Raw genomic sequence first — 566,264 nt, 5'->3', positions numbered from 1 at the left:
GCCCTGAGGGGAGTGCTTGGTGCGTTCCAGGAATGGGCGGCTGGCCAGTGTGTTTGGTGTGCAGCGAGTCAGGGAAGCAGCCGTGAGCTCGCAGAGGGCCTCGCAGGCCCTGGGAAGAGGGGTGAGTTATCAGTTGTTTGCAGTGGGAAGTGGGAAGCTTATGCAGAGGAATGATCAGCTCGATCTGTTTGTAAACGATCTTTCTGGATGCTGATAGGAGAGGCAGAAGCAGGTTGCAGGAAGGACAAGGAACAGCCACAGAGGCGAGGACTCTGGAGAAGACATGGGATCCAGAGTTGGGGGGTCGGGCCAGCTTTGGCAGCACAGAGGAAGCAGAACACCTGCAGAGGCGTGCAGACTTGTGATTTTCCCTCAAGCAGGTTCTGAGGAGAGCGCCCGCTTATTAGATGAAACAATGGCACCGGAAAAAAACGAACCAAAGCCTAGTGACCTAGACCAGGAAATGGCAATTTTTTTCTGTAGAGGCTCAAACAGTAAATATCTTCAGCTTTGCAGGCCATGTGGTCTCTGTTGCAACTCTGTATTAGACAACACATTAACAACTGGGTGTGGCTGTGTGCTAATAAAACTTTATTTACAAAAACAGGCTGCGGGCCAGATTTAGCCCACAGACCAGAGTTGCCAACCCCTGACCCAGAGCATGAGCTGAGCATCTTCCCCAAGGGAAATAAATTATTTCCAAATTGTCCTCCTCACACTGCAGGGGGCCGCCTTGGCCTACAGTTCATAAGAGAGTGGCAGGCAACATTTTTGGAGCTAAAAAACGTCAAGCTATCTACCAATGTACAAGTTAGGCAACCATTTCTGAACCGGGCAAGGTATGTAGCAGTACCACATGCCACGCTTCACCTGCACTAATGACAGTTATTACTATTGCACATCTGTTGGCGGGTGCTCCATAGCTTCCAGTGAAAGGAGAGAATACTGTCTCCTCTTTGCTCTTCTAGCCTTTGTATGCTCTTGAACAATTCACATCTTGTCCAGCAGATTAAAGCACAGCCTCCTCCCTCAGGCCTTCGAGGATCTCTAGAATAAGATGGCCTCACCTCTACCCCTTCCACTCCCAGCCCGGGTGCTCTGGACAACCTTGAGGCCGCCATCTTAGGCGTGTGCATTTCCGCCTCCAGCATGCAGCTCTCTGAAGGCCAAGGCTGTTTCCTCCTCATCTCACCTCTGTACCCCCAGAGCACCTAGCCTTGTGACAGGGCTCAGCTGGCATCTGCAGATTTGAATTAACCATTGGAGCAAAAGGTTTCCTGCAAATTATCCTGTTCTCTTCCCATTTCCAGCACAAGGCCAAGAGACAAGCACTTTTCAGAAACTGTGATGAACTCACTAACTGGCCCAAGGACTTTGGACATGCCCCTTTTCCTTTATGTGTCTTTGGCCTGTTATGTTCAACAAAGGGGGTGGCTTGGACGATTTGAAAGGGGCCTTCTGGCCAAGAGGAAGAGCAGTCACTTCTTCCTGAGCATTTACTAGGAGCCAGGTACTGAGCCAGGGGTGGAGGGCATAAGAGCAGATCTCCGGTCACAGGCGTCTGCCAGCTGACAGCCTTGGGGAGCAACTAACCTGGAGAAGCAGCTCTGGGTGAGGAGTCAGGAGCGTGAGCGAGCCCCACAGCACTGGAGGGAGGCAGACAAAGGCATGTTTGTGCACAGGGGCAGGGGCAGGAGTGCGGGAGGCAGTGGCAGCGGCAGCCATGCCTGGGCCTTGGCGCTTGGCACTGGGCCCCCAGTGGTCAAGCCCAGCTGCCTGCGGCTCACGCCTGCCTCTCTAGCTTTGGTACTTTGGGGGTTGGAGATCTGGTGAGGGGGGAGGAAGGAGATGAGGAGGAGGACAGGCAATGGGAGAGCAGGGAGGGTTTTGCCCAATTATTTGATGTCCACTGCAGAAATCAAAATCTGTGACCCAAACCTGGAAGCACAGGCTCCCCACTCCCCCAGGTCTGGAACTGGGCACCCCAGGGGCAGCTTATGACCCAAATATCCGTCTGCAAGCAGAGTCACAGTAAATTCTCCAGCTGGGGATATTCAGTCAAAGCAAGAGCCCTCGGCTGGCACAGGCCAGCCCAGAGTTTGGGGAGCCCCAGGCCCACATCCCTAAGGCTGCCCCCTCGACCCAGTTTGCACACACCCTAGAGGGGGGTGGTGCCCGAGCTGCAGTTCAGCTGGGCTCTCATGCCGCTCCTACGGGGGTCCAACAGTGTCCGCTCTCCTCCCCGGGGAGCTCAAGCTTCAGACACCTGTCACCTTGGGCCTAATGTCAGGGAAGCTGGGGGCAGGGGACAAGCAGGAATACAGACAAGGCCAACGTGGGCTCCTGGAAGTTCAGAAATAGTCAGTGTCGAGCTCTCAGATGCCAGCGGAAGCCAGCTGCTCAACGGAACTCCCCCTCCCAGCATCCTCCTCTTCAAATAGACTGCAATTTTCAGGTCACCAGTTTGCTGAACTGGGCTACCTAGGCAGGACCCAGATGTAGAGCCCAGTGGTGTCGTGCAAGCTGAGCAGCGCTCAGCCCTTGCAGAACAAGTTCGCCTGAAGGCAAGGCCTCTGCCTGGCAGCCCACCCGGGTTGGGTGTTTTACGCCCTTACAAGAAAGGGCCCTTACTGCAGGAAGAGCAGGAGGGAGAAAAGGGAGCAAACAGCTGCGTGCTCCATGGGGAGGATCCCCAAAATAGAAAGGCACATACAAATTGTAGGCCTTAACCCAGAATGCTCAGAGCTACACCATAAATCCAGCTCTCCTCAGTGCAGTGGGGCTGTTGAGAAGACTGAGCCATCCTTAGGGGCCCTGTGTGTTTCGACCTGAGCTCCAAGGACACACATTTCCCATCCCCCTTCTGAGCCAATGCCCAACTTTGATAATTAAAAATAGTGCTAACAGCAGTAACGCCCTTTGTGGTTTATATCACGTTCATATCCACATCTTGTTCATCATCCCAGAGACCCTGACGTGGGCACAGGGCAGATTATTAACCCTATTTTACTGGTGTAGAGACTGAAGCCCAGAGACTCATGCAAGATCTCAGTAAGAGTTGACGACACCTGCTTCTCCAGTGAGCTGGCCCCTGTACCATCTGGTTTCTGGAAGTGGGGCCATACACCAACGCCCCCTCTCCTGCAGCCAGACCTGCAGCTGCATCATGTCCACAGCCTGCACAAAGCAGGGAACACTGGGCTTCCTCTCCAGGCTTCCGAGAGGGCTGCTGAGACAACTCAGCCCAGGCCTCAGCTGGCTGTCCCTACCTCCCTGTGGGCTTGTTAGTCAACCTGGCTTGCTATTCACAGGCTGAGCAGTGGATGATGCTGGCCTGATGGTTCCAGGGAGCCACCAGGATGAAGTAAAGATGCTTCCACTCTTTCTCTGTTTATGGGTTGTCTCTGCTGCTGGAATGAAATCTCCAGGCAGTCGGGGACTCTGTGTTGTCCACTGTCCCCTAGCCTGAGCCTCCAGAGTCCCGCCCAGCTGGCAGAGGCCCTAACTATCTGAGCTCCTAATCTGGGAAGCTTCAGGGCCAGGAACCTGGGTTTGAGATGTGATGTCCAACCTACTGACGGTGCAACACTGGGAAAGTCCCCATCCTCTCTGAGCCTCAGGATCCTCATTGGCAAAGTGGAAATATTAATCCCCATGTCATAGGAGTAGATGGGCACAAGTAGCTCGCACAAAAGAGCCACTCAACCATTCTCTCCCCCTGGTTTCACAGTAGGACAAATTGAACTACAGAGTAGGACAGACTAGCTCCCAGTGGACTCGTTTGCTCCTTGGCTATGAACTGCTGTAGCTCAGGATCTAGCACAGGGCTGCACACACAGAAGGGAGCCCAGAACTATGGTGGGAGGCCAGAGATAGACAGGCCCTCTGGCTTCAAGAGGAAAGGGACTCGCTCAAAGTCTCTCAAAGCACTAATTACAGCCCTGGGATCAAATTCGAGGTCTCCTTACTGAGTCTTGTGCTCTTTCTACAAGGAAAAGCATGTGCCCCTGAGAAGGATGGGTACAAATCCTACACCCGTGAGAAAAGACCTCCTCCGACTGGGTATTTCCAAGGTCCCGGGTCTAAAGCCGCGGGCCAGATAGAACAGGACCAGTGTTTTGTAGCCATTCAAACCTCCACACTCCCTGCTACACGCAGGGCTCCTCTCTCCCCGTCCTCAGTCCCACTTGCGTTCAGAGGTGAGAAGAGAAGGAGTGAGGGGTGGTTTTGGTCATACTGTGGGTGGAAAGCAGACTGCACTGGAGGTCACCCAAATGGGGACACTTGATGTAGCTCCCCACTTTCTTGATGGGCATCTTTCTGCAAGTCACTGGATTTCTCAGACCTTAGTGTCCTCATCCATAAAGAGAGAGAAGAGTTGGGAAGCTCGGAAGGAATACTGTGCATGCCAACTCATTGTAACCTATAGAGTGAGCTATGTATTATCAGGAAATGACGAAACACAGAAGATGAGCAACAAGCACGGGATCTCCTTTCTTCTTCAACTGTACGTCTAATGCTCTTAACACTCATTTTGTCTGGAGCTGCCTTATGAATGGAATAGGTAGTTGCTCACAGCTGAGGAATCTTTGCAACTCGTGGTGCGGTGTAGACTGAAACAGAGATGACATATGACGGGGACACTGAGTCCCAATTCTGTACTGAGCCCCAATTCTGTGCCGGCTCCAGAGCACTCCCATCTGGAGTGCTAATGTTTTAGAGATTCTTGTGCTAGTAATCAATCGACCCACTAATCTGGGGGAGGAATGGCGATCTTAACTTCAAAGGGAAGGACCAAATGTTCTGCCTCCTGTTGAAATTCCATACACTAACTGCAGAGACTGGGTGCCTTATTAACCTTGGGTGGATGCCCAAATGTTCAAAAGGTGAAAGTCTCTTTCCTCCAGATCACAAGAGTCATTAAGCAATCATGCTGCTGAGTGAATGAACAAACGCTGAAAAGGCCCTTACATCGCTGAGATTTCTTGTGATGATGACTGCCGCCTGGTATGTGTTCAGAGCTCTGTGGTTTTCAACACGCTTTAGATCCAAGAGGAAGCAGAGTACAGCGGTGATGACAGCAGGCTCTAAACTCTGCCTCTTCTTATCTCTGTGACTGTGGCCAAGTTGCTCAACCTCTCTGAGCTTCAGTTTCCTGGAGATGGCCTCTTCATCCCCAGGGTATCCTAAGGATTACAGGACATAATGCCTCCCAAATGCTTAGCAAGTGCCTGGCACCTAGTCACTGCTCAATTAAAGGTGGCTATTCTTACTCCTGGCTCATTTGACTTCTGTTCTTAGGGAGGGAAAAGGATGGACAAAGCCTCATAGCCAGTTAGGACCAGAAGCAAGACTAGAATCTAGGCGCCCTGAGCCCTGGTCTTAGGCCAAGAACAACCATCACGTCAGATGTGCATTTTCCTGTGAGGAGGCTCTCAATTACTCACCTGGCAATCTCACGGCTGATAAAAGAACTCTCCTTTGGGACCGATTTAATTTCATTATATTAAGACCTTGATGTAATAAAGGTTTCAAGACCTTGACTTGAAACATGTTTTTTGGTTAGTTTGTTTTTTGGGGAAAAGGACAAGAGAACCCGGTAAGCTGAATGTCTGAATCAGATCTCCGTGTTAAAGATGCTTGCAGGATGAGGAGTGGTGGTGCGAGAGATATGCTTTCAGACGCACACAGCTTCCTGGCACTGGAGTGCAGGCTATCATCCCTGGATGTTATGAAGGGTCAGGGGGAGAGCAAGCGACAGAAACAGCCGAGATCCAGTTCAAGCCGCACCCAGCAAGTGCAAGCCCAGCTCCCACAAAACACCCCCTTTTGCCGCTGCATTCTGGGCCCTGCAATAACTTGCTGGGCCAACAGGTTTCATGGTGAACTCACAGCCCATTCTGCGTTAATCTGTCTATCTCCGTCCCTCGGGTCACAAACACCTGGTTGCTGAGCTCCTCAGCATGTGCGGCAGAGCTTCATGCTAGCGCCGGCTGTCTTCTTGAGGCTGCAGGGATTGACCAGCCATGAAAATTCAGCTGGGCTCAAACCAAGAGCTGCCCTGGCTGCTGGCTGATGGCAGCAGCAGCGCCTGGCTTGGCTAGGCTCCATGCATACCTGTCAGGCCCAGCCAAAGGAAGGGGCTCCCTCAATGAAATCCCCTTTGGAGACGATATGCATCTTCCAAGAAGACAAGTGTGGTTTTCACTGTGAAGAGGACTCATGTGAGAGAGTTACTTCTGGAGCCTCGGGCGTTTTTTTGCATCTCCTCAATTGGGGAAAATCCTTGGTCTTCTAGGATAGCTTGGAGTTTCAGAAACAGTCAGGTCACTCAGAGCCAAGGGCAGAGGACAAGGTGTGCCATGGAGGAGGGCGAAGGACTGATTTTGATCAAGTGCAAGGTGTGACTCTAAAGCAATGAATGTGAATTTTTGGCAAGGCTTGCAAACGACTCTAAAGGCCATCTGCAAAGAGAAGCCAAGCCCGAAAATGGCATGAGCAATGGCAACTTCTCCAGAATGAGGGCATCGATGGCCACTCCAAGGCCTTGTTCTAAGAAAAGTCCTTCCAGCATTGAGGTCTACACTGATCGAAATCAAAGCAGTTACTTACTAGTCACACTTTTTAAAGGGTGCTGATGGGGTGCGTGAGGAGAGGGGCAAGAGGCTCCCTGCGACTCCAAGCCACCACTCTTCCCTCCTGGGAATGGAAACACGTGTGGAACAAAGGGGAAACTGAAAGGCACTCTGAAACTGATCACGGCCTCTGGATGCATTACCAAGAGGTTTTCCTTCACTGACTCGGTTGTTAACCATCAAAGAGAAGCAAGAAATAAAAGGGTAATTAGGATAGAGGTTAGAGATTGCCTTCTAGAAGATGTCTGACTGAAGGGCTGGCAATTTGCAGGCGAGGCCACTGGCCAACTAATTACTCCATCTCTGCCATCTCATCTGACTGCCATCTCTGTGAGAGCTGGAACTCTAGCAAACAAAGTTGTGTAAATGTCTACATCCCCAACTTGATACTACATTCTCAATACATTTTTGGTGGTAGACAAGGAGGAAAAAAAGAGAAGCAAGGTTTCAATAATCCCCCCACACCTGTGCACATATCAGAACACTAACCTAAATAGAAAGCTAACTTACTATAAGTGGATTGCCCTTGGAATTGGAGGAGCCGGGCCCTCTAGTTATGTGAAATGACATTACCTCAGAGCTCCGAGCTTCCAGGTCTCTGAACAGGAAGCAGACGCACGGCTCTCTAAGAGCCATTTCCTCTCTGCTCTATTAATTTCAGAGATTAAGCAAGCCACTCCTCTGCAGACCTAATACCCTGAGATAACAGCCATTGTGTTTGTGGCAACTCCTACTAACCAAGCTAATCTTGGTAGACTGGCAATGTTGCAGGCTTTTATCGTCAACTAACCAGTGGTTCTCAAGGTCCTTCTATTATCCTGGCTCCTAGAGCCACCACCGGAATCCCTAACTCTGCATTTCAGACATACGGAATGATGTCTGGGTTCTAAGAAAAAAGCAGAAATTTGTCAAATCAGATTTTAAAAGGACACCAGGACCAGTGTTGAATGGGAATCTCTTTCTGTGATGTCCTCACTGGCTTCCTGCTCTCAGTGGTACCAGGAAACTAATCCAATGCATCTAGAGCCTGGCACTCCCACATTCCTGGTTTCTAAGAGAAAAAGTAGGCTTTCATTCCTTCTCACCCTTGCTCAGTGTCTAGCTGAAGGGTGCAGTGCAGAGATCGCTGGGCTGGGAATCCAGATGGAGCCTTAGACTACATTTCCCACGCTTTCAGAAACTCACAAGAGGCAAGCTTAGCTCGTCTCCTAGATCCTTTCTAGGTCAAGACTCTAGTTCCTTACCTTCTGACTTGGTTCCCTGCCACCAACTTTGCACAGAGAATTTCAATAACACATACTACGTTCAAGTTTAAGATTAGAAGCATTCAACACCCCCCTTCCCCCCAATAGCCCATTTTCTGACCGATTCCTGGAGCTTTCTGGGCTCCTGACGATTTCCCACCACGGTGAAATGGGGAAGCATGCTCTTGATTACAAGCCGACTTTTCCAGTCATCCATTGTTTGACCTGCAATTTTATTCTTGACTCTCCAAGGCGCTTCCCAAACGACCTAGACACAGGGCTTAGGGAGACAAAAAGTACACTGTCTTTCAGATATGAAGATGAGACCATTGACCCCGTGAATCACAGACTTTCATTCTGAGGACAGGTTTGGGCAGAGTCAGCCACATTCTTTTTCCTGTCCCTCTCCCCACCCCACCCCCCTCATTGAGCCCCTCCCACCACCAGGGATGAGGGGCACTTGTGAGGTAGTTGGCTGGGATGACATGGCACTTCCTGGCCATGGGCCAGAGCGAAGTCCACTGGGGAGCTGAGGGATGGGTGGAGAAGCAGCCCGATGTAACCAAAATAACACTGGGCTTGAAGGCAGGGAATGCGGCTCCTAGGTCTGGCTTTGCTTTTGTGTGGTACGCAGTGAGATCTGTGGAAAGGCTCTTCCGTTCTCTGACACAGTTTTCTTATATGAAAACCATGGTGGTTGGATCAGGTGATGGCTTATGGACCCTTCAGCTCTTCTAGTGTAGGCCTTATGGCCCACAGAAGGGGCAGCTCTCAACTCTGCCCGCTTAGCACCCAGCCAAGCGAGCTAACAGTTCATACCCTGACAGCCAGTGAAGGAAGCAATGGACGCTGGAGCAGGCTCGTGAAACTCCGGTGCACTGGTTTACAAAAAACTAACCGAGGAGGCTGTGATGGTGGCTACCCCAATGTATGCCCTCTATGAGGGCTGAGCAGACAGGTGCAAACCCATGTAAAGCTGTTTGTTTCATTTCGTTTTGTTTTTCTTGAATGTGGACATGAAATAAGAGCTCTGCTAAAGCATTCATATATGAGGGAAGCTCTCCTTCCCATAAATCTCCTTGGCAGTACAGAATCGGGCTCTAAAATTTCAATGTCCAGACTTCTGCCTCCAGAAAAATAGAGAAGTACTTTTCCCATTCTCTCACTGAGTACAACTAAAACCTCTGGACAATACATATAAAACAGACATGGGGAGACCCTGAAAGATGGAGAGAAAAAGGTAGACTAGATAGGCCTTGGGGCCTGAGGAACAACGTCATGATGAGCTCCCTGGGTTTTCTTTTTGTCTCATAGATCCTGGACATGGACCTGAAGAAGCCAGCAACCCAAAATGCCAATGCGCACAGACAAAAAGGCACCAGTTAAAAGCCTGCGCTCTTTAGCCAAAGGACCGGGACAAGGAAAGGGGCAGCCTACCAAGATAGAAAACTTTCATACAAGAACCATTCAAAAAGAAAAAACAAAAAGAACCACTTTAATTCAGCTAAACACTACGGAAAAAAAGTGTGGTTTCACTCAGTACCATCAGCTAAGGCCAAGTAGGGGCCCAGACTCCACTCCCATCTGGCAGTAACTATTCGTTTCTCCCTGTCCCCACCAGGGTGGTGTCAGAGGAGTCCTAATAGAGAGTCAGGACATTTGCTCCTGCATAGCAGTAATGAGTCCACATCCTACCCCTGCCAATGTCAGCAGAGGTCACACGGGGTCACACAGAGGTCACACAGAGGTCGCAGTGATGAGGCATTCCTACCCATCCCAGCCAGGGTGGTATCAGTGGAAGCCTAGCGGGGACCTGGAACTATCACCACTGCCCAGCAGTAATAAGGAGCCCCAACCTGCCTGGTGTCAATGAAGGCTGAGTGGGGAACCTGGACTTCTATCCCCACGTGGCAGAAATGAGATGGTACTCCCCAGCTGCCCTGCCAGAGCATTGTCAGAGAAGTCAGCTAAAACAGAAGATCTAAATAAGTGTTGAACTAGAACCATCAGCCCAGAATCCTATACTCAGTGAAAATATGCTTTAGCTATGGAAGAGGAATCAAGACATTCTCAGATGAAGGAAAACTAAGAGGACTGGCTACCAGCAGACCTCTCCTGAGAGAATGGCTAAAAGAAGTTCTCTAAACAGAGAGGAAATGATCAAAGAAGGAATTTTGGACATCATCAAGGAAGAAAGAGCAATGGAAAGAGAAAAATATGGGTAAAGATAATAGACTTTCCTTCTCCTATCAAGTTTTCTAAATTATGTTTGATGGTTGAAGCACCAATTATAACATTGCATGCTGTGGTTCTAAATGTACGTGGAAGAAATTTTTAATACAATTGTATTACAAACAGAGGAGGGTAAGGGGGTGGAAAGAGAGGTAAGGTTTCTATACTTCACTCAAACTGGTAAAATGTTGACACCAGTAGACAGTGATAGGTTACGTGTATATGACGTAACACTTAAAGCAACCACTAAAAGTGGTATATAAAAAGATACACACAAAAACACTATATATGAATCATCAAACGGAATTCTAAAAAATGTTCAAGTAACCCACAGGAAGTTAGGAAAAAGAAAATAGAGAAACAAAAATAAAGAATGAACAGAAAATAAAAATAAACTGGCAGAATTAAGCATTAACTTATCACTAAAGTACCTTAAGTGAAAACGATCTAAGTCCACCACTCAGAGACAGAGATTGGGAGAGCGGACTGAGAAAAGGACCCAACTATATGCTGTCTGCAAGATACTCACCTCAAATACCATGATACGGGCAGGCTGAAAGTAAAAGGATAGAAAAAGGTGTATCATGCAAATGTTAATTTTAAAGAACTAGCAGGAGTGGCTCTAGTAAAATCACATAAAGTAAAATTCAGAACAAAGAAAATTACCAGGGACAGAGAGGGACATTATATAATGATAAAAGGGTCAATCCACCAAGAAGACATAGTAATCCTAACTGTGTATGCACCAAACAACAGAGCTACATGATATATGAAGCAAAAATTAAAAGAACTGAAAGGATAAATAGAAAAATTCACATTTATAGTGGAGACTTCAACATCCTCTCTCAAAAACTGATAGAACAACTAGGTAGAAAATCAGCAAGATAGAGAAGAATTCAACAACACCATCATCTAACAGGATCTACCTGACAATAGATCACTCCACCAAAAACAGAAAAATTTACATTCTTTTCAAGCACCCAAGGAATATATATAAAGATAGACATATTCTGACTATAAAACAGTCCAAAAAAATTTAAAGGAATTGAAATAATACATGGTGTTTTCTCTGACTATAATGGAACCAAAGTAGGAAACAGCAACAGAATGACAACAGGAAAATCTCGAAACACTTGGAAACTAAACAACACACTTTAAAAAAATTCATGAGTCACAAGGAGGTCTCAAGAGAAATTTTAAAAATACATTGAACTGAATGAAACTGGAAATACAGTATATGAAAATTTGTGGGACACAGGTAAAGCTGTGCTGAGAGGTTAATTTATAGCACTAAACACAAGGGAAATGAGGAAAAGTCTAAATCAATATGTAATTTTCCACCTAAGGAACCAAGAAAGAGGAGCAAAATAAACCCAAAGCAAACAGAAGGAAGGCAATATAAAGAACAGACAGTGACATGGAAATGATACTGAAAACGGAAAAAAATAGTGAAAGCCAATGGGGAAAAAGTAGTTCTTTGACAAAATAATAAAACTGACAAGCCCTAGCAAGACCGACAAAGGAAAAAAGGAAGACACAAATTACCAATATTGGAATGAAAAAGGGGATGTTAGTACCAACCATGTAGACATGTAAAGGATAATAAGAGAATACTACAGACAACTCTACACACCCAAATTTGGAAGTTAGATGAAATGCACCAATTATTCCAAAAGCTCAAAATTCACCCAATATGAAATAATATGACTAGCCTTATAATTATTAAAGAAATTAAATTCCTAATTTTAAAAAACTCCAGAAAATGAAAACTTCAAGCTCAGATGATTTCACTAAAGAATTATATCAATTCTTTAAAGAAGAAATAGCACCAATTCTATATAATCTCTTCAGAACATAGAAGAGGAGAGAATACTTCCCACCTCACTGTGTTACCCAGACAGCAAAGGTAAAGGCTGTACAAGGGAGAAAACCACACACTAATATTTCTCATGCATACAGACACAAAAATCCCAAACGAAGTTTTAGCACTTTCTGAGAAGAATTATACATTATGATCAAGGGAGGCAAGGCTGGTTCAATATTCAATGTCAATTCACATTATCCACCATATTAAAAGGCAAAAGAACAAAAACTATATGATAACCTCAAAATAATATTGAAAGAGAAGAACAAAGTTGCAGGATTCACACTTTCCAATTAGCAGCTTTATTTATAATAGCCTCGAACTGGAAACAACCCAGAAATCCTTCAGTGGATGAATTGTTAAACACACTGGTACGTGAATACCATGGGATAGCCAACCCTGGTGCTCTAGTGTTTAAGATTCTGCACTCTCGCCACCACAGCCCAGGTTCATTTCCTGGTCGGGGAACCACACCACCCATCTGTCAGTTGTCATGCTGTGGTGGCTGTGTGTCGCTGTGATGCTGAAAGCTATGCCACCAGTATTTCAAATACCAGCAGAGTCACCCATGGTGGACAGGTGTCAGTGGAGCTTCCAGACTAAGACAGACAAGGAAAAAAGACCTGGCCACCCACTTGCAAAAAAAATGGCCATGGTAACCCTATGAATGGCATTGGAGCATTGTCTGATAGAGCACTGGAAGGTGAGAGGATGGCTCAGAAAGACTGGGCAGGGTTCCGCTCTGCTGTACACAGGATCACTAGGAGCTGAATCGACTCAATGGCACTAACAACAAATACCATAGAATACTACTCAGCAATAAAAAGACACGACTGTTGATATACACAATGACCTGGATGAATCCTCAGGGAATTATGCTGAGTAAAAAAAGCCAATCCCCAAAACTTACATACTGTGTGATTTATTTATATAACATTCTTGAAATGACAAAACTACAGAAATGGACTGATTAGTGGTTGCCAAGAATTAAGGAGGGGGTCAGTGTGGGACGGAAGTGAATGTATCCATAAATGGGGAACATGTAGGATCCATGTAGTGATGGAAATGTTCTGCACCTTGACTGCACCAACGTCAGATTCCTGGTTGTGATATTGTACTATAGTTTTGCAAGATGCTATCATCAGGGGAAGCTGGCTAAAGGGTGGATGCGATCTATTTGCATTATATCTTACACCTGCGTGTGAATCTATGATTCTCTCAAAACAAAAAAATCCAATTAAAATCACATGATCATACCATTTGATGCAGAAAGAGAAGCACTTCACAAAATTCAACACACAATAATGATAAAAACTCTCAGAAAACCAGGAACAGAGGGGAACTTCCTCAATTTGATAAAGAATATCTGTAATAAACTTACAACTAACATCACACTTTAATCGATTAAAAACAATGCTTTCCCTCTAAGATGGATAACAAGGCAAGGATATCTCCTCTCTTCATTGCTTGGATCAAATCAATATGTTGTACACCTTAAACTTACACAATGTTGTACGTCAAATATATCTCAATTAAAAACAACAACAAAACACAAAAACATAATCCTGGAAGTTCTAGCTAGTCCATAAAGGCAAGAAAATGAAATAAAAAGGCATACATATTAGAAAAGAAGAAGTAAAACTCTCTCTATTTGCAGTTGACACGATTGTCTACATGGAAAAGCTTAAGCAATTTATAGGAATAATAAGTTCAGGAATAATAAGTGAGTTCAGGGAGGTCTCAGGATACAAGATCAACACATAAAAATCAATTGCATGTCTATATACCACCAATGAACACATGGACATCGGAATTAAAAGCACACTATTGCTCAAAAAATTCTTAGGTGAGAACCAAGCAAAGCATGTGTAGGACTGGTATGCTGAAAACCACACAACACTGTTGGAAGGAATCAAAGAAGATCTAAATGAATGGAGGGACGCTCTGCGTTTGCAGATTGGAAGACCCAACATACCAAAGATGTCAACTTTTCCCCAAGTGGTATACAGCTTTAACCAAATCCTATCAAAATCCCAGCGAGATTTTTTGTAGATATAGACAAAATTCTTCTAAAATTTATATGGAAAAGCAAAGGAAGCAGAAGAGCTGAAACAATTTTGGAAAAGAAAGAATAAGTGGAAGGAATTGATCTACTCGGTTTCAAGACATTCTATGACTACATTAATGAAGACTGCGTGGTACTGGCAGAGGAACAGACACATAGGTAACCGGAAGAGAAGAGAGAACCTGGAAATAGATCCACACAAATATGCCCAACGGATTTTTGACAAAAGTGCAAAATCAATTCAGTGCAAGAATGATAGTGTTTATAAGACATGGTCTGGGAGCAATGGAACATCTATAGGCAAAAAGTGAACCTCAACCTCAACTCCATACTTTACAGAAAAATTAACTCAAAATGGACCATAGAGTTAAATGTAAGACAAAACTATACAAGTTTTAGAAAAGGGTAGGAGAAAATATTTGGGATGCGGAGTTAGGCAAAAAGTTCTTTCTTACACTTGACATCAAAAGCATGACCTGTAACAGGAAATATTGATAAACCAGATGTTACCAAAAGTGAAATCTTTTGCTCTGTGAAAGACCCTGTGAATAGGATGAACAAACAAGGTCCAGACTGGGGAAAACATCTGCAAACCTCAGATCTGATCCAGAACAACTAGCTGGAATAGATAAAGAATCTCAACACTCAACAGTAGGAAAACCAACCATCCAGTTAGAACACGGGCAAAAGACACGAAAAGACACTCCACTGAAGAGTTTCTACGGATGGCAAACGATGTTGGAGATCATTACCCATTAGAGAAATGCAAATTAAAACCACAATGAGATACCACTACATATCTCTCAGAATAGCTAAAATTAAAAACAGTGACAACACCGAAAGCTGGTGAGACTGCAGAAACTGCGTCCCTCATCCATCGCCGGTGGGAATGCAAAATGGTGCAGCAAGGCAGGCTGGCAGTGTCTTATAAAACTAAACACGCAACTATCGCATGACACAGCAATTGCACCCTAGGGCATTTATCCCAGAGAAATGAAAATTTATGTCCACACGAAAACTTGTAGCTATTTCCTGGTTTTGATATTGTACAACTGTTACATAAGCTATAACCATTGGGGGCCTCTCTGTACTGTGTTTGCAACTCCCTGTTGATCTACAATTATCTCAAAACAAGAAGCTAACTGCTATTCAAAAAAGATTTCAGTGCCCAGATCCAGGGGGGACACTGATTCTTCTTATTGCCTCTGGGATATGTCCTAAGTAGCATGCTTTTTTCCAAGCAATTTACAAAAGTTTGTACAGACCTTTTTATTCTTTTTTTTGGTGAGGAAGATTGGCCCTCAGCTAACATCTATGGCCAATCTTCCTCTTTTTGCTTAAGATTGTCGCTGAGCTAACATCTGTGCCAATTTTCCTCTATTTTGTATGTGAGATGCCACCACAGCATGGCTTGATGAGCGGTGTGTAGGTGTGCACCCAGGATCCAAACCTGCAAACCCTGGGCCACTGAAGTGGAGCCCGTGAACTTAACCACTATGCCACTGGGCTGGCCCCCAGACCTTTTTATTCTCTAAAAAACAATTCCCACCCAAATCTTTCTTGAGTGTTTCAAGGATCAAGCAGGAGGCCTTGGCTGTGACCTCACTTAAATACTAGAGTCTAGAGAGACACACCAATGAGGACAAAGTGGTATATAGTATACAACGCACCCAAACAAAAATGGAGAAAAGAGACCTCATTTACTGCTGAGGCCATCACTAACTCCCTGGCCCAGTGGCTCGAGTCTGTGTGGGGGATGGAGACCCAGATCTCATTTCAGGGCTGGCAATACAAAGCCTATGGACATCAAACAAGCTATCCATTCGGCCTTAAAGAAAAATGGGGAAAAAAAAATAATAATGCTTTGGCTTTTAAAGACTCCACTCCACTAACGTCTTGCCCTGCCCCTTTGTGGCTCCCAGCAGCCAACATAAAGGGGACAGGTAGGGGTAATGGCCAGAGCTTCCTGAACTATGGCTCAATTCTCTGGTCTGCAGGAGCAACCTGCTGGCCCACCACCACACCACCGTGCTTGGGTGGTGGCTGGGCCCAGGGCTGAGGAGTGTGGCCAATGGAGGGGATGCTGGCAAGAGATCTCTGCTTGGAAATTGACTTTGTTTGGCCTAAGCCAGAAGGGGTCTCTCACCCTCAGCACACCAGCCTCTGGCCATGGTCTCATTTCCTCTTTCCCTCTAGATGAATGTGGGCCCGGGAAACAGCCCTGGGGCAGACCTTTCTGTCCACTGCAGGGATAAGCCAGTTTCCCACCCCAGAGGCGTGCTTGGGCTCCTTCTCTCCGCCTCCAGGAAGCTTATGCCCCCAATAAAAAGAAACCAAACCCCTGGCAACATTTCTCACCCAAGCACAATCCAGGGCTGTAGATGAACCCCAAAGCCATCTGCCCCATGCACTGTGGATTTCAGCCTCATAAATCCACGTGAATTCAACTTTCTATTTCATGCTCTACCCATGTTGTATTTAATGCAGAAAGAAAATGACCCCATCCTCAAGTAAGTTAATGCTCCAGGGAGATGCGTTGCTCTGTGGTTTTGTAGCCTGTGCACATGGGGAGCGGGGTGTGGTGAGGGGTGTACTCAGACCTCAGCTTCAGAGCAGAGGCCTGTGGGCAGTCTCCCTTTCTCCCTCAGGTTCTAAGCACATGCCTGGGGGCCCCTAGCCACTCATACGCAGAAGATATCTGGGTGATATCGGTCTGAGCTCTGAAGGCACTCTAGTACCTCTGGGGTTATCACTGGCTCACCCCTCCTCGTGTTAGCCAAGGCCTCCAGTACCTGACCTCTTACTTCCCAGGCCAGATCCCTGAGGTCCATCTCAAAGTGCCAGCTGGGGCCAGCTCTACCTTGTTGCCACCTGACTCCAGGTATGACAGAGGAAGGAAATCAGGAGCCAAATCAAAGGCACTAGGAAGGAGGGAAGGAGAGCATGAGGACACCACAGGCGCAATCTTGAAGGACCGAAATCTTTAAAAGCACAAAGGAGCCCTAGTACCACCCCCAACTCCACCCCCGCCACAGCCCCCACCAAATTAGAGAAGAAATGAGCTAATAAGGAGCAGATGCAGCCTTGGGCTTCAGACGGGAAGGTCAGAAGGTGAGCTGCACTGTCAAGCCAAGTTGGGTGACTACTTCTGAGGTGCACCCGACACACCTGAGTGTGTTCCTCATCCTGATTGCTTCCTCCTCTGCCCTCCCGGATGCGGTGAGGGTGAGGAGACGGGTGCTGCTCAGCAATTCCCAAGGAAATCTCTGAGGCCAAGATGCCCCGCCCCGAGTCTCCAGATTGTTGGGCAGATTTTTGGTCATGATGGAAGATATTCGATATTAAAGGCTTCATTTTGCAAGGGTGGAATTTAGCCCCCAAAGCAAAGAAAAAAGTAGAAGACCTCCGGGTTTCAAATGGAACACATCTAGTTGGGTGGAGGTAATGTTGATGGCAAAATAACTCAAATCTGTCTTCAAACATGTACACTGGTGTTATGGGTTGAATTGTGTCCCCCCCAAATCCATATGTTGAAGTGCTAACCTTCAGTATTTCAGAATATGACTTTATTTGGAAATAGAGTCATTGCAGACGGAATTAGTCAAGGTGGTGCCATACTGGAATGGGTGGGCCCCTAATTTGGTATGACTAGTGTCCTTATAAGAAGGGGAAATTTGGACACAGAGTGACAAACACATGGAGAACATCACGTGGATAGTGGAGTTATGCTGCCACAGCCAAGGAACTACCAAGCACTAGAAGAAAGACCTGGAAGAGATCCTTCTGTGGTGCCTTCAGTAGGAGTGCGGCCCTACTGACACCTTGATCTCAGACTTCTACCTTCTAGGATAATGAGAAAATAAATGTCTGTTGTTTAAGCCATCCAATCGATGGAACTTTGTTACAGCAGCCCTGGCAAACTAATACACTAGGGATAGAAACACTTCCACAGGGAAGGTGCAGATGCTAGTGAGGATGGGTCTGTGTCCACAGCAGAGTGTGCTCACTGGTTACTCTGAGCTTCTGGGCTTACTTACTCTTCTGTGGGGAAGGATCACCTCTCGTTAGGATGACCAAGAGCGGGAGTGTCCCTAATCCAGAGCAGTCTTTGGCTTTTGGCACTTAGAGAACACGCAGTTCTGGACTTTTATTACTCAGCCCGCCCCACTAGCCTGAAGCCAGGGATCATCCTATCCCAGGCAGCTCTGAACTAGAGCACCTGACACACTGCTTGGCTTGTGGCAAATGCTTTACAAACTTTTATAGACAAAACTGTGGTGCAGGGGCCATGTGGGAATGGAGAAGAAGCAATGGGAAAGAGGCACCTCCAATGAAGATTCACATGCTCGATGGTTGGCTGTATCAGACCAGGAGGCTAAGGCCTCTCCTGTCTTCCAGACTTCCAGCCTGAATGTTGGAAAGAAGTGTGGGGCTGTTGATAGGCAGAGAACACTGCATGAGGAATAAACCCATCAACCCACTGCCATCAATCATGGCCACTTTGGGCTCTAATCACTGCAGATCACCCTGCTCTAAAAGGGACTAGCTAACTGTTACTAATTACCACCTGCCACTAACAATCTTGGTATTAAGCTTGGCATGAGTCAAGTAGGATGCCCTGGTACAGCAGGAGCCAGACTTGGGAGAGGCAGGTAGAGCCCTGGCTGGAGATAGGCAGGTCAAGGGTTCAGAAGGCCAGGCTTCTAGACGTCCGTATAGTCGGGGCTTTAGAGCCCAATGACAGGCCCTGAAGCAGAAGAGCTGTCTCCTCAGCCATGAGTTACGGGGCACTGGGGAAGCTGCTTAACCTCAAAGACTCAGTTCCCTCACGTGTCAAATGCAAAGTTCTATACAGAAATCTAACAGCTACCATTGGGTGTCCACTATGAGTCAGGAATCTGGCTTGGTGATTTACATAGAGTATTTCACCGGCTCTCTTCAACATTCCTACAAGGTACATATGAAGAGCTTCCTTTGTGTCCCCGTGGCCCTTGGCAGCAAGTACTTGTCTAGCATGCAGCTCCCCCTCTAGACTGTAAGATCTGTGAGGGAAGGCTGCGTGCCTTCTATGTGGCTGCAGCTCCAGTGTTGAGAGCACACAGTAGAGGATCAGGAACGATGTGCTGAGTGGGTCTGCAGAGTGGGTTCAAGCTGTGGTGGTGGGCTGGACTAGAACTCTCTGAGGCAGTCCCTGAGCCCAGAGCCTTGACGACTTGGTGTGTTCGAGCACATGCATCCTTAGGCATGCAGAATACGTCATTCAGTATTTCTGTGCATTTGAAAGGACTGTTTTGACAGTACGCAAGAGCTGTAAGACATACAATTATAACCTTGTGCTAATAAATATGTCAATATTCTAAAACACTACTTTTAGTTTTTAAAAGTTGACTTTAAAAAGTCCAAAGTGACGTGGAAAAATTGGAACCCTCATATATTACTGGTGGGAATGTAAAATGGTGCAGTCACTCTGGAAAACATGCTGGTGGCTCCTGAACAAGTTAAACCGAGAGTAGCTGTCTGATCTAGCAATTCCACTCTTGGATCTGTATCCAAGAGAACTGAAAACAGGTCCATATGAAAACTTGCACATGAGTGTTCACAGCAGCACTATGCATAACAGTCAAGAGGTGGTGATAATCCAAATGTCCACCAACTGGTGAACGTATAAGCAAAATGGGGTCTATCCATACAATGGAATATCATTCCATCACAAAAAGGAATGAGGTGCTGAGACACGCTACGACATGGAAGAACCCTGAAATCATTATGCTAAGCGAAAGATGCTGGGCACAAAAGACCACATATTGTATGATTCCATTTATATGCAATGTCCAGAATAGACAAGTCTATAGACACAGAAAGTAGATTTGTGGTTGCCTAGGGCTGGGGGGAGAGGGAGACTGTAGAGTGACTACTAATGGATATAGGGTTTCTTTTAAGGGTGATGAAAATATTCTAGAATTAATTGTGGTACTGGTTGCACATCTCTGTGAATACACAAAAACACGTTGGATTGTACACTTTCAAAGAGTGAATTGTATGGTATGTTAACTATATACTAATTAACCTTTTCTTTTATAAAGCCCAAATTGTTATCACTCCTTAATTTAACTTGGGGTTTTAGAAAGATGTTCCTTTTAGAGAAAGGATTAAGCAACATATTATAAGTTTTTGGAGAAAAAAAGTATGTATCTTCCATGCTCAGCAAGACTGGCTGCTTTTGAAATGAGATGTCAACGGGCCTTTTCTCCTATTAGTGACACAGCAGTGCTGGCGCGCTTTCCCCAGTGACCCACATAATCAATAAACAATCTACACAGTCAGTGTGGAATAATATCTCCAGCTCTGGTTGATCCTACTTTTGAAACCACTGCTGCTGCTCCCTGGGAACTCTCCAATCTCCCGACTTTTGGTTTCAGGATATCACGCCACTAATGTTAAAAATGCCCTCCCCCCGCCCAGGGGCTGGCTCCGTGGCGGGGTGGTTAAGTTCGCGTGCTCCGCTGCGGCGGCCCAGGGTTTGGATCCTGGGCGCGGACACGGCACCACTCGTCAGGCCACGTTGAGGCGGCGTCCCACAACAACCCACAACTAGAAGGACCTGCAACTAAGATATACAACTGTGTACAGGGGGGGTTTGGGGAGATAAAGCAGGGAAAAAAAAAAAAGATTGGCAACAGTTGTTAGCTCAGGTGCCAACCCTTAAAAAAAAAAGTAAGATTGGCAACAGTTGTTAGCCCACGTGCCAATCTTTAAAAAAAATGCCCTCCCCACTGCACACACACCTGGTCATGTGCCACTCAGTGACGAATCAGCTTGGGCCTGGGTTTCCTGGCAAGGACAAGCGTCCCATGGTCCCATACAGTGGGCTCGCACGGCAGATCTGCTTCAAGGAGCCAAGACTTGTAGAAACCAACAAGTCAGTCGAGAGCAAACTTTCTCCAGGTGGCCCTGCCCTGAAAGCTGATTTGACTCTAAGACCGTACAGCAGACAGTAGCTACCCATTATGGTAAGCAGATAACAGAGTTTTCTGGAACTTGGGAACACTAAGAAATGAGGGCAGACGAAGACAGTCTTACAGCAGTGATGACAATGCTAATTTGTCACGTGATTGACTGCCGCAGAACTAGCCTGCAAGGTGACGTGAGGCCAAGTTTTGTGAAGACCTCATTTCTTACTGGACTTGTTCAGCGTCATCTTCTCCTATTCTACAGACATCATGCACTTTGAGAATTGAAAGCACTCTGGGATCTACAGTGGCAGTCAGGATGAAGACCGGACCCTCTATGTACTGGCTTTGTCGTGCGCTGAATGCCTGGCAGCTGAGTTCTCCTAAGCTTTTCCACAGCTGATCACCAAAGTTGGGGTTGTGTTGGAGGGTGCCGGGAAACTGTTCTGGCGTCCTCTACAGGTCCAGACCATCCTGCTCATAAATCAGTACACACACATACACACAAACAGTCACTCATGCACGCAGAAACACACAGACATATACACACAAACACACAGACATTATAAGCGCACATGCACACAGAAATACACAAGCATACAAATGCACAAAGACAGACACAGACATGCATACAGAGACACACGTGCACAAAGACATACACACACACACACACACACAGCCTTTCTCTCTCTCTCTCCTGAAAAGCACCGGTGGGACCTGGCCCCCTCCCTCCCCGTCTGGCCAGCTCCAGTGCCAGGCGGCAGGGGGAAGAGAACCAGAGCTGCTCGCCTCCTTCCCAGGCCCTGCTCACCACTCAGCTGTGGCCCTGAAGGCACACACAAGCAAGGTTCTTCTCCCCTTGAAATGATCTGAAAAGCAATGATGTCCCTACACTTATCATACAAGAATAACTGGATACGCTGGGCTAGGGAGGAGGGAAATGTCAGACAGGGTTTGGTTCTGCAGCAATTTCAGCAGGCAATAGCTGCAGAGTGTAGAAACAGCTTGCAAACACGTGCCACCTGGGCCCAGGTGCAAGCTGTAGCAGCAGGCTGAAGTAGGCAAGTAAAGGTCTGCAAAGTACTTTTAGCAGGAAACGGTGCCAGCAACTGAGCGGAATGGAAGCAGTCCCTTTTTGTCCTCTCCCTCCTGTATGGTTTCAGCTTGGTTAGAATCCTAAAATAATACTGGAAGGGAAAATTAAAGATTATAGGTAACTCCCATCTTGTACAGATAGGGAAATAGAGGCAGAGACTTGTCCAGATAACAAGGAATGAAGGACGGAGATAGCTGTCACTAGAAGTCAGGTTCTCTGAATCCCAAGTCAGGGCACAACTGTCCGGCTGAAGACAGACACTCGATCTAATATTCCCTTGGGTGCACATTCTGAAAGGTACTGGGCAGAAGAAGCCTAATAAATCCCAAGGCAGCCTCCCCGGCTGTCCAGTGACCCTGCCTCTCTTCAAAGAAGTGCCGGCAGCATTGAGGCTTCAGCCACTCCCTGCCAAGGCTGATGAGTGAGTCGCTTCCCCTCTCTCGGTTTCACTTTCCTTCAATATACTGAAGAGCTTGGCCTGGAGGACCCTATGAGGACTGCCAGCTGGCGCCACCTCTGCAGCGACTTTCCTCTCTGGCCATCCACCTATTATGACTCACCAGCCAGAGCGCACAAACAGACTTGTTTTCAGTGGCTGCTGGAGAGAAGTAAGACCAGCTCGAGATTCCTAGTGGGGCTGGGTGGAGTTTGGGGTCCCTTCATTCCACATTAAACCAAAGACTCATGACTCCCTCAGATTCTAGACAAGACAACCTGGGGATCAGAGCCCTGGATCATTAATTCAGACAATGCTCAAGAATTCTTCATCTGAACATGATGCAGTCCATACAGAAGTTGAAATATAATAATGTACACAGGAAATTTATATAATGTTATAAACCAATGTTACCTCAGTAAAAAAAAAAAGGGAACAAGAAAAAAAAAAGAATTCTTTATCAACTTCAGGGCCCAAAGTGCTCTGCAAAGAAAGTGGGAGGAAATGAGGAAGGCCGCAGCTAAGAGAAATGTGGGCAGTTGAGTTGTCACCGGGCATTGCAAGGAGCTGTCCCCATAGCTCTGCACCTCCTGTCTCCGAGTACACTGTGGTGGGTCCAACTGAGAAAACCACCTAAGAAGGTGGGCAGAAGGAAAGGTACTTAACGAATGGCCAAAAGGAGCAGTGAGTTAAAAGAAGAAACAGAACAGCCATTACAACAAAGACTATTAGGCAAGAAAAGATCTGTGCGGAGTTCATGTTTAAGTTGTCTTCCTTAATACGTTCCACTTTTTGGATGGATTTAGAATGACAGAGAAAAAATCCTAGTGTTGCCCTTACAGACTTCACGTGAGATCTCATTTGATGGAGGAAAATGTGCTTTCAGTGCCTATTACGATGGAATAGGTTCTCTCCATTCTTGGAAATGCTTCTTTGCAAATATTTTAGGTATTATTTCACAAATGAAAGAAAACAGTCAAGGCTGCTACCACCAGCTTTGGAGGAAACAATCTAATTTTCAAGATATTTATCTATCGTGAGTCGGCACCAATGGCTCTGGTTTCCAAAGAAAGTGGGAAAATTGATGTGCATTTTGGAAATGGTGCTTTGAGCTGCATGGCATGATAAACAGGCAAGACAAATGTGCAGCCAGCCAGCTTTTGGCCTCTGAAAGGGCTGGAAGGGAAAACTGACATGCATACTTTTGGTAGGCTACTCTGGTTGACAGCAACAGCAGATTCCCACAGTTCAAATTACCCAAGTCGCTTCCCCTTGCCTGCCCCGGGCTGAGTTCGCCTATGTATCAAACAGGAAGCTCCACCGCTGTGATCCACCAGGAGCAAAGGAGAACCCGCCGAGTCCCAAGCCGATCTTAGATGCCAGTCATTTGACCAACGGCTACTACTCCTCCATCCCAGAGGCCCAAATGCTCAGACTGGAGGCGAGGAGGACATCTTCTCTGGATCAAAATTGTCTTCCCTGAGTCAGGAAAAAATATGCCATTGGCTGGAGCTTAAAACTGTGGAGGCTGCATGTGCAGTGTGCTAGTTTACCAGGAAGAGGAAGTTTCAGGAATACCTGCCTCAGGCTGACTCTGTCCTTCTCAGGGGCCCCAGCCAGCTCTGTTCGCCTGAGGAGGCATCTTGAGCCAGCCAGGAATCACACAGTTCTGGTTACTCCTGAGCTGGACTTTAGCCACTGTATTTATTTCTTCTGGACTGATTTCCTCAAAATCCAAATCAGTGCCACCTCCACAACTTCTACAGTCCTTGCTCTAATTCCTTCAAGGATAAATATTTGGGGTCAAATACAAATGTACGTTTTGGGGGTTTAAGGATTCAAATAGCTAGAACTTGAAAGGCATATCACCATGACACATTACAGACCCACAGAGCTGCAGGCTCTTCAGTGGCATGTCATCCATTACCATTCTTCAACTGTGTGCAAAGTTATCGGGAATTCGGAAACACTCCAAATAAACACTCTGTGCCAAGACTTTGCAGTTCATTCATCCAATTAGCCATCCGTTCATTCATCCAATCAAGCCGCCCGTGTCATACTGATTCATCCTTCTTTTTGCATATCCAAAGCAAGGATGAAAGAGTTGCAGAGAAGGTATAAGAGACAAACTTTTCATTCTGTACTGCAGCAAAGCTAAGGTACAGTGAAACTGTGTTGGCTATTGACCTTGGTGCACCCAGGAGGGGATGTTTTCACAATGCTTACCTCTTCCTTTTGGTGAGGTAGATTGGCATCAGATGTGAGCTCAGGGCCAGTCTCTTTTTGCTTGAGGAAGATTGGCCCTGAGCTAACATCTGTGCTACTCTTCCTCTACCTTGTATATAGGATGCCACCACAGCATGGCTTGATGAGTGGTGTGTAGGTCCACACCCGGGATCTGAATCCACGATCCCCATGTTGCCGAACTGGCACGTGTGAACTTAACCACTACTCCACCGGGCTGGCACCCCATAACGCTTACCATTTAAAACGGTTAAGAAACCGCTGGTGGTTTATGAAATTCATTCCATATTCATTTAAGAAATTGCTTTTTATGAGAGAGTATCTGTGCTGAGTTTCTCTTGGGTGTTGGAAGTTAGAGGGGCTTGCCCACCCACCTATAAAGGCCAATAGGGTCTCTGCTTTCCACCGAATGTTTTCCAACTCTCAAAGCATTTGTCAACATACTCAGAAGAATCAGAATAAAACGAATCCAAGGCTTGGTGTTCAGTATTGCAGCACACTATTATGCTGCCTACAGAGTCCTGCACAGGTGTTTAGTAAAAAGGTCTGAAGTTGGAATCAGGAGCCCTGGGTTCAAGTCACAGCTCAGGGAGGCCACAGGCTGCATGCAGGTAACTCCAAGGCTCCTCACCACCCTGCCTCTCACCACTCCAGCTACCTCTGCTTGTCTGTATCGCTTGATGTGAACTGAGCACCAGGCTCCAGGGGCGGCCACAGCAGCATCTTCCCCTCCATGCCCAACGGGCCATTGCTGGCACTGCAGCCTGAGGCCACAGTAACACTGCTGGCAGGCTCAGCTCACTGCTGAATCACACTGAGATCACGGTCAGCTAGAAGTCCCCAGTTTTTTCTCAAGCAACTGTTCCCCCATCCTACACTTGAGCAGATAAGTTCAGGACCCAAATGTAAGACCTGGCATTTATTTGTCCCTGTTAAATTTCCCATGACGATCTTGAGTTCATCAAGATCTCTTTGGATCCCAATTTCGTGCTACAGAGAATTCATCACCCTCTGGCACCATATCAGGGGCAAATCTGGTAAGAGCGATTTCTCTATTCTTGTCCAGATCATTGAGAAAAAGGGAAGCAGGCCAGGAGGGAGCCGTGGGACCTGCCTCTAGACTTCCCTCTCTAAGGGAGAACATTAATCCATTATCTATGGCCTTTGAATTCAGTCCTTTAATTGGTTACACAATCACATAACTGGGCTGTAAACGAGGATTTCACAACAGACACTGCCAATTGCTTTGCTGAGGTCCAAAAACACTAGCCTGCTTTTCTCTGACCTACCTGCCTAGCGAGCTCTTCCAACAGAAAAGAAGGTGCTTCTAACACCACAAGCTGCACCTATTGAACCTGGGGTGGCTCTGAGGGGTGCCTGCTCTTTCTGCTTTGGTTTTAGACCCACTTTGTACTGGTTTCCTTTTCTAAGCAAGCAATTATTCACGCACTATTTCTCTAACAGCACGTTCCACACTTTTTCCAGGGAGCAACATCGAGCTAACTATAGCTACATAAGATACCCAAGTTAAGGAATTTCTTTTCTGAAAATTTGGAAGTACATGCCCATCTGATGGTTTATGGTTCTTTTTTTGCAGTTCTGTGTGATTCCTTAAGCTCCATGGGTAAAGGTTCAAGGTCTTGTCGGCAAATGCTTCCTCTCCCTCAGCACCTTGGCCTGTCGTTCACCCTGGCCGTCAGCAACCAGGCAGCCCTCTCACAACCCCTTCATCCACCACAGTCTTCAAGTCTAGCTGAGCAGCATCACCAACCAATCTATCACTTGCAGGTTGAAGATCATTCTCTTCTACAAAGAAGCCTGAAGTTTTAGGGTAGCCACTAAACTAAAAAGCAGACCAGAGACACAAAAAACAAATGAGGAAAAAAACAAAGAAACACAGCATAAAAAACTGCATAATTCAATGGGTAGACCAAAACACTCAGGATGAGAAACAAAGGAAATGCAGGAAAACTGGAACACGAATGATAAAATGACAGCATTAAGCCCTCAGACATCAATAATCACCCTCAATGCAAACGGATTGAACTCTCGAATAAAAAGACACAGAGTGGCAAGATGGATTAAAGAACAATTTGTTGCCTCCAGGAAACACATTTCAGCTCCAATGACAAATACAGACTCAGAGTGAAGGGGTGGAAGACGACACTCCAAGCTAATGGCAAACAAAAGAAAGCAGGGGTCGCAATACTTATATTAGACAAAGTAGACTTCAAGATAAGGCAGGTAAAGAAAGACAAAGACGGGCAGTATATAATGATCAAAGGGACACTCCATCAAGAAGAAATAACGCTTATAAATATCTATGCACCCAACACAGGAGCACCAAAGTTCATAAAGCAACTATTAACAAACCTCAAAGAAGACATTAAAAATAACACAATAATAGTAGGGCACCTCAACACCCCACTCACATCATTGGACAGATCATCCAGACAAAAAGTCAACAAGGAAACAGTGGAATTAAATGAAAAGCTAAACCAGTTGGACTTAATAGACATATATAGAACACTCCATGCCAAAACAGCAGAATACACATTCTTCTCAAGTGCACATGGAACATTCTCAAGGATAGACCATATGTTGGGAAACAAGGCAAGCATCTATAAATTAAAAAAAACTGAAATAATAACAAACATCTTCTCCAATCATAATGCTGTAAAGCTAGAAATTAATTACAAGAAAAAAGCTGAGAAAGGGAAAAAGATGTGGAGACTAAACAATATGCTACTGAACAAGCAATGGATCATTGAAGAAATTAAAGAAGAAATCAAAAAATATCTGGAGACAAAGGAAAATGATAACATGCCATACCAACTCATGTGATGCAGCAAAAGCTGTCTTAAGAGGGAAATTCATTGCAATACAGGCACACTTTAACAAACAAGAAAAATCCCAAATAAGCAATTTCAAATTACACCTAACTGAATTAGAAAAAGAAGAAACAAAGCCAAAAGTCAGCAGAAGGAGAGCAATAATAAAATTCAGAGCAGAAATACATGCTATTGAAACAAAAAAGGCAGTAGAAAGGGTCAATGAAACAAAGAGATGGCTCTTTGAGAAGATAAACAAAATTGACAAACCCCTAGCCAGACTTACAAAGAAAAAAAGAGAGAACGCTCAAATAAACAAAATCAGAAATGAAAGAAGAGCAATAACAACAGACGCCACAGAAATACAACGGATTATAAGAGAATACTATGAAAAACTATATGCCAACAAAATGGATAACCTAGAGGAAATGGACAAATTCTTAGACTCTTACAACCTCCCAAAGCTGAGTCAAGAAGAGACAGATTATTTGAACAGACCAATCACAAGGAAAGAGATTGAAACAGCAATCAAAAGCATCCCAAAGAATAAAACCCCAGGACCAGACAGCTTTCCTGGGGAATTCTACCAAACTTGAGAGGATTTAATACCTATCCTTTTCAAGCTATTCCAAAAAATTAGGGAGGATGGAACACTTCCTAAGACATTCTATGAGGCCAACATCACTCTGATACCAAAGCCTGACAAGAACAGCACAGAAAAGGAAAACTACAGGCCAATATCGCTGATGAACATAGATGCAAAAATTCTCAACAAAATTTTGGCAACCTGAATTCAGCAATACATCAAAAGGATCATATATCGTGATCAAGTGGGATTCACAACAGGGATACAGGGATGGTTCAACATCTGCAAATCAATCAACATGATACACCACATCAACAAACGGAGCAATAAAAACCACATGATCATCTCAATAGATGCAGAGAAAGCATTTGACAAGATCCAAAAGCCATTTATGATAAAAACTCTTAACAAAATGGGGATAGAAGGAAATTACCTCAGCATAATAAAGGCCATATATGACAAACCCACAGCCAACATCATACTCAATGAGCAAAAACTGAGCTCCATCCCCCTGAGAACAGGAACGAGACAAGGATTCCCACTATCACCACTCTTATTCACCACAGTACTGGAGGTTTTGGCCAGAGCAATTAGGCAAGAGAAAGGAATAAAAGGAATCCAAATAGGGAGAGAAGAAGTGAAACTCTTGCTGTTTGTAGACGACATGATCTTATATATAGAAAACCCCAAAGAATCCACTGGAAAACTTCTAGAAATAATCAACAACTACAGCAAAGTTGCAGGGTATAAAATCAACTTACATAAATCAGTAGCGTTTCTATATTCTAATAACGAACTAACAGATAAAGAACTCAAGAACACAATACCATTCACAACCGCAACAAAAAGAATAAAATACCTTGGGGTGAATTTAACTAAGGAAGTGAAAGACCTATACAACAAAAACTACAAGACTTTCCTGAAAGAAATTGATGACGACATAAAGAGATGGAAAGACATTCCATGCACATGGATTGGAAGAATAAACATAGTTAAAGTGTCCATACTACCTAAAGCAACCTACAGATTCAATGCAATCCCAATCAGAAGCCCAATGACATTCTTTACAGAAATTGAACAAAGAATCCTACAATTCATATGGGGCAACAAAAGACCTCAAATTGCTAAAGCAATCCTGAGAAAAAAGAACGAAGCTGGAGGCATCACAATCCCTGACTTCAAAACATACTACAAAGCTACAGTAATCAAAACAGCATGGTACTGGTACAAAAACAGGTGCACAGATCAATGGAACAGAATTGAAAGCCCAGAAATAAAACCACACATCTATGGACAGCTAATCTTTGACAAAGGAGCTGAGGGCCTACAATGGAGGAAAGAAAGTCTTTTCAACAAATGGTGTTGGGAAAACTGGAAAGGCACATGTAAAAGAATGAATATTGATCATTCCTTTTCACCATTCACAAAAATAAACTGAAACTATATCAAAGATCTAAAGGTAAGACCTGAAACCATAAGGCTTCTAGAGGAAAATATAGGCAGTACACTCTTTGACATCAGTCTTAAAAGGATCTTTTTGGACACCATGTCTCCTCAGACAAGGGAAACAATAGAAAGAATAAACACATGGGACTTCATCAGACTCAAGAGCTTCTTCAAGGCAAGGGAAAACAGGATTGAAACGAAAAAACAACCCACTAATTGGGAAAAAAATATTTGCAAGTCATATGTCTGACAAAGGGTTAATCTCCATAATATATAAAGAACTCACCCAACTCAACAACAAAAAATCAAACAACCCGATCAAAAAATGGGCAGGAGACATGAACAGACATTTCTCCAAAGAAGATATACGGATTGCCAACAGGCACATGAAAAGATGTTCATCATCGCTGTGCATCAGGGAAATGCAAATCAAAACTACACTAAGATATCACCTTAAACATATCACAATGGCAAAAATAACCAAAACAAGAAGTAACAAATGCTGGAGAGGTTGTGAAGAAAAAGGAACCCTCATCCCCTGCTGGTGGGCTTGCAAACTGGTGCAGCCACTATGGAAAACAGTATGGGGATTTCTCAAAAAATTAAAAATAGAGATACCATATGACTCAGCCATCCCACTACTGGGTATCTATCCTAAGAACCTGAAATCAGCAGTTCTAAAAGTCCCATGCACCCCTATGTTCATTGCAGCATTATTTACAATAGCCAAGACATGGAAACAACCTAAGTGCCCAGCAACTGACGATTGGATAAACAAGATATGGTATATATATACAATGGAGTACTACTCAGCCATAAAAAAGGATAAAATCATCCCATTTACAACAACATGGGTGGACCTTGAGGGAATTATGTTAAGTGAAATAAGCCAGATAGAGAAAGACGAGCTCTGTATGACTCCACTCATAGGTGGGAGTTAAACATGTAGACAAAGAGAACAGATTAGTGGCTATGAGGGGAAAGGGGGGGGTACAAAGGGTGAAGGGGTGCACCTACAACATGACTGACAAACAATAATGTACAAGTGAAATTTCACAAGATTGTAACCTATCATAAAAATAAAAGACCCTAAAAATAGAACTACCATACGACCCAGCTCTCCCACTACTGGGTATCTACCCAAACAATTTGAAATCAACAATCCAATATAACATATGCACCCCTAGGTTCACTGCAGCACTATTCACAATAGCCAAGACACGGAAGCAATCCAAGTGCCCATCAACCAATGATTGGATAAAGAAGATGTGGTGTATATATATACAATGGCATACTACTCAGCCAGAAAAAAGACAAATTCATCCCATTTGCAATAACATGGAAGGACCTACAGGGAATTATGCTAAGTGAAATAAGCCAGACTGAGAAAGACAAACCCCAGGTGATTTCACTCATGTGGAATATGAACAAGTACTGGGGCAAAGAAAACAGTTCAGTGGTTACCAGGGGAAGGGGGTGGGGGCACAGGGGGTGAAGGGGAGCACTTATGTGGCGACAGTCAAGAAATAATGTACAACTGAAATCTCACATTGATGCAAACTATTATGAACTCAATTAAACAAACAAACAAAAAAAAGAAGCCTGGAGTTTTTCTCCAAAGAGCCTGGTTTCTCCTTCTGTGGGACAATTCTCTTCACTATCCAGGGACTCCGGGGTGTGGTGTCTCTTTGCCCTCTTCTCTCCCTTGGGGGCACATCTCTCCAGCTTTCCACCCCTGACTCCGACTCCGATGCATCTCGGCTGCTTCCATCCGATGCTGCTCCTTCTCCAGAAGATCTGGGGTACTCCACTTGGTGTGATGAGCTTTAAACTGATTATTTCTTGCCATTGGAACAGAGTTTCTTCTCGTCTTCCTTGTCTTACACCTCTCTTCATGTTCTTGACTCAATCTTCTGTCTTCAAAGCAGGGTTCCTGGGTAACCTGGGAAGGGGAAAGCCGCGCCTGCCTCCAATCTCCTAACTGTCCAGAGTAGGCGTATGGTGAAGTGCCCTGGGCTCGCAGACTTCCAGCAACGGCTGAGTGTCAATCACTGTGCTTCCAAAACAGGCGGCATACAGCGCTTACACAGAAGGGAGGGATCCTAGAAATACTGTGCAAGAGAAGCCAATGGGGCCAAGTGAGTTGTCAGTGAACAAAAAGACATCTCAGATGATTTCTTACAATGCCTGAATAGGTAGGAGAAGTGATCTGATCATCCGCAGTAACTAGAAATATAGGGACCAGCAAGGGAAACCCTTCAAATTTCCAAAGTTGGGTTTGTGGCACCTCAGGTGGCTCAAGGAGTGCTGCGATTGGAATAAAATTGATAGTATTCACTTTAACTTAAAAATAAACTCATAAGGCTATTTAAGAGAGAGAGAGAGAATGAAAAGTGGCTGTGAAATCAAATTAGTGGGAGAAGTTGTCACAACTCCATACAGGTTTGAGGCACAGTCCATCAGTCCGTGTGGAGTCCATTGGGTTGGGCTTGAGTTGCCAACCAGATGTGTGGCTGGACCAGGGGAAGGACGGGCCAGAGGAACACAGAAGGCTGTAGACTGGCAGAGAACTGGCCAAGAAGGGGAGTCCACCTTGAGGGACGCAAGAGGGGAAGAGCCTGAGGGTGGAGCTGGAGAGGTGGCTCCTCTCTCTGTGTGGACGGGTGAGAGCTAGCAGAAGCCTGGACGGGGTGGGCTGCTGGGTGAGAGTGTACGGTAAGGAGGGTTGGGGAGGGCTTCCCGGGTTGCTCCCCAGGTAGGAACGGGACTGTGGAGAGAGCTGAACTGTCCCCCCTCACACTCACGGCTGCTGTGCTGTGTTCTGATGGTGAGTCGTGAGCCCCAGGGCCCCCGCCTTACTGTCTGCAGCTAAGAGAACAAAATAGCACCCAGTGTTGTGCATTTGCTGACACATGCACTTTTCTTTTCCTAATGAGTGATTATATTTCCTTCTAGGAAAATCTGTATGGCCATACTAATACCATTTTAGCTTTAGAACATTTTGTAGGGCACTTTTAAATCCTTGACTTTTAATACGGTTCTAGATCATATGGTTTTAATTACTAAGTTTTTATTCCCTAAATTTGACCAGAAATAATGTGATTTGCAAAGCAAACAAGCCAGTTAAAGTGGATTCAATGTACTGGTGGCCTGCTGCTTCTCCCACTAGTAAGTGCCGTTTCTGCTCCTGGGGCGCTGACAGCTCCCGACAGTGGGCTTGCTGGGACCCAGGAAAGCAGGAAATGGGCCAGAGAAGGCTGCCTTGGCAGCAAAGGGTCCTGTTGGGCAGGTTTGCACGGCAATCTTCAGATCAGGGCAGTGTGGGATGTGGTGACAGCACCCCAGACACATTGACAGACAGCCTCTAGGCAGCGTCTGGTCCAACCTGCACACATCTCCTCTGCTCACCATGGAGGTGTTGGCTAGGCCTTCTGCAGCTGGTTTGGAGGCCAAATTCCAGAGGCATTGTGCATGCCAAACACTGAGACGGCCTTGCAGCTAAGACTGCTCTAGAGCACAGGCAGTGGTGGCCACCAGCTCGCCCAGCAAGCCAACAATCTATCATTCTCTGCAAAACCTGGTGACCCAGCTTGGAACCCAGAGTAGGGTGATGGATGGTCAGTGCTGATGGACTTTTTGAAAGGAGGGAGCTGGTGTGATCAGAGCTGGTTCCTTGGAGCCTCTCACACATTCTGTGAAGCAAACAGGGCTGAGGTTCCTATCCCAGAGGAGGGTGCTTGGCTGAGGAATGGGAAGGGAGCACTGGCCAGGCCTGGTGATACCCAGATAGCACATGGCTCCCCCAGAGTTTCTTCCAGAGTGAAGGTGCTCACCCTTAGTAGGGAGAACCTAGGGCTGGACTCTGGCCTGGCCGTTGGGCCTTCCTTGAACTTGGTGGGGTCTAGACTTCAGATTCTGTGCCATCCTGAGAGGTAGTGTAGTAGCTGAGCAGTGAAAGCATGGACCCTGGTGCCCAATGGTCTGGATTTGAATTCTACTGCTGCCACTGATTAGCTGTGTGGCACTGGGGAAGTCACTCACCCTCTCTGTGCACCTGTTTCCTCATCTGTAAAAGAGATATGATAATAATAGCATCTACCCCATAGAGTTGTGGTGAAGATCAAAGGCATGACATCCATAACGTGCTTACCACAGTCGCTGACAGATGGTAAGCCCTGCCAAATGTTAGCCAGTGGTACTGTCTTCCTCCAGGTCCCCACTGGGTCCTGACAGAGGGGAATCTGGCCACTGCGGCAGTAGTTGCTGGGTGGAGTGAAACACTGTGCACAAAGCAATCTGACTGTTTTTCTGTCCAGTCTGCCCTCGCTAGAATATGCGGCCCATGCTGACTGCCAGCCCCTCGAAGAGAGCCTGTGCCGGGGCAGGTACACAGCGGAGAAGGACAGTGGGTGCAGGAGTCTCCTTCGCAGCAGATGGCTCTGGAAAGGGCCCCAACATTCAAAAATTACTAACTTGGGTGCGAACACAGTTGGGTGACAGAGAGCAGGAGAGACCTGAGCAGGCTTCAGAGGTTCTACAGGACAGAGCGGAGAGCTGGCCTAGGAGTCAGGAGGCTGGGTTTTGAGAGGCCCTGCTGCTCCCTCGCTGTGGGGCCTCGGGTAGTCCCTGCCCCTTTCTGGGCCTCAGTGTCCTCTGGATGCCAAACAATGTAAGATGGAACCATGCTCTGCACCCCCAGGGAGCTCCTTTCCCATCAGGACCCAGAACACACATGGCACAGCAAAACAAGAGGGGAAGGGACGCACCCAGTTCCGAGGCTCGGGCTCACTGCTCTCAAGCTCAAGGTCAGGCTCAATTTCTGACAGCAATACTCACACACCGTTTCTGTGTCAATTATAGGAGCCAATTTCTCTGGCTTACTTTGTAAAATATATTTTCCCTACCCCCATTCCTAAATTTAAAACTTAAATTTGAAAAAGATATTTTGGAAAACAAGTACATTTTGACAGGAATGGTTTGAAATTGCCACAGGCAGAAACACACATGAATAGAGAGTGCTGTTTGGTTTGCTTCTGAGAATCACGGATTCCATGGAGAGGCAGCTCCGCTGGCCACTTTATCTGAAGTGCACGGACCAGGCCCTGTCGGAGAAAAGGATGAGCCAGGACTGGTCAAGTGGCTCGCCTGAGTTTAGGTTGTTAATTTTGCCACTCTGGCTTCCAGAAACCAGATCCCATCTTGGCAGCAATGGTGCTCCCATCCCTAACCGCTTGTCATCTTTGGGTAATCATGATATTAATGGCCAGGCTGGATGGTGACGCTGGCTTATGCACCTGCTGCCAAGCAGCCAGCCAGAGGTATTACCCAATTGAGTGGGGTTTTAGCAAGAGGAAACTTCAAAGACATGAACAATAATGCTGACTACCCAGCAAGGCAAGGAGTGGAACACCCCGAAGCACCAAACTGATTGTACCCACATTTCATAGAAACTGATATCCAAGGGAAGCTGCATCCGGGTGGGGAAAGTGTCAGACCAGTAGCTCAGCAGGCCAGCCAAAGTCCCGGTGGAGCTCCTCAAGGCAAGAGGCAGTTCCGCAGCGCACCTTCCCTCTTGGAGCACCCCATAGCACCTCCACAAAAGAGGCTGTCCGGCCCCTTCCAGGACTGACGGGAGCTCCCAACTCTATAGCCATCTTCTCCACCAACTTCCACCTCCATCCTATTTCCTTTCTCCATCACGAGTTAGCATACTTAACAAGTGGAGAGCAGCATATACAAGTGGCTTATAGATTGTGGCAAGCTAGCAGAGAAGCACTCGAAAACAGCTCGTGCAACCAAATGCCAATGTTTGAGTAAACCACCACCCCAGGCCTGACTCCCCCGCACTGGCCCGCAAGTCGAGCTACTCAGTGCTTCCATTTGCAGACATAAACATCCACTTAGGACTTCTGGAAACACCATGGAAGCCAACATTTGGACTTAAGTAATGCTAACAGGGCTGCATAATCAGTAAATTCACTCTTCTGCTGTGTGCCTTTGCAATACTCTTAAGGAAGAATGCACTGGAGTCTTACAGATAAAAGTTGACAGGGAAGTAAGTTATGAGGACACAGAAAAATTGGATTTTAAGCAAAAAATATTGTACTCTGCAGATAAAGAGAGCAGAGATTTTTCCCCCCTTATCTGAAAACGGATCCTTTGCAGAATTGCTGAGATGGAAGTAATTATCAAGAACTGAGAACATTAATCAAGAAAAACCTGTTCTTTTCTTTATCCAAAACTGTGTAGATGGAAGAGCCAAGAGACTGAAAATGAAATTAACTGGGACCACACGGAACATTTAGTTTTCTCCCCCGAAACCCTTCTGATGTTTCACATTTTCCCAGATACAGTATAGGTTGCCCCAGCTCCCACCTTCTCTCCCTGTGGTGTGCTGGCAAATGCTTAACAAGCGGCTCTCCACTTAAAAAAGCTTTGTTGCAGGACTTGATGACTTCTGTTGTAAATACTTTTACTGTGGCTGATTTCAACCTATCAACATGATGTCAACCAGCTGGCAAAATTTCTGAAAATGTAACAATTGGCTTTTGGGAGCTGGTATGAGCCAGCTCCAGCACACCACTGCCCCCTCCCCTGTCTGTGTGTGTCCTGTGTCTTCTACTCTAGGAACATAGAGATGGCAAACACATAAATCACCAAAGAAGAAGGCAGATTGCTAAAATAATCACACACATGCTCCCTTTTGGTTTATAAACTCTTTCCCTAATAAGAATAATTTTAGCTATCTTTATTAAGGGCTAACACAGTACCAGGATGTTTTACAAGCATTATTTTATTTAAGCCTCACGTCAACACTAAGAGGCAGGTACTATTATCATTCTCCTTTCACAGAGGAGAAAACTGATGTTCAGAGAGGTTCGGCAACTCACCCAAAGTCACACAGCTCATAAGTCCGGGAGCTAGGACTGGCACCTAAGTGTAACTGAACTCCATGGGTCCATCGCTTGGTGAGTGTGGAGCCAAAAAGCACAACCAAGGCTGAACTGGGTGAAGAAAAAAGATTATTGCTTGCACAAGCAATGGAGAACACCGGAGATAGCTCCTAAAGTCCTGACACCCCAGTTTAGTGCAGGTGGAGGTTTTATACACCAGAGTGCAGAGGATATGCTACAGCTGTGTAACAGACCGATCAGGGCGCATGTGCAGGCCGTTACACAGCAAATTCAATGCTATTACATAATGGCTTCAATGCAACATGCCATTTAGAGATGGAGCAATTTGCAGGGGTCCTGCTGCAACGTGTAAGTTTCACTGTAGGATGGCAACATCTGCAAAAACAAGGACATCGACCTCTAAAAAAGAGCACATTTAGTTTTCTCCTTGTCTGGAAAATATTTGACAGACTATGTTTAGTTTTGGATCAGATTTTCATTAACCCTTTAGTTGCCTAGTTTCTGGTCACATAAGTTACCTGGTTGTGCTTTGACAGTAAGAAGAAAATACAGCATGAAAAGTTGTAAGGTCAACAGTTTGACTTAGCTGGAAATCAGAGAAAAAAAATCCCAACCAATTAGATAGTTTCCGTGTTGTCTTAGCAGGGGCTCTTAACCTAGGGCTCACGGAGAGAATTCAGAGTCTCTAAACGCAAATGGGGAAAAAACTACACTTCTATCTTCACTAACCTCTAACTGAAATTTAGCATTTCCTTCAATTATGAATTTTGGCAGCAGACCACAGTAATATTTACAGAACTTGTGACTTCAGTGCCAAGAAAAATGGCAGATATTTTTATTTCACATTACGATCATAGCAGGAATCTCCAATTATCACTACCTTGAAATTACAGTCGTTATCAGGCCTACTGCTAGATCTTAATGTTACGAAGCACTTGCATAAATATATCACAAATTTGTTTTGTTAATATAACTATTTTGAGAACTATTTCAATCTAATTGGTATCCTTTGTGATCCACTGTTTTATTTTGTGCATTTAAAAACATTTTTTTCTGTGTGAGAAAGGTCCCTAAGTTTCACCGGAAAGCCAAGGGTATCCACAGCACAAAAAGGGTTAAGAATCCCGGCCTTCGACAATAATTTCACCAGCACCCAGTACTGATTCACTTCCCTTCCAGAAGCTGTGAGGACCAGCTCGGCCCCACAGAACTCAGAAGCCACTCATCAGAACTGCTGTAAGGATCCCAGAATCTACACCTCCCCGGCCCCGTGTCCAGGTATAAAGAGCCTTTTGATAGCTAGTCAGAGAGGTTCTCCTGAGAGCTCTGTCTGGTTTCCAGAAACAGGCATGCTTGTTTATTTAGGATGTCTGGGCCCATTCGGATAGAGGCCATGCCCACGGCCTGTAATCGTCGATGGGCACTCCAACATTTTTCCCCTGTGAGACAGCTTGGGATCATGAGTCAGACCTTCCTGGGAAATGGCTGAGAAGTAGCTTTCGGAGACGAAAATGAAGTGGAGTTGGTGACTGAAGGAGGGGCGGGGGAGAGGCTGAGTCAGACCCCTGTCCACTCTTCCAGGCTATCCTAGAAGCCCTGCTCCATGGAAAAGCAGCACTGTCCGGCCCTCTCAGGGTGAGTTGTTCCAAGGTGGCTCTGCTCCTCTGCCTGCATCTCTCTTGGTGGGGCCCCAAACCCAGCCAATGTCTACCACAGAGAAATTCTAGAACAAATGTGTTACTATCTTGATGGAAAAATACTAACCGGGTGGATCTTCCAGGGAATATAGGACCCACCTCCTCTTGGCTTGAGCATCAAAGCATCACATAGGCACCCAGCGGATCCCGGGGCACCTATATTTGAACAGACTAAGGAAGGACAGCTGTGCTTTGGGATTTGGAGGAGTTCAGTTGGGCAGCACTTGTTTTTGGTCATTTTGACCCAGGCTTTGTGAGGTGATGGAGGTCCGAGGGCAGCATGCCTTTCCTTCCTGACTTGCATGCTTGGATTTCATCTTGCTGGAGAAGGACGTTCCTGCTCGAATTCTTTTTCTTCTTAACAGCTCTGCCACTCCCTGGCAGTGTGACAGGAAGCAAGGACTATACCATTCCTGTGCCTAAGTGTCCTCCTTTGTAAAGTGGAGGCAGCGATAACAGAATCTACCCAACAGGTGCTGCGAGGCTTAAAAAACAAGCCCCCAAGGCTGGCCCCATGTCCTAGTGGCTGAGTTCCGTGTGTTCTGCTTCAGTGGCCCGGGTTTGGTTCCCGGGCTCAGACCTACACCACTCGTTAGTGGCCAGGCTGTGGCGGCGACCCACTTACAAAACTGGGGAAGACTGGCACAGATGTTAGCTCAGGGCAAACCTTATTCAAGCAAAAAGAAGAAGATTGGCAATAGATGTTAGCTCAGGACCAATCTTGCTCAGCAAAACAATAAAAGATAATTTTAAAAAAGAGCCCCTGAGTGTAGTCCTGAGGACCATGTCCAATCCAGAGTGAGCCCTCGGTAAGGATCAGCTTGCCCCTGCTCCTCTTAGCATGATATGAAAGGCACCCAGCACACATGCCTGGCTAAGAGGGCAGGCCCAATTAATGTTCACATCTTTCTCTTCCTCCTCATCCCATCGCTTGCCACCAAAGGATGGCCAGAGGAGACTGCACCTCACCAGGGCAGGAAAGACACCATTACGTGCTTCTCGTAGAAATTTCTGAGATGCAGAGATGAGAGATTTGATACAAAATTTCTTCAACAAACTCCCTTTTGCAACTCAAGGTCTAGGATGAAGCCCTGGAGCTGGGCTCAGGTTCTAACCCTTGGAGCTGAGTACTGGAAGAAACTCAGATACCACCTAGTCTTAGCCACATCCTGTACATGGGGAAACTGAGGCTCTGGGATGGGAGCAGCCCTGCTGCTCTGGCAAAGCCAGCCCTAGAACAGAAGTCTCCTGCCTCAAGGTCTGGCAGTCCCTAGACACTATCCGAACACAACCCCTGAGAGCAGCAGACGGATGCCCGGCACAAAGACCTCTGTCTGGCAGGGGATTTCTCTGAGAAGGCACAGTATCCCCCAGGTCCCCTCCCCACCTTGCCTCTCTCTGATCGGCCTTTAAAGAGATAACAGGACAAACAAGAAGGGCCATACAAACAGTAAGTGCTCAAAGGGTGGAAAACAGGTACTGTCACAAACGCCCTCGCTTCCTGGCTTATCCCAAGTTACACGCTAAGTGTACGCTGCCCCACTGCAATGGGCTCCCAGACCCAGGCAGTAACATGGCCGCGCAGGTGGGTTCCGGGGCCTACAAGTGAGCCTCATTCATTCTCCAGAGGGTTTCCATTTCTCCAGCAGGCAGCCCGGAGAAAGGCTCTGAACACCTGGCTGTGCCCTCCCTTCCCTCAGCCTCCGGCAGTTCTCAGTCTTCCCTTCAAAGGGGCCAGTCTCACGTCTGCTGACGTTCCCCATTCTCTGAGCTTTGTCCCCATCCAGTTTTCCCTTTCCCACCTGCCCCCCTTCCAATCTTGCTTCATGCTATAGACCAAGGGTTATTTCCGGATTCAGCCCAACGTCTAACTTGCTGCAGAACATGTCTGAAAACCCACCTCCCTCTGCCAACCGCGTAGAAAGCCATGGATTTTAAAAATCACACCAGCATGGAATGTAATATTGTACAACTACTTTCAAAAAACAGTTTGGGAATCTCTTTAAAAGTTAAACATACACCTTATGACCCAAGCACTCTCTCTCTGGGCATTCACCTAAGAGAAACCTAAGAGTATGTCCACATCAATGCTTGTTCGCTTATGTTAACAGCCAAATCCGGAAACAACCCAAATGCCCATCAACAGGTGGATGGATAAATAAATCCATACAACAGAATACTCAGCAACAAAAACGAATGAACAATTGATACCCACCGCCTGACTGGATCTCAGTCATTATGCTGAATGAAAGAAGCCAGACCACGAGAGTCCCTATTCTATGATTCCATTTATACAAAGCTCTAGAAAATGAAAACTACTCAGGATTGACAGAAGACAGATCCGCGGTAGCCTGTGGATGGTGGAGAGGGCCAAAAGGGAGGGATTACCCAGGGGCATAAGGAAACTTTAGGGGGTGATGGGCGTATTCATTATCTTGACTGTGGTGATGGTGTTTACATGTATCAAAACTGATCAAATTGTACTTTAAATATGTGCAGTTTATTGTATGTCAAGGATAGCTCAACAAAGCGGTGAAAAAATCCCACCAGCAGCTCCGTTTTCAGCTCGTGGTAATATCCCAGAGACTCGGAGGATGGGAATATGGACCATTTTTGACATTTCATCTGATGCATTGATGCGCTTTGCTCATTGTTCTCATGGGCCTGTGCCTTCTCAGCTTTCTGGATGAAGGTCTCCGGTGTATTTTCCCTTGAACTTTCTGGAAGGCTCCCACGAAGCCACAGCCTAAGGAGAAGCTGTTGTGGAGGAAACGGCTCTTTAAAATCACAACCATTTGAAGCGACCCTTCAGTAGTGATGGAGTGAGTGCAGGGGGCTCACGTCCTGACATTTCTATTTTACCCTTTTCTACCACAGGGTGCAGTTGATCCACCTAGAAGTCAGATGGGAGCGTGAAATGTCCAACCACGTGGGCGGCCCGAGGCGCCTCTTGGGAGGGCCAGGCTACTTTGTTCTTTATTCCGTGAGGACACACGCAAGCGAACATCTGCTCCCTTGGGCTCTCTGCGCTGCCTGCGGCTTACGTAAAGGTGGCGAGACTAGCCTGCCCTCCTCAGAGCCCAGAAAGGATTACTGATCTCCAAATTTTCCGAAACCAAGTAATAAAATATGGTTTCAAGCCTGCAATGACTTTGTTTATTGAGGTAGAAATCACATAACATAAAGTTAGCCATTTTATTCTAAAGTCTCCAATTCAGTGGCATTTAGTACCATCACAGTGCTATGCACCGTACGCTCCACGTAGTTCTAAAACATTCCCATCACCCCAAAAGGAAACGTTGTACCCATTAGCAGTCACTCCCCATTCCCTACTCCCCATCCCGGCTCCTGGCAACCACTAATCTGCTTGCTGTCTCTATGGATTTACCTGTTCTGGACATTGCATATAAATGGGATCATACAACATGTGCTCATTTGTGTCCGGCTTCTTTTCTTAGCACAATGTCTTGGAGATTCCATGTTGCAGCATCAGTATTTCATTCCTTTTCTCGGCTGAAGAATATTCCAGTGTGTGGATAGCAACAACTTTTAATATCTTTGCCTTTTTTCTGCTTTCTAAATCAACATCCTCCGACTGGAACACATACTAGTTGAAGTGTCTGTAACTGTCACAAATAAGGCATGAGGTGAGGTATGCTGACGGAGAGCAGGGAAGAACATTCATCTGGGAGGTCTGGGTTCTAACCTCCCCAGAAAACTTCCAATCTGTGACCAGGCGGTAGCCACTTAAGCCACAAGGCAGAATGAATTTGTAGATCTCTTGGGCCACCATCCTGTTTCTCTGACAATAACATATGACAACTTCTGAGCAACACCCAGTAATTTTTTTTAATGAGACTCTCTTCAGAGAGCAATGGGGCAAGCTGAGTTAGAAATATAAGATGATCTCTTTCCAAGCCACCAATACAGCTGCTGCCAAATTTTTACACCACGAATGTCCCCTCACAAACTCCCTCAATAGTCCCTGAGAGCCAGTTCAATTGTTCTTTCATACCATTTGTATTAGTTTTCCGTAACGAATTACCACAAACCAAGTGGCTTGAAACAACAGAAATGTACTCTCTCATAGTTTTGGAAGCCAGAAGTTTGAAATCCAGGTGTCAGCAGGGTTGGTTCCTTCCAGAGGCTCTGAGGGAGAAGCTGTTCCAGGCCTTTCTTCCACCTTCTGGTGCTGCTGGCAGTCCTTGGCATTCCTTGGCTTGTAGATGCGTCGCTTCATCTCTGTCTCCATCTTCACATGGCCTTCTCCCTGTGTCTGTGTCTACATTTACCTCTGCTTCTAAGGACACCAGTCACACCGGATTAGGGCCCACCCTAATGACCTTTTCTTAACTTGATTACATCGGCGAAGACCCTATTTCTCAGTAGTCACATTCATAGGTTGTGGGGGTTAGGACTCCAACACAGCTTTTTGCGGGGGGGGACACATTTCAACCCACAACACTATTCAAAAGCCTCTGAGTTGAACACCTTCCACAGTTGTTAATAACAGTATTTCTATCCCAGATTCTAGCCCACATCTCTGTATGAGTGACGTATCAGTCAGGCCTGTCTGTGGAGTAATAGCCATCTGTTGATCCTACCTCTCAACCGCCTGTCAGGTCTGTCTCCTTCCGCTGCCCTGGTTTATCCTCAGCATCTTTCCCCTGGACTCTTGCCACAGCTTTCTGCCAGGGGACCTCCCCTGACTCCAGTCTCTGCTTCCCACTTTGTCCTCTACACTGCAGTCAGAGTGATCTCTCCAAAACACTGATCTGACCGTCTTCTCTGCTCAAAAATATGGATGGAGCCGCATTCCCTCCAGGGAAAGCGCCAAAGCACAGCCTTTATAGTCCTCCACACTTGGCGGCCCCTCCCTGGGCTGCCTTCAGCCCTCTGCACCCCCTGCTGCTCCCAAACTCACCACCCCAGGGCCTAAGCAAAGGCTTAGCTGCTTGGGGGATGCTCTCTGCCATGCATGACCTCTTCTTCATTGCAAGTGACCTCTGGGCCATACATCTTCCTCCTTTCCCTGAACCTGAAATATCACTTGGTTTGGACCTTTCTGGCACCCATCCATCTACCCCTCATTAGAGCTTAATCTGGGCTGGGCACTGGGCTTGGAGTTCAGAGGGAAAGGTTGACCTATGACACATGGCAGGTGGTGCTGGACACCAAAATAGAAGATCTTGAGGGTTGTAAAACTGAATAAAGGAAACCTCATTTTAAAGGGAGCTGGGTGGCCAGGAGGAGGAGCTCTCAGGCACTACCACACCATATCAATTTCAGGAAGAATGGTCAATTCCAGACCCCAACAGGAAAACATGTATATTGCATCTCCTCCCCAAGAAACTGACTACCTCAGCAACTCAGCCAATGAGAAACTGTCAGCACCCTGAACTCTTGCCTTCTACCAATGCACTTTTGTTCAAAACAACCCCTCTCAACTTCCTCGTTTTTCTCTATAAAATAGCCTTCCGCTCCTTTGCTTGCGGGACTTGCGGGTGGCTTTTGCTATAGCTTACTTGTCCTGAATTGCAATTCCTCTGCTATTCCTGAATAGACGCATTTTCCTGGTAAAACAACTTGCTGTTCTGTTTTTTAGGATGACAGGGTGATAAAACCTGAGCTGACTGTAAGCTCCTGCAGGGCACAGAGCATACCTCACCAACGTTCCATACTCAGTGCTTAAGTACAGTACCTATCACAGAGCAGGTGCTCAGGAAATGTTTGTGGAATGACTGCTAACCAAGGAGACTGGAGAAAGCTTTCCAGACAAGTGACATATGAGTGTAACCCTAATGAGTGAATAGGATTCTGATAAGGAAACAGCGGAAGATACAAAGATGGATCCAAGACAGTGCCTGCTATAAAGGAACCAACCTTCTGGAAATAATCATACTACAAGGCTGCAAGCAACGCATACCTTCAGAAAACAGAAATATCCTATGGGGGTTCGTGGAGGAAGCAGCATTTCTATAGCTCGCTTTGTACTTATGCTCATTGATGTTATATTTATTTGTTGGCCTCTTTCTTCCACTAGCCCAGAAACTCCCTGATGGCAGCATATAGTCAAGGGGGCAGGATGTCCATTACTGAGTCCACATGGGAAATGCCCTGGTGTAATAATCACTGACAGCCTTCCTACTACAGATGCCGGTGCTGCCAGCTCTCTTTACCTCCACTGGGAGAGCAGGAAAGAAGGCATATCCACAGCTAATGTTGATATGGGTCTTTGGAAAGCTAATGTACTCTCGTGCCTCCCTCCACTGCCTCCTTCTCTTCCTCCTCATCCTCCTTTTCCTTCTTCTTTACCTCTCCTTCTTCCTCTTTCCCCTCAGAGTATCTGGACATGATGTGGGAGAGGGCGGCTGGGGTCAGCTCGGAACATGCCCTGGATGTTAGCAAAGAAGTATGGCCTTCAGTCTGGATGTACTGGAACATGGCAGAGCCATGGCCAGAAGTGCGTTGTAGGAGAGCCGCATCAGAAGTCCACAAAGAGATGGGAAAGAACCGTTGTAAGCTGGGGCAACAGGCCAGGGAAGGGTCATGGGTTTGAGGTGGGTGCTGAACAAGCACAGGTGATGATGTTAGAAAGGAGGTGATGAATTTGAATTCCTATTTCAAATTCATACCGTAGGACATTTCGGGTTCTGACCAAGATGGAGTAAGCCCCATTCCTCCCAGGTTCCCCCTCTTACAACTAAAAAGCCCTTGCATATTGCCCAACAATGTGCGTATGCTTAACAATACTCAACTGTAAACTTACAAATGGTCAAGATGATAAATTTCACATTATGTATATTTTATCACAATTAGAAATGTTTTAAAAAGCAAACTGCAGAAACAAACAAAACCTGGTCATGACAGAGCAAACAAGCCTAAGAAGACTTTAGAAGGTATAAAGAAAAGGCAGTCAACCCAGGGACCTAGAGACTTGAGGAACAGCACAGCAGTAAGTTCCCTGGGTTTCCTTATTGTCGCTCATATGTCCTTGACAGGATGCTGCACAAGTTTCCAACCTGGAACCGCCAACAGGTACAGGCAAATAAAACCCTCCAATAAAAGCCTTTTCCCCCTAGTCAAAGGACTCTAGAAGGCAGCCTAAATGACAGAAGACTTTCTTAAAAATCTTTGCCTTATTCCAGCCAACACCAAAAGAAAACCATCACTGTCCTGTGGTTTCAGCCAGGCCAAATTGATGTTCCACCTCACCCCATCCCCTGGCCCCATGTAAGCAGATGGTCGTGCTGATTGCTCCAGAGGTGGAGATGTCAGGGCTCCAAGAATGCTTCCATTCTCCCACCAGGGTAGTGTCAGCAATGTCCAGAGAGAAGCTGAGCTTCCACCTCCACCTGCAGACTTAAGGAAGTGGTATGAGATGGAGCTGATCAGTACTAGACTTGAACAAGCACTCTCCTCCCCAGGGATCAGTGAGGTCGAATGGGAAGCTTAACTTCTACCCTCACTCAGCATCAATGAGACTGAACATGGTCTTGCGAGTTGCGGCTAGTCAGCACTCCACGTTCTACGCAATCACGGGTGCTAGTTAGAAAGGACCAGTGGGGAGCTGAACCTTCACATCCCCAACTGGCAGCAACAAGACTGAATGAAGCAGAGTGAAGCAGGGCTAGACTGCACCCTCGTGTTGTCCCCCAACCCCCGCCAGCCAGATGTCAGCTGGAGCCATCAGGGATCTGAGATTCTGCCCTCACTTTGCAGCAAAATGGCAATGTGGGTCAGCTCTCCACTTCTCCCTTCCCCAGCAGGGCCTAATGGGAAGCTGAGCTTACACCCACTCAGAGGCATCAAGGCAAGGTAAGTCAGTGCTCCACTTTCCCCAGGAAAGTGTCTGCAGAGCCAAGGGGGAGCTAAACTTCCACCCCACCCATCAACAATAAGGCCATATCAGTCAGCTCTCTACTTCTGCTAGTGGGACCCAGCAAGAAACTGAACATACATACCCACCCACTCACATTGCACCTTAACAGGGAGACAGTTTGCTAAAAAGTAAGACTGTATACCATCCAAAGTCTCATAATATAATATGCAAAATGTCTAGGATATAATTTAAAAATCACTCATCGTACCAAGAACAAGGAAAATGACAACATATATGACTAAAGGTGATCAACAGATACCAAGACCAAGATGATTCAGCTATTGGAATTATTCAGCAAGAATTTTAAAGCAGTGATCATAAAAATGTCCAACAAGCAAAGAGCATTTGTAAATACTCTTGAAACAAATTAACAAAATAGAAAAATCTCAGCAATGAAATAGAAATTACAATGAAGAAGCAAATGGAAATTATTTAACTGAAAAAAACACTAACAAAAATGAAACAACTCACTGAATGGGTCAGTTTGTAGAGCGGAGATGAAAGAAGATAGAATTGGTAAACTTGAGGACATATGAATAGAATTCAGTCCATCTGAACAACAGAGAGAAAATAAACTAAAAAAGAAGAGGAAGAGGAGGAGACCGAGGAGGTGGAAGAGGCCCTCAGGGACCTGCTGGACAACTACAAAACATCCAACATTTGTATCATTGGAGGCCCAGAAGAAGAAAAAGTGAGATTGAAAAATTAGGCAAAGAAATAATGGCTGAAAATTTTCAAAAATTGGCAAAGTCACAAACCTACAGACTCAAGAACCTGAGATAATCCCAAAGAGAAAAAATGCAAAGAAATCCATGCCAAGACACTTCATAATTAAACTTTGGAAAACTAAAACACACATAAAACAATCTTGAGAACAATCAGACAATAATGACACATTACTTACAGAGAACAATCAATCCAAATGACAGGGGATTTCTTTTCAGGAACCATGAGGTGCAGAAGGAAATGGCATAACATTTCTCAAGTGCTGAAAGAAAAGAACTGTCAACTCCAAATTATGTATCTGGCAAAAAATATCCTTCAGGAACAAAGGGAATAAAATAAATCTAGGCTTTTGCAGATGAGGGAAAACTAAGAGATGTCACTAAGAATCTCACCTTTAAAGAATGGCTAAACGAAGTTATCTAAGCAGAAAGGAAACGGTAACAGAAAAAGACTTGAAACTTCATAAAGGAAAAAAGAGATGCAGAATAGGTAAAAACAGTGATAAGTACAATAAACTATTCTCCTCACAAGATTCTTAAATCATATTTGATGGATGAAGCAAAAACTGTAACACCATCTCATCTGATACTCGATGTAAATAGAAGAAATGGTTAAGACAATTATATTTAAAAAGTGGGGAGGTTAAAGGGATCTAAATGGAAGTAAGATTGCTACACTCTACTCAAAGTAATGAGATGTAGACTGTAGACTGTGATAAATTACTTATGTATACTGCTATTGGAGTAACCCTAGGTAATTACTAGAGCAACCACAAAGAAAACTATACAATATGATATACTCAAAAACACTAAATATAAATGAAGATGAAATCCTAAAATATGTGCAAGTAACCCACAGGAATGCAAGAAAAGAGAAAGAGAGGAACAAAAACCAGAGGAAGCAAACAGAAAACAAATAATAAAACAGCACACTTAAGCTGGAACGTATCAACAATTACCTTACACTTATATGGTGTAAGCATACCAATTAGAAGACAGAGATTGGCAGAGTAGATTTTTTAAAAGATGACCCAACTATATTCTATCTATAGGATACTCCAAATACAACAGCACAGATAGGTTGAAAGTAAAAGGATAGAAAAAGACACACCACACAAATATTAATTCAAAAAAACATTAGCAGCTATATTAATATCAGGAAAGGACTTCAGAGCAAAGAAAATTATTGGAGACAGACAAATATTACATAATGATAAAAGAATCAATCCACTAATGAGGCATAAGGATCCTAAATGTGTATGCACCAAACAGCAGAGTCTCAAAACACATGAAGCAAAAACTGAGGGAGCTAAAAGGAGACACAGACAAATCTGCATTATAGTTGGGGACTTCACACACCACTCTGAGTAACAGATACAACCACTAGTCAGCATCAACAAAGATGAACTCAAGAATAATTCATCAGGGGCCGGCCCGTGGCCGAGTGGTTAAGTTTGCACGCTCCACTTCAGTGGCCCAGGGTTTCGCTCGTTTGGATCCTGGGTGTGGACATAGCACCACTTGTCAGGTCATGCTAAGGTGGTGTCCCACATGCCACAACTAGAAGGACCCACAACTAAAATATACAACTATGTACTGGGGGGATTTGGGAAGAAAAAGCAGGGAACAAAAAAGATTGGCAACTGTTGTTAGTTCAGGTGCCAATCTTTAAAAAAAAAGAATACTTCATCAATTAACAGGATCTAGATAACATTTATAGAACACCCCACCCAACAACAGCAGATTACACATTTGTTTCAGGTGCCCATAGAACATATACCAAGATAGACCATATACCAAGATAGACCATATCCTGGGCCGTAAAACACACCTCAACAAATTTAAAAGAATACAAACCATACTGAGTATGTTCTTTAACCACAATGGAATTAAGCTAGAAATCAATAAGAGAAAGAAATCACGAAAATCTCCAAACACTTGGAAATTAAACAACACACTTCTAAATAATCCATGGATCAAAGAGAAAGTCTCAAAGGAAATAAAAAATGCACTGAACGGAATTAAAATGAAAACAACTTATAAAAATGTGTGGGACACAGCTAAAGCAGTGCTGAGAGGGAAATGCATAGCACCAAACACGTACATTAAAAAAGAGAAAAGGTCTCAAATTAGTATCTAAGCTAAATCGATAATCTAAGCTTACACCTAAAGAATCTAGGACAAGAAGTTCAGAATAAACCAAAAGTAGCAGAAGGTAAGAAATAAATAAAGATAAGATAAGAAACCAAGAAAATTGAGAACAGAAAAACAATATAGAAAAATCAACGAACAAAAAGCTACTTCTTTGAAAAGATCAGTAAAATTGACCTTGAGCAAGAATACCGGGGCTTTGGAAAGAAAAAAAAAAAAGGAAGATTGGCAACAGATGCTAGCTCAGGGTGAATCCTTCCCTGCAAAAAAGGAAACAAGAAAAAAGAAATAAATCTTATGCTTATGTTCAATTGATTTTTGAGAAGCCAAGACAAAGTAATAGTCTTTTTAACAAATGGTGTTGTGACAACTCGATATCTACATACAAAAGAATGATATCAGACCCCTCTTTCACAATATACAAAAATTAACTCAAAATAGAAGACAGACGTAAATGTAAGAATTAAAACTATCAAACTCTTAAAAGAAACATAGGAGCAAATCTTTGTGACCTTGAATTAGACAATGGTTTTTTGGATATGGCACCAAAAGCACACGTGATAAAAGAAAAACTAGATAAATTATACTTCATTGAAATTTAAACTTTTGTGCTACAAATAATACCATCAAGAAGGTGGCAAAATGACCCAGAGAATGGGAGAAAACATTTGCAATTCATATATCTGAATAAAGGTTAGGTATTCAGAATATATAAAGAACACTTAGAACTCAACAATAGAAAGACAAAAAACCCAATTTAAAAAACGAGCAAAGGATCTAAAGAAATATTTCTCCAAAAAAGGTATATGAATGGTCAATAAGCACACAAAAAGATGCTCAACATCAGTGGCTATAATCAAAAAGACAGAAAACTACAAGCGCTGGTGAGGATGTGGAGAAATTGGAAGCCTTATATATTGTTGGTGAGATTATAAAATGGTGCAACTACTTTGCAAAAAAGTTTGGCAGTTCCTCAAAATGTTAAATATAGAATTACCATATGACCCAGAAATTTCACTTCTAGGTATAAACTCAAGAGAAATGAAAGCTATGTCTACACACAGAGTTGTACACAAATGCTCATAGAAGCATTATTCGTAAGTCAGAAAGTGGTCACAACCCAAATTTCTGTCCACTGGCAAATGGATAAACAGAATGTGGTATATCCATACAATGGACTATTATTTGGCAACAAAAAGGAATCAAGTACTAACACATGCTAAAACCTGGATGAAACTTGAAAATATTATGCTAGGGGAAAGAAGTCAGTCACAAAAGGCTACCTATTCTATGACTCCATTTATAGGAATGACCGGAATAGGTAAATCCACAGAGACTAAAAACAGATTAATGATTGCCAGGCGCTTAGCATAAAGGAGAATGGGAACCGGTTGCTAATGGGTATGTGATTTCTTTTCGGGGTAACTAAAATGTTCTGAAATTAGATACTGGTGATTGTTGCACAACTCTGTGAACATACTAAAAACCAGTGAATTGAACACTTTTAAATTATATCAATAAACCTGTTTAAAAACACAATACCATTTACACTTGCTCCAAAGAAAATACAATTCTTTAGATATTAAATCTAAGAAAATGTGTATAGGATTTATATCCAGAAAATTACAAAATGCTTACAAAAGAAATAAAGATCCATGGGCCGGCCCCATGGCCAAATGGTTCAGTTCACGCACTTTGCTTCAGCTGCCCAGGGTTTTGCCAGTTTGGGTCCTGTACACGGCACCGCTCATCAGGCCATGCTGAGGCGGCATCTCACATAGCACAACCAGAAGGACCCACAATTAGAATATACAACTATGTACTTGGGGTTTTGGGGAGAAGAAGGAAAAAAAATTGGCAACAGATGTTAGCTCAGGTGCCAATCTTTAAAAAAGAACAAAAGAAGAATACAATGGGAGGAGTCACTCTACCAGATACTAATGTTTACTATAGCAACATTAATCAGGACTGTGTGATATTGGCAGAGGGACAGGCACATAGATCAATGGAGCAAAAATAGACCCACGCAAAGATGCCCCACTAATTTTTGACAAAAGCATAAAAGCAATCCAATGAAGAAGGGATAGCCCTTTCAACAAATGATGCTAGAGTAATTGGACATGTATGGGCAAAAAAAAAAAAAAAAAACCTCGATCTAAATCTCACACCTTATACAAAAATTTACTCAAAATAAATCACAGTCTTAAATGTAAAATGGACAGCCATAACACTTAAAAAAAAAAAAGGAGAAAATCATTGGGACCTAGGGCTTGATGCAGAGTTCTTAGACTCAACAATCAAAGTATGGTCCATAAAACAATCCTTCTGCAAAAGAACCTGTTAAGAGGATGAAAAGGCAAGGTACAGACTGGGAGAAAATATTTTCAAATTACTTTTCAGACAATGGACAAGTATGTAAAATAAGTAAAGAAATCTCAAAATTCAATGGTAAAAACAAAACAAAACAAAAATCACACAAATAGTCCAATTAGAAAGTGGATCAACGTCGTGAACGGATGTTTCACTGAAGAGAACATACAGACGGCAAATAAGCTCAAGAAAAGATGTTCAACATCATTAGGCATTAGGGAAATGCAAACCAAAACGACAACGAGATATCACCACGCACCTATCAGAAAGGACCCCTCATACACTGCGCTACGCCACAGCCAGAATTATGCTGAGTGAAAAAAGCCAATCTCAAGAGGTCACCTATTGTATAATTTGATTTATATAACATGCCAAAATGTAGAAGTGAAGAACAGATTAGTGGTTGCCATGGGTTCCGGTTGGGACTTGGGGTGGGGCAGGGTGGGAGGGAGGTGGGTTTGGTTATAAAAAGGCAACTTGGAGGATCTTTGAGGTGATGGAACTGCTCTTTATCCTCACCATAGTAATGGTTACACGAATCTACATATTTGATAAAACTGCTTTGAGTTAAATACACACACACACACACACACGAACACACGTACACAAATAAGTGCATGTAAAATTGGTGACATTTGGATCAAGTGGATGGATTGTATTAATGTCAGTGTCCTGGTTGTGATATTGTATTATAGTTATGCAAGATGTTACTATTGGGGGAAACTGGGTGAAGGTACACGGGATCTCTGTTGTATTATTTCCTGAAACTGCATGTGAATTACAATTCTCTCAAAATAAAAGGTTTCAAACATCATGCTGTAACTCTTCTACAATTAAAACAGCGTGGTATTGGAGAAAGAACCAACAAATCGAACAGGGGGACAGGATCCACATCTAGAAATAGACTCAAGTATATGTGGAAATTGAATATATGATAAAGGTGACATTTCAAATCACTGGGGCAAAGATGGACGTTTTAAAAAATGGGGTTGTGATAACTGAGTAGCCATTTGAAAATATGGAAAGAGCCATACCGTATAACCATCCACAAGAATAAACTCCAAATGGATTAGGAATCTGAATGTAAAATCTAAACCCTGCAAATACTGAAGGAAAATTGGGTGAATTCCTCCATAACCTGGGTGTGAGGAAAGTCTTTCCAACTGCAACTCAAAATCCAGATGTGATTAAAAAAAAGATTGATATTTGTCTACATAAAAACACTTTTGCATGGCAAAGAAAAACAAACATCAAAAAACAATGAACAAATTGGGAAAAGCTACTTGCAACATATATCACAGATTAAAAATCTAATATCCTTAATATATAGAAACTCTTATAAGTGAGGATAAAAGACCAAAAACCCAATGGACAAGGGGAGAAAGACATGAACAGATAATATGCACATACAAATATCAAAAAGGCTCTAAAGCTTGTGAAAGGATGCTCCAAGTCACTCATAATTAGAAAAATGCTAATTAAAATTACTGAGATACCATTCCTCACCCATCAGATTTACAAAAAATAAAAAGTATAGCAAACACTTTGTTGATGAGGCTTTAGGGAAAAAGACACTCTCACACATTGCTATACATTGCTGATGGGAATGCAAATCGGTACAAACTTTCAGGAGGGTAATTTGGCAATACCTTTTAACAAAATTACATATGTGTCTATTATTTTTTTGTTTTGAGGAAGATTAGCCCTGAGCTAACATCCACCACCAATGCTCCCCTTTTTGCTGAGGAAGACTGGCCCTGAGCTAACATCCGTGCCCATCTTCCTCTACTTTATATGGGGGACGCCTGCCATGGCATGGTGTGCCAAGCAGTGCCATGTCTGCACCTGGGATCCGAACCGGTGAACCCTGGGCCGCCAAAGTGGAATGTGCAAACTTAACCACTGCACCACCGGACTGGCCCCCACTTACTTTCTTTTTTTTTTTTTTTTTGGTGAGGAAGATTGTCCCTAATCTAACATTTCTGCCAATCTTCCTCTATTTTCTATGTGGGATGCCACCACAGCATGGCTTGATAAGCCATGTGTAGGTCTGTGCCCGGGATCTGAACCCTCGAACCCTGGGCCGCTGAAGCAGAGCACACGAACTTAACCACTACACCACCCGGCTGGCCCCTGTGTTTAATTTTTGACACACCAATTCCACTTCTAGAAATCTACTCTGAAGATACATCTCCAACAAAATAAAAATACATATGTAGCAGGTTGTTCATTGCATCATTGTTTATAATTGCAAAATACTGGAAACAACCTACATGCTCATACACAGGAGGGTGGCTGAATAATCTTGGGTGCATCCACCCAACAGTGCAGCTGTAACGAAAGAATGAGGAAGATCCCTATGACCTACTGCGGAGTGACAACGAGGACGTACTGTCAAGAAAAAGCAAAGCCCCAAAGCGTACTATTTATAGTATGCTGCCCTTCATGTAAGAATGAAGGGGTATACGAAAATACACAGATATCTACTCCGTTGTGCAAAAGGAAACACAGGAAAATGACTGAGGTTGGTTACTTCGAGGGGAGGAACGGAATGAGGCGGAAAGGATAGAAGCAATGGGAGGTGTCACTTTCTGTATAGTTTTGACTTTTGGAATTACGTTACTATTTCACATGCTAAAAAAAATTAAAATTAACAAGGATGGGAAAAGAAAATGTCCAAAAGGAATCTAAAGAGAAACAAGTGAACAGAACCATATTCAAATGACCACGCTGGCGGCATGGGGACGGAGAACCAGCCCAAGTAATTTTTTTAACAGTCTTCCGACAATATACCCTTAATCTAAAGACAAAGGAATTCTAAACAAATATTGTACTCTAGTTAATAGGCTTCTTTTCACAGAGCTATGGGTTAGCAACTCTGAAACTACTTTCTTTGTATTCCAGGATCCAGTAAATATATTATGGATAATAGCAGAGAGATTTCTCACTGACATAAAAGAGAGTTACGAATATGAAAAGGGGAAGACAGAAAGAACTTTGCTGTTGAATTGGAATTTAGACTTAACAGTGTGAACTCATGGTTTATAGATAGGCAGGTTGACAGAGAAATGATCACAATGATAAAATTAATAAAATACTAAAATCAATGAAATACTGGTGTGAATTAATTAATTTATTTCCCAGTTTTGTGGACTGAGAGGGCCCACTAGCAATGGCACTCCTGCAGAAATGAGCATATATCTACAACCAAGATCTTCGTTTCTAATTACCATTCTTCACTAAAAGAAACTAGGGCTCTTTGGAAGAATGGCTCATTTTAGGGCAGAAAATGTACAAGATGAGCCTAGAGCATCTTGTTGTGCCAGAAATTAAGACCATGCTCAAAGAATGCTTAGGGACATGTCAAAAAGACATAGGAGCCAGCATAAAGGGGCTCCCACTGGCCAAACCTGGGACAATTGGAGCATCAAAATAAGTAATGATAGTAAAGGATTATAACTTATCGAATAATCCATGAGTTCACCAGATATAAATAAATACATAAGTAAATAAATCATGAGGGAAGGAAAGCTCTCTCTTACAGTAGAAAGCCAAATAATAAATACAGAAGGAATGATGGAATTAGAAATTCATTATTTGGCAACTAGCATAATAAACTTGCCTCAGGCAAGGATCATCAATGGATGCTAAACTCGTGACTGAAAATTTGGGGAGTAACAGGATATTAACATGTCGTCAAAATATATTCCCATAAGATAATTACAAAAGGAAAAATAGTAACTTGACAGGAGCAACCTGGCAGGTACCACATTAACCAGGTGATCAAGGTTAATGTCACCAGTAATGAGACATATCGACATCATGTACCTCATGATATGATGCTCTGAGAAGGACACAGCATCACTTCTGTGGTGTTCCTGCCAAAAGTGGAGAACCTGAATCTAATCGTGAGGAAACATCAGACAAACTCAAAATGAGGGACATGCTGCAAAATAACTGGCCTGTACTCTCCACAAATCTTAATGCCATAAAACACAAAGACAGACTGAAGAATTGTTCTGGATTAAAGAGACTAAAGAGACATAACGACCAAATGCACTGTATGATCCTGAATTTTCTTTTGCTATAGGGGACACTATTGGGAAAATCAGCAAAATCTAATAAGGTATTTAGATTAAGATCTTTAGATTAGATTGGTACCAATATCGGCTTCCTGATTTTGATCAACACCCTATGTTTATGCAAGAGAACGTCTTTGTTTTTAGGAAATACACATTCAACTTTTATTCAGAGATAAAAGAGCAGTGCTTCTGCAATTTATTCTTACAATTTGGAAAAAGAAATAATGTGTGCGTGTGTGTGTTTGTGTGTGTGTGGAGCGGAGGAGAGGAAGAAATAGCAAGAAAATGTGGTCAAATGTTAATATCTGGGGAACTGAGTGAAAGTCTTCAGAAGTTATTTGTATTATTCCTGCAGCTTGTCTTGGAGTCGGAATTTACCTCAAGCTAAAAAATTAAATTAAAAAAGCTTAGACGTGATCAATTACCCCCCAGGGAGAAGGTGTAGAGAGCAGAGTAGAGGCCTGAGGGACAACTCTCACAAAATGCTCACAGTTGATGGCTGAGTTTCCAAGAAGCAACAGAACTGGAGTCCCCAGGCGCACACAGGCATTCAGGGAATGGTAACTGGAGCCTTCCTTCTGACAAAAGACCTGTTGCCAATGCTCCTCAAAGCCATGCTCAGTGTGGTAGACTCCAGCTGGTCCACTGATCTGCACTCAGAGTATAGCCCATGAGGCAGGAAACTGAGAATCAGAGGGCTTCTTTCAGGTAGAGCCATGGATGGATGGATGGAAGGTTGGTGGGAAGGTAGGAAGGAAGGAAAGACAGGTAGATACACGAGAGTTAAGATATTAAAGGCTACTAAAGACCCGCGGTAAAAGTACTTATGCAAAGTAATGATGATTAGCAATGTTCAGTATTGTAAATTTCAGTCCAGTCAGCAAAGAAAACACCCTGTAAAGCACAGTTTATCAGGGACCTGCTAAAATGAGAGTGTTTAACTTGAAGAGTCTAGTTATGTGCTGTCCAATATGGTAGCCACTAGGCACGCGTGCCCACTGAGGGCTGGCAGTGTGGGCTATAAGTGTAAACTACACCTTGGAAGGTGAAGACTTAGCATGATAAGAAAATGTACAATATCTCAGCAATTTTTAAGTTGATTACATGTTTAAATAATAATCTTTTAGATAGATTTGGTTAAATAAAATATATTATTAAAATTAATCTTACCTGCTTCTTTTTTACTTTTTTAATGTGGCTACCATAAAATTTAAAATTGTATGTATGGCTTTCATTCTATTTCTCTGAGAGAGCCCTGGCCTATTTGATGAATGGTTTTGCAAGTTTTTGCTCAAATCTCACCTTCTCAGCAAGGTTCTTGCTGGCCACCCTACTCCCCAACTCCCTTCCTCGATTTATTCTGTTTCAAGGCACTTATCACCTCGGATATACTATATTTTTACTTATTAATCTTCTCTATCATTGGTCTCCCCCACTAGACTACCGTCCATGAGAGTTCTGTCTGTTTTGTTCACTCTCGTATCATCACCCTGACACATCATTAATTTGCATAAGTTCTTTCACTTTGGCTATTTAGTAGCCTTAACTCTCTTCTTAACTCTCATGTATCTGTCTATCCTTCCTTCCTTCCATCTGTCCATCCATCCATCTATTCTCCAACAGTGCCTGTCGCATAGTAAATATACCAAATATCTGTGCTGAATCAATTTCTCAAAATGACTTTTGACCAGTTCTTGAATTGACCAGCACTGAAATTCCAGTTTTGGGTTACTCTGGGCTCTAGTTTCATACTGACCCCTGACCTGGTCAAATGGGAGCGGAGAGGCAACCCAGTGTGTCCCACCACCTTCGAGGGTCCACAGCAGAGAGAAGGGTCTTAGGCACTGCCTGCCTTTCCCACTTCCCTCTTTGCCTTAATTTCAACGCCAAAGCTCTTAGCAAAACTAAGTGGGAGGGAGAGAACAGATACATTTTTTCCAAAAAGCAGACAGCCATCAGGAACTACGTGGGCAGAGAAGCTCATCTACTTGAAAGTACTCGGCCATTTCATTTTTCTTGGACTAGAAGTCTACCTACCTCTTTCAATGATTCAGATGATAGGGGAATTTTTCCTCTAGAAAGGGTTTAAAGGTCATACACTGCACTGGTCAAATCACAGCCTCCAAACAGAACAGTCCAACCCACTAAGAGGAAAATCTCAGAGAGCCGTCTACCCCTCTAGGCCAGCCTTTCACTGTAGTGATAGGAACTGTGGGGACCACAGAGGAAAAGGGACTTGCCCAAGGTCACACAGTCAGGCTTAGAGCTGGGCCTGGCACTCAGGCAGCCACCCTCCAGCCCAGGGTCCCCCTGGCTCTGCACCCCGACACTGATCCAGTACCAGGCCAGAGGATGTGGGGTCTGGACACAGATAAGAGGGGGTTTGGCTAGAACCAAGAGAAATAGCCCCAGAGCTGATGGCTGAGGGATGAGCCGGGCAGATTTTGTAAACAACCCATGAGCTATAGGTGGCCAACACACTTATGAGATTCAAAAACAAACAAGTAAGCAAACACTCTGAGTACTGGGAGTGCAAACAGCTGAGAAACTACAAGCTGCTCCTAGACAAGACAAACTATTACTTATCACAAAAATAAGGGTGGGGTGGCTTATATTTTTACATATATAGTGAAAAGTCTGCAAATAGGAAGTCAAACCTAAGACAGCCCATATGTTTAAATTAAAATAATTCCAAATAACAGGCCCCCAAGGACCGCCCCCCATTATTAAAAAAATTGTTTTATTTTAAATTAGGCGTCGGTACAAGACTAACAAAATTCAATATTTACTTTAGCTGAAAGCTCTTGGTTGTCAGGGGCTGGGATGGGGGATAAAAATTCCTTTTTGATAAGCTACTATTTGATAGCTAGAAATCAAAATCTCTCAGCCCTATAATCTGCTGCCCGCAGGCCCATACTAAGCTGGAGGCCTGGATGCTTCTGTAAGGGTCTGTGAGGTACCGGGTGGAGCAAACAGCCCCAGGGTAGGCTGAGTCCCAGACTAGCTTGGCTCCCAGCAGCTTTTGGGTGGATCCAGCCCCAGCATCCGCGCGTGCAAAACCAGGGGTCTCCAAGCGAACTTCCACTTTCCACATTCTTTGGTCCTACATAAACATCTATTAACTCTTTTCGTGTTTATCCAAACTTCTAGAACTGTGCTCCTCTGTGTAACAGTCACAGCCCCCACCTGCCAAACTAAAATGAAACCCCTACACTTTCAAGTCTCTGGTCATTTCAAAAAGAATAAATTAGGATTTATCCTTTTCAAATACTTCAAGCAACTTGGAGTTTAATTTGCCACTCAGAGAATAATGGAACGTCAGACCTACAGGAGCCTTTCGGATTCCCTCAGTCAATTCCTTCATTGTACAGATGGGGAATCTGTACAACGGACCTGGAGCTGGGCCTGGAGCACACGTCAGCTGACCCCCAGGTGGACATTCTTCCCCCTATAGCGCCAGCGACCCCTCCCAGACGCAGAAAGCTGGTCCCAAAGGGTGAATCTTCCAAAGGGCAGGCACCAACTGCCACAGCTGCCAATTTACGGGACCACCATCCTTTTGGTTGATTATGTGAAGATGCCTAAAATTGCTGGGTGGCATCTGCTTTCAAGTAACTTGCGCATTCCTCCCCCTCCAGATGAATAATGAAGCTAAGGCCGAGACGCTCCAGCAAAGGCTGGGAATCGGCGCCACTCTGCATAATGACCCGGTACTGAACACTCATTTTCAACATGATCTGCACTTAACCAGCCCTGGCAAATCTGGCTGGTTTAACAAAAGAAAGAAAGGGTGGGGGGACACCTCAATCTGTTTGCAAGCCAGTTCAAAGCAAACCAGCACTCCTCTTTATAAAGGAGAAAGCCCAAGCTCCTAGCAACACGCTCCCTTCCAAAAGGTTCCTAACTTGGGTGTGGGGGAAGGGAATCCACGGCTCTACAAATGTGTGGCTGCCTCGACTCTGCAACTGCGTAGCAACCGGCTCTGCAAGGCCAGGATCATCCTCTGAGGGTTCAAAGGGCTTTCCAAACCTGCTATTTACTCTCTCGCGCAGACGTGGAGGACCTGAGCATTCGTTAGAGCCAGGTTAATCTGATGATGGGGTTGTGTTTTTCAGAGAGGTGAAAAGATACTATTGTTAAGGAGCCAGAGAGCCTGGAGGGAGCACAGGCCTAACGAGGGCCAAGGACATAGCTTCATGCTCATCTGTGTTCTCTCAGGGCACCAGACCCGTTATGTGACCTTCAGCAAGCACCGGCTCCTCTCAGGGCATCAGTTTCCCCATCTGTGGCTTAAGAGCCCTACCGGTCTTGCCATGGGGAATCTTTCCACATTTGTTTGAAATGAGTCCAGCCAGCCTCTTCTCTCCCAGGCGGACTCCCCCACTAAAGTGGCTGCAGGCTCCTCCCGAGGCTCCCCTCCCTCAGGACAGGGCCCTGGCCAGACCTCAGGGCAGGTCCACCACCCGGTTTTCATAAGAAGCTGACCAGGGCTTTCCAGGGATTTCAGGGGAGAGTCGAGGATCCACTATTCTCTCCTGACATAAGGTGGGACAGCACTTGAATGTGGACAACCAAACCAAACCGCGTGCCTTCTCGGATCCCATTTGTTAACTTCTGTGGCAGGCGGACATGGAACCTCCTCCAGGGCACTGGGCCAGATACACACACCCTGGACCCACTCCGGAGCCACTGAGGGCTGGGCAAGCAGGACCCCTAACCAGGTGTGGCCTCCGGAACTGTCTAGATCCCAGACACACTGTGTGCCCTGGGAGGTCTCTCCCAAGCCAGAGACTCTCTTATGCTAGCTTGCCTGGGTGTAACTTATGCAATATCAAAGGAAGGGACAAAAGGTCTTTTCATGTCAAAAGAGACCTGCTTTGCTTTTGGTAAATTTCTCAGGCCAAATGGGAAGGCAAAATGAAGAGTGACCAGTGACACTAAAGAGAGCAACCCGAGCGTGTGCCCTGAACATGATGTTTGCAAGACAATCTCACCAATACCGGCTCACTGGACTCTCCCAAGATGCCTTAAGTTAGGTAGGGCTGGCATTCTCATATTTCCTTCTGACGACCGAGGACACTGTAGCTCGGGTAGGTTCACAGACTTTCTTAAAATCCTACAGCTGGTCAGTGTCCTGCACTGAAGGCAAAGCTCATTGTTCTTCCTACATTACAGTGGTGACCAGGGATGGCTACGCAATCTGGCACAGCCCAAGGCACCATACTGAGGAGTTCTTAACCTGTCTCAAAGGATCTCTGAGGGAGCCATGAATGGGCCTCCAGAAGGCTCTGAAATTAGGCACAACATTACACAGACTTGTGCAGTGGTCTAAGGAGAAGACCCACAGCTTTCATCAGATACTCAAAGAAGTCTGTGATCCACAAAAGGCAGAGCTGCCCTTGCTCGAGAGAGACAGGAATCATTTTTGTTAGGATTTGGAGCTCAAGAGACCAGCTGGGGTCGACTTCCCTGGGGGCCAGTTCAGGAGAACCTTGGCAGCCAGGTGGTCGGCCGTTCTGCAATCTCATGAACAGAACCAGCTTTGTGTGTGGTACCACTTGGGGGGTCCAAGAGGGCCTCCCTAACCCCTGAACACCTCCTACCTGCTCCCTAAAGAGCAGATGCTCTCCAAGGTATGGCTACCTTTGCATCCTTAATTCAAGTTAGAGGTTCCAGATTCTCCCGAGGAAGGGAGTCACACTAAGGTAAAGAGGGCTAAGGATAATGCCTTTCCAGGTAAGGAGCAAAGAGTGGTGAGGGGCAGGGGTGGTCTAGGACCCAGGAAGGGGAAGGTGGGAGGACTGAACTAGAACTTGGTTTGCTCAGGATTTTGCAAAGGGCCAACCCAAAGGCATGCCTGAAAAGGCCGGACAGCCTGTCCCCAGCCATGTGGGAAACAAGGGCTTCAGACCTAGCTCTTTCTATCTGGGTACCACCTTCCTGAAAGGATGTGCTGACGATAAGAGAGACAATGTCAGCTTCTAGTTCTCAACTCAAGGGGCAAAATGTGCTCTAAAAGGCGAAGTGCCCCTACTTCCTGGGAGGAAATGAAGAGTGATCATGTTTCTCTGCCACTGAGATAGGAGTGAGTGAGAGTGTGTGTGTGTGTGTGTGTGTGTGTAAAAGTTCGGTTCTCCAGGACTGCCCAGACACGGAGATGAAGCCCCACAACCGCCTAAGCTGGCCGTCACTCTCATCCCACGTCTACTTCAGTGGACTTGGAAATAGGAAGCAAACGATGCTGCTGTGAGCAACTCCCGCCCAGGGTCTGAGAAGCCAGAATCCTCCGCCACCCCAGAGCAGATGATGGGCCTTTGGCTCCCACATCCACTGCTGCCATTTGGGAAGGTGAGGACGAAAGAGATTTGTAGAACTGCCAAGGGGCTGTTACTCTGGGGGGCGCAGGGAGGAGGAGGCAGAGAGGCCTGCTTGGAGACTCCCCGTCGGGTTAATCTTGCAATTTCATTGTCACCACGCTCTGAACAGGTTCTGCCTCAGGAGCAGGCCCTTGGGAGGCTCCAATTTGATAACAGCCTCACCTCTGCTGTGGGACAAGACCTCACCACCCTCCTTATTAGCGGGTGGAAAGGGCTCCCAGGCTGCCCTACTGCGTGGGGCATTAGTCACGCTCCAAAGGCAACAGACAGGCCGTGCGTCGGAGCGCGGGCTGCTCCCCTGGGATTAGTGCAGTGACTCTCCTCTGTATTTGCAGGGCTCATTTTGAGGGCTGTGGCTGCGACTAACACAATAATGCTCTTTACCCCATCGCTAGGGGATCACTAGAAACAACCAGATTGTTCACTTTAATTCGAATGTCAGCACAATTATTTTAACACCAAGTGTGTCAGATTTGACTCCATATCCCTGATATTAATTTTAGAGTGGTGGTGAAACGAAATGGCATACTTCTTTGAGCTTTTGTTACAACATGTTCGTGCAGCAAACTGTGAAGAAAATGTAGTAATTAGAGGTTAAATTAATCCTTGACAGACAAGCAGCTTAGAAATGCAGTGCCCTCCTCCCCAAACCTAGCCTGATGCATGCCAGTCTTTCAGTATTAGACACTCAAAGCATGTGACGTTGGCAACCACACTGAAACTACTGTCCCACTTAAAATTCCGAGGTCGGCACTGGAACTTCCAGATATTAACAGTGAGATCTCATTAAGAACAAAACCCAAACAACCCTGCAAATGGCAACAGAGCCCACCCAGCCAAGCCCTCCAAGGGGCTGGCTGCCCAACTCTCTATCAGTGACTTGCAAACAAAACCAGATGAGACACACTCCTTTCCGAGGCGCCAATGCCTGGGCCCCAGATTGATCCTTAACTTACAACGTCTCATCTTCACCTAGCTCTAGACTTTGAGTTCTGATTCCAATATGCCCCTCAGCTGTCCTAACAATGCTCAGCAAAGCACACAGTGACACAGGGCAGGTTACGTTACATCATAAGGAAAAATGGCCCTCCTCCACGCACTGCATTTCCTCTCAAAACGGAAGCCTGTGAGCCCACAGCATGGGTACAACATGGATGTTCTGGACCCAACTACTTGGTCGAGAGTGAGAGTCCAGGCTTCTGTCTACTTCAGGCTCCCTTCCCTGTGTCCCCTCAGGAAAGTCGGGCCCCCTCTCTGGGCCTCACTTTCCTCTTCTGTCAAGTCACAGAGCTTTACTCTTCTAGCTTGACAATTCTCCGTCTTTCAGCATCTGAGTTTGTTGGTGAGTTGGGGCATCTACGCCAACTATGTGCAGAAACTGTGGTCAACCAGCTAACGGGACCACAAAAAGGCAGGCAGAGCTGGATTCCATCCCCATCCCACTCTGTGTCACCGAGCCCCTAAAGGAAGCTGGAGGTGGGGGTTTCAGGTTCAAATGCTGGGCAAAATATAAAAGCACTCTTCATTGAGTGGGGGGTGGGGGTAAGGGGGCTTCGGAACAATTGGACGGAGTACTCGAGATAGCCCAAGGTGTTCAGGACAACTTGACTTGGTTCTTGTCCTGCTTTTAGTTCCCAAAGGCCCACAATTCCTAAAAAATAGAAGGCACAAAGCTGAGGCCATCAGGCCCTTCTGACCCAGATGCCATTCACTAGTTCTGGCCCTGCGGCCTCCAGTGGCCTCTTCTAGAATCAGCAGAAATGTGTCCCTATGGCCCAGTGTCCAGGTACTCCCGTGGCTGGAGAAAAGGAGGAAAAACAAGGGCCAGCTGGCCAGGTTCCCTTCTAGCATGACGAAATCCCACAGTCAGCCCCATCCTCCTCTGGGCCTTGTGGAACAATTCTCAGCCTTAAGAAAATAGCATTTCCCAAACCCCACTTAATGGTTATTTACCCGGCAGAGTGAGCAGCAGGGTACACTGGGAGAAGGCAGCTGGGTACCCCTACCCCAAGGAAATGGGGAGACTGTGAGGCTGGGACCCAGGCTGTGCAGAAAGGGGCGCTGGCTGCCCCGAGGTCAGAAGGCAGCCAGGGTAGGACTGGGTTCCGATGAGTGGGCTTCTCCTCCAGGAGGAGGAAGAGCCCACCCTCACATAGGCGAGAGAGGAGGAAGGAGTCTGAAGCTGGGATTCCAGGGAGGTCCAGAGGAACCTCTCTAGACAAAGAAAGTTCTTGAAGACTTTGCAAAGGGCTTTTTCCTTCTGGTGCTCCTAGGCCCTATCTCTGGAAGCCTTTACTCCGGGGGGCCCACAGCCAGTGAGGCCCCTCGCTATGCCTCACTCTGGGGGATCTTTCTGGGTTGTGAGAAAGCTGATTGCTTTGGAAATTATGAAGAGGTCGCATTTTAGTGGGGGGACTTGAGGCCCGAAGGAAATTGGGGATGCTCTCTGAATGGGGAGGAAAAAACGGGATGGGGGAAGAAGGGAACCCAACTCTTTTGCTTCCCTCCCTTCTCCCTGCAGAAAATGCTCCTGGGGCTTTAGCAGGCCCGGGCTGGTCGTTTGGGAGCAGGACCTGACGGAGCCTGCGCATCCGCCATCCTTGCAGGTAAATACTTTATAACACAAGCTACTGCTCCTCACCTCTATGGGACCCTCGAATAACTGCCCCTCAGCTCCGTGGGGCCTGTTCTTCTTCCTCTGCTCTATTTGCAGACTAAATGACAACAATGAAGACAAAAACAAGTACTAAGCACTGCAGTAAAACCACATCAGGTTCACGCAGATTTACGAAGTCTCCTTCCTCACAGTCCCGAAGCTGTTTAAGGACTCAGTGTCTGAAAAAGCAGACTGCTTTCGACTGAGCTTCGGGATACTTCTCTCCTGCCATACAGTTGACTGGTGCTGCCTAGGTTACCCCTCGGTGGCGTTGTGAGAGGTGTATGACGGGAACTGGGTTATTGTGCTGATCCATAGTAACCGACTCCTGTTCCGCCATCATTTATCTCCCTCCCCAGCCACATCTGGGTTGGTCTATTCACACTCTCAGCATTCTATCTGCTCCAACAAACACTCAGCCTTTTCTGCTTGGATAAGGAGATTTTTTAGTTACATCCATTATATGTGTATCAACATTTATGGCAGCAAGATAATTGCCAAAGAGCTCAGAGGATAAAAGGTCCTTCTTCATAATGTTCACAGCCCCCCATCCGTTTAAAAAAAATCAATATTAACATCAAGCAGGACAGGGACAGATTCTTGCATGGCTGCTGTGTCTTCAAAGTTGGAAATGTGGTTTTTAAAAAACACCCAGCTGGATTAGGAAGAAAAGAAAAGGTTCAACACTGAGTTCAGAGTCCATACCTCAGTGGGGCACATGCGTGTAGAAGGGAGGCCTTTTTGTCCTTGAAACCTTTGCTAAATAACTGCAAAGCAGCAAATCTGCTCTATATTAGATGAGTCCTTTGGAAACACGCCAGTCTAATTTCAAAGAGTCTAGATCCTGTTATCTGTAAACCAACCCAATGGTCAGGAGGCCTGCCGTCAATAGATTAGGGGGACTGGACAAGAAGCCCTGCGGGTGGCCTCCCAGCCTCCACCATGGATGCTTCTGGCTTAGAAGCCCACACTGGCAAAAGACACAGAGAGAGGGAATGTTTGCCACTTTTACAGTGTTTTGATTGGCTTTTGGCCATTTCCTACTCTTTCCTCTTCTTGCTGCCCCTCAAAATCTACCCCCATCTCTTTACATACCTAGCTGTTTTCCCCATTGCTGTCTCACTTTCACAGAAAATGACTATTTCATTCACAAATCAGTGTTAGAGCTGGAAGGGACTCAGACTCCGAGGTCACGAAGGGGGAAGGAGGAACAATGAGGGAGGACGGACTTGCCCGAGATCACTCTGCTAATAAGTGGAAAGAGTGTTCTAGAACACAAGTTTCCCAGCTCCTAGGCTATTTAATTATCTCTCCAATGCACTGCTGCAGAAAAAAAATCAGAATCTTAAAAAGAAAAAGATTTACTGTGCATAGGAAGCCCCTTTTAACTAGGGGAGTGGTCCAACTGTTGGCAGAAGAGCCGCTTGTTCCCGAGGAGCAAGTGAGCTTCCTAGGGCTGATCTATTAACAGGTGCGCTGTAAGCCTTAGGTGATCAGCTTAAAAGGGAAAAATGATATTAAATGTGCTGGCCAAGCTTGAAAAAAAATCCCTTTTCTTAATGAAAAAGATTGCTAACAGTAAATCTCCTACCTTAAGATGCACCCCCACCCCCACCTCCACCCCAGCAACAGGCTATTTCCTGGTTGAGTTTAAAAATCCAATGACGTTCCTGTTTCAACCCACACATCTGTGTCACTGTCAGCGTCAGTGGCAGGAAAACAGACGAAGTCACCCTTTGCTAATGATTTCCTAACATGGAATTTCCTTGTATCTCCCCAAGCTTTTTCTTCTTCCAACGCCAAAATGTTTTTTTCCCTCTCTCAAACACACTGTACTGAAGGAAAACTGAAAATGGGCATGGCCGGGGAGGATGATTTCTAAGGAGATCTTATAAGGAAGAGCTGCAGCTCTTCGCGATATTTTTAACGGGGGTGGGGTACTGCTCGTTTTTCTAAAGCCAGTCCGAAGGAAACAGAGAGATTTCCTCCAGGCATCTGGGAATCTCTCAGCCCCTCTCTTTCCCTTTCCCTTGCCTCCTTCTTCCCAAGTTCCACTTTCAGCAACATGCTTACATCGGTGTCGGAGGAAACACACTCACACACCGGAGGCACACATGGGGAGAGGCCACAGCAGCCCCCAGAGCAGGGGACAGGCACTGGAGAGCCAGCAAAGCACAAAGCAATACAGGAACCCATTACGGTTCTCCTCTGGAGAATATCCTATTTAATAGGCAAACTGGGCATCCAGAGAAAACCAGGCTGTTACTTTAAGGGGAAGAAGCTGATTAGCTGCTCTGGCTGGCACCAAACAGCTGGTCTGTCCGGCAGGTTCAAGGCCATTTCAGCTTCTCTCTTATGGAGGCACCATATGTTCCATCTCACACATCAGCAGCTTTATTTTCCAATGATCTTGCTCCAGAAGGGAAGCACAAAGGGGGGAGGAGAAGGTAGAGCCCATCGTTTACCCTTTGAGTACTTTCTTGCGGTTTAGATGCAGTTGGGACGTGTGTATTGGGGGTGGGGGTGGGGGGAGTTAAGCTTCAGCATCTATTCCAAAGACCGGAGGGGAGTGGAGTGGGGGAAAGACATGCGAAAAGGCACAAATAACATGTCGCCAGGAGATTAAATGGGAAGAGGGGGCGGGGGCGGCGAGAGAATGGGAGGAATCTGACTTTGCTCCCGAGACCCACCAGTCGAGTTTGCGCCCCGCCCACTTCTCCTTATTTGTCAAATTTCCTTATTGTTAGTATTCCTTTTCCGAATAAACTTTACAAGGAGAGAAGCGGACCGCTTTGGGGGACGGGGGCAGCCAGGCCGACAGGATGGAGAAAGGTTACTTCTAACATGAAGTTTAGCATTCCTCAGTTCCAGCCTAGGTTCTCAGAAGTTTGTGGACGAGGGCAGGTGTAAAGGGTAGGGGCCGGGCTAAATCCTCAGTCCAACTAACGCCGGCAGCCGATGCGTCCTGGACACCTCAAGTGCCCGGCGCTGGGTCCGTGCAGAGGCGGCACGGTCCGGAGGTGCATCCTCGTCCCCACTGCCAGCCCAGGCTGCAGGAACCTCGAAGGTGGCGGTGCCGACTCCCTCCCTGCCGCCAAACAAAGGGGGCCCGCGGAGCGTTTGAGCCCGTCGGGGGTGGGGGGCGACGGCAGGAGGGCGGGGGAAGGAGTGATGAGCGTAGCCGCGGGGTGGCGAAAGCCTCAGAGTCGCCGCCGTCGTCTCGGCCACTGGCGGGGGCGACAGCCGCCCTGAGCCAGGGCGGCGAGGGCCGCGGGCTGCAAAGCGAAACCGAGGAAAGGGCGCCCCCTATGCCCGCGCCCCAGAGAGCGCAGCGGCGAGCCGCGTCTGCTCACCCCGCCGAGCGTGCGCCGCCTCTGGCCTCCGGGCCCGTCCGCTCGCGGAGCCGCCCGCCAGGCCGTCCGGGCCGCCAGCGCCCGGGGTGTACACCGCCGGCAGGCTGGGCGCACGGCGGGCGGGCTTCAGGAGCCGAGGGCTCCCTACACCTTCCGGGGTTCCGGCGGAGGATCTTCGAAACACCGCCCCCTCCCCCACCGCCTACACTTGCCCTACTGTCCCGAGCGGCTGGAAGCCACTGGGAGGCAACCGCCCCCGCCCCCTGCCTCTGTGTCCCTTTCCATTTCCCTCTCTCCAGCCTCCTGGGAAACAAAGGGGCTTTTTATAAAGCGGATTGTTGGCGGCAGCGGCGGCGGGGGTGGGAGGGAGGGGGGATCTATAAAGACAAGAAGAGGTGGGGTGGGGGAAGAAGCTGCGCGGCCTCCGGGAGCCCTGATCGGCGGCGGCCAGGAAGCCCCCGCGGGTGCGCGGCCGACCCCGCCCGACCCGTGGGCACCCGGGCGGAGGCCCGCGCCTGCCAATGGCCTGGCTGCGCCTCTGCGATGCTGCTCGCCAGGTTACCGCAGCCCGGGAACAGGATCGCCCGGGGCCTGGGGCCCGGGCCGGTGGGGGCGGCGCGATTCCCGCGGGGGTCTCCCCTGGGAGACCCGGGCCCTTTTCCTAGACAACTCTTTTGAAATTGCTCGGGCTCGGGGAGACTTTGCCTCTTTGTTCCAGCGCGGCCGCCTCTCGTACGCTCGCCTCGCTCGCCCTCACAGACAATGTCCCCGAGGTGGCCTTGGTCGGCTACCCGCAAACGACACGTTTGCCGTGGGGACAGCGCCCCGGGGGCATTCCTTCTACTGCCAAACAACGACAGGCTACCCCAGCAAGTGGGGTCCCTTCTCCCCACGTTCCCCAGCCATCGTGTGCCTCCACCCGCGCGCACACTCACACCCACACTCGGGTGCCCCGCTCAGCCGCACCCAGCTGCAGGAGCGCGACCAGGCGAAGCCCCCAGCCCGAGGTGCGTCTGTTTGCTCAGGTTCCGACGACTTCAGGGCAGTTTTCTGGCAGGCTAATCCTATTAGTGTCTGCACGGTCCGCATTTAATCACGGATCAACATCAGACGGCATGGTCAGCTTTCCAAGCGGCTTCGGACACAGTGCATGGGGACGGAGTCTAGCCGAGCCAAGTAGCCACGAAAAGTATTTGGCGGCGCTCCGGGGGGCTTCCCGCCCGCCCTGGCCGGCACCGGGCTCTGCCGCTGCTCCGAGGCCTGGGAGCTCAGAGCGCGGGGGCGCCGGGAGGTCTGGGCAGAAGCCCAGTCGGAACTGTCTCGAGCCACCAGCTCTCCTCGGGGCTGCTCTCCAGAGGAAGATTTGGCAGGGGAGGGAGCGCAAGGCAGCGGGCTCGGCGCGCGCGCACACTCCACACTCCCGCTCCGCGGCGGCAAACCCGGTTGGGGTGGGGTGGGGGGAAATCCTGTGCCCAGCGCCCACAGCCGAATGGCCCAGGCTCAGGGAGCTGGCATGCGAAGGCAGCGTCGCCAGTGGCATCCGGGCTGCAAGCGGCCCGGAGGCGCCGGGACGGAGTAGGAGCTTCCCCGGTAGCCTGGCGCGGCCAGGGGAGCCCGCGTGGCTCGCGTCCCTCTGCCTTCCCTCCCCGGTACTTGGCTGCTCCTGCCCGATTCCAGACGCCCGGTGGGCGCCGGTGAGCAGGCAGAGGCCGCAGTCCCGAGCGATTCGAGCTGCGCTTAGTCCAGCCCGGCCAGTCCGAGAGGGGGGCGGCCGCGCGCAGCGCCAGGTGGGCCGTACGCTCAGAGCAAACTTTGGGGTCCCTCTGCCCTCAGCATCCCCGAGCCCTGGCTCCTCCACGATGGGGACCACAAGTGGGGGCCACAAGTGCACCCTGGAGACCCCACAGCAGTCGCGCCTCTCGCGCCCGCCCTCAGCCTTACCGTGCTGCGGAGCTCCAGCGGCGGCGGCGGGGGCAGTGCCCGAGGGGCGGGCGGCCGCCGGCGCGGGCAGCCTGGCCTCGGGCGCCTGCCGAGTGGCGCGGCCCGGTTGCAGATCACCCCCTGGCTAGCGGCCGGTGCCCCCGCGCCCGCCCGCCGCCGGCCGCTTCAGCTCGAGGCCAAGTTCATGCCGGCGGCGCTGCAGTGGCGGCCCAGATCTCCTCGCTCCATTCCCACCGCCCGGCTCCGCGCCGCGCGCCCGGAAGGTGGAGTTTCGGGGGTTTAAGTTACTGATAGGCATTTCTCACTGCTGTGTCACTCGGGGAGGAGGAGACACGCACGCCGCACACTCACACACCCTCACACTCACGGCGACGAGCGGCTCCGGCCTTAAAGGGGAAGCCACGCTGCCCCGCCCGCGACCCCACCAGCCCTGAGCCCGAAACGACGCGTTTCCAGGCCTGGATGGGGCCAGGGGCAGCGGAAGAGCAGCGGCCGCCTGAGGGGCCTATCGGGCCCTCCTGCCACTTTTAAAAAAGGAAAGCGGCTGAAGGCTGGCTTCGCTGTGGTCGTCTCATTTCTCCAGTCAACTCCAGTCAAAGGCAGCTGGGAGGAACGGGAGGGAAGGAAGGGGCACGGGTGCACTTACCTTGGTGGCTCCGCAAGCAGCGGGAGGCGGTAGGTGCCCTCGGCAGCAGGTGGCCCGCCTAGACGATGCGCTGATGGGGAGAGGCGACAGCGGGGTGACCAAGCGCTCCCGGGCACGAGCGGATGCAGCTCGCCCCAGGGCCGCAGGCGGAGCCCCGCGCACTTGGGAAACCCGCACGAGGCAGGTAGACTTCCCGCGTCTGGGCAGAGACAGCTGATGAGCGGTTCGCGCCCCTGACCCAGGAGAGCGAGCAGAGAGAGCGGGAGTGCCAGCACTCACCAGCGACAGGGCGAGAGAGCGCGCGAGACTGACAGAGCCCGAGAGAAACAGAAGGAGACCGTGGGAGACAGAGAGAGGGAGAGACAGAAACCGAGAGGGGCACCGACAGAGACCAAGAGAAAACACGGACATAGAGTGGTAGAGAGACACCGTGCGAAAGATAGAGAGACATGGCAGACCAGATCCCTGGAGGACCCCGGAGCGGCACAGGGACGGAAGTCCCATCGTAAAGTAGCCTGTTCCACACCGCCACCCCCCCCCCCCCCACACACACCCTTTCCCATTCTCAGCAGAAACTGACCCAAGAGCTAGCGGCCCTCCTCGCCCTCGCCCTGGGAGGGCGCTCACCTTCAGTAGGTGGCTGCCGAGTGGAGAGCGCCCGTCCCACTGCCGAAACGTCTGCTCGATAGCTCCCGCCGGGACGGCCAAGCCGACCTGCTGTGACGGCAGTGGGGACTAGAGCTCTCAGGTGGCAGCTACTGAACTGCACCCGCCCCCCTCCTCGCCGAGCGTCCCCCTCCCCTCTCTCGCAGCTCTCTCACCCTCCACCCGCCCTCTCCCTCCTCCCGCCCTCTCCCTCCTCCCCTCCTCCTATGCCCGCCACCACCCAACCCCCACCCTCGCCTCCACGCGGACCATGTCTATGCTGACCGCCCCTGTGCTCAGCCAGGAGCCTAGAGGCGCCCGCGACAGTCTCCCGCCCCACTGGCCCAGGGCCGGCGAAGCCCCTGCCCGAGCTGGGCTGGACTGGCCCGCTCTGCACGGGGTTATCCCGGGGCAGACACCTGCAGCTTCTGCAGAAACATGGGTTCCTTCTGAACTGCCCGGCGGGCTAAAGCGCGCTGTCTGCCCTCTGCCCTGGCGCCGCGGCCGGCCGGTGGCTCCCCTGTCCTTATTCCCGGAGGCTGGCCTGTGCCCCTTCTCCAGGGTCCCCGCCCAGGGTGCATTTCCTAACCTGGACTTCTGCGGCGGTGGCAGCGGCGGCGGCGAGGACTAAGCTCAGCCCACGGACGCCGCGTCTGGTCCGACAGCAGCAGCGGACAGCGAAGCTCCAGAGACCGCTCTCAGCTCCCGCCCGCACCTCTGAATAGCGACCTGTCATCACCACATCTGGTCGCACTCGGCCCAGCCGAGGGCCAGGAATAAAGGGGTGGGCCCGCCGCCCACTCGGCCCCTCCCTCCCTCCACGCCCACGCCCTCGGCCTGCAGAAAACGCTGGGGCCCCCTCCGAGGACCAAGCAAAGTCCCTTCGTGGGCTGCGTAGGCGCAACCGAGCTGGGCACTTGCCTCCGAATGTTTCCCGAAGTTTCCTGGCTGAGCTGCTGCGTCCCGGGGCCCAACCGCGAGGCACAGGTGTCGGACTCCTGCTCCGAAGCCCCCGTACCAGGGCCAGCAGGGCCCACTGGGGCGCGGTGGGGGCACGCGGCTCAGCCGGGCTGTTGGGAAGGAACCCACCTTGGTCCCACGCAGCCGGGGCTGCTCTGCAGAGGGCCCGTGGCCAGGAGAGGGTATTGCTCTCCGGTGATTGAACTGATCTCAGTCCTTACCTTCACTCCAGATGAGGCCGTAGTGGAGTCTTGGCCCTTGGACTGTCTGGGTCCTGCAGGCAGGGAGAGTCATCCTAGAATGGCTATGCCTCCCTAGAGCAAGAGAAAGCTCCTGAGTACCTTGAAGGGAATCCGGTTAAACAAAGGGGAACTGGGGATCCCTGTGTCTATCACAGGGCGTTGCAGGGGGTTTTTAAAGTGCACTGCTCAAGGAGGTGGAAGATGGGGTTCTATTCCCAAACACCTCCATTCCATCCTCATATCACTTCCCCTTGGCTTCCCCACTGGGGCATGTGATGCCTACTCCCCCGAGTGTCTTGGGAGCCTGTGCGATCACAGCTGCACCTGTGTCAAATGGCCAACTGCCTGCTTGGCACCACCACCTGGATGCAACTAGACATCTCAAACTCCACATGGCCTTAACTGAGCTCCTGGTCACCCCGCAAAGCCACTTCTTTTATAGTCTGCCACTTCAGTTCGTGTCAGCTCCATCCTTCAAGGTGCCTAGGCCAAATGCTCTGGAGTCTTCCTTGATTCCTCTTTCTTTCGCTCATACCCCACATCCAGAGAAGTGGTCAGTTCTGTTTCTCCGTCTTCAAAATGCATCCACAATCCCAGCATTCTCTCCTCCTCCACTGCTACCGCCTGGGCCCAGCCACCAGCATCTCCCACCTGGATTACTCCAGGAGCCACCTAACAGGTTGCTCTGTTTCGTACCTTCCCCAGCCACACCCTCCTCCAGCCCAGTCTAGTCCCCCATCTCTGTGCACCTGCAGTAGCTTCCCATTTTACTTGGTGAAACTAAAGTGCTTCTGATGGCCTAACAGGCTGCGCCTAAACACCTCCCCGCAACTGGATGACATCATCTTCCCTCTGCTCCAGGTATCCTGACTCTACCTCAACACACCAGGCACGGCCTTCCTTAGGGCCTTTGCATGAGCTGGCTCCCTTATTTCCTTTAATCTTGACACCAGTGTCACCTGGCCGCTTTGTGTAACGTTTCACACCCTCATGCCCATCTCTGGCGCTTCCTCCCCCCTTCCCTGCTGCGTTGTGTCTTTGGTACTTACCACCCGCTGACCTCCTCTATAGGTTAGAGCCCGGGAGGGCCCAGGCTGGCCTGTTTTGCTCACTGCTATATTCCCAGCTCCCAGCACTGTGCTTGGCAGGGAGTATCTGCTCAATGAAAGTTTGTAGGATTCCAATTTCCTGGAACTTTTGAGGAAACTCTGGGGACCACAGGATTGTACAAACACACTGGGAAAGGGGCCTATAGCTGTCGTTACATTTTAAGGACTTGATCACAGGTTAAGAAAGATGGAGGTCAGGCAAAGAGTTTTGTGTAAGTACCATGAAACTAGCCTCAGGTCATGTCACCAAGGGGCCTCGTGGCTCAGACGTGTTGTGGTTCTTTCAGTTACTGTTGGAAACAGGTTCCTTTGTGCTTGTCACCGTGGGTACCCCAAGGCTGGTGAAGAAATGGGAGAGGAGGCCAGAGGCAGAGGCTAAGTGAAGGCTTCCTCCTCACTGGGTAGACCGACTGTGAGACCCTTTGTCACCAAAACTGCAGACCAAGCTTGGGGCTATAAACTCTCCATTACCATGGGCTTTACCGGCCCAACCCACGAACCCGATGAGGTGTAAGCTATCCTCATCTCCATGTTCCAGATGAGGAAATGGGAGACTCAGAGAGGTGAAGGGACATGTTCAGGGTCACACAGCTTGAGAGTGGCAGAGCAGTAAACAGTTGGGCCTCAAAGCTTGGGATGCTTCCACCTGCCATGTGGCCATTCACATTTAGCTTGTGTCGTCCTGGCAGGTGGGTCTAGGCCAGGGAAGGAATCCCACAGGGGTCTCAAAGGGCTTCCCTTCTCCTGGGGAAATCTCCTGGCCCTGTTGAGGAGAGGCTGCCAGCAAAGGGTTAGGCTTGGGCTGTGGGGGTCCAGGGGCACCATGCCAAGGCCAGTGTGGGCCCTGCCTTTGGTCTGGTCCAAAGCTAGAACTCAAGGGATATGAAGGCAATCAGCAGCTGTCTGTCATTCATAGTCATATTCCTGTGAACGTATACTAGATTTTCCCAAGTTCACGTGACAAATGCTGGGGGCTTAACAGGATAGCCAGCCTCTGGAATTCTGTGTGGCCTGCACAGGTAGAGGCCCATGAAGAACAGGCGTGCCGACTGCAGGTAAGAAACACACATCCAGTTGCTCTGTTCATTGTTACTCCCTTGCTCCAAAACCTCCTGTGGCTCCCTACTGCTAAATCCCAACTCCTCAGCCTGTCGTTTAAGGCGCTCCATAGGTGGGCCCCAGCCTCCATTTCCAGCTTCATCTCCTGGTGCTTTCATACATGTCCTTGGGCCTCCTGCCTGGCTTGGCTGTTGATTAGACACCAAATAATTCCTAGTTCTTCCCACCTCGCACCTTTGCTCATGCATTTCCCCTGCCTAGAATTCCAGCTTTCCTGTCAAACTCCCACCTGACCTTCAGGGCTCATCTCAAAAGCCTCCTCCTCTGTGAAGCCTGGCCTGAGACCCATCACAGCACAGCCTGGGCACCCTCCCTGCCTTGGCCATCCACAGCCCTGTCTGTATCTCTGTGACTCTACAGCCCTTTGCCCTCGGCTCGTCCTGTTTTACTGTTTTAGTAGAGACTTCTGGGGTTCCCCTGAAGCCTGCCTGATGAAATCACAGCTGACCCCTGGTTAGGGTGGAGGGGCGTTCAGGGTACCCTCTAGATGGCAGAATCCGGATCCAGAAGGAGGAAATGGAGTGGCGGATGTGGCAGGGCTCAACACAGTGCCCGGCATCTCCCCCTGCCTACCACTGCATTTGTGCAGAGGCTGTTGGCTGTGCCCACCTGGAGGTCTTGCACTCCACCTGTTCCCTCTGCCTTGCCCCTGGCTCCCGGCCCCCTGCAACCATGCCTCACCCATGCAGAGGCCACACCCCACAGTTCAGGCTCTGAGATGCAGGCTCCGAGCTCCTGGCTGCTGGAGCATTAGCTCAGGGCCTCCTGACTCCTCTGCATAGAGTCCTGACCCCAGTGACCTGCGTTCTCTAACCACAGCAGACTGGAGGCCACACCGACAGGAACCAGGACAGACAAACACCGGTGAGGAGGCCCAGGGTGGCGGCTGCCCATGCGGAGGAAGTGCAAGTTGATCTGGGAGCCCCCGGCGTAGACCCAGGTTCTGCCGCCTCCTAGCTGTATAACCTCGGGAGCCGGATGTCTCCTTTCTAAAGTAGGGGTCAGAGTAGTACCTGCTTTGCTGGGGTGAAGTCAGGGTTGCAGCCCCTATGCGTGGGACCACCCTTGGCAGGGCGCCTGGCCTGTAGGCTGGTAGCACTCAGAGAAGAGGCTACTGTCATGATTATTATCCCAAACCCTCCCAAAGACGGGGCAGGTGTTGAATCCAGGAAGACGAAGCATATTAGGATGAAAGCTCAGGTCCTGCATGGAGCTCTAGACACCGTATGATTTTGGGCAAACTGTGAGTGTTTTGATATGTCTGGCAAAAAGTAAGTCTGTGCCAGGTGAGGAGCCAGATTGGGGCACTTGCATAAGACACGTGGCACTTCGCCTAGGAGGGTAGAGGAGAGCACCTGGGAAACGAGTCGAATTATTTCTCATCACTATGTTCTTAAATAATTTTAATTTTCTTGGGGACATTGGTGGTGGTAAGCGTTTTTAAGAATCACAATGGAAACAAATGGGAAATTGTTAAAGTATTGATTGTAATTTCCTGGTGACTTCACTGATTTAAAAAATAGGAACCTTTAAGGAAAAAGCCCTCATTAGCAAGCAAGCAGTTAATTAAGGGGCTGTAGAATGGCTTGCATCGATTTCACCAGGAAACCAGAAAGCTGTGGCTGTAAGTCAATTTTTCCCCCACAGCTCCTTGCTTACCATGAATGCCACTTCTAGAATGCCGTGGGTAATACCATGAGAGCACAGATAAAGATGGGAAATGGTTATTTAAACCGAGATGGATAACTAATTTCAGGAATGATCGTAGATCTCGATGGTTGCCAGTTTTCCTCTTACACCATACACATAACTGAAAGACATTGTCATAGCTTTTATATAGAAAAAACTATGCAGATGGCCTGCTAATTATTACTCTTTATGCCATGACATTTTTTTCCAGCAGCACAGGCATGACCGGCCCCACATGGGAAGAGGCTCCATCCACTGTTCTAGGACCCTTTAGAGCATTTGCAATTTTGTGATTAAGAAAAACCCACACAACAAACCCCTGGCCTGTTGCTGTCCTAGCAACGAGCTAGGCTACTGCGGCACCATCACCACAACCATTCAGAAAGTTAATATGACCCAACACCAGGGAACCAGCCAGGGCCCAGCATTGGGCAGGCACATCGTCCAGGCAGACGACTGGAGAAATAGCGGACAATGTTCCTCTGCTGTTCTGGAAAACACAAGCATATTAACAATAAAAGCAGCTAAAGCTTGGGGCACACCTACTATGCATCAGGCCCCCTGCTTCACATCGTGAGTTCAATGAAGCCTCAAAAATTAATTTCAGAGATGAGCGAACTGAGGCCCAGAGAGGTTCAGCAGCTTGTCTGAGATGGCAGAGTTACTCATGCTACAACCAGGATTTGAATGTCCTAGGCGGTCTGGGACTCAGCAGCCTCCATAGATCCCCTTTAAGACAAAACTGACCAGGGAGGACGAAAGTAACATGCACTTCACATGTTACTCCCGCTGGGCCTGGTGCTGTGCTGGTTGGCTGGCCTGCACCAGCTCACGAGGAAGGACTGCTACATTGTCAGGAATTTTGTGAACCTGTTGGTGACTCATTGGTAGCTTGGAATTGGCCACAGTGGGAGTATCTACACCACAGAAATGAGCAAATGCTGCAAATGAGGGCTGGTTGTTCAACGTTGCCCAACATGCCATCGAATGCAGGTGTTAGAGCAGAACTGCCTGGTTCAAACCAGGGCCCAACGCTTACTGGGCGGCCTGGGGTGAGTTTTCTAGTCAGCAAAATGAAGATAACAGTAGTGACCACCTCATCGGGTTGTTGTAAGCATTAACTATAATCCATGTGCAGGTAGCACAGTATAAGTGATCAGCTAGTATCAGTTGTTGTAAAAGTAAGTATACCGCAGCTACTGCAGGCCTACCTTGGAGACAGTGCGGGTTCGGTTCCAGACCACTGCAACAAAGCGAACATCGCAATAAAGCCAGTCACACAAAATTTTTGGTTCCTCAGTGCGTATAAAGTTATGCCTATGCTATAGTGTAGTCTCTTAAGTGTGCAATAGCATTGTTAAAAAAACACATACTTTAATTAAAAACTACTTTATTGCTAAAAATGCTCACCATCACCTGAGCCTTCAGCGAGTCATCGCTGGTGGAGGGTCTTGCCTCGATGTTGATGGCTGCTGACTTATCAGGGTGCTGGTTGCTGAAGACTGAGGTGGCTGTGGCAACTTCTTAACATAAGACAACAGTGAAGTTTGCCGCCTCGATTCACTCTTCCTTTCATGAATGGTTTCTCTGTAGCATCTGATGCTGTTTGGTAGCATTTTACTCACAGTAGAACTTCTTTCAGACTTGGAGTCAGTCCTCTCAAACCCTTCTGCTGTTTTATCACCGAAGTTTACGTCGTATTCTACATGCATTTCAACAATCTTCCCAGCATCTTCACCAGGAGTAGATTCCATCTCAAGAAACCACTTTCTTTGCTTGTCCGTGAAAAGCAACTCCTTGTCCATTAAAGTTTATCATGAGATCACAGCAATTCGGTCACCTCTCAGGCTCCACTTCTAATTCTAGTTCTCTTGCTGTTTCCACCACGTCTGCAGTTACTTCCTCCACTGAAGTCTTGGCCCCTCAAAGTCATCCATGAGGATTAGAATCAACTTCTTCCAAACTCCTGTTCGTGTTGATATTTTGACCTCTTCCCGTGAATCATGAATATTCTTAATGGCCTCTAGAATGGTGAATCCTTTCCAGAAGGTTTTCAGTTTACCTTGCCCAGATCCACCAGAGGAATCACTATCCATGGCAGTTAAAGCTTTACAAAATGTTTTTCTTAAATAAGATGTGAAGGTCAAAATTACTCCTCGATCTATGAGCTGCAGAATGAATGTTGTGTTCGCAGGCATGAAAACAACATTAATCTCATTGTACATCTCCATCAGAGCTCTGGGGTGATCTGGTGCATTGTCAACGAGCAGTAATATTTTGAAAGAAATCTTTTTTTCTGAGGAGTGGGTCTCAACAGTGGGCTTCAAATATTCAGTAAACCATGTTGTAAAGAGATGTGCTGTCACCCAGGCTTTGTTGTTCCATGTATAGAGCACAGACAGAGTAGGTTAGTACGATTCTTAAGGACCCTAAGATTTTCAGAATGCTAAATGAGCATTAGTTTCAACAGAAAGTCACCAGCTGCATTAGCTCCTGACAAGAGAGTCAGCCTGTCCTTTGAAGCTTTGAAGCCAGGCGTTGACTTGTCCTCACAAGTTATGAAAGTCCTAGATGTCATCTCCTTCAATATAAGGCTGTTTCATCTTCATTGAAAATCTGTCGTTTAGTGTAGCCCCTTCATTAACGATCTCAGCTAGATCTTCTGGAGAACTTGCTGCAGCTTCTCCATCAGCACTGGCTGCTTCACCTTGCGCTGTTATGTTATGGAGACAGCTTCTTTCCTTAAACCTCATGCACCAACCTCTGCCAGCTTCGAACTTTTCTTCTGCAGCTTCCTCACCTCTCTCAGCCTTCATAGGATTGAAGAGAGCTAGGGCCCTGTTCTGGATTAGGCTTTGGCTTAAGGGAATGTTGTGCTGGTTTGATCTTCTATCCAGACCAGTGACACTTTCTCCATATCTGCAATAGGCTGTTTCACTTGTTTATCGTTTGTGTGTTCACTGGAGTAGCACTTTTAATTTCCTTCGAGAACCTTTCCTTTACATTCACAACTTGGCTAACTGTTTGGCACAAGAGGCCTAGCTTTTGGCTATCTTTGCTTTCGACATGCCTTCCTCGTTAAGCTTAATCATTTCTAGCTTTTGATTTAAAGTGAGGGATGTGTAACTCTTCCTTTCACTGGGACACTTAGAGGCCGTTGAAGGGTTAGTAATTAGCCTGATTTCAATATTGTTGTGTCTCAGGGAATAGGGAGGCCGGAGAAGAAGGAAAAAGAAGGGGGAATGGCCGGTCAGTGGAGCAGTCAGAACACGTACACCGTTTATCAATTGTCTTATATGGGCATGGTTCATGGTGCCCCAAAACAATTACAGCAGTAACATCAAAGGTCACTGATCACAGATCACCATAAAAATATAGTAATAATGAAACAGTTTGAAATAATGCCAGAACTACCCAAATGTGACACAGAGAAATCAAGTGAGAAAATGCTGTTTGAAAAATGGTGCCAACAGACTTGCTGGATGCAGGGTTGCCACAAACCTTCAATTTGTAAAAAATGCAATGTCTGTGAAGCGCAATAAAGTGAAGCTCAATAAAAGGAGGTATGCCTGTACTAATTATGATGATGATTATTATTGTTATATTAGGCGGCCATCCACTTTCACCTACACAAACTGGGTGGCTTAAACAATGGGAATTTGTTGTCACAGTTCTGGAGGCTAGAAGTCTGCAGTCAAAGGGTCAGTAAGGGTGCTTCCTTCTGAGGGCTGTGAGGGAAGGGTCTGTTCCAGGCTCCTCTCCTTGGCTTGTGGACGGCCGTCTGCTCCCTGTGTCTCTTCACATTGTCTTCCTTCAACGCAAGCGTCTGTGTCCAAATTTCCCCCTTTTTAGAAGGACATCAGTGATATTGGATTAGGGTCCCACGCTACACTAGTGTCACCTCACCTTAATTAATTACATCTGTAATGACCCTAGTTCCAAATAACGTCACATTCTGAGGTACTGGCGGTTAGAACTTCAACATACAAATTTTGGGGGGACACAGGTCAACCCCTCACAGCCCACCCTCTGGATCCCAAAAGTCCCTGTGTCTTTCTCACATGCAAAATACACTCAATATCCCATCCCAACATCCCCCAAAGTCTCACTCCATTCCGGCATCAACTCTCAGTTCCAAATCTCATCCAAATGTCACCTAAATCAGGTATGGGTGAGACTCAGGGTATAATTCAACCTGGGCCAAAATTCCTCTCCATTTGCAAACCTGTAAAACCAAGTGACAAGTTATCTGCTTCCAAAATGTAATGATGAGTATAATGGCTAATTTTGTGTGTCAGCTTGGCTGGGCTAAGGAATGCCCAGATAGCTGGTAAAACCTTATTTCTGGGTGTGTCTGTGAGGGTGTTTGTGGAAGAGGTTAGCATTTGAATCAGACTAAGTAAAGGGATCTACCCACACCAATGTGGGCAGGCACCATCAAATCCGGTGAGGGCCCCAAAGGAACCGAACGGTGAAGGAAGGGCCAATTCCCTCTCTCCTCTTGAGCTGGGATGTCCATTTTTTTCCTGCCCTTGGACTTTGCAACTCCTGGTTCTCAGACCTTCCGACTCTGGGACTTACACCCGTGGGCCCCTGGGCCTCAGGCCTTGGGACCAACTGACTTACACCACTGGCTTTCCTGGGTTTCCGGCTTGTAGATGGCAGATTGTGGGACTTCTCGGTCTCCACCATAAGGTGAGCCAATTCCTATCATCAGCCTCCTCCTGTCTATCTATACATATCTCCTGTTGGTTCTGTTTCTCTGGAGAACCCTGACTAATACAGTGGGATGGGCACAGGGTAGACATTCCCTTCCAAAAGGGAGAAATCGGAAAGCAAAGAGGTATCATGTGTCCCAAGCGAGTCTGAAACCTAGCAGGCCAAATGCCATGTGTTTTGAAGGCTTGAGCCTAACTCTGACTCAGTCTGTCCTCTGGGTTTGCCCCCAACCTTCACAAAGACAGCTCATGTGTGCAAAACAGAACAAAATCATTCCATTTGCAATAACATGGATGGACCTTGAGAGAATTATGTTAAGTGAAATAAGCCAACAAGAGAAGGACAATCTGTGTATGACTCCACTCATATGAGGAATTTAAAATTATGGACTAAAAACAGTTTAGTGGATACCAGGGGAAAGGTGGGGTTGGGGGTGGGCACAAAGGGTGAAATGGTGCACCTACAACATGACTGACAAACATTAATGTACAACTGAAATTTCACAAGATTGTAACCTATCAATAACTCAATAAAAACAAAAAACAAAAAACAAAGACAGCTCATGTGGCGGCCACAGCGAACAACTGGTCATTCCAAAACACCTTGTTCTTTCACACCTCCATACTGTGCCCTCCAGGCAGCAGAGGGCCCTGCTTTTCCTGCTCATTTGGGGCATTCCTCTGCAGCCATCAGGCCTCAGCTGAAGCCTTAGTGCTTGTCTGGGAGGCCTTTGTTGACCCCTCTCCTCCCTGAGGTCAGGAAAAGGAGCTGCCCCGGGACAAACAGCACCTCTGGTGCCGTCTTCGGGACCCTGGCCTGAGACTGCAAATCCGCCTGTCTCCCCACTAGACTAAGTGCTGCAGGATTTCAGGCACCAGCTCTCGTTTATCATGTCGGGGTCCGGCACACAGCTGGTGTGCGCTATAGAAGTGCCAGTGTGTCTGACTGATAGAATACACAGAAGAGCCTTTTCTGAACACCTACTGTGTGCAGAGTGTTGGACTTGGGCTAATACACTCTTGAGGGGGCAGTGATGAACCATCTCACACTCATTATTAGACACCACGGATGTAGCTCACTTGAGAGCTGGAGGAGCCTTAACAGCAGGTGCTGACACCTGCCACATATTAACTCATTGGGTCCTCACACTGACCCTGTGCGAGATTACACAGCATAGTGTCAAAGCAAGCAACCAGGAGCTAGCCTGATTTCAATCCAGGCTTTGCCACTTACCAGCTGTGTGACTTTGGGCAGTTTACTTATCCTCTCTGTGCCTCTGTTTTCTCGTCTGTAAAATGGGGCTAATCGGGGTACCTACCTCACAGGGTTCGAGTGAGTTAATATCTGTCAGATGTTAGCTGTCATTCAGGTATGGGCAGTTTCTACCTGCTGCTGCTGCAAAATGCTTGCTGAGGGCGAAGCATGCTCATCCACCCAGTGAGGGGGCCAGGCAAAGTGAGGCCCAAGGGCCCCTCCAGCTCTCAAGTACAGTCCATCTGTCCTGTACATGAAGTGACATTAGTGCACCAACGGGCAACAGACAAACAAATGTGTGTATGTGGGGAGGGGGTGGGCCCCTAAAGAGCCAGTGATGCCAGGAGTCTATTGGTGGCAGTTCCATCAATGATAAGAGGCCTGGCCCGGGAGGCAAGACCCTGGGCTCTTGGCTCAGTCCTGCAAGTGGCCCAGCGTGGGACCTGGGGCAAGCTCCTTTCCCTCTCTGGGCTTTAGGTTCTGCCTCTCCCACAGGCTTGGCCTCCCATCTGCAGCATTTTCCAGGCAGGCCTCCCCACCTGCCCTCGTGGCTGAGAGACCCGTCCTGGGCTGCAGGTAGCCCCAGTTGTGTTGGAGCTGCGGCTATGCCTCCGCTGGCCTGCCTCCCGGCCGCGTGGCATGTCTGCCTGCGGGGAAGCCCTGCTGCCTTGAGGAATGAGTAGAGATGTCACCTGGTGCAATTTGAGTAATGAAACCAAAGGACAAGGAAGTGGCTTGCTGCTCTTCCTTGTGAGCTGGGACATTTGTTTCGCCAGCCCTTTCTCCTGAGTGCAGAGGCAAGTGAGGCCGAGAAGATGCTTTGCTATCCAAGTGCCTTCTCTCTGGGCTCCTCGTTATTCCCCCAGCGCCTCAGGACCTACGATGCAGAGCAGTCTTCTTGCCCCTGAGATGCTGCCCAAGGCACTTCCAAGGTGGCACTCTATGGGGAATTACGGTACTGGGCATTTGCCAGGAGGAAGAGAGTGTGCTTTACATGGGACTGAAATGTCCCTGCTGTTCAGAGAAAGGAGATTCAGAGAAAAAGGCAAAATCGGTGCCTTTTGCAGCAGCCAAATTTCCATCTCTTTGCTGTGTGTGCTGGCAACGTGATGCCCAGAGCAGATCGCACAGGCTGGTGTCACGTTGCATCAGCGGCAAAACAAACTGCTTTAGTAATCAGATCCCCGGACCTGGTGGCAGATGCCTAGCTGGCTAGGAGAGCCATGGCAGCCCACTTTAGAGCTGTGGCGTTCTAAGCGAGCTAGACATGGTGCCACACTGACCCTTGCAAGTGGGTATCCAGAAGCTTCCCATCGGTGGCCATGCAGGGCTCAGCTTCTTCCCCAACCCGCCCCCGTCCCTAGCCGTGTCCCACGGAAGTCCTCCTTGCGTGGATGCATCATTGCCCATTCCAGCATCCTGACCCTGTCTGTGAAGCTACAGCCACACACTGTGTCCTTATTCCTGAAGGGCCACCTCATAGACACCAGCCCACCGTGCCACTCTGTGGGCTCAGTGAGGCTGGGGGAATCAAAGCAGAAGCCTTGAAAGACTTCTGTATCCCTAAGAAGCTGCGGCCGCAAGGGACCACGTTTCCCTATAGTAGGATGGACAGCAAGCAGAACATTTGCTACCCTTGACGGAGGCCAGAACTAGCTGTCCCCTGCAAGCTCCATGCCGCCTCCTCTTGCTCTCTGCTCAGGGCTCGTTCCTACTAATGAAATGGCCGTTTCGCCAGTGTAACATTACTTAGCGATTTATTAGTGATTATTGATTTTCAATTGTGGTTTCCTGGGACTGTGGGATGGAGCAAATCGAAGGCATCCTGCCTACGGACCTCCCTCCATTTGCTTGAAGCCATGGACTCAGTCGCAAGCAGCTCATCCATTGCTGAAAGCACCGAGAGAGACAGCCAGTGCTGCTTCCTGCTGCTCAGTTTCCACTCACTGTCTCCTAAAGAACCCTTCATCCCACTTCCTCCAGAGGCCCAGCTGCGGATAGGAGCAGATAGGACTTCAAGTGGATGCTTTTATGATTTTTTTGGTGGCCCCGATTGGATCCTGTTCCCATCTCTTGGGACTCACTCTGCCCTCTTATTCCCCAGAAGCCTCCCTCCTTTACTCCCTCTTAAAGGATTCCTGCTGCTTCCGAATGATCCATTGTCCCTCTGCTTGGAAAATGGTGGCCTCCATCCCCTGGCAGGAAGGAAGCAGAAGCCTGTATTGCCTTGTAGCCCTGGTCCTCCCCACCACCAGGCTCCTGGGCCTGGAAGGAATCCTAAGCCGGGTGGTCCACTTCCTTCCTCGCCCCTGTCTGTGACTCCCAGCTCCAGCCTCCAACCTGAGAAGGAGTAGGCACTCACACATGCTCTCCCAAGTATCTGCTGAGCACCTCGCTCCAGCGCCACACTAGTTGTGGGAGAAAGATCTGATAAAAAAGGGAAGGCTACCGACAGCTCTTCTGCACCATATCGGAGCTGCTTCACCTCACTTGTCTCTTATTCCAGCCACCTCTGAAGCAACCAGTTCTTTCTACGTGGGGTCCAACAAAATGCATGCGGGTGCAGCTCGACAGCACCTCACCTCAGGCTTACAATGCATGCCTGGGCCTTCTCTTTTGACACTGTGGCATGGAATGCCAGGGGGACTTGTTTGGTATGTGCGCATGCAGGGGAGTTACATTCCCACGGAAAGAAACTTTGACCAACGGGGAAAGGAGATGAGGAATAGCTGCTCCCCTTTCTCCCCCTAGTTCTGCGTCATATTTCATTTGGCTCTCAGAGGGTTATGTGGCATCAAGCAAACAGTCACCCGTTATGGTGCATAATTAGATAGCGTATCTGTCTTTTGGCTCTTCCTCCTTCCCTATGGTGCTCCCCTCGTCCCCCCCATCTCTCACTCATGCTCTCTGGGATCACATTTCCCAATAAAGATACTTACATATAAGCCTTTGTCTTATGCTCTGCATTCCGGAGAACCAGATAGCTGGTACTAGGAAGGGCCTTAGAAGTCCTGAAGATGGGATTTGGGGGCTAGATCTCCTACCAGTCAGATGGTAATACGGACCCCGTTTCTGGTGGGAAGAGGGATGGTGACAAGCGTTGACATGCAGTGGCATCACAGTTATCTAGACTCTCACTTGTGAAGCACGTGGTTATGTGGTAGTGATAGCACTCAAATATTATAGGGACAATGGTAATCGTAAGGATTGGGGGGTTGTCTGGCTTTTATTACTTTGAGAAACTTGCAATAAAGAAAATGGTGGGCTTGGGTCAGCCACCCGTGAATTCAAAACACCCTGTGAAAGCTAGAAGGCCCCTATGGAAGCATTCAAAGGAATCCTCAGACCGTGAGGAAAACTAGACCCAACATCAAATTGTAAGAATAGAGTGTTGCAAAGAAGATTAAATACAGCTTCAATAGTTTTCTATATTAAGGTCTTGATGGGAAAACAGTGGGAAATTGAGACCTGAGGTGGGGACGTTTGGGTGGATAAGCCTGAGAATCTTGGACCCTCAAAGTCTCCAGAACTCTTCATGCTGGCAGCCTCTTTTCTTTGCCAGAGGAGAGCAGCCTGCCACACTGTAGAGACCCTGCAATGACATCATCTGATGTAGGTGTCTTGCAAGATGATGCTTTTCCTCTTCAAGACCCACCTTCACTACCTCTCATTGCCTCTAGGCTGACAACCAGGGTCAGATCTCAGGCTTGGAATACAGCCCAAGCTTGGAAGTCCAATTCTTGTTCTGGAAGAAAATAGCTTACTTGCCAAAGGAATTGCAGAAACTGGCTAATATATACTAGTAAGAATTGTGAGAACGCTTATGGGGGCTGGATATTGACGGTATTGGACCCAGGGAGTAGACAGGGGAGAATCTATTGACATGGTGGCACTCACTTGTACCCAGGGATTCAAGGTTCAGATAAAGACATTGGGAATGAGTCCTAATACTCTGCTGACATGGCTCCTTGAAGCCTGCCATGACAGTAGCCTAGAATAAATGAGATGGAGCTGCTGTAACTTTCTTGGTATAGTATTGAGGAAGGAAGCGTAATGTTCAGAGAGATATTAGAACAGATTACGTGATATCAGAAAACCTACTATTTGACTGTGTTCCTTGGGTGGGACGAAGAACCCTTCCTTCACCAAGGCGGTAGGCGAGAGGGGCACTAGCATATTTGAGAGCTTGTTAAGTAGCTGTTTTCTCTAGGTTGAGTTTTACAGTATGAGATACACCATGGAACTGAGTTCTCTGGTATCAGTGGAGATGTGACTCTAGAATGGCAGAGGTCAGGTGGCAACACTTAACCATCATAGTAATGTAAGCAAGGTCAGAGTAGCCACTGGGGTGTCACACCTGCTGGGATCTGTGTGATGACCGACAGACCATTGCATTCCTAGGACAGATAGGTGGGAGATAATGAGGGCGTCATCCGATTAGTCTAACAGAAAAACATCGGCAGCTTATGAGCAGAACACGGATATCAGCCACCACAATGAAAAATTCAATTCCTTACGCAGTTTCCGGATTTATGTCACTTCTCCAACCCAGAGCCCAGATTGAAGGGGAGACTGCTCTCCTTGTGGAAGAGCCCTACAGTGCCACCGCAATTACATATGACAAATATTCTCCCAATCCTTCTGCAAAGGGGTCTAAGGACGTTTGTGAAGGGAACCATGACAGGGAAAGGGGACTACTTATACTTGTCAAGAACTGTTGGATACAAGGTCTGAGCTTACACTAGTATCAAAAAACCAAAAATGCCATCATGTTTTTCTTGTTAGACTGGGGACTTACTGAGGTCAGGTGACAAATGGTCTAATGGAGCTGTAGGCCCATCCTGTGGTCATTTCTCTGGCTCCCAAGTATATAACTGGGATAGACATTTTTAGCAGCTAGAAGAACCCTCACATTAGCATCCTGACTCATGGAGTAAGAATTATTTTGATAGGAAGGATCCAGTGGAAAGTGTGGAAACTGCTTCCTCAGCTGAGATGGGAAATCAGAAGCAACACTAGGAGGTATTGCAAAAATTTGTCTCACTATCAAAGATTTAAAGGATGAAAAAGCAGTGGTCCCCATCACATCCTTGTTCAGCTCACCTATACGGCTCCAGCAAAAACCAGATGGATTGTGGCAGACTATGGTGAACCGCTTATGGTAAACTCTACCAGGTGGTCACACCAGTTGTGGCTGCACTGCTGGCTGTGCTATCTTTACTGCAGCAGACCAGAACATCCTTTGACACTTGGTATGTGGCTCTTGGGCTGGAGAATGCATTATTTTAATCCCCATCAATAAATGAGATTAAAAGCTGTTTGCCTTTACACAAGAAGGCTAGCAGTACATATTCACTATTTTACCCCAGGGCGAGGGGAATTCTCTGCTCTCTGCTGTCACAATGTAGTCTATAGGGGCCTTGATCTTCTTGACATTTCACAGAACATCACACTGGCTCATCATATTGATAAAATTACTGACATCATGCTAATTGGACCTGGTGAGCATCAAGTGACAAGTACCTCAGACGTCCTTGTAAGACACATGCAAATAAGAGGGTGGGAGATAGACCCCAAGAAGATGTATGGGCTTGCCATGTCAGTGAAATTTTTAGGGGTCTAATGATCTAAAACACACTGTGACATCTCCCCTAAGAAAAAGGACAAATTATTCTACTGTGAATTGCCTACCCCTAAGAAAGAGACACAGCACCGGGAGGGTCTTTTAGATTTTGGAGGCAGTGTAGAATGAAGTTGGGAATTTTGCTCCAAGATATTTATTGGGTTGTGCAGAGGTTGCCAGTTTTGAGTGGGATTTAGAACAAGAGAGGGCTCTGCAGTGGCCCAGGCTGAAGTACAAGCTACTCTCCCTCTTGAGCCTAATGACTCATCAGATCCAGTGGTGCTAGAGGTATCTGTGGTAGACGGAAATGCTGTGTGGAGTCTTTGGCAATCTCTAACAGCAGAGTCGCAGTGCAGACTCCTACGGTTTTGGAGAAAGGTCATGCTTTCTGTGGCAGAGGATTGCTTTCCTTTGATAAAAGCTTTTGGAGTGTTATTGGGCCTTGGTAGAGAACTAGCGCTTGACCGTGGAACCCCAAGCAACCATAAGACTGCAGTTGCCCATCGTAAGCTGGGTATTATTAGATCTACTAAGTTATAAGCTCAGGCAAGCACATCCTTTGTATGATGAAAATAATGATTTGACTTTGGATCCAAGAAGGTCCATAGACTCAAGTAACTTACTTAAACAGATGGCTGCATCTGTTGTATTAAGCACACATTTCCCACAGCTCATACTTACGGCTTTATGGAGTTTTCCTGTGACCCATCAATGCAGGAGAAAATAGTTTGGGCCTCGTCCTTAGATTGGTTGGCACAATGTATTGGTGAAAGCTGAAAGAGAAATGGACTGTTGCCACATTCCAAGCCCACTTGGCGATGGTAGAAAGAACAGCGGTAAAGGGAAATACTCCTAGAGGGTGGGGTTGGTCGTCAACTTGGCGTAGAGGAAGTGGCCTACAAAAGGATGGACGACTGGGCAGTGGCAATTGGCTTAGCTGGTTGCCACAGGTTGAATTTTGTCCACTTTCCAAATTCATATGTTGAAGTCCTGTCCCTGGTACCTCAGATTGTAACCTTATTTGGAAATAGGGTCAATGCAGATTTAATTAGTTAAGATGAGGCCATGCTGGAGTAGGGTGGGCCCTAAACCAATATGACTGGTGTCCTTATACAAAGGGGACATTTGGACAAAGAGCTGTATATAGAGGGAAGACGATGTGAGGAGACACAGGCAAAGATGGCTGTCTACAAGCCAGGGAGAGAGGCCTGGAGCAGACCCTTCCCTCAGCCCTCGGAGAGAACCAACCCTGCTCGTTCCTTTGTTTTGGACTTCTGGTCTCCAGAACTGTGAGACAATAAATTTCTGTCCTTTAAGCCACCCAATTTGTGATACTTTGTTATGGCAGCCCTAGAAAATTAATACACTAGTTGGCTAGGGGCCTGGAAGGAACCTGCTTGGAAAATCGTGTTAATGGCAAAGGAGGTACAACGTTGGGCACAGGATTCACTGAGATTACTGTGTGCCCAGTCACTCAGTAGCAGTAGGCCTAATAGAATAGCCTGTTAAAGACTTAGCTAAGATGCCAGCTTGGGGACAGTACAGTGTGGGGTTGAGGTGCTGTTTTCCGGGATGCGGTGTATACACGGATCCAATGACCAACACATGGTCCTCAATAGCTAAAACCCACACATCCGCAAACCAAAGGGTGGACATAGGAGTGGGCCTCCTCACCATCACTCTCAGTGACTCATTTGTTGAATTTATGCCTCCTGTCCCTGAAGCTTTAGTCTCTTCCAGATTAGAAGTTCTGTTTTGATGGGACAGAATATTTCCATCAGGGGTCACAGTAAGGATTCCATTGAACTTGAAGCCACAATGACCATATAGTCAGTTAGGGTTTTCATTCCAGTAAACCAGCAGGAAAAGAAAGGAGGGCTTAGGGTTGCTTCCATGCAATGGTGGCAGGGAGGAATATGTTTAGGGCCCAGGGAATTCAATGGGGGTGTTTTCTTGGTGCTTCCTTGTCCAGTAACAAAGGTGAATGGGTGCTTGCAGGAACCATGGCCCAACAATGGCCCGGCAGCTAAGGGCTTAGACTCTCTGGGGATAAAGGCCTGAGTCACCTCACCAGGCAAGCAACACAGACCAGCCAAAGTGCTGGCCCAGGGAAGAACATTTCTAGAATACGAGGTGGAGGAGGGAGATGATGAATATCAACTATGGCCTAGGGATCAGCTGTGGCACCAAGGACCGTCACTTTTTCACCAACCCTCCTGCATGAAGTCTTTGCAAAGATTGCAACTGCCTATCACTTTGAAAGGGCTTCTGGGTAGATTGGTCTTAGACTTCAAATGTCTTAAGAAGGAAGTGAGAGCATTTTGTTTTCTCAAAAATGGAAGCCCCATATTGTAATATGGGAACAGGGTACAATGGAGGATACAAGCAAATCTATGTGGTGCAAGGAATGGACTGTATCAGACACTTTTTAATGCCCCACTTCAGGTTCTCTTGGCTTCACCCATCTCTTACTCCAGTCACTGCTGTGGAGACCAGTTTTGTGAAAATTCTGACCACCTTCATGCTGGTGCAACCTACTGGCACCTTGCAGTGTCTGTGACGCATGCTTTCCCCTCCTTCCCCCAAGCCAAGGGATGGGTCGTTGTGGGAACCACTCAGCACCCACACATGTGCACCTTGGTTTTTGGGGGTGTTAACACTCCATGAAATAACTGCTTCCCCTTTTCTTCCACAATGGATGATCTCGAGATGCATTTCATATGGCTTCTCGGATGGTCCCATAAATTCAAGCAGCCAGTTGCCTTTCACAGTGGCCAGCTTGATAAACACGGTCTTGTACTGACTGTCCTTCTTTCCCTGCATCACTGCCCCTGCCCCTTACTTCCGCTCCCTGGTGTCACTCTCCCCCGAAAAATATTCACACATAAGTTTTTGTCTCAGATTTGACTTTCTGGAGTCTGCAGACTAAGAGAGTAGGCACATGCCTGCCCTCACTGAGTTTCCAGACTAGTTGAGGAGACAAACACAGAACATTTATATTCCTGGTGTAACATGTCCCGTACAGGGGCTGCACCCAGTGGGGCAGGAGTGTGGGAGACCATAGGAGCCCTAAGTAATCTGGGGGGAGGGGTTTAGGAGGGCTTCCCTAAATTGTGAAGGTTCAGCTGATATATGCAGTATGAGTAGAAGGTTTGTCAGGAGAAAGGGGTGTGGGCCAACGCTTTTGTGGGGCAGGTGTTTTCGCAGAGGTGAGGGGAGGAGGGGATGCATCAAAGGTTTCTGGATGTTTCAGCCTTAGAAGCAGAGGTGGTCATGGGGATGTGGGAAAAGCAGGGGCAGCCGGAGCCGAGTACCCTTTCTACAAGAAGTGAAGCTCCAGAGGACATGGGACTCGATGGGGTCCAGGACCCAGGGGAATGGGTTGGCCATCCACAAGGGAAGGAGCAACCCTTTTTCCTCTGAGACTGAATAGAAAGAAGGAAGAGAGGGAAGGGAGGTACACCGTGACTTTGAGGTGGCAAGGACGATGGAAGCTTCAAGTTGGACAACTTTGGTCTTCTCTGCAAATCCCAAGCTGAGTTTGCTGCTGGCAGAGTCAGGGTGGGGCCAGGGCTGGAGGAGGCTGGTGGCGCAGGCTCAGGACAGCTGTTGTGGGGAATTCCAGAGGGATTGAGTTGACGGAGGGAGCGCCGCCTGCCCTACCTGTCTGCCGGGCCAGACGGGACTTTTCGTAAAGGAGGGCCTCGGGGTGTTTGCTGAATGTAGAGCGGGTTTACCGATTGTGGCCTGAGTTGCAGTGAGTCCACGCTTACCCTCCACTTGACCCACGCTTGGTTCTCCTTCTTACTACCACCCCCACTCTCTGAAATGCACCCCCCTTACCACCCCTCAGCCTTTGCCTGAGTTGTCCCCTGTGCAGGCAACAACTGGTCTTAGATCCCCCCAAGCCACAGCCCACATTCTTCAAATCGCAGCGTGAAGCCCCACCTCTAAGAAGCTATCTTTGTGATTAATACCGACCATTCTCGAACCCCTCAGCAGAAGCCCCAGAGCGGACCTCTTGTCCAATGCACTCCTGTAATTCCTGTTGCTCTCCGAATTTAGCCAGGACCAGGAGATGACAAGCGCCCGTCTTAGGGCCCATGTTAGAATGCCAGCTCTGAAGGGTGGGAGCTGTCTCCTGGCCCCCCACCTCACACCTAGACAAGTAAGAACTCTCCAGATTTCCTTAGGCGTCAAAGGTTGTCAGAAGTGAGCCCCATCCAGGAGCCCCAAGAGCATTCCAGGGGCTTCTTAAGCCAAGTCCACACATCCCCAAGAAATCCAGGGAGGGCTTCAGGTCGTTGACAAGACCCTTGGATTTGGATGCAAAACATTGTGTGTGCATATGTGTGCATGAATGTACTTCTGTGTGTTTTCTGGAGACAAGTTCCATAACTCTTCTTAGCTCTTCAGAAGGATCTCCGAGGGGCTGGCCAGGTGGCACAGTGGTTAAGTGCACACGCTCCACTTCGGTGGCCCGGGGTTCGCCGGTTCGGATCCCGGGTGCGGACATGGCACCACTTGACAAGCCATGCTGTGCTAGGCATCCCATATATAAAGTAGAGAAAGATGGGCACGGATGTTAGCTCAGGGCCAGTCTTCCTCAGCAAAAAGAGGAGGATTGGCTGCAGTTAGCTCAGGGCTAATCTTCCTCAAAAAAAAAAAAAAAAAAAAAGGCTCTCCAAGCCCTGAACAGCCCAGAACCACTGCTGTAAACCTTTCTCGGTGGACACAGCCCACAGCGGGCCTACACCCCACTGCACAACTCATCTGCAGTCAGGGTGAATCCAGATGGTCAAATGGATGCTGCTCCCAAGTTCCTGGGCCACTGCCAAGGGTGTTGTGGCCACAGATATTTGTGCTCAATCAGAATTCAGTCTGTGGGTCATAACATCCCTCAACAGTCCAATGAGTGGATGACAATAAATAGAGAGCCAATCAGGTTTATGAGTCTTGTGGAAATTTAAAGAATCCTAACCTGTGGGAGCTGGAAGGCTGTTTATAGGCCACTGAGTCCAATATTTCCAGAAATGTGTTCTATGGAACGCAAATTTTACCAGACGTGAACAGAATAGCCCTTCAAAGAAAAAAAGGACTCTGAGATCAAAAAGTTTGGGAGACATTGGGTTAAACAATGTTAAATGGTTCTCTCTCCAGTAGGACTTCTCAGCATCTGCATTAGGTAACAGAAGCTTTGAATTTTCGGGAGGGAGGTAGTGTTTCCCAACTATAAGTACTATGCAGTTCCTGTGCAGGGTATCTGGTGGGATAACAGTCTTCCGTTGACCCGGTTCGGGTCAGAAACCATTTCGTGAGTTTCGGGAAGTTCTATTCACCCCTACTTAACTGGAGAACTCTGCTGGGCACATGCGCTTCCTTGGGGATGAGTGGGGGGTGGGGGCAAACGTGAGTGCTCGGGTACTCCATGCGCTGTCACTCCCAGCCCTTCCCCCCACAGCTGCCGGATGCTTATTCTAGGATCCCTTGTGTAGTGCTAACTTATGGCCCAGATGCTGTCCCAAGCACACTTTATAGTTACTCACTGTGTCAGGCAGCGTTCTCCAGAGGAATGGAGACAGTAGGATATAAATATATAAGGACTACTTTAAGGATTTGGCTCATGTGATTGGGGGGGCGGGCAAGTCCACCAGTGGCAGGCGAGGCCAGCAGGCTGGAAACTCAGCAGGTGTTGCTGGTGCTCTTACCTCTACAGCAGGCTACCTCTCAGGGCAGCCTGCTGACCAAAAGTCAAAGGTCTTGGGGCAGCGGCCCCCTGGCTCCCAGGTCAGGCTTTGGGGGCCAAGGCCCAAGGCCAGCCACAGTCTTGGGCCAAGGGGGCTGTTATCCCCCTTCTCCCCAAGATTTTCCACCAAGGGGGAATGCTCCCACACGGTCGGCCGAAACTTGGCCCCTGTCTAGGCCAGGCCTGCAGGGCTTTATTTGCCTGTGAGTTTGTTTGGAAATGTCTCTGGGTTGTATTTTCTGGGCATGTGCGCTCAGGCCTGCAGGAGTGGGGGATGCAGATCTGCTGCCTGGTCGGGCTGTGGTGCTTCAATATCCCTGTGCACCCAACGCCGCTCATGAGCCACCCCAAAGTCTGCAACTCCAGGCTCATGCCCTAGTGCGTGTCCAGCCAGGACCACAGCCATGACCATGGCCCACAAATTTCCCAAATGGGCATGCTTCAGTGCAACTTCCAGAAGTGCCTCCCATGCTGGCCATAGGGCTATACTGCAGGCCTCATGCTCTGATGGGGATCTGAGCTCAGATGAAGCCAGGGCTGGGGGCTGATGCGGAGGCTGTCCCTTGGGTTGGGCTGACAATGGTGACCTCGGAAGATGCCTGCCCCCTCTCTGGCCTCAGTGATCCCATCTATATGATGATAGGGGAAGACTAGAATGATCCTTAGTGTGCTCTCCATCTTCAAACTTGTCTTCAACAACAGAGTTTGAAGCCACTTCCTTCTTTCCCAGATACCCATAGAGGCATTCCAGAGGGCACTGTTGAGGACTCTTTTTCTGGACTTGTGTCTCAGGAGCCGGCTATAGACAGCTAATGGCTAGGCATTGCTTGGTTACATACTTGCGTACAATAAGCCAACAAACAAAATCCAACAACCTCTAGTAGGGCACGCCATTCTAGGGGCAAGTGATGGCAGTGCTGAGACAAAGAAAATTTGGGAGGAATCAGGAACTTTAGGAGATGTAGCCTCTAGGATTCCTCCCTCCCTCCCTGCCTCCCTCCCTTCCTTGCCGTCTGTCATCTGACCCCAGGCACAGGTCAGCTCAAACAGCTGAACAAGGACAGCAGGCACGCTCTCTTGGATCATCTGGGGAGGGGGCTGAACGGCAGCATTCTTCCCCTGCCACCCCCTCACATTTAACACACACTCCCCCATTATTCTGAAAGAAAAATGCCAGGATTCCAGGAAGCAGTACAAATGTGTGCTGACCTTGGAGCCCCAGATCCATAGTAGCAGCTTGTCCTCAAAGCAGACAACTACAGACGGGTGTGCTGTAGGCTTCGGCCTCTATTTCCTTCTGGGCCCCAAGGTGGCTGATCCTTGGGCCTCAACTCTGCTTATAGGGAATGCAGGTGATACCCTGGAAGACAGCCCTGACCAATACCAAGTCTAGAAGGAAGAGCTGGCCCAGCCGAGGCGCTCCTGGGAGGCACCCTCTACTGGGCCGCCTCAGGAAGAAGAGCCTAGAAGCCTGAGTTCTTGTTCCTGCCTTTGGCTCGTTGGGCTTCCGTAAGAAGGCTCCCTGGGGTGTGCACAGTTCTTTATGGATTACCAAACATGTTGCTGTCCATTCCATTCCTCCGCTCATCTGTTCATTCTTACGTCCACCACATACTTATCAAGTGCTGGTTGTGTGCTAGTATTGGAGGTAGAGTGGTGCCTGAGATCCACCTCATCACTGCCCCCCTGCTGCTTCCATCTTGCAGGGAAGATAGACAAGGAACAGAGAATTCGAAGAGGGGTACATGTTTCAAAGGCAATGAGAGTCTACTGCAGCGCCAGAAGAGGGCCGGGAGTGCCATGTCAAGAGTGTGTGGTTAGAACAAGGCAGGGTGGGCCGTTTGAGCCTGGTGTCCTAGCTCCCAGCTCAGGGCTTTCTCTACCTCTCTTCACTGCCCTCTCCTTATTCCACCCACCCCCCAGCTGCTGCCTATTGGATTATCATTCACTGCCATTCATCCAATGAGCTTGGCCAATAACAAGGTCGTACGTTAGCTTCCTCTTGCCAAATCAGGTGACAAAACCAAGGCCCTTGGCAAGGTGGAGAGAAGGCCAGGTCATGGACAAACAGGACAGCTTATCAACCTTCTTTGGTGTCCCCTCTTCACTGCCAGGGCCAGGCTTAGCCCTGGGGCTCCTGACACCTGGGAGTGGGACAAGGTTAAAGGGAACTGAAAGGGGGCCTGTTGGGCTGGGGCTGGAGAAAGAGTGACCTGCCTTGGTGCTAGATGCTGTGGGTGTGGCTACGTTTAGGATGTAGAGGGACCCAACCAACTCTGGGCCCCTCCTGTGTGCAATAAAGCTGCATTTTAAGGGTAAGGAAGCGGAGGCTTAGAATGGGTAGAATATGACTTCTTGTCTGAGGTCATCTTGACAACTGCCCTGTATGGGAAGTCCAGTTGGCAGTCCCATTTGACAATGGAAAACCTGGAGGCACAGAGTGGAAGTGACATGCCGGAAGCCAGCGGGCCCCCCAGCTGCATTCCTGGGCCTCTTGGTCCCACACTGAGGTGTCTAAGCCTGGGCCTTTCTCCAGAGGGTGGGGGGGGGGGGGCTTGGCTTATGACTGCTGAACCATGTTCCCTGGAATTTCACAGAGGAATCTGAAACTCTGTGATGGTCCCACACACTAAAGCACTGGTTCCCTTTGTTGCCACACAGATTCCATTCTCCCAGCAGCTCGCCCTGCTGTCCACTGTCCATCAGGAGCAGGAAGCCCTGTCCCAGCCCTATGACTAGACCCATCAGCCTTCTTCCCTCCTCAGAGTGGGTCTAACAGGCAGTCCCTAGACCCTGGCACTCAGGCCTCCCTCCACTGTGATAAACCCAATGGTTTCAGGCCAGGAGCTCAGGCCCTCCAGGAAATGATAGCTCATTGTCATTACCCAGAAAATCTCAGCAGCTCCATCATGAGGTGTCCAGCCCGTTCCAGGGCTAAATTTGGCGGGGGAGGAATCTGAGGAATTCTTTAGGCTCTCAGATTCCACCTTTTTATTTTGGGGTAGAGGAAAGAAGGGGCGGAAACCGTGAAACTGTATCCTCAGCCCCAACTCCGGCGCTGAGGGGAGAGGGAGGGCTGGTGAGCTAGTGCTGGGAGCCCCAGGGAGTGACGGCCTTCTCTCCCGCCCTCATCCTCTCCTTTGTCACCATGGCCACCAGGACCACACAGTGGTTTCTGGTTCAGCCAAACTCCTCTGGGTCCCTGGAGCCCTGTGCTTGGGGCTTCTGTGGGGACCCCAGCTGCCCACCCTAGTGGGGCCCAGGGCCCCTTGCCGGGCCAGCCTCCACCTGCCCTCGTGCTTTCATCCTCAGGCTTGTCCTGAGCAGTCTCACTCTCCAAGGTCTGTCCTCTGCCCCCTGGCTCCCCTCCCCTGGGCCCACCATGGACAGCCAGGACAAGAGCTCAGCGGTAGGGAGGAGAGGCCTGGGCTGCAGGCTGTGTCCCCCTGGGGCCTTCCGCCATGTTGGGCACATGAGCTGAGCCATCTCTGTGCTGTGGTGGAGTGAGGTTCTGCCGCTGGGGCCACATCCAAAGCCCTGTGCGCACCTTGGCCGGGCCGGGACGTGCCTGCGGGCCAGCGCCCAGGGTGGCCTACTCTCCTTTGCAGAGCGGCCCAGCACCAAGGGAGGCTGGGGAAGCCACCAGCCGACAAATGGCAGTGCCCTCCCACTTGCGGGGAGCAGCCTGCTCCACAAGGGCTGTGGGAGACGGCCGTTCAGGCAGGAGGCGGAGGGGACCCAGAGCTGAGGCCCTGGCTCTGTATCCCTCTGATGGAAGGAAAGCGGGGAGGGACAAAAGAAGAGAGGAAGGAAGGGAGGAGAGCAGGAGAGAGGGAGCGGGCGCCCATGGCCTCCCTGGGAACCCACTGGAAATGCCCCGTGAGCCAGAGCCAGGGCCGACTAGGGCCAGGGTGGCTGCTTCTGAGACACGTCCTGTGCTCTCGGCGACTGTGTGCTTGGCTGATGCCACCTTCCACAGGTGACCAGGGTCACGCAGACCAGGCCAACAGAGTCCCCAAGGAGAAAATCTCCCAGCGACCCAGCATCAGACCCATTGCTCCTGGTCATCTTGGATGCGGCTGCTGGATCCGCAGAGCTGAGGACACAGGGACCCCGGGCTGGCCCTGACTTGCACGTGACCCTGCGCACAGCCCTGCCCGCTGTGGGCCTGGTCTCCCTGCCTGTCAGCAGCTTGGGCTGGGGGCCTGGCTCACCTGAAGGGCCCTGCTTGTCCCTCCCACAGGCTCCCAGGTACCGACCAGCACAGGGCTCAAGGTGTACCAGGGCCCCTGGGCCACCCTGGGTCAGCTGTAGCTGCCCGCTGCCCAGGGACAGGAGGCCATGGCAGCCTTGGGCCCATCTATTTCCACCCCTCCTGTCCCATTGTGGCTCCAGGGACAGAGTGCTCCTTCCACTCTGAAGTGCTGCCCTCTCCACTGTAAACAGTGCTGGTCCTGGAGTGTCCTCCCAGGGCAACCAGAGTTCTGATGGGGCTGATGCTCTGCAGCCACAGACGTGAATGGAGCAGTGGAGACAAAAGCTGGTAGGGCTCTCTCAGGCTTGGGCTGAGATTCACCAGTGTCATCCCCTGCTGGGAGGCAGTTTCTTACTGTCTCCAGTGTGCAGATGAGGAAACAGTGACCTGAGGCTGCACAGTACCCAGCAGGGGTGGTCCCAGGAGCCAGAATTCCAACTCAGGTTTGAATGACCCCAGAGCCATAAATGCTGCCTCCTGGCTGTACTCCAAGGCCCCTGGCAGCTGAGACCCTGTCCGAACCCCCACCCCACCCATTGCTCAACATCGTGCCAGGCACAAAGGAGACATCCAGTTAGCATTTCTTGATGGATTGTCCGCTAAAGGAGCCACCCAGCCAGCTACATGGGGAGCAGGACCCACCAGGCCTGTCCTGACCCACGGGCCCCGCGAGGAGGGAGGCTTGTTTCTGCACAAGCACTGCTCCTTGCCCTCCCAGCACACAAGCCCAAGCCTGCTGCCCCAGGCAGCAGGGGCTGCTTTGAGGCGCACGTCTTACTCTTTCATGTCACAGGGCGAGGAAAGCCGGCTTGGTGGCCTCCAGCTCTGCGAGTGAAGGAAGAAGCCAAGGTGGGCTCCCAGCACCAGTCCAAGCGCATATTGGACTCCAGAGCTGCGCTCCACTCTGCAAAGGGTCCTGGAACCCACTGAAGGGCTCCTAGGGCCTGCAGCTACGACTAAGTTGTGGTGGGAGGGGTGGGGCCTGGCGTGTGCGGAGGGGAGGGGGGGATGCCTTTAAAGTCTCCCAAGGAATTACACTTCTGGAAATAAGCATAAGTTACAATCAATTTCCAGATAATACACGCCTTGAAAGACAGATTGGTGGCTTGCATGTTCATTGTACCCAAACTTTAATTAAACCCTTTAAAACGAAAACCTGCCCGGCATTATTCTGCTAATTGACCCGACCTGGTGAAAGCAGGCTGAGACCGCAGTGCTGTGTGGTAATAACACTTATTTCTGCAGTCTCCCCTACTCCCTATTATGGATTCAAGAATTGTATGGGCTCCCAGCCAGTCATCACAAAGCAAAAAGTAATAAAACCTCCAAAGACTCCTTCCCCGACCCGCCACCCCACCCTGCCATTTCTGGGCAGGCTCTGTCGTGGCTGGGCAACGTGTCCCTGAGTTCAGGTGGGTCCATTTGGCGTTCTTCCCCTGTCCAGCAGTGGGGATTTGGAAGTCCCTCGGTTCGCTGAAATTGGCAGTGCGAAGGCTCACTAAGTTCACAGGGAATGCGACTGGTGATGGGGAGGGATGTTACTGCTCAGCACAGGCTGTACGGTACGCAGCTCGTTCCCCACGATTCCCTTCAGAGACGTCGGGGGTTGTGGCCAGCCCGGCTCCTTGGCCTCATCTCCTTGGTGGGCTGCAGTGCCTGGAGCTGTCATGGCACTCCCAGAACCTCGGATCTGGCTGCCCTGTCCCTTTGCTGCCCATGTATCTGGGGGAAAGGAAGCGCCTAGAGCCTCAGCTCCTTGGCAGCAGGACAGGGCTTGTGGCCTGGCCTTTCTTATGACACACAGGGTGTGGGTTACCCCTGAATTTGAGGCCCAGTTCTGTCACTGCCCTGCTGAGAGACTCTGGTCAGGTGCTGTCCTTCTGGATCTTGGTGTCCCCATCAGCCCAGGGATGGGCAGTGGTCTTTGGGCCTGTGATTACTCCAATGCTTGATGGAGCTGCAGCCTCCTGGCCGGGGGTGGGGGGCTCTGTTTGGGAGGACATGGGGGAGGCCCACCCTCAACCCCAGCATGGACTGCCTCCATGCCCTGCGCTATAAGTGGGGAGGGCTGGTTTTGATGGAGAGAGAAACCACAGCACAGTGTTTCCTGACCAGGCCTTCTTCTTGGGCTCGTCAGGGGTTTGTAACCCGTAAGAGGGCCTGGCTGGACAACTATGTCCCCCTGGGCATGGGCCCTGGGTCTTCATGGGGCAATATTAGGCACTTTCTCAGTCACTCAACAAATGGGTGCTTGGAATGACAAAGCAAGCAGGTGCCAGGCCCTGCCTTGGTAGCTGTGGAGACAGAAATATCTAAAGTACCACTTGGCAGGTGCTATAAGAGCAATACATGCAAAGCACTGTGGGAACTCAGGCAAGGGAGTGACTAAGCTTTCTGGGGTGCAAGCTGCCAGACAAGCAAGGCTTCCTGGGGAGGGGCCATGGAATTGGGTTTAAGGGAATAACAGGGATTACCAGGAAGAGAAGCAGAGAGAACAATGAGCACAGAGACTGGAAGGTCATGGAAGCTGCCAGGGGCCTCTGGGGTGTCTTTGACTATGTCCGTGTTTATCATCCTGACACCCACACAAGAGGAGAGATTATAGGGTTGTGATTGGGACTGCACAAGTGCGGAGCTGCAGATGCCTGTCTGGAGAAGGCAAGAGGCAATCTCGCACAGGAAATGCCAAGAGGGCAGCAGTGCCAACTGCCTGGCACACACACACACGCGCACACATGCAGATGCAGACATGCACACACGTGCAGATGTGTGCATGCGCACACACAGGCCCTGTTATTGTTGGAACTATTGTGTCCCCCAAATTCATATGTTGAAGCCCTTAACCCCCGATGTGATGGGATTGGGAGATGGGGCCTTTGGGAGGTGGTGAGGACCTAAGGGTGAAGCCTCCATGATGGGATTAGTGCCCTCAGAAGAAGAAAAGGAGAGACCAGAGTGCTTTGTCTCCACCACGTAAGGACACAGCGGGGAGGTGTCTGTGCATAAGCCAAGAAGAGAGACAGGACCCTGTCTCATCAAGAGATGAACCAAATTTGTCGGCGCCTTGATCTTGGACTTCCCAGTCTCCAGGACTGTGGGAAGTAAATGTCTATTGTTTAAGCCCGCAGCGTATGGAATTGTGTTATGGCAGCCTGAGCTGAGTAACACAGACACACACACACACACATACGTGTATGCACACATGCATGTGCAGGAACACACGCATACAGATGGGCACACAGAGACATACACACATGCACACAACCCACAGATGGGCACGCACACACGTACACGTGCACACCCAGAGAAGAATTCACTCGTCCCCCTACAGACATGTGCTTGCATCCAGTTGCATACTCAAGGCCACACCCCCACACAAATGCACATGCCCACAGATGCGTGCATGCAGCATATGCACACTCACCCCCCTTCCACAGTACCCCAGCACTCTCTGCTCTTGGGCATACAGTCAAAAGGCACCACTCTGTGAACAGAAGCCAAGTCTGGAACAGACCCTCAGTGTCCCATTCATTCCACAGGCTGAGACTGTGAGTGGCCCTTTCAGAAAGGCATGGAAAATCCTGTCCCAGGACTCCTAGATGGGACAGCCGTTCCCAACGGGGATGGATCAAAATCCATTCTTTCATCTCTGCTTGCACTTCCCCACCCCCGCTGTCACCCGCCCTGGAGTGCTGTGCTGGGAAAGGGGTGCATGGTGGGGACAGAGGAAGCAGTGCGGCGATTCTGGGGTGAGTGAAGGAAAGGTAGCCTTGAGTCTGGCCAGTGGGAGAAGCATCTGGTCTGTGTGTGTTCTTGTGTCTGTGAGTATATATGAGTGTGTATGTCTGTCAGTGTGTGTGCGTGTGCATGCATCTGCATGTGTGTTTGTGAACTGCAAGCAGCAACCCTTAATTGGCCCCCTTGAAAATGTCAAGCCACTGACATCTGCCCCCCAGGGCCACACTAATGTGGGCATGACGGGATGGATGTGAGCAGCCCAGGGGGAGTAGTGAAGATGTTCTGGGACCTCTGAGCCCATTAGAGGGACTGGGGGCAGGGGGTCACAGCCAGCCGGCACAGTGTCAGTCCTCAGATCTGCCCCTTAGAGGTCAATGGGAAGCACAACTTGACCTAAGATGCTGTGTGCCCAGTTGAATGCCAGCTCCATCCCTATGTGGTTTGGGCAAGTCCATTTTCCTCCCTGGGCCTCAGTCTCTCCATCCTAGGAACTTGTTAAAAAGAAATATGTAAAACAGTTGCTACCCTTGTTAAAGTGGGGAAAGTGAATTTTGAGGATCAGGAGGCGTCTATGTAGTGTCTGCAAGTTCATTCCACAACATGTAGCTGGCACGGATGTACCAAATGCAAACTCTGTGCAGGCTCCACGCTGGGCCGGGGAACATGTTCAGGATCATGCAAACATGCCCAGTTTGTGTGTCTGCCTTCAGTGGCTGACATTCTCAGCAGGGAGCTGGAATAGACAGAGCTGGACACAGTGGGTGGTCTCTAAGGGCCCTTCTGGCTCTGAGGCCCCCGAGTTGGCTCCTAACCAGCCTGGTCAGGAATGGGAGTGCACTGTAATGCTGAGGGCCCCAGAGAGAGGAAGAGAAAATGTGGTCAGCAAAACAATGACATCTGAGGGCAGAGATGTCACTACCCAAATTCCTAGAACCTGGAAATTTGTTACCTTCCATGGCAAAAGGGGCTTTGCAGATGGGATTAAATCAAGGATCTTGAGATGGGGAGATTCCTGGATTATCTGGGTGGACCTTAAGTGTAATCATAAAGGTCCTTATAAGAGTCAGTAGTGGGACATGTGAGGTGGAAGCAAGAGGTTGGAGTGACGTGAGGAAGGGTCACGAGCCAAGGAATGTGTCAGTCTCTAGAATCTGGAAAGCGCGAGGAGACAGGCTCTCGCCTAGAGGCTCCGAAAGGAACACAGCCTGCCGACACCCCGATTTTAGCCCTGTGATGCCCATTCCACATTTCTGACCTCCAAAAGAGTAAGAGCGTAAATTTCTGTTGTTTTAAGCTACCAAGTTGGTGCTAATTTGTTACGGCAGCCACGGGAAACTAATACAGAAGGGAGTTGGCTCTTAAGGCCTTACCATGTGCCAGGCTCTGCGCTCAGGGATTCCCACCGAGTATCTCATTTGACCCATAGAATGCTCCCTGTGGGTATGGGAAGCTCTGCCTATAATACCCATTCTACAGATGGGACTCACGGGGGAATGGCTTGCCCAGTTCACGCAGTGGAGAGGTCAAGGATTGGCCCCGGGCCTGCTGGACTGGGCCTTCTACTCTCTGACTGCCGCTGCGGGGAAGGAACCGCTAAGACTGGAAGGTAATCATTCCGGCGCCAGGGAAGGAAGTGGCCGTCCTGGATCAGGCTGGACTCACTTTCCATCACCAACATCCCCTGAAGCCTGGGGCTGGCTGGGCATCAGGGTCCTTCGGTAGCCTCCAGCCCCAACCCCAGCAGTGATACCCTTTCTAGCACCCATGCCTGGGCATTGACCCCAAAGCTTCAGCCAGACGCCTCCAGGGGCAGAGAGCTCACGAAACTGTTAGGCAGCCACTGCTATGACTGAGCAACCTCTTTCTGCCCCATCTGATTTCTTGAAACCAAGGGGGTCCTGGACACATGTGTTCTGAGGCCCTGGCAGATTGGTCACTGAGCCTCAGAGATGGACAGGGCCTTTGTGAAAGGTCACCCAATTGGGTCAATGTTGGATGGTGGCAGAGCCTGAGGCTCCTGATTGCCAGCAGCTCACTCTTTCTGTCGGCTGAGACTACTGGCCCTGATCTATGGGCCGAAGAGACCTGATTCAACAGCAGGCGCAAGCAACACCCAGTTAGCCTGCCGGCATGGTAGCTGGCGTGGCAAAGTGAATGTCTCCACTGGTCCTTGCAAGACCTGTTTCAATAACACAAGAAGGTGTTAACATCGATCCAAGAGGCCTTACTTCCCAGTTGCTTAAATTAATGCTGGTGATTGTCCAGCCTGTGACAAGGGCAGTGGTTGGCGGCAGCCCGGCTCACATGACTGACCATGTCATCCTCACTTTGTGTGAGAGCCCCATGGAGAAAATAGCCAGAGCAGAGGAGAGGTGTGCAGGTTTCCATCTCACCAGACTCGAGTCTCAGGGGAGCAGCCAGGGAGTGGGGTGGGGGACAGACCCTCTCTCATCTGTGTCCTGCTCTTTCCTCTTGCTTCCAAGACTCTCCTTTGGGGCAATGCCAAAAAGAGACTTAGAGCACCATTTGGGAGAGTAACACGAGAAGATGGGAGTGGTCCCCTTTTCCAGGTTGTGGCTCACTGGGGACCCCTCAGGCTCTCCTGCAGATTCTAACTACAGGAGAGCCGTGGCATTGTGGAAAGCAGTTCTGTGCACCCAACTCCCTGCCTCCCCTCCACGGTCCTAGCTCCATCCTCAAGAGCCTCTTAGCAACCTCAGAATAGCGGACCCCAGAAGGTCAGAGCGGGGCAGGGTGTTCTGCTCCCAGGTAGAACTCACAGTCTAGTGGAGAAGAAACAGGGGAGCTGAGGTTCTCCCCAGGGGCACGTGTCCCCAAGAATCATGAGTCAGGGCCTCAAGGCTTTGAACCATCACCCAAAACTCTATGAGGCAGATCTTGTTATCCCATTTGACAAATGATGAAAGTTAGACTGAGACTGGTTAAGCAGCTTGCCTACTGTCGCCAGCGGGAAAGGAGCTGACAGAGATGGGAACCCACAGGGAGTGTACCAAGAGCAGTGCTAAGCCACTGCACTGGACAGGGCACTAGTCTCTGGGGCTCCCATTGTCTCTGAACCACATGTTGGGCTTTCCATTCACTTGCACTCTCATTTGGGAGCAACCCTATCTTCATTTCTGATTGATTGTCAATATATTTTCTCTATTCCAAAGTAGTTAATGGTCTGTAAACACATTCTTAAATGCACCTGAGAGCTATTTAGTTAGTGCAATCTTTTTTCATTATTCTAATACACTGGTTCTCAAAGTATGATTAGAAAACCAGCAGTATTATTGTCACCTAGAGCTTCCTAGACATACAAATTCTTGGGTCTTCCCCCTTCCACCCCCCGATCCACTGAAGCAGAGATTCTGGGAGGAGGGCCCAGCCAGGACTGGCTGCGTAATTTGTGGGGCTTGGTGCAAAATGAAAATGCTCGGTCCCTTCTTCAAAAATTCTTAAGAATTTCAGGACTATGATAGCAGATCATTAAACCTAGCGTGGGGCCCTTCTGAACACGGGGCCCTCTGCCACCGCACAGGTGGCACGTTCCTGAAGCTGGCCTCCAGCCCGTCGGCGCTGTGTTTTCCCAAGTCATTCTGATACCCACTCATGTGTGAGAACTGCTGCTCTAATGCTTTTTTTTTTTTTTCATTTTAAAAGTAATACCTGTTAGTCAAAGGAAATTTAGGAAACACAGAAAGAGGCAAAAAAGAAAATTAAAAAGAAAGAACCACAAACGATCTCACTACCCAGGACAATCTGTTATTAACTTTTCATCATATTTCCTTCCTGTGTTTTTTTCTAAGCACAGATTTAGGGTTTTTATATACACATGTGATGCCACTAAACATTCAAGGGCATACCCTGTGCTCCTCTTGAACATGCTATCATAAGCATTTTCCCGATAATCACGTCTTTGTTGCAAAGATCATTTATAATGGCTACATACCTGTGTCAGCCATCTTTCATCCTCATAGCCTCTCCTCCTGCCTTTTTGCCCTATTGTGGCGGCTTGCTCTTCACCTCAGCGGCACCAGGTACCCCTACATTCTTCCCCAGAGCTATTTTATCATAGCAGTCTGCTTAGCCATTCTTGGCACCTCTGCAAATCTGGAAACTGAGAGTCAGCACTCATGGGGGCAGCCTTCGATGAACAGATAACTAAACAGTCTTCTCTTCCCTGTCTTGGACAGACAATTGAGACACATGCTATCGGGTCTTCAGAGTGTCCCCAGTGGGTCTGAGCCCCAGTTGCCCACAGCAGTGACCAACTCAATACCATATCTTGTTTCATTCTTTCCAGTCCCTCCCTTCTATTTCCTGGGACCACTTCCCAAAAGAAACTTGGGTCAGACTCTCCTTTGGAGGGAATGAAAGCTAACACGCTTCTGGTGAAGTGCGTGGAGCATTATTGTCTTAACCACTCTCACTCATGGACTCTTAGTTCTTGGTTTTTCTCCATTTTACACCAAGGGGGATCTCTCTGGCTGTGAACCTTCTCTGTATACAGGTGAATTTCCCACGACAGAATCCCAGAGAGAGAATTTATGGGTCCAAATGTTGAGCACTTTTTAGGCTCTCGATCTTGCACTGTCTAAAGGAGAACAAGTCAGCTTCTGGCTGGTTGGGGAAGCTGCACTTGACTGATGGAAAACCTCTTGGCCAAACTCTCCTGGCCTGAAGGTGTAAAGCATGGCCTGGACATGGTTCTCACACCATCCACTGAACTTTAAGTGGGAGGGCCAAGTCAGAGGCAGGGAATGGGAACACGGGGGTAGTAGTTTGCTCGGGCTGCCGTAACAAAGTGCCACAAACTTGCCAGCTTAAACAACAGAATTGTGTTGTCTCTCAGTTCTGGAGGCTGGAAGTCTGAGCTCAAGGTGTGGCCAGGGTTGGTGTCTTCTGAGGGCTGTGAGAGAGAATCTGTTCCAGGCTTTTCTCCTAGGTTCTCACGATTTGCCAGCAATCTTTGGCGTTCCTTGGCTTGTAGCAGCATCACCCCAATCCTGCCTTCATCTTCACATGGTGTTCTCCCTGTGCATGTGTCTGTGTCTAACCTCCCCCTTTTTATAAGGACACCAGTCTTATTAGATAAGGGCCCACTCTACTCCAGGATGACCTCGTCTTAACTAATTACGTCTGCAACAACTCTCTAAACAAGGTCACTTTCCAAGGTACTCTAGTTAGGACTTCAACATGTGTTATTTTGAGAGGATAAAATTCAGTCCCTAACGATAGGGTTAGAGCCCACATAGGAGGCCTTACACGGGGCTCTGTGCCTCCATGGAAGGAAGAGGAACCCGGAAAGGGCCCTCCTTCAAACCACAGTCCCGGAAGCACTTAGGAAGTCATGGGTAGAAAGAGCCACGGCTCCTGTCTGGAAGTGAATGTGGAGTAGAACTTGTCCGAACCACAATGCCTTAAGCGAGGGTCCTCAGGCCACCACCCAGCACAGGTCCCCTCCAACACGTGAATGCCCTGAAAGACCAGAAGAACCACAGATTAGAGCCCATCCAGCTCAACTCTCACATTTTTCAGAGAGCAAGCTGAGGCCCACAGAGGACAAAGGGCTTGATGGTGATCACAGAACGAGGCAATGGCAATTGGGCCTGTGCCAGGTGCTCTGGACTCCCATGCCCGCTCCATGGCCAACTGTCTCCTTCCTTTTCCTCCTTAGCAGAGACTTTCAGAGACATGAGGTCCAACAGAGGCCCAGATGGGACAGGGACTCGCTCAAGGCCACCCAGCAAGTCAGTGATGGGGTCAGGACTACAATCAAGGTCTTTTGACTCCTCGCCCAAGGTCCTTTCTGGCGCCCCTGCAGGTGGTGTCCACCCCTGTTTCCCACGTCACATTCCATGGACGCCTTGTTCATAGCGGTGTCACACTAAAATGCACCAGTTCAAATACGTTTGAGAAATAGTATGTTCTTCAAAATTCAGCCGCAGGACTTCTCAGGGCCTTTCTGAGCTATGTGCATCAGGATTCTCCATGATGGGGGTAGAAAATGCAGGGTTTTCCAACTGCTTTGACCTCAGAACTCCTTTATCTGTGAAACCCTGTTGACGTTTCTCTAGACTCTCAGGATGGGACTCTGAAGGCCATGGGAGCCTTGAGATCTCTCTGAAGGGCAGCAAGTAGGACAGTTTGGGCCCAGGGAGGATGCTGCTAAAGCGATGTGTGGGATGAACTGGGGGGTGAGGGGAGAGGTCTTCAGGCCTGCCTTCTGTGGACTCAGGAACTGGAGCCATCTCTGGTCTCCATAAGAATTATTCTAACCTCATCTTGACAGCGTCCCTTAATAAATCTCTAATTTATTCTGTGCTGAGTTTTCATAGACATGTTTACCTCTCTACAGAAACATCTAGTCTTCTTTCCTGTTCTCGCCCGTACCATACGGCCCACTCCTTATGCCAATTTCCATCGTCATGACAGAGCTCAGTGTTTCCAGAGGGAGCCTCAGACTTTCCACCATCAAAGGAAGGGGATCTGGAGTGGAGCTGGAAGTCCCCTGTCCTGTGGAAGGGCCATGGTAGCCTCCATGTCAGCTCCTGGGGGAGAAGCCGGATCTTGCCTTGCCTCCACACCTGCTGCCTGTTGAACAGGGCCAGGCTTGGCTTGAGTGGTGGGATGGCTGATCTTTGGTGCTGGATCCTTTGCAAAGAGGGGCTGATGGTCAGGAAAGGGAGAGGTCCTCTGTAGCAATTCATGAAAGGGCTTCGCCATGACATCCAACTTCGAGGATTTCAGTGTAAACAAGGCAAGTGCATGGAGACGAAATGTCCCCTCTGACATAACTTATTTCCCAAGCCGAGGGAGAGAGTGTTTGGCAAAGGACTTTTGCTGGAGCCCAAACTCGGCAAACCCAGGTGGATGTGGGTAATGATCCCCAACCTCCCGAGGCAGAAAAACACCAGGTAGGAATCCCGAGAAAGCTCACGTCCCAGCTCTGGGTTTACAGTAGATTGAGCTAAGCACAGTGGAGCCTTCCAATTTGGAGCCAACAGATGCATGTGGCTCCGGCTGCACGTGCCCAGTGTGTCTCGTTGTTGCCCAGGAGCCTGTGAGGTAACTGTTCCCTCCCTTTCACGGATAGCAGAGGGAGGCAAGGAAGGTGAAGGATTTTGTCCAAAGCCACACAACTATTTCGTGGCAGAGCTGCACCAGAGCTAAGTATTACGTACTTGGAAACACTGCTTGTCAGAAGGAAGAGGAGCCTCTGATTTGGCGCCCTTGGCTGGCAGGAGAAGGGGAAGGAGCCAGCAGTGGCTGTGGGCACCTCCCAACAGCCAGGGCTCTGCTCCCTGCACAGTGCCCAAGGAGAAGGCTGGAAGCCAAGTGGGCAGGAAGCCCCTGTTATCAACATTCAGGTCGCCTGTCATCAAAGGAAGTGTGTTCTCCGCCCTCGCTTCAGGGGAATTTAGGAGGCATGAAGCAAACGGTGAGTGCAGGGACTTCCTGCTCTCTGCTGGGTCGGGGCTGGCATGTTGCTGATTTGAGGATCGAGGAGAGGATGGGCAAGTCCATCTGACCTCCCAGTGCGTGATAAAAGGTGTGTTCTGAATTTGGCAGAATATCCTATTTTATTCGTGAAGCCCCGACCTGAAATAGACCGAGAGCTCTTACGTGTGGACATCCTGGGAAGCTTAGAAGGTAAGAAACAAAAATACCACAGCCACAACATTTGCTACCTCAACTTCAGGCGGGAGAGTTACGTAATTGTCACTTAGTCATACTATTAAGTATACAGACTGCAGGTTGATAATGGGGTGGAGGCGGCTGGGGGAGGGTTTGCTGCAGTGAGACCCCACCTCCTAGCTCCTCAGGACCTGGGCACCTGGCAGCTGCCCCGGCTCCAGGGCCGAGGAGCCGGAAGTCGGGGACAAGAGGAGCCAGCTCCCCATTTCATCCAAGCTCCATTGCCCCTGACAATGGCTGGAAACAGGAAGCCCTGCCTAGATCCCCAAAATGACTGCTTCAGTCGCAAGTTTGGGGAGATTCACAGCCGGGGGGCCGGTTTTCCGGAAGCTCGTTGGAGGAGCCGGCTTCAGGTCTGCCCTGGAAGTGGGCTGGCCTTCAGGCTTGGGAAGCCCTCGAGGCTCCCGACACTGTTTAGAAGCCAACCCCTGAAAGGCCCTTGTTGCCCTGGAGGCTGGAGGGAGGCTGGGGCCAGGACTGTCCACTCTGAGGGGCCTTGACCAATGTCACCACCACTGACACCTCAACCTGTCCTCTGGGCCAGAATCCTGCTTATGGTGAAGGATTAGTCAGGGGTGACAACTCTTAAAAGCTAAGCGCCTAAAGAAAAATGGCGTTAATTATGCTGTATGGCCCTGAACCTGATTTAGCTGTTGATCTAAAAACTAAGAGAGAGAGACAGAGAGAGAGAATGAGAGAGAGCTATTCCACGGAGAAAATACAAAACTCTGGGGAAAGGGAGTGAGGACCAAAGCTACCCAGAGCATCTCTGGCTGTTAAGAGTGTATTGACGAAGCCAGCTGTGATGACACAGAGGGCAGTCCAGTGCCCAGGAGAGGACACCAGACTGGCATTAGCAGCCTGGATGCCAGGCCGTGCTCTGTTACTTGTTAGCTCTGTGACTGCAGGCTAGTCACTAACTCTCTCCGAGCCTCAGTGGCCTTAACTCTAAAATGGGGGCAAAAGCATGCTCACCCCGTAGGACTGTTGCAAGGGTCACATTAGCTAAGGGTGGGAAAAATGCTTTGAAAAGCATTGTGTGTGGAGAGGACAGTGCTACATGGAAGAGTGGGAGAAACGCAGGGATCCACAGATGCACCCTTTCTGCCCACCCCCCGTGTCTCCCCCTTCCTCTGCCTAGTGAAGGCTTCTCCTCTTTCAGGTCTCAGCTTAGAGGTTGGGTCCTCGGGGAAGCCTCTCTGACCCCCCGAGCTGGGCTGGGCCCCTGCTCAGCTCCCTGCACTTCTCCTGCAGAGCACCTGCCTCCATTGTGTGATCGATCGTGCGCGGTTTCCCTCCCTGGACGTTTAACCAGACGGCCTGGGGCTCTTCCTTCTGCACCGTTGAATGCCAGCATCGAGCCCGAGGTCCAGCTCTGAGCTGGTGCTCAGTGAATGCTGAATAAATGAATGACTGAGATGAATGAATGAAAGAAAAGCTCTGCTCTTCTCAGCGAGTCTCAACTCCCCTGAGTTGCACTTTCTTTGTCTGCTAAGTGAGAAGGATGGTGTGGATGTTGGTGCTTCTGGGAGTAATAACGGCGGCTTGTTTGCAGCCTTTTGTGTGGATGATCTCATGCAGTCCTTGCAACAAGCCTACTATTATCCCCGATTTACAAATCGGAAAACTGATGCTTAGCGAAGTCAGGCGAAGCTGGCCTAGGTCACACGGCCTGTAAGGGGTAGATCTAGTAACTGGGCTTAGAGTGACCTTACACTAGAAGCCATGGCCCCACTCTACCATCACGTTGCCAGTTGTGGCACAATAATGTGCTCAGAACACTTTCTAGAGTCCTACAGAAGGTGGTAGAGGAAATTGTAGAGTAGGTTGGAGGTGATGGTGGAAGAGGCAGTGATGGTGGTGATAGTGGTGGTAGTGGTGGTGGAGGTGGAGCAGGTGGAGGAGGTAGATGTGGTAATGGTGGAGGTAAAGGTAGAGGGGCTGGAGGTAGAGGGGCTGGAGGTGGTGGTGATGCCTCGAGGTGATGGCGGTGGTGGAGGCAGAGATAGTGGAAGTAGAGATGGTAATGGAAGTGGAAGTGGTGGTGGAAGTGATGGAGGTGATAGTGATGGTGGACATAGAGGTGGTGATGGAAATGGAAGTGTGGGTGGAAGCGGTGAGGGTAGAGGAGGTGGATGTGGTCATGGTGGAAGGAGAGGTGGAGGTGGAAGTGGAGGTGGTGGTAGAGGTGGCGGTGATAGAGGCAGTGGAGGTGATGGTGGTGGAGGTGGGAGTAGAGGTGGTGATGAAGTGGAGGTAGTAGAGTTGACGGTGATGGTAGAGGAGGCTCATGCTCAGTCTCTAAGTCATCTCTCTGGCCTCGGAGCCCCTGGCGAGGGGGTTGACATTACTCCAGGGGAAAGGCAGGAGCGAGGGGAAGGCTGGTGGAAGGAAAGGAGAGCAGGAGGGAGGGTGAATTTTGAGCCAGCCTGCTTACATCTCGGGTAGGATAGGGCTGGCATTGAGCACTGGTGATCACCCTGGCTGGGGAACACGTGCCTACCTGAGGGTTCAGGCTTCACCGTGCTTCTCATCTGTCACTGGCCTCCTACTCCTAAAAGTCCATCCTGGACAGACAGACCAAGCTAGGGCGGGGAAGGGCTATAGGCCGGCACCTCCCTGAGCCCAGCTAACCCGAGGGTCACCACAGAAGTTCTCATGCTGTGCTAGCTGTGGTCTTTCAAGAAGCAGAGGCCAAGGTGGGATTATTATGCAAGGATTTTACTAGAAGAAGCACCTGTGGGAGAAAATGGGGAGGGAGCCGGAGAAGTCTGAAGAGCTGTCAGACCACAGTGCAAGTCTGACCCTGAGTGAAGGAGAGAGGGAAGGAAGGCTGTGTGGAAACGTCTAGACTGCCATGCAGCCTAAGGAAGGCTTGGCAAGGTCATCAGGGAGTCCTCAAGCCAGAGTCGACCACCAGAGGAGGCCCGTGTCTCCCAGGAAGGGGTCTGACTTGGCACCCCTGCCAGCTCAGTCTTCGGCTGGAACAGCCCATGGCCTCGGTGCCAGCGCAGTGATGGATTTCAGAGGGCAGAGCCAGGGCCCACGTCAAGGACGCCCTTGCGGTCGGGGCCTGAAGGTGCATTTTCACAGCTGCCACACTATCCTTGTTGCTCACCTCTCCCCCAGCTTTCAGGTGGCTCTGAGTGAGCAAAACCTCACTGTGACAGTTCACCTTCTGTGCTGATGGAGAACTTCGGCTCCTGGCCTGGCCAGTACTCACAGAGCCGAGGCTGTGCTTGCTTCCTTGCAAAGCCGGCTCAGGCGAGTGGCTTGTTCGGGGTTTGCTTTCTACTTCAGTGCAGAGCGGAGCGGCCTTTTGCAGGGCTCGAACTAGCCCAGCTCCACGGAAGCCTCGCTGCTCAGTGCGCTGTTAGAGATGCTCGTACGAAACAAACCTCTAGCAAGGAGACTTCCTACTGTCTTACAAGGGCAAGGACAGACCGCCACCTTCACTTTGATTTCAGTCCCAACTCCTTCTACCTTGTCACTGGCCTGATGGGCACCTCCAATGCTTTTTCCCTAGTCTGACTCCTTTCCACATCTTTATTCTCACTCGGGTACCTGCCTCTTCCGAACTATCTCCAGAGCACTGAGAGAGAGAGGATGAGAGAGACAGACAGACACACACACACCTACAGAGAGAGAGAGGGGGAGAGACAGAGACAGAGAGACAGACAGAAAGATAGAAAGACAGAGAGTCTCACATGCACATACACAGATTGAGAGAGAGTGACAGTATGGCAGAGAGAGAGCTCTGAAGAGAAAGAGTATGCCTATGTGAGCGGTGAGTCTTATGTGAGCTGTAAGAGCGTGTCTTAGTGTGCAAAAGAAGGTGGCGTCAGAGGGGGGTGGGGGAGAGCAGAGAAAGTGTGCGTCGGTCATGGTGGGAGAGCAAATGTTTTCCGCACTCCCCTAGAGGGAAGCTACGTCTCAGGAGAAGAGGAAGGCAACGTGGGAAGATCAGCGGGGGACCTAGCTCAGGGTGGACTAAGTTAGGTGCGTTTGTGGTTAGTGTGCGCCCACCTCAAGCCTGGGCCTGGGCAGCAGTCCTAAGGCCTCCCAGTCTACAAACCTCATACACGCGTTGCCTTTTGCCCTGGGGCCTGCCAAGTACAGAGGCCCTTGCAGCATCCTCCCAGTAATTGCAGTGACTCCCCTACATCCTTCATTAGCCCTACAGGCTGGTCACACTGGGCGACTCCATCCCTGTTGAACATGTCCTCTACTTCCTCCTCTTTGTGATTTTCCTCACACTGTTTCTCCAACTTGGAATGTCTTCTCCAGCCCACTCCACCCCATCCATCCTTCCAGGTGGCAAATCTGAATGCCGCCTCTTCCAGGAAGTCCTCCTAAACTCCCCCAAGGTTAATGAATCACTCTCCTCTCTTCTCTCCAGGAGCAATTTGCTTGTATCTGATTTAGCTCTTCATTATTCTGCTGCATGCATTCACTTTTTCTGATTATTCAAGCATGCTTATGGGGACAATTCAGCCAAAAACAGAAAAGCGTCAACAAACAGCCAAAGGGGAAAACCACCTCTGCTTCCCTCTCCCAGAAGCAACTGCTGTTCAGATTTTGTCACAGTTCTTTCCAGTTACATTTCCACACGTACTTCCCTTGCTGTATATACAAATTTGTATCCTGCTTGTTTGCATTTACTATTTTTTGTGTACACTAAAGCAGAGCATTCATGGTGTTACAATTTTTGCTGCAACCATCATAGTTCAGAAAACTCAAGAGGAGGAAAGTCTCATGTATTTACCCACATTTTTACTCTTTCCGTTGTCCCTTTTCTTTCCTAACGTCCCAATATTCTTTATTTTGTCATTTCTTTTCTATTTAGAGACCTTCCTTTAGCCGCACAAAGATATGTAGTCTGGAATTAGACGTCCGGATTGACAGTTCTTGAAAAAGGACGTGTCACTTCCTTCTTCCCTCCACAGTTTCTCATGAGAAATTTGCTGTCATTCAAATTATTTTCCCCATAATGAGGGTATTATTCTATTTCACTCCATTCAAGATTTTTCCTTTGTCTCTATTTTTCAGGACTATGATGTGGCTTGGCGTATATTTATTTGAATTTATCCTGTTTGGGATTCACTTAGCTTCTTGAATCTGTCGGTTTGAGTCTTTTGACAAATTTGGAAAATTTTCAGTCATTATTTCTTTGAATACTTTCTCAGATCGACACTTTTTTCTCTCCTACTGGGGCTTTAATGACATGAATCTTTAATGATCTTTCATTATAATGATCTTTCATTATAGTCCCACAGGTCCCGGAGGCTCTGTTCGTTTTTCTTCAGTCAATTTTCTCTGTTGTTCAGATTGAGTAAATTCTATTCTTCTATCTTCCAGTTCACTGCTAAGCCTCTGTCATCTCCACAGGACTCTTGAGTCCATCCAGAGAGACATTTATTGCACCTATTACATTTTTTCAGATCTAAAATTTCATTTCGTTCTCTTTTATATCTTCTATTTCTTTGCTAAGATTTTTATGATTTTCTTTCTTTCGGGCATGTTTGTAATTGAGTGTCAAGGCATTTCTGTGACAGCTGCTTGGAAATTCACGTCAGATAATGCCAACGTCTGACTTGTCTCAGTGTTGGTGTCTGTTGACTGTCTTTTCTCATTCAAGTTGTGATTCTCCTGTTTCTTAGTGTGACAAGTGATTTGGATTGTATCCGGGATGGTTCGGGTGTCACGTCGTGACGCTCCGGGTTTTGTTTCAATCTTCTGCTGCCGTATGTGACACCACACGGCGGGGGAAGGGGCGTGCTGCCTTGTCATCGCCAGGTGGGGTTGGAAGCCCAGGTTTTCCACTCAATTTCGTTTGACACCGGGTGTGGGGGATGAGGAAGGGACACCTTGTACCTACTGGGCGGGAGTGGGAGTTCAGGTTCTCCATTAGGCCTCCAATGACACCTCCCTGGCTGAAAAGGGGAGGGTTGCCTCCTTCTGCTCCCCAGGTGGCCTCCGTGACACGATGAGTGGAGGACTCCTTAGTACTTGGGGGAATGAAGGTTCCAGCTCCCTACTTGGCCTTCTCTCATACCACCCTGAAGGGGAGGTGGTGTGCCTTGTTATAGCCTAGAGAGGGTAGAGGGACAGGCGTTCTGCCCAGCCTCTGCTGATGGCAGGAGGCAAGGGTCACAGTTTTCTGTGATGTTTGGTGGGAGTAGAATAGCTATTTCCTAAAGGTTTTCTGTCTTGCTAGGCTTTCCCTTTCTTGGTCCTTTGGCCGTAGAGAGCAGGCTTTTACTGGGGCCTTTCTTTTTCTTCTTTTGGTGGGGAAGAGTGGCCCTGAGCTAAAATCTGCTGCCAATCTTCCTCTTTTTGCTTGAGGAAGATTGTCACTGAGCTAACATCTGTGCCTATATTCCTCTACTTTGTATGTGGGTCGCCGCCACAGCATGACTTGACAAGTGGTGTGTATGTCCATGCCCAGGACAAGAACTTGCAAAGCCCAGGTCACTGAACTGCAGCATGTGAACTTAACCACTATGCTGCCAGACCAGCCTTATTGGGGCTTTTTAAAAATCTGCTCTCGTTGATGTTTCTGGGTTGCTGGCTTCTTCAACTCTGTGTCCGGCATCGATGAGGCAAAAAGAAAACCCAGGGACTCACTGCCGCGTTGTTCCCCAGGTCCCCCAGTCCCTAGCTGAGCTGCTTCTCCTCTCCACCTTTCAGAGTCTACTTATATTTGTTTTATATGTAATGTTCAGGGTTTTTTGCTGTATTTAGCAAGAGGAATAGGGAAAAGTACATCTACTCCATCATGTCCCAGCTGTAATTTCTCTCTTAATCCTCATAACAACCTCGTGAGGCAGGTACTAATGTTATGTCCATTTTACAGATGAGGCAACTGAGGCCCAAGGAGGTCACACAGATACCAAGTGGTAGAGCCAGGCTAGAACCCAAGGCTCTTAACTCCTGGTGCAGAATTTATTCTATGACACGAGGCACGCCTCCATATGTTCCATATGTTCTTGATCCCCAGTACAACTCTGGCAGGACAGAGCCAGAGGCGCTCAGCTTGTCACCATATAGCTGAAAGGAGAGTTAAGAGCTAGTGGGCTTGGTATCAAAGAATGGGCCAAGAGGGGCCAGGAGGTGTGGAGTTTCAAATCAGAGGCGGTTTGTCCCGGACATAGTTTCTGGTACCATTTGGAGTAAGCCACGGCTCTGCTCTCCCATGCCTTCCCAGGGTGGGGAATGGGACTCTCTCTCACGTCCACCTTTGTGGCCAGTGTGGCTCCTGTTTGGACTTCTCAGCAAGGGTGATGGTTCACAAGCCAGAAGGACCGGGATGGGCAGGCCATGAGAGCATCAGGCTGAGAGCCAAGCCAAAGGCCTACAGGGCTTTCCGAGGACCAGACGGGGGGCAGCATTCTTGGGCTCTTCTCTGGCTCCTTGGGCACTGGCGGGCAGGGGGAAATGGGCAGGGCTCAGCTGTAACTCTCACTGCCTCTTTGCAGTCCACATCTCATCTCATTAGAAACTCAACTTCTGTTACTCTTATTCGCCTCAGCTTACAGGGAGGCCCTTGAGGCCCGGAGAGACGCAGTGACTTCCTAAAAGCTCCGCAGCTCCTAAATGCTTGCGCAACGGCTCCCCTGTGACTGAGAAGCCCCCTGGGTGGGGGTGCTTGACCTGATTCAGTTGAGTCCCCAGCATCTAGTTCAGTGCCTGGCATAGAAGTGAGGGAGAAATTATTTTCTGTCTCCCTCCTCCCCTGGCTCACTTGTGGATGGGGTCCAGGTGGGGGCTGGCACCCACCAGGCAATCCCAACTCTCACTCATGTGCAGAAAGCCAGGTGCGAGTAGAAGGCAAAGATGAGGGAGCAACCCACCAGAACCAGACCATCTGACCTCGGGGCTTGTTGGCTCCTGGCCTCCCACTGCAGAGAGAACAGGGGATGGATGGCCCAAGGCTTGGGATTAGCCAAAAGGGACACGGTGGCATAGCAGTGGGGCCCATGGGCAATGAGGGGGCCTTTTGCTGCTTTCTCCCCGGTGTTTAGGAAATATTTCCTGTGGATGGGCCCTTAGCAGCCCCCTTCACACCTTACCGGATGCTCTTTGAGGGGGACCAAGCTGGTGACTTCATGCTAATTACAAGGCTTCAGTTACAGGGCCTCAGAGAGCGGCTGAGCAGACATATCTCATGTCACATCTTTTTGGACCACGCAGAGCTTGTATATGTGCTGCTAAATAGGAATATTGCTATTGGATAAGATTCATAATAAACTGCTGCTTAGTCTGAGAAGGATGCTGCTCAGGAGACTGGGGGAAGAGGATTCATCTGGGTCCTCCACAGTGAGGCTGCTGGTAGCATCTAATAACCCCAGCAATTTATTGTGCATGGCCACACACATGCGTGTGCGTGCACACATGAAGCGATTCTTTCCGGTTGTTCTTCTCCGTGAGCAGGCAGGAGGGGAGCTATTTGGCAGCATTGTAGAGTGACTGGTGATGGGGCCCGTGGTGGCTTTGCTATGGGGAGGTGGCAGCACTAAGGGAAGGAGCTGTCTCACTGAGTGCCCACCGAGGCTTGCCTTGAGTGAGCCATGCCCCGGCAGGGTTCTGCCTACTGACCAAAGCCTGCTCCCCTGGCCTGAAGCCCCGGGGAGGACACAGCCCTGGTTGTCTCCTCGTGCTCCAGCTACCAGGAGCAGGGTTGTGGAAACAGGGCCTGGGAGCCGCTGTGCTCTGGTGGCTGGCCAGGCTGATGGGGCAGCATGGGAGACTGAGGCTGTCCTCACAGCCTACTCCCCCGAGGCTCTGGGCTTGGCCCCGGGCGGTGGGGATACACGGGCCAGGCCCCTAGGCTAGTATGTTCAGGGAGCCCGTGTGGGGGGAAGCCGGCCCTGTGATAACAGCAGGGCCCTATGCCCAGGTCTGCTTCACCTCCACGTCCGCTGTTTGTCTTTCCAGTGAAGCTTCCCTATGACCTGGGAGGGGCCCCAAAGACACTATATGTGACCAAATCCAGAGCTATTATTAGCTGAAGGCTGAGACACTTTTCAGTCTGGCGGCAAATGCCGTGCTTAGCAAGAAGAAATTCTTCTCGTGAGCCGAGTCAGCTTTCTGTTTCCCCGTTCTCAGAGAGCAGCGAGGATTTCTGTCTGCCCGGGCCTGTGGAGGCCGTGGAGCTCGCACTTCCTCACTGGACTTTTCAGAGGTCACCCCTCGACCTGGCGCCTTCTGTTAATGTTCGGTTAAGTCACCATTCACGAAGCGCATACCGCACGCCAGAGCCTGCATACAAAGACACCGTCCTCTAGAACCTTCACAACCAACTTGCCAGGGCGTATGAGCTTCCTGTAACAAATTACCACAAACGTGGTGGCTTTAAAACAACAGAAACTTATTCTCTCACCGTCTGGAGGCCAGAAGTCCAAAATCAGTGTCACTGGGCTAAATCAAGGTGTCAACCCGGTCACGTTCCCTCCCGGGGAGAAATCTGCTCCTCCCCCTTCCAGCTTCTGGTGGCTCCAGGCATTCCCTGGCTTGTGGCCGCATCGCCCCATCTCTGCCTGCGGGACACATCGCCTTGTCTTCTGTGCATGTCAAATTTCCCTCTTATAAGGACACTCGTGATTACATTTACGGCCCATCTGGATAATCCAGGGTCATTTTCTCATCACAAGATCCTTAAATTAACGGTATTTTTGGCCACATAAAGGAACGCTCACAGGTTCCGGGGATTAGGGCTAGGTATCTTTGGGCCACATTTTTCCACCTGCCACACGGGGCCTATTGTTGCCAGTTCTCCAGGGGAAGAGGAGGGGAATGGCTCCCAGGCAGAGGCAGGATGGAGCTGTGAGCACTTGGGCATTGCTGGAGTGGAGGCACCCAGGTCAGGACAAGGGTGCAGGGAGAGAGTGCCCTGCTCTGGAGCTAGGGTCCGTGTCGGCTTCCTGTCTGTGCCTCACACCGAGGAGCCCAGCCCAGGACCTGACCCAGAACCAGAGTTCAGACAAGCTTGGAGGGAGTCATGGGATGGAGGACGGATGGAAGGATGGGTGGGTAGAGCAAAGGATGAGTGGACAGATGGACAAATGGGGGGCGATGGGACCCACTGACCTGCATTAGCCCCTCATCCTATCTGTCTGCATTTCCCCACAATCAGGATCGCTGCATTTCTCCCTGGAGTGTTTTCTCTCCCAGCCAAGGTCACTGTCCCCCTTCATCCGATGTTTCTCATTTGCTCTGCTTGTTGGTTCTGATTCAGAGCTGAAATGCCTTTAGAAGCACAATCAACAGTCTTTTCAGCTCCACTCACCAGCCCAGTGAAGATGGAGATCAGATGCCAGCTGGGCGGCCTCCCTCCTTTCTCCCCACAGCCCAGGACCAGCTTCACGGGCACTCCTCTCCCCTTCCAGGCAAGGCGTCTGTGTTTTTTTCCTGCAGAGAAGGCTGGATTCCTGGCGGGAAGACGTCTCCGAGTCTCTCTTGAATTTCCCTCCAGTGTGGCTGCTGTCCTGGCTGGAGCTGAATTCAGGCTTTTCTTCCCCAGAAGAGCATGTCCCAGTCTCCACGGAGCCCTTACCACCTCTATTGAAATCCGAGCTCAATGACAACACTGTCGTTGGAAGAAAGTCTCTCTCTTTCTCAGATGCTCCATTCTGCTTAGACTCCTCCCCAACTTGGTCAAATGAGCCGTGGGAATTTGTCACTCCTGCTAGCAGAATTCACTTCTAAAGTGATTTCTGTGTTCCGAGAGCCTCACGCTCCTGACAGCCACATCCTTCAGCCACACATAGGTAACCATGGCTGATTCGTTACACCTCTGGTGTCTGAGCTCGAGCCCCTGCATGACTTTGGAAGGCAGAGCACGTTTCTGGAGCAGCCCCCACTAGGAGCCTGTGCCTTATTTTTAAGCTGCATCTATAAAGAATAGCTATCTTGGTGTGGATGTAGAAGAAAGAACATGGCTCTAGAGTCACACAGATAGGCGCTTGGCTCTCTGCTACCTCCATGCTAGCTGTGTGACTTTAGGCAAGCCACATAACCTCTCTGAGCCTCTACATTCCTTATCTGAAAATGGGTGTGTAATTAACCTCAGAGGGTTATTGTGCGAACTGAATGAGTTAATAACTATCAGGGAAGGTAGGGCCCTCCCCTGTCCTCCCTGGTGGAAGGTAATGTGGTTGTGGCTAGAACTTGAACTTCAGCTCTTCGAAATGAGCCAGGAGGGTGAGCGCCCCAGGGCTGGGCCCACCAGGGAGAGCTTTGGCGCAGGCTCAACATGGGGAGGGGGATGGGAGGGAAGGACACATGTATTCACAAGTTGGGGCTGGGGCCAGGAGCAAATGGGCTTTGGGGAGGGCTGAGAGGGAGAAGGGCCCTGAGGGCACCTGCTTCCCTGCAGCGTGGACTGCGGAGTTGTGTGCAGGGCCCACTCACTCCCTCTTAGAACTCGGAAGCCCTCCAAGACCACATAGGCACTGCATTGGTCAGGATTCTCCAGAACAGAGCCGACGGGAAACTACCTGTCTATCTACCTATCTATCTGTCTATCTTAGGAAATTGGCTCACGTGATTGTGAGGGCTGGCAAGTCTGAATCTATAGGGCAGGCCAGCAGGCTGGGCGCTTGGGTAAGAGTTGCTATTACAGTCTTGGGACTAAAGGCCAGAAACTCAGGCTGGGTTTCTATGCCGCAGTCTTGAGGCCCAATTTGTTTCTCTTCACGAAACCTCCAGGTTTGCTCTTAAGCCTTCAACTGATTAGGTGAGGCCCACCCCCATGGTGGAGGATGATCTGGTTTACTCAAAGTCAATTGATTTAAGTGTTAATCACATCTGAAAAATACCTTCACAGCCACGTTTAGTCTGGTGTTTGACCGAACATCTGGGCGCCATGGCCTGGCCAAGTTGACACATAGAATTAACCATTGCAGGCATCTTGACTTTGGGCCACTGCCCAATGTCTCTAACTGCTGACAATCCTTAGTCAGGGCTGGCTTTGTGATCAGAGAAGCAAATCTCAGGAGCTCGGGTGCTGCTCCTCAGAAGTAAGATTGTGACAGTGTCTTTGGTGGCCTTCAGGTCACGTCATCACAAGGTGCGCAGAAGCTGGAAGCTGAATTCCTGCTCGCACTGTACTCCCCATCTTCCCGGGCATGCTCTCCTTAAACGGTGGTGTGGGGCACAGGGAAGGTAGGCAAGGGGGCTGGGTGTTTAGGCTCTCCATATTTCCCCCTGGCAACCCCCTTTTGCCCCTTAACCTGATAGATACTTTGCAACACCTCTCAATCTCCTGCCCTTGGTGACGCATGTTGGAGTCATCTGTCCCCTTCGATGCAGCTCTTTACTGTAAACTGTCAGTGTTTCAGTCACATGATATGGCATTGCTTGGCTCCAAATTTGTCAGCCTTAGGTCCCAGACCTAGGAGGTAAAGGGCTCCTTGCAGGTCAAGAGGCCAACTGACATCCAGAGTCTCAGAGTTTTCAAAACTTTCTCGGCAATTCACTGCCTCCTACCCGGCCCAGACACACACAAACGCACACTCACACTTAAGAGGCCTCACCAAATGCTATAGAGAATGTCTTGAGGCCTTCAGAGCACGTGGGCTTGGATTCTGTGACAGGCGCAGCGAGGTTCCAGCTGAAGGGGACCTTGCACTGGGCCAGGTCTGAAGTGGGCCACAGGGGACTTTTGTCTTAATATGCTAGGGCGTGGCTGAGTGTCAGATGCAGAGAGGGGGTTCTGGGTGTTTTTTCACTGACTTTTGAGAGCTGAGAACAAGTGGATCCTGTGAAAACATTTGCGTCAATACGGGAAGGCTGTAGAAACAACCAAGAAAGGCCCAAATGGTGGTATGGTAGGCCAAAAAACGTCCCCGTACAGATATCCACGTCATGATCCCTGGAACCTGTGAGTAGTACCTTACATGGGAAAAAAGAACTTTGCAGATGACATTAAGAATCATGAGATGAGAGTCAGATGGCCAACAGGCACATGAAAAGATGTTCAACATTGCTAATTATTAGGGAAACGCAAATCAAAACTACAAGGAGATATCACCTCACACCTGTCAGAATGACTGTAATTGACAAGAAACAACAAGTGCCGGAGAGGATGTGGAGAAAACGGCACCCTGATCCACTGCTCGTGGGGGGCCAACTGGTGGAGCCACTGTGGAAAACACTATGGAGATTTCTCAAAAAGCTAAAAATAGAAATACCATATTATCCAGCTATCCCACTACTGAGTATTTATCCAAAAAGCATGAAGTCAACAATTCTAAAAGATATACTCACCCTTATGTTCATCGCAGCATTATTCACAATAGCCAAGATGTGGAAGCAACCCAAGTGCCCATCAATGGAAGAATGAATAAAGATGATGTGGTGTATATACACAATGGAATACTATTCAGCCATAAAAAAGAGGAAATTGTGCCATTTGTGACAATGTGGATGGACCTTGAGGGTATTATGCTAAGTGAAATAAGCCAGACAGAGAAAGACAAATACCGTATGATTTCATTCATATGTGGAAGATAAACAAACACATGAATAAGGAGAACGGATTGGTGGTTACCAGAGGAGGAGGGGGTGAGGGGAGTGCAAAAGGGGTAAAGGGGCACATGTGTATGGTGATAGATAAAAAACTAGACTATTGGTGGTGAACACGATGCAGTCTGTACAGAAACTGAAATATAATAATGTGCACCTGAAAAATGCACAATGGTATAAACCAGTATGACCTCAACAAAACTAAAAAAAAAAGAGAATCATGAGATGAGAGATTACCCTGGATTATCAGGTGGGCCCTAAATGCAATTACAAATGTTCTTACTAGAGAAAGGCAGAGGGAGATTTGCCACAGACACCCAGACGCGAAGGCAAAGTGAAGATGGTGGTGCAGATGGGAGTGATGGGGCCACAGTCCAAGGCGCACCAGCAGCCAGCAGAAGCCGGAGGGGCAAGGCCCAGAATCTCCCCAGAGTTTCTGAAGGGATCGGGACCTGGCCAACACCTTGATTTGAGCCCCCTGATCCTGATTTTGGACTTCCGGACTCCAGAATTGTGAGAGAATAAGTGTGTGTTGTTTGAATCCCCCCGGTCTGTGGTACTGTCACAAGAGCCCTAGGACGCAGCACAGGCAGGCTGAGGGGAGCGTCCCTCTCTGGGAAAAGGAGGGAGGATCGGGACTCGGCCATGCTGGAAGAGTTCAGGACAATCGTCTGTATCAGGCTGCTCGATGACGGCGACACTGAGGCCCGGGGAAGGGAAGGGTTTCATGGAGGGTCCACGATGAGGTGTTGGCCGGCTGAGACCAATCCCAGTCTTCCGGCTCCTGGGACGGGGGGGGGGGTGTAGCCTGCCCACTTGTTCTTCCAGAGGGATTTGGCTTTCCACCTTCTCCTGATCTCGTGCTTCCCTCTCCTCCGAATCACCCTAAGCCTCTGGCTTCCCCACTACCAGGCACTTTATAGCCTTGATCCTCCTGGGTCTCTTGGTCCTCCTGGTTGGGCCTCCAGCTTCCCGTGGGCGGGGCTTTCTCCTTCACTCAGTCTCCAGACTTCTGTCTGACTCCAGGTTGCTCGGCTCCCCTGCCCCCAGACATTTGTCTTCTAGCTGGCTGTTGCTTTCTCACAGGCAATCTCTCACTTGGCACAAGAACGCACTTAAATAACATCGGCATTAACACCAAATATACAAAACATGGCTCCTGTCTACAGCTTCAAGGGGTGTGCGCTCCTCAGCCAGCCAATGCTGAGGCCAGCCCCCCATTTTGAAAGCTGTAGTCTTTCTAGTACTGCCCAGCCTGAAAACCAAGGGAGCTGACCGGCAGGCTGGCTGGCTGGCTGGCACTCTCTGCCCCCTCACCACATGGAAGCCTAGCCACATGCCACATGCCAGGCAGCGGGCAGTCAGCAGACAGGGGCCACTGGGGGTCCCGAGCCAGACCCCTTATCACGCCGCTTCACCTGCACCACGGTCTGGCCGCCTGGTCCCAGGACCGCCCCCTGGGCCGCCACCACACCAGCACTGTGCCAACCAGCCTTTCCATATTTATCCCCAGGAAGAGATGGAAAGGGTACGACTGCTCATTTAAAAATAAATGCCATTTCCTAAGAAAGATACCAACTGTCCTGTCAAGGATCGGCATCCTGCCTCTCGATTTAACGCGTAAATCTCTGGAAAAACGAAGCCCAGGCTCTGAACAACGAAGGCGACCTTCACCTTGTCCTCATGTGCAAACTGACTCTCACCAACCCACTTTGAAATCTTCAGCTGAGACGCCTAAATATTCAAACGACATGCTGTCACCTGACCCCCAGTGTCCTTGAGGAGGCCTCTGCAGGTGACAGAGCAGCCGTCAGGGAGACCCACTCATTGCTCCAGAGAGGCCAGGTTGGTCTCCTGAGGTGTTGCTTTCCACATTTTAAAGCACCAAATTATGATTAAACCCCGTGCTCACCTTGGCCTTGAAAGTGACTCACGGCATAGCAGACATTTCACCTTTTGGTAGCTCTGCTGCCATCAAGGGCTTGCTTCCCTGCGGGGAGTGCCGGTCTGCTTCTGGGTCCTTCCACAGCAGTTCTGGCCCCAGAGGCCCCATGGTACAAGCCTGGGCCCTCAGTTCCAGGCCAGCCCTCTGGAGAGCTGAGGCCATTGCTCACGATCCGTATGCCCACCTCAGATGCTGCGGGCTCATGTCCACTTCCCATCTGGGGCCTGTACCCCCAGAACACTGTGATTTGTACCCAGGCCTCTTACAGCCATTCGGAGTGAGCTGAGTCATCGAGGGACAGAAGGGTAGCAGGATTCTCACCTCCTTCATTCTGGGGACTCCACCTCTTTTAATGCACACCACGACTTGTCTGGCTGCCAGTTTCCCTGTGGCCCAGGCTCACTGCCATTGCCAAATTCTGGGGTACTTGGCTGAGGGTCTGTCGATTCCAGGTCTCACTTCTCCCTATAGCTCTGTTCGGTTTGGCCCAGACCCCTGGGGGCCCTTAGGGCTGGGGCTGGATACATTGGCTGCCCCTCTCACCCCAGCATCACCCATATTCGACACTCACGTTTCCTCTCCCCTCCTCTGGAGTAAGGTCCCGCTCCCCTAAACAATTCTGAGAGTCCCAAAGCCACAGTGCACACCTGCTAAGTGCGAACTCTGAAGGGATGCAGTGCCCCTGTTTGAAGAATGAATACATTCCAGCAAGGTTGCCTGCAAAGCGCATCTCTGCAGAGCAGTGTTCATTCTTTCGTTGAGCGCTGCCATGTTTTTTCGATTGGAAAAAAGAAACTTTCTAGTTGTATGAGCTATAGGCTTTTTGGTCAGGATTGGGTTAAGGTGGGGTCTTGTCCCAGGGGATCTTCTGCTAGGATCAGGGCCAGATTTGTGTCCCCTTGGCACGACCTTCCCACATTTTATTAGTTTCCTGGGGCTGCTGTAACAAAGTACCACAAACTGGGTGGCTTAGAACAATAGAACTTTCTTCCCTCGGGGCTCTGGAGGCCAGAGATCTGAAATCCAGGTGTCGGCAGGGCCGCATTCCCTCTGGAGGCTCTAGAGGAAGATGCTTCCTCGCCTCTTGCAGCTTCTGGCGGCCTCAGGTGTTCCTTGGCTTGTGGCCACATCACTCCAGCTTCTGCCTCTGTCTTCACATGGCTGTCTTCCTTTGTGTGTCTGTTTTAGAAGGGTACCTGTGATTACAATTAGGGCCTACTCAGATAATCCAGGATACTCTCTTCATCTCAGAATCCTTAACTAAAATCACATCTTTCGCCATATAAGGCAATGTTTATAAATTCTGGTAATTAGTACATGGACACATTTTGGGGGCCACCATTCAACCCACTACACACCTCTACAATCCCCCAGTAACCCGAGGCCCTGGCCACCATGGTAGGAAAGCCCCACTTCCACTTTCCACGTTCCTAGCTTCCAGAATGGGCCTGCCACCTCCCCAACTGCTTTACAAACTGAGGCTATAGCATGACACTACCACAGGCTGCTTGGCACCTACCAGGCTGCTGGGTGGCTGGGCCGTGAGGAGATGTGGTGTGTGTCCAGGGCAGTCAATGAGGGGGATGCCTGTCTGAGGAAGGGAATGCACTGGTGACTGTCCATCTTTAAATGACGATCAGCTGAGAGCTGGAAGAAAACATGGGTTTATTAGCGGACATGTAAGCCTGAAAGTAAGAGAAAATGCACCACGGGGCCACAACGTGATACACCAGCAGAAGAGACAAGGCGCTCTGAGCGCTGCCCCAAAGACACTCTGGAGCTGGGGGCCGTGATACAGTCCTCGCGGCACGCGGAGTCATGCAGGGCTTCGGATGCGGAAGGCGTTGCACTTGGCCCACAGGGGCTGCCTGTTGTAGGGCTCTCCATCTCGTTATGTAGATGAGGAAGCTAGATTCTGTGGTCTTGTCTCTCCTTCCCTTTCCAGGCCGGCTACCCTGAACCCTCGCTCGTGCTCCTCACCCTGGATCGGTAGAAGACCCTCCTGTCAGGTTGCCTGCTCCCTCCCCACCGCCAGCAGACCAAGGAAAACCTAGCCTATTTCTTTGCTCTAAGTCTCCAAGGTTCTTTGTTGTGAAAAGCGGTCCTTCCCAACCCTTTATACATTGTGGATCACCGAGAAAGTGATCATAGTTGTCCAGCAGATGAGCCTACTTAGACCTGGAGGGGTGGCTTGGGCACCGACCAGACCAACCGGCCGTTGGCTGGCAAGGCCATGTAGGTTGACCAGTTGACCATTGAGCCTGCCTGCAGCCATCAGGGCACCATGTTGGGAGGCGCTGGGTGAAGGATGAAATCTGGAAGCCTTGCAGGGGAACTGAAAGCCCTGTGAGGGTTCGCCCTGTCTGCCTCAGCCAATCAGTCTGACTTTCCGTAATTTGATACCTCAATCTTTCTTCTGGCCAGACTGGCAGTTCAAAGTCTTCTAGACAGTGCCGTGTTTACCCCACCTCTGAGCCTTTGTGTCTGTTGTCCTCTCACGTGGGATGCCTTCTGCTCTAAGAAGTCAAACCTTTTCCCCGTCTTTCTGGGAGCTGCCTTTCCTGATTGCTTTTGAACCTGTTTTAGTTCATGTTGGCCCTTTAACGCTTTGCCCCTGCATGGTCAGTTAGCTATCGCAGTTGTGGGGGTCGGTGTTGATTCTCCTGCAAACTGAAGGGAGAGACCAAGCCTTCTTCCTCGCTGCATCCCCTCCGGCCAGATCGAGGCCTGGAATGCAGCAGGTATTCAATAAGTGATGGCAAAATGGACTTGACTGAGGGATAGAGTGACCTTTCTCAAATCTAATCATTCCCAAGTTAGACACAGCTGCCCCTCTCGAAATGAGGATGAAGCTCGGGGTCAGGCCCTGCCTGGCTCCCAGCTGCTGCTTCCATCCAGGCCCCGTTTCTGGGGCAGCTTGCCCGCAACCTGCAGGCTCAGCCTCAGGAACCTACGAGCCCCCATGGGACCTCGAGCCATCCCTAAAGCCCAGATCAGCTCGTTGCATCTCAGCCCAGGCATTGGCACCCTGCCCGCTGCTGACTGGTCTCCAGATCCTGGTTTGCCGCCTGTAGGAACTGCCGCTGGCCTCTGTTTACCTGCTTGTTGCAGTGGGCTCAGCCCGTTCCTACTCTGCTGGGCCTCCCTGGGGGCTGCTGCTGTCTTGTTGTGGGGCTGCTATGGACTGAATTATGCCCCCCAAAATTCTTCTGGTGAAGCTCTAACCCCCAATGTGATATTTGGAGATGGGGTCTTTGGGAGGTGATTGGGATTAGATGAGCTCACGGGATTAGGGTCCTTATAAGAAGAGACGCTGGAGAGCTTGCTCTCACTCTCGCTCTGCCGTGTGAGGACACGAGGAGAAGTTGGCTGTCCGTGCCAGGAAGAGCGCTCCCACCAGAACCTGACTCTTGATCTCAGACTTGCAGCCTCCAGAACGGTGAGAAATAGAGTTCTGTTATTTAAACCACCCAGTGCACAGTATTTTGTTACAGCAGCGCGAAAGGCTTAAGACAGGGGCTGCCTGCTCCATGGCCCCACCCTCTCCCAGCCTGTGGTTGGCTGAATAGTACCCCCCTCCCTCAAAATGCCCATGTCCTAATCCCCGGAATCTGTGAAGACGACCTTGTATGGCAAAAGGAACTTTGCAGATACAGTGAAGTCAAGGATCCTGACATGGGAAGAGCAGCCTGGACTAGCCAGCGGGCTTGATAGAATCACAAGGCTCCTTCTAAGAGAAAGAGGGAGGCAGGAAAGAAAGATCTGAAGACATTATGCCGTCGGTTTTGAAGGAGGAGGAAGGGGCCATGAGCCAAGGAATGTGGGCGGTTTCTAGAAGCTGAAAAAGGCAAGGAAATGGGTTCTTTTCTAGAGCCTCCAGAAGGAATCAGCCTCGCTGTCACCTTGATTTTGGACTTCTGCCCTCTACAACTGTAAGAGAATAAATGCACGTTGTTTTAAGCCATCAAGTTTGCGGTAATTTGTTACAGCAGCCACAGGAAACTAAGACACAGCCCCATGTCTGTCCTGCCCTCTGGCACTTGCCCCACCTGCCCCTTCCTCCTGAGACATTGTCAGACCCCGTCTCCTGCCCAGCACCAGCCTCAGCCTTGCCCCAAACTCTTCAGAACTGGTGCGGGGGAGTCTTCCAGTCCTGCCTCCACCCTGTGACGCTGGCTTTCCTCTGTCCTGGAAATGCCAAAGGCCAGGGGGGCAGGCCTCAGCCACCAACCCCATCCCCCACTCTGCTAACAAGTCAAGGACCTAGGAGGAGAGAGATATCCTCTCAATAAGGGGCATAGGCCCAGGGGGAGACGGGAGCAGCACGCCCACAGGAGGATTTCTGGAAAATGGATGAAGACTGATGCTGATCGGTGCCAGTAGTTCCCGAGGGAAGACGAGCTGCTGCCTCTTAGCAGGCAGCGCACGGGTGCTCTCCACACCTCAGACTGCAGGGAGCTGCAGCTCATCCAGCCTGTGGCCATAAGTACTCACTGAGAAGGGGCAGCACAGGGTGTGGGTGGCATTGCCAGTTGTGGACCAGCCAATCAAGGGGAGAGGTGCCCACGCCAGCCTGCCAGATGGAGTCCCTGGCACAGAGCCTCTCCAGGTCGCGCCTTCCTCGTGAAGACTCTCCCCATCCCGCCTTGGACCTGAGCTCACAGAGGCCAGGATCCAACTCATCTGGAAGGCGCTTCCACTTCTGATAGTGCTGAGTAAGCCCCTTTGAGACCAAGCCTCCCACAGACAACAACTATAGACTCTGGACAAAATCAAAGCAAAGCCAGACACACCTGATGGCACTGGAAAGCTACCCAAAGCAGGAGGATTGGGAGGGAGTCAACAGTTGGAAGAAAGAAACAGCTCTGGTGAGTTCCCTGTTTGCACAACTTCCAGCTTGGAGGCAGCCCCACTCCGTACTTTACACGGTGCCTCACTCTGGGGAAACCCCCATAGTCTTTCTGGTCTGAGGAACGAGAGAATCCCACACGGGAGAGCCAGAGACGAGTCCCAGACCCTGCGGACAGACGCAGCCCAAATCTCTGGTTGACCCTGACCTTTGCATGCCTGGGGACCCCAGGTAGGATGTCTGGAAGGTCCTCTTTCTAGTGTACCTGACCCCCTCCTGGTGTTTAGTGAGCACCTGCTATGTGTCAGGCTCTGGGCCAGATGCCACAGTGCCCTAGCCTGGGTTTCCCCGGAAGCAGAGTGATCCCGGCGGGTGGAAGTGAGGGACTAGAGGGAGGGCCCAGGCAAGAGGCACTATTGTGTTGGTTGCTGTTACTTGTGACAGACTGCTCGACTCTACGTAAACCACGTCTCCTGGCTATGTGTTTGGGAGGAGAAAGGGGAAGAATGTTTCCACAGGCTGCCATCTCCCATCGCTCAAGGGCTTGCCCCACAGGGCCTTAACTCCCCCTCATTTCTGGGTTGCACATGAGTGGGTGCTAAGCAAGGTCCCACAGCATGCCGTGCCTCTGGGCCACCGGGGACACCCTGGGCAGGAGGCAGGAGGCAGGAGGCAGGAGGCTGGAGGTTCACAGTGTGGGCATGAGGTGAGACCCCTTACTTGCTGTGTGACTGCTATAGACTGAATGTTTGTGTCCTCCTGAATTCATATGTTGAAACCTAATCCTCAGTGTGAGGGTGTTAGGAGGTGGGGCCTTTGGGAATTGATGCCGTCGTGAGGGTGGAGCCCCCATGAATGGGATTAGTGCCCTTATACGAAGAGATGTGAGAGCTTGCTCCTTCTCACTGCTCTCTGCCACGTGAGGACAGCAAGAAGACGGCCACCTACAAGCCTGGAAGCGGGTTCTCACCAGAACCCGACCGCGCTGGCGCCGTGGTCTCAGACTTCCAGCCTCTACAACTGTGGAAAATAAAGGTCTGTTCTTGAAGCCACCCCGTCTGTGGTATTTTGTTGTAGCAGCCTGAGTGGAGTCAGACAGTGACCTTGAACATGCAGTGTCACCTCTTGGGCCTTGTTTTCTCATCTATGAGAAGTGGACAAGCAGCACTTGTTCTGCTTGCCTCCTAGGACTCATGAAGGTTTAACGACAACAGTGGCCAGCATTAATTGAGCATTTCCTTGGTGTCAAGTCCAGGGCTAAGTGCTAAAGACAGTCGTGGTTGGGTTTTCCCAGGGTGCTATGAATAGGTAATATTGACCACAGAGATGACACTCTGGGCCAGTGACATGGCTGAGGCTGGCAGCTCAGAGAAGATCCAGACCTGTTCTGCGTGGTGTGTTCCTCAAAGTCTAAGGAGGGAGACAGACCCAGGCCCTGCCACCAACAGCTCAGCTGGGTGTGTATCATGTTAGCCCTGGGCTCAGATGTTTCTGGAGCTGGGAGGATGACACTAATTGACCTGTGGAGGCTCTAAAGGAGGGCCAGGTGGAGCTGGGCTATGAAGAAAGAGCAGCGTCTTCAGACACATGCGTCATTACCAGTAGAGGGACCAGCAAATGCCCAGAGGCACGATGGAACTAAACTGCCCACAGAGGCTTGTGTGGTTGAGGGTAGCTGCCTGTGGGCTGAGGGTGGGAGCAGTGGAAGAGGAGGCTGGAGAAGCAGGTCGAGCCTTGCTGGCCACCATTCGGAAATTTGACTTGATCCTGAGGACAATGGAGGAGCCATGGAAAGGTTAAAGGCAGGGGCGTGCCAGGGTCAGATTCAGGGGTTCAGACGCCCACTGCAGTTGCAGGAATGGAAGCACATTGGAAGGAGTAAGTGTGGAAGCAGGAATTAGTTGGGAAGCCACAGCTGTTGTCTGGGCAGGTGATGGCGAAGACTTGACCAGGAGCCATGGCGTGGAGGTGCAGCCAAGCAGCCGGGTGAAGGTCTTCAGATTGGCACACGCGCTTGTGTTCTGAGTCATTCCTGCCCCGGAGCAGTTGCATCGTGAGCTCAGGGACTGGAGAGCTGCGGCATGTTCTCATGAGACGTCCCCTTTAAGAGGGCGTGGGGCTGGGGGCTCCCTTCCCAGTCCTTGAGCTAAGCCTGGGTTAGCACTTTGCTTAGAGACCTTGCTTCTCCGGGATTTCTAACTTCCTCGGCAAGTGTGGTTCCAAGGGGCCTGTCTTATAACATGTTGGTTTGCCTGAAAGCATCTTTTGAAAACAAACTCCATAAAATTATTTCTAAATTCCACATGATTATCTGCATTAAAATTTGCATAAAAGAATATCTCTAACCGTTTTTTAACAAGAAAGCTTTGATTTTCAAAAAGAAAACTGGGTAATGATTTATACATAAAGTGGCCTTGTTTCCTTTGAGAGTCTAAAGATCCCAGGCCCAGACTCAGTATCTGTTTGGGACTCAATTTGGCCAGAACAAAGCAACCAGTCCCCGCTGGGCATGTGAACAGCATTCTCCCCAAAGATGCGCAGCTGGTGGTCAGAGGAGGCGTGTCAAGCACGCCCTGCACTGCCGGTTGGCCATTCTGCACCAGGCCAGGGCTGTGGCCTAAGGGGTTGGGAGTTTTTGCAAGCCTCGGGGTCATCATTTCAGAGAATGTCAGAGCTAGAACTGACCTTTGAGGCAATCCAGGCCAGGCTCCTAACTGTATGATGGGCACATTGGGGCCCAGAGAGGAGGTGGACTTGGCCACAGTTTTGATGTGAGACAGTGGCAGAACGTGACCTGGAAGCCAGCCTCCACCTTCCAGCCCAGGCTTGCTCTGCATCCTCGCTAGCCCCTGCCTCATTCCCCGAGGACCGTATCTGCTTGGTACGGAGGCACTGAGGGACCACTCAGAAGACTTCGTAGTACTCAGTCAGCATCCAAGGCAAATGGTCCGTATCTGTCTCAGCTTAAGCCCTGTCTGTCTGTGATGGCTGAAAGGAAAGGGCTAGGAGCAAGACGAGGCCAGTGAGGTGCGTAGGGTGAAAACTTTCTTTAGGCACCCACTCATAGGTGCTGACCCTACACTTGTACGACCCTGAGGTGAGGCCTTCTGAGATGTCTCACTGGCTTCACCCTAATCCCCAGCCCAGACCCAAGTTCCAGTGGCTTCCATGTTGGTCCCGAGGGTTCCTCTATCAGACCTGGGGCCTTCTGCTCCCACAGAAGCCTCTGGGTGCCTGAACTGCCCTCTCAAGGGCAGATCATTAAGAGTTGACAAAACACATTGACACCCGTGAACTCATGGGGTCCTACAGCCTTCTTTTAATGCAGGCAAGGCAGAGAATCTTAGCAACTTGTCTTAGATTGGGCAGCTGAGGCTCAGAGAGGGTGAGCAGTTTGTCAAAGGCCACACAGCCTATAGGTGGCAGAGCTGAAAGTGAACCCGGCCCTTCACTCTACCCCATTTCTTCATCCTCCCCCCCATTCCTCCCCAGATATGCTGTTTGCCCACAGCCACCAGGCAAAGCCTCTTGAGCTCAGGGCCTTCAGGTAAACTTAGGCCACTGTTCCTCCTACCTTGCAGGACCCACACTAGTGACAGATATTTTTAGTCAAACAAAAACAGTTATAAGGCTGAAATAATTGCCCTCATTTTGAATCTCAGAGTCTTTTCAGATAATATAATCTTGTGTGGCCCCAAAGAGGCTCCTGCCTGCTCTGCCGATTGGGATGGAAGCAGCCCAGGTAATTGCCTCTTCTGTGCAAGACCAATTTGTCCAGGGAAACAAGCATGGTTGATGTAATCAATTAAAATACTGAAAGCAGTGCAGAATATACAGGAAATGGAAAAGAAATTGAAGCCCTCTGCCCCGCCTCGCTTTCCCAATGCCTGAGTCCTGCCTAACCAGTTGACAATTTCTGTCCTCTTTGAGCCAGACTCCAATTTGTCTAAAGGAGGCTGAACTGACAAGACTCCTGAGGGAACAAAGCCCCAGCTCCCCAGCCAACTCAGGCTTCTTTGCGGGTCCTGGCCAAGCTGTGGGCGCAAGGGCTGCTCTGGACAAGGAGCTTCGAGGAACATGGGGCTTCTCCTGAGTCTGGCCCTGTGCTGGGCACGGGCTCACCTTGGGGGGGCATGAGCCACAGACCCACCGGGGTCTCTTCACAGCTGGGCGCTCAGGTCAGCAGTGGGTGCTTGAGAGGAGCTGGGTACCAGAACCCAACAGGAGCCCTGCTGGGAGGCCCTGCCACCAACTCTCAGGGGTCTGGGCTAGCTCTTGGGCTCTGTCTGGCCTTTGGATCTCTATTTGCCAGCCCTGTGCTCTTTCTGGCTGTTTCCTTGGCTCCTGAGGCTGGGGGAAGCTCGGGTAGCCTGGCTGGCCAGCATGCTAATGCCCCCTGGCATGGGGCCGACTCACTGGCTTGCAGTTTTGTGTTTTTGGCCTGGTGCCTGCAACTGTTACACAGGCCAGGCTAAGTGGTCCCCAGGGTCCCTGCCTGCTGGAGCCCACTGTCTGTGGGGTGGCAGGTGCGTACACAGCACTGCAGGAAGCGAGGCCCCAGACTGCCCAGCTGAACACGCTCAGCGCTCCTCTATGCACCTGCCTTCTGGGTAGTCTGAGAGGTGGAGAGGACGAGCTGACAGAGAATGCAAGAAGCAAGATGCGGCTCTTCTTCTCTAATTTCTAGCCTTGACCCTCCAGCTAGGAGCCTTCTCTCATCTTTGTAGGTAGGTAGGCCCTTGCTCATCTATCAGAAGAGGAGCAACAAATGCCCACCCAGGCAGGAATACCACCTGGGGCTCAGAGGTCAGATTTTTGTTTCAGAGGGAACCCACCATACCCACCTAGGGAATTGCTGGTGACCCTCTTGAGGCCACGAAGTGACCTGAAGAAGTCTTGGCCGTATCCTTCAGCAAGGAATGGCATCCAGAGATTGACAAGCTTGGCCAGGGGATAGATGGCCCCATCACTCTGGTAGGAGTGAGAAAAGCCTTAAAGCCACCTGGGAGTTTGGTCTTTTAATCTAGGAGGCCAAGGTTTCTAGAGATGGTCTGTCTCCCCAACTTACCTCTCAGCTTCTCCGGGGCATGGAGCGGGTCTGATTTCTGGCTAGGGTCTCAGAGAGTGTGTTCTGTCACTCCACCCCACCCAGATTTGGGGTATGTGGCCCATAATGCCTAGGAGGCTGAGATGGTAGAGGATTCCACTCCTCTTGGATCTCAGCAGTGATCTGGCCCTGGTGTGGCTTGTCCTTGAAGGAGTATTGGGCAGACAGACCATATGCCGGACATCTGCAGCTTCTGCACACTTTGGAGGCACTTCTACCTGTTGAAGGGAACAGGTCCTCTCAATGACGAAGACCTTTAGGACAAAAATGACACATGGGATTCTGTTTGTGTTCCAACATTGACAGACTGAAGGTCCAGGCTCAGTGGGATGAACACCATGATTGATTAACAATGTCTGCCAGGCCGGTAGGAAGGGGTGATAGCTTGTGTTTAGGGTTCTTGCCATCCCTGGTCCAGGGGTTCACAGGGATGTGTGTGCGGCACATGTTGAGGAGGGAAAAGAGGGGAATGGTGCATGTTTTGCATAAAAATCTCCTTGCCTTTCTTAGGCAGGGTCACCTTGGCCCCCAGTATCACTTCCCAAGCCATATTCATTCTGTGGTGGAAGCAAGTGGGAGACAGGTGTCTACCAGCAATCTCTTCATTTCCAAACATGTCAGATGGGTCTGTGTTTTCATCACTATGGTAGCGGTGGCTCTGGGCCCCAAAGGCACAGTGACACCAGGCAAGAGGCCTGGCATTTTTCTACAGGGGAGAAAATCGAGTTACCACAATAAGATGCCTCTTCCTGTATCCCCCTGTGGCCTCTGTCTTCTGTAGCAACCGAAGTCAAGGTTATTTCTTAGAATTGAAAGAGAATCAATATCCCTTGAGAGAAATCATCGTTTTTCCCCATCGAAAGCCACTCAGTGGCTGCCACTGCTCGTCCCTAGCCTGGTGATTCTGCTGTGCTCAGTCAGGTTTGTGGCTTAGAAGGCCTCGAAGGCCCTGGACACCTTTAACTGACCAGCCTGGCCTGACTGTGTTGCATTCAACCAAGAGGGTATGCTGGCCTTGGGCCCGGGGGGGGGGGGGGTGGTACCCTGTGGGAGCAGGAGCAGTTGTCGAGACAAAAGGTAAAATGTTTCCTTTCTAGCCAAACTCTTGGCCTCCAGAGTCTCTTGAGGCTTGCCTGTTAAACAGAGTGGACCGAACATCCACTTTTGTCTCCGCTCCCTCCCCAAAGCCTGCTCAGATGCCGAAAAAGAAATAAAGACAGGCCTATACCCATGTGGCCACAAAGGGGGGAAAGAAGGCAGCTACAAGCAAGGGATGCATCTGGAAAGTGAATGGATGAGTGGCAGGTGAATTTGCAGAGCGAAGAGAGGGGAAGCGTGAATCTGTGAGTGTGCGTCAGCCAGGAAGAGGAAAAGCAGACTAGAAGACAGCAACTGGGAAGACTCAGGAATTGGAGGCAAGGGTCTCTTTAAAAGCGGGGCACGAGGTAGGGCTGAGGCCAAGAGGACTGGTTCAGAATGCGTGTCGAGAGTAGTTAGCCCTCTAATCTCCTCCCTGAATCAGCGCACACCACCCTGGCAGAAGACAGGAGGCTGCCTTGCTGGCGAGGTGCCCAGCTGAGCACGCGGGTGAAGTAGCTTGGAAGCCTCTTTCCTGATGGTGAGAAGCCCCCAGCCTCCTTCCCTGCTTAGACTCCAGAATGCCAACAGCCAGCTTTATCCTTCTCCGGGCAAAAGATGGGAGGACACCACTGTGGGGGAACTGACCCGCCCGATTAGGGAAACACCAAATCCTGACTTATGTAAAAACGGTGATATGGTTATACTGGGAGTTTGGGGTGGGGAAAGGGTAGACTACATAGGGATGATCCAAGGAAGAGAAATCCTTACTTTCCACAGTAGGAAGCCAAACGATTTTCTAAAATGGTAAAATCAAGAAACTGCAGTCTAAACATGTTATATAGAAATACAGAAGTATATACTAGACGCTGAAGGGCTACAAGAATTGGAAGTGGCTGCCTCTGTGGAGCAGGAATTAGGGATGAGGAGGAGCGGAGCAAAGGATGCCATTTTTTATATTAGCCTGGTAATCTATTTGACTTTTTAAACTATTTATAAGTATTACTTTGATAAGAATAAAAAGTAAGTAGTCTTTGTAAGCGTCGCTTGAGCCAGATGAGCAATTCAAGTTCATAGGCTTAGCCGACTCCTGAATGGCAGGAGAGGGTCTTCTGGCAAGATGGTAGAGGAGCAAAAGAAGTCAGATGGGTACTAGACAGGCGTTGGCTCTGTGCAAAGCAGTTTCCTTTCCATGCTGTTGAGTCACCCAATCGCCTTGTGTTCCCGTTACAGAGAAAGAGCCTGTGACTCAGAGAGAGGAAGGGGCTTGTCCATGGTCCCGCCAGGAGCAAGGCAGGGCCAGGACCAGATCTGCTCTGCTGCTCTTCTGGTCTTTGCTCTCAACTCCCTCCCTCTGTGAGGGCAGCCCCATTAGCACCTCTCAGCACTCAAGGAAGAAGCTCTATCCCACAGAGGCAGCCACAGCCATTCCTCTGAGGTGGAGCCTGCTAATATCCCCATTTTGCAGATATGGCCACTGAGGCGCGGAGGGGTTAAGTAAGGGGCAAAGGTGGAGCAAGCATTCATGGATAAGATTTACGGAAGAGACAACACATGAGATAAACTTTTTATTTTGAGGTCACTGTAGATTCACATGCATTGTAAGAGATCCCGTGTATCCTTTAACCAGTCTGCCACGATGGTGACATCTTCTAAAACCGTAGTGCAACACCACCACCAAGATACTGATGCTGACACGGTCACGACACGGAACAGTTCCATCACCACGAGGATCCTCTTGCTGCTTCCCCTGCCCCTAATCTTCTCCTTAACCCCTGGCAGCCACTAATCTTTTCTCCACTTCTATAATTTTGCCATCTCAAGAATATTACATAAATGGAACCATACAGCAGGTAGCATTTAGGGATTGACTTTTTTCACTCAGCGTAATTCTCTGGAAATCCATTCAGTTTGTGAGCGTCAAGAGTTTGTTCCTTTCTTTTCCCCAGAATGGAGGCACCACAATTTGTATCCATTCCCCCGCGGACGAGCTGCGTGACTCACTTAGCCTCCCAGGTCTTCAGTTTCCTCTTCTGTAGACCTAGATCAGAACAGGGCTTACCCCGTGGGATTGTTGCGAGGATTAAATGAGTTAATATTTGGAAAGGTTTTAAAATAATACTGTGTACACACTGAGTGCTATATAAGTGTTGGCTAAGTAAAATATAAATAAATGGGTTGAGAATTTCTCCTTGGATTTGTGGCAGCAGCAAAAATACTTGCTTTCCTGATCAGCAGACAGATCACTGGAGTTCGATCTGAAAATCAGGAAACTGTACGAACACTTGCAGAGGGGCTGTGTTGTCTATTGAGGGCAAATGGAAAATGCTTGTAAACAGTCGCTGGTTCTCAGCCTTCCTTGGGTTTAGAAGCCGGAATGTTGTTGCCAGCTCCCTTCCTGCCTGCTAAGCATGAGGTCCCTCTCCTTCCTCTTGTGCCCAAAAGCTACTTCTAACAGTGCAGCATTGAATGTCCTCTGCTCCACTGCTGACATTTCAAGCCCTAGTCAAAACATCAACCTTGTTTATATCAGGCGTTACCAAATGTCCAAAGCAAATGCTTCCCTCAAGGGAAGCAGGGCAAGCTCATTGCTGAACTCTGCTGCAGTTCAGCCTTTGGGGACCAAGTTCCTTGATAAGAGCTCCAGGTCTTATCAAGATACTGGAGGCGAAAATCTTGGCTAGCTTGGCTCCATGGTGTGAAATGAAATGCAAGACTTGTTCAATGCAACACCTGCAAATTCCAAACCCAATGTGACAATGCGCAAATCCCCGGGGAAGTCCAAGCAGCCCAGGTGGTCCCCCCCCCCACCCCCCGCAGGTGGCATCTAAAGCCACTCCTGCCAAGCAAGGGCCAAGCAGAGGGGGGCCAGCTCACGGAGAGCCTCCCTCTCTGCTCCTGCCCCAGCCTCTACCTCAGATTGAAAGTTAAACTGGAAATTGGCAAACCAGAGTTGCACAGGGGGAAAACTGGGACCAAATCTGGGCCAAAAGGGTTTGTAGTGCAAATTATATTTCTCTACTAATTGTAATCTGTTAATTATATTAGAAAAAGAGTAGAAGAAGGAGAGGCTCCCCACCCCCTACATTCCAAGGAAATCCACTGCTCTGCGTATGCACTGATTCAGCGAGGAGCACACAATTTCAAGATAGCAAAGGCACACATTGAAACATGTCGCTATATTTAGAGATAATGGAATTTTTGTTTCTTAAGGCTTGATATAAACGTTGATTACATAGCATTTCTTTAATTTGTTGCTATTCAAGAAAACCTGGGAACACCATGGCATGTGATGCCTAGCTTTTTCCATTTGCATTTTTCATTTGCATATTTTAATTTCCATGGCTACATCTCCACACCTACATGGGCAGCCCCTGTGGGAGGGAAAAGAATAATTTTCAGGATAAATAATACCTTTTTTTGGAGGGGGTGGAGGGTTACCAGTTGAATTTAGTAATTCAGGGCATTGGGGAAAGAATGTGGGTCTTTTTTATTTTTTTGGTGAGGAAGATTTGCCCTGAGCTAACATTTGTTGCCCATCTTCCTCTTTTTTTGGCTTGAAGAAGATTGTTGCTGAGCTAACATCTGTGCCAGTCTTTCTCTATTTTGTATGTGGGATGCCGCCATAGCATGGCTTGATGAGCAGTGTGTAGGTCCATGCCCAGGATCTGAACCTGTGAACCCTGGGCCGACAAAGCAGAGTGTGCAAACTGAACCACTACACTAGCCCCAGTGTGTGGGTCTTGAGAGCTTAGGGATGGCTTATCCCCATGCTAGGCTGCCCAGGCCATGCCCAGCTAAAGAATGGGGAAACTTGTTGACAGACCCCCAGGTAACCTTCAGCTTCTCCCACTTGTACAGTTTCTAATGCTGAGCAGGTCATCGCAGAGGCTCCAGCCAGCTAGACCTGGAAGGACAGGAAGGCCCTAGAAACCACCTCATTCTCCCTTCATGGGGCATAGATGGGACTGATGAGGGCTCAGCAAGCCGAGGAGTCAAAAGAAAGATTTCCCGGACTCTCAAGTTCAGGTGGGAGTGCTCTTTTATTCAGAGGATAGCATGGAGTAGCACGGGGACAGGACCCATGGGCAGGGAAGAGCCTCAGGCTAAAATTATAAGGCATGGGTATGTGAGTTATTTTTACTAGACAAAGGAAAAATCATGTAAAAAGTCATTAAAATGTATCAGTGCAGGTGGGGTCTTGTTATCGTGTGGTCGTGTAACTTTAGATATGATTCAGGTTGTATAGGTCGGTATGTAGGCCAGGATGCCTTGGGCTTCTCTCCCTGGGGCAGCCTTGATCCATATCAGGACCACTGATCCAGAGGCAGGCCAGACCCCAGGGCTCTTGGCTGCTAATCCTTAAGTCTTCCCAACGGACTGGACCATGCTGCTTCCATCGCTGGGATAGAACCAGAGCCTTGGATCCGTGCTCCAGCTTGGGGACATCTATTCATGGCTTCCTACTTCAGTATGTGAAACAAACAAAATGAATCTAAAATCCACACAGCCAGAAAATCAAGACAGTCTTAATTCTATCTCTGAAAGTAATGTTGTGTATCAATATGGAAAACTTGTGGGACAAGCTTTCGCCTTCTCTAGAATATGTTCTCTGTAGGCACAACCAGGAATTTTTTTTTTTTAAAGATTTTTCTTTTATTTTTTCCTTTTTCTCCCCAAAGCCCCCCGGTACATAGTTGTATATTCTTAGTTGTGGGTCCTTCTAGTTGTAGCATGTGGGACGCTGCCTCAGCGTGGCTTGATGAGCAGTGCCATGTCCGCGCCCAAGATTCGAACCAACAAAACACTGGGCCGCCTGCAGTGGAGTGCACGAACCCAACCACTTGGCCGCGGGGCCAGCCCCACATCCAGGAATTTTTAAACAATGATTATGTTTTAGCTATATGTTCACTGTGGGGAGTATAATCTGCATGTCCCCCCGCCCCGAGAATTCTGGAATGTCAGATTTACCAGCTAGGGTTCTATTTCCTTAAGGGTCTGTAGGTTTCTGGAGAAGAACATCAAGACTGCCATTTGGGCTCCTGTTACACTGGCATTTGAAAGCTTTGAGAACATGCTTGAGGGCTGGGAAGATTGGGAAGAGTGGGCGGAAGTGCTCCCTCAGCTAAGAGAGGGCTGAAGGCCCTGTGCCTTGTTTTGGATGCTAGTAGAGGCCCCAGGTAGTGTCACTGAGATGATCTCTACTCCAAACCCTGGGGCACTCACTCCAAGTTTACTCAACCGATATGAACTGAGCACTGCTCTTTGCGCCAGGCTTTGTGTCAGGTGGTGGGGTGCAAAGGCGGGTAAGACACCTGTTGCCCCTGCCTCGTGGAGCTGACAGCCTGGTGGGGGAGATTGATGAGTGAACAAGCAATGATCATAAGCCCAAAGAACCAGGCTTCATTACAGGGTTGTGGCTGTCACCACAAAGAGCACAAACTCCTAAAGCATGACTTTGAAGCCAAGTAAATCTTTTACATGATTATAAAACAAAGTTAAATACACAAAAAGCAGTCCCTAAAAGTAAAAAGTAAAATGAAAAACAAAAATCAAAAGTAACATGAAACTGGGCAGAAGAGCTATTCCTAGTGACTTTAAAATACAGTAATTTGAGTGAGCGTCCCTAATTGGATTTATCCTAAGGAAAAAAGAGCTGCAAACAAATGCTTAACCTGTTTTCTGAAATCGTGTTGTTGGTGGTCGTGTTAGTTTTGTCATTCTGAGACTGTCGTGCGTGTGCTGTGGGATGAATCAACTGAGTGGGCTGGTTTCATTGGCTGGAGGAGGGGAAACAACCCCCCGGAGTCCAGACTCTGAGTTGGAAGTGTTAGAATAAATTCATAACGTGTTATCTTAAAAATACTTCCTACCTGGCTCTGAAAAGACCTAGAAACAAATGGCAAACCCACTGACAGTGAAACCTCCAGTGCCCAGATCTTGATTCTAAATACTATTTGCTACTAAAAGGAGCCAGAGCTCCCTGGGGAAATAGTTGATTCCAGGTCTGGGGCAAGAAGTGTACCAGGCAACCCCAGAAAGTCTGCTCACACCAGAAAGCAAGGGAGCTGTCAAGGACCAGTCGAGTCATGGCAAAAGGACCCAGGAACCAATCTGGATAAGCTCCCACTGGCCAAAGATGGGACAATTTGAGCATCGACAAGAAGCACATCGAATATGTTTGTCTACGAGGTCCGATTGATACCAAAAAGGTTGTAAAAAGACATTGGTCTCATTGGTTCTCGTCTTTGGAGGAAACTAGGGAACCAATTCCTTATTTTGAAAACTAGTCAATAAAGGAGGAGAATGAAACATTTCTCCCGCCTTTCCTGTACACACTGTACTTCAGGATAACCCAATAGTTGGTTAGGAGGAGAATTTTCTTTTTATGGAAGTATCCTAGCTAATAAATGAAGATGGAACAGGAGAAGTAGACTATCACCATTTGGCAAGCCCTGATGAAATGGTGGACACTGATCCAACCCGCTGGTCTTCTTCCTACTCCCCCGTATTCACTTGTGAGTGGACGTGTGCATTTTGTTCTATACAACTCAAATTTATCACATGTGTGGATAATCACAGTCAAGATACCGGACAATTCTATTGCCATAAGGATTCCTCCTGTAAGCACTTCCACTTCCCTCCCACCACCACTCCCACCTCCCACACCCGTCCTTTCTTTTGGCAACCACCAATCTGTCGTCCATTTCCAAAATTTTGTCATTTCAAAAATGTTCTATAAATAAAATCATATAGTATGGAAACTTTAGAGATTGACCTTTTCACTCAGCATAATGCTCGGGAGATGTGTCCAAATTGTTGTGTGTGTCAATGGTTTGTTTCTTTTTATGGCTGAGTAGTATTCCATGATACGGATGGACATACCACAGCTTGTTTAACAATTCTCATCCAAGGATACTCCAGATTTTGGCTACTACAAACAAAGCTGCTATGAACATTCATGAACATAAGTTTTCATTCCTCTAGGATAAATGCCCCAGAGAGCAATCGTTCAGTTGTATGGCACTTGCATGCATAACCTATATATGGTTTCTAAAGTCTTTATCAGTCAGAGCTGCATATTGAATCTAGACCTGGACTCCCAGTCTAGTGCTCTTTCTCCGTCTGCTGCCTCTCAGCCCACAGCAGCTCAACAGAATATCTGTGAGATGGCCTGGAGCTTAAAGGGGTGGGGGTAGGGATAGGTCCTTGGACACGACAACTCACAGGAAACTGCCTGTGCCACCCAGCATATCAACTGGCTTTGCAAGCACCCGGCCCAGATGTGTCGGACCTATGCACACAGACACCCTTTATGAGGCTTGCTCAATGGCCGTCTGTGAGCCCAGGGTTGCCTAGCCACCTCCTGGCCAGGGGCATCCTGGGTAACTGCCAAGCCAATGACAGAGTTCACACTCTCCAGCCTTTGCTCCTCCTTCATGCTGACTGGAAAGTCTCCATCTTCCACAACGTAAGTGGGGACACTGCAAGCATAGTTGCTGGCTGGCAGGGCTTGGGCCACTCTTCATTGTGTGCAAGTCGTGGGCATTGGGCCCTCGTTCTGCAAACATTTACTGAGAAGCCACTAGGTGCCCGGGGGGCTCACCAGCTCAAGGGGTGGAGCGGAGGGAAGCATGAGGATCCATAAGTACAACTTGGTTGGCTGGGGAAGCTCAGGGGAGGTACAGACCCCAGCCAGGTGTTGGAGGAGGGGAGAAGAGCTGGCCAGGGGAGGCCTAGAAAGAGTGGCAGGAGTCAGGTATGTGCTGAGCACTGTGGGAGATGGGAAAGCAATCTGGGGCACGGGAACAGCCTGGGCAAGGGCCTGGAGGGCTAACTTGTGGGAAAGGGAGGAGTCGCTTGTGTGCAGAGTGGAGCATGGGCGTGTGAGAAGTGGAGTGGTGGCAGATGGGGGGAGGCAGGCTGCAAGGCCGGGTGAAGGGCTCTTCAGGGAAAAGTGCAGTTTTGAGCAAAAGTGGGGTGGGGGAAGCAACATCGCCATAGTGATCAAACAGTGGGATTATTTTCTACTCCCGACCACCTTTCATGAAAACACTTTGATAACATCTGTTACCGCTGTGCATTTTCAGACAAGCAATTTGAAACCCTGCCATGATGAATGGGCCCAACCAAGTCGTGGGGCGTGGATTCCGAGGGAACTTGTGAAAGCGAACATTTCCTACCAGGTTGCGCCCGTATCTCAGAGCACGCCAAGCCTCCATGCTACAGAGCCCCTCACTCCTGCCCAAGGGGCCAGGCTGCGGGCATCGGGCTCCCTTCCTGGAGCCTGCAGTCCAGGCCTGTCGGATATGCCCCCGGGGCAGGGCCGGGGCTGGCCGGGAGGCAGCCCACAAAGCCAAATGGTGCACACTTAACACCCAAGGTACTTTTTGTCTGGTGGTGAGAGGTGGCCCAGCCACTCAATCTCTGTCATACCAAGACACATGAAACAAGTGCCAAGTCACACTGTCAGGCTACCATTAGGTAGCTCATTTCATTGAGCATTTATTATGGGCCAGGCCCTGAGCCAAGAACTTTTGTATTTGCTGGGATCTTCCCCCAAATCCTGTGGGGCAGCCCTATTATTAGCTGCATTTTGCAAAGCAGGAAACCAAGGCTCAGAGAAACAAAGTAGCTTCCTCAAGCTTGCACTAAACTAGTAAAAAGTCAAGGCAGGCTTCAAACCCAGGACTGGCTTCAAACCCAGGACTGGCTAACTTCAAAGTCCATGCTCTTCTCACCATAGCACACCTTGGAGCCTACTCTTTGCTTTTTAACTTTGAATTCTGAAATAATTACAGATTCACAAGAAGTTGCAAAGATACTACAGAGAGGTCCTGTGTAGCCTTGGCCTTATTTCCCCGATTGTTACATTTCATGTAACTGTAGGACAATAACAAAATCAAGAAATTGATATTGCTACAACTTGTGTATAATTCTGTGTCATTTTATCACATATGTAGACTCCGGTAACCACCACAGCAATCCAGACACAGAACTGCAGTGGTTCCCCCTTATCTGCGGGGGGATCATTCCAAGACCCCCACTGGATGCCTGAATCCACAGATAGTATCAAACGTTATACATACTATGCTTTTTTCCTTTACATACACATTTGAGGTGTGACAGCAAAACTAGCATGAATTTCTTTTTCCTTCTTCATAATTTCATGGAGAGAAGATTCGTTCTTACTGTAGATCTTAGCAACCTCAGCATACGATTTTTTTCTTTCCTTGTTAAGTGGAGAACTCTGACCTTTTCACCCAAAGGAAGCCCTTCATGGCTTCTCTTTGGCATATCCAAATTGCCAGCATCATGACTCTTGTGCTTTAGGGCCACTGTTAAGTAAAATCAGGGTGACTTGAACACAGGCACTGCCATATCGAGATAGTTGATCTGATAACCGAGACGGCTGCTAAGTGACTAACGGACAGGCGGGTGGCAGATACAGCCTGGATCCGCTGGACCAAGGGATGGTTCACGGCCTGGGTGGGATGGAGTGGGATTTCATTACACTACTCAGAATGACGGTGCACAATTTAAAACTTATGAATTGTTTATTTCTGAAATTTCCCATTTAATATTTTCGAAACATGGTTGACCACGGGTAACTAAAACAGTGGAAAGTGAAACCACAGATAAGGGGGACTACTGCAGTTCACCAACAAAGATCTTCCTTGTTCTACTCCTTTAGACACACACACACGCGCGTGCACACACATGCTTGCACACACACATTCCTTCCCATCACCCCTAACCTCTGCAACCATTAATGTGTTCTGCATCTCCATAATTTTTTCATTTTTAGAATATTATGTAAATAGATTTTTTTTGCTCAGAATAATGCCCTTGAGATCCATCCAAGTTGTTGCACATATCATTAGTTTCTTTCTTTTTTTTTTTTAAAGATTGGCACCTGAGCTAACATCTGTTGCCAATCTTCTTTTTTTCTCCTTCTCCCCACAGCCCCCCAGTACATAGCTGTATATTCTAGTTGCAGGTCCTGCTGGTTATGCTGTGGGGGACGCCACCTCAGCATGGCCTGATGAGCGGTGCCATGTCCGTGCCCAGGATCTGAACCAGCGAAACCCTGGGCTGCCGAGGTGGAGCATGTGAACTTAGCCACTCGGCCACAGGGCCAGTCCCCCATTAGTTTATTTCTGGTTCCTGCTGAGCAGTATTCCATGGTGTGGATGTACCACAGTTTATTTACCATTCACCCACTGAAGGATAGCCGAGGTGTCTCCAGTTTGGGGCTATTACAAATTAAAGCTGCAATGGATATTTGTGTGTAGGTCTTTTTGTAAAACTGAGTTTTCATTTCTCTGGGATAAATGCCCCAAAGAGCAATTGCTGGGTTATGCAGTAGTTGCATGTTTAGTTTTATAAGACACTGCCAAAGTGTTTTCCACAGTGGCTGCAACATTTTGCATTCTCACCAATAATGTATGAGTGACAAAATTTCTCAGTATCTTCTCCAGCATTTGGTGTTGTCACTATTTTTTATTTTAGCCATTCTGATAGGTGTGCAACGATATCTTATTGTGGTTATAGTTTGCATTCCCTGATGGCTAATGATAATGAGAATCTTTTTCTGTGCTTATTTACCATGTGCAGATTATCTTCCATGAAATCACTTTTCATATCTTTTGACGATTTTCTAATGGGAGTTGTTTTCCCCCACACTTTGTATTTGAGGGCTCTTTATATATTCTAGACACAAGTTCTTTGTTAGATTTGTGGTTTGTAAATATTTTCTCCCAGTCTGTACCTTGTCCTTTCATCCTCTTAACAGGATCTTTCACAAACAGAGTATGCAGCTTTCATGTGATTCAACACATCTGTTTTTTTCTTTTATTGATCATGATGCTGATATCACGGCTAAGAATTCTTCACCAAGCCCTAGGTTGTGAAGATTTTTCCTATGTTCTCTTCTGACAGTTTGATGGTTATATGTTTTACATTTAAGTTTGTGATCGATTTTGAGTTCCTTTTCATATAAGGTGTGGAGATTAGGTCTAGATTTATTTATTTTCTTTTTCTTTTCTTTCTGCCTATGGATGTCCAATTGCTCCAGCACTATTTTTTGAAAAGACCGGCCTTCCTCCATTGGATTGCTTTGGCGCCCTTATCAAAAATCTGTTGGGTACCTTGGTGTGGGGCTATTTCTGGGTTCCCTGTTCTTTCCCATTGGTCTGTGTGTCTATTCCTCAGCCCAAACCACACTGTCCTGTTCACTGCAGGTATCCAATAGGCTGTAAGACCGAGCAGAGTAATTCCTCCTACTTTTTTCTTTTTCAAAATTGTTGTAACTTTGCATGTCCATTACAAATTTAAGGATAGCATTATCTATATTTACAAAAAAATCCTTCTGGGATTTGATACGACTTGAATTTAACCTGTATATCTATTTGGGAAGAACTGACACCTTTACTACATTGAGTCTTTTTATCTCTGAACATGGTATGTCTCTCCATTGATTTAGATCTTCTTTGATTTCTGTCATCAGCATTAAGTAGTTTTCAGCATAAAGGTACTGTACTTGTGTTGTTAGAATTATAGCTAAGTATTTCTTTCTTTTTTTGGAGTGATTGTAAATGGTATTGTGTTTTTAATTATAGTTTCCACATGCTTGCTGCTAGTACATAAAAATAGGATTGAGGGGCTGGCTCGGTGGTGCAGTGGTTAAGTTCACACATTCCGCTTCGACGGCCCGGGGTTCGCTGGTACAGATCCTGGGTGCACACCTATGCATCGCTTAGTAAGCCATGCTGTGGCAGGCGTCCCACATATAAAGTAGAGGAAGATGGACATGGATGTCAGCTCAGGGACAGATTTCCTCAGCAAAAATAGGAGGATTGGTGGCAGATGTTAGCCCAAGGCTAATCTTCCTTAAAAAAAATAGGGTTGAATTTTGTGTGTTGATCTTGTATCCTGCGACATTGCTGAACTCACTCGTTACTCACTTTGCGGATGCCTTGGGATCTTTTTACATAGACAATCATGCCATCTGTACATAGGGACAGTTTTACTTCTTCCTTTCCAATCTATATTCCTGGCACCTCCTTTCCTTGCCTTTTTGAGCTGGCTAGGACTTCTAGGACTGTGTTGAATACAAGTTGACTTGTTCCTGATGTTAGAAGGAAAATACTCATTCTTTCACCATTCAGTATGATATTAGCTATAGGTTTTTCACAGATGCTCTTTAGCAAGTTGAGGGAGTTCCCCTCTGTCTTAGTCTGCTTGGGCTCCCGTAATGGAATGCCACAGGCTGGGTGGCTTCAACAACAGGAATTTATTTTGTCACAGTTCTGGAGACTGGAAATCCAAGATCAAGGTGCCAGCAGGGTTGGTGTCTGGTGAGAGCACTCTCCTTGAGTTGAAATGACACCTTCTTGCTTTGTCCTCACATGGACTTTCTTCCGTGCAAATGCAGGCTGTGTGTGTGGGGGTGGGGTGGGTGGAGAGAAGTCTGGGGTCTCGTTCTCTTGTTATAAGAACACCAGTCATGCTGGATGAGGGTCCCACCCTATGACCTCATTTAACCTTAATTATCTCCTTGAAGGCCCTGTCTCCAAATAAGGTCTCAATGGGGGTTAGAGATTCGACATAGGAATTTTAGGGGGACATAATTTGGTCCACAACACCTTCTTTTCCAAAATTACTGAGTTTTTTAAAATCGTGAATTGCTGTCTGATTTTTCTACATGCTTTTTTGTATTGATCAATGTGATTTTTCTTCTTTAGCCTGTTAATATCATAGATTATATTGATTGCAAACATGGACCCTACCCTGTATACCTGGAATGAACTCCACTTAGTCATGATGTCTAAATATTTCCATATATTGCCGAATTCTATTACTAATACATTTTAAAGAACGTTTGTATCTATATTCATTGTGGATATTGGTGTGTAGTTTTCTTTTTCTGTACTGTCTTTGTCTGGCTTTGGCGTCAACGTAAGACTCACCTCATAAAATGTGGTTAGAGTTTCTTTCCTCTTCTATTTTCTGGAAGAGACTATAAAATTGGTGATAATTCTTCTTTAAACCTTTGGCAGAACGCTCCAATTAAACCATCTGGATCTGGAGACTTCTTTCTCAGAAGTTTTGTAAAACTATGGATTCAATTTCTTTGATGGCCGTGTGGCTATTCATATTATCTTTTTCATATTGGGTAAATTTTGGCAGTATGTGCTTTTCAAAGACTTGGTCCTTTATATCTAAGTTGTGAAATTTATGCCTGTAGAGTTGTTCATAGTATTCCCTTGTTATTCTCTTGGTGACGATGGGGTCTATAGTGGTATCTCCTGTTTCATTCTTGATGCTAGTAAATTGTGTCTTCTCTTTTTCTTTGTTAGTATTGTTAGACGCTTGTGAACCTTAGTCATCTTTTCAGAAAACTGGCTTTTTGTTTCATTAACTTTGTCTTGTTTTCCATTTAATCGATTTCTGTCATTTATTATCTCTCCCTTCTGCTTGCTTTGGACGTAATTTGTTCTTCTTTTTTAGGTCCTTAAAGTAAGAACTTAGACTATTTGAGGCTCTTCCTTTTCTCTGATGTATGTATTTAGTGCTATAAATTTCCTTCTGAGCACGGCTTTAGCTGTGTCTCACAAATTGCAATATGTTGTATTTTGATTTATACTTTGATACCATTGTGGTTGAAGGACACATTCTTTATATTTACAATTCTTTTAAATTTCTTTAGATTTGTTTTATAGCCCAGAATATGATCTATCTTGGCGAATATTCTTTAGGCGCTTGGAAAGAATGCCTATTCTGCTGTCGTTGGGTGGTGTGTTCTGCAGGTCCGTTAGATCCAACGAGATGATGGTGTTGTTGAGCTCTACATCCTTGCTGATTTTCTATCTAGTTGTTCTATCAATTATTGAGAGAGGGCTGTTGAAGTCTCCAATTATAATTGTGGATTTGCCTCTTTCTCTTCTCAGTCCCGTCAGTTTTTGCTTCACGTGTTTTGCAGTGCTGTCCTTGGTGTGTGCACATTTAGGATTGCAATGTCTTTTCGGTCGATTGAGCCTTTATCATTATACAATGTTCCTCTCTGTCTCTGGTAATTTTCTTCGCTCTGAAGTTTACTTTATCTGATACTGAGATAGCCACTCCTGCTTTTCTTTCATAAATGTTTGCATGATATTTTTTCCATCCTTTTATTTTCAATATGCCTGCATTATTATACTGAAATGAGTTTCTTGTAGACAACATATAGTTGGGTCATGTCTTTCAATCCACTCTGTCAATATCTGTCTTTTTAGAATTGATTTAGAATTTGATTTATCTGTAGTGTTTTCTAGAGTATCTATTTGTATAGTTTTCTTAGTGGTTGTATTGTAGTCTACAGATGTCAACTCTTTACCAGTTTGAGTAAAATGTAGAAATCTTACCCCCTTCATCTTCCCTTACTTTATAGTAGAATTGTCTTAAATATTTTCACTATATGTGTTTAGAATCCTATCAGACAATGTCATAACTTTTGCTTCAATTGTCAAACATAACTTAGAAAACCGAAGAGGCGAATAGTTTGGTTTTTCACCTGTGTTGTTATTCTTTCTGCTGTTTTCCTTCCTGATGTTCCAGGTTTTCTTCTTTTATCACTTACTACCTGTTTCTAGAACTTCCCTTAGCCGTTTTTTAGGGTAAGTGTGCTGATGATATATTTTCTAAGTTTTCTTTCATCTGAGAATTTGTTCATTTTACCTCTACTCCTTAAGGTTATTTTCTCTGAGTGTGGCATTCTGGCTGACAGTTCTTTTCTTTCCTTTTTTTTTTGAGGAAGATTAGCCCTGAGCTAACATTTGCCAATCCTCTCTTTTTGCTGAGAAAGACTGGCCCTGAGCTAACATCTGTGCCCATCTTCCTCTACTTTTTATATCATAGGCTGCCACAGCATGGCTTGCCAAGCACTACCATGTCCACACGCAGGATCTGAACCAGTGAACTCCGGGCTGCCAAAGTGGAACGTGCGAACTTAACCACTGTGCCACTGGGCCAGCCCCTGACAGTTCTTTTCTTTCAGTGCTTGAAAATTTTGTGCCATCTCCTTCTCACCTCCATGATTTCTGAAGAGAAATACTCTGTCATTCAAATCATTGTACCTTGCTATGGATTGAACATCATTGCGCTCCACCACCCAAATTAATATGTTGAAATCTTAATCCCCAGTGTGATGGCATTAGGAGGTACTAAGGTCATGAGTCTGAGGCTCCCATGATGAGCTTTGTGCCCTTATAGAAGAGATGATCTCTCTCTTTTCCCTGTGAGGATACAACAAGAAGACAGCCATCTGCAAACCAAGAAGAGGGCTCTCGCCAGGACCCAACCATGCTAACACCATGACCTTGGATTTGTCATCCTCCAGAACTTGTGAGGAGCTTGTGAGAACTTTTGTGAGAAATAAATTTGCTGTTTAAGTCACCTAGTCTATGATATTCTGTTACAGCAGACTGGACTAAGACCTACCTTTATAGGTAATAAGTCATTTTTATTTAGTTATTTTTAAGATTCTTTTTTCTGTCTTTAGTTTTCTGAAGTTTGACTTTCATGTGTTAGCATGGAGTTTCTTTGAGTTCATCCTGCTTGGATTTTGCTCAGCTCCTTGAATCTGTGGATTCGTATCTTTCACCAAATTTGGGAATTTTTCATCGATTATTTCTTCCAATACTTTAAGTCTCATTCTCTCTCTCTCTTCTCCTTCTGGGACTTTGATAATATGAATGTTCGATCTTTTTATAGTCTCACATGTCCCTGAGGCTCTATTCATTTTTCCCCCCAATTTATTTCTCTTGTTCAAATTAGGTAATTTCTATTGTTCTATCTTCAAATTCACTGATTCTTTCCTCTGTCCCCTCCATTCTTTTGTTGAGCCCATCTAGTGAGTTTTTTATTCCAGTTGTTGTATTTTGAAGTTTAAAAAAATCAATTTTGTTCTTCTTTGGTCTTCTATTTCCTTACCAAGACTTTCTATTTTTTCATTTGTTTCAAGAATATTCATAATTGCTCACTGAAGCATTTTTACTATGGCTGCTCTAAAATCTGTGTCAGATAATTCCAAAATCTCTGTCATCTAGATGTTGACATCTATTGATTATCTTTTCTCCTGTGAGTCGTGATTTTCTTGGTTCTAGGTATGACAAGTGACTTTTGAATCTATCCCAGACATTTTGGGTATCATGTTGTGATATTTTCGATCCTATTTAATCTTCATTTTTGCAGATAGTCACCCAGTTGAGGCATAGTATGCAGGTCCAGGTGGCGGTGGATGCTCTGCTCCCCACTGAGCCCTGATAATACCATCCCTGCAAAAGCAGCGGGCCAAATTACACCTACAATTGGCTTACTCCTATCAGATGAGAGTGGAAGTTCATCCTCCTGCTGGAGCCTGCTGACTCTACCATGTCTGGGACAGTGGAGTGCCGACTATCACCACTTCTCATTGTCTCGTTCCACCTCTTTGCTATCAGGGTGGGGCCAGAAATTCTGCGCCCCACCTGAGCTTGCTGACACTGCAGGGAGGAAGTAGTTTTTACTTTCTTGTGTGCCTGGAATAGGACAAGTGACATGAAAAATTGTTTCTATTCTGTTAGGTCACCTTTTTCCAAGTTCTTTGGCTAGAGGAAGAAGGCTTTTCTTGGCTTGCTTTGTCTGTGCCTATTGACAGTTCCAGGTTGGAGGTATCTACAGTTCCCTGTCAAGGATCTATGGGAGGCAATAAGGAAACCCAGGGAACTCACTACCATGTCATTCCTCAGGTCACAAGGTCCCTAGACAGTGCTCTTTCTTCTTTCCACCTTTCAGAGTCTTCCTATGCTTGTTTTTGGCATTATGTCCAGGATTCATTAGTTGTCACAGAGAGGACCTGAGAAGAATAGTGTTATTCTATTTGGCTAGACCTGGAAGTTCCTCTATTTTATTAAAATAATAACAACAATAAGAACAACAAACCCATATTATATGCTTATTATGGACCAGATATTCTGTCTTCTAACAGCTTTCTGTATATCATCTCATTCCATCCATACAACAATGCTGTGAAGCAGGTGTTGGCATTCCCATTTGATAGATGAGAAAACTGAGTCTCAAGGTTGAAATGACTTGCCTAAGGTCACATAGCTAGTAGGTGACCCAGAGCTCTCTGACTCCTGAGCCCTGTCATTAACCTCAATGATGAAATGCTTCTTAGATCTAAGAACAAGCAAACTGCAATGGGAACAGAGAGAAGGTGAGATTGATAATTCCTAGGGCAGGAGCAGCAGTCAGCAAAGGGAGTGGACACAGATATTTCTTGAGCATCTACTCTAGCTCTAGCACTGTATTAATCTGTTCACATGTCATGCCATCAGAGAAGGCTTCCCAGAGGATTTGGCATTTCTCTTGGCCTTAAAAGATAAGTGGGAATCCCATAGGCAGAAAAATAACTGAAAGAAATTTATAGGTAGATGGAATAGCATGAGCCAAGCCGGAACGTCTGAAAAGCACAGGGAGAGCTCAGGGAACGGAGACCACACTGGGGCAGCTGGAACATGGGGAGATGTAGTTGGAGAAGTGGGCAGGGTCAAGTCACAGAGGGCCGTGTGTGCAAGGCCTTGGTGCCGGGGCTGAGAGCGCTAGGACAATGGGAAACAAGGACGATGCATTCCAGTCGGAAGCAAAGTCAAGATGGTCCTCTGGGCATCCACACCCTCTCTTCTGGCCTGGGGCTTCTGAGAAGTGCAATCTTGTTTCAGCTGAAGAAATTAGTTCCTCAGTACATAATATTAAAGCTCTGACTAGATGTGATAATTTCCGATTAGTGAAAGAAAAGGCCCAAACATTGAGAAAGGCGTGATTCCTGTAGAGAGGAGTGGGGAAAGGGACTGCACAGCTGGCTGGGGGACTGCATATCTGGTTACTCAACTCAGAACCCACCCTAGAGGTGGTCAGCACCGCCTCAGCCCCAATCCATCCCATGCTGTCACCCCAACGGAGAGGGAGAAGGGCCTCCAAAGAACCCAAAGTCCCTGTCTCAGCCAAAGGCTTCTCTTCAATCCAGAAAAACTCAATGAGCTGCTTTCACGTCTGCCTAGAATCTTCTACCTCTCTGGCCATGAGGCATATCTTCTCTTGCAGAGAGAATGGAGGGGTGAGAGATGGATGTATTCAGCTGGGAAGTGTTCTCAGAGCCCAGCCAAGCGTGCGTAGCAGGGGCTCAAGTAGATTCCTTGTGTGACTGATTAGCTAACTGTCCCTCCAACTGGAAGTGTGTCTTCCTATGTACAGTGTATTTCTCCATAATTTGAATCCCCCCCACAGCTTGTCAGGCAGGTTTCTAGTCTCACTCTACCGATGAGGGAGCCCAAGCTGCTCAGCAGGAAGGGACTGGACTGGATGCAGCTGAGCCTCTGACCTCTGGCTTATGTGCCTGCCCAATAGGACCTTCTGCCCATCTCTCACGGGTTCTCCATTGGGCATCTCGCCTCACCTGTCCACAAGGTCCTCAGCCTCTGCCCCAAACCTCCTTGGAAGAGGTAACAAGTTTCCACTGGTGCCTTCCTTGGTGAACTTACAACCTCTGGGCTTTTGGCACCCAGCACCACCACTGCCCTCTGAGCTGTTTGGATCCATACTTGTTAGTCTCTTTGGTGATTCCTGCGTTTGGTCTTTGAGGAGACCTCATCCACAGCTCCTTGCTGTTCCTTAGCATTAGGGTGTCCCTCAGAAGGCCGGCCAGTCTGCAAATAGATTCTGGCACCCATCCTGTGGTCATAAGTGTCCACCTGTGGCATAGTGGAACAAGTCTTGGTTTTGGTACCAGACAGACCTGAGTGTGAATCACAGCTCGGCATCTTACTTGCTCTGGGTCCTTGGTCAGTCACTGTACCCTGTCCGTCTGAGTGTGGTTCTCAGAGGGAACCACAAGCTGCAGGGCATCCAGGTCCCGCCTGCTGTGAACCCCACGCCTCACGGGAATCACTCTGTAGAGCGTACCACTGCTGGAAGCAGCAGCTGTGGCCAGTGCGGCCTTTTCCCACCACCATGCCCAGAAATCAGCCAAGAGGGGCGATATGTGTTTGGCTAGTGGGACACTCCACTGTGTGCTCGGGACACTGTGCAGTGAGTTTGCTCAAAGGCTTAGACAGCAGCATGCATCGTGCCCATCCAATTCCCACTTCAGGCACCGTGGGATGGTGCACCTAGCAGAGGGCCAGACTGCCTCTCAGATCCCTAGGACAAAGGCATTAAGACCCTCTGCCACCCTTGGAAGGCTTGATGGGGGTAGGCAGGGGTAGGGAGGATGGGAGGAAGGGGCTGCTGCCAGGGACAGCCTTGCTGAGAAGCAGAGCAAACTGAGAAGGGAGGTGGGGGCAAGAGGGGCTGCCTCAGAGATGAGGCTGGCTGAGGCCCCAGACCTGGAGGGCAAAGTGAGTCCTGCGGCAGCTCCTCACCACCCCCAGCACAGAGCCTCCCCAAATCCCCTCTGTAAGAAGAGACATCTTCTCCCCGAGTCGGACAGGAAGAAAATCCATCATTCTAAAAGAACAGCAGAAATTTCCTGAAGGAGCAGAAATGAAATCTGGAAGGCAAGAGATTTTGGCAGATCTGACACGGGGTTTTTAATCTGCTAGCTGATCTCTAAACTAATTTCCAAACAAAGAGAACAAAGAGCCAGCTGGGCCTCTGGGGACACTCATATTTTCTAACTGAAAAGGGCATCAGTTGGATGAGAGTAAACAGACCCACACCCATACCATCATCCTCCATGAGCGAGGCGCAAGAGCGGCAGGCTGGTGGCGGACAGTGAAGGGAGTGGGGGATGAGGTGAGAGGCCAGTGTCGCTAACTGGTACACCGCGCTCCTTGCCTTCAAGAATTGTTTATTTCCTAAATAATTTCTTCCCAACTTTTCTGGGTTCACACACTGGGGCACACCCGACGAGGAGGGTGCTGACACCTAGTGGCAGGGCAAAATGGGCCAGAGACCCGGCTGCGGTATCTGAAGACCTGGAAGTGAACCCTGGCTCTGCCATCCCTTGACTGTCTTGACTAGCTGAGTGACTGGTAGGGCCCTTGACCTGTGCTTTGAGTTCTGCCCACCAAGTCTCCCAGGGCTTTGGTAAGGAGCAGAAGGAGGGCGTTGGTGACGCATTTGGGTAGCTGAAAGGGCGGTGCCCGTGGGATACAGGAGTCTCAGAGCCATTTATGGCTGCCTAAGCACAACCAGCGAGGTGTGGCACGAGTCCACACAAGTTCAGAGCTGCCCTGCCTTTTCCTACCCATTCAATCAACAGAAGAGCCATGTTACCTGCAGGATGTCTCAGGGTCCACTCCAACACTTCTTCCTTGGGAAGTCTTGCTACTCTAGCTTTTCCTGCACATTGCAGCCAAGGTGTGAGCCACACATAGTCCTGACCATATCACTTCTGTGCTCCAAACCCTTCCACGGGTTCCCATTGTCCACCGGATAAATTCTGAGTCCCTTAGAATGGCCTCTAGGCCCTGCAGGATCTGGCCCTGCAACAACTTGGCCCTCATGGCCTGCCACTCCCTGCCCACCAAGTCATCTGGCTCCAACTCCTTCTTTAGGATTCTTCTCATATTTCCCGCTACATTGTTAGGATGATCTGTTCCCGTGGCTGTCTGCCTCATTAGACTGTGAAGTCTGACGGCAGTGACTGCTTCATTTATGCCCCAATCTTTCTTTCCCTGGCACAGAGATGGAGTAGATGCTCAGAACAGCTTTGTGGAATGGATCTCAGGGAGCATGTGACCGTGTGGACAAAGATTGAATGACACGGGAAAACGGCCCCATTACAGGCCCATGTCACCAAAGGCCTTCTGTTCATATCACTTTTCCAAGCCAATGGGCTCAGGATCTTATTGAGACACATGAAATTCAGATCCTAGGAGCCCGGACTCCCTGGGCCCTGTAAGTGTCCCATGTAGGAGGCAAGATGGAGCCAACTGCGAAGGCACCGTGAGTGAAGCCTTGTGAACATCCAGTTGCTGTCCACCCTGGGTGGAAGCCTCTACCAAGTCCTTGTTCACCAACAGGAGTGCTGTTGACACTTCTGCCAGCCTCTCCTTCCGCCTCTGGCTTTGGTCAGCATTGAGTAGTGAGAAGCAAGTCTTTCTCCCAGGAGGGCTGGCGTCTCTGGGACACCACAGGATGGCTCCCTGGGAGAAGTCTTCTCCCTCGCCTTGAGCACAAGCCCCTTGAGGCCTGATCCCATGTCTCCTACCCGTCTCAGTCCATAGGACCCCGCTGGGTATTGATCCTTTCAAATGCAGACTGACTCCAGTCATTGAAACAAATTGCTACCAGTTACCAACCCAAAGTGAAGAGGATACATTTGTCAAGGGGAAGCAATTACCCTATTTCGAGGCACCATACAAAGAGCCATATCTCAACACATTTGACCTCAAAACCAAAATGGCCGGGGAGCCAGCCAGCTCAGCCCCTGGCAGAACTGCAGCCATGTAGCTCTGAGCCCTGGGCTTGGTTAAAAAGTGGTCTTAGAAACAGCCTTATGAATGTCTTCTGAATTTGCTTTGGAACTCTTGACTAGTGTTCCACTGAGTATCTTAACTCTAAATCCCCAGGTGTAAAAAAAATATGCCTTTCTTTCTGAATTTGAGGCTACTGGAACCTCTGAAGATAAAAATATGCTTTCTTTTTCCTGATGATGAAAACTCTGGAGTTCTACATGTTTTTTTCTCTTTTGCTGTGGCTGCCAGTAAGCTCCTGGCTAAATTTTATGCTTAGGAGTCCCCAAATTACGTTAACCTTTGGTAGTATCAGGTTTGTTTCTTCCCTTTTCCCCTAATTCTTTATTTTTTTCTCAGTGTTCCTATTTTATTGACGTGGGACAATACTCACCCTACCCCACCAATCCTTTATTGAGTCAGCGTAGGGTTAGACAAATAATGCTTTCAGAAAAGTCTTTCTAGAACGATAATCATAACCCAGCTGTGTGCTCAGAGAGTGGGATTCCAGGGGCCTCCCCTGGAAGACGTGGCTGACTGACTGAGCCATGGTGCAGGCCTGAAGCATCGGCCAAATAGCCAAGAGTCTCCCTCTTCCTTTCCACAATACAGTTGGGGAAACTGAGCCCAAGAGAAGGGAGAAGACTTGCTCAAGTTCATGGCCCAAGGCGCTGTCAGAATTGGAAGGAATCTCCTCTGATTCAGTTACAGTTCTATCTCACCACAGCCCTCCTGCCCTCCAGTTTTACAAACGGGGAAACTGAAGCCCAGAAAAAGCAAGTAGTTGATGATAAGGCTCCTTGGCCCCAGAATCCTGGAGACCACAAAGGATGTCCAACTTCTTGATCGAATCTCATTATGGCACTGATGTGTGTATTGCAAGGGAGGCGGAGAGAGTATGTTCTATTCTGCAGTGAACCACGCACCAGCCTTCAGTGCTTAAGTGAAGACATGGTTTAAGCTACAAAACGGCCAAGTCTTCGGCCTACTGACGTGTTCATAGCAGGCAGATAGAATCAGGGGATTCTGGGGAAGAATTGATACTTTAGTATCAAACACTGGGGAGCTCCCCCCGAGTGGCCCCTCCAGCCTGGCTTGGTGCTGAATAGAAGTCATTCCAGATTACCCTTCCATCCTCTTCCGAGTCCACAGCCTCCCATGCTTATCCAATCAGCTGCCCACACACCCCTAACATGGCACCCTGAGCAGTGCAGTCAGGCATGCCAGCCCCATCTATCCCAGTGTTGGGTGACAGGCCTCAGTAGCATAGGCTAAACACTTCCCGGGGTTCTAGGCTGGGGCTCTGGCAAGTGGCACTGATCCCCTCCCCCCATTGTCCTTGTCCTAGTACTTGCTGGAGAGTATTTATAGCTCCCGGAGGAGCCCAAGCAGAGGAAAAGATACCAGCAAAACTGGGAGTGGACTCTGCCACTGGAAAATGGAGACTCTGTAATTTACTCCATTATAATTCAAGAAATAAAATATATTTCCGGTGATTAACTGGGTTTATTTATAGACTATGAGGCCTGAACTGTGATATTTATAGAATGTCATCACATTTAGCAGTAATAGCACAATTACATGTTTATGAAGTAATGGTTTTGCAATTTTTCCTAGAATTCTCTGACATTTAGATCTGGAAATTTTACATTTTAACAAGCAAGAACGGCAGCTATTTATTTAAGAGTGAACAGCAGAAACTGTCTTCTCTGTAACTCCTTTCACTCCAAGAGCCTACAAACCTGCCATTTTGGTTTTACATACGGAATAAGATGATGTACGGTGAATAATATAGCTCTTTTTGTAGAGCTCTGATTTCCTTCTTAAATGCCGCCTTTCATTGCTGGGATTCTTCCATCCCTGAATCTCCCTCCGTGGGATTTGGTGTTGACATGTTTCTCCTTTTCCATAATGATCTAAGTCAGGCTAAAGTGCCAATCCAGATGTGTTCAATATCCAAAATAATAGAGTGGAAGTGAAACGAGACCCCATGCCAAAGAGTCCGTCTTTGCTCTAACTCATACTTGAAGACTCGGTGTGGCGAGTGGGAGGTAAGTTCTCTTTGGGTTATTGATCTCAGCAGTCAGTCAGCATGACCAGTTGGACGTCCCTGGGACAGGTGCTGGAAACACTTTATAAGGCTCAGGCCTGAGTGCTTACCCCAAATCCCTTTATCATTTAATTCCAGGGTGGACATCCTTCACACGCAGCGACCGAACCATAACTCACAGCCCCCGGGCAGTGGGCACAGCCTTAGGTGCTGCAAGGTGGGTCTGCAGTGACCTTGGGGCCAGTGATGTGCTGGTAGCCTTTGTCCATTTCCATGGTGTAAAGGCATCGTGGCTGATTTCAAACTACCAACGTGATGTCAACTATTAGCTGCCTCCAAAAATTCCGAAAATTGAATGATAATCTTTGAAAACCAGTACAGACCAGCTCCAGCATGCCACTGCCTGGGGCCAAATGATGAAATGGAAGCAGCACCAGGCTGGGAGGCAGGAGTTCTGGGTCCAGCGTCAGTTCTCTGGAACTGGATTCATTGGATCATCCTTGTGGACTCACCTTCCCTGCCCTGAGCCTCAAATTCCCCAGCTGTCAAACGGTGAGAATAGTTCTCGCTCTGCCTGCCTCAAAGGCATTGGGATGTCAAGAGCCAATGGCCAGGGAAGTGCTTAGGAAACGTGAGGTGCGCTGCACATGGCAGTGCCTTCTTCCCTTCCCCCTGCCTCCACGCTAGGAGCCCTCAACACCTCCTCGTGCCCTTTCTTAAACCTATGTACATTTGCAGGTGGCAAAGCCCATCACTCTCTTGCCAGCCAAACTCCTTTGCAGCATTTGCTGGGTGCCCCGAAACGTAAAACATGGAGATTCTGGGAAGCAACCACAAGCTACCTGGACAGAGAGACCTCAGAACTCACTGGAAGTTTGGAAGAGTTGTTTCTGCTCATAGTGGACACTTCTGGGGGTGGAGCAGGCCTCAGGTGTTCAGCTTCCTTGGCCTCTCCCCACATCACCTAAAGCAGGGCATTGCGCATCTCACACTCTCACTTTGGTAAGTGACCCACCAATTCATGTGGCCTCTGCCCAGGCAGTGGTGTGGACATCCCGGCAAACTACCACCTCCTCATCAGGAAATGGGGGCTTCAAGATGGTAAAACTTTTCCAGGGGCTGAATGCTGCCCACAGTTGCCCCGCGAAGGCCTCTCTCTTTGTGAGCTCATCGTCTGGTTCCAGGTGAGGTTCCAGGTGAGGGCTGACGCTGCTGCTGCAGGCTGCCCGCGACCCTATCATGGCCTCCTCTCCTGAGCACCGGGTGTCAGCTGTGGACATTTCCTCCAGAAGGTCCCACAGGCCCCCTCATACTTAGTAGTGTCCCCTGAAACCTGCTCCTCCTCCAGACCTTGTCATCTCAGTAAATGGCCCCTCTTCTGCCCTGCCTCCCAATTTGGAAACCTGGGAGTCATCCTTGACTTCTCTCTCCCTCGTTTCCCACAGCTAACCAGTTACTGAGTCCGGTCCATTCTTCTCCATGTCCTGGAGCCTGTCTCTTCCCTTCCAGGCCCACTGCTGCCACCGTCTCTGGCCTACAATAAACTCCCGGAATGTGGCCTGCTTGTGGTCTCTCTCCCTCTGACCCATCCTCCACATTTCGTGACACAACCTTTCTAAATTGCACATACAATCATGTTACTCCCTGGCCTAAAACTTGTAGGGCTCCCTGCTGCTCTCACTCTCCTTGAGCAATTTCACCCAGCCCCACGATTTCAATTAATGTTTCTCTGCTCATTGACGGCCCTCACAGCTTTAGCTCCAGCTCTAAGCCTCAGAGACTATACAACCAATCATCCCCTAGACACCTTCCGGGGATGCCCTACAGACTCGTCCGACCAAACTGAACTCATCGTCTCCCTTCCCTTTCCTCAAACCTGCCTCCTCTCAGGGCTCTCCGTCGCTGCACGTGGCCCGTCACACCACCAGCCACCCGGTGGGTAAAGTCCCAAGGTTGAGCTGTTGTTGACTTCTCCCTCTCTCTCATCTGGTCTGTTCCATTCCACGTCCTAAAAATGTCCAGAATACACCCACGTCTCTTCATGTCCATTGGCACTACCCTGGTCTAAGCCGCCATCATTTCTGCCTGGATTATTGCTAGATCCCCCAGACAGCCATTCTATCCTCTTCGTAGCAGTTCCGATGCTCTTAAAACACAGACCTCATGCTACTGTTCCTAGAAAAAATCAAGAGTATTCCATTACCTACATGATAAAGTAATTTGCATACATTGTCTCTGTGCTTTATAACAACCCAGGAAAGTAGCTTTTATCCCAGGAAACTGATCTCAAGGAAGAAACAATAAAGTGAGTGCATAGCAAAGTCAGGGTTTGAATTCAGCTCTGCTTGGCTCTAAGGCCCGTGCTCTATCCCCAGACCACATGGGTTGGGGGACAGTGGGCATGTGAGGTTTGCAAAAGCAGTGCAAGCTCTTTTCTAAAGTACACTCAACCTACCTCATCTGCCAGCAGCCCTGACATGCCGGGGAACAAGGACGAGGACCTGGAGCTTAGAGGCTGCTCTCTAAGGGCACTCCTAGCTTGGACAGTCACAAGCTCCAAGACTTGGGAGGCCATTTGTCTGACTATTTGTCCTTTTAGAGGCCTGTTTTCACCTGTGCTAGTATTGAGGCATTGCTATTCATAGTGAAACGTGAGTGCACGTAGAGAAGATGCACAGTCAAGGAGGTAAATTCTCTTGCCCTCAGCTCCTCGTTAATGAAATAGGAAGATGAGTTCCTGCTCCATTCCCTCCCCAGGTTGTTGGATCAGTCAAGAAAACGTGGACATGAACATGCTTTGTAAATCGTGAAGTGCTTTACAGGAACGTGGGTTTATTAGGCAGAACCTTCTTGTATTCCTGTCGGTGCTGAGTAGACAAGGAACAGTCCCCTACAGCTGAAGAGTCGAAGACTCTGGGGCCGTGCAAGTCTCTGGCTGTGTGGTCACGTTGTCCCTTGTCATCTGATGTTTGTCAGTTTAGACAGGCTATGGGACTGGTGGGCTAATTCTCTAGTTGCTTCCTGTCTTGGGCCTCAAGCCACCAGCTCAGGGAGGGGCCACTTCCCTGATGCACATTCCAGGGAAGCAGTGGGTGCCTCTGGCCCTGACACCTGGCTGTTCGCGGGAAGACGCTCCTTTGGAGCCCAAGGCAGGGATCAGATTGACTGGGGTTCTAATCCCAGCTCTGTCTCTTACCAGCTGTGCAACCTGGACTAGTTAGCCACTCAGAGCCTCAGTTTCATCCACAAACTGGACTTAATAATTATTTTGGCACAGGGTGAGTTTTGGCTTCAGGTTAAATAATTAAAATTATTTCAATGTACAATGACTAGGCACCCACTCTGCTAGCCCCGGAGCCGGCAATAATGATCACTAGCGTTGGTTGGGTGCCAGGTGCTTTATGCATCCTCACCAGTGCTAGGAGGGAGGCAGTACTGTTGTTCCATGTTATGTACCAAAAAGGAAACCAAGGCTCCAGGAGGTTTAGCGACTTGCCCAAAGTCACATCATGAGTGAGGGGCAGAGTGGAACCAGAGCCTTCACGCCACGGAGCCTCAGTCTCTGCTTCCACACACCCCATGGGACAAGGGGAGGCGCAAACTGGCCACAGGTTGCAACCAGCATGGCTATCCTGCCAGCCTAGGGAGGAAGTGGGCATGGGCAACATCTCCATGACAAGCCCATCTGTAGCCCGATGGACCAAGCTGTGTGATCTTTCTCAAAACCCTTGAGGATCACGGTCAAAGGGACAGACAGATCTCAGGATGGCTTGTGGCCACCTCTTTCTCCTGTGGTCCCACATTTAGGGCCCCTGCGGTGACCACCTCAATCGTAGGTAAAAAGACTGAGCAGCACCTCCCCAGCCTCTTCTGGCTGCTGCCTGGCAGAGCCGAGGTCCAACTTGGTGTTAATGATTAACACGCAGCGGTGGGATCTCAGAGTTGCCGAGAGTCCTGTGTCCAAGAATGAACCGTATTGCTAAATCAGCGAAGACAGTTGCCAAGGTAACCCCCATGTAATCTATTTAACCGGCTCCCCAAACACCAATCAAGGTCAGATAACGCACTCGAGCACCATATGAACACACTCAGACAGCATCAAGCTTTGTAGCAAGACAGCAGGGAAGGAAGAAAACCTCATTAGGAAGAAGGAAAAAAAGTACCCTAAATTCCATTTTGAAAAGTGTTAATTGGGAATGCTGCAGGCTTGGGTGGGGGCTGAGTCCACCACTCAGGGCATGTCCTGGCCACCAAGTAAGTCACTGGGGGCCATTTGTTAAGAGCTGCTGCAGTCTTCCCACTTAGGATCAAAACAAAAGGCATGGCTAGACTAAATTATTCATTTCATTGAGTGTTTTATTAATGCAAAGGCTGTATTTACATTTTAGCCTAACGGTGATTTTTACTCCTTTCAGGGGTGCCCTTACCTCTTTGCACATTCTACCACTAGCCCCCTCCCCAGCACTTCTCAATAGTTCTTTTAAATTTCTTAAAAGACTCTGAGGGGCCATTGAAATTGCATTTCCTCTTCCCTCACCCCATCAGCCTCCTCACCCCATCAGCCTCCCCAGAGAGTGGCCAGAGGAAAAGTCCCCTTTGTAGATTTGCTGTCTAATGCCATCTCATTTCCTGCTCCTAGGGTGTTCATAATAAAGATCCTGGACAGGAGGTGGGAGAGAAAATGTGATGCATGGAGTTGGGGTGAATCTCTCCTGTGTCAAGAGGAGACATCCAAAAGCAGGTCACAGTCATGTCACCCATCCCTGTTCTGAGCTGGCACTGGACCAGGAAGAATAAAAGCCCAGGGCTCCTGTGCCCACCTTTGGTCTGCATGGGGCCCTATTCAGAGTCCTTGGCCTGTTACAGCATTGAGGCACTTGCCTCACTCATTTATCTTCCAGTCTACTTCCCAATCTTCATCCAATCCATCATGGCGGCCTGGTCTCCCACAATCCCATCATGGCGCTGGGCCCACAGTAGGGGCTCAGGAAATGTTTCTGAGACCTGGCTCCCTGCTTTCTGGCCCTTAGTGCATCCTCCTCCTTCTAGCCCTTCCCTGGAGGAGACTGAGCCATCTGAACCACTAGCCATGGAAGCCGTTGATGGGCATGACCATCAAACATTTTCTCCAAAGAAGAGAAACATTTTGCTTTTTTTACCCAGAGGCCTAGCCCTGCCTAGATTTGTCAAGTTTCTGCCTTGAACCCTCTTTTTAATCATGATTACCTTGAGGAACCTCATGTGGGGCCTCTGAGAGCTAAAAGAGCCCTCAGCCCTGATGCTTTCATCAGAAAATTAGCAGCTCGTGTCTGGATTTGGGCTCATCAGGTAGAATGCTCGTGCTACTTACAATCCATAATAGAAAGTCTTCCCAGATGAACTGAAATATCCCAAGGTGGAATAATTGTACTTTATCAAAACATGGGCTGTAACTCTGGGAACTTTGAGCCACCACTTCCCCATTTGTCTTGAATATGGGAAAGGGGGCCGTAGGACACAGGACAGACACACCGGGGATACACTCCTTTAGTTTAGGTATTATGAGCAAACGCTTCAGAAAACCCATCAATTACAGATGTGGATGTGGGGGTCGGGGTGTTGGGCTGGCGAGGGACAGGGATGTAAGAAGGGAGAGTGCTTTTGTGACTCCGTAAATATGTGTACATTCAAGATCCTGAGCAAATATTTTAGAGGCGGCTGCCCTTCAACAAAGGTAAATCTAATAGGACATTTCAGATTTGGCCAATGGGCTGATTTCAAAGTCCATTGCAAATTGTGTAATGGCTGTGGTGTGTTAGCACACACTGACCTGGGAACTGTTGTTCTCAACCTTCCAGCCTCAGCATCAGCCCAGCAGATCGCTCAGCACTAGAGACTTTTGTAAAGTCTTCCTTTCGTCCCAAGCTGCTCTCCAATTGGCAGGCAGGTCACTCGGCTCGAAGCTTCTGGATCAAGGATTGAAGAATGGGTTTTGGTGGAATCTCTTCTGGAACAGAGAGGATCACAGCAGCCCTCTTTCAGTAAAGCTCCAGAGGGAGGCCAGCCTGTTACTGCTGCCTGGCTGGGGAGAGATGAGAGAGGGCCCATCAACTCTTAGCTCAGTGTCTTTCTCTCCCAAGTGCCCCTCTGCTTTCCTTCCTCCTCAGCCAGAGCCAAGCTGTGCAAGGGGACTGGGAGGCAGGGGCGGGGGATGAGCCCTGGGGTAGGTCCTTTCCCTTGCCTCTGCCTACCCCTCTCTCACTACCAGTCCACCATTGGACACCTGATGTGAAAGAACCCCACTTGAGAAACATCCATTGAGTGTCCATCAATGGACGAATGGAAAAACAAAATGTGGTCCATCCATACAACGGAACGTTATTCAGCCTTATAACAGAAGTAAATTCTGACACATGCTACAACATGGATGAAACTTAAAGACATTATGCCAGGAGACGTAAGCCAGTCACAAAACGACAAATGCTGTATGATTCCACTTATATGAGGTCCCTAGAGTAGTCAAATTCATAGAGACAGAAAGATGAATGGTGGGTGCCAGGAGCTGGGGGAGGAGACAGTGGGGAGTGGGGCGTTAGTACCTAATGGGGACAGAGTTTCAATTGTGCAAAATGCAAAGAGTTCTGGAGATGGAGGGTGGTGATGGCTGCACAGCACTGTGAACATTCTTCACGCCATTGAACTGGACATTTAAAAATAATTAAAGTGGTAGATTTTATGTTATATATATTTTGCCACAATAAAACTTTTAAAGGAAGAGCCCCGCTTGGATCTGCTTGCAGGCAAGATAGAGGGGCTTGCAAATAAAATCATATTTAGGTCAATCCCCCATCACGCTCACTTCAGCTGGGGAGCACTTTTCTCTGAAAGCATGTTGAGCAGAGCCAGAGAGCGCTCTTCCCCCGTGGTGTAGAGGTTTCAGTGCTTCGGGGTGGGGTGAAATGGTGAGTGCTTAGATGAGAGCTGAACAAGTGGGCTCCTCAGCACCGACTGGGAATCAAAACAAACAACAAGGCTGGCGGCAGAGAGGCTCGGCTGGGCCCTCAGCGGAGGGGAGGCAGGACGGAATGGTGGCATGCCAGAGAGAGGCTACTGAAGTCTGCTCCATGGGCCCTAGACGCCATCCAGCCCAGGCTCCTGTCTGGCCAGATGGGAAAGCAGAGGCCATACCCAAGACCACAGCGTCCACGGTAGAATTGGGACTGGAACCTGAGTCTACACTGCTGGGCTGCAACCTTGCTTTGGTAGATTGCGCTCCCTTGGCATTTGGGCCATGCTAGGCTCCACTGAAACAGAGTGTAGCTACTAAAAAGAGCAGATTCTGGCCCAGGAGTTACCATTTTGAGGCATATGGAACTGAGTTCTCTGAAACGGAAACCTCCTCCCCACAAGCCAGACGGACTCTTTTCCTCATTAAAAAGGCTCCAGAGAGGGCCAGCCTGGTGGCATAGTAGCTTAGTTTGCACGTTCCGCTTTGGTAGCCTCGGGTTAGCAGGTTTGGATCCCAGGCACAGACCTACACACCACTCATCAAGCAAAAAGAGGAAGATTGGCAACAGATATTCGCTCAGGGCCAATCTTCCTCACCAAAAAAAAAAAAAAAAAAAAAAGAGGCTCTAGAGGCAGGCTAGACTAGGTGAAAAAGCAGGATGAGTATCTAGTTTTACAGATGAAGAAACTGAGGATCAGTGAGGGAAGGTGATTGCCCGGGGTCATAGCTAGTAAGTGACAGAGAAAAAACTGGAACCCCCTGAATCAAGCATTCTAGTTTACTGCCCACTGTGGCACCCTGCCTCCATCTCTGTCATCTGGAGGTAATCATTTCTTAAGTACTAATCATATGTCAGGCACTGTGCAAAGGGCTTTATATGCATTTATTCCTCACAGCAGTACTGGGAGGTGAGTGCTAGGATTACTCTGATTTTATACAAGAGGATGTAGTGGCTCAGAGAGGTTAAGTGACTTGCCCAAGTCACACAGCCATGAGTGGGACACTGGAATTCCAAGCCCAGACTGTTTAGCTCCAGAACCCACATCCTTAACCAGGAAGTTAGGCAGCCTCTCCAGAATTCTTTAGACACATATTTCCCTCAGCACTGTCCCTCCTTGAGAGTGGAGACTTGAAGCCCTGTCCTGCATGTTACACTTGCCCCATCCCCAGATTATCAGAGAGACCAAGGTCAAAGAGGCCTTAGAAGGCAAGTTCTAGAAGCTGGAAAGAACAGAGGCCAAAGGGTGCAGATCCCTGGGTCTCACCGAAGTTAATACCATCAGTGCATTTCTTTGGTCTGCTGTGAGGAGCCCTAACTGATCTTTTTTTTACTTTGGTTATTCTATTTTTAAAAATTGAGATATAATTCACATACCATAAAATTCACCCTTTGAAAGTGTACAGTTTTTAGTAACTCACAAGGTTGTGCAACCATCACCACTACGTAACCCCAGAATATTTCCGTCACCCCAAAAAGAAATTCTGTACCCCTTAGCAGATATTCTCCATTCCCCATCCTGAGCCCCCGGCACCCACTAATCCGCTTTGGATTTACCTGTTGTTGACATTTCATATAAATGCAATCATACAATGTGTAATCCTTGGTGTCTGGCTTCTTTCACTTAGTGTATTTAAGGTTCATCCATCTTGTAGCTTGTCTCAGTACTTCACTCTTTTCATGGCTGATTAATATCCTATGATATGGATTTACTACATTTTGTTTATATATTCATCCATTGATGCAAATTGAAGTTACTTCCACTTTTTGCTGTTACAAATAGTGCTGCTATGAACATTTGTGTATAACTCTTTGTGTGGATGTATGTTTTCAGTTCTTCGGGGTCCAGACCTGGGAGTGGAATTGCTGGATCACATGGTCACTCTATATGTAACTTTTTGAGGAACTGCCGGGCCATTTTCTAGTGTGACTGCACCATTTTACATTCCCAACAGCAATATATGAGGGTTTCAATTTCTCTCCATCCTCGCCAACAGTTATTTTCCATTTTTAAAAATCAGTCGTCCTAGTGGGTGTGAAGTATTCTCTCCTTGTGGTTTTGATTTGCATTTGTATTTCCCTAATGATTAGTGATGTTGAGCATCTTTTCATGTGCCCTTTGGCCATGTGTATATCTTTTTTGGAGAAATGTCTACTCAGATCTTTTGCCCATTTTTAATTGGGCTATTTGTCTTTTTATTGTTGAGTTCTTTCTATATTCTGGATACAAGGCTCCTATCAAATATATGATTTACAAATATTTTCTCCCACTAACTGACCTTTGGTTCACACAGTTCGGGAACATCAGAGCTGGGAGGATCATCCAGGACTGCTTGGTCGCTTGATCCCCCTGGAGCTGAAAGCCTCTTTAAGAATACCAGCTGCTGCCACAGCGACCAGGCAGACGCAGGGCACAGGCTAATGGCAAAAGCAATTTGCTCTTAAAAAACATTTTTAGTCAAAGGTAACCTCTCCCCAACCTGCTACAGAAGAACATTAAAACAAAACAAAGCAATCATCCAGAAAGAGCCACCTTCAACAAACAAACCACCCACCTGAGTCTGCGACACTCAAGGCAGCGATTCCATTCCTCACCGGGGTATGAGCCACCTCATTTATCTCCTCCATTTGGAAAGTCTTAGCCTCAAGACATTACAAATGAGATTTAAATTTCAATGAAATCTCATTCAAAACACCGTATTCAGTCGCAGCAAAGTCCCAATAAACTAGCTTAGTCCATTTCACCAGAGCGTTGGCTCCAGCTGGGCAGATGTCCGCCTGGAGTTTGTTCCCAGAGGCCGAGTTCTCGCGAACTGCCTCACTGGCACGAGCGGCTCCTGGCAGGCCGACTGGGTTGCCTGTTACAAGAATGGCCAGGCTGTGATGCGGCCTGCTTGAAAATAGAAGCATCTGTGTTGGAAACAAGTTGCCAAACAAGACCCCGAGTTGCTAATCCTCTATGGTACGCTGACGATAACAAGAGGATCCCACCGAGCTGGGCCCAAAGCCCACACTCTGGGCAATGTCAAGGTTAGCTAGCAAATGGTCCTAGAGAGTGGGAGAACGAGCACATTTCCTTCCGCCTTGGGAACTACCTGCGCACCTCAGACACCGCTGCTTCTCGGCCCACACTTGCCTTTAGCCAGATCTCCCTGGCTAATGATGAGATTGGAAAACCAGTGTCCACATCAGCCAGAGACTTGGGCCTTTTGCCACCACAAACCCTGCTGAGGTCTGGGTCCGCCCCTGGAGCGCGCACAGTCTGTGTTTGTGCTTTGAAGGGTGTAGGGCACACTAAAGCTGGTATTTTGCCAAAGATGCCCAATAGATCCTCCATCTGGAGCCATGCCTTTGCCACTGAGAGACCTTGCTGGTCTGGTTTTGAGGTGCCGTGTAGGGGCCGTGCTCATCCTGTGCCGCGCCAAACTGCTGGAATGCGCCAGGAGCGAAAGGGCCGGAGCAGGTTCAGCCCCACCGCTGACAGGACAAGGAAAGCTTCCTCATGACTCTGCTCCAGAGGGAAAAGTGACAAAAACATGAGAAACACTAACGTGAGAGCTAAGCTCTTACTAAGGCTGGCTATCTTCTGAATTTGGAGCAAATTCTTGCCAACAAGGAGATCTCAGCACTGCTATTGATGAAGACAGAAACAAAGCACCATCATCTCAACCACTGTGGAAGAGATTTGGAAGAACCATTTTCAATTTATTTTCAGATGTGTTTGCAATAACAAAAAGCACTTTTCACTGTTGCTACCTCTGTGGTTTGGATCCTATCACATGGGCATAAAGATCTAGCAACATGATAAACCTAACTCAGGAAGAGCTCAAGTCCGGAGAGAAACCGTTTTCTCTAAGGATGTAGGGCTGGCTGTGCCTGGCTGTCAGAGAGCTTGTTCCCTGGTTTCTCTCCATCATTAGGAGGCTATGGACAACGACTTCTCCCCTGGGAAAACAGGCTGGCTATCAGGGGCGCCTTGTAGAGGGAGCAGTGCCACAAATTAGAACCCTGCTCAGCTGTTTCCCAATAGATAAACACCACGCTGAGCCTCTCTCAGACTGGCTATCCCTCACTCAAGTCAAATCCATCCACTTTGAGCACAGGCCAACAGGCTGCTCAGAGCACTCCTTCAAACGTGTGCAAAGCATTTCAATCTGAAGGGATTACATTTATTTATTTATTTATTTGATTGGCACCTGAGCTAACAACTGTTGCCAATCTTTTTTTTTCCTACTTTATCTCCCCAAATCCCCCCAGTACATAGTTGTATATCTTAGTTGCAGGTTCTTCCAGTTGTGGCATGTGGGATGCTGCCTCAACGTGGCCTGACGAGCGGTGCCATGTCTGCGCCCAGGACCCGAACTGGCAAAACCCTGGGCCGCTGCAGCGGAGCGCGCAGACTTAACCACTCGGTCACAGGGCTGGTGCTGAAAAGATTACATTTAAACTCTCTTTGTAGTCTCATCTTGGGAAACTCAGCGTGAGAAAAACAATGGAGTCCCCAATTTTGATTTTCCACAGCTTCCATGTTTGACCCAATAGCCCCCATCTTTCTCTTGGTCCTAGGCCCTCCTTGCACTGCCCGTGGACTGAGTTCCTGCCCTCTGTCCTCACTCAGAGCCACTCCTGGGTCCCCAAGAACAGACAGAGGCCCCTACCATCTGAGGTATCAGCCCCTTGTCGAACTTCTGTGCTTTCCTCAGAGCCACCTCTGGAGCCTCCTCTTGGCATAGAGGGCAGTAATGTTCTTCCCTTTTCCGGAGTAGCCACTCAAATTAACACCACAGCCACTCTGAGGAGGGAGTGAGGCTCTCGTCCCTGAGCTAGAGAAGACTCCATCTGGGCTAAGGATGCCCGGGCTCTGAGGGTCACTGTTATGGGTTCAATTGTGTCCCTCACTTCCCCCAGAAACAGTTTTGTTGGCATCCTAGCCCCTAGTGCCTCAGAATGTGACCTTATTTGGAGCTAGGGTCTTTACAGAGGTAATCAAGTTAAATTGAGGTCATTAGGGTGGGCCCTAATCCAATACAACTGGTGTCCTTATGAGAAGAGGAGATCAGGACACGGACACACACAGAGGGAAGACCATGTGAAGACACGGGGAGAATATGGCGTATACAAGCCAAGGAGAGAGGCCTGAAATGTATCCTTCCCTCAGCCCTCAGAAGGAAACAACCTGCTGATACCTCAGTCTGCACTTACAGCCTCCAGAACTGGGAGACAATACGTTTCTCTTGTTCTAAGTCTCCTAGCTTGTGGGGCTTTGTTATGGCCGCCCTAGCAAACCAAGACAGCCACCTTGCTATGACAGCCAGATGATGGGTGTTAAACATTCGAAAGAATTTTCTGGAATAAATGTCAAAATGCCTCTCAAATACATAATAAAGTACAAGCTAATTCTCCTCCTATATTCTCTTTTAAAAGGCATCTGAAACCATTTGCTGCTCTTTTCAGAAAAGAAATAAGGAAAAATGGGAGATGTGTACCCATCAAGGTGCATGGCAAGCTGGCTGAAGGCAGTCTAGGAATAAGAGTACAGCCCATTTTGGGTGCTGAGCCTGACTCTAGTGCTCCTGATGAGGGCCCCACTGGCTCTGAGGGGACAGAGCTGAGGATTAGGGGAAACTAGCACAGGAATCCGGAGAATAGAACAAAAACTCATGGCAGGGGCTCAGCCCTCAGAGTCAGAGCCACACTGGACAAGGCCAGCCTTCTCAGATGGCTGCTGAGGCTGGCCTGGGGCTTTGTGGTCTTAGTGGGCCTCCAAGATCCCCCCAGAAAGCCCCCGAGGATGCTGGGTATATGGATGGGAGCCAATTAGGCACCCAGTGGAGCAGGACTCAGCTTCTCACTGCGCCCTGCAAATGGTCAAGTTTGGGAAGCCACGGTGTTTACCTGAGCCGAGTCAGAGTGCCTGGGAAGCCCACTCAAATGAGCCAATAGCCCAGGAGGAGTTACTTCCCCAACCAAAAACATGCCCTCTTTGCACGAGGACAGTGGAAGGCTCATCCTGACGGATTCCAGAAGGCCAGCCCCCAAACACAGGGGCTTCACCTTGTGTGGGCACGGTGATGAGCAAGAACAACAAGCAAACACTACGTGTGACCTACAGTTCATAGAACTCTTGCACCTGAACTCTGTCGCTCAGCCCTCCAGGAGCCCTGACCGTGGTTGCTGTCCTTCCATTAGCTTGCCTAAGATCATACGATATGTGGCCGAATCAGAATTCAAACACGGCCCTCTTCATCATGCTCAGGCCACCAGTGACATTTCCCCCACAGCCCCAGAAAAGCGGAGGATGTTGCTGTGAGGTTGGGAAAAAAAACTAGAACAAACTAATCAAAACAAAGCCAAAAGCCCCACCCCTGTGTGTGCTTCACGAAGACGGCTGTGGAGAAATGTTTGGCTTGGAAACCGAAGTGTTTTTCCAAGCTATGAAAAGGGAAAGACCAAGAGTCGGGGGTTCAAATGGGCATGTTGACTACATTTCTAAGAGTGACACAATGGTTTAGGAATGGCTGAACTGCTCCTCTTCTCGGCTTCTCTTGGTAGGCAGCAGTGAGGGAGAAGCAGCCCACGATTTCTAGCCAATCTCCTGGGCAACAAGAGGCAAGGTTGGTGTGCAGCCCTGAGGCTCCCCTGTAGCCCTCAGGACCCAAACTCTAAGGTGGCAACAAACGATGAAACGACAGGGCCAAGTGGCCAGTGAGGCTGTGGGATGATATCAGACCATCTAAACAGTCCCCTGATTCTGCCCAGTGGGGCCCCACCTGATGGCAGAAGTAGAACAATATAAATGATCAAAGGAAGTGGAGAGGAATGATCCCATGGTCAGGATCTTTTGGATTGGGCCTGCAAAGAGGCCAAGGAGGCCCTCGCCTCTACCTCGCCTGCAGATTGGAGGGTTGCGGCGGAGGATGGAGCACTGCATGGTGGGGAGAGCAGGAGCTCCCCAGCCTATGGGGACCAGAGATGCAAAGACAAGGCTGGCTGTGTGCCTGTATGGGTCTGTGTGTGCGTGTATACACATGCATGTGTGCGTGTGTGAAAGTGCATGGGCCTGAGAGTGTGTGCACATATGAGCATTGCGTGTGAGTGCATGCATGCTGCATGTGTGTGTGCACGTATGTGCACGTTTGTGTATGTGTATTGTTATATGTTCTAGCAGTGAAGGTTTCCCTGGCTCCCTCTCTCCAGTGCTGCACCTTCCCTCCCCTGTGAAGCTAGCAGTTTCCATCTGAGCTGGCTTGGCACCACTTGACCAAGGGAGATAATAGAAGGTGGTAGGGCACTCCTGAGGAGGGCAGAGCAAGAGAGGTTCTGCGGGCAGCAGGAGAGGCAGGATTCAAGACAGGCTTGGGAGTGGTCCGAAGTCCCATGGAGGCAGTAGCAATTCGCCTTGAGCCTGGCTTTGGAAGCTTCCACCAAGCAAGCTGGGTCTGTCTCACTAGTTCAGTTCAGTGTCTTCTAGACAAGTCCCTGCCAAAGGTGGCGGAGGGCCAGGAGAGGGAGGGGGGCAAGCCATGCTCACGTATGTGCCTGCACAGTCTCAGGAGACGTCACTCACCCGGGCCACATCCCTACAGAGCAGGCCATCACATACACCTTGAAGCAGGATGCTCCATATTAGACCAGCAGCTGCTGGGTCAGGAGAGGGAGCCAGTTTTCCTGCCAAGGGACTGCAGTGAGATGATGAGGCGTCCAGTGCGGCGTGTGATGAGTCAAAGGATTTGCAGTGAAACAAGAAGGTCTGACTGTGTGCACAGGCAGAAGCTGAATTAACCAAAATATAGTATAAACTGAATGAAAAGAAAGAAATCTCTGAGCCCCAGCAATTATTCAACCCAATGGGTCAGGAAGGGGAGAGGGCAACAGCCTGTGCAGGTAAGTGCTGTTACCATAGTCCCATCGCACAGCGGAGGAAACAGAGGCGCAGAGACAGGAGTTAACTTGACCATTGTCACCCCCCACCCAGACTCCCCTGGAGTTACTTGCAGAGTAGAGACTAGAATTCAGGACATCTGACTTCTACCCCAGGGCTCTTTTTCCTATACCCAGTACATCAAGACCGCCACACACTCTGAACAAAGTTGCAATGGCAAGTAGAGGGGCTATTCTGAAAGAGCTGCAGGGACCGTCTAGCCTTGCGTGTGTCTTGTTGTGATCTGATCAGATCCCCTCCCTGGAAGGTGGGCTGGTCCCAGTGCCCCTGTGGGGTGCACAGCAACAGGCACTGCTCAGTTGGGCCAGCCCTCTGAGTGGCTGTGACCAAGGCACCTGCAAGACCCACCTCCGCTACGATTAACATAGGGGAAGCGGGAGGTGAGGCCAGACTGGCTGGTTGGAACTGGGTCAGAAAGTACCCTCTGTGGCAGTCGGCCTTTATCCCATACACAGTGGGACACAACGGAAGGGTTCTAAGCAGGGAAGTAACACAGGCAGACGTGCCAGTCGGGCCCAGGGAGACCAGCAAGGAGGCAGTGGAAGAGACAAGAGAGAATGGAGGGCTGGCAGCAGGGGGCGTAGGGAGAATCCAGGCTCCAGGCCCCACGAGAAACTCTCTGCCCACAAAGGCCAATGCCACCTCGAAGACAGCAATGATCATACTGCTTTATAACCGGCTTGTACATACCACAGTCCTCCCACTAAGAACAGGAGTCAAAAATACTGCATTCTATTGTGCTGAAAAAGTCACTTTGACGGGTCTAAGTTGCTGAGACGGAGTCGTGTGAGAGCATAAACAAATCTTTCTTGTCAGAGTCCATATTGAAAGTGGGGCAATGGATTATAGAATCAAGCACACTAATAATTTGACTGGTATGCTTATTTCCTCTGGAAAATTAATTCTAGCACTACTTACCTGCATGTGGCCCCTTAGCCCCCAAACCTGTCTCCCCAACAGAACGCACCACTTAGATGCCCAGAAATACGAGTGGCTCCAGAGGTGGAGCATTCGCTCCCAATGCCCCGGGCCCCCAAGGACCCTGGGCTGCTCCTCTGGGCTTTCCCCATTGTGTTGAAGGCCCATCTCTGGTTCTCCTGGTTAGCCCTGGGGTCTGGGCAAGTGTAGTGGGCCTCGGCCAGTTGCTACCTGCCCCAGTTTGGGCTAGTTTCGATTCCACCCTGATGTCTCTGCCTCTACCTTCCTGGGACTCCCACAGCAAAGAGCACCCCTGAGCCTTCTGACCTTGCCTGGACACTCACGGACACCCCAAGGGAAGGCTTGGTTGAGGTCCAATTTGGGGTTAAAAGTCAGGAAAGCCCATGAGCCACCACCCTACTTTACCTCCCCACCCAACCCAAGGTAAGATGGGGTCCCCAAAACACCCATGATCACCGTTTCTCCAAGGCAAATTGAGATCACTAATTTGCTATATGAAGCAACTTGGAGACAAGCAAAAGAGGCAACAATTGCATTTTGTATAAGTGACTTCACTGACCTTCAAAAAAGGAAAAAGTTTTGGCGTTTCATCAGTTCATGAAGCTCAGGCCTTCAGCCTTAGGGCTTCTGGCCTGGTCAGCTCAGTGTCCACACTGTGGGGACGTCAGCGATGATGTGTGAGAATCAGAGGTGGGAAAAGCACACTTCGACTTATCACCAGGCACCAAGGAACTGCCAACCAATCACTTGATGTGTAGAGTCAACCCCTTATTTGCAGCAATCCCGAATAAGGAGGAGATTCTGATCGGAAATCCACGCACATCTGTAAATTAACATCTGTCCCTTTACAATAGTTTCCCCTTATTGATTAAAGTCAAGGGTGGCAAAGAAGTGCTTTGTCCTATGTGGAGAAGGCCTCATTCCTCCATGCCGTGGGCCTTGTGATGAGACATGAGGCTTGCTGAATTCCTGCACTGACACACTCATCGTTCCACGCTCAGAAGGAGGATGCCTTGGGGTAGTGTGACGGGTCAGACACTTTTCAAACATGGCCCCTCACTTAGTGACATCGGACTACAAGCCACCCACTCTGACGCCTGCACCCCAACAGTCAGCCCAGGCCCTAAGCCAGTGTTCCCCAGTAGCCTCAATTAGTTTTTTATCCAGTGTGTCCTGTTCCATGCCTATAGATCAAAGATCAGCTTGCATCCTCATCAGTCCCAGATCCTCGTCAGATCCCATAAGAGAAACACTTACAATACAAATAAAGTGAGTGGCTGCAAAGTCAGATTGCTCCAACACCTGACAAAAAGAAGAGAACTTGATTTTAGTCAAGGTTGTGCATGGAACACAGAGGAAGCGCCACAGAAGCCGGGGATGAAAGAGGAGAGGAGGGGGGAATCCCAAAGAAGGCCTTGTCCTCGCACCAAAGCCCCGGGTAATAAAAGATTAACAGGAGAAAAACACACAGAAGTTTACTAACCTGTTTACCTCCTGTATACATGGGAGAGACCCAGGAAAACTGAGTAACTCCCAGAACCCAAGCCACCACCTTAAATGCCATCTCCAGCTATAGACAAAAGAAGATGATGGGGGTGGGGAGCTAGTTATGGGAGATGACCAGGAAAAACACAGTAAAGGAGGGTAAGGTTGTTATGCAGATTTCAGTTGGGGGCCTGCTCCGTGGATAAGAGTTTCTAGAGCTTTAGAGTCACCTTCCCGTTCCTGGGACAGAGAGGGAAACATCCTTACAAATGGAGATTTCCTTTATAAATGTAAATGTCTCTTACAAAAGGGTAACTTCTACTCAATTTTCAGAGCTTTCCCTATGTCTGCTGTTTGTTAAAAATAATCAGCCAAAATAATCCTTATGCTAAAGAGGTGTAATTTTCAGTGACAAATTCTGCTCCCCTTGAACACCCTGTGCAGTCATCGGCCTTGGGGCCCTGGCATCCCTGGGGAGGGGAAAAGATTCCTCCCACAGGAAGTTCTGCTGTTCCAGAGCATCCTTATCCTGGACACCGTGGCTGGACCTGCTCCTGCCCTAGCAACCCAAAGCCAGCCTGGCCTTCACCACAGACCCGGCAGGTGACAGTGGGTTCGGGCACCATGGGTGAGCAAGTGTGTCTCTAGATGTGGAGATTCAAGTCACAGCAGCACTCAGACGAGTGTGCGGGCTGGCAGAAGGCACGGAGCTACTCTGCCTTCCTGTGGCATCGTCAGAAGCAGGATCTAGCTTCCATTCTTCTCAAAGAGCCCAAGAATTTTTCCAAAGTGAATTCATCACTCCTAAGGGAGCGGGGGTCATGGGCAAAGCTGGGACTAGGACTATTCTGAAGCCCAGCGTGGCTTGCCCAAGGTCACTCTGCTAGGAGGGGCAGGAGCCGCACTTACAGCCCAGCTTTCTACCTCCCAAGGATATGGTCTTCCCTGCTCCGCCCAGTGTGGAACCCCATGTGACACTGGGCTCCCAACTGGACCTCACCCTGGACTTCCATGAATCAAATTCCGTGCAGGAGGTCACATATCCTCCTTCTTCAGCAGGAGAGGAGAGGCACAGGGTTACTTGGCTTCTTATCAGAGGAAGCAACTGGAGACCTGATTCCGATGACCAGTAAGAAGGAGTGTGACCAGGCTCCCTCAGACCTTTCCACCCACCTCGCTGCACACCCCTCCTTAGGCATTGCCGAGCTCTGCGTATTTGGTTGGCACTTGCTGGGTCCCCCCAGGGCTCTGGCTGCCCCAGGGAATCGGAAGGAAGTGGTACCTTCTCCCACATGGAGAGGTAGAACATGCCAGATGCCCCAAAGGCAGCCCATCGGCATGTGTGTGAGCTTGGTTCTGAGTCTGGCTCCCCGTCCTGTTTCCTTCTGGTCTTCCATTTCTTCTTTGACTTGGGCTCTGCTCTGGGTTTAGCCAAACATGGGTTCAAACTCCAGCCCCTCGCTTCCTGCTGTGTGTCTGGGGTTGAGGGACTTAAGCTCTCTGAGCCTCACTTCCCTCATGTAGAAAGTAGGTTTGGTATCTTTATGCCCAGCAGAATGGCCATGAGGCTCTGGAAGAATCCACGTGAAAAGATGGTCAAGCCTCTGGGTGTGCCTCACGGGCTGCTGACAGTTGGCGTGTCCAGAGCCCAGGCTGTGTGTGTGGGGCTCCCAGTGGGAGTCCCTGCAGCTGGATGTGGAAGAAGGGTGTGCAGGGGCAGGAGCTGCAGGGGGCACTGGGCGGAAGTGCGCTGGAGAGCAGGAGGAAGGTTGGGAACAGCCTCCTGCAACCTTGACCTTGTCGGAGACTTGCTTCTTGATCTTTGAGGCCCACTCCGACTGGGATTTTGCTTTCCTTTGCCAAGTGTTTACCAATTTCTGCTTTGCCCTGGCAACCCAGTGGGAAGTAGAGCAGACCTAGACTCTTCCTTCATGACCCTGCCAGGCTCGGGCTTCCTGGGCCTCCCTGCCAGCCTGAGAGTCCTTTGGGTCAGCAGCTGTGCCCTCCCTTCAGCAGGAGCTCCACGCCCCGCTCCACGCGTGCTTTACACAAGTCTGAGTGTGTGTGTGTGAGGGGGGGACAGCCAGCCCTCCTTTTCAGGGGGCAGATGGCTGAGGAAAGTTTGTCATCAGCCACTGAACGTCTGCTCTTGGCAGCGTCGGGGCTGGGCACCAGACATGGGCTCCGAGATGGAAAACACAGAGAGCACACGTGCCTTGTCCACACAAGGTCACAAGCTAGTGGGGCTTGGGGGGAGGAGACGAGAGCACAGGAACAACAGAGGGCGGGCCAGCAGCAGCACCGAGGGGTACTGGCGAGGCAGTGGTGAGGGGTGGGGTAGGGAGACACTGTGGGCTGGGTGCGTGCGTGACCACGGCAATCTGAATTTCACGGGGGGGGGGCAGGGAGACAGAGGCAAGAGGAGGTCACTGCCACAAGCCCTCACAAAACGCCAGCTATTCTTGTTCTTTGTATTTCTAGGTTTTGAAGCCAGCTTTCCTATTCTTTTGCAAGGATATTTGTGCCACAGCCTGACTTGTCCCCCTCCCAGATTGCTTGGTGGCCACTCTCCCTCCAGCAGCTTGGGAGCGCTAACTTAAATGATGCCTCAGCTCATGGCCTTCCATCCGGGTCTGGCCTGACTTACCCCCGGGCAGCCCTTGGAACCTCAAGCCCCCAGTCGAGGGAAGGTCTCAGGGAGGAGCAGGGGCAGCCCCCACAGCCTGGGGGACTGACTTGGAGCCCCCAGATCACGGCAATTTCCTGGGCCCAAAGCTGCGCCCACAGGAAAGGCTGAAGATTTGCTTGCCCTAGAAATCCAACTCCTCAGAGAGAAGGAAAAGAGTGTCCACTCAAAGGTGCCTCCTGCCTGTGCCCCCTCCACACAGATGCCGGCAAGGAGGAGCTGGGCCTCTCTCTGGCCTCCCACCTGGCTCGCTCTGTGGTGCTCCACACTGCATTAGGAGAGTGGGTCAAGGGGGCAAACGCCCAGGCCCTTCACACACTCAGGCAAGAGTTCAGGCCAGAAAAAAGCCACATTCCTCTCATTGTCATCTGCACCCCTTTGTCCTGGAGCGGCCCCATCTCCTCTGAGACTTAGTCCTGTGCCTTTGAAGCAGCTAATGTGAGTTTCCCTGGTTGTGTTAATGACCTGCAGGTTTACGGCCTAGGGGATCAGCAAGAAGGCCAGAACAACGGCCAAAGTAACAGAATGGGCTTGGGGGAGGGGAAGCCGAGTGGACGTTTGAGTCACTTCGGAACGCCTCACACTGCATTCAGTTCTCACAGCCACTCTGCAAGGCCGTTCTGATTAACCCCGCTTCCCGAATGGAAGTTCAGCCACCAGCCTACCGTCAGAGCTAGTGAGTGGCCAGAGGCTGGATTCTAACCCAGACTAACTTCAAATGCCCGTGTTCCTTCCAATATCCCTGGGTGGACAATTCAAATCCTCCCCATCAAACCTCCTCTGGGAGTCTGTACTTACTTAACACATTCAATTCAAGCCACGCTTACTGAGCTGCTACACGGTCCAGGCCGGGCTCGGGGGAGCAGTATTAGACCAGGGCTTTTGTCCATTGCTGCCCTCCTCCACTAGAACATGAGCCCCACGACCACAGAGATTTTTGCCAGCTTTGGCCATTTTCATTCCCTACTGTCTAAAACTGTGCTGCCCCATCTGATAGCTACTAGTCGCATGTGGCTATTTAAATGTAAATTAATTAAAACTAAATAAAGTTAAAAATTTAGTTCCTCAGTTGTACCAGGCACATTTCAAGTGCTCAGGAGCCACATGGTGGCCACCCTACTGGACAGTGCAGATGCAGCTCACATCCCTCAGCTTCTATTGGGCAGCACAGTTCTAGAATAATGCCTGGTGCATAGTAGGCACTCAGTAGATCTCTTCTGAATGTGGAATGAATAAAAAGACTTTGAAGGATATGACTTTGATAAATAGCAAACGGGGGAAGAGCATCCCAGGTCAGAGGAACAGCATACCAAAGTCTATTGCTTTCTATTTCTGACAATGGTGGACTAGGTGATCAGATCATTCTTCTCAGTGAAAACAACTGGAACAGCTGGATAAAAGGGTACATTTATGGGCAAATCTAAATGAACACAGGCAGTATAAAACCATAAGAATGGTCTCTTGTGGGGGCTTTAGAGTATACATAGAATTAAAACACACCAGTACAATAGCATAGAAGTTGGAAAAGGGGAAGAAGCATTAAAGCATTTTAAGGTCCTTACATTGTCTGGGAAGAGAGTAAAGGAACAAATTAACACTAGATTTTGATAGGTCAAGGGTGAATGTTATAATCTCTAGGGCAGTGGTTCTCAAAATGTTGTCTGGGGACCTCTGGGGTCTCCAAGAACCTTTCAGCAAGTGAGATTAAAATATTTTCATAATAATACCATGATGTTAATTGCCTTTTCCACTCTCCTCTCACAAGCGTACAGTGGAGTTTTCCAGAAGTCACATGATGTGTGATATCACAACGGATTGAACGCGGGCGCAGACGGGAGAATCCAGCTGTCTTCTATTAAGCCAGACATTAGAGTTTTGCAAAAATGTAAAATAATACCACTCTTCCCATTACATTATTTGTTTAGAAGAATATAGTTATTTTTCGCAAAACAAGTATTGTGTTGACATGTAATGGTGTATTAGGGTTCTCCAGAGGAACAGAAGCAATAGGAGATAGAAATAGATAGATAGATAGATAGACAGATAGAGACACATAAAAAGATTTATTATAAGGAAGTGGCTCACATGATTATGAAGTCCCAAAATGTCAACAAGTCCCAAGATGCAGGGTGAGTGAGTGAGCTGGAGGCCAAGGTGTACTTCCAGCCTGAGTCTGAAGGCTTGAGAACCAGGAGAATTAATGCTGCTTCCAGTCTGAAGGCCAGCAGGCTCAAAATTAAAAGTACTGCTTTTCAGAAAACACTGCTAAGAGAAGCAAAGACAAGTCACAAACTGGGAGAAAATATTTGCAAATCATTTATCTGATAAGAAATTTGTATCTAAAATATATAAAGAAGTCTTACAAGTCCTTTTCCTCTTTCTTGCCTTATTTTTGGATTAATTGCTTTTTACTATTCCATACTCTCTCCCTCCCTCCACGCTCGCCAGTTGGTGGTTCTATCTCTCTATATTTTTCCAGTGGTTACCAATGCTGCAGTTCAAGTTGAACACGGGGAAAAGCCTATGTCCCAGTTGTAAGGCAGTTAGGCAGGAGGAATTCTATTACTCAGGGGAGAGTCAGCCTTTTGTTCTATTCAGGCCTTCAACTGATTGGATGAGGCCCACCCACATTAGGGAGGACATTCTGTTTTAATCAGTCTACCAATTTAAATGTTAATCTCATCCAAAATCACCCTAACAGAAACACCCAGAATAATGTTTGACCAAATGTCTGGACACTCATGGCCCAGCCAAGTGGACACATAAAATTAACTCATAAAATCCATCACAGATGGATTTAGTACTTTTTAATTTTTAAACGAATTGATAAATATTTTAAATGATCTCAGTTTTAATTTCTGATGTATTAAATATCAAGAGAAGTAATGCATATAAGAATGTAAAGGGGATCTAGAGACAAAAATATTCGCGAAGCTCTGCTCTAGGGTAACTGCCGTTATTGGGCATGGGGGAGATCACTCCCCAACCCTGACCTTTGGCTTCTTCCCCATCAATCACACCCCTAAAGGCAGAGCCTGATTCCCTAGGAGCACATGGCTCTGTCCCACCACTTTTGATGGCAGGAACGAGAAGTGTGGGAAAAAAGTATGGAACCCTAAAAGACACTCCCAAGGCAGTCCAGACAGGAGAGCTCTGCTTGCTAAAGGATTATGATTATTTCTACCAAAACAACCACCTTCAACTCTCTCTCTCTCTCTCTATACACACACACACACACACACACACACACACACACACACATAAATACATACATATACACATACACAGGCAGAACTCAGAACCACATGGAGCATTTCCATCAAGCACCTACACAGTTCGAAGGTTGATAAGATGTTTCCAAATGGAGAAAGCAACGTGGTCACTTGCAACGGTGCAGTGGGGCCACAAGTTTGTTATCAATTTGGTAAATAACTGTACCAAATGCACCGTGGGCAAAAAGTAAGCATTCAAAATGGCTGCCTCCCTCCGGCATTCTGAGCAATGGAAGGGGCTTTGAAAGCGTCATTGGAAAAAGGAAAATGCTGCTGAGGTATAAAGACTTTGGAGATGGGAATTCAGAATGGAGCCAGCTCTTTAGGAGGTTCCAGGTTACACAGTAAGACTGAGGCAGATGGTACCTGGGCATTCATTTGCTTGGAAGATGAAAGAGACGTGAGGGGCCCTGTGCCGGGCATCTATGAGCCCTACTGTAGACTTACGAATGAATATTTGCTTCTTTGAGCTTCATGCTTACTTTTCCAACACCCCAATTCCCTTTACAAACAATAAAAAGCCCTTGTATCTGCACGGAGCTCAGCAGTTCGCCAAGCACTTCCCCGCCCTCGTTACATCTGGCCCTCCCGACAAGCACAGGAGCTGGGGGCCCGTCTGCGGATGAGCAAACAGGCACAGCCAGATCCCATGACTGGAGAGAGGCCCCTGAGAAGGGCCACGTGCCCTGGGCTGTTGTCTCTTCTCAGCCCCTGTGGTGCTCGTCCCCTAACCACTAACACTTAAAGGATGAGGTGAGGCTCATCCTCCCTCTATTAGAGAGAAAATTAATGGTGGCTCTAACCATTTAGTCCCTGTTCACACTGAAGTGTGATCCACAGGCGTGAGCTGAGCCTCTCTCTGCTTTTCCAGGGTCAAGAGCTAGCGAAGGAGAGAGACCTGGGGTCTGTCTCTCCGACTCTCACTCTGGGCCGACAGCCTGCAGCCTGGATCTTCTCCACCTCACGGAGAAAGCCAGTCCGGCACTGCCAGCGGACTGGATGGTCCTGGTCCTCGCAGGCTGTTTCTTGCCTAGACTCCAGGCCTGTTTGCCCCAGGCAACCTCTATTCCAAGTGAGCATGTGCAGTTTAGCAGCCAGGCTCTTTCTGAATTATGAGTGAGAAAACAAATAACAAGCTGCTAGCATGTGCGCGACTGAAACGTGGCCTGTGAAGGCTTAGCAACCACACGCACAGGCGGTCCGGGGACCCAGCAGGCCTCCCGCCAGCCACAGCAGCCTACGGAGGAGATGCATCTGGGGAGATGAAGAGCCAGGGGTCCTGGACAGGTGGAGAGGGATTAAGGTGGCTGAGGGGCAACACAGGAGGCCACCTGATATTTTTATGAGGGCTTTAAAGCCCAGCTTAGCTGCAGCTCAGGTGGCAGTTTCCCTGGCAAATCTTCCCTGACCACCTGTGCCCCCTGCACGCACACACACACATGCTCGCAGGCACACGTGGTCCAGTACATGGTGCTGCACGCGCAGACCCATGCACCCAGAGGCGCCCCCATTTACATGCACACGGACACACAGACCCACGTGCACATTCACCCACGTCAGCTGTGTTGGGCGCCTCTCCTCTGTTCCCTCACAACCTGGGCTTCGCTCTGTCAGAGCCCTTAGCCCACTGGCCTAGAAATGCCCATTCCCTTCTGAAAAGGCCCAGGGAAGGGTCGTCAGCGCACATCTCCCAGGCTCCAGAGCTGGAGAGTCCGAAATGCTTCCTCAAGGCTGCTCCTGCTGCCACTCATTCAGCCTCCCTCCTGCTGGCTTCCTGCCTACTCCCTCCAAAGCCAGCCCCTGCTTCCCAGTGCTTGGCTGAGGCTCTCTCTACGCTGACTAAGTGCTGCCTGCACCCCTCTTCTCCGGGCAGTGACTAGCGCGCAGTCTTTCTGCCCCACGCCCTTGCGCAGCCTCTGCTCGCTCTCCCCTCTCTCCTTCTCTGAGGCCTGCCCCGTGCTGGGGTCCCAGGCTTCTGGTGAAGGTCTATCCCAGGCAGAACTTTGCTCCTAGGACCCAGGCACCTCTCTTTCCCAAGCCCAGCCTGGATGGAGCAGTTTGCTTCTCTTCTACCACTGCTGCCCCAACCCGGGAGGGGTCCCACGAGTTCCTGCTCACAGCTGAGCCTAGATGAGTGATATGGTTTGAATCACGTCCCCCTGAAAGATGTTGAAGTCCTAACCCCTAGTACCTCAGCATGTGACCTTATTTGGAAATAGAATCTTTACAGAAGTTACCAAGTTAAGATAAGGTCATTAGTGAAAGCAGGGGCCAACTTGCTTTAACTATCCTCAGTTAGTTGTCTGTTTGCAAAAGTAGTTGGGTAATGCATCACTAAAGCCTACCCTGTGGATAGCATCTCTGATGCCTGGGTCACCATGGTAACGGGTGCTTAAGTTTTTTAGGAACTGAGATGCGACTCCTTGTCCAGTTCAGGCTGGTTAAGACCACCAACTCATCAACTGGGCCTGCATGGATGACCTATAGATGACACTCTGACATCAAGGAGCCAAAACTTCACCCTCAGATCATGGTAACACCACCATTTTGTGAACATGAGTCCTATGAAGAGCCATGAAGCTTGACTATGCTTGCACAGATCATCAATTACCTCATTTCTCCTTACTTCCAATCATCTGTCTCCACACTTCAGAACAACTGGCACCCTTATCCCATAAGTATCCCTAATCCCCATTTTGTGGAGAGGTGGATTTGAGATTAGTTCTCCTGTCTCCTCACTTCGCTGCCTTGTGATTAAACCCTTTCTCTTTGCAAACTTATTGTCTCGGCGATTGGCATAATTGTGTGGTGGGCAAAATGAACGTGATTCAGTAACATTAGGGTGGGCCCTAATCCAGTAGGACCAGTGTCCTCATAAAAAGGGGAATTTTGGACATGAAGACACACATCCAGGAAGGGTTATGTGAAGACATGAGAATACCACCTACATGCTGAGGAACGCCTGAGGCTGCCAAAGGTAGGAGAGAGGCCTGGAACGAATAGTCCCTCACAGCCCTCAGAAGGAATCAACTCTGACGACACTTTGATTTCCGACTTCTGGCCTCCAGGTGGAGCCTGGCAAGGGCCACCTTGCTTGTGTGGTCCTGGTGAGCTGCCTTGAGGTACTAGGCAGGAACCAGCTCTGCTGGCTCCTGTCTGATAGCCCTATCTCTCCCTCAAGCTGGCACAAATTATGCCTGAGTGCCATACCTGCCTCTCCAGATCATTCATCTGGTCCCTCCCAGTAACCTTGTGATGTTCATAAATGCAACACATCCCCTTCCTTAGCTCCTACCCTTCAATGGCTCTTCACAGCCCCCAGATAAAGCCCCAGTCCCAGCCCCCTCCCATGGCCAGTGGGGCCTGCCTGGCCTGGCCCCTGCCCACCTCTAGAGCCTCACCCAGTCACCCACCCCAGGAATCTAGATATCATCCTTCACTTCTCCCTCTCTCTCCCTTATGCCCCCACCCAATGCATGACCAAGTGTCGCCAGACTCTCTTCCAGCCAGCTCACTACTTGTCGCTTCACCCCCCCCCACCCCCCTTGGCCTAGGCTCCCTCCATTTGTGCCTGGATGGTTGTGCCAGCCCCCACCCGACCTCTCCACTTCCAGACTGCATGCCTCTCACCATTCTCCACAGGCTGCCAGAGGGATCCCTCAACTTGACGACGTCTCTCCCCCACCTCCAATATTTGAATGGCACCTGGTGACACTGAGCACAAAGGCCCTGCTCCCTAGCAAGGCCACAGGCCCTGTATGACTGCAGCTCCATCACCCTCTCTAGCATTGTTTTCTGGTCTCCTGGCACTTGCTGTCATTGATCTAGGAAAGCTCCCAGGGCCCCCCAGCATGATGACACGGTTTCTTCTGGAGGAAGCACTGCTGATGTGACAGGCAGGCTGGGTAGCCAAGGGAGACACTGACCCCACTGCTTTCTCAGGAGAGGAGGTGAAGCGCCCCCCCAGCAGCCCCCAGCTAGCTTGCTGGGCCAGGGCATCACCACGGTTTGCAGGGAAGAGGTGGGCAGGGAGCACACATTATGCAAAGGAGGCCTGGCTTCTCAGGACTGTCCTTCAGCCACAGATTTCTAGAAAGTGCTTATCATGCTTGGCATTAAGAGATGGCCTGTGGAAGTGCCTGAGTGTGAGTGTGTACACGTTTGTGAGTATGTGTGTGTTCATTATACATGTGCGTCTGTGTGTGAGTATGGCTGTGTGTATACAATATTTGGATATGTACATACACCCTCCACACCCACATACACATATTTGTTGTGTGTTTGTGTGCATGTATGTGCGTAGGTGCATGGGTGTATATGTATGTGTGTATGCACATGTATAAGTTTATCTTTGAGTGCATCGATATGTGTGCATGTATGTGAATATGTGTATATGTGGTATGCACATGTATTTGTTTATGTACATGTATGTATATTTATGTGTGTTCATGACTGGACATGGACATATGTGTATGCATGGTGTATATGCATGAGTATGTGTGTGTATAAGTATATGCATGTATGTTCAAGTGTGCGTGCATATGTATGTGTATGGATGTGTGTGGGTGCACAGTCTGGATGTCTACGGGTGGATGGCTGTGTGTCCATAACTGAGTGTGCCTGCACAGCTGTGTATGCATGTGTACGGGCACACCTCGATTTATTGTCCTGTGCAGATATCATGTATTTTACAAGACGCTCCACCAGTTAAAAGACTGACTTGCTAAAGGCTCAGATGATGGTTACCATTTTCAACAATAAAGTATTTTTTAATTAAGGTGTGTACATTGTTTTTTTAGACATGATGCTTTTGCACACTTAGTAGACCACAGTGTAGTGTAAACGTAGCTTTTATATGCACTGGGAAACCAAAAAAATTCATGTGACTCACTTTATTGTGGTATTTGCTTTATTGGCTTTATTGTGACGGTCTAGGACCAAACCTGCAACATCTCTGAGGGAGGCTTGTACGTGTTTAGGTGTCTGTAGGTACATATGAGGGTAAGTGTGTGTGTGCTTTGGGGTGCAGATATGTGTCTATCTGGGTGTATCTGCATAGGTGTGGATATGTGTGTGTGTAGGTATCTGGGTGTATCTGCATAGGTGTGGATGTGTGTGTGTGAATGTGTGTGTGTGTAGGTATCTGGGTGTATCTGCATGGGTGTGGATGTGTGTGTGTGTAGGTGTCTGAGTGTATCTGCATGGATGTGGATGTGTGGTAGGAGATGCATCTGTCGTGTGTCTGGGTGTGGATGTGCATGTGATGTGAGATGTGTATGAGTATGTGTTCAAATTGTGTCTGGCTCAAGTATATCTTCATGGGCGTGGGTATGGGGTGTACAACATGTACGTTGGATGCAAGTATGTATATGTGTGTATGTGTTCATATATCTGAGTGTGTCTGCACAGGTGTTGATGTTTGTGTATGTATGTGGGGGGGTGTGAATGTGTATGGGTGTGTAGATGTATGTCTGTGACTGGGTGTATCTGTACAAGTGTGGATGTGGGGAGGCCATGCGGGTGTGTGGGGAAGTGTGGATACGTGTGAGTGTGTGGAGGTGTGCCTGTATCCAGGCGTATCTGCACAGGTATGTGTATATATATTTGACTGGGTATATGAAGGTGTATAGATTTCAGTGCATGCTTGTGTGCACGTGTGTTAGGAGTGCAGCTGAGTGTGTAGGTGTGTGTCTCTTTCCAGGTGTATCTGCACAGGTATAGACGTGAGGGAAGTACATCTATGTTTGTATGGAGCGGTGTGTCTGTTTGGAGGTGGTATATGAATGGTGTCTGCCCAGAGCTTGCATTCCACAGCCCTCTGGGCACGTCATTATCCCTTTTTGTCCTTCCTAGGTTTCCACAGGTGTAAAATGGGAACAGCAACAATTCCTATCTCACAAGTTGACTGTGAACATTAAACCGGCTTCCCTAACACCGGATGTCTCCCGAGGAACCCGTCAGTGGACTCAAGGAGAGCCTCACCTTGAACTCAGAACAGCGAAGACTCTGACTTACAGCTTGTCTGGAAGATGCCACAGGCCAACACCTGGAGGGGTTGTGGCCCTGAGCCCCTCTTCTAGGTACCCTGGCCCCCACTTCCCTTCAGCCTGGTCTGCTCAGGGCCCCAAAGCTGGGTCATCCCATCAGGACAGTGACAGCTCCTCAGCCATTGACTTCCGTACTTAAACATGTCAGATGAGGCGGAGCGAAGAAGCACCGAATTTAATAAAGCCCAGCAACTGGGAGAGCTCTCCAGCCCAAATCAATCCTCGATGTGTTTTTAATTAAGTTATAGCCCTTGTGATTAAAGAGTGTGAATTTCATTACTGTGACCATTTATCAAAGAGTGTACCCACTGAAACTTTCCAATAGGCGAGGAAGAAGGCTTTTATTTTCATCAACACCAAGTACCCTGCTTGCATCTTGGCTGACTCATCAGGAAGAACTGTCTCCCCTCTCAAGCTGCCACCCACTCAGTAATGACAAAACCATGCCTGCCCCGACATTGCCCATCAATAAGCCAAGGCAGGTGAGTGTGAAACCTCTGATTTGGTTCAAGTGTCCCTCCAACCCCCAACTAGCCAGGCTGCCCTGCTGCCGAAGCCCAGCCCAGGCCTCAGGAGTCAGGATGAATACAGCAGGGAGCCTGACCAGTCTCAAATGTTGGGGCTGGCCTGCCTTGAAACATGGTCGGCTTCCAACTTTGGCCTGGCCGCGGCTCATGGAGCTACATGAATGAATGAGGACTGGAGGAGGGAGGGAAGGAGCGGAGTCGCCACATTGAACGTTAGCAATGGGAAGGCCACCTCAGGGACAGTGCTTCTGCTAGTTTCTACATGTATGTGTGTGTACACGTGTTCTTTATACTTTTCAAGATTATTTTATTGAAGTATTACATAGACAAGTGCCCAGATCATGGGTGTACAACTTGATAAATTTCCCAGTGGAGACACACCCGTATACCCAGAACCCAGATCAAGAAATAGAACATTAATGCTCCCCAGAAACCCTTATAGGGCCCCTCATAGTTGCCAATTCTGCCCCACCCCCGGTGGTAACCACTATTCCGAGTTCTACCAATGTTTGCTTCTTTTTGCACTTTTCTTAAATGGAATCGCACAGAGCTTTCTTTTTTGGGTCTAACTTCTTTTACTCAACATTATGTTTGTGAGATTTGAATGTGAATATGCCACTATTTATTTACCCTTGTACACTTGATGGATATTTGGGCTATATCCAGTTTGGACAGTGTGAACAAAGCTGTTGTGACCTTTTGTGTACACGTCCACTGGTGAACACATATATACATTTCTGTTGGTTATAATACTTAGTAGTGAAATAGTTGAGTCATGTATATGTGTTCAGCTGTAGTAGATACTGTCACACTGTTTTCCAAAGTGGTTGTACAATTTACACTCCCACCAGCAGTGTATGAGTAGTCCGATTGGTCTACATCTGCATATGAGAGTTCTGGTTGGTCTTCATTCTCCTCAACACACGGTGCTATCTGTCTTTCATTTTAGCCATTCTAAGATGGTGAGTAGCTGTCCAGGCTGGGCTCTTTGGGAAGCAGACTCTAAGAGAAATGTCAGCGGGCAGGAAGTTTATCGGGGAGTGCTCTCAGGAACAGTATCTTTGAGGGAGTGAAGGGAGCAGGGTTAGGCATGGGGAGAGGTTGGATTGCAATGCAGTCACACCAAAGATCTCAGCCAATCTCATGGAGAACTCTGCACCTGGAATGACCCTTCAGAATTTTACCCAATTGGGGCCAGGGATGAGCCTTCGTTTCTCACGTCGACTAGTCATTGGATGCAGGCTTCCCCAGGGGAGAGAAATGGCTTCAGGCTAGGTGGCTCTTTTCAGCTGAGGGCAATCACCAGCAGGGGGAATCTCAGCTGAGAGCTGTCAGCTGTCAACACTAGGCAGTGGGGAGATGCGTGCTTGGGTGCTGAACGGGAGAGGGGAACCCGGGAAGCACACAGCAGAGTCCACTGCAGCAGAAGGATTGTGTGGTAACTGTAGTTGGCATTTCTCTGAAGACTCCTGAGGTTGAACATCTTTGGCCATTTTGGCTGTCCAGCCTCTTTTGTGAAATGTTTATTCAGTCCCTTTGCCAAATTTTCTAATGAGATGTCTGTCCTTTTCTTATTGATTTGTAGGAATTCTTCATATATTCTAGATAGTCCTTTGGATACATATTCTGGACATATATCTCAAACTATCCAGAATATATAAGATACGAAGTATTCCTACAAATCAATATGAAAAAGACAGACACTCAATAGAAAACTTGGCGAAGGACCTGAATATATATATTGCAAATGTCTTCTCCTGTCTCTGAGGATGGCCTGTTCCACTCTTAATGTTTTTTTCATAAACAAAAGTTAATTTTAATGCAATTTAATTTATTATATTTTTAATATCGTTAGTGCATTTTGTGTCCCTTTTAAGCTATCTTTGCCTACTCTAAAGTCACGAATATGTTCTCCTATGTTCCTCTTAAATATTTTTTCCTTTACCTTTTACACTTCACCTAGAATTCTTTTGGGTATATGATGTGAGGTGGAGCTCACAGAGTATTTTTCCCATGTGATATTCAACAGACCCATAGTAATTTATTGAAGAGATTATCTTTTTCATAAAGCAGGTAACAATAAATATGTTGGGCTGTTTCTAGACTTTTTATTCTGTTACATTTTCAAAATGACTTTTGACTGTCCTTGCACCAATATCTCAGTCTTGTTACATCCCTTTTTTTTTTTTGGTGAGAAAGATTAGCCCTGAGCTAACATCTGTGTCCACCTGCCCACATTTTATATGTGGGACACCACCACAGCATGGCTTGATGGGTGGTGTGTATGTCTGTCCCCAGGATCCAAACCTGTGAACCCTGGGCTGCCGAAGCGGAGTACGTGAATCTTACCAGTACGCTACCAGGCCGACCCCTATTATATCATTCTTGATATCTAGCAGTGAAAAAAAATTTTTAAGCCTAATTGGATTTTTATTGGGATTGTGTTGAATCTATGGATTAATGTAAGCGAAATTGATATATTTATGGTATTTGGTCTTCCAACCAATTAGTAATGGTATTTCCTTCCTTTTATTTAGAACTTTGTGATTTCTCTCAACAATGTTTTCTTGTTTTCAGTTTAGAATTTTTGCACATCTGTCATTTATTTCTAGGATTTATTTCTAAGTATTTGATATTTTTTGATACTTTTCTAATTTTATTTGCTATTTATTGTTGCTGATATATCAAAATGCAACTGATTCTAATAGTTTGTCTGTGGATTCTATTAGATCTATTATGTACCCAGTCATGTAGTTTGTGAGTAACAGATTTATTTTCTGTTGAACTAGATTGGACCTCTGGTACAATGTGGAATAGAAGTGGTGCTAGTGGGCAACTTTTTCTCATTCCCAATCTATGGGGAAAGATTTTAATATTTTGCTGTCAATTATGACGGTTACTATAGTTTTTTCTGACTTCTTTTTATCAGATTAGAAAGTTCCCTTCTATTCCTAGTTTGCTAAGAGATTTTTGTTTGTTTTATCATGAATGGCTATTGAATGTTGTCACATGCTTTTCTGAATCTATTTAATTAGTTGTATGATTTATCTCCTTTTTCTTGGTTAATATTTAATCACATTGATTTATTTTCTAATACTAAACCACCCTTGCATGCCTGGAATAAGCCTCAATTCGTTATGGAATTAGATTGTGTTTCCCCAGAAGTGGACATTAGGTCAAGAATTAGAGTACAAGGAGGTGATTCCTGAAAACACCAGAAAGAACATGAATGTGAAATGCTCTCTCTTTCTCTCTCTCTTTCTCCACATACACACACTCAGATATGTGTATATATACATATATATGAAAATATATATATATGGGCATATATATGAATAGAATTTGAATAAGGATATATGTATAGATTATATATCTGTATCTAAATAAATATATCAATAAATATTATTTGTGTATATATATTGGATCTCATTGGCTAATATTTTATTAAAGATTTGTGAAAATATGTTCATGAGACAAATTGGTCTATAATATTCCTTTTTTGTAATATCTTGGTCAGGTTTTGGAATTAAGGTTATAGTGGCCTCATCAAAAAAAAAGTGTTCCCTTTTTCTGTTCTCTGCTAGAGCTTATGTAAGGTTAGTGTTATTTCTTCCTCAAACGTCTGGAAGGATTCACATGGGAATCCACCTGGGCCTGGAGGTTCTTTGTGGGATGGTTTTTAATTAATATTCAATTTCTTCAATAGATATTGGACTACTCAAATTTTCTGTTTCTTCTTCTGTCAGCTTTGGAAGTTGCATCTATTTTGTTTTTTTAATAAAAGCACAATAGAGCACCTAACTTGGTAGATCATGTGAGATAAATGACCCTTGCAGAGATGTTGCCAGTTTCCCTGCCTGCTCCAGGGATGCAAAAGGTTAAGTTTATTTATGATAGGAATGGACTTGTCAAGTCAGAGCGTAAAATGATCTGGAGGCCAATGCTAATGCACTGACTCTAAAGCATTTCCCTTTTCAACAGCCCTCTGTGATTATGTAAATTGGAAATAAATGATTGGCATTCACAAATGTGCCTCGGAGCACATACGGATAATTAGCACAGCACTGAGGAAGCCAGTTGTAGAAGGCAATTGTGACAAATCCACAAAAATAATGATTCTCGATTAATAGTTAATGATACATGTCAAGGGGAGTAGTGAGACTGGGCCCCTCCTCTTCCAGAGTGCACTCTCCTTTCTCCCTCAGCCGGTCCTCCTGCAATGCTGAGCTCCACCTGACCCGCGGCCAAGACTGGTAAATTGGAAACTCCAGGCCAGGATGCCACGGTAGTCGTCTATCGCAAAGCAAGATTCAACAGCTCCCTTTTCAATTTGCAAATGGGCTGGAAATGGACCAGCAAGAATGCTCGAATGTCAAGCTTGTTTAAAAGCCACAGTGTTTAATGAGTATGTGGCTGGCGCGTCATTACTAGCGCGAAGCATAAGTATACCCAAATCACAGTCCCTCCCCTCTCATCTTTCGGTAACAATTCAGAGAGGAAGCGCATGTCAATTCTGCAGCTCAGACAGTCTGATGTCTGGAATAACACAAGGGCCTCAGTGCTATTAAAATCAAATGAGGTTTGATTGAAGGGCCCACAGAGCACGGAGACAGCACTTTTTAACAATCTGTGCACACAGGTTACATGGTGGTGGTGTGGAAATTGATGAAAGAACAAGGGCATTTAAGGGAGCTACCTGGCGTGTGCAGATTTCAGACATTCTCAATGCCATGAGATACTGTTGTAGGTGCAGGTCTTTAGTAAATTCCCACTCCTGGATGCAGGAGCAATCAGAGCAGTGAGGTAAGGTATAACTGATATCTCTTGTGGACAGAGCTGGGGAGAGGACTGATGTAGGGGCATTTAGCCTTTTCAAGAGTCTTCAGAGTCTACTGATGGGTCCTGGCCAATTTTAGTACCTTTTGTTGTCACAAGGAGGGTCTTTCGGCTGACCGGAGTCTCCCACGCAGCAGCAACAGTCTCTAGGAGGGGCCCTGACCGGGGTTGGAAGCCTATTCTGGTTCTGCTGGGCTACTGGCTCAATGCATGGTCTGGGTGAGTTTCTCCCCCTCACCTAATTCTTCAAGGTAGTAGGTGGATGAAATCCCCTTGTGGGTAAAGCCCTGAGACTCACTGGAATCTCAAGTATTTGGTAGCTCTGGAAAGTATGGTGCGTTATTCATTTAGGTCCCTGCCCCAAAGCCGAGCCACTGAAGCTTTTGATAAAAATACTCTGGAAATCCAGACTTGAGCACTCAGAAGACATGGATTGAAGTCCCATTTCTGCTAAGAAATCACTGGGTGACCTTGGGCAATTTCCTGCCCTACACGGTGTCCGCAGGTGTCCAATGGAAGGGCCTCCTGTTTCTCTAGGACAGAAATTCTCAAGCTTTTTGGTCTTAGGGTCCCTTCACACTCTTAACAATCATTGAGGAGCCCAAAGAGCTCTTGCTCATGTGGCCTCTCTCTATCTATAGATATTTACAGTTTTAGGAATTGAAACTGAGAAAACTTTAAAATATTTATTAATTCATTTTAAAATAAAAATAATAAACCCATTATATGTTAACATAAATAACTATATTTTCCAAAACAAAAACGATTAGTGAGAAGAGCGACATTGTTTTACGTTTTTGTAAATCTCTTTAATGTCAGGCTTAATACAAGACAGCTGGATTCTTGTAACTGCGTCTGCATTCAATCTGTTGTGATATCACATCGTGTTGTCTCTGGAAAAATCCACGGCGAAACTGGGTGAGGAGAGGGGAAAAGGGAAACATATCTTGGTACTATTGTGAAAAGAGTTTTGGTCATGTAGGCCCCAGAAAGGGTCTCAGGGACCCTCAGGGGTCCCTGGACCACATTGTTGGAACTGCCACTCTAGAATAAACAGGACTGTGTTCCTATGTCACTGCATTACTGAGGACCACACCCCCACTCCAAATTAAGTCCCGCACAAGGTGTCCTGCTCCCCCAGGTTGTCTACAAATTGATGTTTAAGTTTTTTCTAGGAGGGTGCAGCTTCCCCACCCCTAAATCCTGAGAGAAGTAAGTCTTTTTATCTCCAGAATCTATACCTGTATTGGGGTCGGACCACACAGAAGACTGTGTGCACCTACCAACTTGGGGTCTGTAACGGATGTCAAGTTGGCTTACACAGTCCATAAAGAAGAAAAATCAAGCCAATAGAAACAAGCAAACAAGTACGCAAAAGGTAGCTTCAGTTACCTGTTAGAGAAACAGAATGACTAATTCAGACATCAAAGTAATTGGGCACATCACGTGGAGCGGGCCTTCCAAACGACAGGGCTGCTCTTGAGTGGAAATGAGTATGCGTGGAATCGCATGCAGAATGCACAAGGAGAATAAGCTGATAACGTTTCAGCCAACAGTGCTGTGTGGCCTCCTGCATTCAGACAGACAGTGCTAGACCACAATCCAAAGACTGGGTTTGGGCATGGGAAGTCTGCTGCCAGTTCCATGTGCGTGTGTGTGATCTGGGCAGGTTAATTCCCCCTGGCTCGTCTCCCGACCTGTAAAATGGAAAAAGTGTCACTGTCCTGCCTTTCTTCAGGTCTGTAGGGCACCGCAGTGATGAAGATGGCTGGAGAAGGCCCTAGGAAATGGTGCTGTGCTTTGTAGATGTCAGGGCCCCTCAGGAAAAGGTCAGAGACCAGGACTGGGACGGGCAGCACCCACAGAGAAAGCTGCCAGCCTGGCTGTCTTGTGGAATAATGGCCAAGTTCTCCTTACCAATCCTCCTCCCCTCCCCTGCCTTCCCCCCCACCCCCCCTGCCCCGGCCTGATCCCGTCTCCACGCTGGCATGAAGAAGGAGTCGGAGGGCCATGTTCAGAAAGAGTCTTCCTGTTCTCAGTTTCTCACAGGCTTAGCTGAGCCCCCCCAAGGTGGGAGCAGATGCAACTCCCCTGGGTTTGGGTAGAGACAACTGTTTCCCTTGGAAAGCTTGCTGCTAATCTGCACGGTGTCTGCCAAGCCCCAGGAGCCAGCTGAAGCCATGCGCCCAGGGTGTTTTGCCAATGTCTCCATACAGCCTTCGCCAGCCGTTGCCTACCTCCTATCCGCTGCTGGACAAACTGTGACCTGCCCCCAGTCAGGCTGGTCGGCGGAGACTGACAGTAAGACCTGATCCACCAAAGTGACCGTGGACAGCAACTGGCAGAGGGCCAGGATGGCACCAACGCCAAGAAGTACTCATGCCTTGCCACTGTGGCTGTTGGTCGTGATCTTATGGAAGAAGTAAAGGATGGTTCCAGAAGTACCAAAGGGGTGACGAGCACAGGCTGCTTTAACTGCTTCTCAGAGAAGAATGATTGTGTGCCATTTCCTCTGTGCCAACCACTGTGCTTAGGGCTTTATCCTTATGATGTATAAACATGTGGGCCTCACTGGAACCACCACACAGCAGAGTGGGAAGGGAAACTTTGGCCAACTGAGATGATCACTCGACAGTGCCTGGGATCAAAGCCAAAATGGCTGCCACCCACCGAAGGACCTTCCACTCTCCCTGTCACTCATTGTGACAGGGTGGGAGGAGCCAGTCTGCCTAAAGTTCAACTTGGAGAGCATCTATCAAGACACACCTGGAGAAGGCTGTGGAGGCAGAGTTTCTGGGCTGTGTGTGACTGAACTGAGGGGTCTCAGCTTCACAGAAAAGGTAACAAGAACGAACCTCAGTACTTATACCGGTCTTCATTTAACATTTTACAAAAAGCCATGACCTCTACCACCTCTCTGGAACCTCTCATTAAGCCCAGAGGTCAGCAGGACAGGAGCCTCATCCCTTTTGTACAAATGAGAATTCTAAAGTTCAGAGAGGTGAGGCAACTTAGCTGCCCAAAGACCCGAACCTCGTGTCAGAGGCTGAATACTGGCCCCCAAAGATGTCCATGTCCCAATCCCTGCAACCAGTGAATGTTATACGGCAGAGGGGACTTTGCAGGTGTGATTAAATAAAGGATCTTGAGAAGGAGAGATTAGCCTGAATTTTCTGGATGGGCCCTAAATGCCATCACAAGTGTCCTTATAAGAGGGAAGCTGAGGGAGATTTGACACAGACAGAAGAGGAGAAGGCCACGTGATGTCAGAAGCAGAGGTTGGAGTGATGCACTTTGAAGATGGAGGATGGGGCCACGAGCCAAGGAATGCAGGCAGCCACCAGAAGCTGGAAAAGGCCAAGGAAATGGATTCTCCCCTCAGAGCCTCCAGAAGGAGCCAGCTTGTTGACATCTTGACTTCAGCCAAATGAAACTAACTTTGGGCTTCTGCCCCCTAGAACGAGGAGAGTAAATTTACATTATTTTAAGCCACTAAGTTGGTGGTAATCTCTTACAGCAGCCACGGGAAACTGATTGGTCGGCTAATGGCAAAGCTGGGACAGAGGCCAGTCCTCTCATCACCCAGACAGAAGCAGAAGGCCGCCTCTGCTCTTGGCAAAGCTTCCCCAGGGATGGCACAGGCAGGGGCAGAGGATGGGAGGACTTCGGGAGGAGACGATGATGGTTCAGGAACAGGAGGCTGCTGGGAGCCACCAGCTCAAAGTCCCTTGCTTGAGGCTCGTCATGTGACTTATCCGACCCTTCAAGGAAGGGACTAGGAGCATGGAGGCCATGGCCTGTCCCTGAGCCCAGGGGCTGGGATGCTCAGCCCCTTGCGGACTGCATGAGGACCTGCCGACTGAGACTGGAGCGATGGCTTCTGCAGTCTGTCACCGCCTCCTTCACTGAGTCCTAGGTGCCCCTGCTGATGTGAGGTGGCCTCTGTCTGACTCCAGGCTCCTGTGGCACTGAGGTAAGTACAATCCAGGAGGGGAGTTTGGAGCAGCGCTCACCCTCTGGTGGGGGTGAAAATTGGCCATTCCCCTCAGAGAGAGGAGGCCCTTGGCAATTGTCAGGGCTCTTCCCTCCCTAGTGCCCACACAGCAGTAGGCAGATCTGGTTGGGGCCGGAAGAAGTGAGTTCTACATTCTTCCCTCCCTGAGGGCCCTACCTGTGGTCACGGAGCGGGGCATGGGGAAGTGTAATGGATGACAGCCCCTTGGTGCTTTGTTAAGTGAAAATTAAAATCATCGGGAAATGTTGGCATTTCTTCTCTTCTCTCCCCTTCCCCATCTCCCTTCTTCTGAGCTTCTCGATCTCTCTGTTCTAGCTCTTCCTCTTTTGCCTTTTTTCCTAGTTCATTTTAAGTTCCTCAAACTTCCTAGCTCTGAGAACAACTCTGTGGTTGAGGCTTGGATTTCAGAACTTTTAAAAATCACCTTGAATCCTTAGGGTGTGTACGAACTGCTTCTCAACTTGAGCAATGGCGGGGGTCAAAGTTTCGGGGCCTCCAGCCAGCAGCACCACAAGGTTACGTAAGAGCTGCTGACAACACAAGCCCCTCCCCCCATCCCAGTGACCCCAGCAACCTTGCTTTTCGAGTTGAGTCGCAGAGCCTGGGCAAGCATGAACAATTGGTTTTCATTTCAAAACTCAACTTCTAATGGGCACTTCCAAGTCATTTCCTTAAGCTCCTACTATATTCCAAACTTTGGTCCAGTTAAGTTCTGTGAAACTCAAACTTTGTGTTTTGGGATTCTACTTTTCTCTAAATTTCACGATGTAGGGGAAAGAGTGTACTTCCATTGGGCACTGGTTGGAATGGAAACCTCACAGAGCTTGCCAAGCTGATCCCTAGAATACCTCTGCACTGGGCTGTTCCACCGAGCAGGTTCCTGGCCATCTGAGCGCTTAGATGGTGCGGCAGGTGACTTTGAGATGCCCTTCTTTACAGGAACACAGGCCATCAGCCGCATCTCCAACATCTGTAAAAGGGACAATATCTAAACTACTTTCACAAGCATATTTCATTTTCCCCCTTGCCATTATTCTGGGCATTATCCAGGGCAATATCCTTATCCCACGTCACAGGTCCAGGGCATCCCCAGGGCCACTCAGCCAGCCCCAGAGGGGAGCTCCTGGAATGGTGAAGCTGGAAGTGCCATTGGAAATTACTGTATCAATCTTTCCTTGTTCTATAAACATGGACACTAAAGGCCTCAAAGAGGGAATAGGCCCCGCAAATGGCTGGTGGCCCAGCGGGACCAACTCAGGCCTTACCCAACCAACGCTCCCCTTAGCCCCCCAACATCCCTCCCTTCCTGGGCCCGGGCACTTGGCCACCATGTTTACCTTCAAAGCCAGGTGCCAGCCTGGGGAGGAGCCGCATCTTCTGTTTTTGAGAAATTGGCAGGGCACGGCAAAGCAGGCGTGTGTGCGTGTGAGCTAGTGTAAGGACTGCCTGTGTCGTTTGCGAAACAACAAATCTCAGGACTGGGAGGCTGGTCAAAAGTCAGTACAGATGAACTCGTTTACACAAAGGGGCGTGCTGTGGGAGAGTTGTGGGCGAATCACTGTTCTGTAAATTGAATCTTTAACCCCCCTGGGGCGCAACCTATTGCAGCCCACTGAGAACTCCTTTTATGAAGCAAAGGGTCTTCTTGTAATGCAAATCACCGCCCCCTAATTGGCCTGCTTTGTAACTTCTGGGCCTACAATTGCTTAAGGGGGTCATGTCCCTTTGTCACCAATTGTACATTTTTTATTTTGTCTCGCACAAAGCAGGGGAGGTGCCAAGGTCAACTCGGACCTGGCTGCTGCTGCCTCCAGCCTGGAGAAGACCCATCTGAACCGGGGGCAGACCCGGTCCGGTCCGCTGCCTCCCCTCCCCTGCCCCGAGGAGGTTGGTGCAGAGCAGCTAATCGGGAAGCTGGGAGTGCAGGTGGCACTCCGTACCACCTGGAGCCATCTCCGAGAGAGTGTCCACATCCTCCGAGGCTGGCGAGGAATACCAATTGCACGGTTACTGGGCCCCCTCAGGAACCCACAAGAGGAAATTAAAAGGCATACACACGCCTGGAATAAAGGGCCCTCTTCTTGCAGCTAATCACCGAAATTGGTCACTGGGTTGTCCCCTCCCCCCTTTGGTGAAAGACATGGTCTTTCTCTTTTCTGGCTCATCACTGTGTTCTTAGAAATGTGCGAGGGGGGCTGAGCTTTGCACGGGCCTCCCCCCGCCGTCCTCCCCCGCAGCCCTCGCTTTCTCCTCAGTCCTTGCTTTTCCCAGCATGAGGGGCAACAGTTTGTGCCATCTAATGCAGGAGACAGATCAGTCCCAGCCCCAAGGCCATGCGGGTGGGAGGAGTGGCCCGGCATCTCTATGAGTGCCTCCTGCAGGGCCCCTTGCAGGTTGCAAAACGTTTCCACTTCCCTGCCGCAAGTGCTTCACAACCTGATTAGGCTTACTGCTGCCATTTTACCTCAATGAAGTGGCCTGAAATGACAGGCCTGGTAGTCAGGGCTCGAACCCAGGACTTTAGCTTCAGGGTCCACTGCCTCCTGCTAGTGTGTGTGTCTCTGGGCTGTCGGGCAATGGGAGAACCCTCTGCATCCCCTTATCGAAGTCTGGGCAGCCCCGAGAGCAGGAGCAGGAGCAGGATGACGCCTGTGGCTGCCGGGAGAGACCACAAGGGAGAGGGGGGGCTTTATGTAACAATTGTCCCAGCAGCGAGCACTGCCCAGGCACACACGAGATGCCCTCTCAAGGCCTGCTGAGAGGCAGCAGGAGGGAGATCTCAGGGAAGAGCCTGCCTACCCCGGGAAGGCCTCCTCTGGGGGCCTCCCTTTCCCCTGCCAGGCTAGTGACGGGGTTGGGTCACCTGATCTCCAGGACCGCTTTCCCCATGAGTTCCGGAGAGTTGATCTAAGCTGTGGTCTGGCCTCCTGTCCCAGCTGTGGGCACTTAGGTCTGTGGGTGCTCTGCAGAGGCCTGGCCCAGAGAAGACGCGGGTGATGTGGCCTGTGATCTTAGTGTTGATGGGAAATCCTAATATTTATACTATAGTGTGTTGAGTGTTGACCCCCTAAAAGATAGGTCCACTCGGAATCTGTAAATGTGACCTTATTTGTAAAAGGATCTTTGCAGATGTAATGAAGTTAAGGGTCTCAAGATGAGATATTCTGATTATCCAGGTTGGCCCTAAATCTAGCAACAGGGGTTCTTATAAGAGAGAGGAAAAAGGAGATCTGAGACACACAGGGAAGAAGATGGAAGCAGAGATTGGAGGGACACAGCCACAAGCCAAGGAATGCCTGGGGCCACCAGAAGCTGGAAAAGGCGGTTCTTGGAGTCTTCAGAGGGAGCACGGCCCTGCTGACACCTTGATTTCAGACTCTGGCCTCCAGAACTGTGAGAGAAGAAATAAATACATACATACATAAATAAATTTCTGCATAAATGAATACGTTTCTTTTGTTTTAAGTCACCAAGGTTGTGATAATTTGTTATGGCAGTCACAGGAAACCAACACACATACCGTGCCACATGGTAGCAACAATACCAAGGAGAGGAAGGATGGAAAAAGAGGAAGGAGAAGGGAAAAAGGAGAAGAAGCCATTACCAGCAGCAAAGGTAACACTTCCCCTGGTAGATGCAAGGGCCAGGCAGGCACTGTCCTAGATGCGCTCAGAGCATGAGCCCATTGCACTGCTACCACACCCTGACAAAGCAGGCCCTTCCCCTGGGCCCGCCGCGCAGGAACCGGGATGGGAGCCCCAACAGGGGGGACCACAGGCCTGCCTTGCCCCTGGGTGGACCAGCACAGTGGGGGGCCACTTGCTGGGCTGCTGATGGGGGGCCCGCCAGTAGCCTGGATCAACTGCAGGCTACAGAAATGAACGTCGTGATAAGGGCTTTAAGAGGCACAAAGAGCACGTGGTCTTTGCAGGTTCAGGAGAGAGAAGATGCATTTCTGGATCTAGCCCTAGAGGGATGGGACACGGTCAGCCTAACCCAGACCTCTGAGCCTCCCTGTTCCCTCCCAAAACACCACAGAGTTGGCCCCACAGGAAAGCAGGAGCCTTTGGTGGATCCAGCCCTGGGGCTCCCAACCCAATACCGGGTTTTCTCTCCTGGGGCGCATGTCTCAGTAACTGGCGAGAAACCTGGGCACACCCCTGACTCCCCCGTTCTCTTTTCTCTCCCCAACCTCTCAACAACCAATCTTGTCAATTCACTTCCTAAATATTTCTCTCCCTCTGCTCTCAGGTGTCTGTTGCCACTGCGGCCCAGGCCTTGGAGCCCTCGCACGGAGGGATGTGGCAGCTGCTTCCCCTTGTCCTCCATTTGCATGCAAGCATTCCTCCTGCTGTGACTCCCATGGGACAGCAAGGCAGCACTAGGACGCTTTAGTTGCATTATGCAGCTTCCTCTTGGTTATGACATGATCAGAGTTGGGAAGTGGGGCTATGGGGGTGGGAGGGAGGAAGTGTCGCCTGTGATTGATGGACGAGGGGGCCTGTGCTAGCAGAGTGGCTGGCCGCACCTCTGGCCTCTGGCGGTTGGGAGCTGGGCTGCAAAGAGAATTTTCTGAGCAGCATGCTTTTGTACATGGTAATACTGCGGTACTCATCACTATCCGTGGGCACCTTCAATGGAGTTTTGCTTCTTCTTTATTTCTTCCTGAAAAACTATTATTAAATTATTTGCATCTTATCAATCACACTATCTCAAAATTGGGGACAGGCAGTATTTGGGCAGTAGAGAAACTTGACTTTGGCTTTCTGTGCTGTTCAGGATGGGCTCAGTGGTATTCACGTATGTTCTGTCCACTTGGAGCAGCTGATTATCTTAGCTTGCAAAAACTAAGTATACCCACAACTATTTTTTAAAAAATCTTTTTTATTAAAATCCTTGCAGGAAAAAAATGGTTTTTTATTGCAAGTCCAGAATTCTCTAGCCCCTAGCCCTTTGCTATGTTTTCATAATATAACACTTGCGAGTGGGACATTTTTAGGAGCTCAGCAGTCACATCAGAGCACAGCATGGGGCCCCAACATCATATCCTTTGTCTCCTTCTATTATGCTTATTTACATGGCTGGCACCTTGCAGGATCAAGAAGGGAGCTCCTGGAGGGCAGGGATACTGTCCTTTTCACTGCTGTACTCCCAATGGATAGCACATAGTAGGCCTGGTACCCAGTAGGTGCTCCATAAAGGTTTTTTTGGTTTTACTGAGTAAGTGAATGAATGAGTTCACTGGGAACTGAGGCTCAGAGCAGATCATAAGCTAGTGAAAGGCAGAGCTGGGGTGCAAACCCAGGGCTGATGTCAGAGTTCGTGCTCTGTCCCCTCCCCACACCAAAGTGACGGCAGGATGAAGTCCTTGCGCTGATGTTCCTATGGGAGCAGCTGTGAAGAGGCTGAGGGGCTGAGAAGAAACTGTGGACAAAGGCAGCAAGTCCCTAAATGGGCAAGGTGCGAGGTGGGTGGCTCAGGAGGGCTGCCCCGGGGGCTGTGAACCTGGGAAGGGGGGCTAAATCAGGGAGGTTCTGGAGACAGACTCCAGGGGTTTGGGTATGACATCTAGCCGTGGCCTTGGGGGCCTTACTTTCCCAGCAGCCAGAGGAGCTGAAAGGAAATGGTCCAGCCTTGGCTAAAGTAGGGAGGAAGCAGGAAGGCGACTTTGGAGACATCTGCAAAGCCTGAGGCCACCTGAGCAATATCTTCACTCATCTCAGGTGTTAACAGAATGAACCCCAAGTCCCTGCTCCAAGACAAGGGGGATGCCTGAGACACCTGGACTGGGCAGCCTGCAGAGAAGGAGTAGCAGGAGAGGCCCGGGCAGAACTCAGGATCTTCAAATCCTGAGTCTGCTATGTGGGGTGACTCTGGATCTCTTCTCTCTCAGTTGATTTTCCTGCCTTTTTATGCCCTCTCTTGGAATTGGTTAATTTCCTTGCCAACAAGCAATGAAGGAAGCAATAAGATGCACACCTCTCCTTCAATTCTATCCAACAAAAATCCATTGCCTATCTTACCATGTGTGAGGCGTCAGGGACCAGAGGGCAAGTTCAACTCCATCCCCTAGAGGGCGAAAGAGACTCCTGGTTAAGTGAGTTGTCCACAAGGCCAACCATGATCTTGAATGGACCATAGGGAAGGGACTAGAGCAGAGGGAGGGAGTCATTCTCAGCTCTGTGAGTCTGGGAAGGGTTCTTGGAAGTGGGGTTTGAGCTGAGCCTGGAGAGCTGGAAAGAAGGTGGGCAGGTGTGGAAAAGTATCCTCGGTGAGGACGAAGTGAGCAGGGGCCTGGGGGCAGAGGAGGGCAGGATATTCTGTGGGGCAAAGGGGCCAGCCTGCGATACAGACCTGTGTGAGGATGGGAGGGGGGTTGGGGAGAGGGTGGCCGCAGAGGGAGGCTGGGTCCATGTGATGTTGAGGGCCAGACCTAGCAGCTCACACAGCATCTCACAGGCACCAGAGAGTCATCAAAGGCTTGTGCGCAACGGCAGGAGCCAGACTGGACTTTGGGAAAACACCTCTGTGGCTGAATGGAGGAATATCTATCTATCTATCTACCTATCTATCTCCTCTGCATGGGACATTTTTCTTCTCTTTCTCTTTTACTTTTTTTCCTTTCCTGAGGAAGCTTTGTGGTTGACAGAGAGACATAACCAGCTCAGAGGCAATGCAGATTCCAGTACCTAATACACCAGAATTCAGGTGACGTATAGACTGCCTGCTACCCATCAGCCCTGTAGTGGGGGGGCCTGGTCAAACACCACAGCAGTAGCAGCAAGCTCTGAGAAGCATTGGAAACAGCCTGGAACACCATGTGGTCTCCCCTGTAGTGTGATGAATGGTGGCCCCCAAAAGATATGTCCACCTGGAACCTGTGAATGTGACCTTACTTGGAAAAAGTGTCCTTGCAGATGTAATTAAGGTAAGAATTTCAAGAACAGATCATCCTGGATTATCCGGGTAGGCCCTAAATCCAATGGCAAGTGTCCTGAGAAGAGGAGAAATGCAGAGGAGAAAGCCTCGGGAAGATGGAGGCAGAGATTGGAGTGACACAGCCACAAGCCCAGGAATACCTGGAGGCCCTGGAAGCTGCAGGAGGCAAGGAAGGATCCTCCCCTGGAGCCTGCAGAGGGAGACCAGCCCTGCTGACCCCTTGATTTCAGCCCAGTGATACGAACTCTCTCAAAGACCATGCACACTCCTAGAAGGCGGGGGCCATGTCCTACTCCTCATTGTAGCCTCAGCATCTAACACAAGGCCTGGCACGTACTGAGTACTCAGTAAATGTTGGCTGCATGGATGAATGGGGGCATTATTGCTGGGAGTTCACGGATCCACGTGTATACCAAGCCCTGTCTGTAGATGGATGCCTTCCATATTTATATCGCTGTTTGTCCTTTTGTGTTCCTCAAACAACAGATAATAAAAGTATTGCTAGCTGCTGTTATGCAGAGTCTCCAAAATGTTTTGATACTGGAGCAGAGGTGAGAAGGGCAGACAAGGAAAGGAGGCCCCGCCCTGTGATTCTTCCTTTCCATCACAGCCTGTTTCTAAGCCAAACTGGAGAAGTACCAAGACACAGTCTTCGAGGCCAGTCAGCATCTAGTCAACCTGGATACTGACCAACCACTCTTGGCCAATGGCAGCGCACCGGGTAGGCAGAGGTGGCTTTGGTGGAGACAGGGAATTGCAAGCTGCCCTCCTGCAGACACCCACCAGCAGGGGCTAGGGAGGAGCCCAGTGAGGCAGGAAATGTCCATGGAGTTGCCAGTGCCATCTGGCCACTTCCTCACCCTCAGTCCCCTGGTGACATGGCCAGTTTAGAATCTGTCTGCTGGAAAGAGTCTAGTCAGATAAGCCTATTCCCAGGAGCTTTCCCCATACCCCGTTTGGAGACCTTTTTGCAGTAATAATTGGTAATTTGCTCGTCAATTCCTCCTTACAGGCTCTGGTTCCAGGAGAGTTCTGGAGCCAGGCTTTTGAGAGCTGCTCATGTCCCTTACAGGCCCCGAGACCAACGTGCTGGCTAAAGAGAAATGGCTTAGACAACTTGCCTTAAATAATCTGGCAAGTGAACCTCCTCTCTTTATTCATTAGGGATATTTGCACCTAAATAGCCTCTTTCTTTCTTGGGATTTGAATCCCCAGCCAGGGCGAGGTGTGGGGATTGACAAGGCTGGGGCTCAGGAGGCTGGTGGACATGGCCAAATTGAGACGTGTCTGCAAAGGCAAGAGATGCGCCCGGACCAGGAGACCGTGGTGCTGGCGCGCGGTGGTGTTACACAGCCCTTCCTCTGCCTCCAGCGCCCTCTCTCACCTCAGAGCTGCTTCAAGGGTTTTTATACTCAAGACCGAGGTCCGAGGGGATTTTCCTCAGGCCAAGGAACTGGGATCAGGTAGCTCTCAGATCTTCTCCTGGCTTCTTCACTGGCGAGATGAGGGGCCGCAGACAAGCCCTGTCCTGGCTCACCAGTCTGTCAAGGCGGGGATGCTGAGAAGAAAGGCTGCTCACAAGGTGATTGGCAGACTGTGCCGAGGAGAAGGGAGGCTGGGGGCAGGCGGACTCTGGTTCTGCTGGGCCTGTGACCTGTGCCTAGGGCTGCCTGCCTGTCGGGCCCTCACCCAATTGTGCTGGGGCCAAAGGGGCCCCCTCGGGCAAGTGCTTTCTGAAACTAAGGTTGAAGGAAGAAAGGTTCCCCTCCCGGGCACTGTTAACTGAACTTCTTTCTTGAAATACTAACTTTTTCCTAAGGCGGTAAAGCTCCTTTAACATACTTGTGATGGAATTTCATTCATTTTCTTGTTTCAAAGTCTTCACGCTCTCACCATGTCTTTGCTGATGTATCTGACAAGACAAAAAAAGCTTCTATACAAATTAGCTACATTTTCATTGTTTGTTTTATGAGTATGAAAGGTTTAAACATAAAGTATTCAGATTACATGGATTAATTAGATGTTTTACGTTAAAAAACACAAGAAAATAAGTTGCAGAGTATAATATAAAACTCAGCAGGCTTGATTTTCTGTTGCAAAGCTATTAAAAAAATAATAATTAAGACAGGAACAGTAAACTGATTCTATGCATAAATTAGAGCTAGCAAAGGCAAATGTTTGCTTTTAGATTACAATGTATGTAGATTTAGCCATAAACTAAAGGCTCAAGATGTTAATTGAGCTAAACCTGAGGTCTAATTAGGCACCACGGCAGGACGGGCCAAGGCCATGCAGAGCAGAGTAGCCCAGGGGTGGGGCGGCCGCGGGGGCTTCCTTCCTCTCTCAGCTGTCGCCGTCGCCGTGGGGGACTAGGCAGAGTAGGTGGAGCGCCTGATGCCCTGTGAATGGTAGCAAACAAGACCATTACAGAGTTGTCAGACTCGGCAGAAAACCCCCGCCAGGAATTGAAATGCACATTGCTGGGTCCCGTTAGCAAGGCAGAGAAATCTCCTGGGAGGGGCGCCAGGTTTGGGTTGCTTCTCTCCTGTTAAATTCTGAGGTGGCTGCAAGCTAGTCTTGCTCTGGAAGAACTCAGTTATGTCTACGCATGTCCTTAAACTGTCTCCCGTTAGTAAGCTGCAGAGATGGCAGCCAGTGCTCCTAAAACCACAAGCAGGCCATAGCAAATTGTTCAGCTTATTGATAAGTGTCCCCAAACATCCTCACTATAGCAGACCAAATACAAGGGCTGAGATGCAAACAGCTCCCAGGGGAAACATCTCAATATTAGGAAGTTTCTCAGTTTGCTTTAACAAACTCAGTTCAGACACTTGATGACAGCCCTGAGCCTGGGCTGGGCTGAACGCAGGAGTCCACTATCCTCCTCCCCAACCCCCGCCTAGACTGACCCCCTAGTGGCCTCACTCCCCCCTGTCAGCCTCTCTCGGAAGGCAGTGGTAGGATCAGAGAGGCTCAAGCAACCCCTTTAGGGCACCAACCCCACAGGGGCCTCTGAGGCCCGGAGACCAGCCTGCCTTGGCCTGGCAGCTATGCAGAGGGAGCTGGGCCAGGGCATCCGCACCTGCTCAGAGATGGGGTGCAGTGCTCTCCACAGATGCTTCCAGGGGCTGGGGCATGCAACTTTCTTGCATAGAGGGAAGGAGCCCTGGTCCTGGCTCTGGCCCCAGCCTGGCCACTCCACTCCCTGGGTGGCCTTTGGCACCTTCTTCTGCTGCTCTGGTTGGGGGAGGGGAGGAGTCTCCATTTTCCCAGGTGTGAAACCCTTTGGAGATTGCCCACCACAGTTTTCACAGGCTTTTTCTGTCCTCTGATCCTCACCACCAATGGCCCCAATTAGCATTGGAGAACACAGACCCTGCAAGCTGAGGGGTTGTGGGCATGGCGACGACCACTGCCCCTGGCAGCTACTTCCAGGGCATCTCAGGGCCACACTGCACAGCCTCCCACCCCTGGCAGTCTTGGCGAAGTCTGTGACTACTGATTATTTCTTACTTTCAAGACTGGAAATACATCAACTCTTTTCATCCAGAGATTCATGGCTGTCCCTGGAGGGTTAAAATATAAATAGCAGTTTCTAAGTGCACTAATAAAGAGATGAAGCTAAGCAAACACTGTCTCAGTCGGCCTCCCAGCCCCTCGGCGGACCCGTCTGGCCGCCTGCTTCACTAATGTGCCCACCAGTTTCCCTGGGCACGCGCTTGTTCTGCCAAGGCCGGGAGAGAGGCTGGTGAAGTGGGCTAAAAATAAAATGAACAAGAGCAGAAAACAAGCAGCCACCACCCAAGTAAAGGACACTGCCTGCCTGGGGACCAACTTTCAGCCCCAGGAGCCCACACTTGATGGTCTGGGAGTGGTCTTGGTCTCTTGGGCTCTCTGAGGTGTGCCCAGACTGGCATTACCCTAAGAGGGGGAGGGACAAGCTTGGGATAGTACTCTTGATCACCCCTATGGTGGGAGGGAGCACCCTGTCCCTGGAGCCACGATGGGACAGGAGGGGTGGAAATAGATGGGCCCAAGGCTGCCATGGCCTCCTGTCCCTGGGCAGCGGGCAGCCAGAGCTGACCCAGGGTGGCCCAGAGGCCCTGGTACACCTTGAGCCCTGTGCTGGTCGGTACCCGGGAGCCTGTGGGAGGGACAAGCAGGGCCCTTCAGGTGAGCCAGGCCCCCAGCCCAAGCTGCTGACAGGCAGGGAGACCAGGCCCACAGCAGGCAGGGCTGTGCCCAGGGTCATGTGCAAGTGAGGGCCAGCCCGGGGTCCCTGTGTCCTCAGCTCTGCGGATCCAGCAGCCGCATCCAAGATGACCAGGAGCAATGGGTCTGATGCTGGGTCGCTGGGAGATTTTCTCCTTGGGGACTCTGTTGGCCTGGTCTGCGTGACCCTGGTCACCTGTGGAAGGTGGCATCAGCCAAGCACACAGTCGCCGAGAGCACAGGACGTGTCTCAGAAGCAGCCACCCTGGCCCTAGTCGGCCCTGGCTCTGGCTCACGGGGCATTTCCAGTGGGTTCCCAGGGAGGCCATGGGCGCCCGCTCCCTCTCTCCTGCTCTCCTCCCTTCCTTCCTCTCTTCTTTTGTCCCTCCCCGCTTTCCTTCCATCAGAGGGATACAGAGCCAGGGCCTCAGCTCTGGGTCCCCTCCGCCTCCTGCCTGAACGGCCGTCTCCCACAGCCCTTGTGGAGCAGGCTGCTCCCCGCAAGTGGGAGGGCACTGCCATTTGTCGGCTGGTGGCTTCCCCAGCCTCCCCTGGTGCTGGGCCTCTCTGCAAAGGAGAGCAGGCCATCCTGGGCGCTGGCCCTCAGGCAGGTCCTGGCCCAGCCAAGGTGCACACAGGGCTTTGGATGTGGCCCCAGCGGCAGAACCTCACTCCACCACAGCACGGAGATGGCTCAGCTCATGTGCCCAACATGGCGGAAGGCCCCAGGGGGACACAGCCTGCAGCCCAGGCCTCTCCTCCCTACCGCTGAGCTCTTGTCCTGGCTGTCCATGGTGGGCCCAGGGGAGGGGAGCCAGGGGGCAGAGGACAGACCTTGGAGAGTGAGACTCCTCAGGACAAGCCTGAGGATGAAGGCATGAGGGCAGGAGGAGGCTGGCCCGGCAAGGGGCCCTGGGTCCCCACTAGGGTGGGCAGCTGGGGTCCCCACAGAAGCCCCAAGCACAGGGCTCCAGGGACCCAGAGGAGTTCGGCTGAACCAGAAACCACTGTGTGGTCCTGGTGGCCGTGGTGACAAAGGAGAGGATGAGGGCGGGAGAGAAGGCCGTCACTCCCTGGGGCTCCCAGCACTGGCTCACCAGCCCTCCCTCTCCCCTCAGCGCCGGAGTTGTGTATTCAACAATCTGCTGGACATGTCCACCTGGATATTCCTTAAGCTCCTCCAATTGACTGTGACCCAGACTGAACTTCACCCCCTGGCCCCGCCCCCACACGCAAGAAGACCACTGTGGAGACGCCTGAAGGGAATTTCTGTCTGGAGCCCACACTTGTCCTCCCAACTCCTTCCTGGCCTCTCTCCGAGGCTGTCCCATGGGCTCCTCAATCTCATCGGGCTACACAGCTTTGCCTCTCCTCCTGACCCTACTTCTGCCCTCCATCTAGCAATAGTGCCGCCAACACCAGGTGCCAAGGCTGAACTTGGCCTCCTCCCTGCTCTCCCCACCCAGTCACCTCCTATCCCTCTGCATTGACGGGAAACCTTTGACTTTGAACCTTAAATATATTGAGTGAATTTGCTGGGCCTACCTGAGGTTGGCATCCAGCTTGGACCATGCTACACTCACACTTTTCAGACAGTGGAATTCAGTCAAACCACAAAAATAACCAGTTAGAGCTTGTTTGAGGTGTGTATTTATTTTTTTTTCATGACTAGTTCTGGTGACTTTCTAGTAACCAGTCGTTTGACTGGTCATAGCCCTTTTCCCTAAGCTGGGTTCTTTGTGCTGGCACAGCTTGTGTGCCAGGAATGATGCCCAATGCCACTGGCCTCCCATGGGCCCCACTTGCGCAGACCCAGAAAGAGCAGCTCAGCTGAGCCTTCTGGAATGGGGGCTTCCCTCTCAGCTGCCTGTGGGATGGACTGCCGTGAAAATTGAGACTTGTTTATGCCAGACTTGCCCTGTAGTACCTCGGACTACAGCCCGACGTTTCTTATTTGCTTTTTTGGAAGCAAAGTTTGGAAGGAAGCTGGTCTTTGATTTCTTCTTGGCCTATAAGACAGGTCCTCTTCACAACGCAAAAAGAAAAGATCAGGAACCAAGCCCCAACTCTTGCCTGTGAAAAGGCTGCTGTTCTGCATTCCTAAAAGAGCTGCTGACATCTAGAAGCAAACAAGTCTGCTGAGAGACAATTAGGCTGATGCAGGCTCTCCGGATTTCTATTCCATTCCTTTTTAACTGCCTCAGTGCCAGCTGAACTAGCAGCCCCGGGAGGTGAAATTGATCCCAAGGATTTCCCCAGCTCTCTGGAATGAAGCTTTCACTTCTATAATTAGAATCTCAGAATGTCAGGGCTGCAGGGACCCTTGGGACCAGCTGGCCCATCCCCATCATGAGGCTGACAGCCAGGCTGTGAGGCTCAGCTTGAGGCCTGCCCCTTACCTCCCGCCTTGCCAGGGCCCTTCCTGCTACAGCTTCTGCTACTAGTTCTTTCCACTGTTTTAGTCTTTTCTCGCAGACCCAGATGCTCACTAGGTCCTTGGTAAAGGGAATCAGAGCTCTTCTGCAGTCTCCCAGGGTGCAAGCCTCGGATCCAGCAGGCAGTCAGCCTTGTCAGTAAGCGGATGTCAGATTTCTTTCTCTAGAGACCCCAACACTTGCAAGAGAACACACAACACCTCCACCTGGCTTTGACTGCTCTCAGTCATCTGCTCCCAACCTGATCTGGCACCATTCTTGTTTGGTGTCCTACATTCCTCTGTGCTGGACAACTCTGTTCCCTGAATACACCATGCAATTTCCCACCCACCCCCACTCCACCAGCTGCCCCCTCAGACCAAGGGGCTATTCAGTTCTGGCTGTCCACCAAGACCATTCTCCTTTGGTAAGGCCCATGGCCAGGATTCTTGCCTCTGTGAAGTGTTTCCAAAGAGAGCTTCATCAAGTTTCTCCCTCCTTCTCTCACGATTCATTCATTTATTCAACAGATATTTTAATGGGCATCTACCATGTGCCAGGTACTGTTCTAGGCACAGAGGATACAGCAGTGAACAAGACAGATGCAAACGTCTGCACTCACCGAGCTGACATTCTAGTGGGGAAGCGGGGCAATAAATGAGACAAGCAAACGATGTAGAATTTTAGAGGCGGAATTAACTTCCCCTTCTGCACTCCCTGCATCTTCTTACTGCAGTTGTCCTCATTTTCCTCTGCCCTGTGGTTTGGTTACTTTGTACTTTTGTCTCTCACTACAACGTGAGCTCCTGGGAGAAGGGGCCAAGACCTGGTCTGCGCTGCAGCCTCCTCAGCATGCACACAGCAAACACTCAAGAAATGTGTGTGAAATGAGTGAGTACGTGAATGACTGAGTGGATGAATGAGTGGATGAATGGATCAGTGAGTGAACGAACAGATAAGTGGGTGAATGGGTGAGTGAATGATTGAGTGTGCGTGTGAGTGAACAGATGAAGGAGTGAGCGGCTGAGTGGAGGGATGAACGAATGAGTGAATGAACGAGAGGGATGGGCATCTAGCCCTAGAACACTTGCGGGTTTTGGCTTTTCTGAAACAAGTTTTCTACATCTGAAGGTGGGTGGCTTGTGCATGGGATTTCTGAGACCCAGGAGAAAAGTCAGCATTGACTCTCCCACCACAGAACAAATGAGAGCTGCTACAGAAATTCAAGCTATCAGCTTCATGCCCGGGCCACATCTTAGCGTCATTTGACTGGGGACTCTGGCTGTCTTTCAGAGGAAGATGTCTCCCGGGGCCTCGCCTTCCTGACGCAGCACCTCATGCCCAGGACATGCTTTCACAGCACCATTGATTTCTTCTGCAAACATCAGTAGTACTCAGAATGAGAGGCTTTTGTATTTTCATAGAGCCAAAAACCCAAAAAACCCCAAAAAAGACCCCACTTAAACACCAACCCCTCCCCTAACCCATTCTTTATTAAATATGTGCTGGAATTAGCCAGTTATTATGTTGTCAAATCCCTTTTAATTATTTGCGGAAAATTTTCATATCACTTTTAACCAAGTGAATCTTATCTTAAATCTCAATTTTATTTGATGTTTAAGGGATTAAGGGAATGATTTTATGACCTAAAATGTGAATGACTTCTTTTTAAAAGTCCAATTGGTGGTGTAATTGAGTTGCAAACCCTATTTTAGTCCTTTCACAACATAATCTGCTATGGGACTTTATTTTCTCAAGAGACTTGATTTATCTGTTCCTTATCCACATTCAGTCTCTGTAAATATGCTTTTGGCTTTTCAGCAATAATATTAGACCTGAATGCTTTGGCGTGTATCAGCAGGGGTAGGAGATTGAGAGGAAGGTTGCTACACGCATTTAAACACAGGAGGCCAACAAGAAAAAGAATATTTACAAGTATTCATTGCACCTTTTAGATATGTTTCATAGTGTTCCGTGAATTAGCCCAGGGCTAGCTGTTTGGGTTTTTAAGTTCGTTTTTCCTTTAGTTTTGATTGCTATTTTTGTTGCTGCTGCTGTTTTAATCTGGGTGACCTTTGCCATTGGAAAGGCAGTTGCTAACTTGTCAAATTGTGTGCTTTAGGATGTCCTGATGATCAAACTGGGTTCAGACGGCAAAGCAGATCCAATCAACAATGCCCAAGGGGGCTCTAATATGGCTCAAAGTCCTGCTTCAACTCCCCAAAGTCCAAAACCACGGGTGACGTGTCACTGCTCAGCGGCCTGGCTGGGAGGATCTGTGTGCAGTCAGGACCACTCTGATTGATTCTCCGGAACACGAATTGAACTTTCAGGACTGAGTGGTGGAAAACACACTCCCCCAACTACTTTATGGGCCTCTTTCATCAAACCAGAATCATCTCTCAGTTTCCGGCCTGGAAAGCTTGGCATCATTTTTCAGTCTCCAACTTCCTCCCTCTTCCACTGACTCATGACAAAGTGCCATGATTTCAACTTTCTTTTCTAAATGTCTCCTGGACACATCACTTCCTTTCTGTTTCCATTGCCACGTCCTTCATCCGGGCCCCTGTGATCTCAGCCTTGAACCACTCCAGTAACACCCCCATTCTTCCCTCAGCTCCATGCTCCCGTGCTGAGATGTGATTTGACTCACAGGTTTTCTTCCTAAGATGCTCATTCAGAATCTCTCTCTTCTGCTCTCTGACATGGTGGGGAACCCCTTTGCTCCCCAGGTCAAGTCCAGGCTTTTCCAAATGATTTTCAAGATCCTTACCAATCTGGCTATACCTAACTTTTAGTCTTCTAATCTCTAAGGAGCACAGCCTGGATCAATAGCTGTTGAGAGACATCTGCCTGCTGTGGTTTTGGTATAAGGATGGACCAACAGACTGATGGAATAGAAGAGTGAGCCCAGAGATAGATCCATGCATATATAAAGTCTGATTTATGACATGGGAGACATTGCACAGGAGTGGGAAGGGAATAGTCTTCTCAATCAATTGCAGGAACAGTAGGGTACCCATAAGGATAGAAAATGAAAGAGGACTCCTACTTCACATGACACACAAAAATCAAGTCTAGGTAGATTAAGGACTTAAATGTGAAAGGTCAAAATATAAAGCTTTCAGAAGATCATAAAGAAGACTATCTACATGACCTAAGGGTAGAGAAAAATTTCTTAAACATGGCATGAGAGACACTGGGCATCAGGAAAAGATGGACAAGCTGGTCTACATTAAAATGAAGAATTCATATTTTTCAGAAGATAGTATGAAGAGAGTGAAAAAGCAAGCCACAGATTAGGAAAAGGTATCTGGAACACATAAAACAGACAAAGGGCTTATATCCAGAATATATTTTTTAAAGTCCTACAAGTTATTAGGAAAAAGACAGATGACCTAATAGAAAAATTGGCAAAAGAACTGACAGGTAATTTACAACCAGGAAATACAAATGGTTAATAAATGTGTGAAATGGTGCTTGATTTCCTAGAAATGAGGGAAATGCAGATGAAAATCACAATGAGATCCACTACTTATCCACCAGAATGGCAAAAATTAACAAGCGTTGGTGAGGATGTGGACCCCTGGAACTCTCTAGGGGGAGTGTAAAATGGACGAGCACTTTGGAAAAGTTTGTATTATCTAATAAAGTTGAAGATAGCCACACCTAATGACCCAGCAATTCCACTTCTAGTTATATACACTAGGGAAATGAATACACATGTGCATCAGGAAACATGGACAATGATGCTCACAATATCCAAACCCTGGAACCACCCAGCTGTCCATTGCCGTAGAATGGGTAAAGAGAATATGGTCATTCATACAAAAAGTATACTATGAAAATGAATATGGAGGAATTGCAAAAGCACAATATTAAGTGAAAGAGGTCACGTAAAAAAGAATATGCATGAAGCATAGAAGTTTACACACCCATACACACAAATGCATAGTGAAATCTGAATAGAGTCAGTGGATGTACCAATGCGAATGTTCTGGTTGTGATATTATACTATAGTTATGCAAGACGGTACTATTGGGTGAACCTAGGTGAAGGGTGCATGGGACCTCCCTATACTGTTTTTGCAACTGTGAACCTATAATTATTTCAAAATAAAAAGTTTTAAAATATGAATTAAAAAAGAATACGTATGGTATTATTCTATTTATATAAACCTCAAAATAGGCAAAAATAATCCATGGTGTTGCGGGATGCGCCCTTAGGTGGCAAAGTATAAAGAGCAGCAAGGGAGTGATGACCACAAAAGTCTGGGATGTGAATGAGGTTCGTGTTGTGACGAGAAGGGCACGCGGGGGGCTTCTGGGGAGCTGGCAATGTTTTATGTCTTGATCTGGGTGATGGCTACACAAGTGTTGACAACTTGTTAAGCTGTACATTTATGTCTTAAGCGCTTTCCTTTGTATGCTATATTACACAACAAAAAAGGCTTAATTAAAGCCATCTATGTGAAGGCTCCTTACGGATCGTTTTAAACAGTTAAAGTTGTCCCCATTAAGGGAGAGGATAGTCTCTTCAATAAATGGTGTTAGGAAAACTGGATATCCAAATGAAAAGGAATGAAACTGGATCCCTATCTTACATCATACACAAAAATCATCTCAAAATGGATTAAAGACTTGAACATAAGACCTGAAACCATAAAACATCTAGAAGATAACATAGGGGGTAACCTCCTCGACGTTGGCCTTGGCAATGTTCTTTTGGATTTGACACCAAAAGCAAAAGCAACAAAAGCAAAAATAAACAAGTGGGTCTACATTAAACTAAAAAGCTTCTACATAGCAAAGAAAACCATCAACAAAATGCAAAGGCAACCTATGAAATGGGAGAAAATATTTGCAAACCACATATCCAATAAGGCGTTACTATCCAAAATATGCAAGGAACTCACACAACTCAATAGTAAAAAAACCAAATAACTTAAAAAATGGGCAAAGGACCTGAATAGACATTTTTCCAAAGAAGACGTACAAATGGCCAACAAGTATATGAAAAGATGTTCAACATCACTAATCATCAGGGAAATGCAAATAAAAACCACAATGAGATATCACTTCACACCTGTTAAAATGTCTGTTATAAAAAAGACAAGAGATAATGTGTCCTCGAGGATGTGGAGAAAAGGGGACTCTTGCGCACTGTTGGTGGAGATGTAAATTGGTGCAGCCACTCTGGAAAACAGTATGGAGGTTCCTCAAAAAGTTAAAAATAGACCTACCATTTGATTTGGCAGTCCCAGTTTTGGGTATATATCCAAAAAAAAATGAAATCAGGATCTTGAAGAGATATCTGTGCTTCTATGTTCATTGCAGCCTGATTCACAGTACCCAAGGTATGGAAACAATCTAAGTGTCCGCTGACAGATGGATGGATAAAGAGGATGTGCGATGGATCCATCTATCATCTTTCTTTCTCCCTATCTATCTATCTAATCTGTCTATCTATCTACCTACCTAATGGCATATGATTCAGCCTTAAAAAAGAAGGAAATGGATGAACCTAGAGGGCGTTAGGCTAAGTAAAATAAACCAGACAAAGACAAATACCGCATAGTATAACTTATATGCGGAATCTAAAAAAGAAAAAAAAAGTAATCTCGGTGGTTGCCAGGGGCTGGGAGGAGGGGTGGGGAAAATAGGGAGAGGTTGGTCAAAGGGTACAAACTTTTAGTTATAAGATGAATGAAGTCTGAGGATCTAATGTATAACATGAAGACTATAGTTGATAACACTATATTATATAATTGAAATTTGCTAGGGGAGTAGAAATTAAGTGTTTTTATCAAAAAAAAGGTAATGGATGTGTTAATTAACTAAATTGTGGGAATCCTTTCACAATGCATATGTACATCAAATCCTCATATTGTACACTTTAAATATATTACAATTTTATTGGTCAATTATACTTCAATAAAACTGGGGGAAAAAAGTATCCCCATTAGACCGAGAGTTCTGTGAGCAGTGGGGCCAAACGGAGCTCCAGGCCCTAGTATGGGGCATATCTTAGAGCAGACACTCCAGGAAGGTTTAGTTGATGGAATTAGAAGGACTCTCTGAAGAAGTGCTGCCCTTGATCTGCTTTAGAGGAGCTGTCTGGAAAGAGGGCAAAGCAGGCAGGGCATGAAAACTAGGACTGCTGGTTCCAGAGCCACTGTGTCATCCACTTCCAAGTGCTGCGCTTCAGGGGCTGCCATTTGCAGCTTGGGTGGCATACATAGCCCCCAAGCCTTGGACGGTACCTCTGGGGACCCTGCTGGGAATACAGCTTGGCCCCGGCTGGCCACAGGAAAATTGCTGTCCGCAACCCGTGGTCACCTACCTCTTTGGGCCCCATGTGGGAGTGTTGTTTGTGGGTCTTTGCTTTTGTTATCAGCACTGTTTACTTTTTGCCAGTCAATTTACTTTCCTTTTAGAATGTTATCTTCTAGCTTACTTTACTATTTAAAATTATTTTTTCTACCTTTTTATTTTTAAATTGTTTTGATGAAGGCTGGGCAATGTTAGCACGAGGGATAGAACTCTGAGAAGAACTCCTGGTCTAGACCAGAGAGGCAGGAAGGCCTTGGTGGAACCCTCATTTTGACCTCAGGGCACCCCTTGACCACCAAATCATTCTACTGGGCTACAATTTGAGCTGCCAGTCTTGGACAATTCTCCTCTGGCAGCTCAAGGAAATTGCTAGATGATGCTGACACCTAATGACTGGAGCCACCCAACAAAGGCTTCACTAGGGGACACATCAATGACAACTGACCACAGTAATGTGGAGAAGACAGTGAGTGGGAAGCCAGCCCCAAAGGGGCTTCTTAGGGTTGTTCCTCACCGGAGACCCCTGGGAGGGTAATCCCTGATATGATTATAGAAATCCCTTGGACAGAAACCAGGCCCCAGGAGCACCCTTAGCTGTGTAGTCAGGACCCACTCAGGCAAGGATCCCTCAGGAATCCCCACTCCTTCTGAGGCCATGCAGGATGCTGCCTGAGACTAGCATTCTTCAGGTAGAGGCGGCAGCCACCTTGGGAATTGCTGTAAGCCCAGAGCCTCTAAGAGGTAGGTCCTGTCTGAACACACACACACACACACACACATCCCTGCATAAGTGTTCCATATAGCAGGAGCTGGCTGATGAAGGGGCAGCCTCCTGTAGTCCCTAAAGGGTCCTTGACTTCCTGCAAGGCCTTCATGACACTCACATTCTCAGCAGCCAAATTCCTCACTCCACATCGCTGTCTAATTGCAGCCTGGAAGGCTGACTTCCCTGCCCAGCCTCCCCCATGACCACACAGCATGAAAAAATGTAGAGTGGGGACTTGAACTCAGATCCCTACCTTCTGTGTAAGTGAGTGCTGCTGGCCGGGCACCCACCGATGTTCTATTCTGGAACAGATGTTTCTCCCATCTGAAGTGAGGTGCCACTTAAAAGGGATGACCTTCACAGCCAATGGCAATGTGGAACGAGATGCAAAGGGCACAAGAGATGGGCTGCGTTGATAAGTATTTGTCTGTTATGGAAAGAAAGGCATCATCATTTCTGTGAGCTCCAAGGAAACACTCTCCGCCCCTCTGCTGACCATCTCTCGTGAGGCTCTACTACCTCACAAGATTAATTTGCACACCAAGCTGCAAGGCACTCATCTTGCTATGACAACCTCTATCTGCCATATCGCAATATACGGAATGCTCAAATTTGGCCAAATCATGTACACCACTCCACACAGTTTGCATTATTCTGGCAGAGTTTTCTCTTTCTAAATGCAAGTTTCAGAAGGTTATAAGAACAGCCAGGCCTGCAGTTGGGACATAAAGACCTAGCTGGAACTTCTACGTTCTCTAAACTGGTAAAGGATGAACAGTGTTGGGAGCAGGGTGTCCCTCCTGAGAGCCTGCGATGAATCTTGATCCCAACTGAGAGAAGGACACTGGGAGGAAATCTGGACCACCTTCCTTTTGAGTGAGGGTCAGGGAAACATTTTACCTGCTAGGGGTTGAGATCAGGAAAGGGGTATAACTGGGTAGATTAACTCACAAACTGCAAGGTAATTGCTGAGGGGCTCAGCTTGAGGACTTGCAAACAGTCCACAGAGCTCCCTAACCACGCAGGGGCAGAGCATGGCAGCATTCTGCAGGCCTGGATTGCCAGGTGGTGAAAGACGGTGGAGGAGTTAGGTGGCTGGAACTTAATCCCAGGAGCAAGCACTCCGTCGAAAGCAGCGTGATTTATGGTTCTCTTGAGAGACCTGCGACCTCTGGGCCCAGTGCATCTTGCTTCTCAGAGCTCAGACAACAAAATGTGCCCGAGATATAGAGTGGAGGCTGTTACCCCTTTGCCCGCTAGAACCCCACTCTGCTGTGTCAATTTGGGCAGTGTCAAGGCCAGACCATTTGGCCTGGTAGCAGTGTGGTTTCTGTAAAGGTCTTCCTGGGCAGCAGATGATAACAAAAGGGAATGGATTCTGGAGAGGAAGAATGTGGCAGACTCTACAAGGTGATAAGTGGAGAGACGTGCTTGTGAGCACTAATAAGAACTCCTTTGGGGATTCCCAGAGACACTCGAGGGCTGTATTAGTCAATTTGGGCTGCTGTAACAAAATATCACTGACTGGGTGGCTGAAACGATAAGCATTTCTCACAGTTCTAGAGCCGGCAAGTCCAAGATGAAACTGTCGGCAGATTCAATTCCTGGGGAGAGCCTCTTCCTGGCTTGCAGACAGCTGCCTTCTTGCTGTGTCCTCACATGGTGGAGAGACAGAGAGAGAGAGCTCTGGTCCCCTCCTTTTCTTATAAGGGCACCAAGCCCATCATGAAGGTTCAGCTCTCACGACCTCATCTAACCTAATCACCTCCCAAAGGCCCCACCTCCGAACACCATCACTTTGGGGGCTAGAACTTCCACATGTGGTTCTGAGGGGGACACAGACATTGAGTCCATAACAGGCGGTGAGGCGGGCACCTAAGTCCTCTGGCTTGTTAATGTTCTTGGGATCCTGTATCCGCAGGCAGGTGAGGCTCTGAATCTGCAGGTTACAGGGTGACGGGAAGTCTGTAAGGAGGACATGTTGAGGTGCAAAGCCACCATGCCGCCCCCACTCAGGCCCTGTAAAGAAGAACACTCAGTCAATCTCAGGATGTTGGGGTTTTCTAGATTTCCAGTCCCTGCTGCTTCTTCACTTAGGCACTATATTTATTCAGAGCGCTAAAAATGGCTAAAAACGGCGGCTTTGTTCTGTGCCAGTTGAATGAAACTGGAGTGTCAATGCCTGGAATTCCCTTCCCTGTATGGTTCAGGGTTAGTGGGAGCCACGTAAGAATTGGATGGTTTTTGGAAGACAGAAGTGAAGTAGAAGCCAGTGCTGTGGGTGCACCCAGTGCCCCTGACCTGCTGTCTCCTCTTGCTGACATGGGGCAGCCCCTGGCCCTGCAGCTGCACCTACTCCTGCCAAATCTTCTCCTCCAGCCTGTCAAGTATGCGCACAGTTCTTGGTGAGGGGCGCCAGCTTCCCTTGCAGGTCACCCATGGTATCGAGGTGGGAGGCAGTCAGAGATCGATGGGGTGCCAGTTTGTTCTTGCTCTTGTCCACGTCTCATTTCCCCACTGACTATTGGTCTGGGTGACTTCAGGCTCAATACCTGATCAGAGACCCCACTACCAGCCCCAACAGGGCAGTGGGTCCCATCCCTACGATAACCCTCTCATTCTATGTTACCTTGACCACGCTGCTTCTCGAAAGGAACCCTGACTGGTGCGGAGACATCCCAAAAGAAAGAGGTTAGAAGCCAGGAGAGTGGATGGTGGGCAGACAGAAACATATCAAAAGACAGCATCCCCCAAGGAGCAAAATCACTTTGCATTTAAGGCTGATGTCTTGAGAGATGTACACATTGTAAAATGATCACCAATGCCGGATTGTATACTTGAATGCCCTCTGAAAAGCCCAACCCGCAGGAAAGACAGCTTTTCTCTTTGCTTCTTCAAGATGTGCTGAAGATTGTTAGGGGATCTTGCACTTCCCTGTAGTGTCAAGTCCTGGAGCCCGGGGTGGGGCCGGTGTTGTAACCGCAGCCCAGCAGCCAGCTGGAGCAGGTGGGCTTAAGTCAGGAGACCACGCGTTGAATTCTAATCCTTCTTTGTTCTTCTTCATTACAAGACCTTAAACATATCCTGTCCCTAATTTAGGCCTCAATTTCTCCATCTGCACAATGGCTTGTTTGGATATACTGGTGACTTTCTAATACTTTTATAATAAGAAAGATATCTTGCATCAAGACCTAATGCAAGTACACGTACAAATCAGTATAAACTGCAACAAAAGTTTCATGAACCAATACTCACCATGACTATATAAGATGCTGCTGTAGACTGAATATTTGTGTCCCTCTAAAATGTATATGCTGAAACCTAATCCCCAATGTGATGGTATTAAGAGGTGAGGCCTTTGGGAGGCATCAGGTCGTGAGGGTGGAGCCCTCCTGAACGGGATTAGTGTCCTTATAAAAGAGACCCCAGGGAGCTTTCCTAGCCCTTCCTACCACGCGAGGACGCAGCAGGAAGATGGCTGTCTGTGAACCAGGAAGCGGGCTCTCACCTGACAGTGAATCTGCTGGCGCCGTGATCTTGGATTTCCAGTCTCCAGAACTGCGAGAAAGAAACGTGTGTTGTTTAAGCTCCCAGTCTATGGTATTCTGTTACAGCAGCCCAAATAGACTAAGAAATTGGTACTGAGAAGTGGGGAGGTGCTGTAACAAATACCTAAAACTGTGGACGTGGCTTTGGAACTAGTAATGGCTAGAGGCTAGAAGAGTTTGGGGTGCATGCTAGCAAAAGCCTACACTGCCATGAATGGGCCTTGAAAGGTGATCCTGGGGAGAGCTCAGAGAGGAAAGAGGAGAGCTGTAGGAAAGCCTCAGTCTTCTTAGAGACTACCTAATAATCCTCAGTAGAATATTGGTAGAAACATGGCCATTCTGATGAGGTATCAGATGGAAATGAGGAACATGTTATTAGAAATTGGAGGAAAGGTGATCCTTAATTATAAAGTGGCAAAGAAGTTGGCCGAATTGTGTTCATGTTCTAGTGTTTTGTGGAGAGTGGAACTTGCAAGTGACGAAATTAGATATTTAGCTGAAGTAATTTCTAAGCAAAGCGTTGAAGGTGTGGCTTGGCTCCTCCTGACTGCTTATAATAAAATGTGAGAAGAGAGAAATGACTTAAAGATGAAATTGTTATGCAAAAAGGAGGCAGAACTCAAAGATTTGGAAAATCCTCAGCCTATTCATATTGCAAAACATGAGAACACAAAGGGTGTGGTCAAGGGACAGTTTGATAAGGAGAGTAGTATGGATGTAAACTAGGCCTTATGTATCTCAACAGAGATGGGATTAGAGCAACAGAAACACTGCCAGCTGGGACTAAAGGAAACAGAGAAAATGGGACAAAACGAAGGAAGAATTTGGACTTCTTAGACCTACAGGACTGGACCATGATGCTATTCTGCTGCAAACATGGACTATTCTTCAAAGGAAGGGGAGAAGGCCCCCGGAGGTGATTCAGAGATCATCAGGGCTGCCACTCCCACCACAGGCTCAGAGTGTACGGGCCAGGAAGCTTGATTGCCTCCACCTAGGTTTCAAAGGACAGAGTGGCCAAGTAGAGCCACCAGTTTGGGACTCCAGACCAGGAGAGCCTCAGAGCACCAGCAGAGAGCCACCACGGGGGCAGGGCCCAGGCAGAGAGCTACTGTGGGCCATCCTGCCAAGCTGTGGGGGTGCTGTTGCCAGCCCAGTGGGCCTGAAAGGCAGACCATCAAGCCAAAGATGATTATTCTGGAGCCTTAAAGGTTAATGTTGTTTGCCCTGCTAGGTTTGGGGCTTACTTGGGACCCATTTACTTGACAAGAGATTTTTTTTTTTGAGGAAGATTATCCCTGAGCTAACATCTGCCAATCCTTGTCTTTTTGCTGAGAAAGACTGGCCCTGAGCTAACATCTGTGTCCATCTTCCTCTATTTTATATGTGGGACGCCTGCCACAGCATGGCTTGCCAAGTGGTGCCATGTCTGCACCCAGGATCCGAACTGGCGAACTCTGGGCCACTGAAGTGGAACGTGCGAAGTTAACCACTGCACCACTGGGCCGGCCTCAAAATTTTTACATATTGGGGTATATGGGGTAGCTATTGTGGTTGAAAACGGATTCGGCTTGAACTAAAGAAGCCTGACTTATGGCCTATCAAACATACATTGTACATCTGCTTTAACCATTAAAGTAAAGAATGCACCCTCTTAAGATAAGAATGCAGACTTCCCCTCTTAAACCAGTATCGATAGCACCCTATCAGTAATGTCCATATTAGTCCCTTTCCAGACATCAGGGTCATGTTGACCTGCTAACTTGCAATTGAATATCTCTTTGGAACTTTGATGACTATGTATCCTGGGCATGTTTAATGCATGTTCTTTGTTCTAAAAAGGTATAAAACTGAACTGAAAACCATGCTTCTCCCAAACACTTTCTTCCTTTGTGGAAACTGCCTCCCCGGGTTATAATCCTCACTCTGGCTCAAGTAAAACTTACCTTACCCCTCTTATCTATAGAATGGTTATTGGTTATTTTGCATCGACATATCCCTTTTTGCTTTCCTATTTCTCTTTTCTGGAATGAGACTGTCTACCCCATGTCAGTCCCACCTTGGCATTTTGGAAGCACAGAACTTACTTGGTTTCATGGGTTTGAAGCTGGAGAGGAACACTGCCTCAGGATGACTCGTGCTTTGAGTCTCACTCATAGGGGATTTAGATGAGACTTTGGAACTAGACTTTAGAGTTGGTGCTGGAATGAGTTAAGACTTTTGGGGCTATTGGATGGAACGAATGTATTTTGCATGTAAGAAAGACATGAATTTTGGGAGGCTAGGGGCAGAATGCTATAGAGTGAACATTTGTGCCCCCTCCCCAAATTCATGTGTTGAAATTCTAACCCCCAACGTGATGGTATTAGGAGGTGTGGCCTTTGGGAGGTGATTAGGTCATGAGGGTGAGGTCCCCACGAGTGGGAGTAGTGCTCTTACAAAAGAGATCCCACAGAGCTCCCTGGACCTTTCCACCATGGAGGACACAGCTAGAACGTGGCAATCTATGAATCTTACCAGACACCAAATCTGTTGGTGTCTTGATCTTGGACGTCCTAGCTTTAAGAACTGTGAGACATAAATGCTTGCTGTTTGAGCCACCCAATCTACAGTATTTTTGTTATAACAGCCAAAATGGACTAAGACAATGCACTTAGATATTTTCTACTATCTCCTTTTTATTCTGTTTCATGTTTCCAAATATATGATGGTGGAGACTTGTTAACTTGATTTTAGGACAACCACGTGTGTGTCATGAGTTGCAGTTTGAACACTTTAGATGCTTCCAGTGTATCCAGGTAGCCCCTAAGCTCCAGGACACCATGGGGGTTTTAGAGGCCCATGCTGGCAGCCTACCTCTAAAGTGGCTTCCTCTGAATGGGGACCCCTGGAGGGGTTGTGCTTCCCCCTTGATGGGAAGGCAAAGACATTCGCTCTCTCTCCACCTAGGAGGGAGGAGCTCAAGACCCTAAAGCAGAACCCTCCTGGCTGGTCCTAACTGCCACAGCACCTAGCACTGCAGAGCCCAGGAAGCCAGGGCTCCCCAGGGAGGTCAGTGACAGTGCTCACTTTTGGTCATTGCTTACGATTGCTATGACAGGGCAGGTGCTGGCAGCAAGGGGCAATGAGCTGGGATGACGACCCCTGGGGATAGAGCATCACTTTGACCCAGAAAAATGCTAGACACTGGGCTCTGGGGTTCAAGGTCCCTCCTAGCTGAGAACCTGACTTGGGCCTTCCTAGTTGGAGAGGCAGGAGGGCAATTACAGAGGTTTCAAGTGGTCGAATAAGCCAGCAAGGCCTGATCTCAGCCAATATGGCATGGGAGATGTGATGGTCAGTTGTATGTGTCACCTTGGCCAGACTTTAGTACCCAGTTATTCAATCAAACACTAATCTGAGTATTGCTGTAAAGGTATTTGCAATTGTGGTAAATATCTGCAATCAGTTGACTTTAAGTAAAGAAGACTACTAATGCTCAGAAATGTGGGCGGGCCTCATCCAATTGTTGAAGGCCTTCAGAGCAAATGCTGAAGTTTCCTAGAGAAGAAGAAATTCTGCCTCCACACCGCAGCACCAACCCCTGTCTGAGTCTCCAGCCTGCCAGCCTGCCCTATAGATTTCGGACTTGCAAGGCCCCACAATTGTGTGAACCAGTTCCTTAAAATCAATCAGTCTACCTATCATCTATCTATCTTTTTTATCACCTATCTATCTATCCATCTATCTATCTATGTTTCTTTCTTTCTTTCATCTATTTTTCTGACTATTCATCTGTCCATCCATCCATCCATCCATCCATCCATGCGTCCACCCATCTATCTATCCATCTCTGTCTATTTAATCTCCTATTAGTTCTGCTTCTCTGGAGAACCCTGACTGAGCCAGGGCATTCCTAGAGCACTGATTAGAACCCCTCGACCACAGCTTCACAGCTTTTGTCAACCACGGTTCTGACCAGAATTATAATGTGGTTAATATTTACCTGCGCTGTTCAGACCTGCGGCTCACTTCCCGGTGGCCAGGGGGTAGCTGTGGAAGATGTCAAGTGAGGCTTGGAGGCAGTTTGAGGGGGCTTCCCTTTCAGGAGCAGGAGCTCCTTCACCTGAGGTCTCCCTGGCAGGAAAGCACCCTGAAATGGCAATAAGGGACAGCAAAAAGTTCAGGACTGGGTGACATCAGACAAGTCCCTTCTTCTTTCCAAACCTTGGCCTGTTTGTGTGGATGGAGAAATAGTCACCATTCTGGCTACCTTTGGGACTTGGTGGTAGCAATCAGAATCAGAAATGAGATGACAAGTGGGAAAGCACTTTGGGAGAGGGTGGAGCATCTATCCACATGAGACACTCTTACTGATGGGGGCCCAGGGCGGCATAATGACTTCCACGGACCCTGGGCACTTTTGCCTTTGTGGGCCCTTCCTCAACGAAAAAATAAAGAACAATTATATTTTATGATTGTGTTGGTATAAAGATGAATACATTAATTCACATTAATGTGTATTAATTTACATTAATAGTGTACTACGTTAAAATATTTTCTTTGATCTAAAATCAAAATAAAATAAATTAAGATGTTTTATGAGCCCCTAAAAGTCTCATGGCCCTAGTGCCTCCTGTGCCTAAGGAAGTGGTCCCTAAGGGAGTCTGGCGCTCACTTGCCCACAGCCCTGAGACCTGTGCCAGCCCTAGGAGGAGGTTGGAGAATGTCCGGGCCACAGAGGAGAAAACTTCTCCGCTGGAATAGCTGAGTCAGCACAAAGAATAGGGTGGATTGCTTGCTTTTCATCTTTGCCATTAAAAATAAGTCTATTGATGGGACCGACCCACTGGCGCAGCAGTTAAGTTCACATGTTCTGCTTTGGCGGCCCAGGGTTCACCGGTTCAGATCCTGGGTGCGGACATGGCACTGCTTGTCAAGCCATGCTGTGGCAGGCATCCCACATATAAAGTAGAGGAAGATGGGCACGGATGTCAGCTCAGGGCCAGTCTTCCTTAGCAAAAAGAGGAGAATTGGTGGCAGATGCTAGCTCAGGGCTGATCTTCCTCAAAAAGAAAAAAAGGTCTATTGAAAAAAGATACAGTCTTGTAATTTAGATGACCAATGATGTGGGAAAGAACAATGTCCATGAGAAAAAGCAGCCCTGCTTTTGTGTTATCTACAATGATTGTGATCATAGCTAAGCTTATTAAGCACTTTTATAAGCTACACATCGGGCTAAGCCTCACTCCTTTCATCTTCACATGAAACCCATTTAGAGACCAAAATGTTGAGGCTCCAGGCTGGTGGGGGGATGGGGGAGTCAGAGGGAATGAAGAGCAGAAAGCAGAAGGGATCAGAGGGGGAAAGGGTTCTCCTGTGTTCTCAAGATTTGCCCTTCCAGAACCACCTCTATGATAGCTTCATCAACTTGGAACAACAGTACAGAACCTGATCCAAAAGTTAACACCTTCATTAACGCTTTTGCGCACTTGCCACCTTCCCAAAGGGAGAGAGCCAAGGTAGGGCTTGGTGCTCTGAGAGAAAACCGCTTCTGGCTCCAGGTAGAGAGGCCCCAAGGGCTAGTGGCTCTCTGGTGGGCCTGATGCTGCAGAGGGACCAGAGGAAAGCCAAGACCCTTAGGCTGTGTGGCCGGGAGTGGGTCATTTCAGCCCCTGAGGTTGCCCTTTCCTTGTGTGCCACCCTTCACAGGAAGGGGACCTCGTATTGGCTACACACCTACTGTGTGCCAGGGCCTCCCACACACTGTCTCATGGAAGCCCAGCAGTGGGGTGAAGCCATGCCCAGGCCCACCATGCAGACGAGGCAGCAGGCTCTGAGAGCCCAGAAGCACAAGGGGGAGAGAGAGGCACAGACACGGAAGTGCTTTGAACCGGCGGGAAGCCTGCACGTGCTTCAGTCCAGCCTTCCATCTGCTGCTTCGGACCCTTGACTGGCCTTCCCATTGCTCTTTCTCCACTTTTTAAAATTGTGGTTAATGTGTGTGTGTGATGAAAGTTGTCATTTAACATTTTTCAGTGTACAATTCAGTGGCGTTAATTACATTAATGAAGTTATGCAACAATCACCACTTTCTATTTCCAGAACATTTTCATCACTCCCCAAAGAAATCTCATATCATCACCAGCAATCTCCATTCTCTCCTCCCCCAGCCCCTGGTACCCACTCATGTGCTTTCTGTCTCTGTGGATTTGCCTCTTCTTGACATTTCATCTAAACGGAATCATACAATACGTGGTCTTTTGTGACTGGCTTCTTCCACTTAGCACGACGTTGTCACAGTTCGTCCACATTGTAGCACATATCTGTACTTCATTCTTTTTTACGGCTGAATAATATTCCATTATATGGACAGATTGCATTTTATTTATCCATTCACCAGTTGGTAGACATTTGAGTTGTTTCCACTGTTTGGCTATTGTGAATAATGCTGCTGTGAACATTTGTTGTCTGAACACCTGCTTTCAGTTCTCTTAGGCGTGTACCCAGGAGTGGAACTGCTAGGTCATATAGTAACTCTATGTTTAACTTTTTGAAGAACCACCACACCGTTTTTCACAGAGTTTGTATCATTTTACACTCCCACAGACAGTGTGCAAGGGTCTCAATTTCTCCACATCCTCACCAACACTTGTTATTTTTTTTTCCTTATCTTAGTGGGTGTGAGGCAGTGTCTCATTGTGGACTGGATTTGCACTTGGCCAATGGCTAGTGATGTTGAGCATCTTTGCACGTTTGTTGGCCCTTCCCATTGTTCTTAAGATGAAATAGGACATCCGTACCAGGGCCTCAAGGGCCTGCCCCCTCCTGTCTGGTGGATTCCCTGTGCCCCACTGCATGCCCCTCTGGCCCTCCGCTTGCACTCTGGGCACCAGCCACACGGCTTCCCTCTTCTCACGTGCCTCTGCCTGCAACGGCCCTCTTCCCCTGGCCCCTACCCCGTGGGTTAACTCCTTGCCCTCCTCCATCTATCCGTCCTGCCCACCAGACCAGGCTGACCCTGTCTGCATGCACAGAGCATCATCGTGCGCCGCTCCCCCAGCACCTCATCAAGTGATGGGCTTCCTGCTTCTTGCCGCGTCCTGATGGCGTGTTCACCACCGTGGCTCCGGCTCCTAGCTGACTGCTGGACAAACAGGATGTTTTGGGTCTGAAGCAGCAGGCAGAAGGCTGGACTGAAGGACTGAAGGACGTGTAGGCTTCCTGCCAAGAGATGGGCACTCCTGCCCAAGGGGCACAGACAGTTCAGTCTCAGGACTGTTCCCACCCCGAGCACCCAGTCCTAGGGCAGCAGCACAGATGAGGCATCCCCAAACGTCTCCCACTGACATCTTTGGAGTTGCCCACCGTCAGCTGCGGTCTGTTATGACTCAGGCCCTTGAGGCAGGATGACTATTGTCAGCAAGTGACTCACGGATGACAAGCGACTCCTCAGCCTTGGCAGCTAGCTGAGCCTGATGACATAGGGGAGAGAGCCCCACAGTGGGAGGCAAGAACCAGAGTTGCAGCCCCAGTCTGCAAGGACTCGCTGTGTGAGCTGGGGCCCTGTCCTCCCCAGTCTGTAGAACACATCAGAACCACCTGTGGAGCCTTCTAAAAATGCAGCTGGCTATCCCCTCTCCCCCGGCCTGCCCACTGGAGAGCCTGATTTAGTAGCTCTGGCATAGGGCCCAGGAAATGTGCATTTTAATCAGCAGCCCCAGTGCCGCGGATGCTCAACCTGGCTTGGGGACTCTGCACAAGCTGCTTTCAGGGCCCTGACCACCATCCCAGACTTACATTCTAGGATTCCAGAATGCCTTCTGTTGCAAACTTTGCTGGGCGAGTTCCAAGAAGTTCCTTAAAGAGCCAGTTTCCTTTCTGTTCCCTGAGTACCTCCTGTGGGCCAAGCCCTGGGGGGTACCCAGCAGTGGGGGCATGCTGACTCAAGCCTGATTGGTTGCTGCCCTAGAGCAGATGCTAGCCTTCTAGGATGAAGAGACTGCCACTTGCAATGCTTCTCCTCTAGGCCATACTCTGTGACAGGGTTTCGAATACCAAGGTACAAACCAAGGGGGTTGGGCAGGCAGGGGGAAATGGCAAAACCCCTCCTGATGGGCACATTGAGAAGCTGGGAGTCGGGACAGGCACTGCTGGGCTTTGAGCAACACACTGGAAAGTGTACAAGGGAGGAGGTGACAGCTTATGGACCTAGACTGGGGAGAGCAAGGGCAGGAGGTACAGGGAAGTGCGAGAAGCCTGGTGGGAGTAGTACTGTGGAAGAAAAAGGAAGGTTCTAGAATATGAGGTAAGAGAAGAGGTCATGGCTGTATCCTGGAGGACCTGGGGTTTTGGGGTGATGGGATGGTGAGGGCAGGGGTAGAGGATGGTGCATGAGCAGCTAAGGAGCCTGATATAGATCCTGTCATCTCTGGGGAACCATGACAGACCTGGGATCAGGGGCTACCATGGCAGAGCTTTGGGAGCTTGAGGCTGCAGCACTGGGGAGGGTCTGGGGATGGGGGGGCACCTCTTGCCCCTGAACTCAGAGTCTCTCCTCTTTGGGTTGCCCCTCACTCAGCAGTATGCACCCGCAGGCATTGCCTCCCCATTTGGGATGGTCTTAATGGCGTAAGGCCTGAGCTGGAGCTTCTAGCAAGGCTGCTCTCCCATCTGCTGGGTTTCTGTTGAGAGCAGGAAAGAGGCCCATTCTTTGCTAGGGCTGTGTGCCCAGAGGGGGAGCTAGCACAACTCCAAGGTGGTTAGTGTCAGGGCTCTGGATTCCCAGCCTATCTCTACTCCCTGCACCACCTTGGTTAAGCCGTCCATCCTCTCTAAGGCTCAGTCTGCTCCCTGGGGAAATGAGGATACAGTTACACCTGCCTTAGGATTCCAATGACCTTAAATGTGAGACAGTACAGAAACCCTTGGCAATGGGGCATCTCACACGGGTGACTCTGTAGCACTCTTCTTGTTCTTCACGGCAGAGGACAAACCCCACTAGACCTGCTGACTGGGTGGCCGAAGCTGAACTGCAGAGCTGGTGCCAAGGGGGCACACAGAAGACCAGAGAACACCAAAGAGAACTTTGTTGCTTGGGACAGAAGACAAGGGGAGAGACAGAAGGGGATCCCTGGGGGGAGTGACAAAGCTGATGCCTGGGGAGGGGTGGGCATTTGCCCAATCTGGGTTCCCTCTGCTGAGTAACCTGTGCCTGCCTGGCCTTGGCCTGCTCTCAGGAACCTTGCAGCTGCTAAACACTGCTTCCTCCTCTTGATGGAAAGTTGAGTTGTGGGCTGGAATCCAAGGGTGTGGCCACTATGGACTGGGTGAGAGGAGGTGCAAGGATGAGTATCCCCAGGGAGGAAGGGAGAGTTGGGCCAAGCCCTGGACCCCCAGGCTCAGGCTCCAACAGAGACTTTGCCCCCAGCTAGCTGGCCTCACGGGGGGCTGATTTCTAGGCAGAGGCCAGAATGTTAGGCCAGGGCAGCTGTAGCAGGTAGAGAGGAGGGGAACAGTTGTCAGAGGTCCTCAGGCTGTCCAGACCCCGGTTAAGGCCACCTCCCCTCCCCTCACCAGCAGGCCACCACCTAGCAGCACCTTCTGCTCTTCTCTGTCTCTGATTTATGATCCATACCCAGGGCCACCAGTGGCTCCAGGCCCTTGCCTGCAGGCTCCCTGAATGTCCCCCAGCGAATTCTTCCAAGCTAAGTGTGGACTAAGTCATCTCCTGTCAGAATCCTCCACGGCCCCCCGGCCCCAGGAAGAGTCTTGGTTCCTTGGGTAGATCCAAAATTCAGGCTTCGGGACCCCCTCCCCCATGGCTCACCGCTGAGAATTTCTGCAGGAGCCACATCTAATAAGCCTTGTCTCCTGGAAACAGGAGCACCTGCCTCTTCTTCCTCCTCTCACAGGGCCCCACCCTCTTGCTGAGTCTCAGTCCCCTGGGCCACAGATCTCACCAGCTGACCTTCCGCTCCTGAGTCCCCCCCTGCGTAGCCACCATCTCCCCCTCTCCTGCCCTGGCTTATCACCTGCTGGCCAAAGCCAACAGTTGCTTCCCTAGGCTGGTATGGAGGAGACTGGACATGATGGTTAATTACATGAGTTAGCTTGGCTAGGCCATGGTGCCCAGGTGTTTGGTCAAACACCAGTCTAGATGTTGCTATGAAAGGAAGTTTCAGATTGATGAACACTTACAGTCAGTAGACTCTGAGTAAAGCAAATTGTCTTCCATAACATGGGTGGGCCTCATCCAATCAAATGAAGGCCTTAACAGCAAAGACTGAGATTCCCCAAAGAAAGGACTCTGCCCCCCGACTGCAGCATAGGAACCCGGCCTGAGTTTCTAGCCTTTGGACTCGAGACTGCAACACCAGCTCGCGCCGGAATCTGCAGCCTGCTGGCCTGCCCTGCTGATTTCAGCCTTGCCGGCCTCCATAATCGCATGAGCCAATTCCTTAAAAGAAATCTCCCTCTGTCTCTCTTTGTCTCTGTCTCTGCCTCTCTCTCCCCCTGACTAATACAGCAACAAGTGAGTGAAGTGTGGTGGCTGGGCTGGTGTGTGGCGGCACCCATTACCCCTGAGTATGATGAGCCTAGTCTGCATCCAGGCCACCCCACCCACATTGGTCCCAAGTCCGTTTCCCACACAGCTGGTGCAGGCCACATGCACATGGTCTAGAGAGGCCACGGACCCATGGTGAGGAGGGCTGGGTTCTACCGCAGCTCTGCCACCAGCTGGGTGACCCTGGGTGAAGTCGTGAAGTCTTTCCCCTCACTGGGCCGCAGTGTCCCCTGTTTCAACAGTAGAGCCGGATGAGAGTGGTTGTTTCTAAGTGTTTTCCACAGCAGATTGCTTTGGGGACTCTTATATAGTAGGTCAACCTTGAAAGCTGTCCAAGCAGGGCCTCTTTGGCTTCTGTGGAGTGTAGGGAGCTGCAGAGAGCTCCCCTGCACCCATCCCTCGTTCTTGCCTTAACCTTGGACATTGACCTCCAAAGTCTTGCTGCCCCTGCCTGCTCCAATGTCTGCAGACTGTCCTTGCCGTGCTTTTGGGTGGAATCTATTTCCCCATGGCCTTGCCTAGCTTGATGTGCCTCTGGGCTGATGGAGGGGAGCTCATTACTGCTTGTGACTCATAAAAGTCTAAAATCAGCAGACAAAAGCTCCTTTCAGAGCTCCCTTTGAAACCCAGGCTCTCGTTATATGACAAAGATACTTAGAGGACTGGGACAAGTGCAACCACATATAAGGCAAAAAACTGGGGCCTTGTCTTCCAGGGGAAGTGGCAGCTGGAGCCCCCTTCGGAGCCCTCACACTCAGGCCCTGCTCTTTACTGAGTGGCCTGGGTAGGTATCCCTGTTCTAAGGCAGCCCTACTCCACGGACAGGCCCAGTGAAAGGCAAGGAGCCCAGATGTCCACCCTTAAGGATCGATGTGGCCAGGAAGCTGGATATTGTTAATTTTCTAGGCAACTATCAGCTCTCCCGGGGATTGGCACACAGAAGCCCTGAGCATCCCCAAAAGGCCAAGGGCAGCTGACCTGAGAGTTCAGAAAGGTAGCTTTGGCCTCCGTTTCCCTTCATCCTTGGGTAAAGGAACACACTTCACATAACGTGTCTAGACAACACAAGAGGAACTGGTAAACTTGGTGAAAATATGATTTTGACCTGGGCCTTACTCAAGATGATACCATGCCAGACATTATTCCGCCTGCACAAAGAAAACCTCCCTGCATACACCCTTCTGCCATCGCTGCCTCTGCAGGGGCCTCTGAAGGCTTTGGAATAAAGAGCAAGTGAGGAGCTGCCAATAATGTAATCAAAATTTCAAACGTATATGAAAAGAGGCGGTCAGGGCTTGCTCTGAAGGTCAGGGGAAACTTCTGTTGTTTGGCCTTCCCTAACCACCTGGGTACACCACCAAATGCTAGTGGTTATTGTTATCAGTAGGCTCCCAAATGGAATCTCAGGCACCAGTCTGACTGGACCAATAGGGATGAGAACTGTCATTTTCAGAGCCGAGCTGGTACAAAGGCAGCCCAGGAGCCCTTGGTTCTTTGACAGCTCTGACTTGCCACCTGTTGCCTGTGACCTGGCCCTCCTAGACTTTCATCCCCCCTGCAAGGGACACCCAGGACATCAGTGGCCTGTGAGACCATGGCTGTGGGTGTAACTCTTGAAGCCAGGGCCTGGACCCCCCTTCTTGGCACTTCCTGCTGCACACTGAGCTGCTGGTCTCAGGCAAACAGGACAGGAGTGGGGTCAAGCAAGGGTCCCTGGATAGCATCTTTCTGCTATCACGACACCTTGGACTGGAACTGTGGCAAAGCAAAGCAGGAGTCAGGAGTTGGAGGTACATGACAGGAGGTGTGAGCATGGGCTACTGCCAACCACTGTCATTGAGCTGGTGTGGCGCTTGACCTATCCTTTGTCTTGCTGGGACCTGCCACTACCACCAGTGGCTTCCTGGGAGGTGGCCTGGGATCAGGGACTCTGCACCCAAATCAAACCTCCCCAGAAGGCTGGAATTTCCTCTCAGGAGAGAGGGAAAAGATCTTTGGGACAAGAGAGGGCCCGTCCTTCTTCTACCTCCTCCACAGCACCCCTCCCTCCAGGCCAAGAGCACTACCCTGCCAGCACTGTTCTGGCTTAAAGAGTGCTTACCCAGCATGTATGGCTCAACTCTGACCTGCACAGCTACCCCGGAGAAGGGTTATCATCCCATTTGAAGAGGAGGAAGCCAAGGCCCAGAGAGGAGAAGAGCCGCTTCGAGAACCCAAGACAACAGATTTGTCAACCAGTCCAGGCCTGGCGGAAGATTCGAGGTTGAGCATCCCCAGAAGGGGCCAGTCCCAGGCCAGGTCACTTTCCACTCCTGGGGACCCTGAATGACTACACAGTGATTGCAATGCCTCCTTTTCTGACTTAGTCGGCCATCTCACAGCAACCACTGGCCAGGTGTCTTAGTCCGCTCGGCTGTCATGGTGGCTTAAATGATAGACATTTATTTCTCACAGTTCTAGAGGCTGGAAGTCCAAAATCAAGGTATTAGCAGATCTGGTTCCTGGCGAGGGCCCGCTTCCTGGCTTGTAGCCGCCATCTTCTCGCTGTGTGCTCACTTGGCCTTTCCTCAAAGCATGCCTGTGGAGAAAGAGGAAGCACTGGTATCTCTTCTTATGAGGGCACTAATCCAATCATGAGGGCCCCACCCTCACGACCTCATCTAACCCTAATTACCTCCCAAAGGATCCGTCTCCAAATACCATCACTTTGGAGGGTAGGGCTTCAACATGTGAATTTGGGAGGACACAAACATTCAGCCCGCATCGGCCAGGGAGAGTGGAGATGAAGGTAAGTCACCACTCATAGCTGGTAAATTTCCTCTCCTCAAACACAAATTACCCCAAGGCCCCAGGCAAGCAGAAGGGGATGGAGGAGCTCGGGCAGGAGAATCTGAGAGCTCCTCACCTGATGCGCCTTTTCCTTTCTGCTCTGGTGCCGGGCAAGTTTGTTTTTATTAACTGAATTATTGTTAATTCACAGGCTTCATATGCCAACTTCACCTTCCAAAGCAGTTAAGTACCAAGCCAAGAGCTTGCAGGCACTGAGCAGGCCTGATGGGGGATGGAGCCAGCCATGCTGCCTCAGCTTTGAGTGAAAGGCAAAGGGGCTCCACCCAGCAAGGCACTGGCCAGCCTCTAGTTGCTCCTTGGGTGCCACTGCCAGGGTCTGGGCCCTTGCATGGTCCATGGGCTCAGGGTCTTGGGAGAGGCATGGCCTCCTGTATGAGTTTCCTGTGGCTGCCATAACAAGTTACCATAAACTCTGTGACATAAAAGAACAGAAATTTATTGTCTCATGGTTCTGGAGGTCAGAAACCCAAAATCTAGGTGTTGGCAGCACTACACTTTCTTTGAATGTTCTAGAGGACAGTCTTTCCTTGGCTCTTCCAGCTTCTGGTAGTTGCTTGCATCCTTAGCATTCCTTGACTTGTGGCTGCATCACTCCAATTTCTTTCTCCCTCTTCACATGGCCTTCTGTTTTGTTCTGTGTCTTTCTCCTCTTTTGTCTCTTATAAGGACACTTGTCATTGGATTTAGGATCCACCAGGATAATCCAGAATGATCTCATCTCAAGATCCTAAACTTCATTACATCTTCAAGGATCCTTTTTCCAAATAAGGTCGTGTTCACAGGATCTGGAGGTTAGGGCTTAGATATATCTTCTCGTGGGCCACCATTCACCCCACAACATCCATCCCCAACAAGGGATCACAGGTCACTGACTTCCTAGAAGTCCAGATGTCAGGGCAGAGAGGCCATTGACAAGACCAACTGCCACCTTCTCCTTTCAGAACCGAAGTAGCTGAGGCCTCAGGGGAGGAGGCTGTCCTGCCTCAAGGTTCCCTGGCAAGTGACGGACAGAGCAGGGCCTTGTCACCCAGTCGCTAGGCTCCAATTGCCTGGATGAGCCTCCTGCACTCAGGCCCAGGCCCAAATCATTTGCACGACATGGGCATTTGCAAGGGGAACAAGTCCTTGGGGTCTCTCGGCACAAGGCAGGGCTGGGCTTTGGGGGTGGTGACTCCATTCTTACATCTTGGTGTGGCATTACGAGACCTTGCTCCCCACAGGCCTCAGGCCCCTCTGCTGGAACAGGAGAGGGCTAGAGGGGGCTCTCCAGGGCTTCTCTGGGGGTTCTCCCAGTTCAACGCTAATGGCTGCCCAGGAGGCCAGGTGGCCCAGTGCTCTTGGCATGGCTGCAGATCAGCTGGGTGGAGGGCAGCCCTCAGATCCACCGGATTCCTGCTGCTATGGCACTGAGAGTGAAAACACTGGCAGCATCCCCTCTGCAATTCCAGCAGGGATGCTCTTGGCTGGCCCGGGACCTGTGGGTCTCTAGGAATGGCCTGTACACCTCACAGTATGCTGAGCCACAGCAGAAAGCCCTAGGGTAGGGATATTCCAGCAGCCTCAAGGCCCAGGCCTGGCTGCTACTTGATCCTCCCCGTCTCCTACAACATTTCTGCTCCATGGCCACCCTGTCCCTTCTGGTATGCCTCCATCGAATGAGACCTCAGTCTCAACCTCCCTCCTTCCCGAAGCAGCCAATACCAACTTCCTGAGAAGTCTTCTACTCTGTTACACCAGGACCTGCACCTCGGTCACTCCTGCCGCCCCCATCCCAGTTCTCAAGGAGACTGCCGACCACATCAGGAGATGCCCTCTCTCCCACGGGCAAATGGCAGTTCTTCTGCAAGCTTCCCTCTGCCAAACGTGCTCTAGTTTGTCAGGGTCCTTATGAGTGTGGGGCCCAGAACTAGCCAGAATATCTGGTTGGTGTCTGGCCAGAGCAGAGCAGAGGGGGAGCTGTACACACCAGACACTGCCAAACACTTGATATCTAGTATCTCATTGAATCCTCCTAACAGCTCTTTGAAGTAGATTCTGTTATTGTTCCCACTGAAACGAGGAAAAAGACTGAGTCTCAGAGGGGTTAAGTAATTTTCCCAAAGTCACAGAGACAATAAGTGGTAGAGTCAAAAATCTAATCAGACAATCTGGTTCCAGAGCCCATGCCTTACACACTAAAATGCAGAAGAGAGAAGCACACTCACCTCCCTTCTGAATACCTTGCCTCTGTTGATACAGCCCAAGGCCCTGAGTGTTTATCTGGCCACTTTATTGTGGCACCAACTCAGATCGGGTAGTTGACTACTCTCCTCACCCATCTCCGTGTCTTGCCCTGTGTGTTCCCTGGGTCCTGATTCAGAGTCTCTCTGTCTCCACTGCCCAGGTACTCTCCTCCAACTGAGCCATGCTCCAGCTCATGGAGGTCCTTCCTTCTCCCCCCTCCATGCCCCTGCTGGCCAACGCGATCCCTTAGGAGAGAGAAGTTAGAGCACAGCAGGTGGGCAAAGGGCTGGTACACAGAGCTGTGCGCTGGCAACTGCTATATTGAGAGCAATTCCTGGAAATCAGGAAACAACTATTGAGGCGAAAGGCATCAGAATTAAATCGGCCTTTGAAACAAACAAGTGCATCTCCGCAGGCATCAGCTGTGATTCTGCAAGGCTCCAAGATGAGCCCTAAATGAGATAAAGTATTCCAGCCCAGGTTGGGCTGGGCATGCGGGGGCAGAGTGTTGGACAATCTGTGGGAGCCATTAGCACAATCTTATTTGAATTGCAAGTCATTGAGGGAAACCGGGAGGAGAGCATCTCATCCCGAGGTCCTACCTGTGGCACAGCGCCCAACCTTCCTGCAGGGGCACGAACTGTGTCGTCTGAAAAATGGGGGAAAAGAGACACAGCACTTTCAGTAGAGCCTGAGGCCAGGGGGCTTTCTCCCTCTCAAGAATTCTTCCAGCCCTCGGAGCTGAGATTCCTGGGGTTAGAGTAGTCCGGAAGTGTAACTCCTTTTCCCTGTCCCTGAAATAAGATCATTTTTAGGAAGTACAGACAAATATCAACACCCATGGTGAGAGTCCTTGGGGACTCAAAAAAGTCACAATATACTCCATGAGCTTCGAGCACTCACAGCTGCAGTCACATGACATTTTCCAGCTGAATCCTTGCAATCCAGTGCAATTCAACAAATGTCCCCCATCCCAGTGACGAACAAGGCTGCACTGGGGGCTGCCCGGTGGTGCAGCAGTGAAGTTCGCACGTTCCGCTTTGGTAGCCTGGGGTTCCCCGGTTCGGATCCCGGGTGTGGACATGGCACCGCTTTGCAAGCCATGCTGTCGTAGGTGTCCCACATATAAAGTAGAGGAAGATGGGCATGGATGTTAGCTCAGGGCCAGTCTTCCTCAGCAAAACCAGGAGGATTGATGGCAGATGTTAGTCCAGGGCTAATCTTCCTCCCCCACAAAAACACACAAAAAAACCAGGCTGCAGTGGAGGGAAATAGAGAGGAAAGACTTAGTGCCTACCCCTGGGGAGCTCTCACACGAGGCAATGCCTCCTTCTAATATAACATCCAGCCTGCTAACTGCTAGAGAAGATGTTCTGAGAGTGGGATCAGGAAGTTACAGGAAAACAGGATCATTTCACTTAAAAATCTGGGAAGGCTTCCTGGGAGAGGCATTAGACGACCTGGGCCTTGCAGGATAAGTAGTATTTCAATGGCCAGAGATGGTGATGAGGGCATTCCGGTGGAGGCGAGAGCATGGGCAAGGGCATGGAAGGACATACTTGAAAAACGGCAAGTAGCCCATTTGGCTGGAACCCTGTGTCCTGGGCTGAAAGCGTGGGCAGAGGCAGATCCTGCAGGTGACAGGAAGTCATCAAAGGTGCTGGGGAAGGGAGGTGGCACTAGTGGATGTATGCATAGTCCCATGCAGCTGTTCTCCAAGTGAGATCTGTGGAGCCCTAGAGGTCCCTAAGACACTTTCACAGGGTCTGGGAGGTCAAAACTATTTTCACAACAACGCTAAAACATCTTTGACTTTTCCACTGGGTTGATATTGGCACTGATGGTGAAAAGCAGTGGGGGGTAAAACAGCAGGCGCCTGAGCACGAGCAAGGGCAGTGGCACCAAATTGTACCAGTGGTCACTGGATTCTTCACTGTCATGTGCTTATAGTTAAAAAAACAAAAAGCCAGCTTCACTTAAGAATGTTGTCAGTGGGGACCGGCCCCATGGCCGAGTGGTTAAGTTTGCGCCCTCCGGGTTGGTGGCCAAGGGTTTGGCGGGTTTGGGTCCTGGACGCGGACATGGCACCGCTTATCAGGCCATGTTGAGGTGGTGTCGCATATAGCACAACCAGAAGGACCTACTAGAATATACAACTATGTACTGGGGGGCTTTGGGGAGAAAAAGCGAGAAAAGAAAAAGAAAAGAATGGTGTCAGTGAAGCGGTAATAATTAACTTCATCAAATGTTGACCCTTGAGTGCCCATATTTTAAACATTCTATGTGATGAAACGGGAAATATGCTTAAAGCACTCCTGCTGGAAACCGAAGTGCAATGGTTGACTCCAGGCAAAGTGCTCGTGCCATTGTTTTGAGTTGTGAGCTGAACTGGCTGATTTTTCATAGAACATCTTATTTACTTGAAAGAATGACTAACTAATGTTATTCAGATTTGGGTATTTGGCAGACATTTCTCGTAAATGAACAAAGTGAGCCCACTGCTTCAAGGAAAACAACTGATGGTAATTTTTGCCCATGATAAAATTTCAACTTTAAAGCATAATTAGAATTTTGAAAAACTTGTATCCACCACTGTGAGCTTGACAGCTTCCCAATAGTTAAAGATTTTTTCCAATGAGATGGGTGGTTATAGTAACAAATGTGATTTTTCGATGTTGTAGAATGAAACGCGTCAACATACGGAAGCTCTGCCTAAGTCAGGGCACCGGTATTTTCCAAGTGACCAGTGCATGATGTTATCAAACCATGCCTGGATAAAAGATCCATTCAAAGAATGAGAGTCCCGTGGGGTTTAATGGAACCAAGTATGGAAAGGTCACTGATACAGTTTCACATTCCTCACTGCACTTAACCTGGAAGAAACAACCACTGGTTGAATTTGGTGTCATGTTAAAAAAGAAAGTCCACAATTATTTGAAAAGTCTATTAAAATATTCCTCCCTTTTCCAACTGCATGTCTGTGTGAGGCTGGCTTCCTTCATGTACTTCAACCAGGACAACGTATCATAACCGAAGAGAGAAGTAGATGTGAGAATCTAGCTGTCTTTTATCAAGCCAGATGTTAGAGAGATTTGAAAAAAATATAAAATAATGTGATTCTTTTCTTTTAATTGAGGTTACGATAGTTTACAACCTTGTGAAATTTCAGTTGTTCATTATTATTTGTCAGTCATATTGTAGGTGTACCACTTCACCCTTTGTGCCCACCCCACCCCCCTTTCCCTTGGTAACCACTAATCTGTTCTCTTTGTCCATATGTTTATCTTCCACCTATGAGTGGAATCATGCAGAGTTTGTCTTTCTCTATCTGGCTTATTTCACTTAACATAATACCCTCAAGGTCCATCCATGTTGTTGTGAATGGGACGATTTTATCCTTTTTTATGGCTGAGTAGTATTTCACTGTATATATACCATAGCTTTTTCTTTATCCAATCATCAGTCGATGGGCACTTAGGTTGCTTCCACGTCTTGGCTATTATGAGTAACGCTGCAATGAACATAGTGGTGCATGGGTCTCTTTGAATTGCTGATTTCAAGTTCTGTGGATAAGATACCCAGTAGTGGGATGGCTGGGTCATATGGTATTTCTATTTCTAATTTTTTGAGAAATCGCTATAGTGTTTTCTATAGTGGCTGCACCAGTTTGCATTCCCACCAGCAATGTATGAGGGTTCCTCTTTCTCCACAACCTCTCCAGCATTTGCTATTTTTTGTCTTGGTAATTTTAGCCATTCTACTAGTTGTCAGGTGATATCTTGGTGTAGTTTTGATTTGCATTTCCCTGATGGTCAGTGATGATGAGCATCTTTTCATGTGTCTACTGGCCATCCGTATATCTTCTTTGGAGAAACGTCTGTTCATATCTCCTGCCCATTTTTCGATCGGGTTGTTTTATTTTTTGTTGTTGAGTTGTGTGAGTTCTGTTTTATTATGAAGATAAACGCTTTGTTGGATATATAATCTGTAAATATTTCTTCCCAGTTGTTGGGTTGCGTTTTTGTTTCAATCCTGTTTTTGCTTGCCTTGTAGAAGCTCTTTAGTCTGAGAAAGTCCCATTTGTTTATTCTTTCTATTGTTTCCCTTGTCTGAGAAGACATGGTGTCCAAAAAGATCCTTTTAAGACTGATGTCAAAGAGTGTACTGCGCATATTTTCTTCTAGAAGTCTTACGGCTTCAGGTCTTACCTTTAAGTCTTTGATCCATTTTGAATTTATTTTTGTGAATGGCATAAAAGAATGGTCTATTTTCATGTTTTCACATGTGACCGTCCAGTTTTCCCAAGACCATTTGTTGAAGAGACTTTCCTTTCTCCATTGTATATTCTCAGCTCCTTTGTCGAAGATTAGCTGTCCATAGACGTGTGATTTTACTTCTGGGCTTTCAATTCTGTTCCATTGATCTGTGCACCTGTTTCTGTACCAGTACCATGCTGTTTTGATTACTGTAGCTTTGTAGTATATTTTGAAGTCAGGGATTGTGAGGCCTCCGGCTTTGTTCTTTTTTCTCAGGATTGCTTTAGCAATTCGGGGTCTTTTGTTGCCCCATATGAATTTCAGGATTCTTTGTTCTACTTCTGTGAAGAACATCATTGGGTTTCTGATTGGGATTACATTGAATCTGTAGATTGCTTTAGGTAGTACGGACAATTTAACTATGTTTATTCTTCCAATCCATGTGCATGGAATGTCTTTCCATCTCTTTATGTCATCATTAATTTCTTTCAGGAAAGTCTTGTAGTGTTCATTGTATAGATCTTCCACTTCCTTGGTTAAATTTATTCCAAGATATTTTATTCTTTTTGTTGTGATTGTGAATGGGATTGTGTTCTTGAGTTCTCTTTCTGTTAGTTCATTATTGGAGTATAGAAATGCTACCGATTTATGTAAGTTGATTTTGTACCTTGCAACTTTGCTGTAATTGTTGATTACTTCTAGTAGCTTTCTGACGGATTTTTTAGGGTTTTCTATATACAAGATCATGTTGTCTGCAAACAGTGAGAGTTTCACTTCTTCATTGCCTATTTGGATTCCTTTTAGTTCTTTTTCCTGCCTAATTGCTCTGGCCAAAACCACCTATACTGTGTTGAATAAGAGTGGTGAGAGTGGGCACGCTTGTCTTGTTCCTGTTCTCAGAGGGATGGCTTTCAGTTTTTCCCCATTGAGTATGGTGTTGGCAGTGCGTTTGTCACATATGGCCTTTATTATGTTGAGATACTTTCCTTCCATACCATTTTGTTGAGAGTTTTTATCATAAATGGATGTTGGATCTTGTCGAATGCTTTCTCTGTGTCTATTGAGATGATCATGTTGTTTTTTTCCCCTCATTTTGTTAATGTGGTGTATCACACGTTGATTGACTTGTGGATGTTGAAACGTCCCTGTGTCCCTGGTATAAATCCCACTTGATCATGGTGTATGATCTTTCTAATGTATTGCTGTATTCGGTTTGCTAAAATTTTGTTGAGGACTTTTGCATCTGTGTTCATCAGTGACATTGGCCTGTAGTTTTCCTTCTTTGTGTTGTCCTTGTCTGGTTCTGGGATCAGGGTGATGTTGGCCTCATAGAATGAGTTAGGAAGTGCTTTATCTTCCTCAATTTTCTGGAATAGTTTGAGAGGTATAGGTATTAAATCTTCTGTGACTGTTTGGTAGAATTCTCCAGAGAAGCTGTCTGGTCCTGGACTTTTATTTTTGGGGAGGTTTCTGGTTACTGTTTCAATCTATTGTGATTGCTATATTCAGATTCTCTATTTCTTCTTGATTCAGTTTTGGGAGGTTGTAAGAGTCTAAGAATTTATCCCTTTCTTCTAGGTTGTCCAATTTTGGCATATAGTTTTTCATAGTATTCTCTTATCACCTTTTCTATTTCTGTGGTATCCATTGTGATCTCTCCTCTTTCATTTCTGATTTTATTTATTTGAGTCTTCTCTCTTGTTGTCTTGGTGAGCCTAGCTAAGGGTTTGTCAATTTTCTTTATTTTCTGGAAGAACCAGCTCTGCTTCATTGATCCTTTCTACTGTCTTTTTTTCTTTCTATTTCACTTATTTCTGCTCTAATTTTTATTATTTCCCTCCTTCTACTGACTTTGGGCTTTGTTTGTTCTTCTTTTTCTAATTCTGTTAGGTGTAGTTTGAGATTGCTTATTTGAGATTTTTCTTATCTATTGAGATGAGCCTGTATTGCAATGGATTTCTCTCTTAGGACCACTTTTGCTGCAACCCAAACGAGTTGGTATGGTGTGTTTTCATTTTCATTTGTCTCCAGATAATATTTGATTTCTCCTTTGATTTCTTCAATGATCGTTCAGTAGCATGTTGTTTAATCTCCACATCTTTTCTCCTTTCCCAGCTTTATTCTTGTAATTGATTTCTAGTTTCATAGTACTATGGTTGGAAAAGATGCTTGGTATTATTTCAATCCTCTTAAATTTGTTGAGGCTTGCTTTGTTTCCTAACATATTGTCTACCATTGAGAATGTTCCATGTGCACTTGAGAAGAAGAATGTGTAACCTGCTGTTTTTGGATGGAGTGTTCTATATATATCTATTAAGTCCATCTCGACTAGTTTTTCATTTAATTCTACAATTTCCTCATTGACTTTCTGTCTGGATGATCTATCTATTGGTGTTAGTGGGGTGTTGAGGTCCCCTACTATTATTGTATTGTTGATATCTCCTGTTAGTTTTGTTAATAGTTGCTTTACGTACTTTGGTGCTCCTGTGTTGGGTGCATATATATTTGTAAGTGTTATGTCTTCTTCATGGAGTGTCCCTTTTATCATTATAAACTGCCCCTCTTTGTCTCTTTTTACCTGTTTTGCCTTGATATATAAGTGTGGTGAAACCTGCTTTCTTATGTTTGCTGTTAGGTTGGAGTATCATCTTCCATCCCTTCACTTTGAGTCTGTGTTTGTCTTTGGGGCTGAGGTGTGTTTCCTGGAGGCAGCATATTGTTGTGTCTTGTTTTTTAATCCATCCTGCCACTGTGTGCCTTTCGATTGGAGAATTCAATCCATTTACAATTAGAGTGTTTACTGAAATGTGGGGGACTAATGCTGCCATTTTATCACTTGTTTTCCAGTTCTCCTGCATTTCCTTGTTTCTTGTCCCATGAATTTCGGACTACCAATTCAGTTAGGTAGTTTTATATGTTGGTTTTCTTAGTTTTCTCCTTATTTGTAATTTGTGTCTCTGTTCTAATTATCTGTTTAATGCTTACCACATGCTTTGTATAAAATATCACATAGATGAGATAGTCCATTTTCTGATAGCCTCTTATTTCCTTAGACTAAGCCAGTTCCATCCCTTTCCTCTTCACCTTCTAAGTTGTTATTGTCAGATCCTTTTTTCTTCTTGTGTTGTGAGTTTGTGGTTAAAACGACAAGATTATATTTATTCTTGGTGTTTCCCTTCCCTTTATCTTTAATGTTATACTTAAACATTTGCTAACTTGTTCTGATGGAGAGCTGCAACTTTCTGATTTTGTCTTTCTACTTATCTCCTTGCTCAGGGCTTTGTAACCCCTTTCCTTTCTTTCTTTCTTTTCTTTTCTTTTCTTTTTTTTTAGGTATGAAGGCCTTCCTGAGCATTTCTTGTAGGGCGGTGGTTTGTGGTGATGAACTTCCTTAACTTTTGTTCATCTGGGAAAGTTGTTTTTTTTTTTGTTTTTTTTTAAAGATTGGCACCTAAGCTAACAACTCTTGCCAATCTTTTTTTTCTTCTTTTTTTTGTTTCTGCTTTTCTGCTTTTTTCCCCCAAATCCCCCCAGTACATAGTTGTATATTTTAGTTGTGGGTCCTTCTAGTTGTGACATGTGGAATGCTGCCTCAATGTGGCCTGACGAGCAGTGCCATGTCGTCCACACCCAGGATCTGAACCGATGAAACTCTGGGCTGCAGAAGTGGAGTGTGCAAATTTAACCACTCGGCCATGGGGCTGGCCCCAGGGAAAGTTTTTATTTCTCCGTCATATTTGAAGGATATTTTCACTGGATAGAGTATTCTTGGCTGAAAGTTTTTGTCTTTCAGAATTTTGAATTTATCATTCCATTCTCTCCTAGCCTGTAAGGTTTCTGCTAAGAAATCTGCTGACAGCCTGATAGGGGTTCTTTTGCAGGTTATTTTCTTGTGCCTTTCTACCCTTAATATTTTCTCTTTGTCATTGACTTTTGCAAGCTTCACTACTGTATGCCTTGTGGTTGGTCTTTTCACATTGATCAAGTTTGGAGATCTACTGGTTTCTGTCACATGGATTTCCAGCTCCCTCCCCAGGTTTGGGAAGTTCTCAGCTATCATTTCTTTGAACAAGCTTTCTGCTCCATTCTCTTTCTCTTCTCCCTCTGGGATACTATAATGCTTATGTTGCATTTCCTAATTGAGTTGTACATTTCTCGGAGAGTTTCTTCATTTCTTTTTAGTCTTAGTTCTCTCTCCTCCTCTGTCTGAAGCATTTCTATATTCCTATCCTCCAGACTGCTAATTCTGTCCTCCATATTATCAGCCTACTGTTCGGGGCATCTAGATTTTTCTTAATCTCCTCCATTGCCTTTTTCATTTCTAACATTTCTGATTGATTCTTCTTTACAGTATCAAGCTCTTTTGTGATGTAGCTCCTGAACTTGTTGAGTTGCCTATCTGTATTCTCTTTTAACTCATTGAGTTTTTTAGTGATAGCTATTTTGAATTCTTTGTCATTTAGGTTACAGATTTCTGTGTCTTTGGGATTGTTTTCTGGGTACTTGTCATTTTCCTTCTGTTCTGGAGATTTAATATATTTTTTCATACTGCTTTATGGTGTGGATTTGTGCTTCTGTATATGGATAGAGTTTGGTTACTGCTTCCACTTGCTGCCACTAGGGGGGAGGGGGCAGCAGCTGTGTAATCTGTGCTAACCAGAATTTCTGTCAGCTCCTCCTGACTGAGCCTGGGCCACTCATTGGGATGACAGTGGCCCTGTGGGGTCTCCCATAAACTGTGGGAACAATCACACAGGGGCTTTGGGTTGCTGCACCCTGCTCCCACAGACGGGCCTAGACATGCTCCCTCCTTAGGGACTGCAGCAGTGTTATGGGCTTTCACGGCAGCCAGGAGCTGGTTCACTCAGACTTGCAGCTCTGCCACTGTCTGGTCCTGCTGCATCTCACTTGCCCTCTCTGGGCTGCAGCAGAGCTATGGGCAGCTAATGCAGCTGGCAGTTAGCTCAGCCAGCCATGCCACTTCTGCTCTTAGGTCACCCAGCCTTTGTGCTTGGTGGGTGGGGCCTCTCCACTAGGGCTGAGCAGAGACTCTCCCTGCAGCTGCTGTGGGGCTGTGGATTTTCCCCCTAGACCATGGAGCAGTCACACTGGGGCTCCAGATTGTCCCTGCCAACTCATGTGGTCCTGTTGGATCTCACTTGTCCCCTCAGGGCCACAGCAGAGCCGTGGGTGTTTAATGCAGCTGACAGGTAGCTCACCCAGCTGAGCCACTCCTGCCCCAAGGTTGCCCAGCCTTTGTGCTTGGTGGGTGGGGCCTCTCCACTACAGCTGCTGTGGGACCAAGGATTTTGCCACTGGACCAAGGAGCAATCACACCGGGGCTCCAGATAGTCACCGCCCACTGGTGTGGTCCCACTGGGTCTCACTTGCCCCCTCGTGGCCACAGCAGAGGTATGGGTGTTTAATGTAGGCAGTGGGTAGTTCACCCAGCCACACCACTTCTGCTGCAAAGTCACCCAGCCTTCGTGCTTGGTGGGCAGGGACTCTCCACTAGGGCCAAGCAGAGACTCTCCTTGCAGCTGCTGTGGGACCATGGATTTTCCCACTGGACCAAGGAACAGTCATGCTGGGGCTCCAGATTGTCCCTGCCAACTCATCAGTCCTGCTGGATCTCACTTGGCCCCTCAGGGCTGCAGCAGAGCTGTGGGAGTTTAATGCAGCCGGCGAGTAGCTCACCCAGCCAAGCCACTCCTGCCCCAAGGTCACCCAGCTTTTGTGCTTGGTGGGTGGGGCCTCTCCACTAGGGCCAAGCAGTGACTCTCCCTTCAGCTTCTGTGGGACCATGGATTCTCCCACTGGTCCACAGGGCAATCACAGGGGTGTTAGAGCTGTAGTCACCTGTTTCCACAGTTGTGCTGATGTGCATGCCCACCCTTGGGGCTGCAGCAGTGCTATATGAGTGTCAGCTGGGAGAGGGTTGCTCACAGGTACTAGGCTGTCTGGGGGCCAGGGAGTTTTCACCTATCTCCATCTCCTCCCTGGGGGTAGTCCATTCATCTTCTGCTGTATAGCAGTGCGGGTCTCTCGAGCATCCTGAGGCACTGTGTGAGTTAATGTGATCGTTTTGAATACAAATTTTTGTTCTGGAAAATACAGTTATTTTCATTAAAATATTATTTATATTTATATAAAATGAGCTTATTATTTTAATTTCAATATTAATAAATTAATAAATATTTTAACAAATTTTTCTATTATGGTTAACATGAAGAGATATAACTTACATCAACAAAACCTCTTTGGGGTCCTCAACAAATTTTCTTGTTGCTGCTGATTTACCTCATTGTATTCTGCTTTTTTGTATTGAGGTGATGTTCACGTGACATAAAATTAATCATTTAAAATCATATAATTCATTGGCATTTAGTACATTTACAATGTTGTCCAACCATTACCTCCATCTAGTTCCAGAACATTTTCTTTACCTCAAAAGGAAACTCCATACCCGTTAAGCATTCACTCCCCTTTCTGTCCTTCCCCCAGCACCTGGCAACCATTAATATGATTTCTGTCTCTCTGATTTACCCTCAGTAAGTTTTAAGAGTACGAAAGTGTCTGAGACCAAATAGTTTGAGAACCACTGGCTTAGTGGTTCAAACTCCAGCTCTGCTTTTATTAGCTGTGATGCCTTGGTCAAATTGCCTAACTTCTAGGAGTCTAATTTCCCTGACCCCTAAAATGGAGATAATTATTGTAGCATTTTCATGAGGCTATTGTGAGAATTAAACGGAACAATGCATGTAAAGTTCCTGGAGCATAGAAAATACTCAATAAATGGGAGTTCTTATCAACCCTTGGCAGGAAACACTGATTCCATTTCCATACACTCTGTCTCTAGATGTGACTGGAAATGTCTCGAGAACAAGAGCCAGGTCTTATTCACCTCATTGCCACTTGTTTACCAGCCGCGAGACTTTGGTGAGTAACTCTACCTTTCTGAGCCTTGCTTTCTTCATCCATAAAAAGGAGCTAATTATAATACCCATTCTACAGAGTAGTTATGAGAATCAATGTAGGAGTGAATGCTTATAACATTCTCAGCACATAGGAGGCACTCAATGGCAGGCAGTCATTTGGGGGTTTGCAATGATGACAATGACATTGGCAAAAATGCTGACACCACCTCTTGGCTTTTACACCCTGGGTGCAGCTCAGGAGCCATCACTGCAGCCTGGCCCTTCCTCTAGGCTGTGTGAGTGATGGGCCCATAATCCTTTCTTCCCAGGAGATGGCAAGATCATGTCAGCACAGTCTCCCCTGTGCTTTAAGGGGTCTTTGTCTTTGCTTGGCTGCTCTCTGTGCACAGGCTGTTTGGTCTTTGGAAGAGAAAATACGCTTATACTAAGTGTTCCTGCTAGAGCTATGTGTCAGGTCCAGCCCCAGAGAACACTCCAGTCCCCTAGTTCTGTGCTCAGCTGGATTTAAGGGCACTTTAATAACTGGCTGGTGGAAGTTCCCAAGATACCCTGGAAAGGCCCTAGGGAGTCAAACTTGAGAGGTGCTCTTATACCTGCCTGGTAGCTCCCCATGGCCACCCCCTACACAACCGCTTTGCAAAGGAAAGAAATGTGCTCTGATACTGGAGTCCATTCTGATAATGCAGGGCTCCCTGGGGGTAAATCTGTCTCCCCTGCCATCAGCATGTGGATCCAGGCCTGGCAGGCCTTCGCTGCCACGTTTAACACTCCCCTGACACGGCTGTGAAATCTGAATTCTTGTCAAAGTCATTTTGAGGGTGGTGAGCTGAGTAAGGCTGGCCCTCTCAGCCATGTATCCAAAGGACAGGTAGGGTGGTGGAGTGGAGAGAAGAAGAGACTTGGATCAACCCTGCTGAGGAATGGAGACATACCTCCATGAGCCTCAGTTTTACCACTTGAGGAATGAGAAGGTTGGACTAGTTCTGGGTTCTTGGATTTTAGTCAGCATTAGTCAGGGAGCAATGGCCACTGAATATTCACTTTCCTGGACTCTTGAGGAGAGTCTTCCTGACTCACTTTGCCCTGGAGAGGCTTCTTCTGGGCCCGAGGACCTGAATGAAACAGGCAAGGGGTAATTCTACCCTGGGTGGGTGACATAAGTCATCACATAACACAAAGAAAGCTGCTGGCCCCAAGGTTCACCCAACTGGGAAGGAAGTATCTTCCTGCTCTGTGCACAGAAAGAATATCCATGGAGGCAGTGAGCCAAAGGTGGACTGGTATATCTGGTGATGGAGGATGGTAGCAGGTGACGGTGGGGTGGGAAACTAGGAATACACCTCAGTCAGGGCCTGGGGCAGTTTATTGCATGGCCTTCGGGACCTCTAGAAAGTTAGCTTGGGGATAATATGGACTGGGTACCCACCATACTTCATGCTTCATGTGCAGTGTGCTCTGATTGTCTGTGGTTTTCAGCAGATGATGAGACCTCTGGGTTTGCAAATTCAGGAGTAAAAGGGTCAGGTCTTTATGGTGAGTTCTGACATGGTTTTAACTGTCCTCTGCTCCACAGTATACCTCCAGGACACTCTCTTTGCTCCCATCTCTAGCCCAAGCAGCCCCTCCATACTCTCCTTAATAAAAGAGAAATTAGTAGGCGTTTAAAGAAGAGTGACAGCCCTGGGAATACAGTGCTGCAAGACCTAAGTGGTGATGAAAACTACTGTTGAAGGCTGAATAATGGCCCCAAACTAGAACCTGTAAATGTGACTTTCTATGGAAAGAGCATCTTTGCAGATGTGATTAAGTTAAGGATCTTGAGATGGGGAGATTAATCTAGATTATCTGGATGGGGCGAAATGCAATCCCATGTATCCTTTAAAGGGGGAGGCAGAAAAAGTCCTGACATAGACACACAGAGGAGAAGGCAATGTGACCCTGGAGGTGGAGATTGGAGTGATGTGGCCACAAGACAAGAAATGCTAGAAGCCTTAAAAGCTGGGAGAGGTAAAGAACAGATTCTCCCTTGGAGCCTCTGGAGGGAGTGCAGCCCTGCTGATACATTGATTTTGGCCTAGTGATGTGAATTTTTGACTTCTGGCATTGAGAACTGTGATAGAACAAATTTCTGTTGTTTTAAACCATCCAGTTTGTGATAATTTGTTATAGCAACCACAGGAAATACAACTATAAAGCTCTATTAAGGAGCATTAAGGAAGACCAGGATAAATGGAGATACATGCCCTGTTCTTAGATATGAAGACTCGATACTGAAAATATATCCATTTTCTGTAAATTGATCCATACATCCAATAAAATCTCAATACAAATTCTAAGAGGATTTTTGGAACTGGATAAAACTATTTAAAAGATCATCTAGAAGAATAAGCACATGGCGAGAATATTCAGAGAGAAGAGCCATAAGGAAAAACTCTCCCTACCAGATAGAGAAGCAGAAAGTTCTTCACAGGAAAAAACAGATCAATTGATTAGAGCAATAAGTCCAAAAATATACCCAAGTATATATGCAGGTTTAGTGTATGATAAAGGTGATATTTCAAGTCAGTGTTGAAAGGATGGATTGTTCCATAAGTGGTGATGGCTATTTAGAAATGACTATTTATTTAGAAAACTATAGGATGAGATCACTACTTACACTAAAATAAATTACAGCTGTGTCAAAGATTTAAATATTAAATATAAAACCATAGAAGTACAAGAAGAACACATGGAGTGTTTCTCATATAAGTTACAATGTTGGGTTTGGGAAGGTTTTTCCGAACGTAATATGAAACCTTGAAGTCCCGGAGAAAAAGGTTATCAATTTGGCTGCATGTAAATAAAAACCTTATAGGTGGAAAAATGCCATAAACAAGATTATATATATAATGTCTCACTGTGAGAAAAAAATGTTCATAACAGATATGACACAGTCTTTACCACCCTGTCTACAATGAGCTCTTACAAATCCTTAAGGAAAAGAGCGAATATCCCATCACCTGGGATCTGATTTCAAGCAGTAAAATCCAGTTCCTTCTTACTACTCCATAAGGAGCAGAACATCTGGTTGTCTCAGTATGCTTCTAGATCCAGATTGCAGCTGGCCTGTGGCTTCATTCTTGCTTAGCAGGTGTGTTTATGTTCCACTTTTGGTCCACTGAGATATTCATTTTTTAGTGTTGCTATGCCTTTTAAATGGTCTCTTTACAGTGTATTCTTGCATGTTTTGATGGGGGTATCTCAAAGTGTAAAATTAAAAGCCATCTTAACTAGTGGTCCACACTGGTTTAGCTCTCAGGAGTCCTTCACTAGTGTTGTTCAGACTCTGCACTGATTTACAAAAACGCAGCCTGTATTAGTTTCTCGGGGCTGGATGCCACAAGCCGGGTGGCCTAAAACAGAAATTTATTCTCTCATATTTCCGGAGGCTATAAGTCTGAAACTGAGGTGTTGGCAGGGCAGTGTTCTTTTTGAAGGCTCTAGAAGAGGATCTTTCCTTGTCTCCTCCTAGCTTCTGGTGGTTGCTGGCAATCCTTGATGTTCCAAGCTCTGATTCCATCTCGTGTGGCTTTCTCCCTGTATCTGTGTCTCTGTTCTCTCTTCTTAGAAGGACATCAGTTATTGGAATAGGGCCCACCCTAATCCAGTATGAATTCATTTTAACCTAACTAATTACATTTGTAAAGACCCTATTTGCAAATAAGTTCACATTTACAGGTTTAGGGCAGGTGTGAATTTTGGGGGAACATTTTTCAACTCAGTATACTAGGCTATGGGCTTTGTGGCAAGACCTGTTCCTGACTGAGGCAAGGAGATAACTGGCTCACCTCCAGATTCCCAGCTCTAGCTGAGGCCATTTGGCTCCCCCATTAGGTGCTGTATTCAAAGGTCAGACTGGATTAAGGAATATGAAGCCATCTTTCAACCTTGCTTCAGTCAGAACGTTGGAGTTCATTGTCCTTCTAACAGTGGATCAGTAACATAATTCCAGGTACAAAGGAGGGCAAATGATTTCTGCCATCCCTAATACTTGTACCATAATGCTCCTGAGCCTTGAGCAAAGTACTCAGGTCCAGAAAGACAAGCTCAGTTCTTTCAAGAGGTAGCCTGGGAATTCACAGTTGGCAAAGGAAGTCCAGCAGTACCTTGTTTATCTAGCATCACTGGACTCTTTGTTCCTACGATAAATGATCTCAAGTGGCTGAACCTCTTGCATTTGAACCTGCTTTGTGCAGTACTGCTGTCTCCTCCCTCTGTGTCAGTGGCCATTTCTGATGTCTGTCAGCCTCATTTCTAGTACCTCTGGTCCTCTCTTTCTAATGTACTGCTTCTATGTGCTATAGGCTGAGAAACTCGGCAGCAGGGCTTGTTAGACATATGGGCGTAAGAGACACAGACTGCATGCAAACCCTCTGGTGAAGAAAGAGCAGGAGACAGGACTATTTCAGCTCTTCAGAGGCCTTTTTGAAGGTGATGACTTTCTGATTCTATTAGGTCACCCAGCTAAGTGACCTTGGAATATCTGAAATGTCACTGCACTATGTACACCCTACTCTTTGAAATCTGCAGGATTCATGGACTTTAAATTTGGAATCAGGTATCATTTGTGTTGTGGGAGGCCTGGAAAGGTCAGAGTGCGGAGGCTGAGGCCAGCCCACAGCTGGGGTGCTTCCTGCTGCTCCATCTTCCTTATTCCTGTCCTACTCAGTGGTTTCCTCCCAGATGCCTGGGGCAGAGCGAGGGCTCCAGGCACTGGATCCCAGGCACCAGAGCAGGCAAGTTCTAGGGCACCCCACAGCCAGACCAAGGTTCTAGTCCCTACTCTGAACACTTACTAGCTTTATGACTTGGGAGAAATTACTTAACTTCTCTGGTTTTGATTTGAACACCTGTAAAATGAGGATGATCATAACATCTACCTTGCATGGATGCTTTCTGGGTATTAAGATCAAGTGGTAGAAGCATTTAGCATGTTGTAGGCACTCAGCGGTAGCCTAGCATTCATATTATTGCATGCTAATCTTTGTAAAAAAATTATTTTATCGTGGTGAGAACACTTATAATGAGATCTACTCTCGTAACAAATGTTGAAGTGTACAATAGGTTATTGTTGACTCTGGGAGCAGCGTTGTACAGCAGATCTCTAGAGCTTACTCATCTTGCTTAGCTGAAACTGTGTGCCCCTTGATTAGCAACTCCCCACTTCCCCCTCCCCCAGCCCCTGGCCACCACCATTCCACTCTTTGATTCTATGAATTTGACTATTTTCGATACTTCACATAAAGTGGAATCGTGCAGTATTTGTCTTTCCGTGACTGGCTTCTTCCACTTAGCATTGTGTCCTCAGGGTTCACCCATGTTGTAGTATATTGCAGAATTCCCTTCTTTTTAAAGGCTGAACAGTATTCTGTTATACGTACATACCACATTTTCTTTATCCATTCATTTGTTGATGGACATTTAGTCTGTTTCCACCTCTTGGCTATTGTGAATAGTGCTGCAACGAACATAGAATGCTAACATCTCTTTGAGATCTTGGTTTCAATATTTTTGGATAAATGCCCAGAAGTAGGATTGCTGGATCATATGGTAGTTCTATTTTTAATTTCTTGAAAAACCTCCATACCGCTTTCCATAGCAGCTGCATCATTTTGCATTCCCACAAATAGTGTGCAAGGCTTCCAATTTCGTCACATCCTCGCCAACACTTGTCTTTAGTTTTCTTGAGAAAAGCCATTTTAACAGATGTGCGGTAATATCTCATTGTAGTTTTGATTTGCATTTCCCTGATGATTAGCGATGTTGAGCCTTTTTTCATATACCTGTTGGCCATTTGTATGTCTTCTTTGGAAAAATGTCCATTCAGGTCCTTAGCCCATTTTTTTAAAATTGAGGTTATGACAGTTTACAACATTGTGAAATTTCAGTTGTACATTATTTGTCAGTCACCATATAGGTGTGCCCCTTCACTCTTTGTGCCCACCCCTCACCCTCCTTCCCCTTGGTAACCACTAAATAGTTCTCTTTGTCCATGTGTTTGTTTATCTTCCACATACGAATGAAATCGTGCAGTGCTTGTCTTTCTCTGCCTGGCTTATTTCACCTTAGCTCATTTTTTTAATTGAGTTATTAGGGTTTTTTTTGCTATTGAGTTGTAGGAGTTTCTTATATATTGTGGAGATTAATCCCATATCAGATATATAGTTTGCAAATACTTTCTCCCCTTCGGTAGTCTTTGCACTGTGTAGGTTGTTTCCCTGCTGTGTACAAGTTTTTTAGTTTGATGTAGTGCCATTTGCTTATTTTTGATTTTGTTGCCTTTGCTTTTGGTGTCATGTCCACGAAATCATTGCCAAGACCAAGGAAGCTTTTCCCCTATGTTATCTTCTAGAAGTTCTACAGCTTCAGGTTAAGTATTTAATCCATTTGGAGTTGATTTTTGTGTTTAGTGTAAGATATGCATGAGTTTCATTATTTTTTATGTGGATATCCAATTTTCCCAACATCATTTGTTGGAGTGACTATCCTTTCCCCATTGGGCATTCTTGGCACCCATGTTGAAGATCAGTTGACTGTATATCTGTGGATTTATTTCTGGGCTCTCTACTCTATTCCACTTGTCTATGTTCCTGTCTTTATGCCAGTACCATACTGTTTGATTACCGTAGCTTTGTATTATACTTTGAAATCAGGAAATGTGATGCCTCCAGCTTTGTTCTTTCTCAGGATTGGTTCAACTATGTGGGCTTTTTGTGTTCCATGTGAATTGTATAATTGTTTTTGCCATTTCTGTAAAAAATGCCATTAGGATTTTGATAGGGATGGCATTCAATCTGTAGATTGCTTTGGGTAGTATGGACATGATAACAATATAAGTTTTCTAATACATGAACAGGGGATGTCTTTCTATCTGTGTCTTCTTTAATTTCTTTCAATGTTTTGTAATTTTAAGTACACAAGTCTTACACTTCCTTAGTTAAGCTTATTCCTAAATATTTTATTCTTTTTGGTGCTATTATAAATGGGACAGTTTTTCTAATTGTTTTTCAGATAGTCTGTTGTTAGTGTATAGAAATGCAACTAATTTTTGTATGTTGATTTTGTATCCAGTAACTTTACTGAATTTATTTACTAGTTTTTTATGGAGTCCTTAGGGTTTTCTATATATAAGATGATGTCATCTGCAAACAGGGACACTCTTGCTTCTTCCTTTTTTATTTGGATACCTTTTATTTCTTTTTGTTGCCTAATTACTCTGGCTAGGACTTCCAGAACTATGTTGAATAGAAGTGGAGAGAGTGGGCATTCTTGTGTTGTTCCTGATCTTAGAGGAAAAGCTTTCAGTTTTCCACCACTGAGTTTAATGTTTTAGCTGTGGGATTTTCATATATAGTCTTTATTATGTTAAAATGCTTTTCTTCTATTCCAAGTTTATTGAGAGTTTTATCATGAAAGGGTGTTGAATTTTTTCACAAGCTTTTTCTGCATCTATTGAGATGATCATCTGATTTTTATCCTTTATTCTGTTAAAGTAGTATATTACATTAATTGATTTGCATAGTTGCACCATCCTTACATCTCAGGAATAAATCTCACTTGGTCATGGTGTATGATCCCTTTAATGTGCTGTTGGATTCAGCTTGCTAGTATTTTGTTGATGATTTTTGTATCTATATTCATCAGGTATATTAATTGGCCTGTAGTTTTCTTTTCTTATGATGTCTTTGTCTGGCTTTGGTGTCAGGATAATATTGCCCTCATAAAATGAGTTTGGAATGTTCCCTCCTCTTCAATTTATTGGAAGAGTTTGAGAAGGAGTGGCATTAATTCTTCTTTAAATGGGAGAATTTACCACTGAAGCCATCTGCTCCTGAGTTTTTGTTTGTTGGGGGTTTTAAATCACTGATTCAATCTCCATACTAGTGACAAGTTTGTTCAGACTTTGTTTCTTCATGATTTAGTCTTGATAGGTTGTATTTTTCTAAGAATTTATTTATTTGTTCTAGGTTATCCAGTTTGCTGGCATTTAATTGTTCATAGTAGTCTCTTATGATCCTTTTTAGTTCTGTGACATCAGTTGTAACATCTCTTCTTCCATTTCTGATTGTATTTATTTGTCTTCTCTCTTGCTTTCTTAGTTGGTCTAGCTAAAGGTTTGTCAATTTCATTTATCTTTAGTAACAAAACCCCAAACTTCTTGTGTTGTTGATTTTTTTTTCCATTTTCTATTTCATTTATTTCTGCTCTAATCTTTATTATTTCCTTTCTTCTGCTAACTTTAGGCTTAGGTTGTTTTTCTTTTTATAGCTCCTTGAGATGTAAAGTTAAGTTGTTTATTTGAGATCTTTCTTTCTTTCTTTTTTTTTTGGTGAGGAACATTGGCCCCTAGCTGACAACTGTTGCCAATCTTCCCCTTTTTGCTTGAGGAAGATTATTTCTGAGCTAACATCTGTGCCAATCTTCCTCTATTTTGTATGTGGGATGCCACCACAGCATGTCTTCATGAGTGATGTTTAGGTCTGTGCCTGGGATCCTAACCTGCAAACCCCGGGCCACCGAAGCAGAGTGTGTGAAGTTAACCACTACAACACTGCGCCAGCCGCTGAGATCTTTCTTTTTTAACATAGGAGTTTATTGCTATGAACTTCCTTCTTAGTAGTGCTTTTATTGCACCCCATAAGTTTTGGTATATTGTGTTTTTGTTTTCATTTGTCTTGAGGAAATTTCCAATTTCTATCTGATTTCTTCTTTGACCCAATGCTTATTCAAGAGTGTACTGTTTACTTTCCACATATTTGTGAATTTTCGAGTTTTCTTTCTGCTATTGATTTCTAGTTTATCTCCATTGTGGTCAGAAGAGATATGTGATATGATTTCAATCTTCTTAAATTTGTTAAGACTTGTTTTGTGACCTAGCATGTGATCTATCCTTGAGAAAGATGCATGTGTGCTTAAGAAGAATGTTTATTCTGTTGCTGTTGGGTGGAACGTGTTATATACATTAGGTCCATTTGGTCTATAGTATTGCTTGAGGTCTCTGTTTCCTTATTTATCTTCTGTCTGAATGTCTATCTTCTTTCTATCTATTATTGAAAGTGGGGTACCAATGTCTCTTACTATTATTGTATTGTTCTCTATTTCTCCCTTCAGTTATGTCAATGTTTGCTTTCCATATTTAGGTGTTCTGATGTGGGTACATACATATTTATAATTGTTCTACGTTTTTGGCAGATTGACCCTTTTATCATCATATAATGTCCTTCTTTGTCTCTTATGACAGTTTTAACTTGAAGTCTATTTTGTCTGATATAAGTATAGACACTCCTGCTCCCTTTGGTTACCATTTGCATGGAATATCTTCTTCCATCCTTTCACTTTCAGCCTAAGTATGTCTTTAAATCTAAAATGAGTGTCTTGTAGACTGCATATAGTTGGGTCTTAATTTTCTTATCCATCTTGCCACTCCATGTCTTTTGATTGTGGAGTTTAATACTTTTACATTTAATGTAATTATTGATAGCGAAGGATTCACTATCACCATTTTGTTAATTGTTTTCTGTTAGTCTTGTAGTCCTATTGACTGTCTTTTCCTCTCTTGCTGTCTTCCTTTGTGTTTTGTTGAAGTTTTGCATTTATATGTTTTGATTCCTTTCCTTTATCTTTTGTGTAATTTCTATAGGTATTTCTTTTGTGGGGCTTACATAAAATATCTTATAGTTACACCAGTCTATTTTAAGTGATAACAAGTTAAGTTCAATCACATATGAAAACTCTACACTTTAATTTCTCCCTGCCCACACTTTAGGTTATTGTTGCCACAATTTACATCTATAGTCATGTGCTGCATAATGACATTTTGGTCAACAATGGACTGCATATACGACTGTGGTCCCAAAAGATTAGTCCCAACTAGCCTAAGTGTGTAGCAGGCTATACACCATCTAGGTTTGGGTAAGTACACTCTATGATGTTTGCACAATGATGAAATTAACTAACGACACGTTTCTCAGAATGTATCATCATTGTTAAGTGATGTATGAATGTATTCATATTGTGTATCTTTAAACATATTTTAGTTATAGTTATCTTAATACTTTTGTCTTTTAACTTTTATAGTTGAAAGTGATTGATCTGCCACTAATACAATAATATAGTATTCTGTATTTGTTTATATATTTAACTTTATGAAAATGTTTCATACATTCATATGATGTTTTGTTGCTGTTTAGTACCCTTGCATTTCAACTTGAAGAACTCTCTTCAGCACTTCTTGTAAGGCAGATCTAGTGGTGAGGAACTCCCTCAAGTTTTGTTTGTTTGAGAAAATATCTCTCCTTAATCTTTGAAGGACAGCTTTGCCTAATATAGTATTCTTTGTTGGCAGTTTTTTCCTTCAACATTTTGAAGATACCATCCCATTCCCCTTGGCCTGCAAGGTTTCTTCTGAAAACGTCTTTACAGTCTTCATGAGAGTTTTCTTATACATGACAAGTCATTTTTCTTTTGATGCTTTCAAAATTCTTTGATTTTTGACAATTGGATTATAATGTGTCTGGTGTGAATTTCCTTTGGTTCATCTTATTTGTTTTCTTTTGGGCTTTTTTGTTTTTTTACTTACTAGATCATCGGTTTATTATAAAAGGACATAACTCAGGGGCTGGCCCCGTGGCCCAGTGGTTAAGTTCGTGCGCTCCACTGCAGGTGGCCCAGTGTTTCGTTGGTTCGAATCCTGGGCGCGGACATGGCACTGCTCATCAAACCACGCTGAGGCAGCGTCCCACATGCCACAACGAGAAGGACCCACAACGAAGAATATACAACTATGTACCAGGGGGCTTTGGGGAGAAAAAGGAAAAAATAAAATCTTAAAAGAAAAAAAAGGACATAACTCAGGAACAGCCAGATGGAAGAGCTGCATAGGGCAAGGTATGGGGAAAGGGCACAGAGCTTCCATGCCCTCTCGGAGAGTACCATTCTCCACAAATCTCCACAAGTTCACCAGCCTGGAAGCTCCTCTTTTGGGCTTCTTGGATATAGATGTTCATTTTCTTCTCCAGATTTGGGATGTTTTCAGCCATTATTTTTTGAATGAACTTTCTGGTCTTTTCTCTCTTTCTTCTCTTTCTGAATCTCCCATAATGTATATATTGGTCTGCTTTATGATTTCCCATAAGTCCCTTAAGTTTCATCATTATTTTTCAATCTTTTTTCTTATTGTTCCTCTGACTGAATTATTTTCAATGACTTTTGTTTGAGTTCACTGATTCTTCTGCTTGATGTACTCTGCTGTTGAATTCCTCTAGTGAAATTTTCAGTGTAGTTATTTTGTTCTTAAGCTCCATGATTTCTGTTTGGTACTTTTATATATTTTCTGTTTCTTTGTTGAAGTTCTCACTTTGTTCATGCATTGTTCCATTGACCTCAGTGCACATCTTTATGATAACTATTTTGAATTCTCTGCCAGATAAATCATATAACTCCATTTCATTAGGGTCAGTTTCTGAAGATTTATCACGTTCCTTTGTTTGGAACATCTTTGCCTGGTTCTTCATTTTCTCTGTCACTCTGTGTTGGTGTCTGCACATTAGATAAAGCAAGCACCTCTACTAGTCTTCACGGACTGGCCTTGTACAGGAGAAGACTACCACCAATCAGCCTGGCCAGGGATTCTGGGGTCTTCTACCAACATTTTCCCTCCCCAGGGAGATGAAAGAAACTGCATTTTTTTTTTACACTTGCTCTGTGCTGAGCCAGGGAGTTTGGACCTATGGCGTATACCAGTCTAAACCACCATCTCCATTCCCCCTAGATGGGTAAATTGTACTGGACCCATCAGAGCTCCATGACTGGCGAGACGGAAACAAGCCTTTTGGGGAACTCCTTTAGAAAAGTTGGGGTGCTGGATGCATCAATAAACCCCTTCTTTTCCCTGGGAGATTCTGGGAGATAGGGTGTCTCTTCCTGATCATATGGCTCTATTCAGGGGGCAGGGACGCTGGCAAGAGGGTGTCCCAAATGTCCCTATTGGCTTCAGTGAGTCTGATTTTATGTTCACCTGGAGTGCAGCAGCCTTTCAATTAGTTTCTGGATTTCTCAGAGAAAGGAATTTGTGAATTGTTGCTGAATTGGAGTATTTGTGAGGGGAAGGAAGGTACAAGGCTTCCTACTCCATCATCTTATTGATGTTACTCTGGATGTTAGTCTTCGTCTCATCCATTTACTCAGCATCAGAAAATGCTTGTAGTTTCTTGTCTTTCTTCCCCCTTTTCAGACACAGTAGCACAAGAGACAACATGTCTTCTGTTCCTGCTGAGATATTGCTAATTAGCACTAGTCCTCAGCTCCATGGGATGTAGAATGAGTCAGTAAAACAGCTGCAGCATTGAGGACAGTAGGCAGATGTGACTATCCCTCCCTCACTTTGCCTCTGGACCCCTTTCTCCAAACTCTAAGACTCTCAAGGCTGTAGGCAGCAGGTCCAAGCTGGCAGCTCACCCTTCCAGTAGACCCCAAGCTCAGCATTTCACTAGTACTGAGAAGAGTTGGGTACAACTCTGTGTTCTCTACACTTTGAAGAACGTCTTAAAGACCTTCAAAAGAAGAAAGGAGGTCTTATTCCCTTCCCTCCATCCTATCCACATCTTCCCCCTGCCCTCTCACCACCTCAGTCAGGGTCTGAGCAAACAGATGGATAAGCAGCTACTGCTACAGAAAGGCTAAGATGAGGGTTCTGATATTGGGGCCATATTGCTGCTTAGAATCTAGCAACCATGTGCATAGCATTTTTGATGTTTTAAAAGTCATTTCCTGACTATTTTTTAACTTTTATCCCCATTTTAGAAATGAAGAAACTAAGGCAATGACTAAGAGAGAGAAGGAAGAGGATCCCTGAGTGAGTCAGCAGCTGAAGTGGGGCCAGAATCCTGGTTTCTTGCTTCTTTGAGTTCTTTCTATACCATGTAGGCCCCATCGGTTGGGAATGAAAGATCAGAAAGATGGTGACAAGCATGTCCATTACCCCTTAAGTAGCAAGCCTGAACATTCTTGGAGACCCCAGGAACTCGGGTCTTCACTCTAAGCAAAAGACTGGCCAGCAGGGGGTAATATCCTCATTCTGGTTTTGTCACTCAACCTCTAGACTCTTGGATAGTATACTTCTTGGGCCCAGCTCACTGGCCATGTGTGGAGAGTGGGCATGGAGAGCAGAGCAACCAGGGGGTCAGGAGAAGAGCTGGGGTGAGAAGCCATACCCTCTCCTTCTCTGGGTTACTCATAGCGCACTTATACATTCTGCCTTTCTGTGGTTGCCTTTCTGAGCTTCACTTCCCCCATCTGTAAAGCAGATATAATATCCTCATCAACTGTCCTCTAGAGGCTGTTAGAAGGCTCAAAGGTGATCAGGGATAAGTGAGTGACTTGTAATCTATGAAGTAGTATCTGATTCTGACTTTGCCACTCAATTTCATTCACGGAGCAGCCACTGGGAGACAGGTGTCAAGTTAGGCATTGTATGTGAATCATCTCCAATGAGGCCTCAGAGGACAAGTGACTTATCCAATGACATCCAGCTGTTCAGTGGCAGAAATGAGATGAGACCCATTTCTGATCAGTCCCAGAGGCCTGAGACTGAGCTGGAGGTCATATTGCTATGTGCATAAGGTTATCAAATTTAACAAGTAAAACAAGGACCCCAGTTAAATTTGAATTCCAGATAAATAATGAACAATTTTTTACTATAAGTATATACATTACAATATTTGGAACACAGTTATGCCAAAAAATTATTTGTTGTTTATCTAAAATTCAAATTTAACCAGGCATCCTCTATTTTATTTGGCAAACATATTTGTACATGGAGTTGGCGTTGCAGGGGCAGCAGGTGGGCAGGCTGTTTGTTTGTATATTCATTTGGTAGCGAGGGAGTCAGCAAGCCATATGCCAAGGAGAGAAATGATCTTCCCACCAAAGTAAATCACCACTGCTGTTCTCAGCCTGAGGGCCACCGAGAATGTATACAAACTTGATACCTTTCCCTGATGAAAAATCCTCCCCTAGACTTAGGGCCTCTCTCTTTCCCTCCCTGAGTCTTCCCAAGACCTTGTTTTTCTCCATTCATCTGGAATCCTTTGTGGTATTTTAAAAATATTTTATCAGGGATAAAAAGGATATTTTAAAAATAGATAGAGGTCTAAATTTCAAGTTCATCTAGAGATGAGGACTAGGAAGTTTTTAAAGGAGTGTAGCCTTCTGCTTCTGGTCAAGATGAAGTAACAGGAATTGAATTTACCTTTCTTCTTGAAATAATCAACAGATAATATATAAAAAGTCAATATTTTGCAAGATGCTGGACTTCAGGTAGTGAAAGATAGAGACGAGAAACAAATGAGGTGAGTGCTACAATTGCTCCAGTTTATTGCCTAGAGAGAGATTTCAAGGAGGGAAAGTCCAGGCAAGAGCTTGGTGTTTTCTCTGTGCTGAGGAAGCAGAGCTGGGAATACAGGAAGGCCAAGGAGGCTAAATTTCACAGGACAGAGTACTGGAGAGCTGAAAAGAGACACTGCTCCAGAGATCTCCTGAAGGTGTCCTTTGAGTATTTGGTAGAGTATTGATCAGGGCATACATGTGAAGGGATTACCTGACGCCTAGGAAAGAACCATTTAAAACAATTAGAAGAGATAATGTCTGACACTTACACAACTCTAGGGATTATTCCTGCTCCTATATGCCACTCAGATTCACAGGGCATTGGGTAGAGTACACAAGTGGTTAGAGTGATAACTGCTTCAGTCCTGTCTAACAAACCATAAAAGCAAATCCAAAAGATTCAAACTATTTCTTAACAGTGTAACAAAATTCAAGAATATTTATAAGAATACAAAAATATCCAGCACCTAATAAGGTAGAATTCACAATATTTGGTATCCAGTAGAAAATTACCACGTATGCAGAAAAACAGAAAAATATGACCCATATTGAGGAGATAAGTCAATCAGTTGAAACCAATCCAGAACTGAAGCAGATGTTAGAATTAGTAGGCTAGAACATTAAAACAGTTTATTATAACTGTATCTCATATGTTCAAAAAGTTAAGTAGAGGCATGTGAGATATAAAAAAGGCCCAAATTGAACTTCTAGAGATGAAGACTACAATGTCTTAGATGAAAAATAAACAAGATGGGAATAGTGGAAGATTAGACATTGTAGGAAAAAAGATTAATGAACTTGGAGACATCGTAATAGAAACCATCCAAATGAAACACAGGGAGAAAAGAAGATACAAAAAAGAACAGAATATTACTGAGCTGTGGGACAACTTCAAAGGCTTAATATACATGTAATTGAAGTCCCTATAGGACAGTAAGGGTCAGAAAATATATTTGAAGAAATAATGGCTAAAAAATTTCCAGCTATGGTGAATACTATAAACCTACAGATTCAAGAATTTCAATGAACATCAAGCACAAGACATGTGAAGAAACTATATCAAGGCATATTATAATCAAATTGCTCAAAATGAGTGAAAAAGATAAACATCTTAAAAGTAACCAGAGGAAAACGATATGTTATGTACAGAGGAACAAAGATAAGGATTATAGCAGATTTCTTGTCAGAAACAATATAAATAAGAAGAGGGTGGATCAATATATTTAAAGAAGAGGGTAAAAACCAAAAACTTGTTGACCTCATATTTTATACTCAGTGAAATTATCTTTCAAAAATGAAGGTGAAATAAAGATTTTTTTCAGACACATAAAAGCTAAAAGAATTCATCAGCAGCAGACCTGCACTACAAGAAATGTTAAAAGAAGTCCTGACAGAAGAAAATGATATGAGGTGGAAACATGGATCTATACAAAGGAATGGGGGAGAACACTGGAAATGGTAACTACATGGGTAAATATATAAGATTTTTCTTATTATTTAGATTTCTTTAGAAGATAATTGACTATGTAAACAAAAGTAATAATAATTAAATGTGGGGTCTGTAACATAAGTAAAAATAAATTATATGATAATAGTACAAAAGACTAGAGGGGAGAAATGGAGGCATACTGTTGTGACATTCTTGTAATACATGAAGTGATACAGTAATATTACTAAGTAACATTATTATTACTGAGAAATATCATTAAGTAATATTACTTAAAGGCAGAGTGTGATAAGTTTATGATGTACACTGTAAATTCTATATAAACCACCAAAATAATGAAAAAAAGAGTGATAGCTAAAATAACAAAGGAGATAAAATGAAATCTAGGAAATATTCCACTTATCCCAAAGAAAGTTAAACAAAAAAGAGGAAAGGGTGAACACAGAATATATGTGACAAATAAAAAGTAAATGGCAAGATAATAGACTTAAACCCAACAATATCAATAATCACATTAAATATAAATGGTCTAAACACCACGATAAAAAGGGAGAGATTGTCAGGTTGGATTAAAAAACAAAGCCTGACTTATATGCCCTACAAGAAATACATTTCAAATATAAAGACACAAACATATCCAAAGCAAAAACATGAAAAATACTATGCCAACACTAATCAAAAGAAATCTGCAGTGGCTATATTAATATCAGACAAAGTAAATTTCAGAAGAAAGTAAGTTTCAGAATGAAGAATGTTACCAGGGATAAAGAAGGTCATTCCATAATGATAAAAGGATCGATTCACCAAGATTATGTGAGTTTATGAACCTAAAATGAGGCAAAAGCTGACATAACCAAGGATTAATAGACATAATTAAAGTTAGTGATTTCAGTACCCTCCTCTCACTAATTGATAGAGTACGTATACAGAAGATCATTAAAGATATAGAAGATCTGAACAACACTAGAAACAAACTTGACCTATTTGACATTTATAGAATAGTCCACCCAACCACAGCAGAATACACATTCTTTTAAATGTACATGGAACATTTACTAAGATAGACAATATTTTGGGCCATAAAACAAGTTTCAATAAAATTAAAAGGATTAAAGCCATACAAAGTATGTTTTCTGACCACAATGGAATTAAATTAGAAATCTCTAACAGAAAAATCTCTGGAAAATTTCCAATTATTTGAAAATTAAATAACACAGTTCTAAATAATCCACACATAAAGGGGGAAATAGAGAATATTAGAAAATACTTTGAACTGAATGAAAATGAAAAGACACCATATAAAAATTTAGTGGATGCTCCTAAAGTAGTACCTATAGGAAAATGTATAGCACTAAGAGCCTATACTAGAAAAGAAAAAAGTCTCAAATCAATGACCTCAGTTTCTACTTTAAGAAATGAGAAAGAGAAAGCAAATTAAACCCAAAGTAAGTGGAATAAGGAAATAATAAAGATCAGAGCAGAAATCAATGAAATAGAAAACAAGAACAATAGAAAAAAAAAATCATTGCAACCAAAACTGGTTCTTTGAGAAACTCAGTATAATTGATAAACCTCTAGCCATGCTGACCAGGAGGAAAAAAGAGATAAGCCACAAATTACTAATACTGGGACTTGAGAGTTGACATCACTACAGATTCTACATATATTAAAAGGATAAGACAATATTATAAACAACTTTATGACAATACATTTAGTGATTTAGCTGAAATGGACCCATTTCTTGAAAGACACAAACTACCAAAGTTGACTCCTGAAGAAATAGATAACCTGAATAGTTCTGTATCTATTAAAGAAATTGAATTTATAGTTAAAAACTTTCCCATACAGAAAACTCCAGGACCAGATGGCTTCACTGTGAATTCTACCAAACATTTAAGGACGAAATAAAAGTAACTCCGTAAAAACATCTCCCAGAAAGTGGAAGAGGAGGGAATACCTTCCAACTCCTTCTATGAGACCAGCATTATCCTGATACCAAAATGAGAGAATAGCACTATTAGAAAAGTATTCTACAGAACAATATCCCTCATGAATGTAAATGGAAAGATTCTGAGCTAAATTTTAACAAATCAAACCTAACAGTACAAAAAATGGATAACAAATTGTGATCAAGTAGGATTTATCTCAGGAATCCAATGTTGGTGTAATGTTTGAAAATCAATCAATTTAATTTGCTATATTAACAAATTAAAAGAGGAAAATACTATTATCATTGTAATGGATATCAAAAATGCATTTGACAAAATCCAACACCTATTGATAATGATTTTCAGCAAACTTTGAATAAAATGGAACTTCCTCAACCTGATGAAGGGTAGCTACAAAAGGCCTACAGCTAACATAAAACTTAATGGTAAGAAAAAGAAAGCCTTATCTCTAAAATTGGGAACACTGCAAGAATGCCCACTCTTGCCACTTCTATCCAACATTGTACTGGAGGTTCTAGCTAGGGCAATCAAGAAAGAAAGAAAAAAAAGAAGGAAAGGACAGAAGGAAGGGAGGGAGGGAGTGAGGAAAGGAGGAAGGGAAAGAGAGAAGGAGAGAAAAGAGAAAAAGAAAGAAAAAGAGAGAAAGAAAAAGAAAGAGAAGGAGAGAAAGAAAAAGGAAGGACGGAAGGAAGGAAGGAAGAAAGAAAAGGCAATCAAGACTGGAAAGGAAGAAGTAAAACTGGCTTTATTCACAACCAATATGAGTGCATATGCACAACCAGTATAACTGTCTATGTAGAAAATCTGAAGAAATCTACCAAAAAAGCCTATAAGTGAGTTTAGCAAGGTAATGCAATACATCAATGTATAAAAGTCAGTTTTATTCCTATTTACCACTGATGAACAAACATTGAAATTAAAAATTCTTTAAAAAATAGCATCAAAAATATGAAATACTTAGGGATGAACTTGTGAAAGGTGTGAGAGACCTCTACAGAAAAACTATGAAAGACTGCAAAGAGAAAATAAAAAGACCCAAGTAAACAGAGAGTTACACCATCTTGATGGGAAAGAAGATTTAATACTGCTAAAATGTCAGTTCTCCCCAAATTGATCTACGGATTCCATACAATATCAATCAAAATTCTAGGATGTATTTGCATAGAAATTAATAGATTCTAAAATTCATATGGAAATGCAAAGAACCTAGCATAGCTAAAACAACTTGGAAAAAAGAAGAGCAAAGTTGGAGAACTTACACTATTTGACTTCAAGCCTTATTATAAAGTTATAGTAATCTAGACAGAGTGGTGCTGGTGTTAGGTAGACAAATAGATGAATGGAACAGTCAGTAGAGAGTTTAGAAATAGACATGCACATATATGGAAAACTGATTTTCGACAGTTATATCTTTGTCGAATTCAGTGGAGAAATGATAGTTTGTTCAATAAATTACACTGGAACCATTAGATATCTATGTACAAAAAAAATGAATTTTGATCCATACTATGTGATACATACAAAAGTTAACTCAAAATGTATCATAAACCTAAATGTAAAATCTAAAACTATAAAACTTCTAGAAGAAAACATTGAAGAAGAATTTTTACAACCTTGGTTAGGTGGCAATTTCTTAGATACCAAAAACACAGTCTATAAAGGAAAAAAGTTGATAAATTGGACCTCATCAAAATTCAAAACATCTTCATTTCAAAAGATGCTGTTAAGAGAATGAAAAGACAAGATCATGAGAAGATATTTTCAAATCAAGAGACTTGCAACTAGAATACACAAAGAAGTCAACCCACCAATAAAAAGACAACACAAATTCTAAAAGGGCAAAAGATTTGAATAGACATTTCTCCAAAGAGGATATACAAATGGCCAATGAGTGCATGAAAAGATGTTCAACGTCATTAGCCATCAGGGAAATGCAAATCAAAACCCCACTAAGATACCACTTTGTACCCATTACAATGGCCACGATCAAAATGATGGACAATAACAAGCATTGGCAAGGTTGTGGAAAAATTGGAATCCTCATACATTGCTGGTGGGAATATAAAGTGGTGCAGCCACTTTGGAAAACAGTCTGACAGTTCCTTAAAAGGTTAATCATTACCACATGACCTAGCAATTCCACTTCTAGGTATATACCCAAGAGAAATGAAAACATATGTTCACACAAAACTTGTACACGAATGTTCACAGCAGCATTATTTATAATGGCCAAAAGATAGAAACAACCCAAACGTTCATCAACCGATAAATGGATAAACAGAATGTGGTCTATCCATACAATGCAATACTGTTCAGCCATAAAAAAGAATGAAGTACTAGTACATACTGCAACATGGATGAACTCTGAAAAAACGAAGTGAAAGAAGCCAGTCACCAAAGGCCACATGTTATATGATTCCACTTACATAAAACATCCAGAATAGACATATCTGTAGAGACAAAAAGTAGATTAGTGGTTGCCAGGGGCTGGGGGTATGGGGAATAGGAAGTGACTGCTTAATGGATACAGGGTTTTCTTTTAGAGTGATGAAAATATTGTGGAATTAGATAGCGCTCATGGTTGCACAACTTGGTGAATGTACTAAAATCACTGAACTGTGCACTTTTAAAGTGTGAATTTTATGGTTTGTGAATTATATCTCATTAAAGCTGTTATTAAAAAAGAAATCTGAGTTATTTCTATTTTTGTTTATCCCTTTGTATCATTTTTTTCTATTACATAGAATCTTTGGACAGTGGGAGTGGGAGGGAAGGGGGAGAGCACAATCCAGGTCTCACTGTGTGGAGTGACCTTGTGGAGTTGAAATGCAGTGTTTTATTACTTTTTAATCTCTGAAAGAGAGCTTTTATTCGAACAAGGAGCCACAAACAGACCTCATTGGAACGGGTTCAGAAAAGTACTGCTGAACTGTCTGAGCACTGTGGGAGATGCAAACGCACTGGCAACACATGGGTTCAGCTCCCGCTACACTCACTAGGTTGGACAGTGTGAACTATCTTTTCAGGTGAAAGCAGCTTTGGCCCTTGGCTGGGGAAGGGACAAGAGCTACACAACGGGGTTTAGAGCCATCTTCCCCCTGCTTTTGCTCAGCTTGTCCATCATCCAATGAAAACACCCAAGTCTATCAGCAAACTCGAGAGGTTGTTCAGGACAGGAGTGGCCCACTTGTAGAGAGTGAGAGCTGGACTTGGGTTAGAGTCCTAGCTCTGCCACTTTCTAGCTGAGCGACCTTGGAAATTCACACAGCCTCTCCAAGCCTCAGTTTTCTCCTCTGCAAAATAGGAATAGTAACATTTGCAAGGCTGTCTATGGATTGCCCCAGAAGATGTATGTGAAAGTGCTTGACAATGCTTCTTGGTTGCATTTGTATCTGAGACTCCTGTAGAGTTATTGCTATAACATCCCAAAATAGCAAGTTTAAATGTGTATAAATCATTCATGTCCCTCCACATAACACTCATGCAAGAACAGGATGTAAATACTGCGGTGTGCTCTATTTACAACAGTAAGAACATATGGAGCATGCACTGGGTAATAGGCTCTTCTCACACATTTTCTCATTTGATCCCTACAACAACCCCATGAGGCAGGCCCTGTTGGTTTCCCCTTTTACAGATAAAGAAATTGAGGCTCAAAGAGGTTAGATGATTTAATCTAGCATTCTACAAAGTAATGGCAAGAATAGAAATCAGCAAATGTTTGAACAGGAGGCAGAAGAGGGCAGTGGTTAAGGGCGTGGCATGTCTGAATCTCAGCCCCATCACTCACTAGCTATGTGACCTTGGGCAAATCACTCGTCTCAGAGTCAGTTGTTTCATCTGTAAAAGGGGATAATAATAGAACTCACCTTGGTGGGTGTTATAAGGATGAAATGAGTCAACATAAGACACAGAGAACAGTGTCTGGCACAGAGTGTTAACTGTGATCAACAATTCACAATGAAAGAATTTAAATCATTTATGAAACATTAGTCTAAAATGTTAGGTTGCTGATAATTAATATAACCTGCCTGATGAGACTTCTGTGTTTGTTCATCATTTAGCAGTTGCTTAATATTGGGATTTCTTTTGGATGTTGACATGTTTTATGACAACGCAGGCCACCAAACATGGTTTCATCTTCAGAGAACAGGCTGGTCACCCCCATCCAGGGGACACCCCGTTCATGCTACCTCTGTGGAACCTGGGGCCCAGAGAGTGCAAAGAACCTCTATAATGTGAAATATCAAATGTATGACAAAGCTCAGACTGGAAACTGAGTCTCCATTGATTTAAGCCAATTTGAAAGCCAGTGGCCAGGTCTAGAATTGGGAAGGACTTGAGGATTGTGAGACTACAGTGAGCAGCTTCTCCTGGGAATTGGTGAAGGCTATCAAGATACTTTCCTGGGAGAGGTACATAATGTTGGCCTTGGTTCTTTGGCGATCTGCCGTCAGGAAAACCTTTGCATGGTACTTCTGAGAATGTTTTCAGACAAAGACAGAGATACTAAATATCTAGCTGATACAGCAGAGAGGGGCAAAAAAATCCCTTTTCGCACATGTTCATGGATGAGCTGGGTGCTCTACCAATATTGCAATCACACAGATGGCATCGTGGCCTGCTGGGGTCCGGGTAGTGTGAATGGAGTGGTACTTGTGTCTGGATAGTAGGAGGGCTCTGTCCTATGACCCACTTCCCAAAGGGGTTGGGGGTGCTGGGAGTGGCATCCAATCTCTGGGGCTACCGCTGCTACTCAAGGGGTCTGGGCCAGGGAGGGAGGAAGCTGCTGTTTGGTTTCCCTCACCCAGGCATTCTGCTTCAACACACAAGGTGCTTGCTGGCCTGCACCCCTTCACTCCTTTCCCTCTCCAGGCTTTAGCTTGTTGGCTTTGACCTGGACCCAATGTCCTGGGCCCTGCCTCCTCCTCCTCGAGCTGGCTGGCTGGGCACTAGGGACCCGAGGGGGAGGTTCTTGGATCCTGAGCGTGGGATGGGGATGGTCACTGTGACAGAACTGCTCTGAGCTTGCCTCCTACTCAATCTTCCTGAAGACCAGCATTTTCTTGGTGACAGGGTGAGGAGTCCGCAGTGTAAGGAACACAAGTCCACGGAGGTTAGGCCTCTCCAGGCCTCTCTCCTGCAGACTGGGCTCCCTCTAGCACTGCACCCTTGTCTGCTCTAGGAAAGGACCAGGAGAAGAAAAGGGCCCAGTCTTAGAGCCAGGGCATTTGGGTTCCAGCTCTGGTACCACCAGCTCACTGTGGACCCTGGGCGAGTCTGAGCCTGTCCCTCCCCGGGGCTCAGCTGCTCATCTGCAGAGCAAGGGGATGAATGAAAGAGCCTCAACAATCCTAGAAAGTGAGAGCAGGGAGGTGATCTTAGCGGTCATGGAACCTGCTATTGGAGGATAGTGAGGTTCAGAGAGGTTAAGGAATGAACCCAAGGTGAGTCAGGTCACAGGTGATTGAGTGGGACCTGGGCTCTGGGCTCTGTCTTGACTCCCAGCCCAGCCACGCCAGGCTGCATTTCCTCTCAGTTCCCTGCCAGCTGGAAACCCTGAGGACTCCAAGTGCACAGCCACCACCTACTCTGCTCTCTGGGAGCCCTTCCTTTGGAGTTAGTGGCCTCCAGCCGACCTGGACAGGGCCCCTGCTTAGATGGGGTCTACTCCTCAAGAACAACTCTCCTTAGATCCGTCTGGAAGTAGGCAGGCTGGGAAATTAGGGAGACTCACATGGAACTCTCCAGGCTTCATTCTGACCAGGGCTGGAGCCAATGAGGGAGTCGCAGAGGATTTTCCCACTTTTTACATTGTATGAGTACCCTCTCTTCAACAGTGGCATGCATGCTCCCTCCCCTGGCTGGCTGGCTCCTCCTCTCAGCTGGCTTGCTCTACTCCCAGCTCTCCTTCTTGCTCTCCCCTTTCTCTGGCTCCTACCCCTCTACTCTGTCTCCTCCTTACCCGCCTCCTGCCTCTCTCAGCTTCTCCTGCTCCTCTCAGCTGCCCGCTTTCCCCTGGCACTTAGTTTCGCTCTTGGCAAGCTTTCGAGGCTCTGCAGATCCCAGTGTCTCAGGCCTACTCAGACAGAGCAGAGATGCAGGGAGGCTGTGCTGGTACCAGCCAAGGCCCCAAGCGGATGGAGGTCCTGAGAAGGGACTTGTGCCTCAGCACTGAGCTGAGCTCACGGCTGCCTAAGCAGATGCCACAACAAAGAGAGCTGTCTGGCAGGGTGGAGTCCGAGCTGCAGGGACTGGGCCACATGAGTGACCTGGGGCAGCAGGCAAGGCAGTGGCTCAGAAGCAGCCCAGACCCACAGGTAGCCCCACTCCAAAAGACCATGTCTACCTAGACTGAGCCTCCGTGCAGGGATGAGGGCTGCATCTACATGCTACAAGGATCTGTCAGGAGACACAGGCTGCATCTACATGGAGCTGGGCCCTCTAAGGAGATGTAGATGGTGTCCATGCAGGAGATTCTCCAAGGAAAAGAGGGCTGTGTCCTCAAGGGACAAGACTCTACAAAGAGATATCGGTTGCATTTACATGAAGCTCAGCTCAGCAGGCAGATGCAGACTGCATCTACAGAAAGGCCAGATCTGGCAGAAGAGGCAGACAGAACAAATGGAGGACACTGCTCACCCTGGAGACACAGGCAGTGCCAAAACCAGGGACTCTGGCTCTTCCAGTTGACACAGACTGCCACTGCATGGATCACAGCCCTGCAGAGAACCAGTGGTTGGTCCATCTGGGAGCGAGGCAGCACCCTGGGGCGGAGGTTTCGTCACCTGTGAATGCAGTTCTTCAGGACTTTCCGGGGGTCTCGGTGGCACACAGCTCTGCATGGTGGTGCAGGCTGGGTCAGCAGTGAGCGAAGCTTCGCAAGGAGATGCAGGAATGTACATGCAAGGAGGCTCAGTGGAGAGGTGCAGATGACACTCGCACAAGATGATCCTCGGCAGGCCGTGGCCACAAAGGAAGCGGCTCAATCCCCAGGCACACACTGTGTCTACAAGAAAGTCAAGCTACATCTGTACAGGATGGGAGTCAAGAGGATGTCGGCTGTGTGGACAGCTGCTCTGTAAGCGGACAGAAGCTGTGTCTACATAAGCCAAAGCTCTGTGTGGAGACACGGGCTGGGTCTGCACAGACTATGGCTGCCGAAGACAAGGTGGTGCGCTCCCCAGATGAGGCTGCATGTGCCCAAGACAAGACTGTGTCTGCCTGTGATGAGGTTTCATCCATCTGGAATAAGGTTGCATCTGCAGAGAATGAGGCTATGTCTACTGAGAATGAGATTGCATCTGCAGAGAACCAGGCAGTGTCTACGCAGAACCACAAAGCTTCCACAGAAAATGAGACTTCTCAGGGAACTGCAACCTGTACCAGCACAAGCCAAGCCCCTGCCTGCATAAATTCACCAGGCTATGCTATGGAGATGCAACACAATCTACACTGTGCATGGCTCCACTGGGCACTGCCACCTGGGCACTGCACAGAAAGTCCTTCTGCACCTAATTATGGCCAGTATATGGATGAGCCAGGGCTGCTGGTATATATGCAGCCTGTATCTACATGGAGTGTGGTTTTAAGCTGGATCAGCATGGAGCAACGCTTTGCAAGTGGACTCCAGCTATTCATTGACAAACCCGGGTTCTACCTGCCAGTGTTGCCTGCCTCTACAGCCAGCACCTGGATAAGCTCAGAACCAGCCACTGCAAGGTAAAACTTAACGATGGATCTTTGTGGCGGCTCACCCTGCGTCCACTACAAGTGGAGCTCCTCAAGGAACTGCAGCCGGGTGAGGGGAGTGGAAAGAGCTGCTGCAAGGGGTCACTAGGTGCATCCACCCAACCCAAGCAGTGCAGCTCTTCAGGGAAGTACAGCCTGGGTTGGCAGGGCAGAAGGAGGTGCTGCAAGGGGTTGCTGGTTGATTTCATCTGAACCAGGGCGCCAGCTGGAGGCTCAGCCCATGTCTACGTTGAGCCCAGCTTGGTAAGAAGCTGAACGAGGGCTCATCGAGGCCTCTACCAGCGGACATAGGCTGAAGTTTAATGGAGCAGAGATCCATGTGCAGGACCAGCCTGCCTCCATGCCCACCACAGCGCTACTTAGAAACACAGCTCAGATCAGTGCGGCCAAACAAACCTCGTGTGGGGCTCCTGGCAGCACCTCACTAGCGCTGAACTCCCAGCACAAGTCCACTTACATGCAACGCAGCTGGGCCATGCTCCAGCCTCGGCACCTTCCACCCTCAGCTGTAGGCAGCTAGAAGGGCACTATCAGTGTGTGCAGTCTTATCCAGGGCTGGACGCAGTCCTCCTGGTTAGTATGAGTTTGCTGTCCTCCACTCTTCTCTACCACTGCCTGCGGGACTCTCCCCCGACAGCATTTCATCCCCTCCCTCTCTCTCTGAGCCTCATGCCTGTCCCCAAGGCCACTATGCAATTCTTCTCTGCTGGGTTCCAGAAGTCTGGTGTTCCCAGATTTGGACAGAGTCCCACACATACACCAGCGTACAGAGCTGACTCCCTTGTGCAAACCCTCCTGCAGGTCTTGCTCTGTAAAAAGTCTTCCTAATAGATCTGAAAGCCACCCGTGCCTGGTCTGTTTCTCTCTGGTTGGGAGATTCTGGATTCATAGCCATGAGGGCAGGGGCTGTGTGGGGCCATAGACCCTGGGCAGCACTTGGACAGGGGTAGGCGTGGAGCAATAGGAGTGTTCCCAGCAGAAGGCACCCTATGAAGAAAGGCCTACAGATAGGAAAGCAGGGACTATTTTGAAGAAACAGCAAGTCATGTATGTTTTCTGGAATGTTCGTTGGTTGCTGTCTCCTGGGCTCCCTTAGCACTTTGTGTAGCTCTCCATCAGCATTAGCCTCCCTGGTCTCCATTGCAATATCCTCTGCTGTCCTGCCCTCGAATGTCGAGCTCCCAACAGGGCTGCCCCTTTTCCTCTTACTCCACACTCCCCAGCAACCTCTAGAGTTCTAGTTACTCTCTAGAATGGTGCTGTCCAAAAGGCATTTCTGCGATTCTGGAAATGCTCCACATCCGCACTGTGTAATACAGTGGCCGTGAGGCACATGTGGCTACTGAGCTACCGGACATATGACTAGTGTGAGTGAGGACCTGAATTTTTTATTGTGACTAATCTTTTTTCTTTTCTATTTTAACGTTGTGGTAAAATAAATATAAAATTTGCCATTTTAGCCATTTTAGTGTACAATTCAATGACATGAATTACATTCACAGCGTTGTGCAACCATCACCACTATTTCCAAAACTTTTTCATCATCTCATACAGAAAGTCTGTACTTAGCTTTTTCAAATTAAAATTTGTTTAAATTTAAGTAGTCACATGTGACTAGTAGTCACCATTTTGAACAAGGCAAGTCTAGAAGCCAATTACCTCCAAATCGACATCTCCAGCTTATACCTCCCCTCTGCCCTGAGCCTCGGTCCTGGATACCCAACTTCCTAATGGGCACCTCCACCTGGGTGTCCTAGTGGCACCTTAAACTCTACAAACTTTCTAAAATCAAACTCATCGTCTCCACCCTTACCTCCCAATATTGCTCCTTTTGGGTTCCCTTTCTTACAAAATGGCACCACCAGCCACCCAACGGCCTGAGTCAGAAACCTGTGAGTCATCTCAGATATCTCCTGTTTACTTTGCTTCCACAGCCAATTATTTCCAAACTCTGTAGATTCTCCTTCCTTAAAGTATGTCCTCTGGGCCCATCTTCTCCCTCCCCATTGCCATGCCTCAGGGCTGGCTCCCTCCTCCACACTGTTTGACCCTGACTCTCTTCCTCCCATCCCTTTACCACCACACCCTTGCCTGGCCCCTTCCCTGAGCTCCTGCTGCCAGAGGCTGGCCAGGCTCCCGTGCCCTACCCCTGAGCACTGGAGGCTTGCCAGAGCTGCAAGGTCTCACATTTCAGAGGCTGCTCAGCCCCCACCCCACCTCCAGTGTGGGGAGCCCAGAGGGATGCTCTTGTGAAGCTCAAGACCTCAGCAAGCTTGGGAAAATCTGAACAAGGGATAGGAGGATGCTCTGCAGGAGTCTGGGACAGCCCTCCAGGCTAGCCAAGACGCTTGGGAGCAGACTTCCTACGTGGGGACTCACACAGATTGGGACTCAAACCCTGGCTTTGCCGCTGAACAGCTGCCTCAGTTTCTCATCTGTAAGACGGGGATGATTATCTTCCATTCTTCACTGTGCTGTGAGGATTAAATGAAGCAATGCTGGGGAAGGGGTCTGCCATGTCTAAGGTACCAAGTCAGCTTCCTTAGGGGGCAGAGGTTACTGGTCCCAGCTCACAGGAGACATAAGTGGATGGGGAGTGCTGTGGCAGCACCTTGGAGATTATTCTAAGAGGCTACAGATTTGTCAGCTGAAGTTCAGAGAGGGGTAAATGCCCTCCAGGAAAAGTGGCCAAATGAGGTCACACACAACTCCATTTCCAGAAATGCCTTGCCAGCCGGGTGTTCCCAGGGGGATGTCAACTTGGCTAATGGGCAAGCCCTCCTAGCAGGGAGTTTTCTGTCTCTGGGCCTTTGTCATTCTTGATCCTGGGGAGTTAGTTTAAAGGAGAAATGTGTGCTTGCTGACTGGCCCTGCCTGCTGGGCCCTAGGCAAGCCCCATGTGGTGGCTACCGGAGGGACTGCTCCCTTCTCCCACAGCCTGGCGGTCATTAAGTCATTAAAAAAGGAGTGAAGCTTTTACTTGGAAAGGAATAAAGAAACTCCGAATTTGAGAAAGTGAGTCATCAGGACTAAATGCTAGCTGAACCTTCTGGTGGCAAAGACAGCTTTTTTTCTGTAGGTGCATTCTGCAGGCAGTCAGCACAGAGAGCATCACTTCTGCTTCCTTTAGTGAAAATTCAGCTATTCCCCAGACCAGCTCCCCAGGGGAACCGCCCTCCTCTTCTGCGATCTCTGAACAGCACACACAATAGACCCCCAGAGGGTGGTACCAGGCTCTCCTTACTGGAGAAGGGGAAGTGAGCGAGGCTGCAAGGACCTCTGTTTTGAAGACCTGCCCTGGGCTAAAGTGAGCAGTGTCAGAAGCCTCCCCTTTGGCCCAGGCTCTTGTTTTGCTCTTAGCGCTTGAGACCACAGGCTGGGACTGTCCCCAAGAGAAGGCCTGGTGCCCGGCAACGTATTTCTGAAACTGGAGTTGTATGTGGCCTCACTTGGCCACTTCCTTGGGGTGTGTGCAGCCAGGGGGCAGGGGACAGATAACTAATGAGCAAGCCCTAAATATGGACTCCCAGATCGGCCTGGTTGTAGGGCCTTAGACAATACTTGTCTTCCTTTATTCTACACCTGGGGAAACTAAGGCTTTGAGAACAGAAACAACTTGCTGAGTGACACTACACACTACAGCACCCATTGCCTTTCCCATACTGAACAGGAGACCCTCCCTGAGGGCTGAAGAGGGCTGTTGTCCAAGCCAGTATCTAACTCCCACATGGGAATCCAGTCTCAACATAGCTCCACACACGCTGTGCAGCTTTAGCGTCTTTATCCTACGGATGCAGTGATCCTGGGCCCTGGCTGGGGATGGGGACACACACACACACACACACACTTTTAAGCAGAATTCCTAACCCTGCACAGAACTCTGAATCTTTCCAACCACCTGCCCATTCCTCCTGTGGGGGTTATGAGGCCCAACGGCTCCCCTATGAGTTTCCACAAAAATCTTCACTGACATAAAAATAGACCGCTCAGGCATTTGGATGCACAGTTCTCACTCTCCTTCTAAACTGAGGAAATCATTCTATTATAGTGTTAGCTACAAGGTCGTGAAAAGAGAACACAGGGAAGGAGGCGGAGCAGAGGACAAGAAGCCCGGCTCCTTCATCAACAGTGACTCCAAGACCTGGTACTTGGGGCCTCTGGCAACTGGGCTGTTACTTACCTGAGCAGTCAAAAGATATTCCCAGGTAAGGGCATGCCCTTTGGAAATATGGCTGCAGTCATGCACCATCAAAGGTTTGGAAATCATCAAACCCAACCGTCTCCCAGTCTACTGAATCTGAGAGAATCAGGTCACTTCAACACACATTTTCTGACTATCTCTAGAGGTTGACAGCCCCAAGTGAGTGCTCCTTCTCCAACAGAAACATGAGGGCATCACCATCCCCGTCCCTTTATACTTTCCTGACTAGTCAAGCAATGGCCCCTACGTGGAGCTTTCTGCTTTTATCATCACATCTCCAGAGAAGATGGCTCTTGAACTACAGTTCTTCCTTAATTGTAAGTTCTACGAAAATCAGTGGATTCTGATCATATATGTACATCTAGAAAAGGAAGGGGATATGGGGAAAGAGGAAGCAAGAGAAAGAAGCTCATCATTCCCATGGATGCCAGTCAGGGCAGCGCCTATAATCTGACTGCAAGGTGGGGCTGAAGGGACCCCCCACACCTGCCCATCCACCTGACTGCCCTGAGCCGCTGAAGGCAGTCTCTGGATTGGCCCACTCCCTGTTTGCCCCACTGCTTCAGCTTCAGAAAATGTGTGTGTATTTGGTGGGGTGGGGAGAGGTGGGGGGCAGACACAGTAAGTAGCTACAAACAGCCAAAGGCTTTTCACGTGAAGGAAGAGAGAGTAGATTTCATCTGAGTGATTTTAGGGGCCCCTCGCTGGCTGGTGGAAGCTGGAGCCAAAGAGGGCTGTTTCTAATCACAGATGTCAGAGAGGAGAGAATTTCTCATCACTGGGGAGAGCTCAAGCAAAGACTGAACCATCACGTTCCAAGTAGGTGGCGAAAAGCAAGGCACTGTGGGGCCATCCTCCCTGAGATGCTGGCGTTGCCCAGTTCTCTGGACCAGAGCCAGCCCTGTGGCCAATTTCCATTTTTTGTTTCTGCAGCCTCCAGTATGAGGCTAGGTTTCCATGGATCTCTGTAAGCCATCTTGCCTCAGGGCTGTCCAGTGGCTTCCTAGGGCTCCTTGAGGGGGTGGTGGCTCTACCTGATCTAGTCCAGGGATGTGGGTGGCAGGCTCCATCCAAGGCCCCCCGCTGAGGTGGACTGGGCCTACCTTGTGACATGTAATAAGAACCACAACAGGCTCCAAAGGGCTGCACAAGCCAGGGGCAGCCTTGGGGTTCCCAGCCACAGTAGAGGCTTTGGACACCATGGCCTTGCAGGTGTCAGATTGGTCTGGAGCCTATGCCCTACTGGGGACATGGTGGTGACAACACCGGCAAGCTGATAGTCTTGCGGGTGGATTTGCCAAACTATGGCGATGGCCGCCCTTGGTATTCTACTCTTCTCTGTGTCCTGCTTCTCCACCTATGGTTTTCATTGCTCTCCCCAGCTGGGGACACTGACTACCATGGTGGAAATTCACTTTCTTGCTTGCTTTCTCACTTTCTCTTCAGTTAACACATTTTGGCTTTAGTACTCTCTTCACAAAGAATTTATGTCACTAGAGCCACAAGATAAATTTCTTTTCTTCCTCTCTTAAAGCCTGTGCTACCAACGGTTCCAGCATGCCTCAGCGGCAATCCTGAACCAGGTGTGAAGCAAGGGTCCTTAAAAGATGGAAGAAGGAGGCTGAAGAATCAGAGGAGGAGATGTGATGACAGAAGCAGAGGTCAAAGTAATACTTTGCTGGCTTTGAAGATGGAGAAAGGGGCCATAAGCCAATGAATGCAGGAGCCTCTAGAAGCTGCCCACACCTTGACTTTCACCCAGCGCAACTCATTTTGGACTTCTAACCTCTGAAACAGTAAGATAACAAATGTATGTTGTTTTAAGCTACTAATTGTGTGGTAATTTGTTACAGCAGCTGTAGGAAACTGATACAGTGGCTAATGGCATTTGAACACCAGCCAGACACACAAGCACCAGCTGTCATGAACTGAAGCAATCTGCTATAGCGGACTGAGTGGGCTGGCAACCCTGAGTTGTGAGCCCAGCTCCTCTCCCTCCTGGGAGTGGAACCTGAGGTAAAGGTCACTTCACTTCTCTGAGTCTCAGTTTCCTCATCTGTAAAACGGAAAAATAAAATCACAATCCCCAGGTCTGTAGTTTAGTTAATAGTACTGCAGCAATGTTGATTGTCTGCTCTTGATAACTGTACTAAGGTTACCTAAGACACTAACGTTAGGGCAGCTGGGCAAAGGGTAGACAGGAACTCTCTGTATACTTTTGAACGTCTCTAAAATTATGTTCAATTTGAATATATTTATTTCTAAATTAATTTTAAATTATTAAAAAAATTTTAAATCACAACCCTTAGGGATATTGTCAGGACCGTAGTTGAATTCTTGGCACACCATAGGTGCTCAATGAACAAACAGTACCAGTTGCGACTAGTGCCTGCCATTGCTGTCAGATGATACGCTACCTTCAGAAACGTTACACAGAAAGCCTCAAAGATGCACTTTTTTCATGGATGATCCCAACAAAAATACCAAATGAGCAGGGAGGAAAGGATATGGTACCGTAGGAGATCCTCACCAGGTTTGGGTTGCAGTTGAAATAGTTTGTGTCTGACACAGACTAGGTGAAGAGAGACGGGTGCTCATGGGGTGTCTCCTTCTGGGGGAGCCTTGCTGGAATGGTATGGCCTGCTATTGTTTTGGGCAGGTAGGTGGTGCGCCAGGCCTGGGGCAGCGTAGCCCTTGCTCTCAGCCACTTGTCCGTGGTAGGCAGCATCTTGGTAAGAGATGATCCTGCAGGTTTCTTTGAACATTCATAGTCAACAGACTCTTGTTGGCCTTTTCTTTCTTAACATAAGCAGTTTATCATGCAGCTCCTAGGACCTGAAGGGACATTTGCTCTTTAACCAAGATGCTTTACTTTTAAAAGCCTCATTGTGGATTCAGGGACCTTAAACTACGAACAGACTGCCTCAGTCTAGACTTCAGTCTCCCAATCTAGAAAGAACTCCATGGGTCAGAAGGCATTCAGCAGCCTCCCAGGCAGCTTGAGACTTGTCAGCACAGCTCCTGGATACCAGAGGTTACCAGGTCTTGCAGCGTTTAGAAAGCACAGGCTAAGGCAGTCCTCCTCACGTTCATTCAGTGTGTTTGTTTATGCCTTCCCAGAGATAATGCAAAATGTGAGAGGACCTCCAGGAGGAGGGCCCGGGGCCCAGCTCCTCAGTCAGGCCGACAAGGCTCCCCTCAAGCTGGCCCTGACCTGTTCCCCCACCAAGCTTTCCTGTTCTCTACCCTCCCAGTCACATCCTGGCCCTCATCAACCCTTGCCCCATCTTTCCCAAACATAGGCACATATGGCCTCTTCATCTGGCAAAATTCCACTCCTGCCAGGCACTCTCCAAAGTCACCTTCCGCAGGCCGAGTGAGCCAGCCCTCCTTGGAGCCAGCTCCCTATCCCACCTGGGCACTCAGAATGGTAGACTAAGATTATTTTAAGACCTTCCTCCCCATAGAAGGTGGGCTCCTCAAGGACAGAACCCAAGCCTTGGCCCCCAAGCTCCTGGCACAGCCTGGGGGACAGGAAATGGTAAAATGCATGAGGGAGCGAGTAGGCGAGCCAGGGGCTGAAGGAGTGTTGAGCCCCAACCACTGCAGAAGCCCAATTCAGGATTTCTCTCCAGGGCCACCTTTCCTTTGTCCCATTAGTAGGCAAGGATTCAGGAGTGAAATGAGACGGATTTCTATGCATGGCATGACTAATGCAGGGGCTTTTTATCATCAATTGTAAAAATAGCCCGAGTGTGTGGAGGCCTCCTAGGGATGGATGACATCAGGCTGGCCTCTGTGGAGTCTGCTACTTTTGCGGGGGTGGGGGGATGTCACATTGTTATTAGCTATTTTGACTATGCAGAGGAAAGGGTCTTCGTGAAAGGCCAAGCCTGCATCCTTCCACCTGCCTGGGTCCCAGAGGCTGCAGGCCCCATTGGCAAAGAGTAAGCACCCAGTCTCTGCCATCTGCCCCAGTCCTGGGGCCTCTGAGGGCAGCACAGTGGCCTCTGCTTCCTAGGAGCCATGGCCTGGCTCTCGTGGTACCAATGAGGCTCTCCATTTGTCTACTTTCAGGCCAGAAGGAAAGACGCTGTCCTTGGGGACCCTCTGAGCAGTCTGGCATGTAGGCACCTTCCCATAATGCATCTCTTAGCCACTCTGAACACTGCTGCCAAGACAAGGCAGGTGAGGACCATCTCAGAGAGCCTCGCCAAAGGCCAGCTCCAGCTCCGCTGCCGAATCAATAGTGACTTGGTCGTGATAGGGGGCGTGAGGCTGCTCTATTTTCCTCCCTCAACGAAGAGCCCCAGATGCACATGCTCTGCCACTTCCAACAGTCCTGGCCAGGTTGAACATACATTCTCAGATAAATCAATCCCTGGCAGCCAACTCCCAAGGTGAAAGGGAGGCACCGGACTAAATGATCTTTGTGGGAAGGACAGGAAGTGAGCTTGATACACTGCGTCTGCCAGCAGCATGCACACTCAGTGGGACCAGGGAGTTTGTCGCCGAGGTGAAGCCCCAGCCCCCAGTGTGGCCAAGGGACAGCCCTGATGCTGGATAACACTCTCCTACCTTTCAGTGTGTCCGCCCCACTCACCTCCCACCTTTTTGGGCTGCCTTGTGTCACCAACAATGAGAGGGGACAAGCTCCAGGAGAAAACACCTGCGGCATGACTCCTGTCCATCCGTGGCCTGTAACTACTGCCACCAGGGATGAGACTTCACATGGGGGTAGGGAGCCTGGCCTCAGAGCCTTGGGTCCTGACTTCCAGACTCAGCCCCTCTGCCGATAGGCTGGGTGACCCTGGGCCTCCTCTTCCCCTTATCAAGTGGAGATGCAGCCCCTGGTCAGACCACCCTATGACTGGACCCAGAACTGATGCCCAGGGCCCTCCTAGATCCTCACCGATGGGTGCTCTATCACGGCAGACCTGGAAGGGTCTTCAGAGATCAGCTACTCCAATAGCCCCATTTTACAAAGAAGGCAACTGAGGCCCAGAGAAGGAAGGGATTGGCCTGAGGTGCTCCCAGCCAGGAAACTACTTCCTTTCATCTCTCTTTTTTTAAATTAAGCTTTTTATTTTGAGGTAATAATAGATTCACATGCAGTTGTAAGAAATAACACAGAGAGACACTATATACCCTTCACCCCCAGTGAGACAGATCTCATTTTTGAAAGTGAGTCTGAGATGGGGGTGGGGTGCGTATGTGTGCTAGTATAGGGTAGGAGGGAGCAAGGAAAATAGAAAAGGCTATTCGTCATTCAAAGCCAGGTCTGCTATGCTTATCCCATGCTGAAACTGCAAAAAGAATCTCCTTTTTCCAGCATCCAAGACGATTGAGAAAGTGAGTTCTGAGTAGCCCATTTATCTATTTGGTTCCTCACAGGCCTTCTCCCATCTGCCATGCCACCTCCTGCTCCTGCCCCGACTTGAAGAATGGGAGGCCCCATAGATGGAAGCTGCTGGACAGCTCGGAGACTTCCTGCAGCCGCCATTCACCCCATGGAGCCAGAGGGGTCCACCTGGCTGAAACGTGCATTGTGAATCACCGGCTTTCTGCAGAAACATCACTTCTCTCCTGTACCCTCTCTCTCTCCCAAGTCCCTGCAGACACCAGCGATTTCCACTGGCCATTGTTCATCAAAAAGACCAGCGCTCAACTGTCAGGCCCCAATGGTCACATCTCATTTTTATTTCCTCTCAAATTTCTAAACACCAGCAAGTGATTCAAATTCATCCTGACAGATAACAGCACTTAAGAAACATTTTTGGCTAAAAAAAAAATAGCTGTGGTCATCTTTTCTTTGCTCTGGACGAGCAGAGTCCCTTTGATAGCTTCTTGAGTACTGATCATAATTTGATTTGGTTTTCAGAGTCATGGACATTTTCTCCACCCAACTTTTGTATAGCCACTGTCAGCAGCAAACCCCCCAAAGGGGCTGCAACTAGCTCACCTAGTTTTGTAAATACTCCTCTAAGAAAGCTTTTTACTTTCCAGTTTCAGTGAAAGCTGAAAGTCAGCTCCAGGGCAAAACAAGATGGCCAAGAAAACCCAACCACACGAGTGGGTGGGGGTGGGGTGCTGTCACCCACACACACACAGATGGCACCTGAGAGACAAGAGTAACCTGTGCAGAGGCAGGAGGCAGGAAATGGAGGCCTGTCCAGTGCAGGCCAGGTGGGGAGGAGTCAGGGAGGTATTTAGAGCAGGAGCCCAGCCACATGCATTTCTCTGGCCTCAACAGTCTAGGACAGGGCTGGCCCAATGGAACCTTCTGTGATGATGGAAATATTCTAGATCTGAGCTGTCCAATATGGTAACTACTAGCCAAGTGTGGCTATGAAGCACTTGAAATGGGGCTAGTGTGACGGAGAAACTGGATTTTTAGTTATATTTAATTTTAATTTAAGTCAAAATAGCCACATGTAGCTAGAGGCTACCATAGTGGGAGAGTGCAGCTCTAAAGTCTCTGCAAGCCCAGAACAAACTCGTTGGCATTTTCCCACACTTCCCTCTACGCCATGCCACCCCAGCCCCTGCAATGAGTGCTTCCTTTCTGAAATGCCGTTTGGTTGCTTTTTCTTGCCAAGGATTTGGTCAAACTCTAAACACAGCTCCATTTTCATAGACTGAGCGAAAGGTACAGCCCAGCCTTGCCAAGCGTCTCTTTCTGGGAAACGGGAGCCCAGCTGAGCATGGTGCACACTGGTGACTGACTGGAGGGCTGCATCAGACACTTGGGGCCCAGCCTCAGGGTCAGAGGGCACGGCTGCACTCTCAGGTTCAGTAATTGGTGATCTTTAGCTACAATCCATGTGGCCTCTCCCAGTGTGGCCGGGGGAGCCTTGTTCATTACCTAGGAAAGGGGAAGTGTGCATAGAGTTGAGGGGAGTGGGGAGAAGAGGGAGAGAGGCTTTGGGCCCCCTTGGAACCCAGCCCTGGGTCCTGAGGAGAAGGCTGAGAACTCCAATTCCCTTGGGCAGAGCTGAATGGAGATAGCAGACAATAGGGTCACAGGGAAGTGCCCTGTATCTCTGAGATTGCAGCAACTCCTGTAGGTGCCTTACCCGGCAGGATTTATTGAGTATCTGCATGTGGCACATAGAAGGTGTGAAATGGCTACCACAGGAACCTGGTGTCTGCAGCCCAGACCACTGGTATCCAAGCAGATACCTCTGCTCTCATTCTGGAAGGGAGGGGAGGTTGACCAAGGGAAGGCCTGCCCATTTCCACCCCATGGCTTCCCACACCCCAGACCAGCCAGGGCAGACCCCTAACTCCCACCAGGGTGCATAATTTTGGCCTGGACTATGCAAAGCTTGGGCTGGGTGCTGAGAGAATGAGTGAAGGAAAGAGAGAGACCAGAAAGGCTGGCATCCAAGGACTTTGACTCAGTGCAGTGTGGGGAGAAGGGAAGAAAGAAGGGGGAAGAGAGGTTCCAGAGGGAGGGTTGGAGGTGGGCCCTAGGGAGCTCAAGGGGAAAGGAGTAGAAGGAAGAGGGGATCAGGAGTCAGACAGATCTGAGTACAAATCCCAGCTCGGCCATGAATTGGCTATGGGTGTACAGTTAACCTTTCTGTGCCTCAGTTTTCTCATCTGTAAAAGAGAAGTATAACTGTTCCTATATTTTAGGGCTGACTTGGGAATTAGCTAAATGAAAATTTATGTAAAAAGCACCTAGTCCATGCCTGGATATACTAGGGCCTGACTACAAAGTAGAGTTTCTCATAAGCATAAAAGAAGGGTAGGCTGCCTTAGATCTGGGAAGAGTAGGGCAGTTTGGGCCAAGGCAGGGCAGAGAGAAGTAGAGGCTGCCACTAGGGAGTCTCAAGCAAGCCAGGGGGAATGGATTACGTCATGAGAGAGAAGGGTGGGCACACAGGCTGAACACAGATCACAGAGGGCTTCGGAAGTTGCATCTGGCTTTGGACTACAGCCTCCAGGGTGTGGGGGCTACGGAACGATTTGAGCAATGGAGTAACATGGTCTGAGTTGTGCGGGAACAATACGGACAGTGGAAAATCAGGAAGAGGTTTGAATGGCTCATTCTGCCAGGCTGCTTGGGGAGAAGCCCTGGGAATTCATAGCCCTGCAAAACTCCCAGGGAAGAGGAGCCAAGTGGAGCCTGCTTTTGTGGCTGCGTGGTCAGCTGAGGAGGACGCTGGCACAGCTGAGCAATCGTTGGCAGAAAAGCGGCACCAACGAACTGCTGGTCCACCAGCCACCTACAACTCCCAAGCACTGAAGAAAAGTGCCCTGCCGCTCTCACTTCTAGTGCAGGGTTTCTCTTTTGAAATTGAGGGCCTAGCAAAGTCTTTGCAAGCACCCCACACCAAAGCGGACCACAGGCATCTGGCTCCTGCACCAGAGCTGGGCTGCTACCCTGGTGGCAAATTGAATGCTCTCTGTAGCCCTATCTTCTGTGGAGACTCTAGAGGACCCACCTCAGGAGGAGAAAACTGTAGGGCCCCATTCCCCAGAGGCACAGGGATAGGTAGAAGCAGAGGTGAGGATCCCAGCAGACTGGGCCCCGGCACTGCAGAGAGACACAGGTAGACTGATGGCAGATGCCCAATGTCAGGCAATCAGAGGAGAAAGGAGCAAGTTCAAGAATTGAGTCCCAGGCCCAGACTCTGCCTCCCTTCCTGCCCCATCTCCCATCAGAGGTGCTCTACTGTTGCTTAGCGCCAAAACATCTGCCTCCTGGGTTCTGACTTCCCAAGTGTCAGGCTGACGGTCTGCCCCAAGGCCTCATGACTAGGAGCCCCATCTGACAACATGCTAAGTCCCATGTGCAAGTGATGGAGAGGGTTTAAGAGCCTGGGCAAGTGTGCATGAAGCAGCCTGTAGATGGGGCTGAAAAGCGGCCTCATCTTATGTGGCAGGAAGGGCTAGGGGCCAGGGAGCTTGGCAGTGCTTGAGGCTCTAGAAGATACTGAGGATGAAACCAAAAGCCCTTTAACCTCATCCCTTCCATAAAAAGGTCAAACTTTTAGAAATGAGCACTCTTTCCAGGCACTCCCATCGGGCAGCTAAAGTCAGGCTCTTCTCGGAAATTGCCTTCCCCTGCACACTCCTGTCTGGGTGGAGGGTCTTTGCAGGCCAGCAGTGGCCTCCTGGAGCAAGCCTGCAGGAAGTGGTATTCTCAAGAGGCTTGGCATGATGACGAGATGTCACAAGCTCTTATACTCTGGTAGTAACACATGCTTTTACGGGCTGGGAGAGCCAAGACTTTCGATAGGTCACTGGGAAATGGGCCTCACACACATCTAGAATATTCTGGTTGGTGCCAAGCTATTTTGTGATTTTTGTCTCATGACCAAACCATGCAGCCAAAAATACAAACAGTGTGCCAACTTCTAACATAAGTATCACTTTACCCTGGTAACAAATATGATCATTTAAGAATTCTGATAAATAACACATTTGTGTATCTGGATTTTGCATATTCCACAAGACAAACAGACTGAGAGCTTATCAGAGAGGGAGGAGACCTAAGTGACCTTGAGACCAACCTCTACACTTTTGGGCTGGGGAAGCTGAGTCCCAGAATGAATGAAAATCCAGGCAGCATCCTTTGAATTTGGATGGTACCTTATCATTTCTAAAACCTTTCACCATCTCTTGAAATTTCACTTGCACTGTGAGAGGCAGGATATGCAGCAGATAAGAGCAGGTAATCAGGAGCCAGACCCCTTGAGTTGGAAACTCACTCACTGTATGAGCTGGGGAAAGTCTCAATCTCTCTGAGCCTCAGTGTTCTCTTCTGCAAAATGGAGACGATAATAGAACCTATCTCTTAGGGTCATTGTGATGGTTCAATGAAACAATACATACAACACGTTTAGAACAGTGCCTGGCACATACAGACCATAAAAGTCTTGGCTATTACTTTTTAATCTTATCAGGACCCACAAGAGTATCCTAAAGTGGGAAGAGCAAGATCATTAGCTCATTTGACAGATGTGAAAATTGAAGCTTGGGGAGATACAGTGATTTGCTTGATTTTATAGTTTTGTACAGCTAGTCAGTGGTAGAGCCTGAAATCAATCCAAGACCTTTAGACTACGCCCAGGGCCCTTTCCACCAGACTGACCACATCCTGTTAAGACCTCTCCTCCTTGCTCACCCACCTCACTTATAAATAAAGTCAAGGAAATACATCTTTTTTTCTCTCAAGTGGCAGCAAGAAACACACCATTATTATACATACTTCTCTAAAGATCTGAGGTGCCTTACAATGAAAACAGAAATTAAAGAGGGAAGTGGAACTAAACCTTTGAAAGAGAAGTAAGAAACATTGAGAGAAAGGAGGGAGGTCATTTCCCTGAGACCCAGGGGTGAGATCATTGGACCAAAATACAGTTAGCTCCGAGCTTCTTGGCAGCTAGAGCACAGGAACGATGGGGCGAGATTCTGACCAGAATTGTCAATAGGAAAGTTTCTGGATCATGAAGTGACCAGGGATGGCAGGGGGTGGGAAGGCAATGCTGCATCATTGCTATGCCTGCCCCATGGCTGGCCTGCACAGAGAGAGGAAAGGGAGGCCCCTGCACACACACAGCCTCCGCCCTAGAGATGCCATGGTTATGCAGAGGCAGGCAGTTGGGTCACAGGCAGCTGTCCCTGGCAGGAACACTTTTTAGGGTAGGCATGTGACAGGCCACATCCAGCAGGGTTGCAGGTCAAGGAGCTGGAAAAGGCTCCTTCAGGAGATGATCCGGCCACAGCAGCACAGAGAAGGGGGCTATTGGCATGAGCAGGTAACAAGATGGAGGTAGTTCAGAGAGGTCCAGGTAGGGCAGGTGCGCAGGTGTGCAGTTCTCTGCCCCTCCACATGACGCTTCCCTCAGCCACCTGGCCCTTGGATGGAGCCCGAACTTCAGTTCACCTGTGCCAGAGCTAGGGCACTAGGGATGAGGAAACACTGAAGAGTGGGGAGAGGGGAGAGTCACCAGTGGCCTGGAAAGGAGGAACTTGGGTATCCTTTAAAGACAGCGCTTCATGAAAACATACACATACACACACAGGCTGAACTGGATTCCCTCAAAATTCATGTGTTGACGTCCTGACCTCTAGTACCTCAGAATGTGATCTTATTGGGAAATAGGGACACTGCAAATGTAATTAGATAAGTTAAGATGAGGTAATAATGGAGTAGGATGGGTCCCTAATCCACTATGACTAGTGTCCTTATAAGAAGGAGAAATTTGGATACAGACACACACAGAGAGAAGACCAGAAGGCAGTCTGAAGTGAAGATGAAGGCAGAGATGGGGGTGATGCTTCTACAAGGCAAGGAACACCAAAGATGGCCAGTAAACCACCAGAAGCTAGGAGAGAGGCATGGAACAGAATCTCCCTCACAGCCCTCAGAAGGAACCCACCCTGCTGACAGCTCCATCTTGACTTATAGCCTCCAGAACTGGGAGAAAATACATTTCTGTCTTTTAGGCCATCCAGTTCGTAGTACTTTGTTATGGCAGCCCCAGCAAACTAATACACACACACCCCCTCTCTATAGGCACAAATTCCCTTTTCCAGGCATGCAACACAGAGGAGACACATTTCTGAAGAAGCAGGGCACAGCAAAGGCTGTGTGTGCAAAATACTGGCTGGGCTTAAATCAACCTCCCGTTTATATTTTACATTGACGCAGATGCATAATAAAAACAAACCCGTACCTTTCCATAATGCTTTATAGACTCAAAGGCACTTTCACATTCACAATATTGCTTAAGCCCCTGTCAACACAGAGTGGTGGGCGCTACTATCTCATGTTTGCAGATGACAAAAGGATGACCCTGAAAGGGGGGAGGCTACCTGACTAGAAAGCAAGGGGCAGAGTGCAGTCTCTCTATGGCAGCCCAGTGTGTGAATATTCCTGTGCCCTGATGTAGGTGCAGAGGCAATGGGCATTTGCTGGGAAAGAGCAGGGCTCATTGTTTAAGGAAAAACCCACCTGACTTCTTAGCTCTTCTCCCTTCGCGTCCTCCCAGCCAGCCTGATGGCATTCTGCCTACTTCAGTTGTGATCATTTTTGCCACCTTGGCTTATTATGACTGCACTTTCTTTCCACTGGCTCCAGTTGTATTCTTAACTTAATCCTGGGACAATCCTCTCTCCCACTGGGGCAGTACTTGACAGGAATCAAAGCTCTTTCACGTTCTTTATCTCATTTTCAACTCACTGAGTTCTAAGGAGGCAGGCAGGGCATGTGCCGGTTCTTCTTACCATTGAGGCAAAGAAAGGGGGAGTGATTTGCCCATCATTATTGAGGTAGTTGGGGCTCAAATTCTAGTTTTCAAGTTCAGTGTTATTTTTATAAGAATGAGTTTTGATTATTGAGCAGCGACTATGAACCAGGCACTGCCCTAGGTGCTCGGAGACACTCTCATTTCATTCCAGATGAAGAGATAGAGACTGAGATGAGGGATGCAACCTGCTCAAAGTCACAAGGTGAGCACGTGGTGAATGCATCTGCAGGTCTGGCTGACTCTGACACAATCACCCAATGCTGCTCCTCTGGGTCACCTTCAGAGATGAAGACTTGAACAAGTGGTCAGGCTGACAATTTGTCCCCAGCCCCCAAGTAGATGCTTGTGAGGAATGGCCCAAATGCCCATCACCCAGCTGGTAGGCCAGTAATCCATGCAGGAAGTTCCCTGGCTCAGGGCCCAGCTCCTGAGGGCTATTTAGAGACAGTCTCATTCCCTCCTCGTAACTCCTTAAACCCGAGGGCCAATTCTCTTGGGGCCTGGTGAACAGCAACCACCCAGGAATGCTCCAGTGACACCTCCCCTCTTGCCCAGAGCTGGCCTGAAGCCCAGCTGGCATAAACCGTTGCTCAGTGCAGGTGACAGGAACCCTTGCAAGTGAGTCATGCTTGGAATCTTTCTGGGCTTGACATAAGAGGGTCCATGGAAGCAGCAGTCACTCCAGCCTGGGACACCTCCCTCTGCTGAGGGAAAGGGGGTACTCAGTGGCCCCACCTGCTGGAGTTGGTTGCACAGCTCACCCTCCTGTGACACAAGAGTTTAGTCCTAAAGGATAGTTAAGGGGAAAGAGGAAAATCTTCCTAGAGAGGAAGAAATTATTTCCTCTAAGAATTGTAAGCTCTGGAGATTTGCAAGGGAACAGCACAGATGCCAAACTAACATGCTGGGGAAGAAGGCAGGTGCCAGGCTAAATAAAGAAATGTGAGTACATACACAGAGAACACGCTCCTTTATTTCCACAGGGAGGCACAAATGTATATTAATGAGAATTTTGAATGCCAAGAAATCAAATAATGACATAAACATCACAGTAAACATCAAAGCCCCAGAGTTGGCTGCAATCATTTACTATGGAAGGGGCAGAGGACTTCGACTGTCTGCCCTGCTCTGCATCCATCCAATGCTTTACAAAAGATAACTGCTCTGCTGGTAGGACCATGACTTGATGCTCTACAAGTAAGAGAAGCTCCTGGCTTTAGCCCTTGATACTGGAGAGAAGCCTTAGGAAACCACTACATACGCTAAAGGCACAAGAGCAAGGATGTGGGCTGGGATTCATATTCTGGGCAAGGAGCTCTGTATCAAGTCCTGAGACAAGTTGGCTTCCTAATCCCAAGGGACACACATACTTTCAGATGTGGTAGGAGATGTGGTCGGGAGAGGGAACCTAGAGGACATCCTCTTTGTATGATCCCCACAGACAAGAGGAAAGATCCTTAGTGCATGACCTAGGAGGGCATGGGTGTGAATGGCTGCTTCTGTCCAGGCCTATGCCCAGCTTTTGCCTGCTGGTCAACTAGGTTGGCCAGATGGGCCAGTTGCACCAATGCCACACAATCCTGATTTGGGCCTGTGGTGGTTTTCTATCTCTTTTTGGCTGCCCAGCATCTTAACTCCCTTCCCAAGTTTGAGGAAACTTAAAGTGCAGTTACTTTCCTAGCTTCCTTTTGAAGCTAGGGCACAGTATATGACTGAGGCTTAGACAGTTAGTTCTTGAATCTGTGCTAATGACGAAGAGAAAGCAGAGCCAGCAGAGAATCTTCTGCATCATCCCATTTCCTGGAGCAGCTACAGGAGCGCCAGAGGCCATTAATGGTGATATTAGTGGACAAACTACAAGGTTTACTGCTCAGTGGTGCCAAAGAGGTGTTCTCATCAGACTGATTCTATACCATGATTTTGTCTGTGGGTCTGGTCATATGGCCAACAAGCCTGATTCTTTAATCCTTCCACCAATTTTGTGAGCTACTCAATATCTTTCCTATAAATTCCTTTATCTAAAGGCACCAAATGTTGCACTCATCTTTTTGATTCTGTGTTCTTTCAGATCTTGCCCCCATTATCTTTATTATCTCATTATATCTGTAATATTTTAGAGAGACTTTGTTAATATTTTAACTAGAATTTTTCTTTCTCTTTAGTGGGAAGGCTAATCCTCTATTATCAAAAGGGGAAGCCTCAACTTTACAACTCTGATTTTCCCATCATGGTCAGGCAGCCAACGAACTAGGGATTCACCTGGCCTCTAGTACAGCCCTCATCACAGTTCTTGTCATTATCCATTTATCATTCCTTACTTCTGAATAAACGAATAGGGTCCACGTTACCTCTACATCCTCAGCACTTAGCACAGTGCCTGGTTTACAACAAATACTCAGGAAATGCTTTTAGAATGAATGGAGTATTTGGGCTGTGGTTCTTAGAAGAGAGGAGATTTGTGTTGGCCCTCAAAGGATGGTTGGGTTGTGCAGAGAATAGTAAAGAATATATTCCAGGTTCTCAACAAGGATTTACAGGTCATCTACCAATTAGGGTTCTTAGTTGTAAGCAACAGAAACTAGCTCTGGATGATTTTCTGAAAAAAGAATTAGTGAACTGGAAAATAGGTTAGAAGAAAATAGAACATGCACAAAGAAACAACTGAACAGAAAAGGACACAGAAGATAGAATGAGATCTAACCTATATGTAACTGGCATTCAAGGAGGAAAGAGGAAAGGAAAGAGAAAATGGGAGCAGAAGAAGTATTTGAAGAGTTAGTGGCTAAGGACTTTCCAAAACTGATGAAAGGTATCAAACCACAGATTCAAGAGGATTAGAAATCTCATCAAGGAAGAATTCAGAGAAAACCACACTGAGGTTGAAATAAGACGCAAAGAGAAAATATCAAACACAGCCAGAATTAAATTATCGGATGTTTGGGATTTACTTTTAAATGATGCAACAGTAGTAGAAGAAGTTGGTGAGGTTATAGATGAAAAAATATGGGGAACTTCTACTTCCAGAAGTGATGGAATAACTGGTACCAGAGTAACAATCATAAAACTGGACAAAATAGATGGGGCAATTGCTTTCAGGAATTAGAAATTAGGCATTAGACTTTAGGCAAAAGAGCACAAGACTTCCATCCCTGAGAGCAAGAGATGAGCTCTATAATTGCTCCAGTTCTCTACATGGGTAAAAGTCTCCCAACTGCTGGGACTTGAGCTAGAATCCAAGTAGAGAATGGTGGTTCTGCTGAGGTAAGGAGGCAGAGATGAGTTTGTGGATAAAATGGTTGTTATCTTTGGGATAGGCTACTGGAGAGGAGATAGCTACAAGTGAGAGGAAGTACCAAAAGTCTGTGTATAGTGTGCTAGAGCTATTGTAATAAACTACCACAAACTGAGTGGCTTAAACAAATTTATTGTTTCACAGCTCTAGAATCTAGAAGCCCAAAATCAAGGTTTGGGCAGGGTTGGTTCCTTCTGAGGGCTGCGAGGGAAGGCTCTGTTCTAAGCCTCTCTCCTTGGTTTGTGGATGGCTGTCTTCTCCTTATATCTCTTCACATCATCTTTCATCTATGGGTATCTCTGTGTCCAAATGTCCTCTTCTTGTAAGGACACCAGTCATATTGGATTAGGACTCACCTTAATGACATCACTTTAATTTGATTACTTCTTTAAAAATCCTATCTCCAAATAAGGTCACACTCTGAGGTACTAGGGGTTAAGACTGTAACCTATGAATTTGGAGAGAACATAATTCTACACATAAGAGTCTATGTAGGGCCCCCTGAAAGTCTTTGGCTGAGGCTGGCCTATAAAAAGACAGGGCAAGATATCATCTGTCACGTCAAGTATACAATAAAAAACTACTAAACATACAAGGAACCATGAAATTGTGCAATAAGCAGTCAATTGAAATCAACCCTGAGATTGTCCAAATGTTAGGTTAGCAAATACTTTAAAGCAATTATGAGAAAATAAATTCTAAGAATAAAAGGCAAATATGTTACTGATGAGTGAATATATAGAGAATCTAAGCAGATAATTGAAAACTACCCAAAGAACCAAATGAAACTCTAGAACTGAAAAGGACAATGACTGAAATGAATAATTCACTAGATGAGCTTAATAGTAGTTTGAAAAAGGCAGAAGACAGACTCAGTAACTTTGAAGATAAATTAATGGAATTTATCCAATGTGAAGAACAGAGAGAAAAAATAATTTTAATGACTAGAACCTCAGGGAACTGTGGGACATGAAATAGTATAATATACACGCAATTATAGTCTCAGAAGGAGAAGAGAGAATGAGGCAGAAAAAATACGTTAAGAAATAATGGCCAAAATTTTCCTAAAATTTGATGAAAATTATAACTTATAGAACCAAGGAACTCAGTAAACCTCAAACAGAATAAATACAAGGAAAACTATGCTCAGCTACATCATGGTCAAATCATTGAAAACCAAAGATAAGACAAAATCTTAAAAGAAGTCAGAAGAAAAAATATGCATTGCTACAAGGGAACAATAATACAAACAGTATTGGAGCAATTGAATACCCATAGGCAAAAAAAGAGAAAAAATCACCACGTTTATCCCTCATGTTGCCGTTTTATAGCCACATCTGCTTCCCTCCTTCTCCCACCTCTCCTTAACCCTGGTAACTACCAATCTATTATCCATTTCTAGAATTTTGTCATTTCAAGAATGTTATATAAATGGCATCATACATATAAAAAAGCCAATCATAAATAGGATTGGCAATTTCCGCTTAGCATAATTCTTTGGAGATTCATTCAGGTTGTTGCGTGCATTGATAGTTCTTTCCTTTTATTGCTCAATAGTATTTCGTGGTATGGATGCATCACAGTTTGTTTATCCACTCACTTGTTGAAGGACTGGAGCATTTCCAACTTTACGCTATTATGAATAAAGCTGCTACAGCATTCATGTACAGGTTTTGTGTGGACATAAGTTTTTATTTCTCTGGGGTAAGTGCCAAGAGTGCAATTGCTAGGTTGTATGCTAGTTGCATGTTTAGTTTTTCAGGAAACTGTCAAACTATTTTCCAGAATATCTGTACCATTTCAAATTCCCAACAACAATATATGAGTGATCCAGTTTCTCTGCATCCTCCCCAGCATTGGTGTTGTCACCATTTTTTATTTTAACTATTCTGACACATTTATAGCAATATCTCACTGTGGCTTTAATTTGCATTTCCATGATGGCTAATGATATTGAACACCCATTTTGATTCCTGTATAGTGTCTGAGTGTATCTTTCTGTATAGTTTTTTTAGTGGTTGCTCTAGGTGTTACTATGCTTATATGACATAAATATGTAAATTATATACACACACACATATATAAAATTCATCAGAGTCTATAGGTGTCAACATTTACCAGTTAAAGTGAAGAGCAGAAACCTTACTTTCTTTTACACTCCCTTACCTTCCCCCATTTTTAATGTCTTAAGTACTTCCTCCACACACATTTACAACCACATCAGACTGTTAGAATGGTTGCTTTAACTATCAAGCGTAATTTAGAAAACTCAAGAGGAGGGAAATCTAGTATATTTATCCATACTTTTGCTCTTTCCATTGTGCTTTGTTCCTCACTGAATGTCCAAGATTCCTTCTTTTATCATTTCCCTTCTGTTTAGAAAACTTCCTTTAACTTATCTTTTAGGACAGGTCTGCTAGTGACAAAACCAATTTTCCTTCATCTGACAATGTCTTGATTTCCCCCTTCATTCCTGAAGGAGAATTTTGCTGGATATAGGATTTTGCACTGGCAGTTGTTCAGTTGTTGTCGCTGTTGCTGTTTTTCAGCACTTGGAAAGAGTTGTGCAATTTCCTTCTGGCCTCCATGGCTTCTTATGAGAAATCTGCTGTCAATCAAACTGTTCTTCCCCTAGAGTTAGTCATTTCTCTCTTGCTGCTTTCAAGATGTTTCCTTTGTCTACAGTTTTCAGAAGTTTAACTATGATACGTCTTGGCATAGATTTCTTTGGGTTTATACTGTTTAGAGTTTGTGTAGCTTCTTGGACCAGACTTATTCTTGGACCAGACTTAGGCTTTTTGCCAAATTTGAGACGTTTTCAGCTCTTATTTCTTCAAGCACTTTTTCAGCCCATTCCCTTTTCTCTCTCCTTCTGGCAATCCTATGATACAAATATTAGATCTTTTGTCATAGTCCCACAGGTCTCTGAAGCTCTGCTAATTTTTTTCAGTCTATTTTTCTTTTCTGTTTCTCAGATTGGATAATATCTATTATATCTTCAAGTTCACTGATTCTTTCCTCCGTCCCCTCCATTCTCCTGTTGGGCCTATCCACTGAGTTCCTTATTTTGGTTATTGCATTGTCTTACTTCTAAAATATCCATTTGGTTCTTCTTGATATCTTCTAGTGTTGGCATCAATTTATCGTCTTTTTCATTCAGTTTGAGATCTTCCTGGTTCTTGGTATGATGAGTGATTTTGGATTGAAAGCTGGACATTTCGGGTGGTACCTGATGAGACTCTGGATCTTATTAACACCTGTTTTATCTGGTCTATTCTGACACCAATGTAGCAGGGGAAGAGGGGATGAAGTGCCACCTCTTTACTGCCAGATGAGGTAAAAGTCTAGTTTCCCTATACAGTATATGTTGATATCCAAGGTAGGAGGCTCCTAGTTGTTGCTGGGCAGGGGTGGGAATTCCAGCTCCCCAGCAGGCTTCCACTGATATCTCTGTGGTTGGAAGGTGGAGTAGTGCTTTGTTATTGCTCCCCAGGTGCCCTCCACTGACACCACAGAGGGGAGTGGTAGCATTGTTACCACTGGGTGGTAGTGAATGTTCTGAATCTTTATTAGGCCTCGTAGGCCACAGCAGGGAGCCTGTGAGGTGCCTCATTACTTTCACATGGGTTGGAAGTTCAGGCTCCCCTGGTGGTCTCCACTGACATTACAGTAGGAGAAGGTGTCTTGCTACTGGCTAGAGTGAATGAAAGTCCCAGATCCCCACTCAGCCTTCTCTGAGCCTCATTAGAGCCTGGCAAGGGTGGAAATCTAGACTCCTTACTCAGCCTTTGATGGTGTGGGTATGGGTAGGGCCACATTTTTTTTCTTGTGATATTTGGCTAGAGTAGAACAGTCATTGTCTAAAAGTTTTCTGTCTTGTTATGCTTTCCTCAGATTGAGTTGTTCTGTATTTTGATTGTGGTGGTAGTTATACCAATCTATCTTTGTGTTAAAATTCACAGAACTATTTACAAAAATATGAGTTTACAAATAAATTTTTTTAACTGAAGAGCAAAAGTGTAGGAGTTCCACTGGAAGACTATTAAAGGCTAACTATAAAGATTGAATAATCAGGAAAGTGTGGTATTGGTGTAAGGATAGACAAATAGATCAATGGAAAGAGTAGAAAGTCCAGAAATAGCCTCACGCACATTTGGCCAATTGATTTTCAACAAGGGTGTCAAGGTAATCCAACAGGTGATACCACAGACGTTTTAGACGAATGGTGTGATTACAACTGAATATTCATATAGGGAGAAACGAACCTCAACCTTTACCATGTACCATATAAAAATTAACTTGAAATGGATCAAAACTTAATCATAAAAGCTAAAACTAAAAATTCCAGAAGAAAAAATAGGAAAAATACTTGCAAACTTGGGATAGGCAAACATTTTCTTGATAGGACACAAAAAGGATGAGCCATATAAGAAAAAAATGGTATATTGGATTTCATCAAATTTTGCTCTGTGAGAGAAACACTAAGAAAATTAAATGATAAATTTGCAAATCATATATCTGAAAAAGGACTTATATGAAGAATATATAAATTATACTTACAATAACGAGACAAGCACTCCAATTTAAAAATGGGCAAACAATTTAAATAGATATTTCACAAGAGAAGAAATATGAATGGTCAACAAGCACATGAAAATATACTCACTATCATTTGTTATCAGGGAAATGCAAATTAAAAAACAAACATACCACTTCACACCCTCTTGAACAGCAAAAATTAAAAGGCTGGACAATAACAAGGATGTGGAGCAACTGGATTTCTTAAACTTTGCATTGTGGGAATGCAAAATGGCATGATCACTTTGGAAAACCCTTTGGCAGTTTCTTATAAAGTTTAACATACACTAACCATACAGCCCAGGAATTCCATTGCTAAATATTAGCAAAAACTGGAAACAATCCAAATGCCATCAACAGGTGAATGGATAAACAAGTTGTAGTATATCCACAGTATGGAATACTACATAGCATTGGAAAGAACAACCTACTGATATACGCAACAACACGAATGAGCTCAAAAAACTGTGATGAGCAAAAGAAGCCCAGGACAAAAGAGTACATACTGGATTATTCCATTGACATGAAATTCTACAAAAGGCAAGACTTCTCTATAGCGACAGAAAGCAGATCAGTGCTTGCTGGGGGCTGAGGCGGGAAGGTTTTGACTGCAAAAGGGCACGAGGGAGCTTTTTGAGGTAATGGACATGTTCTATATCAACAACATGGATCAATCTTGCAAATAATAGAAGGAAGCCATGCACAAAAGAACACATATTGCATGATTTCACTTATATTAAGTTAAAAAAATAGGCAAAGCTAAAGTATAGTGCTTAGGGATACGTACATAAGTGCTAAAACTAAGAAGATAAGCAAGGAAGTGATTGCTGGAAAAGCCATGCTAGTGGTTTCCTATAGTAGGGAGTGGGGCTGTAGTGCTTGGGAAGGGACATGTGCACAGTGTCTGGGGTGCTAGCAATGTTATCTTTCTGATCTGAATGGTGGTTCCACGAGGGTTTGCTTTATAGCAATTTGTTCATCTGTAATGTTCTGGCTGTGTACCTTTTTGTTTGTATGCTATATTTTACAACTAAAGACATTAAAATAAAAAGAACAAAAATGCTAACTGAAAGGCAAGCTGAGGCTGGTACAGGGGAATGAGCCCAGGAGAGTTGAGAGTCACATAAGGCAAGCAGCAAGGGCTGTAGGATTGGACCTGTAAAGTATTTCTAAGGCAATCCTTGAACTTGGTGGGGGCAAGTGCATGCTAGGCTGGACAGTGCATCTTTTTGGCTGCTGCCCCAGCACACCCGGAACAGGGGTGGGCATACAGTATACCCACCTGAGGCTTGTGGATACATGGTGGTATGCCATTAAGACACGTCCAAATGAGAGCATATTCTCCAGGGGCCACCTACCAAAAAGCATCAGACTTGAAGGTAAGAGATCTTGGTTAAGGCACCAGCAATGTTACTTCTAGGTATATGACCTTGGACAGGTCATTTTACCTCTCAGCATTAGTTTCCTTATTACTGGCCCTGGGTATGACAGGCGATGAGAGACAGAATGTATGTATCTGTATATCTATATATCTCTCTGCATCCAAACCCAGCCTTTAACAAGGGCCAGTGCAGTAAAGTCTTGAAGTGAAAATAACAAAGGCTTCAACTTACGGCAGCCAATCGTTCCCCCCACATCTGGTCATCTTTGTGTGTAATTGGCTCTGGGTGTGCATCTGCATGGCAATACAAGGGCTGTGTGCCAGCTGTTCCAAGCTGAATATCTGAAAAGGTGACAATTATGAAGGGGGTAGCAGGAATGGGGAAGTAGGGAGATATGAAAGCCAAATGCTTTGAACCTCTGCTAATTTCACCGTACACAGTCCTGATGTGTAATTACCCATGTGTCAGGCTTAGAAGTGGGGGGAAGTGACACAAAGCTGATATTTGCCAGGCCAAGCAGAACATCAGCACCAAAGGTGGGTGCATGAGATGGGGGTCACCACTGCTGCCTCCAAAAACTGTTCTGTCACATAGTCTGCTATCTCTGGGCTAAAGGGGATGCTGTCTGGTAGTGGGGGTTGGGAGATTTCTGTCTGCAGTTGCCCTGATAAGACCAATGGACATTCAAGCTTGGAACTTGGGATAAGCTTCTTTCTCCCATTTGGGGAAGAGTGCCCACTTCCTTTTGTTCATCTGAGAGAAAGGTTCTGGATTCATCCCTGTTCACTGATAGGCAGGAACCACTTGCAAATTCAAGTCTTAAGATGAAGGCTGGCTGGCAATATAGGAATGGCAACAATGGACCAGATGCTACAGCCTTATCCATTTCAAAGTTTCATGAATAGCCAGCTGTACCATGGAAGGATCCAGGCTTCTTTTTAATAACATGTCATGGTCCTGATCATGCATCAAATAGCACCAGCACCTGTTTTCTTCTTGTCCCCGTTCCCCATATATATACTTTCATTCTCAAGTAGATGTGGGAATTCACTGCAAATAGAATTAATTTGGGGGTGAAATTATGTGCTGATTCTTCCAACACACACACACACACACACACACACACACGTGCACATGCACACACATACACAATTACATTTGGAAATGTGAAAACAGTATAACAATGATCAAGACATTTTTTAAAAAGAAATCACCAAATCTCATCACCCTGACACAGTTCTTTATATCTGGGTATATACTGCACAGAAAGAGTTTGTAAGTTGCAAAATCACAATGTAAATACATTGCACCTCTTCCTTTACAAACCTTCTGTTCCATGTATTCCTCAGGCTGCTGCAGGTTTCAGGATAAGAATAGTAAATGGCCTCATAATATGCAATGGAATGGATATGCCATAATTTAATTAACCACCCTTATTGCTGGGCAATTCATTTGTTCCCAGTGTTATATTACTACAGCCAATCTCATAATGAACATCTTCATGCATGTATCTTTGCAATTCTGTTGAAATGCTTCCTGAGGAATAAAATCTCAGGAGTGACGATTATTGAGTTAAAGGGCAGGAACAGCCCCAGGGCCCCTGCTTCAGTTGACCGAACCGTCTTCTGCAGGGGTGGGCCCCTTTCTGAAATGTGCATACCCTCAGCACTACATAGCCCTCTCCTTCACCCCCAAAGCTGTCCCACGCACTCTTGGTGCCTTAGTTACTGCCTGTTGTGTGGGGATCAACTTCTATTTGCTCTCTGGGTGCCCTGCACCATGGTTTCAAAACAATGCAAACTTGTTTTGGGAAACAGACCAAGCTGATGTGGAATAGGCTCTGATCTCCAACAGCTGAGAGTCCACAGTAATTATCTTTGGGGGATGTCAGGCTTGGGGAGTAAGGAGCAGATGCGTTTCTTTCTCTGACCCTACATGGCAGAGAACTTTCCCCTTCACTCTTGACAAGTGAACCACAATGTTCAGATGCAGGCAGCCTTGCACTGACTACCAGGCTCCCCTCAGGACCCACTATGTGCCAGGTCCTGCCATGAACATTTGCCTTCAAAGAGCCCTCCATCTCTGGTAGAGCCAAACAAGTAAACAACTAACAGGGATGCAACGTGGTGTCATGGTCAAGAGCAGGTGCATTGCAGACCAGGCTGACTTGGATTGGGAATCCCAGCTTTGCCATCTCCTTGCTGCGTGGCCTTGAGCAAGTTAATTTATATCTTTTTTTTTGTTTTGCCCTGGTTTCACCACCTAAAAAATAGGGGTAATATTAGTATCAACTCCTGTTGTGTTATTATGAGGAGTTAATGAGCCAGTGCATGGAAAGGATGCAGCACAGTCCCTAGCATGTAGTAAAGTAAGTGTTCAACAAATCTCAGCTACTAGTAGTGACATTGTATTACTAAAACAAGGTAGAAAGTGAAATATTTCCTAAGAGGGACTCTGATAGAGTAAACAAAACCCTAGTCTTCCTGCCTAGGGGATTGGGAAATGCTTTTTGTCCCCTCTCTCCCCAGTAGTGAGAGGTGCTAGGAGACACCAGCAGGCAAGAGGATCCAGTCTCTCCCACCAGCCCCAGGGCAGGCAGATTTGTAGGTGAACCCCAGTGAGCAACCTCCAAGTGGCTGGAGAGGAGAGGGCCTCAGTGATTTGTGGCTGCCTGAAAAACTATTTACAGAAGCTTCTGCTGTCTTTGCCTGTATTATTGCTACCAGGAGAAGAAAGTAACATGGCCCAGCTGACCAGTCTTTCCCAAGAGCTAAATCGGCCTTCTTGATTAGAAAAACACAGTCCTGGGCTGACAGCTTTGCCAGCAATCAGTGCTAATGCAAGGCCCAGCTGAGGAATATAGCAGGCCAGGCCCCACGCCCAGTGCCACGAAGCCTTCTGCCTTGTCCAGGACATGGTCCAGAGATATAAAAGAGCTGATTTAATAGCAGAACTACTTAGACTCGACATTTAGAAGTGCCAGCAATGCCTTATGTGCAATGAAAGGAACATGAGTGGGGCAGCTTCTCCTCCTTCTACCCGCAGAGCCCCCAGGTAAACTTTCCCAGAGGAAAGTCAATTGAGAATGGCCTTGAACTGACATGGCCGGCAGCACAGGAACATAGATAACAGACGTACCCATCACTACTGTGGTTAGCAATGCTCTCCCCATCAAGCCTTGTACTCATTTGTTTCTGGGAACAATCTGCTCTCCACTCGTGACTAGGCATCTATTGTCTGCATCCAAATTAGCCGTGCTTTCAATTCAATTTACCCATCTCTTTTGTACCCCCTGTTTAATGCCTGTTGTCTGAACACCGACTGTGGCAGATGCAGACCTGAGACAGATGCTGTCCTCTTCCCTCAAATAGTAACTTCAGCAGAATCACCACCTATCAGAGCAGGGTAGGCCCTGGGTGACCATCCACTCCAGCATTTCCCAAAGCATGTTCCCCACATGTTGGTTCCACAAGATTCTAATAGATGCTCAGCTCCAAAAGGGTTGTGTGGTGACAAAAGTTTGGGTAAAGCTGAGTGGAGGCAAGTTAGCTTTCTTGATTGTCAGACTTCCCAGAGCCCGTGACATGCCAAGGTGCATTGTGAATTTCCAATAGGGCTAGAGAATGCAGCATTCCCCAAGCATACTGAACTCCAGACCCATGTGGAAAAAGCATTTCATGAGACTAGCAGCCCAGACAACACTTTTGGGAAACACAGAATTATTCCAACCCCCTTCTTTTATAGATGAAGAGACTGAGGCCCAGAGAAGGAAAAGGACTTGCCTGAGCTCACCCAGGGAGTGTGTGGCAGGATCACACTAAATCAGCTTGTAGCACCTTCAAAAGGGCTGTCTCTAAAACCCCCAGTTTTTGAGACTGGGGAGCCATTAGAGGGTTTTAAGCACGGGGGTGATGTGGTTGAATTGGCCTTTTAGGTAAATCACTTTGACTGATGTGTAGAGGAGGATCTAGAGGGAGCCAGTGAGGGGACAACTGGAGTAAAACCGGCGAGAGACGATAAAGACCTGGATTAGAGCAAGGGTGGGAGCGATTTTGAGGAGGAGATACATTCTAGGAATAATTGGGAGGTAAGTTGGCGGGACTTGGTGGCTTATTAGGTGGGGGAGGTGGTGGAGTTCAGGGTGATGCTGAGAAATCTGGCCTGGGTGACCGCGTGGATGCTGGTGCCATGTGTTGGAGAAAGAGCTGGTTGGATGCAGTTAGAGGGTGTTGAAGACTTCCATTCCAGTGGCTGAAGAATGTTCAGTGTAGATATCCAATAAGGATTTGGCTTTAAGGGGAGAGGTTCAGGCTAGACACCAAGATCCGAGAGATAACTGCATATAGATGGAAGTTAACGCACAAGAATAGAAGAAACGGCCTAGAGAGAACCTGTAGAGGGAATAAAAGCAATGTGCTTGGGATCAGTTCTGGCCTCTGAGGAACTTACCACCTAAACCTTACACTTCCTTTGAGGTTCCCTTCAAGCAGCATCTCCTCCAGGCAAGGACTGCTGCCAGAAGAGAAATACAAGGTGCCGAGTGGATATGAAAAGACAATTCATAACCAATTGGCAGGATTAAATGTCTGTGATGGCACACTGGATTCTGAGGAGGGGCTGAGGTAACTGGTAGGAAGAAGAGACTTTCCCCGGGTGGATGTGTGCGCTTGTCCCTGTCCTCCCTGGGGTCTAGTTCTATGTACATGTCTTATCTCCTCAGGAGACGGCACATTTGCTCCTGAAGGGCAGAGGGTTCTAAATCCTTAGATGTCCCCAGGGGATCTGAAGAGTGCCTGGCATGTGGTACTCACTACGAATTTGTTGAACACCTGCATGGGAGTGGAGGTAGGGAAGGGATCCCCGGCAAAAGAAAGAGTGCGAGTAAGTGGCCCATGAGTGTGAAACTGCTGGAAATACAGAAGGATTGAGTGTGGCCATGCACAGGGTGCAGTAGTGTTGGAGGGAAGGGAAACATGGAAGACTGGAGAGATGGACTGGGACCAGGAGCTGCAGCCTTAACTGCCACTTCACAGGAGCTGGATACCTCTAAGAGCCGTGGAGAGCCAGATGGGTGCCAAAGCTAGGGTAAGTCTGAGCACAGCTGAGCCTCCTCAGAGGAGCTCTTTTTGCTTTCCACCTCACTGTTAGGAAAGCTGTGCTGAGGTCTTTGTCAGCTCCTCCCGGCTTGCCCTTGCTGGATGCTGCCTGCAGTGTCCAATGAAGTCACCAGGAGCAAAGTCACTATTGTTTGCAGAAGCCAACCCACCCCTTCCATTTCATTACTCCTGTACCCAAGAGAGAAAGAGGTAGGTCTAAGGTCTGAGGTACCATGAACTCTCAGGCAGGTCTATGAGAAGGGAACCTAATGAGGAACCCAGTCTCATTAGGCCATATACAAAGGCGTGAGTTTGCCACTCCACCTACTCATTGTGGCTCCTGCCCACCATAGGGGAGAAATACAGGCATACCTTGTTTTTTGTTTTTGTTTTTATATTGTGTCCTTTTTTTTAAAATTAAGGTTACGAAAGTTAACATCCTTGTGAAATTACAGTTGTACATCATTATTAGTCATGTAGTAGGTACACCACTTCACCCCTAGTGCCCTCCCCCCACCCCCCTTTCCCCTGGCAACCACCGATCATTTCTCTTTGTCCATATGTTAACTACCACCTATGAGTGGAGTCATACAGAGTTCGTCTTTCTCTGTCTGGCTTATTTCACTCAACATAATACTCTCAAGGTCTATCCATGTTGTTGTGAATGGGACGACTTTGTCCTTTTTTATGGCTGAGTAGTATTCCATTGTATATGTATACCACATCTTCTTTATCCAATCATCAGTTGCTGGGCACTTAGGTTGGTTCCATGACTTGGCTATGGTGAATAATGCTGCGATGAACATAGGGGTGCATGGAACTTTTGGAAATGCTGATTTCAGGTTCTTAGGATAGATACCCAGTAGTGGGATGGCTGGGTCATAAAGTATTTCTATTCTTAACTTTTTGAGGAATCTCCATACTGTTTTCCATAGTGGCTGCACCAGTTTGCATTCCCACCAACAGTGTATGAGGGTTCCCTTTTCTCCACAGCCTCTCCAACATTTGTCACTTTGGTTTTGGATATTTTTGCCATTCTAACATTTGTAAGGTGACATCTTAGAGTAGTTTTGATTTGCATTTCCCTGATGATTAGTGATGATGAGCATCTTTTCATGTGTCTATTGGCCATCCGTATATCTTCTTTGGAGAAATGTCTGTTCATGTCCCCTGCCCATTTTGTAATTGGGTTGTTTGATTTTTTATTGTTGAGTTGTGCGAGTTCTTTGTATATTAGGGAGATTAACAATTTGTCAGATAAATAACTTGTGAATATTTTTTCCCAATTAGTGGGCTGTTTTTTTGTTTCAATCCTGTTTTCCCTTGCCTTGAAGAAGCTCTTTAGTCTGATGAAGTCCCATTTGTTTATTCTTTCTATTGTTTCCCTCATGTGAGGGTTTATGGTGTCCGAAAAGATCCTTTTGAAGCTGATGTCAGAGTGTACTGCCGATATTTTCTTCTAGAAGACTTATTGTTTCAGGCCTAATCTTTAGGTCTTTGATCCATTTTGAGTTTATTTTAGTAAATGGTGAAAAAGAATGGTTGATTTTCATTCTTTTACATGTGGCTGTCCAGTTTTCCCAGCACCATTTGTTGAAGAGACTTTCTTTCCTCCATTGTAGGCCCTCAGCTCCTTTGTCAAAGATTAGCTGTCCATAGATGTGTGGTTTTATTTCTGGGCTTTCAATTCTGTTCCATTGATCTGTGCATCTGTTTTTGTACCAGTACCATGCTGTTTTGATTACTGTAGCTTTGTAGTATGTTTTGAAGTCAGGGATTGTGATGCCTCCGGCTTTGTTCTTCTTTCTCAGGATTGCTTTAGCAATTCCGGGTCTTTTCTTGCCCCATATGAATTTTAGGATTCTTTGTTCAATTTCTGTAAAGAATGACATTGGAATTCTGATTGGGATAGCGTTGAATCTGTAGATTGCTTTAGGTAGTATGGACATTTTAACTATGTTTATTCTTCCAATCCATGTGCATGGAATGTCTTTCCATCTCTTTATGTCGTCGTCGATTTCTTTCCAGAAGGTCTTGTAGTTTTCGTTGTATAGATATTTCACTTCCTTGGTTAAATTTATCCCAAGGTATTTTATTCTTTTTGTTGCAATCGTGAATGGGATTGAGTTCTTGAGATCTTTTTCTGTTAAGTTCATTGTTAGCATATAGAAATGCTACTGATTTATGTATGTTGATTTTATACCCTGCAACTTTGCTGTAGTTGTTGATTGTTTCTAATAGTTTTTCTATGGATTCTTTGGGGTTTTCTATATATAAGATCATGTTGTCTGCAAACAGCGAGAGTTTTACTTCTTCGTTGCCTACTTGGATTCCTTTTATTTCTTTTTCCTGCCAAATAGCTCTGGCCAAAACCTCCAGTACTATGTTGAATAGGAGTGGTGAAAGTGGGCACCCTTGTCTTGTTCCTGTTCTGAAAGGGATGGGTTTCAGTTTTTGTCCGTTGAGCATGATGTTGGCTGTGGGTTTGTCATATATGGCCTTTACTATGTTGAGGTACTTTCCTTATATACCTATTTTATTGAGGGTTTTTTATCATAAATGGATGTTGGATCTTGTCGAATGCTTTCTCTGCATCTATTGAGATGATCATGTGGTTTTTGTTTCTCGTTTTGTTAATGTAGTGAATCACGTTGATTGACTTGCGGATGTTGAACCATCCCTGTGTCCCTGGTATAAATCCCACTTGATCATGGTGTATAATCTTTTTGATGTATTGCTGTATTCGGTTTGCCAAAATTTTGTTGAGGATTTTTGCATCTATGTTCATCAGTGATATTGGCTTGTAGTTTTCCTTCTTTGTGTTGTCCTTGTCAGGTTTGGGGATCAGGGTGATGTTGGCTTCATAGAATGTATTAGGGAGTGCTCCATCTTCCTCTATTTTCTGGAATAGTTTGAGAAGGATAGGTATTTAATCTTCTTTGAATGTTTGGTAGAATTCTCCAGAGAAGCCGTCTGGTCCTGGACTCTTATTTTTGGGGAGGTTTTTGATTACTGTTTCTATTTCTTTACTTGTGATTGGTCTATTCAGATTCTCTATTTCTTCCTGATTCAGTTTGTGTAGGTTGTATGAGTCTAGGAATTTATCCATTTCTTCTAGGTTGTTCAATTTGTTGGCATATAGTTTTTCATAGTATTCTCTTATGATCCTTTGTATTTCTTCAGTATCTGTTGTGATTTCTCCTCTCTCGTTTCTAATTTTATTTATTTGAGACGTCTCTCTTTTTTTTTTTTTTAGTGAGTCTGGCTAAGGGTTTGTCAATTTTGGTAATTTTTTCGAAGAACCAACTCTTTGTTTCACTGATCCTTTCTACTGTCTTTTTTGTTTCAATATCATTTATTTCTGCTCTAATTTTTAGTATTTCCCTCCTTCTACTGACTTTGGGCTTTGTTTGTTCTTCTTTTTCTAATTCTGTTAGGTGTCGTTTGAGGTTGTTTATGTAAGATTTTTCTTGCTTATTGAGGTGAGCCTGTATTGCAATGAATTTCCCTCTTAGGACTGCCTTTGCTGTGTCCCCAATAATTTGGTACAGTGTGTTTTCATTTTCATTTGTCTCCAGACAATATTTGATTTCTTCTTTAATTTCTTCAATAATCCATTGTTTGTTCAGTAGCATGTTGTTTAGTCTCCACATTTTTGGCCCTTTCCCAGCTTTATTCTTGTAGTTGATTTCTAGTTTCATAGCATTGTGATCAGAAAAGATGCTTGATGTTATTTCAACCCTCTTGAACTTATTGATGCTTGCTTTGTTTCCCAAGATATGGTCTATCCTTGAGAATGTTCCATGCGTGCTTGAGAAGAATGTGTAACCTGCTGTTTTTGGATGAAGTGTCCTATATATATCTATTATGTCCATCTGATCTAATTTTTCATTTAATTCTATAATTTCCTTGTTGATTTTCTGTCTGGATGATCTGTCCATTGGTGTTAATGGGGTGTTGAGGGCCCCTACTATTATTGTATTGCTGTTGATGTCTCCTTTTAGTTTTGTTAATAGTTTCTTTACGAATTTTGGTGCTCCTGTGTTAGGTGCATATATATTTATAAGTGTTATGTCATCTTGCTGGAGCATCCCTTTTATCATTATATACTGCCCCTCTTTGTCTTTCTTTATCTGTTTTGCTTTGAAGTCTACTTTGTCTGGTATAAGTATGGCAACACCTGCTTTCTTTTGTTCATTATTAGCTTGGAGTATTGTCTTCCATCCCTTCACTTTGAGTCTGTGTTTGTCTTTAGGGCTGAGGTGTGTTTCCTGGAGGCAGCATATTGTTGGATCTTGTTCTTTGATCCATCCTGCCACTCTGTGCCTTTTGATTGGAGAGTTCAATCCCTTCATGTTTAGAGTGATTATTGAAATGTGGGGGCCTACTGTTGCCATTTTATCACTTGTTTTCCGGTTCTTTTGCATTTTGTCCTGATGGAGAGCCGTTACTTTGTGTTATTGTCCTTCTGCTTATCTCCTTTGTTCTGGATTTTGTAACCCCTTTCCTTTTTTTGTTTTTTCAGCAATGAGGTTCTTCCTGAGCATTTCTTGAAGAGCAGGTTTTGTGGCGATGAACTCCCTTAACTTTTGTTTATCTGGGAAAGTTTTTATTTCTCCATTGTATTTGAAGGATATTTTCGCTGGGTAGAGTATTCTTGGCTGCAGGTTTTTGTCCTTCAGAGTTTTGAATATTTCATTCCAATCTCTTCTAGCCTGTAAGGTCACTCCTGAGAAATCTGCTGATAGCCTTATGGGGTTTCCTTTGTAAGTTATTTTCTTCTGCCTGGCTGCCCTTAGTATTTTCTCTTTGTCGTTGTCTTTTGCTAGTTTCACTACTATATGCCTTGGGGTTGGTCTTCTTGTGTTAACAAAGTTTGGAGATCTACTGGCTTCTGTCACATGAAGTTCCATCTCTCTTCCCAAGTTTGGAAAGTTCTCAGCTATTATTTCTTTGAACGGGCCTTCTGCCCCCTTCTCCTTCTCTTCTCCCTCTGGTATACCTATAATCCTTATGTTGCATCTCCTAATTGAGTCGGATAATTCTCGGAGAGTTTCTTCATTTCTCTTTAGTCTTAGTTCTCTCTCCTCCTCTGTCTGCAGCATTTCTATATTCCTATCCTCCAAATTGCTAATTCTGTCCTCCATATTATTGACCCTACTGTTCAGAGAGTCCAGATTTTTCTTAATCTCCTCCATTGTTTTCTTCATCTCCAGTATTTCTAATTGTTTCTTCTTTATAATATCAAGCTCTTTTGTGACAAAGCTCCTGAACTCATTGAGTTGTCTATCTGAATTCTCTTTTAACTCATTGAGTTTTTTAATAATGGCAGTTTTGAAATCATCGTCATTTAGGTTATAGATTTCATTGTCTTTGGGATTGTTTTCTGGGTGCTTATCATTTTCCTTCTGTTCTGGAGATTTAATATATTTTTTCATACTGCTTGATGGCATGGATTTGTGCCTCCACATAGAGATAGAGTTTAGTCGCTGCTTCCACTTGTTGCAACTGGTGTGTGTGTGGGGGGGCAGCTGTTTAGACTGCACCAACCAGGAACCCTGTCAGCTGTTACTGACAGGACATGGACCCCCACCTCGTGTCACAGTGGTCCTGTGCGGTCCCTCGTCGGTTGTGGGGGTAATTGCAAGGGGGCCTCAGGCTGCTGGTGCCTACTGCTGCAGCCCTCTTAGACGCGCTCCCTCCTTGTGGTCTGCAGTGGTGTTGTGGGCTTTCCCATCAGCCAGGAGCAGGATCACCTATAATCACCCCTTTGTCCCTAACAGAGCCCACAAGATCACACTTGTCCACTATAGGTCCCAGCAGAGCTATGGGTATCTTCTGCAGTCTGTCATTAGCTCACCTAGCTGTGCTGCTTTTGCCCCAGGGCCTTCCCACTTTGCGATTGCCAGTTGGGACCTCTCCACTAGAGCTGTGCGGAGGCTTTCACTGAGGCTGCTGTAGGAACCTGGAGTTCCCCCCTGGGCTACGCAGCCGTTTCACTGGAGCTCCACTCTGCCCCACTCCACTCTCACTGGATATCTGGGAGTCCCTTGCCTCGTCTGGGACACAGCCAGAGTCCGTGGGCCTGGTGGTGGCTTGTAAGCTGCTGCCTTGTGGGGAATTCTGCTCTAGGGAGCTTCCTGGTGTTCCGAATGCTGGGCGGAGCCTCCCTGCCAATGGCAAGCAGAGGCCCTCCCTGCTGGGGGAGTGCGGGACCCTGAAGCATCTCCCCGGGTTGCAGAGCCCACCCAGTTGGAGCTCCACCCAGTCCCCAAGCGTGTTCAGGGGAAGTCCGGGCACCCCCTGCACCGACCCGTGCGCCAGAGACCGTGAGCCCAGCAGCAGCTTACGGTCTGGTGCTGTGCCGGGGAATCCACCAACTGGGAGCTTCCCTTTGTCCTGGATTCTGGGCGTGGCCTCCCTGCTAATGGTGAGCAGAGGCTTTCTCTGCTGGGGAGTTGCGGGACCCCGGAGCCCTCCCCTGCGCCACAGAGCCAGGCGCTGGAGCTCCAACTGTGTCCCCAAGCACGTCTACGGGAAGTCTGGGCGCCCCCTGCACTGACCCGTGCACTGGAGACTGTGAGCCCAGCAGCAGCTTGCGGTCTGGAGGCATACCTTGTTTTTTATTGCACTTCAGAGATATTTCATTTTCTACAAATTGAAGGTTTGTGTCAACCTCGCATTGAGCAAGTCTATCAGCACCATTTTTCCAACAGCATTTGCTTGCTTCATATCTCTGTGTCACATTTTGGTAATTCTCACAATATTTCAAACTTTTTCATTATTATTTTTATTATATTTGTTATGGTGATCTTTGATGTTACTATTGTAATTGTTTTCGGGTGACACAAACCATGCCCATATAAGATGACAAACTTAATGGATAAATGTTATATGTGTTCTGATTGCTCCACTGACTGGCTGTTCCCCTGTCTCTCTCCCTCTATTTGGGCCACCCTATTCTCTGAGACACAACAACATTGAAATTAGGCCAATGAATAACCCTACAATGGCCTCTAAGTGTTCAAGAAAAAGGAAGCATCACATGTCTCTCACTTCAAATCAAAAGCTAGAAATGATTAAGCTTAGTGAGGAAGACATGTCAAAAGCTGAGATAGGCCGAAAGCTAGGCTTCTTTCACCAAACAGTTAGCCAAGTTGTGAATGCAAAGGAAAAGTTCTTGAAGGAAATTAAAAGTGCTACTCCAGTGAACACATGAATGCTAAGAAAGCAAAACAGACTTATTGATGATACGGAGAAAGTTTTAGTGGTCTGGATAGAAGATCAAATCAGCTACAACATTCCCTTAAACCAAAGCCTAATCAAGAGCAAGGCCCTAGCTCTCTTCAATCCTATGAAGGCTGAGAGAGGTGAGGAAGCTGCAGAAGAAAAGTTCGAAGCTGGCAGAGGTTGGTGCATGAGGTTTAATGAAAGAAGCTGTCTCCATAACATAACAGCGCAAGGTGAAGCAGCCAGTGCTGATGGAGAAGCTGCAGCAAGTTCTCCAGAAGATCTAGCTGAGATCGTTAATGAAGGGGCTACACTAAACGACAGATTTTCAATGAAGATGAAACAGCCTTATATTGAAGGAGATGACATCTAGGACTTTCATAACTTGTGAGGACAAGTCAACGCCTGGCTTCAAAGCTTCAAAGGACAGGCTGACTCTCTTATTTGGAGCTAATGCAGCTGGCGACTTTAATTTGAAGCCAATGCTCACTTACCATTGTGAAAATCCTAGGGCTGTTAAGAATTACTACTCTGCCTGTGCTCTATAAATGGAACAATAAAGCCTGGATGACAGTTCATCTGTTTACAACATGGTTTACTGAATATTTTAAGCCCACTGTGGAGATCTACTCCTCAGAAAAAAAGATTCCTCTCAAAATATTACTGCTTAATGACAATGTAACTGGTCACTCAAGAGCTCTGATGGAGATGTATAAAAGAATAATGTTTTCATGCCTGCTAACACAACATCCATTCTGCAGCCCATGGATCAATGAGTAATTTTGACTTTCACATCTTATTATTTAAGAAACACATTTAGTAAGGCTATAGCTTCCACAGACAGTGATTCCTCTGATGGATCTGGGCAAAGTAAATTGAAAACCTTCTAGAAATGATTCATCATTCTGGATGCCATTAAGAACATTTGTGATTCATGGGAAGAGGTCAAAATATTAACATTAACAGGAGTTTGGAAGAAGTTGATTCCAACTCTCAGGGATGACATCAAGGGGTCAAGACGTCAGTGGAGGAAGTAACGGCAGACGGGGTGGAAACAGCAAGAGAACTAGAATTAGAAGTGGAGCCTGAGAGGTGACTGAATTTCTGCCATCTCATGATAAACTTTAATGGATGAGGACTTACTTCTTATGGATGAACAAAGAAAGTGGTTTCTTGAGGTGGAATCTACTCCTGGTGAAGATGCTGCGAAAATTGTTGAAATGCATGTAGAATACGACATAAACTTACTTGATAAAACAGCAGCAGGGTTTGAGAGGACTGACTCCAATTTTGAAAGAAGTTCTACTGTGAGTAAAGTGCTATCAAACAGCATCAGATGCTACAGAGAAACCATTCATAAAAGGAAGAATCATTCAACACAGCAAACTTCATTGTTGTCTTATGCTAAGAAGTTGCCACAGCTACCCCAACCTTCAGCAACCAGCACCCTGATAAGTCAGCAGCCATCAAAATCAAGGCAAGACCCTCCACCAGCAAAAAGATTATGACTCACTGAAGGCTCAGGTGATTGTTAGCATTTTTAGCAATAAGATAGTTTTAAACTAAGGTATGTACATTTTTTAAGACATCATGCTATTGGACACTTAATAGACTACAGTATAGTTTAGGCATAACTTTATATGCACTGGGAAACCAAAAAATTCATGTGCCTCATTTTGTTGTGATATTTGCTTTATTGCAGTGGTCTGGAATTGAACCTGCAATATCTCCATGGTGGGCCTATAGTTTGCAGCTTGAGTCCAGCCAATCTAAGTGCCCGCTGACACACACAAAACAAAAACAAAAAATCAACATTCATCCTATGAACAGAACAGAAGCAGAATCTCCACACACGAGAACTAGAAAAATGTGAGAAAAACTCAAGAGAAAAGGCAATCAATTGAGATGACCCGGATGCTGGAATTAGCAGATAAAGGTTTTAAAAGCAGCTATTATAGCTATGCTGAAGGACATAAAGGGAAATATGCTTGTGATGAATGAAAAGACAGAAAATGTCAGCAAAGAAATAAAAATTATAATAAAGAATCAAATGGAAATTTTAGAAAATTTCAGAGCATACAATATCCGAAATAAAATTTACTAAGTAAGCTAACAACATAATAGAAATAACAGAAGAGTGGGAAAAAACGAAGATAGATTAACAGAAATTATCCATTCTGAAGAACAGAGAGAAAAAATTAAAGAAAAAACCCCAAGGCCTCAGAGACCTATGGGACATTGTAAAATATCTAAAATATATATAGTTGGAGTCCCAGAGGGAGAGGAGAGAGAATGAACCAGAAAAAAATATTTATTTGAAAATATAATGGAAGTAAACTTTCCCAATTTTGTGAAGGACATAAAATCACAGATTCAAGAAGCTCAGTTAAACCCGAGCAAGATGAACACAAAGAAAATCATACCTACCACATCACAGCTAAACTGCTAAAAATCAAAGATAAGGATAAAATCTTAAAGCAGAGGAAAATGACATACAAAGGAGCCACAATTCAAATGGCTGCTCACTACACAAGAAATAAAATGGAGGCTCAAAGACAGGGGAACAACATCTTTAAAGTGCTGAAAGAAAATAACCCAAAATTCTATATGCAGCAAAAATCAAGAATGAAGATGGAATAAAGATTTTTTAATTTTTATTTATTTATTTATTTATTGAGGAGGATTAGCCCTGAGCTAACTACTGCCAATCTCCCTCTTTTTGCTGAGGAAGACTGGTCCTGAGCTAACATCCATGCCCATCTTCCTCTACTTTATACGTGGGATGCCTACCACAGCATGGCTTTTGCCAAGCGGTGCCATGTCCGCACCCGGGATCCGAACTGGCGAATCCCGGGCCACTGAGAAGCAGAACGTGCGAACTTAACTGCTGTGCCACTGGACCAGCCCATAAATAAAGATTTTTTTAGATAAAAGATACTAACAGAATTAATCCCCAGCATATTTGCATTACAAGAAATGCTGAAGGAAATTCTTTAGGCTGAAGGGAAATGATACCAGATGGAAACTTGCATCTACAGAAGAAATGAAGAGCGTTGAAAATGGTAAATATATGAGTAAATATAAAAGGTGATTTTTTCTTCTTGACTTCTTAAAAATACATATGATCATTTAAAGCAAAAATTATAACATTTTATTGTAGATCACATAACGTCAGTAAGATGTAATACGTATGACAATTATAGCATAAAAATTGGAAGAGGGTGGACATATAGTTGCAAGTTTTCCACATTTGACATGAAGTGGTATGGTATTATCTCTAAGGATATTGTGAAAAGTTATGAAGGTATATAATAATTCCTAGAACAACACAAAAAGATGTAAAGAGGCATCGCTAAAAATCAAATAAATAAAATGGAAATCGATAATATATGCAAATAATCTAAGAGAAGGCAGAAAAGGAACAAGTTAGAAGCGAACAGAAAGGGGAAATAGAAAACAAATAGTAAAAAAAAAGGGACATAAATCTGAATGTATCCATAATTATGTTAAATATTGCTATTAGCTGAATTGTATTCCCCCCACAAACTCATATGATGAAGCCCTAACCCCGAGTACCTCAAAATGTGACTGCATTTGAAGATAGGGCCTTTGAAGAGTTAAAGTGAGGCCTTTGGGGTGGGCCCTATTCCAAGCGGACCATTGTCCTTATGAGAAGAGGAAATTTGTACATTCAGTGACACCAGGGATGTGCATGCACAGTGGAAAGACCATGTGAGGACACAGAGAGAAGGCAGCCATCTATAAATCAAGGAGAGAGGCCCTGGGAGAAATCTAACCTGCCAACATCTTGATCTTGGACTTCCAGCCTCCAGAACCGTGAAGAAATAAATTTCTGTTGTTTAAGCGACCCAGCCTGTGGTATTTTGTTGTGAGCAGCCCAGGCACACTAATAACAAATGTTAATGGACTAAACACCTGAATTAAAAGGCAAAATGTCAGAATGGATTAACAGAGCAAGACATTATTAAATGCTTGCTGGAAGTGACTCTTTTTAATTATGAAGATACAGACAGACTGAAAGCAAACAGGTGGAAAGGGACATATACCATGCAGTAAATATAAGAAGGCTGTAATGGCTGGATTACTATCAGATAAAGTAGACTTCAAGGAAAAGAGTATTACCAGAGGTGGAAGAGAGACATTTCATAATGAATTTACCAGCAAGATATGACATTCATAAATGTGTACGTGCCTAATAACAGGTCTTCAAAATAAACCAAGGTGAAAATTGGCAGAATTAAAGAGAGAAGCCATAGCTGGAGATTATAACAACAGTTCTCAGCAAGAGATAAAACAACTAGATAAAAATTAGTAAAGATGTAGATGATCTGAATAATGTTACAGACCACTTTGACCTAAATAATATTTATAAAGCATTATACCCCCCAAAAGGAGAATACACATTTTTTTCAAGTATACATGATACATTCACCAAGACAGATTGTGTGCTGGCCCATAAACCGTGTCTAAGTAAATTTGACAGAAATGAAATCATACAGTAGATGTTCTCGGACCACAATGGAATTAAATAAGAAGTCAGTAACAGTAAGATAGCCCCCAAACCCTGAAATATTTGGAAATTAAACAATACACTTCTAAATAACATATGGGTCAAAGAAGAAATCACAAGGGAAGTTAGAAAATATTTTGAAGCACATGGCAATAAAAACACAACATATTAAAATTTGTGGGAAGCAGGTGAAGCAATGCTTAAAGAAAAAGTTATAACTTTGAATGCTTATATTAGAAAAGAAAAATGGTTTAAAATCGATGACCAAGTTTCCACACTAAGAAGGGAGGAAAAGGTAGGCAAAGTAAACCCAAAGTAAGTAGAAGTTAAGAAATAATAAAGAGCAGAGGTCAATGAAATAGGAAAAAAACAATGGAGAGAATTAACAAAGCAAAAAGATCAACAAAAATTGATAACTCCCTGACTAGATTAATCAGGAAAAAAAGGGGAGAGCACAAATTAGTAAGATCAAGAATAAAAGAGGGACTGTCACTACAGATCCTACAGCATTAAAAAGATAAAGATAATAATGAAATACTATCAACATCTTTATGCCAACAAATTGGACAACTTGATAAAATGAACAAATTTTTTGAAAATAACAGCTACTGAAATGGATACAAGATGAAGCAGAAAACAGTTCTGTGAAACATCTCAACTTTTTGTGTGTGATGTAGGTATGGTTCGAGAATATCTTCATGACTTGTGGGTAAGCAAAGATTTCTTAGATAGGGTACAGAAAGTAATAACCATACATATATATATATATATATATATATATACACACACACACACACACACACACACATATATATACACATATACACATATACATACATATAAGACTTCATCAAAATTAAGTACTTCTGCTCATCAAATAACATCATTAAGATCTGTGCAGATGAATTCCAAATAATTTATGTAGACACTCTGACCCAAAGGAAAGAGAGCATAACCTCCCACTCCTTAAGTGTGGGCTGCTCATAGTGACTTCCTTCCAAAGAGGACAGAATGGGATGGGGGGAAAGAAAGAGTAAGTTTATAGTGAGAAACCTAACAAACACTACCTCAGCCAGGGATCAAGGTCAACATCAACAGGGATAAGTCATGTTGATATGATGTGATGAAAATGGCACTACACCTCCGTGGTCTTCCATAAACCCATAAGCTCAGTCTAATCATGGGAAAAACATCAGACAAATTCCAATAGGGGGGCATCCTACAAAATACCTGACTAGTATTCTATCAAAATCATCAAAATCATCAAAAACAAGAAAAATTTGAGAAACTCTTATAGCCAAGAGGAGTCTAAAGAGACATGACAACTAAACGTAATATGATATCCTTGATAGGATTTTGGAACAGGAAAAGGACGTTAGGTAAAATCTAAGGAAATATGAATGAAGTACGGATTTTAGTTAATAATAATGTATCAGTCTAGGTTTATTAATTGTCACAAATGTATCATGTAAGGCATTAATAACAGAGGAAACTGAGTGAGAGGCAATGGGAATTCTCTGTACGAGCTTCTCAATTTTTCTATAAATGTAAAACTGTTTTAAATAATAAAGTCTTGGGGCCAGCTCTGTGGCCGAGTGGTTAAGTTTGCATGCTCCGCTGCGGCAGCCCAGGGTTCGGATCCTGGGCGCGGACATGGCACCACTCATCAGGCCACACTGAGGCGGCATCCCACATCCCACAACTAGAAGGACCGGCAACTGAGATATACAACTGTGTACGGGGGGATTTGGGGAGATAAAATAGGAAAAAAAAAAAGAGGAAGATTGGCAACAGTTGTTAGCCCAGGTGCCAATCTTCAAATATAAATAAATAAATAAATAAATAATAAAGTCTATTTTTAAAAAGCCATCATCAAGAAAATGTAGAGACAAGTCACTAACTGGGAGAAAGTATTTGCAAAATATATATCTGACAAAGGACTGATATTCAGGATATTAAAAAAAACCCAACTCCTAAAACTCAATAATAAAAAGACAAAGAACTCAATAAAAATGGACAAAATTTTTAAACAGACACTTCATTAAAGATGATAAACAAGTGGCCAACAAGCATGTGAAAAGATGCTCAACATCACTAGTCATTACAGAAATGCAAGTCAAAGCCACAATAAGATATCATTACACCCACTTGAATGGCTAAAATCAAAATGAGTAAAAACACCAAACGCTGGAAAGGATATGGAGCAACTAGATCTCTTACATGTTGTTGATGTGAATGTTAAATTGTACAGCCACTGAAATGTTCTAGCTCTCAGCTTCTTATAAACCTAAACATCCACCTATCCTATGACCAAGCAGTCACAATCCTTGGTGTTCACCAAAGAGAAATGAAAACAAATGTTCACAAAAAGTGTTATGAAAGAATATTCTAGCAGCTTTGTTCACAAAAGCCAAAACCTGTGTTAACAGCCAAGGTGTCCATCAGTAGGAAAATGGATAAACAAATTGTGATAAATTCATACAATGGAATACAAGTCTGCAATAAAAAAGACACAAATTACTGATATGTGCAACAACATGGCTGAATTTCAAAATCATTTTGTTGAATGAAAGAAGACACAAAAAAGGACAAACTGTATGAATCCATTTATATGAAATTCTAGAATAGGTCACTCTAGTCTATGGTGGAAAAAAATTCCGAATATTGGTTGTCTACGGAATGTGGGAGCAGGGATTGACTGGGAAAGAACATGCCAGGATGATGGTAACGTCTAATTCTCGATAGAGTTTTGGTTACACAGGTGTATGTATATTTCCAAATTTGTCAAATGAGACACTTAAGATTTGTGCATTTCATTATATGCAAATTTGATCTCATAATAAAAAAACTGCAAACAAATACTAATGGTATTCATACTGAATGCATCTTTGAAATGCATCAAAAATAAGATGGACTGATGAACAGTTAGGATGATAGATAAATGACAAGGCACGTAGAGTAAAATATTAGTTGTAGAATCTGAGGTGCATATATGAATGTTGACTGTAAAAGTCTTTCAGCTTTTCTGTATATTTTAAAATTTTCATAAGAAAATTTTGAAAAATAAAAGCCAAACCACAGTTTGGGAGAACATATAAAAGGAACAAAGGAGTAGTACCGCAGAACATATAAAGCCTCCTACAGATCAATAAGAAAAAGGCAAACAATTCAATATAAAAAGTAGCAAAATGGCTTAACAGGCGTAATACAAAAGAGGATATTCAAATGACCAATATACACCTGACAAGATGTCGCGATGGACGCTGTAGTGTCCTGGGCGGGCTTCCTCAGGAGTTATTCTTGCAGCTGCACGGGTGCTGCTAGCAGGCAGCCTTTGGTTCTAAGCCCAGTATGAGATTCTCAGCCCAATTCAAATGCTGCTGTGGGCTCCACCCCCTCACCTCACCATCAACCAAGCGCAGGACCCTGGATAAGTCACTTAAACCCCCACAGCTCTGCTTCCTCATCTGGAAAACAATAAGGAATAGAAGTATCCTTGTCCTGCCTGCCTCGCCGAATTGTTGTGAGGGTAAAAACCACATCGAAAGTTCTACCTGGCCTGGAGAGTGCTATCTACATGTAAGCTACGTTCAGTAACAAAAGGAGCAAATGACAGAACTGAGACTCAGACCCAGGACTCTGAAACCCTCCCTAGCACCACTGCTCTCGGAGCAGATCCTCTGCTAAGATGGAACGCTGCCCACGTAGAGAAGCTGTTGTGATCATCAAACCTAAAGTAACTCGCTCTGCTTTCTTAACAATGAAAACTATATTGACAAAAAACTGTTTCCAGCTCCTCCCACCCCCAGGTAATGATGCACTGTCACGTACGTACACAGAGTGATAAGTTGTAGCTAATCAGGGATCAATAAACTGGATGTCCTTAGATAGTTTTATGGATGGATAATTCTAGAAAGGCTCGATATATGCATTTATAGGTGACATGATCTACACAAAGCTCACGATCATATGAAGGAGCGTCTATTACCCCAACAATGGGGGGATGAGCTCCCTAAATTGTGAAATTCTGTTCTCTGACCAGGTTTAGGAGAGTCCACCACAGGAAGAGCCCACTGTGTTTATGACACTCATTAACCCCTGATAGAAACAGTAGCTGGCACAGCTGTTTTGGTGCCATCTCTGACTGTGGGACATATTGCTATAATCAAACTGACACACACTTCACCTCTGGCCTAGTCCAGGACTGTACTGGGTTATATGCATCTAATATGTAGGAATCAATCCTCAAAAACAGCCCCGAGAGGCAGGTCTTATTATTCTCACTCATCAAATGAGGAAATGGAGGGTTGGGGAGGTGAAGGGAGTTGCCCAATGTCACAGAGCTGGCCAATGTTGTGGCCAGAACTTGAACTTCATGCCTGTCATGATCTCTCTTGCGAGTGTAGAGTCAGTGCTCCTTCTGCTTCACTGTGCAGCCTACATGACTACATTCCGCGGAGAGCCAAACAAGATGAGCTTGGCCTCACATTCTGTGACCGAAAGGGCCCAAATGCTACCCACTCATTCATTGTCCCCATCTTTAGGTAAACTCTGGTTGGACAGTGTTCTCCTGCCCTTTCCAGGGCTGCCAGCAGGAGGCGTGGAAGAGATGCTTGTCTTGCATCCTTCCCTAGGCCCCTGCACATGACTAGCAGTTTGATCCCTTAGTTGTGGAGGCCATGCTAGTCTGAACGCAGAACAGCAGCGAATCACAAGCCCATGTAGCACTCATTAACAGGGTCTCAACTCGGGAGTGTTTGCCTCATGACAGCCAGCCAGTCCAGTGAAAGCTGTTCTGAAGCCAGGAAGGCCACCTGCCTGGGACAATGGCCTGGGAGCTGGTGCCCAGACACGCTGGGTGTGAGCCCAAGGAACCAACATAGCAGCTCATCAGATAATTATTTTCTTTATTACAAACCTCATTCCTCCTCCACACAAGCGAAGTCACAAGGATCCTCAAACTGATCAGAGCTTTTGAGAATGGCTAATGCAGGGCACGGAAGAGAAGTCTGCTGGAGGACTCCCAGCTAAGTAAAGGTGCGGGGGTGAGCGGGCAAGGTGTAGCCCCTTTACTTGTCTCCTCTGCCTTTCTGATTGCTACCCTGCCTGTTGCTCTCCCAGCCAATGAAATCTTCCCCTGAGGGACCAAGCAGGAGTCAGGACCAGGGATTGGCACATGCAGGGGAAGTCCATGCTACCCAGAAGCCCGGCAGCAGCTTCAAGGTGAGCATAGACAAAGGGCTTTCCGAGGCAAGGACTGGCAAAGATGAGCTTCTTTAGGGGAACTGCCCTCAGGACCCATACATACTTTTGAAAATTAATGATCCTGGCAAATCTTTAACTTGAATGAGAGATTTTTTATTTCAGAACCAGCCAAAAGTAATAGAGAGCCAAGTAGTATGAGGGAAAGTGCACGGTGTTGGAAACCAGTCCAAGCTGGGTGAGAATCCGAGTTCTGCCATGAAGTTCCTCTGTGATCTTAGACAAGTAACTGCAAACCTCACTGGGCCTCTTGTCTTGTCCGTAAAATGGAGCTAATAAGAGCTATCATTTGTGGAGCTTCTGCTTTGGCCATGCTCTGGGCATGTAAAGAAATTCTCTCATTCCAGCACCACAACAGCTTTGCAAGACACATTGTTTCAATGGTGCTTCTCACTCCAGCCTTGCAGCCTGAGCCCCTAGCAGGAATGACATTTACATGGCTCCCTCCTCACCCTGGCCCCGCATGGTGCTTGTTTGTGCCCACTCCTGATGGATGTACGGGACATTTTCACACTCAGATCAGGAACAGCTAGCTCTTGGACACTCTATAGAGGTGACTGTCATAATCCAAGGTGCATATACAGCTTCTTAATGTTTGTTTTATGTGCCAGTTTTTCCTACCCAACTGGGAGCTTCCCATATACGGGTGGGGTTGGCCTCCTTGCTGGAGCCTCAGCACCTAGTCCAGTGCCTGGCACACAGACAACCTCAGTAAGTGTATGTTGAATTGATAATGATGTAGACTCTTGCTCTGTCACAGATAACTTCTTTGGTGGCTCAAGAAAGTTAGGATTGTCCCAGGTCCCTGACAGACACAGGGACAGAGAGCTCAGAATTAAAGACACCACAATTAGGCAGAAGCCCTTAGAGATGGCCTAGTTATTGGCCAGATAGTGGCTTGCAGCACAGTGACAGGAAGAGATGGTTCAAAGTTACCCAACAAGCTAGGGACAGAACCTGACCCAGACTTCACGCCTCTTGATCTCAGGTGACCCAGCACCCTGTCCAGTCCTCTGGCCTCCTTAAATCTGGCCAAGCTGATTCCAGCAATCCCAGAGCCAACAAGGCCCCCAGTGGACAGCACTGAAGCCCTCCCCTGGCAGTTGTGTGCTGCGTGTGGGGCTGGAAGAGGAGCAGAGCTGCTCCCGCGTGGGGCCACAGGTTATGCTCTGGCTTCAGGCCCTCCCCCCTGACCTTGCGGGCACTCAGGAAATCACATTCTGGGCACTATCTGCTTCCTCCAGCATCTGGGCCCCTTTGCTCTGACAGGCTCACTACCAGCCCATCCCCTGGCTGCTCCACCCTTGGGCCAAAGCCGGCTCAGGGGTCCCCAGTGTCCTGGCCAGCAATCAGAGTTGCTTCCCAGATTCCTTCCCAGCATTATGAGGAGATAGCCTGGGTCACTGCTGTCCTGTTGTAGCCAATTCTTCTTTTGGAGGGCCCACGCATATAGCTTCTCAGCTTTTGAGGTGACGGCTGGAAAAAGCAAGGATTTTAGAGACTGGAGGGCCAGGCTGCCAGTGCCCACCACCCCCTTATCAGCTGTGTGACTTAGGGCAGCCTGTGAGAAGTCTGCTTCCCATGGGGCTGAGAAGGTTCAATGAGACAATGCATTTGAACGGCCCTAGCAATATGACTGGTGCCCACAAGGGGCTCTGTAAATGCCAGCTTTCCTTTCATGGGGAGGACTCTTAACCAGGGGTCCCAGAAGGGCTTTAGGAGTGCCAGGAAGCCCCCTTGATGGTCTACATTGTATGCGCATGAGCATTTTCCTGGGTAGAAGCTCCGATGGGAGCTTCAAAGAGGTTCTATGACCCACCAAAGGCTAAGAACCTCTGATCTAGAGGGTTTCCTCTCAGGTAGGAAGTTACCTAGAGCCTAGCCAAGAATCAGTTACCCCTCTCATGTGGGGCCTGCATTGAGCCAGCTCAGCAGGTCATGGGGCTCTGAGATACAAGAACCTAAACATTCATGGGGCCCTTGAACTGGGCTCTAGAGAGCCAGACATGGGAGCAGCCCACACTGCAGTACAGAATGACCCAAAGGTGCTCTGACCGTGGAGACTCGAGGAAAGAAGAGTGGGGGTGAGGAGAGGCACTGCGGCAAGGGCAGGAGACAGTCAAGGCACAGTCAGCTACATCTTGAAAGAGAAACTGGCTCCCCAAAGGCCAGAGTAGCAAGGACGAAGGCCCGGAGAACACAGGACAGAGCAGCACAGGATATTTTGAGAGGTGGTTTAATACAATGGATAAAACCACAGGCTCTGGAGCAAGACTGCCCAAGTTGGAATCCTGGCTCTGCTCGCTGCTACCTTGCCATGCCCCTGGGTAAGTTACTGAACTGCTCCAGGCCTGTTTCCTTATTTATAAAATGGAGGGAATGACAGTACCTACCTATAGGGTTGTTGCTAGGGTTAAATGAGTAAATATAGATAGAACCTTCAGAATAGGGCTGGGAACCTGGCAAGCACTCCATAGGTGCTTGCTGCTATTGTTCTTACTCAGTCCAGTGAGGCTGGAGGATGGGGCTCATGGATGAGTACAAAGAGGTGAAGCTGGACCAGTAAGCTGGGGTCAGACAGGCTGGGCTGAGTCTGGGATTGAATCTGCACATTCAAGAGTGCCGTTGACTGTTTCTAAAGAGAGAACTGATGTGAGCTGATGTGCGCTATACGAAGGTCATAAGAATATGATGGATGCAGAAGCAGGTCATCCAGTCAGCCAGTCAGCCGGGCATTCATTTGCTAAATTCTTACTGTGCCAGGCTCATAATGAACCTAGAAAAAGAGTTTCTGGGAGCTAGATGCTTCAAATACCACGTATGGGGCTGATTCTGTGCCCTGGAGCTGCTTGAACTTCTCCCCCTTCCCCCAAGTAGTGCAGCACCTCTCTGTGAGGGGAGGCTGGACCCGGGTGTGCACGAGGAGGTGGAGCCCCCCAGATACATCTACCTATGGTCAACAAAGCTCATCCTGCTAATGTCACCATGGTCTTGTAGGCAGAACAAGTCTATGGTAGACAGAATAATAGATGGTAGATAGAATAATAGATATCTGTCCTAATGCCCGGAACCTGTGAATATGTTAGCTTACGTGGAAAAAGGTACTTTGCAGATGAGACTAAATTGAAGACCTTGAGATGGGGAGATTATTCTGATTTATCTGGATGCATTTAACATAATCACAACGGTCCTAGCAAGTGAAAGAGGGAGGCAGAAGAGTGGATCATAGTGCGATGTTATGATGGAAGCAGAGTCAAAAAGAGATGGGTGAGGGGGATTGAAATTTGAAGATGCTGCATTGCTGGCCTTGAAGATGGAGGAAGGGGCCATGAGCCAAGGAATGGAGGTGGTCTCTAGAAGCTGGAAAAGGCAAGGAAGCCGACTCTCCCCCAGAACCTTCCAAAGGAATGCAGCCCTGCCCACACCTTGATTTTAGGCCAGTAAGACACATTTTGGTCTTCAGGCCTCCGAAACTGTAAGATAATAAATGTATGTTGTTTTAAGCCACTAAATCTGTGGTACTTGGTTACAGTAGCAACAGGAAACTAATACAGAGTCTGAGAGAAAAAAGGAAAAGTAAAGCCGTGTATGAAATCTATTTTAGAAATAGCACCAAACCAGGTGAAAGAAAACCTCAGGGAAATTAAAGCTTATTTAGCATGTGCTCTAGGGGAACCTGGATGCGAACACCAAGGGAAATCCACCTAAATCTTTACTTCTTCTTGAATAATCCAGTTTATTCCAGATGGATTACAGATTGAGATATATGGGGAGAAAGTAGAAGAAAGTGAAAGGGAGAACAGGATGGTGAAGGGTCTTGAAATCATGTCAGAAAAGGAATGAATGATAAGCCTGGAGAAAAGAAGATGAGGGGTCCATGGGTGCTGTCTCCACCTACATCCAGAGCTGTCATGGGAAAGAACACACAGAGGAGAGGAGCAGGATGGTGGGTAGACGCTTCTGGGAGAGAAATTCCAGCTCAGAGTAAGGATAACTCTCCTAACAATTGGCACTCTTTGAACCTGGAACAGGCTGCCTTAGGAAGCCTGTCCTTCGAGCTATTCCAATAGAAACGAAGTTCTGGAGAGGGAGCTCCTGCACCTGGCGGAGGGTTTTGGAACTGATGGGCCCCTCCCTGATTCTAGGTTGTGTCAGATACATTCTGCAGCTTTGCGAAGATCGAGGCAATCAGTGCTCTTTTTTGTCTGGACTTGAAGTAAAGAAAAAGACTAGCATCAGTCCAGAGACCAATTCCTCTCATATTCACACATGCAATATGAGAGAGAACATACGGAATCCATGAAGCCTGAAGTGTGTCCATGGACATCACCCCCAGACGGTTCCTCAGCGCTCCTGGGAACTAAAAGTAAAGGCTAACAGATCTGCCTAAACAGGCTGTGGCACCATGTCAAATAGATGAGTCTCTGCAGTGCTGTATTCTGGGAATGGAAGCAAGCAGAGGGGGAGCGGCAGAGGGGCTTTACTGTGGCTAGGACAGAGGACAAGGGAACTTGAAGGATAGTGACCCAGTGGGACAAGCCAGATGTCTACCCTGGCCCAGCTTCCCCCTCATTTCAACATGTTTGGGTGACCAACCAATGCCACCTCCTGCCTGGCAAGTTAACTTTACGGCTGAGCAGGGTCATCCTGAGGCCAGGGCCTTCCACTATGTTCCTCCACCTCTGCGGAGATGCCAAAAACAGCCTCAATAACAACCATAGGTAGTTGACTTAGACTACTTTGCAGATAAGGAAACCAAGACAGGGAGGTTAGAGAACATAGCAGAATCCGGAGGAGGACACGAGGTTCCTCAGACTGTGACCTGCCTGACAGCCCACAAAGTCATGAAAGAGGAAGGGGCCGGGAGGAGCCCTCCCTTCCCTGCTGTTTGCATAGGAGGAGACTACGTCTTTCACGGGGCTCCCAGCATGGCCTCCCTTCTCCACTTTCAACCTGCTCTGATTTATCTCCTCAAAGGAACCCCACCTTAAATACCAGACAACCCCTGGCTCAGTTCTGGAAGTTGCATGCCTAACTTAGTTGAGATTTGGAAGTCACAAAACCCTGATTCCCCTCACCCAAGGGTTGCATGCCTCCCCTCCCTTCTCTAGACACCCGCTCCTGGTTCCTTCTGGCCCAGAAAATGCTTCCAAACCCTCTTCCCCAGGAAGGCCAATAGGGGAAGAGCGTGGCAAGCCAGCTGCTTGGCTGGTTTAAGTCAATCTGACATTGAAGGTGTGCAAGGTATAATTTTTCCCTTCTTCAAGCAGACACAATTTACAGTTCCAGCCATGACACCTTGCTGGCTGACAGTCCACATAGTTCATTGACAGCCTGTGGAGCGTCCCTTCTTAGGAAAACCTTCCCTCAGGCCCCGGTGAGATTCAAGGTCAGCTGAGTAGCTAGGTAGAGATGTGGCCTGTCTTCAGTTCTGCTCTCCTAAGCAAGTAAGGAAGTGTTGGAGACCTGGCTTTCATGGCTTTTGTTACTTCACTGGACTCTCGAGACAGCCTGGGGAGGTGGCTGTGTGACCCCAAGCGAGTCACGTCACCTCTCACAGCCTAACTCAAGAGTTAGAGGATGGCAGTAATACTGTCCACCACATAGAAAGCACTCAGTGAGAAGCTGTTGTTACTACACTATGACGACCACTCCCACCGTCTACCAGTGCCCTCACCACAGGAGGCACGTATAGGGTGCCTCCCATGGGCCAGGGTTTGTGCCAGGTATGTACAGAGATTAAACTGCTGTGTGGCAGCTGCACTGCCTCCAATTTACAGAAGAGGGAACTGAGGTTCAGAGACATTGAGTAACTTGCCTGAGATCTCTGGGCTAGGAAATGTGGGAGTCCAGGGTCCACCCTCCTAACTGCTCCTGCTGCACTGCTCCCAAGCGCTGCCTCTCGAACGGCAGGCGTGGCTGTGAAACTGCTTTACCAAAGACTGTGGTAATGCCAGAAGCCCAGGTATGAGTCCCAGGATGTGCCCTCCACTGGCCCTGCCCCAGTGGGGCTTTCTGGATGGGGCCTTTCCCCTGCTCACCCTACTTGAGAGAAGCCCTTTCAGGAGATAAGCCACCTCCCCTGGTCACTGCCTTGTCCTGCTCTGAGATCACACTAAGGGCTCTCCAACATCCAGCCTGCCACACCCAGAGCTGCCAGGCCCAGGAGCCTGGATCCACCCTGGGCCCTGCTCACCCTGCACTCAGCAGAGCTGACCAAGAACGCACATCCATTAAACTAGCTAGGTAGCTACATGTGGGGCTCGTGTCATTTAATGAACTTTGCTTTTCAAATATGGTAAAAGGGTGCATTAACCATACAATGCCAGAGCAAAGAAGAAAGAAGAAAAAGAAGGTTGGAAGTTAATTTTATGGATTCATGTAAGAGGCTTGAAATGATAGAAAATGCATTTCAAAGCAAGCATACTATCACAGCTGTGTCAAGTAGCAAAAGAGGAGACAAAAACAGAATGAGAACATTAGCTTACTGTTTCTCCTTTAAATCTTTGGGGGTTAGCCATCACTGAGGAATGAGAATACATGAATTTGTCTGTAATTTCTTCTCTGCTAAAATCTGAAATGCTAATGTAATTTTAATGTAATTTAATATAATAATGAGTCCATTCTAATTCACTCTTAGTATATAGTTTAGCACAAAAGACTTTTTATTGTTACCATATCCAATTTATTTCATTCATTCATCCCCTCATTCATTCATTCAATAAATATGTGCTGGGCTCCTATTCCACACCAGGCCCTGGCTGGACCCTGGAAGGAGGAGAAAGAATACAGCCACACATCAGGCTTAGGCCCTGACCTTGAGCCTTGTGGTCCAGCAGAGAAGACAAGGCAGGGACCTAAATACTCAAGTGGAACGTGGTCACAGTGCCCCAGGAACAGTAGGGTGTTAGGATGGAGGCTCCAAGGAGGGGCAGAGGACATGCAGCTAGAAAGATAATTTAGGAGGCCTGCCCAGCTCTTGGCTTCTCATAATGACCAGAAGGGGATCTAAGCCAGAAAGACTCCTGCTTCCCTGTCTCAGCTTGGCAGCAAGCTGGGGTGCAGCTTGGGGTGAGCCCTCGCTTCCCTCTGGGCCTGTTTTCTCAAGTGTGAGCTAAGAGCTTTGGACCTCACAAGCCCTACAGGCACGTCCAGGGTGAGGAGCCTGAGCCCGAGTGCTAGAAATCTGGGCTTCAAATTGCCGGCCTCTCAGTCATCTTTTTGTTATTTCCAAACACAGAGCAGCTCCCATCAGCTCAGCCTTGGAGTGAGAACCATGGAAACTAGGAAGAAGGGTTGAACTTAGTAGGTGGCCAAACTACTTTCTGTTGCCCTCAAGTCTTGAGAACATCAATGAAAGACCTTTGTTCCCAATCTGTCCCCAGGCAAGAGTGATGTCAATGCCAATAATGTCAAAATGTCCAGCAAACAAATATCCTTCTCTCTCATATTTCCCCCCTCCCCATCCCCTTTATCAGGTACAAAACAAAATATGCCAGAAGGGATGAAATATAGCTCCAGTGAGCTGAGAAGTACATTAACCGGAATGCAGAAGCTCTCTGGAGGGCCATTATGACTGGCCACTCTTGGGGTTTCCTGGATACCGCAGGGAACCAAGGCCCCTCTTGAGCAGCTTAGCAGGCAGATGGTTCTGCCACTCATGATGGCCTCTGAGCACTGGGCTGGAAGCCTCTGAGTGGAGAGGGCTGTGTGCCTGGAAGGAGTTGATTTCACCCTCTACCACACTTCTAGACACTTCCAAAGGGTCGGTGGTATTGATACCCACCCTCATGCTGACCTTGACCCTTAAATGCCTTTGAGGAGCAATGATGCATCAGGACTCCTCCTGGGCCTCACTCCCTGTATTCACTTCCTAAGGTTGCCATAAAAATTGCCACAAACTGGGTGGCTTAAAACAATCGAAATGTATTCTCTCACATTGTGGAGGCCCAAAGTCCAAAATTAAGGTGTCAACAGGGCCACACCCCTCGCAAAGGCTGTGGGCTACAATCTGCTCCATGGCTGTCTCCCAGCTTCTGGTGTCTGTAACCTTGGTGTTCCTTGGCCTGTAGCTTCATTGCTCGCATTACTGCCTCCACTTTCACATTTCCTTCTCCTCTTTTTCTCTCCTCTTCTCTCTCTCATAAGGATACTCGTCATTGGATGGAGAGCCCACCCTAAATCCAAAAGGATCTCAGTTCCAGATCCTTAACTTAATTACATCTGAAAAGACCCTTTTTCCAAATAAGGTCACATTCACAGGTTCTAGGTGGACACCCAGAGGGGTGTCTTTGGCAGCGACACCCCTCAATGCATTATACCCCTGTCAGAGGTGTTGCGTTTTTGAGAGCCAATTGGCAGAACTCAGACAAAGAGAGATTCTGGCCTGGGAAATTGGTGCTCTCATTACTTCTGTTGCACAAGAGCTTTCTGGAAGACTCAGCTCATAAGACTCCTTCCAACAGAGTAAAGCATGAACTCGAGTCAGGCTCCCTGAGTTTGCATCAGGGCTCTGTCACTTCCTAGCTGCTGTGTGACTCTAGGCAAATCACTTCACCTCTCTGTGCCTCAGTTTCCTCATCTTTAAAATAGGGATGATAACAGTGCCCACCCCAAAGGGGGAGTAAAGCTCTGTAAGTGTTTGCTATTATTCCCAGTATTCTGCTGTGATCACTACTCAGGCAAGCACATATCGTCCCACCCATATCCCCAGAAGCTGAATCATAAGTGGAACACATCAGCATTGGAAGCAATCCTAAAGACCATCGACTCTCCAACAGCCTCAGTCAAGAGAAAAATGGAAGCTCACAGGGCATAACTGACTAGGCATTTCCATGGATGCTCTTTTACATAGGAGGTGTCATGATAACGAGACTGTTTTTAAGCAAAGGAACCAGAATTTACACCATCAAGGAAATGTCTTCCTTCAAAGTCATCCCCTTGAGAGGCTTTACATGTCTTCTCACAGCTGCTGTTGCTGAAACCCTGTGGGGCTGTGGAGGCGGCCCTTGGAGACGGTTTATGAATCATACCACCCTTTGTAGCCAAATCCAGCCTTCCCTGATTTAACCATCCACCTTCTCCATATTCTCTCAGAAAGCCTTTTGGGTTACCGACAGTCAAACCTACCCTCAAACGAGAAATAGCTGTTCCAGGAGTGGCTGGCCAACTCTAAAGGCAGACTCCCAAGACAAGCCCCACAGATGCCACGAGCACTGAGCACTCACTTAAAGCCCTACATGGGGGGTTTGAGGACGGTGAGCCTGCTGCCATTTCCCAGTACTGCCACATCCCTTACCTTACTTTGTCCTCAACAAGCCTGTGGCTGGATGCTTTACCATCCCTTTACTAGTGAGGTAACTAAGGACTGGAGAGGATGACCAGCTTTTCCAAGGTCACACAGCTAGCCCATGACAAAGAAGAGAGCTGAACTCAGACTTTCTGCTTCCAAATTTATCAATCTTTCCGCCATCCCAGGATGAACACATGGCATTTCTAACATGTTTAAAAATAATTTTCTGATTGTCTACTTTGTCCTTATTCCCAGTTTGAACTCGGGAAAAACAAGGATTGGTCTGCTGTATTCTCCAGGCTGAGCTGGATGCCTTGCTTTGCAATCAGCAACTGTGTGTGCAAGTGCTAAGAAATGCCAGGGCAGTGTGGCGCCTCTGGCCTTTAACGTGTCCTAGTCTTTGGAGTTCTAGGTTTACCTCTTGCTATCTGTAAAATGAGCATAGCGATAACAGAAGGAAGAGGCTGGCCTCAAAGGGGTTTTTAGGAATCTTGATTTTTCCTAGGATTAGCAATTGGAAGTATTCTCCAGTGGAGGGACACAGGGGTACCTCTGAGTTGTCCTACAAATAGCAGCACCAGCCCAGGACGAGGTGGCACTCGGAGTCCTGCCACATAAGTAAATGAGCCTGGATGGGTCACTAGCAGAAGATGCTAGAGAGCAGACGGACGCAGAGATGTGCACGTGATTCCTGAGGCTGAACCAAGGCTGCTCTTCACAGTGGCTTTATGAAACTGGAACAAAGTAAGACAGGGAGAGAGGCAAGGGGGAGGGGCACAAGTGCATTTTCTTATTCTATGTAGAAAAATAGGACATTTTAGGATGGAAAGAGGCCAGAAAGCCCACTGAGAGCTGCCTCCTCTTTTCCAAACCCTGAGTTCTGGCATAGTCTAATTTCTCTCCTAACACTTATCAAACCATTTTTAAAAGCAAAAACAACCATTCTCACTAGTGGCTTCTATTAGCGCCGGTGGTGGATTTTCCTGGGCTGTAACCATCCTCTCTGGGAGGAGATGGAGGTGCCTTTCCCTGGGTGCTGAGCTGCCCTGGTGAGGCTATTCCTCACCGGGCCTAAGCTGCAGGGCCTTACTGTCCTTTCCTCAGTCTCCTGGGGCCTGTGGTTCTCACTCCCCAGCAAGCCATGCTTGCCACTGTCCATCCCATTTCAGAATAAAATCCTAGTCCCTGGATCATTGAAAGGGAAATCTTTTCTCCCAGGAGGACCTGGAGCCTTTGCACATCCTTCTCCACAGGAAAACTCCCCCTCACCCTAGAGAGAAAAGGTGCCTAGGCCTCCCTGGGACTTTCATTTTCCCATGAGGCTTTGCTGCGAACTTGGAGAAAATTCCTGGACCCAATGTGAGGTTGGCTATTTCTGCTTTTCTTCTCCTAAGGCTCTGTCCCATCATGCTAGTTTCTGGCCTGTGCCAGAGCTAGTTCATAAAGACAGACTGTTTTTAATCATCAGTTACCTTGCTGAGTGTTTGGGCTTACTTCCTAGTCCCAGCTGTGAGAATTAAATCAAACCAGTCCTGGTGAGGAGCCTAGAATGTCCTATGCTTTGCCTTGACAGGCCCCCCACCCCGTGAATAAAGTTCTGTGTTGGAGAAGACTGTGGAGACAAAGAGAACAGATAGGGACCAGCTTCACCACTGCATCACGGCCAGAAGTGTGCTGTCTCTCGCCTCCAGGAAGGTACCTTTGCAGGGCCGGGCACCCTCCACTGGGCTCCAGCATTGCCCAGTGCAGACTCTACCATCGCCCTTGCCATGCTGTACCCTAATTGTCTGTCTACTCATCTCCTAACCCCAGGAGGCAGAGGGAGGTCTTTGAGGAGGGGTCCACACTCTTAGTGTCACTAGTCTACCCAGAATAGAGTAGAAGGCCTGACTGGAGCAGGTGTCCTGTAAATAAATATTGTTTGAATGAATGAGGAAAAATGTAGCCAAGGAACCTTTAATATGGTGTCCAGGTGAAAATAAACAAACCACCAAGAGAGAATTCGGTCAACAGGTCTATCTGTCCCTGGTAGCACCTGCCCCTCACAGCCAGGCTCAGGGCCTCTCCCCACAGTCCTAGCTCTGACCTTACCCTAGCCCCAAAGGATCCACTCAGCAGCTTCTCTCTTGCTGCCCCAGAGCAGGCAGTCAGTGGGGCTGGGGGAGCCTCATTCCCCTGAGCCTACAGACCCACAGCCTTTCTCCACCCCAGCTATATTGGCCACGTCCACATAGATGAGCTTCTGCCTGGAGCCCTGCCCTAAGCCCCAGTGTGTTTGGATCAGGTCCTGTCTCCTTGCCCAGCTTTTGTACGGCTCTTCCACCACAGGTGATAGTCCTCTTCTCCCCACCAGCTGCTGGCAGGTTTTTGCTGTGAACGGTTCAGCATCTGGTAATGTACCTCCAAGCTCTGGACTTCCAGTGTCCCCAGGCTCCCACTGCCATTCTGACCCACAAGACGAGCCCCACCTTAGGTACAAATGTCTGCACAAGCCGCACCTACGTTTCCTCTCCACTTTTGGCAATGCCCGGGCCTTCTCGGCAGCTTTGGAAGGGATCTCTCTCTACAGCCCCAGCTGCCTACTCGTCGCCACCAGTCCAACTTAATAAGGATGCAGCCAAGCCCACAACTGAACCCATCCAGGATACTGCCAGGGACTGGAAGCTGCTCCCCCAAACCCGAAGAGGACAAAGCACTAAGCATCAAACGGAAGCTCTGCCAAGATCATCCCTATGTCAGATTTAGTGGAGCACCTGTCACCAAACCTTTCTCATCGCCTCCCATCACCACTCAATTACGTTGTTCAAAAGCAGCTCTTCCTGGAAGAGACACAGTTTTCCTTATACACCAACGAGATCCAAGTGGACAGCTTCACCAGAGTACTAACTGAGATCATTGCAAACTGACCTCTATCAACACACCTTCAGTAAGAGCCACTGTTTCCAGTGGTTGGAGCCTCTCTGAACTACTCTCCTCAGGGCCCCGTCTCGGGGCAGACTCAGGGCAAGGCTTCAATGTGAAAAATGTCCTTTGGCACTTTAGGATGTAAGTTCCCTTGGATGGGGCCCAGGAAAAGTCCATCTATGCTGCAGTATCCTCTATGGTGGTAAGATAAATACCACCAGCCCAATAAGGACCCTTTATTGAGTACCCACCATGTGCCTCACCCTGTGCCTGGCCCTTCCCATTTACTCCTCTGAAACACTTTACAGAAGGGTGAAGTGACTTGCCCAAGGTCATGCAGCTAGTAAGGGGGAAAGAATCAGGATTACGACCCAGGTCTCTCTGACACCAAAGTCTCAGCTCTCATAGCCACGTAGATTATCTCCCTTTCATTGGGCTAGCTCAACCTGTCTGAATCAGAAGTTTCAAAACAACACAAGAAGATGGAGTCCTTGAGGATTCAAGATGTTGGAATATGGGGAGAAGTCATAGCTACTGGTTTCCCCAACAGAGCACTGTGGGTCTGTCTGTTGGTAGGCGAGCATGACGCAGCTACTTATGATCCAAACTTAGACATGCTGATAGCAGTGATCCAGTTACTCGAGCTGCTCAACAGACTGAGCTCCCTGAGGGTAGGCACCGGGTCTGATTCGCCTCACGATACACTGTAGCATGGAGTACAAGGCTTGAAATAGAACAGCAGTTTGGGCAGGATCCATGACGAGTACCACAAGGGATGGCTGAAAGGCCACGGGGACTCGGAGGAGAAATGATCACATCAGGCTGGGGATCCAGATGGACTTTCTTTGAGCTGGGTCTTGAAGTATAAGGTCTGGTTTTAGACAGGTGAACACAAGGGAAGAGATGTCGTAGGTAGAGAGACAAGCAGAAGTAAAGACTCAGATAGTTTCAGGGTAAGAGCAAAGCCTCCATCTGCCTGGAGCACGGGATGTGCAGGGAGGATGAGGTGAAAGGTTGGAGGGGAGGTTGGGGCTGGACTGTGCATGACGGAATTGCAGTGTTCACAGCCACTGACAACTGAGCAGCCAGGATGGGTCAAGCGCTGGACCAGATGCTCTGCATTTATTATTTTCTCTTCAATCCTCAAACAGCTCCATGAGGCATTACTATCTCCCTTTGACAGATGGAAAAACAGAGGCTCAGGAAGAAAAGTATAGTAATTGTCCAAGGTCACATAGGAGATAGAGCAGGCATTCAAACTCAGATCTGCTTGATCTAAAGCCAACCATCTTCCCCACTGTTCTACACTGAAGGGATGAGTTAGGGGAGGTCTTGAATGTCAGGTAGAGGAGGTCTTGCTCCTGGGAGGTGATGAAAAGCAGGGCATGAGGTTGAAAGACCGAAATCTGAGAATGGGAAGACTCCCAGCTTTTGGTAGTAGCAACTATTCTAACTGCACTATCAAAATGACCTCAACTTGAGGCATCTTGGAGCCTAGGTTTTATTAGGACAAAGGGGATGTGAGGAGTGGAAGCTTTCTAGGAAGCCAAACCTCACAGCAAGGCTAAGAGGAGTACCAAGGTGAAGTTTCTGTAGAACTGACCGTTTCCAGCATTATCCGGTAGCAGCCAAATGGAGGAAAAACATCAGCCCTTAAGATGTGATTTGTAATGATCAACAATGAGTTTCCTGTATATTTAAATCAGATCCATTAGAAATATGTCAACTTTCATCTAAATGCCTTCATCCACCTGATTGGGAGGCTCTTTGGGAAACTGTCCTGAGTCTGTGGCCTTGTGTCTATTTGCTCTCAGAGCTGGTTGGGCCAGGGAGACCGTCTCTAGAATTGTCCCAGGCAGAGGCCTCCTGTGATGGCATCTGTTTGTGCCTCCGAGGGTCAGGATGCCTGAGGCCTAGAGGACTGTGAGATAGGATCCCACTGCTCTCCCTCCAGATCTCTTGCTATTTGCCCGCAACACTGGCCTGTTCTCTAGCAAATGCTAGGCTTGAGTAGACCAGAGCTGCAAGTGGAGCTGGTGGTCGAAAGGCTGGGCCTACAGAAATGTGGAAATTCCTACCTACAAAGGCCCAGTGAAATGCGAAATCTCTGGAAAGTGTGCTCAGTCTGCACCATAGAGCGGGCTGCCTTAGACTAGAAGGGGCTGGATAGAGCATCTGGGCCAACTCCACATGGTACAGATGGGGAAAGTAAGAGGAGCCAGGGAGGGCAGCTGGCTCCCTCCAGGTCACTGAGTGTACTAAGCTGCTCTCTGGACTAAAGCCCAGGGCTCATAAGTTCTTAAGAACAATTCTACATGTTCCAAATGACTTCTTTCAGATGAGTTGTTTTGATCCAAATCACCTAAAAATAGAACTATCGCCTGGTTTTGCTCTGTAGACAATTTCTAGCTTCTTTACTTAATAACAATAACAATAATAGTAATAGTAATACACTGTGTTCCTTAAAACAGTTCACAACAGCTTGCATATGCATTTTCCCCTGGACTCTTCACAGCCCCTGTGAGGTTGGCAGAGCAGGGATTTTCAAGCCCATTTTACTAAGCAGAAAACTGAGGCTCCAAGGAGCTAAGAAACTCACCCAAGGTCAAGTGGTAGAACTCAAAGTTGAATTCTATTCCAAGCCCAGTGCTCTCTCCACTCCCATGGCCTTCTCTGTGAGAGGTACCGGTGAAATGGTTTTCTGCAAAACTGAATTGTGGTGTTTTCCAAGCTGCTCTCAGTTGAGATAGTATTTGCATGTGGCCTTGTCCCCTCAGCAGCTTCCTAGAAACCACACCCCTAGCCACCTGGGGCCCAGCACAACAGCTCTAAGTCCCAACTAATGCCTCACTCTGCTCCAAGATCACTTTGGGACTTGAGCTGGCTCTTCCACACCTCCCTCTGTGGATGAAAAGACTCACATGCAAATAAAATGGGACATTTGTATTTGCATTGGGAGAGAAGCAGCCAGATCAAATATGATGACCACATTAACTAAATATTACAGGCATTTCCTTTCCAGTTTTCCTGCCTATCACCCACTCAATCTGGTGTAGAATGGCCATGCAGGAATGTGATAAATATTTTTTCCTTCCTAAACTGGAATTTAGCATGAATAGAGAAGGATTCAAGTGAGAAAGTTAGCTGTTGAAATCTTTGCTTTCATTGGGCCAAGCATCTGTGGGAAGGAGTTAGGGTTGTTCAGGATCGAGCTACGGCTGGGGGGAGAAATCTAGGTGTGATGCAGATTTTTAAAGCAGGCTTAGTCAAAATCCACAGCTGGGACACATACTATCTTTGTTGTGCTTCAGGTTACTCAGAAGCAGATGGGCCAAAAGGTGGAAAATCTTTATGAGGAAATAGGTTTGCACCTAGATGCTGCTTGACTGCTTAAAAGCATGATACTTCTCCCTGGAATGTGAGTCTAAGGACAATGAATGGGCGTCTGCTCCGGGCTTACAAAACGGTTGATCAGCAGTAGGCGTGAGGCAGGCATAGGCAGGACCCACACAAATCCCTCAATAGGGCTGGCAAGAGAGCAGTTCCTACCCTGATCAGAAGGCCTTTCAGCATCCTGATCGCACAGCTCGAATTGATAGGCCTGGATGCAGGAAGGTTTTGAGGGAGAAGGGAGCTCAGAGATGGGATAGGTCCACTCCTTCAATGGGAAGCTAGAGGAACCAAGGTCCAGAGAGGGGCAGGGACTTGTGCAAAACCAAGAGCAAGGCAGGGCGAAGCTGGGCCAGGGCTCAGGCCACCAGACCCTGGGGCCATTGTGCTTCTCCCTGCTCCAGGGTGACTCTCACCACTTCGGGCCACAGACTAGGGGTGGATGAGCTGCCTCCTTTATCTCTTGTGGCTTGTCCTGATGGGAACCCCTTTCCAGAGCTTAGGAGGAAGAAACTGATGGCACTGATGACAATGTCCCCAGCAAAGAGGAGCTATGAGCAGATCTAGGACCTGTTTGCAATAGAAACAAGAGAAGAACCACCTCCTGACAAAGCCTTTCCCACTGGATGGCCCTTCCTTGTTAGATATGCTCTGTTCAAAGTTCATCAACTCTGCACTTCACTCCTGGGCCTCAGCTCCACCAGCTCTGTCTGTGGGTCTGATGGGCCCACGTTTAACTCCAGGCAGCACGCTTCTAGAAGATAGAGTGAACGGGTGGCACTTGGAATGTGTTTTTTTTTTTATTAAGATTATGATAGTTTACAACCTTGTGAAATTTCAGTTGTACATTATTGTTAGTCATGTTGTAGGTGCACCACTTCACTCTTTGTGCCCTCCCCCACCCCTCCTTTCCCCTGGTAACAACCAATCAGTTCTCTCTGTCTCTATGTTTAACTTCCATCTATGAGTGGAGTCATACAGAGTTCGTCTTTCTCTATGTGGCTTATTTCACTTAACACAATACCCTCAAGGTCCATCCACGTTGTTGTGAATGGGACGATTTTGTCCTTTTTTATGGCCGAGTAGTATTCCATTGTATATATATACACCATATCTTCTTAATCCAATCATCAGTTGCTGGGAATGTGGCTTTTTGAGTGACAGACAGCACCTATCCTCCTGCTGTGTGTGTGTGTGTGTGGATGTGTGTGTGTGAATGAGTGAGTGAGAGAGACAGAGAAAGAGAGAGAGAGAGAGAAAATGAGGTGGCAGTAGCCACTGATAATCCAATAATCCAAAAGGGAGTTTTGAAGGGAGAACCTGACTGAAGCGTTGAGAGGGCAGGGGTTCTCAGGATTTGCAGTGTGAAGTGACTGAAAACAGTGGGACTTTCATGAAGGAAGTGAGGTGGCACCTTAAGTTTGGCCTATGTGCCAAGTAGGACACTAGGGTTGTGGGTTAACTTGGGGAATGTACACCTTACAAAGAACTTCCTGACATGCTCCCTTGTTTAACTTTCCCAGTAATCCTGAGCCTATGTGTATGTGTTGGGGGGTGTTACCCCTATTTAATTAATGATGAAATTGAGGCTCAGAAAGCTTAAGTAACCCCCAAAGGTCACACAGCAAACATGTGGTAGAGCTAGAACTCAAACACAGGTCTTCGGCCTCCCTTATCCTATTCTCTTTTCACTATACACAGCAGACAGCTCTGCACCTTTCTTCCTCCCCACAAACCTATGCCTGCTGCCTGCTTTTCCTCCTCCCAGCACTCTGGACTTCGGGCTCACAGCCCCATTCCTCTGCCCCTACACCCCTAGCCCTGGCCCAGCGCTCAGCTCCACAGCCTGACCCTGCTTGGGCCACTCCACATGGATGCTGATGAAAAGCAGATCATTGACATTTCCTTAGCCTCTACTCACCTTCTACAACCGGCTTTTTTTTGCTTTTCTTTTCTGTCCCTTCCATAAGGTGAGGAAATCTTTTTTTACCCTCAGTCCTGGATATAAAAGGAACAGCTAGACCCCCCCCCCCCCCCCGAATTCACAGGCACAGCTGGCAGAAGGACTTGCAGTGGAACACCACTGCCCCCTTTGCCCATTTATTGACTCACTTGCATTTCATTCAGTTGACACTTATTGAATGAGGGTGGTTTTAGGCCAGCCCTCATGTCAGCCTCTGCCAGGACACGAGATTAAGACAGTCCAAGCTTGGCTGGCTCCACAGCCTTTCCCTGGATATTCTCAGTTTAATTCCATAATCATGCCTGGCAAGAGTTATCATCCCGTTTTATGGAAAAAGGAACCGAGGCCTATGGAGAGATGTGACTTGTCTGTCCATAATCAGAAAGCCAGTAAGTAACTCAGCTTGGATTCAAATTCAGCTCTCTCTGGGCCCTAAGCCTATGTTCCTTTGACTCACTAGCTTGGGCAGGGAAGGAGAGAGACAGGAAGAAGTTTACGGGGATCTCTCCTTCTCCCAAAGGGGATCTGGGCCAGACCAGAGGAAGCAAGGGGCCTGGGCTTCTCAACTAGAAGAACCAACGGCCAAGCTGACAAAGAACCACATGGAACCACATGGCTGTGGGTTTAAATCCATGTCTGCCTCTTACTAGTGGTCTGCTCAATTAAAGGCAGGCCTTGGTAGTGGTAGTCTTGACTGGCAATGTGCAGTGTGGTCAAGAGAAGAAAGGCTAGAATGGGCACCCCTGCTCTGTGTCCCAACTGCATTCCGCATAGAACCTCCATCCCCTTATGGCTCTTATTATCCTAAACTTCCATTATCCATTGTTATACTGAATTTTGTGCTCCCCCTCTAAATTCGTATGTTCAAGTCCAGTACCTAAGAATGTGACACCTTGATTTTGGACTGCCAACCTCCAAAACTGGAGACAATAAATTCTGTTGTTCAAGCCACTCAGCCTATGTTACTTTATTACAGCAATCCTAGCAAATGAATAATCCCATATACAGAGATATATCTTCCCTCCTGGGCTGTGAGCTCCTTGAAGGCAGGAGCCCAGCCCCAGCTCAGTGCCTGGTGCCCAGTGGATGGTCAGTCAAGAGTTGCTGAAGGTGACCTTGCCTGGGGTGGGTGGAGGAGGATATCAGCCTGGGCGGCAGCAGCCCCATTCCTCTCAGGACAGGTCTAGGGGGCCCACCGGCTGGTCCCTCCCTCCTTAGATTTTCTGCCAGTCAAAGAGGACATCCTTCTTCAGGGAAGAGGGCGTGAGCAGCTACAGCCACCTGCTGAAAAGCCACTAGTAAAGAGCCTGGGTAGCCCGTGTTCCTGGATACTCCAGGTCATTCTGGGAAATATTTAGTGCTAGCAAACAGCATGGGGTAAGGGCCTTGAGTATCAGGGTCTGGTCTCATTCTGCCCTGATCTGAGAGGAAACGAACTCTCTGGGGATTGGAGAAGGCTTCACAAAGTTGGGGATGTCAGAGCCGTGGCTTGAAAAATGCTTAGGAAAGGACAGTGGGGAAGGGGAGGAGAATTCCACAAAATAGGAATTGCACAAACAAGGTAAAGCAATGTGAAGGTACATGGGATGCTTGCTCGGGGATCAAAAGCAAGTCTGGGATGGCTGAAGCACGAGGATTTTGAGAAGGGGTGGGTGAGATCTTGGAGAACTGAGTAGGAAGTAGAATGTTGGGGTGAGGAGGGCCCTGAACACCAGGCCTAGGTTGGGAGTTCATTCTGCAGTCAGTGGAGACCCAGGCCTTCTGAGTGAGAGGTATGACTTCATAGTGGGAAGAATGTCCTTCACACCAGGACAGTGTAGGGGAGAGCTTGAAGCAAGGGAGACAAGTGACAGGGCTCTTGCTAGTACCCATGTAAGACATAAGTAGCCTGAGCCCCAGAAGTCGAATGGTTAGTGGCAGCTGAGGGAGAGTGAAGAGTTTCTAACTGGGCAGCTGGGGATATGGTGGGCCTCCTGACCAAGACCTAAAACTGTCCAGCCCTGCCTGTGTGCTCTCAAGGTCAGAGGAACTCCCATTCTCTCCACAGAGCCCACTGCCAAGCTCAGCCCAAGGGCCCAACATTGAGTAAAGAGTCTCTCAGGAAAGGTTTATGGACCAAACTAATTTGCAGAAGAAGGAACGAATGCTAAGCTTCTGTTTTAACACTGTAGAAAGACCCTCTGCCCCATAAAAGACACAGGGAATGAAAGTGGGAAGACGTCCCTGTGAACAGCAGCCAATATTTAAATACAAAACTTCAGAAGCACTCACGGAAGTCAGTTCCTAATAGCAAAGAGGAGTTTAAACTTACGAAGTGTAATAGCTCACTGTGATTTACACGGTCATGCAGCAGGGAGGAGAGTTCATCTAAAGTGAACCAGCTCCATCTAGCAGCATTAATCATTGATGGCTTTGCATCTATTTCAGCCTAATAATACAGGGAAAAAAAGCCTTTTCAGGGCCTTTCCTTTTCAAGGAAAAGACTGCTTTCATAGTGTCACCCTTTGCCTATCTCCAATAGGCCCCAAGATGAGTATTTATCCTGAGCCCCCTTCTCTGGAAGTTCTGCAAAGCCTTCAGGGGTGTGCAGCATGAGCCTCATCCCCTGGCAAGAAGTTAGGTCTCAGCAAGTTGCCACAGAAGAAAGGATGTGCCTATGAGACCTTGGCCCTAGTATACATGCTCTGGCATACAAACGACATTCCATGGCACAGATGAGAAGCCTGATCAGTAAGAGAGGACTTGCAGTTCTTCAGAAATTTGTACTCAGCAGAGCAGGAAAGGCCTTCAAAGACTGTGGTTCACAGAGGGGAGTAGCTAGCACAGATTGGTGGGAGAGCTATGAGTACAAACCAGAGCTCTTGACTCCCAGGCCCAGGCTTCTTCCACTGCACCATGCTGCCTGCCTTTCAGGCTAGACCCACAAATCCAACCAGTTTAACCATCTTGATAGAATTGTCTAGTAGAGTCAGCAACCATTAATTTCGCTAATTTCTTTTCTTACTCAAAAGATGGATGACTAGTTGTTCAAATAGTTCCTTGACTATGGTTGGGCATGGAGGGCTTTTTGACTGGAGGTTGTCTGTCACAGTTAAATGACCCATCAAAGAGCAACAGAGTAAGAACAGGCCTAAGTGGTACATACAGACAATAGAATGCTATTCCGCAATAAAAAGAAATGAGCTATCAAGCCAAGAAAAGACATGCAGGAACCTTAAATGCATATCGCTAAGTGAAAGAAGTCAGCATGAACAAGCTACATATTGTATGGTTCAATTTATATGACATTCTGGCAAAGGCAAAACTATGGAGACAAAAAAAAGCTCAGTAGTTGGCAGGAGTTTGGGTGGTGAGTGATGAAGGGGTGGAGCACAGGGGATATTTAGGGCAGTGAAACTATTCCGTTTGATTCTACGTCAGACATATGACTTTATGCATTTGTCAAAAAAGACAGACTTGTACAACACAAAGAATGAACCCGAATGTAAACTATGGATTCGAGTTAAGGCTAATGTATCAATATTGGCTCATCAATTGTAACAAATTCACCACACCAATACAAAATGTTAATAATATGGGAAACATTGGGAGTATATGGAAACCCTGAACCTTCTGCTCAGTTTTTCTGTAAACCTAAAAGTGCTCTGAAAAATAAAGTCTATTAATTAAAAAAAAAAACCAATAGGCCTAAGGAAGCAGTATAGGGATGAAAAGCTTCTGTTCCACAACAGACGAAAACGAAAATGACTGGCAGACTCTGAAACCCTGGCTAAAACTCTTCACCAACACATGTAGATGAACACTAAACAATTTGGTCACATATTTAAATATTTAGGAATATCCATACATAGGCATTATGTAGTCATGGTCTTCCGTGATATGCTGTATGTATCTAAACAATAGCCCCAGAAACATACAAAAATGGAAAAAGCAAAACAAAGTAGAAACTCACAGGACAGTTGTCATTCTATACTTATCAAGCCACTTCAGAATATTCTCTTTCAATCTAGACCAACTGCACTAATCCTAGGATTTTCCCACTGAAGGCACAAGATGTGGGTATATATCAGAAAGTGGAACTCTTTAGACAGTCATTGTTCTTCTTTAGCTTAGGTCTTTTTGCTAAGCCCTTGAGTGCCTAGGACACGGAGCAAACAAACAGATATGGTAATAAAAACACAAAAGAAAACAGTAGACAAACACCACTGGGTTGATTTTATATGCACAATTGACAATTATGTAACATCGCACTCTGACTAAATTCTACACACAGTTCAAGGTGCTTCAGCATAAGCATCATTAGCTCCCCATGGGGGACCACTTTCAGGTAGTTCAAGAGATCCCTCAAAAAACATTCTTTTCATGAGAGAGAGGATTTAGTATTACAGAGACGGCAATTCTTCCCAAATTAATCCATAAATTCATTTCAATTCCAATAAAAATCCTAACAGATTTTCTTTCATCAAACTTGACAAGCTGACCATAACATTTACATGGAAGAAAAAAGGGCCAAGGATAGTCAAAACACTCATGAAGAAGAATGAAAGAATGAACAGGGGCTCACATTATGAGATGGCAATATTAATTATAAATCTATAGTAATAAAACCATATGGTATTAGCTCAGAAAGTGACCCACAGATGTAGGGAAACTTGATACATGACAATGGTAGAACAACAGATAGGCAGGGAAAGTATAGACTATTTAATAAATGGTGCTTACATAATTGGATAGCCACGTGAGAAAAAAATAAATCCTATACAAAATTAAGTTCCAGGTGACTTATAAAGCAATATGTAAAAGTAAAACATTAAAAAATTTAAAAGAAAATATAGGAGACTATATTTACGATAAGGGAGGATTCCTTAAGAGAAAAAATACAAGCCATACTTTAAAAATATTAATAAATTTGGGGGCCAGCCTGGTGGTGTAGCAGTTAGGATCACGTGCTCTGCTTCAGTGGCCTGGGGTTCACCAGGTGTGGACCTGTGCACTGCTTATCAAGCCATGCTGTGGCAGGCATCCCACATACAAAATGGAGCAAGATGGTCACGGATGCTAGCTCAGGGCCAATCTTCCTCAGCAAAAAGAGGATTGGTGGTGGATGTTAGCTCAGGGCTAATTTTCCTCAAAAACAATTTAATAAATTTGACTTCTTTTAATTAAAACATTCACACAACAAAGACAAAATGAAGTTCAAACAGCTACAGACTGGGAGAAGATATTTTCAATAGATATAACTGGAAAACATTCACATTTATAATATCTTAAAACTTCCTCAGATCAAAATGTAAAAGAAAAACAATGTAATTAAAATGGGCAAAAATGTGAACAGGCACTACATAGAGGATGAGATCTGAAAGGTCATTAAAGACATGAAAAGTTAGTCAACTCCCTAGTAGTCAGGGAAATACAAACTAAAGCAAGTAGACATACTTCACACCCATCCATTTGGCAAAATATAAGTCTAACAATATCATGAATGTTGCTGATGCTGTGAACATGCACTGCTGCTGGAAGCACAAACTAGCACAATCAGTTTGGAGACCAACTTGACAATGCCTAATAGACAGTTGCTTAAACACCTGCTTTAAGTGGAAGCTTAGGTAGTTTGCTTTAGACCTTTCCTCTTTTCTAAATTAGGCATTGGATACCAGACATTTCTCTATAAGCACTGTTTTAGCTGCCCCCCACAAATTTTGTAACTTTGTGTTTTCATTTTCGCTTAGGTCAAAACATTTTCTAGTTTCTCTCAAAATTTGTTCTTTGACCCATGGGTTTTTTAGAAATGTATTGTTTAATATCCATATAATGATATCATCAAGAAAGTGAAAGACGACCCGTAGAACAGGAGAAAATATTTGCAAATCATAGACCTGATAAGGGACTTATATCTAGAGTATATAAAAAAAACTCTTACAACTCAACAATGAAAAGAAAATCCTATTAAAAATGGGCAAAGGATCTGAACAGACATTCTCTAAAGAAGATGGATGAAGGGCCGATAAGCGCATGAAATGATGTTCAACGTCATTAGTCACCATGAAAAATGTAAATCAAAACCACAGTGAGGTATCACTTCATACCCACCAGGGTGGCTAGAGGCAAAAAGTCAGACAACAACGTGTGTTAGGGAGGATGTGGAGAAACCAGAACCCTCATACACTGTGGGTGGGAATGTAAAATGGCGCACCTGCTTTGGAAAAACAATCTGGCAGTTCCTCAAACACTTAAACAAAGAGCTACAAATACGACCCAGCCAGTTCCACTCCTATGTATGTACTCAGTAAAAATTAGAACCTATGTCCACATAGAGACTTGTACATGAATGATGATGGTAGCATTTTCATTATAGCCAAAAGGTTGAAACAATGTAAATAACCATCAATGGATAAACAAATATGGTATATCTATATAATGAATATTCTTTGGTCATAGATAAGGAATAAAGTATTGATACCTGCTACAATACAGATAAACCTTGAAAACATTATGCTAAGTGAAAGAAACCAGTCACAAAAGCCTACACACTATATAATTCCATTCATATGAAAGTCCAGAATAGAGAAATCTACAGAGACAGAAATTAGATTTGTGGTTGCTTAAGCCTGGGTGGTGTGGGAAGATAGAGGGGTGACAGCAAAAGGACACAGAGTTTCTTGTTGAGGTGATGGAAATGTTCTAAAATTGACTGTGGTGACAGTTGCACGCATCTATGAATATACTAAAATCCATCGAATCATACACTTTAAATGGCTAAATTGAATGGTATGTGAATTATATCTTTAAAAAGCTGTTAAAAACCCCATATATTGGGAATTTTCCAGATATCTGTTACTGATTTCTTGTTTGATTGCTTGGTGGTCAGAACATTCATTGCACGATTTAAATTGTCTTAAATTTTTGGAGACTTTTTTATGGAGACATTCACATTTTATGTGAATGTGAATTATATGAATTTCATGTGAATGTTCTGTGTGCTCTTGAAAATAATGTGTATTCTGCTCTCATTGGATGGAGCGCCCAATAAAGTCAATTAGATCAATTTGGTTGATAGTGTAATCCAAGTTTTCTATATCCTTACAGATTTTTTTTTCTATTTGTTCTATCAATGACTGAGAGACGAGTATTGAAATCTCTGACTATAATTGTAAACTTGACTATTTCTCCTTATAGTTCTTTCAGTTTTCACTTCACATATTTGAAGCTCCTCTATTAGATGCATACACGTTTAGGACTGTTATGTCCTCCTGATGAGCTGACTTCTTTATTATTATGAACTACTACTCTTTATCCCTGGTAATATTCATGGTACCAAAATCTACTTTGTTCAATGTTAATATAGCTACTCCAACTTTCTTTTCATTAGTGTTTGCTTGTTACATATTTTTTCTTTTAAGCTATATGTCTCTTTATATTTAAAATGGAATTCTTATAGACAGCATATGGTTAGGTCATGCTTTTTACCAAAACTGACAATCTTTATCTTTTAATTGGAGTGTTTAGATCATTTTTTTAAAGTTATTGATTTCTGTTGGGTTTAAATCTACAACGTTGCTATCTGATTTTTTATAGTTTTTAAAAAAATTATTTTATTGAGGTCATATTGGCTTATAACACTGTATAAATTTCAGGTGTAATTCATTGTTTTTCAGTTTCTGTATAGACTGCATCATGTTCACCACCAATAGTCTAGTTTTTTTTTTTCCTGAGGAAGATTAGCCCTGAGCTAACATCTGCTGCCAATACTCCTCTTTTTGCTGAGGAAGACTGGCCCTGAGCTAACATCTGTGCCCACGTTCCTCTACTTTATATGTGGGAGGCCTGCCACAGCATGGCTTGCCAAGAGGTGCCATGTCCACACCTAGGATCCGAACTGGCGAATCCTGGGCCACTGAAGCAGAACACGTACACTTAACTGCTGCACCACCTGGCCGGCCCCAATAGTCTACTTTTTATCTATTACCATACATAGTTGCCCCTTTACCCCTTTCGCCCTCCCTTACCCACTTCCCCTCTGGTAACCATGAATCTGTTCTCCTTATCTACGTGCTAGTTTGTTTATCTTCCACATATGAGTGAAATCATATGGTGTTTGTCTTTCTCTATCTGACTTATTTTGTTTACCACCCTAACTTTACACCTCAAGGAAATAGAAAAAGAACAAACTAAGCTCGAAATTATAAGAAGGAAATAAAGATTAGAGTCGAAATACATGAAATAAAGACTAGAAAAAGAATAGTAAAAATCATCTTCATTGTTGTAAGATATTTCCACTGCATTTAGATTTCTAAGATGACGATTTTTTTCCTTCAGTACATTTAAGATGCCACTCCAGTGTCTTCCAGTTTGCACAGTTTCTGACAAGAAGTATGATGTAATTCTTATCTTTGTTCCTCATGTAATATGTCTGTTTCTTTCTGGTTGCTTTTAATATTTCTCTTTTTCAATGTTTTTCAACAATTTGATTCTGATGTGTCATGATGTAGTTTTCTTTACATTTATTTCGTTGAGATCCTTGGAATACTGGATACTTAGTTTTCATAAAGTTTAAACATTTTCCAGCCTTATTTTTTCAAGTATTTTTCTGCCCTCCCTCCTTCTTTACACTCCAATTGTGCAAATATTTTATCACTTTACATTATCCACAGGTCACTGACGCTAAGTTTCTTTTTTCCCCTAGTCTTTTCTCTGTACTTCATTTTGAACAGTTTCTATTGCTATGGCTTCAAGTTATCTAATCTACGGCAGTTTCTTTTCTGTTAATCCTATCCAGTACATTTTTCATTTTGTATATTCTTCATCTATACCAGTTTTACTTGAGCCTTTTTTATACTTCCCACTTCTCTTCATCATGTCCATGTTTTCCTCCACCTTCATAATCATATAGAGTGTTATTTATAATAGTTATTTTAACATTCTCGTCTGCTTATTCCATGATCTCTGTCATTTCTAAGAGTCTATTTCTTTTTTTTTAAAGATTTTATTTTTTTTCCTTTTTCTCCCCAAAGCCCCCCAGTACATAGTTGTATTATATTCTTCATTGTGGGTCCTTCTAGCTGTGGCATGTGGGACGCTGCCTCAGCGTGGTTTGATGAGCAGTGCCATGTCCGCGCCCAGGATTCAAACCAACGAAACCCTGGGCCGCCTGCAGCAGAACGCGTGAACCTAATCACTCGGCCATGAGGCCAGCCCCCTGAAGTCTATTTCTTTTGATTGGTATTTCTCCTAGTTATGAATCATATTTTCCTGCTTCTTTGTATGGTCAATGCTATTTGATTGGGTATTGAGCATTGTGTATTTTACATTGCTGGGTGCTGGATTTTGTTATATTCCTTTAAATGTTGTTGGATTTTGTTGTGGAATGCAGTCAGGTTACTTGGAATCAGTTTGATTCTTTAAAGCTTTGCTTTTAAGTTTTGTTAGGGCAGACCTATAGCAGCCTTTAGTCTAGGGATAATTTAGGCATACTACTAAGACAGTATCTGAGGATTCTAACTGATATCCTAGATATTACAGGTCTTTCCACCCTGGTTGGTAGGAACATGAAATATTCCCAGCCCTGTGTGAGCTCTGATAATGGATCAGTCTACTGCTTTCTAGGGATCTTTTCACTGACCAAAGGTAGTTTTTTACCCCATGCATGTGCAGATCAGAATTCAGTCAAAACTCAGGGGATCTTCTGCATCTCTCTGAAGCTCGCTGTATACAGATCCTGCTTCTCTAGTATTGTTCCCTGCCATTTCCAACCTTCTTGGCTTCCATGAACACTTACCTTTGTCTCTTCTATTGAGCAGGATCTCTAGGATTGTTCTGGGTTCCCCCTTCCTCTGCTGAAGCCCAAATAATGACCCCAGGCAGTAATCTATGACAATCATAGGGCTCACCTTACTTGTTTTCCCTCTGTTAGGAATCACCATTTGGCACTTTTGTACGGCCTGTTGTCCAATGTCTGAAAGCCATTATTTCATATATTCTGTCTGGTTTCCTAGGTAAGATGGAAAGTAATCAGTCCCTGTTATTCCATCAAGGCTGGAAGAGGAAGTCTCACATTATATTAATTTTTTATTGTTTACAAGCACAAAATATTTAATAATTTAAAAAATATATTTTAAGAAAACAATTCTTTTATCCCTGACAGTATTTATTTTTGGTGCCATACACCTGGCCATGAAGAAAAGAATAATCTAGACCAGTTTCTAAACCTCAGAACTACTGACAATTAGGACTGGAAAGTTCTTGGATGTGGGGAGCTACACCATGCACTGTAGGATGTTTGGCAGTCGTGACAACCAAAAGTATCTCCAATCATTGCCAAATGTCCCCAGGGGTGGGGAGTGGTGGGAGCAAAATTGCCCTTCGTTGAGAACCAAACTTTCCCTATTATTGCAATCCATAGACTATCCTCTTTTTTATATAAGTTGGCAAGCCTAAAAAAAAATAATAGAGGCATATTGAAAGGGCACAGAAGCCAACCTGAAAGAGTTCCCAATGGCCAAAGTTCAAGCAACTTGAGCAATGAGCAAAAAATACCCAAAGCATAAAATAAAATCCATGAATTCATGCTGATATAAATAAATGTGGGAGAAGGTACATGCTTCCTAATAGAAAATTTTCAATTAATAGCTGTAGAAGGAATGATGGAAATAGAAAATCACCATTAGACCACCACGGTGATAAATGCTGCAGGTGGGATCCACCAATAGATGCTGTAATGAGTGGGCAAAAGTTTAAGTGGAAACAGTATATCTGCGTAATCTCAAAGTATTTCTCCCAAAATGTTTAGTAATTACAGGAGTGGGGGAAGGAAATGATAACTTTATGGTGGAGAATTCTGGCAGAAACCACTTTAGCCAGGTGACAAGATGAGCATTCCCAGTAATACATACTGATACCATGTTATCTCCTGATATTATGAACTGATAAGGGCACATCATCTCCGTGGCAGCCTTCCCCACAATGTACAATCTCAGTCTAATCATGAGAAAAATTCAGAAAAATCTAAACTGTGGGGCATTCTACAAAATAACTGATTAGTGTTCTTCAAAGTGTCAAGGTCATAAAAGACAAGGAAGGACTGATGAACTGACATAGATTGGAGGCAACTAAGGAGATAAGACGTTTAAATGAAACATGGGATCCAAGATTGGATCCTGGAACTGAAAAAGAATACATTAGTGAAGAAAACTGGTAAAATCCAAATAAAGTCTACAGTTCAACTCATATTATTGTACCAAGACTAATTTTTTTAGTTTTGAGGGCTACACATTGGTTATACAATGTGTTAACATGGGGGAAGCTGGCTGGAGAGCGTGATGCAGTTCCCCGTGGTGTTTTTGCAACTTTTCTGTAAATCTAAAATTATCTCAAAATAAAAAGATTTTAAAAATTGGAGCATCCTGTAGATATACATCTGTGTATTGTAAAAGAATGTTGTTAGTCTAGACATTGGAAACACAGAATCCCAGAGTTGGAAGGGTCCCTGTAGATCATTTAGCTCAATTCTTCCATTTTACCTTTTGAGCAAACATGGACCAGGGAACGAATGGGATTTGCCCAAGTTGATGCAAACAGTGGCAGAGCAGGGACTGGAACCTCTCCTCCTGCTTCCAGTTGAAAACTCTTGCTATATCTACCTCATAGTCTTTTGTTCTCACCTCTAAAACATCTGCAAACACACCCTGAGTTATTTTGGACGTATATTATGCTGGGTATCTGTTTTCTAGAGCAGAGGTCAGCAAACATTTTCTGTAAAATAGCCACATAGTAAATATTTTAGTTTTTGAGAGATATTTGGTCTCTGTGGCAATCACTCAACTCTGGTGTTATAGCACAAGAGCAGTGATAGACAATATGGAAACAAGTGGGTGTGGCTACGTGCCAATAAAACTTTACAAAATCAGGCAGTGTGCTGGATTTGAATTGTGGGCCACAGTTTGCAAACACATGCTCTAGATCTTTGCTAAAAGATATGATCTTTGTTAGCTCAGGGACATGCACCTAAGATGTATCTCACGTAGTACAGTCAGTAGAAGGTATGTGCATATCCCCATCTGGGCAACAGTATTAGAGTGAAGGTCACGATGGTGAGATCTTCTAAAACGAAGAAAGAATAGCAATAGTGATAAGCTCTCTTTGCGCTAGGTTGGCCCAAGCAGAGGATGATCAAGTAGCACAAAGAATGTCAAAGACAATAAGCCCATAAATGGAAAGATGAACAGTTATCTCTCTGACATTTCATTATGCCCTTCTGGCAAGGTGGGAGGCTTTCTCTAGAAACACCCAGAGCTGTGGAGCTTTCAGGTTTCAAAGAAAATGCATTAAATCTAATTTCAAAATAGCTGGTCTTTATGCTAAAACATACACACACACACACACTCACACATAAAAGGAGCAAAGTATTGTGATCTAAAGTGGTTAGAACAAATGACACAATAAAAAGAATAATTCTGTTAAGAAAGCATGATTTATTATAACTCTGTTCAGTATCAACAGAAAGCAGGGAGGAGCGAGCAGGCTGAAAGCAGGAAAGAGTATTCCTTAAATACGATATTTAATGTTATTTCCAAAGAAAATGTTACCTAATCAGACTCTTTCAAAATTTTTTTCTATTTAATAATGGTCACTATTACCTACTTTAAAGATGCCCTGTGGTGAAAATAATCTTTTGAGATGAAGTAGAACCTCAGAAGTATCTTTCCGTCTCATTTTTTCTCATTTATCTTCAATCCACAACCACAAAGTAAGACAAACAAGAAAAATACTAAATATACCGAGCTTGTGTTTTAATAATTTCTACTCCTGACAGTTACTTGAATTTGACATAATGCTTCCATTGGTCTGATTAGCTTGTTGCTTCTTAGGTTAAATATTTCATATCCAAATTCTGTTTCCTTCTCTATTTCACCACAACCTTACAGGGAGACACATCTTTTTGTTTCTTTATCAATCCTGAAATACTGTGCCTCAGTTGGTCAGGGCAACGTGGACTGCAGGTGCAGTCCGTTCAGCTAGCAGCCCAACCATACTGTACCAATGAGTCCCAGGGGTCACCTCATTGTTCCTGGGAGGCCACTGGAGTAAATGACAAGAGGGCAGGAAAGGAGTTAGTGAGGACTCAAAGCTATGTTAACCAAAAATGCCAGATTTCCTGGGACAGGCCTATTTCCAATAGTTGGCTTCACTGACCAGGCCCTAAGTACATATGTTCTTATCAGATTGTGAGTCTAGAATTCTAACTTCAGGGCTAGGAGACTTCAGATCCAGCCAGAAAAGATGAGATAGGGAGAAAATCTCTGAAGCTTCCAGGACCTTGGTCACCTTCTCTTATTTGATATCCTTGCTCTCCCCTGCCTACTTACCATTAGGGGCTGATTGGCAGTGAAGTCCCTAAAGTGAAAGAAATGTCAGTCATGAAGTAGAACCTGGGATAAGAATAGCCAGGGCAAAGCAGGGGAAGACAAGCACCTGTGACACGTCATTGAGTCTCTCTGAACCTTCAATTCCTCATCTAGCAAATGTGTATCTAATACCCACCTTGTCACACTGCATATGAGGATTCAACGTCAGAATGCATGGAAAGAGCCCCTAAAAGCTCTCGCACAGAGTAAGCCTTATGTTCATTAGGAATCTGCCCCTGGGGCTTATGGGAATAGGGATCCTGGTTAGCCAGCCCAAGACAAGACATAGCCCCAGAACTTAGCTCTCAGGAAACACAAGTGGGCTTTCCAGCCACCTCAGCCGCTGTCTTCACCCTACCACAGGGCAAATAGCTTGGAGAATGGGCCCTATGTATAGGTAGTCAAACAGCTTTCCCTAGCTGAAAGTCAGCATCTTCTGAGTGAACAGTGCCATGTGACAATCTGTTGACTGGATATTTTGAGGAAAGCAGCTACTAGGCAAAAGAACTCTCCATCAAGTTCTCTCAAAATTCCAATTCACCCTAGAATAGGTTCTAAGCTGAAGGCCATTGCAGGATATTGCTTAATTGAAGTGACTCTTTTCATCACCACTCTTTCCATCTTCATCCAGTATCTTTTAGTTAATTGTCCAAAGGTTGAGCTCTTTGCAGCAGGTGCCATTCCCCTGGCTGCCTGGGCTGGAACGTTGAGGCTGCCTGACAAGTTCCTAATTTTGATCCTAAGTTGAGGACAGTACCACAGTAACACATGAGAATCAGGGCAGAATATCTAAGGTAAATATCCCAAGTTTGTTTCTGTGGCCTGTTCAACACATTTTGGATTTATTACTCTCTCTATCTGCTGTGACCTCAAGGAATGAAAAGCCATTTTAATAGTAGTGTAAGTAAAGCTAATTTAAGAAGGGAAATCTGCTATACATATATCAAATAATGTCTTTCAAACTGAAGTGAGTGACTTTGGAGTGACTCACTGCCTTGGACTACCCTTTTGAATTATTCATGCTTCTTTCTCTAACACAACTGAAAGCTAGCACCCCCATCACACGTCAGTACTGGGGAGTGGGGCAGAGATTGTGAGAAGGGATCAATTTATTACTATTTGTGAATGGGTAGTCTGAAAAATAAAGGAAAATGCTTATTAAAAACAGATGCATTGAGACAATGCCTACTTTGACAGAGCTTAACATGTGGTGGTATCATCTATTTGATGGCATCTATCCTCAGTCAACTTGTAAGTATGTATTGAGTATCTACCATATATGAAAGAGAACACTCCACTCCATAAACACAGAAGCCTAAGTAATCACAGAGATATGGTGTCATTTAAGCAAGAAGAGAACAGGAAATGGAGAGGAACTTGAATTTCTGAGTACCTACTATGTGCCAAGCTCTATGCTAGGTTATCTCTCTCTCTAAATACACACACACACACACACACATACACATATAACTTTAATTCTCTTAAGAACCATGGAAGATAGGTGTTATTAGCTCCTTTTAAAAATGAAGAAACTTGAAGGAGGTAGATATTAAGAAGGTTATCCATGGCCATACAGGCAGTATGAGATAGGGCCAGGATTCAATCCTGGTCTCTCAGACTCCAAAGACTGTATTCTTTTCAATATACTATGCTGATATCTGAAAATATAGTTCTTCAGATCTAGGGCAGGAAATGTACATGATGATCCTAGACTATCTTATCACACCTAGCAAGGAATTTTTCAAAGACTACTAGAGTCATCGAAAAAGGACTCAAGGAGCCAACTTAAAGAGGCTCCCAATGGCCAATGCAAGCCTCAGTATGCATAAGAACAATGGATTAAAACACATTAAATATATTTAAATCCATGAATTCATCACTATACTTTCAAAAATAATCATTCATTGACTTTATTAGCAATGCTAGTGAACTAGCTCATTATTTTGAATTAGGCATTTATCTAGCCTTTATATTATACCAACTGTGCCCTCAGATAACCAAGTAGTAGATGTACAGACATATTCTAGCTAAGAAATAAAGAAGGAATAAAAAAAGAAGATTATCACCATTGGCAACCCTTAACGAATGAATGAATCTAGACTTGAATCAATCTAGACAGTGGCTGCTAACATAAAAACAGAGACAATCAGATAGTACGTGTCTCTTAATGGAGAGGACAAAACCATGTATGAAGTAGTCTCTCCAAAAACAAGACAAAACCCAAAAAACACCTTAAAGCTGAATCTGATTAAGCCTCTAAAATCAGCTATTAATTTAGAGAAAATACAGAAGTCTGAGGATACTGATAGTATCTAAGAATTAAACTTAACAATGGGAATGCAATCAGCAAAATCCAGAGTGTGGGAAATGCTACAGGGAAAACAATCCATTTTCTTCAAAAAATAAATTGCAAGAAGAAAAAAAGATCAAGAGGGAACCTGTAGATTAAGACACTAAAAGGCTATGTCAGAGGGATCTTGTCAAGATGGCGGTGTGAGCAGGTGTTGAACTCATCTCCTCCCATGAACACAACCAGGTTACAATTATTTTTGGAAAAATTACCCCGGATCAAAAACTGAAAACTGGATAAAAAGAACCCCCACAAGAAGGGACAGTCCTGACGAAGGCAGAAGAGGCAGAAATTCCTGCTGGAGAGGAAAAAAGCCACCTTTGGGAGCTGCAGAGCTTGTCAGCTGGCCAGGCGGGAGCCACCCTAAGGTACACAGCCCTCCCTGGAGGAGTGAGGTCTGGAGCAGGGGCTGATACTGCTATAAGTATCCTTCAGACTCAGCCCAACTGAGACGAGGGTCTCACTGTCTGGCTTTGCTGGCTATTAACTGCAGCGAGGATAACCCCAGTGACAAATAAAAATGGCAAGGAATAGGATATATTGGAATACATGAGGAAGCCATTTTGTGTAAACCTAATTCGGCCTGACCTTGTCTTTCCAAAAGGGCCTGACTGAGGCTGTTGAGCATGCATTGTATATCTGCTTTACATATTCCCCATGGCAACAGCAAAGGCCCTTGAGATAATGGAGCAACTTCCCTCCCCCTCCCAACGTTGGCATTCCCTTAAGGATTAAGCATCTTTCCTTAGGCTAGGAATTGATTGCTGAGCTCACCAGTGACCACCCAGCTTGAGACAATAGGCTTGCCTCCTGCTACGCCCTCAAGAGAGGAGACCCACTACCTGCTGTGTCCATCAAGCACTGTGTCATGCCGACAGGGCAATCTTGTGACTATTGTGGGAGGGAAATTTCAATCATATGTGAAACGTCCTATATGGGGGTATATAACCACTCTGTATACCTCACGTCTTTGGTACCCTTTCTTCCTTCAGGAAGAAAGGCCCTGGGCCATGGTCCTCAGAGTTCAGCTCAGGATAAACTCAACCAAATTTTCATTTATAGATTGGTTATGGATTATTTTCGTCGACACAAGAAAAGCTATCGACAGAAAGCCAAAAAGACCCAGTTCTTAAAGGGCCCATGCACAAACTCATTCATTGCAGCAACCTAAAATCACCAGAGAGAAGGCTGACAGTCCTTTGGTAAAATGAGACTCACCTGGTGGGCTCTGGGGGCATCTTGGTGAGAGGAGGGACTTCTCCGGAAACTGAGACATTGGTGGGGGGCATTGTTCTCAGCTGGTCCAGGCATGCTGACATGGACCCTGGTGGGTGCCATTGAGATTCATCCCTTGGCCTGTTAGCCCAAGGGTCTACCACACCCACTAGAGCACAGATTTAATCCAGTTCCACCAGGGCAGGCAACTTGCCCTGGGGATTGGCCCCAACTAACAGCAAGTCCTCAGGCTACTTTTCAGCCAGCATTGACTGTGTGCCTTGATCCTTTGCAGGCAGGCAAGGGTGTCTGCCTCTGTGGGGCAGGGCCTGTGTGAGGACCAGGTGAACTGTGGGGGGCACTGGTGGAGAGGTGGGGGCCTCTGCAGTGCGGCGTCGGGATACGCTCCAGGGGGTTGAGAAGTGTGCATAGACCAGGACTGTGTTGATGGAGTATGTGGTCCGGTGGGGGTGAGGCTAATCAGTGGCAGAAGACCTGTGCTTCACAAATAGCCATAAAAAGGATCAGCCCCACCTTCCAAAGCCTGAAACAACTGAGTGCCCCTGGGCGAAGGGCCAGCCCCACTTAGCTGCACTCCTAAGAGATCTGAGAACAGCCTTGTAGGCCTGAGGCCTATCACAACTGCAAGCCCCTGAGCCTAGCAAACAGCTACACGGGGTACCAGCCCAATTAAGATGAAAATTGCAATAGGAGTGTGCTGACAGACTTTGTAGCCAACTGTGCTGAGGCTCCCCAAACTGGATTTACAAACAGCTGGCCAGGGAAGGAAAGACTAGACTCCCTGGGTTCCTGCAGTGGGAGCAACCCTGCTACAGCAGAAGGACACAAGTAGCCCACAAAGGAGTCATTCCTGGATCTTCTGGACTGGTGACGAGAGGGAAGCATGGTGCTGGGCCTCATAAGGCATCTCATATATAAGGCTTACTTCTCCAAGATCAGGAGACATAGCCGCCTCACCTTATACATAGAAATAAGCACAGAGAAAGAGGCATAATGAGGAGGCATAGGAATACTTTCCAACCAAGAGAACAGGACAAAATCCCAGAAAAAGGACTACATGAAACAGAAACAAGCAACCTACTCAACAAAGAGTTCAAACAAAATATCATGAGGATGCTCACAGATATGGGGAGAAGAATGGATGAACACAGAGAGCACATCAGCAAAGAACTGGAAGATATTTAAAACAACCAATCAGAAATGAAGAATACAATACTAGAAATGAGAAATTCACTAGAGGGACTCAATAGCAGAGTAGAGGAGGCAGAAGAATGGATCAGCGAGCTAGATGAAAGACTCGAGGAAATCACCCAAGCAGAACACAAAAGAGAAAAAAGAAGTAGACAGAATGAGAACAGTCTAAGGGAACTCTGGGACAATATCAAGTGTGCTAACATTTGGATTATAGGTGTCCCAGAAGGAAAAGAGAGAGACAAAGGGGCAGAAAATTTATTAGAAGAAATAATAGATGGAAATTTTCCTAACCTGAGGAAGGAAACAGACATCCAAGTCCAGGAAGCACAGACAGCTCCAAACAAGATAAGCCCAAAGAGGCCCACACCAAGACATATTGTAATTAAAATGCCCAAAATTAAAGACAAAGAGAATCCTAAAAGCAGCCAGAGAAAGGCCACAAGTGACATATAAAGGGAAGTCCATCAGGGCTATCAGCGGACTTCTCAGCCGAGACCCTACAGGTGAGAAGAGAATGACATGACGTATTTAAAGTGCTAAAAGGAAAAAACCTACAGCCAAGAATACTCTATCCGTCAAGGTTGTCATTCAGAATGGAAGGAGAGATAAAGAGCCTCCCAGACAAGCAAAAATTAAAGGAGTTTATCACCAAGAAACTAGTTCTGCAAGAAATGCTGAAGGGACTTATTTAAGTGGGAAAGCAATGACCACAAATGGAGATAAAAGAAAATTATCAACAAAACAAAACAACAACAACAAGAAACCAGGCAATAAAATCACTTGTAAGGTAAAAATATGTAAAGGTAGCAGAAGGACTAGCTGTGATGATAATATGAAGGTTAAAAGACAAATGTACTGAAATCACCTATTTCAATGATAAGAGGGTAAAGGATAGACACACACTAAACAAGAGACTATACATGATTTGAAAAACATATGTGGGAGGAGGAGAGTGAAAAAGTAGAGCTTTCAGAAAGAGGTCAAGCTAAAGCGTCTATCTACTCAATACAGACTGTTATATGCATAGTACATTAAATAGGATCCTCATGGTAATCACAAATCAGAAACCTATAAAAAGCAAGAAAAAAAGTAAGACAAAAGAAATCAAACATATTACTAAAGATAGCCATCAAACAACAAGGGAAGAGAGCAAGAGAAAAAGAAAGGAACAGAGAAGAATTACTAAAACACCCAGAAAAAAAAAGGGACAAAACGGCAATAAATACATATTTATCAATAGCTACTTTAAACGTCAATGGACTAAATGCTCCAATCAAATGCCACAGGGTGGCCACTTGGATAAAAATAAAAGACTCATGTATATGCTGCATACAAGAGACACTTCAGTCCTAAAGACACTCAGAAACTGAAAGTGAAAGGATGGAAAAAGATATTCCATGCAAATGGCAAAGAAAAGAAAGCGGGGGTAGCAATACTTATAACAGACAAAATAGACTTTAAAACAAAAACTGTAACAAGAGACAAAGACGGGCACTATGTAATGACAAAGGGAACAATCCAACAAGAAGATATAACACTTGTAAATATCTATGCACCCAACATAGGAGCACCTAAATATATAAAGCAATGATTAACAGACATAAAAGGAGAAATAGACAGTAACACAATAATAGTAGGGGACTTTAACACTCCACTTACACCAATGGATAGATCATCCAAACAGAAGATCAATAAGGAAACATTGGCCTTAAAGGACACATTAGACCAGATGGACTTAGTAGGTATATACAGAACATGCCATCCAAAAACAACAGAATACACATTCTTTTCAAATGCCCATGGAACATTCTCAAGGATTGATCACATATTAGCCCACAAAACAAGTCTCAATAAATTTAAGAAGATTGAAATAATACCATGCATCTTTTCTGACCAGAAATGAACTACAGGAATAAAACCAGAAAAGCCACAAAAATGTGGAGATTAAACAAAACGCTACTGAACAACGATTGGGTCAATGAAGAAATCAAAGGAGAAATCAAGAAATTCCTGGAGACAAAAGAAAATGAGAAGACAACATGCTAAAATCTATGGGATAGAGCAAAAGCGGTTCTAAGAGGGAAGTTTATAGTAATTCAGGCCTACCTCAACAAAGAAGAAAAACCCCAAACAGACAATCAAAGCATCTAAAGGTACTGGTAAAAGAACAACAAGCAAAGCCCAAAATCAGCAGAAGGAAGGAAATAATAAAAATCAGAGCAGAATTAAATGAAATAGAAACTAAAAAAACAATAGAAAAAATTACTGAAACCAAGAGCTGGTTCTTTGAAAAGATAAACAAAATTGACAAACCCTTAGCTAGACTCACTAAGAAAAAAAGAGAGAAGGCTCAAATAAATAAAATCAGACATGAAAGATGAGAGATTACAATGGACACCTCAGAAATACAAAAGACAAGAGAATATTATGAAAAGCTATACACCAACAAATTGGATAATCTAGAAGGAACACATAAATTCTTGGAAACATACAACCTTCCAAAACTGGACCAAGAAGTAGAAAATTTGAATAGATCGATCACCAGTAAGGAGATTGAAACAGCAATCAAAAACCTCCCAAAAATAAAAGTCCAGGACCAGATGGCTTCCCTGGTGAATTCTACCATTCAAAGAAGATTTAATACCTTCTCAAACTCTTCCAAAAAACTGAAGAGGAGGGGAGGCTTCCTAATTCATTCTACGAAGCCAACATTACCCTCATACCAAAACCAGACAAAGACAACACAAAAAAAGAAAATTACAGGCCAATATCCAAGATCAGGAGACATAGACGCCTCACTGTTCATCATTTCACAAATATGAACTGATGAACATCCATGCAAAAATCCTCATCAAAATACCACCAAATCAAATACAATACATTAAAAAGATCATACATCATGATCAAGTGGGATTTATTCCAGGGAAGCAGGGATGGTTCAACATCCGCAAATTTATCAATGTGATACACCACATTAAGAAAATGAAGAATAAAAATCACATGATCATCTCAATAGATGCAGAGAATGCATTTCACAAGATACCAGCATCCATTTATGATAAAAACTCTAAATAAAATGGGTATAGAAGGAAAATACCTCAATGTAATAAAGGCTATATATGACAAATCCACAGCTAATATCATTCTCAATGGAGAAAAACTGAAAGCTATCCCTCTAGGAACAGGAACCAGACAAGGATGCCCACTGGCACCACTCTTATTTAACATAGTATTGGAAGTCCTAGCCACAGCAATCAGGCAAGAAAAAGAAATAAAAGGGATCCACATTGGAAAAGAAGAAGTGAAACTGTCACTCTTTGCAGACAACACGATTTTATATCCAGAAAACCCTAAAGAATCCACTAAAAAACTTTTAGAAACAATAAAGGAATACAGTCAAAGTTGCTGGATACAAAATCAACATACAAAAATTGGTTGCGTTTCTATACACTAACAACGAAGTAGCAGAAAGAGAAATTAAGAATACAATCCCATTTACAATGGTAACAAAAAGAATAAAATACCTAGGAATAAACTTAACCAAAGAGGTGAAAGAATTGTACGCTGAAAACTATAAAACATTGTTGAAAGAAATCTAAGAAGACACAAAGAAATGGAAAGATATTCCATGCTCTTGGATTGGAAGAATTAACATAGTTAAAATGTCCATACTTCCTAAAGCAATCTATAGATTCAACACAATCCCTATCAAAGTTCCAACAACATTTTTCACAGAAATAGAACAAAGAATCCTAAAATTTATATGGACCAACAAAAGACCCCAAATAGCCAAAGGATTCCTGAGAAAAAAGAACAAAGCTGGAGGTATCACACTCCCTGATTTCAAAATATACTACAAAGCCATAGTAACCAAAACAGCATGGTACTGGCACAAAAACAGACACACAGATCAATGGAACACAATTGAGAGCCCAGAAGTAAACCCACACATTTATGGACAGCTAATATTCAACAAGGGAGCCAAGAGCATACAATGGAGAAAAGAGAGTCTCTTCAATAAATAGTGTTGGGAAAACTGGACAGCCACATGCAAAAGATTGAAAGTAGACCATTCCCTTACACCATGCACCAAAATCAACTCAAAATAGATTAAAGAATTGCATGTAAGACCCGAAACCATGAAACTTCTAGAAGAAAACATAGGCAGTACGCTCTTTGACATTGGTCTGAGCAGCATATTTTCAAGTACCATGTCTGACTGGGCAAGGGAAACAAAAGAAAAAATGAACAAATGGGACTACATCAAACTAAAAAGCTTCTGCACAGCAAAGGAAACCAGCAACAAAATGAAAAGACAATCTAACAATTGGGAGAAGATATTTGCAGACCATATATCAGATAAGGGGTTAACATCCAAAATACACAAAGAACTAATACAGCTCAACAATAACAAAAACCAACAACCCAATTAAAAACTGGGCAAAAGATCTGAGCAGAGATTTCTCCAAAGAAGATATACGGATGGCCAACAGGCATATGAAAAGATGCTCAACATCATTAGCTATCAGGGAAATGCAAATCAAAACTACAATGAGGTATAACCTCACTCTGGTCAGAATGGCTATAATTAACAAGACAGGAAACAACAAATGTTGGAGAGGATGTGGAGAGAAGGGAACCCTTGTTCACTGCTGGTGGGAGTGCAAACCAGTGCAGCCACTATGGAAAGCAGTATGGAGTATCCTCAGAAAATTAAGGATAGATCTACCATATGATCCAGCTATCCCGCTGCTGGGTATTTATCCAAAGAACTTGAAAACACAAAGGCATAAAGATACTGGCACCCCTATGTTCATTGCAGCATTATATACAATAGCCAAGACTTGGAAGCAACCTAGGTGCCCACCAAAGGATGAATGGATAAAGAAGATGTGGTATTTACACACGATGGACTACTTCTCAGCCATAAGAAATGATGAAATCCAGCCATTTGTGAAAACATGGATGGACCTTGATGGTATTTTGCTGAGTGAAATAAGTCAGAGGGAGAAAGCCAAATACCATATAATCTCACTCATAAGTAGAAGATAAAAACAACAAAACACAAACATAGCACTGGAGATTGGATTGGTGGTTACCATAGGGTAAGGGGGTCAGGGGGTAGGGCAAAAAGGGTGATTAGGCTCACATGTGAGGGGATGGACTATAATTAGTTTTCGGGTGGTGAACATGATGTAATCTACACAGAATTTGAAATATATTATGATGTACATCCGAAAATTAATTAATTAATTAATTTTTAAAAATAAATAAAATTATTAAAAGAAAATAAAAGGCTATATTAATCAATTACATTATCTAGCCATTATTTAGAGCTTTATTCAAACAAACAAGAATCCATTTATCCCAATTGTAATATAATTGGAAACTGGAACACTGACTGGATATTTGTTGAATTTAATGAAATTTTGTTCATTTTGAAGTGTGATAATTGCATTGTGGATATGTTTTTTAAAAGAGTCCTGATCCTTTAGAAATACATACCGAACTATTTACAGATGAAATGTTATGATGTCTTGATTTGCTTCAAAATATTACAGAAAGAAGGAAAGTGGATGTGGTATAGACAAAAGAAGAGTGGCCATGGGTGGACCACTTTTGATGCTTGGTGATGGGTGTAGGGGTCTCGTTATATATCCTACCTGCTTTTGTATATGTTTGAAATGTTTCATAATAAAAAGATACATCTATATAAGACACATACACATATATATATAATTTGAAGATACATGCATACATATATATGTGCCAAAATCCCACTTCTTGGAATTGATCCTTTGAATATACAGTGGAATTACACCATATGCATATATTAGCTATGCAAATTCAAATGTACACACTCAGCATACAGAGAGGGAGAAGAGGGAGAGGAGAGAAAAGGGAGAGACAGAGAGACAAAGAAAGAAACAGAGGCAGAGGCAGAGACAGAAACAGAAAGAGGAGAGAGACAGAAGACGACAATTGAAATGGCATAACAGGTTGTGCCTACCATTCTGGTCAATGACTGTGCTGTGCCCTAGAGAGGACGTAAAGTGTAAGCTGTGGTTCTGTCAATCCCTCAGTAAGTCTCCATTCCCATGTGCCTCTCACAGAGTGAGCATCTCACTGTGATGTATACATGTCATTAAAGATGTATGTATGCCATTCAGCATGGCTCAAAAGTACAAGCTCATCTCTTCATCAGGTGCTGCGCCAAAGCCTCAGGGATCTACTTCAATACTGGAGGACAAACAGGCAAATGGGCTCTACTGGAATGATGAAGATATGCTATGCCAGCCTTCCTAAGGGAATTTTGAGGGTGATTTTGACTCTGGAATTTTCACCGCATATGTGCTAGTTAAATAATCTAACAAAAAGCTGCAAAAGTCTACTGTACCCCATACATATATACAAGGATATGTGTAAAAAGATATTTAATGTATCACCGTAACATTTTAAAAATTGGAAAAATCCAAAACGTTCACCAACAGAAGATTGGTTAAACATGCTGCATTCCCCAAATAGACTACTTTATGGAGCCATTACAAAGAAGAAGGTAGGTATTTCCTATGTACTGATAGGAAAGCAAGTCCAAGACTTGTTTACAAAGTGTTACATGAAAAAAACATGTGGCAAAACAATGTATATAGTGTGATTCCGTTTTTATAAATAACAAAAGGAATAGAGATATACGTATAGATACATACACACCACTGTGCTTTTACTACAGGACATTTCTAGAAGAATACACAAGAAACTGGTGAGAGTGATAAACTCTGATGAGGGGTTAGGAGTTTAGAGTGGGAGAGTGACTTCCTTTTCACTGTACACTCTTCTACATGGTTTGAAATCTTCTCATGTACATGTATCAATATTTAAACTTTTGCTGAAGTATAACACACATATAGAAAAGTACATAGCTCATACCTGTACAGCTCAGTGAATTAGCATAAAGTGAACAGACCCAAGTAACCACCACTCAGGTCCCAAAGTAGAAATTACTAGCCCCCATCATTTTCCTCTCCTTCCTCCTGAAAGTTAACGACTATCCTGATTTCTAATACCAGAGTTTAGCTTTGTTTCTTTTTGAACTTTATAGAAATTGAATTAAATAGCATGTATTCTTTAGGGTCTGACTTATTTCGATCAATATGATGGCTGTAAGTGTCTTCCATGTTCTTGCATGAAGCTCTAATTTGTTCATTTTCATGACTGTAGAATATTCCATTGTATAAATGCAACACAATTTATTTATATATTCACTGTTGATAGACATTCGGGTTGTTTCCATTACTTGACTGATACTAATACTCTAACGGACATTATTGGAGGTGTCTTTTGGTGAACACATGCAGTGGAATGCTGGGTCACAGGGTCAGCATTTGCTTAGCTTTAGTAGATACTGCCAAAACGCTTCCTAAAGCGCTCATATCAGTTTACCCTTCAGCCAGCAGTTCATGCAAGCTGAATTAGTTTCTCAAATAAACAATAACAATTACAAAAAGAAAACTCTAACTCAATTCATATAGACAGTGTTGATTTGATTGGTATTTCTGTATTATATTCTATGTTTAATTTGTAAAAAATTAAAGACATCAGTTACTATGTTACCTAATGTGCTTAGACAAGGTTCCTATGACAAATCCCTATCCTATTTGAGTTTCATGTCAGAGGGAAGTTGATCTGTTAAGAGGAATATATCTGCTCTCTGGTTCTCAGATAATATATACCACTGTAACCCATACCCTTGCCTGCCAAAAAATTCAGTCAAAGTCAGTGCTCAACAACCATAGCATTCCACTCATCTGAGGTATCTGGTAATATCTACTCCTTATTGTTGAAATAGATAATTCTGTTCTATGTCTTACTTTGAATTATGCTTAAACTTATAAGCTTCTGCAAATCCTTTTGGAAATAAAGAGGAGAGGATACATTGTAAGTAAATAAACCAAAAATAGTTCTAGCCCCAGATGGTGCAGTTCTAAAGGGAACTTTAAGATACTAAGGTTAATGTAACCCAAATAATAAAAGTACTAAAAGGAAGCAGTATAAATGCACTGTTCTGTAATGGGTGATTGGCCACCCCGTCACGTGGCTTGTAGCCAAGATAATGTCAGGCTTGTATGAGTCTTAGGTCCTCACCAAAGAAAGTGCCATGTTTTATCCTGATGTGGAAAGGCAGAAAAAGCAGTGCTTTCCCAGGATTTGGGAACTTTTGGCTCGATAGCCATTGGATAAGTCCCTCCCCCAAGACAAAAGTCCAATTTCTTCTCCTTGAACTGGAATGAAATCCACATTTTGAAGGGACAAACAGTCTACTACTATATCTCTCAGTCAAGTATTGCTACCCTGGAACATCTTCCTAGCTGTGCCTCCAGGCAGATAGAATCCCACCATCCTTCTTGGTCATTATCAGAAAGAACCCTAACCCATTCAAAGGTCCACTTCCCTCACCTTTGGATGCTGTTCTGATGCTCAGTTAATGCCTGATGAATGTATCAATGAATTTCTTAGATCTCACAGTAGTGACCAGATGGACTCAGATCTTTCCGTCTGGCTAGGGGCTAAGTCTGCTCAGTTTCAAATGGATATCACAAAGAGTAGGAGCTCGAGAGAGAGAGAGCGTGGGCTAAGGTTTTCAAAGATTTGGAATTTGAGTAGAGCTGTTAATAAGAGAGAAAGTATAAAGATAATAATCAACTTGATGTTTTGGAAATCACATATGCAGAGCAACGTATCTATAGACCAAAACAGAGGGAATGAATATTGGGAAAGGAGACTATATTCAGTTCATGGAGGCCCTTGAATGCCAAACTAAGGAACGTGGATTTAATGCTATTATTAAAGATTTTTGAGTAGTGTGAGAAGAGATAATGATGAAAGCAACATTTTATGAGATAAATCTGACTGTGCTGTGCAGCACAGACTGGACTAGGGAGAAAAACAAGTAGGAATTTCATTGCTATTGCTACAATTCAGGCAAAGACAACAAGTGTCTGAAATTGGGCTATAGCAGCAGGGATAGAAAGGCAGAAACAGAGAAGAGTACAAAGGAAGAACCCTCAGAGTTCAGAAGTGATTAGGTGTACAAAAGGAGGCAGAATGGAGAGCTGAGAATGCCACTAAGCCTTGGAGCCAGGAGAAACATGAGACAGACACCTCTACTACTTATGGTAGCATTCTTTGTAATAGCAAAAGACTAGAACCAACTCAGATATCTGTCAACAGGGACTTACTGGTTGAACAAACTATAGTTCCTCTTCAGGATGGCATACTATACAGTTATAGAAAAGGAGCAAGGAGGATCACACATCGACATGGGTCAATCTCTAGGACATGTTGTTAAAGTGAAAAAAGGGGAGCAGGGCAGTGTGGATAGTACCGGCTACGTTCGTGTAAGAAAGGGTGGAATAGAGTTACTTATTCTCATTTGTTTAATATTCAAACACACAATGGACAGATAAAGCAATAAACATGATTACTATAGGGGGAGAAAGGATAAAGAATGGGGGCAGGAGGGAAGCAAGACTTTGAGAATATCTCCTATAATATAGTTTTGACTTTGGAACTATGTACTATGTTTTACATGAATTAAATGTAAAGTTAAATTAAGAAAAAGAAAATAAAATCCCTAAAACTGAGGAAAAATGAAGCAAATATATGAAACTGTGTATCAAGTTGGTAACATAACCACACACAGAAAGAAATTATTTCAAGTGACTTTAAAATATGATATTTGGACTACCTCCTTAGTAGAACTTATTCTAAAGGCAAAAGGAAGAGCAAAGAAATCTTAAACTGTATTCAATAGTCTTAGTAGCAACATTGGAATTGTTCCTTTGAAAGTGCAACAGATACAATATATAAGGTAATGCAAGTAATTATGTTAATATCATCAGGAACCATGATGTTTGGAATGAGAGAAAAGAGATACAGCTACAAAATCAAAGATGTTAAGTAAAAGCCCTATACTCTTAAATTCAACTTTGAAATATCAGTAGGAACACATCATTTTTCCTTTTGTTAAAAATACGCATTTTCGGGGCTGGCCCAGTGGTGCAGCGGTTAAGTTGGCACGTTCTGCTTCTCGGCGGCCCGGGGTTCCCTGGTTCAGATCCCCGGTGTGGACATGGCGCCGCTTGGCACAAAAAGGCATGCTGTGCTTGGCGTCCCACGTATAAAATAAAGGAAGATGGGTACGGATGTTAGCTCAGGGCCAGTCTTCCTCAGCAAAAAGAGGAGGATTGGCAGTAGTTAGCTCAGGGCTAATCTTCCTCAAAAAAAACAATATGCATTTTCTAGCTCCTTCACTAAAAAAAGACCTGACAACCTTGCAGCAGTGAGGAAACCCAACCCTCAGACTGTGCTCTCCTCATATCATTTCCCATCTAGAAAAACTAGCACTCCTTGGAGAAATGGTTGATTCCAGGTCTGGGTACGGAATTGTACAAGATGAGCCTGAAGTGTCTCATCAAACCAAAAATCAAGAAATCTATCACGACAAAAGGAAACAGAAGCCAACTTGAAAGGACCCCTACTGGCCTAATATGAGACAATTTTAGCAACAAAGTGAAATGACTACAATGGATTGAAACATTAAATATGTAAAACTAAATGAGTTCATAACAATACTTGAGACTTGATTAGTCATCATTGGAAGTTGCTAGCATACCAACTTATTCTGAAAATTGATGTCTTTAAAGAGAAGGTATCAAAGATTTATCCTGCCTTTTTTTGTAAACACTATAATTCAAGGTAACTAAATAGTCAATGAATAAAATTTTTCTTTATAGAAAAGTCCCAACTAATGAAAGTAGAAGGAATAACAGAGTTAGAAAAATGCCGTTTTGCAATTCTTAATGAAATAATAGACCTAGGCAGTAATGATCAATGGTTGTGAAAACCACTAGGTGAAGGGTTGAGGAGGACCTTGACAATGGAGGGCTCCAGGTGATACCATTTGAACCCATGGATCAATCTTAGTATCACTAAAAGTGGGGTAACCAGACATTATTTGGGTTGTAAGGTGATGTGATAGAAAGTACACAGCGCTGGTTGTGAAGCATTCTTACCCAAAAATTTCAACCTGAATCTAATCAAAGCCCCTAGATATAACTACCAGATTACAGGAAATATAGGGGATAGAGAAATAAGTTCAATGACAACTTGAGAAAACAATCATATAGTTGAGAATGTGAGACTTTCTTCAGGGCAAATGACCTGGTTTCTCCAACAACTCAAAAGCAATAAAGGACTTATGAGACATAACCAAATGCAACGTGAGGGCCTTGTTTGGGTTCTAATTCAAACAATTCAACTATAAAATGACATCTTTTAGAAAATCAAGGAAATTTGAATATGGATTGGGTATTAAATAATATTAGTGAATTATTGTTAATTTTAATTTTGCTAGATGTGAAAATGACATAGTAGTTATACATAATATATATAATATATGTATTCCTTATAATATATAATATATAAATTCATATATATTCTTTATGAGCCCCCCAAAAAAACAAAACTGAAAGGCGTTACTGCTAATAAGAAAAGAGAAGATCAGGGAGAAAGGTTAGTTTGGGGAAAAAAGGATGAGAATTTTTAGACATGAAATTTGAGAAGACAGCCAAAGAACCAGGTATAGAGGTGTGGCAGGAGCCTGAAGATTCAGAGTTGGAACTCAGAAGAAATGTCAGAGGTGGAGAGAGATTTCAGAGCTGCTCATATAGATGCTTCTAAAGAGCAAAGCCATGAGATCTGATTAATTTTCACTGGGAAAGGAGAGGACAGGGCCAGGTCCAAATCTTAAAGAATATTTACATCACAGTGGGGTGTTGGCAGTGGAGGTGGAAGAGGTGGTGGTGAGGAAGCAAGAGGGAAAAGAAGACTCAATGACAAAAAAACAAGGAACACGGAAGGAGTCAGAAAAGCATGAGGAAAGCCAAAATAGTCTGGTCTCACAGAAGCTAAAGAAGGAAAGAATTTCAAGGAAAGGGTGGTCAACAGTATTAAATCCTAGGACAAGATTGAGGAGGATCAGGCCTCAGAAAATGGAACTATCACTTACGCCACATTTCTACTATATATCCAAATTAATTTCAAGCTGACAATGACCTCACTAATAACAGTGAGCCTGTAAGAACCTGTCTTTATTATCAGCCTCCAGCTGTTCTCTCATTCATTCCTTCCCTCACTCACCCACTCGTCCAGCTACTCGTTTAACTGGCATTCACTGAGTCCCTGCTCCAAGCCAAACGCTTGTGATGTTCTGCAGATACTGAGACAAAATATCTGCCCTCTGGAAGCTCACAACTTAACGAGGAAGACAGACTTGGAAAAATTACAACATAGCGTTAACATTTAAGCAAGGACTTATTGAATGTATATTCTGGGCCAGCATTATGAGAGGCACTAGAGATACAAACACAAAAAAGTGGTTCCTGCTCACCAGAGCTCAGAATACAGTTTAGAAGACAAATGGAATTACAATACATCGTGATATGAACTAGAAATAAAAGGAATGTACAAATTATACAAGAGTGCAGAGCAGGAAGTGAGGCCTATAAGGAAGTCCTGTGAGATAGAGGCTATTCATATGCCCATTTTGCATACCAGGAAATTGAGGCACAGAGAGGTGAGGGGACTTGCCCAGGGCCGTAGTGCTGTGAGTGGCAGAGCCAGAGTTCAAGTGCAGGTCTGGGAGATTCAGGAGCTCGTGTTCTACCCAGTCTGGCATATAGCCTGAAGGCCTCTTCCAAGACTTCCCATTTGCTTTCCACTGCACCATCCTGGTTGCACCTCCAGGGGCACAGAGCAGGTGCTCAATGAGTATTTGCTAAATGAATAAATGAACTATGCAGCCTCACAGGGTTGTTGGAAAGGCTCATTTGAGATAAGTACTAGGCTCATTAGGCATCACTGTGCAGAGTCATTGTGTAGGGTGGCAGGTGAGGACATAAAGACCTCACACCCAGGTGAGGATCTCTGCTGTGTGGGCCACTACTACCAAAAAGAAAAGGTATATCCAACAAGTGTGTTGGGATAGCTAGTGATCCGCACCAGGGAGCTTAGAGAGCAGGGGGCAGGACCTCAGTCACAGGGACTGGGAGGGGAAGCGGCAAAGGCCAGGTAAAGTCCCAACCCTAGAGCGCTCATGCTCTGAATGCAGGGGCTCAGGGACCCAGATCTAGTTACTCAAACTGGGCCACCAGCTCAGAGCAGGGCCAGCCAGAGCTGACCTGGTCCTGAGTCTGCCAAGCCACTAGCTGGAGGCTCCAGAAAGCCCTCTGAAGATGGAGGGGAAGAAAAAGAGGGGAAGAAATAAGGGAGAAGAGAAGGAGGAGGAAGGAGGAGGAGGAGGAGGATGACAGGAGGGGCAGAAGAGGGAGGGGGAAAGGAGAATGGGGGCAGTTAGCAGTTACCAAATGCTGATGGTGGGCCAGGTGCTGGGCTGAGTGCTGTTCAGGCAGTCGAGTAACTCTCACAACCACCCTATGAGGCAGATACTAATACCAGCTTCCCCATTTTACTGTATAGATGTTCCCAGAGACGTTAAATAACTTACTTGAGGTCACAGAGCCAGGATTTGAACTCAGGCAGCCTGAGTCCCAGGCAGGGCTCTAATCCACTATACTTTACTGGGTCTCAGGGTCTTACTGAGATGAGCTAAGCTTGCTTGTGGAAAGGGGCCCTGCCTCCTCTTTCTACACCTATGTGAGCCCTGCCAGTAGGCAGCAGTGGCCTTGGCTGAAAGCAGTACTGGGACTAGTAAGCCCAGCAGAGAACTAAGAATCTGCTCCAAATAATTCTTTTCCATTGCAGAGAGAAGGTGCTGGAGTGGGGAGAGGCAGTGTTTCAATCTCCTCCTGTGAACTGCTGAGGTTGCCAATCTCCCGATCTGTAACAATGAAGATGTTAATGAGGTTTTGTAGTATGTGTGTGTGGGAGTGTCCTGCCCTATGATTTATAGTCTTTCACATATCATTTTGAAGAAAACAATTTAAAAAACCCCAAATTGTTCTTGATCCTGGAGATTTTCCCCAGAAGATTAGATATTTTTCTTCACTTCAATCCACATATATTTCCCAGATGTCCTCTGGTCTTCCTGGAATTTCTAATAGGAATTTCAGCTATCCCAACAAGAATGTTCAGACATCACAGTTTCTACTAACATATGGAGCCCAGATCTCCTGGCTCCAAATTCATTTCCCTTCCTACCACAGCTGGGGCCAACACTTCCAAAGGAATAGTAGAAGGAAAAAAGGCTCCACAGGAGTCACTCCTGTGTTTGGTTCCATTAACTCCCAATTCAATTCTCCCATCCTACTCAGATCCCCACAGCTAGACCCACCTAGAGGCTCAATCCGGTTCCCATACCAACCTATCCATAGGCACGGGGTCAATGGCTGGCCTCAGCCCTGGGCCTGGGGGATTAGGAATAGGTTGCTCTTCCGACTCTGGCACCCCCACGACAGCCACCTGAGAGGCTGTGATGTTCCTAGAAGAGAACTCTTCCCAAATCTACCTCTTACTTAACAGCTGGCCTTCTGCCTTGAGTCTCGCCCCTACGTCCTCTGTGTTTTCCTGCCTACTATCTCAGCCCCCTTCAGAACTAGAACCCTGGGCTGAATGAGACAGTATCCTACTTGTCTCTTCCTCCAACACCTGGAACAGAGGATGGTCCTCAATGCATGCCTGCTGGGTTGATTAGCCCCTCTGCCCTGCCTTGTTCTTGCCCACCCCTCTCTGGAACTGGCACCTTGGTCCAGTGATGGGTTTGGCCACTAAGGAGAGGTCTTCTAGATGATGATTGCCCAATTGGCTAAAGATCCAAGCAGTACTCAAATACCCACGCTTTAGTTGTGTGATCTTGAGTGGGTTACTCTACCTCTCTGTGTCTCAGTTTCCTTACATGTAAAGTGGGGAAATAGCACTGTTACTTCACAGGATTACTGTGAAGATCTAAAGAGTGAATCTATGTTAAGTCCTTAGCACAGTGCCCATCTAAGTGACTGCTTTTGCCATTGTTCTTATTATTGACTAAGTCACCCTGGACTCCACAGTGTTGACCATTTCCCAGAATGTCATTAACGGCACCTGGGCCTGCTTGGAGATCATTCTCCTCAACCATTTGCCTGTCTCTGTGTGTAACAAGGCCCCTTCCCCAAGCATGTGTCCTGGCCCAGTGGCCATATCCAGCGCTAGAGCCCAGGGCCCTCTCCCCAATGCCTGGCCTGCTTCTGCTTTTGAGCCCATCATTGCAGGTACACAAGTCCCATGTTAGGACAAACACTGACTTCTAAGAACCAAAGTTTGAGTGAGGAGACTGTTCTCTCTCGGGCCAGGCAGTCCCTCGAGTGGGTGGAGGTGGGAGAAAGCACCAGTATGGTTCGGAGAAGCAGCAGGCTTGGAGGAGCAAAGCAGAGGCACAAAACCTGGACCATGTCCCTGGGAACTAGGTGTGGTTAGACAGCCTTCCAAAGGCCAGAAAGACCTCTTCCCCTCATGATAGAGCCACCCTGGGAAGAGTTTGCAAGGAGAGCAGGAAGGCAGCTGGGCTGTTTGCTTCCCAGGGGGCAGGGGTCTTGCCAATGCAGCTCCTGACATAATCAAAATAGAATCCTAGCATCTCAGAGACCCAGGGTCACATTCTAAGAGAGAACAATGGCCTAGCAAAAACACTTGTTTGTTGCCCAGAGTCCTGGAGGAGCCCAGCTCTGCAGACCTGCTGACTTGGGGAATATCTGACACAGGGGTGCTCAGAGCTCATTTAGCCCACTGCCCTTCTTCTACAGGTACACTGAGGGCTTTTTTCCCCCTCTGGCTGGCTCTTTGGGTGGCGTTGGCCTATTCATATGCCAGGCCATAAGCAGCACTTCAAAACTAGCCTCAAAAAATACCTAGTCTTGGCAACTGGCCCAAAGTACTCCCTCCTGGCCTGTGACCTATAGGGCTTGCTCTCGTCTTCGCTGCTGTTTCATACCCGCACCCCTCATCTACCACCTTAATGCCTGCTGCATTTGGTCCCTCAGTCTGGGCAATGCACTTGGACTTTCTCTTACTTGTGGACTTGGCTGCCCCTCAGGTCTTTTCACTGACTGTGCTGCCTCAGGCAGTGTCTGCAAAGAACCTCTCCTTCAGCCCCAGCCCGGCCATTCCCACCTCTGCCTCCCGCCACATGCACACAGCTTCCAGGTCATGGGATTTGGGCACTGTGGCCCAGGAAAGGAATAATAAGAGTAACACAAGCTCCTTGGCAGAAGGCGGGATGTTTTTAACTTTTAAAATAAAGAACAGAACCCTGGTACAAATCTCAGCTTCACGCAGCAACATGATCCTGAGCAAGTTATTTAACCTCCTTGAACTTCAGTTTCCTCATCCATACAACGGAGACTAAATGGAATGCTGCACCTAAGTGCCCGGTGATAGGAAGAGTTCACTACATTGTAGCTAATATTAGTAGTAGTAACAGACAATCTAATAACCTCTACATCTTCGCCATCTATCAAGCTGGTGCCCCACAGCAGCTGCTCAGTAAGTGCTGAGTGAAAAAGATGTTTCCTTACCTGATGGGCATAACCACCGGATGAGGCAAGTGGAGAAGATACTAGTCTCCCCAGAGATGGAGACCTGAGGCTGGGTGGCTAAGTGACTTGTTCTAAGTCATAGTTAGTGAGCAGCAGAGCCTGGACTGGGAACTTCTGTTTCTTGACTGCCTTTGTGATGTTAACTGTTTTATGTAATCTGATCAAATTTAGAGCTGGAAAAAAAGCCTAGAGATTATCTGGCATAATCCCATTATTTCAAAATTTGAAAACTGAGGTCAGAGAGACTAAGGACAGACGTACAGACGTTTCACAAGGCCAAGGAGCTAGTCAGCTAGGGAGTAGAGCCCAGGTCTTCTGACTCTCGGTTTAGTGATCTATCAACAGCACAACAGCTTACCTGGCAAAAATGGCCTCACTGTTCCTAGTTCAGCAAACACAGTCGCCCTAGGCTCAAAGCTGCCACAGCTTTCTAGGAAAACACCCAAGTGGTGAGTGCAAAGGCCTCCGGAAATGACAGGCCCGCCCTCAGAGTACCAGATTCATTCTTCACGGGGGGTGCACTTCCCATGTGATTTGAAAGAATGTGTCAACGTGAAGCCCAGTGACAATCAAGAGTGTGCCAACAGTCACAAGCTTGGCTGTGTAGTGTACCATCTTTGAAGTGGATCCTACAGTATTTCTGGAATGTTAAGCATGAACTCTGAGAAACACCCCACTTGGCAGTTCCTTCTAAAGCAACAAAGACAGTTAAATAAGGCCCAAGTAGCACAGGATATTATTGTTTACATGCGACCTTTATCCCACGGCTGTGGGAAGTGGAGCCAAATTCCACAAGCCCTTTTCTTGCAAGAGACACTTCACAAAACAGAGAAGACCAGCATTGCTTCACTTGAAAATGAAAAATTATGTCCTCAGAATTTAAGCTCCAACACTGGGGAGACGTATTATGTTGCTCCATTTGTAGTTAAATCTGAGGATGCAAAAGTTAAATGAGCATCGTGTTTGCCGCAAATGAAGAACATAATGGGGAGATGGCAGAGGTGAATAACTCATTCATCAATGTAACTAAGAAGGGATCTCTGATACTTACTTAAAAGGTTTCAAAATTTGAAGGGTTTCTAATGAAACAAGAGGGAATGTTTTCTACACAAGAAAATCAACACCTTGGATTCTAATAGCACTCTTTTTTTCCCTTGAAAATATCACCAAAACACATTTGTTATCCACGGCCGTGCTGTTGGGAAACGGTGGCTACAGAAGCATGTGACTGATGGAAGAGGCCTATCTCCGTGCCCACAGCGTGCTCTGGCCAAGCACACAAATCAGGAGTACCTTGCCCTACGTCTCCAAGCACAAGCAAGCTAATGCCAGCACCCACAGGCTTCTTGGTTCCCTCTGCTCCCGAGATAAATAGCTGCAACAAGTCTTAGACAAGCTGGTCTTAGCATGCTTGCTTAGGTCTTGGCAGTAAAGGAGAAAAGTCTTTTTGAAAGCACCATCTTTGTGGCCAATCTCCAGAAATGATAACATTTCACAGTTGGTTTTACTCTTACTGTATTCACCTAACATTTACTACAGGCCAGGTTCTGGGGTAGGTGTTCAAGAGAGAGCGAAGAATAAAGGAGGAAGTAATCAATTCTGTTTCGTGGAGGAGGGATTGGGCTTGATACTATTTGAGCTGGTCCTGGAGGACATGAAAAGTGCTTTAACAGGCATGGGGGTGGGGATGGAGTTCTAATGAGAGAGAAGATGTAAGAAGGAAAGAAGCTGGCTAATGGCTCATGTACTCATTTGCTTAAACAGTTGGAACACTGGATTGTAAATGGTTGGGGCTGTTTTCTCAATGTGAATGAGTATATTCATGGAACACACACATTATTAAAATGATGCAATGCCCTTTTGCAAAAGACTGCATGGAGTAGAAAGCAATGGACTCCCATAACTATGTTAGCACTCATTTATAAGACTTCCGAAGCTTCTGATAAACAGGAATTTGGTCTATTTCTAATTAGGTTTTAATAGCTCAGACAGAATTAAGAAGTAGAGGAATCTGATATGATTTTTTTTTCATTTAAACTTTCTATCATGCTAATCTCTTTAGAAACTATAAATTATAACTTACTCTCATAATACTATAAGCAAAACCCATAAGCAAAGGAAAAAATAATCAGATGTTTCTAGTTTTATTAGACAAATATTGTAACCACAGCCCTATGTCTGGTCAATAATGCCACAGGAAAACTCATTTATTACTTTCCAGCCTATTGATGAAACATTTTATGAAAATAAAAATCATCTCCTGTACTGTTAGAAGATATGTCTGTAAAGGTACATTTTATATCTATACTCCAGATGGTGATATTACATCTATATCATTAACTGCGGAAGCACTCAAAGCTGATGATCAATTATTCTCCATTGTTTGAAATTCTTGATGCTCTTCTAGGGTTCAGAAGAAATCTATCGAGGTTAAGTTCCAATGTCATGCAATACATACCTAAAGAATTTTAGGTATTTTCCTTTTTTTAAAGAAAAGAGGTAGTTATACCAGTTCTTATTAAAACTGCAAAATTATAAACTGACCTTTTTCCCAGAACCCAACCTTAGACATGTCACAGAATCCAGAGATGGATGGTTCTATCAAAATAGCATAAAAACAGTGAGGAAACATGTAGGAAAACAAAAGGTGAATGGGTTAGGGAGCTGAGCAAGGTAGGACTAGGGGGAAAGACAGCCCGAGAAAGAAGGACAAGAACAATGAACAGGAGTTAAGGTGGGAAAATTTTTTAAAAGTGCTCGTTTTTCTCTCCTTATCATTGTCTTGAGAAGACCATTTTCTGCCCCTTTGCCACTGGGAGGCATATAAGTGGTAGACCAGTGCCCACCAGGGGTGGCAGGGTAACTTTGGGGTGGAACTCAGAGCTATCTGGGATGATAGGTGCTAGGTAACAGGTACATGTAGATGGCTGGCCCTTAAGAGTTTTCCATACCTGCATCCACACCCTAGTACCCTGAAAGCTAGAGGACTACAACAGGTAGAGGCGTCTCTTGAAAGAAAGTAATGCCCAGGCTGAGTTACCATTTGTAACACTAGAGGTTTTCTCCCTGGAGGCATCTCTTCCAAGAAAACCCACTGGGGGGCACTGGCCAAGACTTAAGGTTTAATTTCTCCCCATAGCTACACATTACAACCCAAGGTAGCCAATAACTCTAGTGGAATAGGAAAAACAGCCAATAGGTATTCACTGGGAAGCATGGCGGGACAATTGAGAATAGCAGCTGAAACTGGGAGGGGTTGTACACTCTACAATACCAAGTGAGTGCAAGGGGCCTGTGGCAAGAAGGACTGAAGGGGCTGGAGGAATCTATCCCCTATGGACTCTCAAAGCTGGACTGCCAAGGATCCCTTTTGGGACAGAATTCCATGTAAGGACAAATTGGTGAGAGTGAAATCAAAATTGAGCCGAATAGTTTATTCTGCTTCTGATATGGCTGAGTAAAGTCCTAGTGATCCTGATGCTCCTGTAGACAGCAACTATAAATTCTGGAAAAATATAAACAACAATATAAAGAGATTGGAGAGTGAACAGAAGTAGGCGTATTCTGAAGGGGAGTTGACACATGGTGAGTTAGCCATTTTTACAGCTTTTAGACTGAGGGCACACTAAAACTGCCAAGTGGCTAAGACTCCAGGGGTAAGACACCAATAGTAAAACCACAATCTTTCTGGTATGAAGAACAATAGCACAGAGCTGAGGACAACCAAAGCCATTGGAAAGCAAGGGGAGAATCCTGGAAAGGAGAGAGCCAGACAGAGAAAGTGCCAATTTCTGTCTATAGATTCTATCCCAGTGTCAGCTGACTCCCGAACCACATGGGACAGACTTCAGCTAAAGATCAAGGCCCTGAACTAAGATTTCAACTACTACCCAAGAGGCAGAGTTTAGAGTTTGAATCTAACCACATTAACTATCCACCAAAACAATAAAATCAATATTTTTCAGAGGAATAAATCAGAATCCAGAGTCTCCATAAGATAACACTCAAAATATCCAGGATAAAACCCAAAGTTATTCAACTTATGAAGAACCAGAAAATTGTGATCCATTGTCTAGCAGACAAGACTTTTAAAGCAATTATTATAACTACATTTAATGGAGTAAAAGAAAATATGCTCATAATGAATGAGAAGTTATAAAATTGCAGCAGAGAAATAGGAACCTATTAAAAAAAGAACCAAATAAAAATTCCAAAATTGGAAAATATAGTATCTGAAATTTAAAAAAATCACTAGATAGGCTCAACAGCAGAATGTAAATCAAAGAGGAAAAGTTTCAGTAAACTTACGAGAGAACAATAGAAATATCCAATGTGAAGAGCAGAGAGAAAAATATATTAGGAAACAAAAACATGAACAGAGCCTCCGAAATATATGGGGCAATATCCAAAGGTCTAACACACATGAAATTAGAGTTCTAGAGGGAGAGGCGGGACACAATGGAGTAGAGAAAATATTGAATGTACAATGGCTTAAATTTCCCCAAATTCAGAGAAAGACATAAATTTAAAGATTCAAGAAGCTCAGCAAACCCCAAGAGGATAGAAAACAAAATTCTGGGAATATCAGAAACTGCTGAAAACCAAACATAATTATAAAATCATAAAAACAGAGAGAAACAACACTTTATATACAGAGGGGAAAAAGTTTCATATATGGCTGACATCAGAAACAACAGAGGCCAGAAGAGAACACATGAACATCTTTAAAGCTATGAAAAAAATGCCAACCCAGAATTCTATACTCAGCAAATATATTCTTCAAGAATGAAGGCAAAACAAGGACATTTTTGGATAAAAGAAAATTAAAAAATAAATTTTGCCAGCAGACTTGAACTATAAGAAATGCTAAAGCCATAGAACAGCTCCACCACACAGTACCCCAATGACCTCTTTTGTCTCTTTATGGGCCACTTGGTCAAGGTTTGACGACAGTGTGACCTGGGTCTTGGGAGAACATCCTGCAATTCCTCTTGGAGCAAGGGAAATAGGCAGCCTGGTGAGGAACTATCACAAGGCCATTCTCATCTATCTCGTTAATGTCAATTGATTACAGGACTTTCTACCTTGCCCCAACTTAGGATACAGCTGCACGCTATAAAATTGCCTGATGTAGTTTAGAGTTGACTCCTCAATGGCAGAGCAACCCATTGTCTGTCATCTGGCTCTTCTGTTTTGGTGTCATCCTGTGGGACTAGAAATATGGGATCCTAATGCCATGCTGATCCTGCTGTTACTGTCTAAGTTATAAACCAAATGCATTTGGGCTTGTTGTCTCCTTACCAGCTGAATCTATGTGAGTGTGACAAGCTGACCTAGCAGCTGCAGTAGTGATCCTATTGGCTTCACTCTCCACAGCACTGCTGCCTAGATATTACTTGACCTCTTGACAAAAGGAAGTTCTTTATCAGGCTGAAGAGAAATGAACCAGATGGAAATCAGATACTCATTCCAAAAATAAAAGCAGGGGCTGGCTTGGTAGTGTAGTGGTTAAGTTTGTGCGTTCTGCTTTGGCAGCCCAGGGTTTGCAGGTTTGGATCCCGGGCCTGGACCTAGCACCACTCGTCAAGCCACACTCTGGTGGCATCCCACATAAAAAAATAGAGGAATATTGGCACAGATGTTAGCTCAGCAATAATAGATGTTAGCTCAGCAACAATCTTCCTCAAGCAAAAAGAGGAAGATTGGCAACAGATGTTAGCTTAGGCCCAATATTCCTCACACATACAAAAAAATAAATAAAAGAAGTGATAAATATCTTGGTAAATATAAAAAACTAATTTTGTTCCTCTTAATTTCTTAAAATACATAGGACTGCTTAAAGCAAAAATGATAGCGTTGTCTTCCAGGCTTTATACGTAGATGTAATACTTGCGGCAACTATAGAAGAAGGGACACAAAGGGGTTCAACGGAGGCCTAACGTCGTAAGGTTTCTACGTTTTACATAAAGTGTTAGAATGTTATCTTTATATAGTAATCTGGAAAGCACACACTAAAAACTACTATAAAGAGGAATATCTAAGAAGCCAGCAATTCTTATGTCATGTAGAGAATTTGGAGTAAACTGCTTAAAAATAATTTAAGTTTGTTTGCCCTAAACTTGAAATAGGCTAACATTAAACTCCCTTGCCCTATCTTGGTTGGTAAAAATGATAAATGACTTAAACATTTTTAAAGGCAATAAATAAATGAACATAGGAAGACTTAACATTGTAAAGGTGTCGATGACCCCCAAATTAATGTATAATTCCGTGCTGTTCCAAGTAAAACTCTAGCATTGCTTTTTAATTTTTTTCTTTAGAAATAATTATAGACTTACAGGAGGTTGCAAAATAGTTTATAGAGCTCATTGACTGCTTCCTCCAGCTTTCCCCAATAGTGACATCTTATATGACTGTAGTAAAACACAGTTAACTAGACTACAGAGCTCATTCAGTTGTCACCAGTTGTTATATGTACTCACATGTGTATGAGAGGGGTATAGTTCTCTGTAACTTTTCACAAGTGTAGGTTCATGCAATCATAATCACAATCAAGATAAAAGACTATTGCATCACCACAGTGGCACTCCCTGATGCTACTTCTTTATAGTCACATCCACCTCTCACTCCTGTCCCTGTCCCCTGGCAACCACTAATCTATCTATTACCTGTATATTTTGTCATTTCAAGAAGTTTCCATAACTGGAATCACACAATATTGACCTTTGAGATAGTTTTTTTTTTTTTTACTAGCATCAAGTCCTTAGTATCTATCCAGGATTCTGTATATATCAGTAATTCATTCTTTTTATTGCTGAGTAGAATTCCATGGTATGGATGTACCAGAGTTTGTTTATCCATCACCTATTGAAGGACATTTGGGTTGTTTCCAGTTTGAGATTATTATGAATAAAGCTACCATGAACATTTTGTATACATCGTTACTTGAGCATGGGTTTTCATTTATCTGGGATAAATGCCCAAGAGTACAATTGCTAGGTTATATAGTAACTGCATGTTTAGTTTTATAAGAAATTGTTATACTTTTTGCAGTAACTGTACCATTTTACATTCCCATGAGTAATGTATGAGAGTTCTAGTTTCTCTATCCTCACCAGCACTTGGTGTTATTACTAATTTTTACTTTAGCCATTCTAATGGGTATGTAGTGATATCTCATTATGGTTTTAATATACATTCCCCGATACCTAATGATGTTGAATGTATTTTCACATGCCTATGTGCCATCTGTGGATCCTCTTCAGTGAAACGTCTCTTCATATATTTTGCTTATTTTCAAATTGAATTATTTTTTTCTTGTTGAGTTTTGAGAGTTCTTTATATACTCTAGATGCTAGCCCTTTCTTGGATAGGTAGTTTGCAAATATTTTCTCCCAGGCTGTAGCTTGTCTTTTAATCTCTTAGCATGGTCTTTCACAGAGCAAAAGTTTTTAACTTTTTTAATTTCAATTTTTTAAAAAGTTTAAGTTCAAAGAGTTACAATTTATAAATATTTTCTTTCATAGATCATGCTTTTGGTATCAAGTCTAAGAATTTTTCACCAAGCCCCAGATATGGACTTTTTTTTCCTGTTTTCCTTTAAAAATTATATATTTTATATTTTACATTTAAATCTGTGAACCATTTTTATCCAGTTTGCCTTAAAACACATTCTGAATAAAATGGTCAAAGGACAAGAATTCACATTTCACTTCTTCATAGGAAGAAACACAACTATTAAACAAGTATGGAAAATTCAGTCTCGCTAGTAATCAAAGAATGCAAAATTGCAACAATGAAAGTTATATTTTTAATCAACTAAATTAGGAAAAGTTCAAGCAGTTTGCCCCGACACTCTGGGTTTGGTTGACTGCATTATTATGGTGTCCTTAAAATGTAGGTTTTATTATTATTCAGGTATAGTGAGGCCAACAGATCAGGAGACAACTGCCGTTGAAAAGATAATTTGTTACTCACAGCTCCTAAGAAGGGGACATGCCACACCACTTAGGGCAACATAAGGAAGCACCAATGTCAGTTGGGAGGCACAAGGAGTGAGAGGAGAGCATGGAGGGGCAAAGGCTTTTACTTGGGTTTTTCCAGAGAAAGAAGAGAGAAGTAGAAGAGGTTTAGGATTGGGTAGTTTGAGTAATTTTGGAAGGCTCTGGGCTGTAGGGGTGGTCCCTAGTTGTCCAGTACTTGGCCCTGGGGTGATTTATGGCATAGGGATAGTGTCCTGGACTGTAGAAGCCTGACAAATGGAGGAGGGTGTGGTGTGGACTCAGGATTAGTTGGTTTGTATATCAAAGATGTGCTGCAGGCAAACAGTTTATCTCTAGAATTAGCTAATTCTAGGAGGGGCAGTCCTTCCCCCAGTGGCCTACAAGGGCCCCAAATGTCAAAACACCATAAATACAGAAAATTAAAAACATAATTAATATACATGGTGTTGTGGGGGTGGGTGTTTTGGTATTAGAGTGATTAGTATATACCTTTGCAGTTACTACATCATGAGTTTTCCCAGAGGCAATAAATATAGAACTGAGTATCCTCCCATAACCGTGGAATATTTCCCTTCCAGGCAGTCCATTTGCAGGATCTTCTGGTCTCAATGTACCAAAAGACAGTGTTTTTAAAGGAAAAGAAAGCCAACCAACAAAAGTAGTTGGGCAAACTACAGGAACACAAGGCCAAGCATACTAAAAGTGAGCTTTCCTCAATCTCCCAAAAGTCTCCAAGGTACCATCTGTTTCTGTCCTGCTCTGCACAGCCCAGTCTCCCGACTGGGGTGATTCTGGATTCAGCTCTGAAGTGCATGGGATTGAAGCTCCCACCATCAGACTGGCAGATTTAGCAATGACTGTCCCTTCCCTATATCCTGGTTTTCCAGTTCTTGTGCATTCTGCCTCTTGTGGAAATTCCTCATTGCAGAACACTTGCTACGTGCCAGGCAATGAGAGAATCTGGGTATAAACATCATCTTATTTAAAAGATATTAGGAAATTGACTCAAGCATATATGGAAATTTCATGTAAAAGTAGCATCTCAAATCATCGATCTCAGTGAAGATGGCACTTCAAGTGACTTTTAAGTAAATGGTACATGCAGCAACAACTGTAAAACTATAAAATAAGATCCATACCTCACACCATACATGAGAATAAACTAAAAAAGGGGAGGGGATTTAAATGTAAAAAATGAATCCATACAAATACTAGAAGGAAACATGTCTAAATTCCTCTTTATCCATGAGCAGGGAAAGGTTTTATAACTATGGCTCAAAATCCAGTGAAAACAAAAGACTGACAAATTGGACTATACAGAAGGAAATAATCTTGCACAACAAAACACACTAAAAATAAAGTAAAAGGACAATTGTTAAACTGGAAGAAAATATTTGTAGCACATATCACAAAAGGCTAGTTTCCTAAATATGAAGAACCCTGAAAAATTGAGGAACAAAGGACCGAAAATCTGGTAGAAAAATGGGGGAACGGCATGAATAGATAATTCACAAATATATATATATAATATACTATATATATAATAACATATATATCATATGTTAGAGGATGTATATATATACATCCTCTAACATATGAAAAGAAGTCCAACTCACTCAAAATTAGAGAAATGCAAATTAAAACAACACCGAGGTACCATTTCTCACCTATCAGATTGATGAAAATTCAACAGTATAAGAACAAATTTTATTTGTGAGACTACAGAGAAACAAACACTCTCAAACATTGCTGGGGGGAATGCACATGGGTACAATTCTTACAGGGGAGAATTTGCCAATAGCTAACAAAACTAACATGCACTTACCTTTTGACCTAGCAATCCTACTTCTAAGAATTAAGCATAAAGACACCCCTGCAACAATATACATATGTGGCACGTTTTTACTGCAGCATTGTTATTTCAAAATATTGAAAAAGTCCTAATGCCCACACATAGGAAAATGTTTGAATAAGCAGTGATATAGCCACATGATGGAGTTCTAATGCCACTGTAATAAAAGGACAAGAAAGCTCTCTATGAACTGACATGGGTGACTTCCAGGATATATCGTTAAGTGAGAAAAAGCAAATTGCAAAAGAGTTTCTATAGTACGTTATCCTTCGTGTAGGAAAGAATAGGATATAAGAAAATTTACATGCATCTGCTCATTTGTCCAAAAAGAAATACAGAAATAATAAACCAGAAATGAATGAGCTTACTTCCCTATAGGGGTGGGCGGGAATGGGGTGAAAAGAAAGGAGGTGAGAACAGTGTATACTAGGGCTGATCAAATACGTGCATATATTTTAGATAAGGAGTGTCAGCTTTCTCACTTCTGGAGAGAGGAGTTAAAAATAAGAAGGTTAGAATGAGCCCTGTGCTGTTAGATTGGAATTAGAAGTATCAGTATGAACTCATGGTGTCTAAGATAGACGGAGAGGTGCAAAAATTAGTGGGCAAAAGTATAATGATAAATAGGCTATGTGTACAGTCTCAAAGTATCTCTCCACAAGATTCTTATTAATTACAAATGGAAAAATAGCAGCTTTAGGGTGGATCAACCTGGCAGACATCCCCTTAACCAAACGATCAAAGTTAATATCACCAATAATGAGACACATAGATATCATGAACCCCCAAATATGATGTACTGAGAAGCGCACACATACTTCTGTGGTATTCTTGCTGGAAAAGAATAAACTCAATATATTCATAAGAAAACATGAGATAAACTCACATTGAAGGACAATCTGCAAAAGAACTGATGAGTACTTTTCAAAAGTGTCAAGGGCATGAAAAACAAAGAGAGACTGAGGAACTGTCTTAGATTAGAGCGGGATCTTGAATTAGATCCCCAAACAGAAAAAGGACATTAGTAAGACAACTAGTGAAATTTGAATAAGGTCTATAAATTAGTTAATAATATTGCATCAATGTTAATTTCCTGGTTTTGAAGTTTTACTACCATTATGTAAGGCGTTAACATCTGGTGAAGTTGGACCAAGTGAACTCTATGTACTATTTTTGCAACTTTTTTGCAAGTCTAAAATTATTTCAAAATAAAATCATTTTTTAGACTTTCTGCCTGAGCTAACACCAAATTCATTAAGGGCTCCTCAGGTTATCTTTCATGTGGAAGGTCAAAAACTGGATTGCAGCTTGGAGGTCTAAAGACCCCAAGACCTTGCTCCCTCAGGATCCCAAAGCAAGGTTGGTAAAAGAGGCAGCTAACTCCAAAGCGAGGGCAAGAGGGCCTTCCAGTCTCTGGATGAGACTGAAGAGAAGAGCAGATCCACAGGACATTAATGAAGCGTCTTTTTATGACTGAGGAGAAGCTACATCAAAGACCCAAACTAATCTTAGGAATCAATCAAAAAAGATAACAGGGGCTTCAGTTATCCAAGATAACACAACAGAAATGGAAATTTAAGCAATCCAATTTTCCAGTTAGACAAAGAAGTTCAGATTCTGACCTCTTCCCAGAAGTAAGACTAAGTGCAGTGGCAAGAAACTGGGCAGAACCAAAAGGACCAAAAAATAGTGGAAATTCTACACAGGAGCCCTAAGAGGAACAGAGAAATTTCTTTCCTACTCAGCTCATTCTCCTCCCAGGAAGGGAAAGAACAAATGAGGAAAGAAGAGAAGTTTTGGAGTTGTTCATTGGTCTCTCATCTGCTGACCCCTTACTGACCTTGCATTTCTTGTCAGGAAAATCCCTTTCCCTTTAACTTTACAATCTGCCACCTTAAGTTCAAGATCCTCCATTTAACATCTAAAGCTCTCCCTAGCATGGTCCTAACCTTTCTTTCCAGTCACGTTTACTTCTGAGGCATAGATCTTAGTGGTGAAGTAATGGATGTTAACTAAACTTACTGTGGCAATCATTTCACAATACATACATACATCAAATCACTATGTCGTACACCTTAAACTAATACAATGTTATACGTCAATTATATTTCAATAAAACTGGAAAAAGAAAGAAAAAGGAAGAAGGAAGGGAGGAAGGAAGAAGGGAAAAAAAACCCACACGCTTTGGAGCCCAACAGATCTGGTTTGAATCCCTGTTCTGCCATCTCTTAGCAGGTGACCAAGTTACTTAATTTCTGTGAGCCTAAGTCTCCTGATCTGTACAGTAGGGACCACACTGCCTATAACCAATGTAATTGTGGGTGGCAATTAAACAACAGAATGCATGCAAAGCACTTAACGCTATGTGTGGCACAGAGTAATCACTGAATACATGGACACTATTACTAGCCCTAAATGGATGCTGTGATTTCTCACCTTGTTACATTTACTCAAGCTGTTCTTGCCTCCTGGAATGCCTCTGCCTGTAGACATTCTACCCATTGTTCAAAGTCAGGCTCCAAGGCCACCTTCTCAAGCAGTCTCTCCTTTTGTTCCACCAGGACATGTTCTATCTCTGCTTCACACTTGCAGTTCCTATGTACTCCTCCCCTGGCACCTCCTCCACACTGATTAGTGTACCTGGGCACTGCCCAGAGCTGAGCCTGCACCGAGCAGGTGCTCTATAACTATTTACTGAATTAAATCCATGTAGTGCCCAGATGTTACATGATTTCCTGGAATTTTTTGGTAAGAATTCCAAGTACCTGAGCAATAACTCAATTAATTCCAGATGCCAAAGTTTCTGCTAACAATCTCAACTCAGTGCCAAAAACACATGACCAAGAACTGAATCAGGGCGTGAGAAAGCACAGAGCAGAGGATGGTGGGGAAGAACTCTGCTGACATTTATTGCCAATGATAATGTGATAACGTTGACCTCTGAGATGTGCCTGTGTCATATATGTGTTTTGTTGGCCTGCTATTGTCATTTTCTGTCTGTCCAGCTTCTTTTCTTAGGGATTTGCAACAAAATGGTAACTAGGGAAAGTTTGAAAAGTAGTTCACAAGCAAATATCTTAAACATAATACAAATGCTTTTTAGATGGGTGGAAAAGATGAAATTTGCCTACTGGAAGGGTATAAAGGAATAACTCTGATGCCCCTCTTAGCCCTGGTGTCTCTTGCTCTGCCTGCCTCCAAACACCAACAAATAACGCCTAGGGAAAGAAAAGAGTGAAACACTACCCACTTACCCAACTCTTCCCTGAAAGGCAAAGGTGTCTGATTGAAGGTAGAGTTCTTAGGGTTTGGATGCTGACAGGTGTGCACGACCCGTACTGTCTCAGTGGGCTCTCATTATACAGTCACAAAAGAGCAAAAAGAACTGCCTCGCTGAAGAAGGAAGAAGAGAGATTTTCACCAGCTCTGTGGAGATGCATTAGCAAATTCCAGACAAAACAAAACCCTTGCAGATTATCTTGCCTTCTTATTCCTGACTTGGGAATGTTTACTGGCATGTCAGTATATCACTTTCCATCATTAATGACTCAGAGGGAGTTTGAAGGTCATGGAAAACCAAGCAAATGATCAGTTCAAGTGGAGTCAAAATAAGCAGGCTGCCTTTAATATTTTGGTAGTGAAATGAATAATGCTCAATTACCTTCAAGTCACTCATCGTTAAAGTTAACACAGGAAATGTGGTCCACTGCAGTGGAATATATTGACACACATTAGGTTGTCATAAAAATGGGACAAAACAGCTATTGTCCTTTTTTGGTTGGTTGGTTTGTTTGTTTTTTGAGGAAGATTAGCCCTGAGCTAACTACTGCCAGTCCTCCTCTTTTTGCTGAGGAAGCCTGGCCCTGAGCTAACATCCGTGCCCATCTTCCCCTACTTTATATGTGGGATGCCTACCACAGCGTGGCGTGCGAAGTGGTGCCATGTCCGCACCCGGGATCCGAACTGGCGAACCCCGGGCCGCCGAGAAGCGGAATGTGCGAACTTAACCACTGTGCCACTGGGTCGGCCCCAACAGCTATTGTCTTGATTGGAAGCAATCCTAGCCCCATGTTCCAGCCTCTAAATTCCCTCCCTCCCTCTCTTTTTCTCTTCCTTCCTGGTGCAGACATTTAGTGAATACCTACCATGTACAAAGCCCTGTGACAAGTACTACTGGGAATACAGAAACGAATAATATTGTGTCCTCAGGTAGTTCATAAGCTTAACAGGAAAGGTAAGACTGTAAAAAAGCAGAAATGAGCCACTTGGGGTTCCTACAAAATAGCATATACACTGCAGACACTGGCTCCCTCCAAAGGACTCTATCCTGGAGATGCTACCAAAGTAAGAGGAAGGTTGATGGGTCTGAGAAATTAAAGGAACACTTACGAGAGGCTTCAGGGGAAGTCCACCCATTTATATTTATTGTAAGTGTTGTTTTATTGGACTTATTTCAAAGAAAGTCTCTGTGTGATAAACTTTCTGAGACCTTGAATGCCTGAGAATATTTCATTCTTACATTTAAATTATATTTAGCTGGGTATAAAATTCTAGGTTCCAAGTTTTTTCCCCCAATACTTCAAAAATCAGCATTCCTCTGTCTTCTTGTATTTTGAGTACTGGGATGTAAATATGGTTTTGTTCCTTTGTGGGTGATTTGTTTTTTCTTGCTGGGAAGTCTTCTTTTTGTCTTTGATATTTTTAAATTTTACTACTATGTGTCTAAATATAGGTTTTATCTTATATATCCTGTTTAGCAAACTCTGAATCCTTTTAAACTGAGGTCACCCATATTCCACTAAGACTGGGGAATTCTTGGTCTTTTTTCTTCAAATAATTCCCCTTCACTTGCTTTTTTCTCTCCTTCTTGGGCTCTTATTATACTGATTTGACACTTCTCCTTCCATCTTCTATGTCTCTAAAGTTTTTTTCATATTTTCCTATTAATTATCCCTTTCTGATGCCTTCTGGGAAAGTTGTTCAACCTGGTATTTCAGCTCATTAATTCATTCTTCATCTGTATCCATCTTGTTATTAACCTTCCCCACATCAAGTTCTTTGCTTCAACTCATATTTTTTTTTTTTAAAGATTTTATTTTTTCCTTTTTCTCCCCAAAGCGCCCCGGTACATAGTTGTATATTCTTCGTTGTGGGTCCTTCTAGTTGTGGCATCTGGGACACCGCCTCAGCGTGGTTTGATGAGCAGTGCCATGTCCACGCCCAGGATTCGAACCAACGAAACACTGGGCCACCTGCAGCGGAGCGCGTGAACTTAACCACTCAGCCACGGGGCCAGCCCCTCAACTCATATTTTTCATACTTGATATTTCTGAATGATTCTTCTTTTTAACTATTTATTCCTACTTGATGTTATCAATATGCTACCTTAGCTCTTCAATGATATTCTAGTTTGTTTTAAATTATTGTTTTGACTAGTTCATTAAGTTTGCTCTGTTTGGTAAGGTCTAAGTTTATTGCCTTTCTTTTGGAATAGTTGCACTCCTCATAAGACATGTTATTTAAGAGGACCAATGCTCAGTAACTTCTAAGGTTACCACAGCAGTTTTGTGATTGAGCAGACCACCTTGGTTATAACTTTTAATCAGATTTCTCAGAGTAATGTTAGTGACTCTACTCTCATTCTATCAGGTTTAGGTTGTACATTTACCCTTCCAGAGGTTTATTCACCCATCAAAGAGACAAACTTGCAATTATGGTATCACCAAGTGGTAGTGACTGCTATGGTTGCACAGCTTGAAGTGTTAGTATCAGGTCTATAGGTGTGAGTGAAAACAGCACTTGCCTGGAAATTGGTAGAACTAAGCTCCAACTACAGCTCTATTACATAACAGCTGTGTGATCTTGGACGCATCACCTAACTCTCTTTAAAATTATGGTAGAATTACATCATCTCCAATGTCCCTTTAAGGTATACAAGTTTATCATTCAGTATCATAAAGAGATACCACTCCAAAAAAAAATCAATATTCTATGTAGAGGAGTCTATTGTTTTAGAACAAACAAAAAGGTAAATAAATTTACTTTTCTGTGGAAGCCATGCAGTCTCATACAGAACAATGGAGAAAAGAAGAAAGGCTCTATGCAAACGGTCCAATTTGTAACTTATTATGCAAGAAAGCTCAGTTTCTAACCATTTCCTTTGTTAATCTTACTCCTAACTATAGGCTGCCTCAGGGCATTTTCACCGCTTTCACCAATCTGTCCCTGTTTAGTTTTAGCTGTTAAGTCTATAGATTCCCAGTGCTAAATACTAGATTAAAAGGTCCTCACTAAGAGTTCCAATATCTCAGCTAGCTCTTGTGCTCCCAGCTTAATCTTCTCTCTTGTCGTCCTCAGTAATCAGCCTTTGCATAGTTCCCAAGTCTCAGCCCCTTTCTCTAATTCCCATTATTTTTCTCTCCTTCTTGAATCAGAGTTTTTGAGCTGCCTTTTATGCTAGAGGCATATGATGTCATTGTGTCTACCCCCAGCTGTTCTTAATTTTCTTTCAGCTCAGCTCTCTTGAAGGACTCTCAGCAGGCCCAAAGACATAGCCCTCCCTTCTAGGGTGCAGATGAAAAGCTGGGGTGGAGGGGGATAAAGGGCAGTTCACCACCCCGTAATGACTAATCCTAGCAAAATAAAGGGCAGGGCCCTTTTAATAAACAGAGCACTCCAGGAAGAGGGTGGAGCCACCTGAATAAGCCCCAAGTTCTGATGAGACAAGTGTGCTCTTGGAAGCTGTCATAGCAACAGGAGTTTGCTATCCAGGATGTCGACTATCTTTACCTAAGGCAGTTCTCTAAAACCGGAGCATCACTCTCTGAGGCCATCATTGCTTCTCACTGTCCTGAAGCACCTGACTCTAACCAAGGGCTGGCCTTCTGTGTTTAGAAAGAGAGTTAAAATGGATTGTGAGGGTCTCTAGACAAATTTAGCTCTCCCCTCCACAGATGCCCAGTGTTTTGTGGTGTTGCAGAAAAAGCTCTGATACCCCAATCCACATGACTCATGATTCTTATTGGATTCACGTTCCAACATTCAGAGGCGCTGCTTGAAAAATAAGGATGCAATGATGCTTTAAGTAAAGGAATGACATTCTGAGGTGGAAATTCTTACTATATAATGGCACCTGGCTAGAGCAGATAGGACAGTGCCCATGCTAGTAACTTTGGAATGAGTTTCCCACTGGGATAGTGGTAGAAACAATTTTTTGCCTCATCCTTTTTAGGCCAGGAATCAGTCGAGAACAAATCCCTCCAGAGCAGGGCGATTTTGATGAAGGAAGGGCAGGCTACAGAGTAGGAGATTACAGTGGAAACCCATAGGCAGGACCTAATGGATGAGCTAGCATACTGGTTCTCAGCCCTGGCTACACATTAGAATATCCTGGGGGGGAGGGTACTTTTAAAGTTTATTTTGAAATAATTTTAAAATTACAGAAAAGTTGCAAAAACAGCAGCACAGACAGCCGCTGCACACACTTTATTGAGCATTCTCCACGTCAAAATCTTATGTAACCATGGCAGAGTTATCAAAACTAAGAAATTAACCTTGGTGCAATACAATTAACTAAACTATAGATTTTATTTGGATTTCACCAGCTTTTCTATTATTGTCCATTTTCTGTTCCAGGATCAAATTCAGGATGCCACATTACATTTAGTAGTCATGTCTCTTTAGTCTCCTCTAATCTAAGACATTTCATTAGTTCTTCCATGTCTTTCATGATTGTGATACTTTGAAGAGCACTGATCAGTTATCCTGTATAATGTGCCCACAAGTTTTTCTACTAATGTCCTTTTTCCGTTCCAGGATTGAATCCAGGATTCTATGTTGTATTTAGTCATCATATGTTCCTAGCTGCCTCCAATCTATGCCTCCAATCTGAATGTTTCCTTACTTTTCATGACCTTGACAATTTTAAAGATTACTTATCAAGTACTTTGTAGAATGTCCTCCAATTTGGGTTTCTCTGATGTTTTCTCATGATCAAATTGGGATTATGTATTTTGGAGAAGGACAGCACAGAGGTGAAGTGCCTTTCTCGTCACGCAGTTTCAGGAGGCACATGATATCAAAATGACATACTAGTGATGTCAGCCATGATCACTTGGTTAAGAAGATTTCTTCCAGATTTCTCCACTGTAAAGCTACTATTTTTTAAAACTATTATGTTGATATAATTGTAGATTCACATGAGGTTGCAAATGTGATACAGAGAGGTCTTGTGTATCCTTCACCCAGTTTCCCCCAATGGTACATGTGTATATTATTGTAACCACCACTGCAATTCAGAAACAGAACAATTCCATCACTACAACGATCTTCTTCATGCTATCTCTTTAACGTTACAACCCACCTGCCAACATCCCTAACACTTGGACACCACCAATCTGTTCTCCAACTCTTTAATTTTATCATTTTTGAGAACATTATATAAATAGGATCAATTAGTATGTGACCTTTTGAGATTGGCTTTTTTCACTCAACATAATGCCCATGATATCCATCCAAGTTGTATGCATCCGTAGTTCATTCTTTTTATTGTTGAGTTCCATGGTATGGATGTATCATAGTTTATCCAATCGTTTACCTATTGAGAGACATTCGGGTTCTTTCCAGTTTTCGGTTCTTGCAAATTGCTCTACTATGAACATTCATGTATAGGTTTTATTTATGGATGGATGTTTTCATTTCTCTGGGATACATGCCCAGGAGCACGACTGCTGAGTTGTATGGTAAGTTTATGCCTAGTTTTGTAAGAAACCACTAAACCACCTTCCAGAGTAGCTGTTCCATTTTACTTTTCCACCAGCAGTGCATGACCAATCCAGCTTCTCCACATCCTCAGCAGCATTTACTATTATAACTATTCTTATTTATCTGCTTGAATAGATATATAGTTATATCACATCATAGTATTAATTTGCATTTCTATAATGGCTAGTGATGTTGAACACGTTTTCATGTGCCTGTCATCTACATATCCTCTTCAGTAAAATGTCTGTTGCTGTTTTTTGCTTATTTTCTAATTGGATTTTTTTTGGTTCTGTTCAGTTTTGAGAGTTCTTTATTCTTTGTCAGATATGCACTTTGGTTTTCTCCCAGTCTATAGCTTGTATTTTAATCCTCTTTAACAGTTCTTTCACAGAGAAAAAATTTTTAACTTTGATAAGTTCCAATGTATCATTTTCTTTTCCTTTTTATGGATCATGTTTTTGGTGGTAAGTCTAAGAAATCTTTGCCTAGCCCTAGATACCAAAAGATTTTCTTCTATATTTGTTTTCTGAAAGATTTATAGTTTTACATTTTGCAAACATACATGATCCATTTTGGGATAGTGTCTGTATAAGTTGTGAGGTTTAGGTCATGGTTCTTTTTTTTTGCCTATGGATGTTCGTTCAATTGGTCCCACAGCATTTATGAAAAGGCTATCCTTCCTTCATTAAATTGCTTTTGAAACTTTGTCAAAAATCAGACATATTTGTGTGAGTCTATTTCTGAATTCTTTATTATTCTGTTACAACGACCTGTGTGTCTACCCCTCTGCCAAACCACACTGTCTTGATTAATGCAGCCATATAATAAGTCTTGAAACCAGGTAGACATTCCTTTCATTTTATTCTTCTTTTTCAAAATTGTTTAGCTATTCTAGGACTTGTGCCTTTTCATATAAATTTGGAAATAGTCTTCCGATTTCAGTTCCGAGAAGAGCTTATAAGTCATCACTCCCATCCTTACAAGAAAAACTGGGAAAACTGAAAAACTCAATGATGTTTCTTGGACCCATCAGAGAAGTGAGGTTTCAGGGCAAACCCCGCCCCCCCCCCCCAAATCTGGAGAGTCAAGAACATCCAGAGAAATACAGTTGCAATTTACTTACTTGGAGAAGAAACCTCTGGAATCATAAACTGGTAGGAACACAAAAGTGGTAATTTTGACAAATTGCTGGTGGCTTATTATGGACTTCTATGACAGTGACAAACTTCTGAGGACTGCAGACACAGAAGCATCCCCAAAATTTCAGGAAATCCACTAAATTCTCACAGTAAAGATCTGAATTAGATCCTCTTGCAGCTCTGGCAGGGGGAGGGTATGAGAAATCATTGTGAAATATGCCTAAAGCTTGCTCCATAACTCTACAGCGGAAAAGACTGACAGCACCTTATCCTAACTAGGGAAGGGCATTCCTCCCACTCTAGCCAATTGCAGAAAACAAAAGACAAAGAAAATATCTTCAGAGAAGACAGAGTGGTGGGGGCAAACACCTTATGAAGAAACAAACATAAGAATCACATCAGACTTCTTGCCAGAAACCAAGAAAACAAGAAGAGAGCAGACTGACGTATTTTAAGTTTTGATATAAAAAAAAACACCAACCCAGATTCTATATCCAGCAAAATTATCCTTCAGAAGTGAAAGAGAAACAAAGTCATTCTCAGGAAAAAACTGAGGGAAAGGAAAATGGACTTGTCCTGTACAAAGTGTTAAAAGAAGTTTTTCAGGGGAAAGGAAAATGATAGAGGTCAGAAACTCGGATCTACATAAAGAGTCAGAGAAGGGATAAATGAAGGTCAATTAAAATATTTTCTTTTTCTAATTCTTAATGATATAAAAGATAACTGTTTCAAGTAATAATAGGAACAATATACTCGTTGATTGTAGCATATGAATAAGTGACAACAATGTCACTAGGGATGGGAGGGAAGATTCAATAATTACCTGTTATAAGGTATAACCTGCTCTACATGTAAAGCGGTACAGTGTTATTTGAAGATGGACTCAGTTAAAAACGTTTATTGCCAACTCTAAGGCAGTGACTAAAAATTTTAAAAGAGGTGTAATTGATATTCTAAGAGAGGAGACAAAATGGAATCACATAAAATCTCAGTTAAAACCAGAGAAGGCAGGAAAAAGTGGGGGAGTAATTTTCTTTGCTCTAAAGTCTACTAAATCTGATATTAATATAGCCACTCTCACTTTCTTTTTGAATAATAATTGCGTTGCATGTCTTTTACTACTTTTACTTTCAACGTACTTATATATTAACTAGGAAATGTAAACAGTAAATGGTAAAACTACTATATTTTCCTTTCCATACTTTGTTAGTACTGAATTACTAAGTCCAGCCCACACTCAATGGAGGGGAATTAATCTCCACCTCCTAGAGGGAGGAGTGTCAAAGAATTTGTGGACACATGTTAAAACCACCATTGTAACTAATAAATATTTTGGGGGTAATACTTTGAAGCTATGCAAATATCTTGCCCTCCAAAATTATTACTAGGCCTAGTTCTTTTTATTTGAAAATGGTGTTTAGAAAAAAGACGTGGTTCTATATGAGCGCACCTCCACTTGAATATTGCTGCTTCTAGGTCCTGTCAGTGGACAGAGCTAGGAAAGACATGAATGTAAAATAACCTGTGTATACACACATATCAATATTTATTTCTGTATCTATTTATTTTTACATGTATATATATATATATATTTATATATTTTTATATGGATATCTCCAACTCTAATCTAGTACCACAGGGTTTATTCTAGCTTTCCCTCCTTGATTATTTGTAATTTCTTTCTGTGACAGACTCCCTAAGGTGTCTTTAAAAATACAGATGCCTGGAGCCCTATCCAATACCAATTAAGTTGGATGTATCCATATGTTTTAAATATACATCCAGGTAGGACTGGATGCATAATTTGTGGGGCCCAGTGCAAAATGAAAAAGGGGGGGGTCCTCTTGTTGAAGAAGCAAGGGAAAAACATCATTAAAGGTACCAAAATATATTTTTCCTCTCTTCCGCAGTTTCTCATTCAACTTGTCATGGTGTTTTCTATTTGCTATTCAATGTCATTCTAAGTCAAGGAAAAGTAAAACTTTAAATTATTAACATGCATTTTACTGTTCATGTTTATATTGTGCAATATCAGTTTTAAATAAAAATATCAGAGCATTTAACTCATATGAAGAATCACCAAAATTACACAATTTGTATTTTATGCCTCATCCCTGGAAGGTGCCTTGAGCTACGTAGAAGAGATGAATACAAGCCAGACTCAGGAAAGTTTGAAGGAGGAAGAGAAGGTCATCCACATAGGGAGTAGGCCCAAAGGACAGTGTCTAGGGCACAGGAATACTCATGGAGCAAGTGCAGACCCTTAAAGGCACCTGGGAACCCCACCTCATGACTTGTGTCATGTGTATGTGCTTGGGCCTGACAACTGTTGCATCCCCGCTTCCACCAGTTGCTGGACTGACATTCTATGCCTAGTCAGAAGGCAGGGAAATTGAGCCAGGCAGCTCCCTTCCCATGAGGCTGCCACCCCTACCGACAGCATATAGGCATCTCCCAAGGGTATTACAACCTGTCCACAAAGATGCATTAGGTACCTGGATCACGGATGGGTAAGAGGCTCACCTCCACTGAGTTACCCACTGATTGTGCCTGGTGCTGTAAGCCAGATGCTAGGATGGTCATTGCCATGTCTCAGCTTTAGAGGCTTCAGGGTGCATGCACCTGACCTTGAAACTCCCTACATCCAGGTTCCCACTGGGGATGGATGGACACGCGCAAGTGGGTGGGTAAGAGGGGTCTAGGGTACAAGGAATCAATAGAGTGGCAGTCAAGAACCCATCTTGAAGATATAAGGAGGTAGTGGGAGATGGAACCATATGTGAATTGAGGTTCCAAGCCCCCAGTACATGCTCTACTGTCCTACTGGACTTAACTTAGAAAACACAGTTTCAAAGATAAAATTATAGAGAATGTCGGGGCTGGCCCCATGGCCGAGTGGTTAAGTTTGCGTGCTCCGCTGCAGGCGGCCCAGTGTTTCATTGGTTCGAATCCTGGGCGCGGACATGACACTGCTCATCAAACCACGCTGAGGCAGCGTCCTGCATGTCACAACTAGAAGGACCCACAATGAAGAAAATACAACTATGTACCGGGGGAGCTTTGAAGAGAAAAAGGAAAAAAATAAAACCTTAAATAAATTATAGAGAATTTCAAATGGCAACCACAGAGCATTAAACCCCCAGCATAGGGCCCCCTTCTGAGCATGAGACTCTGTGTAACTGCACTGGTCACACGTCTAAGATGTCCCTGCCCCCTGATGAGTCTAATGTGAATTGAGAACTAGTGAGCTAGATACTCTAAGAGTTGGTGGTCAAGGTGTTCTTGCTCAAACCAACTCCTAGGCTACCAGAGCCCCCACAGAAAACCATGGATGGAGATACTGACCCAACAGTAGCTGAAAGGAGACCAGACTGGGTGTCACTGCCTGAAACTGTCATTGTAGAGACCAGAGTATGGAAGCACGGAGGTCAAGCCTTCAGTATTATTTATTTTATTTTATTTCACTTTTTAAAGATCTAATTGGCTTTACTAGTGAAACTGGTAAACAGTTAGCCATTGATGATTTGGTAGCTAGTAACTAAAGTTGTTTTTTTGCAATTACTAATTATAGCTTTTAGTTGTTTACCCACCCATTGTTAACTGCGCTGCTTAGGCAATATACCATCCGACTCCCACTAGGTTCCTACAGATAACAATTCCGTGGCACCTGAGTCACCATTGTAACAGTTGTTTGAGCTGTTTTTCAGGAATTAGAACCCCTCATCCAGTTCAGGCTGGTTGAGACCACCAACCCATCAACCGGGCCTGCACAGGTGCCTAATAAATGACATTTTGATATCAAGAGGCTAAAAAATCCACCCTCAGATCATGCTAAGGTCACTATCTCGTGAACAAGTGTCCTATTAAGAGGCTCGCACAGATCATCCGTTACCTCACCTCTCATCATCTATCTCCACACTTCAGGCCACCTTACCCCACTACCCCATAAATATTCCTGAGTCCCCATTTTTGAGGAGGTGGATTTGAAACTCCTTCTCTCACATCCTCACTTGGCTGCCTTGTGATTAAAACCCTCTCTCTGCTGCAACCTTGTCTCAGTGTTTGGTTTTCTGGGCGACGGGTGAAAACGAGCAGGTTTGGTTAACATTAGGTGACACATGAATTGAGCAGCATTCCAAGGTGCTCCAAAGGGTTGTACAAAATGGAAGGTTTTTATAGGAAGAAGAGTGGAGCAAGGGAGTTATTAGCAAAAGAAAAGAAAGGATTATTTTTGGGCCACTTTGTGGGGAGAAGGGACTGGCAAGGGTTTATCATGCAGATTGCCTCTTCTTCCCCCAGGGGATGAAAAGGGCCTACATGACAGATTACCTTACTGGTGCTTGACCAGAAAATTCCAGACTGGTTGATTAAGATTACATTTCTGGGAGAGGTTGAAACTGCAATTAGATCAGGTACTAAGTTTAGGTTTGGAATCATGGGCTTTAGCAAAAGTGACGCCATTTTGGGCCTGTGGTTTTCTGTTTAACAATTTCCCCTTTTGATCAGATTCTCAGTCTAAGTGAGAGATATGATCAAAATTTAAGGCATTAGCACTACTCTCAGCTACTGCTCTGCAGCTCTGTTGATCCTTGGTGTGACATGTTTTTGCTTTAGCCCCGTGACATTCACAGGTCAAGGTTCCAGATTTACAAATTTTCCCTCAGTCATTCTCTTCATTTCTTTTCCAACTGACATTCCAGTCTTAGGGAGATCACTTGTCAAGCCTTCAGTTTTAAAGAGAGTCTCTCATTCCTCTCTCTCTCGGAGCCCATAGCCCTGCCTCAGTGACTGCTGGTTGCATGTTGTGCTGCCAGGCCCAAAGAGAGGGGTTATAAGATACAGGTCATACACACCTAAGCAAATTGCATGTGCCAGCTAAGTCATGGAGGCCACCTCTCTCAGCTCCTTCTATTCTCACCTATTTTGCCCATCAGCAGGCCAGGTTCTTACCAAGGATCTCTGAGGCTGCTCCAGGCAGCCATCTGGGCCTGGGTCTAGTGTTTATCAGCTGAATTCCGGAGTCAGAATGCACAAATCCTCTCACTTCTAGCCACTCAACACAATACAAGCTCCTCAAGGGGCTTCTATCCCTTTTATTCAACCTTGATTTTTTTTAGAACCTTTAGCCTCTGTCAACTTCTGTACTTGGCACATAGCAAACACTCACTCAATATCTGTAGCCTGACTAATTTGCTTGTTTTTGGCCTGTTCATGGTTCAGTCATTATATTCTCTCCCCTAACTTCCACCGCCTTTCTTGGCTCCTTACTCAGGTAGAACTCCTTCTACCTCCTAGCATTCTCTTTATAACTTTTCTCCAGTACCCTAATGCCGCTTTCATGACACCAAAGTAACTGCACTTACACTGCAGGGGAAAAAGAAACAGAATGAGAACTTACACATATTGGGGGATTTATCACAGGTCCCTTCTGACATTTTGGCCCTGAAAGTCAGTCCCATATGGAAAATGGACAAGGGCAGTGTCAAGAACTAGAGCTCTGGAATTTGAATCCTAAATCTGCCTCTTACCATGTTGCTGTGTAAGAGGCAACATGTTGCTTGGACAAGTTACTTAACATCTTTGTTATCTACATTCACTCTCTATCCTGCTTTCCTCCCCAGGAAACTAACTGGTATAGATTATATCAACAGGTTTCACTAGCCTCTGGCTTATGGTTGGGTTTGGCCAGAAAGGGACTCTGGCCAGTGATTAAAGATTAGGAGAATAGCGTAGCTTCCTCCCTGTGGAGTCACCATGTGGGGAGTTAGCCATGTCCCTTGACCAAACACCATTGCTCGTCTCAAGGCTACCTGCTTTAGACGTCTCTCCTTCTAGATGTTCTCTTTCTAAACTCTCCTTTCTTCATCCCTTTGGGCCTGAGTGGTAGTGGTGGAGCAACAGCCCCAATATACTAGCCCCAGGGTATTTCACTAGCCCTTGTGGCGTCCCTATACCCTGCCTACACCTTGTAAAGAGTCCCTTTACTAAACTCTCCTCAACTACCCTAATTTGAGTGTGCCATGATTCCTGTTAAGCTCCTGAGTAATACAGAGCCTCACTTCCCTTGACTTTAAAATGGAGAAAGCAATATCTATATCACAGGATTGTGTCAGAATTTAAAAGAGGCAAGTTATATGAAAGCATCCAGCAGTATCTGGCACAAGATAGATGCTGAATTAGCTCCCTTTTCACTTTCCCTTCTTCAAAAGCTATTTTTGTTTTTGGGTTTGAGTCCTGGCATTGCCACTTATGAGCTAAATAATTTTCAACAAGTTGTTTCACCACTCTGAACAGTAGTTTCCACATTTTTGAAATGGAGTTAATTTAACAAATTAATCCTATCAATATTAACTAAGATTCTACTATGTCCTAAGAACCATTCTGAACAGTGAGTAAAGACTACCTGTCTTGCCTACTTCACAGTAACTGTAAAGATAAAAAAGGCAATGAGTCTGTAAATATCACAAACTACCAAAACTCACCCAAGATGAAACAGATAAACTGAACAGTTCTATAAGTATTAGAGAAATTGAATTTGTAGTTTAAACTTTCTGAAAAAATCATGAGGCCCAGATGACTTCACTAGCAAATTCTATATATTATTTAAAGGAGAAATAATATAGTTCTACATAATATCTTCTAAAAAATAGAAAAGGAGAAAATGTTTCCCAACTTATTTAATGAGGCAAACCTAATACTGATAGCAAAATCAGACAAAAACAGTTCCAAACAATCAAATTACAGACCAATATCCCTCGTGAATATAGACATAGAAACCCTCAACAAATATTATCAATCAAATACAGCAACATATAAGGAAATAATATACCACAATCAAGTGGGTTTTATCATGGAATTACAAGATTGGTTCAATCAATGTAATCCATTATTAACACTCTAAAGAAGAAAAACTACATGATTGTATCAATTCATACAGAGAAAGCATTTGAGAAAAGTCAACATAAATCAGTGATAAAAATTCTCAGCAAATAGGAATAGAAGGAAACTTCCTCAATCTGATAAAGAGTGTCTCCCAAAAACCTACAGATAATATCATACTTAATGGCAAATGACTAAATGCTTTCTCCCTAAGACCAGGAACAATGCAAAACATCCTTTCTCATCACCAATTCAACATCATACTGAAGTCTTAGTCAATGTAATAAGACAAGAAAAATTTTAAAAAGGCATAAATATTGGAAAGGAATAAATAAAATTCTATCTGCAGGCAACATAACTGTCCAGACAGAAAATCACAAGGAATTCACCAAAAATATTCCTAGAAATAATAAGTGAGTTTACTAAGGTGGTAGGATACAAGGTCAACATATAAAAATCGATCATACTCCCAATGTACCACTGGAAGCCCAAATAAAAAAATATACATATACCATTTACAGTAACTCAAACAAAATGAAATACTTCAGTGTAAATCTAACAAAATATGTACAGACTCTATATGCTGAAAACCATAAAACACTGATGAAAGAAATAAAAAAAGATCTAAATATACAGAGAGATATACCGTGTTCATGGATTAAAAGAAACAACGTAGTAAATATGCCACTTCTTCCCAAACTCATCTACAGATTTAATGTAATTCCAATCAATATCCCAACAGAACTCTTTTTGTATTTTCAGATAAGTGGATTGTAAAATTTATTTGGAAAGCAAAGGAGCTAAAAGAGCTAAACGATTGTGAAAAAGAATAAATTTGAAGGAATAAGACTATCTGATTTTAAGACTTAGTGTAAATCTATACTAATCAAGACAGTGTGATATTGGCAAAGGCAAGGAGCCAAAGATCAATGAAATAGAACAGAGTCCACAAACAGACTCACACAAATATGGTCAATTGATTTATGACAATTGCAAAAGCAATTCAATGGAGAAAAGGTAGTATTTTCAACAAATGGATCTAAAACAATTTTACACCCACATGCCAAAAATATAACCTTGAACTAAACCTCATACCTTATACAAAAATTAACTCAAGGCAGATAATAGATCCAACTGTAAAACATAAAACTATAAAGCTTTTAGGGAAAAAAACATACAAGAAAATGTTCATGACCTTGGGTTAGGTAAAGAGTTCTTAGATATGATAGCAAAAGCATGATCTATAAAAAAGAAGTTGTAAATTGGACTTCATGAAAATTTACAAGTTTTGCTCTGTGAAAAACCCTGTTAAGAGAATGAAAAGATACGCTACAGATTGGGAGAAAGTATTTTCAAACCACATATCTGACAAAGGACTTGTATCTAACACATAAAGAACTCTCAAAAGTCAACTCTTCATCCTCTTAACTATAAGATCATTCTGATTCAACCTGCCCTCATGGAGCATGTGCTCTGGGCTAGACCTAGTGCTGAATACTTCCACACCCAATGTCTCATTGAATCCTTATACTAACCCTTAGGGGTAGGTAGTCATTATTATCTCCATTTTAGGATGAGAAAACTGAGGCACCAGTGGTAAACACAGAAAAAATAATAAGCTCAATGGAAAACTCGATAGCAAGGCATTTCAATCTTTTTTTTTTTTTTGAGGAAGATTAGCCCTGAGCTAACATCTGCTGCCAATCCTCCTCTTTTTGCTGAGGAAGACTGGCCCTGAGCTAACATCCGTGCCCACGTTTCTCTACTTTATATGTGGGACGCCTGCCACAGCATGGCTTGCTTAGTGGTGCCATGTCTGCACCCAGGATCCAAACCGGGGAACCCCAGGCCACTGAAGAGGAATGGGCGAACTTAACTGCTGCACCACCAGGCCGGCCCCAGGCATTTCAATCTTAATCCTGGATTACACCATTGTGATTTCTCATTATGAGGTCATGTTATGGTTCATGGAATTAGTAAGAGTTTTTAGAAAGAAGAAAAGTTTTCACCGGAATAAGTGGTAGGGGTATTAGGGGTACTAGGTAGGGGAAACCTGGTCATCTGAATCAAGCCCAAATTAGGGGTATTTGCCCAAGTTGTTGGCTTCCATGCCTGCAAGATATAGCAGGAGAGACTTCAGATGATTAAAAGAAAGACTTCCTGGCTGAGCAGGAGCCTCCATTTTTTCAACATATTGATTGGGGAGCTCATGGAGTCTTTGCCTGCAGGAGAGGGGGTATTCTCAAGAGTTTCTTTCAGATTAAGAAATAAGAGAAAATTGGGAAAGTAAAACAGAAAAGTGGAGGAAAGATATCCAAAATGCCATTTCTTCTGCTTTAGCAAGGTCCGTTCAACCTGTTATCATGTCTTCCCTCTTACCTCCTTTCTAATTTCACTATTTAGATCACAGATCAAGTATTTAGCTTCATTACTTTCATTAAGACATGATCATTAGTGTGAATCACAGGGTCAAAAAGCCCAAGTGCCTTTTGGGAAATCCAACTTGACCAGGTTTTTCTTCCTTAGCCTCATACTATGAACAGCGATGTGGTAATTTGTCTCTCAAGGATCATCAACCACACTGAACCTTTTAAACACCTATCAAAACTGGTGTTGATGAATGGAAATATTGTCTTCAATTTTAAATAGATCTTATGGCATAAATAATCCAATATCATACATCATTCTAGTAACTAGAGGCCAAGCCAAAATGGGTTACACAAATGTAAGGAAGGTCCCTGTGTTAGGGAGAGTTTGAACCACATCTCATTCAGTGTAAAGGTTTTCCATTTGAAAGGAGTAGATTTAAAACAGGCTCTTTGCAATTCATTGGGGGCTTTCCGAAAGGTGGAAAACTTTAAACAGGCATACTTTATTCTAAAACCCCTTGTTGGACACCTGTATACATACAAAGATGACAACCAATAGCAAGAATAAAGGTTTTAACTCATTTTCACAGTACATTTTCCTTAATATGCCTCCAATCATCACTGCTCTACCTCTGGAATTCCAAGCTCAACTTGTATCTAAGCACTATCAAAGGAAAACGAGATAATAAAATTACTAGTGTGTTGCAAGGTGATTAAATTTACATAATAACTCTGGATTTGATTAAATGCCAGATCTCTCCTCTGAAAAAATTACCTGTAGAGGCATTAAATCTTACAGCCACACACACTTCACTGCGTTTATGCTTTATCCACAGAAGCTCAAGTTTATCTTAGCTGAGATTACTGCCATCCCTTTGCTGGAACACAGCATGCAGGTAATGCCTGGAAGCTTATTTAGTAGAGTGGCAGGGATTTATGCAGATGATTTGCAGAATAAATATCAAAAAAAATGTCAGAGAGACAGTCATTGTGTTCATCTAGAGAAAAGACCATACCACAGGCTCAGAGACGGACTTTTCTACTCTATCAAAAATGAAATGGCTTCTTAAAATGCCATCCAAATACTTTCTCCCAAAATGTAAGGTTTTTCTCCCACTAACAAACTCTAAGGAGCTCACCGGGCTTGCCCTTCCAGGCACAACCTGGCAAGGAATCAGGCCATGGTGTGCCAGATTTGGAAGCCATTCTTGTCAAGTAGGTAAGTAACAATGCACATTCTCTCATCCTAAATATTATCCCAGACCAGGATGGCATAGTGGGGTATTTTCTCATTGCTCAGTTGCTGCATGGCCCTGGATGGCAGTCTTAGAAATAAAAACATTCACACAAATGAGTCAAAAACCTATGCATTATAGTCATGACAGGCACCAAAGCAAAAGGCACCATGATACAGCTTCCAGAATACCTGTCATACCTATTGAAAAGGATTACACATCAAAAGTGCTCTTAAACATCATTTGCCCCTAGACCAAGCAGTTGGAAAGGGGCTGGTACCAGCTCAGAAAGGAATAGATGTCTTACCACTTTCCAATGGAACATTAAGAAAAAATAAACAAATGGAATTACATCAGACTAAAAAGCTTCTGTACAGCAAAGGAAACCATCCACAAAATGAAAAGACAACCCACCAAGAGGAGAAAATATTTGCAAATCTTACACTCAACAAGGGGTTAATATCCAAAATAGATAAAGAACTCATACAACTCAACAACAAAAAAACAACCAACCTGATCAAAAAATGGGCAGAGGACATGAACAGACATTTTTCCAAAGAAGATATACAGATGGACAACAGGCACATGAAAAGACGTTCAACATCACTATTAGGGAAATGCAAATCAAACTATAATGATATATCACCTTACACCCATCAGAATGGCTACTATTAACAAGATAAGAAATAACAAGTGTTGGAGAGGATGTGGAGAAAAGGGAACCCTCATACATTGCTGGTGGGAATGCAAACTGGTGCAGCCACTATGGAAAACAGAACAGAGATTTCTCAAAAAATTAAAAATAGAAATACTATATGATCCAGCTATTCCACTTCTGGGTATTTATACAAATAACATGAAGACACTAATTCAAAAAGATATATGCACCCCTATGTTCATCGCATCATTATTCACCATAGCCAAGACTTGAAAGCAACTCAAATGCCCATCAATGGACGAATGGATAAAAAGGATGTGGTGGGGGTGTGTGTGTGTGTGTGTGTGTGTGTGTGTGTAGTACTCACACATAAAAAAAGATAAAATTGTCCCATTTGTGACAACATGGATGGAACTTGAGGATATTATGCTAAGTGAAATGTCAGATAGAAAAAGACAAATACCATATGATTTCACTCCTATGTGGAAGACAAAAACAACAACAAGCAAACACATAGACACAGAAAATAGATGGGTGGTTACCAGAGGAGAAGAGGAGAGGGAGGAAGGTGAAAGGGATAAGGGGCATATATGTATCGTAAAAACTAGACTATTGATAGTGAACACAATGCAGTCTATAGAGAGGTTGAAATGTAATAATGTACACAATGAAATTTACACAATGCTATAAACCAATGTGACCTCAATAAAATAATTGATAAAAAGAAAAAGAAAAAACGGAAAGTGACTGTAGCATCAACATGTCGTTGATTCACTTCAGTAAGGGAAAATCAATTACTTCTCTACCATAACTGATGTAAACTAGTCATTCCACACATTCCTAGCTTCAGTAGCAGGCAGAGTTTTGGCTGGGCAACTACAGAAATCTAACCTCGACCAAAGCTCTCGGTGTTGTTCAATGTTCTACGCATCCATCCCTTTCAAGGAATCCTACTGTTTGCTGTCAAACATGCATCAATCCTTTGATAGTCATTCACAAAAATTTAGAGGTAGCTATTCCACCTACAGCCTACCTACAGTGCACCGGCGCTGCATCCAGTGACAGTAAGACTCAAGCCAATGCATTATTGTTAAGTTGTAAATAGTTAACCACAACTGTGGCAGGCAGGTTGCCTCAGCAACCTAAAACAGCACTTTAGCATATGTCCAACTGACAGTACTTACAAAATAACCTTTTAAAAAGCGCCATTATTGGGCTATTTTTCAAGTGTGCTACAATCTGAATATAAAAAGACCACATTTCCACTTGCCAGCAAAAAGTAAGGACTATAAACTAGTGGATTAACATTTTCTAGGCATCTGTTATGCCCCTTAAAAATACGTGTGAGTGCAATAAATAGTTTTAAAGGACACAGGATGTCTTTTACTATGTTTTTAAAAATGTTATTATTTGTTAATTTTTCTAATAATTATTTGGAAGGCTAAAACTGAAATTTCTTTCCTTGAAAAACGTTTCTCTTTATCACCCTGGTTTATTATGGAAGTGTTGCTCTGAGTAATGAAACTGCCTTGTTCCATTTTTCTTTAAAAAAAATTCCCCAGGGAACTCAGGGAATTAAACCCATAAATTTAATTTCAATATCTGGGAAGTCGTGAGGACAATTATTAAGGCAGTCATTTATGAGTACCTAGGGGAAACCCAAGTGATAAACAGTAGTCAATGTGGATTCTTCAAACACAAATCATGCCAAACGAAGCTAATTCCTGTTCACAATAGGATGACAAGCCGAATGGTGAAAGAGGATGGAACAAAGTTAACATATCTTAGAGAGAGAAGCATCTGATATAATTTAATCTGACATTCTTACAGGAATACCAGAGAAAGACAATAAATAGAGAAACTTGATGGAACAGCTGGAACTGCTTTGGTATAAGCTCAAAGTGAGTGGAACTGATGACAGAGTAGGATAAATTTCAAATGCAATACCACCTAGATCATGAATAACCACTCTTGGGTTATATCAACTTGGATTGTAATCTTAGTCAATATAATCAAAGTACATGTAGTTACACATACTATTGGGGAGAGAAATAAATTAAATGCCTTGCTAATATATTGATGCTGTTTAAATCGATCCCATGTAGTGTTTTTTTTTTCAAAGACTGGCACCTGAGCTAACATCTGTTGCCAATCCTTTTTCTTCTGTTCTTCTCCCCAAAGCTCCCCAGTACATAGTCGTATATTCTAGTTGTAGGTCCTTCTGGTGGTGCTATGTGGGACGCCGCCTCAGCATGGTGCCATGTCCACACCCAAGATCCGATCCGGTGAAACCCTGGGTTGCCGAAGCAGAGTGTGTGAACTTAACCTCTCAGCCACAGGGCCAGCCCCGTGTAGCGTGTTTTTTAAAGTCTAGTATTTCTCATATAGATAGTCTTCATCAAATGAATATGAATGTAACTGGAAGGTATCTGTCTATACAAAAAGACCACTGAGAAAGACCCAGAAGCTGAGATGATAGGGAAGAGATTCCTATATGATTGGGGGCCGTGTGATAATCCAAGACTTATTTAGTCTACAAAGCAAGTCCAAACCCTTAGCCTAGTGTCAAGGCACTTCATAAACTGGGTCAGACTCACCTCTCTAGTTGTATTTTGTACTGCTCTCCACCTTACCAGACCAATCGCCATTCCCTGAGCTTTCACACCTGTAGGCTGCGTGTTTCCTCAGTCTAAACTGTCTTTCGCCTCAATGTCTTCCTGTAATAGTCTCATCAATTCTTGAAGACCAAGCTCAAAAGCTTCTTTCAAATATAATCTTTCCAGATTCCCTAATTAAATTTAATCTTTCACTCATTCAATACTCCCATAGCACCTTGTTTAAACTTTTGTATATACCTTTATTATTGTCTTCCCTGTATGAGAATTAACAGTGTACATACATGTTGATTTCCCTGCTAGACTGTGAACTCCTGGAGGGTGAGAGCCATGTCTCATTCATTCTTTATCTTTTTCACAGCAGGAATTCAACAAATATTTGTTGAATTGAATTGGATTGGAACTGGAATAAACACATCATCTAGACATTTATTACTGAGAATGTCCCACAGTTCCAGGGCAACTGCTAGTGGTTTGGCCCTTTCTAGATTTGCAGGTTTATTTTCCAGTGCTGCGAATAAAATAAAACAGAATAACTAAAAACCTGAAAATAACTAACTAAATAAATAAATACTCTTCAACCATTCACTTTCTACCAGACACTTAAGAAATAAAAGATATTTACTTGACATCTGGAATGACCTTTCTTTTAAACTCTGAGGGACTTAGAAATGCCCAGTTCAGTGACTGGGCCATGACCACATCCAGATTCTGAATCCCCAAAGCACGAAGGCAAGGCAGTTGGAGAATCAGGACTGGAGACAACCAAAAGGAGACCAGGACAGAAATCAGCTCTTAGTTACTATGTACCTTTCCTTACATGTCTCATTCAGATAAACCTGAATTCAAAGAGGCAACACCCAGGGCAGGCAGTATTGATAGGGAAAATGGAGAACCCTGATCTGGAAAATAAAAGACCATTTCCCTCTTGTATACTGGTGGTTTGGGTCAAAGTAAGGTTTGCGAGCCTGTATCTCTAACTGAAGTGGAGCATTAAGAGATTAAATAAAAATGCCCAATAGCTACTGATTCCGTCTGAGGTCTTCTAACAGTACTGCACAGGAGGGACTGTGGGGCTTTATAATGTGGGAATCTCTTTTCAGCTTGAATTAGAAGCAGGAAGTGCTTCTTCCCACCCAAGATCCTTCCCATGGTTTAGCTTGTGAGAAAATGCTATTCCAGCATGAGAACTCAACGCCACCCTCGTGCACTGAGCCTGTCCTGCTGCACATACTCAGGGAGTGGCTGTTGCGGCTTGCCCTTAGAGGATCACAGGCTCACAGAAAGGCTAGGGCTGCTCTATAGAATTGGCTAGCCAAGAAACACTTGCTGACTTAAGGGAGGCAGTGCATGTTCTGGTTAAAAGCACAGGTTCTGGGGCAGATAAACCTGGGTTCAAATTCCAGCTCTTTTAACTACTATCTGTGTGACCTTGGGCAATGTCCTTAACATTTATGTGCCTCATCTGTCATTTGGGGAATAATTATGACATATCCCTCGTGAACTTGTGAGGATTAGAGGAAATGAAGCACACAAGTTTGACATACAATAAATGCTCTAGTAAGGGTGAGCTAGAGTTAGCAGTTCTTTGAGGAAGAAGTCACATTACACATGGGCAAATGAAAACTAGTGAGGACAGAACATGTCCAAATAAGCAAGATCTTTATAGGTAATGAGGCCAGACCAGAAAATATAGGCTGAAGCTGAAGGAGAAAATTCTTATGAATAGGAGAAAAGCAATCGTCACCAAGTGTTGGGACAAGCTCTGGAGACTAGTTTGGGAGCTCCCTTGAGAGTGGGCAAGATACATGGTGTGCAGGAAGAGAAACTGATCAAGCTAATTTTGATTTCTCTGAAGCATTTGCAAGCCAGTGGAATCCTTCAGGTGTCAGAATGCATAACTGGGTAATACCCCCAATATAGAGAAAAGTAAAGGAAACCTGAGGACAGTGAATGAAACTGAGGTCATACAATCCAAGTTGGTCACCTTTAGTGCCCTTTATAGAATACTCATCAAAACCTCAGGGCTTTCCTAAAGTTACGTTTCAACCATGCAGCCTTAAAGAAAATCAGCAAGACTTCATGTGCTGACATGGTAAGCATACCAAGATATACATGGAAGTGGATTTACACAACTGTTTTCAGCATGCTTCAATCAGTGTTTCCTGAAAAAGCATATATGTATGTGTATGTATGCACCTATGTCTATATATATTCATGAATTTACACATACATACACACACACTTTTATGTGCATAGAGAAGTTCTGGAAGGATACACAAGAAATTGCTACTGATGATTATGCTTAAGGAGTGAGACTAGGGACTTGAATGGGCTCTTCTTTTCATTTTATAGCCTTTTCTACTGTTTGTATTTTTACCATGAATATGTATTACTTTTATAATTTAAAAAGGAACAATAGCAGAAAAGAATGACTCTAAAAACTCAGAATATTGTCCACTACTTTGCATGGAGTAGAACTCAGCAATGCTTGAACGAGCGGATAAAAGTCACTCAATCAGGGCAGCCCAGTGGCACAGCGGTTAAGTTCGCATGTTCCGCTTCTCCGCGGCCCGGGATTCACCGGTTCGGATCCTGGGTGCGGACGTGACACCACTTGGCAAACGCCATGCTGTGGTAGGTGTCCCACGTATAAAGTAGTGGAAGATGGGCATGGATGTTAGCTCAGGGCCAGTCTTCCTCAGCAAAAAGAGGAGGATTGGCAGTAGTTAGTTCAGGGCTAATCTTCCTCAAAAAAAAAGAAAAAAAAAGTCACTCAATCACCCCATCAGTTGGTATATGAGAAGGGAGAAAAGGATATAAAAAGAAGAGAAAAGAAATAAAAGGGGAGAATACAGAGATCACAGAAGCAACCTGGAACAGTTTTCACTACTTGAAAAGAGAAAAAATAGAAGGAAAGTCACCAAAGGAAAGAGCTGATGAGTATCTTCCCCAACCCAGTGGTGCCTGTTGGCTAAGATTCCAATGCGATTCACAAATACTGTCTGCAGATCTATACGAGGGTGTAAACAGAAGGCTCTTTATGGAGATGATCAAAGATGTGCTGTGCTCCAAACAGGGAAAGCACAGAGCAGAGGTTAACATCCTCCTCCTGGCCGTGAAAGATGCTTTGCTATGAGGATGATCTCAGTGAGGAGCCCAGGAACTACATGGAAAGTGTAGTAAAACATCCTATATTGGTAATAATATATGCCATTTGCAGAACACTGGTTCCCAAATATGATAGTTTATTATGAAATGCCTTTTCACAAAGAACAGTAGAAATTAAAGGTAGAAAACCCTACTAGGTCATCCACTGTCTCCTAGAAGGCCTGATGCAGACTATATTCCACTATATAAATCCTAATGCTTTCAATGATGAATAAGGCGGGTTTACGCTAATAGATCCTACATGGAAAACACAGGCACAAAGCAGCAGTACTGAATGCAATGGAAAGGGAGGCACCTTTACTGATTCATCTTGATGCGTTCCAAAGTGATTATGAATTTCCAGCATGTTCTTTAATTTATATTTTTACAAAGAATTACAACTTCAATGTGGTATATACATACAATGGACTACTACTCAGCTATAAAAAAGATAACATTTTTCCGTTTACAACAACACGGATGAACCTTGAGGGCACTATGCTAAGTGAAATAAGTCAGACAGAAAAAGCCAAATAATGTATGATTTCACTCACATGCGGAAGATAAAAACAACAAGAACAAACAAACACAACAACAAACAAACACATAAATAAGAGAACAGATTGGTGGTTACCAGAGGGGAAGGGAGAGGGAAGAGAGCAATAGGGGTGAAAGGGCACATGTGTGTGGTGATGGATGGCAACTAGACTTTGGGCGGTGAACACGATGTACTCTACACAGAAATCGACATACAATGACGTGCATCTGAAATTTATAAAATGTTATAAACCGATGTGACTTCAATAAAAAAAGAAAAATATAATTGCAACTTCATTGAAAGTTTAACTGATGAAGCTATCAGAATCAAGTTAAAACAAATGAACACACTTTCATTGATGAATTCAATTTGGTATGCTCACGGGGGATAAGCAAATTCCTGAGCAAATATGGGGAGAAATAGGGAGCTCTGGTGTGGTAGCAATCAAACCGCGCCTTCATTTTGACAAGGGCAAACACTCTTTGGCCAAGGTGGGAAGGTGACTGGACCGAGTGCAGTGGCTTTCTTGCTATTAAAGAAGTCCACAGGAAAGCAAATTTGCTCTTTAATAAAACCCATTTCACTGATCTTCAATTTTGTGATTTGGCAGGAAAGGTCCCTATAAATACGTTTTGTATTTTATTTCACTATACTTTTCAGACTCTTCTATTTACCTTCCCTTCTATCCAGCTGTGAAAAATAGGACTCTTCCTAAGTTTGGGGCAATTACTCACCAAATGGCCCATAGGAAAACCACGACGGGAATCCAGATTTCTCTTTATCAAACAACCTTTCTCTTTCCTTCTTTCTTTTCTTCCTTATTTATTGTCTGGAGATCTGAATGCCAGGCCTGTCTGCGCCACCAACTTGCTATGCGGCCTGGGGAAGTGGCTCCTCCTCTGTCAGGCTCACTCTCCCCATCTGCACAATGAGAAGCTAGACCAAATGAGTACTAACTTTCAAGGGCATTGAGTCTGTTAAGTCTGAATGAAAGGACACTCAGAAGTCCTATATGACCCCATTATCACCCTCACAGAGCTAGAGGCCCTTTCTAGTTGGATCCCTACCCCTGGTGGAGGATGCCCAGCCTTCAGGACTCCCCTCAGGAGAGTAAAGCCTCTCTGACATAGAAGCGAGGGCCTTCCACCTAGGCTTTTGGTTAACCTCTCAGGGATCTGAGACATTTTGCCAACCAAGCTCTATGGTGCAATACATACTCATTTAGTAGACACTCAATTAATTCTTTGTGACTGACTGACAACTCTGATAAAAGAACTCCGAATGACAACTCACTCAAGGCTCTCCATGACCCTGCCATTGTCTCTGCTCTAAGCTACACTGCCATCTTCATGGTGTCTGTTTCTGTCAGGGTTCTCCAAAGAAACAGAACCTATAGGATAGATATAGAGAGATATGGATATAGATATTGATATGTATACACATACATATAATATATAGATATGCAGATAACACATATATATAAATACATATATACACATATATACATGTATATATATATATATCATTTATAGAGAGAGAGAGATAAAGAGAGAGAGAGGTTTAAGGAATTGGCTCACATAATTGGAGGGGCTGACAAGTCTGAAATTTGTAGTGTAGGCTAACAAGCTATAAAGTCAGGTAACAATTGATGTTACAGTCTTGAGTCCAAAATATGCAGGGCAGGCAAGGCAGACTGGAAATTCAGGAAGGGTTTCTATGTTACAGTCTTGAGGCTGAATTCCTTCTTCTTTGGGAAGCCTCAGTCTTTGATCTTAAGACCTTCCACCGATTGAACGAGGCCCACCCACATCATGGAAGGTAATTTACTTTACTCAGAATCAACTGGTTTAAATGTTAATCACATCTAAAAAAAATACCTTCACAGCAACCTCTAGACTAGTATTAGACCAAAAAACTGGGAACCATAGCCCAGTCAAGTTGACAGATAAAATTAATTATGATGGTGTCCAAATACGGCCTGCCTTTGCTGCCCACCTAGGCCGCTTACCATTCTCCTTTGAACTGCGTTCACCTTGTGCAGGGTGTCAGTAGGTACCCTCCAGAGCCAAAGCAGGGAGAAACATAACCCTAAATATTCCAGAATCTCAGAATTGGAGAGCTGGAAGAGTTCAGCGCCCAGCACTAAAAAAATGGAGAACATAAGATCCAGAGTCCCTTTAGAGACCTGCCCAAGATTGCATAATGATTTAATAATAGAGGCTGGGACTTAGGTTTCCTGATTCTCAGCCCAAGGTTCTTTCCACCAAACCCCAAAGATGACTATTCCAACACCCACGCAAATCTGAAGATAGCTTTATGATAGCCCAATTTCCATCCGCGCCTCGGACAATCAAGCTGATTTATCTCATTTGGTTTCAAAACACATTTATAGATGTAGATCCAGCGGGTAGGGAGACTTCAGCAGCCATCATATATAATGAATTAACTTTCCTTCCAAAGCCTGACTTACTTTGTAATTTGAAAAATAAAGGAAATACCTACAATATGCACCCCACCACGTGTGCTATATTTAGTAAATTTCAGTAGCATGTTAATCTCAAAATTCCAATATTTCTCCGTTGCTATAGTTATGGCATCTGGTTAAATCAGAGTTCAGCAGTTGTGGGCAATGCTAACACTAATCCCAGCCAACTTTGTGCTTTGTTTCTAATGCAGGAGGAGGAAAATGGGAGTAAAACAATCACTTTCTCTTCCACTCCCTCCCAGGAACAAAGCCCCTTAGATAGTCTGGGTTAGACAACATATTGACTTCCCAGTTAGCACCAATACAACTGGAGCAGTAAGTCCCAAGGTATTGACTTGAGGATACAAGCAGCTCCAGGTCCATCACTGGGAGTTACGTGTTCAGGATGTGCTAGTATGCCAAAGCTGTAATCTGCTCAACCAGAGAATTTTGATGCCTTGTATAGCTAGATGCTTGAATGTCAGTTTCTTTTACAAACATACCATTTGAGGATTACCTGGACAGGACAAAATGAGGGCTTTCAAACAGAGTCATCACTTTGGGCTACACAGCTTTCCAATTTTTTTTTTTTTTTTTACTGAAGTATCGTTGACATACAATATTATATTAGCTTCAGGTGTACAACATAGTGATTCGACATTTATATACACTATGAAATGATCACCACGATAAATCTAGTAACCATCTGTCACCATACAAAGTTATTGCAATATTATTAACTGTATTCCCTATGCTGTCACAGCTTTCCATCTTTGAATTTTCATTTTGAACTCCTATTATTTGAGGACTTCTTTTACTTGCTTTTCAAGAGAAATTGTCTTAGACAGGCTTCTTAGGTCTACACACTGGGCCCATTAATGGGCTCTAACCTCTCTACACAGCCCTCTGTTTCCTTGACTCTGATTAGTGACTTGGTCTCCAAATATTATTCTGAATGTTTATGGGCCATCATAAATATACATGACAGATTATTTCCAAAGTTATGACAATAAAATCAATATTGGAGGGGCTGGCCTGGTGGCTCAGTGGTTAAGTGAGCATGTTCCACTTTGGCGGCCCGGGGTTCACTGGTTCGGATCCCAGGTGCAGACACGGCACCGCTTGGCAAGGCATGCTGTGGTAGGCGTCCCACATATAAAGTAGAGGAAGATGGGCATGGATGTTAGCTCAGGGCCAGTCTTCCTCAGCAAAAAAGAGGAGGATTGGCAGTAGATGTTAGCTGAGGGCTAATATTCCTCAAAAAAAAAAAAATTAAATAAATAAATAAAAATCAACATCGGATAAATTACAGCATGGTTTTGTAATGGCAGGCTAGCTTATAGGATTGGAATGTAGAGCTAGGCCCATTTTTTAAAAAGGCGTTTAGCAAGTTTTCTATAATCCTTCCCTCAAATGTGAATTTTCTCTTTAAATTTGATATGTTTTATGGGTACATGTTTTCTGGAAAATATGATCTATATCTGAGTTTAAACGGACTTTTCAAAAAATCATTCATACTCACCTACTGAGATTGTTTCATTGATGTCTAAGCAAATTGGTAATAAACACTTCCACGTAAAGAAGTTCTGATAATAGACTATAGCGCACCCCTGACAGAAGCATGTTCTCAAAATGGTCCTTCCTTTCCTTGACCATTTTAGAGTGTGATGCACTCCTGGTTGACCAACAGTCACTGGTTTCTGGTAAAATGACTGTAGAGCTTATGCACTGTGCTACGTTCATTTAGTCTGGGCTGGTAGACACAACTATGATAAGTGACTCTGCCTTCAAGCTTGAAGACTTTCATCTGGTCACATTGCCAAGTCCTCACAAGGCTCTGAAAATCCTTCACAGAGACAGAACAAGGCTTGGGGCATCTTCACACAATGCCAGTGGCTCATCTCAGTTACTGTAGTTTCCACCTGGAAGCCCTCAGGTTGAGAGGGACCTAGATTCATGGGAGGCCCACTACAATGATCTATAGGGAAACTATATAAATATGAAATCTGGAGACTGGCACTTCTTCTTTTTCAAATAAAAAATGTCCACAGATTGCATTCAGAGTGTGTTCTATGTCTCCAATACCCAGAATGTTAGCAACAGCTCCCCATTTCCAACTCTTGAAAACTCATGTATGCTACTTACATGCCAGAAGGAATTCTGCCATTCTGATTTTCTATTTATACTGTTGTTGCAATAATATCATTACATGGCATCAATGTTCCATCACACAATAATATGCATTATTGGCCAATGTTTCCATTCCTATTTCTAAATGTCTTCTTACTAGTCCCATGTTATTAAAACATTCAATGTACAAACTCCTTGCAATAATGGGGAATTATCCTCACTGATGTTCACATCAATTCAAAAGTCAAAATGACATGAACTGCTGTCTTTGGTGAATGTGGTAGGGGTGCTTAGGAGAGCAATTCAAGAATCTTAAAAACTTTCTCATATAATTCCACACCAGTTGAAATATATTTCAGAGTGAAATGTAATTTGTTGACAGTGATTAGAGAGAAGGTGGTACAAGGGTATTCTTTATTAGCTGGTTCTTGCTTGTGTCCTAAGTTAAGAAAACACGTAGTATAGGAGCAAAGCACTGAACTGGGACTCAGAAGACCTAGGTTAGTCTTTGCTCTGCCACTTACTAGCTGTGGAACATCGGGCATGTCCCTTATCTCTTTGAATCTCAATCTTCCCATCTGTAAAATGATGGACTTGGACCAGCTGATCTCTAAAGGCCTTCCCACTCCGGAGTCTGTGGTTTCCTAACATTTTCATTCTGAAAATAGTGGTGAGAGTCATCTCCAGTTTTCTGATATCCATGCTAATGGTATCACTACCAGCCCTAACTCATTCAAAGCTTAAGCTTCTGAATTGTGTTACCAAATTGGTCTTTATTACCTCATTCTCAAATACTTCCATATGATTCTTTTCCAAGTTGCTTTTAATTTGAAGTTCCTTATATATACCTCACGGAGCTTATCTAGACCAACAAAAAGTAACAAGAGAAGAAATTGACACATTTTATTCAATAGGAAGCCTTTTGTGCCCTCATAGATGACAGATGGATGGGAAACAATGTCATTTGATGACTAGCGGAAGGAACTTTAAATGTTTACCCTAGACAAGAGAAGACATGGCAGTATATGAAAGCTGCTTTGAGGTATGTGAAGAACTTTCCATTGGCAAAGGACTTGCCTTGGCCTGTGTGGCCCAAGAGAGTTTAATCTAGGGCCAAGTAGTAGAAGATACTAATTGAAAGATTTTGGTGCAGCTTAAAGAAGAACCTTCTAATAGAGCAATCTAAAGATGAAGTAAGCTGCCTTGAGATTTAATGGGCACTTTGTCATGGAGGTATTCAAAGAAGTGGCTAGCCTAGCACTTGTAGGAATGCAAATCAAAGGTATTTAGCCTAGGCTAGCTGATCTTTGACGACCATTCCAACTCTGAAATTCTATGGGCTCATTTCTACCTTTACTCTCCCTCCTCCATCTCTCATTTCCTCCACTTGCCCTCTCCACCCACCCCAAACAATCATCAGTCAGGCAGCTCATCTAAATGTACCCCTCCTCTCTATCCCCACTGTCCCTGTCCTAGTTCAAGCCCCTATCCTTTCTCATCTGGAAACAACGAAACAGCTGGTAACTGATATCCCAGCTTTCAGTAACTCTCCCTCCATCCAGTTTCCACATTGATGCCAGAATAATCTGAAATAAAAAATTGGTAACACTACTTCCATACTTAAAACTCTCCAGGGCCTTCCTATTATTCCATAGGAAAAAAAACTTCAAATTTCTTAGCATGGAATGTAAGTTTTTCAAAGCCTGTCTTTTGCCTATCTTTCCAGCTGCACACTCCATGCCTTGGTCAAAATGGACTGCTCATCATTGTCACTCCTCTCATATATTTTCCTCTGCTTAGAATGCCCTGCCCCCTCTTGTCCACCTGAAAAATGCCCATTCAACCTTGAAAGTATAGCCCAGTGTTCTGTAGGTTTTTATCACCTCTCCAGATAGCATTAGTTGCTCCTTTATCTGTGTGATGCTACCATTCTGTGGTGATGTATTTGGTGAACTGGGTATGCGGCCGTGTCTGGAAACACAGAATGCAAATGTGCCCTGAAAGAATTCCCAGTCTACTGGATTGAATCTCCAATGTGGCACTGCAGAGTTTGTAAACTATTTAGCTTCTTTAATAATACTTCTTTATGCTTTGGTCTCAATTCAATTTTTAGATGCTTAGAATGGAAAGGTTTTATTATTATGACTTTTTCTGAGAATTTTAAAACATTAGTTGCCACAGCATCCTGAGGAGAAAGATGTTGTTGTGAAGAAAAATGCAAATGGCTTGCTCATGGAATACAGTGAGTCAGTAGCGGATGAACAGGCATAATTTAATTTTGCAGGGTTAGACAATATAGAATGGAAATAGAAACTAGAAATGCTTTCGTCTTTCTGAGTGATGAATTCTACTTCTTCCTGTTCCAAATTAGGGTCTTACCAGGTCATGGTGGCAGGTTGAGAGCAGGTCAGAAGTAGAAAATGATGAAACCAAACCAGATAGCAGAGAGGGCTGGTCCAAGAGAAAGGAACAGAAAGCAAAAGGACACACAGACTGGTGGGCAGAGCCAGATGGGAAGCCCCAAGACCATGCAAACATCTACGTTCATGCTTATGTGTGTACAGACTCACTCTAGGGGGAACCACAAGAAGGTGACAGTAGGAGTTGCCTCTGGAGGAGGGAAATAGGGGACTAGGATCATCTAGGAGAGGTGGGCTTGCATTTCACTGAATACATTTATTTTATTTGCATGTTTATCATATGTGTCTTGTTTTACCAAAATAAAAAAAAGCTTACAAAAGGAGACGAGTCAGCAACTGTGAACAGTGAAAATGTTGAAGGAACAGCACAAGATACTCAAGGGCCAGAAAACCAGCAAGGCTGTCCTGACCTAAAGCAATAACACAGGCCAGAGGACAAGGAAAGGCCCCTGCCCTGGACGCTGACCCTGAGAGCAGTGCTGCCGAAATTGCAGGCTCCTGTATTTATTCCCTTCCTACCTTGTGGCAAATTAATTCTGAGCAAGCCTGATCTGGACAGCTACAGATGCAACTGAAAATATCTGGCTGGGCAGAAGTTGAGGCAGGGAGCAAACAGGGTTTTCTGGCAGTGTGATGGTTAATTTTATGTGTCAGATTGACTGGGCCATCAGATGACCAGATATCTGATTAAACATTATTTCTGAGTGTATCTGTGAGGGTGTTTCTGGAAGAGATTAGCATTTAAATTGGTAGACTGACTAAAGCAGACAGCCCTTTCCAGTGTGGGTGGGAGTCATCCAATCCATTGAGGGTCTGAATAGAACAAAATGGCAGAGGAAGGTAGAATTCGATCTCTGCATGACTGATTAAGCTGGGATGTCACTCTTCTGCCTCTGGCACTTCTGATTCTCAGGCCTTCAGACTCAGACTGGAATCTACACCATTGGTTTTCTGATTCTTAGGCCTTCAAACTATACCACCACTACACCACCAGCTTTACCAGGTCTCCAGCTTACAGATGGCAGATCGTGGAACTTCTCCTATTGGTTCCATTTCTGTGGAGAATCCTGACTAACATAGACTGCTTTGATAATTGAGTTCCTCAGTGCACATTAAACATATGTTCTTATAAAAGGTCTGATAAAACCTTCTAAAAGTCTATTACAACAATGGGCATTTAAATGGCGATGGCCACTTAAGCCCTATATGATGACTCAATCCCATCTTAGTGACAGATACATTATATGCCATGTGACCAAAGTCCAGAAGCTCTGGTAATGGTGTGGTCAAGGCCAGCCCTAGAAGCAAATCTAGGAAAATACCCTAAAGTAAATGACTTACTGAAGGGAAAGGCATCAATAATGTCTGCTTTCAATACAAAAACAATACATGATGATGGAACATGGGAGGGAACTATCATTTTCTCAGCAATTACATGACAGGCACTACATTTAGAACAATTCTACCAGGTCACGATTATTATCCTCATTTTTACAGATGAGAGAATTAGGCTCAGAGGGATAAAACTAGCAAGTAGAAGAGTCCCTTCAAAGTCAATTATGTCTGATTCCAAAGACTATGCCTTTTTTGTTCCAAGAAACTGGGATCTACAAATCCTATTATGTGCAGGGAAAGCCAATACTGGAAGGAGAGCCTACCAGAAAGGATCAATATAGCTGTCTGATAGGTCCATGAAAAGATGGTAGAAGGCAAGGTGTGTCTGCTTGGGACAGGTCTAGGTCACAGGGTCCCCAGTCAAGGGCTGCCACAAATTATTCCAAAGGATAGGACATGGGCAGCAGAAAACTGAGGTTCATCCATCAACAGGATCATAATAGCTGAAGCAAAGGTTAACAGGGGAGAAGACCAAACTTTGGGGTGAGACATCAGACTGACTCAGGGATGAGCAGAGGCATGCATCATGTGGCTTGCAGGAAAGGGGTTGGACTGGGCCCAGATGCTGGCTGTGCCCCCATTGTTCCTTAAAGAAGAGGATCATGGACCAGCCTTGTAAATCTTAGGGAAGCTCTAACAATAATAGAAATGACATTCTGCTGACATAACTTTATCCACATGTTCAACTAATGTACCAGTAACATTCACCCGTGCACTTAATAAACATTTATTGAGGTGGTATCATATCCCAGGCACCATGGCAACAACAAGAACAATAGCACAGTCCCTATCACTACCTGTGTGGCTCAGAGTTGGGCATTTTTTGGAACACTCAATGCATTTGTGATGATTCTTTCAATATCTGCATTCACTGGGAGATCCACGTGTGTAGGGAGTGACTATATTGGTCTGAATCACCCCAGTATCTGTAGCTCCCTCAAAAAGGACCTGGTATATAGCTGACATTTCCATTCTAGGCATGTCTGCTGCATTAACAATACATCTCTGGGGGAGAGACAGCTGGAAAGTCAAGTATATCAAGGATTACAAAAAAAAAAAAACATGATAAGCATAGTAATGATGGAGATAAACCAGGGGTGGGAGTGGCTAAGGGAGTCCAGAGGAAGGCATCTAAATCCAATTGGGATGAGGGTGGTCAAGAGAAGCTTTCCAGGAAGAAGGGGCTCCTCACACTGAATTCTAAAGAATAAGGTGAAGCTGGCAAAATAAAGAGGAGGGGGAACTGTTCCAGTAGATGGAACAGCAATGACAACATTCTGACTGAACAAGCCTAAACAATTAGTCATCAACTGGCAAACCTTCAGTTCAATTAGTTTTTAACCAATCAGAATGACAGACGCAGCTGTATGTGGACACAAGGCTGTGCACCGTGCCCTGTGAGTGTGTGCTAACCAGCAGAGTTGGTTGTTTCCTGGTGTGATGTGGAATGTTGAGCAAGAGGTGGGGGGGCATCAGAGGAACCCTCCAGGAGAACACAAAGGAACACTTCAGACCCTCTGCTGCTTAGTCATGAAAGGGTATTCACCATACAATTCAATAGGCTTTCTAGTCATTTCTTCAAGGTGGCCTGGGTCTCTGGATTATTTGTTGACCAGTTTGCTTCCTGCTTCAATGGCATATAATTTCCTCAAGGAGAGCAGCTTGGTCTGTCTGTGATGTTAAAAACATCTGCCAAGTCATTGCTATTTCTTTCACTGAGAGGTAGAATCTAATCACCTTCTCCTTGAACCTGTGTTGGCCCTTAGTGTCTTGTTTGACCAAGAGAATGCAGTATAAGTGACATTCTGGGACATCAAATGCTGGGCCACGCACTGGGGCCAGCCCTGTGGCTGAGTGGTTAAGTTTACGCACTCTGCTTTGGTGGCCCAGGGTTTCGCTGGTTTGGATCCTGGGCATGGACCTAGCATCGCTCATCAAGCCATGCTGAGGTGGCGTCCCACATGGCACAAATAGAAGGACCTACAACTAGAATATACAACTATGTACTGGAGGGCTTTGGGGAGAAGAACAAGGGGGAAAAAAAGATTGGCAACAGACATTAGCTCAGGCGGCAAAAAAACAGGCCATGCACCTCCCCTGGGTCACTAGAACACTGGCTCTTGGAGCCCTGAGTTGCCACATAAAAACTCCAATCACAGTGAGCTCACCATGCTGGTGAGGCCATGTGTAGGTGCTCTTGTTAGCAAGGGAAGTTAAGCCTGGCCTTCCAGCCATCCCTGCCAAGGCACTGGACATGTGAGAAAAGCTGTGATGGGCTCAGCAGACCAGCCCACCCTCCTGCCAAATGTCACTGAGTGATCCCTGTCAATGACAAGAATCACCTAGCTGAGCCCTGTCTAAATTCCTGAATTAAGGAATATTGTAAAATGGTTGTTGCATCAAGCCACTAAGTTTTAAGAGTGGTTTACTGCACAGCAATACATAAGAGGAACACTATGTTAGTCACCATTATACCTACTGCGCTAGCACTGTGTCTGGCACGTAGTTGACCTCTAGAATATATTCACTGACCAAAGGAATGAGGGTTAGAGAGAAGCTTAGGAGAGAGGGCTAGCAGAGAAAGATAAAGATGACTTACAAATGGCAGTTGTTATACGTTGAGCGAACTTCAGATAAGTGAGTATACTTTTCTAAATAATATGGTACGTACTCTGGGAAGTTAAGCAGAGCAGACACTTAAATTCTCCTGCGGGTGGGGGATCAGAAAGGAACAACTGAGTCTTTACCCCATGTTCCCTACCATAAAGTCCAGCTGTCCAGTGGCTTTCCCTTTATCCCAAGATCTTACGTTTTTCCAGCTCTCATGATATGGATCCAGTCCACTTATAACGAATATGCTTTTCCTTCTCTTCACTGTAAGATCTTTGCACTTTCCTGGAAGTGATTAACTCCAAAAAGACCAGCTAGAAACTGCAAGCAAGAGAATAATTACCAAAACAAATGCACTTCCAATTTTGGCTTCAGAACCAGACCCACCTTGCAAAGTATACACACAGACTATGCCTCCTAACGGAGATACACGGACTTTGATTCTAAACGTAACTAGGTTTTACTTCCCTCACCTTTAATTGCCTGAAGTTTAGACTGAAATTCAATCAGTAGACTATTGTTTTCTGCTTCCTGGGAAGCAAGTCACAGCTGAAAGGAGAGCTGGAGGAGAACTGGGTGGGGTTAGAAATCTGAATCTTGGTGTGACTCTTGTGAATTTTCTTTTCCATTTTACCCACCTCCTTCTGGCTCTGATGTTATCAGTAATTTCCCGAGACAGAGAAAACCCAGACTTCCTCAAAGAGTTCAACTACCTGCCTCAGCAAAACCCAAAATGGGGAGAGACTAGCTGCTTCATAGAAACTCTCCTCCTGTGTTTGTGTCCAAGGAAACGCACACAAAGGAAACACACTGGCAGGCCTCTTTCATTTCTGCCTTCCTCTAGTTGGCAAAGAAGCAAAGTCCATGGTGATCCTGGGCAGCCCATCGAAAGCCAGAATGGACAGGACACTCTTGCAGCCAATGAACAGCCAGCAAAGGAGAGAGAAAATCAAGCCACTCCTGATGTATTCAAAGGCATGGGCTAACCAGCACCAACGAAACAGATGATGAGCTGTGCAAAAGGTAGAGGAGAAAGCAGATTTACTTTAATTTTCTCATGAAGTCTAGAGTTTTGGTTGCTCAGTGTTAGTTTCTAAATAGCACAAATGTTAAAAGACCACATCTGGCTTTTAGTTCTAGCAGTGAACTTGAAGTCAAGAAACCTTGGCTCTAGTCCTGCTTACGCTATTGACTGACTGTGTTATCCCAGACCAGCCTCTTCCACTCTCTGGGCTTAAGTTCTCTCATCCGCAAAATGAAGAGCATGGACAGACAGTGTTTAAGGACTCTAAATGACAAATGCAGTCAAATATTCATTATCCAAGAGCATATTCTCATGAGTGTAGCTTCTCTGTGGGTCACTTTGCCTTCAAACGTACAGACAGCACCTTCCCCGCTTATTTAACGCTTGGCTGCCATTTCAGTGTCTTCTTTACTTTCTATTCAGAAACATCCTCTGAAATCGACACACTGAACTACCTCCTGTGTTGTAAAGGAAGTCTTAGAGAGCAATGCTTACATCATTCTAAGAGAACTACCAGACAAGGGGACATACATCCAGATATAAGTACAAAAGCACAACCACTAAATAATAGGGACCTCATATTAAATGCTCACTATGTGCCAAGACTTTACGTGGATCATACTAATCCTTACAACAGAAATAAAGATACCAGCGACAGTTGTTCATGAGAGCCACACACTGTGCTGGACACTTTGAAATAAATGCTCTCTGATAGCAAACACTGCACAGCATTTACCACCTGCCAGGCCCTGTTCTAAGTGCTTCAAGTATACTAATTTCTTCAATACTCATACTGACTCCACACGAGAGGAGGTATTATTAACCTTGTGCTACAGATGAGGAAACCAAGGCACAGAAAGTTTAAGTAACTTGACCAAGGTCATACAAGTTGATAATTAACAGAGCTAGGAATCAAATCCAGAAAGTCTGATCCATACAACCCTTCAAGGAAGATGTCCTATGCGCATAGAGATGCTTTTAGCTGTGGATTAACTGACAAATTAACCTCAAAACTCCATTGGCTTAATACTACAACAGTTTACTTCTCACTCATGCTACATGTTCATTGCAAGTCGATGAGGGTCTATACTCTCCATAGTTACTTAGGGACCCCGACTGATGGAGGCTCCACCATAAGGATTGTTGCTAGTTGCCATGGCAGGGAGAAGAAAGCACATGGAGATTGCATACTTTCTTTTGTCTGCTTCAGCCCAGAAGTGACATAGGTAATTTTTCCTCACAGCTCATTGGCCAGACTTAATCACATGGCCCCACCTAACTACAAGAGGGCTTGGAAGTTAGTCTTTCATGTTTCCAGAAGGAGAGAAGCAGATGTTAGTAAACACTACTAATGTCTCCTACAAGTTGCAAGTATCCAAACATTCAACTAAAAGTTCAGCTCCATACCTAATGGAAAACAGCATTCTTTTAACAAAGAAGAAGGAAATGGCTTATTGGATAGGTAACTAACAGTGTCCGTCATATGCCCTCATATTAAGATGATGAACCTAAGACTTAGAGAGGTTTAGTAATGTACTCAAGATCACTCAGTAAGAAAGTGGTAGAGCCTAAATTTGAACCTCAATCTGACTCCAAGGTCTATACTCTTTTCACTCCAGCAAACTGTCTCCCAAAGAGAAAAAAAATTGTTTTCTGATCATCCACCACTCAGGATTATCCACAGTGGTCCAGAGAGTCAGAAGGAGAGAACTGGAGCTAGAGCTGGCTATTGACCACTGCTGCATCACATGGAAGTACAAATGTCAGAACTGGAAGGGGCTCTCAAACAAGAGACCAGATCACTCTTCACTGCCTCAGCACATTTCAGACACAGAAACTGTGGCCTGTCAAGTGCTTTGTCTAAAAGTACCTAGGCAATGATGAAATAGATGAGACAGTTCTACTATAGCATTTCCATCAGCCAGGGCCCTGGCAGGAAAGAGACAGCACATTCAAAAGTGTAACTGAAGGTGTGGGCAGGGTGAAGGGGACTAACAAGGGACAGTGCAGCAGGCCCAGACCAGTAGCAGGGAAAAGCCATTACTATCCTTAGGCCTGAAGTGGGAAGGAAAGCAGAACCTGGTAAAAGCTGAGGCTGTGGGAAGGGGCCACCCCAACAGAAGGTGTGGCATAAGGTAGAAGAGCACAATCACTGCCAAATATGACCAGGCAGAGAGGGAGCTGGAGAAATAAAGACCCAGACCTCTCTTTCCTCCCAACTCTCTGATCCTCCTCTATCCCCTACTGATACCTCCCATTGGCCAAATCCACTGGAAGCCAGAGGACAAGGGAGCCTGGGTGATGCAGTTCGTAGAAGTCGGTCTCTAGGGGCCCAGAGTAGGGTAGAGAGAAAGGTATAGAGGGGATCTGAGGTGGTAAACTGAGAATATCCCTTATAGCATCTTTCCTTTTTTCCACTGACTCATTCATTTATTCATTAACCATGCTCAGTGTCAGAAAGTGCTAAAAACATTTATTTTCCATCAACATTCAGGTTTTATCTTTAAAATTTAGTAATGAAGACATGTCACCTATCCAAGTATAATGCTATTTTTATTTAGAAGGGTATATTTTAAGGTCATGTTTAGTTCAGCACGAGGTAAAGAAAATCACATTTTAAAAATTCTTCCACAGCTTGACTTTTGGTTAAACATGGCAGATTGACCACATGTGATTATTTCTCTCTCTCCTGAAGCCCCATTAAAACAGTAAAAAATTAATACCCAAACAAATAAAAACAACAAAAGAGAGAAGAGAGAGGACAGAGAGGTATAAGTCCACTCAGACTAAGAGAGTAGGAAAGGAGACCTTAGTGGATGAGAACTGTCAAGAAATTTTTTCAAGATGGGAAGTGAGTGGAGGAAGCTATAACATATGTGCTTATAGAAGGATATGCCAATGAAAAGTGAGCCAATTAGCCTCCAAAGAACCCTGGGAAGTTTCAGGACTTAGAAATACCAGGTACCATAGAAGTTAAGGGTAAGATACAGGAAAACAGGAATTGAAAGTCTGTATATGGAGGAGCAGGCTCCCATGTTTCCTTCAACCCATGCAGCTAGCCACTTAAACTGTTCCATTCACCCTTTTGGCCAGGAAACAAGAGATGTACTCTCTGAAGACACTGGATCAGACACACTCAGGACACTAGGAACATCTGGTATAGGAGAGGGTGGGGTGAGGAACATGACAGAAAATGGAAGTATTAAGTGAAAATCTACATAAGGAATGACAAGAATCCAGCCAGCCTGCTCCCAATCCCAAAACACCTATAGGCAGACTAATGGATTCTATCCTTGAATAAGTGAAGGTTACTAGAGAAAATTCCTCTATATACTGGCATTTGGATGTCCTCCAACAAAAAGTCACTCTCCAATGAAGCCCACTAGTTGACAGGCTCTGCCTTTCCATCCAACACTTCCAATCAGCTAGTGAGGGCTCTGCTCTTAAACATGAATAGAAAGCCAAGGATCACAAGACATTTGAGGAAAGCCTCTCACATGAGACAGGCCAAATAAAACTAACTGCAAAAGGGAACTCAGAGAAAAGAGAGATGATACAAAAAGAGCAGAAAACTTTACATATATTTACATATCAATATCTATATATGTATATATAGATATTTCAGAGAGATAAGAGAAAAAATTCTATCCATAAGAATGAACAAGACACTACGAAAAAGGAGGCAGAAAACAAGGAAACTGATGGACATTGAAAATATGATAGTCAACATGCAAAAAAGAGGAGTAGGAAAATTAAAATAGGGAAATTCCCAAAAGTAGAACTTAAAGACCAAGAGATGAAAAGATAAGAAAAGTAGAGGAACAATCAAGGAGGTCTAATTATCTAAATAGTTGAAATTTGAGAAAGAAAAAACAGAAGAGAGAAAATTATTAAAGTAGTAATATAAGAAAATTTCTTAGAAACTAAGGACATGAATTTCCACATTAAAAGGACCCAAGGCGGGCTGGCCCGATGGCATAGCAGTTAGGTTCACTCGCTCTACTTTGGTGGCTGGGGGTTCACAGGTTCAGATCCTGGGCACGGAGCTACACAAGCCATGCTGTGGTGGCATCCCATAAACAAAGTGGAGGAAGATTGGCACAGATGTTAGCTCATGGCCAATCTTCCCCAGTGGGGGAAAAAAAAAGAGAGAGAGAGAAGTGAGGCAAATATGGGAAAATGTTAACATCTTGTTAAATGGAAATGGTGGTTTGGGGGTAGTACGTGGGTATTTGTTATAAAAAAAAAAAAGGGCCCAAGGAAGGACCAGCAAAATGAACACATAAAGATCTACACCAACCCATATCATCATAAAATTTCTGAATAGTAGGGGTAAAAGAAAATACTAAGAGCTTCCAGAACAACAACAATAAAATCTTATACAGATGAATAGGAGTCAGATTGGCATCAGAATTTTAAATAACAACACTGAAAACTCGGAGACGATGGAGCAATGCCTTCAAAATTCTGGGGGGAAAATCAACCTATAATTTTATCTGCAGCCGAACTATATACTTCCTATGGTGAATTATACAATTTTGCCTGTAGGAAGATTATACTTCCATGCTCACTGACATCAGGCTTGGCCATAAGATTTGCTTTGGCCAATGGTAAATATGAACAGAAGTGACGCGTGCCACTTCTGAGCAGAAGCTTTGCGAGTCATCACTGGTTCTCTCAGTGTTCTTTTTCCTCTGCCATGTTAATTACTTTTCCAAGAAAGGGGTTTCTTCCTCAGCCTGGGTCTCAGAACAAAAAAGATCTAGAAAGAGCTGCAGCTGACCCATGAAGGACATAGGGCATGAGTAAGAAAGAAAACTTGTTGTGTAAGCCATTGAGGTTTTAGAATCATTTACAAACACAGCATAACCTACTAAAAAGCTGACTAGTACATTTGCCATACACCTTTACTTATGAATCTATGAGAGCATGTGCTCCAACAAAACAAGTGAGTAAACCAAAAAAGAAGGAGGCATGGTACCCAGAAAACTAGAACTCTAACACAAGAAACTGGCAACAGGAAGTCCCAGGATAATACCTGTGCAGCTCAGTCTGAAGCAGGAAGCTGCAAGACTCCAGGAAAAAACAAAGTTTATAGATTACCTGATAGTTTTTAGTATGTAGAAAACAACACTGAGAACTACTTCACAAATCTGACAGACGTTGTGGAGAAAACAAGGAGTAAACACAAGAAAACAAGACAAAAAATTAGGCCATTTTTGACCCTGGGGAAAATAAAATATTATTTTAAAAAGGACATGTACACATAATGCATTGGCTTGGCAGTGGACAATATTTACAAAGCTATAATAATATAAACATTGAAAAAATATATGATTTACTTATATTAGGGCAATAGGGGAGGGAAAATGGAGGGGGCTATGTGGCATCCACTAGGGCTGTTCACAAATATTCCAGGGCATCTCCTTCCAAGCACTTGGTAGGACTGCACTTCCTGGCCCCCCTTCAGATTACGTGTAGCCATATGATTTTATTTGATCAATGAAACATGAGTGAAACTGACATATCATAACTGGGCAGAAGCTCTGAGGGCCAGTGTGCAATCATCCTATCATTTGCCCTTATTGAAGAGATCTTGGAATCAGGTGTTGCAATGGAGCTTCCATCAGCCTGGAGGACCAACATAAGCCAGAGGCTCCCTGTCCACCTAGGTTGAACATGTAGCATGAAGAAGAAATAATCTTTTATTGTGTAAAGACACTGGTAATTATGAGTGGTTTTTTTGCAGCATAAACTAGCCATGACTGACTGAAAATAGTCTATGAGACAGCTAGATTCTCATCTACCATTACAGGAAGTTAAAAAACAACATCTAAAATAATGAATCAAGTAATAGCAGTAAAAAACAGATTATAGGGCAGGCCCTGTGGCCAAGTGGTTAAGTTCATGTTCTCTGCTTCGGCAGCCCAGGGTTTTGCCGGTTGCAGATTCTGGGCGTGGACATGGTACTGCTCATCAGGCCATGCTGAGGCAGCGTCCCACACAGCACAACCAGAGGCACTCACAACTAGAATATGCGACTATGTACTGGGGCACTTTGGGGAGAAGAAGAAGAAAAAAGAAGACTGGCAATAGTTGTTAGCTCAGGTGCCAATCTTTTAAAAAAAAACACATTATATAAAATATGAGGGTAAATACCAAAAGCAACAGCTAAAACAGTTAAAATGTGGTTGCTCCAGAGGAGCAGGCTTAAGAGGGAACAGTGCTGGTCTGATTGTTTTTGTTGTCATTGTTGTTATAAGCCTGATTTTTAAAAACTATTTGTACTACTACAATGATAGGAATAATTTTAAACCATTCTATATATGCATATTCTAGACGGGATCCAGTATAAGGAACAAGATACTGGTAGCAGCTGGGTTATAGTATGAATTTCCTCTCCAGTGCTCAGGATTTCTAATGAAGAAAAGAAAGCCCAGCCTACACTGTTTTCAATAGAGAAACTCAATTACCACCTGACCCTAAAGACAGCTTCCGCCAGATTAAACACTAACTCCAGACGTTTTGCTGGACTTTTACCTCCAGGATCATAATTGCAAAAGCAGCAATGATAAAAACAGTAGAAATGTATAAATTAAGAGAGTTTTCATACTAAGTAATCTCAGTATAAGATTATACAGTATAGTCTGTCAGGAGGACTTGGAGATTGTATTATAAAACCATCATGCTAAATTCAAGAAAGTGCGTGTTTCTCCAAGGATTGAGCAGAAAAGGGCTCCTCAGGAGCAGCTCTGTCACAATAGGACGCCTGCCGAAGTGAACCTTGACACTTCCTTCCAGGGATTTTTCTTTCTTAGAGAGTTTCTCGGCTCATGTTTGGAGGAATTTGTGCTGTGCTTCTTGAAAGGAGGAATATCTCCCACAACCCAATAGTGAACAAGGGAGAGCATCCTAGGAAGGGCCCATGCATAGAGATGAAGCAGCAAGCATAATGGCTCATGGTGAGGCCCATGTCATCAACCAGAAGAGCACTACCAAAACATCAGGAGAGAGAACCCCTAATGAAAGTGGCCACATCAACCCAACCTTGCTCCCTGTTATAACATGGCATCCATTTGGAAGATGCTGTGTTGGGAATGAGGATAGTACTTGTGGCTTTGGATCAGAGGGTAATGTTACACACACCTGAATCAGGGTATACTGAGAACAACAGTTCCTGACTATGGTGCCCAATGCATTCCTAAATGGCTTGATCTTTGGCTGCTCTTGCAAGCCTAGTCATTTGATCGTGGCTGCTTTGTGAAGTGGAATCACATAAATGAACCAAACTGGCCCTTCTTTTATATCTGAACTGGATGCAAGGTGTTCACACTTACTTTTAAATATGGGCATGTTAAATACAACATGTCTGGGACATGACAAGGTTTCAAGACAATAATGAAATCAAACAAAAATTTCTGACTGGTGGGTAGGTGCAAAACTATCCAGCTTTGCTATCCTTCCTTCACAGCCCCTCCTCCAGAACCAAATCTTCTCTCCCTTCCCTAAGCTAAAGACATACCACATACATATTAGACACTGGATGCTCTAATCTCTGACTCAGCAGTCCCTAGGGCTGAGGATCACTGTTTCAGCTTTAATACCTTCTTCTTCCACCTCTTGCTAAACTGAACAAACATTCTAAGAATGTCAACAGAATTGTTACCTTGTATCTAACATCTTGAGTTCAAGTGATCAACATCATCTTCTGAAAACTAAAAATATCAACTCCTCAAAAGCTGACACAAATCTACCTTCCAATCTTTTCTCCAGTAGTTTCCTGCCGACATCCGCACCATGCTCCACTATACTACATTACTTGGGATTCCCTGAGCAAACCATATATTTGCCTGCTCTCAACCTCTGCTCGTGCCAGTGCCTTCACCTGAAATTTTCTACCCAGTTTTAGAGTGTTACAGTTATTTGTTGGTGTGTCTCTCTCTTCCACTAGACTGTGAGACAATCCAAGAGCAGGGTCTGTACCTTTCTCATCTGTGCATTCCCAGCACAGCACCTAGCCCACAAGACGTACTCAATAAATGTGTGTTAAATTGATCTTAAAAGACACCACAAAGCATTTGCTGACTTCCTAAAGTAACAAATGTACGAATTGAAGCATACTACTCCACATGATGCTTCAAAATGGCCAATATCAAGGTTTATATACCCTATATATGAGCTAAAGAGCCTAAATAACTAACTTGAGATGATCTCAGATTCCATCTTAAAAAACAAAACAAAACAAAACACACGACTTCTCAGAATACTACTTAAGTGTGGCCAGAAAGCATGAGGAGCTCTCAGAAGTCTTCCAAATTCAGAACAAAAGCACAATGTAAGTTTTTTAGGGTCCTCCATGTGTTCTGAGCCTGGAGCAAACGGCTCTACTCGAGATAGGATTTTGTTTCTCACCCGGGCATTGAGAAATCAGAAACGTGGCAGGAGAACACAGCCATAGTTCTTAATTAACAGATCTGTGATACCCTTTGTGTTGAAACAAATGCAGAATAAGAGGAGATGAAACATACCCTCTCCCCTCAACACAAAATGGTAGCCCAGAGTCCAGGTGGTCCACAACAACACTGAAGGATGATCCAGGAGTCAACTAAAAGATCAAATGCCAACATTTACTACACTTGCAGGGCAGAAATGCTACAATAGCTCCCCCATACCCCCACGAATTGGTTTGAGGGTTTCAGCACAACAGATGCCATTAAGAACTTTTTTTTTTTTTTGAGGAAGATTAGCCCTGAGCTAACATCTGCTGCCAATCCTCCTCTTTTTGCTGAGGAAGACTGACCCTGAGCTAACATCTGTGCCCATGTTCCTCTACTTTATATGTGGGACACCTGCCACAGCATGGCTTGCCAAACGGTGCCATGTCCGTACCCAGCATCCGAACTGGCGAACCCCGGGCCCCCAAAGCGGAGGATGCGAACTTAACCGCTGCACCCTGGGGCCAGCCCCAAGAACTTTTAAGTTAGATATGCTGTGGATAATCTACACATGATGAACTGGTTACTGTATAGATCAAATGCCACTGTACTTTAGATGTCACCCAAAAGTCTGCTGACGTGTACTTTTTAGACATAATTTTTACCCAAAAGTCTGGAGTTCTGAAAGAAAAATGACACTTGCAACCCTATATGGAAAGTGGTGGGAGGTAGGGATAAAAAAAGAAGTGTGGGAGACAGGAACAGTAGGTTGACAGCAGTCAACAACGATTTGTGTAATTGCACTTGTCTGGCCTTTCCAAAGACCTTGAAGTAAACCCAGCCGCCAGCTGACAGAAGCAGTAGCAATTCAAGTCTGTTTGCCAGAAGGCCAAGGACAAATTCTATGGGTAAAGAGTAAAACATCACCTTTGGGCTCTAAAGAGGGACCCGGGCTCAGTGTCTATTAAGAAAACAAAAAAGAGAAAACTATTTTTAAAAAGATACATGACAGGGCCTCTTTAATGGTCACAATATCGTGTGATGAAGGTGAAAGGTATTTGGAAAATAATCGATAACTTTCCTTAACAGCTTTTGGGGAAAATGGTGGTAATCCTTTTGTTGGCTCCTCCTCAGCCATGTATGGATGACATACGGCAGCTCTGAATTCCTCCAGATGACAATTCACCCTGGAGAGTCTATTTCACCCTGGACTACAGAGAAAAGAGAAAACTGTCAAAAAGCTAGAGCAGCCAGATTTTGCTAATAAATCTGGACAGTTAGCTGTTTGGTACTGCATAGCATTTTATTTCATAGGAGGCTGGCAAATCCCCTTGTGCCTTCTTCAGTTAATGCTTCCTAGAGAGAAGAGGCAGGAAGTGTGAGTGAGTTCAACCCTGAGTGAACTGTGAAATGCCCACAGCTTCCCATGAATGTGTAACTGACTTATGGGATAAAGTAGACTATTTTCCATATTTCGCAGCAAAATTTTTATAGTGATAGCGGGGATGCCAAAGATTTCAATGCCAGGAGAGCAGGAAAAGGAGAATGTACATAAATCAAGCAGAGTCAGAACTTGGAGGGCCACAGAGTTGCCCCCAAGGAGGCTGACTGGCCCTTCAAATACAAAGATCAAAAAACCATGACAAATGCAAGTTGGCCATTTCAGATGGCAATCTGGTTAGGAAATGGCAGCAGTGGCAGTACTAATCATTAGGCAGGTGGCAGCATGGTGTTTCCACAAAGTTTTATTTGGATTGTACCTTAGCTGGCAGCCAGGTAGAGAGACAGAGCCCAGCACTCCAGGAAAGGCCTAGCAAATCCTAGACTGAATATCAGAGCCTCAGCCAAGCAGGATAGCCTTTAGTGGGTTCCTGGAGCACATCCCAGCATCACCCATACCATAATGTAAAAAGGAAGGCTGCAGATTAATGAGCCCCCATGGGACTCAGGGGCTCTTCCCAGGGACAATTAATACTCGAGATACCAGACTAATTCCAGAAGTCATCTACTGGTACGTGCGTGGGAGAGGGGATTTCTATTATCCTGCAAAGTTTCAGGTACTGGAAGTTACCGAGTCTGCTGGCTGCTGATCTTTAGTACCTACCCGTGACTGGGGCTGGGGCAACCAGAGTCTGACAATCAGGTGGCAGGACTGGAATGCAGGATCTATCTTACCATTGTGCTCTGCCAAGAAGGTCATCAATCCACTGTGCAGGGTATCCAGTGCCATGTAAGGGAATGGAATTCAACCTTTGATTCAGTAACCTAGGGCATTAGCTCATATTATATCAATGTCTAAATGGTACTAGTAGATAAAATCTAGCATTAACATTCCAGTGTCAGTGGCCTCAGAGAGAGCTTCAACATATGTACCAGATGAATTCACTCTTAGATTTAGTTCCCTTTTCTCAGCAAACTCCTGCAACACCAAAGGAATAATTACTGCTTAGTGGAATACTGCAGAGTGCTAGCCAAAAAATAAAGTCACATCAATTTAAACCAGCAAATATGAACTTTGGGAAGAGAAAAGAATTCTCTTTCCAGAGACAATTGTCTCTTCAGAAATGTTTGCCAATATAAAATCCCCCTCCCCTGCCACTAAACAAAAAAACCGAGAATCACAGCAGAGCATCTGCACAGAAGGGGCTGGAAGGCATTGGGCAGAGTGGCAGAGATGGCTTTGTATGGAGCCTTGTGCACTGCTAAGGGGAGGACAACCTAAATCTAAAACTCATATGGAGCTGAAGGCACACTCACAAAGGAAAGATGGCAAATGGTAGGATGATCTTCATTTCTTCATGTTTGCCCCACTTGACAGATTACAAAGCACTTTCGTATTCATTATCTCACTAGAGCCATCCAACATCTCTGCAATGTAGGCAGGGCAAGGACTGTTAGATCTGTTTTACAGATGAAGAAGCTGAGGCGCGATTGCTGGAACAGCAATCTAAAAAACTTCACTTCAGACCTGCTTCTGTCCCACAACCACGGCATCATCAAGGTGGCGGTGGGCACAAAATGGCATACTTCATCCCTCCACTGGCCACCTCACCCCAACCACACCAGCCACTGCTCTTAATTCATCGAGGAAAACTGCCAGTATCCCAGGTTTGGAGGCAGCTACTCAAAGCCCTTCACACCCACATTCAACTGTCTTCTGCCAGAGGCCAACAGTTGGTCTAGCTGAATGATCATTAGGCGCTAAAGAAGGCACTTTCACTGTATGCTTTCTATAGATAAGTCAACAAATGTGTCTCCCTAGCTACTGAAGAGTTTGCTTAGAAAAGTTCACTTTGATTCCCTCTTAAAGCAGTAATAGTCCTACCACTACCACTCCCCCACACCGTAAAGAGCCATCAAGGCACTGGCAGCCGCCTAGTATCTCAAGGAGCCATGAACCACCCCTCCAACTCCCACCCACATGGACATTTAGGACATCTTTCAACAGTATCACTCTTAGACCGGCCATCCAGGTCCCTGCCAAAGGCCCCACACTTTACAGAGCCTTGTTCTTGCCCTATTCCAGCCATACCAAACCCTGTAGAGCAAGGAGTCTGTGGAACCAAGGAGACCTGCCCACCCAAAGTCTATGCTTCCCTCTTTTATGCTACTCTCAGAATACCCAAGACCTTGAAAGTCTCTGCCCACATGCCCCAAGCCTGTGTTCACGGCCTCTGCAACTTTCATCTCTAGTTCTGCCTTCCTAAGGATGGATCAAACCACAGGTGGCTACAACCCTAGGCCTGAGGGGTGAACACGAGTGGCCACGGGGCAGCTGTTGCCCTTCCACTTGGTAACGATGGAGCATGAACATGTGGGCTACAACAGTACTTCTCAAACTTTAATGTGCTTGTGAATCACCTTGGATCTTATTAAAATCAAGATCCTGGTTCAGTATGCCTAGAGTGGGCCTTGAGAGCCTGCAGTTCTAACAAGCTCTCAGGTAATGCTGATGCTCTGGACTGGAGTCCATACTTTGAGGAGCAAGGCTGGTGTCTACAGGCATATGTGGAAGGCCCCTCTGGGTAAGGGACAGAGCCAAGAGGTTGGAGAGAAGGGGGAGTTGGCAGTGAGCTTGCATTTTGCACTCTTGCCCCAGGCCCACCAATGTTAGGGGTGGCTTTGCCTTTCAGCATGTTGAGAAGTATCAAGAGTATGTCAACCATCTCTAGGCACCAAAGAAAAATAGCCAAGTGGGAGATACCATCTGTCTTTCCCTCAAAGCCCCTACATCCCTCTCACCATCACCTCCCACGCCAGAAACAGGAAGACTACCACCTGGGATCTTTCATAGTGACACATGTCATCAGTTATTAATATCAACTGCCCCCTTTCATGGAAATTCATGCAGTGTTTTACTACCCTGTCACAGTGTCTGGTTCTCAGAAATCATACATCCCACCTTGCTCACCACTGATCAGCGTCAAAGAATGAAGATATAGAATTCAAGTAAGCTGGAGAAGAGATACTAGATTCTTACTGACAACACACCTCCCACCAAGCAATCCCATCTGCCCCCTAGCTTGAAAGGGAGGGCAGGACCTTTCAGGTAGACCTGATCCATTCATACTAACACAGAGCAGAGAAGCCATAAAAACCCAGCCTCAGGCACTGGTCCACCAACTAGTTATAGACAATCTATATTCAAATTATCACACCCACATGAGCAAGCCTGGAGATTTTTTTATCATTGTACACAGAAGGTTAAAAATAAAAATAAATGCAAAACCACAGAAATATTATTTAATTGGAATATTCAACTGGGGGAGCAAACCACCAAATGCATTCCTGCCACACAGTTTTCAAAACTTTTTCAACATGAAATCACTTAAATCCAAAGGTAGTGTGAGCCCATATAAAACAAATGAAAACAAAACTTTGTATGGAGTATGAAATGGAGGTTGGCAGCCCAGGGTGGTGTTTACTTGGGTTCTCATTGATTGATACACACCAAGACCCCCAAGGCAGCTCCAAGAAACCCCTAGTGCTCCAAAGTGCCCCCTTTGGAAATCATCACTGAAGCATATGTCATTTTATTAAGGTCAGATTTTCTTCCTAATCTCACTTATTAGCACTCAAGCACAAAAGAAGCAAAAAAAAAAAAAAGGTCAGATGAAGGAAGTCATGTCACAGTGGTCCAAGGATTGGGTCATAGACCTGCCAAGTGTTTTAATAATACATCCAAATGAAGCCTCATGATCACTTGAGAAATACAGAACTGGGTCTGAGTCCTAATTCTGTAGCTAACTCACTTTGTAACCTGAAATAAGGCCCTTTCCTACTCTGAGCCTCAGACATAGGATCCAGATGGCCTTTGTCCAGTTCTGCCTGACACTCTGGGGCTTTATGATATTTCAGGATTCCATATCTAAGTGAAGCTTCATGGCCATATCATTCATCACAGATAGATGCTAGAGAAAAATAAAGAAAGGGAACCTTTATGTTTTTCTGCTGGCACAGTTCTGTGCTTTTGTTCAGAAGCTCAAAGCATTTTAATAGCTTATTCCATCGGATCTGAAGCAATAAAACAAAAAGGAAATTAATCTTGAGGAAATCATATGTCTGCAATCTTTGAATATCTCTTACTCATTAAGGTTCCAGCTATTTCTGCACGTTGCCAGTGCTTACTGACTTCTGGACAGAGGAGGAGGGAACAGTGACTTTCTGTGGGGAGGGAGGTGGTCTAGGGTATAAGACCAGAGAGGCAGGGAGACCAGCAAAAGCACCTGCAGTAGTCTAAAGAAGAGATGATAACGACTTGAACCAAAGTCTTGTCAATGGGAGGTGGAAAGTAGAGGACAGATCCAAGTGGCCTTCGGGAGGATACACCGATAGGACTGGGTGCTGGAATTGAGGAGAGAAGGGGAGAATGCATGCCAAGTGTCTTACCTGGGTGGTGACATGCATGACAGTGCCATTATCCAAGCTATGACTCTGAGAAGGAAAAAGAGATTTGAGAGGCAAGACGATGAGTTAAAGGTTGAAATGTTGACTGTGAACGTCTGTGGATCATCAAGTGGAAATGTCCAGCAAGCATGTGGGTTTACTGGTGTAAAGTCCTACAGCTCTAGGCAGCATCGAATGCAACCATGAGATTAATTTGGAAGTCCTCAGCATATAGAGCCCCTGCCTCCTTGTAATTTTACCACATTACCTCATTTTTTCATTAAAATATTTAGAGTCTCACCCCAAAATATGTAGAGTACCTACTTACTTTGCTAGGCAAGGGGATACATGGGTGAATAAAATTAGACATAGTCTCTGCCATTGTATAGCTAATAGTCTAGCAGGGGAAACAATTAACAAGAACAAAGATATAGGTACCATTTTAAATTGTGATAAATATTATGAAGGAAACAGATGGGTACAGTGATCAGGAATACCAGAGGGAGAAATGGGGACCTCTTGAAAAGGGCTTTAAACCAAAACTTGAAGGCATTCCTGGACAAGCAAACAGAATATGCAAAGACCTAGAGGCAGGAAGAATTCAGTCACAAAGCTGGGGTACCCACCACCTCGGGTTCTGTGGTATGCCTAGAGTATTTGCTGCTGCTGTTACTGATATTTAAATGATAGTAATAAAGTAGTCCAGTAAGGCATGATCATTAAATTATACCAAAGCCAAAGCACTTGATGCTTATGAAATGGTGTTTAACAATTTTATGTTGTTACAGATGGGACTAGATACAGATGGTTACATTAGCCAGATGTAATATTAACTTAAACAAAACTTTAAATAAAATTGCTACAGAGCTCTGCATTCCATTACTAATGGCTCTGATTGCCTCAAATCACATCAGCATACTGAAGTCGCACTCTGGGCAAAGTCACCATTCTGTAGGATTTCAGTCAAACACTGTTATTGAGGAAGCAATACTTAAAATAACGTTCCTTTTAATGATTAAATAGGGGGTTGGCACAAACTGCAGAACAGAAAAAAAAATTCTATGTTGCCCCTGGGGAAGGGATAAGTAGGTTGTGTTTTGTAATTCCTTCCTGGTGGGTTTACAATTATTCCACAGCATGACAGCTAAAATGCCTGAGAAATCACTTACCTGAATCTCAAAAATAATTAGTTCTCTATCCTTTGTATGTTCACCATGAGTTCTGTTGACCTCGCCACATGGAAAGACTGAGTTTACCCATTTACAGTTCTAAGTGTGTATTCCTTGCAGGCAAACCAAAGTGTGCTGGAGGTTGAGCAATTCCTGGCAAGTAGTGTGTATTTTAACGAGGATGTTTAAGATGAATCAGTTGAATAATTAATGCATAAATCTTAGCCGCCTGGGTAAGGAAAATGAAAATAAGTTTTGTTTGTTATAGACATACATTTAGCTACATTAAAGTGCCTCTATGTCAAAAAAGGCAAAAGACAGAAATACTGCTCTTTGTAGTGCAATTAAAAAGGAAATTAACAAAGTGTGTTAATTTGTTGTGCTTGTAATTTGGCTGAAAACCGTGATGCTGCAGTATTACCATTTGGGTGTGGGACGGCATGCAAATGAAGAACTTACCAGCACTTACCAACTATTTGCTTATTCCCTCGTTTGTAAAACTATTCAGAAATGCGTGTCCTGCCTGTGGTAAGCTATACTTAAGGCTATTTTTTATAATTAAGGGCTATTTTTTAAATTAACATCAAGCAGGATCTACAGGGTGGGCCGTTCAGAAAAGGCACTCAATCTTACCGCAGGTCTCAGCAAACGAGCCATGTGTGATTTTGGCAAAGGACTAAAGGTCTGCTTGCTAGTGGAGTCTACGTCACTAGAAGGCTATCAGTCCCATCTGAGTCCCTGGAACACAGCGGACCTCTGGTTTAACACCGGTGTGTAAGCTATTGCATCTGCAGAGGCCGAGGAGCACAGCTGTTCAACCCTGTCCAGTTTGCTTCGTACGATTTCCACAAATGCTAAATAGCCCAACAGAATGCAGACTGTCTTCAACACCCCTGGCTCTAGCAAACAAGCTAGAGAAAGGATTTGACTATTTATAGTTCACTTTGACTTTCAGGGTTTCCATAGGTTCAGCTCAAATGGAGGGCTGAGGATGTATTGCTTTTCCTCAAGTCAAACAAGCCAAATGCCAAAGGCCACAGAATTCTTTTCTGTGCTTTACAACTCATGACTGATAGATGAAATATACATCTGTACCTCCTTGATCTTCATTTTAAGTACATAGAGAAACCGAAGCTCTGAAAAATTAGATGACTTACCTAATGTTTCCTGGCCAATTAGTAGCAGAGCACTGGCTAAAACCCAAGAGTTTTGTTCCCTCCCAGCAGGGCTCTTTCCAACACACTACATCACCCCCTAAACTCAGCCTGCCAGAAAACGTCCAAGCAGTGAGTTGTATGGAGTAATTTACTGTATAAAGAGATATCTATGAGATTATAAATGAACAAAAACTCCCAGGTTCTTACAGAATGGCCTGGGTATTGAGCTGCTCAGCCTCCCTCTGTGGTCAGACCAAAGCTTAACAACTTGCTGGGACACGATGGCCCAAGGAGGGTTTGACTGGCTTAGGCTTGAACCAAATCCCATTGTTCCTTGTATCTGTTACCCCTAACTCTGAGCCATCTTCCTGCGGCTTGGCTTGTGACCTAACACTCCTTGGCTCCACACTTTAGCTCGTTCATAGATTCTTACTCTTTTTCCCTTCCTCCCAACTTCCATCCCACCATATTCCCTGTCCTTGAATCTTCTACCCCTACTGCTGCCCCTCCCACTCCTGTCATCTCTGAATTGGAAGTCCAGGGCACCGCAGGCAGAGTATTCCCTCTCTTGGTCCACCAGTTCCTGTGGATGAGGACCAGGGGCAGGGAGTGAGGTGGGGGAGGCAAGAGTATTTAAACACTCACTTTTTCAAAATATCAACTAGAAGCTTCTCTCAACCAACCCATGACATAGCTACAGTACAATGAAAAAGCATAATCAAAAGCTGACCCAGGGCCTTGCAAAAATCATGAAGGTCCTGGGGAGTAAAAAGATGAAATTAGATTTCACCCACAATTAGGACTGAATGTATTTTCTTATATCCTTGGATTTTCAAAATGGGTCACCTCTATGTGATTTATAGTAACTTTTTCCTAGCTAGAATGTTTGCTAGGTATGAAATTACTCTTATTTGGGACAATTGTTTTGGTGATGCTTTTAAAAGAGCCAGGAAGTCACCTAAACTATTATAAAGATAATTCCTCATCAAACAGCATGGGTGGGAGATCTTTCATTTAGAGAAATAATCTCTACGTAGAGAAAGTTAGCAAGAAAATTGTTTAGCAAATGTATGTTACTAGTGATTGGCAATAAAATAAATACTTAAAAATATGATTCAATTCAAACTATCTCTAAATTTGTGATAATTCAATCACAGACTAGCATGTTTTACCTTTCCTCTATCTATTAAGAAAACAGCGACAACAGGTTTCTGAGTGAATTAAGATTGTAAACATGAGCTCTTAGGGGATGCTTAACCCAGTTCAGAGAACAACCTGTTTCCAAGCTCGATGACAACATACATTTGCATATAAATAATTAGTGTGCTGATTTCAAATGATCTTTACCTACTCATTGGAGCATACTCCATCAAGACCTCTACTTTTTTATTTTTTATTTTTGGTGAGGAAGATTTTCCCTGAACTAACATATCCATTGCCAATCTTCCTCTTTTTTTGCTTGAGGAAGACTAGCCCTGAGCTAACACCTGTGCCAGTCTTCCTCTACTTTGTATGTGGGATGCTCCACAGCATGGCTGATGAGTGGAGTAGGTCCACACCCAAAATCCAAACCCGCGAACCGCAGGCTGCCGAAGGGAAGCGCACAGAACTGTAACCACTCAGCCATGGGGCTGGCCCCTACTTGGCAATATTTTGTTAGCTGTTTATAGTATCACTTCTGCTTGCAAATAGTAAAAATTAATCATTTTAGGGCTGGCCTGGTGGCATAGACCCCACCCCTGGCGACAAAACTCTCAGCAGAAACCCAGAAACCCGGCTTCTGCTTAAAGCCCTCCAGAGCCTCAGAGCTTCCTATCTCCCAAAGCTTTTCCCATCATCCAAAAGCTCAAGGCATCAGACAGTCTTTCCTGACACTGGGCCAAAATCTGCTTCCCTGTAATGTTTACATATTGGTCCAAGTTTCCTGGGGAAAAAAAATCTCTAATGTTTTTTATGGTTTTTTACATGGTGTTTTTCACATATATGTTCTCACTGGACCTTCTCAATAGCCCTGTGCGGCAGATATTCCTACCACCCTTGTTCTATAGATGAAGACCTGGAGGCCGTGAAAGGCTCACTCACCGCTCAGGGTGGCAGAGCGGTGAAGCGGCAGAGGCAGGGCTTCAACTCTGGTTCCCTAACTCCACCTTTTATGCCATTTTCACTACCCCACTTGTCTTGCTGAAACATTAAAAAAGGCTTCTGCTGCCCCATGAGAACAACCCTTGACGGCAGAAAAGGGTAGAATAAATAATGGCACACTCTCTACATACTCTTCCTGAGAGATCTCTGCTACTCTCATGACTTTAAATCCCCCCACAGAAGGGCCCATATCTCTATTTCCAGCTCCCCTCACATCTGGATATCCCACAGTATCTCAAATTCAGCGGGTTCCAAACGGAATTGATCGATTTTTCCCCATTCTCTTTCCACCCTCCATTACCGCTCTTGGTCAGAAATACCATGCTCTACCCAGGCAGTCATGCCAGAAACCTGGAGGCTTATCCTAGACACTTTTCTGCCCCTCACCCCTACTCCCCACAGCATCATAAGGATTTCACCACTTTGAACTCTCTTTTCATATCCCTTTCTCTCCATCCCCACTACTACTGCCTTATTTCATCCACCATGAAATCTCACATAGAAAAACTCAACAGCTTCCTAAATGGTCTCTGTGCCTCCAGTAGCATCCCTCTCAAATCTACCTGCCTCCATGTAGATTGCCACCAGAGTGATCCAATATGACAATCTATGTCCTTCCCCTGCTACCAACCTTCTAATGGCTTCTTGCTGCCTCCGGAAGTGACGGTCAAACCCAGCTGATCAAGAAAATCACTGGGTGTGTGAGTGGGACACCTTTATACATCTTAGGTTCCCCAGGTAGTCCGAATAAGCCAGCAGTGTTTGGGAACTAGTGGTGTACAGGGCAGTTTACACCCTCAATGATCTGATCCTACCACTTTGCTCTTGGCAACGAACACTTCAGCAACCCCAGAAACACAGCGTGCTGGCTCACACTGCTGTGCCACCGCTGAGGCTGATCTCTCAGCCTGGAATGTTATTTCTACCCTTGGCCAACCTCGGCTGAACTTTCAAACTTAACTGGGGTCTCACTTCTTCAAGAAATCTTTTGTGACCTCATCATAGTGGATTAGGTGCCCCTCTTGTGTGACCCCATAGCACTGCATGGAGTTCTCTGTCATAGCACTTAGCACATTGTGTTGAAATTATGTCCTTAAGTGTCTGACTCCCTAACAAGTCTATAAGCTCCTCAAAACCAAGAAACATGTTTATTCATCACTGGCAACTGCCTGTCACCTGATAGGTGCTCAGTAAGTGTCGACCTGAATCGAGCCTGATTTCAAGCTGAGGCTCTATACTAACTGTAGATCTGGATTTTAGGAAACTCAATTCACTCACTTGGGCCTCAGTTCCCACATCTCTAAAATAAGATAATAAATCCCCATGTTCATTCATATGCCAAACATATGAATGTCTACTAAGTATTAGGCACAGGGTTGTATGAAGATTGAACCAATCAATTAACGTATGTGAGGTTTTTTGTAAAACTGTTACACAGTATTACATATATACTGCTGCAATTTTGGTTTTTTCTTAGTCTCTCTAAACAAGAAATAACAATTTTATTTCATAAAAACAAAGTCTACTAAGCTTTAGTCTCCATTCGGCTCCCCAAGGAATCTGGGTAAAGTCACTTGCCCCAGAGGAAAGCGCACTGGCCTAACTAGGACTGGAGGTGCACTCTGGGAAAGCATAACACACTGAGACCCCACTCTGACAGGGGCAGTGCTACTCTCTCAAGGACACAGCCTTCACACCTGAGAACTACTGAGGAAAGGTCCCTGAACCCCAATCCTTCTCCCCACTGACTTCTGCCTAACCTGTGCTCAGGTTTTCATGGTAAAGGGTGTGGAGCCTGATGCAGTCAGACTGGGCTCAACAACCTGATTTCTTGAGGCTCATTCAGGTCTTCCTGAAGGCTGTCTGCCCACGTGAGTACTGGGTCCCCTGAGATTTTCCTGGGGATGTCACTCCCAGGGGCAGCAGTCTTAAAGTTCAGTCCAACAGAGCCCAGAGAAACAAAATTCATTTGCTGGCCCTTAGGAATTTGGGCCTAGAGCAGCTTTCGACTATTCTCTACCAAACTACATTGCTGTCCTTGAGGGCTTATATCCTACAGGCCCAGAGGGGACCATGAACTCCCCAAAGTCCTTGGACTATAGGATCTTGGGCATGTTCTAAGCTCCTACTCTCTCCCATAGAGTTGTTCATCCTCTAGGGGGAAGTCCCAGGCTACAGACTGCTTCTTAGCACCCCAAGCTCTGCAGGCATCTAGCAATGACACCATGTGACATAATGCCCATCCCCCTAAAGGAATCTGATTTCTCATTGGTCCAGAAGTAACTCTTAGAGTGGGGGAGCTATCAGAAGTTATGCCAAGAGCCAGGTAAGGAGGAAATAGAAGCATTTCCTGTATGTACAGAGCCCCCAGAAAGCATAAGTCCACATTCACTGAAACAAGTTCTTATCAAGCATTCCCTCTGGATACCAGCCAGGTGACCATGCCTACCTCCAAGAAACTGCAAGGTTTGAGCTCTTTGATTAAGAGAGAAAATAAAAGAGATGAAATCTGTGTTATCATGTTATTGGACACACAATGCCACATAGAGCTAAACTTCAGGGATCACAATTCAGCCCATGGAACATCTTAATCATTCATTCAATAAATATTTACTGAGCACCTACTATACAGCTGGAAAATTAGCCAAAATCTGGTTTTGGAGAGCTCACAGCCTGATAGGGAAGACAGACATATAAACAAAAGAGTTACAATATAACGTTGTACAAAGTACAGAAGAATCCCGGCACTGGATGTAGTTCACTGCGCTGGAAGCCTCAGAAAACTCTTTCCAGAGAAGGACACACCCAGACAGGGTTTTGAAGGATGAAAAAGAGTCTGAGCAGAGGGAATATGTTAAACATCCCAGAAGAATTACTGCTGGAGCCTGAGACAAGATGCGGGTGGGGAGTATAATGAGAAATGAGGCTAAACAAGTTGGTAGAAAGCATATCAGTATGCCAAGCTAAGGAGCTGACTATGTGCTTTAGGAAGTGAGGAGCCACCAGGGAGACTCTCAATATTTCCCTGTTTTTGTTGTTCTTGTTTTTGTTTGATCTTTGCAGTGAAATGGCATGACTAAGTTCTCAGTGTGGAAAATCACTTTGTGTTGGTGGACTGCATGGAGGGGGGCGGAAGATGAGATTGAAGATCACTGAAATAGTCTAAATGACAGATGACAAAAGCATGAACAAAGAAGTAGCATGGGGATAAAAACAGCAAGTTCAAGAGAATTTTAGGATTCAAGAGAACAGACTTGGTGAATATTTGGCCTTAGGGGAAAGGGAGAGAAGAGGAATGATGGCCAGATTCCTGTTCTAAGAACCTCAGATGGATGGTGTTGCCATTGACTAGAAATATGAGAGGTGGAGAAAGTTTGGGAACAGCTGAGATGGGAATAGTTCACTTCAGACATACTGGGTCTGAGAAGTCTGTGAAATAGAGATGTCCTGCAGATAGTTGGATAGATGGATCTGAAGTTCTCAAGATACTCCAAGACTAGAAACATATATTTGAAAATTATACGTGTATAAATGATAGTTTACATCTTGGGATTGCATAAAAATAACCAAGGCAGAAGGTAAAAATTGATCGCAGAAGATGGTCAAGAAAGGGGCAGGTCATTTAAGTGACAGGTAAAACTAACCTAAGATAAAATGATCAGAGATCCAGGAGAGTAAGAGATTGAGAAAGTCAAAAGAGGATGGAGATCAAGAAGGAGAGAGTAAAGACAAAACAGTTTCAAAATATTCTGGAAGTGACATAGAACTTGGAAATGAATTGACTTTTTCCTATCTCATTTCTCTTACATCCGGCTATGATGCCAAGTTTCAAGCTTGGGTGGTTGGAAAATATTGGTATAATTAACAGAATTAGGAACACAAGAAGAATAAATAGCTTGTGAGGAAAACTGATGAGTTTCTGTTGGGATATACTAATTCTGAGATGCAATCAGCACATTAATCTCTACAGATGGGAATCTGAGACAGTCTCAGGATAAATAAACTGTGGCACATCCAGACAAAGGAATATTATTCAGCAGGAAAAAGAAATGAGTTATAAAACCGTGAAAAGACATGAAGGAACCTTAAATGCATATCACTAAGTAAAAGAAGCCAGTCTGCACAGTGGGTAAGTTCAGCACACTCCTCTTTGGTGGCCCGGGTTCACAGGTTTGGATCCAAGGCGTGGACCTACACCACTCATCAAGCCATGCTGTGGTGGGACTCACATACAAAACAGAGGAAAGATTGGCACAGATGTTAGCTCAGGGCCAATCTCCCTCACCAAAAAAAAAAAAAAAAAAAAGAAGAAGAAGCCAATCTGAAAAGGCTACATACTATATGACTGCAACTACATGACATTCTGGAAAAGTTAAAACCATGGAAACAATAAAAAGATCAGTGGTTGCTAGAAGTTCTTGGGGAGCAGGGAAGGACTGCACTAACAATCCCCTGTGCTTGAACTATTCATCAAAACTATTGTATATGATGCTGTAATGGTGGGTACATGACATTACGCTTTCGTCAAAATCCATAGAACTGTACAACACAGTGAACCCTAATGTAAACTATGAACTTTAGTTAATAATAACGTATCAATATTTGTTCATCAACTGTAACAAACGTACCACACCAATGCAAGATGTTAGTGGGAAAAACTATCGTCACTGGGAAGAGAGGAGTATATGGGAACTCTGTACCATCTGCTCAATCTTTTGTAAATCCAAAACTGCCCTAAAAAAATTAAAAGTCTATTAATTAAAAAAATGTAAAGGGAGAATGAAGTACTCGTACATATTATAACATGGACGAACCTTGGAACCATTATGCTAAGTGAGAGAAGCTAGACACAAAAGACTACATATTGTATGATTCCATTTATACGAAAGGTCCAGAGTAGGCAAACCTATGAAGACAGAAAGCAGATTAGTGGTTGTCTAGGGCTGGGAGGAATCAAGGGGACAGGGAGAGTGATTGTTAATGGCTACTGGAGTTTCTTTTGGGGGTTTTGAAAATGTTCTAAAATTTATTGTGGTGATGGTTGTACAGTTCTGTGAATATATTAGAAACACTTCAAATGGATGAACTGTAGACGATGTGTATTACAGCTAAATACAGCTTGAAAATGCTAATGAATTTGAAAATCCTAATAAAATGGATGATTTTCCAGGAAACAGCAAATTGGAATCACAAAGAGGGAGAAAACATGGGAAAAAACCATGCTGTTAAAAACATTTCCTCCAATGATTATTATAATGCCCAGATAATTTTATGAGCAAGTTCTTTCTAACTTACAAGGAACAGATAATTTCCATGCTCTAAAAGTAGTTCCCAGTATAGAGGAAAAGAAGGAAATAAGCCCCATTTATTTTATAAAACTAAAGTTATCCTGTCCCCAAACCTGATGGACACACACACAAACACACAGAGAAAGAAAACTGAAGACTAATGTCAGTTACAAACATGGATGCAAAAGTCCTAAATAAAATACGAGCCAATCAAACCCAGTAAGACAAAAGGAATATTATACTCTAAGAAAAGAGGGACTATTCTAGGAGCGAAATTTAATATTAGGAAATCTAGACATATAGTTCGTCACAACAATTAGCTAAAGGAGAAAACCTGCATGAATGACAAAGAATTAATATTTTAAATTTATTTTTAAAATCTCTTAAAAAATAAGAAAAATATCTATACCAGAACAGAAAATTGGGCAAAAGAGTAAAGAAAAGAAGAAAAGTTCAGCTTCACTAGTAATAAAATAAATGTAAATCTTAAAATGTTACTAATTCTTTGCAGTCAAATTGGCAAAAAAATCTCAGTGATATCAAGAATTCAGACAAAAAGGGCACACCCATACTCCACCTCTCACATGAGAATTATTATAGGGCTAGTTAGCAATATCCATCAAAAGCCTTAAAATGTGCATATCTGTGGAACCAACAACTACACATCTAGGAATTTATTCAAAGGAATCAATCAAGAGTTTTTGCAAAGACTTAGCCACAGAATACTCATCTCTACATTGTTTACGTGGCGAAAAACAGAAATAACCTAAATGTCCAACAGTAGTGAGTTGTCAAATAAATTGTTGTACTTTCATACAATGAAATGCTATGTAGGGGGCCGGCCCCATTGCCAAGGGGTTAAGTTCACGTGCTCTGCTTTCACAGCCCAGGGTTTCACAGGTTTGGAGCCTGGGCACAGACTTAGCACTGCTCATCAGGCCATGCTGAGGTAGCGTCCCACATGGCACAACCAGAAGGACATACAACTGGAATATACAACTATGTACTGGGGGGCTTTGTGGACAAGAAGGAACAAAAAGATTGGCAATAGATGTCAGCTCAGGGCCAGTCTTTAAAAAAATATATAAGAAAAGAACTGCTACGTAACCACTGAAGGTATAGAAACATGATGAACTTAAAAGAATGTTCAGAAAATATTAAGTGAAAAGCTTATGAAAGAGTGTGCAGAATATAGAGAAAAGAAGACCGAATGGGTATAATAAAGTGTTAATAGTGACTACCTCTGAGTGGTAAGAATATGGGTGACTTTTACATCCTTTTGCATTCCCCTTCTTGTATGCTTGTGTTTTCTCCACAATCTATAATAAACTTGCACTACTGTGCTAAAGAAAACTTCAATGAAAGAGTGCCTTCTAACGTTCGTACTCTTTAACTCAAAGTTCCACTTCAAGAAATTTATTCTGATAATCATCCATTCATGTAAAGATTTATGTATAAGAACATATATTATTGTAATAGTAAAAAAAGGAGACGAACTAAATGTCTAGCAATAGTAATTAGAAAGTATGATATAGCTATAGCTATAGGATGGAATACCAGGCAACTATTAAAAACCATGAGGTGGAAGAATATTTAAATACAAAAGAAGTTCAGTGAAAAAGGTAGATTATAAAATCTTAAAAACAATACAAAGCTATTTTTTTAAAACTATGTAGAAAAAAGACTGAAAGGAATTACACCAAAATGAAAATCTACTATGGTTCTCTCCAAGTGGTAGGGCCACAGATGATTTATTTATTTTCATCTTTCTGCATTTTACACTTTTTCTACAATGTAATTTTAAACTTAAAAAAAATGTAAGTTTGCACTTGAGGAGCAAGGAGACAGAAAATGTAGAACAACATAATAGTTCTCTCTGCCACCATTAGGCTGTGAGCCATTATGTCCGAGCATGTGGGCACCTCATAACTGAATTCAAAAATTCGTCCTGTATGGGTGGGAAGAACACAGATTAAAACAAATGAGAAAAGGGGCAGTATATTAGTATGTTGTCTGCACAATTTTGGAAAAGTGTAAAAATAGAAAACTTTGGAAACCAATATATCAAGATATTAAGAATGGTTAATTCTTGTTGGTAGGGACATGGGTGATGGTTACCTTTGTGGATGTGATTTCTCATTAAAAAAAAAGATAAGCGGAGCCAGCCCTGATGGCTTAGTGGTTAAAGTTTGGTGTTCTCATTGCTTTGGTGGCATGGGGTCAGTTCCTGGTCACAGAATCACACCACTTGTCTGTCAGTAACCATGCTGTGGCAGCGGCTCACATAGAAGAACTAGAAGGATTTACAACTAGAATATACAACTATGTACTGGTGCTTTGGGGAGGGGGGCAAAAAGGGGAAGATTAGCAATAGATGTTAGCTCAGGGTGAATCTTTCCCAGGAAAAAAAAAAAGGATAAATGAAAGGAAATGAGAGAGCTATAGATATTTGGATTTATTGGTTCTGGAACAGTGGGGGCACATTTGATCTTTTGTCCCTGAGACTGTGGAAGAGCCCAGTCAGTTCTGGGATAGGAGGGAGCATTCATGGCTACTGCTTTCCCTCACTGGACTCTGGGGCTGAACGTGGGGGCACTACCAGTGAAATTATGCAGTGATGCTGGTCTCTCTATTCCACTGCACATCAGGGAGCCCCTCACTATGCCAACAGCCCCACAAATCAGGGTCATGGACCTCTGGGCCTTCAGAATCTTCAGTCAGAAGCATTCTCTCCCCTGCCATGGCCCTCTACTCTAGCTTTTAATGCCATCTGCCTCCTGCCACTAGACTGTGAGTTCCTGGAAGGCCGAGGCTGTGGTTTCGCTGAAATCCTGCCTCTGTGCCTACCATAGCACCAATTAATATTTCTGAGACTTTGAAAGGCAGGCAGGTATGAAACAGCATCTTGGTGCCCGACTTAGGAGTAGAGGGACAAGGATACCAGCAACCCAGAAGCATTTCATCCTCACAGGAAAGCACAACCAAGCCCACTGCTTGGCCACTTCTTGTAGTGTACACAGCTGCGGTAGTCTCATGGGTAAGCATGCCACCTAGTGGATTGAGTAGGCATGGGCAGTGAAGAAAGGAGGTCAAAACAGAAATTAAATGGTTCAAACAGATCTTCTGTGAAATAAAAATAGACAAATTTTCACGATAAGTGGAGCAGTGGGGAACTGGCTGTGTAAGGACACGGCAGCAACAAAGTCAATATGGCATCGTTATACAAACTTACCTGTGACACAATACGTTTCCTTTGTTTCACAGTGAAGGAATGCATCCCATCTCACTCCCAAGGGCTTACAAATTAACCAGAAGGGTCAAGGTTTATGGTACTTACTCAAGGTTCCTGTGGATGCTGCGGTACTCCCATAACTTAAAAATTATTCTACCATTTTTCAACATTATTTCTCTTACTTAGTAGGGAGATGATGGAATTTGTCTACCATAAGAAGTATGTAAAGGGAGAAACCTCCTTTGCTAAAAGTTCATACAATGAAAGTTGTAGAAAAATAACTTTTTTCATTAAAACAAATCAATCCTTTAAGTATTTGCTGGGTGTCCCAAGCCACTAACCAGTGTTCTTAGAAAAAAGCTCTTAAGGACAGAAAAACTCAAGTCAAAATTGCACAGCACTTGTATTTCCCCCTTCAAATAGAAGCCAAATAGTGGTTGTCAAACTGAGCACAGGGAAATTCCTCCATTTCCTCTAACCTCAGAATGAAACGAGGCCCCACTGCTCAAGCTCACACATAACAAGTCTGAAAGCATGTGTGGGTTAAACACCTCAGACTTAGTCTGTGTGAAGTGATGTCCTCTCTTTCAATGCAACAAACTGAAGATAGTCAAACTAGACTTGGAGCTTCATGGGACCACATGACTTCATGATGCCAAGAGTACATCATGTAATCACAGCTTGAGAAGCCTATTCTATTCTTTTTGTTTGTTTGTTTGAGGAAGATTAGCCCTGAGCTAACATCTACTGCCAATCCTTCTCTTTTCGCTGAGGAAGACTGGCCCTGAGCTAACATCCGTGCCCATCTTTCTGTACTTTACATGTGGGACGCCTGCCACAGCATGGCTTGATAAGCAGTGCATAGGTCTGTGCCCAGGATCTGAACTGGCAAACCCTGGGCCTCCAAAGCAAAACCTGTGAACTTAACCACTGCACCACCTGGCCTGCCCCTTGAGAAGCCTATTCTAAACAAATACCTTTAAAAGGCAAGGCAAAGGATCTTTTTTTTTAAGTTGAGCCAGGAGAAATCCTAGCCAGCATAACTAGAAGGTCTGTGGAATTCAAGAGGTAACACCTCACCTGCTTTTACACTAGCACAATAATGGAGCTCACAATAAAGTAAGACAGGGGCTGACCTGGTGCCACAGTGGTTAAGTGTGCATGTTCTGCTTTGCCGGCCCGGGGTCCACGAGTTTGGATCCCGGGTACAGACACGGCACCGCTTGGCAAACCATGCTGTGGTAGGTGTCCCACATATAAAGTAGAGGAAGATGTGCATGGATGTTAGCCCAGGGCCAGTCTTCCTCAGCGAAAAGAGGAGGATTGGCAGCAGTTAGCTCAGGGCTAATCTTCCTTAAAAAAAAATAAAAGAAAGAAAGTAAGATCAACCTCCATAACTCCTTTCATTTAGATTGTCTGAGTTTCTGACTGATCTCTCTGTCTTCAATTGTCTCAATCTGGTCAAAGCTACACATTCTAGCTATATTAATATTCTTAGAGTCTAACTCTGGTTATTTCACATTTCTCCTCCAACACCTGTTCACAAACCTTCAACGCCTCCAAACTGCCTATCAAAAAAGGTTGAATCACCTCAGTATAGTATTCAAGGCCCTCAAAAATGTGGTCTCAGGGGCCGGCCTGGTGGCACGGCAGTTAAGTGCTGACATTCCACTTTGGTGGCCCGGGGTTCACTGGTTCAGATCCCAGGTGCAGACATGGCACCACTTGGCAAGCCGTGCCATGGTAGGCGTCCCACATATAAAGTAGAGGAAGATGGGCGTGGACGTGAGCTCAGGGCCAGTCTTCCTCAGCAAAAAGAGGAGGATTGACAGCAGATGTTAGCTCAAGGCTAATCTTCGCCACCCCCCCCAAAAAAACGTGGTCTCAACCTGCCTTTCTGAACATATTTGACATAATTCTTCCATCATGAGCCTGTGCTCCAGTCAAACTAAGCTGTTCACTGTTCAAGCGCATCAATATACACTTTCTCACCTCTCTAGCAGTGAAAAAGATATCAGGGCACCCCCAAAAGGCCATTAGGATCACGCCCAAGTGCTGTAAAAAGCCTGCTCCGAAGGGAAGTATCTTCAGATGTGCCATCACACAAGCACTGCCTTTGGAAATACAGATCCAGCGAGGACAAGACAAGAGTTCATACCTCTCAGCACCTGACCTGGATTCTTTCATTGCCTGTTCTGGTACTGACTAGTCCACTGCTTCCCAAATGTCTGTGGAGTTTTGACATTTCATTGGTTCTACTTGTTTATGGGGTTTTTTTGGTACTATTTTTGTAAAACTCACTGACTCCACCCCCACAATGATGTAATTTCAAAAAAAATTACAGTCAATTAAGATGATTTTGGCTTTGAGAAATTTAGAGCAATTTTGCAAGGCATTTTGAGATCCTATGAGACACCCTGGAATATCCCAAAAATGGAGTTGAGAATCACTGTCTTGGCAAATACATTTGCCTTTCCATGCTTTATTGTTTCCACCCACAGAATGAGAACTAATGATGTTCCTACTCTCTCCCAGTCTCTCACCCTGGATGTTATGAGAACACATGCTGTACATAAAGAACTTTTTTTCCCCAGAATGAAGGAGACATAGATAACCCAGATAAAGCAATTAAACCATAATTCCAAAATCCCGTTATGACAGTAAACATCCTAAATGTTACAAACAAAATATGAGACACTATCACATTATTTGATAACACAAAGATATACAGTTCTTTCAGGTTGCAGAAAGACATTTATGTCACTGAACTTACATTTGGAGAGCACAATGCTTGGGCAGGTGTGCATCCAACATCCAAACAGGATTACCCTTGGGAAGGAGCTGGACTTCGGACTGGCTTCAGCTTCTGTGAACAGAGGAGTTCCTTCTGCGGTAGGGATGGGAGTTCAGCACTTTGAGAAGATAACGTCTCAATTTTGACTTGGTTCTCTGTTGAAATGTTTCTTTCTGCAGAGAGATTAGAAGTGAAGCACTGGAAGGAGAGGCTGGAAAACAAACATAAGGCTCCCTTGTCAGGAGTACATTTTGTCCCCACAAAGCTATTTTGTTTGCAATCACAATTCAGCAAATTCTTTTTGATAGAATTCTTTTATTGCAACTTTCTCTAAGAGGTTGAACTTCTCCAAGCAGCAGTCTGTGGAGAATTCCAATATTAGACTATAACTATAACTATAAATAAGAGTTGTACAAGTCATCAGAGAGTCTCAGACCAAAGAGAAGGTGACAGACCATGAAGACTACTGCTCTGCCCTCAGGCTAAGAAGCCCATCCCAGGTAGACTGGAAAGAATCCAAGTCATTCTAAGGGTTACAGGATGGAATCCAAGAATTGTAGACCTATCTGAGAGCCAGAAAAGACCTCATTTGCTGTAGACCTTTTGCAGAGAGCAAAAGCTTAGGCTAATTTTATGTAGGCTGAATGTTTCTTTTTGTTTGTTTTTGAGGAAGATTAGCCCTGAGCTAACTACTGCCAATCCGCCTCTTTTTGCTGAGGAAGACTGGCCCTGAGCTAACATCCATGCCCATCTTCCTCCACTGTATATGTGGGATGCCTGCCACAGCATGGCTTTTGCCAAGCGGTGCCGTGTCCGCACCTGGGATCCAAACCGGCAAACCCCGGGCCCCCGAGGAGCAGAACGTGCAAACTTAACCACTGCGCCATGGGGCCAGCCCCATGTAGGCTGAATGTTAAGAAGTTATCACATGGTAACCTCAGAGGAAAATAACTAATGTAAACTAAACAATACATGTGTATAATCTCATATAATAAGATTAAATAACTTTTAAAATTCTATGACTATTTATTGCATATAAAAAAAGGTCAGCATAAATTAGTCAGTTAATCTGAAAGTGCTAACGGTCCCTCCAGCTTCTTAAGTATCTCTTCTTCCCCATGCTGTCGAGGAACTGCTTAGGTCACTAGGTGCCTCCAGCTCTTACCAGAATCACCGTGATTTTGACCTTTCAGAGAAAGAACCATCCCAAAGGCCCAAAGAAACCCTGGAGGGATGGGCTGGCACTTGGTTTCCCTTGAGAACTTCCATATGTTTAGAAAAGGGGATCTAGATTAAACCAAATCCATTTTTAGAGCTGATTAGACATCTCAACAGGAGGCTGTAAGTTTCCCAGATCAGAAGCTAGGCAAAACTAAACACACAGCACAGCTCTGGGCTTCTGAAGTCTTCACTGCCCTTCCCTCCTCAGCCATAGGAGATCAGAAGTTCCAGGTCTCCCAGGACTTGGAATATGGGCTGGCCAACAAGCACAAGGAAAACTTCTCCCATCCCTGAAAGAGCTCTGCATGCAGAAGCTAAAGGCCATCCAGCTGGGACACTGAAAAGAAGGTGACTGCATTGGATGAGATATGGGATTAGGTGCCTTCCAGCTGGGGGACTCCAGGAACACCAAAGGGGGATGAAACAACAGTGATCACACCAATCCTGATTGGTATGCTGTACTTTGAAATTTACAAATGACCCCCCCCCCCATTACTACAGTTGATCCCACAACAGCCTTATGAAGCCAATATTGTTAGGAGAATTTTAGAGATGAGGAAATTTATGCACAAGTGAGTCAGTGGCCCAAGATCATGTAGCTGGTTAACAGCACAGCTGAGTTCAAACACTCCTTTCATGGCAATACGGGGCCCACGAACCGAAGATAAGTTTTCTGTTTTTCTGTGGCCCTATCACCCTTTCCAGAGAGCCAGGACAAAGACCTTGCAGAAGACACAATCAAATCTTCTCTTGAAACTTTCTGCACAGCTGTGGAATATACAATCAAAGGTGTCTGTGGCGCTGTGGCAGAAAGCATGACAATTAGCAAAGTAAATTCTATTCTCCAGGGAGTTCCTGTTCTCTGGCAGATTTTTCAGAATGGAGCTCTCTATCTCTAAGGAGGAACACTGCTCCTGTGATTTATTGTGAGTGCCTATGTCTACGTCCTTGAGAAGTAAATAGAGGATGGTGTTTTACTAGAACAATTAACATACCAAGAGGAAATAATTTTGAGTAGCAGCACTATGTGAGCTTCACAGTGACCAGAAGGTAGCAGTGTCTCATTCATTCAGATCCTAAAAGCGCAGAAGTTAGGACTGATATCTATCTTTGTGGTGTCTACGAAAAACTAGTTTCTCTTCTAATTAATCTGATACTAACTTAAATAATTCCTTACTTTTTCCACACTGAAACAGAGGTCAGGAAAATGATGCAATAATTAAAGTAACACAGTCTCCCTCAGTCTCGGCCATATTTGTTCATCTTTGAGAGTCTTTATTCTTAAAGAGCAGTGATGAATCTATCTGAAAAGAAGTCTCCTAAAATGTTCCCCTTCACCAATTTCTGCAGCTCATGAAGAAGAGATTTCGTTTGCAAATATTTAGTGTGTAGGTCGACTTCTGATTGTGAATGCAATGAAGTAGCTTGTAGCAGACAAATACTCCCACTGAGAATACCTAGGAAAGCCAGAGAAAATTGTAAAAGTATTAGAGCAATGATGAGGTGGCCAGTACTTCAAGAAAGAGAGGCAATGAGAGTCTGCAGCCATTTTTCTCCTCAGAACATTTGCTGATTCTGGGCATGAGACAAATGGGTGGGGATATGAGTGAGGGCCTCTAGTAGGGGAGATTTGGGTAGTCTCTTGGGGATGGAGAAAAAAATATTAGAGGCATGAAGAGCCAGGATACTGGAGAGAAGAAGGGTGGGAAACAGCTCAATATCCTGCCAGATTTTCCCTCAAGATATTTACTGAATTCTGAAACTGCATCAACCAAAAAACTAAGAAAATCACTGTTAAACTAGAATTTTATAATTTTATACCTAGCAAAAATACTTTTCAAAAAAGTAAGGCAAGATTTTAGGAAGAAAATGGCAGCAGTGGCATCATAGTTTTTGGATCTCCCTAAATCACCCACTTAAAAGAGATAGAGTGCTAAAATAGTAAGACAAAAACCCATAAGCAACATCTACAACAAAACTAGGTGAAAAGGGAACCCAATGAAACCCAAAATATGACCAGGTAGAGATAATCCTCTAATAGCTACAGGACAGTATAGTACCAGCAACTACTGACACGAAGCAGGAGGAATAAACAGGGGCATCTGAAATACCTGAAAATAGGAGTACCCCAAAATAGTCAACATGTACTTACTGCAAAACACAGCAGAACATTTCGAGAACAACGGTCGCAGGAAGGAAGAGTTCTGCACACTACAATGTATGATTAACTACAAAGAGTCTGAGGGGCTGAGCAGTCTGGGCTCAAGGAAATCTAAAAATTCATCAGCCAGGAGATAGCTTCCACTCTAGGATACAGTAAACTAGAAGAAACATCATTCCTCTAGTTAAGACAAAAAACAAGCCAGACTAACTTCCAATTTTCATGGATGTTTTCCAATGCATTGGAGAGCTGACGTTGCAGAGCAGCAAACTTGCTCAAAATTTGATGAGATACCGTCCCTGCAGGAGGAGGGGGATGTGAGCACTCATTTATCTGAGGTAAGCTTACCAAAAATCAGTAAGAAGAGTTCAGCGAGAAATACTGATGAGTTGGTGAAGGCGGAATGTGGACTGGCAGGACAGTGTGAAGCCTCTGAGGGCCGCAGAAACTGGGGGAGCCTGTGCTCTTTTGTAGGGTCTTTCTCCACGAACCCTACTGGGTGCTTTTAGAAAAGATCAGAACGAGCCCTAAGATTGGACCACTGACATGTAGACCTTGGAGAGTGGAACATTAGCCACGTAGGAGGGATAAGAATCTCTAACCAATGCATTTCCTCTATCTCCCCTAGGGAAAAACATGCCTTTCTCTGTGGCGGAAAGGACCAAAAACTCTGTAACCTCCAGGGTACTGGTGGAAACTCAGTGCAGCTTGGAGAAGGAAAGAGGAAAAAACTACTCCCGGGGCAAGGCAGAAATATGCACTGGGCCCAGAACTACACAAGGGGAGAGGCAAAAGACTTGAGAAGGACATACTCCTGAGACCAAGGGACACAGTACCTAAGACCGGGGCATAAGCAGAAAATTCCCTTCTCCCAATTCCCCACATCACTAAGCAAACAAATTCAAGTAATTAGTAACAGCAGAATACTACTGGGAAAGGGATAGAAGAGGAAGAGCATGCAAAGAGAGCATCTGGGGCCAGCCTGGTGGTGCAGCGGTTAAGTTTGCACGTTCCGCTTCAGCGGCCCAGGGTTCGCCTGTTCGGATCCCGGGTGCAGACATGGCACGGCTTGGCATGCCATGCTGTGGTAGGCATCCCACATATAAAGTAGAGGAAGATGGGCATGGATGTTAGCTCAGGGCCAGTCTTCCTCAGCAAAAAGAGGAGGATTGGCAGCAGTTAGCTCAGGGCTAATCTTTCTCAAAAAAAAAGAAAAAAAAAAAGGAAGCATCTGATGCACAGTGGAAAGGCAAGACCTAAAGCTCAGGGTTGTAAAGACACAGCTCTGGAATACCACCCTTCATGTGTGCCCACTTCCAGGCATAAAAACGACTGACCTCAGTCTCTTCTGTCCTACACAAGATGTGTGGCTTCAAAAAAAAATAAGAAACAAAATGGCAAGAAAAATCACACTCCCAAGAAACAAAGAAATCATCAGAACCAGAACCTGGTATGACACAGACATTGGAGCTATCAGACAAAGAATTTTAAGTAATTATGATTAACATGTTAAAGGCTCAAATGGAAAAGGTGGATATCACGCAAGATCAGCAGGTAATTGCAGTAGAAAAATGCAAACTCTAAGAAATAACTAAATAGAAATGCTAGAAATGAAAAACACAGTAGCAGAGATAAATAACACCTTCAGTCGGCTCACCAGTAATCTCAATACAGCCAAAGAATGAATCAGTGAACTTTAAGATCAGTCAACAGAAATTAACCCAAATTGAAACACAAGGAGAAAAATTAGAAATAAAAAACAGAAAAGAGTATCCAAGAGAACATAAAACAGTCAAATATGAGTGTAATTGGAATCCCAGAAAGAAGAGAGAGGAATGGGAGGTTATTTTATTTTTTTAATTTAAGAAAACACATAATGCATGAGAATTTCCAAAAATTAAGTGACAGACACCAAACCATAAAAAACAAGAAGTCCAGAGGCCCCAATAAACCACCCCTTTTAGCATATCATATTCAAACTACTGAAAGCAATAGATAAGAGGAAATCTTGAAAGCAGTCAGAAAAAAAGAAATGTTACATAGGAAAAAAGATAAGAATTGCATCAGATTTCCTATCAGAAACCATGCAAGTCAGAATTCTATACCCTCACAAAAAAAAATCTTTAAAAAAATTTAAGGTGCTATTGCTCATGTCAATGTAAACTGGTATAGCCACAGTGGAAAACAGTTTGGCAGTTAGTTCCTTAAAATGTAAAACATAATGTAGTTATGATGTAAAAAGTAAAATTATCCAATGACACAGAAGGAGTTTCACATTAAAAAAAAATTATTACTGTCAGCCCTGTGGCCAAGTAGTTCAAGTTCCATGCACCCCGCTCTGGCAGCCCAGGTTCATGGCTTTGGGTCCTGGGCGTGGACCTACTCCACTCATCAGCCATGCTGTGGAGGTGGCCCATATACAAAATAGAGGAAGAATGGCATAGATGTTAGCTTAGGGCTAATCTCCCTCAAGCAAAAATAGAAGAAGATTAGCAACTGATGTTAGTCAGGGCGAATCTTCCTCACCAAAGGAAAAAAAAATCATCACCTTTAACAAAATAGAGAATGAATAGTATTATATAAATATTGTATCTTAAATAGTTTATTCAACCTATTTTAAAAATAGCTTAATTTACTGAAAGAAAAATTTTTTTTAAATGTTTAATATAAATTTACCATGTGAACCAGCAATTTCACTCCTAGGTAAGAAGTAAAATGAAAATATATGTCCATACAAAGATCTGTAAGCAAAATGTTCCTAAAAGCATTATTCACAACAGCCAAAAAGTGAAAACAATTCAAATGTTCATCAACTAGCAAACAGATGAACAAAATAGGATAAATCCATACAATGGAATACTACTAAGCCATACAAAGGAACAGAATCCTGATCCATGCTACAACATGGATGAACCTCAAAAACATTACGCTAAGTGAAAGAAGCCAGATGCAAAAGACTCAATATTGTATGATTCGATTTATATGAAATCCCAAGGAAGGCAAATCTATAGGCATAGAAAGCAGACTGGTGGTTGCCTGGAGTAAGGAGTCGGAAGGTGATTGACTTATGGTCTGAGGTTATCTTTGGGGGTGATGGCAACATTCTAAAAGTGGATTTAGGTGATGGTTGCACAACTCTGTAAATTCACTAAAAATCAATGAAGTGTACACTTAAAAAGGTAAGTTTTGGGGGCCAGCCCCATGGCCGATTGGTTAAGTTTGCGCACTCCGCTTCGGTGGCCCAGGGTTTCGCTGGTTCGGATCCTGGGTGCAGACATGGCACCACTTGGGGGGCTTGGGGAGAAAAAGCAGAAAGAAAAAAAAAACAACCTCAATGAATTTTAAAGAATAGCTATCGTTAAAAGTATGTTTTCAGACCATAATGGAGATCAATAAAAGACAGATATCTGTAAGGGACATTGTGAAGGGAATGAAAAGATTAATCACAGACTGGGAAAAAAATCCCTGTAAATCACATATCTGAAGAAGGACTTGTATCCAAAACATATACAGAACTTTCCAAATTCAATAATAACAATAATCAAGACAGCGTGGTACTAGAGGAAGGAGAGACACACAGATTGATGGAGCAAATAGAGAACACAGAAATAGATCCACACAAAGATGCCCAATTGATTTAAAGTATGACCCATAAAAGTAAAAACTGATAAACTATACCTCATCAAATCGAAAAACTTTTATTCTGTGAAAGACTCTACAGAGGAAATGGAAAGACAAATTACAGACTGGGAGAAAATTTTGCAAATTATATATCCCATGATAGACTTGTATCTAGAATATATAAATCACAAAACTCAACATCAAAAAAACAATCCCATTAGAACATGGGCAAAAGACATGAAGAGACATTTAACCAAAAAGGATATACAGATGCAAATGTATATGAAAATACAAATGTGCAAATAAGAACATGAAGATTTTCAACCTCACTAACTGTCAAGGAAATGCAAATGAAAACCATAATGAGATATTACTACAAGTCTATCAAGTGGCCAAAATAAAAAATTGTGACAACACCAAATGCTAGTGAGGATGCTGAGAAAATGGATTACTTATACACTGATGGTCGAGATATAAAATGGTGCATCCACTACGGAAAATAGTTTGGCAGTTTCTTTAAAAACTAAAAATGGGCTTATCAGATGACCCAGCAATTGCACTCTTGGGCATTTATTTCAGAGAATTGAAAACTTATGTTGGTGCAGAAATCTGTACACAAATGTTCAAAGCAACTTTATTTGTAATAGCCAAAAACTTGAAATTACTGAAATGTATAAATGGTTAAATTGTGGTATATCTGCACTATGAAACACTACCCAGCAAGAAAAAGAAACAAACTATTGATACAGGCAACAACTTGAATGAACCTCCACGGAATTACGCTGAGTGAAAAAAATTCAGTATCAAAAGGTTACATGCTATATTATGGTTCCATGTATACAACGTTCTTAGAATAACAAAATTATAGGGATGGAGAACAAAATAGTGGTTTCCAAGGGTAAGGGATGTCAAGGAGGAAGGGGGGAGGCTATAAAGGGTACCTATGAGGTATGATGATAACATGGTGATGGTACATTTGTGTACCTTGATTGTAGTGGAAGTTACATAAAGTTATACAGGTGAGAAAATTACACAGAAATCCCCCCCCACACACAGACAGACACAATTGCATCTATAACTAGTGAAACCTGAATAAGCCTTCTGGATTGTACCAATGTCCAATTCCTGGTCTTAATATTGTGCTCTAGTTATGCAAGATGTTCACATCAGGGGAGGTTGAGTGAAGTGTGCATGGTATCTCCCTGTAGATCTCTTTGCAATTCCACTGAATCTATAATTATTTCAAAATAAAGTTAAAAAAAATTAACAGTAAAAAAATAAGCACGTTGATTTTTTAAATGGGCAAAAGATTTGAACACAAAATTCACCAAAGAAGTGATATGTATAGTAAATAAGCATACAGAAAGATGCTCAACATTATTAATCATCAGAGAAATGAAAATCAAAACCACAATGAGATACCACCACACACCTCAGAATGGCTAAAATTAAAAAAAAAAATTAGCAATACCACGTGCTGGTAAGGATGTGGAACAACTGGAACACTCATATGCTGCTGGTGGGGATGCAAAATGGTATAACCACTCCGCAAATGTTTGGGAGGTTCTTATAAAGGAAAACGTTCATTTACCATGTAATCCAGAAATCTTGCTCCCGTACATTTACTCAAGAGAAATGAAAATTTATGTTCACACGAAAACCTATATACAAATATTTATAACTTTATTCATAATAGACAAAAACTGGAAACAAACCAAATGTCCCTCAACTGGTGAATGGAAAAACAAAATGCAGTACATCCATATAATGGACTACTACCCAGCAATAAAAAGCAGTGAGCTACTGATACACACAACCACACAGATGAATCTCAAAGGCATTTTGCCGAGTGAGAGAAGCCAGACCCAAAAGACTACATACCATATGACTCCATTTACTTGACAATCTGGAAAAGGTAAAACTATAGGAATGGAAGGGCCAGCCCGGTGGCGCAGGGGCTAAGTTTGCACGTTCCACTTCTTGGCGGCCTGGGGTTCGCCGGTTCGGATCACGTGTGTGGACATGGCACGGCTTGGCAAAAGCCATGCTGTGGCAGGCATCCCACGTATAAAGTAGAGGAAGATGGGCAGGGATGTTAGCTCAGGGCCAGTCTTCCTCAGCAAAAAGAGGAGGACTGGCAGTAGTTAGTTCACGGATAATCTTCCTCAAAAAAAAAAGAAAAAACCTATAGGAATGGAGATCAGACCAGTGGCTGCCAGGGTCTGGGAATGGGAGAGGGGTGGAATACAAAGAGGCAATACCAGGCAATTTGCGGTGTGATAGAACTCGTCTGTATCTTGATTGTGGTGATGGATACATGGCTTTGTGCTTCAGTCCAAAGTCATAAAATTGTACACTGCAGAAGTTTGCTCTGTGTAAATAAACAAGCAAATCAAAACAAGATCCCCCTGCACATCCACCTAAGTGACAGAGTGTGCTATCAAAGATAGAGAGTAAAGGGAACTCATACACTGCTGGTGGTAGTGTAAATTGCTACTATGGAAAGCTATTTGGCAATATCTCCTAAAATTAAACATACGCATGTCCTATAAATAATGAATTCTACCTCTAGATATACATGCAACAGAAATATATATTTACCAAAGAAAGTAAATACAAAGATATTCACAGCAGCTTTATTTGTAATAGCAAAAACCTGGAAACCATACGAATGTCCACAAACAGTGGAAAGGATAAATCAATCATAGTATAGTCATACAATGGAATACAGTATGGCAACGAGAATAAAGGAAATACTGCTCACATGACAACATGGGTGAATCTCACGAACAACATTACATATAAGAATCCAGACAATAAGAGTACATAATGTAGGATTCCATTTACTAAAGTAATCAAAGATGTTACAAGTCACAACAGTGGTTACCTTTGGGCAGAAGTAGTGACTTGGAGGAGATCACAAGGGAGTTCTAGCAATGTTCTATTTTTTAATATATGCTGGTTACTGGTTTGTGAAGATTTATTAATCTGTTCATTTAATATTTGTGCATTTTTTCTGTTTGCAAATTATACTTCATTTAAAAAGTTTTAAAAGCAGAGTATGTACATTTCATTTTCTTTCCTTTTTAGAATTTAGGTTTGCTGATCAAAGATTCTCTGATTCCAAAGGGGAGGAGCAAGAATTATACATGAAAACCTTTGTCCCTGATTGGAAAGGTGGGTGGAGGCAACTTTTGATCACTTGCTCTATCACGAACAGGGCCAGGGGCTTCACAACAACTGAGAGAGGTAGGTATTTTATTTTTGTTTTTAGAGATGGAGAAGACCCAAGGACTATATGATGAATGGTTTCAACCATGATTATGTGATTCAGCATTTCTATAATGATAAACTCAAGAAACATCAGAGAGAGAAAGGCCTCTAAAGAGCATCTAGTCCAGCTCCCTTGTTTTACAAAAGGGGGACATGTGTCCTAGAATGGAAAGGACTCATTCAAGATTAGCCATTTACTGAAAAAGAAAGGACTAGAACTTCAGTCTCCTAAGTGCCATCCAGTATATATCCAATGCGCCATGACCACTGCTCACGTACAAATTATCAAAATACTTTATGAAATGGAGGGAAGAGCATTAAGTTGGGAGTTGGAAGACCTGGATCCTGTCCCAGTTTTGCCAAGTGAGCCTGACTTCCACTCTAGGTTTTAATTTCCCTACCTGTGAAATACGGGGTAACAATAACAAAATCAATAAGAGGTAGCAAGTCTTGGATCCATGACAAAGGGAGATCCAGGTTTCGTGGGACCTGAAGCTTATAATACTTGGAGCTCTCTTTAAGGATAAGAATACAAAATTACCAATACAAAATTAGGAACAAAAGTACATGTATAAAATGAGAAAAGAAATACAATAGAGTACACATTTGAAAAGGTCAACAAATGTTAGACATCTCAAAATTCAGGAAAAATGATATAATAAATACAACTATATTTTTATTAATCAACTGCCTGATACACCTCTATATCATTCCCACTTTTCTTGTCTGTTATAGTTGAAGACTCAGGACTCAGCATATAGTTGTACTCACAGCTAAGATTTATTACAGCAATTACAGTGGGGACACACAGACGGATCACAAGGGGAAAAGACACAGGCAGAGCCAGGAGGAATCCATGTGTAGACTTCCTTATGCCCTTTTTCTCCCATGAGGGGCCACACAGAACACAATCTTCCCTCAGCAATGAAAATGCAGGGACACATGTGTGATGTTGCTGCCCAGGGAGACCCAGACTCAGCACCCATGATTTTTATTCGGGGCTGGTCACGTAGGTACCTTCTACCTAGCTTGCACCAAAATTCCAGACTCCCAGGAGGAAAGCAGGTGTTCAGCATAAACCACATTGTTTGTATAAACAATCTAAGCACAGTAAGCCACTCTCATCAGTTTCCTGTTAACTAGGGACACTCTGAGAACCAAGTTCCCAGATGCCAGCACAGGGCCACCCTTACCAGCAGGCCTTTCTAAGGACGGTAGTCACAGGCCTGCCATATTAACTCTCTTCTGCACGCTACTCAACGTTTGTACTTCTGCTACATGTCTGTGCCTTACAATCACAGGAGTTCTGAAAAATTCCTTTTGACAGAACTCCCGTGAAAATGTTAATATAAATGTATGTTGTGTTTATGACTGCATACGCTGTACACTGAGTATATTCCTGACAGGAAAGAACTTGCACTTGTTGATTTTACATATCTGATTCGTGGCTGGAAGACTTTTCCACAGACTAGCTTCTGGCTCCATACATTGTGAGCCTTGATTCTCCTCCACTGCCAACATACTTCCGGCACCTAGTGTTGTCAAGCACAGTGACATCACAATGTACTCTCCAGCCCCACCCCTCCTGTACTGACACTGCGTGCATCAGCACAGTAAGCAGTATTCCTGGAAGCAGTTTCAATACAGAGCAGCTAGCAATAACTTGAACAGGTACAGAATTGGTTGTGAGCCCCTTAAATGTCTCCCCAAGTCCAAACTAAATATATCCCAATTTAATGTCTTGTTAGCTAGATTTCCAATATGCCTCCGGCCATTGCATTGCGACCCAACACGAGATCAAGTGAGGGAGACAGCAGAAGGGAAAGAGAGGCGCCCTGAACCAACTGTGGCTAAAATATCTTTTGTAGATTTTATAAACCATACAACTATCATAAACCATAATGCTAGGGCTCCTTCCAGCCCTGTGCAAGCCCGTGACCCTGAAGTTTAATCTCAAACTTCACTAGCTTCACTGTGCATCAGTGTCTGGTCCAGAAAGTTACAGAAGAGAAACCAAACACTAAGAAAAGGCTTGGGACCCAGATAATAAGGCAGAAGGGAGGAGAGTACACAACCAGAAGCAAGGATAAGAAAATCAGGGTGAATTCCAGATAACCAGAGTGCAAAAGCACCCTTGAATGAGTGACCAGCAAACGACCTAGGAATGGAAAGATAGCCTGAGCTGGGACACAACACAAGGACTCCAACTACAAAGCTGTCTTTCTTCCACGGCTGAGGTGAGAAATCTAGTGTGAGGTTTGGTAGACAATGAGTGGACAACAGGAGGAAGTAGTTCAGAGGAGTCAGGCTTCTTGAACCACAGGCAGAGAGGAACTGTGCTGGGCAGGCACAGAATTGAATTGAGCAATCCAGGAACCAAGGAGAGAGTTAAGAAAGACAACGTTCTGAATTGGTTAAGATTGAATTCTCAAACTACAGCCCAGCATCGAATATTTCCCAAGCTTTAACAGGCCTTCTAGGTACCACATGCCACTCTCTGCCCTCTGTGGGTACAGGGAGCAGATCACCATAGTCAGAATCAGAAGAACTGGTTGAGTGCTGCCTCTGTCACTTACTGCACAACCTAAGATAAATCACTTCCCCTCTCTGAGCTCAGCTGCCTCATCTCTAAAGTGAAGAGAATGATAATGCAGTCCGAGGAGCCCATGGAGAATGCAATGTGATACTAGGATGAGGAAAAGGAACTGGAGAGGCATTCTTCCAGAACCAGAACACAAAGACCCATGGGAAAGCATGCTGTGAACTGCAAAGCTTTGTAGGAACTGAAAAGCCTTGTAGGAATGTTAGCTTTGCTTTGCTACAGTGGAGACAACAGCACAGGAGCTGTGCCAAACTACCTCTCTGCATATAGTTGGAACGCTTAGAACATGCCAACTCACTGACTCTTCTCTCTCTAATGTACAAGCAGTGTAAAGCAGTGGTCTTGTTGATATTCTAAGGGGAAACTGACAGTACTTCTTTGGTTTTTATTTGATATGAATAATGGTCATTTTACAAATAAGATGTACTCCAGTAAGTAGTTTTGCTAGGAAGGGAGAAGGAAGGAGGGAGAAGGGGACATGAGCAACCATCAAAATGTCCGAAAGAGGGAGGAAAGCAAGGGTAGATCTGCTGTGACTCTAGGTAACAGTTGTACCCCTCATCTCCCCACTGACCCCTGTCCAAGCCCTACTCTATCCTAGTAAAAAGATATATATGGAAGAGATTGGCAGCAATGTAAAGAGGTATGTGGTTTTTAAAGTCACATGGCCTTGGACTACACAGATCCTCAGAAGCAAGTGACAGACTTGATGGCAACTCTGGTACCCCAGGTCACTCTGGAGAATCCATCAGCAGGACTCTCAAGCATGGGGATAAATGTATATGCTGGATTTGGCAGTTATCGGCTGCAGTATTAAGGATGAAAACGTAAGGATGGTGCCTTTGGACAGCTGTGCAGCACAGCAGGCCATTAAGCTCCCCTCTGATTCAGCCTCTCCTCGCACTTGAGCACCAGCCACAGCTGAATAAACCAACTTGACTCTTTGTTTGCCATGATAAAGCATATTCTGTTAAATGCATACTCTTTTGACCCAAGTGCGACAGTCCCTCCTGCAATCTGAAGGAAGATGTGGACTAGCTCATGGACAAGCAACACAGTTCAAAGTCCCAGAATCACACAGCACTGGAGCTGGAAAGAGCTGAAGCAGTCCTTGAAGCTGAGCCCCTTGCTTTGCAGATGGGAATCGAGATGCCTAACAAAGGGACTTGGCCAAGAACACACGCAGGGCCCAGGGCCAGCCCCACACTTCAGGAGCGTAAATCAGGGCAGCAGGCTCTTAGCCTTGGCATCAGGCTCAGAGTGCATGTCCTGTGTTCTCAACTTGTTTGGCAGGATTCTGGGTTGGCTGATCCTGAATCCCAACTCCCTCTCAGCCATCTGAGAGAGCTTAGCCAAGTCCCTCGGCCTCTATGCTCAGTTTCCTCATCTGTCTTGTGGATCTAACAGCACCTATCTCACCAGGTTGATTCAAGGACCAAAGGAGATAAGATGTGAGAAGCACCTTTGCCCCACTTCCTTTGCCTGAGCTATTGTTCCTTATGGCCTCTGATCTCCTGTCCTCCCAGCCTAAAGCTGACTTGTCAGGAGGGGACTCCTGTATCACCACCATCAAAACCCTGCCCAGATTTCAGCACACAGCTCAGAGCCAGCCTCCCTCTGGAGCCTTCCAGATCTCCCAAGGAGATACATCCTGCCCTCTCCTGAGGCCTAGTAACACTTCACAGATAGTCTTTCTGTGGACAGTTATCTGGTCCTGCCTCAAAAGAGTGTCTGACATACTTGCCTTTCCTACCCAACTAACATGCACTGACTCCAAGGCAGGGCCTATCTCACTGATCTGCCAGCTCCAGTATGGTATAGTAGCTTACCATAGTAGAGAGTAGCTCTACCATGCTGGATCACTCCAACTGAACAGTTTATCATCATCATCAGTCAACATATACTGAGTGTCTCCTCTGGGGACCATACAAAAGTGAACTGGGCAGGGTCCTTGTCCTCAGAGAGATTCCAGTCTAGCTCGGGTAACAGGGCACACACATATGCACATGAAATGGAAACCACTCAAGGTAACTTTACACGAAAAGAGTACTACAGATAGGGTTCTGGAAGGTTGTCAGGAAGGAGCAGTCCTTGAAGCTGGCCTCCGAGGGTTCATGAAGACATAGGAAGTGAGGAGTGAGGGCATTCACCATGAGGCAGCAATATGGAGGGCAGTGGCACCAAGTGCTGGAAACCGGAGAAGAGCCCAGGCTGTGGGAGTGGAGGCGGCAGCTATGATCGAGAAGGCAGGGGAGGGCCACCTTGAGCAAGATCATGTTATGATCATAGCCTCATTAAGTTTACAGGGTCTTGGCTGAGCCCAAGCCCATTCACTGCTCAGAGTAACCCCATGGGTTGAGGACTGTTTTTATTATCCTCATTTGACAGATGGGCAAACTGAGGCCAAAGAGGTTCAGGCACTTGAATGCCAAGCATTGGGAGCCAGGACAACCCCTGGGCAAGGTTGTGTTTTAGGAATCACGGTTATGCTACAGGGGAGACCACGATCACAGGGGCCCAGAGAGGGGTTAGAAATCTGCTTGTGTCATGTGAGCAAAGGCCTCAGCTTTGAGAGAGCTCAGGAAACATCTGAACAGGATATTCTTCCAGAAACTTCTTTTCCTTAAGGATTCTATCTATGGTCCCTCTACTTTTCCCTGCTGATTTTGTACCAGAAGTCGGGGATCCAGCCTACCTGGCATTCAGTCTTCCTTTACTTTCTCAGATGGTGCACACACTACCTCTATCCCCATGGGAAAGTTTCCATCCTTCTTAACAAAGGGCTGGGGCAAAGCCCAAAGAGCACTCTGCTCTTCTGTGACATTCCACATAGGACAAATGACATTTAAACACATTGGCCACTCTAGCAACTGGGTTCTTTATCTCGTTCCTAAAGTGGGCTTCCCATTTCAGGAATGACATTAGTGAAACGAAACAAAGACTGATGAGCAAAGCCCTATAATCTGTCAAAGCAGCAGCTGCTCTTCTGGATACACACAGGAAGAGGCCAGTGAAGAATGCGGAAGACAGAGCACTCTACCAACGTTGAACTGGGGACACTCAACTCAGCATTGGATAGAAAGGACAGAAGCCATTTACATGAAGGCGTCTTTCTAGTGCCATGTCATTAAGATTATCAAGAAAGTACATTGATACCAGACACACTAACAGCTGTCCACAATTCTAAACTTTCACTTAGATTTAGAGCACGGAGATAGGCCTTGGCCAGAGTCTGAGAGCAGGTCACACTTGTTTCTGCCATAAGCTCCCTTGGAAAAGTGTCCATTAACTCCCATAATTAGACGTCCTTAGGATCCATACTACAACCAAAAAAAGTGCAACTCTCCCTGATCGCATGGATAATTCAACAACCTCTTAACTCAAATTGCGCTCCTTACAAAATATTTTACAGATGCTTCATACATTCAAAGTTGGGAGAGAAACAAATATTTGCTGTCTCCTTCATATCACAGAAGGTCAGTTTCTACATCTGCATAATCGAGGATTTTGCCCCCAATAGAAAAATTCATCTTATACAAATTTTCAATTTATGATATAATCAGAGTATCACTAAGTACTCAAAATCAAAGGATTTGAGATGTACAAGGCATTCTGTGATGAGACTTTTCTTTTCAAAATGCTATGCATGGACCAGCCACCTAGGCATCACCTGGGATCTGGTCAGAAATGCAGAATCTCCAGTGCACCCAGAACTTCTGAATCAGAAGCTACATCTGACAAGATCACTGAGGGATCTGAATGCTCATTAAAGTTTGAGAACCACAGATCTAGAACACCAGTTTTCAAACTGTGTTCTGTGGCGTGCTTTATGGGCCTCTATGGAGAATGGCCCAAGGAGAGATTGGGAAGAAGGAGTGGGTGGATTGGGCCTTGCTTTAGCTGAGCAGCCTGCCTCTGATCTGTTTGCGGGGTGGAACCTCTGGCCAGACCAAGATATTCCACGGCAACAAAAGTGTGAGAACCATTATTCTAGACCAATCATCTCATTTTCTACATGGCACAACTGAGATCTTCCAAAGAGCATAAGGGACTTTTGCCAAGTTCACATCATAGTCCCTTGACCACTGTTAGAAAACTCTGAAATTTACAAAGCCTGGGAACCAAGAAAAATCTTCATAGTCAGTGTTTCTGGAATAACCTCCAACCTGCAGAGTAGAAGCAAAAATTGAGAACTCGAGCCTCACCAGGAGAGGACATGATATACAAGGCTCTGCTCTGGAAACAGCCCTGTGAGGGAAGCAGCATTTGTGCCACCTGGTTTACAAGAGAGGACAGAGACACTAAGTTCCAAGGTCACAGGAAGAGAAGAGTTGATGTCCAAACCCAGGTCCCCGGACCCTAAAGCCCAAACTCTGGACATCGTCATTCCACCACCTCCTGGCCACACACCCTTCAGCCCCTCTGTGGGCCATATGCACTGGCCCAGCCTATGAACCACATGGACACACATAAATCAAAAAAGGGAGTGCTACTGTCCTCATGGGCCCTTGGAAGGCAAACAATGGGCTCACATCCCAACCTTTAGGCTCCCAGTATAGGCTCTTCACAAGGAAAACGCAAACTAGACTGCTATATCTTCACAGTAATGAGCATTAGGAGTCTGTTTGTTTTAATATCCATCATTATATATTTGACATCTCTTTGTCTTGGGAAAGTCAGAAAGATCAAGAAGGCAGGAATACTCAGAGGAAGGAAAGGAGAATACTTTACAGTGTACCAACACATTAGTCTTAGTATACTTTGTTTTCATACTCACAACCCCCAAGCATTGCATGGAGCTTTCTGCCATGGAAGCTACTCGCTGATCAAGTCTCTGACCACCGATCACCTTCAATTAAAAATGAAGTTGGATGAGTCAGGCAATAGATGGCACAATGAGCAAGTAGCACATTACTACTGTCAAATCCTAGCTAGTGTCATCTCATACAAAAAGCAGGCCCCTTTCCTAAAACTTCCTCCAAGTATCATTTGGGAACATTCAAGTTGGGTGACAAAATATGCCAAGGTCACCTGCCTTCATCGTCTTGTCTTCACCACTCACCCTCCTCCTTCAAAGGCAGCATGTCCAGTGGCAGTGAGGGAGGGGCCTGCACTGCCAAAGCTCTCCTGGCCCTGGATGCTGTCAGAGCTCAGGCCATCCGTAAGCTGGCCTGGGCGAACTCACACCACGCCTCCTTTCTATGGGTTGTCGGCAGCAGCCACTCTGCTCAGTCTGGGCAACTCAGGGTGCCACAATGGGCAAATCAACTTTCTGGTGGGGGCCAGGAGGATCTAGCCCCAACATCCTCACCACCCCCTCCACGGTCCTCAGAACTTAAAGACCTAATGTCATCTCTCCAAGCTTTCTTCTAAAGTCAGGAACAAGAATTAGAAAGCTCATCACAAGCCAGGAGAATGAGGCAGCCTCCAAAGAAGACCCATATGTTCAGAACAAGGACAGGAGCATGCTGCAGGGATCACTGCTCATCTGTGGAAGGCTGCTCCTGGGCCACCCAGGGCTGCATCTTATTCACCTGTCTTTCCTTGTTGTCTACACGCTGCCTGGCCCATCAGAGGCACCCAAAGGTTTGTCAAATGACTGACTAACCAAACAAGAGAATCAATGAATTCTTCTCAGGGAGAGAAGCAAACTTGCCTTTAACACTGTTAGTGAGCGCACAGACCAGTTGCACCCAGAGTACAGCGCAGAATTCTTAGGGCAGCCTCTATGAGTTAGACCCAGTATAGTTTCTCAGCCACATCTCCAATGAACTCACACCACAAACAAGTCTGCCTCAGCCAGGAATCTTCTCCCAGCTCCCTGAATGTATCTGGCCCTTTCAGGGGGCCCTTCCCCCATTTCCCACCTAAGGAGACCCTTTTCACCCTCAAGACCTAGATGAAATGGTCCTTCTCTCTGAGGCCTTCCGCAGCTCCTTGCCCCGAGTCAGTGGTTACTTCCCCTTCAAGTTTTCCTGACCCCATAGGGCCTCGATTCAGATCAGGTGGTTTACAGGACTGCCTGGAAGATGCCCCCACCAGCCCTGAGGGACGCAGAGCTGAGTGCGCCTGTGGACCTGCACCGTCAAGGAGCCTCTTACAGGACAGGTGTCTGCTGACAACTCTGCTTTGCCCTGTGCTGTTCCCTACCCAGGTCTGCCCTCTCCCATCAGCCTGGGCTTACAGTGATGCTAACAGACGCTCAGCTGGGAAACGCCCTGGAAGCACACCCCCTTCCAAACCCAGCAGTCTCCTGATGCACAAGAAGCCGAAGCACCTCCCACCAGGCCGGCCGCAGTGTGGAGCGCGGTTTTGCCCGAGGAAAGGCACCTGGTGCCCTATGTGTGCTACTTGGTATGCACCCATTCCTGGGGCACCAATTTTGGGTGTTGATTGACCCGTTCAGTCCACCTGGATTGCAAGGCCTCAGGCACAGTGAGGGCCTAACTACCCCGCCGAGTACAGGTCCTTGAGGGCCGATCCCTGCTCTGCAGCTCCCCGATGGGCTGGGAGAGACTGTCAGCTCGGTGTCACAGGCTGAAGGGACAACCTGTCCAGCCCTGCTTCTCCCTGCTCCCTTCGTGGGTGTTATTCCCCAGTCAGCCTTTGGCACACCTCACTCCCTCTCAGGGGGCAGCTTCCTGAAAGATTCCACCTGAGACAGTTGCTTCTCGAGTGGTCCAAAAAGCAGGTGCTAAGACAGGGTCTTGGTGCGGGATTGCTCATCACCTGCCCCAGTGGTAACGAGGACCTCATCCCGGGGGTTGGTGGTGTGCAGACAGCCCAGTGGCTAGCACGTTCCTGTCAGAACTTTTTGCTGGGCTGGCGGGTGGAGAGGAATTTGCCGGCAGGTGAGGGGACCCAGGCGTGTGGCACGTACAGGAAGGACAACTCGAAGGACAAGGGGAATGGATGGAGGTGACCCTCTTGCTTTGATGACTGGCAGGGTGATGAGAATCCCGGGGTGATTAACAGAGTGAAAACTAAGGGGGAGCCCCAGAGTCTCCTCAGTAGGTTGCAAAGTCGCCCCATCTCAGGCAGTGGACGAAGGGCAAACCCAGGATTTGATAGGAGTGGCTGAACTTCAAAGACAGCTGAACGTTCACCAAGGCAGGTCCGTCAGGCCAACATCAGAAGCCCCATTGGGAAAACCCACACCCCTGACACAAGAAACAGGCACATCCGGGCGAGGGCCCTGGAAGAGCTAGACTCCCCAGATGCCTCTGAAACCTCTGAGCCTGGAGCAGTGGCCCATTCCTTCCCATAAAGAGCTAATGCACCCATCCCATCGCTGAGGGAGCAAAAAGCCTGCACATCTTTCTCCATGGGTGCCTTCCATCCCAGAAGGTAGAGTGACCAGCCATCCTGGTTTACTGTAGGACTTGCAGTTCTAAAACCAGGAGAGTCCCAGGAAAACCAGGAAGAGGTGGTCGGCTTCCTGCCAGGGCCCCAACCAGAGTGAAGTCACCACACAACACAGGCAGGATGTGCCAAGCCTGCTAAGGGAGGAAAGGAACTGCACAACCGCCTGACCCATGAACGGCAGTAGAGGTCCCAGGGTGGCACTGAACGGCCAGCATGCGGGGGCTGACACTGATGGACACCACTGGCAAGGAGGCCTGACCCCTCCAGCGGCAGAGGGGGTCAATACCACACGGCCTCCCTGGGGGCACAATGGATGGGCAACCCACCAAGGTGCAGCCTAAAATGGACCCTCTAAAGAGCAAGAACACACAGCAGGTGGCTGAGGGCAGCCACCCCAACAAAGTCATGATCCCTTGCCCAGGTTCTGCCCCTGAGCCAGTTTTCTGACCTGGAACCGTGGACTAGGGAGGTGGCCAGGACCCTAGGGGGAAGGACGCTGTAGTGCCATGGCAAGTAGGCACGGGAATGACCCCCCAACCCCTCCCAAAGGGACCTCTGGCTATGCACTGGGGGACTGAATGCTGGGAAATGGGATTACCAGACCGTGGGAGGCTGTTGGACACAGCGTCCAACCCGGCATTGACACTGGAGTCTCAATAAACTCAGTCTCCGCGTCCACTTCAGGAGGACCCCCATGCTGGAGTTTCTGACCAGAGGACGTCACTGGGTCCAAGGTGTGCTGGGCCATTCTCGAGAATTTGTCAGTTGGGCTTGAGCAGGGAGAGCCTGGAATCCAATACACTCCACAACAAGGTGCAGAGCTGAGTGAGATGTCTTCTGAGGACTCTTTCAGAACATGGGATAACACTTAATGTTAAACGAAAAAACATAAGACAGAATGGTCACACAGCAGGAGCTCAACTGAGTAAAGAGGAACTACACGGAAAAAGAATGGGGGGAGGGTCAGCCCCATGGCATAGTGGTTAAGTTCAGCGCCCTAGGCTTCGGCAGCCCAGGGGCACAGGTTTGGATTCTGGGGCACTCACCAGCCACGCTATGGCAGCGACCCACATATAAATTGGAGGGAGATTGGCACAGTTGCTAGCTCAATGCTAATCTTCCTCAGCAAAAACAGAAGTGGGGAAATAGACCCAAACTGTGAGCATTCACGCCTCCGGGCAGTGCCTCCTGAGCAACCTTTGTCCTGATTCTTCGTATACTTTCTGTACTTTCCAAAGTCGCCACAGCGAGCATGCAGATACTCAGGAGTTAGCCGAGTGGGTCTTCTGCAACAGAGTGCATTAGTCCACCCATTCAAGCCCCCATCACCATAGCTATGGGATGGCAACACGTGCTCCAGATCCCCCACACCTGAATCTCGTAAACAAATAAGCTGGACCATACACTGTCACTCAGCCACAGTGTGACGTTTGGATGCCGTCCCTCAAGCTGTGGAGGGCCTGGCGCGGGGGTCGTTGCTTGTTTGCTCAGAGACTGAGGACAGTAAAGAAGATGTTACTGAAACTCAGAAGATGGAAACATGGAATTGAGCCTCGCCCCGCCCCCGATTGAAGGTGCTTTTCTGGCTTGTGATATGAATGCAAGTGAGGAGGTTGCCAGAAGTTCACGGAAACTCCCAAGGTTCCAACTCGGCTGGGCCACCCTCTGTGTGCAGGCACCACACCTAAGCAGTGGCGGCAAAGTAGCTCGTGGGTGACTGCAGGTGCCTTGTGATGCAGCTTCCTCCTGTGGACTTGGAGCGTCACTAAGACAAAGCAGAAATAAGTACAGTTCTCAGGTTGGACCACGTGATCCAGGCCGTACTGAGAGGGATGCAGCCAACTGGAGCTGCCCAGGGGACAGGGAGCAAGAGGAGCAGTGGAGTCTGCCTGTTGGAAGCAGGCCACATGAGGATTGGGAGGAAAAGGGAGACTGGGGCCGAAGAAACAAGGCTCGCTGTCCTCTTGCTGCTGCACGGCTGCCGGGCCTCCTCTTCAGAAAGGTCAGGACACGGAACTACAGCCAAGCGGTGACAGAGGGAATCACAGGGATGAGAAGGAGCCCATTCTCAGGGGCAGAGTGCTGGACGCAAGGGCACCTCCTCCTCGGGGACCACTCCTCCCAGGTGGTGGGGCCTGCCGGTGGAGGGCAGCCTCCAGCTGGAGGGGCAGTGGACATTCCCTGACCTTTGGGATCACTTACACTTCCAGAGTCTAGGTGAATGCCGAGTGCAAAGCAGGCATGCAAAGGGAGGAGGAGAGCAGCCCCCGAGGGCCAGAGGAGGAATCTGAAACGCAAACAACCAAGGGGAGATGAGCACCCAGGCTTCGGAACCAGCTCCCACATCTCCGCACCAAAGAGACCAGCAGCTCAACAGAAAGACGGGCAAAAGGCGTTTCAGAGAGGAGGAAACCGGACCTGCCGAGAAGTATATGGGGGAAACTGGGAGTTTGGGTCAAGCCGGTCCCAGACCTGTGGTGCTGCAAAACACGTGGCAGGAGCCAACGGGAACCTTCCCTGGGCCTCAAAGAAGCACATGGGAGGCAGAGGCAGCATTCTCCATGGTGCACTCTGCACCTCTCGGCAAGTGAGGAAAATGGGTAACAGGCGCAGCAGAGGGGAGGGGATGCAGAGAAGTAACACGGAGCAGAGAGGATGAGCCAGGCAGGAGAACATCTGTGCCAGAGAGGGGGACGGCAGAGCCAGGGTGGTGAGCACCGAGAGGCCTCGTGGCAGCAAGTTCCCAGGGGACAGCTGGGGGGGTGGGCTAGATGGACACGGGTCACTGGAAGGGTGAAGGATAAGAAACTGCAAAGGCGAGGGCTCAGACAGCCCATCTGGGACAGTGAGTTCTGCAGGGTGCTGCCCGGAGGGAGGAGGAAGAGAGGCTGACTGAGCAGATGCTATGGGCTCCGAAGAGGAGGCGACGTCCTGGGGGCATTTGCCACAAAGAGCAGTGGTGGACATGCTAAAAGGACTTCCTAAAAGGAAGATGGGCTGCGGTATGGGGATGTGCGTTATGGGGATGGAACCATGGGCTGAGAAGAAAGCAGGCCCCCTGCAGCCGAGGCCTGAATCCCACGAAGGGGCCCTCTGCTCCTCACCTCACCTCAGGGCCAGCATTCGTGCTTCCTGGAGCTTCGGCAAGGAGCAAGCAGGTGCAGCTCACTGGAAGAGAAGGCAGTGCTCTGTTGATCCACACTGACTGAGCAACTACTGTGCCCCGGGCCCGTGGCTTGCAGAAACGAGTAAGAGCCAGTCCTGGCCTTCAAGGACCTCAGCGCTCCTGAGGGGGTCCCAGACTCTTGGAGAGCAGCTACAACCCTCGGAGATAGGAGCCCAGGGAAGGGAGGGAGGGAGAGCTAGAGTGCCGCCAGAACCCAGGGACAGGAGTGCCTGCCACCAGGCGTGGGGCAGAGAAAGGGATGTTCAAGTTGTGCCTGGAAGGAGGACAGGAGTCTGCCAGGACAAGAGAGGCAGGCATTTGAGCCCCCGGGGACCATGTGCCAAAGCAGGGAGTCCTGGCAAAGTGCGTACACTCAGGGGGCAGGGGCTCCCCAGCACACTGACCCACATGTTGGGCCACAACGGGGGAGAGAGCTGGCCCACCAGAAGGCCCCCCAGGGCCCCAAGGGGTTTGGGCTTCAACAGGCAAGGGCCCAGCAGGGTTTTCAGGAAGGCGTTGATGAGGGCAGATGTGCTGCTGGGAAACGGGATGGGTGGCCTGTGCAGCTCCCACTGGACTAGAAAGAGCCGGCACCCAGGCCGATGGGGAGGCACTGGGAACAACCAGCACGGGCCCCAGACTATGGGGCTGGAACTCAGGAAGTGGCCATGGGGCAGGAAGAGGGGCCTTCATTCTGATCAGGCCTTTGGGAGGCAAAGCCCCAGGACTGGGTCATCCAGGCAAAGACCAGGAAGGGCGCAGGGATGTCGAGGAGCACAGCGCGGCAGTGAGTGCCTTCAGCTCCTAAGTGAGAGTCAAGACAAGAGGCAGCTTTGACAGAGAAGGGGGCACTGGGGGGACACGTCAGGTCTGAGGGGCAGCAGAAAAGAGTGGGGACTTTCCTTCTCACCTGCAAACAAAGGCCATATCAAGCCTGCCCCTCAGGACCTCCTGGCACGCCCGCGGTGGCCTGGAAGAAGGAGACCCTGACACTCCAGGCACAGGACTCAGCCTAGGGGTCCTGCCCTCTCCCGGCCTCCGCGTCCCCCAGGGTCCCTTCGGAGGGTCGGCCTAGGTAGCCAAGAACTCTGTGGCTGCCACTCGACTTCTGCCTCTGAGGTCACCGCGCACCAGGCGCCTAGCCCCTCCTCCTCCTCCCTCCCTTTCTCCCAGCTCCTCCCCCACCTTTCTCCCAGCTCCGCCTCGTCTCCTGAAGCCCCGCCCTCAGCCCCGCCTTCTCTTCCAATAGCGGCTCCTCCCTCGGCTCTTTTCCTCAGGTCTGGCTTCCATAAGGCTCCCCCGGCCCCTCCCAGCCCCGCCCCTGCCCCTCCGCCTCCCCGCAGCCCCGCCCCCTGGCTCACGTTGTCCCCCGCCTCACTCTCCCCCTAACCCCTCTTGCCCGTTCCTGACCTGCTCCCAGCCGCTGGTCTCCAGGCCCCGACTGGGCCTGCTGAGCCCTCGTCCCTTGGGGCCGGGGGAGTCCACTGACTTCTCCTATCGGCGGGGGCCCGCGTGCACTTGTGCGCGTGACGTCAGCGCGTGTCTTCGTAATGAGCTGGCTGCGTGCCTGCGTGCCTGCGTGCCTTCGTACAGGCGTGCTGAGTTCCGGCGTGCTGCGTGCTTACGTACGTGGTCCGTGCTCGTGCCTTCCCGCAAGAAAGGGGCTTCAGCGGCTGGGCGAGCGTGGCGCGGGGACAGACCGCCGCTGCGGTCTTCGGTCCCTGGGCGTAGTCTCCTCGCCTGGGTGTAGGAGGCGGCCCCGTCGGGACACGGGTAGGCGGAGGACCCTGCTGCCCAGTGGCTGCAGCGGAGTCGGCACAACGCGCCCGCCACTCGCTCGGCCCGTGGATCCGGGAGACCCGCGCCGCGCAGCCCGAAAGGCTCCAGGACTCAGCCCTCCGCGGGACGGTACCCCTGGGCTGGGAGCGCGCGCAGGCGACCCAGGCCGCTCTTTCCTGTCCCTTCGCCGCCACCATCACACGCCCGCCCTCCTTCTACGTGTGTGGACCGGCGACGTGCGTCTGCGCCTAGAAGGGCGAGTGTGGCGGTCCACAGGCACCGGTAGGTCCGCCCTCGTGTTTGCCCTCCTGCGTCCCGCTTGGCCCTTCAGCTGTGCCCCCACCCAGGCCACGGGCTCCGCTGTGCCCTCAGAACACGGTCCGCTTCCGTGACGTGATGTGCTGTGCTGCTGGCTGCTGGGGCGTTATGTGGTCCCACAGCCCTCAGGGGCCAGAGAGACCCACTGCCGTGATGAGCAGAGCCAAAGCGTGCGTGAGGGGTTTCCCTCCAGTTGGACCCTCCCGGGTCCTGCTGGCCTCCAGTCCCTGCTGAGTTGAAGACCGTTCTGGTACTTTAGCCCACATTGCTGTCTCGTACCTGATGACCTTGTCTCGTTATCCCTCTTGTCCTTGTGCAGGCGAAGGAGCCGAGACCAGAGGAACAGGCTTTCCTCTTCAGGCCACCAAGCAGGTACTCTCCGCATCAGGAGGCAGGAGGGCACTCGGCCCCCTTCGTACCTTTACGGTTACCTCAGTTCTCTCTAGGGATCCCAGCCACACAGTTCAGGTCTCCTGGTTGTGATTTTGTGCTTCTGATGAGAAAAGGACCAAGACAGCGAGTGGCAGAAACTAGGCAAACCTGCAGTCCGGTCGTCTACCCCAGGAGGAGAGTAGAAGTGGCCAGGCCACAGGGGGACATCCAGCCTCTCTCGTAAATAATCCAAAGCCAGTGAACAGGGCGACCCTTGGTCACCCATCCGGTTAGCAAAGGTTAAGTGAAAGGAGATGCTCAGGGCCGATGAGTGTGTGAGGAGATGGCCCTTGCCTGTGGTTGGTGGAGTGTACGGAAGTGAGCCCCTGTGGAAAGCCTTCTGCTGGTGCGGATCGGCACCTCAGATGTGCATGCCCTGTGACCCAGGCCTCCTCCTAACTATATCTTCAGTCAACACCTGTTTGTGGGGACGTCCTTTATGGTGACAGAAAGTGCAGAGCAGTCTGTGACTCACCATCAGGAAGATAGTCAGTGAATTGTGGGAGAGCCAACTATGGGATAGCATACAGGCGGTGACGAATAGGACAGAAGAAGATGTGCAGACGTGAAAGAACGTGCTTGATGTGCTGTTAATGGAGAAATCAGCCTCCACCCTTGGAGACGTCCAGGCAGGAGCACACAGCTCTGTTAGTTTGCCAGGGCGGTCATGTCAGAGTACCGCAGACTGAGTGGCTTCAACAGCAGAAAGTTGTCGTCTCACAGTTCTGGAGGCCGGAAGTCCAAGATCAAGGTGTCGGCCGACTTTGCCTCTGCTGAGGACTATGAGACAGAATCTGCTGTTCCGCCCTTGTCCCTGACTTCTGGTGGTTTGCTGGCAATCTTTGGCATCCCTAGGCTCATAACTTTCTGCCTTCCTCTTCAAATGGTGTTCTTCTGTGTGCGTCTCTCTAAATTTCCCCTTTTTATGAGTACACCTGTCGGATTGGATGAGGGTGCACCATAAGGAGCTCATTTTACCTTGATTACCTCTGTAAAGACCTTTTCTGTGTATATCAGGTCAGATTCTGAGGAACTACGGACTGAGACTTCAAGACGTGAAACTGGAGGGGCCACAATGCAACCAGTAACAACCTAGAAAGTCCCTGCGGTAGGAGGAAAGCCTTCGTGGCTGCAGGGTGGTGAATAAAGTGGGGACGAGAGTGAAAAGCTGGAGGGGGGCGCAGATCACGTGGGGCCTTGCAGGCCGTGGTGAGAAGTGTGGGTCTCTGCTGCTTGGGGAAAGAAGCCTCTGGAAGGTACTGGGTTAGGTGCCCTCAGTGCCTCAGCCCCCATTCTCACAGTCTTGTGGAGGATGAGGTTCCCCGAGGTGCCATGACCCAGCTGAGGGTTGGGCCTGGGGCCCTGCTCCTCCCAGTGCACAGCTCTGTCCCCTAGTGACAAGGAGGGATCCCCTCCAGGGACAGGGAAAGGAGCCAAGGACAGGGTGTGCATGCTGTTACGTCCCCGGTAATGGTGAGCTCTCTCTTCATCCTGCAGTGCCTCCGTCTCAGCTGTAGAGTGGGGTGACAGTAGCACTGCCCCTACCCGGTAATTTGAGGGTTGAATTCTATGATCCGTGGATCGTGCCCATCCCAGGGCCTGGCATGGAGATGGTGCCTGCACATTGCTGCCGATCGTTCTTGCTCTCATGATTCGTTTCTCTCAGCTTGGGACTCCTGCTGACAGCGGAGAGCAGTGGTGCAAGAAGGGGTTGGAGGAGGATAGCAGCCAAAGGGGTCAGTCGGGAGGAGACACTTGACAGGGCCATCTGAGATCGAGGGCATCCGCTGGGCCCAGCTGAGGTTGGATAGCAAGGATTTCTGGTAGCAGCCCTGTGGTAGGGGCCGGGAGATTTGGGACCTGCGGTGCCTTGGCAGTGGCAGTGCCAGGAAGCAGAGAGGGTTGGAGTGGGTGGGGGTGGCAGAAGAAGAAGCATAGCCCAGGACTGTCCTTGTCTGTGCTGGGAGAGGGCTAGAGCCAGCCCACTGTGCTGTGAAGCCAAGGGGCCCTCCCTCCCTCCCTCCTCTGTGCTGCCCTGGGGCTCAGTGACCTCTGTTGTACAACTGACCACGTGCTGTCCTGGCTGTGCCTTTCTCTAGCTGTCCCCAACCTGCTCCGAGAGCTCCCCAAAGACTCCATGTGACGGGCGAGTCATCCCAGTGGCCAGCCTCTTCCGTCAGGCCTGTCAACTGACTGTCTGGTGATTGAAAGGAGGAACCAGCACTCTCCGCTACTCCACCGTCCAGGTCAGTGGGGTTTCAGGGCACCTTGGGGACGCTGGGGAGAGGTCAGGCCCACGGGCCATGAGCTTGGAGTGCCGGTGCGTGAGGTTTATTGACATTGCGGTTCTGCGTTTCCACAGGCCACGTGAGGCCCAAGGAGCTCTGGGGAGATGAAGTTCAGCTGCCTCTCCTTCCGGCAGCCCTATGCAGGTTTTGTCTTAAATGGAGTCAAGACTGTGGAGACGCGTTGGCGTCCCCTGCTGAGCAGCCACCGGGACTGTACCATCGCCATCCACATTGCTCACAGGGACTGGGAAGACGCAGCCTGGAGGGAGCTGCTGGTGGAGAGGCTGGGGAGGACCCCCGCTCAGATTCAGGCCTTGCTCCAGGAAGGGGAAAAGTACGGCCGTGGAGTGATAGCTGGCAAGTGCTGCTGTGCCGACCACTGCTCAGACACCTCCCAGGGCTGCCCCCGGGACCTTGCTCTGGAGATTGGTGGCTTGTTTTCTGTTGAACTGCTGCATGTGTGGGCTATGTGGTTTCTTTCAGCAACACACCTTCAGAGGGGCAGCAAGGGGCACTTGGCTGAGGGTTGGCAGGCTGAGGTTCCACAACCCAGGGTGAACCCTTTCTCCATCCTGGGCCTCCGTTCCCATTTGTGATTCAAGAGGCAGGATGAGGTCCGAGTCTGCATGTGGGGTTTGCCTGTGTGTATATGTGCTTGTGCGTGCATGCGTGTGGCAGAGTCCATGAGATGCAGCACAGCACACAGAGCGGGTTGGACTGGCCTCTGGACTCAGGCTGCCTGCCTGGCTTTATGTGCCTGTCCCACCCCCAGTGGCCGCTGCATACTGGGCAAGTCCCCTGACCCCTCAGTGGTTGAGGTCCCACATCAGTTCCGGTCACCTGGTGAAGTGCTTGGGGACCCGAGGGCCTCCAATTTCCCTGCAGGGGCCGGGGCCCTTGTGATCTGTACCTGCTGCCCTCAGCAGTCTGACTGGTATCTGCCTGTTATTTTGGTGGGGTTGTTGAGGACAGGACCCTCTCCTCCTGATTGTCCCTCCCTCGGCCTCTCCCAGAATCCTGCGGACAGAGTTTGGCACGTCAGAAGTGCTCATTCAGAGTGACCCACTTCACTCCGTGTCCATTGGGCGATATCATCTTAGTCTCTGATGGCTGTAACTTTGAATACCCATGTTCTCTGACAGGCAGGCCCTGGTTTATGGAAGGAAAAACATCTCTGTGCTTCTCTCTTTGTGTACAGGGCTCGTTGACATTGGGGAAACTTTGCAGTGTCCAGAAAACTTAGATCCTGATGAGGTTGTGGAACTGGAAAATCAAGCCGTGCTGACCAACCTGAAGCAGAAGTTCCTGACGGTGCTTTCAAACCCCAGGTGGCTGCTGGAGCCCATCCCCAGGAAAGGCGGAAAGGATGTCTTCCAGGTAGACATCCCAGAGCACCTGATCCCCTTGGGGGAGGAGGCCTGACGAGCGTGGGCTCCTCAGAGGAAGGTCACCGAGAGACCAGCTAAATCATGACCCAGCAGCTCGTCGTCAAACGGAGGACGTGGAAATCGGGTTCCGTGTGGATTGGCACCGCAGGGGAACGCGCTACCCACTATGTGCTGTTCATGTAAACAGCTTCTCCACTCAGATGCAGGGATGGGGGAGCGGGACTTTCCTTGCACGTCTCTGGGCTCGGTGACAGTCTCAAGGACTTTGACCTTCAGGAAAAAGGGAAAGCTGCCAGAGAGTTCTTGGCACTGCCACTCATTTTGGTCCAGCTGATTTCTGGATTGACCAAAAAATACGTTTTAAGAGGAATCGTTAGTGTTCTCCCCTCTCTTTGTTCTAGTCAAACTCATAGAGTGTTTGCACAGCATCCAGGGGATTTTGTGTGGAGGCTGGGAGCGGGCGCTGAGTGATTGCTGGAGAGTGACCAGCCCTGGATGGCCTCATTCCTGATGAAGAGGACCTCAGACTTGGAAACAGAGCACCTGTCTGTCCTTGCAGAAGACTCTTGCTCTGTTGTAAAAGTGTCCCTTGGCTCATGGGGCATGAGTGTTAGACATGTTGCACAGCCACTTCATGTGTGAAGAAAGGAGCCTAAATACAGCTCTTTCGGAAAAGTGATAAGTAGCATTGTTTATTTTATAGAAAGTCTTTTTCTTTGTTTTGTTTTTTTTTTGTCGTTTATTGGGAAAATTTCTAATGGTTGTTACCTATGAGCATGATGGGCTAAACCAGGCAGTGGTTGGACATCCCTCGGCAAATGAGGTGGCCCTACTTTTAGGTGGACCTCTTTGGAAGACCCCTGGCTCTTGGTCAAGAGACATTCAGCTGCTGATCAGAAACTTTCTGGCATCTTAGGGGGACCCATGAGGAAAGACTCTCCTGTTTCAAGATGCATGAATAGTGTTAGATGATAGCCCCAAGGTCAACAGTCAGGCTGTTCTGTGTCCTGACCACTAGGCCAGGCTCAGGGAACGAGATCTTCCTGGGCTTGCCTTGATACTCCCTAGCCAAGTCCTTGGCTGAATGTGTGAAAACGCTGGTTCTTTAAATGAGAGGACAGTGGGGACCAAAGCCTGTTTGGGACCAGGATTTCCAGCCTCCTCAGGCTTATCTGAGGAGGTGTGTGTAGTATCACAAGTTAGAAAGAACACCGGGTTACAATTCTCATTAGATTCTTTATTTACTCTCTCAGAATTTTGCATCATGGTTATAAACAGTCGTTTTTATCTGTCACTGGTCATCTGTGAGCTTAGGGACCTGGATTGTCCTTGCAGTGCTCACAAAGTACACATTTGTAATCTGAGGAGCCCTTGTGCTCCTCGTCCTCGTCAGGGGCCTCATTTGAGGACATCACTGAAAGGGCAGCCAGCAGGATGGAATAACAGGTGTTGTATAAGGACATCACCGAATCATGATCTGGGTAATGTGGGGGGCTGGTGGGTGGTTCCCCTGCGCCCTCCCTTCCAGCAGTAGCCAGGGGCACAAACATACTATTCCTGGACGTGCCCTCCCCACTTGGGCTGCCTGGCTCACTTCGGCGACCATTTTCCAGGGCACATCTCACAGAACAGATATCAGAACACAAGAACCACCAATTGCCACTGGTTCCCTGAGCTTTAGGGGCTTCCTTCTGGGCCATTTCGTCAGCTGCTTTGGTGGGTTCATTGTGACGGATTCGTGGGGAGCGCCTCGTAGCTGCTACCTGCTTCTTTCTCTTTGGAGTTGTTGTGCTGGTCCCAGGCTGAGCGATAATTCTCAGGTCGCCTCTTCTCCGAATGTTCTCGATGAGCAGAGGCTTGTCTTTCTGAAATTTGGAGTTACGGTACATCTGAAATGAAATCAATCCTGTTAGTCATCCTGGGAGCAAATATTCACACCACCCCCCCCCCCAATCAGAATGGTCTTGTTTTCCTGGGGAGAAAAGATCTTTTTAACTTGCTGGCAAGTTTCATTTTGCCCTGGAGCCTGAGCTCACTCAACATACGTAATACCTAGGTTAAGGTGCATCTATCTCCTTGACATTAAGTAACCTCTCAGAGTCTTTTGTCACACCTGCAGATTACCTCTGAGGGGGTTGTCGTTTCATAGGAACAACTATACCTTCTCATCTTTCCATAAGTAAAGTCTCAGGTGAAAAAAAGTTATCCTCAGAAATTAAGCCCTTTCAGTGCATCATTCATCTTGGTCTACTAGGAAGATGTTCGAGGGACGGAGAACATGGGAAACAGAAGGACGCTCTACTTTACCATGATTCTCTTGTTCCCTGAGAATGAAGAGTGAAGCGAAGGGTCGTTTGGACGAATTTTGCTGAAGCCGTAGAGATTCAGTTGGCGGATAAAACTCTTCAAGCTGTCTGTTTCAAAAATTCTCCCTGGGCCTCTCTGGTGAAGAATCTCCCTCTGGAAAAGATCCTCTTCAATGATCACGGTGTCTCCCTCGTCATTCCAGCGCACAGACGTGAAGGCGTCGTCCTCAGCTACCATCCAAAGCTTTCTTGGGAAGGAGAGCCCGAGAAGGTGGTGGTTTTCTTCCACGTGGACGGTGCCTTGGTTTGGATCCTGTGGTCGCGGGTTGTCTTGGGGGCCTGGATCTTGGCTTATGGCTTGGTCACTGTGGGTCTCCAAAATCTCCCTTGAATCCAGATTTGGATCCAGGGATGAATTAGATGGGACCTCTGTTGCTGGCTCTCCGTCACCTGATGGGGCCTGCTTGACTTCATCTATCTGGTCGGTACTCTGACTAGCCATGGAGCTAGTCTAGGTCAGGAGCATTTTCTGTCCGAGACCAAATCACTGAACTCTCAGATCAGAAATGCCTTTGGTCAGGGTGGGGATGCCCAGTAAATACTGTCCACAAAATTCTAGAGTCTCTATAGTGGGGCAACCGGGTGCTTAAGTCATCGTTCTCTTTAGTTGTCACATGATGTCACAAGGGTGGCTCACAGCTGGTCTGGAGCAGGAGCCCTGGCCAAGTGTGGGGGAGGGGAGGGATGCAGTGTCCCAGCTTCTCTCTTTTCTAAAAGGAGAGAAACTTCTGGTTCAAGTTCCCAGAAAAGACTCCGGTCAGTCACCAGGCACATTGTTTCATGGGGCTGGGCCCTGGATGGGTTGAGAAAGCATGATCCTATCTCCACTCCCACCCCTAAAGACGGGTTGGGGGACCTGTTGCTGACCTCTCTGGTGTGCTCAAGGGCCTGGCCCTGGTTAGTCCTAGCTTGGCTCCCACCAAGACCAGGCGGGTCAGATGGACCCTTGGGGGACTGTGCTTCCCAGTAGACGGTGGTCCCTAGCAGGCTTATTTGCCTAGTCTGGGTTGATAGCCCCCTCTTTCTTCCTCTCGACCCCACTTCTTGCTTTGGTCTCTTCCTGCTGCTCCTGCTGGTTGGTTGGTCCTGCTCAGATGGACACAAACAAGGAGTCTTGCCCCTGGGTCAAGTTGTCCCCAGAGTAGTGCTGTGCTGGAGCACAGTGGGAGTGCTTCTGATGATCCTCAACCTCAGTGTCACCCAAAGCACCTCAGACAGTGTTACCCACAGCACCGGCGTGACGGTGGATGGCCACATCCTCCACTGTGCTTGGGAGGGAGTCTCCTCTTGAACTCTACTTGCCCCCAAATCTCATCCCTCTCCAAATCACAGTAGGATTGTCTTTAGTTTCCATTTCTTCGCCATAGAAACTCTTCTGGTTGCCCTGGATGAGCTCACTTTGGGAACACCTGCATGTGCCCTTTTCAAATCACCTTACCCAGCTTCTCGGATACAGCCTCCCTGGAGGCTTCCTCTAAAGCCCTATTTCCTTTCTGCTTTAGAGTGGTTTGGCTTCTGCTCTGCCAGATTTCTGGCCTCTCACTTCCAAATTGGATCTCCTCTAGTACTTCCCCTTTTAATTCCTTCATTTGGGGGTTTCAGCATCTATTCTGTTCTGTTGAGACAAAGCATTTCACTGACTCATTCCCCTGAGCCAGCCATGCTCTCCTTGCCTGAAGTCCACCTCCACCCCTGACCTGTGTGTTCCTCCCCTGCCATTACCTGGATGGTAGGTCCATTGAATAATTTTGTATGCTCTTGAGTTAGATACTTTTCAAAGGGCCTCCTTTACACAGACTCACTCCCAAGGAAAATTCCTACTCGTTTAGCTAGACGTGAGTAAGGAAACCAATGTGAAGATACTCATCACTGTGTATTTGAAAATAGATGAGAGTCTGGGTGTGGAATGGGACAAAACCCAAATGAAAGTCATCCTCATCACACAGGAGAGGATAGGACAGGGATTTTGGTGATAAGTGTTCTCTAGATGTTGTGGACAAATTTGTCCTTAATATTCACTCTGCATCTAGAGATAGAGTGGTACCATAGGAAGGCCCTGTCTTCAAGGATCCTAGGTGTTTGTCCTCGCTGCCACTGAGTAGGGTCATTTGCCCTCTCTGAGGGTCAGTCCTTTGTTTCTAAAAGGGGAGTGCAAAGAGGGTTGGAAAGAGAATCTCCCAAGATGCCTTTCAGTCTGGGGACTGCAATCCTTAATGGAGCCCCCAGGTCAACATTTGGGCTTGATATGTGGTCTTTGTGGTTCTAAACAGGTTTCCAAAGCATTCATTGAAGAAGTCCATTTATCCTGTAGGGGCATGCCCTCAGAAGCTAAAAATTTTAATGGAAGCCATTGGTGGCTTCTCAGAAGGGGGCTCCTAGAGTCTTTGGATGAACAGCCATCTCCCTTCAGTTGCACACCAGAGTATTTTTGCCTCAGTGAGTTCTGTAAAGACTGAGAATGAAATTTCCTTGTGGCCTGTGCTAGCTCATGAACTCAGCTGATGACCTATACAAAGGGATTGGACTGTTTGGTTGGAGAAGAGAAAATGTCTTGGGAAACCAAAGTCTGGCATCCTGCAGAGAACCAGTATTTACTTGATATGATTTAGACACTCGTATGTCCTAAGTCTTCCGTAGGACCGTTAGCTCAAGTCCTTTGTTTCAAGAGACACCGAATTTCCATTGGGGTTAAGAATCTAGGACATGAGGCTCATCTTGTCCTCTGAAAATGAAATACCCATGGTGCTGACTTCAGCCTAGTTGACGAAAGGCATTATGGAAATGGCTTCCCTTGACAAAGTCTTCTCAGTCCCAGAATTTCAATACTTGGCCCTGTGGCCGCCAGTCCGACAGTCTTTATTAGGTACCAACCATGCTCAAGACCCTTTGAGAGAAATGACTGGTTGGCTCTTCAGTGCTCCAGAGGCCCCAGAGATGACCCATAGGTGTCACTGCATTATGGACCAAACCCCCAGAGTCAAGTGGCTGTAGCACAGCATGGCTGATTGAGCGCTGAGGACAGCCACCCCAGAGGGAAAGTGATTTCAGTCTGGACTCACTGCAGGTTCTGCTCAGCCTGCAGCCAGGGAGGAAGTGCCTAGCTCTGGGCTATGGGGCCCAAGGCCTGGGGCCACCAAGGGGCAAGCCTGGCTGTGTGGCCTTTTTGCCTTCCTCTCTTTCCAGCCCTCATCGCTCAGGAGGTCCTTGAGGGTGCTGCCTCTTTACTGATCTCCCTCCCTCCTGGGCACCAGCCGTACCCCTGCAATTGGTCTACCTCACACTTGAGGTGTCTCTCTCAGCCATGGCTCAGACACAGGCCCTCATGACATCCAAGGCATGCCCTTTCCAGTCTCCCGGCCACTGCGTTCCTCTTACCTACTCAGGCTTCTGCCAGCCCAGAGGCCCTCCAGCCGCTTTCACTCACCATCTTCTGAGCTCCAGCCCCACTGGGCCCCTGGTGCTATTGTTTGACATACTGGGAGCTCCTGTCAGGAAGGGTCCTCCTGCTACTCCCTCTCTGGCAATGCTCTTCTCTGTCCAGAGGCCCCTCAGCATGTCGGGGTCCCACTCCAAGACCTCCTCAGTAAGGCCTTTCTCCTATCCCAGGTCCCCCTCACAGCTCCTTCCCTGGGGTTCCCACAGCCCAGCTGCCATGTCCAGTCCCAGTCATAGTGCCCCTGCCCCACTGTGATGTTCGGTGCATCGGTCTCCTCCTCCGGACTAGGAAGGAGGACCTTGAGCATGAACATGGCAGAGACCATCATGTGAACCCGGTCCCCAGTATGCATGTTGGAATGAAGGAAGTTCTGTGTCACCAGGAGCTGGGTGGGGTTTAGTGTCCTTGAACACAGCTCTGCATTGTAACAGTAATGATAGGAGCAGTCGTGGAGGACGCAACCTCCTGCGTCACAGTGCCTGTGCGAGTGCTCTGAGGGTCTGTGCCATTTGCTCTTCAGCACAGTCCCTGGCAGGTACCAGGAAAGGCCCAGCCTAGGCTTGGCAGATGGAATCACAGGCCCAGCTTCCACCCTGAGGAAGAAGTAGAGCTGGAATGGGGCCCACAGCCTCACCCCCAGAGGGGGCCCTTCTTTCTGCCGTGAAGCCACTGGCACACTGCAGGACAAGCACCAAAGGAGAGTCTTTGTTGTCTGGTCACGTCTCATTCTGTAGTGGTCCAGGGCTAAGGGCACACCAGGGAACGCGTCCTTAGAGGCTAAAAATGGCACGGGGACCACTGGCTGAAATGTGCCTTTCTAAAGGATCCATGTGCAAGCCTTGTTAGCAGTCGGCCTCCCCTTCTTGCCTTAGACAGGGAGGCCTGGATTCTAGGGATTTCCACGAGCCTTACTCTCCTTTAGGGACGTTATCCCGGTAGGAATTGTGGTGTTAAAGTCAGTCTCAATCAGTCTCTCTCTCTGGTGTAAACTCTTTGAGGATTGGAAACAGAACAAGTCTCCTGATGATTTTTGCTTATTGGAGCCCCTGGAAATAGGAAGACAACTTGGGACAGAGAGGCCGTCTCAAGATAGAGATAGACTTGTAGAGCTTTAAAAAGCAGTGTTCAGATCATGTTATACAAATGATCCAAGGATGGATGACCTGTGTGTATGGGCCCCTAGGTTGTATATTTCTTGACAGCAATCTGCGTCCTGTTGGCTTAAAAACCTGCCAGCCCCCAACCCAAATTTTCACATGTGCAGTTATTTCACACGGTGCTCATACTAGTGGATTTTTGGCCCTTTAGAACCTGCCAAACCTCAACACACATCTGCTAAGAATAGATAAGATACAGCCTTGTGGTCCTAAGACCCAAGGCCACTCCCCGAGCTGCTGAGTGACATTGTTTTGACATGTGGGCCGCCTCTCTGATGCCTCTCTCCTAACAGCTCCCTTGCCTTCCCCCCTTAGCCCGGTCCTGCTGCTGTAACAAAATACCACAGACTGGGTGGCTTAGAAACAACGCAAATTTATTTCTCACCGTTCTGGAGGCTGGAAGTCCAAGATCAAGGCGCCAGCATGGTGGGGTGAGGGCCCTCCTCCTGGTCCCTAGCTGCCACCTTCTCGCTGTGTCCTCACATGGTGGAAAGGGCTGGGAATCTCTCTGGAACCTCTTATATAAGGTGACTCCCATCCATGGGGGCTCTACCCTCATGATTTAAGCACCTCCCAAAGGCCCTGCCTCGTAACACCATCATCTTTGGGGGTTAGGGTTTCAACATATGCATTTGAGGTGACACAAACATTGAGACCATAGCGCTCCCCTTCTGATAGTGCCCTCCTGACCCATAAACCCCAGGATGATCTCATGCTGTGAGGGACTCCCCTCTAATGCAACCCTGTTGAGGCACCATCCTGTAAATCTGGTGTTGTGTTGCTGCCTCTCCTGGTCATCTCTTCTTCCTGGGTCAGCCCCCAATCCCTCAAAACCCCTACAGTTGGCTAATGAGCTCTTGTGAAATCACGTGTCTGACCCTTAGAGGCTGATGATCATCTGACCTGAGGTGTGTGTTTTTCAGGCGTCAATTGGGAGGGACTCTAAGGCTGACAAGGCAGAAAGGGCTTAGGACAGCTTGTCACTTGGACCTGGACCTTCGTGGCCTGGCCTTGCAGCGTCTCGGCTTTCCTGCTGCTGCAGAAAAGCCACTGATTTTCTTTTGGACCTCAAACTGACAAATCCTAATTGACCAACTTTAACTCTAAACTAAAACCTAAAACTGCCCACGATGGCCTCTTTGAGCCTCAGCATGAACTGTGCTGGACGGAAAGCGGGCCAAGCTCAACGAACAGGTCTTGGACTCTGGGACTGTTGTGGATTTGGGACGCCCCTCTGTGGGGCCTGAATCTGTCAAAGCTTCTTGAGTGCTGTCTTGCACCATCTGGGTCTTTTGCAGATGCCCGCAACAAAGGGCTTGATATCAAATGGGACCAAGTGAGATGGAGCTGCTCGTGGGCACTGCATTTCCGAGGTGGATGATTGCACTCCTAACTTGGGATGCCTGTGCAAGTTGTACATTGGGGGCAGGCCCATCATGTGGACTGGGAGCCCTCCATGCACACCAGACAGATTCCACTCAGACCCCCTCTCAGGACATTCCTCTGCCTTTGACTAGACAGGTTGGTCGCAGTTTGCAGCAAGGACTGACTGCCTGGCTGTTTCCCTCACCTTTCTCCTGGTGCATGCACCAGGCAGTGTGAGTGTTAAGGGAGCTGTCCCCAGAAAGGCCTTGCCCTCTTCTCCACCCCTCACTGGATAAGCAATCAGGATGAAAAGGGTTATGTAAATCCGTTTTGAAAATCATTGAAATGTTAGGATTTCATCCTGACCACACCCTGAATATGACATGTCTTTCTGGCTCACTTGTATGACAATGTTTGTCTGTGAAAATGCCTTTGACCCTCTTGCATACAATCCTTCCAGACAAAAGGATCTGGGGGAGAAGAGGGGATGATGGAAACAATGTAAATTTGATCACTGTGTGGGACAGGCTGATTTTGTAATGATGGAGGAAAAACAAATCCCGACACTGAGGGATATGTGGTGCAGGGGAGAGCTTTTTGATCTTGGTTTTCCAGAACTGCTCCTGGAAGCTTTGGCCTCCTCCTGAAGGAAAACTCACCATGCTGCCTTTGCAAGCTGCTGCAAGTGATGGAATCCAAACGACTGCTGAGCCTGGGAGCACACCTGACAGCACTGAGTATGACACAGCCCGGGGTGGGGCCAGCTCTGGCACTTTCCGCTCAGAACAGCTGCACCACACGTCATCGACACTGGTCATGGACAGCTAAAACTGTTGGGAACAAAACTCCTTCGCCACACTCTCTGGCTCCCAGGGGACGCCCTTGTGGTCCTCTAGCTAGGAGATGGGTCTCTAATCTCCTGACAGTACTGTGCACTTCCCTTCAATGGGTCTGACTTGCTGGCCAAGTGGCAGGAACAGAGAGAGAGAGTATGGAAATTAATAAAAGAAACCTTAACTAAATTGAATTGGAGTCAGGAAGGCCTGTAGGGGGAGCTGTAAGGTCCTATCATATGTCCTCAATGACACCAAAAAGGAAGAGGTGGATTCCTGCACCTTGGACAGGAAGTAAAACTACTTTACTACTGAAGGAAGATTTCTCTCCTCATCCAGCAACAGCCCAGCCAATGAGAAATGCCACAGCTCAGCCAATGAGAAGCTATGCTGCCCTGAACTGTTACTTCCACCGAAGGATTTTCCTTTAGAACAGCCTCTCCCTACTTCCCCTTTTTCTCTACAAAAGCACCTCCCCCCCTTTTCTTTTCCAGATTTGCCTGTGGTTTGCTATAGCATGCACATCCCAAATTGCAATTCTTTTGGCCATTCCTGAATAAACTCATTTTGAGATAAAATAACAGGCAAATTGGCTTTTTAAGTTGACAAGAGAAATAACAGAAGGGATTCCTCTCACACTTTGGGTTCCCTCTGGCTTCTTTCAAGTTTTCTTTCTCTTTGATTTTCTGCAGTTCGAATGTGATATGTCTGGATATAGATTTCTTTTTTTTTTGGTTTTTTATCCTACTTGGTGTTCTCTAAGCTTCCTGAATCTGTGATTTGATGTCTATCACTAATTTGGGATTGTTCTCAGCCATTATCACTTCAAATATTTCTTCTGTTCCTTTCTCTCTTTCTTCCCCTTCTGGCATTCCACTACTGCATATGTTTCACCTTTTGCACTTGTCCCACATTTCTTTTTCAGCCTTTGTTCTCTTTACATTTCAGTTTTGGAAGTTTCTGTTGATGTTTCTTCAAGCTCGCTCATTCTATCCTCAGCTGGGTCCAATCTATTCATGAGCCCATCAAAGGCATTCTTCATTTCTGTTCATCTAGTGTCTTTTTTTAATAAGATATATTTTTTTATTGCGGTAAAATAAACATAACATAAAATTTATCATCCTAACCAGTTTTAAATGCACATACCACTTCTTATTGTTGTACAACCATCACCATCATCCATCTTCAGAATTCTTTTCATCTTGCAATACCGAAACTATACCCATTAAACAATAACTCCTCATTCCACCTTTTCCCAAACCCTGGCACCTATCATCCTACTTTCTGTCTCTATGACTTTGACTACTCCAAGTACCTTGTGTAAGTGGAATCATACAGCATTTGCCTTTTCGTGTCTCGCTTATTTTACTTAGCACCATGTCCTCAAGTCTCATCTGTGTTGTAGCATGTTGACCTAAAACAAACAACCAGTTATTTTACCAGAAAAATGGATTCATTCGGGAACAACAAGGAACTGCAATCGGTGACATGTGGTCTGTGGCAAACCACAGGCATGTCCAGAGAAACAAAGGAGGAAAACATTCTCTTATGAAGTTGGGTGGGGCTGTTATATACAAAGAGTCCATTGGAGAAACTTGGAAGTTCGAAGTCTAGTGAGTTTTCATTGGTGAGTTATGGCCGTCTCTCATTGGCTGAACTGTTGCTAGACAAGGAGGAATTCCTTCCTCCCTTCCTTCTGCTGGGGTAGTAAACTATATCACTCCCTTTGGGAGATGCAAGGTATGTCTCTTCCTGTTGGGGTCTGTAGTGTGCACTGAGAGGCTCGTGCATGACAGATCTCTTCTCTGGCCCCCTGACTCCATTTAAAATAAGATTTCTGTATATTAATTTTCACCAGAATATGTCAGGATTTCCTTCCTTTTTAAGGCTGAATAATATTCCACTGTCTGTTTATACCACATTTTGCTTATCCAGTCACCTGTTGATAGACACTTGGATTGCTCCCATTCTTTTAGTGTCCTGACTCTCAATTTCAACATGGGGTGGTGGGGGGGGGGGTTCTCACACATACAACAAGATATTCTCAGACACCAGAAGGGTGTCCAAGAATTCAACTCAATTCTGACACTATCTACCTGGAGACAACATCAGATTCCACAGGTTAAGGGTTCAAGTCCTATAAGACTTCCCCACCTGCCGCTTAGATGCCAGTTGTAAACCTGGGTTGTTACCTGTGCTTCTCATTGAATGGCTATAGGTTGGAGGTTCCAATGACCCCCTCCAACTCAGGGTGCCAATTGCAAATGCAGGTTATTATGTACTTCTGACCAACTGGCTAGGAATCAGAGGTTCCTACGCCACTTTCCTCAGGTTAAACTAATTTGCTAAAGTGGTTCACAGAACTCAGAGAAACATGTTACTTACTAGATCACTGGTTTATCATAAAAGGATATAATTCAGGCACAGCTAAATGTAGAGCTGCATAGGGCAAGGTACATAGGAAGCGGCACAGAGCTTCCACTCCCTCTCCGGGCAGACCACTGTCCTCGAACCTCTATGTGTTCACCAACCTGGAAGCTCTCCAAACCCTGTCCTCTTGGGTTTTTATGGAGACTTCATTACATTGTCATGAGTGATTAAATCATTGGCTGTTGGTGACTGATTCAACCTCTAGGCCCTCTCCCCTTCTCAGGGGTTGGGAGAGTGGGACTGAGAATTCCAACTCTCTAATCATATGCTTGGTTCTCCTGGCAATCAGCCCACATCCTTGGGTGGGGTCCAAAAGTCAGCTTATTAACATAAAAAGAGTTACCTCTGTTGCTCTCAACACTTAGAAAATCCGAAGGGATTTGGGAGCTGTGAGTCAGAAATGCTGGACAAGGAACAAATATATATGAGAAATATATGTTGGTCATCTGAGTGGCCAAATATGTATTTTTCTCAAAATCACAACGTCATACCCACATTTTAGCTATTATGAATAATGCTGCTATGAACATGGGTGTACCAATATCTTCTTGAGACTTAGCTTTCAATTCTTTGGGGTACATACTCATAAATGGGATTGCTGGATCACATGCAAATTCTATTTTTAATTTTTTGAGGAACTGCCATACTGTTTCCCACAGCAGCTGTGTCATCTTACATTCCTACCAAGCGTGCACAATGGTTCTAATTTCTCAACATCCTCCCCAATGGATGTTATTTTCTGAGCTTTTATTTGGGGCTGTGGGGGGGACAGTAGCCATCTGAATGGGTGTGAGATTGTATCTCGTTGTGGTTTTGTTGTTTTTTTTAAAGATTGGCATCTGAGCTAACAACTTTTGCCAATCTTCTTTTTTTTTTCTGCTTTTTCTTCCCCAAATCCCCCCAGTACATAGTTGTATACTTTTTAGTTGTGGGTCCTTCTAGCTGTGGCACATGGAATGCCACCTCACTGTGGCCTGATGAGTGGTGCCATGTCTGCGCCCAGGATCCTAGACCAGGATCCGAGCCAGCGAAACCCTGGGCTGCCGAAGCACAGAGCGCAAACTTAACCACTCGGCCACGGGGCTGGCACCCCTCATTGTGGTTTTGATTTGCATTTCCCTAATGATTAGTGATGTTGGGCATCTTTTCATTTGCTTATTGGCCAACTGTATATGTTCTTTGGAGAAATGTCTAGTCAACTCCTTTGCCCATTTTTGAATAGGGTTATTTGGTGTTTTTTGTAAAAGTGAGCTATATCTATATGTGCTGTCATGGGAATATCCTGCATTCATCTTATTAAGTGGCAAGGAAAGTGACAGATCAATATGTATGTCATTACCTATGTACGTTAAAAATGCCGCATATTTCATAGCACATTTACGTATGAAAAAGCCTAGAATAAGCTTTGAAATAGCGTACAGCAATATATTATTGGTGGCGAACTCAGAGGAGGGGGCTGAATTTGGGAAGAATTTTGTAAAGGGTGGAATTGTGATTTAGTTCTATTTTAGAATTTTTTGCAACAAGAATATATGCAATATATGTAATATATAATATATGCAATATATAGTAATCTTTATATTATAAAGTATTTTTATAAATCTAACAACAGCAAAAGTAGCTATGTCAATTAAACTTACTGCTAGTGGGGGCAACAGACCAAACCTGACATTTCAAAGGCTAACGCAAGAAAAGTGTGTTTGTTGTGCACATAAATTCTGATGTGGTTTGCCAGGGGCCTTCTGCTCTAGGTGACCCAGGGATCCAGGCTGCTTCCATCTTTTGGTTCCACCATCTCAACACGGGGTTACCATGTTTACTGGCGAATTGAGAGAGAGAAAGAATGAAACTGGTATACTGGCTCTCAAATGCCTGGATGTGACAAACAATGCTTCTGCTCAGGTCTCCCTGGCAAAGGGTTGTCACATGACCCTGCGTAACTACAAGTGGCCTGGCAATGTAGTGACTCCTGTGTCCAGGAAAGGCAGCTAGACAAGATACGGATGAACACTGAAGTCTCTCCCATGACCTGTTACATAGTAGGTGCCCAATACAAAGCAACCATTATAACTTGTTATCACGACAACCGTACTCATTGTGTGGAGGAGTTTCTGAGGTCAGGTTTGCCTTGAAATTCTCTGAAGTGTTAAGTGCCTACTATGCAACAGATGCTCTCAAATACAGAAGCACATCTCATTGTAAGAGGATCCTGTCAATCTCAGCAGGGAGGGTTAGCCTTCTTCGCTCTATGGCACTTTTCTGCACTCCCTTTGCGATACCGTCTTGTTGACAAAAATAATCCACAACCAATCTATAAATGAAAATTTGGGTGAGTTTATTCTGAGCTTAAATCTGAGGATTATAACCCGGGGCCTTTCTTCCCAAAGGAAGAAAGGGCACCAAGGAAGTGGGGTGCACAGACTGGTTATATACCCCCAGAGAGGATGTTTCACATAGGATTGAAATGTCCCTTTTACAATAGTCGCGAGACTGCTCTGTCGGCACAGCGATTGATGGAAACAGCAGGTAGGCCTTCTGTCTCAGTGAACACAGCAGGGTGGCAGTCTGTTGTCTCCAGCTGAGTGGTCACAGGTGAGCTGGGTGGTCAAAGGTGAGTGCAGCAATCAGTTCCAAGCCTAAGGAAAAATGCTTATCTCTAAGGAAATGCTAATGTGGGGGGAAGTTGCACCTTTATCTCAAGGGCCTTTGTTCTGGCCATAGGAAATGTCTAAGCAGATATGCAATGGGTGCTCAACAGCCAGTCAGGCCCTTTTGGAAAAAAAAAAAAACAAAGTCAGGCCGAATTAGGTTTACACCAAATGGCTTCCTCATATATTCCAATATATCCTATTACTTGCCATTTTTATTTGTCAGTCTATAATCTCAGTAGGCTTCCTTCTGATGCAGGGGTGAAATCTTAGCCTGTGGGTCTCGTCTACCCTCCACATGACTGAACTTCCCTGAACAGCGGCATAGGTGCCCCCAGGCTCACTGAAAGCCAGGACTGTCCTGAGGGGCAGGTACCAGACAAGACACAGTGGGAGAATGGTTGTTTTATCTTTGTAAGTTTGACCTAACGTGTCCACCAGGGAACCATTTCTCACCTCCTAGGAGGATTCCAGGGTTCGTAGGAATTCAGCTTCAGTGGATGATTGCTCCTCATCTACCGCTTGTGATGAGGCGTTAACTTCTGACCACCTAAACCAGCTCTTTCACCTGTGTAGGTGTTCAGTTCCCAGCATCAAATAAGGAGCCCGTTAAAGTCCTACTGCAAAGACCAGGATGGCTTCACAAATCCTTATGTAACTTCAGGGTTGTATGCCAGGTCCTAGTAGTTTATAGGTGCAATCAGACTCTACTCACAGCCCATTTGGCAAACAGCGAGTGTGTCGAACGCTCCCAGGGAGGGATGACCAGTTGTCTAAACGTCACAGTCCAGAGTAACCTTTCTCAGGAAAGCAGCTGTGGCTCTATGACAGGATCGAGGGTGAGCTATGGGAGGGCACGGGGACCCCTGCAGGGAGTAGGAATGCTCTGTGTCACGGGGAGGGCAGGAGGTCCTGTGCAACCTTCAGGGAGGGCGGCAGCAAAGACCCTGTCAGCCAGCCAGGTTCCAGAGTTGGACAGGAGGGCCCATGGGGGAAGACCAGGAGAAGGGTGCTGTCATGTGGAAAAGTGCTGAGACTGGACAGAAATGGAGACGCCCGGAGGAAGCAGCCCTCAACAGACCTCAGGCCATCCCCAAATTGTATTTGATCCTCATTGTTGCCTTCCTTCTTTAGGCCTGCTTTCACTACCTGGGCCTCAGGGTCCTAATTTTGTCACCTGAGAGACATCATGGAGAACTGGGAAGAGAAATGAATGAGGAGTCAGAAGGTGGGCTGCAGGCTGGGATGAGTGGCAACAGCATGGGCTCTAGATGAATCCAGACCCAGGTCTAGTCTGTCTGTCGCTTACTAGCCATGTGATCCTGGGAAAGTTACCAAGCGCTATGACCCTCGGGCTCTTCCTCTGCGAAGGCAGTGGGTTGGTGAGCCCTGTCTTGTAGGACTGCAGGAACAGATGGGATGTTTGAAAACACCTGGCACAGTGCCTGGTATACATGGGAACTTTGAGGACTGGCACTTATTTCTAGGATTGTTTTGATCCCAGACCTTCCACTCTCTCCTCTGGGATTTTGTTTGTTTGTTGTCCAGGTCGTATTAGAGAACATGCAGCTCAACAGGACACGAAATAACTAATCAGCCAAAAAGGATGTTTCACAAATGAAACTCAGTAGATCTTCCCAGCTAGAGGATATATGTGAAAATTCGGGGGTGGGGGAGTCTTCCCAGCTGGATGGAACACAGAGCTCCTAGAAACAGAGTCAAGGACCGACTCCTTGCCTCCCTCCAAGCTGCTCTTCATCCAGACCACTACTTCCATTCATTTCACCCCACCAAAATCTAGCCCTTGATTACAATTGGCCAATTAAACTCAATTAAGATTAACACCTAATTTATGCTGTGGGCTCTGGTTCTCCCAGGCCTGGGAGAGGAGTGCCAGGCCACTGACTTCTGGGAAACACTTCAAAGGAATGTGATCGTATTTCTTGGGAAATCCATGCAGATGGATGGCTGTCAAACACCATGTTCTTCACTGTGTTCAACTGCAATGAGACAAGAGCCCAGGACACCTTCCCTTCCTGCCCAGGAGGAGATTTCTCTCTGGTTACCCGTGATCCCTAAGAAAGTCTTCAGAGAAATTTTCCAGTTCAGACTTGCCCCTCAGCCCTAAGACACACTGTGAGTCTGGCCATTGCCACCACCAAGCTTCATGACAACCAACTCCCACAGAAGGAACCGCAGTTTCCCGAAGCCCCACACTGCCCTGACTCAGGGCGTTTACACGTGAGCGCGCTCCCCTGGGGCTGCACCACCTCCCACCTTCTTTGACTTGTCCTGGAGGGGACACCTCACCACCTTTCTTCTGGGACTGCCGCTCCCAGACTCTCATTCTATGGGTGTGGGGGTACCCCCCCCATCCTGCTGTCCCCGAAACTGACACAGGGCCTTCCAGAGAGCAGAGGCTCAGCAAAAGTCTGGGGAAGAAATAAGCCAGTGAGCAGGGGTCTTATTTATGCAGATTAAATTTCTCCGACTTACTCGAATCAACCCAACAAATCCGGGTATACATATTTCTTTTAGTTTGATAGAACGACAGACGAGAAGGGCTAAGAAGCCAAGAATTAAGTACCTTCTACATTTATTTCTTCACCTTATCAATTTGACGGCTAAGTTCTTTCACATTTCCAAGAAATTCCTGTTCCAGTGCCATGTCATCCAGTTCAGATCACAGACTATGATGGAAGGTGCCCTAATTACTTTTACAAAATGGCAAAACTCTTACTCTTGGACTGGATAAGTATAAATTCATATGTGATCAATGTCATCACAGACACTGAAGCAAATTAAACTTTCTATTAAAAGGAACAACATTTGAAAAATTCCTAATGGAAACCAAGATCCATCTCCAGGATACATCACAGAGGACAGGAACCCACAGACGCTATCCACCGTGTCCTCCCACCTCGCCCCTCCACTACTTAGGACACTCACTGCTCTCTGTTGAAACACACAGTGAAGAAGTGGCCTCACTTCATGCCCAGCAGGAGAAGCTGCTGGACGTGGGCCTGGACCGTGCCTGGCTGCCCTCGGGCTCAGGCGCCTCTTCCTCATCACTCACAGCCTCTTCACACAGGTGGAGGAAGGGACTGGGATCCCTGCTACTGACCCTGAGCAAATACTCCAGGACTTTCATCTTGCTGGTTTCAGCGTGGGCCCTGGGATGCCACAGGAACTTGTAGCATGCAGGATCGCTGCTGGGCACCTGCCGGTACTCCACGTACTGCTCCTGCACCCAAACGTGGGTGAGCAACTCCCTGGGCTCCCCATAGATGAAGTGCTCCCTCCCGGCACGCACCCCCATGACACTCAGTGCTTCCCAGATGCCCTCCTCAGGGGGGCAGTTGCCCTCCAGGAGGATGACGCCCAGGAGCATTGCCAGGAGACCAGTCCTGGGCATGATCTGCTCACCTCTCAGCATTCCATCGTAGGTGAGACCCAGTGTGGTGACCAGAACATAGGAGTGGTCGCTGGGGTCCACTTCCTTCACATCAACACCAAAGACGAGCTGCATGCACTCAGAGGCTTCGCTGAAGATCACAGGGAAGTGGTCCTGGTAATCTCTGAGGACCGTATTCAGCATCTCCGCCTTTGTGGTGGGCTCCTTTGTGCGATACTTGAGCAACAGGAACCCCACCAGGTCAGTGACCTTCAAACGTAGTGCGTCTTGGAGCGAGGAGTCAGTGTCTCCCGGGTCCTCCCATGCGTTTGGTCCCTCCTCATCTTGGCTGCTGGAACCATTGTCTCCGTACTGGCTCCATGGAGTAGCTGCCATGGCAGTCGGGGACGGCCAGGCACTCTGAGAGCCCTGGTCAGGACTCCGGGTTACAGCAGCAGCCACCTCCTCCAGGGTGCTCAGGAAGGGGACAGAGGGGGAGGAGGAGGGGGATATGGCCTCCTCCTCCTCAGCCCCGGACAGCTGCGCATCCACCAGGCCCTGGGCCTCTCTTGGGTCCTGATGGTCTTCCTCACGCTTGCAGAGCTCACCCATCCGACCTAGAGTCATGACGATGTGTGTCCGGCACCCGGCAGGAGCATGGGCAGGAGGTGACTGATGGGGACCTTGGAGCCTGCGGGAGAGAGGGAGTATGAGTGGCCTCAGCTGAGAAACGCACCCTTGGTGGCTCGGACAAAGGCGACTTGCAGGTCTCCTCTTAGGGGTGCTCTCGGCTTCACAGGGATCTGTTGTCCAGGGTGGCCTGTGCCCTAGGGATCTGAGGGAAGAAATGAGGTGGCTCCCCAGGGAGCACCCAGCACAGCCTGAGGTTCTGGTGCTGGTGGTGGGCTGGGGCTGGGTGGGTGGGCTCGGGCTCTGCAGGGTCTCCTCAGTTCTGGTGTCGGGGAACCCCTGGATACACATTCGGAGTGTGTCCCTTGCCTTGATTTCTGGCACTGCCTGGGCCTCTTCTGCTCTGTGACCTGAGGACACAAGCCTTCACCACTGGGTTCCTGGAGCCCCTGTAAGAGGAAACATGGGGCACCTCAGGGTGCAAACTGAAAGCACAGCCCTGGCCACCAGGGCTGATGGGAGGGGTGGGCCGGACTCTGTGAGGTCCCCACTGTTCTGGGGTACGCGGTGCCCTCAGAGCTCACTCAGGGTCCTCACCTTTCCCCTGGCTGGGCTGGACCCCCACCCCTCTGCTGGCCTAAGGCAAACCTCTCAGAACAAGACCACCCACCCATGAGACTGAGCAGAAGGAAGTAAGGGGGCCCCACATCTGGCCACACCTGACCAGGGGCTAACAGGAGGCAGCAAGAGACGAGAAGTGAGACCAAACTCTGTGTGTTGCATCTGTCCTGGAACGAGTGGTCTGCTCAGTCTTCATCTCGACACCCTGCATGGCCTGGGTCAACTCCCTCTGTTGACCTGGGGCCACCCTCCTTCAGCCAAGGCCTGGTTTCCCGAAGACACCGGAAGGGGAAGTGAGGGGGACTGAATCCACCCACCGATCCCGGGTGTCCCCATGGCAGACAGCAGGGTAGGGCTGCCTGGGCTGCATGCGTCCTGGGGTGTGGGGTCCCCTCAGTCCTCACCGTGACCCCGGCCAGGGCCTGGGATCCTGCCTCCGCTGACCTGAGTCCAGACCCTCAGACCAAGGCCCTTGCCCCCTTCCCCAGACCACCGACTTGGAAATGAGGAGGGGCTCAGCCAGACAGGCCCTGTCGGGGGGTGCCAGGGCTGACAGTAGGGCCAGGCCAGATTTCCGTGGGCCCCCTCTTTGTCCTGGCAATGGGGGTACACTCACTCCTCCCTCGGGGTCCTTGACTCCTGGAATGTGTCAGCTGACCAGATGTGCTTCCTCAGATGACCTGACGTTGTCCTCACAGACAAAGGTCCTCACCTCCCTGAGCCTCTGAGAGAAACGGGAGGAGGCTGCACATTCACCCCCACCCACCCGCACCCCTGCTGCCATCACAAAAGGTGGCAGCAGGGACCAGCCCCGTGTCCTGGGGTGGGTCCCCCAGACCTCCTGTAGGTTATTCGTCTTTTCTCCTGCTGGGGCCTGCCCTTCCTCCCAGCCCGCCGCCTGGGACAGCTGACATCTCCCGCTTAGACCAGGCCCTCTCCTCCTGAGGACCCCCACCTTCCCGCCCAGGCTATAAGTGAGCGTGCCATGTGGGACCACCGCTGACTGTTCCTTCCAGGGCTGAGAACAGGGGACAGCCGGACTCTGTGCCGTCCGTTCTTTGCTGAGGTGGGGGGTACCTTCAGTCCTCAGGAAGGGTCCTCACCCTGACACCAGGCAGATCCTGGGACTCCGCCCGCGGCTGACCTGTTGTGCCCCTCAGACCAAGACCTCACCTCCCTGACATCCCCCTTCCACAACCATATGACGGAAGTCGGAGCAGGCCACATCCAGCCCTCCCTGCCCTGGGGCCACCCAGGCTGAGAACAGGGGAAGCTGGCCTCTGTGAGGTTCCTTCTCTTCTGGGGTGGGGGGAACCTCCATGCCCTCCGTTCCTCCCAAAGGCTCCTTGTCTGGAGTCCGGGCAGATCCGGGACCCCTTCCTCTGCTGACCGATGTGGCTCCCTCTGCTGACCCGCCGTCGCCCCACAGAACAAGGCCTCATCTGGCAGAGCTCGAGGCAGAGGTGAGTGGGCTGCACCACCAGCCGCCACCCCTGCCTGGGGTCTTCAGGGTGACAGGGGCAGGGCCGATTTCAGTGGGCCCCCCTCTGCCTGGGGTGGAAGTCCCCTCAGAGTCCTCAAGGTATTCCTAGTTACTCCTGGCCAGGCCTGGACCCTTCCCTTCTGCTAACCCGAAGTAGCATCCTGCAGGCCAAGGCCACCATGCCACTGAGACACCGAGCAGGAAGTGGACGGGCCACCCCTCCTGACATCCTGCCTGGCCTCGCAGGACTGACCACAGGGGCAGATTTCTGCTGGGGTCGCCTATGCCTGGGCTGGGGGTGTGCTCAGTCCGCCCACGGGGTCCGGGGACCCCACCCTCGGCTGACCTGAATCCGCAGTCCTCACCCCCTCGAAGACTCCGGAGGCAGAAGGCTGGACACGCCTCCTGAGGTGGCCCTCTCTGGGGCCTCCCAAGCCCGAGCGCAGGGCCACAGGGTCCCTCTCTGTCCTGGGGTCCAGGGTCTTCAGCCCTCCCTCGGCGTCTCCCTGGGACTCCAGCAGCCCCTGGGCGTCCCGCTCTGCCCCCTCAGGCGCTGCTCCTCTGACCCAGTCCCCCGTCTCTCTGAAACCCGGATGCGGAAGGGGGGAAATGCCAATCTAGTGATGGCGCCCCGGGGCCTCCTGGCACTGACAGCAGGGGCCTGTTTCTGTGGGGTCACCTCTGTCCTCCCTCACCTTGAGCCCTGGTAGGTCCTGGGATCTCCCTCTGTGGACCTGAGCCCTCACGGCCCTGAAACCCGTGGGGAAGTCTGTGGTGATTGCCTTAGGCCACTAAACCCGGGGACTCCCAGGGCTGAGGGCAGGGATCAGGAGAGACTACCTGGGGTCCTCCACTGCCCTCTGCTCCTTCTTTGACGCCCAGCACAGCCTGGCCCCGCCTCTGCCCCTGAGTCTGCTCCCTTCCCCGAGGCCCTCCCCAGCAGGCTCCTCTGAGGAGGGGGACGGGGGCTCAGCCGGACCACTTCTCGTCCCCCAGGGTCCCTCAGGGCTGACAGCAGGGGCAGACCTGGAAGCCCTGGGCCCGGAGTCCTCCCTCCTGGGGCTCCCTGGGCGCCTGGCTGGGCCTGGCCTCCCTCCCTCTGCTGCCCTGAATCCGGCCTCGCTGAGTGAGGCCCTAGGTGTCCACAGACCTCCAAGGCGGAAGCCAGGGAACGTCACATCCGGTCACCATGGCCACGGGTCTCCCGGGGAACCTCTCCTTGACTCTCGCTCGCCCTGGGCCGCAGCCCCGCCCTGCCCCCTGAGTCTGTGTCCCTCACCCCCAGGCTCTGACCCCCTGTTGGCTGCGGAGGGGGCGGGTAGCCCTCGGCTGACAGTCCTGCCCTGGGTCCCGCAGAGCACACAGGAGGGGCGCGGGGCTTCTGTGGGCCTGTGCTTGGGGGGGGGCTGCCCTCCCGCCTCCCTCGGGAGGGTCCTCGTCCACCCTGGCTGAGAAGGGCTGCCATCCTGGGGAAGGGCTGGATGGGGGCTGTCGCGCCCAGGGCCGAAGGGGTTCACGGGAGAAGCCCCCTTCCCGTGGGGTCTCGACACCAGCGAGCCGGACTCGGCGAACCATTTCTTTTCGGGATTGTGTTTGTCCTGTCCAGGCTGAGCAGCTGCGGGGACTTTGGGATGCTCCTCCGGGTTTATGGCGACCTCCTGTTGCGTGCTCAGTGCAGGGATTTTCACTCATTTATCCTCCTTCCTAGTAAGAAATACATTGTACATCTCTGCCCACTGCGGGAGTCTGTATCTACATCTAGAACACATTTGTAGCTGATATGTGCTGCTAGACTCGTGTGTGGACATGGCACGGGAGTATGCACCTAGGCACGTGTATGTTCCTATTATGTCTTTATAGCTATATGTAGACTATATGTGTGTATGCTTATTTGATGAAAGAATGCCTTCTCTTCATGTGATTGGCTGTGATACTGCCTCTTCCGTTTCTTGTGTATTCTTTATATTCTCTTAAAATGAGAATCTTTTGAAAGGCCAGTCCTCACCGGCTAAGATGGTTTCAGGCCGTTATTAGCACAGACTCTGGACTCAAATGCCTTAATCAACCCATCTTTCCCGCTGCCCTAGTGTTGCCCCAGGGCCACTGGCCTGTGTGGCCTGAGGGGCTGCTTCAGATGTGTGCAGTGAAGCAGGAGCAGAAGTTTGAAGCCTCTCCTCTTCCCCAACCCTTCATCTGCATCTATGCAACCTACAGCCCCTCCCAACTTGACTGCCGCTGCCCACGCCCCCACCCAAACACAAGTACCAGCTCACTGCAGTCTTCAGTCTCCCCCAGGGCTTTCTCCTGTTTGGTTGTTTAGTTATCGTTGTTCATATTGTGTGTTGCTTTTGAAGACTTTATTTAGAGCTTCTTAGGTGCACAGAAAACTGAAGAGGAAGGTACAGAGATTTCCCACTTACCCCCTGCCCCAACACATTCATTGCCTCTGTCATTATCAACATCCCCCACCAGACTGGGACATTTGTTATAATTGATGAAGCTATACTGACACAGTGTATTCCCCAATGCCCATCATCTACATTATGGTTCTTACTTGGCTTGTACATTCTATGGGTTTGGACAAATGTATAATGACATGTGTCCATCGTTAGAGTGTCATCCAGAGGAGTTTCACTGCCCTAAAAGTCCCCTGTGCTCTGCCTCTTGCGCCCTCCCCTCACAACCCCTGGCAACCACTGCTCTTTAGATTGGCTCCATCGTTTGCCTTTTCCAGAATGTTCGTATAGTTGAACTCATACAGTAGGCAGCCTTCTCAGATTGGCTTTCTTCATTGGTATTATACCCTTAAGGTTATTCTACGTCTTTTCATGCCTTGATAGCTCATTTCATTTTTGTACTGGATCATATTCCATTCTCTGAATGTACCTCAGATTATTTACCCACTCACCTACTGAAGGGCATCTTGGTTGCTTCCACACTTTGGCAGTTATTGACAACGCTGCCCAAAGTATCTGTGTGTATGTTTTTGTGTGGACATACGTTTTCACCTCTTTTGGGTAAATACCCATACGATTGCCGGATCATGTAGTAAGAACATGTATGTTTGGTTTCATAAGTAACTGCCACACCGTCTTCCAAAGTGGCTGTACCACTTTGCACTCCCATCAGCAATGAGTGAGAGTTCCTGCTGCTCCAGCTCCTCCACATCCTCCACATCCAGCATTTGGTGCTGTCAGTGTACCAGATTCTGGCCATTCTAATAAGGCAATGGTTATTATGTGCGTGTGTGTATTTACTTTCATTCTCCATTCTAGGGCTTCCCAGGGCTGATTTTGGGAGTGGAAGACAGAAGTCCCAGTTTGCTTGTCGTTTCGGCCCCTACAGTTTTGAAGCAGAATTGACATCTTTGCACTATTCTGTTCTCATTCGAGGAACATAGCATACCGCTCCCTCTGGGAGGACTTCTCTTACCTGAATCGATCAGTAAACTTGTATCATTGTGTTCATAAAGGTCTTGTGTATTTCCGTTCGGCTTCTTCTTAGTTAAATTTCGGATTTTGTCGCTGTCACGAATGGAGTATTTTCTATTACTGCACGTTCTAAATAGTTTTTGCTGTGTTGTGGCAAGGCTCTTGGTTTTCCTATGGTCGTGATCTGCCGTCCACTCTTTCTCTGATGTCTGGTTTTCATTTGAATATTTGATGTGCCCATTCCTCTCAATTTTCTAGAAAGTTGATGATCATGTCACACGCAATAGTAGCTCTTTCTTTTCAGTGCTCAAACCTGACACTTATTTGGACACCCATGGCTCTGGCTTTGTGTTCCAGTGCAGCTTCAGAAAGGAGAGTGATACCATGTATCTATGTCTTGTCTCTGACAAGAGTGCTTCCAGCATTGCACACTTCAGCTTGTTTGCTGTTGCTTTCAGGAAAGGGAAATCCCCTTCTCATCTTATACTGCTAAGAGTTTTTTTCTATAAACTCGTGCTGAATTTCCTTCAAAGGATTTTTCTGTACCCGTTGATGGCATCAAAGATTTTCTCCTCCCCCCCCCCCACTAATTTGTTAATGCAGGGAATTAGAATTGAGAGTGTTCTCTTCTGTTAAGTCACGTTTTCCTTCCTTGGACACAGCCCGTTTGTCCATTTTATTCTCTACTGTGTTGAATATGCTATTCATTTATTTAGGATAGCTGCTGCGATGTGAGTGATTTGGGCCTAAGTTTTCTTTGCACAGTGGAGGCCTCCTCTGGGATTTAAATCGAGGAGAGCTAGCTTGGGAAAATGAGTTGAGCAATTGCCCCTTTTTTTGATGGTTTGAAAGAGCTGACCTAAACGACGACCAGCGCTCCCTGACCGTTTGGTAGAACTGGCCTCCACGACTGCCCTGTCCTGGAACATTCGAGGGCGGCTGGAGCTTGGGATACAGGTTCAGTTTGTATGTACAGTTAAGGTGTTCTCTGTCTTCAGGGTCACATTTTTTCCTAGAAAAATGGTACATTTTATTTAGGATTTCAAATTCAATGGCATAATATTTGCAGATATAAACTTTCTGTTAATGTCTCAAACATGGAAACAGTAGGAAATACTAAAATAAACCCATCTACCTGAGACCCAGGGCCAAGAGTCTTCGATACACGGCCAGTCCCGCTCCAGCCACACCCCTGCCTCCTCCATACATCAGCCGCTGGGATGCGGTCGAGCACATCCAAGCCGTCGTACCTCTTCATCTCTGAGTACCTCCGTATGCATTTCTGAAAGATAAGTACTCCTTTATAAAACATAAAGCCGACATGATTATTATTTAATAAGTCACTAATATAGTGGACTGTCCACTTATTTTTCACACTTTGCTGGAAGTTTTTAAATGCTGCTTTTAAAATGCAGGTTTTTCGAATCGGTGTCAAAGTTTGTTCTATACGTTTTGATTGTTCGCGTCCCTTGTCGTTGTAAATCTCCACTTTGTCCCACAGCCCTCTTATTCAGCAATGTTTTTGTTGAATAGAAAAACACACCTTGTGTTCTGTCCAGTTTCCCCTTGTCGGATTTTACTGAATGAAACGTTTCTCTCCTTGCGGTATCCATCTGTCTTTCCATGGTGTCCATTTCTTTCTCATCAGAACCTCTTCACATTTTAAACAGGGGTATTTTACATTCTTGTCTGGTAATTCCAACATTGTTGTCATGTTTGAGACTCTTAATCCCCAAAACATATTTGAGTCATATTTGACTCTGGTCCTGATGCTTGCCTTGTGTGTCCAGATTGTGTGTTTTCTTGCCATTTGGTGTGCTTTGTAATGTTCTGTTTGGAGCCGGATGTGTTGTGTGGGGTCATAGGAACAGAGATAATTACGTCACAGGTGTGAAGTTTTATGTTAATCTGCCTGGAAGTTGGGTTTTATTTCTTGTCCCTTTAAGTGCCAGAGGCTTCGAATTTCTCCAGTTTCTTTGTTTTTGTCTTCTCCCTTGTATTAATTCTGACAAATGTACAGTAATAACATAAGATGATGATAATAGGGGAAACTACATGTGAGGGATATGAGAATTCTCTGTACTATCTTTGCAATAATTTTGTAAATCTAGGCCTTTTAAAACAAAAAAAGTTAATAAAAGTGACTCATTGGACCCCATTGGAAGTAACAAGGGCAACCACTCTTCATTCTGAGAATTGGCCCCCCACGGGAAGGAATTAAGCTTTTATCCTGCTTTCCCTGTACTGACTGCATTTCTGGATAACGCAATGGCTGTAGTAAATGCGGGAGAGTTCCTCCTTGCTGGAGGGTTCCAGTTGAGGAAAGTGCAAGGTAGGATAGCGCGGAAATTCATAAAAGAGCCCTTAACTGAATTGGAGTCGGGAAGGCCTGTAGGGGGAGCTCTCACGCCTTATCAAACAGGAAGAGAGGTACCTTGCAGCTTCCACAGGAAGTAAACCTATTTTATTACTGGAGGAAGATTTCTCTCCCCACCCAGCAACAGCCCAGCCAGTGAGAAATGCCACAGCTCAGCCAATGAGAAGCTCTTGCCGCCCTGAACTGTTCCTTATCCCCAGTGGACTTTCCTTTAGGATAGCCCCGCCTTACTGTCCCTTTTCCTATAAAAAAAGCAACTCTCCTCCTTTGTTTTCCACATTTGCCTGTGGTTCACCATAGTATGCAAATACTGAATTGCAACTCTTTTGGCTGTTCCTGAGTAAGCTCCTTTTGAGGGTAAAATAAAGGCGAATTTTCTTTTTAAATTGGCAATAGAAAAAAGAACATGACCATTTTCAAGTCCCAGGGACATAACTGATGTAGCCCAGGATAATTGATGGATGAAACCGTTTGGAGAACAGCTGATGAGACCCTTTGAAATGGAGGCACGAGCTGTCACCACCTGAGCCCGCTGCTCAGCACCACTCTGATCCAGAGTGGAAGAGCCAGGAGTTATATGCCTTCTGCTGGAATGCAGTAGGAGGTACATAGTACCTCATAGGAGTACTTTTCCCCTGAGAACGTTGAACTTGCTCCTTGCCTCCCCCTTGGGTGAACCTACAGTGACAGGAAATACAGCTCTCTGTTCAAGTGAGCATGCCCCTCAGTGAAGACACAGGGTCTGCTCTGTGACAGGGGCTCTAGGCATCAGCAGAGAGGTGTCTGCTTTGCCCTACACTGGGTCTGCTTGAGGCAAGCACACTTTCCTGCCGACCTCAGTGGTGCCACAGCGCAGGCCAACAGCCTTGCCCATTCCAGGACCATGGTGTCTTCTCTTGCCTCTGTCACAGGAGAAGGGTCTCTGGATGGCTAGACCTGCCTTCGTTCCCCACCCCTCAGGTCAAGTCAGAAACCTGCATCCCACAAGCCAGTTCATGGCACAGCGCAGCTGACCTTGCTCCGAGGGTGTCCCTGGCTCAGAGGATCAGTCTCTCCCCTTGAGCTGGCCCACCGGGCTCCCAGACTGGCCTCTCTAGACCTCTGCCTCCTCCTCTCTGCTGCAGGCCCTTGAGCTACCACATGCCATTGTTCTCACCTGGGCATTTGCTCCTGTCATGCTGCTAGTGCTCCTCCTGAGCTATCCTCAAGTCTCTCTCCCTCAACGTGGCCTTCTCCGAGTGTCCTTCTATGGATATACTATCCGAAATTGCAATCCGTCCTCCCACCCCATCCCCTACATTCCTTATTCAGGTCTGCCGATCCATTTGTTTCCATGGCATTCACCACTATCCAACCAACGTCACCTTTTACTTTGTTCCACGGGTCACTCCGCCTACACCCTCCCCCACACACTAGACTCTAAGCTCCACAGAGGCAGGGAATTTGTTCACTGCTGGATCCTTACAGCCTAGAGCAGGGCCTGGCACACAGTACATGCTCACTACTCATCTGAGGAATGAATGAAGAACTGCCTGCTCCGAGGTGCTGGTATTTGGAGCCTCTCTGCCCTAGACCCCCTTGGCATTTCCAACCCCCAACCACCCAAACAGGCAAAGTTTGAATGCTTCCCACCATCCTCTAATTGTTGGATGGTGGGCCAGGTAAGCAACCGAGCTTACTGAGGACTCTGGAGAGCCATGGCCCCAGCCTTGGTCTCTGCTCCTGGCATCCTGGGGAAGTCAGCATGGCAAGACTCTGAACACCCGTGGCTGACTGCACGCTCTCTCCCGCCAGCAGGCAGCTGTGGCCTTTGCCCTATGCCCTGCCCCTCTCCCGGGTCGGCTTGGATCTATAAGTCACCACAGTCAAGGACTCACATGTCCCTGGGTTTGGGCTGGGCCCCAAAGGATTCTACAAAGAGCCAGTCCAAGCAGCACATGTCCATAGATTCCTGGGCAGGGTCTGGAGAGCATGCCCTTATTCACCAATGCCCTTGATGATGCTTCCCCGGAGAAAGGAGGGGGAGTGGCCAAGAGTATTTGCAAGATTACTTTCAACCTGAAAATGCTCCGACCTCTAGCGTTCCTCCCCATTGCCAGAATACGGGTGCCCTCCCTGCCTCTGCACACACTGATCCTTGCATCTGGAAGTGTTGGAGATACCGTACCTGCGATGAGAAGAGCTCTTTCTCTCTGTGGTGTCCTTCACAATAATGTGTAAGCCCAGTCTTATTGTGAGAAGACATTGAACACACGCAAACTGAGGGACACTCTGCCAAAACCAGAGCAGTACTCCTCAGAAGTGTCAAGGCCACTGACATAGGCAGAACGATGGCCTCCCAGAGATGTCCACATCCTAATCCCCAGGCGCTGGAATATGTTAAGTTCCACATCACAGTGGGATTTAAAGCTGCCGCTGGAATTAAAAGGACTAATCAGCTGACCTTAAGATAGGGAGTAATTCAGGATCCTCCAGGTGGACCCAATGTTAATGCTATGGTCCAAATGCGGAAGAGGGAGGCCATGTGAGGAGGTTCCATTGCCCATTGCTGACTTTGAAGATGGAGGAAGGGTCCAGGAGCCGAGGATTGCGGTCAACCTCTGGATGCTGGAAATTCACAAAAATAGCTTTCCCCCTGGAGACATCTGAAAGGATCACAGCCCTGCTGATGGCGTGATTTTAGCCCAGTGAGCCTCTTTCTGGACTTCTGACTTCCAGAACTGTTACAGAACACATTTGTGTTGTACCACAAAGTGTGTGGTAATCTGTTACATCAGCAACAGGGAAGTAATACACTTTCGGTGGACCCGGAGATACTGAGAAACCATCACAGAGTGGAGGACCCCAAGGGGACGTGATGATGACTACATGCAACGTGGGACCCTGGGTCAGGAAATAAGACACCTCCCTGCCTCTTTGCTTCCAGGAGTCTTGGCCACTCTACAGTCCCTCTGGCTGTACCATCCCTCAGGACACCTTCGGCAGGTGCCCAGACAGGACACGTGCTGGAGACTCAGGCTGAGCTGGCAAGACAAGACCCCCATGAGGACAGCGTTTTCCTCTCTCCACCTCCCTGTCCCCAGGATCGAGTATTCTCTCCACCCTGGTCAGGAGGAAAAGAGTGACAGGGATGGGGAACTGGCACCTGACAGTCCAGGGATGGCGAGCAGGAAGCTGAGGGCACAAGAAGCTGCATGATGTTGTTTCTATAGAAGAAGCCTCAGGAGCCAGGGATTTCATTCCCACACCATGAGACCGGAGACACAGGCCACTCTGAATGCACACCCAGGGACTTAAGCCACGCACATTTGCCCTTTTGATGTGAGATGCCAGATTCTGAGCCTTTAAGGCCCTGGCCAGGGGTGGGGATGTTCAAAAGAGGAGCTGCCCCACAGCAAGCTGACTCCAGAAATGCCTGGGATGCTATGCACACCCTTGACAGCCCTGAGCTGCACTCATCAATCTCCTGAGAGCCATAATGTCCGGCAAGGCTCAGGCCAGTGGTCCAAATGGTCCTGCTGGGAAAGGGGGTGTCCTCCTCCTGGAGGCCAGCCCGGAAGCCCCATCATCCCTGCTGTCCGCTCTGCCCACTCTCTCCCCAGCCTGGCCTCCTGGGTCTGCCCAGCGTGGGGCTTTGCCCTGCCTGTCTCCCCGCTGACAACCACTCAGTCCCCGGTGCCGCTGTTCTTGTGCATGTATCTGCATTTGGAGGTCCCCAGAGAAGAATCCTCTCTCAGCACAGCTGAAGTTCAGGGAGAGCTGGCAGGACGTGATGTAGCCTTTTGCTGAGTCTCCTGGTCGCTGGTAAGTAATAATCACTGCCATGTGGGTGTGAGCCAAATCACTGTGGCTAGGGGTTATTTTCAAATAATTACCCATGTAATCCCAAGGGTTTGATTAAGATGATGGCCTGCTCAGGGTGACTATGAGGTTTTGCTTTCTGAGGCTGAGCCAGACAGGGGGAAGGAGTGTCATCTCTGCCACCCACAAAACCAGCCAGGACCTTGGGGTCCCCAAACAGGCAGTTTGAGCGGACGAGAAGCTCTAGCAGATGGCAGGGGTGGTCACCAGGATGCTCCCCAGGCCCCAGGCTCCCCCAGACTCAAAGGTGGGTTTGGAAAGGAGCTGGGCAGGAGAGGGCTTTGGGGTCCCAGGAGGCAGGCTGTGAAGAGGGTCAGCTCCCAGGAGTCGGGGAAGGCGGAGGACCCGCCAGATCCCATCTGAAATGCCCTGGGCTGGCCAGGGGAGGGACGTGGCAGCAGATGTGGCCAGAGGTGAGCTGGAGCCCTGCACCACATCATGAAATGGGCGCTCTTGGGACAAGTCCCAGGACCAGACCCCTGTGGGGCACTCCGGGATGGAAGCAGAACACCGCGTGCCCGTTCCTGGAGCAAACTGACTGGCATGGGACAGCACTCGCCCAGGGCGGCTCTGGAAGACAGGGCTGCAGCAGCCTGGATGCCCCAAGCGGCCTCTCCACCTTTCTCAGAGGCATTTTCAGGATCCGACATCCTCAGCAGCAGCCTTTTGTGCCAACACACATTTCCCAGAGCCTGAGCCTGCATTCTTGTTGGAGGCCAAATGTCGTGATCCGATAAGATTATTTGACTTTTGAGTACAGTGTTGTTTAACCAGCATATCAAGATCTCCTGCTGGGCACTAAGGCCCATGGTGGGCACCAGGGGTTCGGAGCACGGCATTCAACCCCTGCTCTGATAACCCAGGTGTTTTGATCGCAGAGTGCAGTGCTTGTATAGCCTCGATAGGAAATTCTTTCTGTGTGGTTCTGGAAGAGCCAAGGTATGTGTACCACAAAAATTTAGAAGTAAAAATAGGTGTGTTTCCAAGTAAGAATAGTTAGCCAGACTTAGGTTCGTGGGAGGCAGTTGGGGCTCTACAGCCTGGATTTGAATCCTGGCTCTGCCACTTCCTAGCTGTGTGACCTGGGCTAAGCTTCTGACCTCTCTGTGCCTCAGTTCCCTTATCTGTCAAAAATGGATAGCAATGGTACCCACCTCATGGGGCAGTAACGAGGACTAAACCAGGTGCTATCTGTAAGGCACACACAGCAGAGCCTGGCACGCAGTAAGTGTCTCATGAGTGTTTATGAAATCAACAGCTTCTGACCTCACCACTCACTGGTGAGTGACCTCAGGATTAAGTCAGTCAGCTCATGGAAGGTTTCAAACAGGGTGAAACTTGTACTCCACAGGGCTGTGATGAACTTGAAGCGCTGAGCCCTCTGCCCGGCACAGTAAACAACCAGGACAGGGTGTTAGGCTTATCCTCATCCTTGAGGCTGGCCCTGAAGCCAGTAGATCCTCCGACGCTCCAGAGGGCGCTATTGCACCTGTCAAATGTTCTTACTGTCTTGGCAACCACCCAGTGACGAGTTCTGGTGAAATCCCTTAACATCCTGAATAGCTCCTGCCATCGTCACACAGTGCTGTTCATCGTGTGTGGGTCACAGGCGTTTTCTCCCTGGAGCCTACTGTCACCCAGGTGTTTTGACTGCAGAGTGCACTGCTTGCCCATGACTACACTGCTTACTGGGGCACGCACATATTACTGTCATCACAATAATAAAGGCAACCTCTCACTAGTACTTTTCAGTGTGTGCACTCGGTCACAGAGATGATCTCACTTGCCAAAACAGGCAACAATAGGCTCCAGATTCTGGCTTTTGATTGAGCCCGGGCCAAACACCCAGGGTGCCCTATTCCGGGAGTTTCTTGCAGGACACACAGATGGCCCCCCTACCCACGACTTAAGCCTCCAATAGCGCAGTCATGGTCGACCTTGGGTTTCATTCTGCCATTCACTTCTGCTGCCATTTCAGAGCACAGCGGTCACGGCAATAATTGGAAATCAGACATCGACTGGGGAGGCCCTGCAGAGATAAGGCTAATCAAAGCAAGGGGGTCAGGCCTTTGTATCCTCCCCTCATTGATCCCTCGACTAGTCTTTCGAAGAGAGCTGAGCCCAAGGAGGCAGTTGCCTTCAACAGAGGGCGATTCTGCAGAAGACCTTGGCTGTGAGGCATCATTCCCCCACCCTCAGCAGCTGGTCCCAGAGGAGGTCTGGGTGGTACCACACCATCCACGATAATGCACCCCGTGCATTAAATCTGCTACCTACATACAGAAAGTTCACCTCATTTGAGGACAGCTCCTTGAGGATTCTGGTTGGTCTCTCTCTAAAGAGGCTCACATGAGAAAGGATAGTGGACCCTCTGTTGCGTCAGGCTTCTACTCCACAACTCGTGATCCCTCTCTCCTGTCTACTCTCCATTCTGGAGTCCCTTTAGTCTCAGCCAGCCCCTCTGCTGTTTTCAGTGGCTCGCCTGGTGAAGGAATGCAGACTTCTGCCCCTGAGGGTTCTAATGCCCTCGTCAGGCTGTGGCACTTGCACTTGTCCGTTCACCAGAGAAATTGGGCAGCAATACCAAGACACAGTCAAGTGAATCACCTGAGTACTAAACGTATCCTTCTCTGTTCCCATTCTGCCCAATCCTTATGATCAGGGTCCATTACCCCTGCCAGCATGGTGACTGCTCTCTGTGCCTGCTGGTCCCGTAGCATGAGGAGCCCAAAGTGCCCAGGAGGGAAGCCTGGCTTGGAGTTCAATGGGACTCTTACTGTGTCTCCTGGTGGAAGCATTCTCACTTTGGGAACCAACATGTGCAGCCAGCACTGTTCCATCCGGTAACCACAGGCACATGTGGCTATTGAGTACTGAAATGTGATTAGTGTGACCAAGGGCCTGAGCTTTTAATTTAAAATAAATTTAAATAATTTAAGCCTAAATGTAACTAGCGGTGTGTGGCTAGTGGCTCCCGCATTGGACAGCACAGGTGTAGACCTACAGAACCTAAACTCGCGGGACAGGAAGCACAAATGCCCATGTAGGTCACAGGGATTGAGAGGAAGTGGGGTCACTGTAGCCCTTGTTCGTGGATCATGTATTTTATCTATTGGTGGCAGATAACGATAACAGAATTAGAGTGTATATAGTACCCTGGAGGATGACACCCCATCCTCACAGGCTAACATCTCCAAATTTGCACCTTGTTTGTATTCTGAAGCGGCCGGCCATTCCGTTGCTTGAGAAGACCTGCAGCTTCTGGATGGTGCGAGTCGAGAGAGCAATTTTGGGTCTCATGGTCATGTGCCGTCTGAGCACCTCGTTTGTTCTAAGTGGGTCTCGTGGTCCCAGGTGATCATGTGAAATATCCCGTGTCAGTCAACCCAACATTCTGCAAGCCCTCCCGTTAGGGGTGCCAGACAAGATACTGCACGTAGGAAAGTCAGAGCCATACCCGGAATGTCTACCAATTCCAGGACAGGTGAAGCTCACCCCTCTCGAGGATGGAAGTGACCTGATGTAATCAGGTAGCCATAAGCGGCTCCTTGGTCTCCTCCAGGGAGGGTGCCATACTGGGGAATTCAGCATTGGTCTCTGTTGCTGGCACGATAAAACATTTGGCATCAGTGGTAGCTAGTCTGCCCTGCTGGGTAGGAGTGTATGCTGTTGAATTCAGACATAGCATCCATTCTTGCCACCGTGGCTCCTCCACACATGAGACCATTGTGCGGTACTGATGTGGCCAATGACAATGGCTGGCTGATGTCGATTAGTCAGGTCAGTCTGTCTTCTTGATTGGTTAGTGCCTCTCCTGTGGTGATGCTTTTGTGAGCATTAAGATGTGATGCAAACATCTTCCTATTTAGTGTCCCTTCCCATACGTCTGTCAATAATGCCTTTCCTTAAACCTGCTTGTTGCATTCTTCTGATACTTCTCATTCTAGGTCCCTGACCAGCTGGCCAATCCATTTTCCATCGTCCATAGTCAGGTGTCTGTTCTTAGCCTGGGCCCCTTCCTTTATCCATCCAAAGTGGATCACTAGATGCATCGTCTGAAGTTCTGCCCACCGGGCGTATTTCCACCCACTACTGTCTTTCATGGTCATACGTGATGAAGGTAGTACTGCAACGGGAGTCCAGTTTCAGCTTGCACCCTAAATCCAGCCAAGTCATCCATTATCTAAGCTCAGCATTTCTACTCCTTCAGCAGCTGGTTGCAAGAGAACTCCCTGGCCCATTAATCTATAGGAATGATCTAAGGGAGAGATGCTGGGGCAACATTCCAGTGGTACCTGGGGTTTAGGTCACCTGCTTGTGGTCTGTGGCTCTGCTTGTTTCTCATCGCAGGCACACCACTTCCATCTTTTGATGGATTCCTGTGGAAGTGTGGGTCTAACAGAACCTGGCTCATGATGATCAGTGGCTGCAGGCTATGGTGATCTGTTCTAGCAAAGATAACAAATCTGGTAACGCAGTTGCAATTGAGTTTGCAATAATGTGATTTGGGTCATCCTCTTAACCTACATTGGGTTTTGGTAGGAGCAAGCTGTTGAGAGTGCGGTCAGAGACCACCTCACACGGCATCCTTTCGGTCGTAAGGTGGTGGCATTTGTCATCCCCAGATGAGGATGTAGCTCTCTTGTTGTCATGGTCAAGGTGCAGGGAGTGCAACTGGTTTTCTCCACTCTGATGGCTCTGCATTATTGATGGCCACGGATTCAACTGGGGCTTGTGCCCGTTATCAAGCATGTATGTTTTAATTACACATTTGGAGATTGGAGGAATGAGCACTCTAGGTCAGACCTAGGCCAGAAAAAGAGAACTCCATGCGTACCTGGTCCACCTATGCTTCCACTCTAGCAGGGGGCACTGATGAAGCTTCAGGTACTGGGTATCAGTGTCAGTGCAGATCCTGTTTCCAGCAGTACTCGACAGCTTTGGCTATTTCCTCTTTCCCCACTCTTGAAGTACCGAGGTGAATGGACACAGGTCTCTTTGGAGGATAGACTTGGGGAACCATTACTATGTAAACTTGCCATGGTGTTGCAGGGTCTTTCCTCATAGGGACCCCACCTTTTCTTCAGTCATTGGATTCTGTGTCTGAGAATTGGCTCAGGTCTGGAAACTGGGGAAGAAATCGTGACTTTTTATTGGAACAGTTTGCCCTAGCCTCTTGCTCACTCATCCTTCATTTCTTTTGATTAAAGACATTAAGCAACATACTTGCCGACTGTCCAGATAGCCTGACCCTCAGAACACTGTGTTCTACTAACGATCTCTATACCTCTCTGCAGGTCAGACCCCCTGGATGCTACTTCAACTTTGCTGCATGTTGCAATAGTTATGATTACCTTGCTTTTGAAATTTAAGTGCCACCTCTTGACTTGAAGGGACAAGTGGCCAAAAACTTCCAGTTTTGGGGTTTTGGGGTACAGTTGCAAGAAACAGAGCCTTGTAGTCAACACCTGCACGACACCACCAATCCCAGGATGCACTGGCCACAGGTTCCTCTGTGGGCACTGCTCTCCTGTGGCTTCCCATGGTCTGGACCAGGGAGCAAGTGTAAAGTTCACTGGAGCACTATTGGTGAGCACACATGAGGCAGCTCTGGGAATTCTAAGAAATAACCAGGTCATGTTGTCAAGAGGCTAGAAACCCCATATCATGCAGGGGTGAAATTTAAATGGCAGCTGGTGAAATTTAAATGGTTACTGTAAATACACTTCTGAAGAAAAAAAGTGAAACTGATTTTGCTTGTAGACAACATGATCCTGTCTATGGAAAATCCTACGGAAACCACCCAAAAAACTACCAGAATTATTAAATGAGCTCATCAAGGTTGTAGGATACAGGGTCAATATTATAAAAAATCAATTGCGTTTCTATATACTAGCAATAAATATTCCCAAAGTAAAATTAAGAAAACCATTCCATTTGCGATAGGATCGAAACGAATAAAATACTTAGGAAGAAGGCTAACAAAAGAAGGGCACGACTTATACGCTGAAAACTACAGAACGTTGCTGAGAGCAGTTAAAAAAACTAACAGTGAGAGATGCGCTGTGTGCATGAGTCAGGAGATGTAATGTTGCTAAGAGGCTACTTCTCTCCAATTCGGTCTACGGATTCTACACAAACCCTCTCAAAATCCCAGCCGACTTTTATGTAGAAATTGACAAGCTGATTCTAAAATTTGTATTAAAATGCAAAAGGCACAGAATAGCCACAAACTTTTTGGAAAAAAAAAAGTGGGAGGACATTCACTTCCTGATTTCCGAACCTAAAATAATGATATAGCAATCATGACAGCATAGTTTTGGTATAAGGACAGACATACAGATCGGTGTAACAGAATTTAGAGTCCATAAATAAGCTCATGTATTGGCAGATTTTTAAAAAAGGTGTTACGATGCCAGTTCCATGGGAAAAGGATAGTCTTTTCAGCAAATGATGCTGGGAAGATTGCATATCCACCTACATAAATATGAATTTACACCATTATCTCAGACCATACACAAGAATTAAATCATAGGAGGAACTCTTCATGACCATGACAACGCTTTCTTAAATGCGGCACCAAAGGACAATCCACGAAAGAAAAAAAAATCAATAAATTGCACTTCATCAAAATTTAAAATGGTTTTCACGTATCCTTGCAATGGAATACTAGTTAGAGATAAAAGGGAAAGAGCTGCAGGTAAATGGTACAGCATGGATCAACCAAATGAGCCATGTGACACGATCCCTTTTACATGGAATTTCATCAGAGATGGAAAGTAGATTAGTGGTTGCCTGGTAGTGGGCTCCAAACACAGATTAACTGTAAGCGGCCACAAGTGATCTTATTAGGTGATGGAAATGTTCTAAAACTGGACTGTGATGATGGTTGCATGACGTAGTATATTTACTAACAATCGATGAATTGTACATTTTAAACGGGTGAGTTTCATGGTATGTAAATTATACCTTGATAAAGTTAAAAAAAAAGAAACCACAAAAACGAACAAAGACTGTGCTCCCATCCCCCTAGAATTTTTAACTTCTAAGCTTGTCCACACTGAAGCTCCAGTAATTCTTCAATTCCGACTTAAATGTTCTACCCCGTTACTGGCTCCAAAGGCGGCTTCTGTTCTGGTAAGCTGTAATTCTCTGCATCTGCCTCTCCGTCTCTCCAATTTGAGGGACAGCAGTTTGCCCTGTGACCTCAATTCTCTGACGAATCTGAGAAGAATTGTTGATTTCCAATTTGTTCAGCTTTTCTCTTTTTATGAGGACAGGGGTGATGACTTCCAAGCTCTTTACATGCTAGAGCAGAAACCAGAAGTCTCCAATGAAGGTTTTTTTGATTTCGAAAGGTGATATCAAGGCACCTTGTATAAAGGAGCAAGCATGATCCAGTAGAGAGTGGAGATTAGATGATGCAGGAGAAAGGGGAGAATTTCAAGAGAAAAGTCCTTGAGAAAGACTGAACTTTAGGATCTGAAATAGGACTCTTGCAGGAAGCTTGTTCCCCTGCCAGAGGATTAGGGACAGAGAACATAGATATCTTGGTGGGATCATTGGTGGGAGGAAAAGAGGAAGATCCCCGTGGATGGCTTCCCTTTCCCTTATGAAATATGTGGCAAAGTCATCAGGCAGAGGTGGAGGGCAATGTGCGCTGGAGACTCAAGGAGAGAGAAAGGTTTGAAATACTCCCTCTCACCGTGAGGAAGTGAATTCACTAGAGCAGTGAGTAGGTTTTCTGGGTTGCTTGGGCTTTGTGTTCACATATTCAAAGCTTGATCCTAAACTTGTCAGAGGTGTATTTTTTCCTTGAAATGGGATTTTCATCTGCTCAGGTGCCATCGTGGAGAAAGTTGCTAATTAGGTTTACCAGTGTTGGGGGTGTTTGCAGAGGTGGATCACCTTGGCAAAGGTGTTTTTACAGCTGGATCGCCTCTACAGCTGTTGCAGTTGCCCAGAAGAAAGGCAGCAGTTGTAGTGGTGAAGAAGACAATGACCCAGATATTCTACACAGTGCTGAAGATGGGTGGTGGTGATAGGAGGGCAGCAGGGAGTATATTCTGATAACCGTGTCCTTTTCAGGAACCAGGGGCCTGTAGAAAGAAGGAGGAGGAACAGTGTGGAAGAGGCAATGAGAAGCAAGGGGCACACCCACCCCTACTCCAGGCCCTAGTGTGTGAGAGGGTGAGGTGGTGGGAGACAAAACAGCTGGCCCTTGACAGGGCTTTGGGCTGTCTTGGTTGAGGGTAGGCCAAGCCAAGGCAACAAAGGCACCACGGCATGTGAAATGGTGTAAACCCAATAGAAGTTCATTTTTCATTCCAGGAACAGTCAAAATTGGGTGTTCCTGCACGGGAGCCATGCTCCATTTCGTGATCTGTCCCAGGCTCTGTCTGTCTTGAGGCTCTGCCAGGAAGCCCTGGTGACTCATCATCTGCATCCAGGTGACAGAAGAGGAAAGCAAGAGTGGAGGAATTGGAATTTTCTAACCCTTGGCCAGGACATGGCACACTTAACTTCCACTCAGTCTGATTGGCTGGGACTCAGCCGCATGGCCACACTCGACTGCAAGGCAAGATGGGAAATGGAGTCTACCTTCGTGCTCAGGGAGAAAAAGGAGCCTTCACGTTTCAGGGAAGAGCTGGCAGTCTCTGCCAACAGGTGGAGCACGTACCCCAGGAAGCTGCCAGGTTCAGTAAAAGAGGAAACCTTGAGGGAAGAAGTGGAGGTTGGGAGGGTTTTCTGGCCACTGAATCGTGGTGTTTCCCTAATGGGGATTCTCTATTTCCCTCATTCCTTCTAGACTTCTACACGTATTAATGAAGAACAGGTTGGTGGTTGCCAGGGGTACAGAGGAGGAGGTGGCTGTGGGAAGGAAGTGGATGTGTCTATAAGAGGGCAACATGTGGGATCCTTGCAGTGATGGAAATGTGCTGTATCTTGACCGAATTGCCGTCAGCATCTCCATCATGATACTGTACTACGGTTTTGCAAGATGTTATCATTAGGGGAAGCTGGCTAAAGGGTACACGGGATGTATTTGCATTATTTCTTACACCTGCGTGTGACTCTATGGTTAAGTCAAAAGTACAAGTTGGATTATACAATTCTCTGCAAATGATGCCCCCCATATTGCCTGCACCAGAGGTGAACCACTCCCACAGTGCCACCCTTGGTAGCCAACTACTCCATTCCAAGTTTTCTCAGCAAGAATGTGGCCAGAGAGTGACATCCACATCACGGCAGAGTGAACTTGCCCAGGGACTCTCTTTCTCCAACATACAACGAAAAGGGGCATCCATACTCCAACAGAGGACATACAAACAACACACAAACGTCAGAGAGACTCGAAGCCACAAGCTGGAAGGCGGAGAGTCTGGAGCCCCCCTCGGAGGAGCTGGAACGGGTTAAGAGAGAACTTTGCTCCCTCTGCTAAAGACTGTGATCGCGACTAGGGGTGGATCCGTGAGGGAAGGAACGGGGGAGAGGTCACTCGTTCATGGGATCACCAGAACTCCCTAGGGCCCTTGCAGCCTAGAGGGAAGCCCTCTAATGGGGCAAAAGCTTTCACAGGGGGTGACTGCATCAAGCCAACACCCAAGGAGACCAGATAGCGAGAGCAGAGGGTGAAAAAGCCCAGACTGCACACAGGAGAATGTGCCCCTCGCCCGCACCCCCCACCCCCATGCCACTTCACTGCCTAGGATCTTGGCTGAAGGCAGAGGGCTCAGAATACATGGCTCTCGGCCCCCATGCAGTGGCCATAGGTGGTAACTGCAAATGAATAATATCAGAATGCGAAAAACCTGACCCACCTCCTCTAACATCAGACAGTTCATCAAATCTCCAGACCAGAGAGAAAATGACAAACACCCAGAAATCAGTCCTGAGGGCACAGAAATACGTAAGCTAAGTGACAATGAATTCAAAATAGCTGTCATCAAAAAACTCAGTGAGGTAAAAGAGAATGTAGAGAAACCATTCAATGAGCTCAGGAGCTACTTCACAAAAGAGATTGAAACTATAAAAAAGAATCAATCAGCAATATTAGAGATGAAAGACACAATGGAAGAGATAAAACAAAATACAGATTCCCTGAATGCTTGAGTGGACATCACAAAGGAGCATATTAGCGTCATCAAAGATAGGCATGTTGAAACGCTCCAGACGGAGGAGGAGAGTGAACTAAATTTAAAAAGAAATGAAGAAAGTCTCTGAGAAATATCCGACTCAATGAGGAAATGCAACATAAGAATGATAGGTATTCAAGAAGGAGAAGAGAAGCAGAATCGAGAAGAAAGCATGTTCAGAGAAATAATAGCAGAGAACTTCCCAAATCTAGGGAAAGAGAGGGAAACCTGTGTGGAAGAGGCTTCCAGATCTCCTAGATTTGTCAATGTAAAAAGACCTACTGCAAGGCATATAGTAGTAAAACTGGCAAGAATGAATAACAAAGAATACTAAGGGCAGCAAGGCAGAAGAAAATGACCTACAAGAGAACCCCTATCAGGCTTTCAGTGGATTTCTCTGCAGAAACCTTACAAGCTAGGAGAGAAAGGAACGACATATTCAAATCTTCAAGGGACAAAAATCTTCAGCCACAAATACTCTATCCAGCAAAAATATCCTTCAGATATGAGGGAGAAATTAAAACTTTCCCAGACAAACAAAAGCTAAGGGACTTTGTAGCCATGAGACACCCCCCACCAAACAAGAAATCCTCAAGAAGGCCCTCATACCCGGGGGGAAAAGAGAAAGGGAGAAAGAAGTCACAAAACACAGAATAAGGAGATAAATAGGTAGACAGAATCAGAATAGGATAGCACATATTCAACTATAGCATTAAGCTACAGGGAAGGAAAATGCCAAAAACAAAGATAATCCTGTCATTTTAACCACCAACTCATAACACAAGTTGGAATAAGATAAGAGAAAAACAACCTAGGAGGGGAGGAGGAAAGGGACTGAATCGATTTAGAAATAAGGAAATAAGAGGCCATCAGAAAATGGACTATCTTATACACGAGATTCTGAATACAAACCTCAGGGTAACCACTAAATAAAAAAGCAGAACAGAGACACAAGGAATAAATAAGGAGAAAACAAATAAACACGTCATGAAAAACTACATAATTCAATGCGTAGACCAAAACACACAGGACGAGAAACAAAGGAAATGCAGCAAAACTGGAAAACAAGTGATAAAATGACAGCATTAAGCCCTCAGACATCAATAATCACCCTCAAAGTAAATGGATTGAATTCTCCAATAAAAAGACACAGAGTGGCAAGATGGATCAAAGAACAAGACCTGACAGTTCGCTACCTCCGGGAAACACATCTCAGCTCCAATGACAAACACAGGCTCAGAGTGAAGGGATGGAAGACAATACTCCAAGCTAATGGCAAACAAAAGAAAGCAGGTGTCGCAATACTTATATCAGAAAAAGTAGACTTCAAGATAAGACAGGTAAAGAGAGACAAAGAGGAGCAGTATATAGTGATCAAAGGGACACTCCATCAAGAAGAAATAATGCTTATAAATATCTATGCACCCAACACAGGAGCACCAAAGTTCATGAAGCAACTATTAACAAACCTAAAGGAAAATATTAATAATAACACAATAATAGTAGGGGACCTCAACACTCTACTCACATCAATGGATAGATCATCCAGGCAGAAAATCAACAAGGGAACAGTGGAATTAAATGAAAAGCTAAACCAGTTGGACTTAAGAGACAGATATAGAACACTCCATCCAAAAACAGCAGAATACACATTCTTCCCAAGTGCGCACGGAACATTCCCAAAGATAGACCGTATGTTGGGAAACAAGGCAAGCCTCAATAAATTTAAGAAAATTGAAATAATAACAAGCATCTTCTCTGATCATAATGGTATAAAGCTAGAAATTAATTACAAGAAGAAAAGCTGAGAAAGGGACAATGATGTGGAGACTAAACAACATGCGATTTAACAAGCAATGGATCATTGGAGAAAGCAAAAAATATCTGGAGACAAATGAAAATGATAACATACCATAGCAACTCGTATGGGATGCAGCAGAAGCCATATTGAGAGGGAAATTCGTTGCAATACACGCACACCTTAACAAACAAGAAAAACCCCAAATAAGCAATCTCAAGTTACACCTAACTGAATTAGAAAAAGAAGAACGAACAAAGCCCAAAGTCAGCAGAAGGAGAGAAATAATGAAAATCAGAGCAGAAATAAATGCTTTTGAAACAATAAAGGCAGTAGAAAGGATCAATGAAGCAAAGAGCTGGTTCTTTGAGAAGATAAATAAAATTGACAAATCCCTAGCTAGACTTACAAAGAAAAAAAAGAGAGAAAGCTCAGATAAACAAAATCAGAAATGAAAGAGGAGAAATAACAACAGACTCCACAGAAACACAACAGATTATAAGAGAATACTATAAAAAACTATATGCCAACAAAATGGATAATCTAGAGGAAATGGACAAATTCCTAGACTCTTACAACCTCCCAAAGCTGAATCAAGAAGAAACAGACAAGCTGAGTAGACCAATCACAAGGAAAGAGATTGAAATAGTAATCAAAAGCATCCCAAAGAAGAAAAACCCCAGGACCAGACAGCTTTCCTGGGGAATTCTACCAAACTTTCAGAGAGGATTCAGTACTTATCTTTCTCAAGCTATTCCAAAAAATTAGGGAAGATGGCACACTTCCTATCACATTCTACGAGGCCAACATCACTCTGATCCCAAAGCCTGACAAGGACAGCACAGAAAAGGAAAACTACAGGCCAATAACGCTGATGAACATAGATGCAAAAATCCTCGACAAAATTTTGGCAACCCGAATTCAGCAATACATCAAAAGGATCAAACATCACGATCAAGTGCGATTCATACCAGGGACACAGGGATGGTTCAACATCCGCAAATCAATCAACGTGATACACCACATCAACACACGGAGAAATAAAAACCACATGATCATCTCCATAGATGCAGAGAAAGCATTTGACAAGGTCCAGCAGCCATTTATCATAAAAATCCTTAACAAAATGGGGATAGAAGGAAATTACCTCAACATAATAAAGGCCATATATGACAAACCCACAGCCAATATCATACTCAATGGGCAAAAACTGGACGCCATCCCCCCTGAGAACACGAACAAGACAAGGATTCCCACTATCACCACTCTTATTCAACATAGTACTGGAGGTTTTGGCCAGAGCAATTAGGGAAGAGAAAGGAATAAAAGGACTCCAAATAGGGAGTGAAGAAGTGAAACTCTTGCTGTTTGCAGACGACGTGATCTTATATATAGAAAACCCCAAAGAATCCATCGGAGAACTGATAGAAATAATTAACAACTACAGTAAAGTTGCAGGGTACAAAGTCAACTTACAAAAATCAGTTGCTTTTCTATACTCCGATAACGAACTTACAGAAAGAGAACTCAAGAATACGAGTTCCATTTGCAATCACAACTAAAAGAATAAAGTACGTAGGAATAAATTTAACCAAGGAGGTGAAGGACTTATACAATGAAAACTACAAGACATTACTGAAAGCAATTGATAATGACATAAAGAGATGGAAAGAGATTCCATGCTCATGGATTGGAAGAATAAACATAGTTAAAATGTCCATGCTACCCAAAGCAATCTACAGATTCAATGCAATCCGTATCAGAATCCCAATGCCATTTTTCACAGAAATAGAGCAAAGAATCCTAAACTTCATATGGGGCAACCAAAGACCCAGAATTCCTAAGGCAATCCTGAGAAAAAAGAACAAAGCTGGAGGTATCACAACCCCTGACATCAAAATGTACTATAAAGCCATAGTGATCAAAACGGCATGGTACTGGTACAAAAACAGGCACACAGATCAATGGAACAGAACTGAGAGCCCAGAAATAAAACTGCACATCTGTGGACAGCTAACCTTCAACAAAGGTGCCAAGAACATACAATGGAGAAAAGATAGTCTCTTCAATAAATGGTGTTGGGACAACTGGACAGCCACATGCAAAAGAACGAAGGTAGACCATTACCTCACGCCATACACAAAAATAAACTCAAAATGGATCAAAGACTTGAAGACAAGTCCTGAAACTATGAAAGTCCTGGAAGGTAGTATAGGTAGTACACTCTTTGACATCGAACTGAAGAGGATCTTTTCAAATACCATGTCTTCTCAGATGAGGGAAACAAAAGAAAAAATAAACAAGTGGGAGTTCATCAGACTAAAGAGCTTCTGCAAGGCAAAAGAAACTAGAATCAAAACAAAGAGACAAGCCACCAATTGGGAGAAAATATTTGCAAATCATATATCTGACAAGGGGTTAACCTCTATAATATATAAGGAACTCACACAACTGAACAATAGAAAAACAAACAATCCGATCAAAAAATGGGCAGAGGATATGAACAGACACTTTTCCAAAGAAGATATACAGATGGCCAATAAACACACGAAAAGATGTTCAACATCACTAATCATCAGGGAAACGCAAATCAAAACTACACTAAGGTACCACCTTACGCCTGTTAAAATGGCTACAGTCACTAAGGCTAAAAATAACAAATGTCGGAGAGGGTGTGGAGAAAAGGGAACCCTCATACACTGCTGGTGGGAATGCAAACCGGTGCAGCCGCTGTGGAAAACAGTATGGAGACTCCTCAAAGAACTGAAAATAGAACCACCCTATGACCCAGCTCTCCCACTACTGGGTATCTACCCAAACAACTTGAAATCAACAATCCAAAGTAGCACATGCACCCCTATGTTCCTTGCAGCACTATTCACAATAGCCAAGACATGGAAACTATCCAAGTGCCCATCGACTGATGACTGGATAGAGAAGATGAGGTGTATACATATACAATGGAATACTACTCAGCCATTAAAAAAAGGACAAGGGGCCAGCTCTGTGGTCGAGTGGTTAAGTTCACGCGCTCCGCTGCGGTGGCCCAGGGTTTGGATCCTGGGCGCGGACATGGCGCCGCTCGTCAGGCCACGTAGAGGTGGCGTCCCACATCCCACAACTAGAAGGACCTGCAACTAAGATATACAACTATGTACCGGGGGGGTTTGGGAGATGGGGCAGAAAAAAAAAAAAGAGAGAGAGAGAGATTGGCAACAGTTGTTAGCCCAGGTGCCAATCTTTACAAAAAAATAAATAAGTAAAGACAAATTCATACCGTTTGTGATAACATGGAAGGGCCTGGAGGGAATTATGCTAAGCGAAATAAGCCTATGCTAGGCGAAAATAAGTTTGAGATAGACAAACACCAGATGATTTCACTCATATGTGGAATATAAACAAACACATGGACAAAGAAAACAGTTCAGTGGTTGCCAGGGGAAGGGGGGTGGGGGCTGGGCACAGGGGGTGAAGTGGAGCACTTATGTGGTGACAGTCAAGAAATAATGTACAGCTGAAATCTCACATTGATGTAAACTATTATGAACTCAATAAAAAAATTTTTAAAAAGAAAGTGGCCAAATCGGTGTTGGATTGGTGGCGTCCAAAGACTATCGTTTTAGTGCTTCAGATTGCTCTCGGTGACTTTTAGTACAGCAAGGATTTTGGTCCTTATGAGTGCCTTACATCTTAGGACTGGATTCAACAAACACTACTATGAGGTAGGTGGCCTGCAGGCAATTACTTTGTGTGCCTTTTTGGAGACTGGCACTGCCACCCCACAGAGGACACCTCTCCCCAACTAGGTCCACACCCCCACACACACACAGAGAAACACCAAGTCCTTTTCCTCTTCTCTCGTGGGAAGTTTGTGTTCAGTGCTGAGTCCTGGCCCAGTCCTTGTCCCCACTGTCAGGCTAACTGGACCTTCTGGTCTGACCCCCGACCCCGCAGGACTCACCTCCCTCCCCCTCACACAGCTGCCTCTTCCCTTCCTTCCCCGCTCCCCCCATGAGAGAACTCTCAGAGACACACACATTTTCACAACAGGTCCGTTTTATTTAAATCACCATCAGGGCACCCTGCTGCTGTCAAATGACGTCAACACCGTTGGCCATTTCTCAGGGGCCAGACCTCAGAGACTTCTCAGATGATTCCTCTCTGAGGTCTGTGGCCTCGCTCTGAAGTTACCGGCGGTGCAGGTAGGCACGTGAAGTGCTGGGCTTCTCCATGCTCTCTCCGTCCTCCTCTGGCTCATCTTGATTCAGCTCTTCATTCAGCCTGTGATAGTGACCGAATAGGGTTGTTCCTCTCGCTTCCTTAGATTTGACTGAAGAGGTGGGACATTTTCTAGAGGCTTTTTTAGTGGATCTCCTTCGAAGGGGTCTTTTGGCCCCCGTGGTTTTCTTGGCCGCCTGGAAAGACAACAGGGGGCGCCCAGAAGGGCACTGGTTTGAGGGAAGAGTGGGGGGGATGGGTGGGAACAGGGGCTTCCTGAGAAGGGACGTGGGCTGAGGAGGGGCTGTGTGCCAGGCAAGGACAGGGGAGGAGTCTTGGTGGGGGGAGTCAAAGGGGAAGAGGAGGAGCTTGGGCGGGGTCATCTCACCTTGACACTGCCTCCGGACCTGGGTTGACAGGAGGACTTCCTCATCTTCCTCTCTTTGTTCTTTGGCGACGGTTGTTCCGCGACTGTGCTAGAAGCTTGTGATTTCCTGGTCGCCTTCGGCATGTCAGCGCCTCCCAGTGGTCTACCCCAGGCCTCCTGACCTGCCTATATATACCCCTCTCCAGGACAGCGAGGGGCCACACCCTTCAGCTTTGTTTGGTCAGCAAGGCTCTCCTCTAGCCAATGGTAGCCGTGGGTGGGGCCTAGACATCACAAAGCCCCACCATGATGTCTCTTGGGGAGGATGGGGAGCAACCAAGTTGTTCTGATTGAGGAAAGGGGGCATTTTTTGACACCCCTAAAGAGCCTTCCAAACTGACCAGCTTCCCCCCACCCGCCTGCCCCATCTTCCCAGTCAATGCTGGTGGTGCACATGGCAGGGAGAGGGTGTTTCCTCCAAACTTTGCCCCACAGCCACCCTATTCAGTGCTTCATTCTCTTCTTTCCCCCTTCACCACTACCTAGTGTTATCCGCAGCCCCGAAGGGCAAGGAATGACAGGTACCGCCAAGGCCACTTGGTTGTTTAAGCAAGCAGAGTTTATTGATAAAGGGGAACAGAGCGAGGAGCGGGGAAGCAAACAACAAATCGGTACTTACAACATGCACACCACAATCAGCCTGGGAAGTCCCAATAGTTTGTATGGCGGGCGGGAGTGTCGATTGTCCGGGTCTGAGGCAAAGAGTCCTCTCCTCAGTGAGACTCCCGCTTGTTCTATGCCTGTGACTCCCTTTTATCCCAATGTTTTCTGGCTTTTGACTCAGGGTTTCAGACATTTAGATACTTTGAGTTATTTCTTCTTGTTCCCATGGGTGGGAAGATTTTATCTTTTTGTTCCCACGGATGGGATGTTTCTATAGTCCGGTCGGGCTATAGAGCCTGTCGGGGGTGGCCAGCCCAGACGAGGAACACGATGCAGGACATTTTCTTATTAACCTGTGCCTTGGGGTCACGGTCAAAGTGGCCATCTCCGGCTCCAAGCCCAGACACATTCTTTCACGTAGGCCCCAGATCCCAGTGTCCCTGGAAGGTGGGGAGGTCAATGAACTCTGTACCCCTAGTTTCTGTATGACTTGCCTAAAATCGACCCATGGTGCTGTGGCTGTGTTTAAGTCTCTGTGGAGATGTGAATCATCCCGCTTCCTGACTGCAAATTACTCTTATGCGGCTTGAAGACCCTTTACGTCTGCCAGGGACCTTTTCCATCCCACCTCCTTTTCTCGGGGTCCATGTTGCTCTCCTCAGTTTTTTCTTTTCCGGTTATAAATCACTGCCTTCATCCTGTCAGACTTCCATGAATAGACTTGCTCTACTCAGAATCGAGTCCCGTTTCAAATCTGGGACCCATGCCCACCTCAGTAGGTGGAGTACCCAGGCTTGGGTTTTCACAGGGTCAGGGGGACGAGGCAGACACATGCTACAAGTTGTGCTGGATGTTTGTATGCAGGAAACTACAACCTAAGGCTGCTGAGTTCACCAGGGGGAGGGAGGCGTTCAACATCGTGCTTGGTGTCCAGTGCAACAAGGAAGAAAACGGCATCCAGGCTGGAAAGGGAGAGGTAGCACTGTCTTCATTCACAGCCCACAAGATGGTCTACACAGAAAATTCTATCAATCTAAAAACAAATGCTTCCAGCAGGAATAATTGACTTTAGCAAGGTCTCAGGATATAAGATCAACATATAAAAATAAAGTGTATTTTTATATACTAGCAATGAATAATGGAAAATTGAAATTAAAAACAGTGTGTTTTAAAACAGGATGAGAAAGACTACAAATCTGACAAAATATGTAGCAGCTCTCTACACCAAAATCTACAAAACACTGCAGAGAGAGATTAATGAAGACCTAAACATATGTAGGTATACATCTTGTTTGTGGTTTGAAGGACTCAATGTTGTTAAGACGCGAATTCTTCCCCAGCTCATCGATAGAGTCAACACAGTCCCAATCAAAACCCCAGAAGACCTTTTTAAAAACATAGAAATTGACAGGCTGGTGTTCTGTAGTGTAAGCCCTGACATGTATTTTTTTTTCTTTTTTGTAATGCACGTGCCTGACTTAAGCTTTGATTGCCAAGGCGTCTACTTCAAAGAGAGATCCACTTCAAGAGGGCTGTCTCGAATAAACACATTGCCAGCCACAGGACTAGATAAAGAGCCAGGCTCCCTCCCCCCACGGAGGCTCCTTTGATTGAGAGAGCTTGGGTGATTTCAATAACTGATAACTGCAGCCACTTGCTTTTCTTCTCTTCCCGCGCTTTAAATTCCTGCTCTTATGTTTTACATTCACCAATAAAGAGTGAGCCCATGAAACCCTAGGCACCCACCCTCAACCCCAACGAAAGCAGAACCCCAGGCTCCTGTGCTCTCTCTCTCCGGGCGACCTCACTGTGTGGCCCCAGGTATGCTGTGTAATTTCCAGGTCCTATGAGTAATAAACCTCTATTCTTTCAAAGTTTCCTGATGGTTATTGCTGAAGGGCATCTTGCAATCCTAATAAGAGCCACAAGGGCTGGTCCAACCACAACACTGGTAAATGATAGGCTGAGACCAGCACAAAACATGTTCCCATTCATATGGAAATGCAAAGGACCTAGATTAGCCAAAATAACTTTTTTGTTTAAGATTTTATTTTTTTTTCCTTTTTCTCCACAAAGCCCCCCGGTACATAGTTGTATATTCTTCGTTGTGGTGCCTTCTAGTTGTGGCATGTGGGCCGCTGCCTCAGCGTGGTTTGATGAGCAGTGCCATGTCCGCACCCAGGATTCGAACCGACGAAACACTGGGCCGCCTGCAGCGGAGCGCGCAAACTTAACCACTCGGCTATGGGGCCAGCACCCTCCCAAAATAACTTTTAAAAAGAGAACAGAGTTAGAGAGTTTGTTCTACTTGACTGCAAGGCTTGTTATAAAGTGACAATAACCAAGACAGTGAGGAATTGGCATAACGTAACAACAGAATTATATTCATGGAACAGAGGAGAGAGTCTAGAAATAGACCCACACATACATGCATACACAGGCAACTGATTACCGATAAAGATGCAGAAGATTAGAGGTGAAAGGGCAGTCTTTTCAACAATTGGATCTGGAACAACTGGATAGCCACATGCAAAAAGCACAGTTTAATCCGAACCTTGCTCCATATAAAAAATGACACAAAATGGCTCCCAGACCCCCGTGTCAAAACCAAAATTATAAAGCTTCTTAGAGAATCCATAGGAGAAAATCTTTGTTACCCTGAGCTAGTGTGGTAAGTTTGAGGATTTCGAGGTTGACCAAGGAAGAGACGGGACCACGAGAGGCCGGAACACAAAAGCTTTATTGAGCAGCACTTGGACAGGGCTGCATGAGAGGAGAAGTCCCTCCCAGGAAGAGACCTTCCAGAGACAGAGGCACAAGGCCACCACCCAGAAAGGGAATAAAGTAAGGGCCCTCCCAGGAGAGAAGGGGAAATGGGAGAGGGGCCTTCACGTGTCTGGGAGATGGTGCTCAGCAGTATGGGGAGGAAGCCAATTCCTCTACCCTCTAGGTCCTTCTGGCTGGCCTAAGAAATAAATTGACATGAGACAGAATAACAGGAGAAAATCAAAGTTTAGTAACATGTATACATGGGAGAAACCCAGGAAAACTGAGCAACTCACCAGAATGGCCAAAACCACCACCTTAAATACCATCTTCAGCTAAAGACAAAGGAGGATGTCGGGGGTAGTGGTTTGGGTCTTCAAAGGGGAGGAAAGCAATTTACATGGAGATGGAAATGCAAATGTTTGTTAAACAAGTGTTTGCTATGACCCGAGAGACGCATTTTGGGGTAGCCAATTCTGATCCTCCACAGCAGCAAGGCGGGAGTCTCTGGGTCAGTGAACTCCAGAGGGCAGTAGCAGTCAGGGATATTTTATCGCTACAGGCTTTGTCCTATCTACGGTTAGCAGGTGTTGGGTGCATCTTTGTGGGACACGCAAAGTAGGCAGCCTCTAAATGGCTACAAATATGTTTGTTTGAAGTATATTTAAAGAAACTGGATCCATAATAATTTGACTTTGCCACCAGTAGACTTTGGGCTAAAGACCCTAGCCTGCTGTGAAGAAGTAAACAACACGGGGGCCAGTTTAGGCCAATACGTAGGGGCCATCGTTGGCCCATTTACATAACTTCTTAGATACAAGGAAAAAATCCATTAATGAAAAAAATTGATCAACTGGACTTCATCAAAACTCAAAACTCCTTTTCCTTTAAAGATACTGTTAAGAGAGTAAAAAGACAAGCCACACATTGGGAAAATATATTTGCAAATCACATATCTGATAAAAATCTTGTATCAAGAATGCATATAGAACTCCCAAACTTCAATAAGAAAGAATCAAACAACCCAATAAAAAATGGGCAAAGATTTGAACACTTTCCCAAATAGACATACAGATGGCAAAGAGTCATACAACTAGAAGCTCAGCATCATTAGCCATTATGGAAATGCCATTAAAAACTGCAATGAAGTACCACTACACACCTATTAGAATGCCTAAACTGAAAGACTGACCATACCAGATGCTGGCCAGGATGTGTAGAACACTGGAATTCTCACACCCTGATGGTGAAAGCTGACAAGAGATTTTCACATATTGAGGTATATGGGGTAACTATTCAGAAAGTAGAGTAGTGTTTCCGTGGGGCAGACGGTGAGAACAGGGTTTAACGACAAGCGGCACGAGCTATCTCATGCAGGTGAAGGGTATTTTCTAACACTTGCTGCGATGGTGTGTAACTCAGTAAATTTAGTACAAATACTTAACTGAACATTTAAAATGGGTACATTTTAAGGCAGACACCCCCAATCCCTACAGGGCCATTTGGCAGCTGGCTGCCGGCCTCCTAAGAGAGAGGCGTCACAGTCCTGAGGGGACTGAAGGGTGTAGCACAGGGGCCTGAAGGTGCAGGTGGCAGGGGGGGATTCCTGCAGCCAGCTTCCTGTGGGGCAGCTCCTCTTTTGAACAACTCCACCCCTACCAAAACCTCAAAGGCACAAAATCTGGCATTTGGACACTAAAGGTCCAATGTGCATGGCTTAGGTCTCTCAGTGAGGAAACAAGAGTGGTCTGTGTCCTGTGTTGTCATGGCTTGAGAATTAATCCATGGCCCCCGTGGTGACCTTGCTTCCACTCTCAAAATCAACCCTGGAAAACTGTAAAATGGAGAAGGAAATTACCTACACACACACAACAAAACTCACAAAGAATCTCAATATCTGCACACCTGTTAAAATGTGCAAAATCTGGTACACAGGCATCACCAAATGCTCTCAAGGATGTGGAGCAGCAGGTGCTCTCATTCATTGCTGATGGGAAGGCAAAATGGTATAGCCACTTTGGAAGACATTTTGGCAGTTACTTATAAAACCAAACATACATTTTCTTACTACATGATCCAGCAATCCTATGGGTATTTGCTCAAGAGAGGTGAAAACGTATGTCCACACAAAAACATACACACAGATACTTAGGTCATCTTTGCTAATTATTGCCAAAACATGGAAGCAACCAAGATGCCCTTCAGGAGGCGAATGGGTAAATAACCTGTGATACATTCATAGAGTGGAATATGATTCAGTGCAAAAAAGAAATGGGCTATAAAACCATGAAAAGACATGGAAGAACCTTAAAGGCATAGTACCAAGCGGACAAAGCCAATCCGAACAGGCTGCCTACTGTATGATTCCAACTATATGAACATTCTGGAAAAGGCAGATGATGGAGACAGTCAAAAGAGCAGTGGTTGCCAGGGATTCTGAGGGGAGGGCGCAACAGTCAGAGCACAGGGGATTTTTAGGGCAGTGAAACTCCTCTGGATGACACTCTAACAATGAACACATGTCATTATACATTTGTCGAAACCCATAGAATGTAGAACAGCAAGTGTGAACCCTAATGTAACTCATGGACATTGGGGGATATGATGTGTTAATGTAGGTTCATCGATTATAAGAAATGTCCCATGCTGTCGGGGATGTTGATAATGGGGGAGGTGATGCATGTGTGGGGGCAGGGGGTAAATGGGAAATCTCTGTACCTTCCTCCTCATTTTTCTGGGCTCCTAAGAGGCTCTAAAAAAAGAAAGTCTCCAAAACCAACACACAATATGAATAACAATACCTAAACAACAAAACAGGAGAAAGCCTTGGGGGAGACTGAAGACTGGGGTGAGCCTGGTACTTGTGTTTGGGTGCGGAAGTGGGCAGGGGCAGCCACGTCGGGAAGGGCTGTAGGCTGCATGCATGTAGATGACAGGATGGGGAGGAGGAAAGTTTTCAAACTTTTGCTCCTGCTCCACTGTACACATCTGAAGCAGGCCCTCAGTCCACATAAGCCTGTGGCCTTGGGGCAAAACCAGGACAGTGGGAAAGACAGGTTGGTTGAGGCATTTGAGTCCAGAGTCTGTGCTAACAATCACCTGAAACCATCTTAGTGGGTGAGGACTGGTCTTTCAAAAGATTCTCATTTTAATAGAATATAAAGAATAGACAATACCAATTGGGATAAAACATCCACAAATCATTTATCAGGCAAGAGGTTGATCTCCAAAACATATAAAGAACTTATGTAACTCGACAAAACAAACAAACAAACAAACAAACAACCCGATGAAAAAACGGGCAGAGGAAATGAACAGACATTTTTCCAAGGAAGATATACAGATGGCCAACAGACACATGAAAAGATGCTCAGCATCACTAATTATTAGGGAAATACAAATAAAACTACAATGAAATATCACCTTACACCAGTCAGAATGGCTATGATTACCAGGACAAAAACCAACAAATGTTGGAGAGGATGTGGAGAAAATAGAATCCTTATACACTGCTGGTGGTAATGCAAACTGGTGCAGCTACTATGGAGATCAGTATGAAGATTTCTCAAAAAAATTAAAAATAGAAACACCATATGATCCAGCTATCCCACTACTGGGTATTTATCCAAAGAAATTGAAATCAATGGCCCAAAGAGATTTATGCACCCCTATGTTCACTGCAGCCCAATTCACAATAGCCAGGATGTGGAAACAACCCAAGAGCCCTTCTAAAGATGAATGGATAAAGAAGATGTGGTATATATATACAATGGAATACTACTCAGCCATAAAAAGGACAAAATTGTCCCATTTGCAACAATATGGATGGACCTGGAGAGTGTGATTTTAAGCGAAATAAGCCAGAGACATAAAGACAAAATACTGCATGATTTCACTCATATGTGGGAGATGACAAATACATGGATACAAAAAACAGATCAGTGGTTACCAGAAGGGAAAAGGGTAGGGGTGGGGTGGGCGAAAGGGACAAAGAGGCACATATGTATGGTGATGGATAAAAATTAGACTACTGGGGATGAGCATGATGAAGTGTCTTCAGGAATTGATAAACAATAATGTACACCCGAAATTACACAATGTTAGAAACCATTATAATCCCAATAAATTTACTTAAAAAAAAAAGGATAGACGAAACAGAATAGGGAGTGTCAGAGCAAAACACATGAAGAGAAGCTTTTCTTTCATCAAATAAGCATACACACATATCTAGTCTACATATAGCTATAAAGACATAATAGGAACATATGTGCATATACACGTGCCTAGGTGCATTCTCCCGTGGCATGTCCACACACGTGTCTAGCAGCACATATCAGCTACAAATGTGTTATAGATGTAGATACAGACTCCCGCAGTGGGCAGAGATGTACAATGTATTTCTTACTAGGAAGGAGGATAAATGAGTGAAAATCCCTGCACTGAGCACGCAATAGGAGGTCACCATAAACCCGGAGGAGCATCCTGAAGCCCCGACAGCTGCTCAGCCTCGTCAGCACAAACGCGATCCCGAAAAGAAATGGTTCGCAGAGTCCGGCTGGCTAGTGCCGAGACCCCACGGGAAGGGGGCTTCTCCTGTGACCCCCTCGGCCCTGGGCGCCGCAGCCCCCATCCAGCCCCTCCCCGGGACGGCAGCCCTTCTCGGCCAGGGTAGACGAGGACCCTCCGGAGGGAGGCCGGAGGGCTGCCCCGCCGAGGGTGGTCGAGGACCCCAGAGAGTCCCTCCCGGCTCCTGTCATCAGCCCTTGGCGTCCCCCGGCTTAGTGGCCCGAAGTGACCTCCAGAGACTTCCCCGGGGGTCTCAGGGGAGTGAGGGCCTCGGGTCCACAGAGGGAAGATCCTGGGACCTGCCAGGGCTCAAGCTGAGGACCCCGAGGGAGGACACAAGGGGACCGCACAGAAACACGCCCCTGCTTTCAGCGCTGGGAGGCCCCAGGGTGCCATCACCAGAGGTGGCCTTTCCTGCCTTGGGCATCCAGGTCTGAGAGAGACTGGGGACTGGTCAAAGTGTTATAGGCTTTTAATTAATACCAGCCCTGATATCACTTCCTCTACATTAAACCCGGTGTATATGGGGTTAAAACCAAAAGCACTCATCCCCTTTCCCTGCTGCTTTAGTCACACTCATGTGTAAATATCTGTTTCTTTAATCCTTGACTAGCTGAGCTTTAGGACCAAATAGAAGCTGCAAATTGTTAAAGCCCACGTGGCCTCACACTGGGCTCACACTAAAATTTTGGCTAACACTGGGTCTTTGAAGTTTATTACAGGGAAACTGATGTCCAGAGAATATCCCAAAACTAAAGCTTCCCAGGCCCCATCTCCTCGGGTTCCTGGCTCTAGAATCCACCATCCACCATGGAAGCAGACAACCAAGGGCAGCCATCTGCGGATTCCCTTATCTCACAGGCTCCCCCTCCCTGCAAGGTGATTAAGGCTGATGGGAAAGTTCTGACCAGCAAGGTCACAGGCTCCACCCTCCCTACAAGCAGCATACCTTTAAAAACCCTGTAGCTATTTCTTAAGGGAGAGCCAGCAGTTCCTGAGGCACTAGCCAGCTGTGAGTTCCCTTTACCTGGTAAAGAAAGTAAAGCTGTTTTTCTTTTTCAACCAAGACTCTGTTCTCATTATTTGGATTGGCACCAGGTCCAGAGACCAAATTTTCGATAACAACTTGGTGACCCACATGGGACTCTTGGGTGGTCTCTGCTGAGACCCCCTCAGTTTGATTGGACGCTCCCAAGTCAATCTCCATGCCTGCCCCAAGTGGGGAAGTGGAGGGTTGGAGAAAAGCTCAGAGAGGAGAGATAGCTGAGGACCAGTGTTTACTTGGCTGGACTCCACCCCAGGTCCAATCCAGGTCTGCTCCCTTGGCCAGACTCAGCGGAATGCCTTGGACAGCCAGAGAGACTGCTCCAGCAGCTGCAGAAGCCAGTTTTGCTTCGGGGTCCTTCCCTCCTGCTCCCTCCCCTTGGCAGTGCTTTGGATCTTGGTTACCAGGGAAACTGGTACCTTGGGGAAAAAGAAAGCAGCAAAAAGAGAAGTCAGGATGCCCAGGCCAGATTTTGGTAAGTCCCTAGGTGTGCACACTGAGGTCCCTTGTCCTTGCTCATTTGGGAAGATCTGCGGGGCAGATCTCCATTTGTTGGGTGCCGCCAAGTGTAGGACAGGGACTGAGCTGGGACTGGAAGCATCTTGGTTTGGGTTTTGGTTTGGTTTGGTTTTGGTTTCTGTGTTCTGGCTTCTATTTGGTGGCTGAGGGTTTTTGGGAAAGTGCACTTGTTTGGTCTCTGGTGGTTGTTTGTCTGTTTGTCTGCCCTTTTAAAATTGTTAACATGATAGGCACCACATCTATTCCACCTAAGAGACCCTTGGGGAAGATTTTGGCTGATTGGTCAACCTGTAGTTATAAGCCAATGACAAAAAAATATGGTATTTTATTGTAACACCACCTGGCCGATGTGTGTCTTGGAAAGTGAGGAAAGATGGCCATTGAATGGAACTTTAAATTATAACACTATCTTGCAGTTGGAGTAGTTTTGTGAGAGGTCTGGAAAATGGGATAAGATTCCATACGTGCAGGCTCTTACGCAGTTGCGTAATCAGGAAGGTGACTGGCCAGGGACCAAGCTGATGGTCCAAAGAAAGCGAAGCCTCCAGCAGTCAAAGATGCTCAGACACCAGAAGAAAAACTTAATGAGGACATGGCTGCCCTAAGTGTGTTGAATCCTTTTAATACTAATCTCAATGTGACACAGCCGCCAATCGCAAGTGCCCCAGACATTAGAAGGAAGCTCAATAAGGTCAAAGGGGCCATAGCCATGAGTTCTGGTCAATTGCTGGAAATTGCTTTGAAAGTCGATAACGTTCAAGAGGAGCATGAGCCAAGCCAGTCAAGGTGCTTTACACAGCTCCCCCAGATGGGAGAAACAGAAAAGGGGATCCAAAGCCAGGGAGGAATTACACCAAAAATTAGAGAAAAATCAATGTGCCTATTGCAAATAAGAGGGGCACTGGAAAAACAAGTGCCCTAAGTTGGAAAAAGGCATCAAAGAGAAAAAGTGCGATCCTCCAAAGAAGCTCATGACCTCTCAAGTCCAAGACTCAGAGGGGGAAGATGACAATTGATGGGGCCCAGGGTTCCTTGCCATGCTGGCGGCTCCCATTCCAATAGCCCTCCATGAGCCCCAGGTGCCAATGACAGTGGGGACACAATAGGCTGACACTCTAGTGGATCCTGGTGCCACTTATTCAGTGTTAAACTGCAAGTTGACATCATTAAGTAATTCCTTGGTTACCATTGGAGTCACTGGTGAAATGCAACCGAGACCCATGCTGCAACCGCTGGAATGCAACTTGGAGAAATAAAAGCTGAAACAGCTTTTTGTATATACTAGATTGTCCCATTCCCTTCCTTGGGCAAGATTTGCTTTGTAAACTGAATGCTCAGATAACTTTCTTACCAACAAAGAAGCAGCTCCACCTACAGGTGCCACTGGAAAATACACTCAGACTACAGGCCCTCCTGGGGAAAAAAAAAATGGCCATAAGAATGCCCTCACCAAAAATCTAGCATCTTAAGTGTCTTCTCCACAAATATGAATAAAAAAGGCTTAAAACAAAATTTGGATTCATAACTAGGGAGCTTTGTACTACTATGCCTGATTCATGGCTGTAATTTTAAAAACAATAACTATGGAAACTCTGTGTATATATGTCTATATGTATGCTATATATGTGTGACATTTTACCTCTGGATGGTATAGCCAAAATTAAAAGCTCTGTTTAATTAGCTTAAAGTAAACATATATATAAATTCTAAATGTAATAAAAAACTAGTCCAAACGTGTTTCAGGTTAAGATGATATAAAATGATCTTTGGTAAATAAGAACTTGTTTAAGTTTGTTGGTTTAGTTGAAATAAACATGTTTTGAGAGTTATCAACATTGGATGTGATACAAACGTTATCTCTGTTACAAAATTTTTCAGCAAAAAGTAACAGCTTAGAATAATAGCTGATTTTGTCTAATGGCTCATAAAGATTTCATTGGTAATCTGAACATAATTGTTAAAAATACATAATTAAAATAAATAAGAGTTTTGGGATCCGATAGTTATGTTTTGCAGTATATATACTTGAAAAACAGCTTCCAGAATCTTTTTGAACAACTTAAAACTTTAAAATTTTGCTAAATTAAATGATAGAATTCTATTGAGTATCTAGGTCATTTTCACATAAGGTAAAATATTAGAAATTGATTACTAAGCATAGATTTGTCTGCCTTTGGTTTCTTATCCCAGAGAAACTGAAAGGTGATTAGGTTTATTGATAAACATGTTTTATGTATGCTGCAAAATTTTCTATGAGAAAGCACATATTTCTAAAAAGCCTGTATACAAGGAAAGTAAAACGTATGTTTCAAGTAAAAAAAGGTATAAAGAATGGAGATATTTTTGTTTGTTTTGTTAAGAAAGATAAATTTGTCCTAAAGTACTAGAAAAGAAAAAAAGGGAAGGCATGGAGAAAATTCTGAGTGTAAGAAGTAAGTGACAAAAGGTTTGTGGAAGTAAAATTCTGAAGAGTTTTATGCATGGTCAAGTTGGCTGAGATATAAATAAATTAAATTAAATAGATGAGTTTCAACATCAAGGGTAAGCTGGTGCAAAATTAAAATTTGGCATTCTCTCTCTTAAAAGGATAATCTTCTCAAACTTTTGGTCTGTTCTTGATAGGTTATAAAAGATTTTTCTTTATTTTTGAGTAATTTTTGACAAGCTCTCTGCCTAAAAATATTCAAATCCAGAATAAAGGCTTTCTTTTGACCTGGAGGAGGAGGGAGAGTTTCTCTGGGGATTTTCAGAGGGCCCCTGGGACTTCTCAGAGAGCTTTACTCTCTTCCTTTAAGGAGGGAAATACTAAACTAATTAGGCTTATTTGGTATGTTAGAATACATGAGAAACATTTCAAATAAGTAATAATAAATTTTCTTAGATGGTATGATGTGGATAAATGTTATTGATATAAAAGTTTAAAAATTATATAAAATTCCTAAAATTCTGATCTGTCTTGGTTATCAGTTGTAATTCTGGTTATTATCTCAAAGTGTTATATGTCACAGATATGGTTGAGTATCTTTGTCATTTGCCATTTTTGAATGTTTTGTTATTTCCAGACAATAATTGTTTTACTCTGATGTTTTTACAGATGTATTTCATCTTCAGAAAAATTCATGGAAAGGACTCTGACACTTGCTCTAAAATGTGAGTTTCTGATAACCTTTCAGGTTGTGAAACTAAACTGGGTAAAAAAAATTACAGAAATGTAACTGAAAAAATGATGGACTCATAAAATCACCAACAGAAGACCAAGAGTTGGTTACATGAAACTAAATGAACTGATAAAAATATTTATAATTTTTATTAATTTTGTTTAAAATATTACTAAATTTTAATGTTTTGTTTTTTTCAGATTTAAGGAAATCTTTTTCTCTTAAGAAACTATAACATCACAATTTTCAAGCAAGATTGAAGCATTTATCTTCTTCTCCCTATCTTATCCCTCCAGAATTAAAAAGCTCTTGATAAGCAAGTATTCTTATTTTCATGGCAATACAGTTCAATAAGAATCTGTTCTTCTCATAACAGGACACAATTGGAAACATTGGTTATAATACCACCAAGGCTTTGACTGGGATGTCATATTTGAGAAAAACATACAGGCTCAGATATGGCCAGACAGCTCTTGAGGAATGAAGGTTGACTTTCTGGAACAATTCCACTTGGAAACATTGACCTGGTACTTGCTTCTGTGGTTCCCAGTAACCAGGTAAGGTTGAGTAAAGAATGTCGCTCCCTCTTCCAGGTGCAATGAACCCCAGGATACTTTGGGGGACCTCACAAATAGAGGAATGCACCCAACTCTGTAGGTATTGCAGGCAGAGTCTGATGACAAGTCCTTGGTCTGGCTTTCCTGGCCTAAAGAGGCCTTTAAAGTTGAATCTGAGATTCCTTATAAAAAATTCCAGCAAAGCAGCTTTAAAAAAAGACATATATATAGGGGCCAGCCCGGTGGCGCAGTGGTTAAGTTTGCACATTCCGCTTCTCGGCGGCCCGGGGTTCACTGGTTCGGATCCCGGGTACGGACATGGCACCGCTTGGCAGCCATGCTGTGGTAGGTGTCCCACGTATAAAGTAGAGGAAGATGGGCACAGATGTTAGCTCAGAGCCAGCCTTCCTCAGCAAAAAGAGGAGGACTGGCAGTAGTTAGCTGAGGGCTAATCTTCCTCAAAAACAAAACAAAACAAAAACAAAAAAAGACATATATAATCAATTTCTATTCTAGATCTACTTATGTAAATAATTGGGCCAAGTTATTAATACTAGACTTACTTTGTAAACCAATAAGTCTTAACTTAGCTATCTTTTATAAAAATTGAGGGTGATTTTAGAGAGAAAAAATTATGTTTCAATGAAAACTATAATACACATTTCTGAATGTTGGATTCTGGTTATGTTAATTGCCTTCGAGGTTTTTGATATATCTGTTAACTGGACTGCATCCTGAATTCTTCTAATCTCCTGAAATATCTGGCCCTAGGGAGTGGCTTGGTGATCCCATGAACGAGTGACCTCTCCCCAGCTCCTTCCCTCACGGATCCACCCCTAGTCGCGACACAGTCTTTAGCAGAGGGAGCAAAGTTCTCTCTTAACCCGTTCCAGCTCCTCCGAGGGGGGCTCCAGACTCTCCGCCTTCCAGCTTGTGGCTTCGAGTCTCTCTGACGGTTGTGTGTTGTTTGTATGTCCTCTGTTGGAGTATGGATGCCCCTTTTCGTTGTATGTTGGAGGGGAGAGAGTCCTGGGCAAGTTCACTCTGCCGTGATGTGGATGTCACTCTCTGGCCACATTCTTGCTGAGAAAACTTGGAATGGAGTAGTTGGCTACCAAGGGTGGCACTGTGGGAGTGGTTCACCTCTGGTGCAGGCAATATGGGGGGCATCATTTGCAGAGAATTGTATAATCCAACTTGTACTTTTGACTTAACCATAGAGTCACACGCAGGTGTAAGAAATAATGCAAATACATCCCGTGTACCCTTTAGCCAGCTTCCCCTAATGATAACATCTTGCAAAACCGTAGTACAGTATCATGATGGAGATGCTGACGGCAATTCGGTCAAGATACAGCACATTTCCATCACTGCAAGGATCCCACATGTTGCCCTCTTATAGACACATCCACTTCCTTCCCACAGCCACCTCCTCCTCTGTACCCCTGGCAACCACCAACCTGTTCTTCATTAATACGTGTAGAAGTCTAGAAGGAATGAGGGAAATAGAGAATCCCCATTAGGGAAACACCACGATTCAGTGGCCAGAAAACCCTCCCAACCTCCACTTCTTCCCTCAAGGTTTCCTCTTTTACTGAACCTGGCAGCTTCCTGGGCTACGTGCTCCACCTGTTGGCAGAGACTGCCAGCTCTTCCCCGAAACATGAAGGCTCCTTTTCTCCCTGAGCACGAAGGTAGACTCCATTTCCCATCTTGCCTTGCAGTCGAGTGTGGCCATGCGGCTGAGTCCCAGCCAATCAGACTGAGTGGAAGTTAAGTGTGCCATGTCCTGGCCAAGGGTTAAGAAGTTTCCATACCTCCTTCACTCTTGCTTTCCTCTTCTGTCACCTGGATGCAGATGATGAGTCACCAGGGCTTCCTGGCAGAGCCTCAAGACAGACAGAGCCTGGGACAGATCACTAAATGGAGCATGGCTCCCGTGCAGGAACACCCAATTTTGACTGTTCCTGGAATGAAAAATGAACTTCTATTGGGTTTACACCATTTCACATGCCGTGGTGCCTTTGTTGCCTTGGCTTGGCCTACCCTCAACCAAGACAGCCCAAAGCCCTGTCAAGGGCCAGCTGTTTTGTCTCCCACCACCTCACCCTCTCACACACTAGGGCCTGGAGTAGGGGTGGGTGTGCCCCTTGCTTCTCATTGCCTCTTCCACACTGTTCCTCCTCCTTCTTTCTACAGGCCCCTGGTTCCTGAAAAGGACACGGTTATCAGAATATACTCCCTGCTGCCCTCCTATCACCACCACCCATCTTCAGCACTGTGTAGAATATCTGGGTCATTGTCTTCTTCACCACTACAACTGCTGCCTTTCTTCTGGGCAACTGCAACAGCTGTAGAGGCGATCCAGCTGTAAAAACACCTTTGCCAAGGTGATCCACCTCTGCAAACACCCCCAACACTGGTAAACCTTATTAGCAACTTTCTCCACGATGGCACCTGAGCAGATGAAAGTCCCCATTTCAAGGAAAAAATACACCTCTGACAAGTTTAGGACTGCTTCAAATATGTGAACACAAAGCCCAGCAACCCCAGAAAACCTACTCACTGCTCTAGTGAATTCACTTCCTCACGGTGAGAGGGAGTATTTCAAACCTTTCTCTCTCCTTGAGTCTCCAGCGCACATTGCCCTCCACCTCTGCCTGATGACTTTGCCACATATTTCATAAGGGAAAGGGAAGCTATCGACGGCACTTCTCTTTTCCTCCCACCAATGATCCCACCAAGATATCTATGTTCTCTGTCCCTAATCCTCTTGCAGGGGAACAAGCTTCCTGCAAGAGTCCTATTTCAGATCCTAAAGTTCAGTCTTTCTCAAGGACTTTTCTCTTGAAATTCTCCCCTTTCTCCTGCATCATCTAATCTCCACTCTCTACTGGATCATGCTTGCTCGTATACAAGGTGGCTTGATATCACCTTTCGAAATCAAAAAAACCTTCATTGGAGACTTCTGGTTTCTGCTCTAGCATGTAAAGAGCTTGGAAGTCATCACCCCTGTCCTCATAAAAAGAGAAAAGCTGAACAAATTGGAAATCAACAATTCTTCTCAGATTCGTCAGAGAATTGAGGTCACAGGGCAAACTGCTGTCCCTCAAATTGGAGAGACGGAGAGGCAGATGCAGAGAATTACAGCTTACCAGAACAGAAGCCGCCTTTGGAGCCAGTAACGGGGTAGAACATTTAAGTCGGAATTGAAGAATTACTGGAGCTTCAGTGTGGACAAGCTTAGAAGTTAAAAATTCTAGGGGGATGGGAGCACAGTCTTTGTTCGTTTTTGTGGTTTCTTTTTTTTTAACTTTATCAAGGTATAATTTACATACCATGAAACTCACCCGTTTAAAATGTACAATTCATCGATTGTTAGTAAATATACTACGTCATGCAACCATCATCACAGTCCAGTTTTAGAACATTTCCATCACCTAATAAGATCACTTGTGGCCGCTTACAGTTAATCTGTGTTTGGAGCCCACTACCAGGCAACCACTAATCTACTTTCCATCTCTGATGAAATTCCATGTAAAAGGGATCGTGTCACATGGCTCATTTGGTTGATCCATGCTGTACCATTTACCTGCAGCTCTTTCCCTTTTATCTCTAACTAGTATTCCATTGCAAGGATACGTGAAAACCATTTTAAATTTTGATGAAGTGCAATTTATTGATTTTTTTTCTTTCGTGGATTGTGCTTTGGTGCCGCATTTAAGAAAGCATTGTCATGGTCATGAAGAGTTCCTCCTATGATTTAATTCTTGTGTATGGTCTGAGATAATGGTGTAAATTCATATTTATGTAGGTGGATATGCAATCTTCCCAGCATCATTTGTTGAAAAGACTATCCTTTTCCCATGGAACTGGCATCGTAACACCTTTTTAAAAATCTGCCAATACATGAGCTTATTTATGGACTCTAAATTCTGTTACACCGATCTGTATGTCTGTCCTTATACCAAAACTATGCTGTCATGATTGCTATATCATTATTTTAGGTTCGGAAATCAGGAAGTGAATGTCCTCCCACTTTTTTTTTTCCAAAAAGTTTGTGGCTATTCTGTGCCTTTTGCATTTTAATACAAATTTTAGAATCAACTTGTCAATTTCTACATAAAAGTCGGCTGGGATTTTGAGAGGGTTTGTGTAGAATCCGTAGACCGAATTGGAGAGAAGTAGCCTCTTAGCAACATTACATCTCCTGACTCATGCACACAGCACAATTCTCACTGTCAGTTTTTTTAACTGCTCTCAGCAACGTTCTGTAGTTTTCAGCGTATAAGTCATGCCCTTCTTTTGTTAGCCTTCTTCCTAAGTATTTTATTCGTTTCGATCCTATCGCAAATGGAATGGTTTTCTTAATTTTACTTTGGGAATATTTATTGCTAGTATATAGAAACGCAATTGATTTTTTAAAATATTGACCCTGTATCCTACAACCTTGATGAGCTCATTTAATAATTCTGGTAGTTTTTTGGGTGGTTTCCGTAGGATTTTCCATAGACAGGATCATGTTGTCTACAAGCAAAATCAGTTTCACTTTTTTTCTTCAGAAGTGTATTTACAGTAACCATTTAAATTTCACCAGCTGCCATTTAAATTTCACCCCTGCATGATATGGGGTTTCTAGCCTCTTGACAACATGACCTGGTTATTTCTTAGAATTCCCAGAGCTGCCTCATGTGTGCTCACCAATAGTGCTCCAGTGAACTTTACACTTGCTCCCTGGTCCAGACCATGGGAAGCCACAGGAGAGCAGTGCCCACAGAGGAACCTGTGGCCAGTGCATCCTGGGATTGGTGGTGTCGTGCAGGTGTTGACTACAAGGCTCTGTTTCTTGCAACTGTACCCCAAAACCCCAAAACTGGAAGTTTTTGGCCACTTGTCCCTTCAAGTCAAGAGGTGGCACTTAAATTTCAAAAGCAAGGTAATCATAACTATTGCAACATGCAGCAAAGTTGAAGTAGCATCCAGGGGGTCTGACCTGCAGAGAGGTATAGAGATCGTTAGTAGAACACAGTGTTCTGAGGGTCAGGCTATCTGGACAGTCGGCAAGTATGTTGCTTAATGTCTTTAATCAAAAGAAATGAAGGATGAGTGAGCAAGAGGCTAGGGCAAACTGTTCCAATAAAAAGTCACGATTTCTTCCCCAGTTTCCAGACCTGAGCCAATTCTCAGACACAGAATCCAATGACTGAAGAAAAGGTGGGGTCCCTATGAGGAAAGACCCTGCAACACCATGGCAAGTTTACATAGAAATGGTTCCCCAAGTCTATCCTCCAAAGAGACCTGTGTCCATTCACCTCGGTACTTCAAGAGTGGGGAAAGAGGAAATAGCCAAAGCTGTCGAGTACTGCTGGAAACAGGATCTGCACTGACACTGATACCCAGTACCTGAAGCTTCATCAGTGCCCCCTGCTAGAGTGGAAGCATAGGTGGACCAGGTACGCACGGAGTTCTGGCCTAGGTCTGACCTAGAGTGCTCATTCCTCCAATCTCCAAATGTGTGATTAAAACATACATGCTTGATAACGGGCACAAGCCCCAGTTGAGTCCGTGGTCATCAGTGTAAGAGCCATCAGAGTGGAGAAAACCAAGCGCACTCCCTGCACCTTGACCATGATACTAAATAAGAAACCATATCTCATCTGGGGAGATGGCAAACATTAATGACTACCTTACGACCTAAAGGATGCGGCGATGGTGGTCCTCATCGTAGCTCCTCAACAGTCTGGCCCCTACTAAAACCTGATGGAACCTAGAGGATGACCATGGACTACTGCAAACTCAATTGCAACTGCGTTACCAGATTTGTTATCTTTGCTAGAACAGATCACCATAGCCTGCAGCCACTGATCATCATGAGCCAGGTTCTGTTAGACCCACACTTCCAACAGGAATCCATCAAAAGATGGAAGTGGTGTGCCTGCGATGAGAAACAAGCAGAGCCACAGACCACAAGCAGGTGACCTAAACCCCAATATCATCTGCAAATGTTGCCCCAGCATCTCTCCCTTAGCTCATTCCTATAGATTAATGGGCCAGGGAGTTCTCTTGCAACCAGCTGCTGAAGGAGTAGAAATGCTGAGCTTAGATAATGGATGACTTGGCTGGATTTAGGGTGCAAGCTGAAACTGGACTCCCGTTGCAGTACTACCTTCATCACGTATGACCATGAAAGACAATAGTGAGTGGAAATACGCGTGGTGGGCAGAACTTCACATGATGCAACTAGTGATCCACTTTGGATGGATAAAGGAAGTGGCCCAGGCTAAGAACATACATGGACTTATGGACGATGGAAAATGGATTGGTCAGCTGGTCAGGGACCTAGAATGAGAAGTATCAGAAGAATGCAACAAGCAGGTTTAAGGAAAAGGCATTATTGACAGACGTATGGGAAGGGACACTAAATAGGAAGATATTTGCATCACATCTTAATGCTCACAAAAGCATCACCACAGGAGAGGCACTAACCAATCAAGAAGACAGACTGACCTGACTAATCGACATCAGCCAGCCATTGTCATTGGCCACATCAGTACCGCACAATGGTCTCATGTGTGGAGGAGCCACGGTGGCAAGAATGGATGCTATGTCTGAATTCAACAGCATACACTCCTACCCACCAGGGCAGACTAGCTACCACTGATGCCAAATGTTTATCGTGCCAGCAACAGAGACCAATGCTGAATTCCCCAGTATGGCACCCTCCCTGGAGGAGACCAGGGAGCCGCTTATGGCTACCTGATTACGTCAGGTCACTTCCAGCCTCGAGAGGGGTGAGCTTCACCTGTCCTGGAATTGGTACACATTCCGGGTATGGCTCTGACTTTCCTACGTGCAGTATCTTGTCTGGCACCCCTAACGGAGGGCTTGCAGAATGTTGGGTTGACTGACACGGGATATTTCACATGATCACCTGGGACCAAGAGACCCACTTAGAACAAACGAGGTGCTCAGACGGCACATGACCATGAGACCCAAAATTGCTCTCTCGACTCGCACCATCCAGAAGCTGCAGGTCTTCTCAAGCAACGGAATGGCCGGCCGCTTCAGAATACAAACAAGGTGCAAATTTGGAGATGTTAGCCTGTGAGGATGGGGTGTCATACTCCAGGGTACTATATACACTCTAATTCTGTTATCGTTATCTGCCACCAATAGATAAAATACATGATCCACGAACAAGGGCTAGAGTGACCCCACTTCCTCTCAATCCCTGTGACCTACATGGGCATTTGTGCTTCCTGTCCCGCGAGTTTAGGTTCTGTAGGTCTACACCTGTGCTGTCCAATGCGGGAGCCACTAGCCACACATCGCTAGTTACATTTAGGCTTAAATTATTTAAATTTATTTTAAATTAAAAGCTCAGGCCCTTGGTCACACTAATCACATTTCAGTACTCAATAGCCACATGTGCCTGTGGTTACCGGATGGAACAGTGCTGGCTGCACATGTTGGTTCCCAAAGTGAGAATGCTTCCACCAGGAGACACAGTAAGAGTCCCATTGAACTCCAAGCCAGGCTTCCCTCCTGGGCACTTTGGGCTCCTCATGCTAAGGGACCAGCAGGCACAGAGAGCAGTCACCATGCTGGCAGGGGCAATGGACCCTGATCATAAGGATTGGGCGGAATGGGAACAGAGAAGGATACGTTTAGTACTCAGGTGATTCACTTGACTGTGTCTTGGTATTGCTGCCCAATTTCTCTGGTGAACGGACAAGTGCAAGTGCCACAGCCTGACGAGGGCATTGGGACCAGGGGCTTAGAACCCTCAGGGGCAGAAGTCTGCATTCCTTCACCAGGCGAGCCACTGAAAACAGCAGAGGGGCTGGCTGAGACTAAAGGGACTCCAGAATGGAGAGTAGACAGGAGAGAGGGATCACGAGTTGTGGAGTAGAAGCCTGACGCAACAGAGGGTCCACTATCCTTTCTCATGTGAGCCTCTTTAGAGAGAGACCAACCAGAATCCTCAAGGAGCTGTCCTCAAATGAGGTGAACTTTCTGTATGTAGGTAGCAGATTTAATGCACGGGGTGCATTATCGTGGATGGTGTGGTACCACCCAGACCTCCTCTGGGACCAGCTGCTGAGGGTGGGGGAATGATGCCTCACAGCCAAGGTCTTCTGCAGAATCGCCCTCTGTTGAAGGCAACTGCCTCCTTGGGCTCAGCTCTCTTCGAAAGACTAGTCGAGGGATCAATGAGGGGAGGATACAAAGGCCTGACCCCCTTGCTTTGATTAGCCTTATCTCTGCAGGGCCTCCCCAGTCGATGTCTGATTTCCAATTATTGCCGTGACCGCTGTGCTCTGAAATGGCAGCAGAAGTGAATGGCAGAATGAAACCCAAGGTCGACCATGACTGCGCTATTGGAGGCTTAAGTCGTGGGTAGGGGGGCCATCTGTGTGTCCTGCAAGAAACTCCCGGAATAGGGCACCCTGGGTGTTTGGCCCGGGCTCAATCAACAGCCAGAATCTGGAGCCTATTGTTGCTTGTTTTGGCAAGTGAGATCATCTCTGTGACCGAGTGCACACACTGAAAAGTACTAGTGAGAGGTTGCCTTTATTATAGTGATGACAGTAATATGTGCGTGCCCCAGTAAGCAGTGTAGTCATGGGCAAGCAGTGCACTCTGCAGTCAAAACACCTGGGTGACAGTAGGCTCCAGGGAGAAAACGCCTGTGACCCACACACGATGAACAGCACTGTGTGACGATGGCAGGAGCTATTCAGGATGTTAAGGGATTTCACCAGAACTCGTCACTGGGTGGTTGCCAAGACAGTAAGAACATTTGACAGGTGCAATAGCGCCCTCTGGAGCGTCGGAGGATCTACTGGCTTCAGGGCCAGCCTCAAGGATGAGGATAAGCCTAACACCGTGTCCTGGTTGTTTACTGTGCCGGGCAGAGGGCTCAGCACTTCAAGTTCATCACAGCCCTGTGGAGTACAAGTTTCACCCTGTTTGAAACCTTCCATGAGCTGACTGACTTAATCCTGAGGTCACTCACCAGTGAGTGGTGAGGTCAGAAGCTGTTGATTTCAAAAACACTCATGAGACACTTACTGCGTGCCAGGCTCTGCTGTGTGTGCCTTACAGATAGCAACTGGTTTAGTCCTCGTTACTGCCCCATGAGGTGGGTACCGTTGCTATCCATTTTTGACAGATAAGGGAACTGAGGCACAGAGAGGTCAGAAGCTTAGCCCAGGTCACACAGCTAGGAAGTGGCAGAGCCAGGATTCAAATCCAGGCTGTAGAGCCCCAACTGCCTCCCACGAACCTAAGTCTGGCTAACTATTCTTACTTGGAAACACACCTATTTTTACTTCTAAATTTTTGTGGTACACATACCTTGGCTCTTCCAGAACCACACAGAAAGAATTTCCTATCGAGGCTATACAAGCACTGCACTCTGCGATCAAAACACCTGGGTTATCAGAGCAGGGGTTGAATGCCGTGCTCCGAACCCCTGGTGCCCACCATGGGCCTTAGTGCCCAGCAGGAGATCTTGATATGCTGGTTAAACAACACTGTACTCAAAAGTCAAATAATCTTATCGGATCACGACATTTGGCCTCCAACATGAATGCAGGCTCAGGCTCTGGGTAATGTGTGTTGGCACAAAAGGCTGCTGCTGAGGATGTCGGATCCTGAAAATGCCTCTGAGAAAGGTGGAGAGGCCGCTTGGGGCATCCAGGCTGCTGCAGCCCTGTCTTCCAGAGCCGCCCTGGGCGAGTGCTGTCCCACGCCAGTCAGTTTGCTCCAGGAACGGGCACGCGGTGTTCTGCTTCCATCCCGGAGTGCCCCACAGGGGTCTGGTCCTGGGACTTGTCCCAAGAGCGCCCATTTCATGATGTGGTGCAGGGCTCCAGCTCACCTCTGGCCACATCTGCTGCCACGTCCCTCCCCTGGCCAGCCCAGGGCATTTCAGATGGGATCTGGCGGGTCCTCCGCCTTCCCCGACTCCTGGGAGCTGACCCTCTTCACAGCCCGTCTCCTGGGACCCCAAAGCCCTCTCCTGCCCGGCTCCTTTCCAAACCCACCTTTGAGTCTGGGGGAGCCTGGGGCCTGGGGAGCATCCTGGTGACCACCCCTGCCATCTGCTAGAGCTTCTCGTCCGCTCAAACTGCCTGTTTGGGGACCCCAAGGTCCTGGCTGGTTTTGTGGGTGGCAGAGATGACACTCCTTCCCCCTGTCTGGCTCAGCCTCAGAAAGCAAAACCTCATAGTCACCCTGAGCAGGCCATCATCTTAATCAAACCCTTGGGATTACATGGGTAATTATTTGAAAATAACCCCTAGCCACAGTGATTTGGCTCACACCCACATGGCAGTGATTATTACTTACCAGCGACCAGGAGACTCAGCAAAAGGCTACATCACGTCCTGCCAGCTCTCCCTGAACTTCAGCTGTGCTGAGAGAGGATTCTTCTCTGGGGACCTCCAAATGCAGATACATGCACAAGAACAGCGGCACCGGGGACTGAGTGGTTGTCAGCGGGGAGACAGGCAGGGCAAAGCCCCACGCTGGGCAGACCCAGGAGGCCAGGCTGGGGAGAGAGTGGGCAGAGCGGACAGCAGGGATGATGGGGCTTCCGGGCTGGCCTCCAGGAGGAGGACACCCCCTTTCCCAGCAGGACCATTTGGACCACTGGCCTGAGCCTTGCCGGACATTATGGCTCTCAGGAGATTGATGAGTGCAGCTCAGGGCTGTCAAGGGTGTGCATAGCATCCCAGGCATTTCTGGAGTCAGCTTGCTGTGGGGCAGCTCCTCTTTTGAACATCCCCACCCCTGGCCAGGGCCTTAAAGGCTCAGAATCTGGCATCTCACATCAAAAGGGCAAATGTGCGTGGCTTAAGTCCCTGGGTGTGCATTCAGAGTGGCCTGTGTCTCCGGTCTCATGGTGTGGGAATGAAATCCCTGGCTCCTGAGGCTTCTTCTATAGAAACAACATCATGCAGCTTCTTGTGCCCTCAGCTTCCTGCTCGCCATCCCTGGACTGTCAGGTGCCAGTTCCCCATCCCTGTCACTCTTTTCCTCCTGACCAGGGTGGAGAGAATACTCGATCCTGGGGACAGGGAGGTGGAGAGAGGAAAACGCTGTCCTCATGGGGGTCTTGTCTTGCCAGCTCAGCCTGAGTCTCCAGCACGTGTCCTGTCTGGGCACCTGCCGAAGGTGTCCTGAGGGATGGTACAGCCAGAGGGACTGTAGAGTGGCCAAGACTCCTGGAAGCAAAGAGGCAGGGAGGTGTCTTATTTCCTGACCCAGGGTCCCACGTTGCATGTAGTCATCATCACGTCCCCTTGGGGTCCTCCACTCTGTGATGGTTTCTCAGTATCTCCGGGTCCACCGAAAGTGTATTACTTCCCTGTTGCTGATGTAACAGATTACCACACACTTTGTGGTACAACACAAATGTGTTCTGTAACAGTTCTGGAAGTCAGAAGTCCAGAAAGAGGCTCACTGGGCTAAAATCACGCCATCAGCAGGGCTGTGATCCTTTCAGATGTCTCCAGGGGGAAAGCTATTTTTGTGAATTTCCAGCATCCAGAGGTTGACCGCAATCCTTGGCTCCTGGACCCTTCCTCCATCTTCAAAGTCAGCAATGGGCAATGGAACCTCCTCACATGGCCTCCCTCTTCCGCATTTGGACCATAGCATTAACATTGGGTCCACCTGGAGAATCCTGAATTACTCCCTATCTTAAGGTCAGCTGATTAGTCCTTTCAATTCCAGCGGCAGCTTTAAATCCCACTGTGATGTGGAACTTAACATATTCCAGCGCCTGGGGATTAGGATGTGGACATCTCTGGGAGGCCATCGTTCTGCCTACGTCAGTGGCCTTGACACTTCTGAGGAGTACTGCTCTGGTTTTGGCAGAGTGTCCCTCAGTTTGCGTGTGTTCAATGTCTTCTCACAATAAGACTGGGCTTACACATTATCGTGAAGGACACCACAAAGAGAAAGAGCTCTTCTCATCGCAGGTACGGTATCTCCAACACTTCCAGATGCAAGGATCAGTGTGTGCAGAGGCAGGGAGGGCACCCGTATTCTGGCAATGGGGAGGAACGCTAGAGGTCGGAGCATTTTCAGGTTGAAAGTAATCTTGCAAATACTCTTGGCCACTCCCCCTCCTTTCTCCGGGGAAGCATCATCAAGGTCATTGGTGAATAAGGGCATGCTCTCCAGACCCTGCCCAGGAATCTATGGACATGTGCTGCTTGGACTGGCTCTTTGTAGAATCCTTTGGGGCCCAGCCCAAACCCAGGGACATGTGAGTCCTTGACTGTGGTGACTTATAGATCCAAGCCGACCCGGGAGAGGGGCAGGGCATAGGGCAAAGGCCACAGCTGCCTGCTGGCGGGAGAGAGCGTGCAGTCAGCCACGGGTGTTCAGAGTCTTGCCATGCTGACTTCCCCAGGATGCCAGGAGCAGAGACCAAGGCTGGGGCCACGGCTCTCCAGAGTCCTCAGTAAGCTCGGTTGCTTACCTGGCCCACCATCCAACAATTAGAGGATGGTGGGAAGCATTCAAACTTTGCCTGTTTGGGTGGTTGGGGGTTGGAAATGCCAAGGGGGTCTAGGGCAGAGAGGCTCCAAATACCAGCACCTCGGAGCAGGCAGTTCTTCATTCATTCCTCAGATGAGTAGTGAGCATGTACTGTGTGCCAGGCCCTGCTCTAGGCTGTAAGGATCCAGCAGTGAACAAATTCCCTGCCTCTGTGGAGCTTAGAGTCTAGTGTGTGGGGGAGGGTGTAGGCGGAGTGACCCGTGGAACAAAGTAAAAGGTGACGTTGGTTGGATAGTGGTAAATGCCATGGAAACAAATGGATCGGCAGACCTGAATAAGGAATGTAGGGGATGGGGTGGGAGGACGGATTGCAATTTCGGATAGTATATCCATAGAAGGACACTCGGAGAAGGCCACGTTGAGGGAGAGAGACTTGAGGATAGCTCAGGAGGAGCACTAGCAGCATGACAGGAGCAAATGCCCAGGTGAGAACAATGGCATGTGGTAGCTCAAGGGCCTGCAGCAGAGAGGAGGAGGCAGAGGTCTAGAGAGGCCAGTCTGGGAGCCCGGTGGGCCAGCTCAAGGGGAGAGACTGATCCTCTGAGCCAGGGACACCCTCGGAGCAAGGTCAGCTGCGCTGTGCCATGAACTGGCTTGTGGGATGCAGGTTTCTGACTTGACCTGAGGGGTGGGGAACGAAGGCAGGTCTAGCCATCCAGAGACCCTTCTCCTGTGACAGAGGCAAGAGAAGACACCATGGTCCTGGAATGGGCAAGGCTGTTGGCCTGCGCTGTGGCACCACTGAGGTCGGCAGGAAAGTGTGCTTGCCTCAAGCAGACCCAGTGTAGGGCAAAGCAGACACCTCTCTGCTGATGCCTAGAGCCCCTGTCACAGAGCAGACCCTGTGTCTTCACTGAGGGGCATGCTCACTTGAACAGAGAGCTGTATTTCCTGTCACTGTAGGTTCACCCAAGGGGGAGGCAAGGAGCAAGTTCAACGTTCTCAGGGGAAAAGTACTCCTATGAGGTACTATGTACCTCCTACTGCATTCCAGCAGAAGGCATATAACTCCTGGCTCTTCCACTCTGGATCAGAGTGGTGCTGAGCAGCGGGCTCAGGTGGTGCCAGCTCGTGCCTCCATTTCAAAGGGTCTCATCAGCTGTTCTCCAAACGGTTTCATCCATCAATTATCCTGGGCTACATCAGTTATGTCCCTGGGACTTGAAAATGGTCATGTTCTTTTTTCTATTGCCAATTTAAAAAGAAAATTCGCCTTTATTTTACCCTCAAAAGGAGCTTACTCAGGAACAGCCAAAAGAGTTGCAATTCAGTATTTGCATACTATGGTGAACCACAGGCAAATGTGGAAAACAAAGGAGGAGAGTTGCTTTTTTTATAGGAAAAGGGACAGTAAGGCGGGGCTATCCTAAAGGAAAGTCCACTGGGGATATGGAACAGTTCAGGGCGGCAAGAGCTTCTCATTGGCTGAGCTGTGGCATTTCTCACTGGCTGGGCTGTTGCTGGGTGGGGAGAGAAATCTTCCTCCAGTAATAAAATAGGTTTACTTCCTGTGGAAGCTGCAAGGTACCTCTCTTCCTGTTTGATAAGGCGTGAGAGCTCCCCCTACAGGCCTTCCCGACTCCAATTCAGTTAAGGGCTCTTTTATGAATTTCCGCGCTATCCTACCTTGCACTTTCCTCAACTGGAACCCTCCAGCAAGGAGGAACTCTCCCGCATTTACTACAGCCATTGCGTTATCCAGAAATGCAGTCAGTACAGGGAAAGCAGGATAAAAGCTTAATTCCTTCCCGTGGGGGGCCAATTCTCAGAATGAAGAGTGGTTGCCCTTGTTACTTCCAATGGGGTCCAATGAGTCACTTTTATTAACTTTTTTTGTTTTAAAAGGCCTAGATTTACAAAATTATTGCAAAGATAGTACAGAGAATTCTCATATCCCTCACATGTAGTTTCCCCTATTATCATCATCTTATGTTATTACTGTACATTTGTCAGAATTAATACAAGGGAGAAGACAAAAACAAAGAAACTGGAGAAATTCGAAGCCTCTGGCACTTAAAGGGACAAGAAATAAAACCCAACTTCCAGGCAGATTAACATAAAACTTCACACCTGTGACGTAATTATCTCTGTTCCTATGACCCCACACAACACATCCGGCTCCAAACAGAACATTACAAAGCACACCAAATGGCAAGAAAACACACAATCTGGACACACAAGGCAAGCATCAGGACCAGAGTCAAATATGACTCAAATATGTTTTGGGGATTAAGAGTCTCAAACATGACAACAATGTTGGAATTACCAGACAAGAATGTAAAATACCCCTGTTTAAAATGTGAAGAGGTTCTGATGAGAAAGAAATGGACACCATGGAAAGACAGATGGATACCGCAAGGAGAGAAACGTTTCATTCAGTAAAATCCGACAAGGGGAAACTGGACAGAACACAAGGTGTGTTTTTCTATTCAACAAAAACATTGCTGAATAAGAGGGGTGTGGGACAAAGTGGAGATTTACAACGACAAGGGACGCGAACAATCAAAACGTATAGAACAAACTTTGACACCGATTCGAAAAACCTGCATTTTAAAAGCAGCATTTAAAAACTTCCAGCAAAGTGTGAAAAATAAGTGGACAGTCCACTATATTAGTGACTTATTAAATAATAATCATGTCGGCTTTATGTTTTATAAAGGAGTACTTATCTTTCAGAAATGCATACGGAGGTACTCAGAGATGAAGAGGTACGACGGCTTGGATGTGCTCGACCGCATCCCAGCGGCTGATGTATGGAGGAGGCAGGGGTGTGGCTGGAGCGGGACTGGCCGTGTATCGAAGACTCTTGGCCCTGGGTCTCAGGTAGATGGGTTTATTTTAGTATTTCCTACTGTTTCCATGTTTGAGACTTTAACAGAAAGTTTATATCTGCAAATATTATGCCATTGAATTTGAAATCCTAAATAAAATGTACCATTTTTCTAGGAAAAAATGTGACCCTGAAGACAGAGAACACCTTAACTGTACATACAAACTGAACCTGTATCCCAAGCTCCAGCCGCCCTCGAATGTTCCAGGACAGGGCAGTCGTGGAGGCCAGTTCTACCAAACGGTCAGGGAGCGCTGGTCGTCGTTTAGGTCAGCTCTTTCAAACCATCAAAAAAAGGGGCAATTGCTCAACTCATTTTCCCAAGCTAGCTCTCCTCGATTTAAATCCCAGAGGAGTCCTCCACTGTGCAAAGAAAACTTAGGCCCAAATCACTCACATCGCAGCAGCTATCCTAAATAAATGAATAGCATATTCAACACAGTAGAGAATAAAATGGACAAACGGGCTGTGTCCAAGGAAGGAAAACGTGACTTAACAGAAGAGAACACTCTCAATTCTAATTCCCTACATTAACAAATTAGTGGGGGGGGGGGAGAGAAAATCTTTGATGCCATCAACGGGTACAGAAAAATCCTTTGAAGGAAATTCAGCACGAGTTTATAGAAAAAAACTCTTAGCAGTATAAGATGAGAAGGGGATTTCCCTTTCCTGAAAGCAACAGCAAACAAGCTGAAGTGTGCAATGCTGGAAGCACTCTTGTCAGAGACAAGACATAGATACATGGTATCACTCTCCTTTCTGAAGCTGCACTGGAACACAAAGCCAGAGCCATGGGTGTCCAAATAAGTGTCAGGTTTGAGCACTGAAAAGAAAGAGCTATTATTGCGTGTGACATGATCATCAACTTTCTAGAAAATTGAGAGGAATGGGCACATCAAATATTCAAATGAAAACCAGACATCAGAGAAAGAGTGGACGGCAGATCACGACCATAGGAAAACCAAGAGCCTTGCCACAACACAGCAAAAACTATTTAGAACGTGCAGTAATAGAAAATACTCCATTCGTGACAGCGACAAAATCCGAAATTTAACTAAGAAGAAGCCGAACGGAAATACACAAGACCTTTATGAACACAATGATACAAGTTTACTGATCGATTCAGGTAAGAGAAGTCCTCCCAGAGGGAGCGGTATGCTATGTTCCTCGAATGAGAACAGAGTAGTGCAAAGATGTCAATTCTGCTTCAAAACTGTAGGGGCCGAAACGACAAGCAAACTGGGACTTCTGTCTTCCACTCCCAAAATCAGCCCTGGGAAGCCCTAGAATGGAGAATGAAAGTAAATACACACACGCACATAATAACCATTCCCTTATTAGAATGGCCAGAATCTGGTACACTGACAGCACCAAATGCTGGATGTGGAGGAGTGGAGGAGCTGGAGCAGCAGGAACTCTCACTCATTGCTGATGGGAGTGCAAAGTGGTACAGCCACTTCGGAAGACGGTGTGGCAGTTTCTTATGAAACCAAACATACATATTCTTACTACATGATCCGGCAATCGTATGGATATTTACCCAAAAGAGGTGAAAACGTATGTCCACACAAAAACATACACACGGATGCTTAGGGCAGCTTTGCTAATAATTGCTAAAACTTGGAAGCAACCAAATGCCCTTCAGTAGGTGAGTGGGTAAATAATCTGAGGTACATTCAGAGAATGGAATATGAATCAGTGCAAAAAAGAAATGAGCTATCAAGGCATGAAAAGACATAGAAGAACCTTAAGGACATAGTACCAATGAAGAAAGCCAATCTGAAAAGGCTGCCTACTGTACGAGTTCAACTATACGAACATTCTGGAAAAGGCAAACGATGGAGCCAATCTAAAGAGCAGTGGTTGCCAGGGGTTGTGAGGGGAGGGCGCAACAGGCAGAACACAGGGGATTTTTAGGGCAGTGAAACTCCTCTGGATGACACTCTAACGATGGACATATGTCATTTTACGTTTGTGAAAACCCATAGAATGTAGAACACCAAGAGAGAACCGTAATGTACACGATGGGCATTGGGCACAGAATGTGTCAGTGTAGGTTCATGATTATAAGAACTGTCCCAGTCTGGTGGGGGATGTTGATAACGGGGGAGGCGATGCAAGCGTGGGGGCAGGGGCTAAGTGGGAAATCTCTGTACCTTCCTCTTATTTTTCTGGGCACCTAAGAGGCTCTAAATAAAGTCTTCAAAAACAACACACAATGTGAAAAACAATATCTAAACAACCAAACAATCTCTAGGGGAGACTGAAGACTGCGGTGAGCCCGGTACTTGTGTTTGGGTGGGGGCATGGGCAGCGGCAGCCATGTTGGGAGCCACATCTGGTCAGCAGAGGAAGGGGTCCCAGGATCTGCCGGGTGTCAGGGTGAGGACCCTTCCTGAGGACTGAGTGTACCTCCCACCTCAGCAAAGAAAGGACGGTGCAGAGGTCGGGCCGAGGGACCCCTGGACGCCCCTCCGCCCCTGCTGTCAGTCCCGGGAGACCCCTGGTCACGGTGTCTGGATGTGAGGTTCCTGGCTTCCGCCTCAGGGGTCTTGGATGCGCCGAGGGCCTCGCTGAGGGAAGCCGGATTTGGGGAGGCAGACGGAAGGGCTCCAGGGCCGGCCAGAAGTCCCAGAAGGGAGGACTCCGGGCACAGGGAGTCCAGGTCTGTCCCTGCCTTCAGCCCTGAGGGACCCTGGGAGACAGGGGATGGACAGGCTGAGCCCCCGTCCCGCTCCTCAGAGGAGCCTGCTGGGGAGGGCCTGCGGGGCTGGGAACAGACTCAGGGGCAGAGGCGGGGCCAGGCCCTCCTGGGGGTCGAGGAAGGAGCAGAGGGTGGCCAATGATCCCGGGGAGTCCCTCCAAGGCCCTGCCTTCAGCCGTGGGCATACCCGGGTTTAGTGGCCTGAGGTGACCTCGGCAGACATCCCCAGGGGTCTCACGGCGGTGAGGGCCTCGGGTCCACAGAGGGAGGGTCCCGCAACCTGCCAGGGCTCAAGCTGAGGACCCTGAGGGAGGACGAAGGGGACCCCGCAGAGACACGCCCCTGCTGTCAGCGCCGGGAGGCCCCCGGGGCGCCATCACCAGAGGTGGCCTTTCCCGCCTTCCACATCCAGGACAGAGAGAGACTAGGGACTGGGTCAGAGGAGCAGCGCCTGAGGGGGCGGAGAGGGCCGCCCAGGGCCTGCTGGAGTCCCGGGGAGACGCCGAGGGAGGGCTGAGGACCCTGGACCCCAGGACAGAGAGGGAGCCTGTGGCCCTGCGCTCGGGCTTGGGAGGCCCCAGAGAGGGCCACCTGAGGAGGCGTGTCCAGCCTTCTGCCTCCGGAGTCTTCGGGGGTGAGGACTGTGACTTCAGGTCAGCCGAGGGTGGGGTCCCCGGACCCCGAGGGAGGACTGAGCAGACCCCCAGCCCAGACATAGGCGACCCCAGCAGAAATCTGCCCCTGTGGTCAGTCCTGCGAGGCCAGGCAGGATGTCAGGAGGGGTGGCCCGTCCACTTCCTGCTCGGGGTCTCAGTGGCATGGTGGCCTTGGCCTGCAGGATGCTACTTCGGGTTAGCAGAAGGGAAGGGTCCAGGCCTGGCCAGGAGTAACTAGAAATACCTTGAGGACTCTGAGGGGACTCCCACCCCAGGCAGAGGGGGGCCCACTGAAATCGGCCCTGCCCCTGTCACCCTGAAGACCCCAGGCAGGGGTGGCGGCAGGTGGTGCAGCCCACTCACCTCTGCCTCGGGCTCTGCCAGGTGAGGCCTTGTTCTGTGGGGCGACGGCGGGTCAGCAGAGGGAGCCACATCTGGTCAGCAGAGGAAGGGGTCCCGGATCTGCCAGGACTACAGACAAGGAGCCTTTGGGAGGAACGGAAGGCATGGAGGTTCCCCCCACCCCAGAAGAGAAGGGACCTCACAGAGGCCAGCTTCCCCTGTTCTCATCCCTGGGAGGCCCCGGGGCAGGGAGGGCTGGATGTGGCCTACTCTGACTTCCGTCATATGGTTGGGGATGGGGGATCTCAGGAAGGTGAGGCCTTGGTCTGAGTGGCACAACAGGTCAGCCGCGGGCGGAGTCCCAGGATCTTCTGGGTGTCAGGGTGAGGACCCTTCCTGAGGACTGAAGGTACCCCCCACCTCAGCAAAGAAAGGACGGCACAGAGTCCAGCTGTCCCCTGTTCTCAGCCCTGGAAGGAACAGTCAGTGGTGGTCCCACATGGCACGCTCACTTCTAGCCTGGGCAGGAAGGTGGGGGGGGGGGCGGTCCTCAGGAGGAGAGGGCCTGGTCTAAGGGGGAGATGTCAGCTGTTCCAGGCGGTGGGCAGCGAGGAAGGGCAGGACCCGGCAGGAGGAAAGACAACCTACAGGAGGTCTGGGGAACCCCCACCCCAGGGCACGGGGCTGGTCCCGGCTGCCAGCCTTTTTGGATGCTGGCAGGGGTGTGGGCTTGTGGGCATGGATGTGGCGCCTCCTTCGGTTTCTCTCAGAGGCTCAGGGAGGTGAGGACCTTGGTCTGCGAGGACGACATCGGGTCATCTGAGGAAGCACATCTGCTCAGCTGACACACATTCCAGGAGTCAAGGACCCCGAGGGAGGAGTGAGTGTACCCCCATGGCCAGGACAAAGAGGGGGCCCATGGAAATCTGGCCTGGCCCTGCTGTCAGCCCTGGCACCCCCGGCAGGGCCTGTCTGGCGCAGCCCCTCCTCATTTCCAGGTCGGTGGTCTGGGGAAGGGGGCAAGGGCCTTGGTCTGAGGGTCTGGACTCAGGTCAGCGGAGGCAGGATCACAGGCCCTGGCCGGGGTCACGGTGAGGACTGAGGGGACCCCACATCCCAGGACGCATGCAGCCCAGGCCAGCCCTACCCTGCTGTCTGCCATGGGGACACCCGGGATCGGTGGGTGGATTCAGTCCCCCTCACTTCCTCTTCCGGTGTCTTGTCCTAAGGAGGGTGGCCTCAGGTCAACAGAGGGAGTTGACCCAGGCCCTGCAGTGTCGAGGTAAAGACTGAGTGGACCACCCATCCCAGGACAGATGGAACCCGCAGAGTTTGGTCACCCCTTATTGTCCCTTGCTGCCTCCAGTTAGCCCCTCGTCAGGTGTGGCCAGATGTGGGCCCGCTCACTTCCTTCTGGTCGGTCTCAGGGGTGTGTGGTCTTGTTCTGAGAGGTTTGCCTCAGGGCAGCAGTGGGGTGGGGCCCAGGCCCAGCCAGGAGAACGATGAGGACATTGAGTGAGCTTGGAGGGGACCATCCACCCAAGAAGAGTGAGGACCTCACAGAGTTCAGGTAACCTCTCTTGTCAGCCCTACGTGGCCAGGGCTGTGCTTGTAGTCTGCACCCTGAGGTGCCCCCTGTTTCCTCTTACAGGGGATCTGGGAGCCTGGAGGTGAAGGCCTTGGTCTGAGTCTCGTGTCCTCAGGTCACAGAGCAGAGGAGGCCCAGGCAGTGCCAGGAGTCAAGGCGAGGGACACACCCAGAATGTGTATCCAAGGGTGCCCCCACACCAGAACCAAGGAGACGTTGCAGAGCCCAAGCCCACCCCACCCCAGCCCAACATCAGCCCCGGAACTTTGGCCTCCGCTGCGTGCTCCCTTAGGAGCCAGGTCACTTCTTCCTTCAGATCCCTAGGGCACGGGCCGCCCTGGATGACAGAGCACCGTGAAGCCGAGAGCACCCCTAAGAGGAGACCGGTAAGTCACCGTTGTGAGAGCCACCAAGGGTGGGTTTCTCAGCTGAGGCCACTCATACTCCCTCTTTCCCCCACTCTCCAGGGTTCCCATGGGTCAGCTCATGGCCGCTCTCCTACTGGCTGCCGGACACATGTCGTGATGAGTCTAGGTCGGATGGGTGAGCTCTGCAAGCATGAGAAAGACCATCAGGACCCAAGAGAGGCCCAGGGCCTGGTGGATGCGTGGCTCTCCGGGGCTGAGGAGGAGGAGGCCATATCCCCTTCCTCCTCCCTGTCTGTCCTCTTCCTGGGCACCCTGGAGGAGGTGGCTGCTGCTGCGACCCCGAGTGCTGACTAGGGCCCTCAGAGTGCCTGGCCATCCCTCACTGTCATGGCAGCCACTCCATGGAGCCAGTCTGGAGACGATGGCTCCAGTAGCCAAGATGAGGAGGGGCCAAGCGCGTGGGAGGATCCAGGAGACGCCAACTCCTCACTCCAAGACGTACTATGTTTGAAGTTCACTGACCTGGTGGGGTTCCTGCTGCTCAAGTATTGCACAAAGGAGCCCACCACAAAGGCGGAGATGCTGAATACGGTCCTCAGAGATTACCAGGACCACTTCCCTGTGATCTTCAGACCGGCCTCCTGGTGATGCTCCTGGGTGTGATCCACCTTCAGGGCGACTGTGCCCCTGAGCAGGACATCTGGGAAGCACTGAGTGTCATGGGGGTGCGTGCTGGGAGGGAGCACTTCATCTACGGGGAGCCCAGGGAGCTGCTCACCCACTTTTGGGTGCAGGAGCAGTACATGGAGTACCAGCAGGTGCCCAGCAGTGATCCTGCACGCTACGAGTTCCTGTGGGGTCCCAGGGCCCACGCTGAAACCAGCAAGATGAAAGTCCTGGAGTATTTGCTCAGGGTCAGTAGCAGGGATCCCAATCCCTTCCTCCACCTGTGTGAAGAGGCTGTGAGTGATGAGGAAGGGGCACCTGAGCCCGAGGGCGGCCAGGCACGGTCTAGGCCCACGTCCAGCAGCTTCTCCTGCTGGGCATGAAGTGAGGCCGCTTCTTCACTGCGTGTTTCATGAGAGAGCAGTGAGTGTCCTAAGTAGTGGAGGGGCGAGGTGGGAGGACACGGTGGATAGTGTCTGTGGGTTCCTGTCCTCTATGATGGATCCTGGAGATGGATCTTGGTTTCTGTTAGGACTTTACAAATCTTGTTCTTTTAATAGAAGATTTAATTTGCTTCAGTGTCTTAAGTTTGTGAATTACCCTGATCACGTATGAATTTGTACTTATCCAGTACAAGAGTAAGAGTTTTGCTATTTTGTAAAAGTAATTGGGACACCTTCCATCATAGCCTCTTATCCGAACTGGATGTCATGGCACTGGAACAGGAATTTCCTTGGAAATGTGAAAGATCTTAGCCATCAAATCGATGGGGTCAAGAAATAGAGAAATAAATGTAGAAGGTACTTAATTCTTGGCTTCTTATCTCCTCTTGTCTGTTGTTCTGTCAAACTAAAATATATATGTATACCTGGATATGCTTGCTTGATTCAAGAAAATCACAGAAATTTAATCTGCATAAGTAAGACCCCTGCTCACTGGCTCTTTTCTTCCCCAATGTTTTGCTGAGTCTCTGCCCTCTGGAAGGCCCTGTGTCAGTAGTGGGG

At 46.2% G+C, this 566,264-nt stretch overlaps 4 protein-coding genes, 4 long non-coding RNA genes and 1 pseudogene across 52 annotated transcripts in view; 4 read left to right on the top strand and 5 right to left on the bottom strand.

Annotated features, from left to right (window-relative positions):
- MAMLD1 (mastermind like domain containing 1) overlaps positions 1-169,491 on the bottom strand; it is a 224,647-nt gene extending 55,156 nt beyond the window's left edge. For 2 of the 11 annotated variants that reach the window (XM_070606171.1, XM_070606163.1), the window contains exons 1-2: positions 71,051-71,201; positions 8,001-8,159 (exon numbers count right to left, since the gene is read on the bottom strand). In XM_070606171.1, the coding sequence (XP_070462272.1) occupies positions 8,001-8,096 (96 nt within the window). In that variant the 5' untranslated portion in view covers positions 8,097-8,159; positions 71,051-71,201. Of the gene's footprint in view, positions 1-8,000; positions 8,160-69,777; positions 70,043-70,423; positions 70,968-71,050; positions 71,202-71,657; positions 71,815-71,989; positions 72,139-72,249; positions 72,343-88,464; positions 88,557-165,066; positions 165,319-168,798 lie in introns of those variants that run through there. The other 9 variants (XM_070606165.1, XM_070606169.1, XM_070606167.1 and 6 more) reach the window with 8 other exon arrangements.
- Positions 37,721-41,664, top strand: LOC139081002 (uncharacterized). Its single transcript, XR_011535926.1, has 3 exons — positions 37,721-37,821; positions 38,125-38,178; positions 41,118-41,664. It is a non-coding gene; the product is annotated as an uncharacterized lncRNA (long non-coding RNA).
- A 25,273-nt stretch (positions 169,492-194,764) lies between the features above and the next one.
- On the bottom strand, positions 194,765-479,039 carry LOC103540704 (uncharacterized). Of its 2 annotated transcripts, XR_011535919.1 has the most exons (17): positions 478,908-479,039; positions 478,408-478,467; positions 477,436-477,499; positions 454,068-454,261; positions 349,863-349,963; positions 226,189-226,335; positions 222,164-222,213; positions 218,909-219,082; positions 207,180-207,330; positions 206,740-206,843; positions 204,016-204,061; positions 200,856-201,383; positions 200,457-200,647; positions 199,330-199,525; positions 198,841-198,962; positions 195,370-197,431; positions 194,765-194,891 (listed from the first exon to the last, which is right to left on the bottom strand). It is a non-coding gene; the product is annotated as an uncharacterized lncRNA (long non-coding RNA). The 2 variants fall into 2 exon arrangements; XR_011535920.1 differs by lacking the exons at positions 204,016-204,061; positions 206,740-206,843; positions 207,180-207,330; ... (6 more) ...; positions 478,408-478,467; positions 478,908-479,039 and having other exon boundaries at positions 195,370-195,674; positions 200,856-200,965.
- Positions 478,910-484,384, top strand: EOLA2 (endothelium and lymphocyte associated ASCH domain 2). 29 transcript variants are annotated; one of them, XM_070604289.1, is made up of 8 exons: positions 479,019-479,558; positions 479,914-479,966; positions 481,044-481,134; positions 481,524-481,574; positions 481,693-481,828; positions 482,126-482,272; positions 482,389-482,671; positions 483,513-484,384. In XM_070604289.1, exons 7-8 carry the CDS (start codon positions 482,419-482,421, stop codon positions 483,734-483,736), a joined length of 477 nt encoding a protein of 158 aa, XP_070460390.1. In that variant the 5' UTR covers positions 479,019-479,558; positions 479,914-479,966; positions 481,044-481,134; positions 481,524-481,574; positions 481,693-481,828; positions 482,126-482,272; positions 482,389-482,418; the 3' UTR covers positions 483,737-484,384. The 29 variants fall into 29 exon arrangements, 25 of the variants coding, with proteins under 25 accessions (XP_070460389.1, XP_070460375.1, XP_070460372.1 ...); XM_070604290.1 differs by lacking the exon at positions 481,524-481,574; XM_070604284.1 differs by lacking the exon at positions 481,693-481,828.
- A 534-nt stretch (positions 484,385-484,918) lies between these two features.
- HSFX4 (heat shock transcription factor family, X-linked member 4) lies at positions 484,919-486,634 on the bottom strand. The gene is made up of 2 exons (XM_070604268.1): positions 486,010-486,634; positions 484,919-485,591 (listed from the first exon to the last, which is right to left on the bottom strand). The coding sequence occupies exons 1-2, from the start codon at positions 486,508-486,510 to the stop codon at positions 485,013-485,015; spliced, it is 1,080 nt and encodes a 359-aa protein (XP_070460369.1). The 5' UTR covers positions 486,511-486,634; the 3' UTR covers positions 484,919-485,012.
- A 13,882-nt stretch (positions 486,635-500,516) lies between these two features.
- On the bottom strand, positions 500,517-505,238 carry LOC103546149 (melanoma-associated antigen 8-like). Of its 4 annotated transcripts, none has more exons than XM_070603879.1 (5): positions 504,906-505,238; positions 503,199-504,024; positions 502,681-502,846; positions 502,331-502,410; positions 500,517-502,022 (listed from the first exon to the last, which is right to left on the bottom strand). In XM_070603879.1, the coding sequence occupies exon 5, from the start codon at positions 501,956-501,958 to the stop codon at positions 500,927-500,929; it is 1,032 nt and encodes a 343-aa protein (XP_070459980.1). In that variant the 5' UTR covers positions 501,959-502,022; positions 502,331-502,410; positions 502,681-502,846; positions 503,199-504,024; positions 504,906-505,238; the 3' UTR covers positions 500,517-500,926. The 4 variants fall into 4 exon arrangements, with proteins under 4 accessions (XP_070459980.1, XP_070459978.1, XP_070459981.1 ...); XM_070603877.1 differs by having other exon boundaries at positions 503,199-503,306; positions 504,906-505,224; XM_070603880.1 differs by lacking the exon at positions 504,906-505,238 and having other exon boundaries at positions 502,681-502,749.
- A 24,468-nt stretch (positions 505,239-529,706) lies between these two features.
- LOC139081006 (uncharacterized) lies at positions 529,707-531,065 on the bottom strand. Of its 3 annotated transcripts, none has more exons than XR_011535931.1 (3): positions 530,933-531,065; positions 530,275-530,439; positions 529,707-530,083 (listed from the first exon to the last, which is right to left on the bottom strand). It is a non-coding gene; the product is annotated as an uncharacterized lncRNA (long non-coding RNA). The 3 variants fall into 3 exon arrangements; XR_011535929.1 differs by having other exon boundaries at positions 530,275-530,453; positions 530,933-531,063; XR_011535930.1 differs by having other exon boundaries at positions 530,275-530,537; positions 530,933-531,046.
- An 8,174-nt stretch (positions 531,066-539,239) lies between these two features.
- LOC139080997 (uncharacterized) lies at positions 539,240-547,674 on the top strand. The gene is made up of 4 exons (XR_011535921.1): positions 539,240-539,768; positions 542,907-542,962; positions 543,347-543,527; positions 545,727-547,674. It is a non-coding gene; the product is annotated as an uncharacterized lncRNA (long non-coding RNA).
- Positions 547,675-564,865: 17,191 nt separating this feature from the next.
- LOC103542813 (melanoma-associated antigen 10-like) lies at positions 564,866-565,710 on the top strand (annotated as a pseudogene).
- Positions 565,711-566,264: the final 554 nt, after the last annotated feature.

This window comes from Equus przewalskii, chromosome X (genome assembly GCF_037783145.1).
Source record: "Equus przewalskii isolate Varuska chromosome X, EquPr2, whole genome shotgun sequence".
Lineage (NCBI taxonomy): Eukaryota > Metazoa > Chordata > Mammalia > Perissodactyla > Equidae > Equus > Equus przewalskii.
Note: the sequence above shows the minus strand (reverse complement) of the source record. Positions and strands in the feature narration are given on the sequence as shown.

Excerpts from the sequence above, each read along its gene's own strand:
- EOLA2 (XM_070604269.1), top strand. The coding sequence starts at position 479,048 with ATGAGCTGGCTGCGTGCCTGCGTGCCTGCGTGCCTTCGTACAGGCGTG. Across the intron at positions 479,559-479,913 it reads GTGGCGGTCCACAGGCACCG|GCGAAGGAGCCGAGACCAGA; the intron begins GTAGGTCCGCCC and ends GTCCTTGTGCAG.
- HSFX4 (XM_070604268.1), bottom strand. The coding sequence starts at position 486,510 with ATGGCTAGTCAGAGTACCGACCAGATAGATGAAGTCAAGCAGGCCCCA. Across the intron at positions 485,592-486,009 it reads CAGGGAACAAGAGAATCATG|ATGTACCGTAACTCCAAATT; the intron begins GTAAAGTAGAGC and ends ATTTCATTTCAG.
- LOC103546149 (XM_070603879.1), bottom strand. The coding sequence starts at position 501,958 with ATGACTCTAGGTCGGATGGGTGAGCTCTGCAAGCGTGAGGAAGACCAT.